The following is a 576,716-nucleotide window of genomic DNA, read 5'->3' on the forward strand; positions in this document are numbered from 1 at the left end:
TTTTCTCACACATAAATTTGCTCTCTTGGCTGGCTTTCGCAATTGCAGAATTGAAACTCCATTAAATATTTAGGAAGTGTTTTGCAAAAGTCTATCTGTGGCCAATAATGGAAAAATAAAAACGATGGCTAGAATAATCCGAAAGGGCTGCAGTACAATACCAGGAAATAGCACTCAGACCATAAGAATACATTCCATTATACTGTTTTCAACTCCATACTTTGCATCTGCTTGATTTTTCATAAAGATTTGACTACACTAGGAATAAACTTCGGTTGACTAGGAATTGTGTGGTTGCTGTTACACTTCTACTTTTGAAAAACATTTTCTTTACAGTACAATACTCAATCAACTGAAGCAGATGTTTAAAACAATTGTTATATTGAAAAATAGTTATAAAACACTTACAAGTCAACCTAATAAAACCGCACTACGTTTTTTTTTTAGCGCACGCAAACAACCGGCGTTTTTTGCCCTAACCGAAATAAGCATGCGTGCGTGCGTAACTGACTTGTCATATCTGTATAAAAATTAAACATCAGCTGGCAGTAAACGTCAAATCTAAATGTCACGCAGAACAAAAATTGGAAATCGAGTTAGGTTTTCACACAGCAAATACAATTTCGGTTGCTCTCATACAAGTTGTATGTGCATGAGACAATTTTGACAAAAATTAATTCCGTGCGTTTATATTAGGTTGAGCAATTAACCTTTCGACAGCTTAATTCAACTTTGATTAAAACGTCTAACCAAATCAAAAATAAAATTATGAACCAAACAAATTGTAAGTCGTGCTGATCGGCATACATACTCGATTGAAAAATTGAAGTGAAAGTTTGGCGCTCGAAACAAAACTTAGTGGCTGCTGCATGTAACGTCGAAATGTATTCATATTAGATAATAATGAGTTAAGGCTATATAGCGGATTAAAAAAAAAATAATAATAATTTACCCTGATATGAGATGTAAGTGCATACAAACAATTAATTATTTTAGTGATAAAACAAAAGGAAAAAAAAAAATAAATGCGTAACCCATAAAATATTGAGTTTAAAATAAACCAAAACTGCTATCAAGAAATCGAGGCCGTACCAGTAAATTTTTTGGAGTTCCAAGGTAAATAATTAAAAATGACGCCATTGCACATTTCAAACATTAAAACTACTTTTTCAACGGTTACATATTGTATGTATGAATTTTAAGCATATATGACACTACTTTATTTTTTACTTTTATTCCAAGCTAAAAAAACTGACGAAACTTTATCGGAACTTCAAAAGACAAAAACAATTTCTATCATGAAAAAGCGAGACCACTATTCCCCCAAAATTAGTGAGTCTGACATGCTTTTGTTTATGTTTTACATTTAATTTTTACATTAACACTTTTAACAATAAAATCAATGCAAATAACACGAAAATTATTTCGGTCTCTAATGGTTCACTTATTTCACAAGAAAGTTGATTTTAATTGTGTTTTTATGCACCAAATTTTCAAACTAAAAACAAAATTTTCATGTGTCAGAAAAAAATTAAGAAAAAACGGCCGAATGTCAAAAAAACATATCAAAATACAAACTGGCTCGTTTGTTTTTAATGAACTAGATTGTATTATCCTTGTATTTCGTTAGTTTTTTGAAATATAGTTTACACATTTACACCAGTACTGAAACCGTATTAGGAGGGAGTGCGACAAAAAATTGAAGATAAAATACAAGAAAAAATACACGAAAATAAAGTAGTGTCATATAGGTATTAGTTAGAGCAAAGTACGCATGTACGGTATGAATTCAGTTTTGTAGGTGGAAAGCTGTAAAATATCGAATAACTATCAAATAGGCAATAATTTAAAAAAAAAAATTTACCAAATAATTTCTAGTTAGTTGAGGAAACTGTTTTTTGAAAATTTATAATGGATACATACATTTTTCATTATCGTCGGCTATATATTGCTGTAAACCCGCAAAAATTCAACATATGTGACCCGGTCTATGAAAAGGTGGCCTATGACTCAAAAAAAAAAAAAAAAAAACAGCTGTTAATAGCTGTTTCTCGCAACAAAAAAACACGGGTCACCAAACAACTGGCAATATGCCAGTAAGTTTCTTTCTTTTCAGTTTCTCTTAGAAAACATGATACTTGAAAATTCAATTATTATAAGCCGGTGTTAAGCTCATAAATTCTTAAAAATAATTATAAACACAATTTTTGTTGATACGTTGCAAACATGTTTCTGTCAGCTGAGTGGTAAAAAATTTGTTCTCTAAACGGCAAATTGAGCCAACTGCCAAATGAAATAATTATCCTTAAGTTTTAAGAAAAAGGACTTCTCAAATTACTTTCCACGCTTCACGTTAATATTAAGATGGACATTTTTATTGATAAGCAACATTTTAAAATTTCAAAAAAGTGTCAGATAGCTGGATAAACTCGTTGAGCGAATGTAGTGTAAAAATTTCTGCTCAGTCAATTGACGTAAAATCTCAACCATTAAGTTCAGTTAAATTTAAAACTGCAACAGCTTGAATTATAAAACAGAGTAGTTACACAAAGTTTGATAAATTGGTTTAACTGAAGAACCGTTTAAAATTTAGGTTCAAACTTTTAACCCTGTATAATCTTTATCCCTGTACTGAATATGTACTAGGCACGGCGTGTAGCCAAATTTTTCTAAGTCCATTATTACATTTCCACTGCCCTCAAATGCGTACTTTCAAATGAGTCATTTGAAAGTGTTTACATTGTCCTCATTCGCGTTTCGCTTTACTTCCTCTACAAGACTCCACTGCACTGAAGTAATTGATACAACAATAGTACTTAAAAAAAAAATAAAGAAAAAAATCAAAAAATACAAAGCACTTTCTGGTGGTATTGTGAGATTGGCTTTAAAAAACGAGTGGACATTGCTTTTTATAGCTCTTGAACGTTTGCAGTTCATGTGGGGTTTCTTTAAGTAAATGTTTGTATAGCATTTGCAGGCCAAATGCATTACAATTCTGGACCCCATTTTTTGATTTGAAAGACTATACATTTTTCGTTTGACTATCCACTGACAACAGCAAAGGGCGCCCTTTCGAACTCAATGGCATCGGAGCAATATCACCCAAAATCTGCGTTTAGTTTACCACTTAGTTTACTTAAACTCCCCGCATTTTTATCAGAATACTTCCGATCTAAAGTACACACCTAGACGAGAATAATTCTTATTAGTAGACGAAAGTGTTCGAAACATACATAATTGTTATAGAATTTATTTGCTGAAATAGAATGTGGACGACTAAGAATGTATAATTTAAAAATTGAAAAAAAATTATTTTATCAATCGATCCTGCCAGGAGTCGAACCTGGAATCTTCTGATCCGTAGTCAGACGCGTTATCCATTGCGCCACAGGACCTGTTGATATTTATTCGACAAAAGACATTTATAGAAATATATATACATAAGTACATATCGAGCACATTGTATATATGGACGTGCTATCAACCACTTAATGGTGACAGCACACAATCGACCGTTTTAGATATGTAGTGCTGCGTAGCGGCGAAGAAATAAGAAAAGAATAAACAAAAAAGAAACAACCCAAAATATGTGTAGGTTCCTACTACATACATAAGAATCTTTATTGTTAGATTTCGCGAACACATATATACATACATATATATTTTGTTTGGCAGCCAACTTGCTTGAGAAAGATAACTCGAAGAGCAACGAAATAAATAATATTTTATAGAGATTTGCTAAAGTGAAATTTAAAAATAGTAGACAAAAGCCAATATCAATAAAAGGGGCCAATTAAACAATTGGTAGTGTATGTATCTAAATACATACATACAGTGGAGTCTGGGTATAGTGAATCCCCGGTATAATGAACACCTCGATGTAGTGAACGCCTAAAAATTTATATTGAGTACTCTAAATAGTGAACTATCAAAAACTCGAAATAGTGAACAAAGTTCTAAACGCAACAGCAAGCATAAACTGTTAAAAAAAAACAAAAATGAAACAGAAATAAAGTCGGGTATTCCCCAAAATTGCTCATTTTATGTTTTTTACTGGCAAAGCTGCTGCTATGTAGGTATTTGGTGCCAGTCTTTATTTGTCTCTTGTCGGGTGCAAAACGCTTCTGAGTGAATGTGCACTGTTTTATGTGTTTTTAAAAGTGTTTATGTGCTAATAAATTAAGTGTTATCATGCCTGTGAGGAAATTCCTTCCATTTAAGCAAAAACTTGAAATTGCTCAAAAAATCGAGAAATGTGCTAGTGTTTCATCCTTAGAAAAGATTTATGGTGTGACCAAATCAACAGTTTCGGGAATAAAAATAATGCTCGTAGTATTATATCCCACCAGGCAGTCGGAGCATCTAAGCGGAAGACTTATGGATACTGAAGAATCTGGTGATGACAGCCAAGGCGAAGGACAGACCGGATATTCAATAAAAGCTACTGAAGCCATTAAAAGCTTCGATATAGCTATCGCATGGGCTGAAGCTAACACCACTGACTATGTTGGCATGCTAGTACTGAAAAGTCTACGCGAAAAAGCGGTTCAAAAGTCAATTTCCGAACACAAAAAACAAACATCTATTCGTAAATTCTTTCAATAATATGTATGTATTTTTCAAAAAATGTTATTTTAAATAATCTGTTTTGTATAGATAAGCAAACATGAATTTAAAGCTAAGAAACCAAGTTAAAAAAAAAAATGTCAAACTTAATATAGTGAACCAGTATCCAGGTTACTGTGAACAGGCCTTGCAGAAATTAGTTCACTATATCCAGACTCCACTGTATATATGTATTCATATGCACATATGTATATATTTACACCTGTGTGTACAAATGGAGTATCAAGAATTATTAACAAATTGTATTGTTAAATTCTTAGGCCCGGTTATTCCGTAGTAGGTTAAGCTAAGCTTAAACTAAGTTTGCTTAAATTAAACTCTAGTCAAATTTAAACTCCACTTAATGTACACAGCAACTTTTCAGTCACGGTTAAATGGCCGCGTCACAATGAACTTTCGCATATACATATTTAGGTGCGTTCAACGCAATCATACATATGCATGACAGTAACATCGCCACAATCACGCGAGATGTTGCGTTTGTAAATAAAAACAGGACTGCAGACTTATCAGATTACACTTATTTCGACTGGTCCATTCCTATACAAAGTTTCCCGAAGCACTGTTATTCTCACTATACAACAAAAATACTTCCTAACATATTTTGTCTCTTAATCTTTTGTTCAAATGCAGTTTTAATAGTAAAAAACTTTGGAAAAGTACCCAAGAGTGGGAAAAATAATTTCAGTTGCAAACTGTGGAAGCACCCATAGCCAGCTTGCCACATGCACTAGTGTTGCTGGATCTGGCGTTCTCCACAACAATACGTGCAATCTACTCATCATGCATAAGCTTGCGTTAAACTCATCTATATTTAAAAGTTTATTGTGACGCGGCCATAAGGCCACTTTGGGGTAGACTTTTTTGTGCGGCAAAACGGGTCTTTCATTATCTAGATAAAGGGCCCGGAAAAGTTGACATAGTCATAACCACATTTTTACTTATCCATATCAATTGGCATCGGTTATTGGTGCTTTAACCTAAAATATGTGACAATTTCATAAGAAAGAAGAAAATGCAAAAAATTACGCAATTAATAAGTCACTTAGTCACGTTTCCAAAACAACAAAAAATGCCCAAAATGTTAATGAATTCACCAAATGAAATACATATTTACATATAAGTTATGAATATGGCGTAAAACCAAAAATAAATTGGTTGGTATGTGGCGGTTTATGGCTAGGGCGTTATGGTATATCACCATTGACCAATTAAATTGATTTCCATAATAAAATAATTGGTTTATCTCAGCAATAGTATGATCTCTTTCGTCAGAGTAAATATTAATTTCTTATGTAAATGCAAAAATAGTGTAACTTCTGAATGTGCTCAATTTAATATTTTGCAATAAAAATAAACAAGAATGCAAACAGCTGATATGCTTTAAGATTGGCAGCTTAAGCTCAGTTAAAACTTCAGCTAAAGTTGACTGAAAAACTGCATAATAAATTTAAGCGTAGTTTAACTCACAAACTGAGTTAAACTTGTACTGTAAGCCCGGGCTTTTATGCTGAAACGTTTTGGGCCCATTTAAATTGAGTTTTTATTGGTGCAGAGTTTAGTTTTGAACTAAACTATTTTTTTTTGAGGTTTAAGTTACTCTCGCGCCTTGGCTAGGGAGGTCGATTATTAATTTAATTAATATATCTAATAATTTGGCCCGATTAGGAATTTATAGCGCCATCACTAATTACGAGAATTTGCTCTTATTTTAATGCATATATGTATGTTTTCGGTTCAACAACAACATTGCTCCAAGAGCTCACACCTACAAATTTGTACGTATGCATATCTAAAATTAGTGAACGCCTTCGATGATTTATGCCTTTTATGTGACTTTCAATAATCCAATGCTCACACAAAGCATTCAAAAACAAATAATGCACAAAATGTAAAAATAAAATTTATAAAAAACAAAGCTCTGAAAAAAAAATGGTCACGACAAATGCAGATGAAAAAAAAAATATGTTTCGGAGCGATCAATTAGTGCCAGGGGCATACACCTTTTTTGAACCGATAAGCCGTTTTTTCTGTTCGATAACTGAACCATACACAAATATTCGATGCGAACTGAAAACCGACAAACTCTTAGAAGCTGGTACGCTAATTAAGGATCTGATTTTTAGTAGTTGCTTAACCTAGGCTCAGACTAAGTTTGCTTAAACTCCATTTAAAGGGCCTGGCAAAGTCATAACGCCATAGTCATAACCATATTTTTACTTATCCATATCAATTGCCATCAGTTATTGGTGCCTTAACCTAAAAATCCTTAAATTATCATAAAAATTAAAAAAAAACGCAACCAGTTACAAACATATTCCACAAATAAAAAGTCTCTTAGTCAAAACGTATCCAGAACAATAAATAAAATATACACAAAGTTAATAAATTCACCAACTTAAATATTTGTAGGTTGTGGATATGGCGAAAAACCAATTGGGTGGCTATGGTATGGTTATGGCTAGGGCGTAATGGAATGATACCTTTGACAAATTACATTGATTTCCATAATGTTGGTGGGATCAGCTGTTTTGTATGGATATGTCAACTTTGCCACGGCTGTTACGGCTGTCTTTAGGGTAGGCTTTTTTGTACGGCAACATTGTTTTTTTATTATCTAGATAATTTGTAGATACGGCAACAGCTAGATTTTGTTTACCCAACAAACATGGACAACATATTTCTCCAATATTAGGCCCACTTGCACAACGGCAAATTATATTTTTAACTCAGAGTTAACGTCATGGGGGTTAAACTCATACATTTTTCAAAAATTTTTTTAATTAACTCTGTGCGTTATATATATTAAATATTTTTATATATATTTTTCTAATTCTGGAGTTGATTTTCAACACCATTCTCCAATTATTCTTGACAGTTCCCAAGTTGAAATTCAACATCATTCTCCAGTCAATATACAACCTTTGGGAAATTTTGTAAAAATTACAGTTCTCGAGTTGATCTCCAACGTTATTCTCAAATTATTCTCCCAGCTTTATAAGATTTTTTTGAAATGTATGGTTCTCGAAAGAATGTGCGGGATATTCTTTCTTTTTTATTTCTTTAGATAATAGCGTACATTGGATTCGAATTTAGGTGGAGTAGAAATAAAATCACCAAATCCAAGAGCTGTTTATTGTATTTAAAGTAAGGAAGCGTTATAAATTAAAAATAAATTATACATACATGTATGAATTTATTTTCCTGAAAATACTGTAGAAATGGATTCATACATGGGAGTCCACAGACTACCATACTTAAGTACAAGTTGGGAAGTATATTTTTTTCAATTTAAGTAACAGCACTTTTTGCTTTAAAAACATTTATATTTTGCAGAGAGCGCTGTTTTTCTCAAGTTCAGCCACTGTTTCGTAAAAACTCTTCAGATGTTAGAAGTATGCTAGTTATTAACATGAGCTTTAATGGTACTCCAGCCCAAATGCTTGTTGGGTACATTCGCCGCCATTGCGAACAAACGCATATAATTGATAGGTTAACTAGAGTTTAACTCTGCCAGATCGGCCGCCTAAGCTTAGTTTAAGCTTCAGTAAAAGTAGACTTAAAAACTGCACATTAAGTTTAAGCAAAGTTGTGCTCAAATACTGAGTTGAACTTGTACTGAAAACCGTGCCTAACTAAGTTTTTGTATTAATCTTTTGTCTGGTTTTTTGTTTGTTTACCAATTGACACTGTTAACTTCAACGAGGAAAATGAGGCGATTTTAAAAGAAGTTCTCAAAAATGAGACCAAGTCCAAAAATAGAGCATTAATAGATAAAATCATATCCTTTGATAATACAAAGCCCTTCCCAAAAATTTTGATACATTAAACTTTTCGAATAACTATCCAGATAAAAAGTTAATTGCAGTGGCCAAGATATTTTTAGTTTTCCTGTCAATCAGTTTTCAGGTTTTTAAAAGTTTCTTTATGACTTGTTATTTGATAAGTTTTGACCGTTAAGTCCTAACACCTCCAGAAAAATGTGCAATTGGGGAAAAGGGGGTGTGTTACCTTCCCTACAAATGGGATTTTTAAGAACTATGGCTGCCGTACAAACTTAGGTTATTTTAATAGCTAAAGTTTGACTACAGAAATGAGTTTGGCTGTTATTCCTTTTGGACGTTTAGTAATCTGCCGGCGTTAAAATTTTTTTGTCAACTTCAGTCTATGTACATCTTCTATATCTATATAAAATTCAAAATTTCGAAAAGAACAAAGTTCTCATACGAAGGATTCCATTAATACTGACAGATATACCTTTTAATTTTAATCGCCTCGCCTCCAAGTTCCCATTAGGTTGGCTTTCGTAATGTCTATCAATAAAGCTCAAGGACAGCTGTAGTAGGAATCAATCTTACCAACTCATGTTTCACCCATGGCCAGTTATACGTAGCCAGCTCCAGAGTTGGCTCCTCGAAAGATCTTTTTATTTATACTCCAAATAATATTACAAAAAATATTGTATATCCTATGGGTTTCAGCAATACCTAAATTCGAAAATACACAACCTTAAAATTATTTTAAAACTTGTGTTAATTATTTTGAATATATTTATAGAAACGTGGGGTGAAGCCCATGGGCATAAGCTAGTTAACTATAAAACTCTTTTCAAAATTGGCTGTATATGTATGATAGTTTAGGAAGAAAAAATATAAAAATTTATTCTCATTTTAGTTTGTGACGGGTGGGACAATAACATTTGTAACAAATACTTAGTAAGCATAAGCATAGTTTTTTTATTAAAAAAAAAAAAAAAAAAACAAACCCGTGAACCCGGTGCGAAGAGCAAAACAACTGTTTGGATGAACCAATCCAAAAGTGCAAAAACGGTTCGAACCGCTGAACCGAAGCGATGACATTTTTCATCTGGAACACGTTCCTGATTAGTGAAATGCTATTTTTTTATGCTTTTCATTTTTTTTTACACAACTACATACATTGTAACCTTTTGATCAACGATTAGTATATCTTACTGACATTATGAAAGTCTTAATTTTCTAATTATTAATTTAAATTTCCCTTGGCTTCACCAGATCTAAGCAGTATCGACCTAATGTCTGGCTACTTCTTTCTATAAAAGAGGGTCAATTAAAAAGCGTACCATTTGTGTGTACTTAGTAAGCAAAATTTGCCTTCCTGAACTTGGATATCGACGGTATGTTGGCACATTGATGAATGCACGAATTGAAATAAATTGCACCCACTGATGTGAATAAAAAACTGAGCACTTTCTACCCTTGCACTTGAACTTGAATACATGAAATGTGTAATACTCAAATAATGAATTACCACGGTAACAATAGAAAATTACTTAGTAAGACACATGTGTGAAAAAATAGAATTTTAATTGCTTTACAGTCCATTAATCATCGCGTTTTAGCACTTTTTTCGTTTCTGCGTTTATCGTTAAACTATTAAATTGATAAATAAATTTAGGACTTGTGCAATATATTGCTTAGACTTCCGATAGCAGTAAGGAACTTAACTTTTTTATACTCAGTTGAGCAGAGCTCACAGAGTATATTAACTTTGATTGGATAACGGTTGGTTGTACAGGTATAAAGGAATCGAGATAGATATAGACTTCCATATATCAAAATCATCAGTATCGAAAAAAAATTCGATTGAGCCATGTCCGTCCGTCTGTCCGTTAACACGATCACTTGAGTAAATTCTGAGTTATCTTGATGAAATTTGGCATGTAGGTTCCTGGGCACTCATATCGGATCGCTATTTAAAATGAACGATATCGGACTATAACCACGCCCACTTTTTCGATATCGAAAAATCGAAAAAGTGCGATAATTCATTACCAAATACGGATTAAGCGATGAAACTTGGTAAGTGAGTTGAACTTATGACGTAGAATAGAAAACTAGGAAAATTTTGGACAATGGGCGTGGCACCGCCCACTTTTTAAAGAAGGTAATTTATAAGTTTTGCAAGCTGTAATTTGGTAGTCGTTGAAGATATCATGGTGAAATTTGGCAGGAACGTTACTCTTATGACTAAATGTCTGCTTAATAAAAATTAGCAAAATCGGAGAACGACCACGCACACTTTTTAAAAAATTTTTTTTTAAATTCAAATTTAAAAAAAAAAGTTAATATCTGTAAAGTATATAAGTAAATTATGTCAACATTCAACTCCAGTAATGATATGTTGCAACAAAATACAAAAATAAAAGAAAAATTCAAAATGGGCGTGGCTCCGCCCTTTTCCATTTAATTTATCTAGGATACTTTTAATGCCATAAGTCGAACAAAAATTTACCAATCCTTGTGAAATTTGGTAGAGGCTTAGATTCTAGGACGATAACTGTTTTCTGTCAAAAAGGGCTAAATCGGTTGAAGCCACGCCCAGTTTTTATACACAGTCGACCGTCCGTCCTTCCGCTCGGCCGTTAACACGATAACTTGAGCAAAAATCGATATATCTTTACTAAACTCAGTTCACGTACTTATCTGAACTCACTTTGTATTGGTGTTAAAAATGACCGAAATCCGACTATGACCTCGCCCACTTTTTCGATATCGAAAATTACGAAAAATTAAAAAAATGCCATAATTATATACCAAATACGAAAAAAGGGATGAAACATGGTTATTGTATTGGTCTATTGACGCAAAATATAACTTTAGAAAAAAACTTGGTAAAATGGGTGTGACACCTACCATATTAAGTAGAAGAAAATGAAAAAGTTTTGCAGGGCGAAATTAAAACCCTTAGAATCTTGGAAGGAATACTGTTCGTGGTATTACAAATATAAATAAATTAGCGGTACCCGACAGATGATGTTCTGGATCACCCTGGTCCACATTTTGGTCGATATCTCGAAAACGCCTTCACATATACAACTAAGGGCCACTCCCTTTTAAAACCCTCATTAATACCTTTAATTTGATACCCATATCGTACAAACACATTCTAGAGTCACCCCTGGTCCACCTTTATGGCGATATCTTGAAAAGGCGTCCACCTATAGAACTAAGGCACACGCCCTTTTAAAATACTCATTAGCACCTTTTATTTGATGCCCATATTGTACAAACGCATTCTAGAGTCACCCCTGGTCCACGTTTATGGCGATATCCCGAAAAGGCGTCCACCCATAGAACTAAGGCCCACTCCCTTTTAAAACACTTATTAACACCTTTCGTTTGATACCCATATTGTACAAACGCATTCTAGAGTTAACCCTGGTCCACTTTTATAACGATATTCCGAAAAGGCGTCCACCTATTGAACTAAGGCCAACTCCCTTTTAAAATACTCATTAACACCTGTCATTTGATACCCATATAGTACAAACAAATTCTAGAGTCACCCCTGGTCCACCTTTATGACGATATCTCGAAAAGGCGTCCACATATAGAACTAGGGCCCACGCCCTCTTAAAATACTCATTAACACCTTTCATTTGATACTCATATCGTACAAGCAAATTCTAGAGTCACCCCTGGTCCATCTTTATGGCTATATCTCGATAAGGCGTCCATCTATAGAACTTAGGCCCACGCCCTTTTAAAATACTCATTAATACCTTTCATTTGATACCCATATCGTACAAAATAAATTCTAGAGTCACCCCTGGTCCACCTTTATGGCGATATCTCGAAAAGGCGTCCACCTATAGAACTTAGGCCCACTCCCTTTTAAAATTATCATTAACACATTTCATTTGATACTCATATCGTACAAACAAATTCTAGAGTCACCCCTGGTCCACCTTTATGGCGATATCTTGAAAAGGCGTCCACATATAGAACTAAGGTCCACGCCCTCTTAAAATACTCATTAACACATTTCATTTGATACTCGTTCAAACAAATTCTAGAGTCACCCCTGGTCCATCTTTATGGCGATATCTCGAAAAGGCGTCCATCTATAGAACTAAGGCCCACGCCCTTTTAAAATACTCATTAATACCTTTCATTTGATACCCATATCGTACAAAATAAATTCTAGAGTCACCCCTGGTCCACCTTTATGGCGATATCTCGAAAAGGCGCCCACCTATATAACTAAGGCCCACTCCCTTTTAAAATACTCATTAACACCTTTCATTTGATACCCATATCGTACAACAAATTCTAGAGTCAGGCCTGGTCCACCTTTATGGCGATATCCCTAAATGGCGTCCATCTATAGAACTATGGCCCACTTCCTCTTAAAATAATCTTTAATACCTTCCATTTGATACATATGTCATACAAACACATTCCAGGGTTACCCTAGGTTCTTTTTACAACATGGTGATTTTCCCTTACTATGTCTCCACAGCTCTCAACTGAGTATGTAATGTTCGGTTACACCCGAACTTAGCCTTCCTTACTTGTTTTAGGTTATGTTAGGTTGAACTGGCCGGTGAATAAAGACCTCATGTAGACTGGGTATGTCCATAAGGTCACCAGGATTTGCTTGACGATCAAACGGAAGAACACCAATTAGGTACCAGAACTACACTTAGAGAAAAAATCGTTCTAAAACGAACGAAACAAGTTCAAAATTAAGAACATTCGTTGACAAAAGTCTGTTAAGTACGTTTTTTCTTAACTCGTGACCGATGGGCTTGTTTTAAGAACACTTTTTCCAAGCACACCTTTCTTATTTTATGACCAATTTGGTATTAATGTGTGACACTTCTGTGATCATTTCAAGCACTACTTGGGCTTGATTTAAGATTTTTCGTTCTCACACTTCGGCAACGATTTGGGGTCGATTTAACATTTTTCGGTCTCAATTCAAGAACGGTTCGTGCTTGATCTTTGGTGGGAGGAGAAAATATTAATAATAATTTTTTTGTCATAAATCAAAAATATTTATAACAAAAAAAATTTTATCAAAACTCAAAAGTTTAAGAAAAAATGCATAATATGCATTTTTTCATACATTTCTCTTATTGAGAAATTATTCTTATTTGAAGACGTAATCTGCATATATACTTAAAACATTTCATAACAAGTTTTAGAATTACCTGTGCATATGTGAATGGAACTGAACGAAAAATAGGAGTTAAAAAAATAGAACATAAAAAACTTGTTTTAAAAAAATCCAGAGTTTGACGGTGATCGAACTCGCGCCACACGATCGCAACCGCAACATAATAACCGATGGGCCACTACAACTGCTTGATAGCTCGTGCCAAATGTTGTATTTAACATTGTAGTGCACACGAATTGTACCGTTTCTTTTTTTTTTGAACTTAATTTAAGAGGGTGGAGCCGTGTGTAGAAGTCCACGAAAGTGGGGAAAGCTTCTACCGCCATTCACCTGGGAATGGCCAGAGCGATTCTTTTGCATGCGGTTCAAGCAGCTCACTACTGCCGGTCGCTTGCGGCCAAGTATCCTCTGTGTAGCCGCTAAACATCCGTGAGCTAATGTGAGAAGGCGACAACCTGGCTAGGCCACTCTGACATAATCGGTTTAGGGGCTAGCCGGGGGAGATCTCATCGGCAGCGTCTGTACACCTCTAGGTGCAGCTGCAAGCGGGCGTCTGTCTTGGAGCAAGCGGCTCGCTATATAAACGTGCAAGTAATATTTTCACCCCCGCTGAGCGGGTTGTGCGCTGGGCTTGGGACCCGCCACGTAAAACCATACTCCAATGAAATATAACAACAAGCCTCGGATAAATACACTCTCTATTGATGACGACCATGGCAAACGTTTTAAGGACAATGAATTGAGGGCATGCACCTGGAACGTCCGCTCCCTGAATGGGATTGGTGCAGATGCCCGGCTGGTTGATGTCCTCGTCAAAGCAAAATTTGGCATCACCGCCATCCAAGAAATGCGTTGGACGAAGCAAGGAAGAAAGAAGATCAAAAATTGTGACATCTATTGGAGTGGCCATGCGAATAAGCGCAGTTTCGGCGTCGGATTCGTGGTGGGAGAGAGACTTTGTCGCCAAGTGCTGGCGTTCACACCTGTGGACGAGCGTCTCGCCGCTATCCGAATAAAAGCAAACTTTTTTAATATATCATTCATCTGCGCCCATGCGCTGACAGAGGAGAAAGACGATGAGGTGAAAGACACTTTCATTATATAAAAGTCTTGCTTGGCGACTTTAACGCCAGGGTGGGCAAAGAAGGTGTTTTTGGCCCTACAGTCGGAAATTTCAGCCTACACAATGAAACTTCACCTAACGGACTGAGGCTGATTGACTTTGCCGGTGCTCGAAACATGGTCATATCCAGCACGAGGTTCATGCATAAAAAGATACATCAAGCTACATGGCTGTCTCCTGATCGAAATATTCGCAATCAGATCGATCACGTTGTGATAGACGGACAGCATGCCTCCAGTGTTTTAGATGTGCGCACGATCCGAGGACCTAACATCGACTCGGACCATTATCTCGTTGCAGCCAAAATACGCACCCGCCTCAGCGCGGCTAAAACCAAGGAACAAAAAAACACAAGGAAAGCTAGACGTCGAAAAGCTTCAATTACAACCGACTGCCAATGATTTCGCAACTCGACTGTCACACCTGCTCTCTGAGAGCACAACTCATCCTGAAGGAATACAGGAGCAGTGGGAGCATATCTCCAAAGCACTTCGTACTGCCGCCGAGGAAAAAATTGGTTACCGGCGGCCACGAAAAAACAACTGGTACGATGAAGAATGCCGCGTTGCAACCGTAAGAAAAGACGCTGCTTACAGGGCTACGTTAAAAGCGAGCGCGACAAGAGGAGTGTGGGAACACTATCATGAGTTGAAAAAGGAAGCGAGACGCCTTTTCAGGAAGACAAAAGCAGAAGCAGAAAGGCGTGAGTGCGAGGAGCTTGAGCTGCTAGCCACCAGGAATAACGCCCGAAAATTTTACCAAAAAATACGGCGACAGACGGAAGATTTTAAGACTCCTGTAGGAACGAAAACGGCGACCTTGATTATGGAGGGTACACTTCTCTGCTCTCCTAAATGGAGGCAGCAATTCACCGCGCAGAGATGAAGAACCCGATCCCGCAATCGATGATGATGGAATATATGTCCCCCCGCCCGATTATGCCGAATTTAGAATAACAATAACCAGATTGAAAAACAACAAGGCCATGGGCGCTGATGGATTTCCTGCGGAGCCATTCAAGTACGGCGGCGAGGAGTTGGTAAGGCGCATGCAGCAGCTTCTTAACAAAATATGGGCGGAAGAGTGCATGCACGACGGTTGGAATCTAAGTGTTCTTTGCCCAGTCCACAAGAAGGGGGATACAGCAAAATGCACCAATTATCGTGGAATCAGCCTTCTTAATATCACATATAAGGTTCTTTCAAGTGTATTGTGCGAAAGATTGAAGCCCACCGTGGACCGGCTGATTGGACCTTATCAGTGCGGCTTCAGACCTGGTAAATCTACCATCGACCAGATTTTCACAATGCGCCAAATCTTTTAAAAAACCCGTGAAAAGAGAAACGACACACATCACCTCTTCGCCGACTTTAAAGCCGCCTTCGACAGCACGAAAAGGAGCTGCCTATATGCCGCTATGTCTGAATTTAGTTTCCCCGCAAAACTTATACGGCTGTGCAAAATGACGTTGAGCAACACCATCAGCTCAGTCAGAATTGGGAAGGACCTCTCCGAGCCGTTCGAAACTAAACGAGGTTTCAGACAAAGTGACCCCCTATCGTGCGATTTCTTTAATTTGATGCTGGAGAAAATTATACTAGCTGCAGAACTTAACCGCACTGGAACAATATACTATAAAAGCGTGCAATTACTGGCATATGCTGATGACATTGATATCATCGGCCTAAACACCCGCGCTGTTAGTTCTGCTTACTCCAAACTGGAAAAAGAAGCGGTAAAGATGGGTTTGATGGTGAATGAAGACAAAACGAAGTACCTGCTGTCATCGAGCAAAGAGTCAGCGCATACGCGCCTTGGCAACCACGCTAGTGTTGGCAGCCATAATTTCGAAATTGTAAAAGACTTCGTTTATTTGGGAACCAGCATCAACACTAGCAACAACATCAGCACTGAAATCCAGCGAAGAATCAATTTTGCCAATAAATGCTACTTTGGACTAGGTAGGCAATTGAAAAGTAAAGTCCTCTCTCGGCGAACGAAAATCATACTCTACAAGTCACTTATCGTACCCGTCCTGCTATATGGGGCAGAAGCATGGACCATGACAACAGCAGATGAAGCGGCTTTGGGAGTATTCGAGAGAAAAGTTCTTCGAAAGATTTATGGACCTCTACGCGTTGGCGATGGCGAGTACCGAAGAAGATTTAATGATGAGCTGTACGAGCTATACGCAGACATCAACTTAGTCCAGCGAATTAAAACGCAGCGGCTGCGCTGACTATGCCATGTTATGCGAATGAAAGATGATGCTCCGGCCAAGAAAGTGTTTCTACCGGAACCCGCCTATGGAAGCAGAGGTAGAGGGCGGCCCCCACTCCGTTGGAAGGACCAGGTGGAAAACGATTTAAACTCCCTTGGTGTGACCAATTTGGCGCCGGTTGGCGGAGCGATGGAGCGACAGGCGCGCCTTATTGGACGGCCATAACCGTTTAGACGGTTAAGCGCCAATTAAGTAAGTAAGTAAGTAAGTTCTTAATTTAAGAACATTCGTTCTAATCAATAGAACATTTGTTCATAATTTAAGACCAGCTGTTCTCTTTTCAAGAAAATGGTGGCAGTTCAAGAACAAGGTTGTTGTTTTAAGAACAGGTCGTTCGTTTTTCAACAACAAAAATGTAAGAACATGAAGAGCTTGAATTGAGTCCGATGGTGCTGGGATTTAGAACGACATTTTTCTCTGAGTGTAGGATCTATCTTAATAACAGAACGTGCTCAACTGTTTCATCCTGCAGTTCCGCACTTCCCACATCTGCTGTTACTGATGAGGTTTAACTTATAAATATGCAACGCCACAAGGGAGTGACCAGTTAGTATGCCCACTATGAGCCTTGAGGGATATGTGCAACTTTGTACGTCCAATATAGTATGATGGGCACCTGACCTTAGAAATTTCGCAGCCCGGCGCTTCCCCCAGAATTTCTGTTGCTTTCTTCACGACTATAATTTTCGCCTGAAAGACACTACAGTCATCTGCCAGGCTGTAGGATCCACTTATTTCTGGATCGACAGAGTAAAGAGGAGACCAGATCCTTTACGTCAATTTGAAACCATCGTTATACTCGTGTACAGTATCCCCAGCGGATGAGGAGGCTTACCTACGGCATGTATACCTGCTATAAAAGGCGACTAAAAGACCCAAATGATACGAGGGGTTGTGTAGCGCAACCCTTTCAAGGGGCTGCCAGCGCAATTGATAGCTTCTGCAACCCAATTGTCTACTTTACCAGCCCGTGGCGAATCCCCTTTCTTTAACAGCCGGTGCTCTGGCGACCCCAAATTCCTTATGGATGTAGGGGGTGGGGGGCGAGATGGCCTGGAAGGTTCAATGTGGCCATAATTAATCGTTCTAGAGATGGTCGGGCTTGTACCTTGATGGTGCTTGTTACCAGAACGTACCGTATCTATATCGGGAAAAATACCATCGCCACAACAAGGTGTTTAGTATGTTCTGCCAATTCCGCACCCTTGTGCCAACCCTTCGACTCTACTGTGGCCTCTCGACCTCTTTCGAAGCTCAGGTATGGGACCATGTATTCCTTTCGTCCTATATTAGATGGCGCTATATAGCTATGGTCATACGGCTTTTACTCAAGCTGCCCCAGAGGCATTAAGCCTTGTTGCAGTTGTTAACTCTATATTCTTGGCCATTAGGTCTCGGAATGGCTAACCTCAACTGCTATTACATCGAACCGTTTTTTGATTGAGATCTGGGCCCGGGGCCATAGAAGTATCCCAGGCAATGGTCATGCAAATATTTTCCGCTGGCCATCGGTGGTCTGGTCCTGCACAGATAAGCGTCGAGGCAGCTTAGCAAACGCTGGACGTACACTAGTGCTTGCAGAGTAGCGAGATCCTTTAATGATGATTGTGCCCGTGAAAAGTCTTTTGATTGAGAAAAAGGGGTTGTCGATATCCGCCTCTAGATAAAGAATTAGCTTGAGTTGGGATTGCAGATTAATTACACTATTTGTTGTTATCTAGTCTAAAGGCTCATGTTCATGATTACCTTGATCAGTACATCGCATATTGAAGACTATAGTGATATCAGCTTTTCAATTCACGATGCCTCTACCGATGGACAGTGGAACTCTCCATGACAATCGCTTCAATGTGTCTAGGCAGTAAAATATACCACCATTGTATACTGCATAACAATTCAAGGATCGTTGAAAGGTCTTTTGGGAAGTCTTTTTGAATGGGTGCTCCCAAAATGAGTTGATAATCCTTTCCTTATAGTGGAATGTACATCGCTACATGAGTAGATTTAAAAGAACAGTAACACCAATGCCACCCAGCGGGTTAGGGGATCAGAATATATCCGCGGTAGGTATGCCTGTCGTAAGAGGCGACTAAAATACCAGATTCAAGGGGCTGGGTAGCGCAACCCTTCAGGTTGCCAGCGCAATTTATAGCATCTCCAAACCCAGTTGTCAACCTCACCTATCCCGGGCGAATCCTGTTTCACTAACAGACGAGGCTCTGGCGACCCCAAGCTCCTCATGGGTGGGGAGGGAGGGAACGGCCTGAAGGTTTAATGTGGCCACATAAATCGTTCCAGAGATGGTCGGGCTAGCACCTTAATGGTGCTGTGGTAACGGAGTGTGCCGGATCTGTATCCGGCAAAGGACCATCACATCGATAACACTCCACAAAGTCATCGGGGAGCAACCTTATCGCTACAACAACAACAACAACAGCAACACCAGCAACCAATGCCTTTGGAAATTCTTGAGATGAATATGTTGGAGAAAACTCGATACCCTAACTCTGTGTCACAAAAGGCTATAAGTAATTTCATCTGTCTGCAAGGGTAGCACCATGGTCGCCCGTCATCGGAAATGTCAGTCACAAGTACACGATCTTGAACACCAAAACTTAAAAGAAAAACCCACGGATGATTCATCCTTTCCCAAGAGTTTTTATTGGTAGTAGTTTACTACATATCTATATTAGTAATACAAAGGTAGTAGTAGCAATAAAAACTTCAAAGTCATGCTCCAAATAACAAAAACAACGGTAGCAAAATATTGTTTCATCTCTACAAAAGTGCTCCAAATCCCGTTGTATCGCATGCGGCTGGCTGATTCTTTAAAGAATTGGCATGCAACTGCTTGGCATTCGCAGTCATCACAATCATAAAAAAAGAACTATTAAATTCAACAAGTAAAAGAAGCTAAGTAAGTTAAGTAGTTAAACGGAGTGGGCGACTAAGATAAAGAATAAAGTGCTGACTAATCAAAGGAGGTGAGGCTGGGGAGAATTATTGCAGGCAACGTACTCGAAACTGCGCACAATAACATACATATTTGCCGATTTTGTGAATTTTTTATACTCGAAGAAATAAAAAAAAAAATATATCAAATGTAATCCGCAAAGCATGCGTAAGAAGGTGAATAATAAAGAAACGAGCCACTTCCTTCCTTATAAGAGGAGATCCAAATCCATCTCTGAGCAGTGAACTTCCTTTGGTCAGATGTGGTGCAGCTGAAGGCGGATACTGCAACAGGAAGGCAAATATAACACTATAGCAGTTTTATGAATATATATAATTACTAGGTTGTGCCAAAAAATTACGGACTTTACGTACCGTCCTGAACGTAATTTTTGTAAAGTAAGCGCTGCATATCTCTTAGAATAGATTGTGCCATCACGGTTTAGTTGTGTTGCTAGAATTGTCTTCTCCAGCATTAGATTGAAGAAAACCAGTAAAGCGAGTCGCCTTGTCTAAAGCCTCGTTTTCATTTCGTATGACCGGAAGAGATCCTCCTCAGTCCTTACCGAGCTGGTGGTGTTGCTCAACGTCGTTGCGCAAAGCATTATTAACTTTGTAGGGAACTTAAACGCGAACAAAGCAGCATACAAGCAACCCATTTTTGCGGTTTCAAAGGTTGCTTTTAAGTCGACAAAAAGATTATGAGTGTCGATTCTCTTATCGTCAGTCATTTCCAAAATCGGGCGCATCGTGAAGATCTAGTCTATAGTAGATTCACCAGTTCTGTAGCGGCACTGATAAGGTCCAATTAGTTCGTTGCCTTTGGGCTTCTGTCAGGCTAATGCCGCGGTTGTTAGCTTGGGGTCTTCTTTTTTTTGGGATTGGGCAGAGCACACTTAAATTTCTTTTTGGAAGCATGCGCTCGTCTGACCCTATTTGGCATGTGAGTTGATGCATGCCGCCGCCGTAGTGTGGTGGTAACATGCTCCGCCAACCACATCGAAGATCCTCGGTGGGTTAAAGTCCCGGACCAAGTAACATAAAAAATTTTGAATTTTATTAAATCAGAAAAATGTTTTTCTAAGCGGAGTCGCCCCTCGGCAGTTTGGAAAATACTCCGCGTGTATTTCTGCCATTAAAAGTTTTTCGGTGAAAATCCAACTGCCTTGTAGCTGTCGCTTGGAGTTGACATAAAACATATAGGTACCGTAGCAGATTTGTAGACATATTTTAAAAGGAGACGACGAAAATTGGAAGGAAAGCTCGGCCTCAGTCTTTTTGGAGATAAAGTTTTTATTGTTTGTTGCGTGTTCTGGACCAACTTCCGCCAGCTCGGCGGGTATTCCGTTGTTACTCGGCGTTTATTTGCTTCGAAAACTAACATGCTAGTCGTCCACGCGAACAAAGAATTGTGTTAGTCTTCCACACGAAAAACCAAAGTGTTAGTCCGTCATGGAACCGATGATATACATTACTTACTATGCTTCTCATTGACTTTTTCTGCCGTGAGAAATTAAGTAGGCATCTCATTGCGTAAGCTTCGATTTTGAGTTTTAAAGATATACACAAAGATTGCATACCGGATTTCCCGAAGACGTGACACAAATTCAAGATTTAAATGCCGGGTCCAAAACTATCTGAGTATTAGCTTCTCAAGGAAGGTTAATCTTAAATGTTTTTAGCTTGCCCTAATATACTTGCTTACCCTCAACAATGAAATAAAGACCAATGAACTGTGAATTAACAAGTTCGAGTGAATTGATTTCTCAACTTCGAATTTCTGTCTGCTTAATTATGCATTCATGTATAGACAAGGCCATTTCCGGGAAGCCTGATTAACGTTACCTTCCTATGGTAGAACTTTTCTTTTCTTGTCCGTAATTTAACAGATTGTTAATGGCGTTTAAAGTCGGGGGTAGTGCTCTATGCATGCGATACTACTTGCATTGGTTAGCTGGTTTCCCAGGCTTTAGTAGCGATACTTTTCTTGCCAAACTCCATTTTTATTGAATGACAAAGGTAGTCAGCGAAAAATTAAAAACCTGCGTTAGGAAGCTGATTCCCTCATCGCCAATGTGTTTTAATAATATCAGCATTATTCAATTGGAGATATAGACTCTCCACTGTACTTATGTACTTAATATCGAAAAATTAAGTAAATTTTGTTCGATATTATTAACTCTTAGGCCAGGTTTTTCAGTACAAGTTCAACTCAGTTTGTCAGTTAAACTACGCTTAAAGTTATTCTGCAGTTCTTCAGTCTACTTTAACTGAAGTTTCAGCTGAGCTTAAGCGGCCTATCTGACAGGGTTAAACTCTAGTTAACCTTTCAGTTATTTGCGTTCGTTCGCAATGGCACCGAATATACACAATAAGCATCTGGGTTTGAGTGCCGTTGGAGCTCATGTTGTTAACTAGGCATACTTCTAAAATCTCAAGAGTTGTTACTCGAGAATCATAGCGTACTCAGCAAAAGAACGATTTTTTATAAAGCAAAAAATGCTATTATTTAAATTGAAAAAATTTAAATCCCCAATTGTGGTTCTCTAAGTGGACTCGAATGTAAGTTTCCATACCACAGTATTTTCACGAAAATAAAATCAAAATATATATCATTTATTTTTGATTAATTACACTTCATTGCTGCTATCAACCAGGTGTTTATTTCTCACAATAAACATCTGTTGGTTTTGGTGTTACCTCCTTGGGATTTTGTTTTCAACTCCACCTCGACTCGATTTCCAATGTAGGATATCAACTGGATAAATGTGTTGAATATTCATTTGAGAACTGTACATTTCTCAAAATCTCGCAAAGGTCGGAAAATAATTTGAGAATGACGCCTTAAGGAGGGGTTCGACGTTGGAGATTCGAGAACTATACATTTTACAAAATTTCTCAAAGGTTGGATAGTGATTGGAGAATGAAATTGGATATCAACTAGAGAATTATCTGATTTAAGAATAATTAAATAATGATGTTGGATTTCACCGCCGGAACTAGATATATTTCGCTGGATACCTTTGTTTCCATGTTTTTTGGGTAAACAGAATCCAGCTGTTGCCGTATCTGCAAATTATCTAGATAATAAAAAACCAATGTTGCCGCACGAAAAAGCCTACCCCAAAGGCGGCCCTAAACTGTAATTGAAAAACTGCTCAGTAGTTGATTCGAGTTTAAGCAAACTTAGTTTAAGCTTAGCTTAACCAACTCCTGAAAAAATAAATGTAAGAAGCGATAACCTCCGAAGAGATCTAAGGCCGAGCTCATCTTTCCATTTGCGTCGTCCTCCTCTTGATTTTCCCTACAAATTACCCGGACGGGACCTACATGTTTTATGGCGACTCCGAAGGGCATCTGCAAGGCAGATCAGTTTTTACTGAGAGCTTTTCATGGCAGAAATACACTCGGAGTGCTTGCCAAACACTGCCGAGGGGCGAATCCGCTTAGAAAAATTTTCTTCGAATTGAAAAACCTTATTTCTAAAATTTTGATGTTGCTTTGCCCGGGGTGTGAACCCAGGGCATACGGTGTGGTAGGCGGAGCACGCTACCATCGTGGTGGCCGCCTGGAAAAACCGGCCTTAATATTTCAATGTAACATGGGTGTATTTTTAAAAGTGAAAAAATAACGATCATTTCATTAAAGCATCCGCTTCTTTGGAATCGGTTCACGTGCATCACATTTACATAGCTGCTTTCTTCACAATTTATATTTTTTTCTACTTTTTGTCGCATTAAATTTTTGTTTGTTCACTGAATAGTAACTTGTGACCAAATCAGATTTCAAAACATGCATATTTTTTACAAGTAAATACGTATTTACATACATACATGTCAGAGAACTGCAGCAGTATATTAAAATTGAACATTAAATCGATTAAGTATGTACGCAATTATTTTTGCTGCCCAATCTACAAGAGAGGTGATTGCCTAAGCTGTCTCAAATACTGCGTGATCAGCTTGGTTAATGTGACATATCGAACGCTGAGTAAAATAGCACCCTAAGTCGGCTGCCTTTTTAAACACTTCCTATTTCACACTTTGTTCTAAAATGACTTATCTCAGGAAAAATTCAATATATTGTGACGTAAAGTAGGGCATTTACGAAAAGAATTGTGATATAGGGCATTCTCCAAGGGAATTCTGAGTTGAGTGGGCTTTTGAAGCAAATTCTGAAATAGGGCGTTTTTCAAAAGACCACTGAAATAGGCCGCTTTCGAAACGGCAGACGAGATAGAGTAATATTCCTCTCAGCAGTCGACACAATCTAGTGCAAGTGATGGAGCTCACTATCGACAAACTGATTGAAGCTTATCAGTCCGGCTTCATATCTCGTAAGCCATTAAATGTGGCCAGAATTTAACGGTAAAATAATGGATTTACATCTTTTGTTTGTCGATTTTAAGATCGATTTCAGGGAGCAGAAAGGAGTAACCTGTGTATAGCTATGTATGTCTAGATTTGAGTTCGTTGTAAAGTTTATACCGCTGATGTTGCGCAACTTAATCAGATCCATCAGAAGTGAGAAGGACCTGTCTAAGCCCTTCAAAATCCAATAAGGCTTTCAAATTAGAAAAGCCACCTGCGCAGTTCTCTGATACGTACGTTTAGGCATGCATATATAGTGCTTCTGTACGATATGCCTTATTAACAAAAATTTATGTAAGTAAATGAAACCTCGTACATAAAGTTTTAAAATCTTAAATATATATATATTATGCACGTGTTTACCTTGGAAGCAGTAAAATAAATCGTATGATCTGAGTACTTTACAATGAGACAAAGAATCCTTTATCTCAATTAATAATTTTTTTTTATTTAATTCGTTCAAACGAACAACAAGCTCTTACTGACTGAGAAAAGGGTAAAATCATAATAAAGTAATGAACGTACAACTCCATTAGTATGGACAAGACAAACTTTTGAACACTATTTAACGCAAGGGGTCTCTTAAGTAGTGCATATTTAGTATGGTTAGATCTTACAGGACAAGGCTGAGAATCTAAGATTACGCATGGTTGCATTGAAGTATAGTCTTTCAAGAGTTTAGGACAATCGACAGAACCATTTACTTCTTAGCGGTTTTATATTAAGAAGTAGACAGCGGGATTAATGAGATGAAATCGGTTCAGTGAAGATCAAAGATCGTAACGCTGTCAAAGTTTGCGGTACTTTCTGAATCCTCTCTAGGCGATTAGTATTACCGGAGTGGTAAGGCCTCCAGATGGATCTAGAGAAACATAAAGCTCTTTCAAAGTGTTTGTATCGGCGAAGGAAGTGCCATGAATTCAGAAGTCAATGTAAGAATTGCTCTTGATATAGGAGTAAGGAGAAGCGGGCTAAGCCTTCTGGAATACATAAAGTGAAAACAATTTTCGATACAGATGGTTTCGGATACGGTATAATAAAATCCATTAAGGTCGGTTTGAAGGGAAGGTGACCAGCTCCTCAGTCTGGAATTACGTAGTATATCTTATGACCATCGGCATATAGCAGACACTTAAGAATTTTGAAAGCAGATCCCTCTATGCAAGGCTAGGTTATGTTAGGTGGTAGCTGCCCTGGTAGGGGAAGCTCACTTGGACAGCATAAAGGTCCTTTGTGATACCACATAAAATAACGGTGCCGTAGCTATAACTACTTAGAGAATCATTGAAACAGATCTCAACCAGGGATACATCCTTCGGAGATCTAAGTGAGTCGCGACCGGAATACTTTCACCTGATTCTGGCAAAAGCTGGGCAATGATGCTGAAATGGCAACAACGACATGATTCCACCTCATTATCCCCCATTAAGCTGCAGCAGAATGGGGTTTCCAGTATATTGAGACGTAGCGCATGGCCTTCTATGTTGAAAGAGATTTTAGACCGAGCTTCTCTTCCAATTTGCGTCGTACTTCTTTTAATTTTTTCTAAAAATTGGCGGGACGGGACCTACTTATTTTATGTCGACCCCGAACGGCATCTGCAGGCAAACGAGTTTTCACCGAGAGCTTTTCATGGCAGAAATACCCTCGAAGTGCTTGCCAAACACTGCCGAGAGGCGGCCCCGCTTAGAAACATTTTCTTATAATTGAAATAACTTGTTTCTAAAAATTTGATGTTACTTTGGCCAGGGCGTGCTCCCATCACACCACGGCGGCCAACTGTTTGAATTACGGAACATTAAAATGGGCTTGAGATATTTCTATTTGCTCTTTCGTCTTAGCTGGATGTTCGAACGAACACGGTCCACGATTTACCCCACGGAGTTTGGTGTCATCACCTTTTGTTAGCCGTTTGACTATTTAATAAAAATAAATAAATGTAAGGCGCGATAACCTCCGAAGAGATCTAAGGCCGAGCTTCTCTTCCAATTTGCGTCGTGCTCCTCTTGATTTTTGCCTACAAATTGGCCGGACGGGACCTACATGTTTTATGCCGACTCCGAACGGCATCTGCAATGCAGAAAGGCAGATGAGTTTTCACTGAGAGCTTTTCATGGCAGAAATACAATCGGAGCGCTTGCCAGCCACTGCCGAGGGGCGACCCCGCTTAGAAACATTTTCTTCTAATTGAAAAATCTTATTTCTAAAATTTTGATGTTGCTTTGCCCGGGAGTTGAACCCAGGGCATACGGTGTGATAGGCGGAGCACGCTACCATCACACCACGGTGGCCGCCATTGACTATTTAATGGTTGCACACTTTACGGGAAATCCAGAATGTAAACGTAATCGTATTATTTGGAAATGTATGCTATAGGGGGGAATGTAAGCATAAGTGTAGTCACTATACTGTAGCCTAATGTGGGAACAATGTACATGGTAGTGTTGATATGAACGAAATCAGACAGCAAATTTGGCAAGGCAAGATGTTGCTGTCGAATTGTTAACGCTTTGTTATCGATGAGTTATGGGCGTGCTATCGATTTCCTATCGACAAGTTATTGGTTGTTATAATTATGTTAGCGACGAGTAGTCGATTTGATATCGAAGTGCTATGAATTTAATATGCTGTAAGAGATTTAAGTCTTTTTAGCGATGAGTTATCGGTTTGTTATCTAAAAATTGTGGATTTATTTTTGAAATGTGATAAATTGTTTAACGAGAAGCTATAAATTGGTGCCAAAGTTATAGATTTTTTATCGAAAAGTTATCGATTTACTGTCGACAAGTTATCGATGTATCAAAGAAGAGATCGCTTCATTATCGAAAAGCTCCCGATTTGTTTTAAAAAACTTATCGATTTCATATTAGAACGTTGTCGACAAGTTATCGATTTGTTATAAAACAGTTATGGGTTTATTAGCGAAAATTTATCAATTTCAAATCAAAAAGTTATCGATTTGTTACAAAATAGCTATCGATTTGATACCCAAGCGCCTTTTCGGCTTATTTAAGGACGGGTTACAGATGCGGTACTTATAACTTTTCCATTATATGCCTCCAGAAGTCGTTAGAGGAGATGGACGGCACTGATATCTGAGGACGATTCTCTTTGTCGCCCTTCGGTAGTGGTTTGCCCAACACTACGAGCGTGTTTCTGTTATGAAAGGCTTCTCATTGCATATGCTTGCAGGAGTCGGCATAAAACGTGTGATTTCCGTCCTGCCAATTTGTAGGAAAAATTAAGGAGTAGCACGACTCAAAATTGGAAAGGAAGCTAGGAAGTAGTATATCGTATCTTGTAGTTTGAACGTGTGGGCCAGAATCGCGGTTACTTAACTGGTAACGACTTTCAGTTACTTAACTGGTAACGATTTTCAGTTACATAATAGTCCGGCTACAAATTTGTCGGTAAGGTTCAGACTAAGGCAAAGGGCGCACTGGTGCTGTCTACATACAACTGTAGAAGTGTCGCTCGTCTGTACATCTGCCGGTACTCGCAAACCATAACAACAACAAAAATTTTGAAAAAAAGGTAACGAGAGGCATGTGCATTATGTTTTAAATTTTTTTTTTTTGTTTTTCCAACTCATAGCCAATATTCCCTGCAGAAACGTTGGGAGACTGTCACGCTAAGCGACAGTTTCGTACTACAGGTTTAATGACTACTTCCGAACTGCTGCTAATCGGATGCACAGCAGAACAATTGGCAGCCACAATTGTATTAGCACTGCTTAAATCTGAGCTATATATTTTTTTTAAATAAGTCAGTTTAGGGTAGCGACTATCTCACACCCTACTACCAATGAACTCCCTAAGAACGCGTGCTAAAGCTCTGCATAGGGGGCTATTGGCATTTCGTAGAACATACCAATGTTAAAATCGTCAGTTGAAAAAACTGCCAGGGGACAGAATTAGAACAATATAATACCGTATCTTTACGCGACAGCGCTGCGCTAGTTCAAAACAAGCGCGATTTGCTGCAGGGCTAATAAAATGCCCTTTACACGTACGCTTGTAGTAATAATACTAATGTTGTTGTTGGTGAACTAGTGTTGAGGAGCGGAAGCCGGTTACACAATGCCAGTGACCAATAATTGATTGTGTAGCCGTGAAGTGGTAGCTTTTGAAAATATTACTATGTAAAATTTAGCTTGCTTTGTCAATATGTAGTTGTTGTACTTGCTAATGAAATTGTATATCAAGAAATTAAATCGCGTTTCATGCTGTTCTTATAATACTACAATATTTTACGCTTGAAAGATGTATTACATTTTGTTTATTTCTTATATCTTACATACCATGCCCCTCATTCTCGTGGTTTTTACTTCCGAGCACCGTTCTGAGGTAGTATTAAAGAATGTACTTGGGCTGAGCATCTCTTTCAATTTAAATACTTGATCTTTTTTGGACAGAAATACACTCACAGTGTTTTGCCAAACCATAATTGTGTTCTTCCTAGGATTTGACCCCAGCAGCTTACCCTGGATACCTTCATACCACGACGACCGTAAAGAATGTGAATTTCCAAAAAAGAATCCTTCTGCTCTCACATTTGGTCTTGTACGGAGGAGCAAAAGGACCCAACGCCCGTTTAGGCATCAGAAATAAGAAATAATACATTATTCCCTATGATGCTGTACCGTATTCATTAGAATTGGCGGACAACGTTATTTTTCAAATACCTCATTCTGTCACTCTATTCTCTGTCGCAGCGGTTTTTTCCAAGACTGACTGAAGAGTGATCTAAGGGCAATATGATCTTAAATAAAAAGTAGCGACAATTTGAATCTGTGATTTGTGCCATCAACTTACTGCTGCATCCAGCAATGTATAGCAGAAAAAATCACGGATTTGTAATTTCATACTGTTGCAGTAAACCTTAAGACTGAGGGCGTTAGCAATACCACTTATATAGCAGTTTGCTGCACCACAAATCACAGGCTTGCGATGAGACCTGTGATTTGCCATTATTGGTATAAGTAATTGCGTTCGAGACGTTTATGCCGTCACACTTAGTCACTTAAAGTGATTTCTTCAAAGCTGTTGCTGAATTCTGAGTGATTTTTAGTGAGTAAATGAATAAATATCATGTGTAAAGTCATTGGTATAACAATAAGATCCATAAATCTTTGGTAGAACTTTTTAAGATGGTGCTAGGGTTGTTTGAGCCAGTGATGCGACCAATGCTGACGTGAGGTATAATGTGGTGAGAAGCTCTTAGAAATAACTACAATCTCGCCAACGTACAGTAAGCTCATCTCACTGCCACCGGAGCCTGCGCCCCCGACCCACGGTAGCTTTAGACCCCATAATAAACCTGCTTCCGGTAGACATACACTCACTATGTACATACGTCGGCACATACCGCTCTGAGACTCAGGAATCTATGTACGTGCGAGAAGGATACTCAAAAACGGCAGTGTAGAGTCCTTAATTAACTTCCGGCAGGTACTTTCAATTCGGGGACAGATTATTATCCCCCCCAACTGCAGTTTAAAGGCAGCATGAATATTTCTTTTCCAAAGAGAAATGAATGGGAGAGGAATGCATTTCGGAACTAGGGGTGGGCCTGGAAGGTTTAATGTGTTCATATTAATAGTTCCCGAGATGGCCGGGCTAGTACCTAGCTGGTGCTTGTTACCGGAGCGCACCGGACCAAAATCCGGCAAGAGCCATCAACATTGATAGCACTCCCCAAATCTTCGTGGAGTGTCTTTATCGTTAATACAACAACAACGAGGGTATTCCACATAATGATCACTGCATAAGACTATTGAGCACGTCTAAGATCCTTCCGAAACAAAATTTTATTCAAAAGCGTTGAGGATTATTGGAAATATGTAGATACACGAAAACATTTTTTTTAATTCGGATAAGCCGTTTCTTTGTTATCAAGTGGAACTTTTATTTCGGCCTTAAAAAATAAAAGTCTTGATTTAACTTTTATTTCAGGACTTTTATTTTTAAAAGTCCGAATGTAACTATTTCTATCGGACTAAAAAAATAAAAATACAGATTTTACTTTTATATGTGAACTTTTATGGAAAAAGTTCGAAAAATAAAAAGGATGCATGTTTCGACATGATATTGCTATATGGACACCTGAGAACTCAAACATTTTCACCTAGGACAATTTTTTGACCAGGACTTTTCTCCGAAAAAAAAAAAAAAAATTATTATTTTCCGTCCCTGAATAAAACCTGTATCAATCTTTTAAATTCATATCTTGTTATAATCAGGACTGATTTTACATTTTCCTCAGATAATCCTTTGTATATGTAAATTAAAAAAGATATACAACAATTTAAATTTTCGTTATATTTTGTAAGATTTCTCTAACATCTCCAAGAATCAATTAACAGTTTATACACTGCTGAAAGCGCAAAATGCCCTATTTCCAACAACATATAATCTATACATATTGTAACGATTTTACTTGCAAATCCTCTTATTTGCAATCCTCTGCTAAGTTCGAATCACTAAACTGTTGAATAAATAACTCCAATATTGAATAATGGAAAAATGGCCTTTATTCAAGTACTTCACAATAACACTTGTACTTTGCAACGAATAGCTTACTTAATAACCAAACTGATTGACAGCTCAAATGAAACTCTACTGCTATAGCTCGCTAGATAGCGCTTAATCCGAATCTCAAATCAAACTTAATTACTTCTTACTCGCCTGCCCCGCTTTTATAGTTTACGCTGCATACTTCTAGGCTCTTCGATTTCCAGAAGTTACTAGTTAGTTTCGGCTACAAAATCGCCAGCCACAACTACGTGCACAAATTATTGCTCTCTCTTGTGACAACTCAGATAAGATATATGCATGTGTTTGTGCATTGCCGCTCCGCTGCTCGTATACGTACATGGTACATATATGTAGACGCAGTTATTGTTTCGTTTATGTAGATACATAATGATTGAATTATTGATGTGCATTCACGTCACTGGTTAGGATCGGCTTAGAGACGATAGCATCGCTCAGTGCTGCTAACATTCGTTACACTGCCCTCCACCTAAGTCTGATCGTCCCGATCAGACAAATCTCTCGACCTAAACGCTGCTAGCATCGCCAAATGTACCACTCTTCTATTTCGTGATTTCCCAATTGCTTGTGTGCGTCAGATGACATCACTGATCGTCTTCAGAACTCTGTACGGGCCTTCCCAACTGCACCGATATTTGGATGGAACACCTTTCCGCCGGTGAGGGTTGTATAGCAGTACCAAATCTCCCGCCAAGAAACCTTTCGAATTATTTTCCTTGTCGTACCTGTGTTTCATCTTACTACTCATTATCCTGGATCGTTCGCTCGCACTCTGTTTCTTCGCCAATGAAGAATTACTTCGCAGAGCTTGCGCTGGACGGATTTCCTTTGCATAATCAGTATCGTTCCGACGCTTCACAACAGTAGTGTGCCTTGGCTTGAAACCACTCTTGCATTCTTTCTTCGTTTCAGTACGTCCGTTAGGGCTTTTCAATGCCAGTGTTTCTCTCACAGGTACCTTCGGTTTTGATTTGTTTGGCCCATTTATTCCATCAACATTTACCTTTGAATTTTGTGGCCTTCGTCGAGTCTTCTCCACCAGTACCCGATTACTGCTGAACCCTTTTTCCAAACTAAAGTTAAGTGGCACATCTTGGTTCTCATAACTCATCACCCTTCTCTGCATATCGATCTTGATGTCATGGTCAACCAAGAAGTCCACTCCCAATATGACTTCATCAACGATCTCCGCCACAACGAATTTGTGTAGAACCATGACTTTTCCAATTAATACCTCACATACCACTTCGCCTTGGACTTGATTACATTCGCCTGTGACCGTACGCAACCTTGCTCCAGGTAATGACTTTACTCTCCTGTAGACCAAATCAGATCGAATCAAGGAATGAGATGCCCCCGTATCTACAGTCAGTACACGCTCTTTACCATCCACATTCCCTCTGACGGTAAGACTGCTTGATTTCCTTCCAATTTGCGACACAGATATCACAGGACATTCAACAGCCGGGGCAAGTTTTCGTTCTTTACATTCGACACGCTCTTGCTCATTTCCGCCAGCTTTGCGTTTACGGCCACCCACATTGTTGGAACTATTAGGACCAAGATCGCAATGACGTGCAATGTGACCTGGGTTGCCGCACTTGAAACATTTAATAACTCCGGCATTTTTCTGTTGTGATCCCTTCAGTGCTTCCAAAATTGTGTCTACCCAATCTGGTCTTTCTACCTCCACACGGCGTGCTTTGAAAACTGGCTTACACAGAAGCGACGCTGTTTCCTGAATCAGAGCTTGTGACACCGTTTCTGCGAATGTTGGCTTTGGGTTTGCGTATGTAGCACGCTTTGTTTCGACGTCCCGTATGCCATTTATAAAGCTCTGAATCTTTACCCTTTCAGTGTACTCTACGGATGCGTTCGCATTCGCTAAATGTGCTAGCTTTTCAATATCCGACGCAAACTCTTGCAATGTTTCACCAGGCCTCTGGAAGCGGTTCAGCAACTCCATTTGGTATATCTGTTTTCTATGCTTACTTCCATAACGTCGTTCTACAGCAGCCATCAATGCTTCATAATTGTTCCGCTCTCCTTCGGGAATCGTCTGTAGGATTTCCGCTGCTGGCCCCTTCAATGCCACGAACTGTGCAGCAACTTTATCTTCCGCATTCCAGTTGTTCACTGCTGCGGTCTTCTCAAACTGTAGCTTAAAGACCTGGAAAGGAACAGAGCCGTCAAAGGATGGTGTTTTTACCTCTGTATTACTCGCTGAAACTGCTGGACGATTTAATTGTAACTGCTGAATCCGATCTTTTAAAGCATCCATCTCAGCTTCCATTTTATCTTGTCGTTCACTAAAACCCTCCAACTGCGATGATATGCGATCCTCTTGCGCTTTCAACTGCTGAGCCAACTGAGATATCATATATGTCTTCTGTTCTTCCAGTTGCGATGCCATATATGTCTTCTGTTCTTCCAGTTGAGATGACATTTGCGACGACATTTCTGAAATACGCGTTTCTTGTGCTTCAATCTTTGATGTTATTTCTGACGACATTTCTGCAATATGTGTCTTCTGCTCTTCCAGTTGTGATGACATTTGTGACGACATTGATGCTACTGTCGATGTTTGTGCAGATATTGCAGCCAATATCATGTTCAAGTCTGTGCTCGTAACTGTCTGCGTAACTGTCTCTTCCATTTTTGTTGTTTCCTCGCCATCAAGATGAAAGTCATACTCTTCCACGTCAATTCCTTCTACTTCCATTGCCTCTCGTAGCCGTGCCTGAAGTTCAAGTTTAACGCCGCTTGTATTCAATCCACGGCTCTCCAACTCCCTCTTCAGTTGCTGGATCTTCAATTCACTGAACTTTGCCATGTCCTTGTTGTCCTCTGGAATTTATTCAACAATTCCTCTTCTGACACCAATTGTAACGAATTTTACTTGCAAATCCTCTTATTTGCAATCCTCTGCTAAGTTCGAATCACTAAACTGTTGAATAAATAACTCCAATATTGAATAATGGAAAAATGGCCTTTATTCAAGTACTTCACAATAACACTTGTACTTTGCAACGAATAGCTTACTTAATAACCAAACTGATTGACAGCTCAAATGAAACTCTACTATTCAAAATAATACTGCTATAGCTCGCTAGATAGCGCTTAATCCAAATCTCAAATCAAACTGAATTACTTCTTACTCGCCTGCCCCGCTTTTATAGTTTACGCTGCATACTTCTAGGCTCTTCGATTTCCAGAAGTTACTAGTTAGTTTCGGCTACAAAATCGCCAGCCACAACTACGTGCACAAATTATTGCTCTCTCTTGTGACAACTCAGATAAGATATATGCATGTGTTTGTGCATTGCCGCTCCGCTGCTCGTATACGTACATGGTACATATATGTAGACGCAGTTATTGTTTCGTTTATGTAGATACATAATGATTGAATTATTGATGTGCATTCACGGTTAGCATCGGCTTAGAGACGATAGCATCGCTCAGTGCTGCTAACATTCGTTACAATATTATAAAAAGTAAACACTTTTTTTCCTGTCGCCGCTTGACGCTCAAACGCGTGGACGGATTTTAACCAAACTTACACACAGGTCAGGCACATGGCCCCGCATGGTTCTTATGTACTTTTTTTTTTTGAAATCGGAAAAGGGGGCGTGGCACCTCCCATACAAATGGGATATTTCATACTCAATATCTTTGGAAGTATTAATGCTAGACTACTGAAAATTTGTAAGGCGTTATATAAGGTAAGTCCCTATCCATTTCCCTATTGAACAAACATATTTTTTGACTTTTCCGCACTTTTTTTTATACCGTATACTTAGTTTACAGTAAGAAATTTCCTACACATCACTTATGTATATATGTACATAAATTATTTCAAATTTCAAAATTGTTTCCAAACAATTTTGTTGTATGAGTATTTTCGGTTCTACTTGTTCAGCAGGTAGCCGCCTGCGATTTCAAATTAAGAAAACTCATTCAAAGCCATACATACATATGTACATAGAAATATTTAAAATTACAAATTTTTAATTGCGCTTTACTTTTTGCAATAGTAAATAAAATTTATTTCACGAAGTCACTCTTAAAGTTTTTGTGCTGCTACAAACGAGTTTCCTTTAGTGAAAAGTGCTGTGATAAAAAAGAGCATTTATTCGACCAATCTTTTTTTAAAGTTTTGGGCTGTTAGTTTTCGAGAAAAGTGGAGTGAATTACAAATGCCTTCCACCGCTTGGTCGATCATGTGCTCCTCTCGCCTTCGCTTAATCCCGCCCAGTCTAATTGCGACGTCTACGGAGCAAGCTTCAAGGTTCAAGGCTTCTCTAAGTGCTAAGTGGAGAAGTGGAGACATAAGAAAATAACATCTAACTTTACTCAGCGTAAGAAGTTTGTTACATATACATTACATAAAATATTTCAAATTAATAAAATTTATCAAATTAGGAAACCTTAAAAATATAGTTTTTTCATGAAATATTTTTCAATAATTCAAGGTTCGATTCGAGCTCAAGGCCAGAACAATAATTTTTTTCTAATGATAATTATTGTTATTTTTTAATTTTTCTAAAATTGAAAAATTGTATTTTGTTTTTGGAATAGTAAGTAGAAAATTTTTCAGACAACCTGCCATAGCTGCGCAGATAGATCCATTTTGAAGGGTGTTAAGCCTTCATCATCAGTACGCTTTAGGCACGCTGCGCTAACCATTTAGCTATACAGTGGTGGTTTGTTTGACTGACAAATTTGCTACTTCTATTCCATCTTACCAACCATATTAATTCAGTGTTGCGCCATCTGGTGCAAATCACTGATAATGCTGGATTTTTGTTTATTGTCAATTACTTTGTTTGACATTCCAAAGTGCTCATGGTTTATTAAGAATTGTTTTTGTTTTTATCGGCCTATTGATAAATGATTCAAGGTTCGATTCGAGCTCAAGGCCAGAACAATAATTTTTTTCTAATGATAATTATTGTTATTTTTTAATTTTTCTAAATTTGAAAAATTGTATTTTGTTTTTGGAATAGTAAGTAGAAAATTTTTCAGACAACCTGCCCTAATTCGAAACGGGATAGGTGCAGAATTTTGTGCTATTTATGGGCTCGGTAGTTCCAAAAACGATTCGTTTTTTTGACAACTTTTAATGTTTTTTTTTAAAACATCAAAAGTGGTGGGTCCAGCTGGACGTCCAGCTAGACCCCCCCCCCCCCCCCCCCCCCCCCCCCCCCCCCTCGTAAGCACTAGGCCAAACAATACAATTTAAATGTGGGAATTATGTGCTATTTACGTGCTCAATAGTGCCAAGAAGAATTCGGTTTTTTGACAACTTTTAACGACGTCCAGCTGGACCCCCCACTTTGGAAGTTAAAAAAAAATCATTAAAAGTTGTCAAAAAACCGAATTCTTTTTGGCACTATTGAGCACGTAAATAGCACATAATTCCCACATTTAAATTTTTTTGTTTGACCTAGTGCTTATGAGGGCGGAGGTCTAGCTGGACGTCCAGCTGGACCCCCCACTTTTGAAGTTTAAAAAAAATCATTAAAAGTTGTCAAAAACCCGAATTCTTTTTGGCACTATTGAGCACGTAAATAGCACGTTCAGCTGGACCCCCCACTTTTGAAGTTTTAAAAAAATCATTTAAAGTTGTCAAAAAAACGATACGTTTTTGGAACTATCGAGCCCATAAATAGCACAAAATTCTGCACCTATCCCGTTTCGATTTTTCCGTCTGGGGTTATATGCCCCCGCTCCCCCTTGTCACCCTCTGTTTTTCTGGACAGACCGTAGCTTATGTTGGAGCACATAATTCCCACATTTAAATTTTTTTGTTTGACCTAGTGCTTATGAGAGGAGGGGGGTCCAGCTGGACGTCCAGCTAGACCTCCCCCCTCATAAGCACTAGGTCAAACAAAAAAATTTAAATGTGGGAATTATGTGCTATTTACGTGCTCAATAGTGCCAAAAAGAATTCGGTTTATTGACAACTTTTAATGATTTTTTTTTAACTTCAAAAGTGGGGGGTCCAGCTGGACGTCATTAAAAGTTGTCAAAAAACCGAATTCTTTTTGGCACTATTGAGCACGTAAATAGCAATAATTCCCACATTTAAATTGTTTTGTTTGGCCTAGTGCTTACTAGGGGGGTCTAGCTGGACGTCCAGCTGGACCCACCACATTTGATGTTTAAAAAAAAGATTAAAAGTTGTCAAAAAAACGAATTCTTTTTGGCACTATTGAGCACGTAAATAGCAATAATTCCCACATTTAAATTGTTTTGTTTGGCCTAGTGCTTACTAGGGGGGGTCTAGCTGGACGTCCAGCTGGACCCACCACATTTGATGTTTAAAAAAAAAGATTAAAAGTTGTCAAAAAAACGAATTCTTTTTGGCACTATTGAGCACGTAAATAGCACATAATTCCCACATTTAAATTGTTTTGTTTGGCCTAGTGCTTACGAGGGGGGGGGGGGGGGGAGCCTAGCTGGACGTCCAGCTGGACCCCCCACTTTTGAAGTTTTAAAAAAATCATTAAAAGTTGTCAAAAACCCGAATTCTTTTTGACACTATTGAGCACGTAAATAGCAATAATTCCCACATTTAAATTGTTTTGTTTGGCCTAGTGCTTACTAGGGGGGGTCTAGCTGGACGTCCAGCTGGACCCACCACATTTGATATTTAAAAAAAAAGATTAAAAGTTGTCAAAAAAACGAATTCTTTTTGGCACTATTGAGCACGTAAATAGCACATAATTCCCACATTTAAATTGTTTTGTTTGGCCTAGTGCTTACGAGGGGGGGTCTAGCTGGACGTCCAGCTGGACCCCCCACTTTTGAAGTTTTAAAAAAATCATTAAAAGTTGTCAAAAAACCGAATTCTTTTTGGCACTATTGAGCACGTAAATAGCACATAATTCCCACATTTAAATTGTGTTGCTTGGCCTAGTGCTTACGAGGGGGTCTAGCTGGACCCACCACTTTTGATGTTTAAAAAAAAAAACATTAAAAGTTGTCAAAAAAACGAATCGTTTTTGGAACTACCGAGCCCATAAATAGCACAAAATTCTGCACCTATCCCGTTTCGAATTTTCCGTCTGGGGTTATATGCCCCCGCTCCCCCCTTGTCACCTATCTGTTTTTCTGGACAGACCGTAGCTTATGGTGGAGCACATAAACAGCACATAATTCCCACATTTAAATTTGTTTGTTTGACCTAGTGCTTATAAGGGGGGAGGGGGGAGGGGGTCTAGCTGGACGTCCAGCTGGATCCCCCATTTTGAGGTTAAAAAAAAAGTACTTAAATTTTGAGCACAAAATTTTTTATTTTGGGAACAAATTAGCACATAATACCTGGGCCTACCAGATTTCGAACCCATCGTGGGGGGGGTCCAGCTTGACGGACCTGCAAAGCACGCTGAGTATAACAATATTGACTTTGTGTAGCTTTAACTTAAGTTTAGATGTGTTTTTGTTATTCCTGAAATTTTAATTTTTTGTTTAAACGTCTCAAAACATATAAACTAATTAAGTGTACCGTTTGTTCTCTTCATTAAAAATACTCGTACATTCATTGTACACGTGCCAACTTAACACACTTTACAAATACATATGGGCAAGTCCTTGGTAACGGACACAACATTCACACGCCTTTCAACCTGCATAAAAGAGAACATGATCAGCGAGTTGAGCGGATCTTCCAATATTTGAAGCAACAAATGTAAGAACGTATATATGTATGTATGTATGACCATATATGATGAGGTTCGGACGCGACAAAAAAATAGAAGTATTCTTTTTAATGATTGTGAAAGTATGCAAAACTTAAAGAAACTATGGGATATTTTACATTCCTTAAATGAGAGACCGAAGGTGCAATAAAGACCCAATGACCGTATATTTTCGAAATCTGAACGATGTCTTTAAATGTTCAAGTAAGGTTACGGACGCGACAACTTTGTTTCAATGCATTACACTAACGGCCCGATTCTGAGCGTTGCCGGTAAAATAGTCCCCAGAACATTATGTAACCGAAAATCGTTTCCAGTTCTTTTATTCGCGATTCTGGCCAAAGTGGTAACGCTGTCATCATCGAAAGACTCACCAATGTCTGTGGTGAAATTTAAAAGTTGGGTTTCTTCGCTTATCCATGGCGGAACGATACAAAGTGGCAGCATGCGGCAGCTGAATATAAACTTTTTTATTTGATTTGATACATCAACTTCCGGCGCAGTTCGATTTTGACATTCGTCCATCGAATTTACAAAAACAAAGTACATGGAATTTTTATTTATGTTTGTAGGTATGTCACCATGCAGCCACCTTGTATGGTTCCGCCATGGCTTTACCGAAAATGTGTCACTCGTAGATACAAGGTTAACAAACGAAACGATGTGTATATATGTACATACATGCATAAGATTTTACATAGTTATATTGTAATTTATTCTGTGAAAGTACATAATGTAAACAAATATATAATATATAGCAAGAGGCAACTATTTTACTATTATCTTTACTTATTATCGCTTACAATTCTTAATTTTTCAGTTTTGCCTTTTTCTAAACAACAGCTGTTGTTTGGTTATTTCGATGTAACCACCTACTTTTGTGGGTAAAAAATTATCCGGCTACTTTCGCGGATAGAATACCAAAAGGGTGTAAAAGTTTTCACATGATTTCGTTACCGTGGTAAAGAATGTTGTTACCACACTAGATTCGGGGCGTAAATGACATTGAAAATATATTCTTTGCGAGACATCACGTTTTAAGTGTAGTAGAGTAAGTAAAATCTGCAGACCTGGAATTTCGAATGCGTCCCGGCTAAGCCCCAAAACCCCTTTTTCGTAAGCGAAGACGTATATAAATTTCCCTCTCTCTATTCTTCGATAAATTTTTAAGTCATTCAATAGAGTACGTTCTTGTGCTTCTAACGTTGTACCAATGTTAGTTTTATAGAAGAAATAGAACAAAAGTACAAAACTTTAAAGAGGCCATATATAATTTTGCGTTCAAATATAATAAATCCATTGAAATTTGGATAATATATTCCCATTTAACCATTTCTAGTCGAAAAATATATACACATATATATTTTTTTCAAGCAGATAAGTTTCTCAAGAAAAATGCAAGCTAGTTTGTACTGCTTTCTTTCGTGTCTTCATATGAGATTGATGAATAAACCAATAAAACCTATATCAATCTTTAAAATTCATATCTTGTTGAAATCAGGACTAAGTTTAGATTTTCCTCAGATAATCCTTTGTATATGGGGTATTCCATCCCATTTCGACCAATTTTGAACCCGACCCCTTTAGAATTGGCTGAAAGTTTTTCTTCTTTTTCTAGCTTACGAAAGACGTTTTTCAGAATTTTTTCAAATTTTTTCATCCAACTCAAAAAAAAGTTATGAATTTAAAAAAAAACACCGTTTCAAAATGCTATAACTTTTTCAAAAATTGACCGTTTGGGATCTTTTTTTTTTTTTAATTTGTTTTTAAATGTACTTTTCGGAAAAAATACATAAAAATTTTTAACGTTTTTTTTTAATTTTTCAGTTTTTCGACATTTTTCGAATTTCGCCATTTTTTTTTTCTCATAAAAAACTTCAATCAATTCTGCAATCATCCCCACTAATCCCGGAGTGGGCCGATTTTTTTTTATATTTTTTTTTATTTAATTGAAAAAAAAGTTTTCAAAAATAAAAATTTTTTTTTGATCAATTTTATTTATATAACAAAAAAATGTAAGAAAATGATTTTTAGGTATTATTTTCTTCTTATATAGAAATAACGCCTGACCACTTTTGATTTTCGGTTCGTGATGGACCTTATTTGGGATTCGCCCACATATAAATAAACAAACAGTTGCAAAGAAATGTTGTTTTGAAAATGCATAGCAAAATGCGTCATTTCATTTCGCTAGAATTAATTAATAAAATAAATAAACACATTTTATTTGTTTTTTTTCATAGAGCAAAATCTGTTTGTTCAGCTAATTAAAACAAACAAAAACAAGTAATGTGTCTAAGTTTAGGTGTAACCGAATATTATATACTCAGAGTGAGTTTGAATCGTACAGTTCATTTCAGATAAATTACTTTTTCGAATTTTGTTACGAGGGATTTTTTTTGGCTCTAGAATCTTGATCGGAATAGGGGCGTGGCACCTCCCATTTAAAAAAAATGTCTCCTAATTTCCTCTTACAATAAAATTTGATAAGTGAAATATCATTGATACAAAACTATTTTTTGCTAAGATATAGCTTATTATTCTAGTCTACGACTCTTTTAAACATCTTTTATATAAAAGTGGGGGTGGTTTTTAAACGATGCCGTCTATTTTTTTTAGAAATATTTCCTGCTTTAAGGAAAATATCTGTACCCAATCTTATTACGATCATTTAATTTTTCTTCGAGTTATGGCTCCCGAAACATAGAAGATTATTTTGTCATTAAACGGCGGTGCCACGCCCATTTTCAAAAATTAATATTTTTCTTTTTATAATTTCCTTTGGAAAATGAAATACCATTTATATAAAGCTCTTTTTTGTAAAGATACAGCTTATTTTATTCGTCCACGACTCTTTTAAAGATCTTTTATATAAAAGTAGGCGTGGCCCTCCACCGATTTCGTAAATTTGTCTTCGAAGCATTCTTTATAGTAAAGGCAATCTCTCTGTTGAATTTTGTTATGGTAGGTTGAACGGTTTTTGATTTATGATTAATAATATTTGTAAACTAGATTTTGTCACAAGTGGCTGGTGCCACGCCCATTAAAAACATGTATAGTTAATACCACTTCAATAATCAGGTTTTATGTGTTTTCCAAAATGATATATATGTAAAAAGTGGGCATGATTACCATCCGATTTCCCTAATTTTTAATAGCGATGGGAGATGAGCGCCAGGGAACCCATATATCAAATTTCAATATTTTATTCTAAAGTTATCGTGTGCACCGACAGATGGACGGACATGGCTAAATCAATTCCTTTTTTCATCCTCAGCATTTTGATATATAGAAGTCTATATTTATCTCTATTCGTTTCTGTCCGTTATGTTACCAAAGTTAAAACAATCTAAGTGCAAAGCACGCTGAGTATAACAAGATTGACTTTGTGTAGCTTTAACTTAAGTTTAGATGTGTTTTTGTTATTCCTGAAATCTTATTTTTTATTTAAACGTCTCAAAAGATATAAACTAATTAAGTGTACCATTTGTACTCTTCATTAAAAATACTCGTACATTCATTGTACACGTGCCAACGTAATAACACACTTTACAAATACATATGGGCAAGTCCTTGGTAACGGACACAACATTCACACGCCTTTCAACCTGCATAAAAGAGAACATGAGCAGCGGATTGAGCGGATCCTGCAATATTTGAAGCAACAAATGTAAGAACGTATATATGTATGTATGTATGACCATATATGATGAGGTTCGGACGCGACAAAAAATAGAAGTAATTTTTTAATGATTGTGTAAGTATGCAAAACTTAAAGAAACTAGGGGGAGATTTTACATTCCTTAAATGAGAGACCGAAGGTGCAATAAAGATCCAATGCCCGTATATTTTCTAAATCTGAACGATCTCTTTCAAAGCTTAAGTAAGGTTACGGACGCGACAACTTGGTTCAATGAATTACACTAAATCACATTGAAAATATATTCTTTGCGAGATATCACGTTTTAGGTGTAGTAGAGTAAGTAAAATCTGCAGACCTGGAATTTCGAATGCGTCCCGGCTAAGCCCCAAACCCCCTTTTTCATAAGCGAAGACGTATATAAATTTCCCTCTCTCTATTCTTCGATAAATTTTTAAGTCATTCAATAGAGTACGTTCTTGTGCTTCTAACGTTGTACCAAAGTTAGTTCTATAGAAGAAATAGAACAAAAGTACAAAACTTTAAAGAGGCCATATATAATTTTGCGTTCAAATATAATAAATACATTGAAATTTGGATAATATAGTCCCATTTAACCATTTCTAGGCGAAAAATACAGATACAACAATTTAAATTTTCGTCATATTTTGTAAAATTTCTCTAACATCTCCAAGAATCAACTAACAGTTTATACACTGCTGAAAGCGCCCTCTTTCTGACAACATATAATATATATGTGACCCGTCCTATGAAAAGGTGGCTTATGACTCAAAAAAGAAACAGCTGTTAAAGATAAGCAATGCATTTCTTCAGTTTCTTAGTAGTTTTTCCTTTGCATTATTTTTTTGAGTCATAAGCCACCTTTTCATAGACCGGATCACATATACATATATATGGATCAACTTGACACATTTTAGGCACCAATAAAAAATGTTACCCGTACTTTCCGGAAAAATTTTAGTAAACAGACCTATTTAACATCTGAAAGCTTTTTTAATTCAAGTCGACATTTGGTTACTAGGAAAATAATATGGATAAGGACAGGAACAATTTGTAAAACCTCCGTTTTCCAAAGTTTTTTTTAATTCTTAATAAAAGTCTGCACAAAATTTTATTAAAAGCAAAAATATAAATCTGGGTTTAACAGCGCCACAACATGAAGAAAGGACGTTATATTTTGTTAGTAGAACAATCAAATTTGCAAAACCGGTGAAGCCTTTCTTCGAAGTTATGTTTCTCTGTCTAGTATGAGGGGAAAGAATAAACTATTTGATTTCCTCATCTCATATTTGACCTTTAATCCCAACTGATAGAAAAAAATATCTGACCATTTTTCATTTTCGGTTCGTGATGGGCCTTTTTTGGGATTCGCCCACATATAAATAAACAAACAATTGCAAAGAAATATTGTTTTGAAAATGTGTAGCAAAATGCGTCATTTCATTTCGCTAGAATTAATTAATAAAATAAATAAACACATTTGATTTGTTTCTTTCATAGAAAAAAATCTGTTTGTTCAGCTAATTAAGCAAACAAAAACAAGTAAGGGTGTCGAATATTATATACTCAGCGTGAGTTTGAATTGAACAGTTCATTTCAGATAAATTCCTTTTTCGAATTTTGTAACGAGGGATTTATTTTTTATTTTTTGGCTCTAGAAATGTTTTGTAATGCTTGATAGAATAGGGGCGTGGCACCGCCCATTTAAAACAAAATGTCTTCTAATTTCCTCTTACAAATAAAAGTTGTTAAGTGAAATATTATTGATACAAAACTATTTTTCGCTAAGATATAGCTTATTATTCTAGTCTACGACTAGTGGGCGTGACATGGATAAATCAATTCCTTTTTTGATCCTTAACATTTTGATATATGGAAATCGATATTTACCTGGATTCGTTTATGCCCGTTATGTTACCAGAGCTAATACAATCTAAGTGCAAAGCATGTATTTTTGTTATTTCTGAAATCTTATTTTTTATTTACACAACTCAATTAGGTATAAATAGGGCCCACAAAATTAATCTCGGTGTACTTAAACTTAAAAAGTGTTAGAAGAAGTTTTAATCAAAGATGTATCTTCGAAATAATTTCGCGGTGCTGATTATCCTGCTTATCTGCCGTTTAATCTATACCAATGCACATTTTCGCATTGTAGAAGGTAAAGATATAGATATAACGAAAAGTCCACATTCAGTGGCAATATTTGAGAAAATACCGAATATAGTTGATGAAACCGATGAAAGCGATGAAATCATCATCTATGTATGTGTTGGTGCCATAGTCAACGAAAAATCGGTTCTTACAGTTGCTCGTTTGGTAATAGGTAAAAGTGATCAGCTCGTCGTTAGAGCTGGTGTAACCAATATAGACGAAGAAATTGGGCAAGAACACTATGTGGAGGATGTACATGTTCATCCTGATTCTTCTATAGATATTGCTGTGGTTAAAATGAAGGTAGAATTTGATTGAACTACTGCAGTACAACCAATAAAGCTTTGCAATGTTCGATTAGTGCGGGGGATACAGATGACAATTAGTGGATGGGGTTCGGTAAGAGCATACGAAAAAGAGTTTCATCCTGTTCTCAGTACTAAGGACGTGGCAATACGACCATGGGACACAATAAATCCAATCTTTAATACTAAATATAGTCAACAAAAATTTTGTTTTGGAGATGCTGGAGCAGCAGGCGTTATCTGTGAACGGCTTTGTGGGGTGGCGGTTTGTAAGGACTTTGATCCGAACGAATATATAGATGTATCAAATCCAATAGTTCAAGACTTTATAACAGACAAGATGAAATGAATTATTATAAATTATTATTATAAATTGACTGTTGATTGGAATATCACCCTAACTCGACTGAGCGCAGAATTTCGAAACATTATGAGATAGAGCGTTTTCGAAACAGCAGTTGAAATATGGTGATATTCTGCTCAGCAGTCGAAATGATGATATGTTTTTCTTGTATTATATAAAAATAAATTGTTATAATTGTAAGCAAATAAATATTTTTTATTGTATGCAATGACAGTGTGACGCATGTAAATGAATTAAGTTGTGAGACCAAATTTTGATCATAACTTTAAAGTTTCCTCGTGTATGAATATATCATGGCATGAAAACAAAATTGCGGAATGACTACTTTAAGGTCCTGGCAAACTCCGTGTAAAACAGCTAATCCAACGAATTCTATGGAAGTAAATCTAATCGGTTATTGAAGCCATTGAATAACGCCTTAGTCATAACTATACCATAGCCAACCAATAAGTTTTTGGTTTTCCGTAATATCCATAATTGTATTTTTCGTATTTTCTATTTTATGAAGTTGTGACAATTTTTAGGTTAAGGCACCAATAAGCGATGCCAATATACAATTATCTATGATTAAGTGAAAATATGGTTACGAATTTGGCGTTATGAATATGGCAAGTTTTTCAGGGCCTTTAAAGAGGCCATATTTTACCAAAATAGGATTTTACTTCGGCAATAGGTGTCGCACTGATTGAGCTTTTTGGAAAACCCCCGGAAACCGGTGCCTCTATATACAAAAAAGACTTTGCGCGTTTTACCTCCAAGGAAATTTAAGCCTAAACTTCGCTTCCAATTTGCGTTGTGCTTCTTTTTGGTTTCTCCTACAATTTGTACAATGCCGACAGAAATACACTCGCGGCGACAGAAATACCACTGCTTAGGGGCAATGCCGCTTAGAAGAACTTGTTTTCCAATTGAAACAACTTTTTCTAAGTTGTTGATGTTGCTTTACGAGGGACTTTAACCCAAGACCTTCAGTGTGTTTGGCGGAGCACGCTACTACCATCCCAGCATACACAGTATCTAACATTAGTGCTCTAGTGTACCTCTAATCGAAAACTAGATTAGAGAACTAGGTTAGAATTCAATTAGAGAACTATTTGGGAAACATTTGAAATGCGATGCTGTCCAGAGTTATCGATTATTTGTAGGACACATTCACTCTTCCTTAGTGTTATACAAAAGTATGAAAAATAGTCAAAAGTTTTGCCAAAATATTGGTAGTTTCAAAACGAGTTTTTCATTTGTATTAATTAAAAGTTGTAAGTGAAAATTTATTAAAAAAAGTTAAAGAGTGATAATGAGCAAAATGTTAGCATACTATTTGACTGGCATTAGGAGGAAAACGCTCTCATCTATATTTGAAATCAATGCAGAGCTAAATACTGAAGGAAGAAGTGATAGCGAAAATTTCGTTGAGGTTAGGTCATGATGCAATAAACCAGACAGGCGAAGTCAATATTACAATAAAAAGAATATAAAAAAAAATTTAAGCATTTCCTTTATATAAATCGTGGCCTTATATAAATATGTCGGAATATATAATTTTTCTCAGTGCAGTTTCCCTGCGCAGGCTTATACTAATTTGTGTGCCAACCTGTTGTTTCGATTTCTCTTCTATTTACTCCTGCTGATTTGCTATCCTTTGTGCGCAAATGGGATTATTCTATTTAATGGGTCTTGTGAGAGTGCATACACTATACAAATAAGTAATTGATAGCGAGAGACAACACTGAGCGGTGGCTGAACGTAGTCCCGATTGCTGTTCAGTGAGCAGGACAATAACAACTGTAACACTTGCGGCGAATCAATTTGCAAATAGTTGTCGGCAATGAATAGACACTAGGCGAAGAAAAGCAGTACCAAATCAACCGTGAAACCAACAGCATTCGGGAATTCGTTGTCTGGCTTTGCTCAGTGAGCAATTAATTAAAAATCATGGAAGATAACCCAAGTACACCGGAACATATTCTTTTAAACTCGTCAAATACATATTCTTGCTGAACTTTGATTTTAAAATTTTAACATAGAAATTGTAAAAATATTTATGAGAAATAAAAATATAAAAGTGGAGCTCGCATTATTTGGAATGGAAAGGTCGTAGAAAAGGAGTTAACAACTGTGCTATGAAATACAGAGCCCTGCTTTAAATCTAGAACACAACTGGATCCAGTCCTGATGATTCGCATTGTTAATGAGCGTGTCTGAATTTGATTTGATATTTGTTATTATACTGACTTCGGGGTCTCCCAAGCTCCTCTGCGTAGGAATGCCGCATGTTGAAGATCTCGAATCGAATCACGTTCTCTGATTTCGGATACTCCACATGTTTTTGATCTGTTCTTGTATTCTGAATTGTCGAATCTCTTAGCGTATTCCCGTATTTCATTCGTATTTTTTTCGATGATCGTCAGTGTTTACATCAAATAAAATAATAAAAAAAATTTTTAAGTTAAACGGTTTTATTGAAAACAATACTTACATGAAGTAAAAATAATACTAAAAGCTAGAAAATAATTAGGTAGGTCCTAGGTATTAGTCATCACACTCCTCATCAATCTATGGCGTTGATTAGACAATTAAATAAATGCGTTGGGCGCGAGAAATGTCTAAAAATGTGAGGCGTAGCATAACTTGATTAAGGTTCAGTTGGTCTTATATATGACGATCAATAGAAATTTAACGTTGTCTGATCAACGCCCTAGATTGATGAGGAGTGTGATGACTAGTACCTAGGACCTACCTAATTATTTTCTAGCTTTTAGTATTATTATTATTTCATGTAAGTATTGTTTTCAATAAAACCGTTTAACTTAAAATTTTTTTTTTAATTATTTTATTTTCAAGTTTTTAGTCTTTACTTAATTGCCAATTATTTCTCATTCTGTTTAGTTCATTTAGTGATTCATTATTACAAGGACTCTTTCCTGACAATTTGTTACAATCTAAGTCCTCAATACATAATCCTTCCAAAAACTTTACTCGACTCTGCGCCACGTATCCTCCAACTCTAAAATATTTTGATGTCACTTCTACCGGACTGTATGTAATATTTGTTCCATATATGGACCAAATCTGACCACAAATACGATTTTTTGAATATCTCGATCTTTGCGCCACCTAGCGGCGATTTTTTTCTTATTATTGCATTGTCATCGGGTTCTGAACTATATTCCAAGTTTCAAGCTTGTAGCTTATCGGGAAGTTACGGCCGTGCGGCCTGCCTGTCAAGTCAAGCTAAATAAAACCGTTTAAACTGACTTAGAAGTGAGCAGACGTGTTTTTATTCGCTGTGCTTGTATCATATTTTTAAATGATGAATAGCTGTCTTAAGTGTACAAGTTTGTGTGGTGGTGATGACCACTTCATGTGTGGCCTATGTGAAATAAAAACGCACATAAAATGCACAAAACTTAGTGCTAATATTATTAATATATTAAAAAACAATAATAATCTGTTCTACAGATGTGACAATTGTGTTGTTGGTTTGCCCTCCATTATGCGGACCAAAATTGCAGAGACTCAAAAAAGTCTCAAAGCTCTCAGTAGCTTTTCAAGTCGTTAAATAATAATGCTAATAATAAACAGAGAAACAAAAATAACTCTGCTGCTAAAGACAATGTTATTGTAACGCGGTCAAAAACAAAGGGCGTCGAACCGAACGTGAAACAACCACAAAAAGCAATAGAAAAAATGCAGTGTCAGGTGCAATCTCACTCTCTTCAACAGCTGAGTGCCACTGATTTTGATAATGCGAGCCGGAGTCTTGTTGGTGGTGAAGATGCTGCTGCAGCTGCTGCTGGCGTCGCTGAGATTGGGAGTGTGAATGCTGGTAGTTATTCTGCTGTAGCTGGCGCTGTTTCTGATACTGCAGAGTCTGTCGCTTCATTTCGTTCTGATTCTTCCAATACCGGACATCCCAATGAGCAATTGAAAAATAGTTCCCAAAGTGATGGAATGAATAACCAAAAGGCGCGTCCAATAGTTGTTGGTAGTAACTCTAATGCTAGTTTAGAAGTTAGTGTACGATTCAAATGGCTTCATCTGTCATCTTTTAAGCCATCTGTGAATGCTGAAACTATAGTTGACTATGTATCAGGAACTGCAAATATTTCGCCTTTATTAATGCGCTGCCAAAAACTTACGAAAAGGGACGTAGATGAAAAGTCCTTACGGAGTGTTAGTTTTAAGCTTGGGATCTCAGCATCTAATTACAATAAGTTGCTCGATTCGTCAATTTGGCCATCTGATGTAAAAGTTTCGTTTTTTTCAAAGGACTGTGGTGCAAAAGGACAACTCAAGTCTTCGCTCCGTCACCAGTAATGACTGCTACAATTCCTGTCTAATTGATGATGCCCGTTCTTTAAAGAACTCAATATCAATATATTTTCAAAACATATCAGGCATGAGAACTAAGGCCTCTGCTGTATTTGTTGCTACCTCTAGTGAAGAATACGATTTGATAGTTCTTGTTGAGACGTGGCTTACTGCGGACTTTTTTAGTAATGAGTTTTTTGATACAAATTTTTATAATATATATCGCAAAGATCGTGATAGTGTAAGTACAGGACTTTATCGAGTTGGAGGAGTGCTAATTGCTGTAAGAAAAAGCCTATAAACCTCGGAGGTTCCTCTTAATATCGCTGATACTTCTATTGATCAGCTTATAATCAGTATAAAAGGCAAAACAGAATGTCTATTTGTCAGTGTTTCTTATATACCACCAAATAGTGCAGATAGTGTTTATGAAAATCGCGTTAATAATATTACGCATGTTTCGAGCATTAACTTGAATTCTAAATTTTGTATTTTAGGGGATTTTAACTTAAATAAAATCGTATGGAATTATCTTCCAGGTGAGAAAACTCTCATACCTACTAATGTCAGTCAAGCTAGTGAAATGTACTTAGTTGATAATTTTTATAGTTTACAGTTAGTTCAAGTCAATGATTTTGAAAATACGCTAGGTAAAATCCTCGATCTTACATTTGTTAGTAATGATCTTAATTATAATTTAATTCGTTCTCTCTGCCCGTTATCTAATACTGATAAACATCACGTACCATTGATATTGGAGATTAAGTTTTATGAATTTGGAAATATTAAACTCAATAATGAAGTTGCTTTCAATTATAGCCGATGTGATTTTGCCTTGATCAATAATTTCATTTCAGATATTGACTGGCAGTCTCTTTTTAATAATCGCAATCTTTCAGAAATAATGAATATTAATATTCCTCGTTTCCCGGCAAGGGTTTACAAGTTTCCGTGGTATACCAAAAGCTTAGACTCTAAAAAATTTGCGTAATAAATATCATAAACTTTTAAAAAAATCAGGAAGTCTCGAACTCAAGCAACAATATCTGAATTACGCGAAGGACTTTAATTGTCTTGATAAGTTTCTGTACAATCGATATATTCTCAATTTCGAAAATAATATCAAATCGAATCCTAAATCGTTTTGGAATTTCATTCGCTCCAAACAATCGGTTTCAACAATACCGTTGTCTGTGTCTTACAAGGGAAAGAATTCATCATCGTCTAGTGATTCAGCTAATTTGTTTTCAGAATTTTTTAAAGAAAACTTTGCTATTGATGATCTGTGGAATAACGACGGGGATATGTTGAATGAGATAACGTCTTGTTTCGACTTCTCCTCATTAGTTCTAGATATTGATGATATTATCTTAAGTATTCAGACGATCAAGAGCTCCAAGCAATGTGATTATCAAGAATTTTCATCTTTTTTCCTGAAGCAATGTGTAGCTTCCGTTGCAGAGCCCTTGTTGCATATATTTAATTTATCATTAAAGTCTGGTATCTTTTTGGATGAATGGAAAACTACTTTTATTCAACCTATTCATAAAAGTGGTAGTAAAATTGACGTTACAAACTATCGGCCAATATCGAAGATCCCCGTGATTTCAAAACTTTTTGAGAAAACGGTGATGTTTAATTATCGTCCGCAGTTAAGCGTTATATTTGCCCATGTCAGCATGGTTTCGTTCCGGGGCGTTCAACAGTAACTAATCTGGTCGTTTTTTCGAATTACTGCATCTCGTCTTTTACTCATGGTTGTCAAGTTGACTGCATATATACGGACATATCCAAAGCTTTTGACAGAGTTTCGCACAAAGCTCTCTTGGCTAAATTGCGAAAAATGGGTTTCCACTCAACATTTTTACAATGGATTTATTCATACTTATCCAATAGGATAAATTTTGTTGTTATTGACAACGTAAAGTCATCGCCTTACGTAGCAACCTCAGGTGTGCCCCAAGGTAGTATCCTTGGCCCACTTTTCTTTATTCTCTTTATCAATGATGTAAGTGCTTGTTTCAAGCAATGCAATTATCTCCTTTACGCTGATGATTTGAACATTTCAAACGTTGATTGCTCGGCCAAAAGAACATGCAGAATTCTTTCAAGTATGCAGTTTTGTAGCCCGTTTAATTTTAGTATAATAAAGTGCTAAACTTAAGTTCGTAGGAAGTCTTGCTGATTTTTGGCAATTTTTTTTCTGGATCCAAGCGCACTTAGACCGTTTTGGCTCCAAAAATTGTTGCAATAAAATACATTTCATTCATTCATTAAATTACATTTCATTACATTAAATTACATGCAAGGCATAGTGGGGCACAGTGCACAAAATATTTATTTGCGCTATCATGAAAACGTTGTAAATTTTTTTGCATATATTATGGCATATTTAAGTTGTGGGCCCAACGTTGGGCAACTGTTATTTGAGGCGAACCATCTAGACTTTTCACATTATTTTTTATAAGCGAAACAGTTATCAAACGTTTGAAGATTTCTGACAAGTGAATGTGTGAAGCGATAAGTGCGTCATTTGAGTGATTGTGTTTAACACAATTATTGTCTTGTGAGACTTTAATTGTGGTTATAAATACTAAGTACTTTGGTGACTAATTTATACGACAGATGTTTTATTTATAACTTCTTATTTTTATTTTTTAATAAAATAAATTAATGTATACATGAATATGAATCACAATCACACATTTTTATAACCTATTTGTTAATAACATTATTGCCTCAATTAATGACTATATCACATGCGATAAATTTCGCTGTTAAATTGAGAGTAATTTGGCGCGTTCAGGCAAACATAAAAATTTGTTTATATTAAACTATCAGACCCGCAGATGCTGCTCTGCCGTAACCGTAACTTTGGTCTATCTATCTATCGACATAACTTAATACTTTTATTTACTCTGTCTATGCGTCTCTTTCCTCCTCTTCGTCTTTTTCATCCTTTTTTTCTCTCTAGGTTCCTCTCCTTCTACCTCCCCCGCTCCATCTATCCCTTCTCTCTATTTTCGTTTAACTCTTCCCCTTGGCTACCCCCAGTGGTATGCCTACTTCAATGTCCCAAAACCCAGATAATGTAACAAGCTGCCCGCATGCCGCTATTAGCTTTGATCTAGTGTATGGTGTAGCTAGCGCCTATTGTTGCTTAGATGTTAGAAAAGATAGATACTTTGCCAGTTATATTTCGACATCGAGTGATTTCCAGGCCTGCCAAATCTCGACGATTTCTGCCCCCACAACGCCCTCAAACATCGGTATTAATAGTTCCCGGCGGAAGTAAGCTAAGGATATTGCTATACTCTTTTTGAGTATCCTCACCGCACCCAAATTCCCTTAGTCTCAGCGTAGTTTGTGCAAATTTACATAACATGTCTATCGAAAACAAGTTTAAGATGGAGTCTAAAGCCGCCGTGGGGCAGGTGGGGCAGGCTCCAGATGGAATTCTTAGTAGGCTGGTGAGATTGTAAATCTTACTAAGAGCTTCACACCACACTATAGAGGTATACCTCAGTACTGGTCGCATCACTGCCTCATACAGACATAGCACTAGAAATAAGTTTACCAAGTTTTTTCACGATATGTTAAGTCTTCTTCCAGTTATCGCGCCCGATAATTAGTGGTGGTGCCACGCCTATTTCCGGAAATGTATTTTATTATTAATTTTCTTGTTATAATTATATTTTAAAAGTAAAAAAGTATTGATATAGAGTTACTTTTCGAAAAGATATAGCGTTTTAAATTCGTACATAGTCCTTTTAAACCACTTCTATCTAAAAGTGGGCGTGGTACCCGATTTTATCCATTTTTTTGCAAAGTTGTTGAGGGTTTTAAGTAAAATATGTGAAACGCATTGGTCTTCGAGAAACATAAGAAAAAGCTTAGTGGGCGGTGCCACACCCATTTTCATTTCTGTTTACATTCATTTCCTTGTTACAAATAAACTTAGGAAGTAAAATGACATTGACATAAAAATGTTTTTCGCAAAAATGTAGCCCACTATAATCGCCTGAGATCTCTTAAAAAATCTGTAATAAATAAGTAGTCATGGCCCTTGATTTGGTTTTTTTTCAGACTCATTCCTATGACAAGGTTAATCAGTTTACCAAGTTTTGTGAAGGCATCTTAAACCGGACTTCACATTTGAAAAACTGATTTTAGCAGAAGTGGGCACACACATGCCGGACATACATTGTGTATGTCGGGGTTTATTCTGGATAGGCAAGAGTTTATTAACCTATTACAATATCCAGATCGAAGTTATGGCAGAGTGACGCGCGTCTTCTTCGGGATATTGCTTTCCTCAACTATGACTTTCGGGTATTTGGCAGTTATCAGCATAAACCTGTGTGATGAATCGTCATGGGTAAGACAGAGGGCCTATTTATGCCCATCAGGATGAAACGGTTCAATTCTTATGCGCCGGATTACTTCATAGTCCGTACGGAGATTACTCCCTAAGCCCCTTTATGAAATTTATAAAAATTTAAATTTAGTTATTGTAGCTGCTTTGTTTTTGTATGTATATAAAATGTGGGCGTGGTAACCAGCGATTTCGCTCATTTCAAATGGCGATGAGAGATTAGTGCCAAGGAAACCACATACTAGTGTGAGCGTTGCTAAGTTCAGTATAAAACGTATATTTTGGTAGCTTGTGCCCCAGCTGTGTGCATTGCGGACATTTTCTCTAGAACATCAAAAAATAAAAATAAAATAAAAAATGCATAAATAAACTAACAACAATAAAAATGTGCTTTGAAGCGAATGTGTAAACAATATCAAACGTGCACAGATAAATACATATGTATGCCTGTACGCGTTTATTATCAACATTTCGAGGATCTCGACCGAAGGCAGGCCAGCTTCCCAGCAAACACAGTTTCTAACGTTAGAGAAATATTGTAATTTTACATTAGAATTCTAATGTAGTTCTCTAATGCAGTTCGATTCGAAAACTAGGTTAGAGAACTAGGTTAGAATTCGACTGTGAAGCGATTCGAATAACACTAGAAATGCGATTGTCACAGTTACCGATTATTTGCACGACATGATCACTCATCCTAGTGTTATACAAACAAAATAAAAGTAGTGAAAAGTTGTGTGGAAATATTATAAGTTGCGAAAAAAGGTTTTTTATTTATAATAATAAATACTAGTAAGGAAAATTAATAAAAAAAAATTAAAAAAGGAAAGCGAGCAGATTATTGAAGTGCTACTTGAATGGCATGAAGAAAACGCTTCCTCATCCGTACCTCAAACCAACCTGAGCTCAATCTTTAAGTACCGTTTTAATTTAGTATAATAGACAAAGTCTTTGAAATATGTTCATTCTTAATACATAAGCTTATAACCAAATAAAAGTATTTGATATAATGAAACAATGAAAATTCCCTTGATCACATCAAAATTATCATTAGAAACTCATTAGAAATTGACGTTAGAATTCGATTAGAATTCTAACTCTTTTCTCGATATCGAGGACGAAGTCCCCTTTTTGTCGAAAATGCTATAATTAGCGACAGTTTCGCAAATCGTCCTCTAACCTTCTACCTTAGAGAAATACATTAGAATTCGATTCGCCTTCTAATCGTTTTTCAACCTAAATGTTTGTTGGGTTGGTGCAGCCGTTTGCTGTTTGATTACGTTTTATATGCTTTCTTTGCAATTTCCTCAGCAATAAAAAACTCAGATGCTAAGAGTTTGCCGAAATTTGCAAAGGAAATGACTAAGCTGAACTAATTTAAAAATTTACTTTAATTAATTTTTGTGTTTGTTTCAGAAAAATGAAAATAACAAATAAACTGTGGGGTTTTCCATACAGAACTAGCAGAGTACACGACACTACGGGACACGGGACTACACATATGAGAATGAATAAATGCAATGATGAATATATTCTAATTAACCCAAAATTATATGGATTTTATTTTGGGGCCTAAAATTAAACTTGAGCTTTTACTCGATCATTTCTCCTTCCTTTTCCCCTTTTCTTTTAGCTCTCAGTCTCAGTTTTTATACTCAGCTGAGCAGAGCACACGGAGTATATTAATGTTGTTCGCATAACGGTACCCCGTAACGGCATAAACTAATCGAGTTAGATATAGACCTCTATATATCAAAATGTTGCGGGGGAAAAAAGAAATTCATTTAGCCATGGCCGTCCGTCCGTCCGTCCTTTCGTCCGTCCGTAAACACGATAACTTGAGTAAATTTTTGAGATATCTTAATGAAATTTGGTATGTAAGTTCCTGGGCATTCATCTCAGATCGCTATTTAACATGAACGAAATCGGACTATAACCACGCCCATTTTTTCGATATCGAAAATTTCTAAAAACCGAAAGAGTGTTATAATTAATTACCAAAGATGGATAAAGCGATGAAACTTGGTAGGTGGGTTGACCTTATGACGCAGAATAGAAAATTAGTAAAATTTTGGACAGTGGGCGTGGCACCGTCCACTTTTAAAAGAAGGTAATTTAAAAGTTTTGCAAGCTGTAAGTTGGCAGTCGTTGAGGATATCATGATGAAATTTGGCAGGAAAGTTACTCCTAATATATGTGTGCAAAATAAAAATTAGCAAAATCAGATGACGAACACGCCCACTTTTTAAAAAAAAATATTTTAAAATCAAATTTTAACAAAAAATTGAATATCTTTACAGTATATAAGCAAATTATGTCAACATTCAACTCCAGTAATGATATGGTGCAACAAAATAAAAAATAAAAGAAAATTTCAAAATGGGCGTGGCTCCGCCCTTTTTCATTTAAATTGTCTAGAATACTTTTATTGCCATAAGTCAAACAAAAAATTACCAATCCTTGTGAAATTTGGTAGTGGCATAGATTCTATGACGATAACTGCTTTCTGTGAAAATGGGCGAAATCGGTTGAAGCCACGACCACTTTTTATACACAGTCCACCGTTTGTCCTTCCGCTCGGCCGTTAACACGAATGAACTTAGTTCACGTACTTATCTGAACTCACTTCATCTTGGTATTAAAAATGGGCGAACTCCAACTATGACCACACCCACTCTTTCGATATCGAAAAATTCGAAAAATGAAAAAAATGCCATAATTCTGTACCAAATACGAAAAAAGGGATGAAATTGGATGATTGGATTGGTTTTTGGACACAAAATATAACTTTAGAAAAAACTTTGTACAATGGGTGTGACACCTACCACATTAAGTAGAAGAAAAATAAAAAGTTCTGCAGGGCGAAATCAAAAGCCCTTGGAATCATGGCAGGAATACTGTTCGCGGTATTAAGGTCTACATTTGAAAAAATTGTCACCTTTGTTTTATCAAATAACTCTTTTCCAAATAGATGTATTTAAATTATTTTTTTGCGGCATGCTTTGCTATAAATGTAAAAAATATTTTTTACACAAATATGTTCTCTAAACACTTTTATTCGATTAAAAATGGCAAGCGAATTGGAAGTACGTAAAAAAATTGTGCAAGTTTATCAAGACCATCCTCAGTCGACTTTCAAACAAATTGCGAGGGATGTAAAAGTGTGCCTAAAAACTGTGTCAAGAGTTTTAAAAAGCTTCAAGGAGGAGTTGGCTGTCACTCGAAAACCTGGTTCTGGCAGAAAAAAAGGAATCAGTGACCAAAATAAGAATAAAATTATAACCAGTTTACGGAGAAACCCCAGTATTTCGGGCAGAAAATTGGCGCAGAAACTAGAATGTTCCGAGTTTTTGGTCCGCAAAGCTAAAAAGGAGGCTGGTCTCAAGACATTTAAAGTTCAAAAAGTTCCAGACATAAACGCTCTGAAGAACATTGAAGCAAAACAACGTGCCAAAATATTAAAAACAAATTTTTTTCAAAAGTTCAGTTGCTGTGTTATGGACGACGAAACTTATGTTTTAGCCGATTTTTCGCAGCTTCCAGGCCAAGAATTTTATACTGCAGACTCACGATGTAATGTGGACGAAAATCTCAAAACAAAAAGACAGTCAAAATTTCCCCGAAAATTTCTGGTTTGGCAGGCAGTATGCAGCTGTGGCGAAAGAAGCAGATCGTTTGTCACAACGGGATCCATAAACACGCAAATTTATGTTAAAGAGTGCTTGGAGAAAAGGCTGAAACCTTTTCTAAGACAGCATAGGGTTTCAGCCTTCTTTTGGCCGGACCTAGCGTCATGCCATTACAGCACATTGTCTTTGGAATGGTACTCAAAAAATAATGTGATTTTAGTGCCTAGCGAAGCAAATCCGCCGAACTGCCCAGAACTGAGACCAATCGAAAGATACTGGGCTTTGGTAAAAAGGGAAATCAAAGCGACCAAGAAAGTGGCCCGGAACGCTGAAGATGTTCGGGAGAAATGGCGTTCTGCAATTCAAAAAGTAGGAAATAGTACAATAAAATCGTTAATGGAAGCGGTACCAGAAAAATTAAAAATTTTTACAAAATAAAAATAAATGAAAAAGTGTAAGCATATAATAAAAATTGTAACTAAATAAACATGTAACTATGACATTTACTTCTAAAATCGGTCTACTGGTTTAGAAAGTTTTTCGTATTTAGTGATGGAAAATTTTTTCAAACGCAGTCCTTACACACATATATATGTAAATAAATTAGCGGTACCCGACAGATGATGTTCTGGGTCACCCTGGTTCACATTTTGGTCGATATCTCGAAAACGCCATTACATATACAACTAAGGGCCACTCCGCTTTAAAACCCTCATTAATACCTTTAATTTGATACCCATGCCATACAAACACATTCTAGGGTTACCCTAGGTTCATTTTCCTACATAGTGATTTTCCCTTATTTTGTCTCCAAATCTCTCAGCTGAGTATGTAATGTTCGGTTACACCGGAACTTATCCTTCCTTACTTTTTTTCATTCTCTCTGCCCGTTCTATTACTACATCAACTCCGCTCTACATCTTTCTTCTTTCACATGCTTGTCTCACCTATTAGCTACACCTATTCACTTATCTCTCTTTGCCTCACGCCCTATCTATTTAAAGACAGTTCTATGTTCGAACCATTTTACACTTACTGTAGCTCTATTAATATTACCCTAGCTTCACGCTGCCCCAGTTTAAAGCTACTTCACTTATCTCTCCTAAATTCTTTTCTCCATACTCTTATGTTTCGCCTCACATTATCTCTCACATTCCCTTTTTTCTTCCTGCGTGCTTCTCTTCCCGATCATTCCTCTCCCATTGCTAATTCCCTTTACTCAAACTCTCCTCATGTCTCGGAGTATGTTTTGGTAAAATTTTATGCGATCCTATTAAATGACGAAGGCTGATACTTAAAGCGTGTTTATAGAGGAAAATGCATTTGACTTAAACGCTCGAAGATATGATTGTGAAAGAAAATGCAAGTCCTTACCTAATCGCTTTCATAGTCAATGACAGCGTATCCATGACCCATTGTAAGGCCGTTGTTCGTGACAACAACGCAGCCGCATAGTCTGGGAAAGTGAGAGTGATGAGTCCCTAAATAGTTTCTGATTGCCAAAATCTCTTTGCATTTATCACGTTGCATTGCCATCATTTGTTCGCTTTGTCATTTTACCAAAAAGTTAAAGCAAACAACACAAAACCAAATAAATTTTTTGCAACTTTCACTTTCACTTAGAAAAAATTGCAAAAAAAAAAGGTTCCAAAAATTTGTATTTAATCGCACTCATTTGTGAATATGCCGATTAGACTGGGTCGATTTATTGACGAATATCGCGCCATCGATTTTTCGATAGGATTTGGGCTCAGGAAAAAAAATTTCCACTACGCATACCCAAAAAAATAATTTTCGAGCCTGCGAAATTTCATTTTTTATACTCAGCTGAGCAGTGCTCACAGAGTATATTAACTTTGTTCGCATAACGGTAATCCGTAACGGCATAAACTAATCGAGATAGATATAGACTTCTATATATCAAAATGATCTGGGCGAAAAAAGAAATTCATTTAGCCATGTCCGTCCGTCCGTCCGTAAACAAGATAACTTGAGTAAATTTTGAGGTATCTTGAAAAAATTTGGCATGTAGGTTCCTGGGCACTCTTCTCAGATCGCTATTTAAAATAAACGAAATCGAACCATAACCACGCCCACTTTTTCGATATCGAAAATTTCGAAATACCGAAAAAGTGCGATAATTCATTACCAAATACGGCTTAAGCGATGAAACTTGGTAGGTGGGGTGACCTTATGACACAGAATAGAAAATTAGTAAAATTTTGGACAATGGGCGTGGCACCGCCCACTTTTAAAAGAAGGTAATTTCAAAGTTTTGCAAGCTGTAATTTGGCAGTCGTTGAAGATATCATGACAGCAGGCACGTTACTCCTATTACTATATGTGTGCTAAATAAAAATTAGCTAAATCGGATGACGAACACGCCCACTTTTAAACAAATTTTTTTTTTCAAAGTCAAATATTAACACATAATTTAATATCTTTACAGTATATAAGTAAATGATGTCAACATTCAACTCCAGTAATGATATGGTGCAACAAAATACAAAAATAAAAGAAAATTTCAAAATGGGCGTGGCTCCGCCCTTTTTCATTTAATTCGTCTAGAGTACTTTTAATGCCATAAGTCGAACAAAAATTTACCAATCCTTGTGAAATTTGGTAGGGGCATAGATTTTATGACGTTAACTGTTTTCTGTGAAAATTGGCTAAATCGGTTGAAGCCACGCCCAGTTTTTTTACACAGTCCTCCGTCTGTCCTTCCGCTCGGCCGTTAACACGATAACTTGAGCAAAAATCGATATATATTTACTACACTTAGTTCACGTACTTATCTGAGCTCACTTTATCTTGGTATAAAAAATGTCCGAAATCCGACTATGACCACGCCCACTTTTCGATATCGAAAATTACGAAAAATGAAAAAAATGCCACAATTCTATACCAAATATGAAAAATGAGGTGAAACATGGTAATTGGATTGGTTTATTGACGCAAAATATAGCTTTAGAAAAAACTTTGTAGAATGGGTGTGACACCTACCATATTAAGTAGAAGAAAATGAAAAGTTCTGCAGGGCGAAATCAAACGCCCTTGGAATCTTTGCAGGAATACTGTTCGGGGTATTACATATCTAAATAAATTAGCGGTACCCGACAGACGAGGTTCTGGGTCACCCTGGTCCACATTTTGGTCTATATCTCGAAAACGCCTTCAAATATGAAGCTAAGGGCCACTCCCTTTTAAAACCCTCATTAATACCTTTAATTTGATACCCATATCGTACAAACACATTCTATAGTCACCCCTGATCCAGCCTTATGGCGATGTCTCAAAAAGGCGACCACCTATAGAACTAAGGCCCGCTACGTTTTAAATAATCATTAACACCTTTCATTTGATACCCATATCGTACAAACACATTCTAGAGTTCACTGTTGTTCTGTTACACCCAAACTTAGCCTTCCTTACTTGTTTTGACTTTTTTTCGTCTTTGATTTTGAAGGTTTTTTTCATGACCTACTAAAAACATTTTCATTTGATTGTAAACTTTTCATGTATACCCTGTTCGACCCAAAAATGTTCGCTAAAAACGTTGGCGATAACGGTTTTTTGAAAAAAAAAGAAATTAAGTAAAAAATAAGGGTATACATATGAAAATTTTTTTTAGTAGGTCATAAAAATCAAAGTCGAAAAAATGGAAAAAAAATGAAATTTCGCAGGCTGGAAAATTATTTTTTTGGGTATGCGTAGTGGAACTTTTTTTCCTGAGCCCAAATCCTATCGAAAAATCGATGGCGCGATATCGGTTAACTTTCGTCCATATAAATCTACCCACCCTAATGCCGATGCAGCAAATTTATATTTTCTTATAGACACAGACGTAGAGTGAGCACATTTTTGTTATTTTTTGCATCGCCATAGGCGATTACATATACGGCGTGCAATTACCGTTAGGCGCCGTTAGTACATTATTTATACGGTAGGTGGCGTGTCGAATCATTTAACTTCGATGCATTTAATTATCATTTTGCAAGCAACGGCGGCGATGGCAGCGGCAACTTTCGGTTCGTCGGCAGCATTTGCAACGTTGGTTGCCATTGTAATGATCGCCATTTACGTTGTCAACTTAACAATAACAAATTACAATAATCAAAACAAGAAAGCAGAAAAAAAGCGAACAAAAATGCTACGCCGGCAACAATCATGTAACCGAGTGACACCTAATAAATTGTGTATGAGACAAAATTTTTGTTGCTTTTTTATTATTGCTTTTAGTTTTATTTGTGCTTGTAGTTCCAGTGTTGCTTTTTATAAATGTTGATAGCGATAATTTATATATTTTTATTTTCATTTCAGGTACAAGCCAATGAAGAGTGAAAAAATTAATTGGTGAATCAAGTGTAAAGTGAGTGAGTGTGGTGACGCAGTGGCGCTAAAATTTTAATCAATGTTAAGACGCGGCTATATTTAATTACGAACGTGAATATTGTATTGATGACAAAATAAATGATTGTAGTGCCTAGAGCTTGGTAAGTTTATAAAATAATAATACATAATACATATTTTATTATTATACATATGTAGTGAATATTTTTATGTGATAATAAATATTTGATAAAATAGCTATTTCAGTGATATAATATTTGATAAAAAGAAAACAAGTTATGAAGTCTAAGTTCGGGTGAAACCGAACATTACATACCAAGCTGTATACTTTAAATGCTGTTGTTTGTTTTGTGTGCTTACAAGGCTGTAGAGTTGGGTCGTTTCGTTCTGAACTTGTTCAATTGACCGCGTCTCTCAAATGAACAAGTGAACTAGATCTTCGATTTCGGTTCTATTTGTTCTTTTAGTTCGTTTTATCTAATGTTATTCTTTCTCTCTTCTCATTCGCGAACATTGTACACTCATACATATTGTAACGAATTTGCTTGCAAATTCTCTTATTTGCCCTTTTGCTAAGTTCGTATCACTAAACTGTTGAATAAATGACTCCAATATTAGCCGTGTTTTTTAACACGCGTATATCCGTTTACGCTTAAACTTTATATTGACTGCTAAGAGACAAACTATAAATACACCTCTGAAATTGCTGCGCATAAATTTTGTCCTACTAAATTTCAATACGCATTATACTCAGATGTAACTGAAATATGTGTCTTTGTTTCACCCTGTATACTAATTCTATGTATTATATGTGTGTCCACAATTCATCGCAACTGATTCAGCTATATGTTATACCCTATGGCCATCAGAGCGTTGCGTCTCCGCTTTTCGGTACACCCTGTTGCTGTAGCTAGTTGTTTTACCACAGCCGCTAGATGGGTCTCCTAAGCATTATCTAAGCGAAGATAGGCGTTTTTTAACACGCGCAAACGAAACGTATACGCGCGTGTTAAAAAACACGGCTATTGTATAATGGAAAAATGGCCTTTATTAAAGTCATTCACAATAACACTTATACTTTGCTACTAGCTGGCTTAATAACCAAACTGATTGATAGCGCAAATGAAACTCTACTATCCAAAATAATACTGCTCTTGCTCGCTAGATAGCGTCTTAATCGAAATCTCAAATCAAACTGAATTCCAGTGCCTCTACAATTGCCGCCTTTTATACTCTTTGATTTCAACCTTCGCATCTTCTAGGCGCTTCCAGAATCTACTAGTCCAGCAGCTCTCAAACTTCTCAGCTGTAACTACAATTGCACAATTTTATAGTTTTTCTCAGTGCATACTTATAGGAGTATCTCAGATATATGCATGTGTTTGTCTTGAGGTTTCACAACAGTAGTGCGCGCTGGCTTCAAACCACCCTTGCATTCTTTCTGGAAAATTCTTTCAGTCGTTTTAGTGCGTACATTAGGGTTTGTCAATGCCAGTGTTTTTCTCGCAGGTACCTTCGGTTTTGATTTGTTTGGCCCATTTGTTCCATCAACCTTTACCTTTGAATTTCGTGGTCTTTGTCGAGTCTTCTCCACCAGTACCCGATTACTGCTGAACCCTTTCTCAAAACTAAAGTTAAGTGGTATATCCTGGTTCTTATAACGCATAATTTTCCTCCGCATATCGATCCTGATGTCATGGTCAACTAAGAAGTCCATTCCCAATATGACTTCATCAACAATCTCCGCCACAATGAATTTGTGTAGAACCATGACCTTTCCAATTAATACTTCACATACCACTTCTCCCTGGACTTGGTTATACTCGCCAGTAATCGTACGCAATCTTGCTCCAAATTGGAACTACCAGGACCGGTGCTGCAATGACGTGCAATGTGACTTGGGTTACCGCACTTGAAGCACTTCATAACTCCGGCATTTTTCTGTTGTAACCCCTTCAGTGCTTCCAAAATTGCGTCTACCCAGTCTGGCTTTTCCACTTCCACGCGATGAGCTTTGTACGCTGGCTTACTCAAAAGTGAGGCTGTTTCCTGAGTCAGTGCATGCGATACCGTTTCAGCAAATGTTAGTTTTGGATTCACATATGTAGCCCGCTTCGTTTCCACATCTCGTATGCCATTTATGAAGCTCTGGATTTTTACCCTTTCAGTGTATTCCACGGATGCGTCCGCATTTGCAAGATGAGCCAATTTTTCAATATCCGAGGCAAACTCCTGCAATGTCTCATTTGCTTTTTGGTAGCGGTTTTGCAACTCAATTTGGAATATTTCTTTCCTATGCTTGCTTCCGTAACGTCTCTCTAAAGCGCTCATCGATGTTTCGTAGTTGTTCCGCTCGTACTCTGGGATGGTCTGTAAGATTTCCGCAGCTGGTCCTTTTAAAGCTACGAACAATGCAGCAACTTTATCTTCAGCATTCCAGTTGTTCACTGTTGCGGTCTTCTCAAATTGTAGCTTAAAGACCTGGAAAGGAACAGAACCGTCAAAGGATGGTGTTTTTACCTTTGGATTACTAGTTGAAACTGCTGGGCGATTTAGTTGCAACTGCTCGATACGTCCTCTCAAAGCATCCACCTCGGCCTCGATTTTTTCTTCAAACTGTAAAATTTTTGTATCTTGCGCCTCCAACTTCGAGGAAATACGTCCTTCTTGCTCTTCCAGTTGAGCAGAGATCTGCGATGATATCTGTGCTGAAATTTGCGCCGACATTTCGGATATCCGTGCCTCTTGTGCTTCAATCTTCGCTGTTATACGGTTCTCCTGCAATTCCAGCTGAGATGACATTTGCGACGACATTTCGGATATACGCGTTTCTTGTGCTTCAATCTTCGATGTTATTCGTGTCTCTTGGGATTCCATCTGTGATGACATATACGTTTTCTGTTCTTCTAGTTGGGATGACATTGTCGATGTTTGAGCAGATATTGCAGCCAAAATTATGTTCAAGTCTATGCTCGTAACTGATGTTTCGTTTTTCTCTTAAATTTTTGTTGTTGTCTCGTCCCCATCAGAATAAAATACATACTCGTCCACATCAATTCCTTCTGCTTCCATTGCCTCTCGTAGCCGTGCCTGAAGTTCGAGTTTAACGCCGCTTGTATTCAATCCACGGCTCTCCAACTCCTTCTTCAGTTGCTGGATCTTCAATTCACTGAACTTTGCCATGTCCTTGTTGTCCTCCGGTATTTATTCAACAATTCCTCTTCTGACACCAATTGTAACAAATTTACTGCAATTCCCCTTATTTGCAAACTTCTGCCAACGTTCGTATCGCTAAACTGTTGAATAAATGACTCCAATATTGTATAATGGAAAAATGGCCTTTATTAAAGTAATTCACAATAACACTTATACTTTGCTACTAGCTGGCTTAATAACCAAACTGATTGATAGCTCAAATGAAACTCTACTATCCAAAATAATACTGCTCTTGCTCGCTAGATACCGTCTTAATCGAAATCTCAAATCAAACTGAATTCCAGTGCCTCTACAATTGCCGCCTTTTATACTCTTTGATTTCAACATTCGCATCTTCTAGGCGCTTCCAGAATCTACTAGTCCAGCAGCTCTCAAACTTCTCAGCTGTAACTACAATTGCACAATTTTATAGTTTTTCTCATTGCATACTTATAGGAGTATCTCAGATATATGCATGTGTTTGTGCATTGACTCTCCGCTGCTCGTATACGTACATGGTACATATGTGTAGAAGCAATTATTGTTTCGTTTATGTAGATACATAATGATTGATCTATGGATGTGAATTCACGTCACTGCTTAGGATCGGCTTAGAGATGGCAGCACTCCTTAGTTTTGCTAATATTCGTAACAATATGTACATACGCAGAAATTCACAGAGAGCACGAATGTCGATGATGCCACTTACACTACAGATATGTGTGGTCATCTTTGTGTGTGGCACTGCTACAGCAATATATGTATGGACTATTTATGAAAAACATCTTTTGCAAGAAACTAATTATTACATTTATTAAACTTGAATATTTACAATTTGTGTCTGTACTCTTTCAATTTCCTGGATCTTCAGAAATTTGTAACTTTTTTTGAAGTTAATTATACATATGTATATATATTAACTTATTTATTCATAAGACATTTAAATATACCTACACAAAGCAAAGTGGGTGTGGTTATCATCCGATTTCGCTCATTTTCAATACCAATCTATTCTGGGTCCAGATAAGCTCGTGTACCAAATTTGGTGAAGATATCTCAATATTTCAATCAAATTTTTTTTCGGTACTGATGATTTTGATATATGGAAGTCTATATCTATCTCGATTCCCTTATACCTGTACAAACAACCGTTATCCAGTCAAAGTTATAATACCCTGTGTACAAGTACAGCTGGGTATAAAAATAGGCATATGACAGACCTGATATGCCAATGAACGCTACAGCAGTCGAATATGAAGCTATTCTAAAAATAGTTTATAGCTGAAAGTGAAAGTTAGAGTAAGTTAGGTTAGGTTGAACTGGCCTGTCAATAAAGAATGTGTTCATGGTGTTACCAGAATTCGTTTGACGACCAAATGAAAACACCCCAATTAGGTACCAGGACTTATCTTATAGAACAACTCCGTCCTCTTGAGAAATACTAGAAGTTTTCTAGGACCTACCTTAATTGCTGTCTCGGGACCTGGCAACTCTGCCGCCCTAGTACCTGGAGCCTTGACCTCTTGCCCGTTTCTTCCTGCAGCTCCCACTTCCTACATCTGCTGTTACGTCTTGTCTCTTTAGAGATATCAGCAACTTGGTGTGTATAATGTTGTGGGATAGGCACTTGATCTTAGAAGTTATGTAGCCCCATGCTTCTGTTCACGCCTTTCCTTCTTGAAGTATCATACGCTACTCCTCTTTCTTTTTGATTTCTCCCAAACGATGTGGGACGTCTACCCTCGATTAATCGTGTGCTGCACGTTACTTTGTCAACTCATAGACCCTTTCATTACCGTCTATCCTTTTATGAACAGGAACCGAACATAAATGTAATACCAATTACCAGTAAATCTTTACATAGAACTGTTGCAATGAACTTAGACTGGACCCCACCAGTGGGTTAGGGGACTAAGAATATACATACCTGCGGCAGGTATGCCTATCGTAAGAGGCGAGGAAAATACGAAATTGATTTAAGGGGTTGTGTAGCGCAACCCTTTCAAGGGGTTGCCGGCGCAATTTATAGCTTCTCGAACCCAATTGTCAACCGCACATGCACGTGGCGAAACCTGTTTATTTAGCAGCAGAGGCTGTGGCGACCCCAAGTTCTTCATGGATCTAGGAAGTGGGAGGGAGGGATGGCCTAGAAACTTTCATGTGGTCTCAAGAAGGTCGGGCTAGTACCTCAATGGCGCTTGTTACCGGAACGTACCGGATTTGCAACCGACAAAAGACCATCAACATCGATAACACTCCCCAAAACCTTCGAAGAACTTATATCGAATACTTCATGGCCAATCTGGTATATTTTTGTCAGCGTCTATGACTGACGCAGACAGGTATAATGAGAGGCATGATCTTTGTTCTTTTCCCGCTAAGTCTCCACTCGATGACTCTTAAAATAAAGTTGCCCGCGATGATAACTTTCCGCATACGCCTCGAGCCGTGTCCTCAATATTATCCAGTTTCTGTTGGTACTCCGGTATGATATAGCTGAGTGTCAAGTAGTAGCTTATTGTTGCGGCGTTCTGAAATTGCACCCAAACATGACCAGTTCCACTTTCTTTCCTTGTTATAGAAACCTTACTTCCAGTATTCCTAAAAAGTCTTCCACCCTGCATACGGATTTTTTTCGTGTCTATTGCTCGTTGATTATTGCAATGCCAATGCTAGTTCGGCGGTAGTCCCTAATTTCCCTCGCTTTATTGTTTCTGACCCAGGATAGGTTTCTGTGCTGCCCGGTCATTTTTTTTTGTGCAAACTTCCTTGACCGCAGCCACACCCATTATTGAAAGAGAGTCCTATTATTTTCATGAATTTCATGACCTTTCATGAAGTTTAATGAACCCACTTTCAAATTCAAACCATCGCAGTGAAGTTCATTGAGACTATTGGCCGTAGCGGTTGTGAAGCTCTAAATAGATCTTCCGCAGAAAAATTCGGTTCAAATACTTAGTCTGTAATTGCTCTACTAAATTATCTAAGATTGCCTATGTTTGTTTAAAAGTACTCGGATGACAGTGGGGGTGGTGGCAATTTTGGCGACCTTTTTCGTGAGTTACATTGAAATTTTGCGTAGCCATTAGATATCGTGTGGGTATGCTACATTTTGTGATTTCAGCCATACATAGGCAATATCCTCAGAATATGACATAAGTCGGTTGGTAATGGGAAGTTTCATCCATGACATTGTCACCTGTTGCTATTATTATTATTATTAGGCTTCAACGCACTGCAAATTTTATTTAGATCTATTGTGCTTGACCTTTCAGCCTTTTACTGTATGTGGAGCCGCCTAAATGGGAGAGTCTCTGCCTAGCCAGAGCGACGCATTGTTAGAAAATGTGAACCGGCGTTTCGTCCTCCAGCACACAAAAGCGACAGATTTGTATATCGGATAGATTTAACTTACTCGGTTGATATTGTAGACTACAGTGTCCCTTATAGAACTTAGTGAGAGCTAGTCGATTCTCTCTGCTTAGATTAATGAGTTTTTCTGATACTTCGTTGCTGGAAGTGTAAACAATTTGGCCTATCTTCGCCCTGGAAATTGTGTGTGCCTTTAAGAGTTCGCGAACTTCTATTGCATGGATTTATACCTGAATCGATTTCTTGTAGTTTGGCCCATAGATGCCAGCTCCCGTTTTTCCGTCATCAAATTCATGCGTGAACCAGATCTTTGAGACGGGTGTCACTATATGGATTCCCTGTTTCCCAAAGAGTTCTGTTCACAATGTACGCCTCAAAATTACGTGAGATTCTGTGCGTAGGGGCATTGCATCACGTAGTTGCGATACATGATTTCCCATGAATTTTCTTATTACCTTCAATTGCCCAGTCAAGTTTCCGATCGCTAGGTCAGAAATATTTTAGAGTCTAGGTACAGCAAGTGTTGCCTCTTTTCTAAGAGGATAAGGAAGGGAGGAATCCCCACTAAGAGTATCACTATTTGCTTGTGTAGCATTGCAAGCATCGATACTTCAAAATAAACGCAACCTTAGTTGTCTAGATGCTAAAGAGCTAATTGAAAGAAAATTTAGCTGTATGCTAAGAATACGTTAAATGAACACAAAAGATATTAAAACTATAAAGTCAGATTTGAATGTCTGCTGCCAGAAGACCCAAGTGCAAATGTTTTGAATATTTTGCCAGCAATTTGAGCTTTGGACTTATTTTGACTCAAGAGTATGTCATTAAATATTTCAATTTAATGCTAGAAAATTTCAATATTTTCTCTTTGCTTTACCACTTTTCTTTCGCTTCCTGTTTTTATGGCAGTATTTTTTCTTTGTTTGCAACAAAATGGGTACAATAACATCGTAGCTAAGGTTAAAGTTGCTGGGTCATTAACTTACCTGCTGTGTTGGGGTGTTAAATTTCCACTGAAAAAAAAAGCACAAAAACAAAATTATACGCACACGCATAAGATGACAATCGCACGAACGCTCATTTCAACTCATATGCATAAGTGCGAACATTTATAAGTGTGTGTGCTTTTAGCATCTTAGGGGAATTTGGTCAAGCTTCGCGTACAAGAAAAAAAGAAGAATTTGTTTCAAAGCATTAGTAGCGAAGTTTAAGAGCCGCACACCCATTTTCATTATTTCATCAGGGTTGTTAGCCTTACTCTATCTCTCGCTGCTGCTCACATTTTCCCCTTTCTTCTCCCCCTTTTGTAGCTCTTTATTTTCTGCTTGTGTTTTTACTCGCACAGTATCAGCGTTGCCATATATTTTTTTCCAAGTCGTCAGACGCCGCCCAAAAAATCGTCAAAAGTCGTCATATCTATGGCAACAACCAATCACAACCAAATATTATGACAGGAAAAGTTATTCAATTTTAAATAATCTTGGGCTAGCAATATTCCTTTTAATGTATCAGATTACAGACGATTTCGGATTTTTGTTTTGTTTGAATTTATTTTAGACAAAATTCGTTCTACATTCGCTGTAGTGTGTCAAGCATATTAGATCTGCAACGAATGCACATAAATTAGAAAAAGCGTATGTAGAGTCAGCTCTTTTGATAGTAGAAGTAGTTTTCCAAAAAACTTCCGGAGGAACCTTAGACATGTCTTCAAAAAGAGGAACTGCGGCATTTGTGGTATAGCGTTTAGTTTTTGGGTAATTTTTGCCTAACCAAAAGTCCAATTCTCCTCTTTTTCGTCACATTTTCTTTTGTGAAATATCATCTATAGCGTACTTTATCAAAAGTTGTATACCACCAACAGTTTACAATTTATAAGACGAAATTAGGGTGAGCCCGAAATGTCACTTCCCCACAAATTGGCGGGTAATGTGGTATGCAAACGTAGGCTAATTTAGTATAATATACCATTTAACCCGATTAATAACCAGATCAGTTTTACTAAAGAAAATGTTAAATAACTTCTTTTAAAATTTACCAATTTTGTTAATAAAAGATAAATAGCTTCTCAAAAGATAAAATAAAATGCCTCCTTGGCTCATTGTTATTAAAAATGAATAAGTTATTGAAAATATCAAAATTGCTTAAAAACTTCAATTTGTGCAAGTCTCGCAAATAAAAATTAGATTTTTTTGGGAATGCAGACGTTATGAGCTGAAACCGTATCGCACTGTAAACAAGCACTCCATTCTGATATATTTCTTTCGTCCTTTCACAACTTTTCGCAAAAGGAGCAAATTGCTCCGTCTGGAGGCATTTCAACAAAATCCCCTTGGCTCGATTCTGCTTAGACGAAGTTTACTTCGGAGTCACTGGTTAATGCTTCACATTCAGGTTTTCTATCTTTCGCTGCTGGTTTTTTGAAGGTTCCTTTTCTTTTTTAATTGTTGGCTTCACTTTTTCCCGGATCTTCCGAATGCTTTCTTCCAACTGATTCTTATTTGGTGATTTTGTTAATACTGTCGGTTTTGACTTTCTTCCTCTTCCGGTAGCAACTGGCTTTCTAATCTTTGGCAATGGTAAAATCTGCCATGGTGAAACGACTCCTTTACTGGTTGATGCCACAGGTTCTGGAGAAGTCACTCGATTTGTATTAGATGTCGGTGAAGTAAGAGTACGTCCATACATATCAATTGCAGCAATATAGTCTGCATCAGTAAAAATATTTCGATCGAATGCGTATATACCAGTACATCTGAAACCGTTAACTGCAACCTGGCCAGTCTGAACCTTATAATACGCTTTGGAAAAGAGACCAACTAAATCGAACTTAGTAACTTTTCTCTCATAAAACGGGCTCATGAATGCTCTGCCTAGCGGTTGCATTTTATGAGTGGAATGCGGGGGCAATGATATCATCACACTCCGTTTTCATGAGCTAAGTTGATAACTTCAATATTTATTACTGTAGTGTGCCTCTAAACTCAACATTATTGGATCTATTTCTTGGTGTTTGTATATTTAAAATAAATCTTACATAGAAGGCAGGCTTAAATCGTAATTTTTCATTACAAAATCGTCCAAGCGTCATTCTAGTTGAAAATCGTCAATATGACGACGGTGTCGTCAATCTGTCAACGCTGCACAGTATGCAAATGTATGCGCTGAAATTTATGAAATATATTGGTCAACAACTTAGTTATAAAAGTGTATTTGGTTCCTTCTCGTCCAGTGGTGCACTAAGCAGCTAAAGAAACCGCGGGATGTATCAGCTTATTCGTGTACTGGAATCAGCCAACATGTTATATTAGACTTTTCTAAAGCAAAATGAACTTATCTCTAATTAAATACGTAAACATAATTTTGTATAATAGTGGACAGCGTAGGCAATGCTAATAACGCACTGCTAAAAATCAAATACTAAATTCTGTTGAAGGCGCCTAAAAATACTCAACACAATTTGGATTAAAAACATATAGTAAAGACATAGAGACAATTTATAAAGCGCGCAGCGGGGTATTCATATGGCTGAGTGGATAGAGGAATATCTGCCTTTACACCAGTATGAAGTGTGAATGTTGAAGTTTTCGAGCTGAAAACTCAGCTCACGAAATGCTAGCTAATGAAGAAATGAAATTCAGAAGCATGTCCAACAAAGGTCTGTTTCTCTTGAGTAATTACTGGCCACAACCTCTTTGTGGGTCCAGATATACTTTTAGAATCAAAGCGGCTTCTTCGCAGCTTGGTCTCCTGAAGGTGATCGATGAGCCGTAGTTTCTGACTGTTCGTCGCCGGAGCCACCATGTACCGTACTTACCTTTCTCTTGCATTCGTCATTGGAATTCTGCACACGATGGCTTTTAAATTAAAGTTACCCGAAATAATAACCGTTTCACTTATTTCTCGGGCATTGATATGATCCAGCTTCTGTGTTGCAGTATGTTCATTTCCTCTTCCTGTTGTAAAGGTCTTACTTCCTGTCCTGTTTCAATTGCTAGTTGTCAGCTGCAACATTCTACGCTTTTTTCCCTCATCAAATGAATCGGGAGTGCATCTTCTGCTAATATATCCCTTTCCCTTGTGTACCGCAAACTTCCAACATCTTGAGCATTTTGCAGGATTGATGCCCTACTTAAGTGTCGGTCCATGATCTCCGTACCGAATAAACATACCTTGACCATTTGTGCCTTGTGATACAATCATCATCATGGTTTTCTGTTGCCCTTACGCAACGCAAAATTCCCCCAGCTTGACTTAGAGCTCTGTTTTGGTCATTTTGCTGCCCTACATATGCAGCATTTTGCAGGCTTGATGAAGGTCCAGGTCTTCCGCACTGGTTTCATATGCCTTGACCTTTTCTATCCGGAACTTTTAAGTTTCATGCGGTCTCATGATGCAATACACTCAACCGATTTTTTAGGTGAGGCTTGCTGAAGAGTGCGCTTTCCTTTTGATTAGTGTCAGAATCGGCTAGAATCTGTTCCTTTGCGTTTGGTGCTACGGCGTTGACTCTACTTCTTCTGGAAAGAAGTATTTATTTATTATTTATTATTACGGCTGTTTAGGCCTAAAACCTAAACTACTAAGTACAATTCATTATTATATCATTTATTTCTATTGAATATGCTGTTGGAATGCCATGTGATTCCGATCAGCATATTTACTGGCGTAACAAACGGACGAGTCTGGGAGCCAGTCATTTAAGGAAGGTTGGAAAGGACACGTTTCCAATCCTCCAGGGCTCCCAGCTTAAGGCAACAAAGTTTGGAACTTATATTTTTCAATTATATTTGTATTTTAAGCTGTCGGAATGTATTGGTCTCCGATCAACACAGCTAAACATGTCTTTGGATGTTGGAAATTGAAGTGTACCCAATCACCCCTCAACTTTGTTTAGTAAAGACGCTGTCGGAACGCATGAAGATTCCGATCAGCACAGCTCAAAATATATTGGGAGGTTGAAAAGGACGTGTTTCCAATCCCCCCTGCTCCAACTTTTGTTTGACCTTATTTTGGTTACACATCATATAATTTTATTGTTATATTAATGCTGTCGGAATGCGAGTGATCCCGATCAGCAACAGTAAATATAGGCTGAAAATACCGAATTCCAGCGAAATTTGTTGTTGGAACTGTCTGGAGTTACAGGTGGCGACTGATATTCTTTTCCTTAGGGCCGGGTGCATTGTATTTTGCTGCTACCAGTATTACCATTCCCTTTTCGCGCTCCAGTATCGGTATGTCATGTAAAAAATAAAAGAAAAAAAAAAAACTTTATCTTATTGGAAGGGTTTTACAATGCTCCAATAAACTTTTTTTAAAAGTATTGAAGTTATTACTACTTTTTATGTGATTAGGAAGTTCATTGAAATATTTCAGGCCCTTATAAAATATATTTTGCTTGTCCACTTCTGTTTTGAAAAGAGGTAATCTAAAATTATTGTTTTCTCTGATTACGTATGAATGTGCATCATTTACATATCTAAGCTTTTCGCTGAGGAATGTTGGTAATTTACCGTGCTTAATATTAAATACAAAGTATGGTAGCAGAAACTACAAAAATCGCTTAAGCTGTTAAGCGTCAGTTAATTATGATATGTGATGGAATAAATTGGGTTATATAACATCTCGTAGTCCGGTCCTTCCGGCACGTAGAAAATGAAGACGTGGGTAAGAGCTCATCCACCGTTGTGCATGACTGCTCCTTAATCAATTCACGTTGCATGTAACGTCTTTCTTTACCAGTATTGTGTTTGTGGTAGTTGAAATGTCGCATAATGTTACTGTGGCGATAAAATCACGTTGTAGCATGTGTCGTGTATGCAACCTATACTCGTGACACTTACTCTTACTACTTATATACATTGGGTCGGGTCGATTTGTATGGACGAAAGTTAACCGATATCACGCCATCGATTTTTCGATAGGTTTTGGGCTCAGGAAAAAAAGTTCCACTACGCAGACCCATAAAAATAATTTTCGAGCCTGCGAAAGGGTAAATTTTTCGACCAAAACACTCCCCAAATATATATTTTTTTTTTTTTTCAAAAAACTGTTGTAAAAACATTGGCATACAGTTTTTTGAAAAAAAAAAAAATATACATATATATATATATTTTTTTTTTGGGTTTTGCAGAGTGTTTTGGTCGAAAAATTTACTCTTTCGCCATTTTTTTTTTGCAGGCTTGAAAATTATTTTTTTGGGTATGCGTAGTGGCGCGATATCGGTTATTAAATCGACCCATTCTAATATACATTCTTATATAAAATGTGGTCAGTGTTCACTAGGGCGATTTTTTAGTAGCTCAAGCAGCGCAGGTCTCTTTGGTGTGTTTTCTTTCTTCGCACAGTTGTACACACCCCCTAAAAAAACGAATGTGGACATGTGATATCATTGTGCTTTAGCTGCATGTGGTAAAAAAACCAAACAAAAGCACACCTGATCTCTTTGTGGGAGAACGTGAAATTCCTAACAACAAAACATTATTTAGTTTGTTTTTGGATTTTTGTTACATTTTAGTATGTGGCCATAACACGTGCGTTCTTTATATATTGATATTTTGCATATGTCAGTTGCAGCAGGAGGTTCAAAAGTGCATTCATACTTACGTTTTTACCCTGTAGATATTTTACCTACTATGTAGCTTCAGACGATGGCGTAGTAGTACTACTTCAAAGCGGGCACCTAGGCAATTTTGGCCTTTGCTTACCAAGTCACGTCAGCTATAACTGTTTCGTGAACGTCTCGCCTAGAGATGCTGCAAACGGCGCTAACAAAGAATTAGTTCAAAATAGATCCTTTTCCGAAGGCTGTACTAGAAGAAATTTGTTTTGCTTTCTCACTAGCAGCTTGTGTATCGGAGAACTGTCGAGCTTATCAATGACCAATTTGATTCTATACAAGTTTCATTACTAACAAAACATACATATAAGTAAACTAGAGATGTTATATGAGAATTAAAAGCGTATTGTATTCGTCTCAGTAAGTATTTGTAACTTCTTAAAAGTGATACTCGAGACTGTTTCCAGAACTCGATCTGCTGAATCGACATACTGTAAAATGTCTGTTAAAATTGATATATATTCTGTAATTATTTAGTCTAGAATATTAATTGCTTTTCAATCTAGAACTAGTTCATCCATCACTTTAGTTTCTTATGCATAGTTTGGTTTTCATGTGCACATTATTTTTTAAGGGTGTCGTTTCTGTTGTTGTATACATGTGACAATTGCAAAGGGTTGGTTCTCTTCGCCGCTTTATTTTTCTACTGCCTCTCTTTATATATTTTCCGGTTCTACAACCTATGTAATCGTATTTTGGTCTTTAGTTACGTTTCATTAAGCGATATTTCTTTATTTAATAATTAAAATACTGTACTAATAGTACAGTTAGGTCACTATGTGATTACAGCAATCATGAAAGATCACTGATAAAACTAATGAAATGGGCTTGAATCCCTCGACAACGGAGATATGACTATGGCAAAAGTGTCAAACTTCCAGATAACTTCTAGATATCCCCCCTTTCCATATCTCCAGCCACATAACCGTAAGAACAGAAGCGTACCAGCTATTTTTAGCTTCGTTGAATCAGTGTTGAGAGATATGTTCCATAATGAAAGCTCACTACATTCTACAATGTTCTAATAGGTTTGATGCTATCGTTACTAATCGATGAGCTCCGGGATATCCACATTAAGTGCAGTGCTCACCGTCTCTAGTTAAGTTATAATTTAGCTGAAGTATTTTCGTTTTTACCAACATGAGGTGTTCAAACACCCAGTTAAATTGATAATTGTAAATATTTTGTGTAAAAAAAATTCTAGCAATCTATTGTGAATACATGAAAATCAATAAAAACAGCTGACTTGACCGTTAGCATGAAGACGGTGAAAACGGCCCTAAACAAAGTCGTTGAACCCGAAACAAGCATAGACACCGCAATCTTTATTATAAGGCATACATAGTATGTCGTTTGTCGGTTTGATCCAAACTCCTGTAACGTTAGACGGTATGAGCTCTTCTATTTTTAATGAACAGATCAACTGCGGACATGTGAAATGACGCGTTCGGAGCGTCCGTTTTGTGCTTTCAATCACACCAATGATCTATCTTATTAGAAGCAATTTAGACTTGCACAGACAGAATCCTTCTTGGCGAATAAGTTTACGATTTTTGTCTTAGCGGAGGTAAAGTGTCGTTCGATTGTCGATTGTGTTGTGAGGTGTTCGATTGTCGCAGAAGTGAAAGCGTATTTGCTGATCTACGGGGCCGTGCTACTCTATTATTATAAGCAAATTCTAGATTGATTTTTCTCTATAAATAACAAAATATTACAAAACTGTCTCTTTATTTCTACCCACACTTATTAAAGCAATCAAGTTGTCTACTTTCAGCAGCGGCTCCCATCTTACTTACCTACTAAAGTTGTTTTACATGAACCTATTAAGACCGTCCATACTAAAATATTATATCTATGATGAGAATATATACTTAAATAGCAGACCCGACAGGCGTTGCTCTACCCTAGATTTGGTCTATCTGCAAAACTTTTAAGCAGTTTTTACCTCTTAGTCTCCCTTCCCCTCTCTTTTCCTTATCTTTTTATTCACTCTTTCCTGTGCCTTTTCTTTTTCTGCATCTCTACTTCCCTCTCCGTCTTTTCCTTCACTTGTTTTCCATCTAGCCATATCTCTCTATCTTCGTCTAACTCTATCTCTTTCTCCTTCCATCTCTTCTCTTCTCTCTGGTTATTTTTGTTCTTCTACATCATTTTTCCGAGTCCAAGTCACACCCCAAGTCCAAGTCCCAGTCCCAGCCCTAATACCAGTACCGGTCCCAATCCCAGTCTAAGCCCCAGTCTCAGTGCCACTCCCAGTCCCAGTCGGAGTCCCAGTTCTGGTCCAAGTCCCAGTCCCAGTCCCAGTCGCAGTCCCAGTCCTGGTCCAAGTCCCAGTCGCAGTCGCAGTCACAGTCCTGGCCCAATCCCCAGTCCCAGTCGCAGTCCCAGTCCTGGTCCAGGTCCCAGTCCCAGTCGGTCCTTGCTCCATTTCCATAAAAAAGTGTCATAAATACTAATCTAGGCAAAGGGTTACCTATATGCCCAATTTCAGGTAAATCCAACCAAGAATAGAATTTGTTCGAAAATATCGGGCCATGCTCCTCTTCCCGGAATAAAAGTATCTAAAATACTAATCTACCTACCTACCTATATACCAAAATTCAGGCAAATAGAACCGTGAATAGAATTTGTTCGTATAGATCTGTGGTCCCTGGTCCACTTCACATGGTGTGCAAATTTGACGGAAATCGTTTAAGTAGCTTAGGAGTCCATCGTGGACAAACAACGTGGCACGAAATTTATATATATGAAGATTATCTCCTTATGTGTAATATGTGTCACATTTGGTATGAGGAAGTAAGTCTTTCTTTGAAATATAATCTTCTGCACAGCATTTTCACATGCGTTGTTAGCTTCAAAAGAGACTGTTTTGTATGCCAATTGGTCTAGTTTTACTTTATGCGAATACAAAGAGTGCAAAAAAAAAATTCTTTTATTTCCTATCATTTCAAGCGCCCATTGTCCACGATTATTTCACTGTGTCACCTATGTAGATATACTAGAGTTGTAGTGAGATGCTATTATTTTTTTCTTTTCACTTCTTGTCATGCACATCAGTCAGCGGTTGGTCCTATTGTGAGACGAGAGTTCCATCAACACTTTCATATCAATTATTATGCATGCAACAACTGAGTGACACTCTTTCGTAACAAAGTGAGAATACAAGACGGTATATAAATAAAGAGTTATTTATGTACAACACTTCTGTGAAAAGCAAAGTATGAATTATAGTAAAAAAATATAAATGAAATGAATTATATGCAGATAAAAAGGACGCAAAGTTTGCCTATTGGTTGGGACACAACCCTTCTCTATAACTTGTTTACTGCTTTAGAATTCTAATATTTTTAGTTGATTTCTATTCATTCATGGACGTCACACCTATTTACATATTAGCCGTGTTTTATTTTTTAAATGTATATACATCTACATTTGCGACTAAAAAAACGCTCATTGAAATTTGCACATAGTATTAGTGCATGGAGAAATGTTGGAGCCACAAACCTTTTCGGTCATAGTGTATAAAGCATACTAAAATTTAAAGTGGAGCCACACACTTTTTAGTTCTAATTTTATGCGCAACAGCTTCAGAGGTGTAGATAAAGTTATGCACTTAGCAGTTCATATAAAGTTTAAAATGCGGCTATTATTACTTATTAGCTGTGTTTTTTTACATATACATCTACATTTGCAACTAACAAAAATGATCATGAAAAATTCCACATAGTAATATTTTATGGAGAGATAGTGGAGACACAAATATTTTAGGTCATAGTGTATAACGCATACCAAAATTGAAACAAGTCAAGATAAAGTTATGCACTTATCAGTTCAAGTGCCCATGTGTATACATGTAAAAAAAAAGTACAGCTAATATGTTTGAATGCAAGTTTAATCCTGGTACAGTGATCTTCTACGTGCACCCGATACCACGGTAAAATTATGACTGCTACTCTTGCTACGAGTGTATAAACTGTTGTATAAGCTCATGTAATCCCTTAGATGTGCTTCGGTGAGCCTAAAAAAAGGACCACAGTACCGTAAACGGCTTATATAGCGCGCTGTGTGGCAATGCGTTCTGCCCGGGAAACCATCCACCCTAAACCTAGTTTTTAACTGCCAGATCGTTGTGAACATAGAAGTACTTGTGTAAGACTACAAGGTATGCAAGGCTGTCTCACAAAATGTAGTTCCGGATTGGGGACTACCCTATTCATTGAAATTGCAAGAGACATTTGTATCGTTTCCTTGAAGTTCGTTCAATAATTATCAACCACCACATTACCATCTTATTATGACCAGTCCGTGTATCAAACTTTTAAGTCAGAGTGAATACGTAAATTTCCTGTTTCCCTGAGTACCTGGTACACAATACACATCTCAAAGTTCAGGGAAATTCTGAGCTTGGGTGCAATTGCATAACATAGCTGCAGTATAGAATTTTCTATGACTTGTCCTATTATTTCAATATGTCCTATCATGAAATCCTAATGCGCCTAGTGTTGTCCTCTTTTTCTAACAGAATAGAGCGGGGAGGGACTAAGCACGTTCACAGGGAACGTTAACGCCGCATTTACTATTCCGACGCAAAGCTGTCGACGCGGTTTATCTAAATAAGTTATTGCTGTTCTGTCTAACCACCTGTCACCTGCCTAAGGGAGCATATTAAATGGTCAATGCGTGCTTGTGGGATATAGCCCCCAAGTTTTGCCGCCAAGTCAGGGGGAGGCAAAAAATGTCCTTGTTGCTTTTTTACAGGTAGCGTCTAGATAATGGCACAATTCTGTTATGGAAAACAGACCCTCGCTTTAGATAAACATTCCACGTTACGGTTGTGTTCCAGCCATGTATGGTTCTAAAAAGAATAGTTTTTCTCCAGATAAAAGGCGCCGTGCCAGTTTTTATTAATGTTGATAGACAATGCTTTGAAAACACTTCATATTTCTATGATGGAAAGGCTTGTTGAATGCGATATTACACCAAAGGTCCTGGATCTAAGTCTCGGGCAAAGCAAAAAAGTTGTTTCAGTGCAGTGGTTTGGAAAACATTCCGATTGTAATCCTGCTATTAAAAGTTTATCAATGAACATTTATCTGCCTGGAAGCTGCCGTTTGGAGTAAAAAAATGGGATCTACAGCCAATTTGTAGGAAAAATCAACAAGGAGACCGACACAATTTGGAAGATGACGACGGCCTAAATCTCCTCGGATGTATATCGCGCCTTTTGTTTCTTTATTCTTACTCTTTCGCGCCTTGCATTTCTTAATCCTTATCCTTTCGACAATTGATTTACAAAATAAAATTCGCTCTTTCTACTTAAACGTTTCTAATATTTATCTTATTAATTTCTTTAGAAATTTGTATAGCAACTGGTTTTTTTCTCTCTATTATCATTAATTGCATTTTCTAGTGAAAAAATTGTAATGCAGTTTCACTTTAGCATTTCGCCTATCTTTACTTAAATGTCTTACATTCTAAGCTATCGCATTGTGAAGCAAGCAAAAGCGTCTGTTGTTGCAACAGCGGACATTCACACTTAACTATGCCGCTGCTAACATAGTGTTTAGATAGGGCAACTCAATGTTGCTAACTGGCGATTCACTTTTGGTGCTGCTCATAATGTACACACAACTTCATGTAGTTTTGGCCCCTGGCCTAAAGAGTCAATAATTTGTAAGACGTACGAGAGTACACACCTCGATATTTGAGCACATACTTACGTCTCCGCAATCGCCTCATTTTTTCACCGCTCTTTCAGACGCACCCGGTGTACAAGTAGTAGCGTTTCCATACGAATTGCCCTGTCTATACACTGCTTAAGCAAATAAATAAAAATAAATACTTAAATATATTTATAGTTAATAGATAGTAAGGCTGCACAAGCAACCGCGCGGCGGGCTAAACAACCAACTGACATTGGACAAAGTGACACACATTAAGTCAACAATCAGCATTTCACTTTATAATTTATTTGTTGCAACTTTTTTCATGTCTTTTTGCAAATATCTATGTATGGCGGGTAAGATGTAGGCATAGTTTTTTCTTTTTAGTCTAGCAACAAAATACAAATGCATACGAGTCACATTCACTCTAACTATTTAGTAGCAACACTTGAGAGCTACACAAATATTGCAGCTAATGTGTTGCCCTTTTCACTGTCGCACAATTTATTTATAAATGTGTAGGTATAATATAAAAAGCAATTCGCTTACTCACGCGTGACCTCACTACCCAGCAGAGGAAAAGAATCGCATATTGTGGAGACCCTAAATTCCGCATATTTATTGACGAACCACTGTAGATATTTTAGCTTCGTACTTACGAGAGCGAGGTGCTTATAAAGGATGTGCTGATTCCACCGCATCTGCACCCAGTACATTTAAAAATTAAAGATTATTATGTTGTTTATTAGTTGTTGTAGTTGTAGTGATAAGGACACTCCCCGAAGTCCTTGGGTGGAGTGTTATCGATGTTGATGGTCCTTTGCCGGATGCAAATCCGGTACGTTCCAGTAAAAGGCCCCATGGTAGCACCAGGTACTAGGCCGACCATCTCCGGAGCGATTAAGTATGACCACATGAAATTTTCAAGGCCATGCCGCCCTCCCACCACCTAAATCCATGAGAAGCTTGAGGTCGCCACAGCCTCGGGTGTTAAAGACACAGGATTCGCCACGGGTAGGTGAGGTTGACAATTGGGTTGAATAGGCTAGGTATTGCGCTGGCAACCTCTCTGAAGCTGGCAGGACAACTTTTACATGGAAAAAATTTACCTATTAGGAAAATTGCCGTGAATTTGCCGTAATTTATCCGTGAAACAAAAAAATTTGCCGTGGCCATATTTTAGAAAATGCAGGGTGGCACGCCAACTTCACGTGAAGTTAGCGTGCCACCCTCAGAAAACCACCTTAGAGACCAGCAAGGAAAATAATTCTTGCACACGAATTTGCCGTAAATTTGCCGTAGATAAGTGGCATATTTTATAAATTGAAAAAAAAAAAAATTTCAAATTTTTTTATGGTGCACCGCCAACTTCACGTGAAGTTAGCGTGCCCCCCTCAGAAAACCACCTTAGAGGCCAGCTAGGAAAACAATTATTGCACACGAATTTGCCGTAAATTTGCGGTAGATAAGTGGCATATTTTATAAATTCGAAAATGAAAATTCAAATTTTTTTATGGTGCACCCCCAACTTCACGTGAAGTTAGCGTGCCACCCTCAGAAAACCACCTTAGAGACCAGCTAGGAAAATAATTCTTGCACACGAATTTGCCGTAAATTTGCCGTAGATAAGTGGCATATTATATAATTTCGAAAAAATAAAACTTAACTTTTTTTTATGGTGCACCGCCAACTTCACGTGAAGTGTTCTCACACAGACATGATATTTCATCATCAGGGTCGCTATGCTGTCGGCGTCCGATAATTTGAACGGTTTGGGGCTCTTGATAACTCCCTCAAGCTTTCTAGAGGTGCTGGAAAGATGTGCCTTATTGCTTTTCTGTATGCCAGCATGTTTGTTGGCATTAGGCTTGGTCCGCTATGCCGAGCGGTTGCCATTATGTTTGGTTTCGCTAGCTTAAAGTTTAACCATATCTGCATGTACCAGGAGAAACGATGCACGTATTTAGAGCGGCGGAAATCTATTCGGTCTTCACATTCATGCTATGGGAACGCAACGAATGAGACCCAACAGAGGAAGTAGTGAACATGTTATAGGCATGTTCTATACTGGAGTTTTCATTCATCATTTGCATTCGAAGCTTTGCTGGTGTTTTACACCTCTGATTTAGATGCTCATCTATCTTGTCCGTTCATGGTGAACGAGCCGTTTTTCACACTTTATCACGTTCTCTTGCTACATCTGCTGATGAGGATATTCAGAAAATATACCGGCCGATTTGAAGCGAGCCAAAATCGGAGCTATAGTTTTGTAAACATCATTCCTAAAAGTGATATCCCAATAAACTAAGAAGAATGAAACGTCAGAAGAAAGTCGAAACAAGAGATTTATATGGAAAGTTTCTTAAATTAATATGGTTTCCAAAGAAAACTCTTACATTCAGTATATATAGATATCCACTCCCAGTAAAATAAGAAGGTAAGAAGCCTAAAGCTTCAGCAGAAAAACGAAATTAGAGTTTCTTTTGGGGAAAGTGGCGTAGACTATGGGTTCTATTTACGCTGAAATTGATGGCGGAAAAGTTGCTTCCTCGTACCCATCGTTAGGTTAGGTTAGGTTGAACTGGCCGGTCCATGAGGACCTCACATAGACTGATTGAGTCCGTAATGTTACCAGAAGTTTGTTTTAACGACCAAACTGAAAACCCCTATCAAAAACAACGACCTATGTTATAAAATAACTCCGTCCTCTTGGCAAATGCTAGAAGCTTCCTAGGACTTAAGCCACTTGCTGCTTCTAGATCTGACAGCTGTATCACTCCTAATAGCTGGAGTCTTAGCCTGACAAGTGCAGGGCACGAGCACAGAACGTGCTCGATCGTTGCCTCCTCCAACCCGCATTTCCTACATATGCTATCACTGACCAAGCCTAATTTAAAGGCATGTGACGCGAGAAGGCAGTGTCCAGTCAGAATACCCGTCATGAGTCTACAGTCATATCTTTTTAATGATAGAAGCAACTTTGTTAGTCTAAGGTTGTAAGACCTGCACATAATCTTCGACACTTTACAGCCCCGCGCTTGAACCCACGCCTTTCCCGCTTGGTCGATCATGTCTACCTCTCGCCTTCGCTTAATCTCGCCCAGTCTAATTGGGACCTCTACGGAGCAAGCTTCAAGAGATGCCCCTTTTTAGCTAGTTCATCCGCTTTTTCATTCCCATCTATTCCCATATGCCCTGGGACGCAATATATATTTATGCTTCTCCCTGTCCCGATTCTCTCCAGAGACTGCTTACACTCTAACACGCATTTAGATGCTGTGCTACGCGAGATTATTGCCTTAATTGCTGCTTGACTGTCAATATAAAAGTCAACACGGTTGCAGCTTAAGCTATTCTCTTCCAGGGTTTCTACTGCTTTGGTTACGGCTAATATTTCCACTTGGAAAACGCTACAGTAATCCGGCAGCCTGTAGGATCTTCTTATTTCCGGATCAGCACAGTATACCGCAGACCCTACTCCTTCCACTACTTTGGAACCATCTGTGTACACATGCATCGCCTCGTCCGTCATTTGCGCACCCTTGCGCCAACCGTACCCATCGTAGTCCAAAGGAATACTGCTCCGAGTTTTGCTTGGTACTACAACGTAATTTTACAAAAGTTGCAAAGCGGAAGACACAAAGGTAAAGTTTCTTTTTAAAGAAATATCCGTTTATACGATTCGAATTGAATCTGTAATAATCTGTAAGTTCTCCTCCCGCATAACACTCCATTCCAAGTCATCGACATGACAGATTGGGACTACAAAGATGCGAACAACTGCGTTAGAGCCCACAAATCTTTCTACTGTGCGATACAATAAATCTGTTTGGAAATTATTTTTATATTTTGTGTTGTACATTTGATTCTGTGCGCTTATTCAATTAGAGATTGTGCGCTCACTAATATAGTCATACCTCAATTCGTAGTTTTTTTCACTACAACTATTTAAATATGCACCCCAAAAACAAACTCCAAACAAAATTCTGCCAAATTTGACCTCATTCAAGCATCGCTATCAAACAAATATGAACATTGAATTGAGGGGATAGAAAAAACTAAAAAAAAAAAAATACTTACGTACGTAATTCAAAAGCGAAAGAAGTTTTTATGCATTTACAAATGACCTCAAAATACTTTAACTTCCAACTTCAGCTTGACTCATTTGACCGCTAAAAATTCTTAAATATCACGTTTATGTTTCTTCTGGGAGGAGTACCGCTAGCTAAGATCGGTAGACTGATTGGCGGGTTTTATTTTGCGTTTTTGGTGGTGCTAGCTTGCTAGATTGCCCGCCTGCTGGCTAGCCTTTGCTATAAAGTTTCTCGTGTAGGTAGTTAAAGCACATCACCAGCAGGCCTGCGGGTAGATCGATAGATGCCAAACTAAAGCTCAAAGCATTCAAACAAGTCGTGCAAGGTAGCAAAGCCATATGTGCCTACCGGTCAAGATGAGCTCGTCTCACCGCAGTGACCCAGTTTACGGCTAGCCAACAACAAACACGCGTGATGTGTTGGGAAGAAATGCGTCGCGCTTGCGCATAACGTTTCAACTCTTTATATATGACTTTTGTAGCCAAACACGTTGAAATGAGACGCTGAATGTTTTGTTGGCTTTATTTTTAAATTTTTGGGTTTTCTTTTACCTATTTTTAAAACTTAGCGTGATTTGCACACAGAGTATATTAACTTCGATTGGATAACGGTTGGATGTACAGGTATAAAGGAATCGAGATAGACATAGACTTTCATATATCAAAATCATCAGTGTCGAAAAAAAAAATTGATTGAACCTTGTCCGTCCGTATCTCCGTTAACACGATAACTTGAGTAAATATTGAGATGTATTCACGAAATTTGGTACACAAGCTTATCTGGACCCAGATTAGATTGGTATTGAAAATGAGCGAAATCGGATGATAACCACGCCCACTTTTAATATATATAACATTTTGGAAAACACAAAAACCTGATTATTTAATAAATAATACACTTAGAATGCTGAAATTTTACATGTGGACTGGTATTGAGACTCTTGATAAAAATTTGAAAAAAAAATTTTAAAATGGGCGTGGCACCGCCCACTTGTGATAAAATCAATTTTACAAATATTATTAATCATAAATCAAAAATCGTTAAACCTATCGTAAAAAAATTCGGCAGAGAGGTTGCCTTTACCATATGCAATGCCTTCAAGACCATGCCCACGTTTATATAAATAATTTTTAAAAGGGTCGTGGACGAATAAAAGAAGCTATATCTTTGCAATAAAGAGCTTCATAACAATGGTATTTCATTTCCCAAGCGGATTTATAACAATAAATAGGAAAAACTTTCAATTTTAAAAAATGGGCGTGGCACCGCCCCTTTTATGACTAAGCAATTTTCTGTTTCGGGAGCCATAACTCGAAGAAAAATTCACGGATCGCAATAAAATTGGGTACACAGATTTTCCCTATAGCAGGAAATATTTCTAGAAAAAATGGACGAGAGCTGTTAAAGACCACGCCCACTTTTATATAAAAGATTCTTAAAAGGTTCGTAGACGAAAATAATAAGCTATATCTTAGCGAAAAAGACCTTTGTATCAATAGAATTTTACTTTTTAAATTGAATTATAACATTCAATTGGAAGACACTAAAATTTTTGACAATGGGTGTGGCACCGCCCCTCCTACGACTAAGCAATTTTCTATGTTTCGGAAGCTATAACTCGAAGAAAAATTTACATATCGTAACAAAATTGGGTACACATATTTTCCTTATAGCAGAAAATATTTCTCGTAAAAATGGACGGAATCGGTTAAAGACCACGGCAACTTAGTTTAAAAGGGTCGTAGACTATAATAATAAGCTTTAACTTAGCAAAAAATATTTTTGAATCAATGATATTTCACTTATCAAGTTTTATTGTAAGAGGAAATGGGGGAGAAATTTTTTTCTAAACTTGCGGTGCCACGTGTTATGTATAAAAAGTAATTTATCTGAAATGAAATGTGCAAGCCGATGTATTCATATCAGCTTAATCACAAAATGTGTGGGCTGGGAAATGGCTTTGTAGCATCAACTTGATGTATCTATTTTTGTTTTGAGTGTAATTGAACTTAGCGGAGCACTCAAAAAAAGACCGTGAAAAAGACTGACAAAATTTTTCTTTTCGCAACTAATTAGCGGCTAATACGCAACAAAATATCAGCTAAGTCGCATTTCGATCAGTGAAGTGTAAGTCACTTTTTACGCTAAGCAGACGTAAAGTAGCGAAACACCAAAAAAACAAAAACACTTAAAAAGAGTAACAAAATTTTATTTTTGCAAATAATTAGCGCTTAATACACAAAGAAATACCAGCTATGTCGCATGTGAGAGAGAATGAGAGCATAACAATCAGTGAAGTGTAGGTCAGTCTTTACGAGGGTTTTCCGCTAATTTCACGCAAAATAAGAGAATCACCCAAAAAAAAGCTCTTAGAAAAGCGCAACAAAGTTTTTTCGGAAATAATTAGCGAATAAATTGCGACAAAAGACCGTATAATTGTCATGGTACAGGTATGGTAGCCATATTCATCTACATCTACATAAAATACTATGGTGGGTTGTCTTCATATCCTTAACTTTATTAAATCTAGCACCCTTCTTTAAGTAGAATCAGTCGGATTTCGTTAAGATAGCTCGTTGCCTGGATATCCCATTAATTATATCACTTCGAGCTATCTTAACATTTCTAGTTATTAAGGCTTTTAAGTGGATGTTTAGTTATAGACTTCATATTTTTTAAGGGAGTGGTGGATTAAGGCTGAAAGTAGCTTGAGTATGTTGCAGGACTCACTGGTCTTATGAGTTCTTTGATTTGTAGCGGTCAATTCGTCCTAGCAACCTGAATAGTCTTAAAGTATCTAGTGTTTGTCCATCATAGCTTTTCGGAACCTTACATATTTTTCAGGTTAGGTTGAGCCAGACATAGATGCAGCGTTTAATAATATCCTGCCTGGTGTTTACGAAAGAATCCTGGTTGGCTAAGGAGACGGTAGGGCTCTGGTTGAATTCATTAACAAACTTCTGATCAACAGAACTGTCGCAGTGACGTGGTGTGGAACCACAATCGAGAGAAGGGTGTGCAGCGGCTCGCTATAAAAGGGTGGTCTGTTTCTTCTACTTTGGGTTGTGGTAGTAAACGAGCTCTCATTTGCCTCGAAGCTAGTGTCTGGCGTACGGTTGCCTATGCAGATGACGTGATAATCCTGAGCAAGGGTATTTGGATAAGTCGTCAACCTCACTAAACCGGAATTAGTTAATTTTATGCGTAGATTAACTGGCTTTTGGAAACAGGGTGAGAGTTACTCATAAGTAACATAGCGGACAAGGTGCATGCGGCTTGAGCATGAATTCGAGCACTTCAGCAATCTTACCAACTTTTTTACTTATCCGGGGCAGGACGGAGTATTGTGTGCCTACAACTGCCCTCTACTCAGGCTCTGTTAGCTTCATTCATCTGGAGGAAATCAATTTAGGCAGTGAACCAAATAATTGGAGCACGGATGCGTCAAAGTCGGAAGGGAAGGTCGGTGACGAATTTTTTTATAAGAATCATATTGTTTTCAAAATGTGTTAATATTCTTTGCAACTGGTCAGCGCCTTTCTTAGTCCGAAAAGGTACAAAAAAGGGCATTTGGGCTATAGCGGTGTCGGAGTTCAGCTGGCCGGTCTTCGCTTGCACCGTTCTGCCTCGAGTCAATAAAGCGAACGTTAAAGTTTTCCAACATAGAATCTCACCCACCCTGAGAGGTGAAGGCAAGTCTTGAAGATACCAAATTTCTTTTTAAGTTTTTAGTCACTGCGCACTTTTTAGCTTTATTCGAATCTACAAAAACATTCGAAGCACCTGAAGCAGCGCATTTTGGCTATTTTCTCTAGTTAAATATGCACAAATCGCATATGCTATAATTTGTAGTTATTTATTTTCGAAAAGCAAATGTTGCTGCCCAAGCTATGTACATAACAAAATATTTGCATACAGAGTTGTTAATAGCTACGAACATTAGCACATATGCAGTGGCGTACCTGAACGCTGCGACTTATGGAGGAGTGCTTGCTTTCATAGGGTGCTGAGTCCTGTTAATGGTGACGATATTCATCGGAGTTCTCTCTTCTTATGGCGAAGCAGCTGACTTCAGAAATTTATGAAGGAATGGGTTTGTTTCCCAATCCTCCATAAAACTGTCTTACAAGTGAAGTACAGAGATTTCTCTTTTCCGATAGCAAATCGATAACGTATCAATAAAAAATCGATAATATATCGATAAATTTTCGATAAAAGTCGAGTTTAGACCGCTAAAATATTGGTAACACTCGGATAACAAGTCGACAACTTTTCAGTAAAAAATCTATAGCTTTCTGATAAGAAACCGATAACTAGCCAGTAGAAAACCGATAATCTTTGTTATTGATGGCAAGTTTGTAACACTTCGATAATAAATAGATGGCGCGTCTATAACTCTTCGATTAATCGTAAAATTTTCGATAGCAAACCGATAACTAGTCGATAGAATATCGATAACCTTTGTTATTGATAGAAGTTTGTAACACTTCTACAAAAAAGCGTTAACTTGTATATCAAATCGAATTCACGCCTATAAAAAATTGTTAGCACTTGGATAACAAATCGACAACTTTTCGGCAAAAACTCGATAGCTTTTTGATAACAAACCGATAACTCGTCGATAGAAAATCGACAACCTTTGTTTATGATAGCAAGTTTACAGCACTTCGATAACAAATAGCTACCGCGTCTATAACTCTTCGATTAATCGTAAAATTTTCGATAACAAACCCATAACTTTTCGATAGAAAATCGATAACCTCTGTTATGGGAAAACTCGTTATAAGAAATGGATAACATAAATTGATAACACGTGATCCGGTTTGGTTTCGGCTTAGGTTTTCACTTTCAATCTTTCCTTTCCTTTTCTTTTTTTCCTTTCCCTTCCTTCTGTTCTTTTCCTTCCCGTTTCTTTCTCCTTTAACTCAACATCATAAGTCGAATCTCTGTTGAGGCTAAGGTGTGCAATGGGCCCCACTTGACCCAAAATCTGCGAGTACCTTAGTATACATGCATGCCATTTAGCCGGGTATGGCCGTTGGCGCAAGTGCACACTCAAGCGGGCAAATGATTTTTTGCTTTCGCCTTTTTTCACTATCCTTTTCACTTTTTACGATTTTATTCAAATTTTAATCGGGTGAAGAACATGTGCATGTGAGGTACATATTTTGCAAACTTATACAAATATCATGATGTACGTTTTATTTACCTACGCTTACACTGCAATGCCGCTTTTGTGCTCAAAAGTGCCACTTCTGGTAATTTTAATGCTGCAAATTGCGCTTAAGCTTGAAAAGGCCTTAACGGTTGTCGTTTTGTGCACCGCGAACAGTTTACGGCATTCATGTCTTTTAGGTTTCAGTTGGTTTTGCACTGATGCTGCACCGTTGTAGTGAAATTGACTAAAGCGCCTAAGCTTAATTGACTAAGAACATAAATATTTTATGTGGTTAGAAAATGTTCATGTTCTCGTGTTGTTGCTACAAACCACACTCATCAGTGTTTTGGGAAATGCAGAGTGTGCGACAATGCTTTGTTCGATATGAGCCCAATGTCGTTTTGATTTGACTATGCGAAACATTCTCACTTTTTTTATGGCAGCAATCACCAAAATGGAAACTTTGCTGTGTTGGTAAGAGTATAATCGTCGTTGTGGTAGTTGTTAAGTCGTTGATTAACGAGCACATGGCATGTTTGTTAACACTCAAAAAATAATTCATAAATATGTTATAAAATATTATTTTATTGCTTGAGTCTAACAAAAAATTAAAAATAACATATATTGCTAACATTAACTTATTAAAGCATTCTACGAAAATAAACACCGACTTCTTTTGATGGTTCTACATTGAGAGAGTATAATAATATGTGTGAATGAAGGACCTCTGGTTTATGCAGTAGTTGTTGTTAACACATTCGGCTTTACTGCGGGAATTCCCGTCATTCAAGTGCCCCTCAGTAAAGCAATTGCGGGAATTATCGCACATTTTGAATCGAATCTTTCAACCGCCAAAAGCGGTTTACTTTTTATCACTGTACATTGGTAGTGTTGGTAAAGTGTTAGACTACTGTCGACCACAATTCAACTAATTCTAACATGGGTAATCCCCGTTCAAAGTTTAAACGTACCAGTCGTTTATTTTTTGCTTAGAAGAGCCTTCAATAAAACAAACTGCGGGAATCCCCGCGCAAAGGGCGAAGTTCATGGCATTAGTCCAGCAAATTTAAAAAAAACTATTCAGTGGAAACAAGCGGGAATTACCACTCTTAATTTTTGTATGGAAAAATTAATTAATTCTCTCGCAACCTCCACTGAACTTAATTGAAGCCGAATGTGTTAATTTAACTGCAAAACCACTGTTAACCTCGTTGGTCTTATGGATATGGCCAATCCTTTGAAAAAAAAAAAAAAAAAACACTTTAATGCGCGATAACCTCCGAAGAGATTTTAGGCCGAGCTTCTCTTCCAATTTGCGTCGTGCAGAAGAGTTTTCACTGAGAAGCTTTTCATGGCAGAAATACACCAGGAGCGCTTGCCAAACACTGCCGATGGGCGACCCCGCTTAGAAAAATTTTCTTCTAATTGAAAAACCTTAAAATTTGTCTAAGCGAGGTCGCCCCTCGGCAGTGTTTGGCAAGCGCTCCGAGTGTATTTCTGCAATGAAAAGCTCTCAGTGAAAACTAATCTGCCTCGCAGATGCCGTTCGGAGTTGGCATGAAACATGTAGGTCCCGTCCGGCCAATTTGTAGGGAAAATCAAAAGGAGCACGACGCAAATTGGAAGAGAAGCTCGGCCTTAGATCTCTACGAAGGTTATCGCGCCTTACATTTTTTTTAACTGGGCTCCGGTGAACCACACGTGGATTTCTGGATTTCCTATGGTCACCGGTCTGGATTTCCTTATGGTCACCGACCAGTCGAAACGATTTTCTAAACAATTAAAGCTTACGGGACAACTATCAGCTAATCTAATTTAACCCTTGTGTTGTTTCTTTCCAAAATCCCCAAATTGTCAGTGGCGTACTTTCACCAGCACCAAAATTCCAACCGACTAAACCCTTTCCCCCAGGTACTACCGGCAGCTATTTCGTTGGGAGTTGGGCTAAGCACTAGATGTCGTTTTAGTAGCAATCATCGAGGTTATTCCATGGTAGTCCAAGTCTCAAGATGTTTGAATAGGGTTCGACAAAAAATTTGCTAGTGCTAGACGAGTTACAGGTGTCTCGTCTCGTCAGATTTCAGTTTACCCTATCATCGGTTACCGATAACTTCTTTCCCCAGGCGGGTGAATGTCCTTGAGAGCATACCGTCGTATCGATGTTGTGGCAGGTCTGTAATTTTAGTTCAGTGTGTTTGTTATATGTGCTGCGACGATATTGGTGGCGACTTTTGTCATAGCAGACCGAACGATAGCCTTGTAACTTGACAGGCACGTATTTTAACCACAGTTAAAGTGACTTGAAGATTTCGTTGCCCGGCAATATTATGTTTAGTCTCTGAAATGATGTGCTCATCCTGCACGATTTTTGAAAAGTTACAACTTAAAATTCGAAAAAAGACACTGCTGGAAGAGCATAACTTTGAGTAAATCTTTGCTCCTACTTTGAGAGTTAGTTTTAATACGGATCAAGTAGATTAAACGGTCCTGGCGTAAAATAGTAATCAAGCTACAGTGATAGCTTCTTCCACTCATTGTGTGAGAAAGTAAGTGTTAGCTGAAAGGCGTCATATCCGTAGTTCGGGCATCGATTTGCACGCCACTTCCCTATGAGGCACCCAACTTCCACTAAATACACAATAAATCAGTGTTTCGTCTGCTCAATATTTTATTGCCGCTGTTGACACTTTTGAGGCTTTCGTTGTTTTAAATTTAGTTTGTTTAGTTTTTAAAAAATACTTAAGCTGCATTTATTGACATAAGAAGGTCAAAAGCTTGTATTATTCATTAGCGCCAAATGTAAGTGCTTTTATATTTACATTTGTGCTTAAGTAAACGAAATGGAAGTTCAAGGTAGTCGCGCTACAACAAGCAAATATATACTGTAAATATTTAATTTTATTGCATGTGAAAAAAAGATTTTATAAATACGTTATTTCAAAACAATTATTTTTTTTTTTCAGATTTTTTATGCAGCATAATAAAAAAACTACTGAAACAGTAATAAAAATAAAAAAAATTTGGACGTACATCAGCGAATAGCAAAATAGCAGTGCCAATATTTAGCAAATTCCGTTAAGTTAATTCATCTTTTTTATTTTATTTGCGATATGTTAAGTAAAAACTTCTATGAATTTTCTAACTGAAACTATACAAATCAATCACAAAAACGTTTTAGAAAAAATTTGAAAATTCGAGAAAATTTTACGAAACTTTCGAACTTTTTATTTCGAGCTCTCTGAATTTTTTTGAGTCAATAAATTTTAGTAAAAAAAAATACAAGTTATAGGTCTCTCAAAAATTGCATTGATATTTGTTGTTCTTGTAGCGATAAAGATACTTCCCGAAAGTTTTGAGATGTGTTATCGATGTTGATGGACCTTTATCGAATATGGATTCGGTACGTTCCGGTAACAAGCACCATTAAGGTACTACCCCGACCATCTCGGGATCGATTAATATGACCTCATTAAACCTTCTCCCGCCCTCCCCACCCTCTAGTTCCATAAGGAACTTGCGGTCGCCAGAGCATCGTCTGCTAAAGAAACAGCGGAATCGTAACATACGATCACGGATCGAAAACTATTTTTACTCAAGCGATAAAAATTAGGCTAGCCAAATATATAAAAAAACAAGTAAGGAAGGCTAAGTTCGGGTGTAACCGAACATTACATACTCAGTTGAGAGCTATGGAGACAAAATAAGGGAAAATCACAATGTAGGAAAATGAACCTAGGGTAGCCCCGGAATGTGGTTGTATGACATGTGTATCAAATGGAAGGTACTAAAGAGTATTTTAAGAGAGAGTAGGCCATAGTTCTATGAATGGACGCCATTTAGGGATATCGCCATAAAGGTGGACCAGGGGTGACTCTAGAATGTGTATGTACGATATGGGTATCAAATGAAAGGTGGTAATGAGTATTTTAAAAGGAAGTGATCCTTAGTTCTATAGGTGGACGCCTCTTCGAGATATCCCCATAAAGGTGGGCCAGGGGTGACTCTAGAATGTGCTTGTACGATATCGGTATCAAATGAATGGCGTTAATGAATATTTTAAAAGGAAATGGGCCTTAGTTCTATAGGTGAACGCCTTTTCGAGATATCGCCATAAAGGTGGGGCAGGGGTGACTCTAGAATGTGTTTGTACGATATGGGTATCAAATGAAAGGTGTTAATGAGTATTTTAAAAGGGAGTGATCCTTAGTTCCATAGGTGGACGCCGTTTCGAGATATCGCCATAAAGGTGGGGCAGGGGTGACTCTAGAATGTGTTTGTACGATATGGGAATCAAATGAAAGGTGTTAATGAGTATTTTAAAAGCAAGTGGGCCTTCGGTATATAGGTAGACACCTTTTCGAGATATCGCCATAAAGGTGGACCAAGGGTGACTCTAGAATGTTTGTACGATAGGGGTATCAAACGAAAGGTGTTACTGAGCATTTTAAGAGGGAGTGGGCCTTAGGTATATAGGTGGACGCCTTTTCGAAATATCGCCATTAAGGTGGGCCAGGGGTGACTCTAGAATGTATTTGTACGATATGGGTATCAAATGAAAGGTGGTAATGAGTATTTTAATAGGGAGTGATCCTTAGTTCTATAGGTGGACGCCTTTTCGAGATATCGCCATAAAGGTGGGCCAGGGGTGACTCTAGAATGTGTTTGTACGATATGGGTATCAAATTAAAGGTATTAATGAGGGTTTTAAAAGAGAGTGGCCCTTAGATGTATATGTGAAGGTTTTTTCGCGATATCGACCAAAATGTGGACCAGGGTGATCCAGAAAATCATCTGTCGGGTACTGCTAATTTATTTATATATGCAATACCACGAACAGTATTCCTGCCAAGATTCCAAGGGCTGTTGATTTCGCCCTGTAGAACTTTTTCATTTTCTTCTACTTAATATGGTAGGTGTCACACCCATTTTACATAGTTTTTTCTAAAGTTATATTTTGCGTCAATAAACCAATCAAATTACCATGTTTCATCCCTTTTTTCGTATTTGGTATAGAATTATGACATTTTGTAAATTTTTCGTAATTTTCGATATCGGGGTTATAGTCGGATTTCGGTCATATTTTTTATACCAAGATAAAGTGAGTTCAGCTAAGTACGTGGACTAAGTTTAGTAAAGATATATCGGTTTTTGCTCAAGTTATCGTGTTAACGGCCGAGCGGAAGGACAGACGGTGGACTGTGTATAAAAACTGGGCGTGGCTTCAAACGATTTCGCCCATTTTCACAGAAAACAGTTACCGTCATAGAATCTATGCCCCTACCAAATTTAGGAAGGATTGGAAAATTTTTGTTCGGCTTATAACATTAAAAGTATTCTAGACAAACTAAATGAAACTGGGCGGAGCCACGCACATTTTGAAATTTTCTTTTATTTTTGTATTTTGTTGCATCATATCATTACTGGAGTTGAATGTTGACTTAATTTACTTATATACAGTAAAGATATTAAATTTTTTGTTAAAAGTGGGCGTGTTCTTCATCCTATTTTGCTAATTTTTATTTAGCACATATATAGTAATAGTAGTAACGTTCCTGCCAAATTTCATCATGACTGCCAAATTACAGCTTGCAAAACTTTAAATTACCTTCTTTTAAAAGCGGGCGGTGCCACGCCCATTGTCCAGAATCTTACTAATTTTCTATTCTGCGTCATAAGGTCAACCCACCTACCAAGTTTCATCGCTTTATCCGTCTTTGGCAATGAATTATCGCATTTTTTCGGTTTTTCGAAATTTTCGATATCGAAAAAATGGGCGTGGTTATAGTCCGATATCGTTCATTTTAAATAGCGATCTGAGAAGAGTGCCCAGGAACCTACATACCAAATTTCATCAAGATACATCAAAATTTACTCAAGTTATCGTGTTAACGGACAGACGGACGGACGGACGGACATGGCTCAATCAAATTTTTTTTTCGATACTGATGATTTTGATATATGTAAGTCTATATCTATCTCGATTTCTTTATACTTGTACAACCAACCGTTATCCAATCAAAGTTAATATACTCTGTGAGCTTTGCTCAACTGAGTATAATAATGATATATTATGAATCTAGTGAGTACGCGTATTTCATTAATCCGATACACCATTTCGGAGCTATTGTGATTTTGAAATCGGCATTCGATCAAGGATCGTATCTTACGATTCGGCCCCAGGATTCGCCACGGGTAGTTAAGGTTGACAACTGGGTTTGAAATGCTATAAATTAGCTGGCAACCGCTTGAATCATTTGGGTATTTAAGTCGCCTCTTGCGACAGGCCTACTGCTGCGGGTATATTCGAAGCTAAGGAAACTTGTAAATTTTTAATCGAATGGTGTTTTAGATTTTCCTTTAAAAAAAAGTGTGAACATTATTTTTTATGGAAGACACTCCCTTCGGAAAAATTTTGTCAAAAATCAATTCAAATTTTGAGGGACCTATAACTTATACTTGCCGGCCACCATGGTGAGATGGTAGCGTGCTCCGCCTACCACACCGAATTAGAAGAAAATTTTTCTAAACGGGGTCGCCCTCCGCAGTCAGTGTTTGGCAAGCACTCCGAGTGTATTTCTGCCATGAAGATGCCGTTCAGAGTCGGCATAAAACAAGTAGGTCCAGTGCCGCTAATTTGTAGGAAAAATTAAAAAGGAGCACGACGCAAATTGGAAGAGACAATTTTCTCGAATTTTAAAATTTTTTCGAAAGCGAGATTGTTTTCCATAGTTTCAGTTATACAATTCATAGAAGTTTTTTCTTAAAATATCGAAAATACAAACAGAATATGAGTAGTAAAATTTGATAAAAATTGCCGCTGCTATTTTTCTGTTCGTTGCTATAAATTAAAATTGTCCCAGCTATCGTCTTAACACTACGCACTCATTCAGCCTATGTGAGGTCTTCACGGTCCGGCCAGTTCAACCTACCTACCGTCTTAAAGTTATTTTATTTTAAATTGCATTCACTTTTCCTAGTCAAAAGTTGGGCAGATTTTTTATTTTTTCGTAGTAGGCAATGACAAATCAAAAAATTCTGGGATTCCTGTTGAATCTGCCTATCGCCAAAATTGAATTTGTGCTTTTACCATAAATTGTGTGGACGTTCTTGAAAAATCATCTTAGCTAATATGAAACATCCATGCGCCGGTATCCTTCATGCTTTCATCCTTTATGAATCGCATACCATAAAATTATTGCGCGTACAAAAAAAAAATAAAAATATTTATTTTTTGAGTATTCTGCGATTGATCGACTCGTTGCAAAGAGTTTTCTTCATACTACCAATTTAATGCCTTCACTTCACAAAAGTCCCTTTCCATCGTTCTCTGACTAACTTTGATGACAATGATTCACCTAGACCAAAGCTCAACTGTGTTTTTTTTTCTATTAGTCACCATCAAAATTGTGCCTTGTTGAAGGAGATTAATATTTGTCTTACATAAAATTCTCAGAAATTCTTGTAGCCATTTGCTGTGCACACGTCAGCACAGGCAACTGGCTTTGGCGCCTAAAAGTAGACTGTGGTATTACGTATTTAATATAAAAATGCAGGTCGGCGACGCGGTGAAAGCTGCTTACTCCCTTCAACAAAATTTTACAGTAGAAGGAAAATACTTAATTGAACTAAAACGTCACACACACCTTTTAATCTCAAAATGTATAAGAATTTATGGAGTTAGCAGCTTTTCGTAAAACTTTTGGAGTCATCAGTTTTTATTTTTACTATCTTTTAGAGATTCTGAACATTAAACACACATGCGTAAGTATGCCTGCATACGATATCTCCCCACATGACACCAACCATCTTTTCCATTGTATGGCGGAACCAACGCCTCTAACACCAATCTCCCTATGGTCCGCCCTATGTCAGTCTCGTTGGACTTCCGTTAGAGAACTTTGATGACAATTTGTGAGTTATCGCACCCATTGAATGGGGCGTAGCACTGGTAAAGCAACAACAAGCACACACTTCTCGTTTACCAGCATGTGCAGGAGACGATGATTGACCCATCAGTATCAAAGAATCCTTCTTAGTGAAAAGTAGAGTTAGCAGGGCCCGTATCGTGTTATACGATCACGTATCAAAAACCAATTTCACTCGAAACGATAAATATGAATCTGTCAAGCTATTGGTGAAAGTGATAATATATGGTAACAAATTTTGGAAATTCTGCTTATTTGCAACCTTCTGATAACGTTCGAATCGCTAAACTGTTGAATAAATAACTCCAATATTCAATAATGCCAGATGGTCTTTATTCGACTACTTTGGGAGTAGTACAATTATACTTCACAATTAATCTTCACTTCGCAACTGATAACGTGTTTAAATCAAACTGATTAGTCATGCCTCAGCTTGCGCTGCTTTTATACTCGCGGTTTCCTCGTTCACCCATTTCTCCTAAGGTCTAGTAATTTCGCGAACTTCATGCTTGGTTACCAGCCATATACATATATATTTGCAGTTTGTAGCCATATGCGTGTGTATATGTGAGTACTACTTCGGCTGATGATTACATGTGTTTGTGAGTATCTCTTCGTTGCCTTGTATGTATGTGTGTAAATGATGATTGATTTAGAGTTTAGAGTGGCAGCTTGCTTTATTGTTGTTGTGCCTTTATTTACTTAGTATCAGCTTGGTGATGCTAATATTCGTCACAATATTATAAATCTAATAAGTACATCTAGCCACTATTTCACGTATTACCCCAATCACTATTTCAGGGCAATTGCGATTTATAAAATTAAATTGGATCACGGATCGTATAACACGATATTGTAATCAGACCTGGCGACGACAACCAGAAAATAAGAGGGAATTTACTAAAAAGTTTTAGAAGAAATATTTCGAATCACACTACCCGTTTGTCCTACACGTGGAATTAATGGTAATTTCCTTCAACGACAGGTGAACCCAAGTGGGTTGCAAAGAAACGGCCACCCACTTTCTCTGCGATTGACCGCCGTAGGGAATATCAGGTACCGAGCTTTAGTCCGATCTAAAAGTGGTATCATAATGCTCTATAACAGGGGTACATAAATAAATAAATGTAAGGCACGATAACCTCCGAAGGCCCCCAGCGGGTTAGAGGGCTTAAAATATACCCGCGGTAGGTATGCATGTCGTAAGAGGCGATTCAGAAAAGGGGTTGTGTAGCGCAACCTTCTCAGCGCAATATATAGATTCTCCAATCCAATTGTTAACCTCACGTTTCCCGTGGCGAATCCTGTTTCATTAACAACCGAGGCTCTGGCGACCCCGAACTCCTAATGGATCTAAGGGGTGGGAGGGCGTTATGACCTAGAAGTTGCATGTGGTCATACCAAATCATTCCCGAGATGATCGGGCTAGTGCCTTGATGGTGCTTGTCACCGAAACGTACCGGATCTGTATCCGGAAAAGGACCATCAACATCGATAAAACTCCCCAAGGCCTTCAGGGAGTGTCCTTATCGCTACAACAACAACACAACTTCCGAAGAGATTTAAGGTCGAGCTTCTCTTCCAATTTGCGTCGTCCTCCTTTTAATTTTTCCTACTAACTGGCGGGACGTGACCTATGTACATGTTTCATGCCCACTCCGAACGGCATCTGCAAGGCAGATGAGTTTTCACTAAGAAGGTTTTCATGACAGAAATACACACGGAGTGCTGGCCAAATCACCGCCGAGGGGATACCCCGCTTAAAAAACTTTCTTCTAATTGAAAAAACTCGTTTCTAAAATTTTGATGTTGCTTTGGCCGGGCCCAGGATCTTCGGTGTGCTAGGCGAAACACGCAACCAACTAACCAATGAATACTACTGTCAGATCTTTAGGCCTATATCGGCCAAACATAATAGAGGAAAAGGGACAGATTCTTAGTAGGGGACCGTAAAAGAACCATAATTAAACGGTTATCTGTAGCAGGAAGTTTATTTTAATAATTTCTTTGTAATAGTCCAGGTCTTTGAAGGCAAACTTACTTCCCTTTAGACTTATATGAGATGGGAGTAGTTAGAAAAGAGTGCCTTCAGCCGTTCACCTACGTAAGTATGTCAAATCTGCCGTAGAATGTCATAGTTGGAGTATGATTACCAACTTTTGCAAAGGGCAAAGATTACATGCCGGGAAAGGCGTTAGCTGTCAACCTGTCAGTAGGGGCTCTTATTTACTTACTTGGTTGGCGCTTAGCGGTTCAACCGTTGAAACGGAATTCACCGCCAAATAAAGTGCTTTTGTTTTGAGTTTTCTCAGATCCTCCTTAACTTGGTTTTTCCAGTAGACTATATCTTGCACTGCAGCATCTTCATCCATTCATTTGGATATCCGTAAATACTCCGTGGGTCGTTTCATCATCGCCATCATTTGCTTTGTTGGGTGTTTATTTCTACAACCATCAGTATTTATTCATTCACTGTCATCATTCTTTTGCTTGTGCTGCCCATCATTTCCGTCATTTCATATGCCACACGAATACATTTTTGTATAGCATCAAATCTCCGCATCGTATTTAGCTTCCATTGATACACCTCTCCGCCCATTTCACTCACTTGTTCATCTCTATTTCGAAATGTAATATTTTCGTGAATAGCCAGCCTAGGCAGTATTTGTCTCTGTCGGTTTGCCTTTTTACGCAATCATTCAGCATACGACCATGGCCTGTAATAGCGAATCTACATATTTGCATTGACTGCAATAGAATTTTAAGTACCCGACAAAGTGCCATATTCACACCTTCTAATTCCGGAATACGAGTAACACCCACCCTCTCAACAAAAATAATATTCCTCTCTCAATGTGCCGTAGATAACAATTTGACTAATTATGTTGCTGTGTCGGTTTCGTGCTGTTGGTGTAAACAATTTGACCATTGTTGGTTACACCAATTGGTGTCACTGAAAGTCTCATTTAGATTTTTGTGTGATTTCAAGTGCGAATTTTTATTTTTTGAATTTGCAGCAGCTGAATAAGAGTTGAAGTAAAGTTTCAATTTTAAACGGAGATTGCATTTAACATTATTGTTTATTCCTTAAAATTTAAACCAGAAAAACCATACTACGTTTCGATCGTATACTTTTGGGGTCACACAGGGGCTATTTACACGTCCAATTTTAGATAGTATCTGGACTTTTCCGAGATCATTTTGGAATCATTACCAGACTTTTTGTAGTATAGTGCGATAATTCCGGGACTATTTTGAGATCACTTCGGAATTGTTTAAAGTACTATTTCGAGATCAATTTGGGAATGTATTAGGAAAGATTTTGGAACTATTTTGAGATTGTTATGGAATCATTTTGGTACTACTTTGGATTCATTTAGCAAGATTCAGAAAAAATCGTTTATGAATAGGAACAGTTATCGGGCTGCTATTATTATCGGATTGCTATGGACAAGTTATCGATTTGCTATCGATAAAATAAAGATATGTAATGTAGTAAAACAAAATCGATTTGTTATGAAAAAAAAGATTTATTGCCAAACAAATATTGATTTATTTAATAATTTCGGAATAATTTAAACAACGTGATATCAGGACAGACAAGGCGACAGCTGTTTACCGAGTTTACAGAGATTTACAAAGTATAATCGAAACAGCTGTCGCCTTGTCCGTCCTGATGTCACGTTGTTTAAATTTTTCCCAAATTATTAAATAAATTATAAATTTAAAAATTGCTCCAAATAAATGTTTTCATACGTTTAAAGCAATAAGGGTAATCGCCGCTTAAAACCCATACAAATATTTATTTGTTATTGGAAAAATATTTATTTTGGGAATGTGTTATCAATTTAGGAATGTGCTAGGAAAGATTTCATTATAATTTCCATGCTATTTTGAGATCGTTATGAAATCATCTCGGCATCATTGCGGAGACATTTCGAAATAATTACGGAACTATATTAGCGGCTATTTCGGTATCATTTTGGTAATACTTTGGATTCATTTTGCAGGGTTCAGAAAAATTTATTTATGAATATGAAAAGTTATCGTGGTGCCTTTATTGTTGGATTGCTAACGGCAAGTTATCGAATTGGTTTCAAAAAAGTTCTATCTTATGTTTTTTTTAATGTTATCGAAAGGTATATATATGTAGGTATGTATGTATATGTAACCGGAAATATATTAATTTTTATCGAAATTTTATCGATTTATTATCGAAAAATATCGATTTGTCATGCAAAAAAAAATCGATTTGCTATGTAGAAAAATATAATAAATAATTTATAGTCGAAAAAATGTCGATTTGTTATTGGCGAAAAGTTATCGTTTCGCTATCGAAAAGTTATCGAATACAAATTCTTGAAAAAGAACTTGAAATTGGGGATAACAGGTATTAAATTTCAGCTTTTATATTACAAAGAAGTATAGTTTCACTGGATTTATTGTTTATTTTCCAAATGTGAGTGAGAGGTAAATAGGACTCAATTAGTTCTGTTATACTGTTTTCACACAGAAACTTAAAGATCTCATTTCACCTGCTAATGAAATCGTAAATTTTTTGCTTTCACACAGAAGTAACTGCTCGATTAGTATGAAGGATGAGACAGACAATCATGGCGGAACGATACAAGTTGGAAGCATGGTGACATACCTACAAACAAAAAAAATTCCATGTACTTGTAAATTCGATGGACAAATGTCAAAATCGTACTGCGCCGGTAGTTGATGTATCAAATCAAATAAAAAAGGTTATAATCAGCTGTTCGATGCGGCCACCTTGTACCGTTCCGCCATGCAGACAATGACATTTGCTTTGACAAATGACATTTTTAAGCACTGACCACACCAAAAACTAAGAAGCGGAAACGGAAGCGGAACGCTACCAACAGAGTTGCATTGTGCTTTTGACTTCATTAGGCATTCGATTAGCTACTAATGAAATAATAATATATTCGAATTTTGTAGGGAAGATTGAGCTCAATAAGCGTCTTAATGTAGAAAATTGCCTTTATTATTCAATAAGCCGTCTGTGTGAAAATAGTATTAGTCAATTGCACTTTGCTGTTCCTCCCTTTTGTCGCAAGCTTTTCTAAAAGATAATTCCAAGAATTCAGTGAAAGAACAATAAAGATATTGTAAAAAATAAATATTAATGATATTTCGTAAAATAGACAACTCTTATGAACCCAACATACCCAAATTACTCATAAACAGTCTTAGGCCATTCCGACATCAGATCGTCCACAATGAAACTCCTTTATCGGGTACTCAATTCTATCGCTTATCTTAAAATAGTATGAAATTAAAAGTCCTAACACGTTCTATTGTAATTGCCTTTTGCGTTTTAAGTCTGGTATGTTCCCAACATCATTGAGGAATTATGGAGTTGATATAAAATATGACATAAATAATAAATGCAATAGAAATTTGAATTAAATTCTCAACTCAATGAATTCTACAAAATTTATGGTGTCACCGTAAAAGTGCTTAAAAAATAAATAAAACTGCAATATAAAATGTAAAACAAAAACAACACACACGCGATTAAAAAACACCAACAAAAATATAAAATTAAATATAAAAAAAAACATATTTTTTCCATATGCGAAGCAGGCTCCACTATGGAGCGTGTGTAAAATTGATTGATTCATTGCAAAAAGCTTTTTGTTTTTATGTCGATTTGTATGTAATCGCCATATAAATGAATGAATATATCAATTGCTAGAGCTTCTAGATGTTGTCTGTTGTAATTTAAGAATAGTAATTATTCATAAAGAAAATATCATATTACATTGACTCACAAAATGATGTTGTTGAGTCAAATTATAGGAATTAAACACCATTAAATTATGAAGCTGAGAATAAATGCAAATTTCTCTATAATTTTAGTGGTGCTGCTGATTGTTGCTTCACCGGTTGATCCGCAAGTGTACTACGAAATTCGTATACTTAACGATGATCATTACACCAAGCATTTCACAAAATATAAATTATGTCTAATTCTGGCTGAAAATATAATACTAGGGTGATCCTTATAAATAAAGTTTCCGATTTCTTACAGTCTCACCCCTTCAAAAGATAATATGTACATGTTGCTCCCGATTGGAAATTTAATTTAAATTTTTTGAGTCTTCATCATAGCGGAATCTTAAATTTGATCCTTATACGATACCCCTTAATAGTCTCGAATCGAGAGAAAAATTTATGTGTGGTATTTTTCCCCTTTAAAACTAGAAAAAACTTTAATTTAAGAGGACCACCCTAATCTAATAGCCCATTAAGTGAGTGTCCGCCGACTTTGGCCGTTTCGTAACAAGTTAAGCGAGATATCCCTATTTCGCGATAACTGAGGCCAATTAGGAGCACAAAGGGAGATCAATTCTTCCTTCGTCTACTTCTCCAAACTCAGGAGGTCGTCCTCTCCCTCTGCTTCCATATAAGCGTGTCGCTACAAATACTTTCTTGGCCGGTGCGTTTTCGTCCATACGAGCTTTTATTCGTTGAACTACCTTCATATCTATGTAAAGCTCATACAGCTCGTCGTTATACCTCCTTCCATACTCGCTGCCGGCATCACCGACAGCACCATAATTCTTCCGGACACATTTTATCTCACAAAGGCCATCTCATCTTCTCTCGACATCGTACCTGATTCCTAACCATACACCAGGACAAGTTATGATGAGCGACTTGAAGAGCGTGATTACTGTTCGCCAAGGGTACACTTTATTTTCCAATTGCCTACTAAGTTCAAAGTAGCACTTATTGGCAAGAGTTATATTCCGTTTGGTTTCTAACCTGGAAGGTTTTTAGCAGTTAATTCTGGTTCACAGACAGACGAAGTCTTTCACAGTTTCAAATTTGTATCCGTGAACAGTGCTAAGGCACGAAAGCGCGAGTACTTTGTCTGGTTTTCGATCACTGCAGAACCCACTTCTATCCCCCTATATACAGTCCAGAAACACTGAACTCACTGTTAATTTGTTAAGGTCAATGCTTTTGTAATAGATTGTTCCTGAGTGCTTTACTTTTGTTGTTGTTGCGTAATATATTCTCCAGCTTAAGGTTGGATGATGGGATCTAGTTTTTAGCACAGTACCAGTGACCATATTTTGCATAAGAGCTGATTTATGCTTTTTACCAACTATACGATTCGTTTGAACAGTTCGGCGGTTATACCGTCGTTTTCCGCTTTCTTATTTTCAAGCCGGTTTATTGTCATTCTCACTGTTTCTCATCTCCCTAGCTAATTAGCAAACATAAGAGGTATTTCCTACATAATTTGAGTACGCTCTGACAGTTGCATTGGGAATGAGTAGAAGTTGGGATGAGAGTGGGGTGGGATCGAGAAAAGAGCAGGGGGATAGACTGGTTTTGTTGAGAGCCGACCATTTAGGCTGCTTGATGATTGCAGGATATTCCGGGCAGACATAGCTGCTGTTAAGGATGAAGTTTAATATTTTCTCAAACATTCAATTAAAATGCTTGCACTGACCACTTATAGCCCACTTGGGGATGGGTAGGATTCGTGTTGGGTAAGAAATCGCTTGCCTAATGTCGACCTGTTTCCGACGAGTTGTTAATGCCAAAGTTAAACTGCAAAACTCAGGTTTATAAAGACTGATATGTCTATGAATATTGAAGCCCTAATAGGTCATTGTCCGATGGCAGCCCATGCGGTCTCGTGGAAGAGCTTAGCTTTGTTTGTTGTACGAAATATAACGAGATGTAGTTATCAAGTCACTTTATAGTCAACTGCCCAGCTGTCTCAGTCTGGATGTACACGATGTTCAAGTTACATTATACAGCGATTGTCTATATAGTAATGGGAAGCCAGTGTCACCGTTCACATCACCACGGACCGTTAAAATTTCTGAGGGCCGTTTTCATCATCTCCGATTAACACAGGCCACCACCCAGGAAGGATTTGTTTGTAGTGAATATGATTCGAATGTGCTATACCGATTTTTATACAAAACTTTTCGCATATTCGTTAGATCTGCGAATGGGTTATAAGCTATATTTTATGCGGCTGGGTGCTTAGGGTCTTGAGACCAAAACAATGATCCTGATAACCCTAGAATCTATTCGTACAATATGGCTATCGAATTAAAGCTGCTGATGAGGGTTTTAATATAGAATAACCTTTGTTACGATATCTTAATCCCTTTATGGTATAAAGACTTAAATGGGGTCAAGGGATGAGGTGCTTAGTGGTATGGGTATCAAACGAAAGATATTTACAGCGGTATTAAAACAGGACGGTTTTTATGTCAATATCTTAATTCTTTCTTGACACATTGGGCAAAGTTTTGCTAGGGATACACCTGGATTGGTAGATGACCAGGGTATCGAGATATAGATCAAACCGTAGGCCTGGGTAGCTCCAGGATGGGTTTGTACAGTATGGCTATCAAATCGAAGCTGTTGGTGAGTGCTTTAGTACAGAGTATTTTGGATTTCGTTTATGTCAACCCCTTTCCCGGATATACATATGCCTAACTATGGACCAGGGACAGCCCTACATTATGTTTTTACGATATGAACGTTAAAGGTATATATGTATCTTGAGGGATGGAAATGGGGAGTTGGTTGAGTGAGGAAGAAAGAGATGGAGAAAAAAAGACTGAGAGATTTTAAGATGGATAGCAAGAGGGAGAGAAATAGGGGGAGCGAGAGGGAAAAGGAAATACTGAAAGTGAAACTAAGAAATTGTTTTCATTTAACAAGGTAAGCCAAAATTTCATGCAGGATAACGTCTGCTGGTTCTGCTAGCCTGTCAAATAAAATACCGGTCGGCGTAAATTGAAGGTGTCGAAAACGACTCTAAGTGTGCTTGTAATTATTTGTAGCAAGTGGTTCCCAATCTAAGTTAGATATGTTTATTTTTTAAGAGCTGCCGTAAAGGCGAATCATATCATACAAATATCTAAACGCTTCAATAATCCAAAATAATCACTATATTATTACGTAATTGATGGAGGACAGCACTTTGTTTTCTATTGTGCTGTATATTATCTTCAAACTGACCATGTTAAAATGGTATTGTGCGCATGCGCAAAACCACAAACTGCCTCATTGTTATACTAAATTAAGTAGCTATAAGATAACGAGATACTCAAGACAAAATGCGCTAAACGTTAACACCAAAGGCAACAAATATTGCAATCAACATAAAAATTATACTCAAGTATAATAAAATTGTATTGGAAAAATAGCATCTAATAAAATCAAGTTGTCAGCAGACGGGAAACAGTAAATGTTCCACTTAAAACTAAAAATCTAATAAAACCACTGAAAACTGAATAGATGGCTTTAAAACCAACATATTTTGCAGAAATTAGAGTACAGAAAAAAAAAAAACAATAACAATATAAGCTACCAGCCAATAATCCAGTTGCCAATTGACAATACAACAATACATTTAAGCATGGAAAAATGGAAAAAGTGGCGGCAGTCAAACTGATGGCATTATATTAACCCAATTTCTTAGCAAAATACTTGCTGTAGCTGCTTGACTTTAATGCCAAGACATTGTACATGCAATATTTTATTTTTATTTTTTTGTATACATATATACAACATGTACATATGGTGTACAGAATAAAATTTAATTGTAATGTGGCGCAATCTGTCCGAAACTTGTTTGGCAACAGAGCTAAGAATTGAACCGCCACAAACTCAATAAGTCAACTATATCGCCAATTTGACAGCGTTGCATGTGCTGATTGTGCCATTTGCTGACAACTGCAAGTATTACAACTCTGCGTTGCGTTCATGACAATCGTTGACCCATTTTTCGTATTGCTGATTTGTGTCATCTCATTGGAAGTGATACACTTGTTGCTTCAAAAACCAGGCCGAATGACACGATTTTGTAAGTCTGCTTGAGAGGGGTAAGAGCGGCAAAGAGAACAACAAGTACGCCGAGACAACAAGTATCTGATCAGGTATTCGATTTTCTTTTCGAGTTATTTGGTAACGTGTTTTGTGGTTTCGATTAAAACTTGTAGCACCATAGGTGTTACAGCAGCTGTCTTACACATATAGGCAAAGTTGATAGGTTAGAACTGAATTCATCGATTTATGATCGAAGACGAGCATAGCACCAGGGCCGTAAGTGCAGCAAAGTGCAAACAGTGACATAAAGACAGAAATCATATGATTTTTCTACTCCGCTCTCAAATTTGCCCGGTGAAAGCTGTGAGAGCACAATTCTCCTTCACTACAGCTGCTATGATGAAAAGCTCCGCGCTGCCTCTGGGAAGGCCAAAACGGGAACAGCAATGCGTTGTATGCTTGCGTTCACATCACACAGAGCGTGAAGTGAAAATCCTAGTAAAAAAAAAGAAATATAAGGCCGAAAATTTCACCAGGAAGGATAAAGGAAACTTTAAGACTGGCTTACTCTCACTGAGGTCCCTCTCTTAGTTCCACAACCCACTCCCGTTTTCAACTCCCACTTCCCCTTCCATTCCCATTCCCACTCCCAAGGTGAGCAATAGCAACTTCTTGAAATCTTTCACAATCTATTTTTAAAATTTTTTTGGTTGACCTATGCTGAGTGGCTGCTGACTGCTGGATAGTTTGATCCGATTCTAAAAAGGTGTCAGGTATTTGCGGTAATTCGAAAAAACTTAAAGTACTTTCCATAATTTTCCAAGACATTCTGCTCAACATTATTGTTGTTGTATTTTGTTGCGATGACTCGAACAATTTGCTACTTTATTTATAAAAAGCTATCTGATGCTGCAATTGCGTTTAATATGTATATATAAGTATATGCATATGTATTTATCTCAGCATTTCTCAGTAAAGCTCACCCACAATCAGTCATCGCTATCAAATTAAGTCAATTGACAACTGCAGAGACGAAAATATATATCATGAATCAATATTGCATCTATATGTACATTACACTGACAGAAAAATAAACATTTGTTTTCCCCAACTAACTCAACATCTTTATTTCTCCCTATCCGTACCCCATCCACTATCCCCAATCTCCATCCACAATCCCTATCCATATACATTTCTCCATCCCTATCCCTATTTCTAACCTTATCCCTATAAGATCTGTATACAAAATGTCTCAAACAAAGCAGGTGAAGAAAATTTGTTCAATGTACGGATCCGCTAGTTGTATTAATAATAAATTGAATTGAAATTAAAATTATGTCGGTCTACTGACACATATACAGAGAGACCTCTCCTAACGGACCTCTTCCTCGACCGGACAGGTTTTCATGCACCAATTTTTGATAAATTTTTAAAACAAATTGTCCTGCGTTAAGCGGACACTCTCCTCACCGAACGCTGACAGTTATTTGCTTTAAAATAGGATGAAAAATCTTTACTTAGCGGACACGAACCGCTTATCAGCGGATATTGAGATCTGTTTTCACAACAATACAAGCAAAATTCTCTCTTGATGGAGGCGAACTACTTGCGAACGGAATGTTAATCAATTTATCGATTGAAAATGTCCTACTGGGTGCGTTCATATGTAGTTTAAGAAGTGTCATAATGTGATGCACGTAGAACGAAATTTTCAGGTATACAAAGCTCACTACTTAATATCAGTTCTATGTAAATAAAGAGTAAGGCTTCCGGATTGCCTGAAGTTAGGTTAGGTTTAATTGGCCGGTCCTTCAGGACCTTACATAAACTGAGTGTGTTCATGGTGTTACCAGAAGTTTATTCGACGACCAAATTGAAAACCCACTCAAGAACCATGACCTATGTTATGAAGTAACTACGTCTTGTAGAAAAATACCGCATAGAAGTTTTCTAGGGCCCACCTTACTATAAGCTTATAGACCTGAAAATTTGATTTGACATGATTTGTGACACTTTGCAGCCCTACGTTTAGTTTCAAACCTTTCCTGCTTGGTTGATCATGTGCAGCTATTGTTTCCTTTCCCAGATCATCCGCATTCCCGCCAAAGATGGTCTATGACCATATGACTGAGAGCCTACAACGATTGTAACCGCTGTTCCAATTCTTACAAGTGTTCATTTGCATTCTAATACACTTCTAGCTGTTCTGCTATGCGAGATTATCAACTCAATGACTGCCTGGTTGTCAATACAAAAGTTTACGCGACTGCAGCTTGCATGGTTTTCATCCAGTATCTTTCCACTTCCGCTGAAACAAAAATTGAAAATTGCTACCCACTCCGTTGTCCGCTACCTCTCTTGGGCGAGCAAAAGTTGGCTGACGGTGAGTGTCCACCCAAGGTAGATTTCACTGTACTTACATATATTACATCCTATTGAAGTTTTTCTCAATAACTTATGGCTGCTTTCAATTAAAATAATTTAGAAAATCCATACAAAGATACCCCATTACGATTATCGCAATAATAACTCCAGCCATTAACAATAACAACAACAAATCAAACAATTATTTATGGCAATAAAACAATTAAATTAATAATAGAAATTTGTTGTGGCAAATTTGTTAATTAAATGTGGCTCAGTAAACGCCATTCTACGCAAAGCAAATTTCAAAATAACTTTTCCTTAATTATTTATCTTTTATATTACATATTTCCTACAAAGTCATTAAAGTTGTCTGCAATTTCTTTTAATTTATTTACATTTAACTAATACGAACGAGAAATGTTTTTTTTGCAATCTTAAACTTTTTTTAACTTAAGTGGCTTTTGTTGTTTAGGCTTTACTTAGTTTAGTTGATACTCTGTTGGTCTGTCCACAACTTTCATTACATTAGTATTTCACTTTTACCACTGGTTTCTGATTTTAATTGAGATTTGTTGAAATAGTAACATTCTTATCTTCTTAATTTATCTAAAATGTTATTACGAGCTATAAAAACAGAAAAACTTTTCTTTCTGTTGAAATAAATAGTAAAAGAAATCGATTAAATTAGTTGGTTATACAAGTACATAGTTAGTAAATAGTGGATATGTTTTTTTACATGTAAATACATATGCACTTAAACGTTATGAAATTGTTGGGCAAAAAATTAGTATTGCTAAATTTCAGTATGGATTTTACTCAGTTGCAACTGAAATGTGTCTCCATTTTGTCTTCACACTGATCTCCACTTCTATGATCAAAAAGGGTGTATGTCCACGATTCATCGCAACCGATTGAGCTAAAGGTTATACACTGTGACAAACAGAGGTGCGTGTCTCCGCTACTAAGCACAACTCCTTTTGTAGCGAGTTATTTACCACTACCGCGAATCTTCAATAATTGCCGCTGAATTGGTCTCCTAAACATTATCTAAGTGATGATAAGCGTTTTTTACACGCAAATGTAGATGTATATAAATGTAAAAAACACGGCTGTTATTACAGTCGTTAGCATAGATTGGAAACGAGCCGGACCGGTGCGCATATTACGCAACCAATATAAAATTCTTTTATCAAATAGCAACAGAAATAAGCTGTCCTATCAATCAATTAAAACTTACAGCTTGCGTTGCCATCTGGCGTACAATAGCAACTGCCGGTAATGCAGTGCAAATATTCACAATAGTGCCATAGTACAAATAGATTTCTTTGTATGCTCACAATCGTTTATTTTTAACAAATTATTTTAATAATATATAGCTAAACAAAAGCACTACGACCAAAATTGCCCAAAGCTGGCTAATAACCCGAATCTGCATCTTTACAACCAAAACTTTATTTATAGATTTGGATTCCAAATAAGAGCGAAAAAGGGACCTGTACATAAAATAGCAATTAGAAATAATATATATGATGATGTTTGAGCTGAAAATGGCGTGTTTTTACCGCATTAGGACAAAGTAACTCACTGAAAAAAATCCCACATTATGTACATATTTTAAGGAATTTTGGGGAATTCCGCTTATTCCCAACCTTCTGCCAACGTTCGAATTGCTAAACTGTTGAACAAACAACTCCAATATTCAGTAATGCGAAATTGTCTTTATTAGACTACTTTGAAAGTACTTCAGAATTATACTTCACTTCACAACTGATATCGTGTTTAAATCAAACTGATTAGATAGTACTCAGCTTTCGCTGCTTTTATACTCTCTGTTGCCTCGTCCACCCATTGCTCCTAAGGTCTAGTAACTTCGCGAACTTCATGCTTGGTTACCAGCTATATATGTACATGTATATTTGTAGTTTATAGTCTCTCGCATAGCCACATGCGTGTGTATATGTGAGCGCTACTTCGGCTGATGGTTGCGTGTGTTTGCGCGTATCTCTTCGTTGCCTTGTATGTACATATGTGTGTAAATGATGATTGATTTGTTTACGTACCAAGAGTGGCAGCTTGCTTTATTGTTGTTGTGCTTTTATTTAATAAGCGCTTAGTGATGTTAGTATCACTTAGTGATACTAATATTCGTCACAATATAGTATGGCCAACAACAGCATTACTTTGGCTCTATTTAAAATTAAATGGCGCTGTCTTCGCCTTGCCGCAAGGTCAACACAAACGGTAAACAATCGATGCTAGTGGGCCGTTTGCTGTCAGCGCGTAGATAATGCGTTACATTTACACTTTTGCTAAAGTTCTCGTGGTGACATCTGCTAGCGCTTCTGATGCGAATTCTAGCGCCGACCTTCCCCCGCTCATAGGATTAATAACACTACTTTAGCTGGCCTCTGGTCGCAATAAGTCTTACTGGGATATTGGGGGCTATGTCCCAGTTGACGTATTCTCCCTAATACTCGTGGGTACATTCATGGCTATGAATTCAAATTGAAATACCAAAACTGGAGCTGAACAACTCTCTAAAAACAAAGTTAATTCTGATCTCTCAGTGCAAGCCAAATCAGCTGCATGCATGCCGGGATAGTCTCCCGCATGATGTGGAAATGGCTGATGAGAGCCTTCGCAGAATGAACAGGGGCTTCTCGGCTTTCCAGTGAGGCCTTATCAGCCTAGCCAAGCTATAGTGGTCTGTTTTGGTTGCTTCCGACAAATGTCTAATCGGACAGCAAAATATACTCGCTCACCAAATTTCATCAAGATATCGCAAAAATTGAGGGACTAGTTTACGTTCAAACAGATAGACGGACGGACAGAAATGGCTAAATTAACTCAGATCGCATTTCGGTTCTCTATTTCCTTTCCTTTAAGGAGTTACAATCTTGAGATTCGGACCAAACTTAATATACTATTCCATTTTCATTAAAAACTATCGTTGATTTGGCTGAAGAATCAAATCACAAATACATTTGATTTCTAATTTAAAGGTAGATTTTCAATCAAAAAGGGTTTAGAATCACCTAACACTGCTGTGGTAACACCTTGTGTCTAAAATATTCGTGAGAAGAAAGATATCGATGTATATATACATATTTGGTGGGGTTACTGAATTTTTGTCTGTGTCCATCTTCACTTTCTTGATTGTCGTCTAGACTTTGCCGGCACAAATAGCAAGTTCTACGTCATTATTTTTATTCTCCTGGAAAACTCTGTTAAATAAACCCTACATGGCGCTGTAGACTATATATGTAGAAGGCGTACTTACTTCTTACATAAACGGTCATGACAAGACGCGCCAGTCGCTTTTTCGCTCTGCCAACTGGCGCCAATTGGTCACACCAAGGGAGTTTAAATCGTGTTCCACCTAGTCCTTCCAGCGGGGTGGGGCGGCCCTCTTCCTCTACTTCCCTAGGCGGGTTCCGATAAAAATATTTTGTTAGTCGGAGCGTCATCTTTCATTCGCATAACTCGGCCTAGTCAGCGTAGTCGCTGCGTTTTAATTTGCTGGAGTGGCTATATCAAGGCAAATACTCGATGAGTATTAGCAAGTTATGTATCGCAATCTCTAAAAGTCCATTCGGTCCGCATGAGTTCAAGCTGTGTTCAATATTTCTATTGATTTCCCCCTACATGAGATAAACTGACGAAACTGTGGGATTGTTGTACCGTAATACTTTAAAAACGTACTTTGATAATTATAAATTTTATGGAAAGCTTAGGGTATTCTGCTCGGAAGTTTTTTACTGTTGGTCCCACCTAAAGTTTTGTAATGATTCTGTATTCTCAAGTATCATCTTAAAGGTGTCCCATCTTCTGGTGAACTTTCGTTCTGATGTCATCATGATCATTAACGATTTTGGCCGTTTCCTGCCTCTCCCAACTCAGTGGAGGTATTTCCATTCTCTGCTTCCAAACTGCGGTGTCGACTGAAATACTTTCTTGGCCGAAGCGACTTCGTCTGTTCGCATAACATGACCTAGCTAGTGAAGCCTTTGGGTTTTTATTAGCTGCACTATCGTCATATCTGCATGAAGCTTATACAGCTTATCAGTATACCTCCTTCGATACTCGCCGTCGGCATCACGGACAGGGCCATAAATTTTCCGGAGAACTTTTCTCTCGAACACTCCAAAAGTCTTCTCATCTTTCGACACCGTCATTGATTCCGAGCCATACATCAGGACAGGTGTGATGATCGACTTGTAGAGCGAGATTTTTGGTCGTCGAGAGAGGACTTTACTTTTCAATAGCCTACTCAGTCCAAAGCAACACTTGTTGGCAAGAGTTATTCTACGTTGATTTCTAAGCTGAAATTGTTTTGGCTGTTAATGATGGTTCCCAAATAGACCAAATCCTTCACAGTCTCGAATTTATGTTCATCAACAATGACGTGACTGCCAAGGTGACGTGACTGCGAAGGAGCGTCCGTTGTTAATACCCTCAGAGAGTAACTGCGTGCTACCTTCTTCTTTTCCATATAGCTTTTAGGAGTGAAATTCAGCCTGTTTCCTCCCATCTACGGCTCTCTGTTTCTCATTTTTAAGCAGTAAAGCGGCAATTACCCACCGACGTGTGCCGTACGTACGGACGTTTGTCGTACGAAACACGTTTGACCGAACCCTCAAGCCCGTAGGAATCAATGTGTGCGTCTGTGTACATGTACATAACATATTTGTGCGTGTATTATTTACAGGAAAGCACTGTTGCCATTGACCAGTTTGCATGCATGCTTATGGAAACATCAACTTTTTCTATTTTAATTTTTGATGTTGTAAAAGGCTGCAATGCTGCTGGCGGCCACCGTGGTGTGATGGTAGCGTGCTCCGCCTATCACACCGTATGCCCTGGGTTCAACTCCCGGGCAGAGCAACATCAAAATTTTAGAAATAAGATTTTTCAATTAGAAGAAAATTTTTCTAAACGGGGTCGCCCCTCGGCAGTGTTTGGCAAGCACGCCGGGTGTATTTCTGCCATGAAAAGCTCTCAGTGAAAACTCATCTGCTTTGCAGATGCCGTTCGGAGTCGGCATAAAACATGTAGGTCCCGTCCGGCCAATTTGTAGGGAAAATCAAGAGGAGCACGACGCAAATTGGAAGAGAAGCTCGGCCTTAGATCTCTTCGGAGGTTATCGCGCCTTACATTTATTTTTTTTTTTTTTTAAAGGGTGCAATTAATATTAAATAAATATAAATAGATTACATATTTATAATCTGCACTTTTACATAATTATTTCGAATTATTTTCAAAATTTTTCAAACTTTAATTAGGTGTTTTTGCATAAAGCTGCAAACGGTCAAAAATTAGCGCACAAAAGTTTACTAGGCAACTCTGTCTGGTGAGAGAGCGATCAGCTGACACGTTCTTACGGAAAAAATCAAAATTGTTTTGATTTCTACGTTCCGGGCTACGTACGTACGGGCGTTGCACGTCGGTGAGTTTTCGTTTACATTGCACACTCATAAGATATGTAGGTCGTGTCAGCTGACACGTTTTTTCTACGTACGTTCGTGGGTAACTGCCGCTTAAGTGTTCTTAAATGGTACTATAGCCACGGTTGCCACACCATCTTTTCATTTGGGATCAAAACTCATCGAAAAAAGGACCAAATTTTTGTTTTATTTGATTGTGATACAAGCAATTCACAAAAGTGTCGTAGTCGTCGTTAAATATAAAATTTCAGGATGTTTCCATGGTTTCCTATACAAAATGTTAATAAACTTAGCGAATAGAAGACTTAATTCAAACTGCACAAACAAAAACACTACTTTTAGGTGTTATATTTTCAAATTTCTAGGATAAGTCTATGGCTTCACTAACTAAACGTGTTGAACGCAATTTTGCTGACAAAGCTCTTAGTTCCAGGATTATGTTGTTAATTGGAAAGAAATAAAATGTATAGCGCAATTAGGTTTTAGGTAGAAAAGGCTCAAAAATTTGGGGTTTGGTGTAGCCGGACTATGAGCAAACTCAGAAAATCATAAATGATGCTTACTTTTTCCTCTGAACGTTGAAATTTCATACCAAAGCCTAGATTTAGTAAGTGTGATTTTTGAAATCTCACATATATTGAATCTAGCCCCAGGCTGCAGATTAAAAATCAAATGTCGTAAAAGTTTCAACTGTGCAATAACCGAAACTGATTACATTTAAATAGGTACTAGAAATTATTTAACAGCGTTGTTATTGAAGTTTATGGGGTTTTGTATCTACGAGAATAAAACACAAAACACTTCTTTCGAAATCAAATCTTTTTTACATTTGCTTCAAAATCTGAATATAAAAGTAAGTTTGTTCAATCGCGATTCGTTATTCATTTATAAAGTTACCGCTTTCAAGAAGTATTCCTGCCTTACTGTTAAAATATTTCGTATGCCAAGCTACTTAGTTTTCAAGTATTCGGCGTGCCTTAGCACCATAATACTCCTGAAACACCACAATACTCCTGCTCAACTAGTGAAAAAAATCTATCATAAAAAGTGTTTGATAACCGATCGAAATATCTGGATATCAGAACAAGAATTTTTTCTGATAAGTCCGTGTAATGTATTTGCCCTTAGATCCATCACTTTTCTTATTAATGCCTCGCCTGAAATATCTTCTATAAAATGTCATTGGTCTGCTACATCTTATTGACTGACCAATTTTTGTGGTAAGATGTCCATATACATAAGTAAATTGAAAATTATATGTGGGCTAATGAAGTTGTGCCAAATATTGTGGGGAGAGTTGTGAATTTTAACCTCAGTGAAAAAGGAATAAAAGTACCAAAATCCGGGCTACTGCCTAAAAAGGACCAAAATTGAAAAAAAGGACCAGCGGACCAAATGGGGTTGGATGGGACCATTTTTGGTCCAAATGGACCACAAGTGGCAACCGTGACTATAGCTAGCACACAGTCCATTCTGAATCTGTCCGAAAGTATTGTTCCGTTTCTCATCTAAACCTCATTTATTCTATGCAAGACTCAATCTTGTGCTACTAAACGTAAAGTTCTTTAAAGTATTTAAGGTTGAATTTAAATATATAAATATTAACAAAAAAATATGTGTACTTGCATTTTATCAGCAAGCATCCAGTTGAGGTAAAGTTAAAAGCTTATTTTATCATTCATGAATTCAAAGATGTTTCGCCATGAACAGAAGCTTAAGTACGAGTATGGTGCATATATTAAGAAGAAGCTCGTAAATTCACTCTTTATGTACATAAACAAGTCACGAATTCGCCTTAAAAGGCTAACCACTTTTTCTAGAGGAACATCAAATAAAAACGAAAAACTAAAAACAACAAGAAAATCCTGTATTACTTTTTCTTATATAGACTATCGGTGTAAACTTAGTATCTTGTTGCAGCAGAAGCCAATGTCTTTACTATGAGGCCATAGAAGGCGCACCACCTGTCATACGCTAGGCATAAGTAGTTGCATACTATGAATACTTATTTGCTGGTCTTTTTTTAATTACAGGTTGGCCCATATAGTGGTTTTTATTGAAAACAAACCAAAATCATCTTTTGCTAACGAAATATTATTACTGTTAAATGTCGAAGAACCGCCACCTTTACCTAGATATATTGTGCTTGACCTCTAACCTATTCTCGTATGTTTACGCCTATAATGTATTTAAGTACCTTTTTAGGCTTTTTACTCAATATAACGAAGGTATTAAAAGTCACGCCACCTAGATGGGAGAGTCCGCCTTTCTAGAGCGACGCATTCGCAGAAAATGTGAACCGGCGTTCATTCTTCAGCTCACAAAAGCGATATATTTCTATATCGCATAGATTAAACTTACTTACGTGATATCGTGGACTACAGTGTTTCGTATAGTACCCAGTGAGAGTTTGTAGGTCATCTCTGCTGGGAGTATGAACAATTTGGCCTGCCTGTACCCTGGGTAGTTAATCCAGTGTTGTCTGAACTGCTTTGTTGTCGCGTTACTTATGATTATGATGCGTGCTTTTGTGAGTCCACAAAAAACTCTGGAACATAGAAAACTGTCATGTCACCCTGTCATCCTAACAAAGCCTTCTCTTTGGCTTCCAGATCATTTAGGGTTCCAACACTTTTATCCACTACCTTAAAAGTAGTTGTGTAAGACTGCAAGGCACGCAAGGCTGCCTAACTGTCTGACATAATGAGGATACTCCGCGAGGACAAGCGATAAATGTTGCCTCTTTCTCTATTAGAATATTCCCACTAAGGCACTAAGTGCATCAACGTTCCCTTCTTATTGAAGCCGTTAGCCAATACAGACTATTGATGCAGTTTGCTTAATTTTGTAATTGCAGTTCGGCCTCCGAACTTAGGCAGTATATGTGACTAATGGTCTCACAACAGTATTAACTGTCCAGTATACCATTTTGGGAAATACTGGGATGTATTGCCAAAGAATTGATCGCAGGCGAAGAAAGCTCTTGTGGCTATGTTTAGGGTATCATCTAGATAAGCATTCCACGTGAAGGTTCTGTCCAATGTAACCACTAGGCATTTTGCTTCCACGCTTAAAGAAGCAGTCGAAACTTTTTGAGCTCACTCGATATTTTAAGTTCCAAAGCAGCTACCTATCTCAATTTATTTGCTTTGAAAGCCCAGTTAAAGATAATGCATATCTTGTGGGCTTAGTTGGATACATTTTTTTACTTATAGGCAAATGATGAAAACAATTAACTAACGATTTAAGAAGGTTGGTTTGGCAGAGCTGAGCGGACTTTAATTATAACACAAGAGCTCCAATTGTGATGCCTTATACGAGTATGTTATCTGATCGCTCCCTTTGCCGAGTTCGTTGAGTTTATAAGTTTTGTGTTTGTTTATTCCTATTTTGTACATATATATCGGTAATGAAAGGTTGAACGAGAAGAGCCATCTTCTTCCCGGTACGTTATTAAACAGTGTTTAGGAAAAAGCCTTGCCAAGAAGGATATGAAGTGGTCAAAAAGTTGTATGTACTTTTTTTTTATCAAAAGAAGCCCAAAAGAGCCTTGGGGACTCGCATGGGAAGTGACCGCACTAGTCCACATAACGCACCCTATTTGTAGTCTTAGTGCACATGCAAAGTTTGAAAGTATACCTAGTCGATCTCTGGATAGATGTGTGCAGTCTTACTTCACCTTTATAACTGACCGAAGTGCTAGACATCTATTTAGGGATCTGGAACTTCCAGTGATTAATTTTTTTGTTGAAACCAGAGCTATCCGAGGAAACATCTACCCGTCTTGGATTGCATTCATTTCGGCGTGAAACACGCTGTAACGGTTGGGAAGGCGGTAAGAGATCTCTATTCCAAGATCCGTTGAAAACATATACATTCCCATCACCCTCAGCGCCATCGGAGAACAAATGGTGGTAATGTTTACTGTTTCCATTCTAGTGGAGAAAAGTGCGCCGAACATTTGAATTTTTTTGCAATGGTTTCAGTCCTCTAAGTGTAGGCCATCACAGCAGTAAAATAGGTTGTAGAATAACTTTATAAATCAAATGTACTATTTAGAAAGAGCGCTCCGAAAAAACCAACAGCTTTTCCCAGAGGAACTCTGCGGTTCTTTGCTTTATTCGCTTACTCCCTTGAAAATATACGGCTTCCTATCAACCTTAGCTCCATCGGTGAACAAATGATGGTAATATTGAGTATTTACATCCGAGTGCGGTTTGCAGCTATTTGATAGGTATTCTAAGGGTAGGCCTTTACAACAGTAAAATAGGTCGTTGAATGCCTTTGTGATCAAATGTACTACTTTGAGAGAAAGCATCAAAACCACCTGCAGCTTTCTTCGAGGAAAACAGCGCGATTGTTTGCTTTCTTTGCTCGCTCCTGCTAGGGTGCTCACGCAATGGCTCTTTCGGCTCCCAACAACATCACCGTGGCTCCGGCTGGCTCCCAACAACAACGAAATTGATTTCGGTAAAATAAATATAAAATGATCACAATATGCTTTGGAATTCAAAGAAATTTTAAATTTCGAACGGCACGAAAATCGATCACCATTCATTTCCTGCTAGCCGGCCTGCACCTGCTGCTGTTTAATTGTTTTTCGTTGTTTGTTGTTGTTGCTTTCGCGGTGTAGTCTTTAATTTAACCGCTTTGCTTTGTTCTCTCATATTTCAGTACGAAACCAATTTTGTTCTTATTATATGTCATACCGCGACGCAAGTTGTACCTTTAGTTTAGGTTGTTGTCGCTTGGCTCTGTTAGTCAAATCTCTTGATCTAGAGTAGCTTTCTGCCTCTCCCAAATACTATACTGTGTCGAGTTTAGTGGTGGGTAGATGTGTTTTCCCTATGTTGGGTCTTGTTGGATTCTTTAATTTGTACTTTTTTGTAGAGCTTACGATTTCTCGAACTTGTTCGAGACGAGATTCGAATCTCGAAATACTCGTAAGGCTCGCGAGGCTCTCGACATTCAGCTTATTTGCTGAATTGACAATATTATATATTATAATTTTTTCATGAACACACGAATCGAGAATTTCGGGACTCGAGAGCTCGAATCTCGCGAGAAACGAGACCCGAGAACTCAAGTCCTCGTTTCAATCTCGGCTATCGTTATTCTCGCAAGCATTCCCAAGGCAAGTAATAAGCAGAATTCATTCATTTATCAATTAAAAAATAGAATGCAACACATAACATTTGATAAATATGCATACATTTTTGTATAAAGTTTTTTGTATAGAAAACAGTAATATGGGTTATTAATTTTAGATTAATTATATGTATGTAATTTGTATTAAATTTTAGTCAATATATTTTTTGTAGCTGGGCACCGCCACTTCCATACATTTTTCAAATCCTGTGCTCGACCCAAATGAATTAGGCAGTTGGTTACGTACTATAAGCTTAAGCTGGAGACATTGGTGCTTTATCGGTAACCGTATCGGTAACCTTATAACAGCTGATTCGACCAACCTTATGAGAATCAATGCAATCGATTATTGGTGCCGCTAAGGTCGTAACCGTATCGTAGCCAACCAATTGGTTTTTGGTTTACCGTCGTAACGATAAACAGCTGATTACGTTGGGGATACGACTACAGCGATACGACAAACGGCACCAATGACTACAGCTTTAGCCTCTGCACCGTTTATATGCTCCATTTCTTCACTAGGAATGTGTTCTTTTGCTGTTTTTTGTAAGGGTATTCGATTTGTGGCGGCCACCGTGGTGTGATGGTAGCGTGCTCCGCCTATCACACCGTATGCCCTGGGTTCAACTCCCGGGCAAATCAACATCAGAATTTTAGAAATAAGATTTTTCAATTAGAAGAAAATTTTTCTAAGCGGGGTCGCCCCTCGGCAGTGTCTGGCAAGCGCTCCGATTGTATTTCTGCCATGAAAAGCTCTCAGTGAAAACTCATCTGCCTTGCAGATGCCGTTCGGAGTCGGCATAAAACATGTAGGTCCCGTCCGGCCAATTTGTAGGGAAAATCAAGAGGAGCACGACGCAAATTGGAAGAGAAGCTCGGCCTTAGATCTCTTCGGAGGTTATCGCGCCTTACATTTATTTATTTTTTATTCGATTTGTGGCTAGTGGTACCTAATAAAAATATGTATGTATGTATATATTATAATCAAGAGTTCCAACAACACCCTTTCTAGAAAACTTACCCATTTCGACTAAAATCGCTTGAAATTTTGTGAATACTTTGAATATGCCTTTATAATTCCTGTTGTGCTACTTCCTTCACAGGCAATGGATGCATTGCACAGACAGCAATTGGCCCCAGTATTCGTTTTTGTTGCATACTGCCATACCCAGCTGCTTTCTGGAGGCATTGTAAATATTATTAAATATTAATATTAAATATTGTACGCGTAGTTTTAAAAAATCGATATGTATGAATTATGCCTCTGAGTTGGAAAATAAAAATGTTATAAAAAAATTTTACACGTACGAGTTGATTGAAACGTCATAGCCAACGCAATAAAGTGAAAAAAAAATCCCAAGTAAAAAAAAAAACAGAGTACATATAATACTACTACAGCGGCTAAATTCTATGTCGAGAAGCTCTCGAGCTTAACGAGTATTTCGAGATTCGCGAGCTTTACGAGAATTTCGAGATTCGAGAATCTCGCGAGAAGCCGAGATCTCGATTTCACGAGTCTCGAAATTCTCGCTTGTGTTCGAGAAGAAATGGTAAGCTCTACTTTTTTGTGAGAAGACTAACTCGTTAAAGTCGTAATCTAAATAGCCTGTTTTTTTTATTGGTTTTGAGAGAATTTTTCCTGCACAATACACAATTGCTATCCGCATACGCATTTGCTTAATGGTACTCCACCTCCATGAGTTATAAGCGTTGGTTAATTGTTACCAGCTTTTAGCGTTAAATAGATGACTCTATTTACAGTTATCTAGCATTGTTTAGTTAAGAGAATGCCATTTAAGGCAGTCAAGAATGAACTGTTCTCGAATAAAGCAATAATTTGCCGAAGTGATATTTTCAATTTGCTATATTTGGAACAAACCTTTTTATGAGTCACCCTTTATTTACGAGGTTGCCGCCGGTAGTTGGTTTAGTATATGCAGAACAAAATTCTAAATATAATAAATTATTTGAAAGTGTAAATAAATGTTTTATAAGTAAAAAATGCAATGAATTTTCGATTTGAAAAAGAACCTTCAAAATGCATAATAAAAGGCATAGAATAATATGTGAATAAGTAAATTGACTTAAAAACAAGTAAAGGTGACTAAGTTCGGGTGTAACCGAACATTATATACTCAGCGTGAGCTTCAATTGCACATTTCATTCCAGATAAATTACTTTTCTACATAACGTACTTTTCTACACAACCGCCCGTTTAAAAAAAAAATGTCTCCCCATTTCCTCTTATAATAAAACTTGTTATTAACATAACGAAAACTTGATAAGTGAAATATCATTGATTCAAAACTATTTTTTGCTAAGTTATAGCTTATTATTCTAGTCTACGACCCTTTTAAAAATCTTTTATATAAAAGTGGGCGTGGTCTTTAACCGATCTCGTCCATTTTTTCTAGAAATATTTCCTGCCATAGGGAAAATCTGCGTACCCAATTTTATTACGACGTTTTCCTCGAGTTATGGCTCCCGAAACATAGAAAATTGCTTAGTCATAAAAGGGGCGCTGCCACGCCCATTTTTTTAAATTTGAAGTTTTTCCTATTTATTGTTATAAATCCACTTGGGAAATGAAATACCATTGATATTAAGCTCTTTTTTTGCAAAGATATAGCTTATTTTATTTGTCCACGACCCTTTTAAAAATCTATTATATAAAAGTGGGCGTGTTCCTTAACCGATTTCGTAAATGTTTCTTCAAAGCATTCCTTATACTAAACGCAACTTCTCTGCTGAATTTTGTTACCATAGGTTTAACGATTTTCGATTTATGATTAATAATATTGGTAAAATTGATTTTATCACAAGTGTGCGGTGCCACGCCCACTTTAAACATTTTTTTCCAATTTTTATCAAGAGTCTCAATATCAGTCCACACATCGAATTTCAACATTCTAGGTGTATTATTTACTAAATAATCAGGTTTTTGTGGTTTCCATGTTATATATATAAAAAGTGGTCATCCGATTTCGCAAATTTTCAATACCAATCTATTCTGGGTCCAGATAAGCTCGTGTACCAAATTTGGTGAAGATATTTCAATATTTACTCAAGTTATCGTGTTAACGGGCAGACGTACGGACGGACGGACATGGCTTAATCAAATTTTTTTCGATACTGATGATTTTGATATATGGGGGTCTATGTCTATCTCTGTGTGCAAAGCACGCTGAGTATAAAAAAATTGCTTGAAAAAAGCTAAAGGATTGGGGAAAAGCTGTGTGTTTGAAAAAATTTCATTGCATATGCCGCATGTTAGTACGACGACACAACACAGCACATAAGCCATAAACTCAGCACCAACACTCGCATCAGTTGGACTCACCACAGTCCTTATTATTCTGTTGTGCAGCGAATATGCTATGACTAGGAAGTAATGCAACCGAAGAGCAACAGTGGTACAACAATACCAACAACAACGATGATGAATGACTTGTAATTTATGTTATTTTGTGTTGTGCTGTGGTAATGTCTATTGGATTTTTTTTAATATGTTTGTACTCTTTTGTTTTGTTGTAAGCAATCAAAGGAAAAAAATATACAACCAATGTTAAACTCAGAACAATTTTCCATAACACCTCATGAGGAATCACGATTTTTATTTTATATGCATTACACACAGTTGTTTATGTTGATGTTGCTGTGTTCTCTTCCTTGCTGACGTCCTCTTTATGCATATTTTTGCGTAGCGAAAGGCATATGTAATGGATGACTTTGTTGTTGGTCAAAAAGGATTTATGAATAATCATAGAAAAGCTATTGACATCTACTTACGATGTATGGTATTAGGGTACAATATCACTGGTTGAGGCTTTTTTTGTTCTAGTTTCATCACTAAATTTGTTCATGTTCGCAAGAACTCTCAAAATCAGTTGTTAAGCTATTTTTACAAGCATTGTCAACAACGAGTAAATCGCTTGAGACTTAAATCAGAAAATAGTTTTTATTTTTCCATCCATTTGGCGTGCATGTGATATACATACATATATGTACTACATATTGTACTACTCTTGGATTGTTAACTAAGGTTTAAGTCTAATTTCCATTTCGCACTTTCAATTTTACTGGTAAATTGCTAGATAAACTATCCTGATCGTAGTCAATGATTCCAAACATTTATTGTGAAAAATGTTGTTTTCTGACATAGCTATTCTTAACTACCAAATTATCGGTTAGAAGCCGCAAACCATGATGCAAGCGCGTCATACGTTAGACGCTGCTATTTGCCTGTTTTTTTATCCTAGCATGCAATTTTTTGTTGGCTGAGAAGTTCCGTGGTATATGCCGGGTTAAAAATCAAGTAAATTAAATAAATACTTGGCGTGATTTATCTCGAAGAGATTTAGGCCGGGTTTGATTCAAGGGGTTGTGTAGCGCAAGGTAGTCCTAGCGCAACCCAATTATCAACCTCACCTACCCGTGGCGAATCCTGTTACCTTAACAGCCAAGTTTCTCACGGATCTAGGGGGTGGGAGCGCGGTATGGCCTTGAAGGTTTCATGTGGTCATACTAAATCGTTCCCGAGATGGTCGGGCTGGTGTCTTGATGGTGCTTGTTACCGGAACGTACCGGATCTGCATCCGGCAAAGGACCATCAACATCGATAACACTCCACAAGGCCTCGGGGAGTGTTCTTATAACTAAACAACAAGAACAACATCCCCGTTTAGAATTTTTTTGTTTTCTAATTGAAACACCTTTTGCTAAACTTTTAATGTTGCTTTGCCCGAGACTTCCGTTTCGTAAGCAGCGATTGCCATAAATGGACTAAAAAGTAATGTGGAGTATAGGGTTTTTACCCGTAGAATTCGAATCTTGCCCTGAAAAAGACAGCTGCTTGAGCTTGAATGGCTCTCTCTCCTAAGTGATCGTGACCGTTTCGTAATAAGTCATGCCAGCTATCCCTATTTCACGATAACTGACGCCAATTAGCAGCACCAAGGGAGGTCAAGTCTTCCTCCACCTGGCTCTCTTAACTCAGTGGAGGTCTCCACTTCCTCTGCTTCCAAACTGCGATGGGGGCTGAAAAACTTTCTTGGCCGGAGCGTCTTCGTTCATTCGCATAACATGACCTGGCCAGCAAAGCCTTTGGTTTCTTATTTTTTGTCAAGAATTGTTGTTGGTTGGTTGCTGTGCTGCCAGAATACTAGAGACCAGACCTGCTGATTTCTATTGCGGTGCATTTAGCTACTTCCTGAAGTTCCGACAGCTCGTAACTGCAATAGTTTGAAACCTAGTGTACTGCAGCTGGTGCAGTGCGTGAGTGTTCCTTTCTTTTCTCTTAAGAGGAATCCCCATTCTCTCAGTATACAGGTCAAGTGGTCAGTGCCACGTAATTGTGGCACCGATTCTTAAGATTTATTTTTTTGACCTATTTAGTTGTTCCTCTGTTCTCCTACTATCGGTTCTCCTAAGTCGGTTAGTCTCCTAAAATCCGCTATGTGTGTTACGTTTGATTGATGTGAGTGGCTGATGCATCTCGATCGCCTCGAGGCATCCAGCACTGTCCTTGACCTTGCCTTCCCGTTGCCTGTGACCAAGAACTTATATAAGAGTCAGGTTTGCGAAGTTAGCTGGTTCAAAGCTATCTTTTGTAGCTGCTGATGGCATTAGATGAAGTGATGGAAGCGTTTAGCGCCATCAGAGCTGCTTGATATCTGAGTAAATGTATACCTCGTGCCCTCTCACCAAGTCCTCCGAGAGGATCGTCCAGGCCCTCTATATCCAGAACGTTTTCTTGGAAAATATTAGCCGTGTTGGAAAGACGGACTGACAGCGACACCTTAAGTTGCTCAGAAATGACACCAGCTCCCACACCGCAGTCCATTTTGGATTCGTCGCACAGTGTCGCGTTTAGCCCCTGCGTTCTACTTCGTTGGACTATGATGATGTCGGTGTAAGGCTCTTAATACTAATGTGACGTTCTTTTCGATAATAATCGCAAAGCTTGTGAGGGAAAAATGTATTTCGCTGTATATATGGATTATCTGTCTCTAAAAATGTTAGAGAATATAACCACTGCTGCAGAACAATATCGCTTAGCGATTAAGATACTCGCCGAAGGAGTAATTGCGTTACTATTAAATACATACATCTGTTTTCAGGGATCTCGTTTCACTTCTTCGCTGGTAATATCTAACTGTAGATGTAAAAAAACATCCTCTTTTTATGTCACATTTAAATTTTTCTCAATTAACTTTTCTTCATCACTTGTCGCCTCTGAAAAAGTTCAGTGAACTCATTAAAGACTCGTACAAATTGAAAAACTATTTGCTACACCCACACAGATTCCATTGCATATGCGACTGTGCAAAATTTTTAAATGCGACACAAATATGTATATTTGGCAACAAAGTGTTGGCTGACATTTGCGCATTCCAACAAATTTGGCACACACGTAACACTCGAAAAACGTTGCACCACACCCCACACCCGCACACAAATCACTTTGTTCAATCTAAATTTTACTACAGACAAAGGTGAAGCCAACCATAAATTGAAGAAGATTTTGTATTCGTAGACGATGCCAGAAAAATTTCCAAACCTTCAATATCACACCTGTAAGCAGAGGCGTGAAAATACGCAAGCGCAATTTTAAAACGTTTAAATTTTTTATACGTTCTACACTTCTGTTTTTCCAGAAATTTGGCTTATTTTCGAACGCAAAATTATCGTCGACTAATCGGTCTGTTATCGGCTTGCTGTTGTCGAGTCATTGGCTTCTTATTGGTTTCTTATCATCTTAAAATCGACGGGTTGAAGATAACAAAAGAATAACACACCGATAACAAATTGGTGGCACTACTAAAACAAATCGATAAAAAATCGATACCTTTTTGATTAAGATCACAAATCGCTAACTTTTCAATATTGAATTGATAACTTTTCGCTAATAAATTTTCGATAACGAATCGATATTTTCTTTGGAAAACGTCGAAAATCTTTCGATAAGTAATCGATAACTTTTCTAAAACTAATTAATAACAAATCGATAACTTTTGCACAACAATTCGAAACCACGCCGGTAGCAAATTGGTTACACTTCCATAACAAATCGATTACTTTTTATGAAGAAATCGATAACACAAACTATAACTTTTCGCTAGACACGTAAAACTCTCCTAAACCCGTTGAGATTATTTTTGTGATTACAACAATTACAAGGACAGCAAAGATATGGTCACTCTTCTGTGCAGCGAAAGTTTGCTGTTGGGAGACTCCTCACTTGTCGATTCCACTCGGTTGTTTCCTCCTAGGAGCCATTTTCCCCCACATACCAGTAGATACCAATAGAGCTCCAGCGTGCCCGAAAAGTAACTGGTACAATGGAAAGTTTCACGCAGCTACTTGTGGTTGCAGAGCGGACAGTTGTGAGAAAAAAATGAAGTCGAACGGCGTGAATGCGTGGAGCTTCAGATACAGGTTGAGGGGAATAAAGCCCACAAATTCTATCAAGGATAAGTTAGTGAATGAATAAAAATGGCGATCTTAAATTATGGAAACGTAAGTCAGGGCGCCAGCGGTGGTGTGGTGGTAGCATGCTCCGCCTTCTACACCGAAGGTTCCGGGTTCAAATTCCGACAAATCAGCATCATATATTTAAAAAAAGTTTTTTAAATTAGAAAACAGTTTTTTAAATTAAAAAAAAATCTTTTTTAAAGGGTGGTGGTTTGGCAAACACTCCGAGTGTATTTCTGCCATGAAAAGCATTTCAGTGAAGGTCAAGCCAATTTGTAGAAAAAAAGTTAAAAGCAGCACGTCTGAAATTGGAAGAGAAGCACTGCCTAAATGTCCTCGGAGGTAAAACCCGCCAAGATTACAATTTTTTTACGTTATGGAAGGAACACTTCTTTTTAACACGCTTATATTAGTTTCATTTGCATGTATGCTTCTTTGGCCTAACGATTAGTAATGTTTCGAGGTCCTATTACAGCGGACGTGTCCCTTGAGGCAAGTGTAAGATACCAATGACAGTTTTCATACTTAGGTCGTCCTCTGCCATAAATCAATTAAAGGCTGCACTTTAGAGGCAAGCAGGGTCGACAAAGCCGCAAAGCATCACAGAGGAGTAGCGGCAAGCAGGGTCAACACAGCCACAAACTCTCACATAGGAGTACAATAAATCTTCACTAAAAAATTATATAAAACAACTTTTTTCCACATATTCCGTGATCTTATTGTATTTCCATTGTCTCGCTGGACTCGTTTGCGAGTAATTGCCTGACGTTGCTCTTGTTGTTTTTGTTATTATCGCAATTTCACTATCCTTTTTATTTTAGCTTTTCGATTTTTTTAATAGATTTTTAATTTTTGCCATTGGCAGTAGCACTTTTAGCTAAAAGCAGCAAATACATTTATGCAACTTGAACTTCGTAGGCAGGCAAGTTGTTTTTTTTTTTTATATATGCATGTATGTGTGTGTACGTATGATGGGTTTATAAAAAGCAAAATTTATCTTTGATCAGCGCTTGCGCATCGCTGCATTGACTGAATGACTGAGTGAGTGATGATTACATGGCCAAACAATGCAGTCAAAAAGCATGTGCACAGAAAATATATACTAAATGTGGAATTATTTGTCCTTTTTTATTCCAGAAGCCTGACTAGGGTATACGGCAGTCGTGGATGCCTATGCTGCGCCTTTTTCTTCCTCTTAATATTCTTTATATGCATCCTCCGTTTCGTCTTAAGGTTTGTTTTACTTTACCTATTCGCTGTGCTCTTTACAAATAGCAAGTGCTACATCATTATTTTCATCCTATTGGCAAACTGGACGGTCCCAGAATAATAGTGACCTAAGTACCTCTGGATTCGCCTTCGCCGGACTATTAAGCTCCGACTGTATTTTTCAATATGAAGCACGAGGTTATTATCCCAGATAGGGATTATTGGTTGAAGGAGCCGCCGGACCTGAGCGATAGGCTGCAGATATATACTGACGGCTCCAAACTGGATAATAAGGTGGGTAGCGGTGTCTTTGCACCTCAACTAGGGTGGAATCTATCATTTACCCAACCCGATCATTGCAGCGTCTTTCAGGCGGAGGTGGCTGCTATAAAGGAGGCCCCTGATCATCTGGGGAAGGCTGCTCACGGCTATATCCAAAATTGTATTTACTCTGAGAGACAGGCTGCACTGAAAGCACTTGCATCGGTCACATGTAAGTCCAGGACAGTAGAGAAGTGCCGCAAATCTCTTAACGAGATCGCTGAACAAACTTCCCTTAGTCCGGTGTGGACACTGGGATATACCGGGCAATGAGATGGCTGACGAAGGGCACATCCGTTCCGCTTTCGTCGTCCTGGAAGGGACTGAGCATGCCGCTCGCTACCTGTAAACTCATTTTGAAAGGGATTTTCTTTAGGGAAGCGGGTGTGAGATGGAGCAATCTTGAATCCTGCTACCACTCTAAGCTCGTGTGGCCTGAATGGGATGCGAGACGCACAAAAAGTCTCCTTCTTCTTGGTAGGAGGGCATATCTCTGGTTGTTGCACTTATAACCGGCCACATAGCAATCGGGAGGCACGCACAACGGCTGGGGGCTCCCTATAATGATTACTGCAGGAGCTGCAAAGACGAAGAGGAAATAGCAACAGACAAAAATTTTCTGTGCGATTGTCCCGCGCTTTGGCACAAGAGTAAGAAATCTCTGGGACCTCCCTTCTTTGACGATCTTTGTTATCTGGCTAAGTTGGAACTTAATAAACTCCTGACGTTTGCTGTATCGACCTGTTGGATTGAGTAGGGGAGAGAAGCACGTGGTATCACAATGGGACCTTTTTGGGCCTAAGTGCACTGGTGCTCGCACCGGTGGCCACCTAACCTAACCTAACCTAAGTACCTCATTACCTAGGCATGGAGATATCAATTTATGCCTTCGCATCCTAAATATGACTTTTTATTTCAATGGTCCAGTCCCCGAAAAAAAAATTGGCAGGAACACTCTATCGGTGTCTTGGCTGAGTGTAGTGGGAGGTTATATATTTAGTACTGTTTTTACCAATCATTTAAACATTTTAACAGAAGAGAATGTTTCAAAAGATGTACACAAGAAGGAAGGCATGATTTCGCTAGCTGGCCTCTTTCACCACCTGATTTAATTAAACGTTCTCTCACTGAACGTATGTTTGACCGCATGGTTGACAGCGAACACACACATAAACTGATTTTTTCTTTGTAATTTTTTAGATGCTATTTTGTTTAAACAGTTTTGATTATATTAGAAAGGAAACAACTATTTTTTCTAAAGCACAACGAAACTAAATATTTCAAAGTTAAGGGGCTTATTATGTTAAACGCAACGAGTCGTATTTTCTCGTGGGAACCAGAATTCGTATGATAAAAGAGCATTAATTTACCTCAGTGAGTGAAAGTTAACCTGACTGCCTTTGCGTAATTTTTAGTATTATACATAATCGGGCCCTTAGTTTCAATTTTAAAATATATTGATCGAGTGATTCGTTGTTGATTTATAGCTTTGCAAACTATAATTTTATGGTTTTTTTTACCACATTTTACGCTCTTGTCTTCAAACCATATTGAAAGGAACCATCTCACACAGCTAAGCTTTGAAATGCCGGAAACCGTTTTAAAATCGGAGCTTCCTGTGCGGAGTTATAAAATTAAAAATACATTTCATTTTATAAGATATATAGAATTTTCCATTGATTCTATTATTTTAAAAAGTACTGTACGCATATCAAGAGCTGTTCGCTTCCTCCCAGCTATTTGGTTGTACGCGCTTGGCTGGTTTGCCGATCGCGACTATACCATCCGTCATCTCAATGAGGCAGATAGTAGACGCGATACAAACATATTATCAAACTATGTTGGACATTTTCTCATTCTCGCATTTCCCTTTGCCGGCGCGCATCCAACTACCAGATTTCTGTTGTTTGTTTACTTTATTGCTACATTTTTATCTTTTTATACTCAGCGTGCTTTGGACACAGAGTATATTGACTTTGATTGGATAACGGTTGGTTGTAGAGGTATCAAGGAATCGAGATAGATATAGACTTCCATATATCAAAACCATCAGTATCGAAAAAAAAATTTGATTGAGCCGTCCGTGTGTCCGTCCGTGTGTCATTCTGTCCGTTAACACGATCACTTGAGTAAATTTTGAGGTATCTTGATGAAGATTGGTGTGTGGGCTCCTGGGCACTCATCTCAGATCACTATTTAAAATGAACGATATCGGACTATAACCACGCCCACTTTTTCGATATCGAAAATTTCGAAAAACCGAAAAGACAAACTTGGTAGGTGGGTTGACCTTGTGACGCAGAATAGAAAATTAGTAAAATTTTGGACAAGGGGCGTGGCACCGCTCACTTTTAAAAGAAGGTAATTTAAAAGTTTTGCAAACTGTAATTTGGCAGTCGTTGAAGATATCACGATGAAATTTGGCAGGAACGTTACTACTATTACTGTATATGTGCTAAATAAAAATTAGCAAAATCGGATGAAGAACACGCCCACTTAAAAAAAAAAATTTAACAAAAAATTGAATATCTTTACAGTATATAAAGTAAATTATGTCAACATTCAACTACAGTAATGATATGGTGCAACAAAATACAAAAACAAAAGAAAATTACAAAATGGGCGTGGCTCCACACTTTTTCTTTTAATTTGTGTAGAGTACTTTTAATGCCATAAGTCGAACAAAAATTTACCAATCCTTTTGAAATTTGGTAGGGCATAGATTCTATGACGATAACTGTTTTCTGTGAAAATGGGCGAAATCGGTTGAAGCCAAGCCCAGTTTTTATACACAGTCGACCGTCTGTCCTTCCGCTCGGCCGTTAACACGATAACTTGAGCAAAAAATCAATATATCTTTACTACACTTAGTTCACGTACTTATCTGAACTCACTTTTACTTGGTATAAAAAATGGCCGAAATTCGACTATGACCACGCCCACTTTTTCGATATCGAAAATTACGAAAAATAAAAAAATGCCATAATTCTATACGAAATATGAAATAAAATAATAAAAAAAAATTTTAAGTTAAACGGTTTTATTGAAAACAATACTTACATGAAATAATAATAATACTAAAAGCTAGAAAATAATTAGTTAGGTCCTAGGTACTATGTAGTATTATGCATGGTGCCACCTTGTGTCAATACGTTTGTAGTACTATGTAGCATGCTCTACTACGCCAATGCACTTTCTATGCAGACCACACATATTGCATTCACATTACAATATCGACCTAAAGACATTTCGTTTACCCCATCGCAGGGGGAGTTCAACATCACTTACTAATGCCGACAGCAAGACCTGGGGGCCTACTCTGTATTGCGATGCGAAAGGTAATTGGAACTCTGTAGCGCTATCGCATCGCTAACAATGTCGCTTTTTTATTTTTCGCAAATTTTTTGCTTGAGTATGCATCATTGACCAAACGTCAAAGAAAGAGAACAAAAGAAACAAGGCGATTACAATTTCGGCAAACGATTAATTTTTATTGAACAAGTTAAAAAATGGATTCTGTAGCATTATGGGACGATTTAAATGAAGAAAGGATTTATTTAAATGAAGAAATCCTCCCAGTTCAGAAATTGAACCGGAAGAAGTGAACGTGATAAATACAGAAAACGTGGAAAATCATATCGCTAGTTGTATCAGAGACCAAATAAATAATGACATGATTTCCAATAGAAATGCTTTATAAAAAAGTGGTTTCAATTTAATTGTTATTTATTTATGTATTTTAAGTCCACTAGGATTTCAAATTGTTGCTTTTGTGTTTGTTTTGTTTCTTGGGTTGTCCTATATATTTTTAAAAGAATGTGCATTGAATATAAAGATATCAATTTATAAAATCATCAATTAATACTTACATATTTGAACAATGCGAATGCCTAGAATGCATATTACTTGTAGCAAGAAAAATGCGAAAATGAATGCTGTTCGACATTCGCTTTCGCTTTACAGAGTGCCGGCAATGCGAAAAGGGAGAAAAATTGCGAATGGGCAAAATGTGAATGCGAAAGTCAAAATATACATGCGAATGTCAAGATACAGAGTACCGATTTTGCGATTTCGCGAATTTTTTCTTTCGCATCGCAATACAGAGTTGGCCCCCTGTATCCGGATAGAGTTCTACTGGCGCATTGACCAATTCGTTAATAGCGCAACCGCGTGTCAATGACAATTCGTCAATGCGCCTGCCAAAATATTTCTACAGTTATAATTTGTTAAACTAGGTCGAACTAATATGCTGACTCAGTATGTAAATGTTAAGAATGTAGTGTATTAGTGATAGTGTAAATACGTACATATGTGTAGAATAGATAATTTTGTATAAATGAAAAGACAATTCTAAAATAAAGACAACCGCATTTCAACGCTACACATCGGCGTTTCAACTAATCCTTTGTTTTTACATATTACAACTAGTCATCACACTCCTCATCAATCTAGGGCGTTGATCAGACAATCAAATAAAAGCGTTGGGCGCGTGAAATTAAAAAAATTTTTTTTATTATTTTATTTTCAAGTTTTTAGTCTTTATTTAATTGCCTATTATTTCTCATTCTATTTAGTTCATTTAGTGACTCATTATTACAAGGACTCTTTCCTGACAATTTGTTACAATCTAAGTCCTCAATACATAATCCTTCCAAAGACTTTACTCGACTCTGCGCCACGTATGATTGTCCCTCCTCCAACTCCAAAATATTTTGATGTCACTTCTACCGGACTGTATGTAATATTTGTTCCAAATATGAGCCAAATGGGACATCATAGGTCGCTTTCTATTCATCCATGTATTATGTGTTCCAAATATGGACCAAATCGGACCACAAATACGATTTTTTTTGAATATCGATCGATTTTTTTTAATAGGTCGCTTTCTATTCTTGTGTGTATTATGTGTTCCAAAAAATCGATCCTTGCGCCATCTAGCGACGATTTTTTTCTTATTATTGCATTGTCATCGGGTTCTGAACTATATTCCAAGTTTCAAGCTTGTAGCTTATCTGGAAGTTACTTAAATTTTAATTACAAAATTCGTTCACAACGGCCGTGCAGCCGTGCAGCCGTGTAACCTGTCAAGTCAACCTAAATAAAACCGTTTAAAAAGGGATGAAGCATGGTAATTGGATTGGTTTATTGACGCAAATATAACTTTAGAAAAAACTTTGTAAAAAGGGGTGAGACCTACCATATTAAGTAGAAGAAAATGAAAAAGTTCTGCAGGGCGAAATCAAAAGCCCTTGGAATCTTGGCAGGAATACTGTTCGTGGTATTACATATATAAATAAATTAGCGGTACCCGACAGATGATGTTCTGGGTCACCCTGGTCCACATTTTGGTCGATATCTCGAAAACGCCTTCACATATACAACTAAGGGCCACTCCCTTTTAAAACCCTCATTAATACCTTTAATTTGATACCCATATCGTACAAACACGATCTAGAGTCACCCCTGGTACACCTTTATGGCGATATCCCGAAACGGCGTCCATCTATAGAACTATGGTCCACTTCCTTTTAAAACTCTTTAATACCTTCCATTTGATACCCATGTCATACAAACACTTTTCAGGGTTACCCTAGGTTTATTTTCCTACATGGTGATTTTCCCTTATTTTGTGTCCAAAGCTCTCAGCTGAGTATGTAATGTTCGGTTACACCCGAACTTAGCCTTCCTTACTTGTTGTCAATAGTTTTTGTTATTTTCGACTTATAGTTTCTGTTGTTTGTTGCTTGGTCTATAAATTTCGCATTCATTTTGCTTGTCTACTGCTTTGGATTCAGTTCAGCTGCGTCTTGTTTCCAATGTATGCAAGTAAAAGAGGTACCCCATGAGTGGAGCGCGCAGTCAAGCGGTACATACATCCACATCCACGTATGGCAACTAAAGACACACTTTGCTACACATCTCATGTGTGCTTTTCTCTTTCCTTTACTGTTGAGTTCGTTGCTATCTTGCGCCCATCGCTTCGAAACATTACTAAGTTCTCATATAGTAACATGTTGGGTTAGGCGGACTTCTTTCGCTCCTCTGCACCTTCTCCTCTACAGTTCTACTTTCATCCCACTTTATATTCCTACACAGTAGTTTTGCAGCTCTATCCATCTGTTGCAATCATTTTCATTCGTAGCACCGGCAAACGCCATTTGCTTGGTCTATCGCGGTTCTATAAATAAAATCGTGTCTTTGTCATGCATTTCCAATGTCTTCGATGTCTTTGCTCCTTTATTACCTGCTCAAGCTCATACCTCGTCGTTCCCCACCACCTTCATTGCCACATCGTCTTTTATTTGTTAGTAGGGTTCATATGTACGTGCATAGATTTCACATATTTTCTTGCCTTGCCTAGTTGTTGTCTTCTTCGTAGCTGTAGTTGTTGTTTTTGTTATGTTTGTTGTTGCAACTATTTAAATGACTTTTTCATATATGCTTGGTTTTAATTTATACTTCCTTTATATCAAGTATCAAGTTTGCCTGAAAATTTCAGAACAAAATTAGAAAATCTTGCGTTAGATTTTTGAGTAACTTCCACGGGAAGTTGGACACTTGAAGCTCTGAAAAAAGCTTTTGAGTAATAGAAACTCACACTCACGAGTGAAGAGAGAAAAAGATAACAGGCAGACGGCGTGGATGGACGCAATAAAACACCGAGAGCATCGAAACGCCCTCACCTCAGTTCACCGTAGTGTTGCTGCGAATAGCACGGTCTCGGCACAAGCTGTCCTGGTCGTTGCGGGAACCATACCGATACATCTTCTCGCTGAGAAAAAAAAAAGAAATACGACAGCAGATCGGAAGCGAGTAGAGCTGCTATTGCCATATAGGCGCGTGGTGAAGAATCAATACGACGCTGGCAACAACAGTGGAGCAACAGCTCCCCAGAAAAATGTGTCAGGCAACTTATTCCTGAATTGAACTCATGGTTGAACCGACTCCACGCAAAATTCGACTTTTACCTGACGGCGGAGCACGCCTGCCACACGACGATCCTGGGTTCACGCCCCATAAGAAGCAACATCAACATTTTAGAAATAAGGTTTTTCAATTAGAAGAAAGTTTTTCTAAGCGGGGTCGCCCTCGGCAATGATTTGGCAAGCACTCTGAGTGTATTTTTGCCATGAAAAGCCGTTCGGAGTGCAAAAAACATGTAGGTCCCGTCCCGCCAATTTGTAGGAAAAATGAAAAAAGGAGCGCGACGCAAATTGGAAGAGAAGTTCGGCCTAAAAGCTCTTCGGAGGTTATCGTGCTTTGCATTTTTTTTATAATATCTAACCGGATGCCGCTACTTCCGCAAATATCTTCACAGCATGAGTAGGGTTCAAACCCAAAATTGTCTGTACTGCGAAAATTAAGACGATGTACCCACACCTTCTACGAATGCGAGTACTTCGCCCAACAGCGAAGGAGGGTAGGAGAGATATTTGGCGACCTTTCCTCGAGCTGTTTCATCAATAATATGTTCTGCACTACCGAAGAGACAGATGGGATACGGTCAGCAGATATATGAGGCGTAGACTGCTCAGCAAAAGATAAGTTCAATAGAGCGATCTTGGGGTTGGTTTAGAAGTAACTTTCCTGTGAAAAAGATGCTTGAAATTTAGTGGTTGGCTCAGTGGTTAATGATCGTTAAACGCATATGCAACAAGTTTGACTAGGCGCCCCACGAATTCAGATAATTAGAAAAATGTTTTGTATGGAATGGAGTTTGAAACCCCACACATAGCTGCCTCACACTATGCTATAAAAAGACACTACAAAATTCCGGTAGGTGGCACTAATCGAAATAATTAAAAAATTTATATGAGATGTGGCATCTTTTGAACGAATTTTATATAAAGTAAGTGTTTCAATTTTGATTATCTTTTCTTTAATTTTATTTTTTCATTTTGTTATAGTTTTTCAGCTTTTAATTCATTTGCAATGTTCATCGATTTTATTTTGTTTAAGTTTTTTCTCAATTCGTTGTCGACGAGCCCTTCCCTTATGCATCCACCATCCGCAGTAGTTTCGTCAGTGTCCATTGAGTGTGCCTGCTTTACCTTACTCATTGTGACATTGTGTTATTGTAATTGTTGTTTGCAAATAAATGTACAATTTATTCGCAATTCAATTAAATGATAGTCAAGTACTTTTGTTTTGGTTTTGTTGCTCCACGTAGTTGCAATCTTCGCTCAATGACACTAAATGTGTTCTGATTACTTTTTAATAATTCTTTATTTGAGTTTTTTAATTTACCATGTTTTGTATTTGATTGAATGCTAAATGTTTGAACACTCGAATAACGTTGTTTAGTTTAATTATCATAAACTCAAGAGTAGGCACACAGCTCACCCCATATTAAGGGACTTAGACCGACCTCTTGTGGGACCCGTGAAGCAATTTCTAACGAGAAGGACAAGGCAGTCATGTCTGGGGGACTCATACATATATGACGCGGTCAGTATTAAAGTCACGATGAACTTCCTCTTGTCTACTTGTTGTGCCCACTGGACTATATTCGCCATTGATACGACACTCTAGCAGATTACCAATACAGTACAAAGTCGCTCCGAAACACTTTTATGCCGTTCGTTGTAGTTGTTGTGTTAACAGTGCTTCACCCCGTTAAATGGGCACGACCACTCACAAATTATCATCAAATTCCTCTAACCGGGGTCTAAGGAAACTGGTAGTTTCAACAGGGGCGGACCATAGGGAGATTGGTGTTAGAGGTTCAGGTTCCACATTAGAATTGAAAAGATGATTGGTATCATGTGGGAACATATCGCTTGCAGGACATACATTACGTGTGTCGGGGTTAATTCTGGACAAGTAAGAGTTTTACCTGTTACAGAATCCAGAACGAAGTTGGGCCATGGTGACTCGCGTCTCCTTTGGTAGTGTGCTTTCTCGTCTGCAAGGGTAGGATATTGTATATTAATAACAGGTTTCACCGGGCTCGTCCTGACAAAAGCGTTTACCGATTCTGTAAGGAGTTGGGTTAGGACCTGCTTATGCTTGTCTGGATCAAACGGTTGTGTTGGAAGGTTCCGAATCTCGTCATAGTGCTTAGGGAGATGTTCCCTTAACGCCCGTGGGGCTAAATCGTTAGATCGTTACGTTCGTCATTCAGCGATGCGCAGTTAAGTACGCTGTGAATGCAATTCTTTGCGGTGCTCTTACGGCCAGTATATTTCACATTTATATGGATTAATCCTATAAGCTCTATAATGCTGAAGTGAGGATGGTTTAAGAGGGCTTTACCTCGCACTCGATCGTTTCGAAATATTTAAGAGTAAAGTTAATTAATCTAATGAGCTCAATTCTGGTGCGATCTATCGCCTCGCACTATTTTAGAGGAATCTGGATCCTCTGGCAACTTTGCTCGAATGGGTACTTCTTCAGACGTGCTCCGAATCAGTGGAGCAAACGCGGTAGAGACAGTATTTCCCCGGGTAACGTGATCCTTCTGGCCATAGGTTTATGTCAAGTAGTCAGCCGAATTTTCTGGGCTTACTTGTAAAGGGAGAAGGTAAATGGAGTAGATGCAATTCTTTGCGGTGCTCTTACGGCCAGTATATTTCACATTTATATGGATTAATCCTATAAGCTCTATAATGCTGAAGTGAGGATGGTTTAAGAGGGCTTTACCTCGCACTCGATCGTTTCGAAATATTTAAGAGTAAAGTTAATTAATCTAATGAGCTCAATTCTGGTGCGATCTATCGCCTCGCACTATTTTAGAGGAATCTGGATCCTCTGGCAACTTTGCCCGAATGGGTACTTCTTCAGACGTGCTCCGAATCAGTGGAGCAAACGCGGTAGAGACAGTATTTCCCCGGGTAACGTGATCCTTCTGGCCATAGGTTTATGTCAAGTAGTCAGCCGAATTTTCTGGGCTTACTTGTAAAGGGAGAAGGTAAATGGAGTAGATAAATGGAGTAGGAGGCAGTTGAATCATGAAGTAATTACTCGCCTTTAAGCAACATCTTCAGAACTGTTATCCAAGTTCAAAGCCTGTCTTTTATGGAATAATAAAAACATAAAATAAATATAAGACGCAATATCCCTTTTAGAGATTTAGGCCGAAAATCTCTTTCAATTTGCGTCGTAGTACTTTTTTTTACCTAACTAGGCAATGTCTTTATCAGTAAGTCAAATGCTTTGACTTTATGTTTTGATCAAATGTTTTAACATTTATTTGATCTTATGTCATATTTTTTTATATTATATAGCATTATATTTCTAATTCTCTTTCTTCTTTTTCAGGTCTCTTTGGCAATGGTAAGTGGATAATTAGAGAAACTGTCATACTATACATTCACTATCTACAATTTTGAAACATTTTTTAAAAATTCTTCCATACGAGGACTAAAATTAACGAAAGGGAAGGAAATATTTCTTATAGTTGATTTATCGAAGAAATATAGAGGTTTTATCGATTTTTTATCGAAATGTTATAAATTTGCTATCGATAACAAAAGTGATGCTGATGGGCTTTGGTTCTTTTTGCGATGAGTTATCGAACACTTATTTATTTACTATGGAAAGTTAGCGACTATTTGTCGAACATTTTTCGGTGTGATATCAAAGAGTTATCGATTTGTTATATGAGTGTGAACATTTTGTTATATGCCTGTCGTAGATTTTTTTATCGAACGCTGTTCATTTTTTAAACAAGTTTATCGATTTGCTATCGAATAGTTATCGATTTATTATTGGAGCCTTCTAACAGCTTGTTAATGACGACTAATCGGTTTGCTATCAAACAGATATTTATAAAATTTTAAAATCGACGACACATTTGGTACCTCTCGAAATAAAAAAAAACCGATTACTCGGCTATTACAAACCGATAACCCACGATAACAATAATAATAAAAAAAAAAAAAAAAAAAAAAAAAACAATAATAAGCCTGTAATAAAACAATAACTTGTCGGTATCGGTTGTTATCGATAAGAAACCGACGAAGATCTTTTCAAAAAGCACGAAATTATTTGTTTCTGCTAAAATCGCCTCTGTTGTGGTTTAACTTCAACCCGCGCTCTAGATAATTTGAAAACGTTACGCTTCTAGACGTATATCTGTATAAACAGAGCTGCTCAACCCCTATTAGAGTAAGAGCCCGTGACGGCCAAAGGTCTGGCAAATCCTTCTAAACTTCAAAGAACATCGAAGCAATTTTATACTGAAATTCGAATACAAAATCTTTATAAAAAAACTTTTGAAATTGTGTTTGCCGTAAAAAACTTTCAGCTTATGAAAAAGTGTTTAAATAAAAATAAAAAATAAAAATGAAAAAGTGTTTAGCTTTATGAAAAAGTACAGTTTTGCAATATAAAAAGTATCTGGCTGGACAAAGCGACTATGGAAAGTGTCTGGCAATGAGGCTTCTTATATCGTGACGAAGACCATATATGAAAATCAGTCTTTATAAAATGACGAAAGAAAGGTCGATTTTTCTGCAAAATTTTTGCACGATATCTGTTAAAGCTACCATGATTCAAGTTTTATAATAGACCAACGATCCTGCTTCAGTTGGAAGTATGAACTGACGAAATTGCAACTTTTATAAAATGACAAAGGTCTGGCAGTCATGGGCTCTGACACTATATACACTTATAGCACTTTTGTTTTTGTTCTGCCCTGAAGAGTAGACATAGATACTAATTCACACTTTGAATACAAACAAAATTTTCATAGCACTGCCATACGCCCGCACATATAAATTCGATTCATATGAAAGTGCCTGAATTTCATATGATAGTGAAAATAAAAAGCACTTCCATATGAAACCAAGGCACTTCGATATGATATTCAAATTTATACTAACAAATTGACAACGAAACATTTTTCAAAAATATTGTAGTACTGAGAAAATTTTTAATCCAAAATTTATTTACAATCAAAATTCTTTATATATTTCAAATATTTTTTTTTGTTTCAATTCAAAAAAGTTTTAGTGTACATATTATTGCAAATGTATTGTGTTTTGCACTTCAATATAAAATTTTTTAACAGCCCTGTGTATACACATCGAATTTCGCAAGCACTTGGTACTCACGCCTTTTGTTATTTCTCTCTGTGATATTTTCATAGAAATATATGACTACATAGATTCGTAACATAAAAGTAATTCAAATTTCTACAATTTCATTGCTTTAATTGAGCTATTAATTATTTAGTGCTGAGATGGTTAGTCGAAACTCTTTAATTTCCATAACATGACGTACAACATGGCATTAATGAGGTTACTAATTGAATGATTGCGTATTTCGAATGATTCCATATTTATACTCCTTTTATCTGTCACCTTGAACAACGCTAAAAACTTTCAGAGGCCATTAATCTTGCAGAGTGAGTCTATTCTAAAATGAATAGAACAAATTACAAAAATAATCAATTCGTTCCACGATCGTATTTCTTTCTTATGCCTTTGATTTGCTAAAAATGAAAAATATTTGCTTGCACTCAAAATACCCATCGATTATTTTTCCACTTAACAGTTTGACATGTTTTCAAATTGGTTTGGCACATACTGCTTTGCCTCTAAATCTAGCGCATTAGCAAGTGTAAGTGAGTATAACACACATGACGCGCAATGCAAGTGGCAATTGCTAGAAGTGGCATAGATCGGAACTATTTTTAGTGACAATGCACTGGAATTAACGAATTTTTCGAGCGCATTCTATTTAAGTATCAAGCAAAAACAAATACATCGAAAAGATAGATAGATCGTTGGCTATAATTATGCTGTGATTTTGCAGTGCTGTGTACCCAATTCAGGTTGGAAAGTGAAAGATGTATCAAGTGTCCAATAGAGTATGTACAGAATAGATTTGAACTATAGTTTTTGCTTGAATAAAATACAGTTGGTTGGTTGGTTGCTGTGCTGCCCGGCCGGCGAGACCGAGCCCAAGTAGCACTCTCCAGGCGCCAATGTGCTGCACATTCTCCTGTAACCAATCAATTATCATTAATGTACAATGAGCTTGCTTTCACTCGAAGTATTTTGTTGGTTCAATAAACCTCTTGTTGTCATTTATGAAGCATTTTGATACCTCTCTAAGATCGGACAGCGCAAGAATTCGGTTCCTGGGCTGGACATTTGAAGAGGAAATGGGTGACCGTTTTCTTACAACCTTCGTGGTTGCACCTCCTGCATTTGTCGTTGAAGGGGATTCCCATTCTTGCTGTGTGTGGACCAAATGGCCAGTGTGGAATCGTGCATGTGATTCTAATTACTTCTTTTCCAAATAATTTTAGTAAATCCTCTTTATATTTTTGGTTGTAGTCCGACCATATCCTTTCAGTAATTTCACATGACTCCGCAGAGTACCAATTTTGAACAGCGTTTTCCTTGAAATAGGTAAGAATGTCACTTATCATTGATGTGAGCTATTGACACACCGGGCTTTGTCAGTTCTTCCGCCCTTTCATTGCCGTCTATATTCCTGTGACCCGATAGCCATGTGATAGTAATGGTCGCTGAGCTTGCTGCAGTGTGCAGCACCTTCTTACAGTTATCGATGGCCTTAGAGGACGCAAGTGGTTTGTTCAACGCCTTGAGCGTTGCTTGGCTGTCTGATTTTACAGAGTTCTCCAACATAAAGCAACGGGCCTTCTCTATTCCTCGTAGCTCTGCTTGAAATATATTAGCTGAGTTAGGAAGGTGGATTGAGAGTGCGACTTCTCTAACTGCTCGGAGAAGACCCCTGCACCAACACCGCAGTTAATTTTGGACTCGTCAGTGACTAGTGAGGTTACACTCTTCTTACATACCATGGCGGCCGACCAATCCGTTCTTAAAGTTTTTGTTATACATAGTTCAATGTAAGCGAAAGATAATATGTTGTCGAATCTTCATCGGGTAACCTTCTTAGGATACCCATGTGGCCATACTGTTTCTCGCTCCAGGGGTTATGTAAAAGGAGCGGACCAGGCAAATTTTAATCTTCTATTTTTTATTATTTTCAATACAGAAACAGGTGGGCGTGGCTATTGTTAGATCTCAGTCATTCTCTAAATCAACCTCTTCTAGGTCCAGATAAGCCAGTATACCAAATTTCGTAAAGATATCCCAATTTTGCTCAAGTTATCGTGTTAAAGCATATTAGGAAGTCTACATCTATAAAACGCACAATCGTTATGCAATCCAGGTTATAATACCCTTGTGTAAAAGTAAACTCTAGGTATAAAAATGGCATAGCAAATGTACGATGAAAAATTAGGGGGACTCGCTTTGTCTTGCAAGGTGCACGGATTGCATGGATTTTTTATATGCTACCACAAAATATGCAAAGCTACGAGAACGCCCCATAACGAAGTTATAGTACGAATGAAACGCAAAAAAAAATTGGCACATAAAATTACAAGGCACGACGAAAATATATAAAAACAATTGCTCATTCTTTTCGTGAGCGAAATTGGATTGGGAGGAATACCGTTGAAGCAGGGTTGATTTTAATATCCTACCATTGCACGAAAATACACATACATAGGTTTGAGCAAACTATAAATTCCGCGGATTACATGTAATTATTTGCGTGTATTTTGTTGGTGTGACTTTACAATCCGTGCAATCCATGCATTTTGTGCAATCCGTGCACCGTTTGCAAGACAAATCGAATTATCCGATGGTTTTGTTGCAGAAAAACTCACAAATTTGCAAGAATACAACAACAACAGCAGATAACGCCAGCATACATCTTCAAAATATGTATATCTACATAAAGTTCTTGGACACTGTATGACTTCTGTACTGGCGTCCAAGCCATTCTAATTGAACCGACTATAAAACGTCCAATTTCTTACTTTATTCTTGTAATGAACGCCTCACCTCAGCACTCAATTCTAAAAATCATTTATTAAAGCTTGTTAAATTTTTCTAAATATGGTACTTTAATTGCCAATGAATGATGCGTTCCATGCCGTCGAAGCTCTCCACTTGTGGCGTGTCTTTCTTCTTTGAATTCCTCTTTTGTACCCCTCGGTTTCAATTTTTGTGCTGTAAATTTTTGGTTTTGTTGATTGCCCTTTGCCTTCGTTGGAAATTACGTGTTTTGGTGTGGAAAACATACTTTAAAAGTTATAAATATATCCATATGTACATACATGTGAGGTCGCTTGCTCTCGCTCATATTCGCCCCAATAAGGAAATTGAATTTTCATTCAAAAATAAATATATTGAAAGCATTTATCTTCAATTAATTGAATAACCACTTGATGGTGAGGAATGTTTCTACACATATGTACGCGTCTACTACAAGAGTCTTGCTTTCAAACGGATCGTCATCTTCCCACATATCTATTCTTGTCTCTTCAACGTGTTTCGTGGGAATATATTTATGTTATATTGAAAGCTCCAATATATCAAGTTATTCCCGCAAGACTTCATGTTTGAAAGAGATCTATGTAAACAAACTGTATCCAGCGAAGCGCACCATATTGCAGGGAAAATGAATTATTGATCTTTTAAAACTTAGCGATGTAGGCTTATCGTTAACGGTGATATAATTCTTACTCACCATGCGGAACATAATGTCAGAGGTCGACAACCACTGTGTGTCTGGTATTTATGATTATCACTGGGCCATCTTGAAGGGATATAATACCTAGACATCTAATGTGGGGTTGACCGCCAACGCGCAGAATACGGATCTTGTCTTGTTTACAAGGAGGTATAAGGGCTTCGGGGTGTACGCAGGGCCTAGCGCACTCCCACTCCCATAGGGTATTTACAGTGAAGTACTTATTGTGCATCCTCTTCTATAACGGGAGCCCTGAAAACAACTTAGATGGCTGCATTCTATACCGAACAATATAGCGTTAACTCCCCTGCGGGTTAGGGGCTTAGAATATACACGCGGCAGGTATGTCTGTCGTAAGAGTCGACTAAATTACCAAACTGATTCAAGGGGTTGCCAGCGCAATTTATAGCTTCTCCAACCCAATTGTCAACCTCACCTACCCTTGGCGAATTCTGTTTCTGTAGCAGCCAAGGCTCTAGCGACCCTAAAGTTCGTCATGGATCTAGGGGGTCCAAGGTTGGTATGGCCTAGAATAGGCTTCATGTGGTCATACTAAATCGTTCCCGAGATGATCGGGCTTGTACCTTAAAGGTGCTAGTTACCGGAACCTATTGGATCCATATCAGGCAAAGAACCATCAACATCGATAACACTCTCCAACCCCCAGCGGGTTAGGGGGGTCAGAATATACCCGCGGTAGGTATGCCTGTCGTAAGAGGCGAATAAAATACCAGATTCAAGGGGCTGTGTAGCGCAACCCTGCAGGTTGCCAGCGCAACATATAGCTTCTCCAAACCCAATTGTCAACCTCACCTATCCGCGGCGAATCCTGTTTCACTAACAGACGAGGCTCTGGCGACCCTAAGCTCCTTATGGAACTTGGGGTTGGGGAGGGAGGGGATGGCCTGAAGGTTTAATGTGGCCACATAAATCGTTCCCGAGATGGTCGGGCCAGCACCTTAATGGTGCTGTGGTACCGGAGCGTACCGGATCTGTATCCGGCAAAGGACCATCACATCGATAACACTCCCCAAAGCCTTCGGGGAGCAACCTTATCGCTACAACAACAACAACAACATAACACTCTCCAAAACCTTCGGGGAGTATCCTTTGTGCTACAACAACAATATAGCGTTAACAAATACAACTAGGCACAATGCTTCGGGGCTGTAGTACTATACCTTCATCAAATACTAGACGAATATATCACCGTACCTGCGCTTTGATGGGGTTCTTTGCGTCACAATAGAGCAATATCGCAAAAATGACAGAGGAGACGATACGCCTGGATAACGATAGTTCCAAACTAATGGCCCTTCCATAGGCTCGACGGTGTACTGGTCTAATCCGGAAATAAACAGATCCTAAAACCTGCCAGATCACTGTAGACTTCAGGTGGAAGTAGTAGCCGTTACCAAAACAGTAGAAACATTGTTGGAACACAGTGTAAACCGCAGCCATGTTAGCTTCAATGTTAACAGCCAAGTGTCAATAAATTAAATGATCGCGCATAGCTCAACCTCTTAAAGTGTGTTGGTGTATAAGCAATCCATAAGGAATAGAAACGAAAAGGTGGATCTTGTTAAGTAGGGCGAAACCCTCTACTGTACCGTAGACGTCCCAATCAGATTGAGCGAGATAAAGAGGAGGCAAGATACACACATGACCAACAAAGCAGGAACAGCGTAGAGCCAAGCTGGTGTCTAATATTAGGTGCAGGTCTTACGACAATAGACAAAGAAAGTTACTCTTACCACTAAATAGAGATGTATGCAGCCACATGATGAGTATTCTTACCGGACAGAGCCTTTTGGCGTCACATGCTCTTAAACTAGGCCTCAGTAAATGACATTCAGATCTAGAAAGTACGGGCTGCAGGAGAGGTCCTATTAAGGTGGCAGACACACTATAGCAAACAACAATATTATATATTAAATAATTTATACCTCATTTATTGGCAATTTAATACCGCAAAAAAAAATTTAAAGCTGCGTCCGGTTCCGAGAAACGGGAGTGTCTGCTAGCTTAAGACTCAAGCCAGCAGACACTTCGTGAAAACACGACCTACGACTTCCGAACGACTTGGATAATTGATATTACATTTATTGGCAATTTAGTACCGCAAAAAAAAATTTAAAGCTGCGTCCGGTTCCGAGAAACGGGAGTGTCTGCTAGCTTAAGACTCAAGCCAGCAGACACTTCGTGGAAACACGACCTACGACTTCCGAACGACTTGGATAATTGATATTACATTTATTGGCAATTTAGTACCGCAAAAAAAAATTTAAAGCTGCGTCCGGTTCCGAGAAACGGGAGTGTCTGCTAGCTTAAGACTCAAGCCAGCAGACACTTCGTGAAAACACGACCTGCGACTTCCGAACGACTTGGATAATTGATATTACATTTATTGGCAATTTAGTACCGCAAAAAAAAATTTAAAGCTGCGTCCGGTTCCGAGAAACGGGAGTGTCTGCTAGCTTAAGACTCAAGCCAGCAGACACTTCGTGAAAACACGACCTACGACTTCCGAACGACTTGGATAATTGATATTACATTTATTGGCAATTTAGTACCGCAAAAAAAAATTTAAAGCTGCGTCCGGTTCCGAGAAACGAGAGTGTCTGCTAGCTTAAGACTCAAGCCAGCAGACACTTCGTGAAAACACGACCTACGACTTCCGAACGACTTGGATAATTGATATTACATTTATTGGCAATTTAGTACCGCAAAAAAAATTTAAAGCTGCGTCCGGTTCCGAGAAACGGGAGTGTCTGCTAGCTTAAGACTCAAGCCAGCAGACACTTCGTGAAAACACGACCTACGACTTCCGAACGACTTGGATAATTGATATTACATTTATTGGCAATTTAGTACCGCAAAAAAAAATTTAAAGCTGCGTCCGGTTCCGAGAAACGGGAGTGTCTGCTAGCTTAAGACTCAAGCCAGCAGACACTTCGTGAAAACACGACCTACGACTTCCGAACGACTTGGATAATTGATATTACATTTATTGGCAACTTAGTACCGCAAAAAAAAATTTAAAGCTGCGTCCGGTTCCGAGAAACGGGAGTGTCTGCTAGCTTAAGACTCAAGCCAGCAGACACTTCGTGAAAACACGACCTACGACTTCCGAACGACTTGGATAATTGATATTACATTTATTGGCAATTTAGTACCGCAAAAAAAAATTTAAAGCTGCGTCCGGTTCCGAGAAACGGGAGTGTCTGCTAGCTTAAGACTCAAGCCAGCAGACACTTTGTGAAAACACGACCTACGACTTCCAAACGACTTGGATAATTGATATTACATTTATTGGCAATTTAGTACCGCAAACAAAAATTTAAAGCTGGGTCCGGTTCCGAGAAACGGGAGTGTCTGCTAGCTTAAGACTCAAGCCAGCAGACACTTCGTGAAAACACGACCTACGACTTCCGAACGACTTGGATAATTGATATTACATTTATTGGCAATTTAGTACCGCAAAAAAAAATTTAAAGCTGCGTCCGGTTCCGAGAAACGGGAGTGTCTGCTAGCTTAAGACTCAAGCCAGCAGACACTTCGTGAAAACACGACCTACGACTTCCGAACGACTTGGATAATTGATATTACATTTATTGGCAATTTAGTACCGCAAAAAAAAATTTAAAGCTGCGTCCGGTTCCGAGAAACGGGAGTGTCTGCTAGCTTAAGACTCAAGCCAGCAGACACTTCGTGAAAACACGACCTACGACTTCCGAACGACTTGGATAATTGATATTACATTTATTGGCAATTTAGTACCGCAAAAAAAAATTTAAAGCTGCGTCCGGTTCCGAGAAACGGGAGTGTCTGCTAGCTTAAGACTCAAGCCAGCAGACACTTCGTGAAAACACGACCTACGACTTCCGAACGACTTGGATAATTGATATTACATTTATTGGCAATTTAGTACTGCAAAAAAAAATTTAAAGCTGCGTCCGGTTCCGAGAAACGGGAGTGTCTGCTAGCTTAAGACTCAAGCCAGCAGACACTTCGTGAAAACACGACCTACGACTTCCGAACGACTTGGATAATTGATATTACATTTATTGGCAATTTAGTACCGCAAAAAAAAATTTAAAGCTGCGTCCGGTTCCGAGAAACGGGAGTGTCTGCTAGCTTAAGACTCAAGCCAGCAGACACTTCGTGAAAACACGACCTACGACTTCCGAACGACTTGGATAATTGATATTACATTTATTGGCAATTTAGTACCGCAAAAAAAAATTTAAAGCTGCGTCCGGTTCCGAGAAACGGGAGTGTCTGCTAGCTTAAGACTCAAGCCAGCAGACACTTCGTGAAAACACGACCTACGACTTCCGAACGACTTGGATAATTGATATTACATTTATTGGCAATTTAGTACTGCAAAAAAAAATTTAAAGCTGCGTCCGGTTCCGAGAAACGGGAGTGTCTGCTAGCTTAAGACTCAAGCCAGCAGACACTTCGTGAAAACACGACCTACGACTTCCGAACGACTTGGATAATTAATATTACATTTATTGGCAATTTAGTACCGTAAAAAAAATTTAAAGCTGCGTCCGGTTCCGAGAAACGGGAGTGTCTGCTAGCTTAAGACTCAAGCCAGCAGACACTTCGTGAAAACACGACCTACGACTTCCGAACGACTTGGATAATTGATATTACATTTATTGGCAATTTAGTACCGCAAAAAAAAATTTAAAGCTGCGTCCGGTTCCGAGAAACGGGAGTGTCTGCTAGCTTAAGACTCAAGCCAGCAGACACTTCTTGACAACACGACGTACAGCTCCCTAACGACTACAATAATTTATACCTTATTGATTGCCTAAATGTTTCGTTGTCCTGAAAAATATTTTCACTATACCAAAAGGAAAAATTTAATTTTATATTTTGCCGACCCTAATAAATATAAATTATAACTTTCGAAAATCAGTGAGTTGCATGTTACTGATTACTGAAAACTTAGCAACACTTAACTTGACTTAGAAGTCTGTTGAATTTTGATTTTCTATGTAAGTTCTAAGTGACGTTTACATTTTGAGATGCCATTTATTTGTTTCCATTTCATTTTGACATACAGATTGACACTTATTGATTATGATGCCAGAGTGTATGCGCTAAGTGGAGTATAATCGGTGCTAAATTGCCAAGTTTACGCCAAGTCAAGTCTATGCTAAGTATCAGTAATGTGCCCTTAAGTCTGAAGCCAGCAGACGCTTCGCGAAAACACGTATGAACATACATGCATACATACATATGTACACATGTACAATGTTCATGTTACCGCGCATACAATGAATTAAGTAATGCGTAAATTTAGTTGCATCAATATGTTGATTGTTTTTGTGTTGATGATGGTCGCAACTATAACGGTTTATGAAATACATGTCGGTCTTCTTTCTTTCGAAAATCAGAGAAAAGTTTGTGCATATTTCGTATTTGTATTTTCCCGCTGCGCGCAGGATTTCTGATAACGGGTACATATGTGCTTTAGGGTGTGCCGAGAAAAATAACTTTTCAATTTCCATCCTCTCAAATATTTCTATTTTATTAAAAAAAAAAACCCTCACCAAAGATGGGTCCTATAACTCCACTCTACAGGGTACGATATTTTTATTTTATTTTCCCATTTCGTTAACATGGGAACAACTATTTTTTGCCCAAACTTGAATTTACTCAACTTTTTTCGAAAATCTTTTATGTGCCGTTTTGCCTAGTTTTGAGGTCTTGTACAGGTTAAAAAAAAATAAATGTAAGGCGCGATAACCTCCGAAGAGATCTAAGGCCGAGCTTCTCTTCCAATTTGCGTCGTGCTCCTCTTGATTTTTCCCTAAAAATTGGCCGGACGGGACCTACATGTTTTATGCCGACTCCGAACGGCATCTGCAAGGCAGATGAGTTTTCACTGAGAGCTTTTCATGGCAGAAATACAATCGAAGCGCTTGCCAGACACTGCCGAGGGGCGACCCCGCTTAGAAAAATTTTCTTCTAATTGAAAAATCTTATTTCTAAAATTTTGATGTTGCTTTGTCCGGGAGTTGAACCCAGGGCATACGGTGTGATAGGCGGAGCACGCTACCATCACCGCCGCCAAAAAGTTTTTATGATTTTTTTCTAATCATATCATTTGAAAAAACCCTTAATGTATTTCAACCTTAATTACGAGTTTATGTTATTATTATATTGTTTTAGTTATGGCTATGTGAATTTATGCTTTATCATTTCAATACACTTTTTAAGTGTGAAATAACTGTTTACACAATTTCGTCAAAGAACACAACTTCAAATGGCCACGACTTTTGGACAAAAATCGTAATTAAGATCTCAATATATTAAAGAGTGTTTATAAATGATATGATTAGAGAAAAAAATCATACAAATTGTTTGAAGCCTGTACAAGACCTTAAAACCCGGCGGGAAATCCGTTTTTCGGGTACCACTTAGGGTGGAGTAATAGGACCAAACTTTGGTGAGGGTTTTATTTTTACATCAAATTGAAACATTTCAGAGGATAGAATTTGGACAAAATTTTTTTTCGAACCACCCTAATATGAACTTTTTCATATGTACCCATTAGCGCAGAAATCCTGCGCGCATGCCATTTGAAACATATCGAAATACAAACTTTTCTCTGATTTTCGAAAAATAGTAGAGCGAGATGTATTTTAGAAACCGTTATAGTAGCAAACATATCAGTTTGTGCTAACACATACACAATCAACATATTCATGCAACTAAATTTACTCATTACTCAAATCATTTGTAGTAAGTATGCTCGCTACCTTGAATGTATGTTCCAGCGTTGCCACTCGCGCAATTTTTTTTGTTCCTAAAGTGTATCATTCCTGAAAAAATGTATCAATTCGTTTTAATAGATTGATACATACTTTTTGAGTCATTTCGTCTGAATTTTATATAATGTGTGAAACAAAATTCTGAAATTAATAATATTTAAAACAAAACATCACCGCACTATTTTGGCTAAACGGATCACACAACTGAATTTTATAAAATTTTACCAACGCTCAGTTTTAAATAAATGTCGCTGTTATAAAGGTTTTTCTATTTAACATATCGAAACGCGTTTATTTAAACGGAATTATTGTTTATACGTTTTTTAACAAACACTACTTATTTTAAACAAAACTAATACCAACAAAATAATTATGTAGAAGAAATACGGTTTATCTATATATATAATATAGATATAAATGAAAAAATAAATATCATTCTAAAATTTGATTTACTCTAAAACTGCATATTCAAACATTTTTTAGAAATCTTACTGATAATTTGTAGTTCCCATGACAGGGACAGAGCTTCAATCTTCCAAAATAAAATGTATACATTTTAGATTTTTTGTATATTTGTATCCACTCATTAAAAATTTATTCAAATGTATACAATTGTATCCAAATGGCAACCCTGGCATGCACATTGTACATATCTGTTTTCATATGTACGCACTAGGGTCGATCTCCTGCGATCTCATGCTATTAGAAAATATTGTTTAGGACAACGAAAAATTTAGCCTGTCAAAATTGCAGGTTTTAATTTTAATGTTAAGAGGTGCATCATGCGAATCTAGTTTTCTCTTAAAAATTACATGGGGAATTTTTATTCGATGTGTACCTACGCTTTAATGACGTTTACTTAATGATCCGGTCTTATAGCGTTTTCTTTTCTGGAAAAAGTGTTATGATTTTTGTACGCGGCGCAAGAGTTGTAAATATATTTTGTTCTATTCTAAAAAGCAGGTAACGCCTTTACGGGGTATTTCGTTCTTTTGTGTAATTGTTGCAGGCTCGCAACGCAAAAGCGTTACACTTTTACCCTGCAAAAAATGGCGGTGTGGCAGAACAACCCTGCTAAACCACCTGATCGTGGCAATTTATTTTCATAACTTCACAAATTTTTAGCGACGAAAATTTAAATGAAGGAAATAATTCTGTGTGCGTTTTTGAAAATCAGCTAATACACGGGGTAGCCATTTATGTTCTTTGCATGCACTATAAATGTTGCAAATTTTCTGGGGTAGGAGTAACTCTATTAAGGCTTTACCATTTACTTAGGAAAACTTTTATTTCAGAAAAGAAAACTCTATTATTCTCCTGGAATATATGGCAAAAGTGCGTAAGTTAGTCTTAACATTTTTTTTTTAAATCAACACGGCTTCTCAGCTGCTTGAAACTCAAACTTTTTTATACGAATGGGTATTGCTCATCATTAAAGACCCAGCGCAGGTACACTTCAAATAAAAAATCAAAACCTTCCCATATAATTTTGTATGGAGAAACTAAAATCGCGATGAGGCACTTCTTAACATAAAAATTAAAAGCTGCAATTTTTAAGGACCATCTTTTTCGTTGTTCTCAACAACATTTTTACTATACCAAAAGAAAAAATTTTACTTTTTATATCTGGCCCATCCTAAAGAACATAAATTATGAAATACATCTTGCTCTTCTTTACTCTTCATACACATCTACATTTGTGGTTAAAAAAACGCTTAGATAATGTTTAGGAGGTCCATCTAGCGGCAATTATTGAAGACTCGCAGCAGTGGTAAATAACTTGCTACAAAACGGGTTGTTCTGAATAGCGGAGGCACGCACCTCTGTTGGTCATAGTGTATAACCTATAGCTGAATCGGTTACAATTAATAGTGGACACACACCCTTTTTCGGTCATAGAAGTGGAGAATGACGCAGAGATAAAACGGAGAGACACATTTCAGCTGCAACTGAGTATAATGCATACCGCAATTTGGAGTACTAATTTTAGGCGCAAAAATTTCATAATAGATAAAATTACACCTTAAGCAGTCCATATAATGCTTGAGTGCATATGTATGTATAAAAACACAGCTATAATGTGAAAATCATACCATTTAGAATTTCACTGCTATTTTCGTGTTCACAACTGAACATACATACATGTTAGCGCGCATACTTGCTAGACTACTGTTGCCAATTTGGTCCGTTGGTTCCTTTTTTAAATTTTGGTCCTTTTTAGAAAGTAGCCACGATTTTGGTACTTTCCTTTCCTTTTCACTGAGGGAAAAATTCAAAATACTGCTCACAAAATTTGCCACACACTCGTTAACTCACATATAATTTTCAATTTACTTCAATGTAATTCTTAATATAAAAATTGCTCAGTCAACAAAATGTAACAGAACAATGACATTTCACCAACGAGATAATTTAGGCTAGGCATTAAAAAGAGATGTGTTGGATCCTTGGGCAAGCACATTATGGGGACTCATGTAACCGTATAAATGCCTTATAAAGTGTGTAAACGTATAAATTTATCTAGTTTACGCACGAGCTGTCAAATTTTGTATGAAAAATCATTTACGCAATTTGTATAAATTTACGCGCACATTTCATTGTGTAAACGCGGTAAACTCATAGGAATGCAACCTTGGAGACATTACAGACGGCATTTTCATCAAAAATCTCCAACATCAGCAAGTAAAGGCGTTTTAGTTTTGTTTTTTCACTTAATCTTGGTATTTTTTAATTTGTATAACAATCAAAAAAATTTTTTTGGAAATAATACAGCTGAAAAACAATCAAGTTTGTATAACAATCAAAAAAATTTTTTTGGAAATAATACAGCTGAAAAACAAAGTATTACTAGGTGCGTTCATATAACCGCGTGTGTAAATGGATATAATTTTACACCTTATAAGTTTATATGCTGTCATGAGTCCCCCTATTGTCATTAAATTTGGTGAAAGACATAGGCTTATCCTAGAAATGTGGAAATGTTATACCTAAATAATTAACGTAGTATTTGTATACTTTTAATATTTCTTTTCTATTTAATAATTTAAACTCAGCTGATGGTATCTATTTTTTGTAGGAAACCAAGGAAAAATCTTAAATTTTTTATATTTCACAACGAAACGACACTCTAGTAAATTGACGAATTGTTTGTATAACAATAAACTAAAAGAAAAATTTGACCCTTTTTTGAGATTTGGTCCTTTTTGGATGAATTTTGGTCCCAAATGAAAACATGATGTGCTTACTACAAATGATTTAAGTAATGCGTAAATTTAGTTGCATAAATATGTTGATTGTATATACCTATGTTAACAAAAAAGGAAACGTTTGCTACTATAACGGTTTATAAAATGCATCTCGCTCTTCTTTCTTTCGAAAATCAGAGAAAAGTTTGTATTTCGATAAGCTTCAAATGGCATGCGCGCAGGACTCCTGCGCTAACGGGTACGCGTGGGGTATGCATATTTTTGTATGTAATTATCATTTAGTACAATTTTTTGATGGTTTCAACTTCTTTGTTGCCGAATTCGATGTATTATTGTTTCGCGATTTGTTAACTAAAGAGGTTGCTCTGAGGAATTTCTTCAGTTGCAAATAAGAAATAGATTCAAAAAGTTGTGCGTTCTAAATAAATGTGATAAAATATTATTTATTAATAGAGTGAATTTTGTGTTATTTTTATACGAATTTAGTCGACATTTCTTTAAATCGCGAGCGTGAAAAAGTGTATCAAGAAGTAAGTATTTTTTTAATTCATATCGCAACATTTAATTAGAGCACAATGCACTAAACTTTTGTTTTCATCAACATTTTAAGTTGGGTGGTAGTGGTAATAATTTCCAATTTTACAAAAATTGATTGAAAACTATGAAAAAGATTATTATCTTCCTTCCACTTACACACATGTTCTGCTTGATGTATAACTAGGAATTTTTCACACGCTGCATGTTGTCGTAGGCAGGAGCAATGCAAATGCATTTACTTTAAATTCAATCATTACCTTACCATTTAATAATGTACATAACTGTCGCATTGACATTTCAATATTAGAGCATGAACTCATAATACAAACAGACATGTGTGTACCCACATAATTAATAGCTGTGTTTTTTTTAGTTCTATATATGTATGTACGTTTACGCGAAATTGCTGCGCATAAAATTTGTCCTATTAAATTTCAATACACATTATACTCAGATGTAACTGAAATATGTGTTTTTGTTTCACCCTCTAGACTAATTCTATGTAACCCTCTAGACTAATTCTAACAAACGCATGTATGTATACCTACATATGCAGCTACACTGAAACAATAGCCGTGTTTTTTTATACTCGCGTATACGTTTCGTTTGCGCGTGAAAAAACGCCTATCTTTTCTTAGATAATGCTTAGGAGACCCATCTAGCGGCAGTGGTTAAATAACTAACATAACATCACATGGTGTACCGAAAAGCGGAGACACAACCCTCTGATGGCCATAGGGTATATATAGCTGAATCGGTTGCGATGAATTGTGGACACACATAGAATACATAGAATTAGTGTAGAGGGTGAAACAAAGACACATATTTCAGTTACATTTGAGTATAATGCGTATTGAAATTTAGGACAAATTTTATGCGCATCAATTTCAGAGGTGTATTTAAAGTTTGTCGCTTAGCAGTCCATATAAAGTTTAAGCGTAAACGTATATAGAAGTAAAAAAAACACAGCTATTGTTATATAACTAGAACTAAACTACATTTCTCTTTATATTGAATAAACTAGTCTACAGTGAACCACCAAGAGGCGTAGTTTTATCGTGCTATTTTTCTTTTAATTTAGAGCACAGCTCAGTCCCTGTTTCGAATTTTTTCCGCGGTAAGAAAAAAGCTTCTTCACCCTACAGTAACAGTTAGAACATACCATAATAGCATGTTCCAAACAAATCTTCAACCTGGCTGTCATTTTCATCCTTATATTCAGAACTCGAAATTTCTTCCTCCAAAAGTAGTTTGATTTGCTCTTGATTCATTTTGATAATTACAGGTACCTTCAAAATAATAAAAAAAGGACGTGTGGCACTCGGGGACTGCCACGGTAAAGCTATTGCATATTATCACTTATGCAATTATAATATTTATGCAACATTTTGTTTTCATTGATATTAATTCAAGTTTTGTCTTTGATATTAATTCAAGTTACACTTTTTAAGCGTGGTGACCGATAAGAAAACAAATTTTTTACTTTTATTGATTAAATCTAGCGTGCAGGTCATCTGGCATCTGGCGGTTACCAGTGCCATCTACGGCGCAGTAGTGAAGATAGATGTACACCAAAGACAACAACCAATATTCGCATAAATAGATCAAATTTTATGTGATCAGCCTGTTGCTAACACCGAAACTTTTGCTGTTATTAACAGATGTTATTCGATGATTTTATGTACATATATCAGTTACGATTTTTTTTGATTCAGTCGCCACGCTCAAAGCCCGCGATAAAATTTATGCAATAACTTAAAATCAAAGGGAACAACTATGTACGTAATTACTGTACTAAGTTCAACAGCAACAAAGGCAATTCTGTACAGCGTCTGTGTGTGTGTGTTGGTGTGCATCATCTAGCGTGCAGGTCATCTGGCATCTGGCGGTTACCAGTGCCATCTACAGCGCAGTAGTGAAGATAAATGTACACCAAAGACAACAACCAATATTCGCATAAATAGATCCAATTTTATGTAATCATCTTGTTGCTAACACCGAAACTTTTTCGAAACTTTTCGAACCTTTTTTGACAAATATCCGTTACGGTTTTTTTTGATTTAGTCGCCAAGCCCACGATAAAATCTATGCAATAGCTTAAAATGCACAGCAATGAAGAAAAAACACAAAAAAATTTTACCTGCACAAAAAGTTACACATATACCCGTGCCGGTCTCACAGACCAATTATTATCAAATACACCAGTATGCCCGTCTCGCACAAACACTAAAACAAAGCCTGTAAAAAAAGCGGCAGCTAACAGAAAATTCAAATTTCTAGGGTTGCTGGAAAAAAGAGTATTTACGTAAAAGCGTTTTGTTGGTCTCACAGACCAACGCGCGGGTATAGGAAGGTTAAAAGATACCAGATTTCCTGGAATCTTTTCACAATTTAAGTCAATACCTAAATACATATGTATATCAAGACTTCCTTCAAAAAAAGTTTATTTCAAAGATCTGGATGTGTTCAGATTCCATGGTTAAGCAAACTTGCCCACATTCAAAATTCTATATATTTGGTTCCACTCGTCGTTTTTGTTTTATTTTGAAGGTAACGACATTTACTTTATAACTGCGTTAAAGAAAGATTTTATTTTATAAAATCGAAATAGTAAATAAATAATAAAATTATTATTTTATAAAATCGAAATAGTAAATAAAAGTTATACTTTTTAAACAAATATTACATACTTTATTCCCCTTTTTATTTTATTTTGTTAGTTCAAAAAATATTAACTAATTTCTCACGTTACTACGACCAGCTTGCCTACATTTACTTACAGCAAGCAATAGGTGGCATTAATTGTATACAGCTAACGCGTGCCTACATATGTATGTATATACATATGTACGTATGTATGCATGGTCAACTTAACAACAACAACATACACACACACATATATATATATATATATATATATATATATGCAATCATTGTTGTAGTACAAAGGACAATAGGATACAAATAAAAAAATAATTTCTACTCCTTTAGTTATTTTATAAATTTTATTTTCATTCACAAGCACATTTCAAAACCTTCGTAAGAAAATATATGTGTACACTAGGGTGGGTCGATTTGTATGGACGAAAGTTAACCGATATCGGGCCATCGATTTTTCGATAGTATTTGGGCTCAGGAAAAAAAGTTCCACTACGCATACCCAAAGAAATAATTTTCGAGCCCGCGAAATGTAATTTTTTTGACTTTTTTCGACTTTGATTTTTAAGGTTTTTTTTCATGACCTACTAAAAAAATTTTCATATGTATACCCTGTCCTACCCAAAAATATCCGCTAAACGTTGTCGATAACAGTTTTTGAAAAAAAAAGAATATTTTTTTTAGCGGACATTTTTTGGTCGGAAATGAAAATTTTACATCAAATAAAGATTTTTTAGTAGGTCATGAAAAAAAACTTAAAAATCAAAGTCGAAAAAAGTAAAAAAAAAATTATAATTTTCACAGGCTCGAAAATTATTATTTTTGGGCATGTGTAGTGGAACTTTGTTTTCCTGAGCCCAAATCCTATCGAAAAACGATGTCGCGCTATCGGTTAATAAATCGACCCAGTATAGTGTACACGTTTAGATACCTCATGTAATAATATAAAAAATTTCCTTTTCGAAAATAGAATTTAATAATTTCTAATAATAAATTATAATTATATGTATTTAATTAGCGAGCTTTGCTCATATTGCTTTATACAATGGTTTTTGTAATTGATATTAGAGAAAAATTGTAAGTTTACAAACGGCGATGGTTACTAGGACATGTTTCTGAATTTCACTTCTTCATCAGCTAGCTTTTCGGGAGCTGAGCGTTGAACTCGAGTCTCCAACATTCATATCAGTGCAAGCCTTTTTTAGCTGCTACGCCATATGAATGTTCCGTTGTTCGCTGTACAATTGGTCTCTAAGAGTTGCCTTTTTTGTTTATATTCCTTTTGATCACCATGTAGGCACATACACTCTGTATGTAGTTTATTCCTAATGGTGTGGATATGATTTTTAGGCGTGCTTTTGAAAGCTTAGTAACATTTGTTCGGATTTTTACAGTATTTGTTTTTAATACTTCCGCTGTTACTATTATATCAATATGATCATATGTATTTAATTAGCGAGCTTTGCTCATATTGCTTTATACAATGGTTTTTGTAATTGATATTAGAGAAAAATTGTAAGTTTACAAACGGCGATGGTTACTAGGACATGTTTCTGAATTTCACTTCTTCATCAGCTAGCTTTTCGGGAGCTGAGCGTTGAACTCGAGTCTCCAACATTCATATCAGTGCAAGCCTTTTTTAGCTGCTACGCCATATGAATGTTCCGTTGTTCGCTGTACAATTGGTCTCTAAGAGTTGCCTTTTTTGTTTATATTCCTTTTGATCACCATGTAGGCACATACACTCTGTATGTAGTTTATTCCTAATGGTGTGGATATGATTTTTAGGCGTGCTTTTGAAAGCTTAGTAACATTTGTTCGGATTTTTACAGTATTTGTTTTTAATACTTCCGCTGTTACTATTATATCAATATGATCATATGTATTTAATTAGCGAGCTTTGCTCATATTGCTTGATGGTCCTAGTAACCATCGCCGTTTGTAAACTTACAATTTTTCTCTAATATCAATTACAAAAACCATTGTATAAAGCAATATGAGCAAAGCTCGCTAATTAAATACATATGATCATATTGATATAATAGTAACAGCGGAAGTATTAAAAACAAATACTGTAAAAATCCGAACAAATGTTACTAAGCTTTCAAAAGCACGCCTAAAAATCATATCCACACCATTAGGAATAAACTACATACAGAGTGTATGTGCCTACATGGTGATCAAAAGGAATATAAACAAAAAAGGCAACTCTTAGAGACCAATTGTACAGCGAACAACGGAACATTCATATGGCGTAGCAGCTAAAAAAGGCTTGCACTGATATGAATGTTGGAGACTCGAGTTCAACGCTCAGCTCCCGAAAAGCTAGCTGATGAAGAAGTGAAATTCAGAAACATGTCCTAGTAACCATCGCCGTTTGTAAACTTACAATTTTTCTCTAATATCAATTACAAAAACCATTGTATAAAGCAATATGAGCAAAGCTCGCTAATTAAATACATATGATCATATTGATATAATAGTAACAGCGGAAGTATTAAAAACAAATACTGTAAAAATCCGAACAAATGTTACTAAGCTTTCAAAAGCACGCCTAAAAATCATATCCACACCATTAGGAATAAACTACATACAGAGTGTATGTGCCTACATGGTGATCAAAAGGAATATAAACAAAAAAGGCAACTCTTAGAGACCAATTGTACAGCGAACAACGGAACATTCATATGGCGTAGCAGCTAAAAAAGGCTTGCACTGATATGAATGTTGGAGACTCGAGTTCAACGCTCAGCTCCCGAAAAGCTAGCTGATGAAGAAGTGAAATTCAGAAACATGTCCTAGTAACCATCGCCGTTTGTAAACTTACAATTTTTCTCTAATATCAATTACAAAAACCATTGTATAAAGCAATATGAGCAAAGCTCGCTAATTAAATACATATGATCATATTGATATAATAGTAACAGCGGAAGTATTAAAAACAAATACTGTAAAAATCCGAACAAATGTTACTAAGCTTTCAAAAGCACGCCTAAAAATCATATCCACACCATTAGGAATAAACTACATACAGAGTGTATGTGCCTACATGGTGATCAAAAGGAATATAAACAAAAAAGGCAACTCTTAGAGACCAATTGTACAGCGAACAACGGAACATTCATATGGCGTAGCAGCTAAAAAAGGCTTGCACTGATATGAATGTTGGAGACTCGAGTTCAACGCTCAGCTCCCGAAAAGCTAGCTGATGAAGAAGTGAAATTCAGAAACATGTCCTAGTAACCATCGCCGTTTGTAAACTTACAATTTTTCTCTAATATCAATTACAAAAACCATTGTATAAAGCAATATGAGCAAAGCTCGCTAATTAAATACATATGATCATATTGATATAATAGTAACAGCGGAAGTATTAAAAACAAATACTGTAAAAATCCGAACAAATGTTACTAAGCTTTCAAAAGCACGCCTAAAAATCATATCCACACCATTAGGAATAAACTACATACAGAGTGTATGTGCCTACATGGTGATCAAAAGGAATATAAACAAAAAAGGCAACTCTTAGAGACCAATTGTACAGCGAACAACGGAACATTCATATGGCGTAGCAGCTAAAAAAGGCTTGCACTGATATGAATGTTGGAGACTCGAGTTCAACGCTCAGCTCCCGAAAAGCTAGCTGATGAAGAAGTGAAATTCAGAAACATGTCCTAGTAACCATCGCCGTTTGTAAACTTACAATTTTTCTCTAATATCAATTACAAAAACCATTGTATAAAGCAATATGAGCAAAGCTCGCTAATTAAATACATATGATCATATTGATATAATAGTAACAGCGGAAGTATTAAAAACAAATACTGTAAAAATCCGAACAAATGTTACTAAGCTTTCAAAAGCACGCCTAAAAATCATATCCACACCATTAGGAATAAACTACATACAGAGTGTATGTGCCTACATGGTGATCAAAAGGAATATAAACAAAAAAGGCAACTCTTAGAGACCAATTGTACAGCGAACAACGGAACATTCATATGGCGTAGCAGCTAAAAAAGGCTTGCACTGATATGAATGTTGGAGACTCGAGTTCAACGCTCAGCTCCCGAAAAGCTAGCTGATGAAGAAGTGAAATTCAGAAACATGTCCTAGTAACCATCGCCGTTTGTAAACTTACAATTTTTCTCTAATATCAATTACAAAAACCATTGTATAAAGCAATATGAGCAAAGCTCGCTAATTAAATACATATGATCATATTGATATAATAGTAACAGCGGAAGTATTAAAAACAAATACTGTAAAAATCCGAACAAATGTTACTAAGCTTTCAAAAGCACGCCTAAAAATCATATCCACACCATTAGGAATAAACTACATACAGAGTGTATGTGCCTACATGGTGATCAAAAGGAATATAAACAAAAAAGGCAACTCTTAGAGACCAATTGTACAGCGAACAACGGAACATTCATATGGCGTAGCAGCTAAAAAAGGCTTGCACTGATATGAATGTTGGAGACTCGAGTTCAACGCTCAGCTCCCGAAAAGCTAGCTGATGAAGAAGTGAAATTCAGAAACATGTCCTAGTAACCATCGCCGTTTGTAAACTTACAATTTTTCTCTAATATCAATTACAAAAACCATTGTATAAAGCAATATGAGCAAAGCTCGCTAATTAAATACATATGATCATATTGATATAATAGTAACAGCGGAAGTATTAAAAACAAATACTGTAAAAATCCGAACAAATGTTACTAAGCTTTCAAAAGCACGCCTAAAAATCATATCCACACCATTAGGAATAAACTACATACAGAGTGTATGTGCCTACATGGTGATCAAAAGGAATATAAACAAAAAAGGCAACTCTTAGAGACCAATTGTACAGCGAACAACGGAACATTCATATGGCGTAGCAGCTAAAAAAGGCTTGCACTGATATGAATGTTGGAGACTCGAGTTCAACGCTCAGCTCCCGAAAAGCTAGCTGATGAAGAAGTGAAATTCAGAAACATGTCCTAGTAACCATCGCCGTTTGTAAACTTACAATTTTTCTCTAATATCAATTACAAAAACCATTGTATAAAGCAATATGAGCAAAGCTCGCTAATTAAATACATATGATCATATTGATATAATAGTAACAGCGGAAGTATTAAAAACAAATACTGTAAAAATCCGAACAAATGTTACTAAGCTTTCAAAAGCACGCCTAAAAATCATATCCACACCATTAGGAATAAACTACATACAGAGTGTATGTGCCTACATGGTGATCAAAAGGAATATAAACAAAAAAGGCAACTCTTAGAGACCAATTGTACAGCGAACAACGGAACATTCATATGGCGTAGCAGCCAAAAAAGGCTTGCACTGATATGAATGTTGGAGACTCGAGTTCAACGCTCAGCTCCCGAAAAGCTAGCTGATGAAGAAGTGAAATTCAGAAACATGTCCTAGTAACCATCGCCGTTTGTAAACTTACAATTTTTCTCTAATATCAATTACAAAAACCATTGTATAAAGCAATATGAGCAAAGCTCGCTAATTAAATACATATGATCATATTGATATAATAGTAACAGCGGAAGTATTAAAAACAAATACTGTAAAAATCCGAACAAATGTTACTAAGCTTTCAAAAGCACGCCTAAAAATCATATCCACACCATTAGGAATAAACTACATACAGAGTGTATGTGCCTACATGGTGATCAAAAGGAATATAAACAAAAAAGGCAACTCTTAGAGACCAATTGTACAGCGAACAACGGAACATTCATATGGCGTAGCAGCTAAAAAAGGCTTGCACTGATATGAATGTTGGAGACTCGAGTTCAACGCTCAGCTCCCGAAAAGCTAGCTGATGAAGAAGTGAAATTCAGAAACATGTCCTAGTAACCATCGCCGTTTGTAAACTTACAATTTTTCTCTAATATCAATTACAAAAACCATTGTATAAAGCAATATGAGCAAAGCTCGCTAATTAAATACATATGATCATATTGATATAATAGTAACAGCGGAAGTATTAAAAACAAATACTGTAAAAATCCGAACAAATGTTACTAAGCTTTCAAAAGCACGCCTAAAAATCATATCCACACCATTAGGAATAAACTACATACAGAGTGTATGTGCCTACATGGTGATCAAAAGGAATATAAACAAAAAAGGCAACTCTTAGAGACCAATTGTACAGCGAACAACGGAACATTCATATGGCGTAGCAGCTAAAAAAGGCTTGCACTGATATGAATGTTGGAGACTCGAGTTCAACGCTCAGCTCCCGAAAAGCTAGCTGATGAAGAAGTGAAATTCAGAAACATGTCCTAGTAACCATCGCCGTTTGTAAACTTACAATTTTTCTCTAATATCAATTATAAATTATAATTTATATTAATTATTTTTGTAAAATTAATATTTTACAAGTTATTATTAAATTTTGTTATTTTATTGTGTTTTTGGTATGGTTGTATATTTGATACTTTGTTCCGCCCTTTGAACTCATTGAGCTGGGTTAGAAATATTTAAATATCGATGTTCCAAACAAGAACTATTGCTTTCAAAATTTTTGCATAGAATTTTTTTGTCAAAAATTTTTAAGGTGTTACTTTTGTTTGGCACGTTGTCCTTTTCAAACTCTCAATATCTCTCGGTATGCTTGGCCATGAATTAGGTAAGTGGCAATAATATAAAATAACCTAGTTTCCCCATGCAATTTTAACAGGCTAAATTTTTCGTTGTCCTAAACAATATTTTCTAATAGCATGAGATCGCAGGCACATTGTACATATCTGTTTTCATATGTACGCACTAGGGTAGATACATATGAAAACAGATATGTACAATGTGCCTGCCAGGGTTGACATTTGGATACAATTGTATACATTTGAATACATTTTTAATGAGTGGATACAAATATACAAAAAATCTAAAATGTATACATTTTATTTTGGAAGATTGAAGCTCTGTCCCTGTCATGGGAACTACAAATTATCAGTAAGATTTCTAAAAAATGTTTGAATATGCAGTTTTAGAGTAAATCAAATTTTAGAATGATATTTATTTTTTCCTTTATATCTATATTATATATATAGATAAACCGTATTTCTTCTACATAATTATTTTGTTGGTATTAGTTTTGTTTAAAATAAGTAGTGTTTGTTAAAAAACGTATAAACAATAATTCCGTTTAAATAAACGCGTTTCGATATGTTAAATAGAAAAACCTTTATAACAGCGACATTTATTTAAAACTGAGCGTTGGTAAAATTTTATAAAATTCAGTTGTGTGATCCGTTTAGCCAAAATAGTGCGGTGATGTTTTGTTTTAAATATTATTAATTTCAAAATTTTGTTTCACACATTATATAAAACTCAGACGAAATGACTCAAAAAGTATGTATCAATCTATTAAAACGAATTGATACATTTTTTCAGGAATGATACACTTTAGGAACAAAAAAAATTGCGCGAGTGGCAACGCTGGAACATACATTCAAGGTAGCGAGCATACTTACTACAAATGATTTGAGTAATGAGTAAATTTAGTTGCATGAATATGTTGATTGTGTATGTGTTAGCACAAACTGATATGTTTGCTACTATAACGGTTTCTAAAATACATCTCGCTCTACTATTTTTCGAAAATCAGAGAAAAGTTTGTATTTCGATATGTTTCAAATGGCATGCGCGCAGGATTTCTGCGCTAATGGGTACATATGAAAAAGTTCATATTAGGGTGGTTCGAAAAAAAATTTTGTCCAAATTCTATCCTCTGAAATGTTTCAATTTGATGTAAAAATAAAACCCTCACCAAAGTTTGGTCCTATTACTCCACCCTAAGTGGTACCCGAAAAACGGATTTCCCGCCGGGTTTTAAGGTCTTGTACAGGCTTCAAACAATTTGTATGATTTTTTTCTCTAATCATATCATTTATAAACACTCTTTAATATATTGAGATCTTAATTACGATTTTTGTCCAAAAGTCGTGGCCATTTGAAGTTGTGTTCTTTGACGAAATTGTGTAAACAGTTATTTCACACTTAAAAAGTGTATTGAAATGATAAAGCATAAATTCACATAGCCATAACTAAAACAATATAATAATAACATAAACTCGTAATTAAGGTTGAAATACATTAAGGGTTTTTTCAAATGATATGATTAGAAAAAAATCATAAAAACTTTTTGGCGGCCACCGTGGTGTGATGGTAGCGTGCTCCGCCTATCACACCGTATGCCCTGGGTTCAACTCCCGGACAAAGCAACATCAAAATTTTAGAAATAAGATTTTTCAATTAGAAGAAAATTTTTCTAAACGGGGTCGCCCCTCGGCAGTGTCTGGCAAGCGCTCCGATTGTATTTCTGCCATGAAAAGCTCTCAGTGAAAACTCATCTGCCTTGCAGATGCCGTTCGGAGTCGGCATAAAACATGTAGGTCCCGTCCGGCCAATTTTTAGGGAAAAATCAAGAGGAGCACGACGCAAATTGGAAGAGAAGCTCGGCCTTAGATCTCTTCGGAGGTTATCGCGCCTTACATTTATTTTTTTTTAACCTGTACAAGACCTCAAAACTAGGCAAAACGGCACATAAAAGATTTTCGAAAAAAGTTGAGTAAATTCAAGTTTGGACAAAAAATAGTTGTTCCCATGTTAACGAAATGGGAAAATAAAATAAAAATATCGTACCCTGTAGAGTGGAGTTATAGGACCCATCTTTGGTGAGGGTTTTTTTTTTTTAATAAAATAGAAATATTTGAGAGGATGGAAATTGAAAAGTTATTTTTCTCGGCACACCCTAAAGCACATATGTACCCGTTATCAGAAATCCTGCGCGCAGCGGGAAAATACAAATACGAAATATGCACAAACTTTTCTCTGATTTTCGAAAGAAAGAAGACCGACATGTATTTCATAAACCGTTATAGTTGCGACCATCATCAACACAAAAACAATCAACATATAGATGCAACTAAATTTACGCATTACTTAATTCATTGTATGCGCGGTAACATGAACATTGTACATGTGTACATATGTATGTATGCATGTATGTTCATACGTGTTTTCGCGAAGCGTCTGCTGGCTTCAGACTTAAGGGCACATTACTGATACTTAGCATAGACTTGACTTGGCGTAAACTTGGCAATTTAGCACCGATTATACTCCACTTAGCGCATACACTCTGGCATCATAATCAATAAGTGTCAATCTGTATGTCAAAATGAAATGGAAACAAATAAATGGCATCTCAAAATGTAAACGTCACTTAGAACTTACATAGAAAATCAAAATTCAACAGACTTCTAAGTCAATTAAGTGTTGCTAAGTTTTCAGTAATCAGTAACATGCAACTCACTGATTTTCGAAAGTTATAATTTATATTTATTAGGGTCGGCAAAATATAAAATTAAATTTTTCCTTTTGGTATAGTGAAAATATTTTTCAGGACAACGAAACATTTAGGCAATCAATAAGGTATAAATTATTGTAGTCGTTAGGGAGCTGTACGTCGTGTTGCCAAGAAGTGTCTGCTGGCTTGAGTCTTAAGCTAGCAGACACTCCCGTTTCTCGGAACCGGACGCAGCTTTAAATTTTTTTTGCGGTATTAAATTGCCAATAAATGTAATATAAATTATGCAAGTCGTTCGGAAGTCGTAGGTCGTGTTTTCACGAAGTGTCTGCTGGCTTGAGTCTTAAGCTAGCAGACACTCCCGTTTCTCGGAACCGGACGCAGCTTTAAATTTTTTTTTGCAGTACTAAATTGCCAATAAATGTAATATCAATTATCCAAGTCGCTCGGAAGTCGTAGGTCGTGTTTTCACGAAGTGTCTGCTGGCTTGAGTCTTAAGCTAGCAGACACTCCCGTTTCTCGGAACCGGACGCAGCTTTAAATTTTTTTTTGCGGTACTAAATTGCCAATAAATGTAATATCAATTATCCAAGTCGTTCGGAAGTCGTAGGTCGTGTTTTCACGAAGTGTCTGCTGGCTTGAGTCTTAAGCTAGCAGACACTCCCGTTTCTCGGAACCGGACGCAGCTTTAAATTTTTTTTACGGTACTAAATTGGCAATAAATGTAATATTAATTATCCAAGTCGTTCGGAAGTCGTAGGTCGTGTTTTCACGAAGTGTCTGCTGGCTTGAGTCTTAAGCTAGCAGACACTCCCGTTTCTCGGAACCGGACGCAGCTTTAAATTTTTTTTTGCGGTACTAAATTGCCAATAAATGTAATATCAATTATCCAAGTCGTTCGGAAGTCGTAGGTCGTGTTTTCACGAAGTGTCTGCTGGCTTGAGTCTTAAGCTAGCAGACACTCCCGTTTCTCGGAACCGGACGCAGCTTTAAATTTTTTTTTTGCGGTACTAAATTGCCAATAAATGTAATATCAATTATCCAAGTCGTTCGGAAGTCGTAGGTCGTGTTTTCACGAAAGGTCTGCTGGCTTGAGTCTTAAGCTAGCAGACACTCCCGTTTCTCCGAACCGGACGCAGCTTTAAATTTTTTTTTGCGGTACTAAATTGCCAATAAATGTAATATCAATTATCCAAGTCGTTCGGAAGTCGTAGGTCGTGTTTTCACGAAGTGTCTGCTGGCTTGAGTCTTAAGCTAGCAGACACTCCCGTTTCTCGGAACCGGACGCAGCTTTAAATTTTTTTTTGCGGTACTAAATTGCCAATAAATGTAATATCAATTATCCAAGTCGTTCGGAAGTCGTAGGTCGTGTTTTCACGAAGTGTCTGCTGGCTTGAGTCTTAAGCTAGCAGACACTCCCGTTTCTCGGAACCGGACGCAGCTTTAAATTTTTTTTTGCAGTACTAAATTGCCAATAAATGTAATATCAATTATCCAAGTCGTTCGGAAGTCGTAGGTCGTGTTTTCACGAAGTGTCTGCTGGCTTGAGTCTTAAGCTAGCAGACACTCCCGTTTCTCGGAACCGGACGCAGCTTTAAATTTTTTTTTGCGGTACTAAATTGCCAATAAATGTAATATCAATTATCCAAGTCGTTCGGAAGTCGTAGGTCGTGTTTTCACGAAGTGTCTGCTGGCTTGAGTCTTAAGCTAGCAGACACTCCCGTTTCTCGGAACCGGACGCAGCTTTAAATTTTTTTTGCGGTACTAAATTGCCAATAAATGTAATATCAATTATCCAAGTCGTTCGGAAGTCGTAGGTCGTGTTTTCACGAAGTGTCTGCTGGCTTGAGTCTTAAGCTAGCAGACACTCCCGTTTCTCGGAACCGGACGCAGCTTTAAATTTTTTTTTGCGGTATTAAATTGCCAATAAATGAGGTATAAATTATTTAATATATAATATTGTTGTTTGCTATAGTGTGTCTGCCACCTTAATAGGACCTGCAGGAGAAAACAATCTCACGCGTTCTGTTTTCGTACACTGCGCTCGGAATATAAAGACTCCAAATATTTGGAGTGGCACAGCTATCATATCTAGAGGCCGCAAGTAGTATAGATCCTCGAAAGCTTCTAGTATTTAATAAGAAAACTAGGATTTTTTAAACGGTTTTATTTAGGTTGAATTGACAGACTGCACGGCCGGCCGTTGTGAACGAGGTTTGTAATTAAAATTTAAGTAACTTCCCGATAAGCTACAAGCCTGAAACTTGGGATATAGTTCAGAACCCAATGACAATGCAATAATACGAAAAAAATCGTCGCTAGGTGTGGCGCAAGGATCGAGATATTCACAAAAATCGTATTTGTGGGCCGATTTGGCTAATAATTGGAACAAATATTACATACAGTCCGGTAGAAGTGACATCAAAATATTTTGGAGTTGGACGAGGGACAAGCATACGTGGCGCAGAGTCGAGTAAAGTCTTTGGAAGGATTATGTATTGAGGAGTTAGATTGTAAAAAATTGTCAGAAAAGAGCCCTTGTAATAATGGTTCACTAAATGATAATTAAATAAAGACTAAAAAATTGAAAATAAAAACCACGTCAAGTGATACACACGTGTAAAAAAATTTTCACCCTGAAGACGATTACCGTGTGTAATCGAAATATATTGGTAATATATAAAAAACCCTTGTGTTTTTATTTCAATTCAGACCTCAAGCCAGCTAGCAAAAACTGATTAGTTAACAAAAAGGTCGCCAAAATCAAAATTAAAAAAAATGTTTAAGTTAAACGGTTTTATTGAAAACAATACTTACATGAAGTAATAATAATACTAAAAGCTAGAAAATAATTAGGTAGGTCCTAGGTACTAGTCATCACACTTCTCATCAATCTAGGGCGTTGATCAGACAATTAAATAAAAGCGTTGGACGCTTAAAATTTCTATTGATAGTCATATATAAGACCAACTGAACTTTAATCAGGTTATGCTACGCCTCACATTTTTAGAAATTTCACGCGCCACGCTTTTATTTAAATGTGTGATCAAGTCCCTAGATTCATTAGGAGTGTGATGACTAGTACCTAGGACCTACCTAATTATTTTCCAGCTTTTAGTATTATTCTTATTTCATTTAAGTATTATTTTCAATAAAACCGTTTAACTTAAACATTTTTTTTAATTATTTTATTTAGCATAGGTTTTAGTTTTTGATTAGGCTTTTCAGCTTGGTCTTTGAGCAAACTTCTGGTACCACTGTCAACACATTCAGGCTATGTGAGGTCCTTTTGGGCCAATCAGTTCAAATTATTCCCCATTACTAACGCTGCATGCGATCCCCATATCAGCAAATTTAAACAGCTTAGAACTCGCTAGTATTTATCGATATATACTCGTATAGCTACTCAATGCGTTGCATTCAATATCACTTGGATCGTTAACATTTAATCCAAACAAGAAAACAAAAAATTCATAAGTAGATATTTAAATAACTAAAAGCTTTAACACCTACTTTGTTAGATGCTAGTGGTGGATAATAGCGCAATTATTTTTGCGCTGATATCATAAAGGCAACACCATTACCGATATAAGCGTAATTTCTCAATAAGTAATTTACAAAGAAGATCACCTGACACCCATTTAAACTAATAAAATGCATGATATTCCTGGATATTCCAAACTTGAGGAGTGGCTTCCATTTTTTTTTTAATTTTTGCATCCTGATATTGTATACAAATGCTTTGTATGACATTTGCACTCCTGAAGTCACTACAATTATTGAGAGAACAGATCACATTGCGCTGCAGTGTGCGTTGCTGCTTTACCCAGCACACTTGACTATAGACGAGCCATGTCGCTGACCGACTTATGCACTCAATGTGCAGGTTTTTTTTCGCTTTTGCATTTGGTAAATTTATTTGCTTAATTGATTCCACCTTGAGTTTTTAAATAATTTATTTTGTTGTTTTTTCCAAGTTTGCATTAATTACTTTTTATTTTGTCGCTGTGGATATTTAGATATGAATGCACAAAGCTATTAAATATTATAATTTGCTAGAAATATTTGCTTACAATATGTAGGAATGTTGTTGAAAATATTCCTTCAGTAGCCGCAGTTAGTTTCCTGTCATTCAATATGTAATGATTTAGAATAATGTTTATGAGCATGAATTGTTTATTTTTGTTTGAGTAGTTTAAAAGTTTGTAAATATTTTTCAATAAGTAAAAAGTATAGGAAAGTCATATGAATTCAACGCCCACTGGAATATCATCCTATCTTGGCTAGCAGTTTGAAAATATTTGACTCGGATTTTTCTTTACAAACTTCTTATCTCTACGGGTAATACTGTGGACTCATTTAGTCTATGTGAGGTCCTCATGGACCGGCCAGTTCAACCTAACCCTATCTCTACTTTGTGTCCTGTCCGACGCTCATCAGGCGGAGACTCCAGTTATCAAGAGTGACACAGCTATCAGATCTAGAAGCAGTAAGTAGGATCAGTTCTAGAAAGCTTCTAGTATTTGCCAAAAGAACAGTGTTATTTCATCACATAGGTCCTGGTTTGTGATCTAGTTTTTCAGTTTGGTCGTTGAGCACACTTCTATGGACGAATTCAGTCTATATGAGGTCCTTACGGACCGGCCAGTTTAAATTAACCTAGTAGAAGAAGGCTTAGGCAGTTTTAGTGTCTCGAAAATGGAAAAACGAACTAGAGCTGAAATGTACTCAAAGCTTCTGCCGTTAAATCAATCGTACCGAAATCCTGATCGATGCATTATCTTCCAGGTAGAAGTCTATGCCATAGAGAGAGCAGCCAGACTGCTCCAGGATAGTATGATCCCAGACAGCAATGTAATGATCTTTGTCGACAGCCATACCGCCTTAAAGGCATTATAATCAGACGTCGGATATCGTGCGAAGGTGTCAAGCCTCGCTAACGTTTATAAGGCATCTCAAAGTTTCCCTTTGCTGGGTCCCCAGGCACAGCGATATTGAAGGGAATGAATTTGTAGATCAGACGACCAGAACAGGTTCCGTAATGGATATAAACGAGGCGAACAGCTCCATACGACCACCGCTAGGTTTCCTGTGGAAAATCGAGAAGTGTGAGATAATGGCAACGGAATTGCTATGGAACAATCGTCATCACAGGTCATTGCGCTACTGCACCAATGCTCCGACGGTGGCGCATACTAACAAGCGCACTCTGCAAAAGCTCTCAGTATGAGGAGGAGACGATTTATCACTATCCTTGCCGATGCCCAGGACTGCAAACAAGCCGAATCAAATTTCTTGGGTTCCCGACAGTCTGGCCTAGGTTGGGACGCAATTTTGATGCACGCATTTCTCCTGGAACCAATTGCTGCTGTTTGAGTATGGCTAGTTGGTACTCCCTTCGAACCATTTGCTGCATTTAGCTACTTTTGGAAACATTTAGCTACCTCCTTAAGTTCCGACAGTATGAGTGCCCATTGTTGGAACCCACACAGATAGTGCGCGGCTGTTTCTTTACGGCTTTCCGCGCCGCAGCTTCTGCAAATGTTGGATACACATTCTCTTGGCATGCAGGTGAAGCGGGCAGTGTCCCGTGATTGTGGCAGTGATACTAAAGATTTCTTTCCTAAACCAATTTAGTAGGTCCTCTGTTCACATACTATAAAAATTGGGTTAGATTTGCTTGGATATCTTCCAGCTGTCCGACGAGTACCAGTTGAATACTGCTAAGTCTTTGAATCTGCTATGTATATTTCTTTTGATTGATGTAAGTGGATGATGCATCTTGACCGCCTCGGCTGCCTCCAGCAGTGCCACAGCCTTTGCAATTTCGTCTACCTTCTTGTTACCCTCCATGTTCCTGTGACCAGGTACCCAGGATCGAGATTTTCAGAACAATCATAATAAATAAATTGAGATATCGTGCTATCGATTTTCAAGTAGTTGCCGTCTTATCCAATTTTCTCATCTTTTGTTTCTTGTTTGGTTCGTCACATAATTCTATAATTCTCAACTGACTTATGAAAATAAACTTAGGTGCATTAATTTCGAATCTTTAAAGAGTTTTGTATATAAATGAAAAAAATAAAATAGATGCTAAGCTATTTAAATAATACTTTAATGACTTTTTAAAATATAATTTTTTTTTTTCAATATACCTACATTTTTCATAAAAATTATCGTAATGATGATACGACTTGACTTCACTCAATGCTGACGACCGATCATTTGTCTCGCTTTTAGCCTCGAGAGTTTGGCTATTAGCCAAATATGTATTTACAAAATATTTTCACTGCTCTTATTTGCATTTTAAATAATTTTTTTTTACTACTCGCAGTTGTATTCAAATTTTAAGACAATTTGTTGCGGCAAAACTCGTACAATATAAAAAAAAAAAAAGTTGTGAAAAATTTCACTTACATATATACACAATTTGTAGTTTTTGCATTTGGTGTGCGCGTTAAAATTTATATTTATATTTTGATGACCAATTGTTATGAGCAATAAACGTTTTCGTTATTGTTACATATTTTGGGTGCGAATTTTTAGTGCTTTTTATGTTTTTCATTTTGTATATTTTTTTCGGAAGACGTAAAACATTTGCCAAAATATTAATAAAACTGGGTCAATTTGTGGGGAATCTCAGCAAAGGCGTTAATCTTCAGCATGCAAGGAGAGCGAGTTATTCAAGGATATGCAGTGGAATTTTGGCAAATGACATAATAAGATAATAAACCGAAATTAAATTTACATATGATAAATTGTTTTTTTTTTTCAATTTTTGATCGATGTGAAATTTAGCTGAAGGAACTTTTATAAACTCAACTCTAAAAAAAATGGTAGCTTTAATGGTAACACGCATCACAAGTTCTTCAATGGCATATCTGTTGTTCTTTAAAAGCGTCCTGTTCCTTTTGCAGATTTCAGGCAAATTCCATACTTATTTCTTCCACTACTTCATATTGGTACTCAACAGCTTCAAGTTTATATCATCCTTTTTTGTTTGTAAAGCGGCTCATCTCCTCAGCTTTAAACATGATCTTACATAACAAATCCTGTCTAGGGCATCCTTGAATGGCAGCCTTCTTCTCAGTATTTCCTGAGGCCATATAGAAGTACTTAGTACGAAACATTATGCTTTAACTATGTTCTTGACGTCTATGGAATAGTGCGATCAGGTTTCTCATCTGGAAAAGAAAGGGGAAAGAGCATACATATTTTGATCAGGAGCAAATATAACGAAGAGCAAATATAAATCTTTCATATCTTATATATCCATCGCTATTAAAATAAAATATAAATGCAAGGCGCAATAACCTGCGAAGAGATTTTAGGTCGCGCTTCTTTTCCAATTTGCGTCGCGCTCCTTTTAATTTTTCCTACAAATTGGCAGGACGGGACCTACATGTTCTTTCGCCTACTCCGAACGGCATCTGCGAGGCAGATGAGTTTTCACTGAGAAGCTTTTCATGGCAGAAATACACTCGGAGTGTTTGCCAAACACTTCCGAGGCGCGAACCCCGATTAGAAAAACCTTTTGCAAATTGAAAAAACTTCTATTTCTAAATTTTTCATGTTACTTTGCCCGGAAGTTGAACGCAGGGCCCTCGGTGTGGTAGGCGGAACACGCTGCCACCACACTAAAGTGAATAGACTACTTTGAAAATGCCTCCAAAAATCTACACCGACTTTGTGCAGTCAACATTAAAAAACTACTGAGCCGCTTGATGCGATAGAAAGAATTGTAAGGGGATTCACCGATTTTTTGAACGCATCTAACAAATTCAAGGCGAATTCAGAACAAGGTGGTGTTGTCCCAACAGCTGATTGCTTCTTCTTGATTATTTTCCACACAGCGCTTTTTACAACAATATGTCAGTTAATCGTAATCAATGAGTATTCTTTTGACTTGACACTCTTTTGCACGGCGAATTGGGTTGAATTCGCTTTGCCATCACCCTGTATTTCTTCGCATTGGCTTTAACTAATGTCACAGATAATATTAGTGTTATATGAACTCGATTTTTTTCTTGAAGTTCCCATTTAATTTTTTAAAATTTGAATTCTAGTTCTTAAACAAACCCTCTGTTACCTACGCTAATTTTCTGAACTAAGTTGAAGGGGTTTCTTTTTAATTTCAACACGAAACTTTTTCACGTGAACTTAAATTTGCGGAATTCAAAGCGAATTCAATATAAGGAGTTATCCCATCAGCTGATTGCAAAATTTGGTACAGTTAGATGTCAACGATATGAAGTCATGAACGGCGAATTTGGTCAAATTCGCTTTGCTATCAACTTAAATAGTTTCACAAAATTTTTAGTTTGAAAATAAATTAAAATACAAAATTATTATTATTCAAATCAAGACGAATCTATACAAGCTGACGGTGAGGCGAATTCAACCCAATTCGTCGTGGAGACGAATGCCAAGTCCAAAAAAAAAATATAGTATTGATTTCGATTAACTGACAACTTGCTGAACCAAGGCGTGGCTTGGAAATTATCAAGAAGAAGCAATCAGCTGAGGGGACAACATCGCCGTGTACTGAATTCGCCTTAATTTCAATTGAAGCATGTGTCGAATTTTTTTGCATTGTGGATACAGTCTAACTAGAAAAGACCGTGCTTGAGCCAGCTCAGGAAACAGCGAAATGTTTGCTTATTTTCTTATTCAGTGTTTATTTTCTTAAAATTTTTATTTGCAAACAACACAACAGCTATAAATTGAGACAGATAACAACAGTAAAAGAAACACGTGTGTGTCAATAAAAAAGAAGCATGCAAAGCGAACAGCCAGCCAAACTAGCATATGATAGTTAAATTTTGTCATAAAAAAGCGATTATATAAAAAATAAAACCAACTGTGGTGAAAAAAAAAAAAAAATAAAAAAAATTAGGTCAATAAAGAGCGAAAGTTGTTTCGCTTGTTGACTTCGATATAAAAAAAAAACGATACAAAATAAAAAATGTATAATTTATAAATGCTCCTAGCTTGGGTATAATATTTAGTTATAGCAAAACAAAATTAGTAACAATCGATAAAAAAAAGATACATAACTGTAGATATTCGCTCAATAGATATGACAAATTAGCTAAGCAAATTGACAGTCGACTAAATTATTGCAAAACTTGAAAAAGGTAGGAAAAGGAAATTTTTGACGATTAGCCATGGTTGATGCTACATGCATACAGTTGTTGTTGTAGCGACTAAATTTCGTGGCTGTGCTGTAATTTATTAAATCGAGTTGACATTTATGGCGGAATTTCGTGTGGGTTTTGATGTGATTGTCGGTATGTAAATATGTACATATAAATAAATTTCTGTAGTGGCATGTCAGCGACGAAAATGTGTCTAATTACTTATACATGAAAATATTTTAGTTGGTAAATAAAAATTGTATAATAATTTGTTAGTTAATTGTTAAAAATCCGCTAAAGACAGTCTCTGTGGAGACTAAACGATATGAACCAACACGATTGGTTCAGCACTCTTTGCTAAGTTTTTTTTTTGCTGGAAGTAGTAGAAGGGTTGCCTTCTATATTTTGCGCCTAATAATGAAAACGCAGTCAAATATTAAGGAAAATAGCTTTATTGTTTTTCAAAATATTCTCCATCCAAGTCAATACACTTCTGCATTCGCTTGAACCATTTTTCAAAGCACTTTTGCCACTCAGAAGAGGCCACCTCTAAAACGAGCTGTTTGAAGGCTGTAAAACTCCTTCATGCGTTGAACAACGTTGATATCGCTTTTTTTTGATGTTCGGGAATAAAAATAAATCATTAGGTGTCAAATCAGGGCTGTAAGGCGGATGACCCATCAATTCGACCTTTTGAGTCCTCAAAAACTCTGTTGTGTGAATCTATACGTGAGACCTCGCATTGTCTTGGTGAAGAATGATTTTTCTTCGGTGGTTGGTTTTCCTTAATTCTACCAAAACTTTTGGCAAACAAATGGTTGTATACCACTCAGAATTGACCGTTTTAAGTTTATCTAGTGGAACAGTTGCGACATGACCAGATTTTCCGAAAAAACAGGCGACCATTTGCTTTGAGGTGCTTCAGTCGATTGCTGCTTTGTTTCCGGCTCATATACATAGATCCAAGATTCGTCACCTGTTACGATGTCATAGACGTGCTTTGATCCACCATGGCTAAATTTCTTCAACATTTCTTTACACCAATCGACACGCGTCTTTTTTTGGGCAATTGCCAAATTATGCGGTATCCAACGAGAACAAATCTTTACGAACAAATATTCATGCAATATTGATTGTATGCTGGTCCCACTAAAAGGATGCCTCTATCTCGCGATATGTCACATGACGATCTTGTAATCAATTGATGCATAGCATCGGCTGTTTCTGGCAGAACCACCATGTTTGGACGACCTTCACGAAATTCGTTCTGCAAAGATTGGCGGCCACGTACGAACTCGTTGTATCATCGTTTCACAGTGGCTAAGTGTGGTGATTCAACACCAAAAGTAGAGGTAAGTTTGTTGATGCACTCCTGTCTCGATAATCCACGTCGAAAATCGTAGTAAATCATCGCACGCAAAATGTTCATGGGTTAATTCCATTTTTAGGCAATATGAATTTTTATACTCGCCATAAATAAACACAAATAAAACTCGTAAGTGAAAACGTTATATGCAAGTTTATGCCAAAAAATACCAAACTTTATGTTAAAAGTATCTAATTACTGCTAATCATATGTAGTGTTGTCAAGGAGTAAAATATAAAATACAACCCTCGTACTTGAAACTCAAAAGGAGAATTTCTAATTCGCTGTCAAAGACGAATATATTAAACAATACTTGCTGTTAGGCGGATGCTAAGATTTGTAAGTGCTCCTGCTGACCGACGTCGCTGCTATGGACAGCTTGTGTAGTTGTAGTAACCGCAAATATACTACCCAATGTTTTACGGGTGTGTTGTAGATGAAGGCAGCCGACTGCCTCGAGAGCGATATTGTTTGTCCCTTAAAGTTTCTGGTTTTTGGCTTTTGGTCACATCTTATGACACGCATCTCCGCGCAGCAAGCCTCTTTTTAACTGCTGAGGCTTCTAAACGGTCAGCTGTTGTCAGCGGTGGTGATAGCAGGTCGACGGCAGCGTGATCGGTAAGGCGGCTTTGTCGAAGAGCTTTCATTTCTTTACTGGTACACACACACATGTCGTAGCGTAACGACTAGTCGTACAAGCCGAATACGGAATGAGCCATGTCCCACACGACGACGACCGCGTATCGATAATGAGGCTCACGAAACCATTCCAATGCCACGATAACTGACGGGCATCGAAAAAGTGAGGCTGGCTGATGCTTCCGGAGCTACTAGCTGAAAAAGAACATCTATTGTTGTTGAACAACCGGGACCTGATGAGCGGTGTCGGAGCTGTGGACGGAAATCACATACGAGGTGCCGTAGCTATTGATCGAAATCGAGTACCAGCAGCACTATACAGCAATGGAGCTAGACTTTAATTTCTTCAGAGGTGTCAAGAACCCTTAACGCCTAGGTGATTTTGACCTTTGCGTAACAAATCACGTCGGTTATCCCTGATTGGCTATAGCTATAGCTAAAGCTATTTGGGAGCACGTAGGCAGTTCAAGTTTTCTTCCAACTTTCTCTTACAACTCAGTAAAGGTGTACTGCCGATCCAGATTAATCTAACGTTCAGTTGAGGGCAGTGGTCGTGTTTTCATAGCATAATTGTGCAAATTCGATTCACACAGATTACTTCACTATTGCGTTTATTTTATGTGATAGTCTTCGCTGAACAAGTGGAGTAGAAACATCGGAGGAGAATACTAAATTTTTTTAACGTTTCCAATGTATTTTATCTTAATTATTTGGTACTCAAATGTAATGAGTAAAATTCTAATGTCGTAACATTTTAACGAAGTTTTTATTGAATGTTGTTAAACGTTCGTCTTATTTCGTTGCTCGTTAATCGAAGACTACCACATAGTCTTACCAACACATTCTCAGTTTCAGTTTTGAAGGCTCTGTTATATAGCAGAAATTGTCTAGGAAAAATGACTGTTACAGCAGATGACAAAAGAGTGGCACGCCAAAGTGAAGGAAACATTCGCTGCATTGGAAACGTAAACTTCTAATTGTCGTCAGTTAGCACAAAGGAGAAAATACTTACTGTTTGTACATATGTAGGTACCAATTAAGCTGTCTCATAACCCTTTCTACAAAATTGCTCTGAAACAAAACAAGATGACTAATTTAGCTTGCACTCCAAACTCACAAATATCTGCATCATCTGTATCACATATAATTATTTATCAGTGGAATCAGTATCCAAAAGCAAACAGAGCGCTACAAAATTATCACAACAATCATCAACATTACAGTTAAAACGCAACCCGGACGAGACGAGCAAAAACAAACAGCGAAAATTCAACAATTTACTTAAGCACCAAAAACAATAATGTCGTTACTCTTACGCTAGTACAGAGATGTTGTAATAAATAATATAAAGTGCTAAAGTCGAACAATTCGCTCTCTTTTTTTATTTTCTCTTATTCTGCGCACCAAGTGCGAGAGAAAGCAGCAGCTGTTTCGATGAGTGAATCAGAATATATTATGTGCTCTGCAAGTTAAAATACATAACAATTAAATATTAAGCGGTGTTGTGGGGGTGGTGGTGATGGCGGCAAAGTGTCGATGGAGTTTTTAATATTTTAACATGAAAGTATACGCGTGTTGATATGCTGATGGCAATTTTGACGCGTTGCCTTTTTTTGTGGCAGCAGCAGCTGAGCGGATGATTTTGATGTGAAATCGAAAACCGGCACGAAATAAAAAAAAATAATTCACATATTGTTTATGGTGAGTTTGTGCGACTCCGGCGCACGTATGTGCAATTAAAAGTTGTTATACTAAGAGTTGCTACGCAGCGAAGACATCAAAATACGAAATTGTAAAAATTTATTGAAATGCGAAATTCAAGTCGACGACAGCAATAGAGTAAAAAATAAAAATATGTATTAAGTAGAAAAAATGTATGCAGTGGAGTTACAGATAAACAAAAATAAAAAGAAAATATATATTTCAAAGAAATAGTAAGGAAACAGTCAGTGTTTATATAAAAGTAGTTGTGTGAAGCGACCGAACAAAGGCACTTACTCTGCAAAAATCGCGAGTACTCCATGCATGCATGTATGGAGTACTCGCTATAGACCAACCGAGTACTCCAAAATTAACCGCAATTCATACAAAAAATATGGTCCAATTAACATTGCGATGTCCTAGGACTGGACCATATACTCCAGCTCCGCATTACATCAGAGTAATCCATGGAGTACCCACAGTCTAATAAACAATCGTTAAAAACGAGCCATGATCGGCTTACAATGTGTTCGTGTAGAAATATGAGTTGGTCTATTGCTGCATTACAGTGGAGTATAATGGTAAGTACTCCAGTGGACCACATGATCCAACGATTTTTGCAGGGTAGTTGTCTCTAGGTTTAACGGTAAAAGCAGCGTGCGTAACTAGTCATAACATACAGTCTACGCTAATAAAAAGCATACAGTAGTCTCAATACAATTTCTGGATGGTACATAGCGAAACATGGATATAAACGATGCCTAACGTCACCGAACAGACGGCTTTGTCGACAAAGGCACTTACTTGTCGCCAAGGCGAATCCATACCAGGTGGCGGCAAAGCGAATTCAATCAATTCGCCGTGCAGAAGAATGTCAAGTCAAAAGAAAATTTTCATTGATTCAGCTTAACTAACATGTTGTAGTACAAGGCGTTGTATGGAAAATAATCAAGAAGGAGCAATCCGCTATTGGGATAACAACACCTGATAGTGAATTCGCCTTTGCTTGTCGCTGAAGAGAAGCCAATTAAAGAAAAGCCGATCGATCATTGAATAGAGAGGCATCAGTCAGCCAGCACTCAATTATCACAACATAAAATAGATGAATTCGAAGATAAAGAATTAAGATCAACATAATTTATCGCCGTTGGCCATCAGTTTGACCAAGATTAACCCAACCAGAAATCTACATAAACCGAACAGAATGAACTGAGGCGACATCTGAAACAGAATCAACAGGGCTACCGTGCAGCAAATGTATGTCAACTTCCGCCACCAAAGCTTTATTGGCCGTGGCGTCATATGCCGAACTAATTAAGAATAAACTAAAGAACAATTAGTCCCGTCAGTTCTCTGGCTGTATCTCAAACCCATCAAATGCAATATCGGCAACCGAAGCAAATATAACGCAAACCCTAAATCAAGCACTACAACAATAACTGAGGAAAACATCTGAGATCTTATTAATTGAATCATTGTAACACAAACGGCGTTAAACGCTTCTGCTTCACCTGATTACATATGGGGTATTCCATCCCATTTCGACTAAATTTGAACCCGACCCCTTTAGAATTGGCTGAAAGTTTTTCTTCTTTTTCTAGCTTACGAAAGACGTTTTTCAGAATTTTTTAAAATTTTTTCATCCAACTCAAAAAAAGTTATGAATTTCAAAAAAAAAACACCGTTTTTGTTTTCAAAATGCTATAACTTTTTCAAAAATTGACCGTTTGGGATCTTTTTTTTTTAATTTGTTTTTAAATGTACTTTTCATGATTGCAGAATTGATTGAAGTTTTTTATGAGAAAAAAATGGCAAAATTCGAAAAATCTCGAAAAATTAAAAAAAAAACTTTAAAAATTTGTTTGTATTTTTTCCGGAAAGTACATCTAAAAACAAATTTAAAAAAAAGATCCCAAACGGTCAATTTTTGAAAAAGTTATATCATTTTGAAAACAAAAACGGTGTTTTTTTTTAAATTCATAACTTTTTTTGAATTGGATGAAAAAATTCTGAAAAACGTCTTTCGTAAGCTAGAAGAAGAAAAACTTTCAGCCAATTCTAAAGGGGTCGGGTTGAAAATTGGTCGAAATGGGATGGAATACCCCATATATATCATCCACACCATCATCTGCTGATATATAAATAACTGTAACAAAACCAACTTCGCCACAACAAACAAAGACTGTCTGTAAACGCTATCGAACCAAAGGGCTATATATCCTTTTGAGAGGGTAGGGCAAGCAGATTGAGGAGTAGCCCCATCAAAACGAAGCTCATGATGTTCACTTAGTAAACATAACTATCTTCAACTTGCCTTAAATGAACGGAACAACCATTAGTCTCTCCCCTGAAGACAAGTAACTTTGCATAATTTTCGACGCCAAATAAAACGGGAAAAGCAATGTTGAGTATACATCAAGGAGTCATATAAAATCTACAAAAGAACTTTTGGGAAGACTTCGAAGCTGTCATCAGTTATTATATTTATATGTTCAACATATTCATCCGACCGGCAAAAAGGGCAATGGCCTGAAAATTGAAGTTAAGCTGGAATGCTCTTACACTGAGCGAGTCCAGCATGTGGAAATCAGTCAACTATAAACACGCAATGTTATGAAATAACGGACGACAATAAAGCATGAAACCTAAGCACATCCCAGTTAATCAACTCAGTTTTTTACTTCCAGAATAGGGAGTATCCATCGAGGAAGAAATGAGGCGAGAGCTCAGACAAAGGCAGATAGGTTGAGATCTACACCAAATGGAAAGGGAACTGAGGCCGGGTTATACTTAAAGTTCTGTAGCAAAAAGGCAGTAAAGTGTAAAAAAATAAGTAAGGAAGGCTAAGTTCGGGTGTAACCGAACATTACATACTCAGTTGAGAGCTGTGGAGACAAAGTAAGGGAAAATCAACATGTTGTAAAAAGAACCTAGGGTAACCCTGGAATGTGTTTGTATGACATGTGTATCAAATGGAAGGTATTAAAGAGTATTTTAAGAGGAAGTGGGCCATAGTTCTATAGATGGACGCCATTTAGGGATATCGCCATAAAGGTGGACCAGGCCTGACTCTAGAATTTGTTTGTACGATATGGGTATCAAATGACAGGTGTTAATGAGTATTTTAAAAAGGCGTAGGCCTTAGTTCTATAGGTGGACGCCTTTTCGAAATATCGCCATAAAGGTGGACCAGGGGTGACTCTAGAATTTGTTTGTACTCTATGGGTATCAAATGAAAGGTGCTAATGAGTATCTTAAAAGGACGTGGGCCTTAGTTCTATAGGTGGACGCCTTTTCGAAATATCGCCATAAAGGTGGACCAGGGGCGACTCTAGAATTTGTTTGTACGATATGGGTATCAAATGAAAGGTGTTAATGAGTATTTTAAAAAGGAGTGTGCCTTAGTTCTATGTGTGGACGCCTTTTCGAGATATCGCCATAAACGTGGACCAGGGGAGACTCTAGAATTTGTTTGTACTATATGGGTATCAAATGAAAGGTGTTAATGACTATTTTAAAACGGAGTGGGCCTTAGTTCTATAGGTGGATGCCTTTTCGAGATATCGCCATAAACGTGGACCAGGGGTGACTCTAGAATTTGTTTGTACGATATGGGTATCAAATGAAAGGTGTTAATGAGTATTTTAAAAAGGAGTGGGCCTTAGTTCTATAGGTGGACGCCTTTTCGAGATATCGCCATAAACGTGGACCAGGGGTGACTCTAGAATTTGTTTGTACGATATGGGTATCAAATGAAAGGTGTTAATGAGTATTTTAAAAAGGAGTGGGCCTTAGTTCTATAGGTGGACGCCCTTTCGAAATATCGCCATAAAGGTGGGCCAGGGGTGACTCTAGAATTTTTTTGTACGATATGGGTATCAAATTAAAAGTGTTAATGAGTATTTTAAAAAGAGAGGGGGCCTTAGTTCTATATGTGGGCGCCTTTTCGAGATATCGCCATAAACTTGGACCAGGGGTGACTCTAGAATTTGTTTGCACTATATGGGTATCAAATGAAAGGTGTTAATGAGTATTTTGAAACGGCGTGGGCCTTAGTTCTATAGGTGGACGCCTTTTCGAAATATCGCCATAAAGGTGGGCCAGGGGTGACTCTAGAATGTGTTTGTACGATATGGGTATCAAATTAAAGGTGTTAATGAGGGTTTTAAAAGGGAGTGGCCCTTAGTTGTATATGTGAAGGGTTTTCGCGATATCGACCAAAATGTGGACCAGGGTGATCCAGAACATCATCTGTCGGGTACCGCTAATTTATTTATATATGTAATACCACGAACAGTATTCCTTCCAAGATTCCAAGGGCTTTTGATTTCGCCCTGCAAAACTTTTTCATTTTCTTCTACTTAATATGGTAGGTGTCACACCCATTTTACCAAGTTTTTTTCTAAAGTTATATTTTGCGTCAATAGACCAATACAATTACCATGTTTCATCCCTTTTTTCGTATTTGGTATATAATTATGGCATTTTTTTCATTTTTCGTAATTTTCGATATCGAAAAAGTGGGCGTGGTCAGAGTCGGATTTCGGCCGTTTTTTACACCAATACAAAGTGAGTTCAGATAAGTACGTGAACTGAGTTTAGTAAGAGGAGCACGACGCAAATTGGAAGAGAAGCTCGGCCTTAGATCTCTTCGGAGGTTATCGCGCCTTACATTTATTTTTTATTTTATATCGATTTTTGCTCAAGTTATCGTGTTAACGGCCGAGCGGAAGGACAGACGGTCGACTGTGTATAAAAACTGGGCGTGGCTTCAACCGATTTCGCCCTTTTTCACAGAAAATAGTTATCGTCCTAGAATCGAAGCCTCTACCAAATTTCACAAGGATTGGTAAATTTTTGTTCGACTTATGGCATTAAAAGTATCCTAGACAAATTAAATGAAAAAGGGCGGAGCCACGCCCATTTTGAAATTTTCTTTTATTTTTGTATTTTGTTGCACCATATCATTACTGGAGTTGAATGTTGACATAATTTACTTATATAATGTAAAGATATTAACTTTTCTTTTAAAATTAGAATTAAAAAAATTTTTTTTTTTAAAAAGTGGGCGTGGTCCTTCTCCGATTTTGCTAATTTTTATTAAGCAGACATATAGTAATAAGAGTAACGTTCCTGCCAAATTTCATCATGATATCTTCAACGAATGCCAAATTACAGCTTGCAAAACTTCTAATTACCTTCTTTTAAAAGTGGGCGGTGCCACGCCCATTGTCCAAAATTTTACTATTTTTCTATTCTGCGTCATGAGTTCAACTCACCTACCAAGTTTCCTCGCTTAATCCATATTTGGTAATGAATTATCGCACTTTTTCGATTTTTCGAAATTTTCGATATCGAAAAAGTGGGCGTGGTTATTGTCCGATATCGTTCATTTTAAATAGCGATCTGAGATGAGTGCCCTGGAACCTACATACCAAATTTCATCAAGATACCTCAAAATTTAGTCAAGTTATCGTGTTAACGGACAGACGGACGGACGGACGGACATGGCTCAATCGAATTTTTTTTCGATACTGATGATTTTGATATATGGAAGTCTATATCTCGATTCCTTTATACCTGTACAACCAACCGTTATCCAATCAAAGTTAATATACTCTGTGAGCTCTGCTCAACTGAGTATAAAAATTAGAGAAAATAAAATTTTTTGTTGGTGAAATTTAAGATATTTCAAATAAACTACAAATTTAAGACCCTGTTTTATGTTTGAATTTTAATTTTTGAAGTAAACCTCAAATTTAAGACCCTGTTTTATCTTTGAATTTGAATTTTAAATAAGGGGTTTTTAAAATAATGAGTAAATTAGCATAGCAGAAATTTATTGGCATCAAAATTCCTAAAAGGCAGTAAGTGAACTTTATTGCTTTTTCGCTACGGACGTATAGGTTAAGATGTAATATCAACTTCCGGTCGCATTTAGTGTCTGCAAAGCGCAGTTGATTGATCTTTGTCAACAAAAAAACTAATTTAAGTCCTCCTTGACATCCCTATAGCATCACAACCCTCTCCATGGATCAGTATTATCGAAGGAAATGAAATCGTAGCTGAAATAATCCGAAACTGATAAAGCAAGACGACCAACTTTGGCTTATCTCTTGATATTGTACATCGTTAGACAACGCACTTGCTATAGACCAACCTGAATGTTTGAGAAGTGTCCCGTAATTTATTTGCATGCGGCATCAATAGGCACTGTAATATCGCCACTTATTTCCGCTAATATTATTTTTCTTTGCAAAAACTAACAGTTTCAGGAGGAAAAGGAGTCGCTGCCTAACGTATTTTGTCGATGCTAGGAATGCAGACCAATGCTTATTAGATTCTTGATGTTAATTTGTGAAACTTAGTGGTCCGATGCAGGTCAACCTAAATGATATACAACCCAATTCTAAATATTCTTTTCTCCTAGGGAGAAAAATAATTGGGGAACAGGATTTTCGAAGTCCGCTGTTTTGTCAGTTGCAATTTCATTCAGCATTTCTTATTTTGTTTAAAAAATTGAAAAGTTTAATTATTATTGCGAATTTGTTTGAAATTAAGAAATAAAATGTAAACAATGCACAGTATATATCATGTGGTATTCAATAAATAATGAATTGGTGCCAAGTCGAGTTGAATTCGTCTTTCGTCATATGCCAAAATCTATTTAAGCCTTCTTAAAAAATCTTTGCGCAATTGGCTGCACCAAATATACCAAGAGCTCTTCCGTTGCTTATTATATACTTTTCGACTTAAAATAAAGAATATTGTGGTAGAATGTAAATATTTTAGCACAAATTTATACAAGTAAGTGTTCTTTCTTAAAAGAACCAATTTCCTTTAACCATTTCTTTGCATTCCCTTTAATTTAACAAGTGAAAAAACTCCTAAGGAATGGTAGAGAAATCTCCCTCTCACTCACATTCATAATACCTACTTTTCTCCCATAATCGGTTTCCGCTTTTTCGAACATTGTTCAGAATAGGAGGAATGAGCGAAGGGAAAAAACTCGCTTGGAATTTTTGTTCAGAATTGTGCTGATAAACTAGATTAGGAAGAAAGAGAGTGTCAGTACGATTTTGAGCTATGGTCACTGTAAGTATCTATATTAAGAATACCGCTAAAGTGGTTGAAAAGGAACATTTGCGTAATGTTAGTGTTTAGCAGCATGATACCAATTGAAGAAATATGAAAAAGGTGTGCACCTAAGAGCGGTTATAAAATTTATTTGTGTAAGTATAAATACTTCTTCTTCACACGGTTGCCACAAGGATGAACAAACAAATAACCAACGAGCCCAATAAAAATAACCAAAAAGAAACCAATGATCCAAAAAGCAGTTTTTATTGATTTAACAAAAAAAAAAAAATCATGTGTTACATATGTAGGTATAAGTATTCAACTCACTCAAAAAACAAACAAAACACCAGTTCATTTGCTATATAAATAAAGTTATACATATGTACATTAAAAATAAATGACTTAGTGCGGTTTTTAAAAAGTTATACTTTTTTAAGTCTTAGATTGATGTTACGGTGGCTTTACGTCAGACTTCAACTTTGACAAAAACTTCAAGCATACATTTTTTGAAGGTTAGTAGAATGAATCTTTCGACTTCAAAGCGAAACAAAATGTTAAGTAACCCTTAACTTTTTAATACTTTAACATTAGTTGTCAAATTTGAAATCTGATGCCTTCCTTACTCCCCACATGACACCAACCATCTCTATAATTGTAATGTGGAACCAACGCCTCTAACACCCCTTTCCCTATGGTCCACCCCTGTTGAAACAGCAAGTTTCCTTGGACTCCCGTTAGAGGATATTGATGACAGTTTGTGATCGGTCGCGTCTATTATGTGGGGCGAAGCACTGCTACAACAACAACAACAACATGCCTTCCTTACGGTGTCCATATTTCCCTATCCCCAATATCATGGCACAATTCCTGATCCCAAAAAGCAACTAAATCCAGGTCACCTTTTAAATGATTTTTGGATAGTCTTAATAGGTTCCATTCCGTTATAACCGATTCTGCATCTGAGCACAAAACACAGGAGAAATTATTTACAAGTTGCATAATTGATGTATTCGTTTGATATAGCGCATTTTTTGGAATAATAATTGACAAATCTTTAATATCTTGTCTACTAAAATCAAAGCGCATTTTTAACTGTACGCACGTATGGCATTCTTTATTTTAAATATTTCCATCTCTGAAAACTTCTTACACTGTAGGTAACTTTCCGCCTTAACTCCAATAAATATAGCTTTTACAGGTAAAAATGTACTTTGATCACAGAAGTCAAGGTTTGTTAGGTTTTGCACATTGTCTACATATTGGTTATCCATATACATAAATACATGAAATTAGTTTAAATTTGATTTCGATTTGCAAATACAAGAAGGGTAATCGAACGTTTTCTGACTGAAATTCTTTATTTAAATCATTGCTTATTTTAAGAATGTAGGACAAAAAATAAAAAAACACCTTCTTGATCGCCCATTAAATTTGCTAGATCTCTTGCTTTTATACCATTAACTTCTAGTACAGATGGCAAAAAGTAAAATTGTATGGCTTCCCATTGCTCCAATATTCTATTAATAACATTTTCGACTGCTAGCCATCTAGTCAAAGCCCTAAGGTTTTGTGTGGCGGTACATTACAATAATCTTGAAACTCTTAGTTCACAAATTCTTTAAGGCTGTATGAGAAAAATTTATATATATTTCGACATAAAGTTTCGATTTCCATAGGGATTTTCTTGCACGCATAACTTGAACACAAATGCAAAGAATGGCTACTACATTGTAAATAAAAAAAATTGTGTGTCTTTTCCAAACTTGGCCTTTAAGCCATTTAATTCTCCAGCCATTGTACTTGCACCATCTGTTGCTAGTCCAATAAGATTTTCTAATAAGATATTGTCGTCATCAAGAAACGATTTTATGCTTTGATAAATAAATCCAGCATCTGCTTGTACCAATTCGATCAACGTTAAAAATCTATCATTAATTGTTCGAGATATCCTATCAAAATACAGTACTACTAAAACCAAACACTTTCTAGTTGAAATATCCGTTGTCTCATCAACGATTAGAGAAAACTTTGAACATTGTCTACAAAGATTTACTTGCTCACCACCTTTATATGAATCTATTTTTAACTGGTTATTTTTTTTTTTGTTACTCCAGTTGAATATGTGACTGCTTTTTACTATGTTTTTTCAAATAGCTAAAATGGTTCATCAAAAATTTTTCACATATTTGCAATATGACTTTTACTGTTTTTCCTCGAGCCAAGAAAACTTTTCAGCCCACTCTACACGAAATTTACGCCGCAGTGTAGTTTTCTAACTAAAAATTTGAAAAAAAAAACTTGAAAGTCTTTATTGAATTATGATTTCTTGTTGAACTTGTTTGAAATTACAATTAATAGAATACAATAGCTGGTTAAGCGATTTAAACACTACTGTGATACTGCAATACAAACCATTGATTTGGGACCGGCTCTTCTTTTTCGACACAATCATTATTCCCGCAGCTACTACTTTCTGCTTTTTCCTGTGGAACAACGAATCTAATAAAATTTTAATATAAGGAACTAATTATGATAATTTGCAAAATATAACTTACTTATCCATTTGCACAGCCAAATTTTTTAATTGTTCTCGCACAAATTCAATTTGAAAAAATGCTTGTTGCTAGTGATGAGAGTGCTTATTTATATTTGTGTTATCGAAACAACACAGTCGTTTATATTTGAGGCTAAGATGTATTCATCTTAAAGCCTGTTTCCGTATAGTCAGAAAGTCAGAATGGGCCAGCAAAACTGCCAAAAGCTGGCGGGTTTCATACAAGAAATAGGTTAGTGCTGACAGTTTCTGACTGTTTCTTGGAGTAAGTGAATATACCGTTTATTTCTGCATATTCACATGAACCGGTAATTGATTAGCCAGTGTTGAAAAATGTTTTATATTAGTATTGTAGGACAATTATTTCTATATTTCCTTGTGCAGTAAAAATCTCGAAAAAAGTAACCAAACGCGTCTGAAAGTAACCAACGGCGAAAAAAATAACCAAGTTTGGTGACTAATAACCAAGTTCGGCAACCGTGCTTCTTCATAATCTGACTGTCAACTTATGCTACATAATACGAGTTCTCATATTTGTGCATTTTTTTTTAAACTAACTTCTTTCTAATGATTCGACCATTCAGTGTCTCACCATCTCCCCATTATATTTTTTAACTCATTTCAATTTAATACTCTCTTAAAAAACGCAAATGCTTTTCATGTTTTTTTTTCTTTTTGAACAAAGAGTGCGCATATCACGCGCAAACTTCTTCTCTCTGGCACTCTTTTACATAGCTCAAGTTTCCGGCGCTTTTTCTACTCATTTGGGGGCAGTTTGTTGGGTGTTCATTGCTGACGCTCGTATTAGTTGCGCTTTTATTACGCCTCATTGTTGTGCTTCAGCTTGTTTGGTCGCGCTTGAATACGATTTTTGACGCAGACACCACGAACTACCGTGTTCTTATTGCTCTGCAGCTCTGTGCTGTTTGATTGAGTGTGGTGTAGATAATTTATTTACATACATACATACATATTTTTCTGGCGACTTGTGTATGTTTATGAAAAGAAAAAAAATAAACAACAAAACGCCTTTTTGAATGAAATTTTATACCGATTTGTGAGATTTAAAAAATGAAAATTTAATAATCTTCGCATTAAAAAATTATAAATTTTTTTGTATCTAACTAAGAAATGCGATAGTTTTGAATGCTGTAAGCTGGAAAAAAAGTTAAGCAGTTAGTGTTTATGCCAAAATTGAAATAAAAATAAATCAAACAAACAAAAAAAATGATATAATTTTATAAAAGTGCGCCACATATGCTGGTCATATGTTGAAATAATTCTGGTGTCTGCAGCTTTTATGATTATAAATTTTTGTCGCCAAAGCGCAGCAGCGTTTGTATGCTTTTGATACGCTGCCCCATCTTCTACATGAACGAGTACACACTTCGTGGCATTCATACGATGAATAAATATTTTCGAGCTGCAAGAAATTGAAGAATTAGTAAAAAAGGTTAGTGTTTATAATAAGAAAAAAAAGAGAAGTGATATAAAAGAACACTAGGAAGAGCTTAAAATAACAATGTAACAATAAGAACTCGTCAGACAGAACAAGTGCAGTAGATACCTGAATTAGGAATAATTCAGTATTGTCAAACAATGAGCAAAAGACAAAATTAAGGTATAAATACAGCCAGAGAGGCGTGGGTCAAAGCGCGGTCCTGTAAAGTGTCGATGATTATGTGTAGGTCTTACAACCTTAGACTAACAAAGTTGCTTCTATTAAAAAGAGAGAACTACATATATACTAATTACGGATATTCTGAAGGGACGCGGCCTTCTGTCGTCACATGCCTTTAAATTAGGCTTGGTCAGTTATAGCAGATGTAGGTAGTGCGGGTTGGAGGAGGAAACGATCAGTCACGTGCCTTGCGCTTGCCAGACTAAAACTGCAGCTATTAGGAGTGACACATCTGTCAGATCTAGAAGCAGCAAGTGACATAGGTCCTAGAAAGCTTATAGTATTTGCCAAGAGGATGAAGTTACTTTATAACATAGGTCCTGATTTTTTATAGGGTTTCTCAGTTTGGTCGTTAAACATACTTCTGGTAACACTACGGACTCATTCAGTCTATGTGAGGTCCTCATGGACCGACCAGTTCAACCTAACTCAACCTATAAGATGTTATGTTCAAATAAGGTTTCAAATGGTGCATAAATCTGCAATAAATATTATTTTTGGGCTAGCAACAATGACCTCTCAAATTTAAAAAAAAAAAAAATAAAGCCTTGGGAAAAGAGTACACCAAAAACTTCTGTTATAGACCTCTATGAATTGGTATTGAAGCAAATGCGTAAATGTTCTAAAAAAAATTCCATGTTATCAGGTTCATTGTGATAAATTGAAATCTGCTCAATAAAATATTTTTTTTCTCTTTGCGCTAAAATTCACGACGGAATCTTGCTCCCTACTCTAGTTGTCTGAAATGTATTAACCCACCCAAATTAACCCAAAGTATGGTAGACAGTCTAGTTTTTCTTAGCGAGATTGTTTTCAACATCCTTTACTTAATACAAATAAGGTCATGAAAAAAACCTTAAAAATCAAAGTAGAAAAAAAGGCAAAAAAATAAAATTTCGCAGCCTCGAAAATTATTTTTTTGGGTATGCGTAGTGGAACTTTTTTTCCTGAGCCCAAATCCTATCGAAAAATCGATGGCGCGATATCGGTTAATAAATCGACCCAGTCTACTGTAGGCCCCTGACGGGTATTTTCAACAGGCACTGCCTTGTGGCGTCACAAGATTTTAAATAATTCCCAGTTAATAAAAGCAAATAGATAGTTGGTAGTGTGGGTTGGAGTAGGAAACGATCGTACACGTTGTTTGCCCTGCCCTGCGCTCGCCAGACTTAGACTTCAGCCATAACAGTATAGCAAGTGGCAAAGGTCCCAGAAAACTTTTAGTATTAGCCTAGAGGGCGGCGATATTTTATAACATGGGCTATATGGGTTTTCAATTTGGTCGTTAAACAAACTTCTGGTAACACCATTACCTGATTCAGTCTATGTGAGGTCCACACGAACCCGCCAGTTCGATTCAACCTAAATAAATAAGTCGATAATGTACATTCTACATAGTATGTATTACATACCATAAATATTTATTGATGAATATTTTAAAAAACTAAACAAATATAGTTTCCACTTGAACACTTCTGATAACCTCTCTTGCCCTCAATTCATGCTAAGCAACAAATTCAAATTTCATAATTGCGGCTATTTTTTAAATTGTACCGTTAGATTACTTAGATTGAACAAAGTTGCTGCTTGTCAGCAGACCGAAAATAAATTAGTGTTTAAAAACTGGGCACATGGTTATGTATGAATTGGGAGTATGCACCTGTGCCAAGCTCGTTAAAAATTAATTTACTCAATTATGCGTATGTTTACAGTATTTTTCCGCTATAAAGATTATTAAAATCCGCAAAAAAATGGAAGTTGGAAAACCGTAAAACACTTTCTAACGGTTTTGAGAGAAATCGAAAAAAGTTTGGTTCAGCTTCGGGGAAAAATCCGAAAATTTCTTAAACGCCATAGGTAATTCGATTTTTGCTAATCTTTCGCGCAAGATTGTGTTCACAAAACAATAATTTTAAATGTGGTAGGCCTATACGTGACTAGTAAAATGCTGTGCTAGTTATTCGTTAGAACCTTCGATGTACATATACCTATATGTATATCTTAATTCTAGTTGGTTCTTTGCATCCGAAGACTACTGTTAGATATGCCTGCATCATTTGCATCAACTTGCATCTGTTCGTCTGTCTGCGGTGATTTATGAACTTGCCACAGATTGAGTTGGTTTGTTGTTGGAGTTCATTGAGTTCAGATTTCCTGCCAATGGCTATTCGAATGTATATTTTAATGATATTTTTCCGTTTTCAACTATTTCCATAGCTTAAAACGCTTTGTTATTATAATCCGTGGTTTTTGTTGTATTCGTTTATTGCAGGTGCTAAAAAAATCTGTTTTAACTTTTTTTGTTCTTTTGAAATACTTTTATTTAACTCGTGTTGTGATTTTATGCAGTTCTGATCATTTTTAGAACGGTTATGGATACCTTATGAAAGGCTCTAATTTTGTTCACAAGTGTTACCAATAAAGACTGCGATAAGATTTCAGCTAATCAAGCTAAAACCCCAATATAGCGACGCAAAGAGAGAGCTCTCCCTAGCATTCTGCTAGGTGACAGGGAAGATATATTCCAACTAAAGGGAGATAATCTTAAGCAATCTCAAGGCGCCATTTTGGACCAATTTTTACACCTCTCTGAAGTTGGCAAGACAACTTTTACGTGGAAAAAAATTACCTATTGGGAAAATTGCCATGAATTTGCCGTAATTTAGCCGTGAAACAAAAAAATTTGCCGTGGCCATATTTTAGAAAATACAGGGTGGCACGCTAACTTCACGTGAAGTTAGCGTGCCACCCTCAGAAAACCACCTTAGAGGCCAGCTAGGAAGATAATTCTTGCACACGAATTTGCCGTAAATTTGCCGCATATTATATAATTTCGAAAAAAAAAAAATTTACTTTTTTTTATGGTGCACCGCCAACTTCACGTGAAGTTAGCGTGCCACTTTTCGAAAACCACCTTAGACACCAGTTAGGAAAATAATTCTTGCACGTGAATTTGCCGTAAATTTGCCGTGAATTATCCGTGAAACAAAAAAATTTGCCGCGGCCATGTTTTAGAAAATACAGGGTGGCACGCCAACTTCACGTAAAGTTAGCGTGCCACCCTCAGAAAACCACCTTAGAGGCCAGCTAGGAAAATAATTCTTGCACACGAATTTGCCGTAGATAAGTGGCATATTTTATAAATTCGAAAAAAGAAATTTCAAATTTTTTTTATAGTGCACCGCCAACTTCACGTGAATTTAGCGTGCCACCCTCAGAAAACCATCTTAGTCGCCAGCTAGGAAAATAATGCTTGCACACAAATTTGCCGTAAATTTGCCGTAGATAAGTTGCATATTTTATAAATTCGAAAAAAAAATTTCAAATTTTTTTTATGGTGCACCGCCAACTTCACGTGAAGTTAGCGTGCCACCCTCAGAAAACCGCCTTAGAGGCCAGCTAGGAAAATAATTCTTGCACACGAATTTGCCGTAAATTTGCCGTAGATAAGTGGCATATTTTATAAATTCGAAAAAAGAAATTTCAATTTTTTTTTATAGTGCACCGCCAACTTCACGTGAAGTTAGCGTGCCACCCTCAGAAAACCACCTTAGAGGCCTGCTAAGAAAATAATTCTTGCACACGAATTTGCCGTAAATTTGCCGTAGATAAGCGGCATATTTTATAAATTCGAAAAAAGAAATTTCAAATTTTTTATGGTGTACCGCCAACTTCACGTGAAGTTAACGTGCCACCCTCAGAAAACCGCCTTAGAGGTCAGCTAGGAAAATAATTCTTGCACACGAATTTGCCGTAAATTTGCCGTAGATAAGTGGCATATTTTATAAATTCGAAAAAAGAAATTTCAAATTTTTTTTATAGTGCACCGCCAACTTCACGTGAAGTTAGCGTGCCACCCTCAGAAAACCATCTTAGTGGCCAGCTAGGAAAATAATTCTTGCACACGAATTTGCCGTAAATTTGCCGTAGATAAGTTGCATATTTTATAAATTCGAAAAAAAAAATTTCAAATTTTTTTTATGGTGCACCGCTAACTTCACGTGAAGTTGGCGTGCCACCCTGTATTTTCTAAAACATGGCCGCGGCAAATTTTTTTTGTTTCATGGATAATTCACGGAAAATTTGCGGCAAATTCACGTGCAAGAATTATTTTCCTAACTGGTGTCTAAGGTGGTTTTCGAAAAGTGGCACGCTAACTTCACGTGAAGTTGGCGGTGCACCATAAAAAAAAGTAAAATTTTTTTTTTCGAAATTATATAATATGCCACTTATCTACGGCAAATTTACGGCAAATTCGTGTGCAAGAATTATTTTCTTAGCTGGCCTCTAAGGTGGTTTTCTGAGGGTGGCACGCTAACTTCACGTGAAATTGGCGGTGCACCATAAAAAAAATTTGAAATTTTTTTTTTCGAATTTATCAAATATGCCATTTATCTACGGCAAATTTACGGCAAATTCGTGTGCAAGAATTATTTTCCTAGCTGGCCACTAAGATGGTTTTCTGAGGGTGGCACGCTAACTTCACCTGAAGTTGGCGGTGCACTATAAAAAAAATTTGAAATTTCTTTTTTCGAATTTATAAAATATGCCACTTATCTACGGCAAATTCGTGTGCAAGAATTATTTTCCTAGCTGGCCTCTAAGGCGGTTTTCTGAGGGTGGCACGTTAACTTCACGTGAAGTTGGCGGTGCACCATAAAAAATTTGAAATTTCTTTTTTCGAATTTATAAAATATGCCGCTTATCTACGGCAAATTTACGGCAAATTCGTGTGCAAGAATTATTTTCTTAGCTGGCCTCTAAGGTGGTTTTCTGAGGGTGGCACGCTAACTTCACGTGAAGTTGGCGGTGCACCATAAAAAAATTTGAAATTTTTTTTTTCGAATTTATGAAATATGCCATTTATCTACGGCAAATTTACGGCAAATTTACGGCAAATTCGTGTGCAAGAATTATTTTCCTAGCTGGCCACTAAGATGTTTTCTGAGGGTGGCACCCTACCTTCACGTGAAGTTGGCGGTGCACTATAAAAAAAATTTGAAATTTCTTTTTTCGAATTTATAAAATATGCCACTTATCTACGGCAAATTCGTGTGCAAGAATTATTTTCCTAGCTGGCCTCTAAGGCGGTTTTCTGAGGGTGGCACGTTAACTTCACGTGAAGTTGGCGGTACACCATAAAAATATTTGAAATTTCTTTTTTCGAATTTATAAAATATGCCGCTTATCTACGGCAAATTTACGGCAAATTCGTGTGCAAGAATTATTTTCCTAGCTGGCCTCTAAGGTGGTTTTCTGAGGGTGACACGCTAACTTCACGTGAAGTTGGCGGTGCACCATAAAAAAAGTTTGAAATTTTTTTTTTCGAATTTATGAAATATGCCATTTATCTACGGCAAATTTACGGCAAATTAGTGTGCAAGAATTATTTTCCTAGCTGGCCACTAAGATGGTTTTCTGAGGGTGGCACGCTAACTTCACGTGAAGTTGGCGGTGCACTATAAAAAAAATTTGCAATTTCTTTTTTCGAATTTATAAAATATGCCACTTATCTCCAGCAAATTTACGGCAAATTCGTGTGCAAGAATTATTTTCCTAGCTGGCCTCTAAGGCGGTTTTCTGAGGGTGGCACGCTAACTTCACGTGAAGTTGGCCGTGCACCATAAAAAAAATTTGAAATTTTTTTTTTCGAATTTATAAAATATGCTACTTATCTACGGCAAATTTACGGCAAATTCGTGTGCAAGAATTATTTTCCTAGCTGGCCTCTAAAACATGGCCGCGACAAATTTTTTTGTTTCACGGATAATTCACGGCAAATTTACGGCAAATTCACGTGCAAGAATTATTTTCCTAACTGGTGTCTAAGGTGGTTTTCGAAAATTGGCACGCTAACTTCACGTGAAGTTGGCGGTGCACCATAAAAAAAGTTAAATTTTTTTTTCGAAATTATATAATATGCCACTTATCTACGGCAAATTTACGGCAAATTCGTGTGCAAGAATTATCTTCCTAGCTGGCCTCTAAGGTGGTTTTCTGAGGGTGGCACGCTAACTTCACGTGAAGTTGGCGTGCCACCCTGTATTTTCTAAAATATGACCACGGCAAATTTTTTTGTTTCACGGCTAAATTACGGCAATTTTCCCAATAGGTAATTTTTTTCCACGTAAAAGTTGTCTTGCCAACTTCAGAGAGGTAATTTTTACGTGTACTTACAGCTAAAACTTTGGAAACCATTAACTACACATATTATAAGAAATATATTTTCATAGCGATAAGAAGCTAACTGGCAACATTTTTGTGGGACCTTAAGGGCTCAACTGAAACTGACCTTAAGAGTTGGGATGTTAGATATCTTTGTTGACAAATCAGACACTTCAAAACATAGTCCCCTAAAAATAGGACGTCTGGTAGCGCTATATAAGGTCTCTTTAATACTTATCTCGCTGATGAATAAGATGCCCAAGATAAGTCAAAACGCTGGCTGTCCAAAAATGTACGAAGCGAGCGCAAAAGGCTTCAACAGCTCTATGTTTCAGCTAAACGGATGATTGGCTGTGTTTGGCGTCTTTTCATCAGCCTTGTTATATTGGACACTGGCGCGCATTCTATTTGACCGAGTCCTAGTTGATGGCCCATTGTAATACCGATCGTTTACCTTCATATAAAATCTGTATGGGACATTGATCCGCGACGCCTACTATGTCACTGCACTGGGAATAATCTCATGATTATTGAAATTTCCATGAGCTGTTTGAAAATTACGAATGAATAATTAGAGCACAAAGTGGTTTGACGCATGAGCAGTCGTCAGTTAAACTCGAGAAACTTGTAATTTCAAATGTGAAAACCCTCTCGGGATTAGTGTCTTAACATAGCTTAATCTGGGGAGCATGTTCAGTTAAATGCTGAATTCAGATTTCACAAATATTTGACACACTTTAGAGTTTTTTAATGCCTCGATTTCTTCTCATTCCACATCTGACAGCTATCACACACAAGCAGGCATTTCTTCATTGCATGACAAATTTACTCACTAACTACAACAATAATTTAAAATATTTGTATTTAAACATTCAATGCGTAACTTTGACAAGTTCGTTGGCTCACATTTTCTTTATTTAATGAATATTCCACCAACGCAACGCCAACATTCATTCATACATAAATATTTTCGTAACATAACGGCAACAGCAGCAGCAGTCAAGCATGCAGCCGACAAAGAAAAGTTGATTGTCAAAATAAATGACAGTTTCGCGTTTTATTTGGGGTCTAATAAAAGTTCGGAGGTTTGATGAAAGCTTTTGAAATATACATTATCACTATCAGAAGAAGACAAGAAAACTTAAATTATGTTGGCGGGTCTTAAGAAGCGGCCCCAACCAGGAAGGTCTTGAGACAACAATAATGGATAAAAATGTAGACGAGAAAACTTAAATTTATGATGGAGGATCTTAAGTGGCTATACCAACCAACAATGACGGTCTTGAGATAGTAATAATTGTTAAGAATGGAGACGAGAAAACTTAAAAGTACGATGCAGGATTTTATTAGCAACACCAAACCAGCAAATACGGTATTGAGATAATAATAATTGTTAAGTATAGATGAGGAAAGTTAAAATTATGATGAAGGATCGATAGGAGCTCTAGCACCAATCATCAACGACTGTCTTGAGATAGAATTTATAATTAGGAATGTACGCTTGTTCAAGAGGTCGTGCTATAAGGTATTTCGTACCGTGGGGGAGACATACTTTGAATGTGTCTGATTGGATTTTGAATGAGTAAACGTGTGTCGCCGTTCATTAGGCGCACTACGTTTCTTTCATAGTATTTTGGTATGGTGGGTGGTCAATCAATCACTGACCACTACTTCGTTTTTTTTTGTTACGGTATCTGCCGTACTCCCTTTTCTTTTCCGAACTAATTTATGTTCTTCAAATGATTTAAATTTGCAACTCGCGCTGACTGAGCTGGTACAAAGCTAAGGTCGGGTTAGATTGAACAGCTGCTTCATAAAAACTTTACATAGACTGAATATGTCCATAGTGTTACCAGATATTTGTTTCCATCTCTTTGGTATATAAGCTTTCTAGGACCTATCCTAATAGTTGCTTCGAGAACCGAAAGCTGTGTCGCTCATAACAGCTGCAATCTTAATCTGGCTTTGTAGGATATTAACTCCAACCGATAAAGTAAGCGAAGCAAACATTGATCTGGAAACCGTCTAATAACTAGACGGTATGACCTTACCACTAGCAATATATGTACGCTAGGATTACCGAATAATGAAAAATTGGAAACGAGTGCTTCCCAACCATCATTTTGGTTTCGTCTTGAAAAGTGTCTCCTCTGACAGAAATTTGCGATATTGATCGTAATGATTCGAATAGACCAACAACAGTATTACAATATATATAGAAGCTAGAGTGCGGGGGACTGGAAACTCGTCTTTTTCAACCTACCAAAAAGTGGGGTCATTCTTTTGAATTTTTGCAGTTCTGTGTTAATCGGAATTTCTTACGTTCTGAACAAAATGTTCACAGTAGGTTTTCGGGGTCACTCGGTATTTTTATGCATTTATACAAATTTTTGTAAAAATAATAATCTCTTTATAGAATTTTGGCAAGGTGTGCCGTTCCTCTGCCCCATACGGAAAATTTTTCGCTTTATCACCGCAGTCATTTGAAGCATGTCTCCAATATTTGGCATGGAGATTCCATGTATAAAGAAATTGAGGTGGGAGAGGTAGATGGAGTGGGAGAGAGTTCGGGATTAAGATTGAGAGGGGCAATGGGAATATGAGTGGGATCGGATTTGGGAGTTTTAGTAGAGTGAAAAGAAGAATGAAAAGTTTAGACGAAGAATGTTTTATTTTAGGGGTTATGTCTAAAAGATCGTAGAATTAGTCAGTTTTAACTTCCGAACTTATGCCAGGCCCTCCGCAAGTAATATTCTCTACTTTGCAAAGCTAATTGCTGCATTGCTTTTTTTGTTGTTGTCGTCATTGCTGGCATTTCGCGTTTTGTAGCTGTTGTATTCGTTCTAATTTTACTGCTAATTGCCATTTAAAAAACCACACATACCAAAGATCAACTAAAATGAAAAGTGCCGAAGCATGGAAGAATGTGCATTTGATAGTTCGGTGGCACGAGACGAGACAATCAGCGTGGCCTATGCAAACAGCTATGCAAGAACTCTCTTTCGTTGATCGCTTAAATGCAAGTCTTAAATATTTTGTATAAAAAATGGATTTTAGCCGGTGGCGGCGCACCTCGTATTACATCGTGCAACTTTCACCTGTCAATTAATACTTGAATAAACTCAATATGTGTGTGGAATATTAAACTCAAGAAGAAGAAAGAAAAATCCAAAGAAAAAATGTAGTGACAAATGTAGCGCACCGATGACAAGCCAAAATAACGAAAAGTAAATGGAAATAAAAAGAAAAATTCAAAACAAAACGCGGTGGAAAATTAAAAGAAAACAAAAACAAATAATATCACCGCAGAATAAATGGAACAGATTTAATACGTTGTGGGTGGTTTATAATTAATTAGAAGAGCAGACTAACTTTACAACTTTTATTAAGCCTTTACAGAGTAACCATTTGAACTTTCACATACGGGTTAGGTGCCTTGCGCTGTTACTGAGCAGAAAACCATAAACCGAAGATAGAGGCAGAAATTCCAGAGTTGTGTTCGACTGTATGCTGGTAGACATTAAATACCCTTTTATAATCACTAAAGAAACGCTATGAAAGTCTAGCAAACTCTTGCTTCAAACTGAACATAATTGTAAAGCTTTTATTTAACACAGATCGAACTACCGGCCATACTATGATTGAGTTTTAGGCTAATCTCTGCCGAAGAACTTTCCAGTGGTATCTGGTAGCTTAGGTTAGGTGGAGTGGTCACTGTCCACTTAGGGGGCAGCTCACTTGAACACCTTTTTAGCGGCCGCCGTAGTATGGTAGTAGCGTGTTTCGCCTACTATACCGAAGTTCCGAGGTTCGTGCCCCGGGCAAATCAGCATCAAAATTTTAGAAACAAGTATTTTAAATTATAAGGAAGTTATTCTTAGTGGGGTCGCCCCTCGGCAGTGATCTGGCAAGCACTTCGAGTGTACATGAAAAGCTTTTCAGTGAAAACTCATCTGCCTTGCAGATGCCGTTCGGATTCGGCACAAAACATATAGGTCCCGTCCCGCCAATTTGTATAGGAGAATTTAAAAGGAGCGCAACAAAAATATAGTCTGTACGATAATTCCACATTGTCGTTTTCCATACGCCTAACATATCAGTGGCTGGATTAATGAACTTTAATAAACCCTAATAGTTTCACCTACCTCTTCAATCTACCTGTGCCATTTTTCAATGATAATGCTCTACCCTGGCATCCAGATCATTTTTGTCAAAAAGAAGTTCGATGCCACAGCGAATAGTGCCAAGCAAACTTAGCGTTTTCAAAGCCGCCTGAATATCCGAGTTTGTTTTCTAACAAGTGGCGGACAGCACTACATCCTTAATCGCAGCGACCTCCGCCTGGGAGACACTGCCATGATTATCCTTCATACCTTCGATAAAGCTAGGACACAGTTCTTCCTGTCAGCCCCATTCTCCACATTTAGTTTCCATGACAGCTTGTTGTTAAAAAATGTTCCCAAAGATATATAGCCTTGTTAAACAGTACCGGCTGTACTCAAGCATCTTGTACATCGTAAACAGGAACAGCACTGCCACCCAGATACACCCTGTAAAACGTTCCTTAACCACCCATCATTATTTTAGCTCATATGTCCGAATGTTGGAATCCAGTGTTCCACTTTAAGCCTCTAAGTGTCTACGAAGGGTTCAGTTCCGATGGGTAGCTGTTACTTTTCTCTACCAGGCTTGTTTACATCAATTCAAGCAACTTCAATCAAATATTTCATAAACTGGCTGCGAATTTCAAACGCATCCAAATGCATATGAAAGAAACGTAAACAAAATCATAGCTTAAGTCATTCAAACAATTAGCTACACATTCTGCAGGTGTCGATTTCGAATAAAACTGTGACGGTATTACTTCGATTAAAAACAAATTGGAAACGCACTTTTCTCGTGATCATGTTTTAATGGAAACCCTTACAGAAGGAAACTTCAATAGGCTCCACTCAGAATAATCGTAATACAGATTACAAATTGTATCATAGGCTTAATTTTGAGCTCGTCCAGAGTTAAATTCCCTCTTATAAAATGAGTTATATGTGACCCGGTCTATGAAAAGGTGGCTTATGACTCAAAAAAAAAAAAAAAAAGAAGAGCACAAACGTCCTGAAGAAATGCATTGTTTATCTTTAACAGCTGTTTCTCGCAATTTCTGTTTTGAATCATAAGCCACCTTTTCATAGGCCGGGTCACATATTATTATAATTTATATCTCTCGTGTCACCGTTAGTTTTTGGGCGTTACTCCACACCCAATTTCGCCTCCATACTGTATGTTCATATGACACGCGTAATAAATTTACGTTGACCTCCTATTAACCGGGTGTCACATTGTAATGCTTATACATATTTAAAATATTTTTTTCGAAATTTATTGTTTTCTTTGTGATCATAAAATGTTGACTTCATTTCATTGCAAAAATCATGTAGATTTAATATGATTTTTGAAGTGAGTTCATGCTACTGTACTTATTTACTTAATTCTGAATATTTATGAAATTGTATACAGTGGTGTGCTTGGAATTAGAACAATTTTCATTGATTAATATTTTCTTTTTTAATATGTTCAAAAAACTAAAAAAAATTTAAAGTATTAGCTTGGTTTCATCGGGCCACTTGAGGGCTGCCACAACGTCCCAGGAAAAAAAAAAAAACAAATAATAACTTTGTAAATGTTTTTGAGGCCGCAAAATTGTTGTTTAAAGTTTTTATCTATTTTTTATCGTCAAAATACTATGGGAATACGGTAACTTGTTAAAATTTTCCTGGTTCCGCGGCATTACCTCAACTGAAACTTTGTCGCTTCCATTTCCCCCCATCACCACGTTCCGTTCATTATTTTTATGATATCACGAATACACTATATATTAAAAAACGCGATACCACTCATTTAACTATTCAAAGCGCCTGGCATAAAATTTGGAAGAAAAATTGGATTTGTTAGTTTTTTTTCTGATTTTTCGACAAATTGATAAACAAATCTCAAAACATGAGGTCTGACATAAGAGCTGGTATTACCATCGGGACATTATGAAAATTGCAGAATATAATTCCGCGGTAAAATGTCTAGAAAATCTGAAAAATGGTCACATATTCGGCATTGATATTATGCCCATCTTTCTTTTCCGAAATGGTGCCATAAAGCCAGTTATTTTGTCCCAAGTAGCCATAAGGTCAATTATGCTCGCCTGCAAAAAGCGACTTTTTCTAATTAATTAATTAATTTAAAGCCGGATAACCTCCGAAGAGATTTTAGGCCGAGTTTCTCTTCCGACTTGCGTCATCCTCCTTTTAAATTTTTTCTTACAAATTGGCGGGACGAGCAGATTCTGCAGAACTTTTTTGCTTTTCTTAAATTGCGGCATATAAATTGCTTTGGCCTTTTTCCCGAAATGACCCTAAAGTCAAACGGAAATTTCCTAAATGGCCATAAAGTAAAATAAGTAAAGGTCATAAAGGCAATTCATCTTATGACCATTTGAAGTGGTCATAACGTCAACTAACCTTTAATCTTTTGTCATCCACACTTAAAAGCTGACAAACAGTAATCACGAAATAATACCAATATTTTTTTAACAATATTGTTCCGATAAAAATTTTCGCGTTCTTCATTCACAACTGATCTCCAACTGTTTAGCGGCGACTTTAGAAATATTTTTTTGAGTAAATCAGATCACAACAATAGGCTGGATTTTACATCAGATTATTTATCATTCATGTTTAAACATTCACCCAAAGTGTTCATTCGACAGCTGAGCGTGTTGTCTATATGTGTTTGGTTAGGTTAGGTTGAACTGGCCGGTCCATGAGGACCTCACATAGACTGATTGAGTCCGTGGTGTTACCAGAATTTTCTTTTAACGACCAAACTGAAAACCCCTATCAAAAAGCAGGACCTATGTTATAAAATAACTCCGTCCTCTTGGCAAATACTAGACGCTTCCTAGGACTTAAACCACTTGCTGATTCTAGATCTGACAGCTGTATCACTCCTAATAGCTGGAGTCTTAGCCTGGCACGAGCACAGAACGTGCTTGATCGTTTCCTCCTCCAACCCGCACTTCCTACATCTACTATCACTGACCAAGCCTAATTTAAAGGCATGTGACGCCAGAAGGCAGTGTCAAGTTAGAATACCCGTCATGAGTCTACAGTCCTCTCTTTTTAATGCTTGAAGCAACTTTGTTAGTCTAAGGTTGTAAGACATACACATAATCTTCGACACTTTACAGCCCCGCGCTTGAACCCACGCCTTTCCCGCTTGGTCGATCATGTGCACCTCTCGCCTTCGCTTAATCTCGAACAGTCTAATTGGGACGTCTACGGAGCAAGCTTCAAGGGATGCGCCCTTTTTTGCTAGTTCATCCGCTTTTTCATTCCAATCTATTCCTATATGACCTGGGACCCAATATAGATGTATGTTTCTTCTCGTCCCGATTCTCTACAGAGACTGCTTACACTCTAGCACGCATTTAGATGCTGTGCTATGCGAGATTTTTGCCTTAATTGCTGCTTGACTGTCAATATAAAAGTTAACACGGTTGCAGCTTAAGCTATTCACTTCCAGGGTTTCTACTGCTTTAGTTATGGCTAATATTTCCGCTTGGAAAACGCTACAGTAATCCGGTTGCCTGTAGGATCTGCTTATTTCCCGATCAGCACAGTATACCGCAGACCCTACTCCTTCCACTACTTTGGAGCCATCTGTGTACACATGTATCGTCTCGTCCGCCATTTGCGCACCCTTGCGCCAACGGCCACCTCTATTGTAGCCTTAAGATCTCCCTGGAACAGCAGATAGGTAGTCTGTTCGTCTTGTGATTGATGACGCTATACTCCTATGGCCATATGGTCGGCCCTCAAGCTTGCCCGAGGCACCGAGTCTGGTTGCAGTTGTTAATGCTATGTTCTTTGCTACCAGGTCTACAGATGGAATGTGCAGAATGGCATACAGTGCAGCCGTCGGGGTTGTTTTTATGGCTCCCGTAATGTTAAGCATCGATAGTCTGCATACCCCCTCTAAGTTTTTGAGGTATGTTGCTTTTTGTGTGGCTTTCCACCAAACAAGAACTCCATAGTATAGAATATTACTTACAATCGCTGTAAAATCCCAATGAGAAAGATAGGGCGATAAGCCCCACGTACACCCCAGCATTCTTTTACATGCATAAAGTGCCGTTGATGCCTTCTTCACCTTCTCCTCCATGTTGAGCTTCCATGACAGCTTACTGTCTAGGATGATTCCTAGATATTTTGTGCAAGGTTTCTCCTGTAAGGTCACCCCTCCTAACTTAGGCCTGGTCCAATTTGGGACCTTGTACCTCTTTGTAAACAAGACCATATCCGTCTTATCCGCATTGACTTTCAACCCTACATTAGATGCCCAGGTATGAATATACCGAAGCGCTCGATCGATCAAAGAACTAATCGTTGGAAGGCACTTTCAACTTATGACAATTGCAACGTCATCTGCGTAAGCCGTAAGTTTTACGGGTCCCTCATCGAATCGCCTGAGCAGTTGGTTGATGACCAGCGTCCACAGCAGAAGTGATAGCAACCCTCCCTACGGCGTGCCCCTGTCCACTGATTTCGTGGCCTCGTACAATCCCCATTGTGATGTAATCTTCCTGCAATTTAACATGCAGCCGATCCATTTGGTTAAGGCTGGATGTACTTTAATGTAATTAAGACCATCCATAATCGCCCATTTAGAAACATTATTGAAAGCCCCGGCAATGTGCAAGAAGACTCCTAGAGCATATTCCTTATATTCCAGGGATTTCTCTATGCTTATTACCACCCTATGCAACGCGGTGTCTACCGACTTCCATGCTGTGTTTTGGAGAGCAGCTTTTCATCCACGTTGGACTTTATGTACACATCTATCAGCCTCTCAAAGATTTTGAGCAGAAATTATGTTAAGCTGATGGGTCTATAGTCTCTGGGATACACGTGACCGATCTTCCCTGCCTTTGGTAGGAAAGCTACACGAGCAGTTCTCCAAGAGTGCGGTACATGATTCAGCCTTATGCACCCATGGAATAATATTTTAAGGCATTCCACGACCGCCATACTTGAAACTTGTAGCATGGCCGGGAATATACCACCTGGGCCCGGCGATTTAAACTTAGACAACGTCTTCGCTGCCCATTCGATCCTGGTATCGTTCACCAAGCCCGGCACTACCCGCTCCGTGATCGAAGTGTGAGTGATGTCTGCTGGCTCTTCTGAACCGTCTCCCGGTGGGAAATATATGTCAAAAAGCACCTCAAGGGATTCCTCGGTATTACATGACCATTCCCCGTTATCTTTCTTTATTAGTCGCTGGACTATGTTTCCCCTTGCTAGGACTTTTTTCAACCGTGCTGTTTCGCTGGAGCACTCTATTTCCGTACAGAAACTTTGGTTGTATTTGGTTATTAATGTAAAAGTGATGTAATCAACAACGGTATTGATGTGAAATACTTGCTTACATTAGGAAAATTAAATAAAATGGTTAAATTTTGGAGCGAAATAGGGGCGAAATAGTGCAGGGGTAAAACTGGGGAAAATGAAAAAAAAAACTTTTTTTGAGCTGGGGTGGTTACACCATTTTTGCATTGACAGTCTCACATATGTATCAATGTGGCCACTTGTTCGATTTACATACTTCACATTTTAAATATAGCTTCATAGAAACCAGCAAAGTGAAGTTTTTTTCTTAAGAGGTGATGGAGAGGAGAGTTTGAGTGGAAATATAAGGTGAGCAATAAAAAATTCTTGATAGGTTCCAAAAATAATTTAGCTAAACCATACTATCTGCAGGATTTGTTAGTTCGTATACAATACATAGAATATCCATCTCATTCGACAGTTGACTCAAAACATCATATTTAAAGTACAAATTCTATCCCTTAAAAATGGAACATGTGGTCCAGTTGCATAACGGATACATTGATTCGGATTTTTTTAACGCATGGTTTCTAATTATTAGCTCGCCACTGTAGTGTTGTGCGCTCTCTGCATATACGGAATTATTATATCAGCATGTGTCATTTAATTTATGTATTTAGTTTATAAAAACAAAACAAAAAAAGCATAACAACTTTAAGTTCGTATAATAGACGGTTTCATAAAAATTTTGTGCCGTCAGGCTTGAACTTTATTTTCTATGTAAAATAAATAGGCTGCATAATTGCTTATTATTATAAGGGCAAGTTGTATCACTTCATTGGATTTTTCATAAAACATTCATATATATAGGAAAAATCATTAAAAGTATTTGAAATTTAAGGCGTACGAAGCAAAGTTACAAAAAATCATGAAAACTGAATGGCCTAATATCTTTTTCTAAACCCGATACGTCGCCCTTTGACGTAAATTGTTGAAGTTCATCCGTATGAAACAAATTTTTAAAAGAAGCTCGAAAAAGTAAATGTTAAACATTTTAAACTATGTCTATGGCCTAGATGAGGAGGCTATAACTATAAACTATATCGCATTTTCACGAAATGCTATTGAAAGCTGATACTCGGCCAAGGAGGTATTCTTCGGCAGCCTCTACTCCGCTGTAAGGACCAGATGGAAAAGCATTGAAATTCCCTTTGTGTTACCAATTGGCGCCAGTTAACCCAACAAAGGAGCGACTGGCGCGACTTGTTTGCCGACCAAACCCGTTTAAACAGTTAAGCGCCCAATTAGCTAAGTAATATTCAGGTCCAATATAATTCCTATCAAATTTGCTTATATTTCGTACGTTTTTTTATACCCAAAGTAGATAAATATTTGTGATATTAATATAAACTGGTCTAATGTATATCTCTTGGTATCTCATTATATATAATCAGCTGTCAGCAGATTAAAAATAATAATTACCACAAATTATGAAAAAAAAGTTTTAATGAACATGTTAACAGTGTTCTGCTTATACTCGAGTAGGTGGGTGACTCTTGACAAATATGCCTTTTATGTAGAGGAGAGTTCCATAAACAAATCCAAACAAAAGTTGTATTTCATTTTTCGTTGAAATCGAAAAAAATTCAGTTAGGTGGCGCACGGATCGAAATAAGAATTTGGAAATTTGGTGTTTTGAGATCGATTTTCAAGTAATTTCTTATTGAGCTACAAACATGAAACCTCAGAGACAGGTCAATACACCGTAACAAAGGAACAAAAGGAGAAAAAAATTCCGTTAGGTGGCGCACGGATTGAAAAAATTAGTAACTTCTCGATGAGCTAGAGGCTAAAAATTTAGAGCTTGATTCAGAGGTCGATGACACAATAAAAAAAGTTTCCCTAGGGGGCGCACGGACTGAGATATTTAGAAAAATCAAACGGAATGGAGGGAATTTTGGGATTGATTTTTATGTAAGTTCTCGTTGAGCTACAAGCGTAAAACTTAACAGATAGGTCAAGACACCGAGAAAATGTAAGAAAAGGAGAAAATAAAAATAAAATTAAAAATTTTTAAGCACTTCCTTTATATAAATGGACAAAAATCAGCGAAAAATATCTTCTTATATAAAGACGTATTCTTGCTAAACTTTGATTTTTAAATTTTGACATAGAAATTGCAAAAATATAAAGGTGGAGCGCGACTGATTGACTAATAATATCTCCTTTCCTACCAACTTTCCAATCCAAGTAATGTGCGCTCCACTTTTATATTTTTACTTCTCATAAATATTTTAGCAATTTCTATGACAAAATTTAAAAATCAAAGTTTAGCAAGAATATGTCTTTATATAAGGAAACATTTTTCGCTGATTTTTGTCCATTTATATAAAGGAAGTGCTTACAATTTTTTTATTTTTATATTTTTTTTTACAAAACAATAACAAAAGGTTTGGTTATACATTTGGTACTCATTGCAAATACACAGCATAAAATTCTGTAATGATAATTTAAAATTATAGTGTGCAAATGGTCGAGCATCATTACATTTCCAAACTGGTGTAGTATATTTACACAATAGACTAACAAAATATAAAATGTATCTATTTGCTACGTCATTGCAAATACACAACATCAAAAACTATATATGTATATTTTTTCAACATATCATATTAATTCAGCAACTGTCAATACAAAGCAACATGTGCAAAGAAAAAATTTAGAATGAAAAAGTTGTTCACTATCAGTAGCTTATCTTTACTATAGCATTGTTTCCAATATCAAATGCACCAATTTGTGATCTGCCCTAATTTGAAAATGGCCTAGCATCAGTGCATTGCAAACTTGTGTAAAATATTCCTACAATACACTAACAAATCCAGCGAATTCAGTGTTTTGTGTATTTATATAGCAATTTATGCCATATCAAATATAAGCTACGAGTCTTGAAAAAGTTTCCGATTTTATATGTTTTCTTTCTTTTGCATGGGAAGTTTCAGAGCTGATTATCCGGTCGATTTCTTGGATTTCAAAAGTCTACCAGAAAATCATTCGTTGTTGCTGTTCTGTTGTAACGCTAATGCCACTCCCCGAAGGTTTTGGGAGTGTTATCAATGTTGATGATCCTATGCCGGATGCAGATCCGGTACGTTCCGTTAACAAGCACCACTGAGTTACTAGCCCGACCATCTCGGAAACGATTTAGTATGACCACATGAAACCTTCAAGGCCATCCTGCCCTCCCACCTCCTAAGTCCATTAGGAAGTTGGGGTCGCAAAAGCGTCAGCTGCTAAAGAAACAGGATTCGCCACGGGTATGTGGGGTTGACGATTGGGTCGGAGAAGCTATAAATTGCGCTGGTAATCCCATGAAAGTGTTACGCTATGCAACCCTTTGAATTACAGCTTACAATTTCTTCTCGCACACAAGCGAGATTTTCGAGACCCGAGAAATCGAGAACTCCACTTCTCGCGAGATTCTCGTGTCTCGAAGTACTCGTAAATCTCGCGAGCTTCTCGACATAAACTTAACTGCTGTATGGACAGTATTTATACACTTTCTTTTTTTTACTTGTGAATTTTTTTTATTATATTGCTTTTCAATAACATTTATTATATTTATTATACATACATATAATTTTGTTCAGAATATTTTATTTTTTTAACGAGACATCGAGAACACGGATTCTCGTGAGGTTCTGGAAACTCGTAATACTCACGACCTTCTCGACTTTCAATTGAGTCGCTGCATTGGCAGTATTCTATACATTTCGGTGTTTTTTAGTTGTGGTATTGTGGAGATTTTCGCTTGTGCTCCAGAAGAAATCGTAAGTTCTATATAAAACAGTCAATGAATCGATTCAATTTGGTATTTAATCGCCTCTTACGACGGTCATACCTGCCGCGGATCCTATGTCCCTAATTAATTCAGTCAAATTATAATACACTTAAATTCATGAACGGAAATATCCGAAGGCACCGGGCTCTTATTTATTTCACTTCTGTTGTTTTTTCATCGTCTAACCCAATTACCACTTTCGTTTTATGCACCTTCCGGTATGTGTCGCAGACATTTCCTTCAATTCCAATTTCGATTGAATAAAAAAAAATTTTAAAATAAAAATGATCACACAATTTTCCGTTAATTACATCGGATATCAAATTGGCTTTTTCCTGCAGTGCTTTCGAAAGAAAAAACTCACGAATTGATTTGCAATGGACAATGTGAGATTCAAACTTGTTGTTGGGACAAATTTCCTGAGACAGCGCTATTCATATCCGTTTGCATACGACATTTGGTTTAATGAAAGAAAATTTAAATCAAAACAAAAAAATCTATGAATAATTTTAATCAAAACGAAAACAACTGCAAGTTTTATCAAATGGTTATGCACACGAAAAATGCAAAAAAAATATAAATCAGGAAAAAAATTTTAAAAAAGTAAAAAGAACATTAATTATGTTATTTGTAATAAAACAAGTAAATACTAAAACAAAAACAGCTCTAATAGTTTTATGGGTGGTGTAAAAGTACCATTTGTAGTAAATATGTAATGTGACAACGACACATATGTACATAAAACATTCAAAAGCGGGAAATGCAACAATCAGTGAAATGAATTCATGAAAAAAAATAGAGAAAACAACACAAACAAGAGCACAGCATACAAACATATATGGAAATTAAGGTTGGTCGGTTGATTTGGTGGGTTGTGCATATATGTATAAAGCTTTTGGAATATGAAACCAAGCAAGTAGCAACAACACAACAAAGAGACACATAAAAACGCCTAAAAACCGGTTCGTTACAAGCAACTTTAATAAAAATGAATTAAAACAACAACAACAAATGCATTTGCTTGTGGTAGAGTGTCGAGCATTAGATCAACACAATCCAGCGAAGAGCAACCAGCTTAACAATTGACTGCACGGACGGCCATCAGACCAAGATCTGATAGATAAATAGTTAGGCTGCCTGCATGGCTGGCCAACAACAAATCGAAAGTTATTGACCGGAACTAATAACGTTGGTCTACGACGGCTAGCCGAGTTGATATCGTTGCATATATGCTATGCTTTTACTGTATCGTATATGCCTACAGTGGGACTGCAATATAACGAATCGAAATTGATATATAGCTTCTCTCTCTAGCAGTCTTGGGCCAAGTTTTCACCTAAAAATTGTAGAGGCTATTTTAAATTTTATCTACAAGTTGGCGGAATTTCTAGTTTTGAAAAATTCGAATACCATCTATTTATTTTTTATTTTTGCTGGATAATTTTTTAAGCTTCCAATGGTTTGAGATAATTATCTCAAAATTTGGTTCAAAATGCCCTTCTCAGGAGTCGAAGTGTTGATAGAGATAGATCGTTTATAAAGCTTACTAGTTAAAGTACCATTGCCCACGCTTTCAACCCTTTGAGTCCGTGAAAGCTTTCACAAATATTATACCCAATCGATTACAGCTATGGGGCCGTGGCATGTATGGCATACACCCTCTACTGCTCCATTTCCACAATGGTTACATCAATTATTCTATTTGTGTTCGAAGCTGTTTAGATATTTCTTAAAACACCCATTAACGATTAAGAACTAGCTAAAGTAGATGTCCTGATCGTCGTGCGTTCGTGGCAGCCAGCGTTTGAAGTCGGGTTTAATTCATCTCAGTTTTCATGCTGATTTCTCGTGCTCCAGAGCTCCTTCGTGCCCCTTCTATGCTGAGAGTCTGATTCAAGTAACCCTGTTGTAACCCCGTTTTGATGCCAAACAGGCATACGATTATAGTCGTTAGGTTTTCCATTTCTGCTTAACCTCTTTGAGAGCTCTTTGGCTTTCTCATCGCCCTCGATTCCATTATGGTGGCGAACCTCGAAAACGGACATATGTATGTATTTAAATTAGTTTTCCGCTTTCGACGCGCAAGCGCACTTAGCACGTTGAACTTTCTGTAAGATTGTGAGACAGTCGTTTTTCGTAACTACACGTAGATGGCTACTATCTTCGCCTTTGGACCATTTCTGCTGTTTGAACGATTCGCATGTATAGAGAGCAATGTAGGCTGTCAGGGAAGCGATGTTTGAAAAGGAGTAGGGTCTTAAGACGAAGATACTAACATCTACATGTAGTATAAAGAACTACCGTCTCACGATCTTAATAAAAAAGGTGATCCGCACTACTTCGTCACGTTCAGTCGATACACCATGTTATAAACAGGATTTTATTTTTGCAATGCGTTTCCCTTTTATATTCTGTTAGTACAGTCCTATGTACATGAAAGTCTGTTCATGACAATCAGTATTTAGCGACTCTCCTGAAATTTGGGAGTGCGAGTGTACTTTAGCCAAATTCCGAACTGCTGCATTTTTCTTAAATATAAACCACAGTTGCCAACCTAAAAAAATATTTATACTCAAATGCGGGGTAAAATAAATTCAGTTTGATACATATAATGGCATATCGCATTTCATTTCCTGTCAATTTGAAATAAGTGGCAACCTTGTAACAACACTCTGAGTAGCAACATGTGAAAAAGCTTGCAATATAGCGCGTTGGCTTCAAAAGAACTTTCATGCAAGCAGGTAAAGCCGTTTTCGATGTACGTTGTATCGGATTTGAAAAGAAAAAAATAGGACCAGGTAGCAACCACATTCGGAAATATAGTTGTCGAAATAAGAAAAACTCACTTAGACGACTGTTTTTACCTGAGTGGCAACACCTAGGAAAAAAGACGTAGAAGTACTGCACCGCATTGTATCCAAACCAGTTAAGCCATTACCAATCCATATGATATACAAAAATAAGTATTGCACGTTTAAAGTGACAGTTTCAATATTTGCTATATCGTGGTATTACTGTGCCACGTGATTTAAAAAACTTGTATGCAATCAGTTTGTTTCGCTTGCTCTTTTATTGTCCCATGGTTTCTTTTTGATTTTTATTACTTGTTTAGCTCTGTGCTCTGCGGCCACCGTGGTGTGATGGTAGCGTGCTCCGCCTATCACACCGTATGCCCTGGGTTCAACTCCCGGGCAAAGCAACATCAAAATTTTAGAAATAAGATTTTTCAATTAGAAGAAAATTTTTCTAAGCGGGGTCGCCCCTCGGCAGTGTTTGGCAAGCACTCCGGGTGTATTACTGCCATGAAAAGCTCTCAGTGAAAACTCATCTGCTTTGCAGATGCCGTTCGGAGTCGGCATAAAACATGTAGGTCCCGTCCGGCCAATTTGTAGGGAAAATCAAGAGGAGCACGACGCAAATTGGAAGAGAAGCTCGGCCTTAGATCTCTTCGGAGGTTATCGCGCCTTACATTTATTTTTTTTTTTTAGCTCTGTTTTTGTTATCCGCTTTATAACTTTTAAATATTATTATTATTATAATTTTTTTTTTTGTACGTTGAACGCAATCTTTGCCGTTGGTTAATTTGGTCAGTGAATTAAAGCAGACATCGAGTTTTTGGTTTTTTAATTCATTGCATTCGTGCTGATTGACAGCTGTTATACAGAGAAAACAGGGAATATATGCAAGAAAAAAGATTAAATATTTACTGGCCCTGATTATGTCATTACAAATAATTTATAGCAATTTTAAACTTGATTGAAATTGTCGAGGTTTTTTTTTGCCTAAAAGCGGCTTTGATTTATGTTTTACGTTGTCTTTAATTTTGGAGTAATTTTCGATTTTTTTTTCTATGCAGCTTTTAAATCCAGTTATGCATAAGTTTTTACTTTAAATATTTTTCATGTATTGGTTTTAATTTATTTATCTAATTTCTTCAGTAAGTTTTTGTTTTATTTATATTTACTAGCAGGCCCGGCAGACAATATTCTGCCCTAACTTTGGTCTATCTATCTATCTGCATAACTTGTTTAAGAAGTTTTGACCACTTACTTTCCCTACTCCTTTTCCTTATCCTTGTATTCATATTATAAAGCCTTACATAGTATACGCGTTGAAAAACTCAGTTTTGTTTCTAAAATGGCCTTGCACTGCGCGACGATGGGAGGCTCTTACAGAGATTTTGTTTGCTTGCGGCGAGTTTTTTGGGGTTTCGAATATTAGTAGCATAGGGTTTCGTTTTGGAACTGAGGGAGAGTTTTTTTTTCAGTCTGTGGATCGATGAGTTCGGGTTTGTGACTGTTAGTCCAAAAACCAGTAGCCGCCTTCTTTGTTTGATTGTCACTGTTATTACGAAATCGATTGAATTTGAATCAAAGTCCCTGGAGATGATTACCGTTTCGCCTATTTCTCGCTCCATGCCCTCGATTTTCTACCAGAAACCTTAAAAACGGAAACCCCGGACAGCAGGCCTCCGGAGCCATAAAACAGCCGCCTGAAACATTATCCACTAAACACAAGCGACGTTTTCTCTCAAAATTCACTTTTTATAAGGTACATTAGCTCATTTGTTTTCTAATAATTACGTAAGACTCTTCAATTCTTATACCTACATATAATTATTTTTGCTGATTAGGAAATTCATAAGATAATGCAGTACATACTTACTTACATTTCATAAACAATTTGTTAATGATAGTCTAGCACGTTTTGTGTATTTTATTTACGAAAGATCGAAATATAACCATCGTGAGCTGAGCTGGCTTAAAGCACGTACTCTATGAGTAGTTAGTTAGTAACTAAATCGGGTAGCTGGTATTCTTGTGTTCTACATTGAATCTCTCTTCCTAGTTTGGGACACACTTTTGGCTTTTCACCGTCATATAATGGCGTAAACCTACTAGCGCATTCAGGCAGTTGAATAGCAAACTAGGCCAATGTCGCAATAGTCTTCCTCCACGTGTTCCTCTCAACTCGGTGGACGTCTTTCCTTTCTCTGCTGCCGAATACGAGTGTTGATAGTGATACTTTCTAAGCCCGAGAGTCCTCATCCATAACATGACCCAGTTATGGAAGCTTGCTAAATTTTCTTCCACCGGTGACATTACTGAAATAGCCCCGAATGCTCTGGAGAAATGTCCTCTAAACACTCCAAGAGCCATCCCATATTCTCTCGGCAACGTATATGTTTCCTAGCCGTACACTTCAAAATATATGATGGGTGCGAGAGGGCATGCGCCAGCTTTCATATCAGATGCGATCAAATTGATGATTTTTCATTTTATTGTTATCGGTTCGTTACACTGATTTGTTAAAAAAAAGTCACTCGTACCCAATTTACAATACGTTAAACTAATCACCCGTATGAACGTCGCTGTTTCATAGTTGGCATAGTACAAATAGATTTATTAATGTGCTCACAATCGTTTATTTTTAACAAATTATTTTAATAAAATATAGCGAAACAAAAGCACTACTACCAAAATTGCCAAAGCTCGCTAATAGCCAGAATCTCCATCTTTACAACCAAAACTTTATTTATAGATTTGGACTCCAAATAAGAGCGAAAAAAGGACCCGTACATAAAAACAGCAATGAGAAATAACATACATATATGATTATTATCTGCCATTAAACAAAAGCCAAGCAAATGCTATTTATTAAAGGCTTTTAAAAACTCTTTTCAATCACCATAAAATTACAGATTACCCTTAACTTCCTACATATTGAGCAAGTAATCTGAGCTTAGCATTGACCTTAATTGTGAAACATTGTGAATGCCATGTAGCTTTAAATCTTTTTAATTAGCATTCAGCTGCTAAAAATTTGTCGGTTTGCTACTTATTTCAAATTTCGTAAACACTAATTTCAATACCGCAGTACTTATACCTACATATAATTATTTTTGCTGATTAGGAAATTCATAAGATAATGCAATACATACTTACTTACATTTCATAAACAATTTGTTAATGATAGTCTAGCACGTTTTGTGTATTTTATTTACGAAAGATCGAAATATAACCATCGTGAGCTGAGCTGGCTTAAAGCACGTACTCTATGAGTAGTTAGTTAGTAACTAAATCGGGTAGCTGGTATTCTTGTGTTCTACATTGAATCTCTCTTCCTAGTTTGGGACACACTTTTGGCTTTTCACCGTCATATAATGGCGTAAACCTACTAGCGCATTCAGGAAGTTGAATAGCAAACTAGGCCAATGTCACAATAGTCTTCCTCCACGTATTCCTCTCAACTCGGTGGACGTCTTTCCTTTCTCTGCTGCCGAATACGAGTGTTGATAGTGATACTTTCTAGGCCCGAGAGTCCTCATCCATAACATGACCCAGTTATGGAAGCTTGCTAAATTTTCTTCCACCGGTGACATTACTGAAATAGCCCCGAATGCTCTGGAGAAATGTCCTCTAAACACTCCAAGAGCCATCCCATATTCTCTCGGCAACGTATATGTTTCCTAGCCGTACACTTCAAAATATATGATGGGTGCGAGAGGGCATGCGCCAGCTTTCATATCAGATGCGATCAAATTGATGATTTTTCATTTTATTGTTATCGGTTCGTTACACTGATTTGTTAAAAAAAAGTCACTCGTACCCAATTTACAATACGTTAAACTAATCACCCGTATGAACGTCGCTGTTTCATAGTTTGCTGTGCAGCAGTCTACAAACCTAGTAGTCTCTAGATATCTTTGAATTTTTCGTCTATCACATTGTAAACAGATAAAAATAAAGCTAAAGTTTTATTGTTTTTGAATGAACAGACATTCCGTAAAATTTATTTGCTTTATTGTTTATACAACCGTTTTTATGATAAGAGAACAAATTTGCTTAGTCATTTCAACAGAGGAGAAACTGTTGGTCTCAAGTTAATAATATTCTGCAAAAATTACAGATCCTCAATCAGTCTAACTGGGTTTTCTGTTAAAAGAACTTAATTAGTAATTTCGACAGCGAATAATTGTCAATATTATGCAAAGCTTTCACGGTTATTCTCATGTTGATGGAAATTTTTGTATTTTAACAATTGTTAAGATAACAGAGAATTCATTCAGAATCAAAAATTTGTGCGAACTTGATTAAAGAGTTATTTTCGATGAATACACATTTACATACATTTTGATTGAATTCCGTAGATTTTACAAGCTTTTCTCTTTCAGTGTAGAAGCCTTGAGTTATTTATTAACATTACCTTTTTACTTCATATTCGTTCTTATTGCTGTTATTTCGCGTGTGTCATTTTGTGAAACCTTTTTATGTGTCGAATAGCTCGGAGTGGTCCTTCCCAATCTTTACGGAGCGCGTCATGCTAATTAACTTCATTTGACAAAGTGGTATAATCTCTAAGGTCCAACGCGCTAGACCGTATATGTATTTTTAAGCAGGCGGCAAATGGCACGGTTTACGGGGTCGCCTTCTATGTGGATTGGACAGATCATATGTAAATTTCAATCGCAGACACGTGCTCTTCCGTGGAAGTGGAATACTTTATCGAGATTATAGAATGTAAGCGTAAGTGTTGTCACTAATCTGTAGCTTAATGTTGGAACAATGTACGTGATATGAGCGAAATTCGTGAGCAAATTAAGGCAAGCCGAGGCATGTTATCAATATTTTATCAAATTGTTATACCCGAGTTATCGGTGTTTGTTATAGGTGTGCTATCGATGAGGCATATACGAGTTATCGCTTTGTTATCGAAGTTTTATAAATTTGCTATCTATATCAAGATTGTAAATGAGTTACCGCCGCTATCTTAGTGATGAGTTATTGGTGTCTTATAGAAAATATATCGATTTTTTTATTGAAATTTATCGTTTTTTATTGCAAAGTTATAAATTTTTTATTAAAATTTATCAAAATATGTTTAACTTAGTATAAAAGAGTTATTGATTTCTTGTCGGAGTGCTACCATTTTGTTATCGATCTGTTAACTTAGAAACATTAGTTTTCTAGTCGTACACCTGTGTGATTACACATCAAACTTCAATAGTACGTAGTACTCACGCCTTCTTTTATCCGGAGTATTACAATGCTCCTTTGAACATGTTTCGATTCAACAGAATCGTGAGATCACTAAAGAACTCATCAAGAAACAAGTAAGGAAGGCTAAGTTCGGGTGTAACCGAACATAACATACTCAGTTGAGAGCTATGGAGACAAAATAAGGAAAATCAATCTGGGGTAACCCTGGAATGTGGTTGTATAACATGTGTATCAAATGAAAGGTATTAAAGAGTATTTTAAGAGAGAATAGGCCATAGTTCTATGGATGAACGCCATTTAGGGATATCGCCATAAAGGTAGACCAGGGCTGACTCTAGAATTTGTTTGTACGATATGGGTATCAAATGAAAGGTGTTACTGAGCATTTTAAGAGGGAGTGGGCCTTAGGTCTATCGGTGGACGCCTTTTCGAGATGTCCCCATTAAGGTGGACCAGGGGTGTCTCTAGAATGTGTTTGTACGATATGGGAATCAAATGAAAGGTGTTACTGAGCATTTTAAGAGGGAGTGGGCATTAGGTCTATAGGTGGACGCCTTTTCGAAATATCGCCATTAGGGTGGGCCAGGGGTGACTCTAGAATGTTTGTACGGTATGGGTATCAAACGAAAGGTGTTACTGAGCATTTTAAGAGGGAGTGGGCATGAGGTCTATAGGTGGACGCCTTTTCGAGATATCGTCATTAGGGTGGGCCAGGGGTGACTCTAGAATGTGTTTGTACGATATGTGCATCAAACGAAAGGTGTTACTGAGCATTTTAAGAGGGAGTGGGCATTAGGTCTATAGGTGGACGCCCTTTCGAGATATCGCCATTAGGGTGGGCCAGGGGTGACTCTAGAATGTTTGTACGATATGGGTATCAAACGAAAGGCGTTACTGAGCATTTTAAGAGGGAGTGGGCATTAGGTCTATAGGTGGACGCCTTTTCGAGATATCGCCATTAGGGTGGGCCAGGGGTGACTCTAGAATGTGTTTGTACGATATGGGTATCAAATGAAAGGTAGTAAGGAGTATTTTAAAAGGGAGTAATCCTTAGTTCTATAGGTGGACGCCTTTTCGAGATATCGCCATAAAGGTGGACCAAGGGTGACTCTAGAATGTTTGTACGATATGGGTATCAAACGAAAGGTGTTACTGAGCATTTTAAGAGGGAGTGGGCATTAGGTCTATAGGTGGACGCCTTTTCGAGATATCGCCATTAGGGTGGGCCAGGGTGTCTAGAATGTGTTTGTACGATATGGGTATCAAATGAAAGGTGGTAATGAGTATTTTAAAAGGGAGTAATCCTTAGTTCTATAGGTGGACGCCTTTTCGAGATATCGCCATAAAGCTGGACCAAGGGTGACTCTAGAATGTTTGTACGGTATGGGTATCAAACGAAAGGTGTTACTGAGCATTTTAAGAGGGAGTGGGCATTAGGTCTATAGGTGGACGCCTTTTCGAGATATCGCCATTAGGGTGGGCCAGGGTGACTCTAGAATGTGTTTGTACGATATGGGTATCAAATGAAAGGTGGTAATGAGTATTTTAAAAGGGAGTAATCCTTAGTTCTATAGGTGGACGCCTTTTCGAGATATCGCCATTAGGGTGGGCCAGGTGTGACTCTAGAATGTTTGTACGATATGGGTATCAAACGAAAGGTGTTACTGAGCATTTTAAGAGGGAGTGGGCATTAGGTCTATAGGTGGACGCCTTTTCGAGATATCGCCATTAGGGTGGGACAGGGGTGACTCTAGAATGTTTGTATGATATGGGTATCAAACGAAAGGTGTTACTGAGCATTTTAAGAGGGAGTGTACATTAGGTCTATAGGTGGACGCCTTTTCGAGATATCGCCATTAGGGTGGGCCAGGGGTGACTCTAGAATGTTTGTACGATATGGGTATCAAACGAAAGGTGTTACTGAGCATTTTAAGAGGGAGTGGACATTAGGTCTATAGGTGGACGCCTTTTCGAGATATCGCCATTAGGGTGGGCCAGGGTGACTCTAGAATGTGTTTGTACGATATGGGTATCAAATGAAAGGTGGTAATGAGTATTTTAAAAGGGAGTAATCCATAGTTCTATAGGTGGACGCCTTTTCGAAATATCGCCATTAGGGTGGGCCAGGTGTGACTCTAGAATGTTTGTACGATATGGGTATCAAACGAAAGCTGTTACTGAGCATTTTAAGAGGGAGTGGGCATTAGGTCTATAGGTGGACGCCTTTTCGAGATATTGCCATTAGGGTGGGCCAGGGGTGACTCTAGAATGTTTGTACGATATGGGCATCAAACGAAAGGTGTTACTGAGCATTTTAAGAGGGAGTGGGCATTAGGTCTATAGGTGGACGCCTTTTCGAGATATTGCCATTAGGGTGGGCCAGGGGTGACTCTAGAATGTTTGTACGATATGGGTATCAAACGAAAGCTGTTACTGAGCATTTTAAGAGGGAGTGGACACTAGGTCTATAGGTGGACGCCTTTTCGAGATATCGCCATTAGGGTGGGCCAGGGGTTACTCTAGAATGTTTGTACGATATGGGTATCAAACGAAAGGTGTTACTGAGCATTTTAAGAGAGAGGGGGCATTAGTTCTAAAGGTGGACGCCTTTTCGAGATATCGCCATTAGGGTGGGACAGGGGTGACTCTGGTATGTTTTTGTACGATATGGATATCAAATTAAAGGTATTAATGAGGGTTTTAAAAGCGAGTGGCCCTTAGATGTATATGTGAAGGCGTTCTCGTGATATCCACCAAAATGTGGACCAGGTGATCCAGAAAATCATCTGTCGGGTACTGCTAATTTATTTATATATGCAATACCACTAACAGTATTCCTGCCAAGATTCCAAGGGCTGTTGATTTCGCCTTGTAGAACTTTTTCATTTTCTTCTACTTAATATGGTAGGTGTCACACCCATTTTACAAAGATTTTTCCAAAGTTATATTTTGCGTCAACAAACCAATCCAGTTACCATGTTTCATCCCTTTTTTCGTATTTGGTATAGAATTATGGCATTTTTTTCATTTTTCGTAATTTTCGATATCGATAAAGTGGGCGTGGTTATGGTCAGATTTCGCCCATTTTTTATACCAAGAAAAAGTGAGCTCAGGTAAGTACGTGGGCTAAGTTTAGTAAAGATATATCGGATTTTGCTCAAGTTATTGTGTTAATGGCCGAGCGGAAGGACAGACGGTGGACTGTGTATAAAAACTGGGCGTGGCTTCCACCGATTTCGCCCATTTTCACAGAGAACAGTTACCGTCATAGAATCTATGCTCCTACCAAATTTGAGAAGGATTAGTAAATTTTTGTTCGACTTATGGCAATAAAAGTATTCTAGACAAACTAAATGAAAATGGGCGGAGCCACGCCCATTTTGAAATTTTCTTTTATTTTTGTATTTTGTTGCATCATATCATTACTGGAGTTGAATTTTGACTTAATTTACTTATATACAGTAAAGATATTAAATTTTTTGTTAAAATTTGAATTTAAAAAAATTTTTTTTTAAAAAGTGGGCGTGTTCTTAATCCAATTTTGCTAATTTTTATTTAGCACATATAGAGTAATAGTAGTAACGTTCCTGCCAAATTTCATCATGATATCTTCAACGACTGCCAAATTACAGCTTGCAAAACTTTTAAATTACCTTCTTGTAAAAGTGGGCGGGGCCACGCCCATTGTCCAAAATCTTACTAATTTTCTATTCTGCGTCATAACGTCAACCCATCTACCAAGTTTCGTCGCTTTATCTGTCTTTTGTAATGAGTTATCGCACTTTTTCGGTTTTTCGAAATTTTCGATATCGAAAAAGTGGGCGTGGTTATAGTCCGATATCGTTCATTTTAAATAGCGATCTGAGATGAGTGCTCAGGAACCTACATACCAAATTTCATCAAGATATCTCAAAATTTACTCAAGTTATCGTGTTAACGGACGGACGGACGGACGGACGGACGGACGGACATGGCTCAATCAAATTTTTTTTCGATCCTGATTATTTTGATATATGGAAGTCTATATCTATCTCGATTCCTTTATATATGTACAACCAACCGTTATCCAATCAAACTTAATATACTCTGTGAGCTCTGCTCAACTGAGTATAAAAAATGGATTAAAATAATTTGTGTTTCATTATTTCGAACTAATCTATCAAAGCCTATAATAATGTAGTTTAAAATGTGACTATTCACATAGTCTTAGGCCCAAACACATTCGACTTTTGCGTTGTTTTGGCGTTTACGTTGCCTCAACAGCTGACATTAAACACACACGTCTTTATTGATATGTTCCCAATTCTAAGGTAACGCAACGGGAACGCCAAAGCAGTAGCAAAAGAGTTCAAAAACTTGCGTTTTTCCATGCGCTGTCAATATCTTATTCCATTCTCCCATGGCTCAACTATATGGTTGGCTAATCTCTACAGCAACAACATACCTTTGTTCAGATTGTCAAAATCTGCGTGTTGGTGGTGTTAGGCGAATGGAGTGGGATGAAAACATAAAACTTAGCAGGTTTTGTGTGTTGTAAGAAAATGTTGTCAATATGTTAGTTTCATTTTGAGTTTGCCATCTCCTTTTGACAATCCCTACTCCAGTGAAATGAAAAAAAAAAAATCAGTTGATGAGATGAGCCAACCATATAGTTGAGCCATGCATTCTCCTAAATTGTATACGAAATCCATTGATTCTTATTTTTATTTCTTTTATTTTGAAAAATATTTCCACATTCATATTAAAAAATTTGTTATTTTTTAAATTTATTCAATGAAAACAAATCCGAATTCGAGATTCATTGTGGCAGGCAAACTTCCATCGTGCGTCATTTTAAAGTGACACCATCGCCAGTCGAATGTGTTCGAATCCTTAGTGTACTATCTAACGGTTTCCGCATTCATTCGTTTTCTAGGAAAAAAAGCTTTCATAATTAACAGTTAATTAAAATCTTAAGTTAATAGCTCATACAAATAAATTTTAAAATGTTTTCTTTGTAGGTTTTGGCATATTGAGAATACTTTTTAATAGCAACAGGTGTTCCTTAATGAATTCTTAAATTTTACTAATTTATTTGTCTTCCCATGAACAGCAACATGATATATTTCTTTATCTTTATTGTCTGAATAACATAATAAATCACTTTGGCGAAAATGTTTCTGTGCTAAAAAAAATCTTTAATTACGTGCCTTTCTCATTTTTACCTTCCCTTCCAATTTCTACTTCATTTGTTTTTATCTTCATTAAGCGAGCCAAAACTTTGAATTGTAGTTTTGCTCGAAACAAAAATTTTTTCATCAACAGTTTTATATTGTTAGCTGTTTTTACTTATTTTTTTATTTTATTTATTCTTCTTCAAATTCAAAGTCTCTCAGATCTCTTATTACTTTTAGCTGTCTTAATTTTTCTTCTTTTTTCAAGTTCGCTTTGCTTACCTAGATTTATAGCATTCTTTACACATTCTTCTGTCGTCTTATGCACACCGAAATGAGGATTTTTTTCAATAACCATATAGTAAAAAATGAAACGCGTGGCTCTCTTAACTGTCCACTTAATTTTGCATATTTATCCTAGCATCAGTTTTCAATTTATTTCTTCTTAAGAAATGTAGTTTTAAGTTTTCTTTCCATCTGTGTTCGCACCCATCTAAATAAGCAATAAATTGATTTTAAATACGCTTAAATGCTATGGTAAATTTATTGCTTTGGCTTGGCAAATAAGTGTTATAAATCGGGATTTTCGATTTAATTGATTGTTGATATAAACCAATGCGGCTATATTGACTTGATTTTTATTGCATACTGCATATATTAATGCAGTAGTGTCAATAAACTTTAAAAGCAAAATATATTTACAGTTTGGTTCTGCCCGAACTTTGGCTTCATATATTTGAAGAGTTTTCTCAGTCCCTCTTTTTCAATATTCCCATACTTAGTTCGTACGCTCCCTGTGTTCTACTAATATTGGATATCTACAAGACGGATGTCTATACAAATTGTTGGAGATATAGGAAATTTTCATTTTTCGATAAGGAGGTGGGACATTCCATATAGTACATATTATTCTTAATCTGAAATAAACTAGGATCTGAGATAACTAGAAACTATATCTTTCCTAAAGGTCATAGAACCGTCCACTTTGCCTAAACTGCATATAGCCTAGCTTAACAGTCACGCATGAAGCGTCCCCAAGAATTTCATCAACAGCCATTAAAGACACACACCACCTACACAATGAGGCGAGAGTACTCCCCATTAAGGAGAGAAATGAAAACAAAAAGTTTCTGTTGAATACCCACAAACCGGGGCATCCCAACAGACATCTCATTGAAGAGGACACACCTCGCAGAGGCTTTAGAAGTAATCTCCGCAAAACATTATGAGGAAATACGTCACCTGAGAACACAGCCGTATGAAGAAAAGAATACAGACTCGTCCGCAGTGATATTCATAAAAAAAGGCGCCGGACCTCTATGCCAAGACTTGCCCGGCGAACCCATTAAAGAAAAATAGCCAGAGCTCACAGTAGAGGAACGCACTCTTCCTAGGGAAACTCGCGCGTCACTCTAGCTCTACTTCGATCTGGATACTGTAACAGGTTAAATCAAAATATAGATCTACACTATTTATTAGAAATACCAAATCATAAAAAGATTAAAACTAAAAACTGTTGAAACCTAAAAAAAAAGTTTAAAAATATACTCAACCATTCTTAAGTTCCATTCGGTTCCGCTATACTCGTTAAAAGTTAAAAACATTACAGCATTGTATAATAAAGAGGGGTCAATAACTTCGCTGATCTAATGGCAATTTGTAGAATATTTATAATCATAAATTGTATAAATAACAATCGAGAAATGTTAAATATGCATGTGAATATGTAATAACAGTAGACGAGACGTTTATGGCATAAAACGAAGCTAATAAAAAATACTGTTTAACATTAAATGACAAGTTGACGAGCCCACAGCAAAAACATTAACGAGGAAGAAACAGAGAAAAAAGTTATAGTTATTTTTATTAGTAAGCATTTACTGATTGTCTGAACAAATGAAAGGCTACATATACATACATACATAGCTACAAAAGGGGAAAAGAAATAATAAACAGTCATAAATAAAAGGCAAATAATTGATAAGGGAATTCATAGTGGGGCGCATAGTTGATTTCTATTGTTTTTTGTATCTTAAAGCCATTTCGCGTTGTTTATTTAACGCACATGCGCAACCATATATGTATAGGTATAGCCCTTACAAGGGACCACAGAGGCTACCGAAAGCTAGATGAAAGGTAAATAAGTTAAAATAAAACGGATAAGTAGCTTAGCTTTCATTCGAAATGAATATTATATACTCTTCTGGGTTTTTAAAATAAAAAAATGCTTACCTTAGATTAACTTATTTTTTTTTATTGACGTTTTGCTGAGAGATTCCTTTCAAATAAAAAGGCATAACCCTGTGGCCCTACATCTAAGTGACGTAAAAACCAAAAATTATCGGATACCAGATATCTCTCCGAGAAGAAGTGGAGGCACTGCCCACTTTCCAAAATTTGTTGAAGCCCCATTGTATTGGTCGATATACATATGAAGGTTACTTATCCCAGGGGCCGTGTCACCTATCCATTTTTTTTTTTCAAAACAATATAGCCAGTTGATCCTTCTGAACTATTGGCTATCAGTGCGCAAATTTATCTTAATCCATTCAGCCGTTATAGTGCGATAGAGTCGCCAAGATAAATGTCTGGACATCCTGACATTCAAACTTTCACTTTTACAATACTAGTAAGATGACTATGTGAGAATTTTTCGCCATGAAAGAGTTGTCTAGCCAACGTCAGTGAGGTACCAGTCCTCTGTCTTTCTGTGCTCATAGGCGACCTCTCAGTATGCAGTAAATGCTTGCATGATAAATAAAATAAAATCGAAACCTTATTTTTTGCTGTGCTTTGATGGAAGAACGGCATATTTTAGACTGGGTCGATTTATTAACCGATATCGCGCCATCGATTTTTCGATAGGATTTGGGCTCAGGAAAAAAAGTTCCACTCTGCATACCCAAAAAAATAATTTTCGAGGCTGCGAAATTTCTTTTTTTTTAGTTTTTTTAGACTTTGATTTTTACGGTTTTTTTCATGACCTACTAAAAAAATTTTCATTTGATTTTAAAATTTTCATGTATACCCTGTCCGACCCAAAATGTCCGCTGAAAACGCTGGCGATAACAGTTTACAAAAAAAAAAAAATTTTTTTTTGGGTCGGACAGGGTATACATATCGCACACTAACTACAAAAGAGTCATAACTTAAAATTTTTCAAAATCCAATTCAAAGTATACATCTCTAATTGCCCCTTAAATTTTGTTGTCATTATTTTCTTCTTTAACTGGAATATTACCGGTATGCCAGTTTTGGTCTTGATTGCATCGCTTGCGTTGTATCAACTAATGAGTACTATTTTTAGTTGTGTCAATGTGATTAAGATAGGTGGCGCATGGATCGAAATATTTAAAAAAATCGTATTTGTGGTCCGATTTTTTTCACATTTGGAACACATAATACATACATACATGAATAGAAAGCGACCTATGAAAAAATCGCCGCTAGGTGGCGCAAGGATAGAGATATTGAAGAAAATCGTATTTTTGGAACACATAATTCATACATGAATAGAAAGCGACCTATGAAATTTAAGTCACTTCCCGATAAGCTACAAGCTTGAAGCTTGGGATATAGTTCAGAACCCGATGACAATGCAATAATAAGAAAACAAAATCTACGATAGGTGGCGCATGGATCGAAATATTTCAAAAAATCGTATTTGTGGTCCGATTTTTTTTCATATTTGGAACACATAATACATACATGAATAGAAAACGGCCTGTGAAAAAATCGCCGATAGGTGGCGCAAGGATCGAGATATTCAAAGAAATCGTATTATTAGAACACATAATTCATACATGAATAGAAAGCGACATATGATGTCCGATTTGGCATACGTGGCGCAGAGTCGAGTAAAGTCTTTGGAAGGATTATATATTGAGGCCTTAGATTGTAACAAATTGGCCAGAAAGAGTCCTTGTAATAATGAGTCCCTAAATGAACTAAATAGAATGAGAAATAATAGGCAATTAAATAAAAACTAAAAACTTGAAAATAAAATAATAAAAACAATTTTTTTAAGTTAAACGGTTTTATTGAAAACAATACTTACATGAAATAATAATACTAAAAGCTAGAAAATAATTAGGTAGGTCCTAGGTACTAGTCATCACACTCCTCATCAATCTAGGGCGTTGATCAGACAATTAAATAACAGCGTTGGACGCGTCAAATTTCTATTGATAGTCATATATAAGACAAACTGAACCTTAACAAGGTTATGATGCTACGCCTCACATTTTTAGAAATTTCACGCGCCCAACACTTTTATTTAATTGTCTGATCAATGCCCTAGATTGATGAGGAGTGTGATGGCTAGTACCTGGGACCTACCTAATTATTTTCTAGCTTTTAGTATTATTATTACTTCATGTAATTATTGTTTTCAATAAAACCGTTTAACTTAAAATTTTTTTTTTATTATTTTATTATTTGTTATACTCAAGCAATAAAATAACATTTGGGCAGCATATTCACGATATATTGATTGGCTTTTTACAAAAGTTCATGCATAAGGCTTGCGTCGTTCCTCGTTAATCAACGACTTAGCCATTACAACTACGATGATTTTAGACTTAAAAACAATTTTAAGCTCTTTACAATACCCAGTATCTTAATACAGCTAAATATAAATTGAAATATGTATGCCCAATGTTTGCCCCAACTAGAAGTAGAAATGTAATCATTTTCGACTGACAATAAATACCAGCAAAGAAATTTACATGAGAATAACTGAGATCGTAAAAGTTATGCTCACATGATAAGAATTTTCATTTGACAACAAAATGTTGAACGAATTGCTGACGGATATCTAAAACTTGAAAACTTGAAATACTTGAAAAATATCTAAAACATGAGCTATAGAAGAGCATCATATATCTACCTAGATATCTATGTATGTATGGACACTCTGCGCTTACTGACTCACGTTCTGTCATTTGATAGGCTTTTTATATCATATACATACATTTACGAGAGTTTCATTTTATTAATTTTGACATGTGCTGCTACACATTTGACAGATGAAACATAAAAGTGTGACGTGATATGATATGGCTTGACATATGTATGTATGTAATCGTTGAAAGCAATAGTTGTTTTATAAAAAAAAAATAAGACAAAATTGCTAAATGAGTGTTATATGCCGAGTAACGGAAGAATACAATTTATTTTTGTTAATTTATAATTGTTTACAAGATATGTACATTAACCTGGGTCGATTTGTATGGACGAAAGTTAACCTATATGGCGCCATCGATTTTTCGATAGGATTTGGGCTCAGGAAAAAAATGTTCCACTACGCATATCCAAACAAATAATTTTTGAGCCTGCAAAACAAAATCGATTTTTCGACCAAAATTCTTCTAAATCTCCATAAAAGAAATTTTTTTTTTTTTCAAAAAACTGCATTTACCAATTTTGCATTTGCCAATTGACACGAAAAAAAATACATAAAAAAGGATTTGGATCCTTGAAAATGAAAAAATGCATAAAAAATCGAAAAAATCGTTGAAATTTTGCAGGCTCAAAAATAATTTTTTTGGGTATTCGTGTAGTGGAACTTTTTTTCTGAGCCCAAATCCTATTGAAAAATAGATGCAGCGATATAGGTTAATAAATCGACCCAGTCTAGTGTACATCCATACATACATATACGTAGACGAGTTTGGAGTGAACGTGCCACTGATATCAGAATATAAATATTTTTGTTTTTGGTGATTCAGCAGCGTAACCAAATACATTTGACTTGATAGCTTTTGTGTTAAAAATTATTATTGGATTTTATCATGGTTTAGAAAAAAGTTAAACATCCTCAATTTCGGTATATCGAATAAAGGTTTTCGACCAAAAAGAGGCACATATTTATGTATCGATTGCAAATACCATTGAACCAATGAAAATGATCTAGTGATTTTTTTGTGCAAGACTTATGTATGTACATTACGGTGGGTCGATTTGTATGGACGAAAGTTTACCGACATCGCGCCATTGATTTTTCGATAGGATTTGGGCGCAGGACAAAAAGTTCCACTACGCATACCCAAAAAATAATTTTCGAGCCTGCGAAACTTCATTTTTTTGAGTTTTTTTCGACTTTGATTTTTAAGGTTTTTTTTATGACCTACTACAAAAATATTTTTTTTTTTTTTTTCAAAAACTGTTATCGCCAACGTTTTTAGCGGACATTTTTGGGTCAGACAGGGTATACATGAAAATTGTTTAGTAGGTCATGAAAAAATCAAAATCGAAAAAAAGTCAAAAGTCGCAGGATCGAAAATTATTTTTTTTTGGGTATGCGTAGTGGAACTTTTTTTCCTGAGCCCAAATCCTATCGAAAAATCGATGGCGCGATATCGGTTAATAAATCGACCCAGTCTATTGTACACATGTAGATGTTTAAATTGTAGGTATTAGAATATAAAAAATACTATAATTATAGAGCGAGAACAACAGATAAGATAAAACTGATTTCGTTTAGGAAAATAATACGTAAAGAAAAGCTCTGATTACATTTATGCTGCTACCGTGGTTATGTTGGTAATTAGTCATGATCTGATTATCGGCACCGTAATTACCGAAGCGGTTGCCACACCATGTTTTCATTTGGCACCAAAATTCATCGAATAAAAGGACCAAATCTCAAAGAAATGCACAACATTTTTGTAGTTTTAATTGGCTTACAAACAATTCGGCAATTCACGAATGTGTCGAATTCTTTGTAAAATCTTTGATTTAAGGTTGTCGTAAAACACAAAGTCACACACACTTTCATTCTAACAAAAGCCTTATATAAATAATTGTTTTAACGAAAAACCTTATACTATGTACAAACACCCACCAAATTGGCAATTTATACCATTTGGGCAATTTATTACGCAATTTATCATATAACAAATTGTAATAATAAATTGCCAATTTAAAAAAGATTGCGTAATAAATTGTTTCAAACTCCAAATGCAACCTTGTAAAGTGTGTTTATTGAGTAGATTTAAATATCAGTTACGTTGGCTCATCTCATCAGCTGATTTTATTTTTTTTCATTTCACTGGAGTAGGGATTGTCAAAAGAAGATGGTAAACTCAAACACATTAAACACATTTTCTTACAACACAAATATTTCAAAGTTTTATGTTTTCATTCCGTTCCATTCGACTAATACCAACACGCACATTTTGACAGTCTGAACAAAGGTATGTTATTGCTGTAGAGATGAGCAGCTATTAAATTACTATTGTGTAAGCTAAATTGAGTTGTATGAACACCACTCAATTTAAATCGAAATTGACTCAATTTATTTTTCTGTTTGAACATAGTATTAGAACAAACCCGTGACGCAAGCCAAACTAGTTCTGTTTTATTTACATACAAATTGTATTTTTAAACTAAATTTCTCCAGGGCTTGGTTGTACCAACTTTATTATAAAATCAGACAAAAACTTAAAAAAAAAAAATTGTTTCCAATAGCTGGGTGCTCCACTTTTTTAAAAATTTAATTCTTTACTCTTCCGTTTACCAGTGCACCCTCACGCTTAAATTTTCCCATCTATGACCTAGATTCAGTAAGTGCGGCTTTTGAAATGTACATTATTTCCATGTAGTTTGTGTTAGAGAAAAATGTATATTTCAAAACTCAAATTAATTGAATCTAGCCACAGTCCTCAGATTTACTATTGAAAAGTCTTAAAAGTTTGAACTGTGTAGTAATGGTCTTATTTCCATTTGACGAGGTACGAGAAATTAGTTATTATTAACAATGTTATTATTAACGTTTCAAGGGTTCTGCTCTCCAACGGGAAAAATCTGGCACAAAACGTTTATATATATCACATCTACGTTGAGCATTTGTTAAGTTATCGCTTTCCAGAAATATTCCTGCTTTACTTCCAATAAAAATATTTTTTGGGTTAAGATACTTAGTATTCTAAATTATGTACAATAATTAACTTCCAGACTCAAAAATAGAAAATATAGCCGCATCGCAGTGTGAAGAACATAATAGCCTTGGAATTCCTAAAACTCATCAATTTGTTTTGTGCTGTGTGAGAAAAATTTAAAAACTGTCATTACTTGAACATAAAACAGTAGTAAGTGCACTTAATATAAAACAAATTAGTATCATTAATCTATTTAGTTTTCAATACAAGAATATCTTCATCAGTGGACAACTCCGTTAAATTACTTTGAGATGTACGTGCATTTGCAACAACTTTTTTTAAGCTCAAACAGTGACAAAAGTCTATCATGATAAACGATCGAAATATCTAGCCACCAAAATAAGATTTTCTGAATGATCGCTTGTTTCACCAACAATTAACGAAAATTGGGTTGCTTCAAGATCCAACACTTTTCTAAACTATCTGCTAGGTGAAGTGCCATTTTTCTGCTACATTTTGGTGATATCAATTTGATTTTGTAAGAAATCCATTGAGGTAAATTATAAATGTTAATGAAGGTGTGGAAAATTTTGTGGGCAGTGTTGAACATTTTTTCCTTCAAATGTACCAAAAGTGGCAACCGTGCTTATCGAGTGGAAATACTTGGTCCCATGGAAGACTAGCACGTTTCAAATTGCCATGGAAGATGAACACGGTTAATGTTCGCGTGAAAAACTAGCACATCTCGTTATTTACGTGGAAAACTAACGCTCTTTAGTTGTTTGTGAAACGTGCTGGTATTCCACGCGAACAACGAACAAGTTTTAATCTCCCTTGAGTTATCGTCCAAAAATAACTTTTAGAAGTATTTGGGGAGTGCTGATAAAGTGACTTAATATTTGTTTTGTGTTGAAAGTTGTGAACAAGTTTTATAGGGATTTAAGTTTTGGACACATTTAGTAATAATATTCAAATTTATTTATTTTGCTTACAGCATTTTAACTAACTTTCTTTATCTCTCTCCTTTCAATTCCAGATGATTTACAGAACACACACTCATTAACCAATACGACGACGGACAGGACTTGTGCACGAACGCTGACAGGGACTACTTTGCTGAAAAAAACGACTACTTTTTCACCACCAATCTAACACTTTGATGGACACTTGCAGCTTATATCCCAAGGCGTTTTCCAACAAATTCTACATTAATCTTACGTGACAGAAAACATTGCTATAAACTTCAAAAACAAATAAATAAATAAACGAGCTTCTCTAATGTTGCCTTAAATTCGAGTGAAAAAGTGGTATGAAGTAACGGCAAGTGGATGATCGTTTACACGCGCTAACACGTCTGCTGACACGCCCACAACAAGTGCTGAAGAAAGGGGCTACCGTCATATACTAACTTGAAGCACGTTGCAAAATTTAAAACGCCGTTTCGTGTGCTGTAACTCGTGTGGCCAGTCGTGTGATGTCGGAAAAATTGCGCACGTCAAATTTAACTAGCGGAAATGTACATGGAAAAGCGAAAACAGTAACAGAAACAACAGCAGCAACAACAACAACAATCACAAAGAGATCAAGCAAAACATTAACCAATATGGCAAGCAGTCAAGGCAACAACAACAGCGGTCACAGCAATACTGTACCACATATTGGCGCACCCACTTTAATATCAACAACACTACAACAATTACCACCAGTGACACCCACAACACCCACACCACAATCGATGAGTGGCAGTGGTAGCGCTGCTTACGGAGGCAGTGATGCGGATACAGTTAATCCTCCGCATTCACCTAACAACGCTGCTATGAATAGCGGCGGTACGGGTAGTGATTCTGATTCCATGTCGGGTGTAGCTATAGGCACTGGTATACAATTAAACTTTCATCTGTTGTCGAGTGATGTTGGAAGCGCCGCAGGCACTGTTGGCGATTGTAATTCAATAATGAACTCATCACAAATATCTGGGAACTCTAATGAGTCCATGCAGTTGTCGAGTAGTCCAGCTGGTGGTGGCAGCAATGCTAGTGGAGCAGTAGCAGTTGGCGTGGGCGGCAAAGCAGGCGGTGGCAAACATTTGACCGCACACAGCGTGGCAGGGGTAAGTGCAATCATGAATTTGTGATATGGCTTTATCGGTAATTTTTTTTTTGCTAACTTTGTTTATCGATATGCCGTTATTGGCTATTAAATGTGCAATTAAATGCTGTGTGTGCTTTTATAGGTACCAGGTAATTGAGTCGGGAGATGTGTGCTCATGCATGTATGGCTCTCACCAGCTGTGTGTGATGTATTTGTATGTGTTTATATTTATGAAGATGTAGCAAATTAATAACATGTGATTTTAGACGTTGAACCATGTTGTTGGTATGCGAAGAAATTAAATCACACTGTTGCAGGAAAGTCATTTATATTAGAATCCCTGTGAGATCAAAATATTGTTATTAAAATTTATTAATGTGTATACTGCATAAATAAATGCAAGGCAGGCGCGATATATCTCCAAAGAGATCTAGGCCGAACTTCTCTTCCAATTTGTGTCTTGCTCCATTTAATTTTTGCTACAAATTGGCGGCACGGGGCCTACATGTTTTATGGCGACTCCGAACGCCATCTGCAAGTCAGATGAGTTTTCGCTTTGAAGCTTTTATAGCAGAAATACACTCGGAGTGTTTGCCAAGTCACTGCCGAGGGGCGACCTCCTTTTTTTCTAATTGAAAAAAAAAAAAGAACTTGTTTCTAAATTTTTGATGTTGTTTTGCCCGAGACTCGAGCCCAGGATCTTCCATGTGGTAGGCAGAGCACGTTACCACTACTCCACGGCGACCGCGCCGATTCTTACAATGGAAAATAGGCTTCAAAATAAACATCATTCGCCTTTCAATCGGCTAAATCTGATTTTCGTAAAATGCATAGCTGAATACTCCCCGAATAATCTTATAATAAGAAAAAAATTGGTCACTACATATTGTTTTTATAGTTACCAATAAAATGACGATCCATCGAAGTACTTCATCCGGCTTTCTTGACACATCCAGATTTGAAATTCTCTTTCAGATCCAAGGGAATATCCAAGAAACTCGTGTTGTTTTACAAGGACGCTATACACGAGGCATAATTCGCAAGTTACACTCAAGCTCTTGAGGATAGAACTTAATTTTATCAAGGGTATACAAGAGAGTAGAAAAAAAGAAAGAAGTATGAGTAGTTAGTTCTCGCAAAGTTTGTGTTGGAAACATGCTAAGCTAAAATTTTGGGTTAGGGTTCTGGTAAATAAACAGGTACAATCAAAAAGCAATGCCGTAATGATCCCTTAAAAAATTTAAAAATAGTCATAAAACTAGTTTTAGGCACGAAATCGTCTTAAAACCATCCCAAAATCAATCACAAAAAGGCCCAGAAAAAAATCAATAAATGAGTTCGAACTTCTACAAAAACAGTACCTAAATATCTGGAAATGGTTCTGCAATTATACCTAGAACTTATCGAAATGATCCTAAAATGGTCCCGAAGTGATAACTTAAATCGGCCCAAAGACTGTTAGAAGAATTACCAAAATGATGCCACAAAAAATCCCCAAATTTTTGAAACAGACTTAAAACTATTCCGAAAATTATACATAAACGGTAGGAAAAAGGTCACGAAAACTATCTTGAATTGATTCCGAAACAATCACCACAAAAACCGAAACTGTTCCGAAAAAGTCCCGAAGACACGACACATTCTCAAAGACAATTCCGAATTGGTCCTGAAATGACAGCTCATCATTTTACATATTTCAATACTCGCAGTTGGCATTACGGACAACATCATTAATCTTGCGGAGAACTTTTCTCTCGAATACTCCAAGGGCCATTCCATCTTCTCTCCACGCCGTCCATGATTGAGAGCCTTACATAAGGACAGCTATTGTGAGACACAATGGAGCGTACTTTTTAGTCGTCAAGAGAGGATTTCAGTTTTAAATTGTCTACTCATTAGTAATTAGTGTCTAAAATGATTATCTGTTTGATTTACAGGCTTAAATTATTTTCGCTGTTAACACTGGTTCCCAGATAAAGGAAATCTTTCAAAGCTTCGAACTTAAATTCGTCAACAGTGTCATGACTGCCAAGGCGCGAATGCGCTGATTCTTGCTTTGATTGCAGCAAGGACGGCAGGGCAAGGTACTGCCCTCGTTCACCGCATGGCCCACTTTTTCCTGTATTTTTATCATCATCGCATCTTGTTTTCCTCTTCTTCTCTTTCATCTTGTGTACATGTTTGCTCCTTTCTTTCCCCTTTGCTCTGTTGTTGTGTTAACAGTTCTTCGCCCCATTCAATGGGTGCGACCACTCACAAATTTGATATCGAATCCTCTTTGCTCTATACTTATTCTTCGATTTTTTTCTGTTATCTTTTATTTCATGTCTGTTTACGTTCACAACAACTCAACCAGATATATAGTTTATACAATCCTTACGTGTAAATTTCTCGATCCCCCATGCCAGATCTGCTCCTCCCTGATATTGCATGTGATTATCATTCCAGACTTAAATAATTATATTGCCTGTTTTAGATTACGATTATTTTTCGCATACCATTAAGTCCTCCATTCTTGTACTTTACATTCATGCTGCTTAATATCATTTCCATCATAATAATTGTAATAACAAATATTTGACTATTATCGTTTTATGTGGCTTGAGCTTTTAATGCGCATTACGCACACTTGATATGCAATAAACGCCTCAAACTATGCAACACTTTGTTCTTACACACTCAAACATAATAAAATTTCGGTTTAGTGCTATTCTCGTCGCCGCCACTTCAACAATCGATAAATATGCAAAGAAAAAAGTTGATGCTCCCCTCTCTATACAAACAAAACATAAATCCATATAATCTTGTAAGATTTCTTATACTCGCATTCCCCCTCATTTTTAGATATATGTACATTAGAGTGGGTCAAATTGTATGAATGGATTCTTTTCATCAGGAGTATAGCAAAAACGTAATCTAAAGATGACTCTAAGAAAAATTGCTGAAGACACCACAGCTGGAAGTCCGATTTCGAGGTCCCGATTTTTGCAAAATATATATTTTGCCATATGAATGTAGGGTTTGGCCGACAAATCTTCATAGCTTCTGATAGAATTATAGGAAAAATATCATATTGGGCTTACTTTAAAGGTATTTTACGTACATTTCAGAATCTGTATTAATATCTATAGTGTTTTTGAATTTTAGTAGAGATATCAGGCTTAAATTATGAGAAATTAGCCTAAAATGAAATTTTAACTACTATATTATCATTTTTAATAATTTTCTTATGGAAAATTTTTTTTCTTTACTGCTCTACAGCAGTTTTTCTTTTTTCGAGTTCGTTTTAGTAGAAAAAATTTTCATTTATGTTTTCAAGTAATAAGCAGAAAGAACACAATTTTTATAATTTTAATGTAATTTATTTAAAAAATTATTTTTTTACGTAGAATTGACCATTTTAACGTATTTTTTAAAATAAAAGTAATGTTATTTTATTATTTTTTAAAATTTTTTTTGGTCTCCATTCGTGGTTGTTTTTCACGAATTTCTGCTGTAACAGCCATAACACCTTCACGTTTTTTTTCTATAACCCGTTTGGAAACATGTTAACAAATGTACATATCTTTCTGTTCCTTCTTTCCTTTCTGAATGCCGGTTCAGATAGTATATTATCATCCTTCAGATCAATCATATCAGTATAATCTGAAGCATTAAAATTGATATTATATTTTTTTGTAAACTCTTAGTTTAGTTGAGTTTAGAGTATTTTTTCTCGATAGTATAAAAGTTTTTTGATAGCTCTATCACGTATGACTTTTCTATCATCAAATAACATTGTTAAAAAAATGTTTTCTGGATGAGTGTAATATGAATTATTTTGGATTACACCATCTACAATATTAAGTAAATTACGTGATAGGTATCGTGTCCAACGAATAAACTTTGATAAAAGTACACTGGCGTATACAACAGAATTATAGTATTTAACATTGAAATACATTGGCACATAAATTCTAATAATATAAACTGCTAGAATTTTCAAATTTTCCGATAGTGTATTTAGTTGTTGTGTATAGACTAATACCCTGCTTGCTTTGGTTAGCCATCGAGAATGTACAACTGGTCCTGGTTTTATGTTAGCTAAATCAACTGAAACAGAAAAACGTGAAGGCGTTATGGCTGTTACAGCAGAAAATCGTGAAAAACAACCACGAATGGAGAGCAAAAAACATTTTAAAAAATAATAACATAACATTACTTTTATTTTGAAAGATACGTTAAATGGTAAATTCTAAGTAAAAAAAAAAATTTTTTTTAAATAAATTACATTAAAATTATAAAAATTGTGTTTTTAGCTTATTACTTGAAAATATAGGTTTTTTTGAAAATTTTTTCTACTAAAACGAATTTGAAAACAGAAAAACTGTGTGAATGAAAGTTGTTGGAAATGTTCTGAACTTATTTTAGCTGTAAAGAAAAAAATGTTCCATAAGAAATTTGTTAAAAATTATAATATAGTAGTTAAAAGTTCATTTTAGGCTAATTTCTAATTTAAGCCTGATATCTCTACCAAAATTCACAAACACTATAGATAATAATAAAGATTCTGAAATGTACGTAAAATACCTTTAAAGTAAGCCCAATATGATATTTTTCCTGTAATTCTATCAGAAGCTATGACGATTTTTTGGCCAAATCCTACATTCATATGCAAAATATTTATTTTGCAAAAGTGGGGGACTCGAAATCGGACTTAGAGCTATGGTGTCTTCAGCAATTTTTCTTAGAATCATCTGAAGATTACGCTTTTGCTATACTCCTGACGGAAAAAAAATTTGACCCGCTTTAATGTACATAAAAAAATTCTAAATACATATTTTCGTAGTCTTTTACAAACTTTTAATATTCTGTTATTTTCATTTATTTTGCCAGCTTTTGTTTGTTCTATCTTTTGTTGTTTGTGTGTAAGATTATTACGCTGTTCTGGAATTTCAATATGACTTCGGACATAAAACAAATACATGCATACAGATATTTTGAGATTATTCGTTGTATATGTTCTCTTCAGAGAGAAATACTGGTTTGTTTATCCAATGAAAACACACATGTATATATATATATATAGCTGTACTTTGCTGACTCACTCGTAACTCACTCATTCATATGCGTAAGCATGTTATAAAATCCATAAGCTTGTTTATGCGCCCAAAACTATGCATCAGCTTAACGCCATTACTTTTAACTGTGAAGCCTTGAAGCTGGGAATTAGAGCGGATAGAATTATTTTGAAGAGTTCATTGAATTTTAGCAAAGCAAAATTAAGTGCGCGTCATCTTCGAGTAATTCGAATAAAGGTTCTCGTAAAGGGTGTTGCACATTACTAAATATGCAGCAAAATGTATTACAGGGCGACCAATATTGCGAATAGCATAAACAATTAGAATTTGTTTATTCACTTTTCATAGCGGCTTACCGCAAAAATTAATTGAAATCTATTAACATGTTTTAGTTAATTCAAAGGCCACTGTAGCCTTGCGGGGATATAAGTCAACTTTTCCGTGACAAGTGTTTCGTCAAGGCTAAATATACTATTCCCTGGTTTCCATGAAATCACTTGTAAGGTTTTCCCTGCTCAGAATCAGTTTTGAGTACATGCAGTTGACCTGCTCAAAAATTAACACATGATGTGATTGGTTTGATCATGTATTTTATGCGCCTAAAAGTATATGTTGTTGATTTCAAAACATCCGCTGTATAAGGGAAGAAATAAATTCCTATACAGCCCAGCATATTGACCGATTTTGCGTGATGCTTCTGGGCTGGAACAATTGTTTTAAGTATAAACCCTGGCCATTAACATTTCGTTCCAGTTGCTACGTATGTAGAAATCAATCAACACCTGAAGCGGAGAAAGAAATCGAACCGCATAGGGATAACATCAAAACCCTGTCTTGACTGCGATCTTAGTATTGTGGCAGGTTAAACTCAGGCATGCATGATAAAGTATAACAACTTGTTTTGTAACGCAAAAATCTTCCGAGTCAGCGCTAGATCCATTTTTTCACATTTTCCCCCATACTTTAAAATGCTTAACGTCTGCTGCGACTTCAAACTCCATAATATCAATATCAGAAACGTTCTAAAACAAATTTTCCATTCAGTCCCACTCGATTCATAACTTTCTACCAATTGGTACAAATCGATTCTTGTCTGAGTTTGCAAATTGCATTTGCTTTTTCATTTAGCAATCAGACAGGAATTGACAAAAAAGTTACTTGTTTTTTCGTTCAACTACACACATGCATGCTAGAGATAATTACCTGCTTGCAAGTCTCAGTAGATTTGGCAGCATGTGTAGAAAATTCCCAAGTGATACGTTCTAGTATGCCATATAAGAATTGCATTAAAATACAACTACTTCAAACGGTATTTAAGAAGTTTGAGTAGTTCATGTTATCCGCAAGGACTTGTCATTTGAACAATAAAACCACAAAAACGCCCTTTCCATATCATTACAGGGTGTATATAATGACTTATTTGTCGTGTTTGTCTCTGCCACTTCCTTTACTTTTGCATTGCTACAGTTTTTTTTAATTCCCCTACTCCTTGGCTTTTTTTGTTGACGTCAAATGAAGCGATGAAGTGGTTATCACGTACATGCCAACATATATTATACTTGTATGTTGTTGTATCCTGATTTTTTTTTCAATATCCTGTCTGTCTGCGTTGTATCAAAGTCGACAGCGTTATTTCATGTTTATTGCTTTTCGGCTGCCCTCACCATTAAAATATTTTTTGTATAGTCCTGTTTATTGCCACCCTATTCTTCTCAGTGATATATGCAAATGTAGCATACTAGTAGGCGTTGGGTAGGGAAAATTTACATTTTAATAGAAAATAGCGAAATGCATTCGAAATTTTAAATAGGCATCGCATATGCGGAAAGTGTTGAAAAAACTCTGAACATATTTTACACTTCTCAAGTTAGGAGCGACTAACAAATGTTTGATCTATTTTTGGTACCGTATGTGAGAGCTAGAAAATCTTACAACTTTTTGCAAAAAACATTGCCGTTGGCAACCTTCAATTCACCAGACTCTGGTGCGTCCCTGCCATACATACGGCGCAAATAAATCGGGTTTTACTTTCATCTATACAACAGGTGATCAATTAGGATACCAGCCCGATGTCCACATGATCGGCGTTTACTAATACTTCAATGGATTCCCTGTTTACCCATTTCATCGGTCGTTTTTAGCACCACCCATGCTTTGGCCAATACACCGTTCAACGATTTCACTGGTAGTTTTGGCGCCGTACACTTCACCATTACATATTCATTTTCCATTGCACCGACTACTTAGAGCTGTCCGGCGCGGTATGTGCCTCGACTAAAGAAGTATCAACAAATTAAAGTTTGTTCATTAGGAAGGACCTCTAAGAAGCGCGGCGAAAACTACCCTATAATTTGAGTGATTTTTTTCTTTATTGAGTTACCTTGAGAATTTAAAACGTGCATACAAAATGCCAGACAATGTTAGTCCCTTAGTCTATGAATTGCAATATGCTCATCCGAACTATATTATTATCTATAAACTTCAGCCGCCATTTCCATAGCAAGCACCTTCGCAGATTTGTATATATCATCGCCTGTCATTTTTCCTTTTTTAGGTATACGTCGAATAATGTTGTTGTTGTAGCGATAATGACACTCCCCGAAGGCCTTGGGGAGTGTTATCGATGTTGATGGTCCTTTGCCGGATGCAGATCCTGTACATTCCGGTACCAAGCCCGACCACCTCGGGAACGATTCGTTATGACCACATGCGACCTTCTAGGTCATGCCGCCCTTCCACCCCCTAGATCCATGCGAACTTCCGGGTCGTCAAAGCATCGGCTGAATGAATTCGCCACGGATAGGTGAGGCTGACAATTGGGTTTGGAGAAGCTATATATTGCGCTTGCGACCGGAAAGAGTTGCGCTACACAACCCCTGAAATCTATTTGGTATTTTAGTCGCCTCTTACGACAGGCATACCTACCGCGGGTATATTCTAACCCTCTAGCCCGCTGGGTGGTCGAATAATCAAGAAAACTGTCACTGAGTTCTTGGAAAATTAGGTTCCATTGACACATTCTGTACAAATGTCCATTTCGACTGAGATTCACTTATGAAAGCTATTCTCAGCGGCAGGATTTTGCCGTTTTGTAAAAAAAAAGCTTAAAATGTCCACCAAAATTACCGAGCATTTTTTTAGCCCCGACTAATTTGATTTTGGGCGTGAGACATACTCTTTTGTTCCACATTTGTAGCATACTTTTAGGGGTTGCATTTCATACAACTTTTTGGCATTTTATTTAAAGGAATGAGAAGTGACAGCTATCATTAGTGAGTTTGGGCTGGGTAACACACGCCCCCAAAAAAAGAACAAAATGTAAATGTTTAGAATTCCACGGTGCACATACTAAGTAAAATTTTTAATGCGCCTGAAGTTAGGCTACCTTAAATTTATACTAAAACATGGTTACGTGCATATGTGAAAAACTGTTGTGCAAAGCATTCAATGTATTAAGGGTGTACGTAAATATACGTACAAAGCGAGTGAGTTTCTAAATAAATGAGAAAGAGTACGAAGAAGTTGCTGTTTTGAAAAGAAAGCAAGTCTATGAACAATCGAAAGTCTACCGAGCCACTTCTTCTCAACAAGGACAAACATAGACCTTTTAGAACTTCTGCAAGTGTAAAGTCACTCATCTAAAGTTAAAAGTGGTTGACAGTGCTTGCCAACTCGTTAGCTGGAAAGTCAGTGATTATGAAGTAAAAACAAAACATTCACCCGTAAACACCAAAAAAAAATATATAAAATAAAATTAAAAGTACGGCACATATGAAGCTCTTTTGTTGAAAAGGCACCAGAAAATGCCGGTTCCAATGACAAACAGCAAATTGTTCTTTTGAACTTGTACGCAATTTTCTGGTTTCATTCATAAACTGGCAAGAATTTCAATGTAATCTAGTAAGGACTCTAGAGAAGTGAACCAAATATCCTTTCAGTATTTCATGCGGTGCCCTCAGGGCGAAAAGGCAAACCGCATACTACTCGCCTTTCCATATACATCGATTTATTTGATACAAAATGTATATTTGTTTTTTAATATGAGCGGAAATGATTTCCCATTTGCCGGGTTTCATGTTTTAGAGTCCATCTATGACATTACTGCTTAAACTTTCAAGGGCTGCTTACCAACGCTCAACGCCGTTTACTCCAAGCAATAGTAAACGTGTTGAATAACAAAATGTTTTCCTTACAATTTTTGTTGCATACTTTTAGGGTGTTGTAGTAAATTGTATATGACACACTCACTGTTTTAAGAATTAATTGTTGTCGTCTATGGCTACTACATCTCAAACTTCGAATGTTTCTTTCATTTGGCTTAATCTATCCAATAATCACGTAAAATAGAAAATTGTATGCTTACGTGCTGGGGAGAGGGGGTAGTATACGCAGAAGGCTAGCAATTTAGTTAGATGTCAGAATATTATGGGGTATTGGGAATGCTGTTGATAGACAAGTATATTACGTTAAGCTGTATTTCGTCTCAAAAGTTTCTTAATTTGTTGAAGTTTAATTACGAAGACAGTTTTAGGGAATACTAAAGGTCTCGATGCTGTTGTTGTTGCGATATCTGCTAAACCAATACACAAAGGCTTTTGAAGTGCAGCGGGAGTTGCATTTCCTTGCCTAGAGAAATGGGTGGGGGAGGTTCAGAGTCTCTTCAGCGGGCTATGTGTTTGCAAGCATAAAGTAATGTTTGTAAGTGGACGCGCCTTGCACGGAAGGTTCGAAAAAGATAAAAAAGCTAGGTTTTTCGCTTAATTCACAGCCCCTTAAACCCAAACTAGACGTAATTACGTTGTATGGTTATTAAGAATAGATTCCAATTTACGTGCAGACTAACACCATCTCTCTAGCAAACACTTCACGACATGTGTCAAGACAGCGGCGGTAACGGCTAAATATGAACCCGCACAAACGAAACTTTGTAAACCTGGTGAGGGCTGAAATGGAACTGTGGTCTCTGCTGTTGTATTAAAAGTACTTAAACTCTCCTTTATAGGCACATTCACTCGCAGAAATCTTATCAATGTCTTCTAGATAAAGCCCTATTTATCTAGCAGTTTCACCGGAGAACAGTTAGTATGTGCCCTGCAAAAATCGTTGGATCCTGTGGTCCACTGGAGTACTTACCATTATACTCCACTGTAATGCAGCAATGGACCAACTCATGTTTCTACACGAACATATTGTAAGCCGATCATTGCTCGTTTTTAACGATTGTAATCACTACACGATGTTTATTGGACTGTGGGTACTCCATGGATTACTCTGATGTAATGCGGAGCTGGAGTATATGGTCCAGACCTAGGGCATCGCAATGTTAATTGGACCAAATTTTTTGTATGAATTGTGGTTAATTTTGGAGCACTCGGTTGGTCCATAGCGAGTACTCTATACATGCATGCATGGATTACTCGCAATTTTTGCAGGGTGGCTTGCGGAGACACTTTATATGATGAAGGACATACATTCTGTATGTCGGGGTTTACTCTCTTAGTCAGAGCTGCTAGTTCACTTATTATTATTAATAGGCCTAAGTGCACTGCGACTTTTAATTAGATCTATTGTGCTTGATTCATCTGCTTATTACTGTATGTGGAGGCTTTTCATTTGTCTAAGTTCCTATTCAGGCTTTTTACTCCATAACACCATACTAAGTCATCTGCATACTCTTAAGTGTCGAAACTATTGGTTTTCAGTAACAGATATACCCTGCAAAAATCGTTGGATCATGTGGTCCACTGGAGTACTTACATTTATACTCCACAGTAATGCAGCAATGGACCAACTCATGTTTCTACACGAACATATTGTAAGCCGATCATTGCTCGTTTTTAACGATTGTAATCACTACACGATGTTTATTGGACTGTGGGTACTCCATGGATTACTCTGATGTAATGCAGAGCTGGAGTATATGGTCCAGTCCTAGGACATCGCAATGTTAAATGGACCATATTTTTTGTATGAATTGTGGTTAATTTTGGAGCACTCGTTTGGTCCATAGCGAGTACTCCATACATGCATGCATGGAGTACTCGCGATTTTTGCAGGGTATTTGATCTATGACCCCTTTTAGGGTATCCCTTAGTGACCACAATTGACACAGTTATCACTCCTAGCTCCAGCCTCATTTTTTTTCTCTTTAGCATGAATACCACCTAGCAATAATCAATAGCTTGATGTGTGGTGTTATCGAAAGCCCCTGAGATGTCAATAAAAGCGCAGAGGGCTATATTTTTAGACTTCAAAACATTGAATATCCGTCTGCGCCGGTTTGCTGACGATAGGCAAATCGATTCCTACTCAGAGGTAGTTTGTTTAGGTGTGCACCTCCCTAGTGTGTTGATCCAAAGTTTCTGCATAGAAATGAAATTGACTAATTAGTCGATACGAGGCAGTTGCTCTGGATTCTCCTGCTTTGGGATGAATATTGCCTTAACCTCTATCCTGTTATGAATATAGTCCAGCAGTAGAGATGCTTTATATAAATTAGAAAAGGCTGGGCTATATAGTCTATTCCCTGCTGTAACAGACAAGGATAGACCCCGTCCGGTCCCGATGACTTGAATAAAGATTGACAGTGGTAGGCTCATTTTCATTTCAGCACTTCACAAGACAAAAACGCTGAACGCTGAATTTGAATACAAATCATTAACTTTCCAGCCTTGTCAATGCCAATTAGTATTTCGCTTACTATGCAATGAATAGTTGCTGGACTATCACACATTTTTGCAGCATGGTAAGGAAATCTATATATCTGCACTGTTTTGACATTGTGTTGCGAACTTGTCAAATTTGACAGCCAATTGTCTTCTTAAGTGGTAATACAAACTACACCATTACAAGATTTTGTAAACAGTTGTTTTATTTAAAACTGTTCAGTTAGCTTGACGCCCTTTTATATGTTTATATGTGTGTGTGTACGTGTTTAACGTAAGTAAAGTAAGTTCAAATAAAAAAGATGAAAACAAAAACGCAACGACAATAAATCACTCGAGACACCTTAATGACTGACAAATACAAAACACTCTTGCACAATACTCACACTCGATTCATTTGTTCACTGGTGAATATTCATATGTGCATGCAGTGTACAGATGGACTAACAAAAGTTCGATACAAAAGCATAAAAAGCTCCTTAAATGATTTCAGAAATATTCATTCTGTTTTTATGACTACTCTCACAAGCAACATGCAAAAATTCTCTTCGGACACCGACTCTGTGGGTTTGGGGAGTTTTATCGATGTTGGTGATCCTTTGTCGGATAATGATCCGGTACGTTCCGGAAAGTAGCACTATTAACCACGTCGAAACTTCTGGGTCATCCAATCCCCTCCTTCGGTGAGGAACTTGACGTTGGCAGAGCCTCGGCTACTAAATGATCAGAGTTGGTCGCGGGTAGTTGAGATTGAATATTGGGTAGCGGCCACCGTGGTGTGATGGTAGAGTGCTCCGCCTACCACACCGAATGCCCTGGGTTCACACCCCGGGCAAAGCATCACCAAACTTTTATAAATAAGGTTTTTCAATTAGAAGAAAATTTGTCTAAGCGGGGTCGCCCCTCGGCAGTGTTCGAGCCGGTCATTTTATTGGTTCCGCCTGCAGCAAAAGCTAGCATATTTTTAGTATAAGGTATACAATGTTCAATAAAGCTTGTATCTCAATTTTAAATATATGTAATTTCTTGTTGTTTGAATATTTAAAATAAATCTTACATAAAAGGCAGGCTTAAATCGTAATTTTTCATTACAAAAAATCATCCAAGCGTCATTCTAGTTGAAAATCGTCAATTTGTCAACGCAGGCCATTAGTGCTCTTTCTCTATGTCTCTATTCCTAGGACCTCTGATGGATGGAGAGGGCGCTACCTGTCTTGACACCACCCTCAGCAAAACATATTTGCCTTGGAAGATACCCCTCGAGGTGGAAAAAATAGGTCCCGCTAAATTGAAAATAAAAATTTAAAAAAAATGCAAAGCCTTAATCTTCTTGGGGGTATTTCTCGCTAAATTATTTCTAGTCGTATTTTTTTACAAGTATACGTTTACGTTTGCGCGTAAAAAAACGCTTATCCTCGCTTAGATAATGCTTAGGAGACCCATCTAGCGGCAGTGGTTAAATAACTAATTACAGAACAGGGTGTACCTAAAATCGGAGACACAAACCTCTGTTGGCTATAATGTATAACACATAACTGAGTCAGTTCCGATGAATAGTGGACACGCATAGAATACATAGAATTAGAGTAGAGGGTGAAACATAGACACATATTTCAGTTACATCTGAGTATAATGCGTATTGAAACTTAGTAGTACAAATTTTATGCGCAGCAATTTCAGAGGTGTATTTAAAGTTCGACGCTTAGCAGTCCATATAAAGTTTAAGCGTAAACGTCTATAGATGTAAAAAAAACACGGCGATTATTATTAAAATACATTTTAACCTTATAGAAATTCAGTTAGACCCCACATATGAATTAGATGTGTTATAACTAATGAAAGAAAGTGAAAAAAGAGAGTGACATTGAGTATTGTGATACACAAATAAGGGTGTGTGCTGGAAGGTGACAGGTCTCAACCATAAAATGAGTTTATAGTAACCGGAAAGGGTGGCAAAGTATTGGCTTTAAATAGGTTTGGGTTGATGAGAACAAGACTTCGGTTGAAAACAAAAAATCAGATAAAAAGGGGTTGCACTTGCTGCGCCAAAGTGAATTGCTACCTCACTCAGTATGCATGTATTTGTGAATACCGTTTACAGCAACAGCTTAACGCCGCCTAAAAGGGTATAAAACAGATATTTATTATGCGACGAGCTGGAAGCCCATGACCATGCAGACAGATTGATACAGCAGTGTTCATAAATAGGCAAACTAAACGATGGATAGACGAGTCATAGACATTTGTATGACTTAATACCTCCAAAGGTTAGTTAGCATTAACATTAATCATGTTTTTAATCGGCTTTAAGCGTTAGGTGGCTGCCTTGACTTTGACTTTAAAAGGCGAAGCAAACAAATATGCTAACTACAATTAGGTGTTATCTTTGAAAGAGTTGTTGGTTGGGTTTTTATTTTAAAGTCGTAAAGAAATTTTGCTTTTTTACTTTCGGCTAAATGAGTTAAGTGGCCTGCATTTCTTATGTGCTTGGATAGTTTATGTAGCGAATCTTTAAGATTTCACTCCCGAAGGATACGCCTCTTCATTCGCCACAAAGATGAGTACACTTTAATCCTTATCTGCCAGAGTGTTCCGTCAGGTGTCCGACTTTGTTGTTTGGGCCATCAGTTTCCGCTCAATCGCAGTGATACAAGGATGTTGGCCGAATTTTTCAGCCACGAGACCAAATAAACTTGCTTTTCAGCCTCTAGCGTTGTTTTGCTGCATGGCTCGGAATATGGATGGGGACGAGAGACAATAGGATGGCCTTTGGAGTCTTTGATAGAAGACTTATGGACCTCTCTGTGATACCGAAAGCTAGTATAGAATTAAGATAGTGATGAGCTACATGAGCTCTATGCGATATGGTGCAACCAATAAAAACAAAAGCTACGCTGGCTATAGCAGACATCCAAGGAAATTGGAGAGCCAGGTGAAAAAAGACATGATCTCCCTTCCAATTTGCGCCGTGCTTCGTTTTAATTTTTTTCCTACGATTGGGGCGACGGGAACTAGGAGTTTTTTGCTGACTGCGAACAGCATCTGTAAGCAGATAACAGATAAATTTTCTTTTAAAAAGCTTCTCATGACAGAAATACACTCAGAATGTTTTCCAAACCATTGCCGAGGACCCACCCCGCTACGAAAATTTTTTTGTAACTGAAAAAGCTTTTTTCTAAAGATTTTGCTTTCTCCGGACCTTGAAACCAGCATCTTCGCGACATCTGACCGCATAAGTCTTCTGTCCGAACACTATAACTCCATACAGTCGAGTCGGCCACCTCAGCAATTAAAGTCGCGACGACCCTTTCAGGTCAATCGCAGTTCTTTTTCTGACTTAAAAAGAAGTTTAAAGCTCGGTTTACCTCTGATTATATGTAGGTTACTACTGGCTGATCCATTCCTTTCTCAGACCATAGGTTTCAAACGCACGTGGTATGTCGTTGTAAGAAGGTCTAGAAATTGACGCTGTCTAACGAAAATAGTAAACATTTTTGATAAGTTCTTTTGAGGTCTCTATTGTGTGGGAGTTCTCCTCAGACAGTAATTATTCAAATATCTTCTAGTGAAGTGGTTATTGTGAGATGCATGTTTATACTTCCCCAAAAGTTCTACTCTGTGTTTTAAGAGCCGATTTAATCCTGAATTGCTTTGACTTCAACAGCAGTCTACTTTGTAAAATAAATTAAATTTGTGCGTCTTTTGATACCAGAACAAAAGACAAAGCAAAAGCTGAGCAAATATATAAACACATGAGTGATGCACAGAAGCGATAATCCACTCGGAGAACCGGATTTTTCTTAGAGAGCCAACTGCCTTACAAAACCTGTGAAATATTTTTTAAGAAACTGAAGATCAGGGCCCCTATCATATAATAAGATTCGTATCGAAATCAAGTTTTCACTCAAACATTAAATCAAAATAGCTCTGAAATCGTGAGTCCGAGAGAGAAAAAAGCGAAAAGCGACATTATGATGAAGAGAAGACGGATAGAAAGCTGGATGATATTAAATAACAATCACGGGAGAAGACGAAGCTCATACGCAACAAACACTGAAGTTAGTTAAGAGAAATCTTTGATAACTCAAATCGCTAATATTGGAGGAGGACTCGAGAAACACTGGAGAAAATAGTATTCTCAAACAAAATGGGACCTAATTATCAATCGAATTCCAATAGGTGTCTAATGGGAATTGAATTTGCATTAGTTCTCCAATCATTCTCGACTCAATTAAAAGGGAAGTCTTCTAACCATTTTCTCGAGTAGAGATTAGGCTATTTATCAAACATTCCCACCAAAAAATTATCTATCGATAGACATTTTTTTTTTGCTGGGAAGTGCAAAATTTACGTACCTTTATAATTGCAGTCACAATTACAGCTAGAGTAGTGGGTATGATTTACATTAACTGTTACGTACAACTAAGGCTACGGTTATTGTAAGGCATCTTATGATTGGGATTATGGTTATGGACCGGTGACGGCTACGATGACTGTCTCGCTAACAGTTACGGTTATTGTTGGGTATCTGGCATGATCGGGGTGGTCGTGGCAAGGCTACGGTTACGAAGACTACTCCGCTAACTGTTACGTTTATGGTTTATAGTAAAATTTGCAGTTATTTCTACTCTTACAGTTGTGGTTACGGTGTTATTTTTTGTTTTACGTTTCATATATATGTCTGTTACTACATAGCGCTCGTGTTTGAATCATATTACATATTAAGCCACACGAGTACTTGGTACGCATGCCATTTTGCAATTAGAAGTGAGCGATCAGGAACCGGGCCTTTAGGAAAATTTATTAAAGTTTAGCTTCGGCTCCATTCCAGAGCTAGAGAGAGCTATGACGTTCAAATTTAGTCACTGCTGAGTGGAATATTAACCTATCTGAACTTAATCCAAATTCTGAGAAAGGCCGTTGTTGAGTAAAATTTTGAGATGACGCACTCGTTACTCAAGTACTCCGATAGAGCGTTTCAAGGAACAGTTTTCTTCAAACGAATTCTATGAACAGAGTATTTCGATCTGGCAGCTTAGATAGGGCGATGCTCCAATCAAGTGTGGAAATGTGGTCATAACTTTAGGTCTTTTAAAAGTAGGCAAAGTCTACCACCAACTCCTGAAATGAGCTCTTCCGTTCTTCGATTACTTGGAAACAGTTTGAGGCTTATAATAGAACGGATGACAGATAAGAAGTATTTGGTACTGTTCAAGCCCCAAAATATATACAAAAGCCTGGGTTCACTGAAAAGGGGACTCGGTGGAACCATTCCTAAAATACGCGCAATCACATCACTAATTCATGTACAGCATATGCGACATGACAACATAATATGGCTTGACATTTAAATTACTATTGTTTTTGTCGGCCACCCGTAGCTGGGACTGGGCCTGCGTCTGACAAGATAGCGTTGATAATGTGTAATGAATGAATTGCGTCTGGCAGCGGTCTTTTGTTGATAAAAAGCCACCAGAGATTCTAAAAATTATTTGCTTGCTTATTTACATACGTATATATGTACATACATATATACTTTCGATTGCGAGTATATAGGAAAGTCAACTGAAGTAAGCATAGTGAAGAAGAATAAAAAGTTAATGAAAATAAAAACATTTTTGGTGAACGAGTGTAAAGAAATCAGAAAATGTTTAAAGCGGAAATACTTATTCAAGCTACCAAAATAAAAGAAATGATAGTCCATTTGTTACTTGCTTCTTGGATGATTTTCAGCGCAGAAGAGGGGGCTCAGAATATACCCGCGGCAAGAATGCCTGTCGTAAGAGGCGACTAAAATACCAAATTGATTGAAGGGTTGCCAGCGCTATATATAGCTTCTCCAAAACAACTGTCAACCTCACCTACTCGTTGTGAATCCTGTCTCTTTGACAGCCGAGGTTCTGGCAAGTTCCTCGTGGATCTAGGGAGTGGGAGGGCGGGATGGCCTTGAAGGTTTCATGTGGTCATACTAAAACCTTACCGGATCTGCCTCAGGCAAAGAACCATCAACATCGATAACACTCCCCTAGGGGAAGTGTCCTTATCGCTACAACAACAACAAGTCATAAATCTTTCCACCTCTATTGTCAAAGCGGTGAACATTTTGTCAAATAATTGAAATTATTTATAAAATAAACAACACTTTTGAATTAAAATTTTTTTCTTGCACGCTTATTTAAAAAAAAATAATAATAAACAAACTAAAGTAACCCTTCACAGTTTCCAACAAAGCGGTGCTGTTGAAAACGGTGACCATACCGGCCGCTCGTTGCCGGTCGTAACATAGCGGCACAGCTTTTTGAGGAAACCAAGCCTCAAGTGCTTCACTTTAAGAGTTCCACATAGAATTTTAGCACAAGTTTTATTTTTTGGATGAAAATGTTGGCATAAGCAATTAGAACAGGAATTCGAAAACTCGAGAAAATTTTACAAAAATGTTGAACTTTTTTTGGAGCTCTCGGAATTTGCTTGAGTATACAGTTTTGTAGCCTCATCAATTTTAGGCCAAAAAATTATAAGGTATAGGACTCTCAAAATTTGCATTGATTTAAAAAAAAAACGGTGTTTCATATTTTCCTCCATATACAAAGACAATGTTCACCTCTCTGAAGTTCGCATGACAACTTTTACGTGGAAAAACAATTACCTATTGGGAAAATTGCCGTGAATTTGCCGTAATTTATCCGTGAAACAAAAAAATTTGCAGCGACTATATTTTAGAAAATGTCGAGTCCGCCAACTTCACGTGAAGTTAGCGTGCCACCCTCAGAAAACCACCTTAGAGACCAGTTAGGAAAATAATTCTTGCACGTGAATTTAAATTACGGCAAATTCACGGCAATTTTCCCAATAGGTAATTTTTTTCCACGTAAAAGTGCGAACTTCAGAGAGGTACAATGTTTACACTTTGTATGGAGTAAAATCGACAACATCCTTCGGAAAAAAAACTGTCAAAAATCAATGCGAATTATAAGAGACATATGACTTGAACTTTGTTGGACTAAAAGTAATTGAGCTACTAAAAAAAATTTGAAAATTCTAAAAAAAGGTAATAAATTGTAAAATTTTATTTGCGAAATTTTATTGACGAAATTCGATAAAAACTTAAACTCCTAGTTTGCTATTCGCTGCTTTATGTATTTACAATAACTTTTCTTGCCATATTAACGTAAGCATTGCCCCATCAACAACAAGCAGCAGCAACAACAACAAATCTGCGTCCAACTATGACTTTGGCTTAGTTTTACATACTTAATCAGTGGCTAACCAGCATACATACATACACACATATATATGTATGTAAATATATATTTCCCAAAACCTCATAAAACTCTATTGAAAAGTGGTATTGGCCACCATACGTAATGGTCAACAAAACAGCAGCAACACCTGAATAAAATGACCAAACAAATTTTCCGTAGCATAAATACGATGCGATTTTGGAAATTTTTATTTGTAGTTTTTCATTGACCACTTTTGTTGTATGTGCCAAATGCACAGCGCTTGGAATTACAAATATTTACGTTTCTATATATGCACGTGAAACCTTCATCGTTGGGTGATCGACGACTGTTGGCTTGCTGTTGTTGCTGTTCGATTGCTGATGGGCGGTCATAACTCATTAATATTTCGTTATTCTAAATTCACGGAAAACATCCAATCTTCTATCCGTGCCATAGAACAATGATCTGAGTATAAGGAAAATTTAGGAATATTTGGTTTTTGAGCAACTAACAGAACTTTTGTCACGACCCCCATGACATGTCTGAAATGCGTATAAATTTTGGTGAATGTATTTTTTAGTGTGGCTGTCTGCCTATCAAGACCCCATAGTATAGTTACCGTAGATATCAAATGTGAGAGTTTGGCCTATAGGTTCCAGAGGCATCCTAACATCCGTTTGCAGACATATAGTGCCACGGAGGCTTTCTTCGCTCTCTCTTTCACATGTAGTTTTCACTACAATTTATGGACAACTTCCATGCGCCGAACTTGCATTGCCATGCTGCCACTTAAAGTTCTAAATCGTGAGAGTTAGCTATCTTTTGAAAGTATTCAACCTGTCCCTTTGCACCCTTGCCATTTCCCACTTGTGGAAATCGAAAAAATGGCTCTCTACTGAAGTCAGGGAACGAGCTAATAGGGAAGCCGCATATCGTTTTATATCCCTCATTCAGCCTTAAGTACTAGAGAACATGCCGCCAACTTGGGGGCAGCTATTTATGGATTTCGTAAAATGGATAGGACCATACCGCATTACTTAAATGCCATAAACACCTAGATAAATAACACACTCACCCAAAACCTCCTAACGATCCCTGGACCCTAAACGATTATAATCACAATCCTTCTTTGGGCGTTCCAAAAACGCAGGGCATGTATAGCCATTAAATGGCTCGATGTAATTCCATTTTTCCGGGCTTTAAGTTAGGTTGAACTGGTCGGTCCATAAGGACCTCACATAGATTGAATGAGTCCGTAGTGTTACCAGAAGTTTATTTAACGACCAAACTGAAAAACTCTATCAAAAACCAGAACCAGTTATAAAATAACGCCGTCCCCTTGGCAAATACTAGAAGCTTTCTTGGACCTATGCCACCTGCTGTTTCTAGATCTCACAGCTGTATCACTTCTTATAGCTGGAGTCTCACCCTGACAAGCGCAGGGCACGAGCATAAAACGTGTTCGATCGTTTCCTCCTCCAACCCGCGCTTCCTACATCTGCTATGACTGACCAAGCCTAATTTAAAGGCATGTCACGCCAGAAGGCAGTGTCCAGTCAGAATACCCGTCATGAGTCTACAGTCCTCTCTTTTTAATGATAGAACCAACTTTGTTAGCCTAAGGTTGTAAGATTTACCGCGCCTCGACCCACGCCTTCCCCGCTTGGTCGATCATGTGCACCTCTCGCCTTCTCTTAATCTCGCCCAATCTAATTGGGACGTCTACGGAGCAAGCTTCAAGGGATGACCCCTTTTTAGCTAGTTCATCCGCTTTTTCGTTCGCATCTATTCCCGTATTCCCTGGAACCCAATACAGATGTATGCTTTTCCCTGCCCCGATTCTTTCCAGGCATTGCTTGCACTCTTAACACACTTTTAGATGCTGTGCTATACTATGTCAATATAAAAGTTAACACGGCTGCAGTTTAAGCTATTCTTTTCCAGTGTTTCTACTGCTCTGGTTACGGCTAATACCTCCGCTTGGAAAACGCTGCAGTGTTCTTGTAGCTTGTAGGACCTGTTTATTTCAGAATCAGTACAGTATGCCGTAAAACCAATCCTTCCACTGCTTTGGAACCATCTGTGTACACTTGTATCAACTCGTCCGCCATTTGAACACCTTTGCCCCAACCATCCACCTCTATTGTGGCTTTAAGAGTCCCCTCGAAGCGCGGATACGGAATCAGTTAATCTGTTTGTCCTATACTTGATGACGCTATACTACTATGGCCGTATAGTCTGTGCTCAGGATGCCCCGAGGCACTGAGCCTCGTTGTAGTTGTTAACGCTATCTTCCGGGTCTTAGATCGAAGTATTGCTGGAACACGTTGACACACGCATGTAATTTATACTACAGCTAATCTGAGGAATGTATTGATGAAGTAGAAGTCATGTGGAGTTAAAATTTTTCTTCCAATATTTTAGGCTACCCATTTGCCTTTCGATTAAGTTGATATTTTATAACACAATAAGCTAACCAAGGTGAAGTGTAGGCGTTCAGCAAGCTTTAAACGGGTTTCCATAAACTGTGGCTTCTGGGAAGTTGATAAATAAGTACTACACCTTAAGCTTAACCTGAATTCACTGAGTTGACTTTATGTACATATGTTATCCTGACCATTTAAGCTAGGAAATCGTGTACGGTAAGACTCATCCGATAACCCTATTTTCCTTTGAACTTTGGTAGGGGGGTGGTGCTTAGGAGTGCAGTTCAGTTTTATTGAATTGAGCCCAGCTAGGCCTGTGATGCCAAGTGTGTAAGTGTACAAGTTTGCTTCATCATTTAGAAAAAAAATAGCTCTTCAATATATCCTTGCTTCCTGCGTGAAATTAATTAGTTTTATAAGAAGTTGATGTATTTTATTGGTCTTCTCCTTTCGCATGCCAACATCTAAGAGCATACAGTGATGTTCAAACTGTTACAATCGATTCATAAAATATTCACTTTGTGTACTCTGTGTTAAGTGTGTAATTAGTAAAATCATAACTCATTACTGTTTCGCTATTCGATATTCACGGAAAACACCCAATCTTGTATCCGTGCAGTACCTTGCCATAGAACAATGATCTGAGCATAAGGAAAATTTAGGAATATTTGGTTTTTGTGCAACTAACAGAACTTTTGTCACGACCCCCATGACATCTGTCAAATGCGTATAAACATTGTTTGTATTTGTATTGACAACATGTTTCCACTTGCATTCAAATTTGATCTTTACATTTGTTGTAATTCATATATGTAGTTGCCCAAATGACGGCAAAAGATTGCTGGGTAGAGCTCGTGAGAGTTGGCTCAGGTTTAATTTTTTTTAAAAAACATCGCAATTTCATGCTTGGAAACTAAAATCTTGTACTTTTTGTTCATTTTCCAATGTAAATATATTCCATATTTTGTCTTGCAGTTTGTTGGGGGTTATTGATTTTACTGATTGTACACTTAACACAGAGTGCACAAAGTGAATATTTTAGGAATCGATTGTAACAGTTTTAACATCACTGTATGCTCTTAGATGTTGGCATGCGAAAGGAGAGGGCCAATAAAATACATCAACTTCTTATAAAACTAATTAATTTCACGCAGGAAGCAGGGATATATTGAAGAGCTATTTTTTTTCTAAATGATGAAGCAAACTTGTACACTTACACACTTGGCATCATAGGCCTATCTGGGCTCAATTCAATAAAACTGAACTGTACTCCTAAGCACCACCCCCTTCCAGAGTTCAAAGGAAAATATGGATATCGAATGAGTCTTACCGTACACGATTTCCTAGCTTAAATGGTTAGGATAACATATGTACATAAAGTCATCTCAGTGAATTCAGGTTAAGCTTAAAGTGTAGTACTTATTTATCAACTTCCCAGAAGCCATAGTTTATGCAAACCCGCTTAAGGCTCCTGAACGCCCTACACCTTGGTTAGCTTATTGTGTTATAAAATATCAACTTAATCGAAAGGCAAATGGGTAGCCTAAAATATTCGAAAAAAATTTGAACTCCAGATGACTTCTACTTCATCAATATATTCCCCAGATTATCTGTAGTATAAATTACATGCGTGTGTCGACGTGTTCCAGCAATACTAAGACCCGGAACATAGCGTTAACAATTACAACGAGGCCCAGTGCCTCGGGGCAGCTTGAGTGCAGACTATACGGCCATAGTAGTACAGCGTCATCAAGTATAGGACAAACAGACTATCTGATTCCGTATCTGCGCTTCGAGAGGACTCTTAAAGCCACAATAGAGGTGGATGGTTGGGGCAAAGGTGTTCAAATGGCGGACGAGTCGATACAAGTGTACACAGATGGTTCCAAAGCAGTGGAAGGATTGGTTTTACGGCATACTGTACTGATTCTGAAATAAACAGGTCCTACAAGCTACCAGAACACTGCAGCTTTTTCCAAGCGGAGGTATTAGCCGTAACCAGAGCAGTAGAAACACTGGAAAATAATAGCTTAAACTGCAGCCGTGTTAACTTTTATATTGACAGCCAAGCAGCAATTAAGGCAATAATTTCGCATATCATCTAAAAGTTTGTTAAGAGTGCAAGCAATACCTGGAAGGAATCGAGGCAGGGAAAAGCATACATCTATATTGAGTCCCAGGGCCTACGGGAATAGATGGGGACGAAAAAGCGGACGAACTATCTAAAAAGAGGCATCCCTTGAAGCTTGCTCCGTAGACGTCCCAATTAGATTGGATGAGATTAAGAGAAGGCGAGAGGTGCACATGATCCACCAAGCGGGAAAGGCGTGGGTTCATGCGCGGGACTGTAAAGTGTCGAAGATTATGTGTAGTTCTTACAACCTTAGGCTAACAAAGTTGCTTCTATCATTAAAAGGAGAGGTCTGTAGACTCATGAACGGTATGCTGACTGGACACTGCCTTCTGGCGTGACATGCCTTTAAATTAGGCTTGGTCAGTCATAGCAGATGTAGGAAGTGCGGGTTGGAGGAGGAAACGATCGAGCACGTTTTGTGCTATAAGAATTGATACAGCTGTGAGATCTAGAAACAGAATGTGGCATAGGTCCAAGAAAGCTTCTAGTATTTGCCAAGAGGACGGAGTTATTTTATAACAGGTTTTGATTTTTGATAGGGTTTTTCAGTTTGGTCGTTAAATAAACTTCTGGTAACACTGCGGACTCATTCAATCTATGTGAGGTCCTCATGGACCGACCAGTTAAACCTAACTTAAGGCCCGGAAAAATGGGATTACATAGAGCCATTTAATGGCTATACAGCTATACACGCCCTGCGTATTCGGAACGCCCAAAGAAGGATTGTGATTCTAATCCAGGAATAGTTAGGGGGTTTTGGGTTAGTGTATTATTTATCTAAGTGCTATCCATTTTACGAAATCCATAAATAGCCGGCCGCAAGTTCGCGGCATGTTCTCTAGTACCTTCCCTAAAGGTTGAAGGAGGGATATAAAATGTTATGTGGCTTCCCTATTAGCTTGTTACCCTGACATCAGTAGGGAGCCATTTTTTCGATTTCCACAATTGGAGAATGGCAAAGGTGCAAAGGAACAGCTTGAATACTTTCAAAATATATCTAACTCTCACGATTTAGATCTTTAAATGGCAGCATGGCAATGCCAGTTCGGCGCATGGAAGTTTTTCATAAGTTGTCGTGAAAACTACATGTGAAAGAGAGAGCGAAGAGAGCCTCCGTGGCACTATATGACTTTACTATGGGGTTCTGATAGGCAGACAGCCACACTAAAAAGTACATTTACCAAAAGATTTAAGGGTTTATGTAGATTATCAATGACTAGCATAAGGGGAGCCCTGAAAACTACCCCGACAGCAGGACTGTATGTCATTCTGGACATCCCACCTGGATATCTTGGAGCCACAATAGAGCAGGAGGGTTTGGCGCTATGGTGTGGAAATGGCAGAGCATACTATACACGTGTAAACTGATTGTTTCAAATTACTGTGTCTATCCAGAAATAAGTTGATCACTACAGTGTCTTTAAGGGGGAAATTGTTGCAGTAGAAAAAGCAGCAAAAAAGTCTGGAGGAAGTGTGCTTAATCTGCAGTCGCGTCAATACATATATTGATAGTCATGCGAATCAGAAGCAAAGAAGTTGGAGATACTTCGCTCAGGTCGGACCATACATACAAACGACGATGAGTTGGTAAAGGAGGGTGCGGGGCGATGAATGGACCGTAGACGACAGGAGGTTGTATATTATGCATCAAGCAGGAAATGTGTGGGCAGAAGTGCGGGGCTGCAAAATGTCTAAGATCATGTGCGAATCCTACGACGTAAGACTCGCAAAGTCACTCATATGTCTAAAGAGATACGAATGAAGGCTCACGAAGGACAAACTACTGGGACTGCCTTCTGGCGTCACATGCTTATAAAGTAGGCATGTTAGCTGCTACTGACAGGAAATGGAGGAGGAAATGGTTCTGTTCGTGTCCTACGCTCGTGAGATTAACTAGTGGCGGTACAGTTGCCAGATCTCTCGTCTAGTATTTGCTAAGGTTTGGTCGTGAAACAAATTCTGGTAACACTGTGGATTCATTCAGTCCATGTGAGCTCTTTATCGTCGGTCAGTTCAACCTAATGACCCTTACATATAAAAGCAGTTGTACACAAAACCGAATCACTGCATGCTGCATTAATCCTTCTCACGAAGTAACCTTTGACCTCACCATAACGAGGCAAATAGCTTCATTAAGAGCTCTTGGTGAAAACTTGGCAAAAAGTACAACACTGCTTTTCAATAATAAATCCCCTCAAAAAATTATTAATATCCTCAAATCGGTGTCACGGCAGCATTCTTGATTTTCTCAAATAATTTGAGAGCCCTCTTGACATTTAATTATTGTTTTGCGATTTGGTGATAAAAATATGCCATGAAGCAAAACTGATTATGCACATGCACATATATGTACATAAATATGAATTAAAAAAAAAATATTTATATGTATTTATAAATGTGGCATGCAACATGTTATCTAGTAATTGAATATTATTGCATGCGAATAGGTGCACACAAGTACTCGCATTTATAAGTGGAGTAGAAAAATATGAAGCAAACGCTCAAAAGTGCAATAACCCACAGCTGAGACCACCATTCATGACTTATAAGTTATATAAAAGTATTGTAGTTATAGCAAATTGGCGAAATGCCAACAATGAAACAATTTCATGTCACACTATGAGTATTAAACTTATAATTCTATTGTGTATGGAATACTACGTAATACAAAAGTGTGGTGCCACCGAAAGAAGTAAAATGTGTAACTATAAAATTAGTTACAAGTGTGCTGGGAGTGAATGGCTTAGGGTTTGTAGATCACTTGGACATCAACACTTGGTGTCGTGGGTGTTCGAGTGTATTACTTTTATGCATGTGCTTATAATTATAAATATGTAGTATGTTAAGATATATAATTATACTCAGTTGAGCAGAGCTCACAGAGTATATTAACTTTGATTGGATAACGGTTGGTTGTACAGGTGTAAAGGAATCGAGATAGATATAGACTTCCAAATATCAAAATCATCAGTATCGAAAAAAAATTCGATTGAGCCATGTCCGTCCGTCCGTCCGTCTGTCCGTTAACACGATAACTTGAGTAAATTTTGAGATATCTTGATGAAATTTGGTATGTAGGTTCCTGGGCACTCATCTCAGATCGCTATTTAAAATGAACAATATCGGACTATAACCACGTCCACTTTTTCGATATCGAAAATTTCGAAAAATCGAAAAAGTGCGATAATTCATTACCAAATACGTATTAAGCGATGAAATTATGACGCAGAATAGAAAACTAGTAAAATTTTGGACAATGGGCGTGGCACCGCCCACTTTTAAAAGAAGGTAATTTAGAAGTTTTGCAAGCTGTAATTTGGCGGTCGTTGAAGATATCATGATGAAATTTGGCAGGAACGTTACTCCTATTACTATATGTCTGCTTAATAAAAATTAGCAAAATCGGAGAACGACCACGCCCACTTTTTAAAAAAATTTTTTTTAAATTCAAATTTTAAAAGAAAAGTTTATATCTTTACAGTATATAAGTAAATTATGTCAACATTCAACTCCAGTAATGATATGTTGCAACAAAATACAAAAATAAAAGAAAATTTCAAAATGGGCGTGGCTCCGCCCTTTTTCATTTAATTTGTCTAGGATACTTTTAATGCCATAAGTCGAACAAAAATTTACCAATCCTTGTGAAATTTGCTAGAGGTTAGATTCTAGGACGATAACTGTTTTCTGTGAAAAAGGGCGAAATCGGTTGAAGCCACGCCCAGTTTTTATACACAGTCGATCGTCTGTCCTTCCGCTCGGCCGTTAACACGATAGCTTGAGCAAAAATCGATATATCTTTACTAAACTCAGTCCACGTACTTATCTGAACTCACTTTGTATTGGTGTAAAAAATGGCCGAAATCCGACTATGACCACGCCCACTTTTTCGATATCGAAAATTACGAAAAATGAAAAAAATGCCATAATTATATACCAAATACGAAAAAAGGGATGAAACATGGTAATTGTATTGGTCTATTGACGCAAAATATAACTTTAGAAAAAACTTGGTAAAATGGGTGTGACACCTACCATATTAAGTAGAAGAAAATGAAAAAGTTTTGCAGGGCGAAATCAAAAGCCCTTGGAATCTTGGAAGGAATACTGTTCGTGGTATTACATATATAAATAAATTAGCGGTACCCGACAGATGATGTTCTGGATCCCCCTGGTCCACATTTTGGTCGATATCTCGAAAAGGCGTCCACATATAGAACTAAGGCCCACTCCTTTTTAAAATACTCATTAACACTTTTCATGTGATACCCATATCGTACAAAAAAATTCTAGAGTCACCCCTGGCCCACATTTATGGCGATATCTCGAAAAGGCATCCACCTATAGAACTAAGGCCCACACCCTTTTAAAATACTCATAACACCTTTCATTTGATACCCACATCGTACAAACAAATTCTAGAGTCACCCCTGGTCCAACTTTATGGCGATATCTCGAAAAGGCGTCCACCTATAGAACTAAGGCCCACGCCCTTTTAAAATACTCATTAATCATTTCATAACCATATTGTACAAACGCATTCTAAAGTCACCCCTGGTCCACGTTTATGGCGATATCCCGAAAGGGCGTCCACCCATAGAACTAAGGCCCACTCCCTTTTAAAACACTTATTAACACCTTTCGTTTGATACCCATATTGTACAAACGCATTCTAGAATCAACCCTGGTCCACTTTTATAACGATATTCCGAAAAGGCGTCCACCTATAGAACTAAGGCTCACTCCCTTTTAAAATACTCATTAACACCTTTCATTTGATACCCATATAGTACAAACAAATTCTAGAGTCACCCCTGGTCCACCTATATGGCGATATCCCGAAAAGGCGTCCACATATAGAACTAAGGCCCACGCCCTCTTAAAATACTCATTAACACCTTTCGTTTGATACCCATATTGTACAAACGCATTCTAGAGTCAACCCTGGTCTACTTTTATAACGATATTCCGAAAAGGCGTCCACCTATAGAACTAAGGCCCACTCCCTTTTAAAATACTCATTAACACCTTTCATTTGATACCCATATAGTACAAACAAATTCTAGAGTCACCCCTGGTCCACCTATATGGCGATATCTCGAAAAGGCGTCCACATATAGAACTAAGGCCCACGCCCTCTTAAAATACTCATTAACACCTTTCGTTTGATACCCATATTGTACAAACGCATTCTAGAATCAACCCTGGTCCACTTTTATAACGATATTCCGAAAAGGCGTCCACCTATAGAACTAAGGCTCACTCCCTTTTAGAATACTCATTAACACCTTTCATTTGATACCCATATAGTACAAACAAATTCTAGAGTCACCCCTGGTCCACCTATATGGCGATATCTCGAAAAGGCGTCCACATATAGAACTAAGGCCCACGCCCTCTTAAAATACTCATTAACACCTTTCGTTTGATACCCATATTGTACAAACGCATTCTAGAGTCAACCCTGGTCTACTTTTATAACGATATTCCGAAAAGGCGTCCACCTATAGAACTAAGGCCCACTCCCTTTTAAAATACTCATTAACACCTTTCGTTTGATACCCATATTGTACAAACGCATTCTAGAGTCAACCCTGGTCTACTTTTATAACGATATTCCGAAAAGGCGTCCACCTATAGAACTAAGGCCCACTCCTTTTTAAAATACTCATTAATACCTTTCATTTGATACCCATATCGTACAAACAAATTCTAGAGTCAGGCCTGGTCCACCTTTATGGCGATATCCGTAAATGGCGTTCATCTATAGATGGCCCACTTCCTCTTAAAATACTCTTTAATACCTTCCATTTGATACACATGTCATACAAACACATTCCAGGGTTACCCTAGGTTCTTTTCACAACATGGTGATTTTCCCTTACTTTGCCTCCACAGCTCTCAACTGAGTATGTAATGTTCGGTAACACCCGAACTTAGCCTTCCTTACTTGTTTTATTGTTGTAGTCAGTTGTAAAATTTGTTGGCTAGTCGCAATTATCTTGCCACTTCCAAACGCAAATGATGACCAAAGAAACTCGTACACAAAACTTGACGAATACCAATAGAAAAGGTGATGTAGTATGTAACTCTCTTTATTGGAAAAAGAGGCAGAAATAATTGAGTCCACTGACAATGAAAAGGCAAAGAACTCTTGCCAGCAAGTGCTACATTGGACAGAGTAAACAATGGAAAAATAAAGTCCTCTCGAAGAATAAAAATCATAAGTCTCTCATCACATCACAACTCAGAATCAAGGTGGGGAGAGAAATTGAGATGACTCTTGAAATATTGGAGAGAAAAGTTTTATGAGAAATTTTTGGTATGACGATAAAAAAAAAAACTTGGCGCGACGGTACCTACATGTTTTATGTCGACACCGAACGGCATCTGCAAGGCAGATAAGTTTTCACTGAGAAGCTTTTCATGGCAGAAATGTACTCGGAGTGTTTGCCAAATCATTGTCGAGGGGAGACCCTGCTTAGAAAAACTTTATTATAATTGAAAGAACATTTTTTCTAAATTTTTGATGTTCCTTTGCACGGGAGTTGTACCCAAGACCTTCGGTGTGGTAGGCGGAGCACGCTACCATCACACCGCGCCCGCCGGTATGGCGATATCAGATATAGAATGTGTGGGTGCATGAGCAAACAATTGAACCATTCTATGTTCCTGTTTCTGCGCTCGCCAGATTAATACTCCAATTATTAGGAGTGACGCAGCCATGAGAACTAGAAACAGCTAGAAAGATAGGTCACAGAAAGCTCTTAGTGTTTTCCAGGAGGACTGGAATCAGATGAACCCCCCCTGGACTGGATTAATCAGATGAACCCCAAAAGGGGTTGGAAGATACAAAATATACCCACAACTGCAAGAAAGCTCGATCTCACTGGGCTTCAGTTCTAAGAATGGGGGACTCGTGTAATTTCAATGTTCCTTGGTCATTTTCCCATAGCGTATAGATACATTGGGACCGTTTCCGTCATCCCTTGTCATTTTATGTGTGGAGACAAACTGGTTTCATTGTTTGAATATAAAACTGGCTCTGACGATGGCACAACGCCGAGCACGATTTGTTTCAAAAAATCGATTAACATTTCGCCATTTACATTTTCGATCTTTTGCAAGGTAATTTTTTATTCCACCTCTGACTTTTCTCTAAAAACTAGTTTCTAGCCAACTTTAAATCATTTTTGATAAACAGTCCAAGTTAGGAGTTTTACTTACATAACCATACACGGAAAAGTTTTGAAATCTCAGCTGTTCTCATTAGTATTATCGCAAGCAATTTATTAGTGTTCATGGTTACTACAGAAATACCTCCATATTTAGTTGCAATTACTTCATGGATTTTTTTTGTTCTTTGAACTATGTTCCTCTTTTTTTACCACCAGTTTGCATTTCTGCTGGTTTATATAAATTAGTTTTCTATTTTATTTGTACCATTCTTTCATTCATTTTCCTCATTGTTGCATTTTAGGCAGCCAAGCGTAAAATCGCATTTGTGCCAACATTTGAACAATTCAGCCCAAAACTAGCACTACATACTTGCTGTAACGCTTGGCTGCATGTTTCATTCTCACATTGTTCCCATGCAATTACTGCATGTTACTGAGTTTACTTGGTACTTTGATATATACGCGGACATATCAAGTATGAATGTACAAGTTTACATGCTTTAGTTTAATACAACTGTGAGTCATGCTCCGCTGAAATTTCAAACCACTGATTTTATGAAGCAAGAATTGAACCCCTCTATTCGAGACAGTTCTATTTTTAGGCTGTGCAATGCACTGTGAGAAAAATATTGAAGTAAATCATTTGAAACATTGCATGACTGTGAAAAAATTATTGAGAAGCCAAGATCACTGGTACTCAGTTAGCAGGTGCTCGGGTACTTGTAGCTTGCTGAAGAACAGTGCTGCTAGAAAGTAATGAGGCGCTAGGGACCAAATTACGGAACGCCCTAGGCGGGAACAGCAAGGTGCCACAAAATTTTGATAGAAATAACGGGGTCAACGAATGCTGGAATCAAGCCCACAGCAACACCTTCGATGCAACCATTCTTTGCACGTCACACGAACAGCAGTGTGCTTTTGCTAAATAAATTATTTTCCGGCATACGCAGCAAAACCACTTTCCTGGACTGAGCTGCTTAGATTTGCTCCGAGGATGAAATTTGAAATGGGGCCACATTGAAATGATAATACTTGGTCGGGAAAAATCCTGAGTGGCTTATGTACATAGAACCCAACCCGCTGTAGTGGGAAGCGTAACTTGTTCTGTTTTAAGTGGTTCTGAGATACTCTCAGTTCTATGATTAATTCAACTACAGTATAAATTAATAGCTAAGACTTTAGAGCTGTTGGTCGAAGTGTGTGTGTCCACTGTCCCTGGCAATCGACACTAGTTGAGGTAATCATCAAACCTGTGGTGCGAATCTGTCACTTTGTGTGTCCCTCTCCAATATTTTTCTGCAGGGTACTTATTGATAAGTTTATCTCTTCTACTTTTACTCACAAAGATACACCCGCAGACCAAGTTATTATACCATTAAGTGTTTATAAAGATTATAAAATACTAGCTATTACCCAGCGCGTTGAAGCAGCGGAAACCGCGTTTTTATAAACTTTTATTTCTTTGAAAAGCTTCATTGTTTTAGTTTTTAGCTTTGGTGAACACATACTGACACTTTCCACTTCGACTCTTCAGTTCAACCCTTCCTTCTCCCACATACTTGTTTTGTTGATTTTCCGAGAAGGTGGGAAATGAGGCATGTTGCAACGATTTTTCGTTATCCTTTGTCTCAAATCCAAATTTAACAAGGGATGACGAAAAATCGTTCCAATATTTATCAATTTCTTTCTTCCTCTAAATCTAGCCTTAAACTTCTCTCTTCTCCTTTAAATCTATATTTTCCTCTCGCTCACCTCCCTCCTCCTACTCACTCGCTTCCTTCCTCTTCCTCGCCCCCTCCCTCTCCCTCTTCCTTTGCCCCTATTTGGTTCTACATCTACTTTTCCTGTTCGGGTCCCTATCTCCTTTCGAACTCGTTTCCCCTCACCCTCTACCTACCCCCGTTATTATTAATTCGAGTTACATATTTCCAATTAGAAATCAGGGTAGCTATCTTTTTTCTCTGTGTATGTAAATAGATACATCAATACAACGTATGTATATTAGTACATATTTACATTTCCCTGTGATTATTTAACTTTCTTTTGCTGAAATTGAGACGAAGCTAACAAAAATGTCACAAATATTAGTGTAACAAGAATAATACGCAATTGGGCTTTGGTTTGTTGGCTCAATAATTGTTGGTGGTAAAAAGGTAGGCATGCAATTGCTAATATGCAATATGGTGTCTGATACTCATACTAAGGCAAATGAATGTTGGTAGTAGTTTGTATTTGCTGTTGTTTGGTTTAGCTTTTCGTTTTTGTTTTTTTCTTGCAATCGCATGTTTCTATGTATATTTGTATTTCATTCCACCAATTCACTCAGCTATCGAATCCTCTTTTGCAAAATTTCAGTTCTTTTCACGCCTTACAACCGAAAACATTAAATAATTTTTTAATACTATAAAGTAGAAATTTTAAAATTTACGTTTATACCGCGCGTCATAGACGCAGGTGTGTGTTGAAAAAATTACAATAAAAATAAAAAAAAGTGAGTCGCATGAAAATGAATTCAGATCATGCAATAGAGTTTGGGAATGCTACAACGTGCAGCAAATTCTTGAACAGTTCAGTTACGTACATATATGTGTCAGCCAGTAGCTTAATATGATGGGCAAGATGGTGATGAACAAGCGGTTGCTCATTTGTTTATTAGGAACGAACCGTAAAAGTACCGTAAAATGTGGGAGGAGCTCTCATCTTGTATGAGTGCGATTCGAAAGCGACTTTAAGGGCCAGATTATGTATTATGCCGTGGCGCTTTGCATCTCAGTCACTAACATTCGCATGAACCACTATATAATACCAAAAATTTCACAAAGGCGTTCAGGTCAACTGGCACTCACACACGAGAATATACGACTCGTTGCGTTATACATAATATGCTCCAAAGTTTCACAGTTGTGTGACTCGATGAAAGGGAGTTTTTGTTTATTTTAAACGATTTGACGACCCATAGTTTACAGACAGCCGCCGTGGTGTGGTGGTACCGTGTTCCGCCTACCACACCGAGGATCCCGTGCTCGCGCCTCGGGAAAGCAACATCAAAATTTTAGAAACTACTTTTATCAATTAGCAGAAAGTTTTTCTAAGCGGGATCGCCCCTCGGCAGTGATTTGGCAAGCACTCGGGGTGTATTTATGCCATGAAAGCTTCTCAGTGAAAACTCATTTACCTTGCAGATGCATTATAGGTCTGTGACCTAAACATATTGTTTTAGTATAACCGATAATGGAAATGCATCAATCATTTGGAGAATGGTGAAGTTTTGGTTGTTAAGGATTGCAGTCAACCAGAAATACAATGCATATATTCCCATCCATGGAATAACACTTTTGGATTGTAGACTTTACTCCATTTTTTGGAATAATGAATATAAAATTTTTTCATACCCCATGTGAAATAATAAAACACAAAGTTGAGTGTTTTAGCGATTTTCCATCGAAAAGTTATTAATTTTTTATCAAAAAATTTCGGTTTACTATCGGAATATTATCGATAACATATCGAAAGGTTATCGATCTGCTATAAATATTTTTACGAAAAGTATTTTTATTTCTTAATCGGGTTTGTTAACGATATATCGTTATCGATTGTTTGTCCATTTACTATCGATAATAATCCGATAAGAAACCAAAAAGAAGTTGTTAACTTGGCGATAATTATCCGCTATCGATATTAGCCGATAATAAAACAATACCACTCAAAAAGCCCGAAATTATTTGTTTCTGGTAAAAGACCTCGGCTGTCCGCTGGACGAGCTCTAGTAATTCTAGAATATTAATTTTCTAAAATACTTGCCACTTACGTATTTGTTTGCAAAAAGCGTTTGTGATTCTTTGACCTATTATATGCAGGTATAATCATACAAAGGAATAAAGAGGATTGCGGAGTTCGTTCCGATCTGGTGAATACAATCCAGTGAATAAAAAGTTGTATTCCTTTTTTGGAATAATGACTAGACATTTTATATTGTTTCCAACTCTGGTGAATGGCCAATTTTTACATGGCGGGGTAATTATATACCAAGCATAGTGTAGAGAATAAAAGAATGTCTACTAACTGGACTGGACTGGACTAGACTAGGCTAGTAAGAAAGGGTGCCAAAAACTTGTCTCTGTTGCTGTTGTATCACAATTGAAAGCGTTCGCCCCATATGATTTCGGCGTGTTCGGGTAATAAAAAGTGCAACTACTGGCCCCATTTTACTGCGAACAATTTGATTTGACTACTTCAAACCTTCATGGTTCTCTAACCTGCTCCAGCCGAGTATCAGTAGTGATCGCATCACTTTTTAAAGCATCAAAGATTTCTAACAGGTTGGATCTACAGCGGCGAACAGAAAAATAGCAGTGCCAATTTTCTTAAATTTCGTTAAGTAAACTCTTTTAAGGGTTTCTTACATTTCCTCAATACAAATTGTGAAATTTTTTTTTGTATGGAAAGTTAGGTTAGCTTGCGAATGAGTCCATAGTGGTACCGGAAGTTTGTTAACGACGAAACCGCAAATCCCTATCCCTAGAGGCTTTCCAAGTCATATGCTACTTGCTGTCTCTAAATCTGACAGACGTTTCACTCCTAATAACTGGAGTCTTGGCTTTGCGAGCGCAGGTCATGGGCACAAAACATGCTCGATATTTCCTCCAAACCGCACTTCCTACATCTGCTATCACGATGTACACAAGGCCATACCTAAAACCATGTGAAGCCAGAAGGCAATGTGCAGTCAGAATACCTATTATGATAAGAGTAACTTTGGAAGAAAATCTTCGGAAAAAATGTCAAAACCAATGTGAATTTTGAGAGACCTATAACATATACTTTGTGAGATTTAAATTGATTGAGCTACAAGTCTACATACCTACTCAAAAAAAAAAGAACTCCAAATAAAAAAAGTCGAAACTGTCTTTGAACTTTCCCGAATTTTGAAGTCTTTGAGATTGGTTTGCATAGATTCAGTTAGAAAATTCGTATAAATTTTTAATTAAGATATCGAAAAAAGAAATTTAACATCGAATGTGACCAAAATCGCCACTGCAATTTTTCTGTTCACTGCTGTATATTTGAAAGTTCCTCTTAGCGAAACATCACTCATACGCCGTGGTGATCATAACACTGTTAGCACACGCAAATCCTGGGACACTATTACGTCTTACGATCAATAACTGAAAACCATTTTGACTCAAACTATAACAATGCAATTGTGAAACAATTTCCAAAAATTATAAGTTATTGATCTATCCTGAATTTGTCGCTTGTAAACATATGTATGTATGTCATTAATCAGATGCACCATTTCAGAGCTATTGTGATTTAAAAAATGAGTTTCGATCACGGATCGTAAAACGTAATATGGTCCTGTAACTTAAATACATTTGTTTTTTCTATATCTGAGTAAGTTCTTTTTACAAGAGATTTTAAAATAGGCACTAGAAGCGATATAAGTGGTCTTTATTCTACAGCGTTTGTGCTTCCGCGATGCGGTAATCCAGCAGATTACCAGTAACTCGTTAAGGTTACTGTTATGTTTAGAGTTACACTAATCCTCCTTCTATGAGGTTTTGTGCTGCTTGGGATTGTGAACATATCTCAGGTATAGTTCATATTTAAAGAATATTTCATGCGTCGGTAGTGAATTTTGGGATTGTGCAAAGACGAATTCAATAAACTAGAAGTTCTCCGATATCAATCATAAAAAGAAAATATGTATAAAGCAATACAAGCCTGTCGCGCTAATCAAATACAAACAAATAATATTGATATAGTGGTAAACAACGGAAGAATTACTAATAACGCACTGCTTAAAATCCAATTTCACCAAAGATTATCGAAAAGTAAAGATGTTGCAGGCGCAAACTTCGGTGGAAAGCAACGGAGCGGTACAAAATTCTAGTAAGTCACTTTCACCACACCAAGAACTTTACACAATTTTTAACATAATTTAAACACATTACCTGAATAAAAAGTGTACAAATAATTATTAAATAACAAATACAGACAATGATAGTTAACAAATTCTGCTGTGGTAAGTGGTGAATGTGACCTACTAGAAGTTTTGTGAAGCTTGCAACATCTTTACTTTTCGATAATCTTTGATTTCACTGATCAAGTTCTGTTGAACGCGCCGAAAAATATTGTGACGAATATTAGCATCACTAATTGATTCACATCACTAATCTGATACTAAGTAAATAAAGGCACAACAACATTAAAGCAAGCTACATAAACACATTAATCATCATTTATCCACATATATGTATACAAGGTAACGAAGACATAACTCACACACAGACGTAGTCATCACTCGAAGTAGTACTCACATATACACACGCATATGGCTATGCGAGAGGCTATTAAGTAGAAAATTCTAGAATAAGAAACTTCTAGACATTTGGGGCAGATAGTATAAAAGCAGCACAAGCTGAGTAGTCAGTAAGCAGTTTGATTTAAGCACGCTATTGGTTGTGAAGTATAAGTGTTACTGTGAAGTACCCTCAAAGTAGTCTAATAAAGCCCATTTTGCATTATTGAATATTGGAGTTATTTATTCAACAATTTAGCGATACGAACGTTAATAGAAGGTGTAAAATAAGCGGAGTTTCACTAAATTCGTTACAATATTCTACACAAATTATGTACCAAAGAGCATATTAAAGGAATGGCAACAAAAAAGAGTTAAAGACAAATTAAAAAGCGTCTAGCGGGGCTTTAAAATGACTGAAAGGATAGAGGCATCAGCCTTAACAACAGCATGAACGCAGGTGTACTCGAGTTCAAAGCTCAGCACCCGAAAAGCTAGCTGACGAAGTAGTTAAACTCAGAAATATTTCCTAGTAAAAACCACTATGTGCAAATTTTGTGGAATAAGACATGTGTGCACTTCCAGCTAAGCTTAATTTCACATCTTTACAGAAAAGTTGCTCAGGATTCCTTTAGAGACAAATATTTGCACACAATATTTACACAATACCTAAAATAAGGTTACTTCTTTTGAAAAACTTACTCGCATAAACATTCTTGTAATTACAAAGTCTACAGAACTTAATATCAAATACCACATACTAAACAGACTTAAACTTATACTAGGTTCAAACAAACACCAAATTGGCAATTTATACTATTTGGGCAATTTATTACGCAATTTGTCATATAATAAATTGTAATAACAAATTGCCAATTTAAAAAAAATTGCGTAATAAATTGTTTCAAACTACAAATGCAACATTGTAAAGTGTGTTTATTGAGTATATTTAAACGTCACTTACGCATGGCTGAACTATATGGTTGGCTCATCTCATCAGCTGATTTTATGTCTTTCATTTCACTGGAGTAGGGATTGTCAAAAGAAGATGGCAAACTCAAAATGAAACCAAAACATTGAACACATTTTCTTACAACACACAAAAATTTCAAAGTTTTATGTTTTCATTCCATTTCATTCGCCTAATACCAACACGCACATTTTGATAGTCTAAACAAAGGTATGCTCTTGCTGTAGAGATGAGCCAACCAGCTATCAAATTACTATTGTGTAAGCTAAATAGAGTTGTATGAACAGCACTCAATTCAAATCGAAATTTCCTCAATTTATTTTTCTGTTTGAACATAGTATTACTGCCAAGAAAATATGACACACGCAAAATTAATATCTGTAACGCACCAACAATTCCATACGAAATCCTTTCTTTTTATAGGGATAATGGCAACAACCACAAATAACTTTGTGACTTTATTGTGTAATTACATTTTTTATAAATATAAATACTTTATACGTCACTCTGCCAATTATAAAACCTCAAAAGAGCCAGAAGAGCGGCAACTAAATGATAGCACACGTCTGTTTATGTGTCAATGTATGCGTGTAGCCACAATAAAAAGGACAGTAGGTTAGTTAGCTGGCAGAGCCAACGCCCAGATAGTTAAAAAATTTTTGCTCTAGATGTTTTTTAATATTACTTTCATATATAAGATGACTCGTGCCCTAATACAGGCATATCAACTAGTGATGTGTTTTTTGATAGTTTTAATAAACTCTTTCGTCGTGTATGGTTCCAAGGTGAACCGATTGCTGTTGTACGTAGTTTTAAAAATAAATAACATACTGTCCTTCCAAGTGATTTTGTCTTCTTTCCCCTTACTATGGGCCGAATTCGGGTGTTGATGGGAATAATTTCTTGGTAGGTACTTTTTGTCTAAGTTTTTTTTTTTCAAGTTTTTAGTTCAAGCGTATTCCCATCTGCTTTCCACACCGTCCCTCATTCCGTGCCATACAACAGGATATTCATGACGGAATGCTTATAGACAATTTTGTTCTGTGAGAAGAACATTACTTCTCAATACCCCACGTGGCTGTCAAGGCGCGAGCGGTAGGTTTGTCTTCGAATGTGGGCTCGGGCTAAGCACCTTCCCTGCCTTCATTTAATATCAGCTGTGTGATCTCCATAATCTAAACTTATAATAATGGACATCAGTTACCAAGTCGCTTTCGGTCTTTCCCGAATTTTTTTTTTTTTCAATTTAGTGCCAGAACCGCTTTCTTTGTGGTTTTGGGGCCAGACCTAGAAATCTGCAATTTTAACACTGCTTTGGCTTTTAAGTCAGTCAAGAGTCAACCCGTTAGTACCTCGCATTATCGCACATATAAAACCATTTGTCTATCGAAACATGGTTGATCTGGTGGCAAGTTTTGATGCTATGCAAACAATGTTTCGAGCACCGTCGAAGTCAACAAGCCTCAATCCATTGGGCGAGATTTTTTCGTGGGCGCTTGAACTTCAGACACAGCGCCGAATCCACATTTTTTGCCAAGATCTAATTTTATATCCGGTGACCGCTGCGCTCATATGTGTATTCCAGGCGCTCGTAAAATGCGCAAATCTCCCTATCCTCCTTGTTCTACACGGATTATTGTGCAATTAAAGAATTTCGCCCTTATGCGGATAGTGGCGGGACTTTCGTCCAAAGGGGTGAACGACAGTAATTGCTAGCTGCTCCCCCACCGGGATTCAGACTCCGAAACTGCGCTTTTCAAAATGACTACCCCAGTATTCTCCACCGGATGAAGAGGCTTAAAATACACCGGTTGTAAGGCATGACTGACGTAAACGGTGTCTAAAATAATTGGGCCAGTACCAGCAGCTACTGGTATGGACAAAACATTGACCTTATCTGTAACAATCCTCTTAACAAAAAACCCCTCCAGCAAATATCAGCCGTTTTACTGGCCTTATTACCGTGTCCTTGCCATCACATTACTTAGATGGCGAAGATATCAGCTTTTGCCTTCACGGACAGAAAATTCCAAGAGTAAATCGATGGTGTTTACAATGCTCGTCATCGAAAAGTATTGTTTTATTATCCGAAGCTCTATTGGAATTTTTATTGAAATGCGATGTAATGTAGTGGGTGCCCAGTCCACAGTACCAGTTCCTCTTCGGGGGAAGATATTATGTTAGACGTTGGTGTCACAAGCCGCTTTACCCAATCCATAGCTTCCCTTAAACCCTAAAATGCCGTAGTGATCCTGACAGGTACTCGCCAAAGAATTATTGAACGTGAGCATCGGGAACTTGTGTGTTTCTTGAACCGCATGCAAATGAATTGCTCTGGCCATTCACAGGTGAATTGCGATCAGAAGCTTACTACATGTCATCCTGATTTCTCTTTAGATTGGCTTTCAATCTCTTGAACAAACCAATTTATCAATTTTCATTAGAGTATGTATGTTTTTTAGTCTCTTAATCCATCTTTGCTCCTTCAGAAAAGCAATTCGGTTGCGGTTCTTTAGTTTTTTTTTTTTTGTTTCGCGCCCGGAATGACCAGTTCAGAACCTGGGAGTCCTGATCTCGGCTTTCAGTTAAATTGATTCGGGACTTCTTATGCGGCCCAAAACGACCGGTTCATTAAAAAACTTGGTATTTCATCCACAGTTCCTTCTTCACCTACATCACTACTGATGCACACACCCACAAATTGTCCTACTTTTTTAACTGAACAATAATGCCTTTTCATCATTTGTTATTTTTTCCTCTTGTGTTTTTGTTTATCCTTACTGCTATGTCGGTTTACACAAAATAAAATTACTCTCTTTAACAATCTTCTCTGTTTGAGTATGACACGTCATTGGCGACAGGAAAGCAACTATTGCGATGATGTGCCGTAACATTGGAGCCAGCATTACAAAGGAAGGTTAGTAAAGCAATGCTCGAAGGCTGTTTTTGTCAGAGCTTTCGAAATATTTTTACTTGTATTTGTTGCGCTTTTATTCTGCCCTCAGCTGCACAAATATGTGATTGTTCTGTTGATGGTAAGCTGCGGCGCGTGTGCTACCTCTGCCAGCATAAAATTGTTGCGAAAACGTGAAAATCCCTGTAGCAAACATTTTGCGGTGATGATGAGAAAAAAAATCAATGCTTTCAACAATAAAACTAAATATTAAAGAGATAACAACTGCCAAAGCTTTGGGCCGGCCCTTACGCAACTCACTCTAAATTAGGTCAGTGAAGGCAAAATCTTTGCTGAAAGTAGTTAACTGACAGCCATTAATGGATGAATGCAAAAAAAGTAGTCGTATTTGCACGGACTTGTGATGCACAAAATCCACATGTGATAAATACAAAAACGCGAAGAGAGAAGAGACAGTAAAAATAATTGCAAAAGCTGCATTATTAAAAACCAAAAAAAGGCGTGAGTACCAATTGTGCGTCTACATAAAAAACTAATGAGATTACCTTAAGCGCCAAATACACGATACGAACATTTCCGCGAACATTCCGCAATCTTGTTCGCAGCTTTGGCCATACACCATACGAACTTTTGGCCGAACATTAGTTCTCTTTCAGACAGCGGTGAATACGGACAACAATTGTGCTGCAGCAATATTGCTCGCTGTGGCAATTAAGCGTAAAAAAAATTTATACATTTCAATAAATTCACTCAGAAATTTTTTATTGTCCATTTTACTTTTCCGCGCACGTCTGTTCCGTTCAGAAATTACTACTATTATGAGCTATTTCGCCATACACGCACGAACAGTTCGCGCAAATGTTCGCCAAAAATTAAAATATTTTGATTTTTGGCGAACATTTGCGCGAACTGGCAAACACCACCATACACGACAGAAAAGGTCGCAGAAACATTACATAACGAGAATGTTCGCGGAAATGTTCGTGTCGTGTATTTGGCGCTTTAACAGAAAGAAATAATTTAGTGCTCTTTGTGAAGAGCTTCGTCGGCGATAACAAATTGGGAACAGTCCGATAAAAAATCGATAACTTTTTGATTACAAATCGACAACTTTTCCAAAAGAGATCGATAACTTTGTGATAACACATCGAAAACGTTTTGATCAATAATCGACAAATTTTCGATAGCAAATCGATATTAGAAAACATCGATAAATGTTCGATAACACGCCGAAAACAAGTTGGCAACTTTTTGATAAAAAATTAATAACTTAACTATAAGCTTTGTTATCGAACGAAGTTTTATAACACTTCTATAACTCGTCAATAACAAACATCATCGATAAGAAATGGACAACATACCTTTATGCCGTCGATAACAAACCTCGACACGAAATCCGCAGTTGGGATACGATTAGTAAAATTTAATGAGGAACAATTTTACAAGTGGAAACTAACTTCTAGCTAACTAATAAACCAGAATGCACTATTAATTGTTTGCAAGTGGCTCTTCGTTCAGAAAGATAATGAAGTGAACCATCAAAATAAAAAAAATAAAAAATTCGGATAATTTTATACTAAATTTTCTAGAAATATAGGAACAGCCCATGATTCAATCACAAGAGGTTTGCTCGGTTTACGAAATTTTTGACAATTGCAGCTATCTCGCTCCCAAATCAAATTGACATCCATTAACTATGTTGTTTCTTTGCAAAATTTTTGAAAAATATTAGTATTAGAAATAGGAGTTAAACAATTTTCAATTGCCAGATAAGTAATAAATGCAGGGCGCGATAACCTCCGCAGAGATTTTTAGTCAAGCTAAAAATTGGCGGGACGAGACCCACTAATTTTACGCTGAGTCCGAACGGCATCTGCGAAGCAGATGAATTATCACTGAGAAGCTCCTTTTATTCTCTCTTTGCACTTTCTGCCTTTCTGCGTCTCTTTCTTCCTCTCCGTCTTTTCCCTCACTTCTTTTCCACTCGATCTATCCATATATCTCTATCTTCGTCTAACTCTATCTCTTTATGCTTCCATCTTTTCTCTTCTCTCTATTACTTCTTGGTCTTCTCCATCCCTTTTTCCCAGTCCCAGTCTCAACCGAAATCAAAGTCCCAATCCCAGCCCCAGTCTAAATCCCAGTCTCATTGCCGCTCCCAGTCCCAGTCGCAGTCCTAGACCAAGTCCCAGTCCTAGACCAAGTCCCAGTCCCAGTCGGTCCCTGCACCATTTTCCGAAGAAAGTGTCATAAATACTATAAACTTCAGGTAAATCGAACCAAGAACAGAATTTGTTCGAAAAAATCGGTCCCTGGTCCTCTTCCCGAAAAAAAAGTATCGTAAATACCAATCTAGGTAAAGGGCACTAATTTCAGTGAATAGAATTTGTTCGAATAGATCGGTCCCTGGTCCACTTTCCGGAGAGACACTTCACAGGAATGCTATCCTATCTGTCACATGTGTGCAATTTTGGTTAAAATCGGTAAAGTAGCTTAGAAGTCCATCGCGGACAAACAACGTGACACGAAATTTATATATATTAAGATATTTGGAATATTTACAATATTCCAACTGCATAAAGTAGTATCTAACGAAAATGTTTCGAATATTCCAAATTAACTGTTAATCCGGAACGATTCCATGAATACTTAAACGGAAAAGAGCTTTCCGAAGTTTCAGAATAAATAGGTAAATGCACTGCCTGTGTGTAGATAAACCGCACATAAGCTGAAACCTTCTGTCAAAGTGAAAGCCTGAATTTAACGTTGTAAGAAATTCAGCCATTTTAATCTCTTGTTTTGTGAGATGATGTATTTTTCAAATATTTACCATATCAGGATTTGTTTAAAAAGCGCCCTATCTCAGAATTAGGTTGAAGAATGTCCTATCACAGGATTTTTCATAAACACCCTATCTCATGTCAAAGTAAATTGAATTTATGCTAAGATAGAGCGGTTTTGAAACAAATTGGGAGATAAGAGTGTTTTTGGATAACATTTCATTATTCGTTTTACTGTGTAAAAAATGAATAATTTTCCGAAGACCTGTTGGCATTTACTACTAAGGGTAATTTTCGCTGAAGGGGATTGAAATATTTCCCGCTTTCCTTCCTTCTTAAAAGCAACCCGTTCTATTTTTTAAATTTGGGAGTTTCAAACAAAGCTTTGCCGTTATTAGAGATATATTTGTTATTTTATTTTTCATAAAATGACATTTTAGAGGGTTCTAGAATATTGTTTCCCGAAAAATCCCACTAGGGGTGATCTCATAGAAAACTGTTGCACAAAAAACGCGGAAGACTACACAACAAAAAGGAATTTTCAGCCTTGCATTTGAATTGTTTGCAAAAACAAACCTTTTTGGTATGCTAGTCCAATGCAAGAGTACCCACGCAGTTGCTGTTTTGGCTCCTCATGGCTCCTAACAACATCACTTTGGCTCCGACTGGCTCCCAGCAACAACTTAAATGTTTTCGGTAGATCACCACTCAAAATAATCACAGCATGCCTTCCCTGCAAAAATTGTTGGATTACGTGTTCCATTTTCTTCATGTTGGAGTACTCTAACAATACTCCTTTGCAATGCGTTTGCGGACCACCATCAGCCGATCATTGCTCGTTTTTAACGACCGTGATCACGACACGATGACGATCGAACAGAGTTGCCAAAAGTAAAATATTGCATACAAATAACTGATAATAAAATTTTACTATGGCAACTCTGATAAAATGCGCACTGATTTTATGTATACATACTACTATTATGTATACATAATAGAGAAATATTAGTTTCTTTATTCACGTAAATGCTAAATAACATAAGAATATTCGTAGTAAAAAATATAAAAGTTGTATTGCCCCTCTTCGTTTACTTTCATTTTAAATTAAATTCACTCCGATAATTCTTTCCGAGACAATTCCTCTTTAGTACTTTGGCATATGATCCTCTGTGGGTGCTCCATGGAGTACAACAGTGAAAGTACTTTGGAAAGTACTCTCACGTATGTACACTATGGAATACTCACAAACAAAGCGAGAGTGGGATCACCTACTCCTCTCCTAGGACATCGCAATGTTAATTGGAGCACATTTTTTGTATGAATACAGATTAGTTTTGGAACACTCCTATACTCCCAAAGGAGTATTCCTTACATTATTTATGGAGTACTCGCGTTTTTTGAAGGGTTGAAACTCAAAAGAATTTCTAATTTTGAATTGCGTTCGTACCGGCAGACCACACAATCAAACAACTGCTGGCCGTCCTACACCTGCTGCTGTTCAATTGTATTTCTTTGTATTGTATTATTATGTATATTTATGATGAGTTGCGCTACAAGGTATACCTGCCACGGGAAACACTTCAAAAGAGTATGTCGCATATTTGAAATGTAAATCCCGTCGTTTCACTTTTTTTTGTACAATTTTTGTCCAATATTTGTTTAAGTCTTTATAAGCCGATAACGATCACGGGATGGAGTCTAAGAGACCCTTTAATGTCAGGGCTAAAGAGTTAAAATGTTCCACAAAAATTTTCGTCATGAAATTTAACTTTAGCAAAATATAGCAAGTGTAAAATGACTATAGCAATGAAATTTGACCAAAGAATGCAAAACGATTTAGGTCTCTCATTTAGAGTACCATTTACTTCGCCCTCAGACAGTTACCCCCACACTGTTGCACAGTGTTATTTTAGACTTGATGGACGCAGTTTCGTCCTTATCTTCATTACATTTAAATGTCTCTTCAAATTATACAAAATTTTTTATCTTCAAAGCATTTTGTATGACCTTGCAGTACCAGTGGGAGTTGATATGCACGCCTTTGTCTTGTCCTTCACTTTCCTTTAACAAATACTTCAAAGAAATATTTTGAATTTATGTGGATATTAAATATACTTATATTAATTCATGTGTAACGGTATGTGACACTTAAAATATTAAAATATGTGTGCTTTCATAAATTCTTTTTGTTACAATGTGTGCACTGAAGGTCGCTTTGGCTTAATGTGAAATTTCTTTTGACATTTGGCAAATAACTCAACTTATATTTAATACGTTTTCTGAAAATTTGTGGAATGGTATCTATGAAAGATTGTTCAGAAAAAACGAAACACAGTATGTGTGTAAGCTAGGGGCTCGGCGTAGTGACGGCATATCTTTTTTTGAAAGAACTAGTTACCTACAAAGTCCCTAGATGAGTTTTTGCTGTTAAGCTTTTTATCGCAGAGATAGATGTTCATTCGTACCAAATATTTAAGCGTACTTGCTGTCTTACTCATCGGTGCTTCCGAGATCGATAGACGTGTGAGCGTGTGTGAATTTTACAAATTCTATATGCTTCTTTTATATCAAACTTTTCTTTCTCCCACTTTTGTTACTTAATTTATACTCATTTAATTAGTATTATTTTCTTTCCAGAAATCCTGTCGTTTTCCGAAACTTGAAGAATGTGCACACTTTCACTATGAGCGCGTGCAGCTGGGTGCATTCTCCGTGCGGCTCGTAGACGATAAATCCGAATTGCTCAATAGCAGCATAGCATCACAATCGATTGGAGGCGATATTGCGGGCAGTCAGTTGGGACAAGGGCTTAGCAGTAGTACCACTGGTCCACCATCCTTTCGTTCCTTTTCACCAGCAAACTGTTGGTTCATCATAAAAGTTTTTCCACAAAACTGTGATCCGTTTCTTGTGAAACGTTCCTTTGACAATATGCAAATGTTGGACGAAATGCTGCATCGTTGTGTGTATGATCGCAAAATAAGCGGTTTAAAGAATTTAGAAGAAATGGAATTCAAATGTGAAGAAGATGTTGAATATGCAGTAGCGAAATATCTAGAACGCTTCTCAAAGATCGCATCCGATTCGCTTACTTGCGGCACTATACTGACTTGGTTGCAATTGGATAATAAGGGACGACGCCTACCGTTGGCCGATGGTGATACAATGCGTACAATCAATACGCCAGCTGTTGGTGCGGCGTATGGCGTACGACGCTATCAAGCGCAAGCTTCCGATGAGATATCGATCGAGGTTGGTGATATGATATCGGTCATTGATATGCCCAGTCCAGCTGAATCGATTTGGTGGCGTGGTAAGAAGTCACATTTACAGAAATCACAATATGAAGTCGGTTTCTTTCCGCAATCTTGTGTGGCGACAATTGGTGATAAAGTGCCAAGACATTTTCCATTGCCCGCGCCACTGGTGGGACAATTAGATGTCTCACCAACAAAGCCTGTCTTGCGTAAACATGGTAAACTCATAGCTTTCTTTCGTTCATTCATACTGTCACGTCCTTCGCGTCGTCGCCTCAAGCAGAGCGGTATTTATCGAGAGCGTGTTTTTTCATGTGACCTTTCGGAACATTTACTCAACAGTGGACAAGAGATACCAATGGTGCTTAAATGTTGCGCCGAGTTTATAGAAGAATATGGCATTGTCGATGGCATTTATCGCTTGTCGGGCATAACCTCAAATATACAAAAACTCCGACGCGCTTTCGATGAAGAACGTATTCCCGATTTAGGTAATCCCGAAATGAAACAGGATATACATGCTGTAAGCTCGTTGCTTAAAATGTACTTCCGCGAGTTGCCGAATCCTTTGTGCACATACCAATTGTACGATAACTTCGTTGAGGCCATACAAGAGAAGAGCGAATCAAATGAAAGACTGCGTTTGATGAAAGAGACTGTGTTAAAGCTGCCCCCACCACATTATCGGTAAGTTTGAAAGTTTCGGTTTTTTTCATTTACCAATAAACTCATCTGAGTTAACTTTTTTCACAGCACTCTCAAATATTTAGCCGAGCATCTGAATCGAATCTCACAGCACTCGGCTCGCACCAGTATGACTGATAAAAATCTCGCTATTGTTTGGGCTCCCAATCTATTACGCTCACCTGCACTCGAATCTGGTGGTGTGGCCGCTCTGCGTGGTGTTGGTGTACAGGCTGTGGTTACTGAGTACCTGATACGCAATTGTCACAATATTTTCGACGCTTTTGAAGACATGAATGTGCGCCTGAGCTACATCGCTACAGTAGGCGCCACACCCGCTGCCACAGAAACACGTCTAGATTCACTAACTGATTGTGAAAGTTTGCTGGTTGAACAACGTGAGCATGATCAATCGCTCACGTATACGGAACGTCCGAAAAGTCTGAGTACTGGCGGTCCGAAACTGATTAGTTTGGAGGAAGCACAAGAGCGCCACTCACGCATCGATTCCATCGATTTAAAGACATCAATGCCAATCAATATGGTGGCTAATAATGCGGCAAATATTGGCTCGTACATCGAGGTGGGCGGTGGACCATCCAGCCTGCCTGATAAATATCATACTGTGCTGTCGGTGCCACGTAGCTGGCAAAAGCGAAAAACGCACTCATGGAAGTCACTCTTTACACGCAATCAGCCACGACCAATAAGTAATGGCGGTGCGCACGAGCTAAAGACAGGTGCAGTAGGCGGTAGTGACGCACCAAAAACACGTCACAAGCAGAGCGGCAGTCATCCTCAGGTTACTTTCGCTGAAGCCGATTTGATTATTACTTCCACTAGCAAGGTTGGTAAGGCACTGCACAAACAGGACAAAACGAAATCAATTGAACTATTCGAAACAAGTAGTCGACGTGAAGAGGGCGGCGGTAAACCAATGGAAGTTTGTGTACGCTCGAACTCTATTGACAGTTTGCGCACTGCTGGGCACTCACGTTCAGTCTCGCATGATTCATACTTTGATTTGCTGCAATCACCGCAACGTGGTCACGTAACCACTTGCCCTTCACGTGAACTCTCCGAGCTAGGTTTGAATTTTGATCGTGAAGAACCAGAGATGCGCATCTTCTCTGAAAGCGAATCTCTGGTAAGTTCACCACGCGTCGGTAAAGAGAATATACCGCCATCATCGTGTGCCGCGTCACGTCGCATAATGCGCGCACGTCCTGAAGAGTTTTCCAGTCAAACGAACAGTGTGAATCCGAGTCCTAAAAAGCAACCACGTCTTAATTTGCATCTTTCACCCAGCGCTACTACTGCGCCCGCACACAATTGGCCACATCAGGGCAGTGGATCGGTCACAGCTCCGCCGGCGGGTGGCATACTTATGGACGCTGCTGGACATGAGTTGGTCTGCCATGAGCACCATGCCCACCTTTCTAGCGATGAGAGTTGTTGTAAACGTTATAAACTTGAAGATCAGCTTTCGGATATACAGTACATCGATTGCAGCACACCAGAACACACTATTGCCAATCCACAAACGCTTTACGCTAGCGTGCAAGTGCATGCGCCACCAAAGTCTGCGCTCTCTAGAAATTCACTTTATAGCTCAACAGAGAGTGCAAATAAGTTGCAGGAGGATGTGGGGTCAAGAGCAGCTCAGTTTGAAAAGAAATATGGTATCGGCGGTATTAAGAGTAGTGATAAAAAGTCATCCGCTGGTGCTGCAGCTGCAGCCGCAGCCGGTGGTAGCATTATTAGCACGCGCTACAGTTATCCCACAGTACAGCTGGGTGCCAAACGTAAGGATCAGGATACTTTTAAAGAACGTTTTAGTTATCCCGGATCAGGATTGCACAACGAACGTCGCTACACAGCAAAAGATGCGGCTTCGGCACGCATGCAGTTTGAGGATGAGTTGTTTGCCAAACGTGAACTGGAACTTATTACACAAGTACCTTATGGCAGGTGAGTGGAATACTCAAAACGAATAAGTAAATGTTATGTTGAAAACAAAAATTACTCTTCTCTCAACAGGAACTTACACAATCATCCAAATGCGCCCAAGAATTTATCCGACTTGATGCGTCCGAAAAATCGTAACAGCTATTGTAATTCTAATAATAATGCGGCACTGAACTCGTTGTTACTCCGCAGTTCGAGCAACTGCAATGAAATAACCAAAGATGCCAAATTCGAAATGGAACGTTCAAAAATATCGGTAACACCTTCGTCACCTATGCTGAGTCCACGTTATTCGTTATTGGTTGGTGGTGATACCAGTTCAGAGAATAGTTCGGCTGTGAATACGCCACAATATGATTTGGAACCGCTGATGGCTACCTCTGCGATGTCTGGTATATCGACGTCAAGCGCATCTTTGCACATACAGCAGCAACCTTTGTTGTTGGGTGTAGACTCTGGTAGCTTTTTAGGCACTTCACATGAGAGTCTCGGCAGCAACGTAAGTGATGCATCAACTTAAATTTCTTTCTATGCGCTGATTAGGTTCTTCAGGACAGAAGAAACATTTCTGGAAAGTTATCAGATTTTGATTTAGTGCGATACATTTATTGACCTCCAATCCGTTGGCATTAATAGGATCGTTTGCAATATTACTTGATTGATAGTTTCTTTTGATAATTTTACTTTAGGTATTAGATTTGGTGCCATGTGCACATCTCCAATCAATTTGGATCGTGGATCGGGACACTGTCCTCCCTGGATATATGTGGAGCAATGGATTATGAAGGCCCGTTTGTTTCATGGTCAACTTCAAAGTGCTTCCATCTCCGCATGTAAAAGAGACTCCTATGTACATTTCGTAAAGGAAATTTTGTTTAGCCATAGTTCTTATAGAAATTTGTCCCGCCTCCTCTGGGTGTTAAAAGAAATAATTTTTAATTTCTGTGGTCTATTTGAACTGCAGTCTCCTTAGAGCTTCCAAGTAAGGTAAGAATTTCTCTACTTGGCTGGCTCGATAAGACTACGTATGCCGATGGCTGCATAAAGCGGATGATTATAAATTTTTCTCTTGAACACTCTAAGAGTCCTTTCATCTGATGTTGTCAGCATCCATGCTTCTGCGTCAGCTATTAAGTCCAAACTAGTGTTTGTTACCAAAAGTGTTTCTTCTCTAGAAGCAACGGCTGTTATTGTTGTTTATGTTGATGCTGGTTCCCAGATAAACGAAGTATATTACTGTTTCGAAATTATCGCTGCCAGCAGTGATGGGGGTTCTACGAGGCAAACGCGCTTGCTCTTTACTTGGTGACAGCAGATACATACTTCGTCTTACCCTCGTTCACCGTGAAACCAAATGGGTTCAACTTCTTTTCCAGTTTAAAAATTTGTTCCAAAGCGGCTTGTTCGGTAACCCTTTTCTGATATTTGTTTTGCTATAAAAAGCTTCTCGGTAAATTCATCTGCCTTAGCAGATTCCGTTCGGAGTCGCACTAAACATGTTGGTTCACTAATTTGTAGGAAGACTGAAATATCAGTGCACCACCCATTGAAAGAGAAGCTCGGTCTTTACCTCCTTGCAAGTATATTGTGCTAAGTTAGTATTAATATTTCCAGTTACAAAAAATTTCTGATTGCGTCAGTCTTCGTTATTTTTAAAGTATGGTAATAGCCGTGTTTTTTTATACACGCGTATAAGTTTACGTTTGCGCGTGAAAAAAAAAACGCCTATCCTCGCTTAGATAATGCTTAGGAGACCCATCTAGCGGCAGTGGTTAAACAACTAGCTACAGCAACAGGGTGTACCGAAAAGCGGACACACCCCTCTGTTGTATGCCTGTGTATAACATATAGCTAAATCAGTTGCGATGAATTGTGGACACACATAGATAGAATACATAGAATTAGTGTAGAGGGTGAAACAAAAACACATATTTCAGTTAAAAAAAAAAAAAAAATAAATGTAAGGCGCGATAACCTCCGAAGAGATCTAAGGCCGAGCTTCTCTTCCAATTTGCGTCGTGCTCCTCTTGATTTTTCCCTACAAATTGGCCGGACGGGACCTACATGTTTTATGCCGACTCCGAACGGCATCTGCAAGGCAGATGAGTTTTCACTGAGAGCTTTTCATGGCAGAAATACAATCGGAGCGCTTGCCAGACACTGCCGAGGGGCGACCCCGCTTACAAAAATTTTCTTCTATTGAAAAATCTTAATTTTGATGTTGCTTTGCCCGGGAGTTGAACCCAGGGCATACGGTGTGATAGGCGGAGCACGCTACCATCACACCACGGTGGCCGCCATATTTCAGTTACATCTGAGTATAATGCGTATTGAAATTTAGTAGTACACATTTTATGCGCAGCAACTTCAGAGGTGTATTTAAAGTTTTACGCTTAGCAGTCCATATAAAGTATAAGCGTATAGACGTTTACGTCTAAAAAAAAACACGGCTATTGTTAACTAATCATAACTACACTTTAGAATTTGGTTTTCGTTCCAGCTTATAACTCAGACCAAATATTAGAATAATATAAAATCATATTCACCTTGTTTTCTCTCTTCTCAACAGTTCACTACACACTCGAACATCACAAACACCTCGCATCCGGAACGACGTGATATACACGCACTCAAACGTGAACTTTCACTTGATCTTCAACCTTTGAGCCCGAAAATGGCTATTGATGGGGTAGATGGCAGAGGAAATGGTGTCAATAGGGGAGGTGGGCATGCAACCACTCTACCCTACAACAATCGACAGCGAGAAATCGCGCAGCAACTAGTACCATCACCGAATAACTCAAATTTCACAGATAATACTAGTCAATCGGTAACACCTAGCGAATTTGGCTATCAAAACCTGCAACGACAGTCCAGCATGCACTCGCTTATTGAAACCGAAACCGAGTCGCCAGGATATGAAGAATACGAGAATACACCCAGCAATATGGCTTCACCATTATTGGGCGCACAAAAACCACCGCCTATAGGTGGCCCTACGAGTCCTATACGCGCAACAATTAGCATCACTTATAATATGCGTAGTCCACGCGAAGAAATGTCAACGAAGACATTTGCTGTAATGCGCGATAAGACGAAAGCGAAGGGACCATTGCTGGAGACAAGTTTTGATGAGAATATTTTATATGAACAGGTGAAATTCTTTCGCAATTCAGTGACTGAAGTAAATCAACTGTTAAATGATGAGCGCAAGAGTGCTGCGGGTCTAGAATGTCTTAAAGAGAGTAACAATGAGAATGAGATGCATGATTACGAGAATATGGTGCTGGTAGGCAATAAGAAGGCTAGCGCGGTAAAAGCATCGAACAATTTTGAATCTGATGTACTTATGAGTGGTCAGACAAATGTTTTGGATAGTTTGGAGGAACCTTCCGAAAGTGAAGATGACCGTTTACTTTACGAAAATGTGGAAATGCGTAAGCCAAAAAGTGTTCATGCAAATATTTTGGGTGAACAGTTAAAGCTGGCAGAACTGGAAGAAGAAAAGACAAGACAGGATACTTCTGACAAGGTGGAATTAGATAGTTTGGATAGCTTGAAGACGGATAGCGATGCGGTTCTTACAGCAAAATCAGCGCAACGTGACGACGTATCAAATGTAACTACAAACGAGATTGAGCAACGCGACCCGCCACATAGCGCAGGCATTATTGAAAATGCTGCGCGCAAGTCACCCTCGAATTTTAGCGTAAAAGAACTAGCTACCAAATTTGAAAGTTCGCCTGTTGAGCAATTACCCGCATTCGATTTCAGTTTTCGCAGTTCGGTTAAGAAACACACAAACCCTGTGACCGCAGAGCTGAAAGCCTCACAAACGAGTCTAACTTCACAGGCCGAACAACTGACAGCCAAAGATGCCACAAATCCCAAACAAAAGCTCACAAAATCACAACAAATAACGCGTTCCCTAGATGAGAACGCATTCGTACGTGAATTCGGTTCTAAACATTTACAAGAACTGAGCACGCGTAGCTCACAACAGTTGCCCGAAATGAATGAGGTATCAAATCGACGTAAGAGTTTTGATTTTACGCGCCCAAAAACACTAAATCCTCCTAAACGCTTGCCAGGTATGCCCATCACCGAGGAGACGTGCTTGCCAAAGAATGAAAAGACAACGCAGCCAACTACGGCGCACAAGTTAGAGAAAACTTATAGAGAGTCAGCGCCGACAGATGCAGAATTAGATAACGATTACGAAACATCTGAGCTGAAGATTACGCCAACTACTGAAAACCGTATTTCACTTATACAAAATAATGTGAATTTTTCGCCATCCGCACAGCAAGCTGGAGGCTCTACGACTTCCTCCGCCTCCAACGCTCCTGCTCCTGCCATTAATACCAGCGCCAGCGATTTGAGTAATTCTAATTTGAATCTCTCAACCACCAGTCTTAAAGTATTATCTGGTGTTAAGCTTGACCGTGAACGCATAGACAAAATCAAAGAGGAACGACGTCAGCAGTTGACACAAAAATATCGCGGTGATTCGTCTAATTTTAAGTCGCGCTCCAAAACAGATTTACATACATCCTCCCACAAGGATGACGATAAATTCAATGCACCAGAATCTTTGCGTGTCAAATCAAAATCACGCGGTGATATGCGCGCACTACAACAAGAGAATGAAAATGTGAAGGAGTTGCTTGGTCGTGCGCGTCTGTTGGCTGGTTCAGAAAGTACTTTGCATACGCCGCGCGTGCGTAGTATTTCCGATGAAAAGAATCAAAATAATTGCGATGCAAATACTAAAACTAACAACTCAAAAGCAGCGGCAACTGTGGTCAGCAATATTTTTAATTCCAACGCAAATGCTCAACTTAATGTTGGTTCTGCGTCAAACATTTCCGCTCACAATTTTTCAAAAAAAGCTCCGCCTCAGGAAGAATTCTCTGCTCGTGCTACAGTACAAAAATTTGAAAGAAAGAGCTTTGAACTTTCAAATGGTACTGTGGGGTCAGTAGCAGCGTCTACAGCAGCGCGTGAGCGTAATAGCAGAAGTGATAGCAATAATGGCAGTGGTGGTATTGGCAGCGTTGCAGCATTGTCGACCAGTCGACAAAGCTTGACCTCCACGTAAGTAGTTTCATTTTAGTTACTGAAGTAATTATATACTGCAGAGCTTCAATTATTCTGCAAACACAAAAATAAATGAGGGAATACCCTTAAGTGCAATCCTTCATCTAATAGAACGCCCTTGAAACAATTTGCTTGAGCTTAGCAAGGCAAGAATAAAAGTACGATTAAACAGTTACCAAGACATTTAAAAAAAAATATGAAAAAATTCTGATAGGATTCGGACGGATCTAGGTGTTGAGGAAAATGTTATTAATCGGATGAAATCTTGCGATAAATTTTTTAGATACTTCACATTGAAAATGCAATAAATTAGAGCGAAAATCGCGCCAATTTTTAGAAACTTCAGAAACAGGGGATTCTTGCGATCCATTTTCATGAGACTTGCCATTGATTTAAAATCTTGAAACATCACATCAAGATAATTACAAAGTTCATTCGGGACTTTAAATTTGCGATCGATTTCAAGTAGCTTTCAAGTAAGCTAGAGAACTAAAATTCCGAGAATTTGTCAATAAAAAAGAAGAAAATTGAGTTTTAGAAAGAATATTATTATCGAACTTCGCAGTAGTCTCCCTCTTACTCGACACAGGGTCCCAGTGGTAGTCCGTTTAGCTCAACGGTTACAGCTTCTTAGACCTCCTGTACGCCCCCATGAAGAGCTTCCTTGAGATGCGACTCCGTCTTGGGAAATAGAAGTTGCAGGGAGCAATATCGGGGCTATAGGGTGGGTGATGCAACGTTGGGATGCCTTATTTTGCCAACAACTTTTGCAAGACGAACGCGGAATGAGTCGGTGCATTGTTGCAATGCAAGTTCCAGCCATTTTTGGCGAGTTCGGGTTAAACACGTACCCGAAGCCTCTAAAACGCCAAATTAGAATTTTCCAGTCACTGTCTGGCCACCGGGAACGTTTTCGCGATAAATGATGTCATGGATATAAAAAAAAAACAATCAAAATTGCTTTCAGATTTGACTTTGAGTCATACTCAAATATGCAACTCTCATATCTAGTGACTAGCCGTTTGGTTTTTTCCAGATTTCACTAAAAGTTGAATCACAAAAAAAGTTACGTGCGCCACTAAAAGAAGTTACTTGCAAAAAATACGCATAAAAAACAAACTAAACGTCCGGTGGCCCACGGGTCGAAATAATTAGAAAATTTCTTTCTTCCCGGTAAGCTAGAGTACTGAAATTTCAAACAGAGACAAAATTGAAAGAGCACCTATCACAAAAAGTTCCGCTTGGAGGCGCACGGATCGATGTATTATGAGAAATCGTATAAAAAGCAGCAAATCATGGCGAACAAGTATTTTATTTCACCTAGATTGATAGCTTCGCAGTAAAGAAGATATTAAGGTTCAGATTATGTATGACGCAATGTCAATTTGCGTTACAAGCACTCACATTCACAACTATATTACTTATACAGAAAATTCTATAACGGACCCCGTCTTACTGTTAGTCACTGGAATGAGTGAATGGTCTCATAACATACGAATATTGTTTCGCACGACAAGAAATCACTTTTAGCGTTATACATAATTTGCCCCTAAACGTCTATAAATATCGCTTTACGCTTGTAGTTTTATTTTTTGTATTATATTTTTACAATAGCTTTTGTTAAAATTCAACTTCATATTATGTCGCTCTCTAAGTACAAATTTTCCGATTGGCTTTGATCAATTAATAGAAAGGAAGTAATTGAAAATTCTCTTCCTTATTTTTATTGCTGTCTGTTACCCCACATAAATCAATTTTAACTAATATACACGTTTTTTATTTGCAGTCGTGAAAAAATCTCACCACAATTCTCCATACGCGATATGACGGCGATGTTCGAGTCACGTTCACAAAATTCTTAATAAATAAATAACTAAATAAAAACGTTTTTACTAAACGTTAAGCATGTATTAGTTTATAAGATAACTTCACACACACATGCATGCATACATACAAAAAATCTCTTACAACAAATACAATATAACAATCATATATACTTACTTCATTTAAGTAACTAAAACTGTATTTAACAATAAAACTTTAAATTTAATAAATGTTTCTATAAGTTTGTGTATGTATGCGTGCTTTGTGTATTTTGCAGTAAACAGTAATTGTAACAACAAGAAAAACATATTTGTATTATAATTTTGTTTTTTTTTTCATAATAACTAAAGGACAAGAATTACGCAACAAATATGTTGCAAGCGACTAAATTTGTTTAAAACCATTTATGATAATAATATTACTAGCCAAATTTATGATGAAGAAATTAAAAAAAAAACATTAAACATTTGCGGCAATATCAAATTGATACACCTTAAAGTCGTTTAAACAATATATTTATTGTTTTTGTCTTTATTAAATTAAAAATACAAGAGCAAAACAATTGTTTCGACACATACGATCAACCGTTGATCGTAGCAACTGATGAAGACACTACGTATGTGTCGAAACAATTGTTTTGCTCTTGTATTTTTAATTTAATAAAGACAAAAACTATAAATATATTGTTTAAACGACTTTAAGGTGTATCAATTTTATATTGTCGTGTGTGTGAGTCGTTTACCGCTCTAAACTAACTATTTAATTAAACATTTGGTAAAGCTATAAAGATTAAAAACAAATTCTGCTCTACAATACTATAAAACTTCTTAACTTTGATATAAATATTTAACTAAAATTGTATTATATATGCATTACTAATTAATTATTGTATGCGACTTCTTTTGTCTAAAATTTTGTGTTAAAAATTTTTATGCTTGATGAAAAAAAGAATGAAATGCTATTTTATGTTGAAAGAAAAACAAATAAATTTAATTTGAAATGTTATATATAACTATTTGTATGCATGATTGCTAATGAATTGCTGTTTTGTGGCTAATGATAAAATTGCGTTGAGAAACAATTTTTTTATAATTTTAATAATACATAACTATAAATATTAATAATTATCCAAAGAAGAAAATAAGACATTTGTATGAATGAAGAAAATTTATGCATTTTTAAAAGGAAAAAGTTGAAAGCGTGACCAATTATTATTGGTATATATGGCAATGTAAAATAATGTGCGAGTTTAATTTAATATACATATTTTTAGAAACTAATGAGAAAAACAAGGCATTTCTATTTTATTTTATTATTAATATTAGTTGAGTTTGCATATTATTACTTTTTTACAATTATTAGTTAAGTGTTAAATTAGCGTTGACAAGAAGTAAGTATTCTGAATAGAATATATTTAAATTTAAAAAAGAGAGCATATAATGAGAAAAAACCTTTACCCTCTATCTGCACGACAACTTTTGCAGATGGGACTTGTGGCTTACGACATGGTCGAAAAAGGGTCTGCGCGATTATGTAGCGATGAAAACACTACCCGAAGGTTTTGAGTATTGTTACCAGTATGGATAGACCTTAGATCTGGTACAAGTACTATTAATCGAGCTTGCCCAATCATCTTGGGAACGTTTTAATATGACCACATTGAACTTTCTAGGCCATTACGCCACCAAACATCCCTGCTTCACGAGAAACTTGGCATTGCCAGAGCCCCGCCTGCTAAATATGTGTATCATACATTCATATTTGAACCACCACTTCTCTTAGGTGGGCGAAGTTGAAAATTAGGTTGCGGAAGCTGTGAAGCTATACAGCTGTATATTGCGCTTATCAACCCCTTCAAAACCCTTGTTTAGTTTGCGAAGCAACGTCGTTATTTTCCAAACAAAATAAAAATTAAAAATAACACATAACCATATGCACCTTAAGATTAGTATTGGTTGCAGTTGGCCCATAGCAAGATTGTTACCTTAACATTGTTTTCTTCAATTTTGCGCAGGTTGTTGTTGTTGGTTTAGCGACAACGACACAATCCGAAAGTTTTGGGGAGTGTTGTCGATATTGATGGTTCTTTGCCGGATATAGATCCGGTACGCTTCGGTAACACATCATCATTAAGGTGCAAGCCCGACCATCTCGGGACCGATTGAGTATGACCTCATGAAATATTCTAGGCCATACCGCCCTCCCACCCCCTAGATCGATGAGGAACTTTCGGCCGCCAGAGCCTCGGCTGTAAAAAAAAACCTGCACGTGTAGGTGGGGTTTACAATTGGTTTGGAGAAGCTACTAATTGCGCACCAGGCCATAACGTCAATTCAACCTATGCCTGTGACCAGCAAATCCATTAAAATTATGACCATATTATATTGTCTAACTTCAAATTGTTGCAATGTCAATGATGTTGACATTATGGCCATTCTGCTTTTATGAAATGTTAGTTCAGTCGAATGAAAAGAGCATTTCTGCAAACCGGTAAAAATTGTTTTGAAAGATTGAAATGTCAAACTTAGAGTCTGGCAAGGATTTCTTTCGAATGAATAGAAATTTATTTATTTTATTTAGTTGAAAGTTGAGGAAAAAGGCCTGATTACAATGAAGACGGGGGCTAGAATATACCCGCGGTAGGTATGCCTGTCGTAAGAGGCGACTAAAATACCAAATAGTTAGAAGGGGTTGTGTAGCGCAACCCTTTCAGGTTGCTAGCGTAATATATAGCTTCTCCAAACCCAATTGTCAACCTCACCTATCCGTGGCGAATCCTGTTACATTAACAACCGAGGCTCTGGCGACCTCAAACTCCTCATGGATCTAGGGGGTGGGAGGGCGGTATGGCTTAGAAGGTCGCATGTGGTCATAAAAAATCGTTCCCGAGATGGTCGGGCTTGGTACCGGAACGTACCCATCCGGCGAAGGACCATCAACATCGGTAACACTCCCAAAGACCTTCGGGGAGTGTCCTTGGCGCTACAACAACAACAACAACAATGGAGGCTACGCTACATAGCAACGTCTGTCAAAATATTTACTCATTTAATGAGGGCCGTTATTTTTGGTGCGACAGAGCAACACGACAGTCAATCACGAATGCCGTCATCGGCAGATTAAACCTAATTAACCCCCCTATTGCAGTGTCGATTGGAGCAGAATCGACTATTTGTCGATTCCATCTTTTTCATTTAATTTTGTTATTATGCAAGTTAATCGTCAAATCTTTGAACTATTAAAACAGTTATCTTGTACGAAACAGATTTGGATATTTTTTTAATATTTCGATTCATATAAGATACTTTTTATCCATTATAAAGATAATCGATTAACGCTCAACGATCGACTGCCGACTGCGATCGACACTCGCAATAGGGGGTAAATGTATGGCAAGCGACCGCTAGTGGCGTCGTTTTTATTAATAACAGACAATATAAGTTTAAAGCCATTCATTTGAACGTTTTCTTTTTTCAATAATAAATTTTTCGCCACTGCTGGCAATATAGTTTACATATATATGTGGCTGTCGCGTACAACGTAAACAAGTAGTCAATCCCGGATACGGTTATAGTCAAGCTTTGATTTATTGTCGTTGTGGTCTGTAGCCGCTGTGTTGAATGTGGCGCTACTTTTCAAATCGATCTTATGACCATTTAAAGCGAACACCCCATTAACACTTCATCGCACACGTGGTTCTTTCACAAGATATTTTTTTATCAAATTAATTTCAATTATGTTTTTAAATTTTTTTTTAATATTATTGTTGTATGCATTTTGTTTGCATTTTCAAGTATCGTATTTATTATAAAAGTATTGAATTTATACTTAATACATAATTCTAACAAAAATATGTATGATACAAAATTTTAAACAATAAGTGAAAATATTTAACTATTTCTATTGATTATTTTTATTTAATTTAGTTTAGTTTTAAAATGACAATATCACAAAATAAATTTATAGTTTTACACAAATAGAATTTGGTTTTATTTCTCCCTGAAGAAGGCACAGTAACGTGACGAAACGCGTCGGAGAAAAACTTAATCATTTAAATTTTTTGTTACTTGTTTAAAATTTTTAGTGAAAATTTTAACACTTCGATGTCTTAATATTTTTCTTGGCAAATTTTGTTCTTCTTTTTTGTTTTTTAAAACTACAAAAAAACAAATTTTCAGAGCCAGAGCCTCGTCTGTTAGTGAAACAGGATTCGCCGCGGATAGGTGAGGTCGACAATTGGGTTTGGAGAAGCTATATATTACGCTGGTAACCTGAAGGGTTGCGCTACACAGCCCCTTGAATCTGGTATTTTAGTCGCCTCTTACGACAGGTATACCCACCGCGGGTATATTTTGCCTTAACCCGCTGGGGTGCGTCCAACAAGTCGCGCAAGTCGCTTCTTTGCTTCAATAGGCCGGCTCCGATAAAAATACCTCTGTGGTCGGAGCATCATTTTCATTATATTATTGAACTCGATCGCGGTTGCTAGTTCAAAATGCCCTGTCTAAGAATTCCCTAAATGAAAAACGTCATATCTAAGTATTCGGTTCCGGAAGGCTCTATTTAAGAATTTGTTTCAAAAGCGCCCTATCTCAGCTCAAAATATATTGAGTTTACGCTGGGATAGGTAGTCTTTAAAAAAAATTATGTTCCAGAGCGTTCTTTTAAGATAAAAAAAAACGTATGAAAGAATGCCAGGATTCTGACAAGAGATTAGGCTAAGTATAACTGGCCGGCCAACCTCACATAGACTGAATATCTCCATGGTGTTACCAGAATTTGTTTGACGACCAAACGGATAAGCCCCAGTTAGGTACCAGGACTTATGGTATGAAATAACTCCGCCCTCTTGGCAAATACTAGAAGTTTTCTACGAACTAGCTTAATAGCTGCCTTGAGTCCTGGCAACGCTGTCCCTTCTAATAGCTGAAGCTTTGACTTGCACAACCGTTACTTCCTGCAGCTCGCACTTTCAACATCTTCTGTTACTGGCGAGTCCAAACTTATAAGCATGTGTCGCCAGAAGGCAGTATGCTCATCATGATCCTAAGATATTCTCTCTTTAGAGATATGAGCAACCTCGTAGGTGTAATATCCTAGGATTTCCACATGATCTTGGAAATTTTGCAGCCTTGCGCTTCTGTCTGCTTGATGGATCATATGCAAATCCTGTCTCCTTCTAATTTTTTCCAAACGGATTGGGACGTCTATCGTCGATTCACTGAGTGCTGCACCCTCCTTTGCCAACTCTTTGGCCTTTTCGTTACCTTATATCCCTCTATCACCGGGAAATCAGTAAAGGTGCAGAGTCCGGCCCGAGCGAAGTTCCTCGAATGCTTCCTTGCAATTCAGAACACTTCTTGATTGATTACTGTACGAGTTTATTGCCTTACTCGCTGCCTGACTATCAATACACATATGGACGCGACTGCAGCTTAGGCACGCTTCTGCTGGTTTCCTTACGGCTACAATCTAAGCCTGAAAGACGCTGCAGTGATCTTGCAGCCTGTAGGATCTATTTATTTCGGATACACACAGTAAACAGCAGAGCCGACCCTCCAATTTGATTTAAACACGCTATTAGTGAAGTATAATTGTAATTGTGAAGTACTACTTCCAAAGTAGTCTAAATAAAGCCCATTTTGCAATACTGAATATTGGAGTTATTTATTCGACAGTGTAGCGATTCGAATAGCAGAAGGTGTATAATTATCAGGAATTTCCCAAAATTCGTTACAGTATGTTCTGCCATTTCCCCACACTTGTGCCAATCCTCCGCCTCCATTGTGGCCTCACCAAGCTCCCTTTCGAAGCTCAGGCACGGAACCATGCAGGCGGGATGATTCGGCACATCCCGGCATGCAAGGAGGAAAGAAATCAGTTTTGATATAGCGAATTATTCAATTCGAAATAGCCGCCGACTAAGTGTGATATTGCACTTAAACCTCGATATGTTTATGGTTGAAGAAAAGTAGCTTTAAGAAACAAACATTCCTTTAAAAAAACCGTATAATACCAATTAAAATAGCGTTTTTACAAAAAGCTTTAAAAAAATTATTGGCGCGCGCATCTATTTTAAAATAAACTAGATTTTAAAAATTAAAAAGATGAAAAGGAATTTATGTACTTAGCAAGGTGAAGTTGCACAACTTAAAATCTAATTTTTTTTTAAATTTTTGCTCATGCGTCCATATTGTAAAATGTATCAATCGAAACAAAAAACAAAATTTGAACACCAATCCAAAAAACATATACCATAACAAAACAAAAAAAAAAAACATTTAAAGTTCTCACTTTTTATACGTTTTGATAAAATCAAAATATTTAGCGAAATTTCTTAGCTAAAAGAATACATGAAAATAAAAGTTAACAGCATGAACATTTACTAAAACAAGTCATGGAAAGATAATAAATATTCAAAAAGATAAAAGTATAAGTCAGTTTAGCGTAAGGAAAAATTCTTTTCATCTTCAAAAGATCAAACTATAATTCAATAAAGCTTGAACTACAATCCCAATAATCAAAATTAGATAAATGAATTAATAAAACTTAACTAAAATAATTTCACATATTTAAATGTGTGAGCAACAAAACGAGGTTTTTTCAGCAAATCGTATCGTCTTTTCGAAGCTATAGATAGTTCTAACTTCCAGTAGTTATGGTTAACGTCGACCTCACCATTATTTCATCTAAAAACTTTAGTTTAATAGTAATAATAATTGAAAAGATATAATGACAAGCACTTAGGTTTTCAATACGATCTGACACCAATACTTTAACATATCTTCGTTTATCAGAACCCCAGCGTTGTATCTGCAGTTAGTATATTGTAGAAAGAAAACCTTGTGCACCGATTTCACAAACTTTTGCAAAATAATTCGAGAAGTTTTTAAGAAAATATCCAAATATATGCAATTCACAAGGTCTGTTTTTGTTGTTCTTGTTGTAGCGATAAGAGGCCTTGGGGGAGTTTTATCGATGTTGATGGTCCTTTGCCGGATGCAGATCCGGTAAGTTCCGGTACTAAGCCCGACCGTCTCGGGAACGATTTGTTATGACCACATGTGACCGTCTTGGCCATACCACCCTCCCACCCCCTAGATCCATGAGGAGTTCGGGATCGCCAGAGCCTCGGCTGTTAATGAAACAGAATTCGCCACGGATAGGTGAAGTTGACAATTGGGTTTGGAGAAGCTATATATTGCGCTGGTAACCTGAAAGGGTTGCGCTACACAACCCCTTGAATCTGGTATTTTAGTCACCTCTTACGACAGGTATACCTACGGCGGGTATATTCTGACCCCCTAACCCGCTGGGGGCACAAGGTCTGCTATTCGCCGTACGTCTTATGTTTTTTTTTTAAATTTTATACTATGAACTTTAAACAATAAAACAACAAATACGACACTCTTGTGAATCATTTAGTTTGTTGATTTTCGCACAGCTTTTTCCAAAAGCAAAGTCTCGAAATAAATCCGAAAATAATCTAGATGTCTGAAATTGGTAAAAAATATCACCGAAATAGTTTCGAAATGATCCTGAATTCATCGTCAAATGTTCAAAAAAAAACAGTCCCAAATGGTCCGGGAGTATACGATATAATTTAATCGCCTTCAAAAATTTAACACAGTGCGTCAATCCGTTACGCATGAACAAAGGGGGTAACTAGCGCCATGATTTGGTATGCTCTTTTCTTATAGCAAAAACGTTAGTATCTGTTTTTTGTATGTTTGGATGTGTCCCTACATAAATGAAAAAAAAAAAAAAAACGATAAGTTCCGCTTTTACTGCCCTTTTTAGCTTTTGTTTACTCTCAATACAAATACCGTTTTTACCGCCGCCCGTTCAATTGAACCTTTGAATAAATTTTTGGTACCTTTTTTAACTGTTAACATGGAGTACCGATTTAACTATTTGAATGAGGTTGTGGAAGAATTGTAAAATTGTGCAGTTAAATTTGATTGTAATCACAGGCGCACAATATTACCATTTTATTAGATTTCAATCATATGTGTTTGTATCTTTAATGATTGTAAAAATTACAATCTACAATCACTTCTAAGAACTTGATTGCAATCATGTTACGCTTATAGTCGTTGTATGATTGTGATTGCAATAACTTTTCTGTTCAAACATTGACTAGAGGCAAGTCTCGGCTACATTCATTGATAGCACACAAATCGTTATTGCAATTAATATCAAAAAATAATAATTTTGATTTTTTCATTGCGATATTTGCTTGTGGTTTAAAAATAGATTGTAAATTATATAATCACAAAAAAAGAAATCAAATTTGGTTACAATAAAATCAGTCGCGCGCGATCGTTGATTGTGATTAAAATTGAAAGTAAATTTTCATAGCTCTATTGAATACAAACTGCATAATGAAAAATTTTCCCAAAAGTGTGAACAAAAATTTGGAGTTTTTTTGAATGCTTGGCCTTTTTTGAAGGTTTTCGAAATATGTTTACCGTTCCTTATACAATTTATTATTATTTTTACTCACAGGTGTGTGGGGGTTCACAAGCCCGGAAGCTCAACTAAATTTCAAAGAGTAAACATAATTTGTTAGGCCTATTTTTAATCTTATCTCCAGGTGTCCCGAGAAATCATCTAACCAAAGTCCAAGAAAAGTGGGAGCTTCAACATTGTAGGACCATAAGGAAATCGCTGTAAAAGGAGTCGATTTCTCGTTGCAACTAAAAGGATGGTTTTTACTACATGACGGCTATTTGCACGCAGGAAAAACATTGTGTATGTCGGGTTTGAGTCTGAACAAGTAGGAGTTAAACATCCGAATATATTAAGATCAATCAAAATCACGTGCGTCACCCTGGGAAGTAAGTTGCAGGTTTGTAGAAATTCCTTAGAATCAATCGTCTGAATTATATCATGTTGTTTTTGTTGTTGTTGTAGTCTGTAGAAATGTCTCAGAATCAAGCGTCTGGATTACATCATGTTGTTGTTGTTATGGTGATAGAAACACTCCCCGAAGGTTTTGGGCAGTGTTATCGATGTTGATGTGGCTTTGCCGGATATAGATCCGTTACATTCCGGTAACAAGCACGACTAGGGTGTAAGCTTGACAATCTCGGGAAGGATTTAATATGACCGTATTGAACCCTCTAGGCCATCGCTTGAAAGGGTTGCGCTACACAGCCGCTTGAATCATTTCGGTATTTTAGTCGCCTCTTACGACAGACATATGTACCTACCGCAGGTATATTCTAAACTCCCTTATCCGCTGGGGTATTATATCATGTCTTGTCTTATATCGGTTCTTGTAATAGTTATTTCGGAAAATTCCCTCCTTATATGCCTAGGAAAGGTTGCAGTTGCCTCGTGGATGTTGAAGGATATAACTATCCAGCAGGAACTGCATTTAATTTTGCTCTTTAATATTAATCCTATCTGTCTCGATATGAAAATCGTGCATACGCTGTCAAGTGCGACAAAAGAAATAAATCTATCGTTGCAAAATGCCGTCGCGTAAATTTTGCTCTTCACTTTCACTGTGTTAACCTTCATGTAGTTACTGGGATTCTATTTTTGACTAGGCGAAGTTCATCGCGGTGGCAGAGCGTAGTGTTCACGGTTGCCATACCATGTTTTGATTTGGGACCAAAATTCATCGGAAAAAAGGACCAAATCTCAAAAAAAAGGACCAAATTTGTGTTTTACTTTATTAGTATACAAACAACCCGGACATTTGCTAGAGTGACGTATTTGTTGTTAAATGTAAAAATTTTAAGATGTTTCCTTGGTTTCCTATGTAAAATTCTAATAAACATTGCGAATATGAGATACTTGGCTTTAACTCTAACTGCAAAAACAAAAATAATGTGTACCTTTAGCTATTACATTTTCACATTTCTAAGATAAGTCTATGAGTTCCACCAACAAAACGTTGTGACCCCAGTATTGCTTGATAGCAATGAAATAAAATGAATAGCGCAGTTGGGTTTGAGTAAGGAACGGTTCAAAAATTTGCGTTGTGGCTAACCCAGTAAATCGTAAAAGAAACTAAGCTATTGTGCTAATGCTATTTTTCATATTTCATACTAGAGCCTAGAGTCATTGATTAAAAATGAGCGAAATTTGACGATAAACACGCTCACTTTTTCGATATCGAAAATTTAGAAAAATGCAAAAATTACACAATTCAAAAACGAATACCGCTAAGCTAATGAAATTTGGTAGGTGGATTGGTAAACATAAATTCCGAACAATTTTGGAATATGGGCGTGGTACCCCATTATTGAGAAGAAGAAAATTTGGAAGTTTAACAAGCCGTTAAAGATCTTACACTGACATTTGGCGGATACCTATCCTTGCCAAATTATATAGACTGAGTGAAGATAATACAAATCGGTTAAATACCACGCCCACTTTTCCTAAAGGTCATAAAACGCAGCCTTATAACACTATTAACCATACAAAGCAAACAACAACAGCCTTTCAAGTGCACCGCTGAGTAAGTAATGTTCGGTTTCACCCGAACTTAGGCTTTCTTACTTTCTTCTCGTGTATGTTTAACTCAAGTATTATATTATAGAAACTTGGCGATCTTGACAAACTGTAGTATCTTGTTATTAGATCATAATATATCTACAAATAGTAAGTATTTCAATTATCTCCGTTTCTTAATTCAATTGAGAACTTTACCAATCTATGTAAAATAAAAAAAAATTTAAGATAAAGAAGAACAGCAGGTACGTAATACAAAATTATAAAAACAATAAAAACATATAATAATGTATTATAAATTTGTGTAAGGAAAAAATTGAGATTAGATATTGCAAATAATAAATTTGTATTTAAACAAATAAGAATATTTCAATAAATGCATGAAGTTAGTATTTATTATACGACTATGAAAAGAAAGTCTGTTGTTTTTTTTTCAAAAACTTCATAAAGGAGCTTGTTCTTATCTTCCACGTAGTTTTACATTTTACCATTTCTGTCCTCTAATTTACACTCTTACGCTGCCTCTGCCCTTCCTTCTAGCCCAACTTTACAGTATCTTAGTCTAGCTCCCTTTGTTGTTCGCATAACGGTACCCCGTAACGGCATAAACTAATCGAGATAGATATAGACTTCTATATATCAAAATGATCTGAGCGAAAAAAGAAATTAATTTAGCCATGTCCGTCCGTCCGTCTGTCCGTAAACACGATAACTTGAGTAAATTTTGAGGTATCTTAATGAAATTTGGTATGTAAGTTCCTGGGCACTCATCTCAGATCGCTATTTAAAATGAAAGAAATCGGACTATAATCACGCCCACTTTTTCGATATCGAAAATTTCGAAAAACCGCAAAAATGCGATAATTCATTACCAAAGACAGATAAAGCGATGAAACTTGGTAGGTGGTTTGACCTTATGACGCAGAATAGAAAATTAGTGGCACTGCCCACTTTTAAGAAGAAGGTAATTTAAAAGTTTTGCAAGCTGAATTTGGCAGGAACGTTACTCCTATTACTATATGTGTGCTAAATAAAAATTAGCAAAATCGGGTTACGAACACGCCCACTTAAAAAAAAAAATTTTAATTAAAATTTTAACAAAAAATTTAATATCTTTACAGTATATACATAAGTAAATTACGTCAACAATCAACTCCAGTAATGATATGGTGCAACAAAATACAAAAATAAATGAAAATTTCAAAATCGGCGTGGCTCCGCCGTTTTTCATTTAATTTGTCTAGAATACTTTTAATGCAATAAGTCGAACAAAAATTTACCAATCCTTGTAAAATTTGGCAAGGGCATAGCTTCTATGACGATAAAAGTTTTCTGTTAAAATGGGCGAAATCGGTCAAAGCCACGCCAAGTTTTTATGCACAGTCGACCGTCTGTGCTTCCGCTCGGCCGTTAACACGATAACTTGAGCAAAAATCGATATATCTTTACTAAACTTAGTTCACGTACTTATCTGAACTCACTTTATTTTGGTATTAAAAATGGGCGAAATCTGACTATGACCACGCCCTCTTTTTCGATATCGAAAAATTCGAAAAATGAAAAAATTACCGAAATTCTATACCAAATACGAAAAAAGGGATGAAACATGGTGTTTGGATTGGTTTTTTGACGCAAAATATAACTTTAGAAAAAACTTTGTAAAATGGGTGTGACACCTACCATATTAAGTAGAAGAAAATGAAAAAGTTTTTGAATTTTGGGTTCCTTTGAAGAATAAAAATAAAAACAAGTAAGGAAGACTAAGTTCGGGTGTAACCGGACATTACATACTCAGCTGAGAGCTTTGGAGACAAAATAAGGGAAATCACCATGTAGGAAAATGAAACTATGGTAATCCTGGAATGTGTTTGTATGACATGGGTATCAAATGGAAGGTATCAAAGAGTATTTTAAAAGGGAGTCGGCCATAGCATAGTAATGTGTTTGTACGATGTGGGTATGAAATGAATGGTTTTAATGAGTATTTTAAAAGGGAGTGGGCCTTAGTTCTATATGTGGACGCTTTTTCCAGATATCGCCATATAGGTGGACCAGGGGTGACTCTATAATGTGTTTGTACGATATGGTTATCAAATTGATGGTTTTAAAAGGAATTGCCCTTAGTTGTATATGTGAAGGCGTTTTCGAGATATCGACCAAAATGTGGACCAGGGTGACCCAGAACATCATCTGTCGGGTACCGCTAATTTATTTATATATGTAATACCTGCCAAGATTCCAAGGGCTTTTGATTGCGCTCTGCAGAACTTTTTCATTTTTTTCTACTTAATATGGTAGGTGTCACACCCATTTTACAAAGTTTTTTCTAAAGTTATCTTTTGCGTCAATAAACCAATCAAATAAAACTTGTTTCATATTTGGTATAGAATTATGGCATTTTTTTCGTTTTTCGTAATTTTCGATTTCGAAAAAGTGGGCGCGGTTATAGTCGGATTTCGGCCATTTTTTGTACCAAGATAAAGTGAGTTCAGATAAGTACGCGAACTGAGTTTAGTAAAGATATATCGGTTTTTGCTCAAGTTATCGTGTTAACGACCGAGCGGAAGGACAGACGGTCGACTGTGCATAAAAACTGGGCGTGGCTTCAACCGATTTCGCCCATTTTCACAGAAAACCGTCATAGAGTCTATGCCTCTACCAAATTTCAGAAGGATTGGTAAATTTTTGTTAGACTTATGGCATTAAAAGTATTCTAGACAAACTAAATGAAAAAGGCCGGAACCACGCCCATTTTGAAATTTTCTTTTATTTTTGTATTTTGTTGCACCATATCATTACTGGAGTTAAATGTTGACATAATTTACTTATATACAGTAAAGATATTAAATGTTTTGTTAAAATTTGACTATTAAAAAAATTTTTTTTTAAAAGTGGGCGTGTTCTTCGTCCGATTTTTCTAATTTTTATTTAGCGCATATATAGTAATAGTAGTAACGTTCCTGCCAATGACTGCCAAATTACAGCTTGCAAAACTTTTAAATTACCTTCTTTTAAAAGAGGGCGGTGCCACGCCCATTGTCCAAAATTTTACTAATTTTCTATTCTGCGTCATAAGGTCAACCCACTTATCAAGTTTCATCGCTTTATCCGTCTTTGGCAATGAATTATCGCATTTTTTCGGTTTTTCGAAATTTTCGATATCGAAAAAGTGGGCGTGGTTATAGTCCGATATCGTTCATTTTAAATAGCGATCTGAGATGAGTGCCCAGGAACCTACATACCAAATTTCATCAAGATACCTCAAAATTTACTCAAGTTATCGTGTTAACGGGCAGACGGACGGACGGACGGACTTGGCTCAATCAAATTTTTTTTCGATACTGATGATTTTGATATATGGAAGTCTATATCTATCTCGATTCCTTTATACCTGTACAACCAACCGTTATCCAATCAAATTTAATATACTCTGTGAACTCTGCTCAACTGAGTATAAAAAAAAATCCAAAGGAGCTGGAGCGTCTTACAATGTTGAAAATCGAAGAGCTGTCAGATCGGTTGAGTATTCTGACATTTCATACTTTATTGTCATATCACTTTCATTTCGGCAAAATAACAGATGAATTTGTTCTTTTTCTCGCATGTGTAAACATTTTTTTTTTTTTTTTTTGATTATTTGGTTAATATAGCTACCTACACGAAAAGATCCAGCCAGGCAGTGATCCTAATATCCTTTCCATCACCGATGGTAATAATACAGTGGAAGAGTCTGTTTCAGTTATTCCTAAAGGTATCCAACTACTTCCTACTTTTTTCTGCAACCTCTGTAAATCTTATATACATAAGCTCTTTCTGGCTTTCAAATTTTATGGGTAGTGATAATATTGTAACGAATGTTAGCAGCACTGAGCGATGCTATCGTCTCTAAGCCGATGCTAACCAGTGACGTGAATGCACATCAATAATTCAATCATTATGTATCTACATAAACGAAACAATAACTGCGTCTACATATATGTACCATGTACGTATACGAGCAGCGGAGCGGCAATGCACAAACACATGCATATATCTTATCTGAGTTGTCACAAGAGAGAGCAATAATTTGTGCACGTAGTTGTTGCTGGCGATTTTGTAGCCGAAACAACTAGTAAGTTCTGGAAATCGAAGAGCCTAGAAGTATGCAGCATAAACTATAAAAGCGGGGCAAGCGAGTAAGAAAAATTCAGTTTGATTTGAGATTTGGATTAAGCGCTATCTAGCGAGCTATAGCAGTATTATTTTGAATAGTAGAGTTTCATTTGAGCTGTCAATCAGTTTGGTTATTAAGTAAGCTATTCGTTGCAAAGTACAAGTGTTATTGTGAAGTACTTGAATAAAGGCCATTTTCCATTATTCAATATTGGAGTTATTTATTCAACAGTTTAGTGATTCGAACTTAGCAGAGGATTGCAAATAAGTGGATTTGCAGCAAATTCGTTACAATTGGTGTCAGAAGAGGAATTGTTGAATAAATTCCAAAGGACAACAAGGACATGGCAAAGTTCAGTGAATTGAAGATCCAGCAACTAAAGAAGGAGTTGGAGACCCGTGGATTGAATACAAGCGGCGTTAAACTTGAACTTCAGGCACGGCTACGAGATGCAATGGAAGCAGAAGGAATTGATGTGGAAGAGCATGTCTTTCATCTTGATAGCGAGGAGACAACAAAAATTGAAGAGAAAAACGAAACATGGCAGACGGTTACCAGTACAGACTTGAACATGATTTTAGCTGCAATATCTGCTCAAACATCGACAGTGTCATCTCAACTGGCAGAACAGCAAACATATATGGAATCGCAGGAGAACCGTATAACATCCAAGATGGAAGAGCAGGAGAACCGAATAACATCGAAGATTGCAGCACAGGAAACACAAATTTCTTCACAACTTGAAGAACAGAAGACATATATGGCATCCCAACTGGAATCGCAGGAGACACGCATAACATCAAAGATGGAAGAACAAGAAGAGCGCTTATCATTACAGGTGGCACACATGTCTTCACAGTTAGAAGCACAGGAAGCAAGGGTAACATCAAAGCTGGAAGCGCAGGATGCAAAAATCGCTCAATTTCAGGCAGAAGTCGATGATTTGAAGGGTCGTATGGAGCAGTTACAATTAAATCGTCCAGCAGTTTCAGCGAGTAATCCAAAGGTAAAAACACCATCCTTTGACGGTTCTGTTCCTTTCCAGGTCTTTAAACTACAGTTTGAGAAGACCGCAGCAGTGAACAACTGGAATGTGGAAGATAAAGTTGCCGCGCTCTTCGTAGCATTGAAAGGACCAGCTGCCGAAATCTTACAGACTATTCCAGAGTACGAACGGAACAGTTATGACGCATTGATGGCTGCTGTAGAACGGCGATACGGAAGCGAACACAGGAAACAGATATTTCAAAAAGAATTGCAAAACCGCTACCAAAAAGCTAACGAGACTTTGCAGGAGTTTGCTTCTGACATTGAAAGATTGGCTCATCTTGCAAATGCGGATGCACCCGTGGAATACACGGAAAGAGTGAAGATTCAGAACTTTATAAATGGCATACGGGACGTCGGAACGAAGCGGGCTACATATGCGAATCCAAAACTAACATTTGCTGAAACGGTATCGCATGCTTTGATTCAGGAAACAGCGTCGCTTCTGTGTAAGCCAGTTTACAAAGCACGCCGTGTGGAAGTAGAAAGGCCAGAGTGGGTAGACACAATTTTGGAAGCACTGAAAGGATCTCAACAGAAGAAGGCCGGAGTTATTAAATGTTTCAAGTGCGGCAACCCAGGTCACATTGCACGTCATTGCGATCTTGGTCCTAATAGTTCCAACAATGTGGGTGGCCGTAAACACAAAGCTGGCGGAAATGAGCAAGAGCGAGTAAGAGGTAGAGAGCTAGATCCAGCTATTGAATGCCCTGTGATATCTGTGTCGCAAATTGGCAGAAAATCGAGCAGTCTTACCGTCGGAGGGAATGTGGATGGCGAAGAACGAGTACTGACTGTAGATACGGGCGCATCTCATTCCTTGATCCGATCTGACTTGGTCAACAGGAGAGTAAAACCGTTACCTGGAGCAAAGTTGCGTACGGTCACTGGCAGGTATAACAAAGTTCAGGGAGAAGTGATATGTGAAGTATTGATTGGGAAGGTCATGGTTCTACACAAATTTGTTGTGGCGGAGATTGTTGATGAAGTCATATTGGGAGTGGACTTCTTGGTTGACCATGACATCAAGATCGATATGCAGAGAAGGGTGATGCATTATAAGAACCAGGATGTGCCATTTAACTTCAGTTTGGAAAAAGGGTTCAGCAGTAATCGGGTACTGGTGGAGAAGACTCGACGAAGGCCACGAAATTCAAAGGTAAAGGTTGATGGAACAAATGGGCCAAACAAATCAAAACCGAAGGTACCTGTGAGAGAAACGCTGGCATTGAAAAGCCCTAACGGACGTACTAAAACGAAGAAAGAATGCAAGGGTGGTTTCAAGCCAAGGCACACTGCTGTTGTGAAGCGTCGGAACTATACTGATTATGCAAAGCAAATCCGTCCAGCGCAAGCTCTGCGAAGTAGTTCTTCATTGGCCGAGCAACAGAGTGCGAGGGAACGATCCAGGATAATGAGTAGTAAGATGAAACACAGGTACGACAAGGAAAATAATTCGGAAGGTTTCCGGGAGGGAGATTTGGTACTGCTATACAACCCTCACCGGCGGAAAGGTGTTCCATCCAAATATCGGTGCAGTTGGGAAGCCCGTACAGAGTTGTGAAGACGATCGGTGATGTCATCTGCCGCATACAAGCAATTGGGAAATCACGAAATAGAAGAGTGGTACATTTGGCGATGCTAGCAGCGTTTAGATCGAGAGATTTGTCTGATCGGGACGATCAGACTTAGGTGGAGGGCAGTGTAACGAATGTTAGCAGCACTGAGCGATGCTATCGTCTCTAAGCCGATGCTAACCAGTGACGTGAATGCACATCAATATTTCAATCATTATGTATCTACATAAACGAAACAATAACTGCGTCTACATATATGTACCATGTACGTATACGAGCAGCGGAGCGGCAATGCACAAACACATGCATATATCTTATCTGAGTTGTCACAAGAGAGAGCAATAATTTGTGCACGTAGTTGTGGCTGGCGATTTTGTAGCCGAAACAACTAGTAAGTTCTGGAAATCGAAGAGCCTAGAAGTATGCAGCGTAAACTATAAAAGCGGGGCAAGCGAGTAAGAAAAATTCAGTTTGATTTGAGATTTGGATTAAGCGCTATCTAGCGAGCTATAGCAGTATTATTTTGAATAGTAGAGTTTCATTTGAGCTGTCAATCAGTTTGGTTATTAAGTAAGCTATTCGTTGCAAAGTACAAGTGTTATTGTGAAGTACTTGAATAAAGGCCATTTTCCATTATTCAATATTGGAGTTATTTATTCAACAGTTTAGTTATTCGAACTTAGCAGAGGATTGCAAATAAGAGGATTTGCAGCAAATTCGTTACAATATTAAATACATTTTTTTCTAGCTTGCAGTAACAATGAACCTTCCGTTAACCAATGTTTTGCTTTAATGTCTTCTTCATCTGTATCTACAAGAGCTCCGACACCCAAACAGGACGCTTTGAAATATGAAATTTCAGTACTTACAGCCGAATTGAATGCCGCTGTAAAAAAGCAAGATATAGGACACGGTGAAGACGGGATTGAGAAGAAAATAAAAAATTTAAGGGATGATACTGATGTAAAGACAAAAGAGTTAAAAAAAATTGTCCGTGCAGATGGCATGCGAAAATTTCGGGCAAAACAAAAAAGCTGAAATTTTCGGTTTAAAATCCGTTCATATCCCAATGTGCAAACCTTATCTGTAAGGACTGTGCCAGGGCGCCCTTCACTTGAAGAAAGTCAGTCAGGCCTTCTTCAAGTAATTTGCGATATAGCTACACACATGGAAGCTCGGCTGCTGATCGACGCCGGTCAGAAGTATTGAGAACTTGTAAAACACTTAATGAATTGCATGCACGGCTTGTTGAAGATGGATATTCTATCTCACGAACCTCTACACATCGTAGGCTAGTTCCTAAGTATTCTGGGACCTTAGAAGGTAAACGCCATGTCACAACTGTGCCTGTAAAACTGTGTCGAGCACAAACAGATATACACCGAGATCACGCCGATCAACATTTACAAGGCTACAGTCAACAGCCTCGAGGAAATTGCATCTATACTTGGGCCTGAACAAGTAGTTTTTATCTCTCAAGATGATAAGGCAAAAGTACCAATTGGAAAAACAGCTGCCAAAGCACAGGCTCCTGTTTTAATGCATCTGAGTTATAAAGTGCGCCTCGATGATCATGATTTTGCTGTTGGATAACGCCATCAACTGACTCCTTCGGTATATGCTGGTATCATAATCAAAGAAAACTGCATGGGTAGAAAAGAAGCTGTTACATATTCTGGCCCAACGTATATCGCAATTCGTAGTGGAAAACATAGCAGTTCAATAGCAACAACTCACGCCAACGACCTTATTAAATTGTTGACGCTAGAGGATTTTAAAAATCTGGCCGTAGGAAATGATGGAAAAGTGAAGCCTGTAATGATTTTATCGGTAGATGGAGGACCGGATGAAAATCGACGCTACAAAAAAGTAATATCTCATTGTATATCGCACTTTAAAGAGTACGATTTGGATGGCTTGTTCGTATTTACAAATGCACCCGGCCGATCGGCTTATAACCGAGTCGAACGAAGAATGGCACCCTTAGAGTCGTGAGTTAGCCACGGTAGTCCATCCTTACGAACACTACAGGTCCCATCTTAATTCTCAAGGAAAAACGATCGATAAAGAGTTAGAATTAACAAACCTTCAGCATGCAGGTATATTTCAATGAAATAATGTATAGTTTTCTCTGTCGCTAAAATATAAAAACTTGGAACTTATGTTTCATTTTAAATTATTTTTAGGCGAAACATTAGCTGAAATTTGGTCCCAGATGATAATTGACAGTCGCAACGTGACAGCAGAATATGTGCCTCCTGGAGGAGTTCTTCCGGAAACGGGGCAAGTTTCTGACATCTGGTATGGAAATCACGTTCGTGAAAGTCAATACTTACTTCAAATAACAAAGTGCGCCGATGACTGCTGCTGCACTCCTCGCCGCAGTTCACTTAAAAATATATTATACCAAAGGTTTTTGCCCGCACCTTTTCCGATGTCACAAAGCCGTTTCCGTATACCAAATCCAGATAAAGTCGTTTCGGAAAATTTCCCATCATTGCTTGTGCGACAATGTATAAATCTACGCCCGGATCATTCACAGGGTAATGAAATACCCTACGATACATACTGTCCATCTATTAAAGATGACATTGTTGGAAGGACGTGTCCAATATGTGGAATTTATTTCGCGTCAAAAATTTCCATGAAAAATCATCAGAAAAACATGCACGGTAATGTAGTGGACGAGGTATCTCGCGTGCGACCTCTGTAGGTCCTCTCCATGAGACCAAAAGAGATCTTATGTATCGTGGAGCAAAGAGCGGAGTGGATAGACATCGAGGCCGTCGACGAGGAAAAAATAATCACGTCTGAGGAAACCCCTGATGCTACTGCTCCCATAATCTACGATGTATCCCAGTAGCTTGATGCTGGAAGCGTATTTGTTAAAGTTGAATTAGATGAAAAGAAAAAGACTTTCTAAATTAAGTTGTTGTTCGAATATGCTTCGCGTAACGCGGCGGGTGCCGAATTAATAAAAACAAATATAAATCAAATACAATTTTTTTTAAGTAGGAACGAAAACGGCGACTTAGATTATGGAGGGAATACTTGCTCTCCTAAATGGAGGCAGCAGTTCACCGCGCAGAGATGAAGAACCCGATCCCGCAATCGATGATGATGGAATATATGTCCTCCCGCCCGATTATGACGAAGTTAGAATAGCAATAACCATATTGAAAAACAACAAGGCCGTGGGCGCTGATGGATTGCCTGCGGAGCTATTCAAGTACGGCGGCGAGGAGTTGGTAAGGCGCATGCAGCAACTTCTTAGCAAAATATGGGCGGACACGTGCATGCCCGACGGTTGGAATCTAAGTGTTCTTTGCCCAGTGCACAAGAAGGGGGATACTGCAAAATGCACCAACTATCGTGAAATCACCCTTCTTAATATCGCATATAAGGTCCTTTCAAGGGTATTGTGCGAAAGATTGAAGTCCACCGTGAACCGGCTGATTGGACCTTATCAGTGCGGCTTCAGACCTGGTAAATCTACCATCGACCAGATTTTCACAATGCGCCAAATCTTGGAAAAAAAACCCGTGAAAAGAGAATCGACACACATCACCTCTTCGTCGACTTTAAAGCCGCCTTCGACAGCACGAAAAGGAGCTGCCTATATGCCGCTATGTCTGAATTTGGTTTCCCCGCAAAACTTATACGGCTGTGCAAAATGACGTTGAGCAACACCATCAGCTCAGTCAGAATTGGGAAGAACCTCTCCGAGCCGTTCGAAACTAAACGAGGTTTCAGACAGGGTGACCCCCTATCGTGCGATTTCTTTAATTTGATGCTGGAGAAAATTATACTAACTGCAGAACTTAACAATACTGGAACAATATACTATAAAAGCGTGCAATTACTGGCATATGCTGATGACATTGATATCATCGGCCTAAACACCCGCGCTGTTAGTTCGGCTTACTCCAAACTGGAAAAAGAAGCGGTAAAGAAGGGTTTGATGGTGAATGAGGACAAAACGAAGTACCTGCTGTCGTCGAGCGAAGAGTCAGCGCATACGCGCCTTGGCAACCACGCTACTGTTGGCAGCCATAATTTCGAAATAGTAAAAGACTTCGTTTATTTGGGAACCAGCATCAACACTAGCAACAACATCAGCACTGAAATACAGCGAAGGATCAATATTGCCAATAAATGCTACTTCGGACTAGGTAGGCAACTGAAAAGTAAAGTCCTCTCTAGGCGAACGAAAATCATACTCTACAAGTCACTTATCGTACCCGTCCTGCTATATGGGGCAGAAGCATGGACCATGATAACAGCAGATGAAGCGGCTTTGGGAGTGTTCGAGAGAAAAGTTCTTCGAAAGATTTATGGACCTCTACGCGTTGGCGATGGCGAGTACCGAAGAAGATTTAATGATGAGCTGTACGAGCTATACGCAGACATCAACATAGTCCAGCGAATTAAAACCCAGCGGCTGCGCTGGCTAGGCCATGTTATGCGAATGAATGATGATGCTCCGGCCAAGAGTGTTTCTATCGGAACCCGCCTATGGAAGCAGAGGTAGAGGGCGGCCCCCACTCCGTTGGAAGGACCAGGTGGACAACGATTTAAACTCCCTTGGTGTGACCAATTGGCGCCGGTTGGCGGAGCGAAGGAGCGACTGGCGCGCCTTGTTGGACGGTCATAACCGTTTAGACGGTTAAGCGCCAATTAAGTAAGTAAAAAATAATTTAAAATCATACTTATGAACTACTACGTGAAAACTAAAGGGGGAGGGGGGTCTTAAAATATGTGGTCACCGAGGGCGGCGAGGGGGATAAAAAGTTGTAGAAAATGGGTCACGTAGTTTGGGTACGGTCCCTCTACGCAACTGGCGAGTATCCTCCAATGGTGCGTAGGCCTGGTGTTAAAGAATACATTTGTATGCATACAACATTGAAAGCACACGCTAAAACTTATAGCTTATATAGAGAAAAATATTACAATACTCAGCGTGGTAAAATTGGCTTAGTAAGCCAAAGTCGATTTTTCTATAAAAAGTATAAAAACACTCCGGATGAGGCATTTGAAAGAGCAATTCAGTATGAGGTAGATATGAAGAATGATGTAACTACGTTCGTGAGGTGTTACTGGTAAGTTGAGGACCTCGGTTATTCAGTGAGATACGATACAACTAACAGTTGTAGACATATATGTATCTTCAATAACTCTTCAAAATATTTTTTAGCGGATCATAACAACTCATAACTTTCAAATAATTTTTTTTTCCCAAAACAAGAAGTAGTATTGTAACGTACTCCATTATTCAGAATTGTGGCATCGGGCCTATCTGGCAGATTCCTCTTATTTTTTTTGGCGGCTGAAATACTATGGGTAGTGCTATCCTCGTGACTGTCTATGAGTGGAGGAGTGTCGAGGTTTTAAACAGTAACACATTTAGCAGTCTCTAGCCTATCTGCGAAGAAAACGGACAGTCAAGCCTTCAAAGCTCTCTCATCTTACCTTATCTGTTTTCAAGGCGCTCGTTATCAATGATTGACTGTGGGAAATGAAAGGCGTCAACTTCACATCACAAAACTTTGTGCCATCAATACTAACTTTTCCAGTTTAAGTCCAGAAAGTTAAATTCAAGTTCAGCATTTTCAATTTTACTTCAGAAATTCCAATTTAAATTGAGAAAACTGCAGCTCAAGTTCAGAAATTCCTATTTAAATTCAAAAAATTCAATTCTGGTGAAAAAGTCCAGTAGATCATGGTCATGTATATAACCCTTTCTTCTGGCGTCATATTATTATAAATTAGGCTTCATCAGAATTCACACCACTAAGTCGAAACTATTAAGCGCATCTACTCCTTATGACCTAATCTTTTGATGAAACCAATATATACATAACTATTATTTGATGTGCTTAGTATGTCATTCTTCACAGCTTGGTTATATGAACGAACCCATTTACGGTAAAACTGGAAATTATCCATCTACCACGATAGAAGATGTTAGTAAAAATAGCCTTGATGAAGGCCTGCCGGAATCGCGCTTACCCGTCATTGGTGATGAATGGTCTAAAATCATTAAACGATCTTAACTATTATACGTCTTCACTTGTTGAAATGGCGACGTTGTTCGAGTGTCCCATGCCATATTTCGAGTATGATCAAAAAATAACACTTTCCCAAGATCCATATTGGATGTCGCCAAAATCTGATTGGCTTAAAAGTGTTCCACAAGAATTTGAAGACATTTTGAAGTAAGTATGTTGAATGTATGAAATTAAGACATCATATAAGTAGTACAATTATCGAGTTATGTACCTATATATGTGTGTTATAGATGGATACGTGACAATTATAATAACAACGTTGAAGTAATGGTGACAGAAAATGGTTGGTCGGATGAAGGTAACTTGGATGACGGAGGGCGTGTTGAGTATCTTTAGGTAATGTGAGAAAAGTTTGCTAGCAACCAAATAATACTTAGAAACACAACCAGCCCAATTCAAAACAAAAATTCCTTGCGAGTTTTTTCACTTCTCCCTTTCCTCTTATTCTCAACAATGTTCGAAAAAGCGGAAACCGGTTATGGGAGAAAAGTAGGTATTATGAATGAGAGAAGGGAATGCACCAAAATAGTTATAAAGTTAATTGGTTCTTTTAAGAAAGAACGCAAATTTGTGTAAATCTTTCAAGTATGTAATCGGCATGCGCCGGAAACTTCTCCTACTCTAACGACGATTGTTGACCAAAGGAATGCCAAACTTCTGACTACAGAAAAGTCAAAAAGTATGGTCTATCAAACCCTTTAAACATTATTAAAATTTTGGTGTAATTGTACATTATCACACTATTCGGAGTGATATCCAAACTAATTTTGTGATCAACGCTGTTGCCCGTTGTGTTGAGTAATGGCAGATGTGAGCAGTAAGCCCCAGTGGTGTGGTGGTAGCGTGATCCGTCTTTCACACCGAACGTTTTTAGGAATAATAGTTGAACAAAAAAGGCAATGAGTGCCAGTTATTAGATCCCGAGTAACATTCCTGTGTGAATTTGTCCTGGTCTTGAAACTTTCTGTGATCAAACAGATTTTCTGGTAAAGCTCCTCGCATTCCCGCTTCTCTTTGTCTCCAATTATCGCGATGTCCTGTGACGATCGCACCCAATTAAAGACGTATATGTGCATATGTAAGTACGTTCGCAATATAATGTATAATCTTTTCAGGCCCATTTGAAAGCTCTCGAGAGAGCAATTAAAGCTGGATGTAATGTTACACATTTTTCTTTTTGGAGTTTAGTCGATAATTTTGAGTGGAGTAGTGGCTATACGTAAGTATGCGCGTTCTGCACAATCAAACATTTTATGAATTTCTTTAATATACATTTATTTTTTAAATTTAACTTGTTGCAGGGAAAAGTTCGGGCTCTACTATGTAAACAGGACGAGTGTCAATAAGGATCGTGTCAGAAAAAAATCAGCCAAATATTACACGCAAGTGATTGAAAGTCGTATTTTAAAGAATGGGGTACAATCTCAAGCATCATATTTTGCAGCTATTTTGCTCAGTATTTTTATATCAATTAGTTTACTATTATACAATTTAAATTGTTTATGAAATGATAATTTAAATCTTGGCCTGCTGAGACTTAGAAATACTTTTGGGATTCATGCTTTGAATGATACCATATTTGCTTAGTTCATTCTGGGTTGGTGCATAGCCGCTCTTCACGAGGTTCAGCATTCTGCTGTATTTATAACAGTTGGGAAATTCCGGATCTAAGTTGTAATATCTCTCAATGGATTTAGGTTGATCGACTTCGTCGCGGCTCGAAATATGGCAATGTGCATTACTAGGTTCCAGCATGAATAGACACATCAAGTTATTTCGCTGATCAAAGAAGACGAAACCAAACTGATCAAGCTGCTATCAACGGCAGGCCTAGAATTGGTATTTTGGATGTGCACGCTCTGCGAGGTCCAAACTAGCGGCTCCGACTTTTACCTCGCGGTAGGCAGCATCTGTAAGCGTCCCTGAGTAGCGAAGACAGTACGCGCAATGACGAACGTAACTCCATTCCTGAAGAAGAGGTAGATACCCCCCCCCCCCCCCCTTTTAGGTCAGATATTAGAATTACTGCAGGGCCTCCATCAGAAGTCTGAAAAGCTTAACCTACCGCGAAAGACAATAAATTTAGAGTTTGACTGGGGACAGCTGCTTTTGCTGAACACGATTCACTGATATTTGATATCTTGAAAATCCTACTCAGTCTGGTCTTTACGTATTCCGACCAGAAATTACAAAAACAATTTGAGAAAAAACATATCGCGATTTGGTAATATAAGATACAAACAGTGCTAATCTGAAATGGCAATTCAACAGTTATTGGTTTTACTTGCCCCACGCAGGGTAACCTGGAATTCCATTCTGGGCACATTTTTAATTTAAAAGACTATGCTTTCTATCAAATTGGAAAAAATAGAGCAATATAATTTTTATAAATTCGGCCAGTCGTGGATTCATTGAACGAAGCTTAGGCTTATTTTCATTAGAAAGACGGGTTTGTATTTCATATGCTCAAGTATGCTCCGGTTTTACTCAATGGCCGCAAGTTGAAGCTGACAAGGAGAATGTTGTCAGAGCTGACAAGCCAGATTTAGCTAAGAGCCTCTTCCAACATGGTCTTATAGTTATCGCGCAGTGAACCTGCTCAACAAGCGGTCACACAAAATGAAATCGAAAAGTACAAACAATGGCGCTGAACATGGGCGGACAAAAAACTTCGATGTAAGTTTCCAAACTACGCTGGATTCACTTACAAATTTTTTATAAGTTCATGGTTTATAAGTTCATAAAAACTGGCTTTATCTAAATTTTAAAACAAATCCGGTTTGCTCTTATGATCAGCCTAGGCTCAGACTTTCAACTGTGTACCAATCACTTACTGGAGACATTCACAGTGAACATAAATAGCGAAAATATTGCACATGATGGGATCTAGGATTTTAAAAGTCAAAGCATCTGTAGCTAGCCTACCATTTTTTGCCTTAAATGACTTACTAGGCAACTTTGTAAACATACATGCTCTCAAAACTTGTCAGCACTACCTTGTGAGTACATAGATCTTTTTTATCACACGCGTAATATGGTAAGTGATCTTAATTGAAAAAGGTCGATCAGAATCTTAATATATTTTACATTCATTTTGGCAATACTATACCTTGAAAGTATAATTACAAGCTATCTAGAAACAAAAAAAAAAATTGCCCTGAAAATGGCACAACGCCAAAACCGGTTCACGTCAAAACCAACTTGAACAATGGATGGAGAAAAAATTATACCGCTTTTCTACACTGTTGAAAAATCAACAATACTAAACGAGCCTGTGGAACTTGTCATTTACTTAAGCATCAGACGTTTTATCATAGCTCGAACTAGGAGGACATTAGAAGCATGGAAGGCGGCCAAGTCCTTTATCTAGTCAACAGCTTACAGAAAACGTCTACAGGAACGTACAGAAACTACGCATTCTGGTATTAGAATGAATATCAAATTCAAATATATTCTTTGCAGTTACAAAGACTTAACCAAACTTTCTAAAAGTTCGGGGTTTACTGCCGTAACCAAAAAGTCTTAATTGGAGACGATCTAGTTCGCAAATATGAGTATTTTTATATATGGAAATCACAGTGCCATCTACGGCATTCAGAGACTTGATATCAAGTTTCAACAATTTTACAGGTTTTACAAAGAAGTAGCAATAATAAAGATTATCAGTAAACTATTTTTTTGGTCTAAATATTTCTTTTTTTAAGCCCATAATGCCATAAATCAATTCTCCAAGGTACAATGACATTTCCAGCTAATAAACTGGCAAATTAAATAATAACAGCCATGGTAACAACTCAACAGCGTTACAACAACAACTGTAGCCCGTCCAAAGTATGTACAGATTTATTAATAAAACGGAATTTAAAAAGTCACAACATAGCAGAACAATAACAACAAGTAAGGAAGGCTAAGTTCGGGTGTAACCGAACATTACATACTCAGCTGAGAGCTTTGGAGACAAAATAAGGGAAAATCACCAAGTAGGAAAATGAACCGAGGGTAACCCTGGAATGTCTTTGTTTTGCCATGGGTATCAAATGGAAGGTATTAAAGAGTATTTTAAAAAGGGAGTCGGCCATAGTTCTAAAGGTGGACCAGGGGTGACTCTAGAATGTGTTTGTACGATATGGGTATCAAATTAAAGGTATTAATAAGGGTTTTAAAAGGAAGTGGCCCTTAATTGTATATGTGAAGACGTTTTCGAGATATCGACCAAAATGTGGACCAGGGTGACCCAGAACATCATCTGTCGGGTACCGCTAATTTATTTATATATGTAATACCTGCCAAGATTTCAAGGGCTTTTGATTGCGCTCTGCAGAACTTTTTCATTTTTTTGTACTTAATATGGTAGGTGTCACACCCATTTTACAAAGTTTTTTCTAAAGTTATTTTTTGCGTCAATAAACCAATCAAATTACCATGCTTCATCCCTTTTTTCATATTTGGTATAGAATTATGGCATTTTTTTCATTTTTCGTAATTTTCGATTTCGAAAAAGTGGGCGCGGTTATAGTCGGATTTCGGCCATTTTTTGTACCAAAATAAAATGAGTTCAGATAAGTACGCGAACTGAGTTTAGTAAAGATATATCGATTTTTGCTCAAGTTATCGTGTTAACGGCCGAGCGGAAGGACAGACGGTCGACTGTGTATAAAAACTGGGCGTGGCTTCAACCGATTTCGCCCATTTTCACAGAAAACAGTTACCGTCATAGAGTCAATGCCTCTACCAAATTTCAGAAGGATTGGTAAATTTTTGTTCGACTTAAGGCATTAAAAGTATTCTAGACAAACTAAATGAAAAGGGACGGAACCACGCCCATTTTGAAATTTTGTTTTATTTTTGAATTTTGTTGCACCATATCATTACTGGAGTTGAATGTTGACGTAATTTACTTATATACAGTAAAGATATTAAATTTTTTGTTAAAATTTGACTTTAAAAAAAATTTTTTTTAAAAGTGGGCGTGTTCTTCATCCGATTTTTCTAATTTTTATTTAGCACATATATAGTAATAGTAGTAACGTTCCTGCCAAATTCCATCATGATATCTTCAATGACTGCCAAATTACAGCTTGCAAAACTTTTAAATTACCTTCTTTTAAAAGTGGGCGGTGCCACGCCCATTGTCCAAAATTTTACCAATTTTCTATTCTGCGTCATAAGGGCAACCCACATACCAAGTTTCATCGCTTTATCCGTCTTTGGCAATGAATTATCGCATTTTTTCGGTTTTTCGAAATTTTCGATATCGAAAAAGTGGGCGTGGTTATAGTCCGATATCGTTCATTTAAAATAGCGATCTGAGATGAGTGCCCAGGAACCTACATACCAAATTTCATCAAGATACCTCAAAATTTACTCAAGTTATCGTGTTAACGGACAGACGGACGGACGGACGGACGGACGGACGGACGGACGGACATGGCTCAATCAAATTTTTTTTCGATACTGATGATTTTGATATATGGAAGTCTATATCTATCTCGATTCCTTTATACCTGTACAACCAACCGTTATCCAATCAAAGTTAATATACTCTGTGAGCTCTGCTCAACTGAGTATAAAAAATTTCAAAGAAGCAAAAAAACCTATTGCTACCATCATTTGTCTGTATTAACAATCAACTAAGCTATGAATAAGTGACATCAAAGTCACGTGAGAATATTAATTTGATTAAATTGACACACAAAAACACAGCGTGAGACAAGAGTGTCAACAACAACAGTAATAATGATAATAATATATGTATAACAACAATAATAAAAACAAAAACGCCGACAGTGGCAAAACAATTTTCGCTTTTTAACCCTGCGAAGCATTTAGTTTTGTTATTGTAGGTCGCAACAAATAAAGGGCAGAGAATCATATCTCAATCAGTTGTTAACACACCCAGCTACTTAATATGATTTATAACATGTCGGGACAGTGATGTGCAATCAAATAGAGACAGTACTAGCAAAGGTATTTGAGGCAGTAATTCGCCTATGACTGAAAATGCAAGATTCTTTAGTACTCTGTTCACACTAGAAAACGATTTAAACTCCCTTGATGTGACCAATTGGCGCTAATTGGCAGAGCGAAGAAGCTACTGGCGCGTCTTGTTGGACGGCCAGAACCGTTTAAACGAGTAAGTGCCAATTATGTATGTAAATAGTAATAGTTATCGATTTGTTATTGAGGTGTTATGCATTTGCTCTCGATAAAAAAGTTACAATGAGTGCCTGATTTTTTTCCACGGGATATAGGTTTTTTAACGAAAAGCTATCGATTCACTATCAAAAGCTTATCGATTTTTCGTCACAAAATTATCGATATGTTACAGAAACAAATCTGAAGTTATCGATTTATTATCGAAAATTAAGCGATTATTTATATAAAATTCAGCAAAGGTATATAAAAAAAATATTAGCGATTTTTTTCGAAGTGTTGCCCATTCGCTATCGGCTTGTTATCGATTTGTTATACCAAAGTTTTCGATTTGATATCGAAAAGTTATCGATTTTTTATCAAAGTGCTACCAATTTGTTATAGACATATCTCCCAGTTTCTCTGCAGGGAAGTCACGCTTGTTATCCCTGTTTCGCGTTAGTTGATGCCAATTGTGAACACTTTGAGAGATAAAATCTGTATTTGCCAAATCAGCGGATATCTGTTCCTTTCTCTGCTTCCAAATACGTGGGTGTCGACGGAAAGTCTTTTTATGCGGAGTGTTATTATCCATTCGAATGTCATGATCTTACTTATCGAACGAAGTCTTAGGCTCATAACTTAACCGGAGTGTTGCCAATTTGTTAATGGCATGTTGTCGATTTTTTAATCGGTTTGATTTAAAACAGATCTTCCTTCTTTGCAACAGGAAAGTCACGCTTGTTATCCCTGTTTGTTGTTGTTGTATTCAGTGTAACCCCATTTAATTTGTTATCCCTGTTTCGCATTAGTAAATGCCAATTGGGAGTACCTCTGCTTCCAAATATGTGGGTGTCGACGGAAAGTATTTTTTGCGGCTAATAACTTATCGATATAGTTCATTCGATACACACCTTCGGCATCACGGATAGGACCACAAATATTTTGGAAACATTTTCTCTTGAATACTACCAGGCCCCTCCATCTTATCCGGACAACGTTCATGATTCCATGATGATTTGCTGAGAAAGGACTTTACATTTCAATTTCTTACTACGTCCAAAGTATGAGTTTTAAGCTTCTAGGCTGACATAGTTTTTTTATTTATATTGTTTTCTAGATCGGCGAAGTCCTTCACGGTTTCGTCTGTCAACAGTGATGTGGCTGCAAAGGCGACTGCAAGAACTTCGCCTTCCCCAGGAAGACATTGTGTGTCAATTCTTTTATGGTGAGGATTCTCCGGGATTTAGCGTATCGTAAAAATCTGGTCGATAGTAAATTTACAACGTCATAATTTCATTAAAACTGTATTCAAACGCCAGATAAAATCGTTTATGCGTTATTAAGAGGGCTCACTCCGTGGTAATAGGAACATTTTGTGGAATCTTGTGAATTGTGGAAAGCTCTGTTGTTGTTGTTGTAGCGATTAGGTTACTCCCCGAAGGCTTTGGGGAGTGTTATCGATGTGATGGTCCTTTGTCGGATACAGATCCGATACGCTCGGGTAACACAGCACCATTAAGGTGCTGGCCCGACCATCTAGGGAACGATTTATATGGCCACATTAAACCTTCAGGCCATCCCTCCCTCCCCACCCGCAAGTTCCATGAGGAGCTTGGGGTCGCCAGAGCCTCGTCTGTTAGTGAAACGGGATTCGCCGCTCGAAGGTGAGGTTGACAATTGGGTTGGAGAAGCTATATATTGCGCTACACAACCCCTTGAATCCCTGTGGAAACCTCTCGTCAACTGCAGTATGCTGTCATGCGCTCGTCCATTCAATGCGTTAGTGACAGTCCTTAATCCGAAATCAAACAAATCTGAATTGACCGCTTGATTTGTCCGATCTTTTTATAATTGAAACAAAATGAGCTAATAAAAAAAGATCGGGTTTATTTTAGCGCAAACCACTGCACTGAGTGTTTTCATAAAAAATAAACTCGCCTTGTCTCACCATATTTATGAAACCCCCTACCGTTCTGCGGGCCACTTCAACCTGATGTCATAACGCCAATCGTCACAGCACTCAAACCATTTTTTTCATTATCCTTTCGATGTTGATGCTGCTGCTGCTGCTTTGTTTACTCGCATCCCCATTTCTGTGGAAGTGAGTTGTGTAGTTTGAGAGTGGCGTGAAAGCGTGAATTCACATAATGACGACATGACATATTGTTGTACTTGGGAGTTGTAGTTGTTGTTACTGATGTAAGCATTGTGATTGCTGTCGCTATTTTTGTGTTTTTTTTTTGCACATGCAATATAAAGTTAGCTCGACTGCAATCGTGATTTCTCACCGTCTCCAGCTGATAGAGCACGTGTCTGCAATTAATTTGACATAAACATTTTGCAATCGGCTTCTCCTAAACTTCATTATCGCTGTTTCAAAGTTGTCTAAATATTTATTCGGCTTATTTTATCGAAGTAGCCAAGTAAATTTTCCGTCCATGGAAAAACATAATGTTTGTAGACAAAATACATTTTTATAATTTTGTTAATTAGCGATAACAAACAACGAGATGATCATAAGCCGACAAATTTCCTTTTTTTCCTTTCTGATATCTAAGCATCTCTGCTCACGGTATAGTGGAACACACCGATTTAATATCGAAAAGCTATCGAATATGTATCGAAACGTTATCGATTTGCTATCAAAGTTTACCGCTTTGTTATCAAAAAGTGATCGATATTTTATCGAAAAGTTACCGAATATTTATCGAAAAAGTGTCCTAAGGTTATCAAAAAGCTATAGATTTGTCATCGAAAGTTAGAAATTTGCCAACGGAGTGTTAACAATTCGCTTTCGGCGGGTTATCGAAAAGATATCAATATATGTATATAAAAGAAAGTGGTGTTAGTTACACTACGCATAACTCAAGAACGGATGAACCGATTTGGCTCAAAATTGGTGGAGAGGTAGATTAGAACCAGTGAACGGACATAGGATACTTTTTAGCCCGTTCTGGCTGGGGTCTTGAGATCAAAACGTGGACCTGGGTAATCCTGAGATGTGTTTGTACAATATGGGTATCAAATGGAACCTGTTTATGAGTACTTTGATACTGGGTATTTTTTGTACCCCTGGGTGACTAGGGTCTCAAGATATAGCCCAAAACTTGGACCCGGGCACCCCTAGAATGTGTTTATACAATATGGATATCAAATGAAATCTGTTGATGAGTGCTTTAGTACAGGGTAGTTTTCATACCTATTGGAGACTAGGGTCTCGAGATATAGTCCAAAACGTGGACCCGGGCACGCCTAGAATGTGTTTATTCAATATTGATATCGAATGGAAGCTGTTGATGAGTGCTTTAGTACAGGGTAGTTTTCATACCTATTGGTGACTAGGGTCTCGAGATATAAGCCAAAACGTGGACCCGGGCACCCCTAGAATGTGTTTATACAATATGGATATCAAATGAAAGCTGCTGATGAGTGCTTTAGTACAGGGTAGTTTTCATACCTATTGGTGACTAGGGTCTCGAGATATAGGCCAAAACGTGAACCCGGGCACCCCTAGAATGTGTTTATACAATATGGATATCAAATGAAAGCTGTTGATGAGTGCTTTAGTACAGGGTAGTTTTAATACCTATTGGTGACTAGGGTCTCGAGATATAGGCCAACACGTGGACCGGGCATCCCTAGATTGTGTTTATACAATATGGATATCAAATGAAAGCTGTTGGTGAGTGCTTTAGTAGAGGGTAATTTTCATACCCCTGGGTGACTAGGGTCTCGAGATATAGGCCAAAACGTGAACCCGGGCACCCCTAGAATGTGTTTATACAATATGGATATCAAATGAAAGCTGTTGATGAGTGCTTTAGTACGGGGTATTTTTTGTACCCCTGGGTGACTAGGGTCTCAAGATATAGCCCAAAACGTGGACCCGGGCACCCCTAGAATGTGTTTATACAATATGGATATCAAATGAAATCTGTTGATGAGTGCTTTAGTACAGGGTAGTTTTCATACCTATTGGTGACTAGGGTCTCGAGATATAGTCCAAAACGTGGACCCGGGCACCCCTAGAATGTGTTTATACAATATGGATATCAAATGAAAGCTGTTGATGAGTGCTTTAGTACGGGGTATTTTTTGTACCCCTGGGTGACTAGGGTCTCAAGATATAGCCCAAAACGTGGACCCGGGCACCCCTAGAATGTGTTTATACAATATGGATATCAAATGAAATCTGTTGATGAGTGCTTTAGTACAGGGTAGTTTTCATACCTATTGGTGACTAGGGTCTCGAGATATAGTCCAAAACGTGGACCCGGGCACGCCTAGAATGTGTTTATTCAATATTGATATCAAATGGAAGCTGTTGATGAGTGCTTTAGTACAGGGTAGTTTTCATACCTATTGGTGACTAGCGTCTCGAGATATAGGCCAAAACGTGGACGCGGGCACCCCTAGAATGTGTTTATACAATATGGATATCAAACGAAAGCTGTTGATGAGTGCTTTAGTACAGTGTAGTTTTCATACCTATTGGTGACTAGGGTCTCGAGATATAGGCCAAAACGTGAACCCTGGCACCCCTAGAATGTGTTTATACAATATGGATATCAAATGAAAGCTGTTGATGAGTGCTTTAGTACGGGGTAATTTTCATACCTATTGGTGACTAGCGTCTCGAGATATAGGCCAAAACGTGGACCCGGGCACCCCTAGAATGTGTTTATACAATATGGATATCAAATGAAAGCTGTTGATGAGTGCTTTAGTACGGGGTAGTTTTCATACCTATTGGTGACTAGCGTCTCGAGATATAGGCCAAAACGTGGACCCGGGCACCCCTAGAATGTGTTTATACAATATGGATATCAAACGAAAGCTGTTGATGAGTGCTTTAGTACAGGGTAGTTTTAATACCTATTGGTGACTAGGGTCTCGAGATATAGGCCAACACGTGGACCGGGCATCCCTAGATTGTGTTTATACAATATAGATATCAAATCAAAGCTGTTGGTGAGTGCTTTAGTAGAGGGTAATTTTCATACCCCTGGGTGGCTAGGGTCTCGAGATATAGGCCAAAACGTGGACCCGGATACACCTAGAATGTGTTTTTACTTTATGGGTATCAAATTAAAGCTGTTGATGTGTGCTTTACTACAGAGTAAGTTTTACATCGCTGGGTGACTAGGTGTTGCTGAGAGCTTTAAAGTAATTTTCATCGTGATATTCGATTTAGTCACATCAACCTGGCAAAAATGATGAATATGCATGCGAAGCCGAAATAAAGAGATGAATTAATAATACCCACATACCTATTTACATACGTCCTATTCGATTTGCCTGAAATTTGGTATATAAATTTGCCTATATTATTATTTGCGATGCTTTTTTTCCGGGAAGTAGACCAGAGACGGACTGGGACTGGGATTGTAGGACTGGGACTGAGACTGAGACTCGGAATGGGACTGGAACAAAATACATACCACCCTCTGGGACTGGCAATAAGATATGAAGAAGAATGAGAAAAACTTGAGAGAAGAGAAAAGAGAGAAGGACACTGAGAAAGAGATAGAATAAGACGAAGATGGAGATAGCTGAAGCGAAAAATACGGAGGGAGGAGTGAATACAAAGATTAGGAAAAAGTGTAGAGAGGCGAGGGCAGAGTTAGACGGAAAAAGCTTATTAAAATATATGCAGATAGACCAAATTTAGGGCGGAACAACATCTGCCGGGTCTGCTAGTTTATTATAAAAAATGTATCGATTTGTTTTCGAAAAGTTATTGATTTATATCGGTTTGTTACTAATTTGTCATCGGCGTGTTATCGTTATGAAACATATACTGGTTAAAATTCAATATAAAATCCATTAGACATCCCGTCGATAACAAGCCCACAGATCAGAGAGACCTCGACACGGCCAGCGAAATTCCACAGAGTCCACTGAGAGACACACTCAATTCGCCTGTGACAACCAGGGTCAAGAAATCAGCCTGACAGTTACCTGGGATATCCGTATGTTGACACCCAGATAATTTGTATCAAAAAGTATATAATTTATATCAAAAAGTAGTTAGATGCCACTGCAAGTGAGGTCAAGCGATTACTCATGGTGGCAGAGCTTGGCGCTATGAAAGCCGCCTGACTATCTGAGTAGATGTTAGAAAGCATCCCATCTACCGCATCCTTTATAACGGCGACCTCTGCCTGGAAGATGCTGCAGTGATCGGGCAACCTAAATTTGGGCCACTTTACAAGAATTGCTACATCGGCATAAGTCACGATTTGCACAGTCCCCACCCCCAATTTCCTGAAACGGATTGTTACGATGATTCAAAACGGGAGAAAGAACAGTCCATGTGGCGCGCCCCCTCTCACCTTTCTATAAGCCTTCGTTTCTCCTATTCCACCGCTACAGTTCTGGCAGTCATCAACCTGCTGATCAATTCTACCATAGTCGATTCGACTCCCTTTCAATTGCCACTGGTAGGACATTGTTGATCGCACCTTCTGTGTCAAGAAAGACACCCAGCACAAATTCCTTGCTCTTACTTAATTGGCGCTTAACCGTTTAAACGGTTATGGCCGTCCAACAAGGCAGTCGCTTCTGCACTCTGCCAACTAGCGCCAATTGGTCACAAATAGGGAGTATAAATTGTTTTCCACCTGTTCGTTCCAGCGGAGTGGGACCCGCCCTCTTCCTCTGCTTCCATAGACGGGTTCCGATAAAAACACTTTTTTAGCTGGATCATCATCTTTCATTCACATAACATGGCCTAGGCAGCGTAGCCGCTGCGTCTTTACTCGCTGGACTATGTTGATGTCTGTGTAAAGCTCGTACAACTAATTATTAAATCGTTTTCGGTACTCGCCATCGCCAACCCGTATATGTCGATAAATCTTTGGAAGAACTCTTCTCTCGAACACTCCCAGAGCCGCGTCATTGTCCATGCTTCTGTACTATATAGTAGGACGGGTAAGTTAAGTGACTTATAGAGCATGACTTTCGTTTGCTGAGAGTGGACTTTACTTTTCAATTGCCTACCTAGCCCAAAGTAGCATGTATTGACAAGAGTGATTCTTCGCTGGATTTCAGAGCTGATGTTGTTATTAGTGTTAATGCTGGTTTCCAAACAAACGAAGTCTTTAACTGTTTCGATATTATGGCTGCAAGCAGTAGCGTGGTTGTCAAGGCGCATATGCGCTGACTCTTTGCTCGATGACAGCAGGTACTTCGTTTTGTCCTCATTCTCCATCAAACCCATCTTTAGCGCCTCTTTTTCCAGTTTGGAGTAAGCAGAACTTACGGCGCGGGGGTTGAGGCCGATAATATCAATGACATCAGCATATGCCAGTAATTGCATGCTTTCATAGAATATTGTGCCAGAGCGGTTGAGTTCTGCAGTTAGTATCATTTTCTCCAGCATCAAATTAAAGAAATCGCATGATAGAGGGTCACCCTGTCTGAAACCTCGTTTAGTTTCGAACGGCTCGTAGAGGTCCTTCCCAATTCTGACTGAGCTGATGGTGTTGCTCAACGACCAACCAGACGTTCCAACGTTTTTAAAAGAAACGATGATAGGCCGATTGGGCTTTCGGAGAGAAATGAGCGCTAGCCGTTAGGTCTGATTAAATCAGTTGAGACCATGCTCATGTGATGCTGCCGTGATCCTTCCCAACGAGTATAACGCGTACATAAAGGAAAACATTTACATATTATATTGGCCTGTAATTAACTGAAGATTTTGATTGCAATCTAGAAGTCCTTAGTTTTGAAAATATTGAATTAGGAATTCCACTTTAGGAAACAAACAATTGTACATAAATATTAAACTAAAGTATTTAAAGAAGGTGGGACCACACTTTCAACGATAAGGTCATTCATCAGATCTATATTGAGCCACAATTAGTTCAGTGCTGTATGACACGCGTCACATATTAAATTACAAAACAGGACACGCACATTGAATTGCACCAAAGAAACCAAATAAATTACGGATAAAAAAAAAAAAAAACAACCCTCAACCCTGTTAAAGAAATTCCTTTGTGTATGTGGGCGCTTTGATTCTATGCACCTTTTTTGTTTTCGCGTCAGAAAATTAATCAGAACAGAAAAATTAATGCCGCCCAAATTACCAGGACTGGATTTTCTAATCAGATTTCTGGTGCAAGCCGGCGACATGGCATTCGCCTAAACGTAACGCCCCTCCAGTTCTGCGCACTCTCCCTCACTTAAATGTTTGGTAATGCAATTTAAGTTTGTTACTTTCATTCCATATACCCGAACCTGTTGTTTTTGTTACACTAATTCATTCATTACGTACGACAACAACTTGTAATTATTGCATTATAAACAATTGATTGAGAGTTTTATAGCACTTTGTAGTTCAATTTAAGGCGAATAACCTTTTGGGAAAATCATACGAATTTGTATGTATTATCCTTTCATTTAGTTTGAAATTACTGTTATTAATTGTTATATGTATGCACTTAATTGACAATCAGAACAATTTTTACTCATAAAAATACCCAAGTGGATAAGGGCATAATGTATCTAAGTATATACATAAAAAGGTTGTAATATGAAAAGTATTTCTCACTCTGATTTGCACAGAAAATAAGAATGATTATTATTATATTTTCCTGCTATATGATCTTCCAGGCACTTGTATTGCACTAAGACCAATCTTTCACTTTTGCTCTAGACCAGCGGTCACCATAAATGAAACAGTGGCTGTTTTGGAAAAAGTAAAACTAGTGTATTGGTAATGGTTTAGTCGTTGATTAACGTACAACTAGGTAAGATGAATGCACGCATGTTTGTTAACACTCAAACACACAACAGAAAATAGTTTGTTGGCAAAACATAAATAGGAATTTATTAGATAACTAAACCATCGCTGGGAAAAATCTCTAATGTTTTGGGGTGCAGCAATCTCTGAAAGGGATCAATCCACATAGATATATAAATAGATTGTTGTGAGGCTATGCACTGCGACCTATAGGTCTATTGTGCCCTCATTTTCTTCATAGCACGTCATCCCAAACGAGTTCTTTGAAAAAATTCAGAATGGTGCTCGACTTTAGAGAATGAGTGTGCCTACTTCTTAGTCTTTCCCTCGCGACTGCGTCGCATCGAGAAGGATGTGTTCTGCAGTTTCATCCTCGCTGTCGCAGAACCGAACCAGATACTTAGTGCTTTTCTCTTACGCATAGCTCTTCTTGCCTGAGTTCTTTTCTTATAGGGTGTGACCATATCGCTATGATGGGCTCAGGCGCTGTTGGTTTTTCGGCCGCTGCTTCTGTGGTGCTATTAGCCTCTAAACGACTTCACTTCTCCGGACAATCAAGGACTGTTGATGATATAATCTGAGATATTGGCTTGAGCGACGCTTGACTGCGGCTGAGTATAACAATTCTCTCGTTTGTGTATCATCGTTGCAGATCTCTGCACACCGGCTTATTGCGAAAATCTCCGCTTGGAAAATGTACGGATACATTTTGAGTGGTAAGCACATTTTGGTTCGGTGTCCCATATGATAGTGTGATCCTGATGAAGCGCTTCTATTCTGTCCCACATAGCTCTATTCCGAAACGCTTCCCAAACCTGGTCAACTTCCTGATGCCATCCCTGGGAAGCTGTATGAGTGGAATCTGCTCGCTGTAATCAAGCAACATAGACATTCCGTTAGTTAAAGGTAGTAATATCTAGAAGTCTTTTGCCATTGACATTTAAATTTACAATATTTTATCTGAGTGATCCTCCGCAGTTAACTTGACATGGTGCGGGGGCTTACGCCGTTGTCACGAGGCACTGCACATTTAAAGGAACAGGCTGCGGCCTCCTCCATCTGTATGCTCTGTGCTTCGTGCTTGCGGTAACCAAGACCTTGCCTCAACGAATACAAGTATTCTCTGTTAGGGACAGCACATCTTGTTCGCCAGATGTGTCTGTTCCCCATATTAGGCACGGAAATTGACACATACGACCTTAACGCAAGTGTATGTCTGTTTCCCATGTTAGAGGCAGCACACAACGACTTCTGTTTTTTCCATGTTAGGGGTGGTCGAGTCCGAGTCTTTTTAAAGGAGTGGTGACTGAAAAGACTTTCTGATTGAAAAAGAAGGGGATACATTTACAGTGCAGGAGGTCGCATACACAGTACCGGTGAATGGTGAGCGAGAAGACCAACTGCTGTTGAGGTCAGCGTCTTCTCAGGCTATGCAGCGGAGCTTCTGGCTACACAGTTTACGAATGGTACTGGAAGGAAAGACACTTTGTGATTGTCCGTGCGCGCTTAAAGGAGCACGGCAGAAGGATTTTCGGAATCTGGTATGAAGGGCAATATTAGATATGGGTTAAGGAGTAACCATCGCCAGCGCTACCAAAGATGAGCTTTCATCACTGGTTAGCGACGACGATAAAATAGATTCCGAGGCTGGCATCGTATTTCTCAACGAACAAGCACAGATTTCGAATTCTGCAAAGGACACGGACACGGAATATGAGTGGATAAAAAGGAGCGAGAGAGCAAAAAAAAGGCTACAAAAACTCTTCCTACTATCTTTGAAGGATGCCACTCCAACTGCGAGAGAAAGACATCTAAAATACCGGATGACAGAAGCAAGGTATAAGGCAATCAAAGCGACTAAAACTGACGACCATAAATGCGGGGGGGGGGGGGGGGGGGGACGATCAGGGCAAAGGCGCGCATGAAGCATCAACGTCCGGAACGGCGAGCGCACAGGGACGAAAGAAGATTAGGTCGGATGAAGCGGCTGAGAAGGAGTCGAAAAAGCACAAACTTATAAAAACGACTTCCCCAGACGGAGAGATTACGCTGTAAAATTGCTACTGGTAGGGGGCAAATTGACGGAGTTGATGCTCCCTTTAGTATAGGTATAAGATGCCTATTCAACCTTTTGCGCCTCTAAATAATCACCGAAACAGTTTATTAATATTTTATCATGTTTTGAAAAGGTCTTAGAGATAGCATGACTTCGTATACTTGAGCACCACTTTCAAACTGTGATGCTCCCCCGTACAGTTAGTAAAACGGATTGACAGTGTGCACGCCCGGAGCTTTAAAGACAGTTTCTGTAGATCCTGTGGACAGTTTTCGGTGCTGATAACCGCTCCCGGTAAGATATATGACACTCTCTGGTAGTAGCAGTTTAAGAAACTAGCCGTCCTACACCGGAAAGGTTTTGATACGACCATGTCCAGCCTTCTACACCCTCTCATGTTAAATATTTAACTGGACTCGCCTCAAGAAGCAGTTTTTTTTTTTTTTTTTTTTTTTTTTTTGGAAACTTAGTTGCTCTAAGCCCCTCAAGTCCCGATTTCGTGGCTCACACATTTCTAGTGGAGGTCGCTCAACTATTCCTCGAATTGAAATGGAAACGAAGTACTTCTAGCTCGTGCGATTTTTATTCTTAATTTATGTTACTATCTTGCATAGATTTTCAAGTACCAGCTCAATGCGGAAGTTTACTTGAACCACATAATTGAACTTTAAACTCTTAACAAAAATGGGGGAGGGCATAAAATGTCAAAAGTGTAACAGTAAATATAAAGAAAACCGTTTTCAAGTGAACAATAAAATCAAATTCCCATGAAACACTCCACTAAACGAGGCATCGCATAAAGAAGGAGCAAAAAAGCGTAACACCAGCACTTAACATAATACATGAACAGAGCAGAAAAAACAACAACAACAATGCTACTAGCACAATAACAATAATATGTCAAAAATTAAATACCAGTATGATGTATGAAATCAAAGCTGGAGGAAGTGCACACATCCACAGGCACAACAAACAGGACACTTAGCCGAAACACCAGCTGAATTAACTTGAAATGAGATAACAAAAAGTTAATTTTCAGAGAATCAAACTAAATGAGCTGACACACGCTCCACAACCGACTGCTGCACCACAAATGCTCAATAATTTGTATTACAATAATAAAAACAAGCAATACAACAAACAAAAAAAACAAAAACAATAAGGATATAAGGAAGGGATAAAGGTGTAACCTGAGTGCCGACACGCTTTTTATGATACAACAACAACGACAAAAAGATGTTACACAAATAGTTTCATGCGAAAATTTCTGCCACTTACATCAGATTTCCCAGAAATATTGACGTACCGTCGCTTTTGACATGGTTGAAGAGCTTAGATGGGGGTTATACTTTTCTTAAAAAACGTTTTAAGCTGACACAAAGTGCTCTAATTGGACAAAAAGGTATGTACGATACGTGCAACGTTTGGTGGTTAAAGAAATCATGAAAGTTGAGACGAGACGAAAGCGCAGCTCGGATGGTTGGAAAGTGAACCGGAAACCACAATGAGCAACAATTGTTTCTAATAAACGTACATAATAGGCTTAAATGATTTATTGTTTTTGTCTCTGAGGCAGTTAATGCTATGGATCGTTGTGCAGTTTGATAGACACATTGGTAATGAGTATCGTGTTCAAATTAGAAATTTGAATACTTTGTTCTAACAAGTCAGCGATTACTTTTCGCTCCGGAGCGGTAAACCTTTCGTGCTAGTTTCTGTTAAGAAACGCTTCTGCGTAGGTTAATTGGCTTAACAATTGGTTAGGTTAGGTAAGGTTAAAAGGGCGTACATGGGAACCTCCCAAACTTCCACTCCGAGACATTTGTATTCATTGTGAAAGAACTCAAAGAGTGCCAAGTGGCGGCGCATTCGTCCAACCAGACTAATAGCCCTCAACGAACCACTTGCTTTCTCTGACGAACTTAAGTAGAAGCAAAGGATCCACCTTCCCAACCTCTGCCAGACTGTCGAAAAACCGTGTGCCCATCAATGTGCATCTTGTTTGCACTCCTGGACTTCGGCAGAGAAAGTGTTAAATCGACTCCGATTCCAACTCATCCTGACAGCTTTTGCAGATGGAGCTTGTTGGTATGCGCCACAGTCGGAGCACTGTTGCAATATCTCAATGACTTGTGATGACACTCGTAAGCACGTTCACTGCAGACTTGTCTAGCTTGAAAAGGAAGCTAGTTCCTTTCCTAATCTAACTGGGCCATAAGGAGTTTAAGACACCGCGGTAAGTCCGAAGCAAGTGCAATGCTATAATCTCATATTTCTCGATTTTGCTTACATGATAACCCAGCGGTGGTCGTACGGATCTATCCGCCTTGCTTATGCACATTTCGGAACCTTTCCTGGCCATCTCATCTGCAAATTCATTCCCTTTAATATCGCTGTGCCCAGGGACTCAACAAAGGAAGAAATTGAGATGCCTTGTGGACGCCAGCGAGGCTTTACACCTGCCCACGAAATACGACTTTATCACGCTGTATTGTAATATCTTTAATGCAGCATGGCTATTGACAAAGATCCTTACATTGGTCACGTGGAAGTCAACAACCGCAGTGATATGGTCGGTGTCGAATGTTAGGTTAGTTATGATCCTGTTTAAACGTCCCCTTTGCATGCCATCCAATATCGTCGGGTGCCCGCATTTGGTAGATTTCCATATTGTGGTTTAGTCGTGCACCTTTTTCGCGGTCGAACACTTATATAGGCATCAAATGAAAAATTACGGGTAACCCTTCCTGAGGTGAGCTAACCACTGCAACAGAGATTCCCAGGCATCCTAGCCCTAGACCTTCCCAACCCTATGTTGATTGCTCCTTTTTCTTCAACCAGACAGAACTCAAGAGCTTCATATGTCATATCGGTCGAATGACTGTGTTTTACGTGCCTTGATGGATATTCGGTGACAGTCCCCACTTCCTTCGAAAACCCTTTTGCAGGTGTAGTATATTGCCAGAGCTTTCTTTGATCTCACATCAAGGTTCGTTTTTTCAGCTTAATTTGGTTAAGCAGTTACACAAATGTTGGTTTACTTCAACAAAGCGCGACAATTATGTATATTTGAAGCTCGGCCTAAAATTCGCCGCAGTAAAAAAGCAGGCATTTTAGCAAAAATGTAAACCTGGCAGAAAGTAAAAAAAAAAAAATATTGGCACGTGTCGTGTATTAGCATAAGAAAATTAAAATCCTTACAAAAATTAACTGTTCACTTCATAGGAGATTTTGAAATCGTGCACGGAAGCTCTCTTCATTTTTTGTCTCAGAACTACGTTAACTAAATACGTACCACCGCTGCAGACACTAAAGTGATCCAGCACACTGTTACGATGACGAATGTCACTTTGTAGAGAAGGACAATAACTATCGGACCACGTTAAATACGAGGCAGGGCGCGATGCAAGTGAGATTTTATATGATAGAGCAAAAGAAATGTCTTGTTAGAAAAGAGAAAATTAACATAGAAAGGCTTGAGGGTAACAAGGATTTACATATGCACGAAAATCCATTGTAAGGTTTCAAAGCCGGGCAAATCCCTGCAGGAGCAATAATGGAGAATTGGTTCCTTCCGTTGAAAACGCACTCAATTTATGCGAGGAACACACTTACTCAATGTAAAATAGCGAGGGAAAGGATTAACACAATAGCCCCATTCTTGATTTTCCTACCACTGCGGCTTACACGCTGAGGTTTGCAGCCTTGGTTCCACAAGAGATGCAGCTGCAAGCGTCTGGTTTGAGAAAACAGCTCGCAATATAAATGTGCAAGTAATACATAAACTCTTACCCGAGTTGAGCGCTACAATTGGCACTCGCGACCTAAAACCCCCTTCCTATGGGAAAAAATAATAAACATTGGATGAGAAGTCGTTTTTCGAATATCGATAACGCCAAACTTCTCAAGGGCTACGATTTGAGGTCATACATCTAAGATGTTTTAATTTTAAAGAAAGGTACGAGTGTCCCCCTGGTTGGTTTTCTCGAGACAGCAAAGGCAGACAACACCGCCTTTCAGGAAACGCGATAGATTGGGTAAGCCAGGAGGACAATTAGGCTTTGCGACGCTCACCGCAGTATCCATAAGAAAAAAAGCTCAAAGCATAGCCACGGGGTAGGTGAGCGAGCATATAACTGCGATCATTATCACAGCGACTGTTTCTGAGAACTTTGAGACGGCATAAGTTGACTGCTACTACCCGTCGAGCTGTTTAAACACGGAGTCGAAGAGTTGATTAAGAGCTTCCTTCAAATTCTTTGCAAAACCCAATCCACAAGAAATTTTTGGAGAAGATGCAGGATTATAAAATCAACAAGCACAATCTTTTTCTCGACTTCAAAGCAGCTTTAGCTGACGCGGAAAAGAGTTGCATGTATTTCGCTACGGCATACAAATGTCGATGAGCAACACCAAAAGCTCCATCAGGAAGTACCTTTTCGAGCCATTCGAAACCGAACGAGGCTGCAGACAAGGCGCCTAATTCAACAGCAGACCTAACCCCGCATTAGTACTATCTATCTGTTATAAGAGCTTTTAATTGACGTATGCTGGGGTTATTGATATCATCAAAAGCTTAACTGCTTTATCTGACTTGGGTAAAAAGCCGAAAAAATTTGTTTTTGCGGTGAACAATGCTAGCAAAGTCCATGTTGTCATCACAGAGAGAATAGGCGCATTCGAGCCTTTGCAGTCACATCAATGTTGAAGGATATAAATGCTAGACTGTCAAGGATTTCACCTTTTTGGAAACCAGCACTAACAGCGGAAACAAGGTCTGCCTATAAATCAAAAGGATATTCACTATTACCAACAAGAGCTACTTCATACTGAATACGCAATTGAAAATTAAGTCAGAAAGTATTTATATCGGTAAATTTCTTTGGAAGCAGAGGAAATGGGAACTGGGAAGAGGAGATGGAGGACCGTTCGATCTCTTCGTGCTTCCAATTGGCATCAGAAATAGCTGGCGTGACTTGTACTGCAATTATCGAAATTATCAACGCTGGCAAGTTCCAATTAATAATGTACAAAGGAGACAGTGATGGTATCCTATCCGCCCTCTTGACGTGAAAGTGATATGCTCAACGTCATATTAATAAGTATTCGCACTTGATTTCCCGTCCTTGTCGAATTTCAATGCATTCATAAGCATTATTAAGGGACTAAAACAAACATCTTTCTTCAAATTTATCTCCAACAACATTCTCCAGCATTTTCATTAATTCAATAATTATAAAATTTATAGCTCTTTCGCACGTTCCATGTCATAAACCAACAATGAGTACAACAACAGAATGGAGAAGTTAAATAAAATGAAAAAGTGGTGCTCAAACGTTTGGTCAAGCACTTGAGGGGACAAGAGAACAATGCACAACCATCCTCAATGACAACAACTATCAATGGACTAAAGTTAATGTACTGCAATTAAGCTACAGTCTACAGGTAAAGGATGAAGATGTAGAAATATGAGAGTGACAGTCAGTAGAAAAAGCAGGGAATAAGATGTAGATAAACTCAAGCTTTTGAACTTTTCAATTAACTTATCAAAAGTTCATGGCGAGCTAGATGACATGAGTTTAATGCAAAAGAAAAAAACGTCAAAGTGGGTTTTAGATCGAAAGGGGACCCCGATATAAGCACTTTTCTAAAAACTTTATCTCGTCATATTTCTGAAGCTTAAATGGCAAAAGCGGACTTACATTTTCAAGATATTGTGTAATCAGCTTCTTTCTTCTGGTCCAATTGTGACATATATGTATATACGAAAAATATGAGTTTTGAAAAATAAGGACCTGAGGCAAAATTTGCATTAAGAGGCTACTCACACCTTATATTTGGCCTCCGAAGACAATTTAGGCCTATCTTCTGCTACAATTTTCATCGTTCTCCTTTTTGATGTTTTCTACAAATTGGCGGAACAGGACCTACATGTTTTACGCCGACACCGAACGGCATCTGCAAGGCGGATGAGTTTTCACTGAACAGCTTTTCATGGCAGAAATACATTCCGAGTGCTTGCCAAATAACTGCCGAGGAGCGATCCCGTTTAGGAAAACTTTTTTCTAATTGAAAAAAATGATTTTTGATGTTTCTTTGCCAGGGACTTGAAACCCGTGTGGTAAGCGGAGCACGCTACCATCACACCACGGCGGTCGTCGTGTTACAGGAGAGCCGGCCCTTCACGAAATTGTTCTGAGTCATTCCGAAGCATATCTAGACCTGACCATCGTGAAAACTTGATGCATGCACATATTGGCAGCTTAGGCCTCTGAGTTAAGTTGTTCTTGTTGTAACCGCAAAAACTCTTCTCGAAGGGATATGAGAAATTTACGGACATAGGTAGGCATTTACCAGAAATGCATCAGGTATGATTCGTAACCAGCTCCTTTGGGCTCTAGCCCGAATGCCGCGTGAACGATTTTTGATGTGAAAACATTTTTGCTCACGGTATAAGGAGTCACGAATTTAAGGTTTAGTGTAGTCGTTACACTGTAGCATAATGTGGGAACAATGTAAGTGGTAGAGTTGAAATGAGCGAAATCAGAAAAGAAAGGAAGTCAAAACCGCAGCCAAAAACAAAAATTGGACTACGTTTTATGAATTTGTTATCTGAATGTTTCCGGTCTGTTATCGACGAATTGTCGGTTTGTTATCGAAGAGCTATCGCTTTAATGCTGAAAAGTTGTACATTATTTATCGAAAATTCATCGAAAAATTATTGAAAAAATATCGATTTGTTATCGGAATGTTACCAATTTGTAATCGGCGTGTTATCGAAAAGTTATAGTATTGTTTTCAAAAAATTATTGATTAAATGTCGCACAATTATCGACTGATTATCGGAAAGTTAACTATTATGCATCGATCGAAGTGCGCTCCATAAACTGCGTGATTTTGCTGCTGCGTACAATTATAGGTCTTAGGTGGTTATTGCTTGTGATCACAGATATAATGTACTTATGTACAATAAATATATTCGGTATCATCTCACATCGCTACGCAGTATGCCGCTAATAAGCAGGTGATGTTGATCCCGTGATCTTGAGTAGTTCAAAATACTGTTGGGTTGCGGCTTTACAGAATGAACTTTTTGAAAGAATTTCGATGACTTTTCGATTACTTGTCGATTAAAAATCGATCTCATCGATGGCCTTAATTATCGATAACAAATATATAATGCTTCGATAGAAAATCGATAACTTGTCTATGCCTCGTCGATTATACACGTATTTTTTACCTGAGAAGTAAAGTTCTGAGTAAATCTTTAGCAACATGGTGCAACAACACCCAGCAACTTGTTTATCCTTCGTGAAAAATGAGAAAAAGTGGTGGCTGGAGATATCATGGAAGTTGGAAAGAAAGCTTGAGCCCAGGGTTCTACACACATGGCCGAAGGACATCTTGTGACCAGTTTAACATTTAAATGCAAATTAAAAGAGAACAAGACGACCACCTGGGCTATATGTTTGTTCAGCAGATATATTTGCTACTAAATACTCAATTTATATATAAACTGAAAGTAACCACATAAAATGCTAAAACGACAAAATATCAAGCACAAGTTTGCTACTGCAGCGGCGACGGAAAGGGAGAGTCACTAATAAAGCCTAACGTAGCCGCTTTGGATGTTAACTTAATAACTGTGCAATTATAATTTCACATATATATTAAAATTTTCCCAAAGTATGAGTGAAATAGTTCACTACATCGAGATGCATGAGTTGCTAGGACGGATAAAAATAAGAGATTAATCTATGTAGTATGTACAAGTGTAAAATGTAACTACATATGTATCAGGGGCGTCCTTATAATGTCTGCTGCCGGTTATGTGAATAAGCGTATCATAAAGATCTGATCGATAGCAGACTTAACAAGTGCAATGACTTTGTCAACTTTGGGCTTCAGTCTTTCACACAATACACAATAACCTTGTTAGTTGTTGTTGTTGTAGCGATAAGGACACTCCCCGAAGGTTTTGGCGATTGTTATCCATTATGATGGTCCTTTGCCGCATATATATCTCGTACGTTCTTGTAGCAAGCACTATTAAGTTACCATCCCAAAAATCTCGGAAACGATTTAACGTGACCGCATTCAACCTGATGGGATGAACTGCCCCCATCCCCTAGTTCCATGAGGAACTTGGTGTCGCCAGAGCCTAGCCTGCTAAATATGTACCAGTAGGTGGGGTTACACTGAAAGAAAAAGTGGTAAAATCAACCGAAATTTCTGTAAATTTTTATCCATCGCAACAATATGTTGAATCAACTGCGCACAAATCGTTGATTCGTAATTGACCGTTTTAGTAGTCTAAATAAAAAAAATAAATGTAAGGCGCGATAACGTCCGAAGAGATTTTAGGCCGAGCTTCCCTTCCAATTTGCGTCGTGCCCCTAATAATTTTTTTAAATTAAGAGCGACAATTTCTCTTCTGTTGAAATGACTAAACTAATTTGTTCGCTTGACAAAGAACTCGGTCGAATTAACCATAGTTCGATCAATTTCACCGAATCTCCGTTAAGTCAGGGACAACAGAACCGATTTGTAGATTTTACTAGCACCATTTCTTTCAGTGTAACAATTGGGTTATAGAAGCTGCGAAGCTATAAAGCTTTGTATTGCGCTTAGCAAAGCCTGGTGCCCTCAGGCATACGCCTCAAGGATACGACGTCACTGATATGTGTATATAACCACAGCGGTTAGTAAGCCCTCTCTCCCTAACCTAACTAAGTATGCTACATATTTGCTTACATAAAAATATCTGTAATTTGCAACTCATCCAAAAACGACAAAATTCCCAACTCAGTTTACAAAAAAACTCATACCTACACACTTTCATCCCTCTAAATTTTTCTGTTAGTTCTGTAATTCGCTCAATTTGTTAAAAGAGTGCAACCAGTTATACAATTTTCTACCTCAACCATTCAAGGGGCAACTACGCTTTGATTGGTTATGTTTTCACAGCTAAATTTCCTCTTATACCTTCACCCTCAGACCACTTCTATTGCCAATGCTAATGAAGCTGAATGTCCTCACACCGATGTTGTCTTAGCGCAGAAGAAAATTGAAACGGATGGTTGCCTGTTGAAGTGGTCGGTTGCTGTTGGTGGTATGATGTAAATTTCCTATTCTCATATTTTCCCCCCACAATAAAATCCGTGTCGTTAGGTTCATTTGTCGAGGCATTTATGTCACACAGACACACTTATAAGCTTATGGTACATCCACTTGTATGCCCACAAGTCGACAAAAGCATTTGTTAAACTTCTGGGTCGATTGGCTGTCGAGTAGCTCGTAGATGGTACAAATGAATGCTTTATAAGCTTGGTTGAACTACTAAAAGTACGTGTTTTAGAAATTTTCGAAACATCAGACAACTTTACTGCGTTCCAAATTGACCTAAATGCTCTCCCGCGTATTCAACTTTTGCCAACTTTGCTTGGCAGTTTTTGCTGAGCTTTGAGAGGCTTTAAATTGTAGGTCTCTTGAAGTACGGTGGAACGTGTGATGAAAAATAAGAGCGCTTAAGGAAGCTAGAAGAGAAGCTGCAATCGCAACAGCCTATCAATGACTTCGCATTGGAAACAAGCCAAAGACATGGATTGGAGCCTTTTCAAAACCACCACAGGGGCGAAATACAACTGGTATATGCTATTGATATATAGCCCCAGCTTATCGTGTGCCGTGTAACTTTTAAAGAATTGCAACCTGGGTATCACACGGAAGAATGGTACTTAAACGGTAGAAGGTTTAGTGCGGTTAAAGTCCCACACTGACTTTGAGGCTTTCGATGCCTCTTTCTCTGGAAAATGACTTCGTAACTCAGCTCCCACTACTACTCCCTACAAATTCGTAAGTAGGAGAATATCTTGAGAGCACTTTGAACTCCCACTGAGACAGAGATATGCTCCTCAGTTAGTCAAATATCGTAAACAACTCATGTCTTCCGTTTATTTCTTCCGAACGGATTAGAGCGTCTACCGTATATGCAGCGGTATTTTCATTGGGTTCTATGCGTAATGGCCGAGAACTCAGCAAAGATGCTGCCTCCTCCCTACAAAATTTATTTTGCGTGCTTTGAAAGAAGACTCAGCTCATTACCCCAACACGGCGTTTTCCCCTGAATCCTTTAAGAAGGTGGGTTCTGTTTCCGTCTTTGATAAAATATTATTAGATTTATTCTAGCGTGGCAACTTCTTTCGGTTGTGCAAGTTTTACTTCCACAAATTTCTGGAATTCGGTTCAGTTCACTGTCCTAGTGATTCAAAAGTATTTTACCTTATCTATCCTCTACCCTCAGGCTTCTCAAGCACCCTTTAGTCATACCTTCATATATAGCATATCTGGGAACCCAATCATTCGTAGACTACTTTTCCCTTCATAGATGAGGTAGGTTTCTGACATCTTTTGCGCTCGATTAGGCAGCGTACTTGAGTGTAGACATTCCCTAACCATCACTACAGCGTTCAGCAGTGGTTGCTCGTATAATAAATGCGTCAGCTGACCTAGCGCCTTGCTCCTATATAAGCGTCACATCGAACGAGTACTCATCAAGAGTGGGAAGAGTTCGCATGATGTCAATTTAATGTGCTGGAGGTCAGTCCGTTAGTTTCACAGCATCATTGAGCCGTTTGTAACCATGTAATACTGCCGATTTCAGGATCCCGAGGCCTTTTTTTACCTGAACTGTTTCTAGCGTATTATGCTTGTGTTCCTTAGGACATCTTTTTTTGAAGCGTACTTTCTTGTGTAGTTGGAAGTCGCATTGCTACCTTCCTTATCAATCATTCCGTCCGCCCCCTCTATTCTTGTATTATATTTCTTGTTTCTCTTTATGCTTTGCAGCCTTTAAGGTTAATCTCTATTGTCCTTAGAGGTTTATGTCTTGCTATCTTAGCCAGCTTGTATCCCGGTCCTATGACTGGGTTGTTTCCCATTGACTTCCCCATCATACCCGCCTTCAGCCGATCGCTTGCTCGACAGTCTCAGACATATGTCTTTCAGTTCGAGGTCTTATAATATATATTAAAAAAAAACAACCGCCACAGTAGCGGTTTTTTCTGTGTTAGGCCATTGTTTTTTCCCACTATCAGCAACGCTCCTTGCAGCCGAACTTATCCATGACTGCAAATCAGTTAGTAAGCGCAGATTAGGGCTCTTAACCTAAGATAGATGAGTTAATTCCCAAATTAATACCAAAAGAGGTCAGGAACACGCATAAAGAGAATTTCACTTCTCTCAGGCTTACTTCCTTAATCTGCGTTTACCTACTAATTGTCAGCCATGAATATATTCTGCTACATTTGAACGGAGCCTTCCCGATAGAGAGGCAATCTTGGGAAGTAACAGTGGTCTTACCAACGCAAGAGGCTCTGCTGAGGAGGACGATTTTTTTTTCGCTATATTTTTATGTTGGACCGGTGGACGCCTTGTCGAGCAGGAGAGAGGAGGCATGGCGCTGCAAGGCAGGTAGAGCCATCGAATGGGATCTCTTGATATAGATAGTTGAGTCATACTTCCTTACAATTTTAAATTTTTTATAAAAAAGATCGGCACCCTCAATTTTTACCCCAAAAATTGTATTAAAAGTTAAAATCATGAAACGCTCCACTGCACTTATACTCATTTCGTATATGTATATAGCAAAGAGTATGTACGTATGTACGAATGAAAATGGTGGAAAATGGTTGAAAGCAGCAACACCCTGAGTCATAAGCGGCATGCGCGGACAAGAGGTGTAGATGGATGAATGACTTACTGGATGGTTGGTATGGGTAGCTGGAATTTTCTTTATTGGAGCAGTGAAGGATTTTTCAAATGCGTTGTGAGCTGATGTACAAATTGAATTACCGCCAGTATTTGCCAAATTACGTACATTATTTGACAATAACAACAACAACCACAACAGCATGTATTCATATTACAACAACAACAACAAAATTGGTATAACGGAAAAATCTCATGAAATTGCTTTTTATGGCATCCATTTTAGCCGTTGCTGCTGCCACTAACTCCGTGCCTTTCAATCAGGCAAAAATATCTTAACTTGAGGCTCATTTAGGGGTTTTCAAACGTGATTTGATATCATATTTTCTATGCTTGTAAATTGCTGCATGGCTATCAAGGATATTATGAGTTTGATTAGATTTTGTGCATTGGATATGAAATTTTATAGAAATTTTTTTTAAGCTTCACAATAAAGGAAGGAAGAGAATATTGCCAGAAATAAGTTATAATATAAATATTTTAGGCACATGCTTTTGCCACAACTTCAACGAAATTACCGTGACTGACTAACTGGAGCGCCATCTGCGTCCGGTTCGCAATCTCGCCTAGGAACAATTAACTGCGGCAATATGAACTAATGAGCATGTGATTGGCATGCAGCACTAATTGTGCCGCTATGAAAGCGCTGTGATTGTGATTCATGGAAACCGTGATTGTGAGCGATTTATATGATATTGCTATTCTATCACTGTTCAGTTGTTGTTGTTGTAGCAATAAGAACACTCACCGAAGACCTTGGGGAGTGTTATCGATGTTGATGGCCCTTTGCCGGATGAAGATCCGGTACGTTCTCTAACAAGCACTATTAAGGCACCAGCCCGACCCTCTCGGGAAAATTCAGTTGCAGTCACGAGTTGGTAATCGCTGTGACCCAATGTTAGGTTCGGAGCCATGGATACTATAAATAGCCTTCCTAGTTACTTTTGGAGCATATTCTGGTAATTCGGCATATTAACAAGTGAGTGCAGAAGAAAAATGAAATGATGAGTTTCAGAAGCTTTATACATATATAAATAAAATACAGGGAGAGAAAGTGGAAGACCCTAGCTCAGTTCGGAAGAAAATAATGGAGGATGATACCACTTTCCTTGTTGTTTCAAAATGGCTTCACTACGGCGGTTAGGCACGAATGAATCCATGATTGTGATATAAAATATAGTATTGCGCCCATATTTTACTTAATCTCTTCACGTATTCAAAGAGAGAATTCTTTGCTCATTCTCAAATCGTGGCATAACAAGCAGGATATTTTGAGCTGTTAAGATGTCTGCGGAAGCGTAATAAGCCCATAAGATAAGTTCCATCCCGAGGGTAGTCACCTGGCTCCTTTTAGATGTGTTGTTATTTTTTTAAGATTTCACATACAAATATCTACTCCACTTTGGATTTATCAAGTCTGAGGCTAAAGTGATGAAAATTAAAGCACATTTCTATGGCATATGCTCACACGGAGCACCAGAACGACCAAAATTTATCATACGGAGGAATAGTATTCCACCAGCATATATATATCTAACATATTTTTCCCAAAGAGTTACATAATACTCGTTTCACCTTGGATAAGCTCTAACGTCGTTTTCTGATATCCGACAATACACAACGCTGTTGTTCGATCAGACGCTGTCCCGAGTACCATCAACGATGTCTCCTGGCCGGAGAACCCGACAGACAGACTTCATTCGCGACCTAATTTAAGGAAAGTCAATCAAGCTCAACCTCGCCTGTATGTTGTGAATGATTAAACTTTTACAAAGCCCATATAAAATCAGAGAAGAACAAAAACTTTTGAGGGGTCTATCCTTTGTTTATATAATTGCTCAAATTTCAATCAGTTTCTTCAACCCTTCTGGTTAGGGGGTTAAAATATACCCGCGGTAGGTATGCCCGTCGTAATAGGCGACTAAAATACCAGATTCAAGGGGTTGTGTAGCGCAACCTTTTCAGGTTGCCAGCGCAATATATAGCTTCTCCAAACCCAACTGTCAACCTCACCTTCGAGCGGCGAATCCCGTTTCACTAACATACGAGGCTTTGGCGACCCCAAGCTCCTCATGGAACTTGAGGGTGGGGGGAGAGGGATGGCCTGAAGGTTTACCGTGGCCATATAAATCGTTCCCGAGATGGTCGGGCTAGCACCTTAATGGAGCTGTGTTATCAGAGCGTACCGGATCGGTATCCGGCAAAGGACCATTACATCAATAACACTCCCCAAATCCTTCGGGGAGCAACCTTATCGCTACAACAACAACAACAACAGGGGTCTATCCTTACACCTAGTTTCAAATGGTGGTCTGCAAACTATTTGATTGGTCGGAAGCATTAGCTCAGTTTAGGAACGCAACATCCAAACCAAGAACAACTGAACATGGAGTGGTGTCCCATCCCCACTTATGTTAAATTTCTATATCTTGAACCTTTACTCCCACTCAAAAAAAGTCACCTTTGTTTCCTACGCATATAACTTGGACCCAAAGTTCAGAGCCGCAACAGAATCCGAAGTCTCTCACTGGAAGCACTTTGTGGCAAAGATAAAGAGATGCTGATACTTACTTATAAAGCACTTGACTAGCCGCGCGATCCGATATGGTTGCCAAGAATGAAAGCAACAAGCTGGACGAAGTGCAGGCCTGTCAAAAGCCTTTTAATTACACCAGAACATCATCTGTAGAACGAGGCGGGAATACTCGAAATGCTAACGTTATGCAAAACAAAAATTTTCTATTAAATTCCCAAAAACCTTGCCATCCAAACAGACAAGTGATTGATGCGGCCCATCGTACCAGGATTATATGGGAACGAAGAAATCCGGCACACAAAAATCAAGCCGTCTGAGCCAAAATAGCACGAAAAGGCCGTCATGCACGAAGAGTCGGCAAAGTATAATGCCTATAACCGCCCGGCGATGTCCGTTCTCAGATTCCAATACCCGAAACTAACAACAGAGGGAAGCATTACGATTTCTCATATACAAAGACATCTTTATATATGTTCTAGTACGAAATACCTTCAATTAATTTCTCACCGGCCACCGTGGTGTGATGGTAGCGTGCTCTGTGGTATTTAATATATAAATCAATATTTAATAATAAGCACTATCTATTTTTATAAAATATTTTTATTTAACCGCTCCTAAAAGTATGTTACAAAACGTTTTTAAATATTTCAACCGAATGAAAATTTTTGAAAGACAATATTTTACAATTGAAAAATAAAAATTAATAAGAACAAAAAAATTCAATTTATTTAAAGTAGGTACATTTAAAGTTGAATATAAATATAACCCTACAATACTCCCCCTTCTGGAGATTTAATGTTAGATAAATTAAAAGTAACTTTCTTTTTTGTTTTTGTGTTAGGTATCCGTATTTTATCAATCATTGCTGGTTTTAAACGATCAATAGGAATAGATTTAATTTCATTGTTTATTTCAATTTTAAAGTTTTTAATATCTTTTTCAATAACTCTATAAGGACCTTCATACGGATGTTGCAAGGAATGTTTGTTTATTACACGTACAAAAACAAAATGACAATCTTTTAAATCCTTTGGAACAAAAATACCAATAGAATTTTGATGATGTTCCAAATTTGATTTACAATTTTTAAAATGTTCACGTAAACTACTTAAAACATCCGTTGAAGTTATATTCTCTGTAGTTGAAACAAATAATTCACCAGGTAATCTTAAATTTTGTCCATAAACCATTTCAGCCGGTGTTGCTGAAATATCTTCTTTAAAAATCGATCGCAAACCCATAAGTACTATTGGTAACTCTTCATACCAATCTCTGGATCCATTCCTAGCCATTATTGAAGATTTAAGCTGTCTATGAAAACGTTCTATCATTCCATTAGCTTGGGGATGATAAGGAGAAGTTGTTATTTGATGACTTCCAAGAAGTTTCGTTAATTCTGAAAACAAGTTTGAAGTAAATTGAGATCCCTGATCTGTTGTTATTTCTAATGGAACTCCAAAACGTGAAATATATTCTTTAAAAAATTTATTTACAACCGTAACTGCAGAAATATCTCTTAGTGCGAATGCCTCTGGCCAACGTGTAAATCTATCAATTATAGTTAATATGTAACGATATCCTTTTGAAACAGGTAAGGGTCCAACAATATCTAAGTGAATGTGTTCAAATCTAGATTTTGGAATTGGAATTTTCATAACTGGAGATTTTGTATGACGATGTACTTTCGATTTTTGACAACTTATACATTCTTTAGACCAAGTATTAATATCTTTATTCATTTTAGGCCAAACATATTTCTTAACTATCAAACGACGTGTAGCTCTACTACCAGGATGTGAAATCCCATGTAACATATCAAATATTATTTTTCTTAAATTGTTTGGAATGAAAGGCCTAGGATTTTCTCCTGACACTTCGCACCATATATTAAAGTTAAGAACAGGAATTTTTATTAGTTTCAAATTTAAAAATGTTTGCTCTGAGGTAAGTTTGCTTAATTCACTGTCTTGTTGTTGTTCACTTTGTAAAATTTTTAAATTAATGTCCGAATTATTAATCGCTTCTACTTCAAACGCACGAGATAATGTATCAGCTACAACATTTTCTTGTCCTTTAATATACCTAATGTCATTTGTAAACTGAGCAATGAATTCCATATGTCTAGTCTGTCTGGACTGCGTTCTGTTTTTGAATTTAAAGCAAATACAAGAGGCTTGTGATCTGTGAAAACTGTAAATTCACGTCCTTCTAGAAGGTAACGAAAATGTTTAATGTTCAAATAAATAGCTAATAGTTCCCTATCAAATGCACTATATTTAATTTCGGATGGAGACAATTTCTTTGAAAAGAATGCAAGTGGTTCTGACTTATTATTAAACGTTTGATGTATGACACCACCTATTACCGTATTGGATGCATTTACATTTAAAGAAAGTTTTGCATCATTGTTAAAATGATTTAACAATATCGCAGATGCAAACTTTTCTTTAATGCATTCGAAAGCTTTATTAGATGTATCGTCCCAAATTAAAATCTTGTCTCGCTTCTTATTTGTTCTATTAATTAAATCATAGATAACTGTCGTAAACTCTGCTAATTTTGGTATATATCGATGGTAATAATTAACCATACCAATACATTTTTGTGCCTGCTTAATAGATTTTGGACGATCAAAATTTCGAATGGCTAAAACTTTTTCTTCTGAGGGTCAAATTCCCGTTTCAGAAATATTATGTCCTAAAAAATCAACATTTGTTACGCCAAAAGTACATTTACTTGGTTTTATATTTAAACCGTACTCCGTTAGACGCTGAAATAGTACGCGAAGATCTTTGAAATGTTGTTCCTCATTTTCGCTTGCCACTAAGAGATCATCAATATATGTAAAAACAAAGTCTAAATCATTAACTACTTCATTAATAAATCGTTGAAAAGTTTGCGCGGAGTTCCTAAGCCCGAAAGGCATTCGTACAAATTCAAACATGCCAAAAGGCGTAGTGATTGCAGTTTTATAGATATCCTCTTCTGCCATTGGAATTTGGTGATAAGCTCTTACCAAATCTAATTTTGAAAATATTTTCTTATTTCTTAGATTCATGTTGAAGTCATGAACATGGGGCAAAGGATAACGATCAGGAACTGTTACGACATTTAATCTTCTAAAATCTCCACAAGGACGCCAGCCATTTAACTCCTTCTTGAGTACAAGATGTAAAGGAGATGCTACTGCTGAATTAGAAGGTCTACATATCCCTGTCTTTACTAAAAAATCGAATTCAGTTTTAGCTACTTTGAATTTAATGGGGTCTAAACGTCTTGGTTTAGAAAATGGCAAATTTCCTTCAGTGACTAATCTGTGAACTGTTGTATGTCTAACTGGTTGTGAATAATCTGGTTCAGAAAATAAAGAAGGAAATTCTTTTAGTAACTTTGTAAATTTGTTATCAACAGCGAAAATTTTTGGTAGCGAAACATTACAAACACATGAAATTGTGTTAACTGAAAGACTTGTTATCGGATCTACTAAGCATTTGCGTTTAACATCAACTAAGGGACCATATTTACACAAAAAATCAGCACCGATAATTGGTTTGTCTATATCCGCTATTAAAAACGTGAACGGAAATTCGCGACGCAGTCCTAAATTAATATTTAAAAGTTTTTTACCGTATGTCGAAATCGTTGAACCGTTAGCTGCAGTTAAAATAATATCTGATGACTTTTTCGAACTTGAAGATTTTGAAACCGGCACTGAAATTTCTGCTCCACTATCTATTAAAAAATTAAGTTTGTTTGTTTTATCAAAAGTAAAAAAAGCGACGTATAAAGGTGTCTAAATGTCCGTTGTTTGTCGCCGTAACAACGGATAACTTTAGTTTGACGAACTATTATTTTTAAAAGCGCATGGTTGTTCGCACTTCAAAGCCTGATTACCAAACGTATAATGATACCTACAGAGCCAATTTGGGTTGTCACGAGACTTTGATCGATATCTAGAAGGACTTCTAAAACGATTCCTACTAAAAGATCGGTACCTTGAATAATTTTGACTCATCTGATTTTTAATTTCACTGATCTCTAATGACAATTTTTCAAAATTTTTGCACATCATGTTAGTTGTTTGAACCAAATTTGAAATAATTGCATTTTCGCTTTTAGAATTTGGAAAATTACTAACTGAGGCTATTTTATTTTTATGATAAACTTCCCAAATATTATCGGCTAATTTAACTAATTCACTTATTTCATTCAAATTCGAACTAGTAAGAATAATACTTAAATTTTTGGGCAACTTCCTTATCCAAAGCTTTTTAAGAATTTCTTTGCTAAAATTGTTTCCAGAGAGTAGCACTAGAGATCGATAAAACTCAGAAGGTTTACGATCTCCCATTTCTGAATCGGATAACACTCGATCTAATTTGGCATTCTCACTTAATGAGTGCCGTTCAATTAAAAGTTTCTTTAATGCAGAAAATTTGTCATTTTCAGGAGGATTTTGAATAAAATCAAGAATTGTCATAATTACATCCTGTGGAAGTACAGTTATGACATATTCATATTTTGTCCCTTCCTGAGTAATGTTCTTTCGACTAAATTGCATTTCAGCATGGATGAACCATGCTTCAGGGCAATTATTCCAAAATTGGGATGTAGCAAAAATTTCATTATTTTGATTCACATATGGATTTGGTAAATCATTTTGATAATTTTCATTATCCAAATCAATAAGTGAATCGTTTACTTGATTTCGTGGTGTAGATGTACGTGTATTATTTGATGGTGAATGAAACATTGTTAATACAAATAACTACAAAAATTATATTATAGGAAGAAATAAAAATATCCGGAAAGGAGCGTTTACAAAACCCAAATTATTAATCTATTTTGATACATATACAGATACATATAAATAATATTAATACTAGATACAGCTCACCAAATATTTGTCGCAATGGTTTTAAAATTGATTGATGAATTTAGACAATGTATTGTGCAATGGCTTTAAAATTGATTGATGAAATTGGACAATGTATTGTGCAATGGCTTTAAAATTGATTGATGAAATTAGACAATGTATTGTGCAATGGCTTTAATTGTTTTGTATTTGTAGCTTTTGTTGTTGTTGCTCTTGCAATGTTTGATTGAAAGGCTGATGTTAATGATGCAGCGGTAACGTCTGAAATAATGACAATCCAAAAATACGACGAAGACGACGTCGTGCAGTTGAAAATAAACTAATTTTATAGAAGTGAATCTAGTTTTTGGACCACCACGTCTACATCAAATACGCGTTAGAGAGGGCTCTTGTGATGTTCACGATAATATATACCAAATATAAATACCAAATATATATTTTCAACTTGTTTTTCAGATAATTCTTCGAGTAGTGAGGACACTTCACACTAGTTTAAAGGTACGAATTACAAAACTTTTAGCGAGTTAGAGCTGGACGTTGCAAGATGTTACGCACTTCATTTGAAAGTGAATTTAAATAAATCTCTTCGCTGGTCTTTTGTAAATCAATTAAAGTTTGTTCAAGTGCACCACCTTTAACAATTTGTTTAAGAATTTGCTGATAAAACCGTAATAAGTTGGATATAGTAAACAGAACTATGGTATCGTTTTCGGAAGTCAAGATGGTTTCCACTCCCATAATATATAAAGCATACAAGAATTAAAATTTGATTCGTTGTTTTTGAAGGACGGTTTTATGTTTGGCTGGCTAGATCGCCAATGTGGTATTTAATATATAAATCACTATTTAATAATAAGCACTATCTATTTTTATAAAATATTTTTATTTAACCGCTCCTAAAAGTATGTTACAAAACGTTTTTAAATATTTCAACCGAATGAAAATTTTTGAAAGACAATATTTTACAATTGAAAAATAAAAATTAACAAGAACAAAAAAATTCAATTTATTTAAAGTAGGTACATTTAAAGTTGAATATAAATATAACCCTACATGCTCCGCCTACCACACCGTATGCCCTGCGTTCGCACCCCGGAAAAAGCAACATCAAAATTTTAGAAATAAAGTTAAATTAGAAGACATTTTTTCTAAGCGGGGTCGCCCCTCGGCAGTGTTTGGCAAGCGCTCCGGGTGTATTTCTGCCATGAAAAGCTCTCAGTGAAAACTCATCTGCATTGCAGATGCCGTTCGGAGTCGGCATAAAACATGTAGGTCCCGTCCGGCCAATTTGTAGGGAAAATCAAGAGGAGCACGACGCAAATTGCAAGAGAAGCTCGGCCTTAGATCTCTTCGGAGGTTATCGCGCCTTACATTTTTTTTTTTAATTTCTCACTCTGAATATCCAGCCGCTCGACTACAGCCATCGAGATCATTTCTCTATAAGGACCTCTTGTTAGACACTTCCGTTCCCGGAAAAATATATTTAGAATTATGTAGACACATTCACACTTTTCCCTGGCACTTCAGAAATCGTCGAAAGATTACACTGCCGCTAGGACATATTTCGCGTTATGATCTAGACTCGGCTGGAGCTTTAATTGAATTTGCATTCTATTAGTTCGTATTTGCCCTTGTGATTATTCCTGGTTATGTGTAAGTGTGCAAACATGTTTTTCAAAGTATCTGGTAATATAAAGAAAAACTATAATTTTTCAAAGGAATGTGCTCTCCCTTAATGTTTACTACTAGTTACTCATGTACGTACAAACATAACTGTTGTTGTCTTCTACCGTCATCATTTATTCAACAATTATAAATTAATTACAATAATTGTGGCATTTAATGAATTTAATGTACGCATTGACAACGCAGCAGAAACGTTAATTATGGTAAAATTGATACAAAATGGCTGCCACCTACTCGTTATTTTGTTGTTGTTGTTGTTGTTATTGACTATTTACGAGTATACTCAGCTTTGCTACGCTGCTGCCCAGCATGATGCCACGGTTAGGGCTGTAATGCAACACCACAACAAGCAGTTATGCATTAAATCGGGACATCGGAACTTGATAACCGGATCCTTCGACGACCCGACAGTTACGGGTGTTGCAATAAAAAAACCATGTCACTAAAGAATTTCTCTTTAGTTTTAGAAAGTTTGTTTAAAAACCTATACAAATGCATAAGGAAAAAATCACGCTCCCTAAGCGGAAAAGGTAGAAAAGGATCTGGATCCTTTAATGAAAAAGAGCCGGGTACGACAATTACAAGTTCAAGGGTCTAATAAAATTGTATACAGTTTAAAAAAATCTACACGGAGGAGATAGATATATGTATCTAGACCAAGGGTGCGCACGCAATGGCTCCTTTTGGCTCCCAACAACATCACTTTGTCTCCGTATAGCTCCCAACAACCAAAACGATTTCAGTAGAATAACACATAAAATAATCACAGCATGCTTTTAAATTCAAATAAAATTTCAAATTTTAAATTGTGCTTGTGTCGACGTGCCAAAGAATCAAACGAACGCCATGAAAATCTATCAACATTCATTTGTTATCATTCCGGGAAGTAAGTGGTTGTACTTCTTATTGTCCTTTAGTCCCGTTAGTAAAATCCTGTGAGCACACTTGATCTAGACTTAAGAGGCTACCGGTATTATATTCGCAGTCATATCTCCAGCGTATGTATACACATTTAATTAGTGTTTGTTGTTGTAGCTATAAAGACTCTTCCCGAAGACTTTTGGGATTTAGATCCGATACGTTCCAGTAACAAGCACCATTAAGATATAAGCCGACCGTTCCATGGGAAGCTTGGGGTCCCCAGGGCCTCGCCTGCTTAAAAAACTGCATTCGCCACGGGTAGGTGGTAATTTTCTATGTTTACTGAGCAAAAAGTGGGAATTTAAAGAAATTACAAGTTCCGTCTGTTGAACACAAAAGTGTTTCGAATATATTTGCATCAAAGGATTTAGGTAATGGCCAATGCCAGTATGTTTGAGTTAAGGCTGTGTAACTCTGAGTGGAGTTGAGTTATTGAGTTAATACGGAGGATGAAGTTACTGGCGCAGTAAGAACAGACTAACGTAAACTCACCTCAGCTCAATAACGAGCGACATTTGATTTGAGATATGTATATTTGGTTATCGATAGCTCTGCTTAATAGCAATAGATATAAGGAAGTTAATTTATCTGGTTCATAACCTTTATTACCAGAGTTTGCGCCATCAGTAACATCTAAATAAAAAAGTGCTGCGTAATGGTCAAAATAACAGGCAATAACAACCAAGGCGATTATTGTTTTATCTGATTTACAAGTTGAATTATCAGTGCTACTGTCGCCTTATTGACACTTCAACTCAATATCACCAGTAGCGCTAACTCGTTCAGTTGATATTGCATTGGCTTCCCCTATCAACGCCAGGGAAATAGCGCCAATACCCAGCAATTCCCTGTGCTGTGGAGCAGAGAATTTCGAAATTAAAATAAAACCATAGAAGTAACTAAAGCGATAAGCCGAAAAGTATCGAGGAAGATAGTATTTTTGTATCGAGAAAATAACTAATTCGATGGGATATGTTCGAGAGAAAAGTTATTCGAAAGGTTTATGGACCCCTACGCGTTGGCGATGGCGAGTAACGAAGAAAATTTAACGATGAGCTGTACGAGCTTTGCGCAGACATCAACAGAGTCCAGCGAAATAAAACGCAGCGGCTACGCTGGCTAGGCCATTTTATGCGAATGATAGATTGATAGATGACGCTCCGGCTAAGAATGTGCTTTTATCGGAATCCGCCTATGGAAGCAGAGGAAGAGGGCGGCCCCCAATCCGCTAGAAGGACCAGGTCAAAAACGATTTAAACTCCCTTGGTGTGACCAATTGGTGATTTAATATGATTTGGTCACCTTTTTAATTTTTACAAAAAAGTCTTTGTTTGGGCCATGAACCATAACATCTTCAGCATTTTACTGTATAACGCACTATTGCAAAGTTCGATTGAAGGACGCGCTATCTTCGGAATTTATTTGTTTAAAAAGCGGCGAATCTTAGCATAAGCTCAATATATTTTGATTTAAGATACCTTATGAAAAAAATTGTGGGATAGGTCGTGATAGATAGGTGAGGGTGCTAGCATACGTGTTTCTCACGATCATCATGACATAATACCTACCTACACCATGAAATCTATGAAAAGTTTTCTGTTAGAACTCCACGACGCTCTGTTCACAACTTGAGGCACATGAACGCATTGTTGGAATCGATTATTTCAATACTCGCAACTACACATCACTAACGCTAATTAACGTATGTACTATAAGTGTGTATGTGTGTGTGTTTGATTGTTAAAAAAATGTGTTGAAAAATTTTTAATTTTTTTGCAAAGAATTTTATTTTAATTACGTCTCTCATTATGCGTATGAATTACAATGGAAAATTTTTTTTGTGGCATAATTATTGCTGATTGCTCGTTGTTTGCAAATAATCTGCCGCCGTGGTGTGATGGTAGCGTGCTCCGTTTACCACACCGAAGATCTAGGGGTCCGCCCAGGGCAAATCAACATCAAAATTTTAGAAACAAGTTTTTTCAATTAGAAGAAAGTTTTTCTAAGCGGGGTCGCCTCTCGGCAGAGTTAGGCAAGCACTCCGAGTGTACTTCTGCCATGAAAAGCTCTCAGTGAAAACTCGTCCATCTTGCAGATGCCGTTCGGAGTTTGTATAAAACAGGTGGGTCCCGTCCCGCCAATTTCCAAGAAAAATTAAAAAGAGCAAGACGCAAATCGGAAGAGAAGGTTAGGTTAGGTTGAACTGGCCGGCCCATGAGGCCCTCACATAGACTGATAACGTCCGTAGTGTTACCAGAAGTTTGTTCTAACGACCAAACTGAAAACCCCTTTCAAAAACCAGGACCTACGTTATAAAATAACTCCGTCCTCTTGGCAAATAATAGAAGCTTCCTAGGACTTAAGCCACTTGCTGCTTCTAGATCTGACTTCTGTATCACTCCTAATAGCTGGAGACTTAGCCTGGCAAGTGCAGGGCACGAGCACAGAACGTGCTCGATCGTTTCCTCCTCCAACCCGCACTTCCTATATCTGCTATCATTGACCAAGCCTAATTTAAAGGCATGTGACGCCAGAAGGCAGTGTCCAGTCAGAATACCCGTCATGAGTCTACAGTCCTCTCTTTTTAATGATAGAAGCAACTTTGTTAGTCCAAGGTTGTAAGACCTACACATAATCTTCGACACTTTACAGCCCCGCGCTTGAACCCACGCCTTTCCCGCTTGGTCGATCATGTGCGCCTCTCGCCTTTGCTTAATCTCGCTCAGTCTAATTGGGACGTCTACGGAGCAAGCTTCAAGAGATGCGCCCTTTTTAGCTAGTTCGTCCGCTTTTTCATTCCGATCTATTCCCATATGCCCTGGGACCCAACATAGATGTATGCTTCTGCCTGTCCCGATTCTCTCCAGAGACTGCTTACACTCTAACACGCATTTAGATGCTGTGCTATGCGATATTATTGCCTTAATTGCTGCTTGACTGTCAATATAAAAGTTAACACGGTTGCAGCTTCTCTTCCAGGGTTTCTACTGCTTTGGTTACGGCTAATATTTCCGCTTGGAAAACGCTACAATAATCCGGCAGCCTGTAGGATCTGCTTATATCCGGATCAGCACAGTATACCGCAGACCTTACTCCTTCCACTACTTTGGAACCATTTGTGTACACATGTATCGCCTCGTCCGCCATTTGCGCACCCTTGCGCCAACCTTCCACCTCTATTGTGGCCTTAAGATCTCCCTCGAAGCGCAGATAGGGAATCAGGTAGTCTGTTCGTCTTGTGATTGATGACGCTATGCTACTATGGCCATATGGTCGGCGCTCAAGCTGCCCCGAAGCACCGAGCCTGGTTGCGGTTCTTTGCTACCAGGTCTACAGGTGGAATGTGCAGAATGGCATACTGTGCAGCCGTCGGGGTTGTTTTCAGGGCTCCCGTAATGCTAAGCATCGATAGTCTGCATACCCCCTCTAATTTTTTGAGGTATGTTGTTTTTTTTTGTGGCTTTCCACCAAACAAGAACTCCATAGGATAGAATAGGGCTGACAATCGCTGTAAAAACCCAATGAGAAAGAGAGGGCGATAAGCCCCACGTACACCCCATTGGAAGAGAAGCTCGGCCCAAAATCTCTTTGGAGGTTATCGCGCCTTACATTTTTATATATTTTTTTTTATAATTTGTTTGATACATTGCCATGCACCTTTTCAGCACAAATTTGTAACAATATTAAATGGTTAAATATTTACTGTTATTTAAATAATAAAAAACTTGTTCTTTTTTAAGTCGTCAAAAGATTGTGTATGGATTTAAGTGCACAATTATATAGTGCAAAACTGTAATAGACTGACTATTCAGAAGTGTAATGGGTTAAAAGCAACTTTAGCTCTTAATCGCTATAAGCAAACTCTGTAGCGCCATTGATCTCGGCTAATTCACCGGAAGTTCAATTGGCGCAATGCGACTTATTGTGTGACCTGATTCAGGTAGTATTGCCAGAGGTTCAATTGTAGGCCTCCCGATGCGGACTTTACGTCGATTTCGATAAAGTAAAGCTTTTCCTATACACTAAACTGTACTACCAGCGTTACTGGCGGGTTAGGTGGTTAGAATATATCCGGGGTAGGTATGCTTGTCATAATAGGCTGCTAAAATACCAAATAGATTTAAGGCGTTGTGCAGCGCAACCCTTTCAAGGGGTTGCCAGCGCAATATATAGCTTCTGCAACCCAATTGTCAACCTCACCTATCCGTGGCGAATCCTGTTTCAATAACAGGCGAGGCTCTGGCGACCCCAAACTCCTCATGGATCTAGGAGGTGCGAGGGCGGGATGGCCTAGAAGGTCGCATGTGGTCATAACAAATCATTCCCGAGATGGTCGGGCTTGGTACCGGAACGTACCGCCGTTACTTATCGCTACAACAACAACAACAACAGCGTATTCGGAACTAAATGGTGTTCTCTTTAACATGACCAACAAGGCCAAATTCCTATTCGTATTTCAGGACAGATTTAGTATGATCAGCATAGGTGGTGCTCTAAGAAAAACGATGACGGCGACGGCCAAGCGGAAATCAATCTATACGCTCATATTAATTTAATTCTGAACTAACACCAAACTGTTTCCCGATCTCTTCAAGCGACAGTCCAACAGAGTCGCGTGCGTCCAGAACGTGCTTGATAGTGCACGACCAAGCAGATTCTTCCCTACTAAGAAATACCATCAAGCCAAGGACTGATGGCTTTAAACCTCAGGGTTTGAGACATCTATGCAAGCCTAGCCAAAACGAGATCATAAGATATTCGCTCACGTTAACACCCTAAGTAGGGATAAAATGTTCACACTTGAAGGAGTACTAACTGAACACTGCCTTATTGGTAGGCATACAGAAAGGCTAGAAATGCCTTAATGTCGATACTGTAGGAGTTGTAGAGACGACGAAGAGCAGAAAACAATGTATCACCTCATCTGCAGCTCCCCGGCGTTAATTGGCGCCAAACAGCGTTGTCTTTCCTCTCAGGATAATCTACGCCAGGTTGTGGAGTGTAACATTAAGGACTTGGTGGCCTTTATCAGGTACTCAAATAATTCGAAAAGAAGTGCTATGACGTCTTTTGGTTGTATCACAGCGAGCCTGCTGATACTGGCGTATTTGAGTCTTCGCGGTAGCCACTTCCACATAACCTTACCTATAGCCTAGACAAAAGAGACCCCAAGTGAGTATACAGTGAAAACTTTGCTAAGCTCCAATGTGGGTGCGAAAAATGGCATATACAAAGATGTACTTAAAATCAAAGTATATGTCCTATATATATATATGTCCTATATATATATATATATATAGTCACCTGATAATAAAGACACACACACACAATTACATTCATGAACCTAATAATAGCTCAGTTAAGGCTAGATTTGCTTGTTAATTTGTGAAAATTACTTGTAAATTTGAATGGGGAAATGCAGTATAACAATGTGACTAAACGAGGAAATCGACTGTGGTGCAGAATGTGGCATGACTGGGTATGAATGAGTGAAAGGGACAAATATATATGTAGATGCAACTTATATGCGACAGCAGCAGCGGCGACGGGTGGGTGTGTTTAAATAAAAGCGTACAGAGGAAGTGGGGTGGGACAACAAGTGCTAGCGCTGGGGTCATAGTAGGGTAGATGCTAGCAATGGTGACTAAGCGAGATACGTTCTTCGCAGGACGATTTTTGCAAAAGGATGATATGTGATGTTTTGAGGCTACAATTTGCATTGTAATTTGCTCATACAAGCACATAAGCACAGCAAAACAATAACAACAGAAACAGGAAGACATATTAAAATGATGAATATGCCTGGCAAGTACGGGGTTGTTTGTTATCAGAGTCCGTTTTATGGCAAGGATGCTTGTTGGCTGCTGCCGCTGCTACTACTGCAACGGCACTCTATGCAATCAGCTCAGCAATTTGTAGTGATTTACGGTTATAATGCGGTGATTGAGCTAACAAATCGTCTTCAACTGTCAACGGGTACGGAACGCGGTTATTTTGTGCTGCGAAAGGATTTTTTGGTCATGCAGTGCATATAAAATATGTATATAAAAAATTCTTTATATATAGTTTTAAAAATTAAAACAAAAATATTTAAAATTTTAAACTAAAATTTCTGCTAAAAAGTAAAATTATGAAAATTTGAATAAATATTTTTTTCAAAATTTCTGAAAATCATTAAAAAAAAACGCTCTACAAATGTCCATACAAGTAAGTGAGTGTTTACCAACTTCGCCACATTCTCATGTCGCTGTCGCAGGGGGAAATCTTCCTGCCGTCGGCCATAGCAGCAGTGGCAGTAGCGACGGTGCAGATGCCAACAAACAACAATCAGCAACAATTGTCGGCGCAAAAACGCCATTTTCGATTGAACATATTTTATGTCAAAATCTGAACAATAACAACAGTAATAATATTAGTATTAAAGTAAAAAGTGCTATTAGAAAATATGCAAAAACCAATTGTGATAGTGAAAAATTGAAATGTACATCACAGCAACAACAAAAACACTCACCGCTAAGTCCCTTGGATGACGCCGAGGATTATGCGCGACTTGTAGCTCAACAACGGTAATGATAGCAAATACGACAACAATCCACAAAGATTTTTTTTATACACAGTTGAGCAAAGCTTACAGAGTATATTAGATTTGTCCGGTTACCGATAGCTTGTAACGGCATCAACTAATCCAGATATATAGATACATATAGACTTCCATATATACACTCAGAAAAAAACGTCTCCCGATTGAAGAAAAATGGGAATGAAATGGCACTTAAGAAATTCTTCCTCATTCGCATGGCCAAAATTTCTTCAAAATGAGGAAAAATTCATTTTGAAGAAATTTTTGCCGTGTGAATGAGGAAGAATTTCTTAAGTGCCATTGCATTCCCATTTTTCTTCAAACGAGAAAGTTTTTTCTGAGTGTAAAAATGATCAGGGTGAAAAAAACCTGATTGTTCAGTAATCAATGCAACTACAATAACCAAATTTCATATGTCGGTTGAAATAGCAACCCTAATTTACAATTGTTTAAATTTTAAAATAGGGGCGTGGCGCCACCCACTTATGATAAAATCAATTTTTACCTAATATATAATTGGCAAAAAATCGAAAATTATTTAAGTTGTCACCACAAACTCGGCACACTGATTAATTTTGTTATAAGGAATAAGCCCGAGAAAAGTGGACGAAATCGGTTGAGGACACGCCCACTTGTATACAAAACTGTGGGCGAATTTGAGAGACAGCATCTTTGTGAGAAATGCTTTTATAGCACGTTTTTATTGTTACTGAAGTAAGTTCATAACAGGAATATGAATATCTCAAAAACTTAGGAAATGTGCGTGGCTCCGTCCCTTTTGATCAAGCATTTTCTCACGGTTCGGGAGCCATTATTCGAAGACCAAACGGCGTATTAAGAAAAAAATCGTTTCTTCTTCTTATAGCACCAAATATTTCAGATATAATGGATGAAATCTATTCAGGTCACGCCCACTTTATATAAAAACGATTTTTAAAAAGATTGTAGCGAATATAATAGGCAATATTTTGCGAAAAATAACTATTTTACTTCCAAATACAATTATATAACAAGAAATTGGAAAAATTTTAAAAAAAGTTTAAATAGGCGTGGTACCGCCTTTTTCATTCTTCTACGATTGGGAACCATAAGTGAAAGAGAAATTCAGGTATCATGAAAAAACTCGGTTTACATATTTCCTTTATCAGGAAAAACATTTCCAAGGAAAACTGGGAATAAAACGGCCGCTTTAGATAATACTTGATTTCAAATCTGAAAGTAAAGAACTCGCTCTCAAATGAGTATAATATGTTCGGTTGCATCCGAGCTTAAAAACCGTACTCGTTTTATTTAACCCGTATCCTGCACTCCCCAAAAATAGCGTACATAACGTTCATGGGTCAATTTTGCCCAATATAAAAAAAGGCCTATTGATTATTATTCCAGTTTGAAATGACTTCTTTTATTTAATAAACATAAAATTAATTTGTGAAATAATATAATAAATAGTTTCAGTACTTTTGAACAATTATTGCATTTGATCGACATTTCCGAGTGATCCTTACAAATAAATTTTTCATAACTGAAACATTTATTGATGTACTTTGTGTTGGTTGATCGATTTGGGCACATGTAGCAACTACCTCGTGTAAAATTTATGGATCGTAGATTTATTTTGTAGTTTCAGCGCGTTTTGGAAATTGCGTACAACAGCTTTGGCTGGACTGCTGCGAGCAGAGCTAGTCCTGCGCGATATTTCCTGAGAAATAAGTCCACTTCCTAAGTCTTCTAGTAATAAACGACGTCTAGATTTCTTATTTATATTCCATTCAGGCTCTATTTCTCTGAAAATGACATACCCATTGTAGGCGCTTATATCCAGCATGTTGTAAAATAGAGCCTTTGGCCACCGGTTTGTTCTACGCTTGCAAAAGTATGTCCTGATTACTTGATCTATTGTATCATCCCCAGACTTGGTTTTGTTGTAAAAATCTATGATTTCAGGCTTTTTAGTGTCGTCATTGATTTCAAAATTATGTGTACTGAGCAAATATAGGTACTTCCCGATTTTTTAGGCACATATCCAACGATTGAGGTTTTTTGTTGACGTCAAAGAAGAAATATGCATAATTTCTGGCTTCTTCTCCATTTTTGTGATTTCTACAGGCAAGAATGCTTTATTGTCGAACTGTTCCAACTAAGGTTAGCTTACGCCTCAACAGTTCAATACCCAACCCGTGAGACGTAAAAAAGTTGTCGCACGTAACACTGCGGCCTTGTATATTTTTACTATAACATTTTCTTTAGAATATCTGCAAGATCCGCTTAGAACTGAATTATTAGACCACATATATTTACCATTCTTTGATGGGAAAAAGTCCTACTCTTGCTGGCTGTCAGAAATGTCACCTTTTAGGGTCATAAAAGGATCCCACGTCCGATATTTCACCTTCATCATCCTCACTGGCGTTATCATTTGATATTTCGTTATCCAAATCAGAGTTTTCAAGAAACCGCACTATAAAAAATCGTTTGAGACACTCGCAAATATCTACTTGTATCATAAACCTAAGTTACAGAAAACTTTTTCTATTTATTATCTTTTATGTTAATACAAAAGCCACAACCGCACAGCTCAAAATAATTTTAAGAGTTAGTGAAAGATTGGCAGTTCCAGATAATTACGTATAAAAAATGTTACGGTATCATACCGCAAAAAAAACAATTTCTATCCAGAAAAGCGAACACTTGCGCATTATCGTATTGCGAAGTTTTGACCCACAATTACAGTATATGTAACATGTTTTGTCTAGCGTATCCCATGAACTAATAAATAACAAAATCAATGTTTTTAAACTTGAGTTTTATTAATGATTAAAGTAAAAAAGTTTCATTAGATAAAACGAAAGCTATGCAAAAATATTTAATGTTAAATGCTGTTTGGGCAATTTTAACCCATGAATACAGGATAAGTGTTAAACGTTGTATATACATACATACAACAGCAAACTTATTTTGGTTCGACGTCTGATAGTCAGGTCTCGAAACAAGTCAAATAAACTAGTGCACATTATTATTTGACCTCCTCCTAACCCTTCAAGGGGGTTCGTTTGAAGTGGCGCTGATCCAGGAGCCATGACTCTTATCGGGAGGAGAGGATTCTGGGCTTAACACAAGCGGATTTGGCGATTTCTACGCGCAAACGAAAGGAAGGGTGAGAGCTTGTAGTCATGGTAAGGAAACAGCTGCTTTCATATATTCAGTGGTAGCCATCTAACAGAAGAATAAGCAGGCATTTATTCTGGCATCGTGCTATATAACACATACTGCGGAGGCGCACAGGGCGGTTGGTCATAGGCGCAAATGCAAATGCGTACCATAATGCGTGGGGTTGAGGAGATACGAATGAGAGATGAATCTCTATTTTGTTACACGCTGCAAACCAATTTACAGATGGCTAACAGGGGATGTGTCCCTACACATGTTGGTCCAATTTCCAGAAATGTTCTTGATATTACATTGGGCTCTGAACGTAATATATCAAGGTATGATTGGATGGTTCTTGCTAGAAGAGGGTAGAGAAGGCAGGAACCTTTATAAACCCTAACGAAATTCCAGAAACTTCTATATGTATCACAAACTACCCAATGTGGAGGAACTGGAGGAGTCCAACGACTTCCTAACAAAGACGCTTGTGACTGCATATAACAGAGCTTGCCCTCTAAGAGCGCTCAGAAGAGAAGCAAAACCTCCATGGTGGAGCAATGAACTGAGTCTTCCTAGAAGACAGGTAAAATAAATGTTTAAGCTGGCAAGGGGTGCGGAAAGGGAAGGCTCCGGGACGTTTATAGGGATCTGTTGAGTCTCTTGGAACAATTTATGTGTGGACATTGAGGGCTTGAGCGAAGCAGCGCGGTTGAGTAAAGTCCTAGCAAGGGGAAACATAGAAAAAAAACGGGTAATGGTCACGTAATAGTGAGGAGTCCTTTTGAGGTGCAAATTTCAAGCAGAGCCGTCGTGGAATGGCTTAAAATAATATTCGATGGGTGCATAAGGCTGAATCATGTACCGCTCACTTGGAGAACTGCTCATGTAGCTTTTCTACCAGAGGCGGGGAAGATCGGCCATATGTATCCCAAAGACTACAGGCCCATTAGCTTAACATAATTATTGCTTAAAACCTGTGAGAGGCTGATAGATGTGTATATAAAATCCAACGTGGATGAAAAACAGTTCTCCAAAACACAACATGAGTACACCAAAGGCAAGTCGGCGAAAACTGCACCGCATAGTGTTTTAATAAACAGAGAAAAAATACCTGTAATGTAAAGAGTGGCCAGGCTTTCTAAACGGGTGATCATGGTCTTAATTAACATTGAAGTACATCCTGTCATACACAGATGGATCATCGGCTGCATGTAAAATACCGGGAAGATTACTTCACAATGAGGATTGTATAAGACCACGAAATCAGGGGACAGCAGCACGCCGCAGCGCGGGGTGTTATCACCTTTGCTGTGGAAACTTGCCATCAACTGCTCAGGCGGTTCGACGAGGGACCCGTCAAACTTACGGCTTATGCAGATGACGTTGCAATTGTCACAAGTGGAAAGTGCCTTCCAACGATTAGCTCATTGATGGACCGGGCGCTTCGGGATATACATACCTTGGCATATAATGCCGGGTTGACAGCTAATGCAGAGAAGACGGATATGGTCTGGTTTACTAAGAGGTACAAGGTCTCAAATTGAACCAGGCCTAGCCTAGGAAGGAAGGAGAAACATTGCACAAAATAACTAGGAATTATTGTAGACAGTAAGTTGCCGTGGAAGCTCAACGTGGAATAGAGAATGCAGAGTGCCTCTACGGCCCTTTATGAATATAAAAGAACGCGCTCTCTCTCTAATTGGGTTTTTACAGCACAACAACACAAAAAGGAGCCTACCTCAAAAAATTAGAGGGGTTATGCAGGCTATAAATGCTTAGCATTACGGGAGCCATTATTCACATTCCACCTGTAGACCTGGTGGCAAAGAATATAGCGTTAAAAACTGCAGCGAGGCTCAGTACCTCGGGGCAGCTTGAGCGCAGATAATACGGCCATAGTAGTATACCGTCATCAATCACAGGGCGAACAGACTACCTGATTCCGTATCTGCACTTCGAAGGAACTCTTAGGTACACCGATGGTTCCAAGGTAGTGGAAGAAGTGGGGTCTGCTGTACATGTAGAAAACACTGGAAGAAAATATCTTAAACTGCAGCCGCTTCAACTTTTCTATTGACAACCAAGCAACAATTAAGGCAATAATCTCTCATAGCACAGCATCTAAAAGTGTGTTAGAGTTACACTCTGGAACGAACCGCGACAGGGGGAAGCATATATCTATATTGGGGGCCAGGGTATATGGGAATAGATGGGAATGCAAAAGCGGATGAACTTGCTAAAAAGGACGCATACCTCGGAGCTTCCTCCGCATATGTCCCAATTAGATTGGGCGAGATTAAGAGACGGCGAGAGGTGCACATGATTGGCCAAGCGGGAAAGGCGTGGACTCAGGAGCGGAGCTGCTATCATTAAAAAGAGAGGACTGTAGGCTCATGCCGGTATTCTAAACTAAAGAAGTTTTCATCATATTTTCTTTATTCAGGCACATTGACACACTAATAGATACTGATTAAGGCATCGAACCCCGGGAGTCCCGGTCCTCATCCCCAAATACCGGGATTACATTTTAGAAAATACGGGGACTTCGGGATTTGTTCGGCATCTCAAATTCAAACAATAGGAAATCGTCTTTTCTTGATAAAAATGTAGCCTTTTTGAGACGTTTACAATTTCAATGATCCGATTTCAAAGGAAACAGACATTCTTTTAATAAATCTTTTTTTTTAACTACCAATATTCGTATACGTAACAAAATTATTTTTGAACCAAAATTCGAAGTTAACAGTCTCTGGATGAACCCGAAAAATTCCGGAATTGCAAAAGGTCTTCAGGATTCGATGCCTTCATCCTGATATATTTAATACTTTTATCATAAAATCAGAAAAATAATAGTGAAATATGCAGTTCAGTGCTTATTTGGCAATTGTAAATTGTAAAATCATGTTTTTACGTGGCGAGTTATACGATCACGGATGTTACGATTTGGCCCCTGGATATAAATTTGAGAACTAAAAATTTCGAAAAATTTCCGTACGGTATTGTGTTTTCGAAAAAGGATCAGCTAGGACTTCCATTGAAACAAATTTATATTCAGGAAGTGAACACAAACGAAGGGCGTTGTCCGTTTTCGATGGCATTTTTTTAACAATCTAACATTCGTTCAGAATCACAGTGGGCAATGTCTATAACTTGAATGCCAAGAAACCCCTGCAAAATATACGACTAGTCTAGGATTAGTGCGGGATGAGTCGCAACGGAGTATGAGACTACAGCCAGTTCTGTCTCTTTAAATGGTTTGGAGTGGTCCCTTTTATTTGAGCATGACCTATGGAGAGACTAATTGTACCTGTTTATGCATGAACGGGTAGTGTCGGGTTGGTCCTCTTTGTACCCCTTTGGGTACTGTTCGACACGCCCTCTTTTTACTTACTTACTTACTTAATTGGCGCTTAACCGTCTAAACGGTTATGGCCATCCAACAAGGCGCGCCAGTCGCTCCTTCGCTCCAATTGGTCACACCAAGGGAGTTTAAATCGTTTTCCACCTGGTCCTTCCAACGGAGTGGGGGCCGCCCTCTACCTCTGCTTCCATAGGCGGGTTCCGATAGAAACACTTTCTTGGCCGGAGCATCATCTTTCATTCGCATAACATGGCCTAGCCAGCGCAGCCGCTGCGTTTTAATTCGCTGGACTATGTGGATGTCTGCGTATAGCTCGTACAGCTCATCATTAAATCTTCTTCGGTACTCGCCATCGCCAACGCGTAGAGGTCCATAAATCTTTCGAAGAACTTTTCTCTCGAACACTCCCAAAGCCGCTTCATCTGCTGTTGTCATGGTCCATGCTTCGGCCACATATAGCAGGACGGGTACGATAAGTGACTTGTAGAGTATGATTTTCGTTCGCCGAGAGAGGACTTTACTTTTCAATTGCCTACCTAGTCCAAAGTAGCATTTATTGGCAAGATTGATTCTTCGCTGGATTTCAGTGCTGATGTTGTTGCTAGTGGTTCCCAAATAAACGAAGTCTTTTACTATTTCGAAAATATGGCTGCCAACAGTAGCGTGGTTGCCAAGGCGCGTATACGCTGACTCTTTGCTGGATGACAGCAGGTACTTCGTTTTGTCCTCATTCACCATCAAACCCATCTTTACCGCTTCTTTTTCCAGTTTGGAGTAAGCAGAACTAACAGCGCGGGTGTTTAGGCCGATGATATCAATGCCATCAGCATATGCCAGTAATTGCACGCTTTTATAGTATATTGTTCCAGTGCGGTTAAGTTCTGCAGCTAGTATCATTTTCTCCAGCATCAAATTAAAGAAATCGCACGATAGGGGGTCACCCTGTCTGAAACCTCGTTTAGTTTCGAACGGCTCGGATAGGTTCTTCCCAATTCTGACTGAGCTGATGGTGTTGCTCAACGTCATTTTGCACAGCCGTATAAGTTTTGCGGGGAAACCAAATTCAGACATAGCGGCATATAGGCAGCTCCTTTTCGTGCTGTCGAAGGCGGCTTTAAAGTCGACGAAGAGGTGATGTGTGTCGATTCTCTTTTCACGGGTTTTTTCCAAGATTTGGCGCATTGTGAAAATCTGGTCGATGGTAGATTTACCAGGTCTGAAGCCGCACTGATAAGGTCCAATCAGCCGGTTCACGGTGGGCTTCAATATTTCGAACAATACACTTGACAGGACCTTATATGCGATATTAAGAAGGCTGATTCCACGATAGTTGGTGCATTTTGCAGTATCCCCCTTCTTGTGGACTGGGCAAAGAACACTTAGATTCCAACCGTCGGGCATGCACTCTTCCGCCCATATTTTGCTAAGAAGCTGCTGCATGCGCCTTACCAACTCCTCGCCGCCGTACTTGAATAGCTCCGCAGGCAATCCATCAGCGCCCACGGCCTTGTTGTTTTTCGATCTGGTTATTGCTATTCTAACTTCGTCATAATCGAGCGGGGGGACATATATTCCATCATCATCGATTGCGGGATCGGGTTCTTCATCTCTGCGCGGTGAATTGCTGCCTCCATTTAGGAGAGCAGAGAAGTATTCCCTCCATAATCTAAGCACTCTCTGGACATCAGTTACAAGGTCGCCGTTTTCATTCCTACAGGAGTTTGCCCCGGTCTTAAAACCTTCCGTCTGTCGCCGTATTTTTTGGTAGAATTTTCAGGCGTTATTCCTGGTGGCTAGCAGCTCAAGCTCCTCGCACTCACGCCTTTCTGCTTCTGCTTTTTTCTTCCTGAAAAGGCGTCTCGCTTCCCTTTTCAACTCACGATAGCGTTCACACACTCCTCTTGTCGCGCTCGCTTTAAACGTAGCCCTGTAGGCAGCGTCTTTTCTTTCGGTTGCAACGCGGCATTCTTCATCGTACCAGTTGTTTTTTCGTGGCCGCCGGTAACCAATTTTTTCCTCGGCGGCAGTACGAAGTGCTTTGGAGATATGCTCCCACTGCTCCTGTATTCCTTCAGGATGAGTTGTGCTCTCAGAGAGCAGGTGTGAGAGTCGAGTTGCGAAATCATTGGCAGTCTGATGTGATTGAAGCTTTTCGACGTCTAGCTTTCCTTGTGTTTTTTTGTTCCTTGGTTTTAGCTGCGTTGAGGCGGGTGCGTATTTTGGCTGCAACGCGATAATGGTCTGAGTCGATGTTAGGTCCTCGGATCGTGCGCACATCTAAAACACTGGAGGCATGCCGTCCATCTATCACAACGTGATCAATCTGATTGCGAGTATTTCGATCAGGAGACAGCCATGTAGCTTGATGTATCTTTTTATGCATGAACCTCGTGCTGGATATGACCATGTTTCGAGCACCGGCAAAGTCAATCAGCCTCAGTCCGTTAAGAGAAGTTTCATTGTGTAGGCTGAACTTTTCGACTGTAGGGCCAAAAACACCTTCTTTGCCCACCCTGGCGTTAAAGTCGCCAAGCACGACTTTTATATCATGACGGGGGCAGCGCTCGTATGTGCGTTCTAATTGTTCATAAAAAGTGTCTTTCACCTCATCGTCTTTCTCCTCTGTCGGCGCATGGGCGCAGATGAATGATATATTAAAAAATTTTGCTTTTATTCGGATAGCGGCGAGACGCTCGTCCACAGGCGTGGACGCCAGCACTTGGCGACAAAGTATCTCTCCCACTACGAATCCGACGCCGAAACTGCGCTTATTCATATGGCCACTCCAATAGATGTCACAATTTTTGATCTTCTTTCATCCTTGTTTCGTCCAACGCATTTCTTGGATGGAGGTGATGTCAGATTTTGCTTTGACGAGGACATCAACCATCCGGGCATCTGTACCAATCCCATTCAGGGAGCGGACGTTCCAGGTGTATGCCCTCAATTCATTGTCCTTCAAACGTTTGCCATGGTCGTCATCAATAGAGAGTGTATTTATCCGAGGCTTGTTGTTATATTTCATTGGAGTATGGTTTTACGTGACGGGTCCCAAGCCCAGCGCACAACCCGCTCAGCGGGGGTGAAAATATTACTTGCACGTTTATATAGCGAGCCGCTTGCTCCAAGACAGACGCCCGCTTGCAGCCGCATCTAGAGGTGTACAGACTCTGCCGATGAGATCTCCCCCGGCTAACCCTTAAACCGATTATGTCAGAGTGGCCTAGCCACGTTGTCGCCTTCTCACATTAGCTCACCGCTAAACGGATGTTTAGCGGCTAACCAGAGGATACTTGGCCGCAAGCGACCGGCAGTAGTAAGCTGCTTGAACCGCATGCAAAAGAATCGCTCTGGCCAATCCCAGGTGAATGGCGGTCAGAAGCTTTCGCGGACTTCTACACACGGCTCCACCCTCCACGGCTCTTTTTACCCCTGTGGGAAGTGTCCGACAGGACCTTTTTGTATCCATACGCGTAGTATCGGGCATATTCTCTTCGTGCCTCTACAGCCAGAGTCGCACAAGTTTCTCTTGTTCGCCTATGGGTACTGTCGGACAAGTCCTCTTTCTACCCGTACGGAATTTCTTACGGATTTTATAATTGTTTAAACTCTAATACAATATTCTTAATTGTTTTTTTCGTATTGATATTGTAGAATAATAAAAACAAAACAAATATTACGATAACGGAACATATGGTCCTAGTATTTTGGGTTCGGTATAGAGCTCCGCATTTTTCTTAAATAATGCTGTTCAATCACATTTAATCTTTTTATTTGATTCATTTCGTTGCTGTTTGTTTTTTTTTTTTAATTGGCTACATAAATTTAAACTGACTGATGCCAAATATACCCAAAAGGGACTATAGGGGATCAATTTACCCCAATGTGGACAAAAGAGATCAATCGCAGACCGCTATCTTTAGGAATATATCGCACGATTTTTTGCAGGGATATAATGCAACGCGAGCGGGGTCCCGGGCTTAGACTGCTGTTTACATTTGAGTGAAGTAAAATGAACTGTGTACATAAAGATTATTCTATGTTTTGTATGAATTAAACGCAAATATTTGTTGCGCTTAAAACAATATTGATGTAAATATTTGCTAAACAAAAACATTGTATGAATAGTATTTACGTTCAACCTTTTAATAGAACTTTGTCAAGATGTGATGGATCTGATAAAATTTGGTGCTAAAAATTTGGCTGAGGCTAAAACGCTTTTTTGTTTTCAATGAGCTAAAGTACTTAGTACATATCGCACACCCAGATCTACATACCAATTAACTCAATAAACACATTATGCAGATCCCGATAAAAATTTGGCATGTAAATGCAACAACAAAATGATCGATATGGATCAATTTGTTGTTGCATTTGCATGTTAAATTCTTATCGGTGTCTGTTTCACTGTCCATTGGAGCTCGGGGGATGATTCAATCACAAGAAGTTTACTCAATTGATTCGAAAATGTTTGACAATTTCAGCCATCTTTGCCCCTAGTCGAATTTACATTGACTAACTGTGTTGTTTCTCTGCAAACTTGTGAAAAAATTAGTAGTGCAAATAGGAGGACCAGTCCGACACTACTCGTTCAGGCATAAACAGGTACAATTTGTCTCTCCATAGGTCATGCTCAAAAAAAAGGGGCCACTCCAGCCCATATAAAGAGCTCAGAACTGGCTGTAGTCTCATACTCCGTTGCCACTCATCCCGCACTCATCCTAGACTAGTCGTATCCTTTGCAGGCATTTCTTGGCATTCAAGTTATAGACATTGCCCACTGTGATTCTGAACGAATGTTAGATTGTTAAAAAAATTTCATGATTTCAAAATTACGATGGAAGTAGTACGTTCACGTATGTCATAATCCGAAAGAGATGTTTTTACGTGACGAGTTATACGATCACGGATGTTACGATTTGGCCCCTGGTTTACTCAAAGACGTTGCCGTTTCCTGTGTCAAGTGTTATAGTGTTTCAGTGAATGCAGGTTTTCGTTTTGCGTACGTAGCTTGCTTTGTTTCGACATCTCTTATGCCATCATATATATTATTTCTAACTGTTGTTTTTATGTACGGGTGCCTTTATCCCTCTTATTTGGAATCCAAATCTATAAATAAAGTTTTGGTTGTAAAGATGGAGATTCGAGCTATTAGCGAACTTTGGGCAATTTTGGTCGTAGTGCTTTTGTATAGTTATATTTTAGTAAAATAATTTGTTAAAAATAAACAATTGGGAGCACACAAAGAAATCTATTTGTACTATGGCACTATTGTGAATATCTGCACTGAATTACCGACAGTTGCTATTATAAGCTAGATGGCAGCGCAAGCTGTAAGTTTTAATTGATTGATAGAACAGCTGATTTCTGTTGATATTTGATAAGAGACTTTTATTGTGGTTGCGCAAGATGTGCACGGGTCCGGCTCGTATATGTAAATGTAAATGTCTGTACGCATTTGCAAGGTGAGCCAATGTTTGGAAGCCAAATGATGTTTTTGGAGCCTTCTCGAAGCGGTTGTGCAAATTTATTCGGTATTCGGTCTCCTGCACATAAAGCGATCGATCCTTTGCAAAAAAAAAAAGCCTGTGGCTCTAGCTTTGATGATACCCTTATCTCCTGAGCCTCCAGCTGCGAGCCTCTTGTGCTTTCAACTCGGTTAAGTAAGATGCTATATATGTCTTTCTGATATACATATGTACGTCTCTCCTGTGTTTCCATTTTTGTCAAGATCTTAGTCAAAAAACCAATCGAAATACCGCTTGCGACCCGGTTTCTCGTTCTTCTCGTTAATTTTCGTTGATGTCTCGTTGCCATCATGATGTTCTTCCACGATGATCCCCTCCGACTCCATAACCTCTCGTAATCATGATAGTAGTACAGTAGTAGTAGTATTCAATTCACCGGTTTCCAACAAATTTTTCAGTTGCTAGTTCCTCAATTTACTCAACTTGGTCACATCCTTGTTGTCCTCTTAAGTTTTGGAATTAATTCAACAACTACTTTTCTGACACTACTGACGTTATTCGATGAATTCCTGATGTATCTATTATCGGTTCGCTCTCTGAACTGTCACTACAATACTTGTCATAGAACTTTATAGTTTAATGTATTCGCGTACTTCGCTTACGAGTTAAAATCAATTTGATTGCCCTGCGCCCTTTTATACCAATCAGTTGCCTCGTCTACCGCCGCTTCATCAAGTAAAGCACCCTCCTTTGTCAACTTATCGACCTTTGCGCTTCGTTTGATCCCTTTATAACCGGGAACCCAACACTCTTATGCTCTCTGACGCGACTGCAGCTTAGGCGCGCTTCCTCCAGAAATTCTGTTGCTTTCCTCACGGCTACAATTTACGACTGGAAGACACTACAGTAAACTGGAAGCCTGCTTGATCTACTTATTTCTGGAGCAACACAGTGAACAGCAGACCAAAGAAGTAATAAAATGTCAAAGAAAAACATGTCCTTACTGTTTACCATTAAAAAGGTTTTGGGTGTTCTACAAATCGTAGCAGCCCCATCTACTTTTTACCATCCTTAATCATTCTACACTTGCTCCGTTCAATGGAGTACAACCCCTGCTGCCATAGGTAAGGTCCGATAAAACTACAACATGTTCATTCATTCGCATGCAGCCTTTACTTGTCAGCCCACTTGTTGGCGAGACTCGCACTCGACCGAAAATTCCGTGTGCCAAATACGAAGGTTAGGGACACCGACTGGTACAGAATTACTCAAACCAAAAACACTAGCTCTAAGGTACACAAAACATCAGAAGCAAAAGACATACGTTTTTGGTTAAAGCATCTGTCGCATATTGGCTACAACAACAAAAACACATTTTCATAGTTTTATTGTTTATGGAGCATTCCATAGAAGATCGTAAATTCTGGCGGATTTTCTAATTGAACTCCTTATTACTTTTCAATGGCTCACGAATTCAACCGCATGGAAGAGATAATCAAAATAATTTAAAAGAAATTCGCTATAAATTTTTATTTGGTAAGAAAATATTTATATTTTTATTTTCGGTATTTATAAAAATGTTTCTGTTTTCCGATATTCACAAGCAGGCAACATAAAGATGTCCGTGAGAAAAGCAAGGAGAACTTAGGTTTACTTATGTCACTTTAAAAAAATTTGCCCTTGACTCGATATGGCTCCGAAATCATTATGAAATGGGCCCAAAAAGTTAGCAAAAATGAAACCTTCGTATGATTCTAAAGTGGGCCAGGTATTAGTCTCAACACGTACACAAAACTGCAATATCTGGGTACGAAATAAAACTTTAAGTTATCCCAAAGGACCCTCAGTTGGCGTGGAAGAAACTTTATTTGTTTCAGCAATGATTCCAAACTAAGCCTTCTTCCCAACTACTGCAAATTTTTTAACAGTCCTATGCCATATTTCTGTAATACCTTTTTTAAATAGACCATGATTTAGAGCTATTTGGTCACGTTGTTGTACCATTATCTCAAAAATCCTATAAGATAATGAAATTTCATGTAGCCGGTGACCTTTTCAAAGCCCCTTGAATTAAACGTACCAAATTTCGCCCAAATCGGTTGAGCCGTTTCCTAGACAGAGAGGGATATATAGAAATATATACAACAAGGTTAGATGGCAGCCCTTCTTAAAATGTTCCTTTTGATATACCGAGCGCCTAGATCATGAATTCGATCCAAATCGGTTAAGCCGAGGTAGTAGTGGATATGCAACGGGATATATAACTATAATAAGTTTATACTATGTGCAATTTATACCATTTGAGCAATTTATTACACAATTTATCATATAATAAATTGTAATAATAAATTGCCAATTAAAAAAAATTGCGTAATAAATTGTTTCAAACTGCAAATGCAACCTTGTAAAGTGTGTTTATTGAGTAGATTTAAACGTCAGTTACGCATGGCTCAACTATATGGTTGGCTCATCTCATCAGCTGCTTTTATTTCTTCATTTCACTGAAGTAGGGATTGTCAAAAGATGGCAAACTCAAAATGAAACCAAAATTTCAAAGTTTTATGTTTTCATTCCATTACATTCGCCTAATACCAACACGAACATTTTGACAGCTATCAAATTACTATTGTGTAAGCTAAATTGAGTTGTATGAACACCACTCAATTTAAATCGAAATTGCCTAAATTTATTTTTCTGTTTGAACATAGTATTAGGTGGCAACCCCAGGTGATAGCCCTACTTAAAAATATTTCTATTGCTTTCGTTTTAAACACAGTTGGCAAGTATCGTATAGACCTTAAACATTTTAAATATGTGTCAACGTCGTTAAGACATCCTTTTTGTCCTTAGTAGCATTGCACATGTACCACACAATATTAATGCACCAAATACTTTTCTTGATAAAGTAAAGGTTTTCCATTAGTAAAGGACAAAAACTGTAAAAATGGTTGCGATTTGTTTCGTACCAACCGTCAAATGCTCCTTTTTATAATTTTACTACCAATATTATGCAAAACCACACAAATAACAGTTTCCACAAAATTTGGCCATATTTCAACAGCTTCAAACACACCGAACGTGCTAATTCGTCTGCCGCTTTGACCGCATCCTCATCGATATCATCATCTTCGTCCACCTCACTGCCATCGCCTACGCTCTTACATGCAACGACCACACTTGCAAGTGCCAATAGCAGCAAAAATGGAACGGCAACAACGACTCATGCACAACAAATTAATTCACTAGCAAACAACTATTTTACACAAGCAACACAGCAAACGGCAGTAGCGCCACCACCTGCACCTCCACCAACTCTACCTCCACCTGCGCCACAACATCATCATCCACACCCAGCTTCGGTTTTATATCCAAGTGCAGCATATAGTGACCATGGGTTCTTACAAATGACCCTCGGTTATTTGTCACCCTCATCCGGTGCCTACAAATCAGTGGATCCATATTTCCTCTCACAGGGTAAATTTGTATTTACATATGTATGAGTAAAATATAAAGTAATTAACACCACACATAAACATTATGGAAACATTAAAAACACCAAACTTTTTCGGGTTCATTTAACAAGTGCATGCAACTCAATTAAGGCAACTAAACCGAACGAAATATGTATCATTACTTATTAGTAGATATGTGAAGTTATCTAATTTATATGTTTTGTTCTTGCTCCTTTTTTATTGTCTACTTTACAGCAAGTCTCTTTGGAGGCGGTCACCTTTTTGGCGGTGCTGCTTGTGTGCCCGAATTGGCTTTGGGTTTGGGTATGGGCGTGAATGCATTGCGGCATTGTCGACGACGTAAGGCGCGCACCGTCTTTAGTGATCCACAGTTATCTGGACTAGAGAAACGATTTGAAGCTCAAAGGTATCTCTCTACACCGGAGCGTGTAGAATTAGCCACCGCACTGGGTTTAAGTGAGACGCAAGTGAAAACATGGTTTCAAAATCGACGTATGAAGCATAAGAAGCAGATGCGTCGGCGTGACAATACAAATGGTGAGATGTAATTTATTTAGAATATACTTAAAAAACATGTAGGAATTTATAACATTTAAAAAAATTTACTCCCCTTACCCGTTATTTCATTTTCACGGATTTTTCAAAACATTTTTATTACTTCCTTTATATTACTTAGGTCGGTTGAATGTTTGTCCGCTTTTCATACAAATCTTGCAAGTAACTTCTCATTGAGCTACAAACGTGAAACTTTACACATTGGTTAGAACACCGTGACAATGCAACAAAGGGGAAAAAAATCCGTTAGGCAGCGCACGGATCGAAATAATTAGATAAGACTTTGAAAATTTTCAAACCAGCTTTTAAGTAACTTCTCGATGAGCTAGAGACTTGAAATTTCAAACTTAATTCAGAGGTCGATGGCAGCCAATGACACGATACAAAAAGATTCGCTAGGGGGAGCACGGGATGAGATATTTAGAAAAATCGTACGAAACGGAGGGAATTTTGGGATTGATTTTTATGTAAGTTCTCATTGAGCTACAACTGTAAAACTTCACAGATAGGATAAGACGCCGAGAAAATTTAGGAAAAGGAGAAAAAATTGCGTTAGGTGGGGCACGGATCGAGATATTTAGATAAGAATTTGGAAAATTGGTGTTTTGAGATCGATTTTAAAGTAACTTCTCATTAAGCTACAAACATGAAAGCTCAGAGACAGGTTAAGACACCGTGACTAAGGAACAAAAGGAGAAAAAATTCCGTTAGGTGGCGCACGGATCGAAAAAATTAGATAATAATTTGGATATTTGAAACCGGGTTTTAAGTAACTTCTCGATGAGCTAGAGGCTAAACATTTAGAGCTTAATTCAGCGGTCGATGACAGCCGATGACACAATACAAAAAGTTTCGCTAGGGGCGCACGGACTGAGATATTTAGAAAAATCAAAAGGAACGGAGGGAATTTTGGGATTGATTTTTATGTAAGTTCTCATTGAGCTACAGGCGTAAAACTTAACAGATAAGTTAAGACACGGAGAAAATGTAAGAAAAGGAGAAAATAAAAATAAAATAAAAATTTTTAAGCACTTCCTTTATATAAATGGACAACAATCAGCAAGAAATGCCTCCTTATATAAAAACATATTCTTGCTAAAATTTGATTTTTAAATCTTAACATAGAAATTGCAAAAATATTTATGAGAAGTAAAAATATAAAGGTGGAGCGCAATTGATTGACTAATAATATCTCCTTTCCTGCCAACTTTCCAATCCAAGTAATGTGCGCTCCGCTTTTATATTTTTACTTCTAATAAATATTTTTGCAATTTCTATGTCAAAATTTAAAAATCAAAGTTTAGCAAGAATCTGCTTGCGATAACAGACAGCATTTCAGATAAAAAATGGAGATGAAATTTTCTTCCACCAAACCGGTGGAGTTTTTTCTTTCTTCCATTCGCTGGGGGTGTCCTATCCAACGAAGCCTGAAGACATTTACTGGTTGCTCTATGTTCAGATCTGTGTAAAGTTCATGTAGCTTTTCATAAAGGGTTCAACCCAATAGCTATAAAGCTGATAGTGTTGCTCAACGTCGTTTGGCAAAGTCATATGAGCTTTGCATAAGAATCAAATACAGTCATAGCAACATTGAGGAAACTCTTTTTCGCGCTGTCAGATGTTGCATTGGAGTCAACAAGGAGATGATGCGTGCCGATTCACGGCCTCCTTCAGAGCACACCCCAAGATAGGCTGTTATTCCGTCGTTTCCCAGCGCTTTGTTATTTTTAAGCCGAGATATGGCGTGTGGTCGGGTGGCGTTTATATATGTACATTCCATCACGAGTAACTGGGATATGAATAAAAATGAATGAAATGAAAATATCGAGTTTATATCGGACTTGAGTAAGTTCGAAGCTTTTTCAATGAATCTCTCTTCGACGTCTCTGAGGGGCGGGAAGTGTTTGGCTTGGTTACTTATTTACCACTTAAGTTTTGACACTTTACCGAGTAGTAAGGCTAGCGATTGAGTAAGCACGAATACATACTTATTTAATCTCAAATTGTGTGGTCGGCTATTTTTAAGAAATATTACTTTATTGTCATACTAACCTCTTAGCTTTTGTCCACTTCAAATAATTTAACTCAATCAGGAATATTTTAAGAGGCTAAACAATATGCTAGATAGCTTTTGGACGGCAAATCAATGTACATATTTATATAGCCAAATCTCGATAAAGCGAACCTTGACAATACGGAACGAAATGGCAAGTTTCCTTGGACTCCCGTTAGAGAACATTGACGACAATTTGTGATCGGTCGCACCTATTGGATGGGGCGGAGCACTGCTACAACAACAACAATACGGAAATCTTAATATAATACCATTTCTTCTGAAATAATCCTCCTTGTGAAAAAAAGCTCGCACTTGCAAAATATTCCATAAAAAAAGATTTGATTGCCCAGTAAGGATGACTGTTATCCTCGTGGTAAAATCCAGCCTGTTTGTAATATGTGTAACTAGTGATAGCTTTGGTGATTTTCTTAAGTTGGCTTCCTCTTATTTACGCCAAACTCTTGAAGTAAAACATTCCTGCTTTTGAGCAGCCCTAAGTTCTGCAAGGAACGACGGTACTGTGTGATGGATGTGCGGATGGGATGCAATCCAGTGCGCCAACAGTTCAATATCTATTCAAACAGAAATCTCATCGAGGTTGGGCGGCAAATGCTCAACTACAATTTTGAACCCATAAAAATGATCCTGGTCCCAGGATAAAACGTCAACTCACGTAACTTCCAGTTGGACCTGGTAGGTACATGAAAGCCGAACGCTTCTAAAAGAAGTAATTTTGGAACTCCATTGGCTGCGTCCAGTCTGCACTGGTTCTTGTTGTTGTATGCGTGGTAGAGACACTCTCTGTAGGTTTTAGGGAGTGTTGTCGGTGTTAGTTGTCCTTTACGGAAAAAGATTCGGTACATTCCGGAGACTTATGGTAATAGTAACTTGGTATGATATACCTTTGAGGAAATTTAGGTTACGCTTTTCTTCCAATTTGTGATGTGTTGCTTTTTCCTACAAATCGGCGGATTTAATTATATTAAGCTTAATTTTTATGATTTCTTGTAGTTTGTTGTAGTACACAACTCCAGTTGCTTTAGAGCAAAACTCTTGAGTATGTTCACATAAGGTTTCCGTGTCATATTGCAATATGTATCGCATGTCTGTCTTTGTCACAGAGTGCACTAAGAATCAGCGCTCAGCGACGACTGTACTCATCTATTACTTAATTGGGAGCCCACAGGATATCAAACTCTCCTCCACATACATTTCTCAACAAAGTGGAAGTATTTTCCTTCCCTTGTTTCCAAACGAATGTGCCGATTGGAATACTTACTCGGCCAGAACGTCTTCGTCCATTCGCATAACTTACCTAACCAGCGAAGTCTTTGGGCTTTTATTCGTTGCACTATCTCCATATGTGCGTAATGCTCATACAAATCATCATTATACCTTCTTCGATACTAACCGTCGGTATCTTCTTGAAATTAAAAAAATACCCAACTGTTTTTGTGTGCACAAACTCCCACCACAACCGATAGATTTTGACGTTATATAACACCATTTTCTCCACTCCTTCGAATTCGTTATAGCGAGTTTTCACTGTAGCACCAATTGAATTTTTGTTTACTACAAAGTTTTGAAGAAAACTTTCTTCATCCATTAGTATTGCACTCTTGAAGTCATTTAAGTTATGAAGTTGTTCATTATTAAATTTTAAAAACTTTCTACTCAACTTTCATTACAATTCTTGCATTATTTCATTTACAGAACCCGTTGACTTTTCACGTGCCGACGGCAGTGGCAGCGCTAATGGCAACAGCAGCGGTAGTCACAGTGTAAAGAGTTGTAATAATAATTCTATAACGTCTATTGGCTCTAGCAAGAGTAGCAGTGGCGGCGGCGGCGGCAACGATAGCAGCACAATCGCCACCACCCATGCCAATAGCAACAACCACCACAGCAATAATAGTCATACAAATACGAGTAACAATAGAAATGAAAATACAAATGGCGTTCAAAAAGCATTCGGTGCGCAGGCTTATGCAGTACGCGACCACCAACAGTTACACACTGGTCACAGCGCACATTTGCAGCTACGTAACAGCAATAATAATGATGGTAACATTGGTGATAGTTTGAGTGCTCAACATTCTGCTTCGTTGATGCATAACGGCAGCTTCGGCGGTGTACCAACGCGTCAGCAACATTTACAAATGTTGCGCAACATTTCATGTGGAAATTTAGATAATGCAGTCGGTTTTTTGCAACATGATTACTCCACAGATGATTATTCGGCTATTGATGATGAGGAGGAGGTCGATGATGAGGGTAGTGATGTGGATATTGTTGGCGATACAAAACTTTATCATTTAACATAGGTGTATATGTGTGTATGTGTTTAGTGATTGATATGTGGTAAGAATATTTTTTTCAGAAAAGACTTTAACAAAAGCATGACTTACACCTGGCTCGTTAGTTGGTTAGTAGGTAGATGGTAGCTTTTTACCTTTCTTTACAAATTGAAGTTCTATAACTTAAAGAAAAAAATCAGAATTAATAAGTAAGGAAGGCTAAGTTCGCGTGTAACCGAACATTGCATACTCAGCTGAGAGCTTTGGAGACAAAATAAGGGAAAATCACCATGTAGGAAAATGAACCTAGGGTAACCCTGGAATGTGTTTGTATAACAATGGAAGATATTAAAGAGTATTTTAAAAGGGGGTGGGCCATAGTTCTAAAGGTGGACGCCTTTTAGAGATATCGCCATAAAGGTCGACCAGGGGTGACTCTAGAATGTGTTTGTACGATATGGGTACAAAATGAAAGGTATTAATGAGGATTTTAAAAGGGAGTGGCCCTTAGTTGTATATATGAAGACGTTTTCGAGATATCGACCAAAATGTGGACCAGGGTGACCCAAAACATCATCTGTCGGGTACCGCTAATTTATTTATATATGTAATACCACGAACAGTATTCCTGCCATGATTCCAAGGGGTTTTGATTTCGCCCTGCAGAACTTTTTCATTTTCTTCTACTTAATATGGTAGGTGTCACACCCATTTTACAAAGTTTTTTCTAAAGTTATATTTTGCGTCAAAAAACCAATCCAGTCACCACACTGAAAGAAAAAGACTGGTAAAATCAACCGAAATACTGGTCAATTGAACCGAAATTTCTGTCAATTTTTATCCATCGCAACAAGATGTTGAATCAACTGCGCACAAATCGTTGATTCTTAATTGACCGTTTTAGTAGTCAAATGAACAAAAAAAAGTTGTTGCGACAGCTTTGTATGAAAGTACCTATGTTGCCATATAAATAAATAAATGTAAGGCGCGATAACCTCCGAAGAGATTTTAGGCCGAACTTCTCTTCCAATTTGCGTAGTGCTCCTTTTTAATTTTTCTTACAAATTGGCGGGACGGGACCTACTTGTTTTATGCGGACTCCGAACGGCATCTGCAAGGCATACGAGTTTTCACTGAGAGCATTTCATGGCAGAAATACACTCGGATTGCTTGCCGAACACTGCCGAGGGGCGACACCGCTTAGAAAATTTTTCTTCTAATTGAAAAAGCTTGTTTCTAAAATTTGATGTTGCATTGCCCGGGGTGTCAACCCAGGGTCTTCGGTGTGGTAGGCGGAGCACGCTACCGTAACACCACGGCGGCCGCCATAGAAATACGTAAATATGTGAATACATAAATACGCATGCTTGCTACATATGAATATAGAAATGAAAATAGTAGTCACCAGTGCACGGACTTTTAAAAAAAGAATGTTGGTAGACGAAAAATTAAAATAGTGGTAGAAGTTGGTAGATTTTTTTTCCAAGAAAAAAATAGCTATAGTTTATATTTGTACAAAACAATTCATATTTTATTGTAAAACAAATAAAGCACATGTCACGGAAATCACACTTTTTAAAAAACATGTAAACAAAACAAAAAAATACATGTAAATTTGTATATACTATATATATACCTATATGATACTTGATTGCTGTATTTCGAGCTTGAAATACTGACGAAAATTTACCGAAACGTCTAATTACAACAACATTTTTCCAATGTACCAAGAATACTGCCCAAAATAACAGACTTTGGTATTTACTTAAACCTTTTTTTATTTTCGTTTAAAATTATTCAAAAAAAGTGATGAAAATAGCGCAGGAAAATATTTGCGTGCTCATTTACCACATTTATTTCATAAACAAATTTATTTCTTGTTTGAATTCGTACACAAACTTTTCAAAATAAAAACCGAAATAAATTTAATCTTCGTTTGAAATAGCAATGACAAAATTATTATATACCTAATGATCGCAGTATTTGGTTTCAATGCGAATATGTATATTGAAATGTTGGTAGATTTTTGGGCTTTGCTGGTAGAAGTGGTAGAAAATGAAAATGGGATAAAAAGTTGGTAGATCTACCAATAAAGTGTAAAGTCCGTGCACTGGTATTCACAAAACTGATTCCCAATTATTTCAGTTGCAGCTCAGCTCATTCTCAATTTCTTCTCTCGCATGTAGTTGCCACACTTTATTGTCTCGAACAAAACTTGTAGTATAAATGTTTGACGTAACATTGTAAAAAAAGAACTTGTAAGTTATAGAAAAGTAAAGAATCAAATCGTAGGAAGGTAATTCACCACGGGAGTAACTTTACATGTAATTCGGCAAGTCTAATTTTCGTAACACTTTATTTTGAAACGATTCCAAAACAACTAAAACTTTTATGTTGTCGGAAACATCACCATTAAAAAAGCATGTTTTTTTTATTATCTTATTAGATTCGTTCGTGTGAGTGAAAATTCATAAAAACTTGAACAAATTGTTACTAACTTTGGAAAAATCCTGTTTGCAACAAGAGGGCGCAATTTCGCATTTCGCTTGGACGAGAAGTTGCAAAATTGTACCCGATAGATAGCTTCCCCGGTATCTCATAATTTTTTGCACAGTAAATTCAAAAAAGGGTTTTTTGGTTTTGTATTGATAACTGAAAAACTAGTTTTTTGTTGTTTTCCCTTTTTGTGTATTTTTTCGATTTGATGGTTCTCTTATATTGGTGTTTTTTTTAACAAGGGGCACCATCCTCATAAGTGCAAAGTAGAGAGCGCAGTGAGCGTAAAATTCTCTTTGAAATTTGCTCATGTATTGACAGTTGATCGCCGTTGAAATGACCTGTAAGATCAGTTGTGTTAACAGAAAAATCAGTTAGATTGATTAGGAATCTGTCAATTTTACAAAATTTTGTTAACTTAAGAGCGCCAATTTCTCTTCTGTTGAAATGACTAAACTAATTTGTTCGCTTGACAAAGAACTCGGTCGAATTAACCATAATGCAATCAATTTCACCGAATCTTCGTTAAGTCAAGAACGACAGAACCGATTTGTTGATTTTACTAGCACCATTTCTTTCAGTGCATGTTTCATCCCCTTTTCGTATTTGAATATAGAATTATGACTTTTTTCATTTTTCGAAATTTTCGATATCGAAAAAGCGGGCGTGGTCATAGCCGGATTTCGCCCATTTTTAATACCAAGATAAAGTGAGTTCAGATAAGTACGTGAACTAAATTTAGTAAAGATATATCGATTTTTACGCAAGTTATCGTGTTAGCGGCCGAACGGAAGGACAGACGGTGGACTGTGTATAAAAACTGGGCGGGGCTTCTACCGATTACGCCCACTTGCACACAAAACAGTTATCGTCATAGAAGCTATGCCCTTGCCAAATATCCGAAGGATTGGTGAATTTTTGTTCGACTTATGGCATTAAAAGTATTCTAGACAAATTAAATGAAAAAGGGCGGAGCCACACCCATTTTGAAATTTTGTTTTATTTTTGTATTTTGTTGCACCATATCATTACTGGAGTTGAATGCTAACATAATTTACTTATATACTGTAAATATATTAAATTTTTTGTTAAAATTTGACTTTTAATTTCTTTTTTTTGTGAAATGGGCGTGTTCGTCATCCGATTTTGCAAATTTTTATTTAGCACACATATAGTAATAGGAGTAGCGTTCCTGCCAAATTCATCATGATATCTTCAACGACTGCCAAATTACAGCTTGCAAAACTTTTAAATTACCTTCTTTTAAAAGTGGGCGGTGCCACGCCCATTGTCCAAAATTTTACTAATTTTCTATTCAAGTTTCATCGCTTTATCCGTCTTTGGTAATGAATTATCGCACTTTTTCGGTTTTTCGAATTTTTCGATATCGAAAAAGTGAACGTGGTTATAGTCCGATTTCGTTCATTTTAAATAGCGATCTGAGATGAGTGCCCAGGAACTCACATACAAAATTTCATTAAGATACCTCAACATTTACTCAAGTTATCGTGTTTACGGACAGACGGACTGACGGACGGACGGACATGGCTAAATGAGTTTCTTTTTCCGCCCAGATCATTTTGATATATAGAAGTCTATATCTATCTCGGTTAGTTTATGCCGTTACGGATTACCGTTATGCGAACAACATTAATATACTCTTTGAGCTCTGCTCAGCTGAGTATAAAAAAACTACCAGCTACCATCTAATGAAATAGTGAGACAGGAATTACGCCGAGTTTTATAGAACTGTGTAAATATTTCAATGTAATGGTTTTAGAATAAAATGAATTAGATACAAAGGCTAATTAAACGTTTATCCAGATAAACAAGCTCTTAGTACACGGAGGCGGCGAGCTTAACTATTCAAGTTTTCATATTAAATTTGGCTTAAATCTGCTTACAAATATCCATCATTTGGCCTTACTTTTTAATTTCTTTTACGTGGGTTTTAATCGGCTATGAGACCGTGTTGATTTTTAGTATTTTTTACGTATAAAATCACCCCATTTTTACTGCCATTTCGAAAACGCCCTGTATCAGAAAACTTTTGAATAACACTCCTTTTTCGAATATGTTTCAAAAACCTGGTGTTTTTTAAATATATTGCCAGATAGGGCGTTTTCGAACTGGCAGCCGAGGTATGGTGATAATCGACTCAGTCATTAATTTATACTTAAAACTTGGAATTCCGACTGCCTCTCAGTAATGAAATCATAAGATTTGTCTATTTCTAATTAAGGCCCAATTGCAGGCCTTCCTTTGGAAGCAACGTGGTAAGCTATTGCTGAGCTTAGAGCCTACCAAGTTAGGGCATATGTATGCAAAACATTGAGATATCCCACTTACTGACTCTTGCCTGAGTTCGGCCTTACTTGGTAAACATAATAAAAAAAACTTTTCAGAGAGCTCTAGCCACGGCTCTAACAACATATTTTCCTTTCCTCCTTGAAATTACTCGGCTATTTTGTTTTTATTCACACAATAATGTATTTAACTGGAGGGTAATTCTTTACTTTAGCTCACAACTGCTAAAATTCGTCCAAAAATATCGGAAGAGTGTCCAAAGACGCGCTTTGGACCCAGGATCACGAATCCGAAAGCGGAAATTTAAAATTTTATTTCCTTCCAGAGATATTTGCAAACTAAATTGAAAATGTTCATGTGGTTGTTGTAATTGAGGTGATTTTGGTGCACCCAAAAAAAAAAAAACTGTGGGTAAAAGTTGGACCCAGCCAGGGTAATTTTTTATAATAGTACCCGAAGGCCGCCAATGCAGAAAGGTGTTCTGCGCAAAAATAATATCGATCCCACCCCCGGTTTCGGAGCGCTCCGTTGCCATTTTTTTGAACTATCTTTTTACAGAACTAAAATTTTTAATTTCCGCTTTCAGACTCGTCGTCCTGGATCCAAAACGCGCCTTTTGATACCCCTCCCAACAGTTTTAGCTGTTGTGAGTAAAGTAAAGGATTACCACAGTGACGGTCGATGCTTCAGTTAGCATGGAGAAAACGGAAATTTCGATAAAGTTTAGACACATCAAAGCAAAAATTGAAATTCAATTTAAAAAAAACGCTCAAGTAGTATCCAACTCACAAGAAAACGCTTACGTTTTTGCTTGCGACATAACGCTAGTTACCCTTGACGCTTTCTGCGAACACAACTGTTGATCAGTCGCTAAGTGATACTTCTCTGAACGCACCGTTGAGTATTTTCGATCCACTCAAGTGTACGGATTTGACGTCAATATTCTGAGAATTTTTTTCCTACATTCACTTAACGTGTTTATTCGATATGCATTTCTGACAGCGTATTAGCAGTCGATCCCTCAACTAGACTTTTACCCAACATTACAACAACCACATAAAAATCGCCATCTTCAACTACAAATATCTCCAGACAGATATAAAATTTTTCTTTTCCGACTTCGGATTATTGCTGTCGAGGTCAAAAATCGTCTTTTGACACCTTTCTCGTTATTTTTGGTAGCGTATTGGGAGTCGACCAATCAACTAGACTTTTACCCTTATTAAATATGATAAGAACTTATAATTTATTAATTGGAATTATAATTGCAATTTATAAGCTTCAGGATTGTAATCATTTTGAAATCCGCTAACCATTTTGGCGATATTTCAACTTTGAAAAGCGATAGCTACATTTCCAACAGGGAACTTATGTTCTTAGTTGTGCATGTGTTTGTACATAAATTTACCTTTTGAAATTTTATTACTTACCCCTTAAATTATAATATTAGGACTTCAAAGCCGAGCTAACCCCAAACATGATACATCAAATATATCACTTTTACACTTTTTATTAAACTTTTATCACACTTTTTCAGCACTATTCAATGATTGACTATTTTCGCAAACAAGTAAATGCGTGCACTGATTTCAAACTGATTTGCACAAAGTTGCCATATCCATATACATATTAAACAGCTGATCCATCCTACATTGGGGCATATTTGGTTTTTCGCTTTAATCATCACGTGTTAACATTCGAGTTGATGAGGCTATTAAGTTTTTGGATATTTGTGTTTCATACGTTTTTACTACTTGAGTAATTATTTGTGCAATTTGTTAGTATTTTTTGCATTATCACATTTTTTAGGTTATGGCACCAATTACCGATTCCAATAGATATGGTTAAGTAAAAATATAGTTTTGACTTAGGCGTTATGACTGTGGGAACTTTGCTAGAGCCTTTATGTATGAAGAAAGCTACCCGGAAATAGTATTCAGAATTAAGATATATATGGCTGTGAAAGTGCCTACTTAGTAGAGCAAATAGATTACAACGTGTGCTCGAGCATTTACTCGTACTGAAACAATTCTAAGTAAATGTTCTAGAAAAAAATATATGAAGATGAGGAAAAGTTTTCCCGGAAAAATTATCTAGAATTGGGCTGAAAGACTAAAGCTCTACAAATATCGGGTACCAGATTTTATCGAAGCCGAAAGAGCTGAATCGCAAAATATCGATACCAGTATTAGAAGTAGATTTAGTTTAGTTTGTTTCGGTCAATGATCAGTGATCTTACAGACTAGGTAAAAATATATATTAAGACTAAATACTTAGAACAAGTAGGTTAGGTTAGCTTAGGTTGAACTGGCCGGTCCATGAGGACCTCACATAGACTGAATAAGTCCGTAGTGTTACCAGAAGTTTATTTTAAAGACCAAACTGAAAAACCCTATCAAAAACCAGGACCTGTGTTATAAAATACCTCCGTCCTCTTGGCAAATAATAGAAGCTTCCTAGGATTTAAGCCACTTTCTGCTTTTAGATCTGACAGCTGTATCAATCCTAATAGCTGGAGTCTTAGCCTGGCAAGCGCAGGGAAAGAGCACAGAACCTGCTCGATCGTTTCCTCCTCCAGCCCGCACTTCCTACATCTGCTATCAGTGACCAAGCCTAATTTAAAGGCATGTGACGCGAGAATGCAGTGTCCAGTCAGAATACCCGTCATGAGTCTACAATCCTCTCTTTTTAATGATAGAAGCAACTTTGTTAGTCTAAGGTTGTAAGACCTGCACATAATCTTCGACACTTTACAGCCCCGCGCTAGAACCCACGCTTTTCCAGCTTGGTCGATCATGTACACCTTTCGCCTTCGCTTCCTTTTTAGCTAGTTCATCCGCTTTTACATTTCCATCTATTCCCATATGCCCTGGGACCCAATATAGATGTATGCTTCTCCCTGTCCCGATTATCTCCAGGGACTGCTTACACTCTAACATGCGTTTAGATGCTGTGCTACGCGAGATTATTGCCTTAATTGCTGCTTGACTGTCAATATAAAAGTTAACACGATTGCAGCTTGGGCTATTTTCTTTCAAGGTTTCTACTGCTTTGGTTACGGCTACTATTTCCGCTTGGAAAACGCTACAGTAATCCGGCAGCCTGTAGGATCTGTTTATTTCCGGATCAGCACAGTATATCGCAGACCCTACTCCTTCCACTACTTTGGAACCATCTGTGTACACATGTATCATCTCGTCCGCCATTTGAGCACCTTTGCGCCAACCGTCCACCTCTCTTGTGCCCTTAAGATCGCCATCGAAGCACGATAGGTTGCTTTTTGTGTGGCTTTCCACCAAAGAAGAACTCCATAGTATAGGATAGGGCTTACAATCGCTGTAAAAACCCAATGAGAAAGAGAGGGCGATAAGCTTCACGTACACCCCTGCATTCTTTTACATACATAAAGTGCCGTTGAAGCCTTCTTCACCCTCTCCTCCACGTTGAGCTTCCATGACAGCTTAGAACAAGTAGAAAGTAAAATAAATTAAAAATAAAATATAAAAAATTTCTCAAAGTATTTATTTGATTTAAAAGATATCCTTTGTATACTTATTACAAGCTAGAACAATCTGCAGATACATTACATTAGGACCTAGTGTCAGAGATAATGGCGCATAGTCATAGTCAAAATTAAATAGGTTTTAAATCTAGTTGCACTTTTTTTGACAGACATTTCAAAGAATATTAAGTCAAAAAGCTGCAACTATATTTAAAACCTATTTTATTTTGACTAGGACTATGCGCCACAGTTTTCAGATTTGTGCTTACCTGCAACTGCGGTCTATTAAATTGGGACTACAGGTGATTGCAGTACAAACAGCACATTTTCATTTACCCACTGTCACCTTCATCTATTCTCCATAGTGAACCGTAAAAGAAGCAAGCAAAAGTTTCCAAATTTAGATAAATGGAGATCTTGAAATTATCTTTTCAGTGAAAAACTATTTTGTTTTCAAATTAATAAAAGTGGTTTTTAGGATCCATAGGGACAATACGTTTTTTGTTAGATAGTAATATGAAAAAGATCTACTGATTTCCCTTCTAGAAATGTTTGGATGAACGTATCGGTTTGACGTTTTACACCGCCAAATATGAACAATAGCTCAGCTATTTCCTTCTCTTCAATTTCCACCACTTTACATGGCAAGGCATAGATGCGGTCATACATTGAATTATTACCGCAGGTATATCTTCTTACAAAAGGTTATGATATGTAAGGCGAGTCAAAATGCTAAGATATTCTTAACTTATGAGGTTGACAAATGGGTTTGAGAAGCTACGAAATGCGCTGGCAACCCCTTGAAAGGCTTGCACTACACAACCGCTTGAATTCCTCACAAAGTCGCCTTTTCATCGTATGTGCTATGCTTTAATAAAACTCTGTATTGGAAACCATGAAAACAACTTAAAACTTTACAATAAATATGAAACTTGTAAAGTTCTCAATTGTTATCGGAATAAAAGAGCGAAACTGTATCAGAGTCTGCTCGAAATGGATATATATTTCCTATTTTTTTTTTAAATATAATTTAAATGGACATGCTGTAGCTGCGAGGAACAAGAATTCATCATACGATGACATATTTGTTCTAACAAATAAAAACTGCTCCAGGCTTGCCATCTCCATATATAGAGGCCTTGGCAAAGTCAGAACGCCGGTCAAAACCACATCTCTACTCAGCTTCAACAAAAAGTGTACCCGTAAATTGGCCCTATCCGTGACGATGAAACACGTAAAATCTTTAGTAACATTTTTTAAGAGTATCGGGAGCTTTTTTGACAATTCCATTCCGTATCGTACTTATTTATGTTATTGCCCATATTGCTTCTTTTTTGTTGGTCGACACTTTCAGTCAATGGATTTTTGCAAGGACCATATCTATTGGCATCGTTTATCGGTACCTTAAGGGCCAATTAATGGTGACTTATAACCATAAAACCATAACCAGATACAACAGCTGATGGGACCTACCTTATGGAAATCAATGTAATCGATTAATGGTGCCATACCATAACTCTAACGCCATAACCATACCATAGCCAACCAATTGGTTTTTGGTTTCTCGCCATATCCATAACCTAAATATATTTGAGTTGGAGAATTTAATAACTTTTTGCAGATTTTATTCATTGTTTTGGATACGTTATGACTAAGTGACTTATTTTTTGTGGAATATGTTTGTAATTTTTTGCGTTTTCTTCAATTTTATGAAATTTTCACGATTTTTTAGTTAAAGCACCAATAATTGATAACAATGTATCGTATAGGGTTACGTTAGGGATACGACTACAGCGATACGACAAACGGCACCAATGACTCCGCTTTTAACCCTAACGCCATAGTCGTAACCATACCCAATTGTTAATAAAATCTGGTTCACGCGTCATTGGAACGACACTAATACGTATATGGATATGGCAACTTTGTACAAAGCTGTTTGAACGTTCGCAGTGTCTGTTGCAGTGTAACCGTTTGTTGGTTGTGTAAAAAGTTAATCATTGAAAATTTGTGAAAAAGTGTTAAAAAGTTTGATAAAAAGAGTAAAAGTGATTTATTTAAAATGTAAGATTTGGTTTTAGCCTGTTTTTAAAATTCTGATACTGAAATTTAAGTGGTAAGTACCCCAAAGCAATTGCCAAATTTATGTAAAACACACACAAACATTTAGCAGCATATGTACCTTGTTGGAAATGCTGCTAATTTGCTGTATGTTTCAGCGGAAATCCGGATATCAGCTGATTGGAACTTTTTTTTAAATCTGATTTGATATTTCAAATTCTGGCGTAGTACGATTTTGGGAAATTCTTTACCTTAGCTCATAACTGTTGAAACTCGTTCAAAATTATCGAGGGAAGTGTCAAAAGACGGTTTTTGAGCCCAGCACAACGAATCCAAAAGCGGAAATTACAAATTTTATTATTATTTTTATAGAAATACCATTTCGATTTTGTACCTGGCACTATGGTCATAGAACCATGCCATTAATCCCAAATCCCAAAAAAAAACAACTTTTGCTAATGTATGTATGTATATGGGGATGCTCAAAGTTCTGAGTTGCACTTTTTAACATCAGAATCGCTTCACCGACATCAAATCAGCTAATCTGATACTTATTAACCCTTTGCGGAACATTTTTTTGCTTTAAAATAAATCAGAATCGCTAAACCTCTACAAAGGTATGCAATTTTTAGCATCTTAACCCTTTAACGACCATTTATAACCCATTAACGTTCATGGATTAATCATAATTTTAATTATTTGAATCAGAATACCCATATGTATGCAAAAATAGTGAACGTGAAGCGTCCCAACCCATTAACAGCTATATATTTGGTAATTATATTTTATATCATATCGTTCAAATCGCTGAACTGTCGAACAAATAACTCAAATATTCAGTATAACAATATATCCTTTATTTACAACTCTACTGTAGTAGTAGTACTTTACAATACTCGCGTACTTCACTAAAACGTGTTAAAACAAACTGATCGATTAAGGCCGCGGCACAATGACACTTATCATATACATAGATGCGTTTAACACAAGCTTATGCATTTCAATAACATCGCCACAATCAACCAAGATGTTGCGTTCATAAATATGAAGCAAACTCAGACTGGGCAATTGAATTTTATTCCGCCTTGCCCATTCACATACAAAATTTGGCGAATCACTGTTGTAAAAATTCTCCCTATCCAACCAAAATAATTGCTAACATATTTTGTGTCGTATTTAATTGTTATATTGCAGTTTTTAATTGTGAAAAATGTTAGAACAGTTACCAACCAGTGGGAAAAATAATTTCACTTGAAACAAAATTTAGGAGTTGGCTACTTTTCCATATCAGATGGCGCCAGTGTCGCTCAATCTACCGCTCCCCATAAAAATACGTGCAATCTACTCATAATGCATAAGCTTGTGTTAAACTCGTCTGTATGAAAAACTGCTTATGTGTCGGGGCTTTTATTCCTCAGCTTGCGCTGCTTTTATACTCTCTGTCTAAGCTTTGGGCAATTGAGGGCGAGCAGTTTAATAAGAGTTATAAATGAGTAATTTTATGTGCTTGTAAGCGTATGAGTCGTGGCACAGTGGCTGACGTACCCGACCAAACGCCCGGGGTTGCGGGTTCAACTCCCACCAAGCATTCCATTTTTTTTAATTTATAAATTATTATTATTAATGGACTGTATTGAGTTTATGGGGTTTTTGATTGAATGTATTCCATTTATTGAGTTGGGTAGTTTTAGTGTTATTGGTGTATTTAAGTCATGGGAGGATGCATAGCATCAGTACACCTTTATTTATTTATTTGTGTTTATTTTAAGGGATTCAGTTTATTAAGTTGGGTAGTTTTAGTGTTATTGGTGTGTTTAAGTCATGGGAGGATGCATAGCATCAGTACACCTTTTATTTATTTATTTGGGGGCGAGCACTGGGGGCTCTGAGGCTTCGCTCTACTGAGCCACCTCATCCTCTATTTGAAGAACCCTTTAAAATGTGATATGGAGGCGAGCACGGGACGGCTCTGAGGTATTGGCACCCCATTTTCTACAAGAAAAACCTCTATTTATTTAATTTGGGGCGAGCGTTGGGCACTCTGAGGTTTCGCTCTAATGAGCCACCTCATCTTCTATTTGAAGAACCCCTTCAAAGTGTGATATGGAGGCGAGCACTGGGCTCTGATGTATTAGCACACCATCCGAAGAACCTCGCTTTTAATTAAAAAACTCAAACTATGTCTTTAGAATATTTCACTAACCAGTTGAGAATTACAAGCACACTCAATGGCTACTTAAACAAACGAACGAAAAATGTTCATAGTTTAAGTCGCTTAAACACTCTCTGTTGCCTCGTTCGCATATATCTCCTAAGGTCGCGAACAGCTGCTTATTTATTTCTCCTGTATGTTATGTGCGTGTTTATGTGTGAGTAATAAATTCTACACCCAGCTGCTGCCTGCATGTATGTATATGAAATATTCTCTTTGCTGTTTACATGTATGATTGGCTGCTTGATGATAGAACTGCTAATATTCGGCACAATATAATGTTTCGTAAACAATGTGTACGTAGATATCAGGTATCTTTATTAATTTAATAGATAAAACTTTTATTGAAAGCTTATGAGCCTCAATTTAAACCATTCATCGGTTTAAGCACTTTTTTGATAAATTTTTTAACTACTTTGGAAACCTCTCAATTTACTACTTTGTTTTTTATTTTTAATCGATTTCAATTTTATACCACTTTCATACAGAGGTCTAATGAAACATTAAAGCCCTTATTGAACTCAATCCTCCATACAAAACACAAATTCTGTATTACCTAATTTTGGCTTTATTGAATGCCTAATGGAGTAAAAAATCTAGTACGTTTTGTTTGATGGGTCGGATTTTATTGTCAACGTAATAAATGACAATCAAAAATTAATTTTTTTCAATAATTTATATATGTATGTAGTACAAAAAAGTTTCAGATTTAGGCTCGAACTTTTAATCGCGCATGCATTTCGAAATCAAATTAAAAAAGGTGCAAATGTTTAAAGTTTTGTCTTCCTTCCACTAATTACATATGATTTAAATTTTACGTTACAGGTTTAAAAAGGAATCATTAGCTGTGTTTTTTTTTTTATTCTTCTATATACGTTTACGCTTAAACTTTATATGGACTGCTAAGCGACAAACTTTAAATACACCTCTGAGATTTCTGCGCATAAAATTTGTCCTAAATTTCAATACGCATTATAAGCCGTGTTTTTTTCACTCTTATACGTTTACGTTTGCGCGTGAAAAAAACGCCTATCTTCGCTTAGATAATGCTTAGGAGACCCATCTAGTGGCAGTGGTTAAATAACTACAGCTACAGCACAGGGTGTACCGAAAAGCGGATACACAACCCTCTGATGGCCATAGGGTATAACATATAGCTGAGTCAGTTGCGATGAATTGTGGATTTTCAACTAACTTCCTGGATATCTAGAGACTTGAAACATGAAATATAGTTTAAAACTCGGTGACAGTGCAATGTTTGATCAAAAAATTTGAGCTACGTAACGCACAAGTCGAACTATTTAGAAGATTAGGCCATACCTTCATGCATATGTGTAATATTGCTAATAGAAAATGCTCGCAATGTGTTTTGAATTCGAAATAAAAACAAGACAGCCTATAAAATTTTTGTGATTGTAGCAGCATAAGTGTGACAAGAAAAAATTTAAATTTAGGTACATTCGATTATTGAATACAAAAACAAAAACGTTCAAACGGCACTCTGATGTTTGGGAATGTACCTAGCCTTATGTAGCAATATAGGAGTATTACATATATGCCTTTATGGCTAGCCTCCTGAGTGTTGCAGGCGTTGTAGAATTCCACCTCGTTGAAGGCCCAACTCAATGCACGTCTTTGCATACTTTTAGGCGTACGCGACTTTCACCACGATTGTTTTAGACTTTCAGGCGTATGCGAATTTCACCACGATTTTCAGCTGTGCAAATTAAGTAGCTGACGAACGAGGTGGAATTCTCTTGTTATGATGTGAGGTGGAATTCTATTGCTTTCGCCAGTGTTGTCAGCGAAAATTCCCTTATAGTTTTAAGTCCCAAAATTCTTTTGCAAGAGCTATTGTTAAATTTTTTAAGTCAAAATTCAACAAGACTATGTCTGTATTAAAGGAAAAATTGCCTTCTATTTTTAGGTCCATTTCTATAAAGGTAGTCCTTAAATTTTGTTTATCATCTTTTTTTTATATATATTATCCTGAATACATAGTTGTAAAACCGTGAAACGGTGGCGCGAAGAGTTAAAAAAGACGAAGCAAAGCTAAAAGAGTGCCAGCAAAAAGAGGCTGAAAGGCAACGGGCCTATCGGAAAAGAAAGGCAGATGCAACAAAAGAAGATGCAAAATTACTCCAAGAAAAAAGGCAAAAATATCGATTTCGGCAGCGAAAATTGAGAGAAAAAAATGAATATGTCAGAAGCGTGGGTGCTGGTTCGTCATATAGTTGCAAACAAACTTTGGGAAAACAGTACGAAAGGAAATAGAAACACCCATATATGGCCTCAAATATATTTAGCTGTCAACCCCTGTTATTATATACATATTATAAAAAAATAAATTATTGTAAAAAAAATCATTAAAGTGTTTACAAAATTTATTTGCCAAACACAATTTTTCTAGTTTATTGAATCAATTTACTTTGCCAAGGGAATCGTTTTTAATAACATGTCGACGGATAAACCAATTTAGGTTCTGGAATTTTAATTCTGGAATGAATACGCTCCTTGGTTACTCCACTAAAACATAGTCAAATAATGGTGCATCTCATAAACTGCGTAATTACCTTAGATTTTCTTCTCATATTCTAAACTTGAGCCCCTGTTCATGTTCTATAAATATATAAAATAATTTAAAAAAAATTTTTAAGTTAAACGGTTTTATTGAAAACAATATTTACATGAAATAATAATAATGCTAAAAGCTAGAAAATAATTAGGTAGGTCCTAGGTACAAGTCATCACACTCCTCATCAATCTAGGGCGTTGATCAGACAATTAAATAAAAGCGTTGGGCGCGTGAAATTTCTAAAAATGTGAGGCGTAGCATAACCTGATTAAGGTTCAGTTGGTCTTATATATGACGATCAATAGAAATTTGACGCGTCCAACGCTTTTATTTAATTGTCTGATCAACGCCCTAGATTGATGTAGAGTGTGGTGACTAGTACCTAGGACCTACCTAATTATTTTCTAGCTTTTAGTATTATTATTATTTCATGTAAGTATTGTTTTCAATAAAACCGTTTAACTTAAAATTTTTTTTTGTTATTTTTTTCAAGTTTTTAGTCTCTATTTAATTGACTATTATTTCTCATTCCATTTAGTTCATTTAGTGACTCATTATTACAAAGACTCTTTCCTGACAATTTGTTACAATATAAGTCCTCAATACATAATCCTTCCAAAGACTTTACTCGACTCTGCGCCAGGTATGCTTGTCCCTCCTCCAACTCCAAAATATTTTGATGTCACATCTATCGGACTGTATGTAATATTTGTTCCAAATATGAGTCAAATCGGACATCATAGGTCGCTTTCTATTCATGTATGTATTATGTGTTCCAAATATGGACCGCAAATACGATTTTTTTTGAATATCTCGATCTTTGCGCCACCTAGCGGCGATTTTTTCATAGGTCGCTTTATATTCTTGTTTGTATTATGTGTTCCAAATATGAGCCAAATCGGTCCACAAATACGATTTTTGTGAATATCTCGCCCCATGCGCCACCTAGCGGCGATTTTTTTCATATGTCGCTTTCTATTCTTGTATGTATTATGAGTTCCAAATGTGAGCCAAATCGGACCACAAATACGATATTTGTGATTATCTCGATCCTTGCGCCACCTAGCGACGATTTTTCTTATTATTGCATTGTCATCGGGTTCTGAACTATATTCCAAGTTTCAAGGTTGTAGCTTATCGGGAAGTTACATAAATTTTAATTACAAAATTCGTTCACAACGGCCGTGCAGCCGTGCAGCCTGTCAAGTCAACCTAAATAAAACCGTTTAAAAATTCAAATGTTGTTGTTGTTGTTGTAGCGATTAGGTTACTCCCCGAAGGCTTTGGGGAGTGTTATCGATGTGATGGTCCTTTGTCGGATACAGATCCGATACGCTCCGGTAACACAACACCATTAAGGTGCTGGCCCGACCATCTCGGGAACGATTTATATGGCCACATTAAACCTTCAGGCCATCCCTCCCTCCCCACCCCCAAGTTCCATGAGGAGCTTGGGGTCGCCAGAGCCTCGTCTGTTAGTGAAACGGGATTCGCCGCTCGAAGGTGAGGTTGACAATTGGGTTGGAGAAGCTATATATTGCGCTACACAACCCCTTGAATCCCTAAAAAAAAAAAAAAAAAAAAAACAAATTATGTGCGTATGTATGTATGTAAGTATATATCGGGTTGCAACCAAAACGGATCAACCGACCACAACCAAATTTGAAACACCCACTAGAAACTAGAATGGTCATAGGCTAAAAATAGTTTCGATACATAAAAGGGGCGTGCCACCTCCTATACAAATGGAATCTTTGATACTGCATAACTCTGAAAGTATTCACGCTAGAACATTCAAACGCAGTAAAGACTTATTTGAGGTCAATCCCTAACACCACCAAGGGGTGCGGAAGAACGGGGCGTGGCACCTCCCTTACAAATAGAATATTTCATACGGCATAACTCTTAAGTAATGGAAATCGGTAAGGAGCTATATGATGTTAAGTCCTAATAGCACCAGTAAAATATGGAATTAGGGAAAAGGAGGCGTGGCACATATGGCTGCTGTGCAAACTTAGATAACTTTAACACCTAAAGTTTGACTGCAGAGTTGGGTTAGGCTGTTATTCCTTGTGTTTAGTAATCCTTTGGCGTTTTTAATATTTGGGGCTGGTATTTTTGAATGCGCCTGGAGGAACTGGAAAAATATGTCGGCTAAATTTGATATTATCTGATGTAAGAGTAAAAACAGAAATCGCTGTGGCATTTGCGGATACCCTTATGTGTGGAGGACGTACAGTTCACTACGCATTTAAATAACCACTGTCTCTGCAAACATCTAACACAACAGAACATTAGCAGGCCAAGTTGGAGCTCTAAAGATTTGTACGCTTATCGTGTGGGATGCGTGCACAACGGCTCATAAACAGTCGTTGGAAGCTTTAGACTGAACCCTTAAAGACTTGAGGCTTTGTGTAGCATACCGCGGGTGGTGCTTTCTTCTTATTTGCTGAAGATTTCCGACAAATTCTGCAAGTTATTCCGAAAGGAACACCCGCAGATGAAGTAAATGTGTGCTTAAAATCGTCATATCTATGGCATTACGTACAAAAATGACCACTCTTTACAAATATGAGAGCGCATTTGCGAGTCTTCGCACTTCAGCAGAAGCTTTTGCCAAATAATAGCTACTATATTTCCAAATATTAAATCAAATTATACAAACTATACTAGCAGACCCGGCAAACGTTGTTCTGCCCTAAATTTGGCCTATCTGCATAAATTTTAATAAGCTTTTTCCGTCTAACTCTGCCCTACCCCTCTACGCTTTTTCCTAATCTTTTTATTCACTCCTCCCTCCGTCTTTTTCGCTTTATCTCCATCTTCGTCTCTTTCTATCTCTTTCTCGGTCTCCTTCTCTCTTTTCTCTTCTCTCAAGTTTTTCTCCTTCTTCTTCACCTCTTATTGCCAGTGCCAGACATACATACCACCCGTATTTTGTTCCAGTCCCACTCCGAGTCTCAGTCTCAGTCGCAGTCCTAGTCCAAATCCCAGTCCCAGTCCGTCTCTGGTATACTTCCCGGAAAAAAGCTTCGTAAATACTAATATAGGCAAATTTATATACGAAATTTCAGGCAAATCGAATTGGACGTATGTAAATAGGTATGTGGGTATTATTAATTCTTGTCTTTATTTCGGCTTCGCATGCATATTTATCAGTTTTGAGAGGTTGATGCGCCTAAATCGAATATGACAATGAACTTTAGAGCTCCATTAACAGCTTTAACTTGATATCCATAATACACACACATTCTAGGCCTATATCTCGAGACCCTAGTCACTCAGCGGTGTAAAACTTACTCTGTATTAGAGCACACATCAACAGCTTCAATCTGATACCCATAATATAAAAACACATTCTAGGTGTATTCGGGTCCATGTTTTGCCCTATATCTCGAGACCGTAGTCACCCAGCGGTGTAAAACTTACTCTGTACTAAAGCACTCATCAACAGCTTCAATTTGATACCCACAATGTAAAAACATTGTCTAGGGGTATCCGGGTCCACGTTTTGGCCTATATCTCGAGACCCTAGTCACCCAGGGGTATGAAAATCATCCTGTACTATAGCACCTATCAACAGTTTTAATTTGATATCCATATTGTATAAACACATTCAAGGGGTACCCGGGTCCACGTTTTGGGCTATATCTCGAGACCCTAGCCTCCCAGTTGTATGAAAATTATCCTGTACTATAGCAATCATCAACAGTTTTCATTTGATATCCATATTGTATAAACACATTCTAGGGGTACCCGGGTCCACGTTTTGATCTCAAGACCCTAGACACGTAGCGAAAAAAAAGGTAGACGTTGGCCGATTCTCAGACCTACCCAATACGCTCACAAAATTTCATGAGAATCGGTTCAGCCGTTTCGGAGGAGTTCAGCCTCTAAAACCGTGACAGAAGAATTTTATATATTAGATATGGCTTAGAGAAGGAACAATTTTGGCACCCTAAAATGAGGATATTAATATGATTAATGCAAAAAATTATAGAAAAAATATCGTATATTCTATGGTTTTTCGCAATTCCTAAATTTTCAAATACACAACCTTAAAAAAAGTTTAAAATTTGTTTGACTTATTTTAAAACGAGCGGTAAACTAGGGCTGCCAGACGTCCCGGTTTTAGGCCATTTGTCCCAGTGTCCCGGTCCAATCCTAAAATGTCCCGGTTTTCGTTTAGGTGTCCCGATTTTTAAATTTAATGGATTGTGAAGACCCATGAAATCTACCAACTATTTGGTTTGCTTATAATGTGCGCTCCAGCTAGTCTGAATACAAATACCAACTACCGACTTTAATTGTAAAATTCTAGCATCGCTAGATAGTTGCACATTGCATAGTACACATATATCGATTATCGATGTAAAGTATAATGTTCTTCCTAATTAGCTTTTTAGTTAGTTTTTGTTTTCCTCTAAGTATTTGGTTCTTCAAGTTGAGTATTTCTGATTTCATTGTAAGTTTTCTCACAAAATTTATAAAATAGATGTGCTTATAATACTTTCAATAACTTTCAGAAAATACCAAAAAGGAAATGTTAATTCCTTCTCTCATACACAGAGAAATGGTCTTTTATGAAAATTGGAAGAAGTGAACATTAATCGTTGTGCACAGTTTGCGATTTTGCGATTGTTTTATTGCCATTGGGCCACGGTGGACGCTCAGATATTCTTGATTATATCGACAGTTCCTAGGCCAAATCAAGGTTATGCGAGGCGTCTACTTCAAAAGAAATTTCTTTTTTTTTGGTAAAGCCAAATACAACAAAAAGGCAACTGATCTCCGCCGGTGAGCTGTTTAATTTAATCCTTTTATACTTATTAAAAAACGTTCCATTCACGAAACCTAGTATTTAAACATGCATACATATGTACCTACTTATTTATATGAACCACTTTAAAAGTATTATTTTGAATTGTAGTTATAATTAGCTGTTTTAGAGTACCTGGAAGGTATATCATTTGTTTATGGTTTTAATTTAGTGTTGTGCAAATAAAAAATAATACTTATGTACGTAAATAAAAAAAATTTTAAAATTTTTTGGGGGTGGGGTGTATATTTCTTGAATTTTCAAAGTATCCCGGCAGCCCCAAGCCAAACCCCATGGGCATAAGCTAATAAAAACCGTATGGAAATGTTATTTTAAAAAGCTTTATAAACCTTTTTTTATTTTTTATGAATTGGCAAATGGACGGGCTACTGCTGTTTTGTACCTTGGTGTACGGGTACTTAAATTTGCTGAATGTTGCAAGTTTTAGAATAAAATTTGGCGGGAGTCGTCAGAGCTGCAAAAATACAGGAAGCGTTACTTCACATGGGTAATCGATACGTCGATACTTGCGCCCAAGTCCTCGATACGCCAATGAAGTACTTGTACGAGATAATCGACTACGAAAAGTAATCGAATAAGTACACGTAGTTACTTGTTTCGCAGCAACACTACATAGTACTGGTCAGAAATAAATGTAAGCCTAAAGGCCGAAATACGTGAGCAGCGCTTTTGCCTCAAGCGCTGCTAGTTTTACCGCTGTTTGATTATTTTGTAGACACATCTGCATAAAGCGGCTTAAAGTAAAATCTTTTTGGCATTTTGTTATGTGCTTGTTCGTGATTGCTTGGTTTTTTTGTTACCCAACTCTGATTCTATACAGCAATCCTATATCCTTGTCACATAAGCAGTTTTTCATATATATAGATGTGTTTAGCGCAATCTTATGCAAAATGAGAAGATGCACGTATTTTTATGGAGAACGGCAGATCGAGCGACACTGGCGCCATCTGATTTGAAAAAGTAGCCAACTTCGAAATTTGCTGCAAGCAAAGCATAAGAACAAGAATTCAACAATTGCTTCCACACTTTGCAAGTGAAATTGGTTTTCCCATTCGTTGATAATTTTCTAAAATTTTTCACACTTAAAAACTGCAATGAATACGACAAAAAATATGTAAACAAGTATTTTTCTTGTTTAGTGAGAATGTTTACAACAGTGCTTCACTAAATTTTGTATGTGAATGGGCTAAGCGAAATAAACTTCAATTGCCAAGTCTGAAGTTCCTTTATGTTTACATACGCAGCATCTTGCGTGATGGTGGCGATGTTACTGCGTTGAACGCATGTATATGAAAAACTTCATTGTGACTCGGACATTATTTGAAGAGGTCATGCAGCCACACGTGTGGTTTGCGCAGTCTTTAAATCGTTCTGCGCAGCAATTCTGCACTTATGTTTTGGGCATAAATATAAGATTTTTAAATAAAACGAAATCTTTTATTTGCATTAAAATATCGAAACAGCAAGGTATACACAATAGGGTGTTTGATTTGTAAGGACGAAAGTTAACCGGTATCGCCCCATCGATTTTTCGATAGAATTTGGGCTCAGGAAAAAAGTTCCACTACGCATACCCAAAAAAATAATTTTTGAGCCTGCGAAATTTCATTTTTTTACTTTTTTCCGCGCGATATCGGTTAATCGACCCAGTCTAATACACATAGCAAATCACAGAACTCTTAATATAACAAGGTGTGCATACTCGAATACAACTTCGAGTAAACTTGTTGCGGATTATTCTGCTTCATTTGATGTTGCTACAATCGGAAGTAAATGACGTTTCGAATGATGCAGCATCAGATGATTCGTTACGCCTATGCTTCGTTAAATGAAAATTCCGTTGTTTCGGATTCGGTTAATATATATCGCTTAAAGTAATTATTGGTTCGTCAGTAAATGATGCCTCGGATGTTGAAAAAACAGTTAATTTTGCAAACGTAATTGCTTTTTTTAAATGAGCTCTGATTCGTTTCTCAATATTTTGTTTAACTAAGTTAGCAATTTGATTTGGAATCATTTGAACTTGGACTGCATGCATTAATAATGCAAGTTTGATTTAAGGGATTTAAGTTTGCAGAGAATTCGGTTGCAGATGACGTAAATTTTTGGGTTTATTTAATATCTGGTTCATCCGGATTTGATAATGCTGTGCTTGATCCCGGATCAGCTACAAAAATCCCTTTGTTGTGTTGCAGTGCAGATGTTTATTCCTTGATAGGTAATTCCTCGCATTCTTCTAGAACTTTATTGGGTTTGTTTTGGTTGAGTTGATGTTGCTTTCATAAATATTTTTGCGATTTGTAAAGTATTGGCAGCTATTGCTTTCATTGAGGAAGTTAGCTTTGCTTGAAGTGCATAGTTTGTGATGTTTCACAAATCAGGAAGGTTATGTTTCCACTTCACCAATGCTTAGATCAATGTAGATCTGGTTGATTTGTATGTAAAAGAAATAGTTATATGTATAACCAACTGATTTATTACACATTTAAAAGTTATAAATATTTACCTCAGTTGTAAGTGAGCTGGCGGTGTTTTAGAATTGGTTGTCCATCCTACATACGTAATGCTAATGTTATATTTGTGGTTTTTACAACATTTTTACCATTTGTTACCATATTTGCACATTTTTTAGTTATCTTTGAACTTTAATTTGCTGACTGTCAGTCTTTGGTTTTCATGAGGATGCTTTTTTGCTGTCGTTATTATCTATAGTTTGTCTTTGTTTTCTTCTCTCATGTGCTCTTGTTGTTGACTGTATAGTAGGGCTGTGTAATAACACGACTTTTTGGCTACATTTTGAAAAGTGAGTTGACACATTTTTGTTAAAGCTGATTGTCAAAATACAGTAAAAAAGGAGCTGAAATGGCATCAACTTTGCATGCCTGACATGCTTTAGTCAAATCTGTGCTTTGTGTGGACTATGTTCCGTATCATGGCTTTTTTGTTGTTGTCTTTGTTTGCTGGGTTGTTGTTGTCTTTGTTGTGATATTCGGGAGCTGGGTATTTGGCTGCTGAGGTATCGTTGTATTTAGCTGTTGAGGAGTTTTTGGTTGGTGGGTTGTTATCCTTTTTTACGTTCTGTATTTTAGTTGTATACCTCTTCTTCTTTTTGCCATTTTGGTTTTCTTATTGTAGTCTTGGTCTCTTCTGTTGTTGTGGTTGTTGTGAGCTCGGTTGATGCCTATGGCTGCGGAGTTGCGGTAGACTTTGGGTTTTGAGATGTATTCGGTTGTTTTCCTTTTCTTACACTTTGGTTTTTTAGGTTTATTTTTCTTACATTTCGGTTTTATTGTTGCTTTTGTGCTCTGGGTTGTTGTTGCTTTTGTCAGAACAGTCGTGGCTACGGTTGGCTTTTCAGTTGTTGTTGTTGTCTTTGACTTTTCAGTTGTTTTTGGTTGAACCGTTGTAGTTATCTTTGTCTTTTTAGTTGGTGTTGTCTCTGGACAATCCGTTGTTGTTGTGGTCGGATGTTCCGATGTGGTTGTCTTTGGTTTTTGAGTTGTTGTTGTCATTGGATGCTGCGTTGTTTTTGGTTTTGGTTGTTGTGTTGTTGTCACTGGACGCTGCGTTGTTGTTGCCTTTGGTTGTTCAGTTGTTGTCTCTGGACAATCTGTTGTTGTTGTCCTTGGGTGTTGCGATGCAGTTGTCTTTGGTTTCTCAGTGGAAGTTGTTTTTGGTTGTACAGTTGTTGTTGTCTCTGGACAATGTGTTGTTATTGTCGTTTGGTGTTGCGATGCAGTTGTTCTTGGATTCTCAGTAGTAATAGTCTCGGGCGATTCCGTTGCTGCCGATGTTTGTACACTGATTGATGCTTCAGTAGTAGATGCTTGAGTTGATTCTATTTCAGGCGAAGTTGCCACCGTGGTTGATGCCTCAGTCGACTCTGTTTCAGGTGAAGCTTCTACAGTGGTTGACGCTTCAGTAGTAGATGTCTCGGTGGATTCCGTTGCTGCCGATGTTTCTACACTGATTGATGCTTCAGTAGTATATGCTTGAGTTGATTCTGTTTCAGGCGAAGTTGCCACCGTGGTTGATGCCTCAGTCGACTCTGTTTCAGGTGAAGTTTGTAGAGTGGTTGACGCTTCAGTAGAAGATGTCTCGGTGGATTCCGTTGCTGCGGATGTTTCTACACTGAATGATGCTTCAGTAGTAGAGGATTCAGTTGATTCTGTTTCAGGTGAAGTTTCTTCAGTGGTTGTTGCTTCAGTAGTTGATGCTTCTGTAGTAGAAACGACAGTACTACATGCTTCAGTTGATTCTGTTTCAGGCGAAGTTTCCAAAGTGGTTGATGCCTCAGTGGATGCTGTTTCAGGCGAAGTTTCTACAGCGGTTGACGCTTCAGTAGTAGATGCTCCAGTCGATTCTGTTTCAGGCGAAGTTTCTAAAGTGATTAATGTTTCAGTTGTAGATGTTTCAGTTGATCCTGATTCAGGTGAAGCTTCTTCAGCGGTTGTTGCTTCAGTAGTTGATGCCTCAGTTGATTCGGTTGCAGAAGACGTTTCTACAGTGGTTGATGCTTCAGAAGTAGATGCTTCGGTTGATTCTGTTTCAGGCGAAGTTTCTTCAGTGGTTGACGCTTCAGTTGATGCTGTTTCAGCCGAAGTTTCTAAGGTGGTTGATGCTTCAGAAGTAGATGCTTCGGTTGATTCTGTTTCACGCGAAGTTTCTTCAGTGGTTGATGCTTCAGTTGATGCTGTTTCAGCCGAAGTTTCTAAGGTGGTTGATGCTTTAGTAGTAGATGCTTCAGTTGATTCTCTTTCAGGCGAAGTTTCTTCAGTGGTAGATGCCTCAGTTGTAGATGTTTTAGTTGATTCTGTTTCAGGTGAAGTTTCTTCAGCGGTTGTTGCTTCAGTAGTTGATACCTCAGTTGATTCTGTTTCAGGTGAAGTTTCTTCAGTGGTTGTTGCTTCAGTAGTTGATGCCTCATTTGATTCTACAGTGGTTGTTGCTACAGTAGTTGATGTTTTAGTAGCAGGAGCTTCAGTACTACATGCTTCAGTTGATTCTATTGCATCCGAAGTTTCTAAGGTGGTTGATGCTTCAGAAGTAGATGCTTCAGTTGATTCTGTTTCAGGCGAAGTTTCTACAGTGCTTGATGCTTCAGTTGATGCTGTTTCAGGCGAAGTTTCTACAGTGGTTGATGCTGTTTCAGGCGAAGTTTCTGCAGTAGTTGATGCTTCAGTAGTAGATGCTTCAGTCGATTCTGTTTCAGGCGAAGTTTCTACAGTAGTTGATGCTTCAGTTAATGTTGTTTCAGGCGAAGTTTCTATAGTAGTTGATGCTTCAGTAGTAGATGCTTCAGTCGATTCTGTTTCAGGCGAAGTTTCTACAGTAGTAGATGTTTCAGTTGATTCTGTTTCAGGCGAAGTTTCTACAGTGGTTGATGCTTCAGTAGATGCTGTTTCAGGCGAAGTTTCTACAGTAGTTGATGCTTCAGTAATAGATCCTTCAGTTGATTCTGTTTCAGGCGAAGTTTCTACAGTGGTTGATGCTTCAGTTGATGCTGTTTCGGGCGAAGTTTCTACAGTAGTTGAAGCTTCAGTTGATGCTGTTTCAGGCGAAGTTTGTACAGTAGTTGATGCTTTAGTAATAGATCCTTCAGTTGATTCTGTTTCAGGCGAAGTTTCTACGGTGGTTGATGCTTCAGTCGATTCTGTTTCAAGAGAAGTTTCTACAGTGGTTGATGCTTCAAGCGATTCTGTTTCAGGTGAAGTTTCTACAGTAGTTGATGCTTCAGTTGATGCTATTTCAGGTGAAGTTTTCACAGTAGTTGATGCTTCAGTAATAGATGCTTCAGTCGATTCTGTTTCAGGGGAAGTTTCTACAGTTGTTGATGCTTCAGTTGATTCTGTTTCAGGCGAAGTTTCTATAGTAGTTGATGCTTCAGTAATAGATGCTTCAGTTGATTCTGTTTCAGGCGAAGTTTGTATAGTGGATGATGCTTCAGTTGATGCTGTTTCAGGTGAAGTTTGTACAGTAGTTGATGCTTCAGTAATAGATGCTTCAGTTGATTCTGTTTCAGGCGAAGTTTCTACAGTAGTTGATGCTTCAGTAGTAGATGCTTCAGTCGATTCTGTTGCAGGCGAAGTTTCTACAGTAGTTGGTGATTCAGTAGTAGATGCTTCAGTCGATTCTGTTTCAAGCGAAGTTTCTACAGTAGTTGATGCTTCAGTTGATGCTGTAGCAGGCGAAGTTTCTACAGTAGTTGATGCTTCAGTAGTAGATGCTTCAGTCGATTCTGTTTCAGGCGAAGTTTCTACAGTGGTTGATGCTTCAGTTGATGCTGTTTCAGGCGAAGTTTCTACAGTAGTTGATGCTTCAGTCAATTCTGTTTCAGGCGAAGTTTCTACAGTAGTTGATGCTTCAGTGGTAGATACTTCAGTCAAATCTGTTTCAGGCGAAGTTTCTACAGTGGTTGATGCTTCAGTTGATTCTGTTTCAGGCGAAGTTTCTACAGTAGTAGATGCTTCAGTCAATTCTGTTTCAGGCGAAGTTTCTACAGTAGTTGATGCTTCAGTAGTAGATGCTTCAGTCAAATCTGTTTCAGGCGAAGTTTCTACAGTAGTTGATGCTTCAGTTAATGCTGTAGCAGGCGAAGTTTCTACAGTAGTTGATGCTTCAGTAGTAGATGCTTCAGTCGATTCTGTTTCAGGCGAAGTTTCTACAGTAGTTGATGCTTCAGTGGTAGATGCTTCAGTCAATTCTATTTCAGGCGAAGTTTCTACAGTAGTTGATGCTTCAGTCAATTCTGTTTCAGGCGAAGTTTCTACAGTAGTTGATGCTTCAGTAGTAGATGCATCAGTCAATTCTGTTTCAGGCGAAGTTTCTACAGTAGTTGATGCTTCTGTAGTAGATGCTTCAGTCGATTCTGTTTCAGGCGAAGTTTCTACAGGGGTTGATGCTTCAGTTGATGCTGTTTCAGGCGAAGTTTCTACAGTAGTTGATGCTTCAGTAGTAGATGCTTTAGTCGATTCTGTTGCAGGCGAAGTTTCTACAATAGTTGATGCTTCAGTCGATTCTGTTTCGGGCGAAGTTTCTACAGTAGTTGGTGCTTCAGTAGTAGATGCTTCAGTCGATTCTGTTTCAGGCGAAGTTTCTACAGTGGTTGATGCTGTTGCAGGCAAAGTTTCTACAGTAGTTGATGCTTCAGTAGTAGATGCTTCAGTCGATTCTGTTTCAGGCGAAGTTTCTACAGTAGTTGATGCTTCAGTTGATGCTGTTTCAGGCGAAGTTTCTACAGTAGTTGATGCTTCAGTAATAGATGCTTCAGTCAATTCTGTTTCAGGCGAAGTTTCTACAGTAGTTGATGCTTCAGTATTAGATGCTTCAGTCGATTCTGTTTCAGGCGAAGTTTCTACAGTGGTTGATGCTTCAGTTGATGCTGTTTCAGGTGAAGTTTCTACAGTAGTTGATGCTTCAGTAGTAGATGCTTCAGTCAATTCTGTATCAGGCGAAGTTTCTACAGTAGTTGATGCTTCAGTAGTAGATGCTTCAGACAATTCTGTTTCAGGCGAATTTTCTACAGTAGTTGATGCTTCAGTAGTAGATGCTTCAGTCGATTCTGTTTCAGGCGAAGTTTCTATAGTGGTTGATGCTTCAGTTGATGCTGTTGCAGGCGAAGTTTCTACAGTAGTTGATGCTTCAGTAGTAGATGCTTCAGTCGATTCTGTTTCAGGCGAAGTTTCTACAATAGTTGATGCTTCAGTTGATGCTGTTTCAGGCGAAGTTTCTACAGTAGTTGATGCTTCAGTAGTAGATGCTTCAGTCGATTCCGTTTCAGGCGAAGTTTTTACAGTAGTTGATGCTTCAGTAGTCGATGCTTCAGTCGATTCTGTTTCAGGCGAAGTTTCTACAGTGGTTGACACTTCAGTAGTAGATGTTTCGGTGGACTCTGTTGCTGCCGATGTTTTTACACTGATTGATGCTTCAGTAGTAGATGCTTGAGTTGATTCTGTTTTAGGCGAAGTTTCTCCAGTAGTAGAAGCCTCAGATGTAGATGTATCAGTTGATTCTGTTTCAGGCGAAGTTTTTTCAGTAGTAGATGCCTCAATTGTAGATGTTTCAGTTGTAGATGTTTCAGTTGATTCTGTTTCAGGTGAAGTTTCTACAGTAGTTGATGCTTCAGTAGTAGATGCTTCAGTTGAATCTGTTTCAGGCGAAGTTTCGACAGTAGTTGATGCTTCAGTTGATGCTGTTTCAGGCGAAGTTTCTACAGTAGTTGATGCTTCAGTAGTAGGTGATTCAGTCGATTCTGCTTCAGGCGAAGTTTCTACAGTAGTTGATGCTTCAGTTGATGCTGTTTCAGGCGAAGTTTCTAGAGCAGTTGATGCTTCAGTAATAGATGCTTCAGTCGATTCTGTTTCAGGCGAAGTTTCTACAGCAGTTGATGCTTCAGTAGTAGGTGCTTCAGTCGATTCTGTTTCAGGCGAAGTTTCTACAGTAGTTGATGCTTCAGTTGATACTGTTTCAGGTGAAATTTCTACAGAAGTTGATGCTTCAGTAGTAGATGTTTCGGTGGACTCTGTTGCTGCCGATGTTTTTACACTGATTGATGCTTCAGTAGTAGATGCTTGAGTTGATTCTATTTCGGGCGAAGTTTCTACAGTAGTTGATGCTTCAGTAGTAGGTGATTCAGTCGATTCTGCTTCAGGCGAAGTTTCTCCAGTAGTTGATGCTTCAGTAGTATGTGCTTCAGTCGATTCTATTTTAGGCGAAGTTTCTACGATGGTTGATGCTTCAGTTGATGCTGTTTCAGGCGAAGTTTCGACAGTAGTTGATGCTTCAGTAGTAGATGTTTCGGTGGACTCTGTTGCTGCCGATGTTTTTACACTGATTGATGCTTCAGTAGTAGATGCTTGAGTTGATTCTATTTCGGGCGAAGTTTCTACAGTAGTTGATGCTTCAGTAGTAGATGCTTCAGTTGAATCTGTTTCAGGTGAAGTTTCGACAGTAGTTGATGCTCCAGTAATAGATGCTTCAGTCGATTCTGTTTCAGGCGAAGTTTCTACAGTAGTTGATGCTTCAGTAGTATGTGCTTCAGTCGATTCTGCTTCATGTGAAGTTTCTACAGCAGTTGATACTTCAGTAATACATGCTTCAGTCGATTCTGTTTCAAGCGAAGTTTCTACAGCAGTTGATGCTTCAGTTGATGCTGTTTCAGGCGAAGTTTCTACAGTAGTTGATGCTTCAGTAATAGATGCTTCAGTCGATTCTGTATCAGGCGAAGTTTCTACAGCAGTTGATGCTTCAGTAGTAGGTGCTTCAGTCGATTCTGTTTCAGGCGAAGTTTCTACAGTAGTTGATGCATCAGTTGATGCTGTTTCAGGCGAAGTTTCTACAGTAGTTGATGCTTCAGTAATAGATGCTTCAGTCGATTCTGTTTCAGGCGAAGTTTCTACAGTGGTTGATGCTTCAGTTGATGCTGTTTCAGGCGAAGTTTCGACAGTAGTTGATGCTTCAGTAATAGATGCTTCAGTCGATTCTGTTTCAGGCGAAGTTTCTACAGTGGTTGATGCTTCAGTTGATGCTATTCCAGGTGAAATTTCTACAGTAGTTGATGCTTCAGTAGTAGATGCCTTAGTCGATTCTGTTTCAGGCGAAGTTTCTACAGTGGTTGACACTTCAGTAGTAGATGTTTCAGTGGACTCTGTTGCTACCGATGTTTTCACACTGATTGATGCTTCAGTAGTAGATGCTTGAGTTGATTCTGTTTTAGGCCAAGTTTCTCCAGTAGTAGATGCCTCAGATGTAGATGTATCAGTTGATTCTGTTTCAGGCGAAGTTTTTCCAGTAGTAGATGCCTCAGTTGTAGATGCCTCAGTCGGTTCTGTTTCAGGCGAAGTTTCTACAATGGTTGACGCTTCAGTAGTAGATGTTTTGGTGGACTCTGTTGCTGCCGATGTTTTTACACTGATTGGTGCTTCAGTAGTAGATGCTTGAGTTGATTCTGTTTTAGGCGAAGTTTCTCCAGTAGTAGAAGCCTCAGATGTAGATGTAACAGTTGATTCTGTTTCAGGCGAAGTTTTTTCAGTAGTAGATGCCTCAGTTGTAGATGTTTCAGTTGTAGATGTTTCAGTTGATTCTGTTTCAGGTGAAGTTTCTACAGTAGTTGATGCTTCAGTAGTAGATGCTTCAGTTGAATCTGTTTCAGGCGAAGTTTCGACAGTAGTTGATGCTTCAGTAGTAGATGCTTCAGTCGATTCCGTTTCAGGCGAAGTTTTTACAGTAGTTGATGCTTCAGTAGTAGATGCCTCAGTCGATTCTGTTTCAGGCGAAGTTTCTACAGTGGTTGACACTTCAGTAGTAGATGTTTCGGTGGACTCTGTTGCTGCCGATGTTTTTACACTGATTGATGCTTCAGTAGTAGATGCTTGAGGTGATTCTGTTTTAGGCGAAGTTTCTCCAGTAGTTGATGCTTCAGTTGATACTGTTTCAGGCGAAGTTTCTACAGTAGTTGATGCTTCAGTAATAGATGCTTCAGTCGATTCTGTTTTAGGAGAAGTTTCTACAGTGGTTGATGCTTCAGTTGATGCTGTTTCAGGTGAAATTTCTACAGAAGTTGATGCTTCAGTAGTAGATGTTTCGGTGGACTCTGTTGCTGCCGATGTTTTTAGACTGATTGATGCTTCAGTAGTAGATGCTTGAGTTGATTCTGTTTTAGGCGAAGTTTCTCTAGTAGTTGATGCTTCAGTTGATACTGTTTCAGGCGAAGTTTCTACAGTAGTTGATGCTTCAGTAATAGATGCTTCAGTCGATTCCGTTTCAGGCGAAGTTTTTACAGTAGTTGATGCTTCAGTAGTAGATGCCTCAGTCGATTCTGTGTCAGGCGAAGTTTCTACAGTGGTTGACACTTCAGTAGTAGATGTTTCGGTGGACTCTGTTGCTGCCGATGTTTTTACACTGATTGATGCTTCAGTAGTAGATGCTTGAGTTGATTCTGTTTTAGGCGAAGTTTCTCCAGTAGTAGAAGCCTCAGATGTAGATGTATCAGTTGATTCTGTTTCAGGCGAAGTTTTTTCAGTAGTAGATGCCTCAGTTGTAGATGTTTCAGTTGTAGATGTTTCAGTTGATTCTGTTTCAGGTGAAGTTTCTACAGTAGTTGATGCTTCAGTAGTAGATGCTTCAGTTGAATCTGTTTCAGGCGAAGTTTCGACAGTAGTTGATGCTTCAGTTGATGCTGTTTCAGGTGAAGTTTCTACAGTAGTTGATGCTTCAATAGTAGGTGATTCAGTCGATTCTGCTTCAGGCGAAGTTTCTACAGTAGTTGATGCTTCAGTTGATGCTGTTTCAGGCGAAGTTTCTAGAGCAGTTGATGCTTCAGTAATAGATGCTTCAGTCGATTCTGTTACAGGCGAAGTTTCTACAGTAGTTGATGCTTCAGTTGATGCTGTTTCAGGCGAAGTTTCTAGAGCAGTTGATGCTTCAGTAATAGATGCTTCAGTCGATTCTGTTTCAGGCGAAGTTTCTACAGTAGTTGATGCTTCAGTTGATACTGTTTCAGGCGAAGTTTCTACAGTAGTTGATGCTTCAGTAATAGATGCTTCAGTCGATTCTGTTTTAGGCGAAGTTTCTACAGCAGTTGATGCTTCAGTTGATGCTGTTTCAGGCGAAGTTTCGACAGTAGTTGATGCTTCAGTTGATGCTGTTTCAGGCGAAGTTTCTACAGTAGTTGATGCTTCAATAGTAGGTGATTCAGTCGATTCTGCTTCAGGCGAAGTTTCTCCAGTAGTAGATGCCTCAGATGTAGATGTATCAGTTGATTCTGTTTCATGCGAAGTTTTTCCAGTAGTTGATGCTTCAGTAGTAGATGCTTCAGTTGAATCTGTTTCAGGTGAAATTTCTACAGAAGTTGATGCTTCAGTAGTAGATGTTTCGGTGGACTCTGTTGCTGCCGATGTTTTTACACTGATTGATGCTTCAGTAGTAGATGCTTGAGTTGATTCTATTTCGGTCGAAGTTTCTACAGTAGTTGATGCTTCAGTTGATGCTGTTTCAGGCGAAGTTTCTACAGTAGTTGATGCTTCAGTAATAGATGCTTCAGTCGATTCTGTTTTAGGCGAAGTTTCTACAGCAGTTGATGCTTCAGTTGATGCTGTTTCAGGCGAAGTTTCGACAGTAGTTGATGCTTCAGTTGATGCTGTTTCAGGCGAAGTTTCTACAGTAGTTGATGCTTCAATAGTAGGTGATTCAGTCGATTCTGCTTCAAGCGAAGTTTCTCCAGTAGTAGATGCCTCAGATGTAGATGTATCAGTTGATTCTGTTTCATGCGAAGTTTTTCCAGTAGTTGATGCTTCAGTAGTAGATGCTTCAGTTGAATCTGTTTCAGGTGAAGTTTCGACAGTAGTCGATGCTCCAGTAATAGATGCTTCAGTCGATTCTGTTTCAGGCGAAGTTTCTACAGTAGTTGATGCTTCAGTAGTATGTGATTCAGTCGATTCTGCTTCAGGTGAAGTTTCTACAGCAGTTGATGTTTCAGTAATAGATGCTTCAGTCGATTCTGTTTCAGGCGAAGTTTCTACAGTGGTTGATGCTTCAGTTGATGCTGTTTCAGGCGAAATTTCGACAGTAGTTGATGCTTCAGTAATACATGCTTCAGTCGATTCTGTTTCAAGCGAAGTTTCTACAGCAGTTGATGCTGTTTCAGGCGAAGTTTCTACAGTAGTTGATGCTTCAGTAATAGATGCTTCAGTCGATTCTGTATCAGGCGAAGTTTCTACAGCAGTTGATGCTTCAGTAGTAGGTGCTTCAGTCGATTCTGTTTCAGGCGAAGTTTCTACAGTAGTTGATGCATCAGTTGATGCTGTTTCAGGCGAAGTTTCTACAGTAGTTGATGCTTCAGTAATAGATGCTTCAGTCGATTCTGTTTCAGGCGAAGTTTCTACAGTGGTTGATGCTTCAGTTGATGCTGTTTCAGGCGAAATTTCGACAGTAGTTGATGCTTCAGTAATAGATGCTTCAGTCGATTCTGTTTCAGGCGAAGTTTCTACAGTGGTTGATGCTTCAGTTGATGCTGTTCCAGGTGAAATTTCTACAGTAGTTGATGCTTCAGTAGTAGATGCCTCAGTCGATTCTGTGTCAGGCGAAGTTTCTACAGTGGTTGACACTTCAGTAGTACATGTTTCGGTGGACTCTGTTGCTGCCGATGTTTTCATACTGATTGATGCTTCAGTAGTAGAAGCTTGAGTTGATTCTGTTTTAGGCGAAGTTTCTCCAGTAGTAGATGCCACAGATGTAGATGTATCAGTTGATTCTGTTTCAGGCGAAGTTTTTCCAGTAGTAGATGCCTCAGTTGTAGATGCCTCAGTCGATTCTGTTTCAGGCGAAGTTTCTACAGTGGTTGACGCTTCAGTAGTAGATGTTTTGGTGGACTCTGTTGCTGCCGATGTTTTTACAGTGATTGATGCTTCAGTAGTAGATGCTTGAGTTGATTCTGTTTTAGGCGAAGTTTCTCCAGTAGTAGATGTCTCAGATGTAGATGTATCAGTTGATTCTGTTTCAGGCGAAGTTTTTCCAGTAGTAGATGCCTCAGTTGTAGATGTTTCAGTTGATTCTGTTTCAGGTGAAGTTTCTACAGTAGTTGATGCTTCAGTAGTAGATGCTTCAGTTGAATCTGTTTCAGGCGAAGTTTCGACAGTAGTTGATGCTTCAGTTGATGCTGTTTCAGGCGAAGTTTCTACAGTAGTTGATGCTTCAGTAGTAGGTGCTTCAGTCGATTCTGCTTCAGGTGAAGTTTCTACAGTAGTTGATGCTTCAGTAATAGATGCTTCGGTCGATTCTGTTTCAGGCGAAGTTTCTACAGTGGTTGATGCTTCAGTTGATGCTGTTCCAGGTGAAATTTCTACAGTAGTTGATGCTTCAGTAGTAGATGCCTCAGTCGATTCTGTTTCAGGCGAAGTTTCTACAGTGGTTGACGCTTCAGTAGTAGATGTTTCGGTGGACTCTGTTGCTGCCGATGTTTTTACACTGATTGATGCTTCAGTAGTAGATGCTTGAGTTGATTCTGTTTTAGGCGAAGTTTCTCCAGTAGTAGATGCCTCAGATGTAGATGTATCAGTTGATTCTGTTTCAGGTGAAGTTTCTACAGTAGTTGATGCTTCAGTACTAGATGCTTCAGTTGAATCTGTTTCAGGCGAAGTTTCGACAGTAGTTGATGCTGTTTCAGGCGAAGTTTCTACAGCTGTTGATGCTTCAGTGGTAGGTGCTTCAGTCGATTCTGCTTCAGGCGAAGTTTCTACAGTAGTTGGTGCTTCAGTTAATGCTGTTTCAGGTGAAGTTTCTACAGTAGTTGATGCTCCAGTAATAGATGCCTCAGTCGATTCTGTTTCAGGCGGAGTTTCTACAGTGGTTGACACTTCAGTAGTAGATGTCTCGGTGGACTCTGTTGCTGCCGATGTTTCTACACTTATTGATGCTTCAGTAGTAGATGCTTGAGTTGATTCTGTTTTAGGCGAAGTTTCTCCAGTAATAGATGCCTCAGATGTAGATGTTTCAGTAGATTCTGTTTCAGGCGAAGTTTTTCCAGTAGTAGATGCCTTAGTTGTAGATGTTTCAGTTGAATCGGTTTCAGGCGAAGTTTCGACAGTAGTTGATGCTGTTTCAGGCGAAGTTTCTACAGCTGTTGATGCTTCAGTGGTAGGTGCTTCAGTCGATTCTGCTTCAGGCGAAGTTTCTACACTAGTTGATGCTTCAGTTAATGCTGTTTCAGGTGAAGTTTCTACAGTAGTTGATGCTGCAGTAATAGATGCCTCAGTTGATTCTGTTTCAGGCGAAGTTTCTACAGTGGTTGACACTTCAGTAGTAGATGTCTCGGTGGACTCTGTTGCTGCCGATGTTTCTACACTTATTGATGCTTCAGTAGTAGATGCTTGAGTTGATTCTGTTTTAGGCGAAGTTTCTCCAGTAATAGATGCCTCAGATGTAGATGTTTCAGTTGATTCTGTTTCAGGCGAAGTTTTTCCAGTAGTAGATGCCTCAGATGTAGATGTTTCAGTTGATTCTGTTTCAGGCGAAGTTTTTCCAGTAGTAGATGCCTCAGATATAGATGTTTCGGTTGATTCTGTTTCAGGCGAAGTCTTTCCAGTAGTTGATGCTGTTTCAGGCGAAGTTTCTACAGCTGTTGATGCTTCAGTGGTAGGTGCTTCAGTCGATTCTGCTTCAGGCGAAGTTTCTACACTAGTTGATGCTTCAGTTAATGCTGTTTCAGGTGAAGTTTCTACAGTAGTTGATGCTGCAGTAATAGATGCCTCAGTTGATTCTGTTTCAGGCGAAGTTTCTACAGTGGTTGACACTTCAGTAGTAGATGTCTCGGTGGACTCTGTTGCTGCCGATGTTTCTACACTTATTGATGCTTCAGTAGTAGATGCTTGAGTTGATTCTGTTTTAGGCGAAGTTTCTCCAGTAATAGATGCCTCAGATGTAGATGTTTCAGTTGATTCTGTTTCAGGCGAAGTTTTTCCAGTAAAAGATGCCTTAGTTGTAGATGTTTCAGTTGATTCTGTTTCAGGTGAAGTTTCTACTGTAGTTGATGCTTCAGTAGTAGATGCTTCAGTTGAATCTGTTTCAGGCGAAGTTTCTACAGTAGTTGATGCTTCAGTTGATGCTGTTTCAGGCGAAGTTTTTCCAGTAGTAGATGCCTCAGCTGTAGATGCTTCAGTCGATTCTGTTTCAGGTGAAGTTTCTACAGTAGTTGATGCTTCAGTTGATGCTGTTGCAGGCGAAGTTTCTACAGTAGTTGATGCTCCAGTAATAGATCCCTCAGTAGATTCTGTTTCAGGCGAAGTTTCTACAGTGGTTGACACTTCAGTAGTAGATGTCTCGGTGGACTCTGTTGCTGCCGATGTTTCTACACTTATTGATGCTTCAGTAGTAGATGCTTGAGTTGATTCTGTTTCAGGCGAGGTTTTTCCAGTAGTAGATGCCTCAGATATAGATGTTTCGGTTGATTCTGTTTCAGGCGAAGTTTTTCCAGTAGTTGATGCTGTTTCAGGCGAAGTTTCTACAGTAGTTGATGCTCCAGTAGTTTCTACAGTGGTTGATGCTTCAGTTGCTGCTATTTCAGGCGAAGTTTCTACAGTAGTTGATGCTGTTTCAGGCGAAGTTTCTACAGTATTTGATGCTCCAGTAGTTTCTACAGTGGTTGATGCTTCAGTTGCTGCTGTTTCAGGCGAAGTTTCTACAGTAGTTGATGCTGTTTCAGGCGAAGTTTCTACAGTAGTTGATGCTCCAGTAGTTTCTACAGTGGTTGATGCTTCAGTTGCTGCTGTTTCAGGCGAAGTTTCTACAGTAGTTGATGCTGTTTCAGGCGAAGTTTCTACAGTAGTTGATGCTCCAGTAGTTTCTACAGTGGTTGATGCTTCAGCTGCTGCTGTTTCAGGCGAAGTTTCGACAGTAGTTGATGCTGTTTCAGGCGAAGTTTCTACAGTAGTTGATGCTTCAGTCATAGGTGCCTCAGTCGATTCTGTTTCAGGCGAAGTTTCTACAGTGGTTGACACTTCAGTAGTAGATGTCTCGGTGGACTCTGTTGCTGCCGATGTTTCTACACTGATTGATGCTTCAGTAGTAGATGCTTGAGTTGATTCTGTTGTAGGCGGAGTTTCTCCAGTAGTGGATGCCTTAGGTGTAGATGTTTCAGTCGATTCTGTTTCAGGCGAAATTTTTCCAGTAGTAGTAGATGCCGTAGTAGTAGATGCTTCAGTCGATTCTGTTTCAGGCGAAGTTTCTACAGTCGTTGACACTTCAGTAGTAGATGTCTCGGTGGACTCTGTTGCTGCCGATGTTTCTACACTGATTGATGCTTCGGTAGTAGATGCTTGAGTTGATTCTGTTGCAGGCGGAGTTTCTCCAGTACTGGATGCCTTAGGTGTAGATGTTTCAGTCGATTCTGTTTCAGGCGAAATTTTTCCAGTAGTAGATGCCTCAGTAGTAGATGCTTCAGTCGATTCTGTTTCAGGCGAAGTTTTTACAGTAGTTGATGCTTCAGTAGTAGATGCTTCAGTCGACTCTGTTTCAGGCGAAGTTTTTACAGTCGTTGACACTTCAGTAGTAGATGTCTCGGTGGACTCTGTTGCTGCCGATGTTTCTGCACTGGTTGATGCTTCAGTAGTAGATGCTTGAGTTGATTCTGTTGTAGGCGAAGTTTCTCCAGTAGTAGATGCCTCAGGTGTAGATGTTTCAGTTGATTCTGTTTCAGGCGAAATTTTTCCAGTAGTAGATGCCTCAGATGTAGATGTTTCAGTTGATTCTGTTTCAGGCGAAGTTTTTCCAGTAGTTGATGCTTCAGTAGTAGATGCTTGAGTTGATTCTGTTGTAGGCGAAGTTTCTCCAGTAGTAGATGCCTCAGGTGTAGATGTTTCAGTTGATTCTGTTTCAGGCGAAATTTTTCCAGTAGTAGATGCCTCAGATGTAGATGTTTCAGTTTTTTCGGTTTCAGGCGAAGTTTCTACAGTAGTTGATGCTTCAGTAGTAGATGCTTGAGTTGATTCTGTTTTAGGAGAAATTTCTCTAGTAGTAGATGCCTCAGATGTAGATGTTTCAGTTGATTCTGTTTCAGGCGAAGTTTTTCCAGTAGTAGATGCCTTAGTTGTAGATGTTTCAGTTGATTCTGTTTCAGGTGAAGTTGCTTCAGTAGTTGATTCCTCCGTTGATTCTGTTTCAGGCGACGTTTCTGCAGTGGTTGTTGCTGCAGTAGTAGATGTCTCGGTGGATTTTGTTTCGGGCGAAGTTTCTACAGTGGTTGACGCTTCAGTAGTTGATGTTTCAGGAGTAGAAGCTTCAGAACTACAGGCTTCAGATGATTCTGTTTCAGGCGAAGTTTCTACAGTGTTTGGTGCTTCAGTAGCAGATGCTTCAGTTGATTTTGTTTCAGGTGAGCTTTCTATGGTGGTTGACGCTTCAGTTGTAGATGCTTCAGTCGACTCTGTTTCAGGCGAAGTTTCTACAGTGGTTGAGGCTTCAGTAGTAGATGTCTCGGTGGATTCTGTTTCGAGCGATGTTTCTACAGTGGTTGATGCTTCAGTCGACTCTGTTTCAGGCGAAGTTTCTACAGCGGTTGACGCTTCAGTAGTAGATGTCTCGGTGGATTCTGTTTCGTGCGACGTTTCTACAGTGGTTGATGCTTCAGTAGTAGATCCTTCAGTTGATTCTTTTTCTGGTGAAGTTTCTACAGTGGTTGATGCTTCAGTCGGTTCGGTTTCAGGCGAAGTTTCTACAGTGATTAATGCTTCAGTAGTACATGCTTCAGTCGACTCTGTTTCAGGCGAAGTTTCTGCAATGGTTGTGACTTCAGTAGTTGACGTTTCAGTACTACATGCTTCAGTTGATTCTGTTTCAGGCGAAGTTTCTACAGTGGTTGGTGCTTCAGTAGTAGATGTTTCAGTTGATTCTGTCTCAGGCGAAGTTTCTACAGTGGTTGGTGCTTCAGTAGTAGATGCTTCAGTTGATTCGGGCGAAGTTTTTACAGTTGTTGATGCTTCATTTGATTGAGTAGACGACGAAGCAGTAGACGTGGTATCTGTTGATTCAGATACAGTGGAGGAAGTATTTGTTGACTGCGATTCAGTTGATGATGTTGCTCCGGTAGTTAATGCTTCGGTAGATGAAGATTCGGTCGACTCTGTTTGGGTCGGTGTTTCTGTGGATGACGCTTCGGTTGTTCCGGAATCATTTGTTGCAATTTCGGCTGTGGCAGTTTCTGCCGTTGACGGAATTTCAGTAGATGAAGTCTCAGGTGATTCTGTCGTTCTAGTAGGATGTGGATGTTTAATAGTTGTTGTTGTAGGTATTGGTTTCTTCGTTGTTGTTTCATGGGGATGTCTAGTGGTTGTTTTTGTAGATGTTGTCGCAGTTGTTGTTTTTGTCGTTCTTGGTGTTGTTCTGATTGTTGTAGGTATTGGTTTTTTCGTTGTTGTTTTATGGGGATGTATTGTGGTTGTGGTCTTTGGTATGCTCGTTGTTGTTTTTCTTTTACATTTTGGTTTTTTCGTAGTTGTGGCCTTTATCAAATCTGGTTGTTTAGTCGTTGTCGTCTTTCGTCTTCTACATTTTGGTGTCTTTGTTGTTGTCTTTCGTCTTCTACATTTTGGTGTCTTTGTTGTTGTCTTTCGTCTTCTACATTTTGGTGTCTTTGTTGTTGTCTTTCGTCTCCTACATGGTGGTGATTTTGTTGTAGTTTTTTTTTGCTTATGATCACATTTATGTTCACTTTTATTTTCGTTAACTTCACTTTGATCAGTTTCATAACTTTCACTATTTATTCCATAACCCAGCTTATATCGGCCCTCACCATCTAAAAAGATGAGTAAAGGCTGAGAATTACTATTTTTACTCGATGTATCGCCCCCGGTTGATATTAATACGGGCTCGTTATGTCTTTTGCCTCTTGATTTGGGTCCAGATGAAACTATTAAGGGTTCTGTATGTCCACTATCTTTTGATCTATGACGATGGTGATTTTCAGGTATTGATTGGGCTCTCCAATGAACCAGGCTGCTAATAACGCTCTCTACGCGATCTGCTACATTCCAAAAGCTCCAGGATTCGCTGTGGCCTAGAAAATTTATAAAAAGTGCGTTTTAAACGTTTTTTAATATTTATACAGTTTTTTTTTTATATATATTCTTAAATCTTAATCACAAGTCATAATCGCCTAAGTCAAGATAGGATGATTCGCAAAATTAATTTTTGATAGTATTTTATAACGAACTATATGTGAACTATTGATTTTGAGCAATATTTGTGCATATTTGACTTTTATATTTGCGATTTGAAGCGAGTTGAAGGTTGTAGAACCTTCGAACGCGTGACTTAGGTTGTTATGACACGTGACCACAAAACTATGTTAACATGATGTACCCTCAGTAAGGACCACTGCAAAAGCAATTGAAAAAAGTAGGAGAAATACTCTCATATTTTCGATTCGATGAACTATTTCGAATTACTTCGAAAGTTTAATCAGCCGATACTTTTATACCTTCGGTTTGGTGAATTTTTTTTATATTTTGCAGACAGCACTGCTCATAATACCAAAAAAAAAAACTTTTTTTTGTGCCAACTGTGAGTACATAGATGTCTGCATACATGTATAGATAAATATTAAAATAAAACGACTAATATTATTTTATAATACCGTTTTGTCGCTACTAGGTTGAACGTCAATAACCGCTATACATTTTGATTGTAAAAAAATGTATGTGAATATATACTCTATAAATATAACTATGAATAAATAAATTTTAACATTTTGCAGAGGATTTATGTATATTCGACAACCAGCTCCGTAGGATATAACCAAGTTAATTTCAATTCGTATTTGGTAATACACCCTCAAACTTTTGAGATAGTTGCAAATAAGTGATAGGTGCTGGTTTAAGTAAGCATTTCTTATGTATTCAGGTGTTCCGAATACGTATTCGGAGTCTGCATTTGAATTAGAAATCTGATGGTATAAGCTTGAAATGATAACCGACTTTTATTGACGTTACACCACTGTCAAGCGAGTGCTTGTTTTCTTTCTGCCGATACAAGTCATCTGGACCAGATGGGGTCTATCCCTGTCTGTCACAGCAGAGAATAAACCATATAGCCCCAGCCCTATCCCGATTATACAAAGCAAACATGCGCACATAGGTTAAGGTAGTATTTATACCCAAGCCCGGGAAATCCGTGCAACTGCCCTGGTCGTATCGATCAGTTAGTTTCTACTAAAGAGTGTGGAGAAATTTTTGGTCAACCTAAACGAAGGCCCTCTGTATGTCCTGCACAATTTGCCTGTCAGTCGAAAAATCCACAGATACGGCTATTCATAGCCTCACGAAAAAAATTTGAAGGGTTTTGGAGTTTAAAAATAAAGCCCTCTGCGTTTTTCTTGATATCTCAGAGGGTTTCGATAACACGGCACATCAAGTTATCGAACAAGCTTTGATTGGAAAGGATATAAGCCCAATGATCATTCGCTCTGTGCTATCCACGCTAAAGAGAAGGAAAGGGTGTAAACTCTACTCTATTGTGAACCCGAGACGATCTCTTTCAGTTACTGAAATCTAATGTGTTTGACATTCAAGATTATGCGTATGACTGAGTAATCTGCATCACAGGAATGCACGAGAAAACATCTAGGCGTTACCCTGAACAAAACCCTCACGTGAAATGCTCATTTATATACTACCTTAAACAAAGCAACTCGACTCTATGGCATATGGATATGTCCCAAACTGGTATACAGAACATTTGATAATTGTGTGAAGCCAATAGTCACATATGCTTTTATAGTTGACCGATCGAAGAACACGCAAAAACAACAATCACAAAATTAAGCTAACTGCAGCGACTAGTTTGTATTGGCGTAACGGGTGCAATGAGAACATCTCCTGCTCATGTACGAACTTCAAGAATCGATACATACCAATGGGGTGCCACCCACACCACTATTCGTTAAGCAGAAATAAATGCAATAGAAGTTTGCGGTAGACAATGTCTACGGAAAGGCTTATCCTCGAAGATTATCATCATTATTGCAGACAACCAGGTAGCCTTACGTGCTTTGCAGCTTTAAAGAGTTACTTTTAAGCTAGTATTGAAGTCCTAAATGATCTGGGAGCCAAAAATATGGTTTTGTTAAGAGAGGTTCTCGAGCAACGCGGACATGAAGGTAATCAGCAGCAGACTAACTAGCGAAGGAGGATGTTTAAGCAGCATCCTGTGGTCCAGGGCTCTTCTGTGCACTCACAAATGCACACAGTAGGGAAACCATAAGTAATAAGCAGTTCAGACAACACTGGATTGAATGCCCATGGCACCGATTGGCCAAATTGTTTATACTCCCAGCAACGAGAGTATCAGCCAATCTCATTCATCTAAGCAGAGACGACCTACGAACTCCCACTGGATACTGTGCGGCACAATTTAGTCTACAATATTACCTAAGTAAGTTAAATCTGGTCGATACACAAATCTGAGAGTTCGAGGATGTAACACCGGTTCACATTCTCTGCGAATGCGTCGCTTTGGCAAAGCAGAGTGTCTCCCATCTAGGTGGCTCGACTCTTAAAACCCTTCATGATATGAAGTGAAAAGCCTGAAGAGGTACTTAAATACATAAAAAAGATCTAAGGTTCGCAATGCATCGCGGTCTATTATTAATAATAATAATGCTGCTAGACTTGGCTACTCCTTTCGTTGATTTATCTCGGTACCCTGAACTTTGTGTGAGGTTTCACGTTTCTAGCTTAATGAGAAGTTCCTTAAAAATCGATCGCATGAGTCCTCCTTCCTTTAATAGATTTTATAAAGATTTCTAAATATCTCGGTCCTTCTCTGCCCCACCTCGAAGAATTTTGTATTCTAAATACAGCACTTTGATAGAACTTTAAGAGTTGTTTTCACCATTTCTACTCAAAGCTAACTGGCACTTTATTTGAGAAATTTTCGAACGATTTCTGTCAAATTAAGTGTCAGTTAACGTTAAACGTAGATAGTGAAAAGGGCTCTAAGCTTATTGGATTAGACCACACTTTTCCACTAAGCGCAGGATCAGTATTGGTAGCGCTTACAACCTTTTGCGATTAGATCCTATTACAAATATGTATCACAAGCCACCATTCAGTGGAATAATGTTGGTAAATGAACGTGACTCACAACGTTGTTCCACTAAATAGTTCGGAGCGTAAGTTTACACCCGAAAAGTAATGGAAATTTGATAATTCCATAATCACATGATACGCGAGTAAAAACAATTTAGTTTTGAGAAAATCGGCGCTTACAACGTTTTTCGCGTCAACCATTCATGTTCATACTGAGAAATGTCTCCTTAATACCAGTTGCTTTGCATATCGATATTTCAAGTAGTTCCACAGATATTAGCCAAATTTTGAATCCAGGAACCCTTAAATTATATCCCTGATTGTCCCTACATAAAACCCGTTAGCCGACTTTGGATCTATATAGAATAGATGACTGATGGCGCCAAGGGTAGTAACTAGCAACCGTAAAGCTGGCTCAGTTAGCTTCAAAAATCCAATTGGAATTCAGATAAGTAATGTAAGACGACCTAAGTAGGTTAATGTGAACGTGGGCAACTTAAGTTATTGGGACTACAGTGGAACTTTTACTTATTATTTACTGTTACATTGATAACTATTCCCAAAAACCTTCATGCTTCATGCCTTGTGCTCTTTAACCGACTGAGATGATGAGTTTATAAATCATTCAATAATTTATTTCTTGATACATATACCGATGTGGCCAATTAAATAGCGCCAGCAAGCCTACTTATAAATTTCCCAGGCCTAAATAGCTATTTCAGTTTCAGTTTTAGTTTTCGTTTTTATACTCAGTTGAGCAGAGCTCACAGAGTATATTAAGTTTGATTGGATAACGGTTGGTTGTACATATATAAAGGAATCGAGATAGATATAGACTTCCATATATCAAAATAATCAGGATCCAAAAAAAATTTGATTGAGCCATGTCCGTCCGTCCGTCCGTCCGTTAACACGATAACTTGAGTAAATTTTGAGGTATCTTGATGAAATTTGGTACGTAGGTTCCTGAGCACTCATCTCAGATCGCTATTTAAAATGAACGATATCGGACTATAACCACGCCCACTTTTTCGATATCGAAAATTTCGAAAAACCGAAAAAATGCGATAATTCATTGCCAAAGGCGGTTAAAGCGATGAAACTTGGTAGATGGGTTGACGTTATGACGCAGAATAGAAAATTAGTAAGATTTTGGACAATGGGCGTGGCACCGCCCACTTTTACAAGAAGGTAATTTAAAAGTTTTGCAAGCTGTAATTTGGCAGTGGTTGAAGATATCATGATGAAATTTGGCAGGAACGTTACTACTATTACTATATATGTGCTAAATAAAAATTAGCAAAATTGGATGAAGAACACGCCCACTTTTTAAAAAAAATTTTTTTTAAATTCAAATTTTAACAAAAAATTTAATATCTTTACTGTATATAAGTAAATTAAGTCAAAATTCAACTCCAGTAATGATATGATGCAACAAAATACAAAAATAAAAGAAAATTTCAAAATGGGCGTGGCTCCGCCCATTTTCATTTAGTGTGTCTAGAATACTTTTAATGCCATAAGTCGAACAAAAATTTACCAATCCTTTTGAAATTTGGTAGGAGCATAGATTCTATGATGCTAACTGTTCTCTGTGAAAATGGGCGAAATCGGTGGAAGCCACGCCCAGTTTTTATACACAGTCCACCGTCTGTCCTTCCGCTCGGCCGTTAACACAATAACTTGAGCAAAAACCGATATATCTTTACTAAACTTAGTCCACGTACTTATCTGAACTCACTTTATCTTGGTATATAAAATGGCCGAAATCAGACGATAACCACGCCCACTTTATCGATATCGAAAATTACGAAAAATTAAAAAAACGCCATAATTCTATACCAAATACGAAAAAAGGGATGAAACATGGTAACTGGATTGGTTTATTGACGCAAAATATAACTTTGGAAAAAACTTTGTAAAATGGGTGTGACACCTACCATATTAAGTAGAAGAAAATGAAAAAGTTCTACAAGGCGAAATCAACAGCCCTTGGAATCTTGGCAGGAATACTGTTAGTATTATTGAATATATAAATAAATTAGCAGTACCCGACAGATGATTTTCTGGATCACCTGACCCACATTTGGTCGATATCGCGAGAACGTCTTCACATATACATCTAAGGGCCACTCGCTTTTAAAACCCTCATTAATACCTTTAATTTGATATCCATATCGTACAAACACATTCTAGAGTCAACCCTGGCCCACCCTAATGGCGATATCTCGAAAAGGCGTGCACCTATAGACCTAATGCCCACTCCCTCTTAAAATGCTCAGTAACACCTTTCGTTTGATACCCATATCGTAAAAACATTCTAGAGTCACCCCTGGCCCACCCTAATGGCGATATCTCGAAAAGGCGTCCACCTATAGACCTAATGTCCACTCCCTCTTAAAATGCTCAGTAACACCTTTCCTTTGATACCCATATCGTACAAACATTCTAGAGTCACCCCTGGCCCACCCTAATGGCGATATCTCGAAAAGGCGTCCACCTATAGACCTAATGCCCACTCCCTCTTAAAATGCTCAGTAACACCTTTCGTTTGATACCCATATCGTACAAACATTCTAGAGTCACCCCTGGCCCACCCTAATGGCGATATCTCGAAAAGGCGTCCACCTATAGACCTAGTGCCCACTCCCTCTTAAAATGCACAGTAACACCTTTCATTTGATTCCCATATCGTACAACTAGAGACACCCCTGGTCCACCTTTATGGCGATATCTCGAAACGGCGTCCACCTAGGGAACTAAGGATCACTCCTTTTCAAAATACTCATTAACAGCTTTCGTTTGATACCCATATCGTACAAACATATTCTAGAGTCACCCCTGGTCCACCTTTATGGGGATTTCTCGAAAAGGCGTTCACCTATAGAACTAAAGCCCATTCCCTTTTAAAATACTCATTATCACCTTTCATTTGATACCCATATCGTACGAACACATTCTAGAGTCAGCCCTGGTCCACCTTTATGGCGATATCCCTAAATGGCGTCCATCCATAGAACTATGGCCTACTCTCTCTTAAAATACTCTTTAATACCTTCCATTTGATACACATGTCATACAACCACATTCCAGGGTTACCCTAGGTTCATTTTCCTACATGGTGATTTTCCTTATTTTGTCTCCATAGCTCTCAACTGAGTATGTAATGTTCGGTTACACCCGAACTTAGCCTTCCTTACTTGTTTATTTTGCAAGAGTAAGCTAACACAAATTAAAATACTAGTTCAACAATATCTAATATTAATAGGAATTTAAACTTAAATGCTCACTTCAGTGAAGCTGTTCCAGTGGACTCTTAAATAAAACCAATACAAATACATTTTTCCAAAGTAGAATTCTTAAAGTTTCTTTTAATATTTCGTTGGAAATCCACGTTGTTTCAAAACTTCACAGCATCTACGCTGCAGGAAATTAATTAAAGAGCGGCATCTTTCCACAGGTATAGCATACCAATGCTCCTTCACCTTTTCAAAAAGTTCGTCTAAATTCTTGCATTTCTCTTGGCTTACTGCCCTCTTCAATTGCGCCCACAAATGCTCAATGGGATTTAAATCAGCACTATTTGATGTCCACTCAAGCACGTTAATGCTATTGTCCTCAAAAAACTGCTTGGTTATCCTGGCCGTGTGCTTCGGATCTGAATCTTGTTGGATTTTCCAAATAACTGGCATGTTTTCTTCGGTCCAAAGCAGAATAACATCTCTAAGTATTTCTACGTAAAGAGGGGCAGTCAAAGTTTCGCGGATTCTGAGGATCAGCCCTACGCAATTCCAAGAAAAATATCCCCAAATTTTTATGTTTCCCCCACCGTGCTTTACAACGGTTGATGTGTACTTGGGGTTAAATTGGGAGCGTGGGGGCCGCCGAACATATAGTTTTGCACTGGGAGATATCCTATCTATTTTATATTCGTCGCTCCATAGCACAAACTTCCACTGATTTGCTGTCCAGTTGGCATGTGAGCGCGAAAACTCTACTCGTCTTCTTCGTTGAGCTGGAGTAGTTAAAGGGCGCTTACGTGCCACTCCTCCAAAAAGACCTGCTTCATCCAAACGACACTGGATCGTTCGACTAGATATTGGACCTGCGAGTTCTTTAGATATTTCTCGGTTAATATCAGAGGAAGTCAGGCGGGGGTCAGATTTTGACAGTCGCACTATCTTGCGATCAGTACATGCCGATGTTTTACGTGGTCGCTTTTTCCTTGGAACGGCGTCAGTTGTCTTATTTTTCTTAAAATATTTTAGGGCGTTCGCTACCATATTTTTGGAGCAACCTAAACGTGAAGCAATTCGCCTTTGAGAGTTTCCACCTTTGCTAAGCTCAATAATTACTGCTCGCTGGCTTGGAGTACAATATTTTGACCTCCCCATCGTACCAAAACGTTAGACTATGAAATTCAACGGCTATAATATTTTATTTCTTGTTGCTCTTCTCTACTTGAATGAAGAATTTTAACTGTTTTTGTGCACTTAGAATTTTATAATTTTCGAAAAGGCTCTATTTAGTTTTCTAAGCAACAATGCACTAACCAACGTTTTTTTATTTAAGTTCAAGTAAAGCCATCGAAATATTTTCAATCAAACGGTATCTCACTCAACAACTCACAAACTCTACAAAAGGGGAAAAATTTTTTCGTTATCCAAGAGAAAAGAATGAAACGTTAAGAGAGACGAATAAAGTGTAAGTTGGATCTATTTAGTTGACCACAACTGTAAAACCCGTAAGTAACGTTGATTTGGTTAGTCCAGTTTCTTGATCACACCTATTCCAAAAAAGGTACACTCACTGTCAGTTTTCCCACAATTTATTAAAAAGATTAAAAGCAAAAAACATTCAGGTTTTAGTTCCTCCAAACTAAATAAATGCCAGTTTCATCGCTTAACTTTTATCTAACAGCTGTTTACGGTTTCTTATTTGCTCTATTCTAGACTAAGTTTTTTTTTCCGGCCTATTACAAAATGCCTGTATAAAAAAAATCGATTGTTTTTGATCAGAAAAAAAGATACCAAACTTTCTTTCTTGTTCTTCATAAGCTAGGTTTTCGGGTACCCGGAATGGTAAGCCAAATAATTGTAGACAGATTGTGGTTTGAGATAGGCGTTTCTATGCTAACTTGATCATTAATCTTAATAATCGTATTAAGCCTTGGTTATGGCGCATTTTTTGTGGTGTTGACACCAACCCCAAGCCCGATAGTAACTCAGTGAGTTAGCGCAATGACTCCAAGCGATTTTTTTACGCTGCTGTACGTACTGAGTTGATAGCGTTACTTGCGAGTTTGGTGTAATTGGCGCCGCTGGCGACACTGTGTTGATGACGTTAGGGCTGTCAATACAGCTCGTGAGCCAAAAAAAGCTGTTAACACAGTCGCTCGCTTCCTAAACCTTTTAGCAGTCGGAAATGAAATTAGTGTAATGTTGTCTGTTCAAAAATGGTACTTTGTTGCTATTGGCGCCACGATATCAAGAAATATTGTGTCAGCGCCAATAACTCCACCCCCGATGTCAACTCAATAACTCAACACACAGCACAGAGTTACACAGCCTCAAAGATTATGTGCCCAAACAAACTGCATTTTCCTATTGTTCTAGATCAGTTTACTTGCTGTATGCACATGACAATTAGAAGGATACGTTAAAACCTAGTCTGTCCTTTCTGCCTTGAGGAGAATAGGAATGTTTAGCATTTTGTGTGCCGCAAATTCATTTTGATAATGTATGAGGTTTTTCATACCCGCAAGTATTATCATATATATTATTTCTAATTGCTGTTTTTATGTACGGGTCCCTTTTTCTATAAAGTTTTGGTTGTAAAGATGGAGATTCGGGCTATTAGCGAGCCTTGGGCAATTTTGGTCGTAGTGCTTTTGTTTAGCTATATTTTATTAAAATAAATTGTTAAAAATAAACGATTATGAGCACACAAAGAAATCTATTTGTACTATGGCACTATTGTGAATATTTGCACTGCATTACCGGCAGTTGCTACCATACGCCAGATTGATAGAACAGCCGATTTCTGTTGATATTTGATAAGATACTTTTATATTGGTTGCGCAAGATGCGCACGGGTCCGGCTCGTTTTATTTATTCCTTAATTGGATACAATGAACATAAAAACAGTACAAAAGTGGTGGTGGATAGGACTGTCAATGTGTTAGCTTTATTAGTTGTAGCTATTGTATTGTATTGGGATAAGTATTATGACCGCTCAGAATAGATTTTCTAATTTCACATGCAAAGTCTGTAAACACTCATAACCGAAACAAATGTCAAAATCTTCTTTTTATGCTTTACTTATAGCAAAAGTTTAAAATAGTTCCAAATCGCACTCTTACTCCCTCCTCAATTCCCTCATAAGTGGAGTCTCTATAACAAATGTAAGGGGTTTCTCAGCGACAAGCATATTATTTGAGACCCTTTCTTTCTGGCAAGTGGATGACAGGACAAACTATTTCTCCTTTATAGCTTAAAATGTGAGAAACATTTCTTTCCGAAAAGTAGACCAGAATCCGACCTAATGTAATAAATCTTATATACGAGTATGGTGCGATTTTGAATATTACAGCTGCGTTGATTTAGCATAATTTCGTAGTTGGTTTGTAAGTGGGGTTTATTTCCGTATGTGATCCCATTCCAGAGATATCGACTAAAATGAACACCAAGAATGCACCATATATTTGTTTGTACGATGTGGGTATCAAATAAAAGCTACATATGAGAGTTTTAAAAGGGAGTAAACTTTAGTTCTATATGTGAATACGTTTTCGAGATATCGGCTATAATGTGAATTACGAGTGACTCTAGAATATGTTAGTACCTCGCACTAACTACGATATAAGCAGGTATCAAATGGAAAGTATTGATAAGAGTTCAAACAGCCTGTTTAGTTCAATATTTAAATCCATTTCTAAGATATAGACCAAAATGTTGTCTAAGTTGACGCTGGTACATGTTTTCATAATATGGGTGTCAAATAGAATGTGTGAATGAGGGTTTTAACAAAAGGCGGTGGTTACGTAGAAGGGCGAGAAATAGGGAGAGTTATACGACGAAAGTAGGGAAATAAAAACAAGAGATAGGAGTGGAAATTAAAGAGGGCCAGCAATAGAAGATGGATATGGATAAAAATAGAGAGGGGATGAAGGAGAAGAAGAAAAGTGTAAGTAGGTAATGGAAAGTGAGAGGGCTAAGATAAGAATTTGAAGAAACAATAGGAGGGAATGAAATGGAAAAAATTGAGAGGTTGAAGGATAGGAAAGAAAGAGAAGAACCGAGAAAGTGCGAAGGAGAGAAGGGGATCATGCATGGAGTGGGGGAGAGAAGAGTTAGGGAGACGAAGGAACATACAAACATTATTTTTTTATGCAGAAGCTACAATATGACAAATGTAGTGGTAGTTATAGCTCCTTCACATAAACAGTTTTTCATACAGACGAGTATAACACAAGCTTATGCATTATAAGTAGATTGCACGTATTTTTATGGAGAACGGTAGATTGAGCGACACTGGCGCCATCTGATATGAATTTGACATTTGCTTTGGTTAGGGGTGTTGGCACACTTTGCAAGTGAAACTATTTTTCCCACTGGTTGGTAAATTTTCTAACATTTTTCGCCATTAAAAACTGCAATATAACAATCGAATACGACACAAAATATGTTGGCAAGTATTTTTGTTGTATAGGGAAAATGTTTATAACAGTGCTTCGCGAAATTTTGTGTGTGACTGGGCAAGGCGTAATAAACTTCAATTGCCAAGACTGAAGTTCCCTCATATTTACGAACGCAACATCTTATCATTGTGCCGCTGCCTTTAGTGCACCATCTGACGTGTGGGTAGCTGTTATGAATGTAGCTGCAGTTGTGGAAGCGGCGCTTTTTTAATTGATGCAAAGCGAAAGTTGCTAGGGTCGTTAACCCATCAAAGTGTGCTTAGTAACCATTTTACGAAAATAAATTCAAATAAACTTTTCATCCAACGGAAAAAATGTTAAAGGGACTTGAGGTTTACGCCGATCAATTTATCGGCGGCGGCGGCGGCGTAAGCACTATTATATACCAGCAGCGGCGGCGTGGGCGGCGCGCCGTCGTACGCCGGTGTTTTTATTTTAAAAAGCTTGATTTTTCTTTTTAAAAAATAATATTTAGGAAAGGTTTTGTTTCTATGTATTTAAGGAAATCAACTTGTTGAACATTTCGGGAAGATCCGTGGTTTTTGCCACAAGATCTCGCATACCGTTCAAAAATTTTCAGGAGTAGCTCCTTGCGGATGGATTGTACCTCGTTCGCTTACCCAGAGAGGCTTCGAACCTAACCCCGGTCTTTGGAATTGGTACTGCTGCGTCTGCTGAAAAGAAATAGAGATCCATAAAATAGTCGCACTTTTGACTGTATATTTTCATTTCATTTATATCTATATATATATCTCGTGCAAAGCGTAGTTTTACCTAGGGATAACTCCTAATAATCGTCGCGAACACAATTTCTTTAAATCATTTGTGGCTTCCTGGTGTTCACGCACAAAGGCGACTTACGGTTGCTATTAATGGTCTATTAATACTCATGACTCTCGTGGCACAGGGTGGATGACCGCGTAGCTTCAATTTTCAGACTAGTTCGACTGTCCACTTCGTTATGGTAGTAGCACACACGGTCATTAGTTCGGCTGTCTTGGGAAAGCTTTTGCTTCACCACTTTAAGTGTTATTGCGAACGACAAATCCTCACCTGGTAAATATATGTGCCTACGTATTCACATTTGTAACAAGAGCCGTATCGTGTAGGTGATATTTATACACAATTGATAGGCTATATCTAATGTGATTCACTCCAAGGGTCTAGTATGGGATAGGGCCGCCAACTTTAGGAAATGTCAAACCGGGAGACCTGGGTGTTGAAGGATGAAATGTGAAAATCAAAATTAATATTTCAGACGCTATTGTATAGTTTCGCAAATCAACAACATATGTTTGAATGTAAGCCCAAGTGATTTTTCAAACCCTTCTCATACGTACATACTAGGCCTGGTCGATTTGTGGGGAGGCAAAAATTGCCCACTGTTCTGTGAAAATCATATTCTAGGGTCAAAATAAGAAACTTTGCCGAAGGAACCATACCTCTAAAACGAATTCTGATGTCCCCCCCTTTGGGTCGTAGGGGCAAATTTTGAAAAATCCCGCTTTGAAATGCCTATGTTTTTTCTTTTTGAAGTTTATTTTTCTCTTTAGAATTTATTTAGTCAGAACATATGTAAATGAAAAAATGAATTTAACTTAGTATTAGAAAAGAAATTAAAAAAAATTATTAGAAATTAGCGTTTTTACAACCCCCTTTTAAAACCAAGGCATCACTGTGATGCATTTGAATGTCGTAACCATAGTTGTGTGGGTTTTTTATTCAACCGTTTTAAAAAATGAAGGTATCACTGTGACACAATTGCAGATCGTAAAATTGATTGGGTTGTTGTTTTTAAGCCACCACAAGGCACAGCAGGTAGAATTGAAATTGCCCCTACCCAAAATTTCGACCCAAAGGGGGACATCAAAATTCGTTTTAGAGGTATGGTTCCTTCGGCAAAATTTCTTATTTTGATCCCTAGAATACGATTTTCACAGAGTAATGAGCGATTTTTAAATCCACCCGCCCTAGTACATACATATATTCTCAACTTAAGTATGAGGTAAGAATCATTTCAAAGGAGTGTTTATGCCTCTAGAACCTACTAAATTGCATCACTGATTTCGCTTATTCTTTGAGCCAATCGCAATATACAATTTTTTTAATAAATCGGCACCTTTTTTGGGTAATTTACTTTTTTTTACAACTTTAGGACAATTTGAAAACATATTCGCCTTGGGTCATTTTATTTGAATTCATTGTTCATTATTAATTTTTTGAAAAAAATATGCAAAGTGAGCATAAAAATTTATTATCAAACTTTTCTTTTAGTGTTTTGTTTTAATAACTTGGTGAATTGGGTGATCCAAAATCCGTGTTAAGCTGACATCGAAAACGCCTGTTTTTTTAAATAACTTTTGAACAGTTAGAAAGAGTTAAATTTCGCAATTAGAGATCCGTTGATACCACTTTCGACCATATCCGATCAATTTTCGATATGAACAATAAATGGCCTAAACAGTCTTAAACGAGTAGAAAATATAGTAACGCGCCGCACGCCGCCGCCGCGCCGATATTTTTGCTTTTCGGCGGCGGCGTGCGAAACACGACCAAAATCGGCGGCGGCATATATCTCTATATCTATCTGAATTTGTGTTTTCTGTATTAGTTGTAAAATCCTTTTATACCACAATTTTATTCAGCCAAATAGTGAAAGTTAATAAAATACTTAAAAAAAAAGGTTCCAAATTTATAAAAAAAACGTAAATTTCAATTCTGAAGCAGTTGTGCAAATAAATGCATAGAGACAAGGGCATGCAATCAAATCAAGTTAGAATTATTTGTATAATACTGCCAATTTTTATATTTTTTGTGAATTTTTTAATTTTTTTATTTGCATGTGCAAATAAGCAACGAAACGAATGCTCGTGCGCTTTGATCAAATATTTCTTCATCTTTGTTAAGATCAACTGAATAAATTGTGTAGTCATTAGACCTGATTACATTCACGACGGCGGCTTCAAAGCGACATATCTCAAATTATTTTTACATATGGAGTAAAGTATATCAACCGTTCCACTTAAAAAGTTTCATCGCTTCGATTTGAATCAAATTTGGTGAATTTGCTGTGCTATATAGTAGTGTTAATTTCACTTAAGTTCGCTCCTAAGATATAAGCGTCTGAATTCTCAATTTTTTTTGTGGAAGCCTTTTTTCTATAAATCATAAGTCGTGTAATTGGCTTTCTAAGAAGAAATGAATAAAACGGATTCTAAAGTATTTTTTCCATTCTTTTCGAATATAAATATAAAAAATTTTTTTCGAAAAATTTTAGTAAAAATTTTATTAAAAATTTTTTTTTTAAATTTTTTTCAAAGAGGGGCATTTTTCATATTTTTATTTTTAAATAAAAGCTTGATATTTTTCCTTTAAAATGATAACTATTTTATTTTGGCACGCAAAAATTTCTTTAATACATTTTTATTTTAAACATATAGAGTTCCAGCTAAAATTCACCCATAAATTTTATAATTTTTATTTTTTTTTTTCAAGTTTGAACATTTTATGTATCTTGTTATGCTGCCCGAAAATTTCTTTGATACATTTTTTTTTAGCATAGAGGTCAGCATAATCACTTGAACACCTGTGTATTATTCTGTGTATAAAACCATTTTATTTATTTAATTCTACAGGTTATACTTACAGACTATTGCTAGTTTAGTGAATAAAAAATTAGTGAATAATAAAATTAAAATCTATTCAGTTCAAAGTCAATATAGTAGAGTTGTACATACTAATGCTTTTTTTTTGTTTTTGGGAAATTCTTGGCTGCTAGTATGAAGGGAAAATATTTTTACTTCAAGCTGTGTTGTAGAAGCAGGAATAAATGAATGAAATTTTTGTGTTCCAGGTATTGTTTCAGCTGAATGAAAACGATCTTTTAATTCGTTGCCTGTTTTTGCATGACTTTCCTTAGAACTGAACAAAATCTCTGTTTGAAGTAAGTTTCCTTTGGTCCACTGATAAAAAGAATCGCAATTAAGAATTTGACTATCCGGTGAAGCTTGTAAACTGGCACGCCTTGCAAGTCTTTTCAAGTTTCCACCAACTCCATCACATGCGCCTTTGCCATGTGCACTAGCATGGAAATGCCATTCTGCTGGAATACCGAAATCTTCCTCGTGATGTACAAGATTTTGAAAGTTACACTTGTTTTTAAAATGTTGTGCTGCCCCGTCAGTAAAGTATATAATTCTGGTAACTTTGAAGTTGTTAGTTAAATACTTCATCAGTAGTTGTCGGAAAGCTTATACAGCTACTGTTTCATGTTTCAGACTATCTGATAAAATTGCCACACTTTTATGTGAAACAGTATTTCCTTCCTTATAATAAAAAACGACAGTGAATATCGTCATCTGGTCATTAATCCAGTGAAAAGATTGTACAGCATTTTGAGCAATGAAAGAGTAATTTTCAGCAAAGTCACATATTACGAGAAATTCGCCTTCTTTTAGGTTTTCTCTTCTATCTTTGAAAAACCTCGACTGTTGTTTGGCAATATATGAATTAGGCTTTAACTCGTAAATGCGATCGCATAGTTCTTCCACAAAATCTTCCAAATCAGAACCTATAGTGCGCAATGTACATCTGTCGGTTTGTTGCCAGCTCACATACTCTACTTTTTCTATATATAATTGAAACATTTATCTGTACCTCTATGTTAAAAAAAAATGTATCAAAGAAATTTTCGGGCAGCATAACAAGATAGGTATCATTTTAAAGGAAAAATATCAAGCTTTTATTTAAAAATAGAAATAAATATACATAAAATGTTCAAACTTGAAAAAAAAAAATAAATAAAAAATAAAAATTATAAAATTTATGGGTATTTTAGCTGGAACTCTATATGTTTAAAATAAAAATGTATTAGAGAAATTTTCGCGTGCCAAAATAAAATAGGTATAATTTTAAAGGAAAAATATCAAGCTTTTATTTAAAAATAAAAATATCAAAAATTCCACTCTTTGAAAAAAGTAAAAAAAAAATTTTTTTAATAAAATTTTTACTAAAATTCTTCTAAAAAAATTTTTTATATTTATATTCGAAAAGAATGGAAACATACTTTAGAAACCGTTTTATTCATTTCTTCTTAGAAAGTCAATTACACGACTTATGATTTATAGAAAAAAGGCTTTCAAAAAAAAATTGAGAATTCAGACGCTTATATCTCCGTAACCATCCAAAATTTAGGAGCGAACTTAAGTGAAATTAACATTACTATATAGCACAACAATTTCACCAAATTTCATTTAAATCGAAGCGATGAAGGTTTTTTAGTGGAACGGTTGATATATTTTACCCCATATGTTCTTATGAGGGCCGTTATTATCGGCACGACCGAGCAGCACTACGATCAATCACGAATGCCGTTGTAGTCAGATTTGACCTAATTCTATTTTTGGGTAGCGACAGTGAGTGGCGTCCTTGTTTTTTTGTCAATAAAAACTAAATAATCGTAAATAACAGATAATAAAATAATAAAAATCATTCTTTTTGGCGTTTTTTAAACATAATATAGCTTTCTAAATTTTTTGCTCCTGTTTGCTATAATTTATATTTGTGGCTGCCGCGTTCAAAGTAATCAAGTAATCAATGCTTTGCTACGGTTGTCGTCAAGCTTTGCTTTATTGTGGTTGTGGTCTAGGGACGCCGTGTTGAATGTAATCAGCCCCATTCACTTCTACGCAATTGAAAGCTCGAATGGAACGGGGCAAGGCGTATCCATAGCAGGTGGAGGCAAAGCGAATTCAACCAATTCGCCATGCAGAAGAATGTCAAGTCGAAAGAAAAATTTTCATAGATTTCGATTAACGGACATGTTGTAGTACAAGCAGTTGTATGGAAAATAATCAAGAAGAAGCAACAACACCTGGTACTGAATTCCCTTGGAAAGGGGTTACAAAACGATATAAAAAATTCAAATAATACCATGGTTCAACTATATACAGGTTGGTTCATCTGTAAAGCAACAAAATATGTCTGTTCAAATTGTCAAAATCTGTGTATTGGTGTTGGACGGAATGGTATGGAATGGAAACATAAAACTTAGCAGTTTTTGTATGTGTAAGTAAAATGTTGCCAATGTGTTGGTTTCATTTTGAGTTTGCCATCTCCTTTTGACAATCCCTTCGACCATGCAATGACATAAATAAAATCAGCTGATGAGATGAGCCAACCTGTACATAATTGAACCATGAATAATACACAATACATCAGTAAAAAGTGAGCACGAATGAGACTTACTGTGAGAGCTTCTCTTCCACGTACACAGAGTTTTGTTCACACGGCACCCAACAAAGCGATGTAATCACAAATTTAGATGAGAAAAATGCTTATGCGGAAGATGTTTGCATTCCTTTTGGTGTGAAGGTGTTATTGGTGGTATTATTGCTTTTTTTTACTTCCTTTAACTATATTAGTTTCGTTTGATGTCTCCGCCAATTTCCATACAAAATTGGGGATACTTGCAATTAATTTTTGAGTAACTTAGAACACACATCGAAACCCGATTACGATCTTACATGGGAAAAAACTGCTTAGATAGTCTAGGGATCGTGAAAATTCTAAAAAAAAAACGCCAAACTTGGAAATTTTGCATTCGAGTTTTAAGGAACTTGGCTTTATTATGTTGTAGTATTTAGTATAAAAAAGGGACAGGTATCGAGATATTTAAAGAAGCCCAGAGAGTCCATTTACCAAATGTGGAATCTTGCGACCGCTTTTGAGTAGCTTCCCGTAGAGCTATATTCTTGAAACTAAGACCATACTTCAGAACCCCATGACAATGCAACATGAGAGAAAAGGTCCAGGGGTAGTGGAAATTTAAAAAATCGTCCGAACTTGGAAATGTTGCTTTCGAGTTTTAAAGAACTTCACACAAACCCAGAGATATGAAGCTTTGCAGGAAACTTTGGGCTCTATTATGTTGTAACATTTAGGATGAAAGAGTTTTCTATATTGGACAGGGATTGAAATATTTAGATGTATTGAAAAGTCCATTAAGAATTCTGGAATCTTGCGTTTGATTTTGAAGTAACTACTCATTGAGCTAGAAACATAAAATCTTACATATAGCTCAAGTCACCTTGACAATGCAGCAAAAGGAGTGAATAAAAAGAAGATAAATAATTTTAAAAACTTTTTTTATATACATAAATGGACCAGAAGAAACGAAAAATGTCTCTTAAAACCAATACATAATTTTGTTGAACGTAGATATTCAAATTTTAACATAACCATTGTAAAAATTTGTATGCTATTTCATGATAAAATCGGGATAATTTGGCATAAGCTTAAAAAAATTTCGGCATCGCCTTAGTGATAATTACGTTACTATTTTTGTACCATATCGGGATTGTTTTGGAATGAATTTAGTATATTTTTGGAACACTTTAGTACAGTTTTCGGAAACATTTCGCCGCCATTTTTGAATTATATCATGATTGATTTCGTTATCATATCGAGACTAATTCTGTATCATTTTGTTACTACCCATAAATTATATAGGGCAAGTTTCCGGGAACAATTCAATGACAATTTTGAGACCGGTTTATCCATCATATTTGGGTTATTTGCGTATAATTTTGGACTTCTTTTCAGGATAAATTCGTGATTGTTTTCGGGTGATCTTAGCACCACCCACGAGTTATTTCCAGATAATTTCGACACTATCTTTGGATAGTGACGAAAATATCTTTGGAACATTTCGGAATACATATCCGATAATTTCAGGACAGTCTTCGGATTATTTTGGTGTGTTTACGGTGCTATTTGCGTATATAAAAAAATATATGTAAGGCGGGATAACCTCCGTTATATATTGGGATCATTTCGGCGCAGTCTTCGGTTAATGTCAAAACTATTTCGGCATGATTTTCAATAGAGATTTACGCCTAAGTGTGTTTGAAAAGGTATGCAGTATTCCAGATAATTAAAAGTTCGTTAGGCACTATTTTCATATTTTATGTAATTTACGGATTTTCATTTCAGGACTGTTACGCTATCGTTTCCAGACTTTGTGAGTATCTTAATTTTTTTGGGCTAATTTCCGAATTGTTTTGGTACTATGCTGGGGACTATTTTGGGATAATTTTTTTGAGAAAAATTCAACCTGAACTTCAAAATATACTTTAAATGTGAAGTTCCGTATCGAAATGTGAAGTTTCGTATAGAAATGTGTAGTACGTTCGAAATGACGTCGCTGCCTAAGATCAATGCTTTGTTATTTTCTTCGAAGTCATTGAATACCCGTGTTGGTTTAAGGAAATATAAGCAAATAAATAGAAAGAAAAGAGTTTTGGTTCTAATGGATCAATGAAACGTTCTGAGGTAATTTTTTATTCGCAGTACAGAGAAGCGGCTAAATAACGTTTAGAACTTTGACGCAAATTATTCTGTTTATCGACAAATTTTGAAATTTACTAGGCCGCTACATTTTTCTAATGATTTATAAAAAAGTTAGTGTTGGGCTAATCTGCAACTTTTTTCTCTCGACATTGCCAATGCGCAAACTGAATATGACGTCGCATCATAAAAATAAAATAAAAACATGCAAGGACGGCAAGTTCCTCATGGAACTTGGGGGTTGGCCTAAAAGGTTCAATGTGGTCATATTAAACCGTCCCGAGATTGTCGGGCTACTACCTTGGTGGTGCTTTTTACCGGATCTCTATGCAGCAAAGGACCATCAACATCGATAACACTCCCCAAAACCTTCGGCGAATGTCCGTATTGCTACAACAAAAACAACAACATGCCCCTTTAACGGCAACCGCTATATCGACATGTATTAGGTGTGGATTTGTTTGGTGTAATATGATTTACTAAAGCTAGACATCATGTCAACCTTTGTCCCGATGTTCACCTTACTGCTTTAAATGATATCGTTCACTGAAAACGTTCCCAGAACAGCAGAACAGTCAATTTTGGCTTAGCGTTATTATCAGGAGCGTGCGCAAGAATTGTCTATGGGTATGTGGGGGGGGGGGGGGGGGGGGGGGAAGGGGGAGGGGGGCCTTTTGAACATATGGAAGCTCATAGTATGCATCCGTTATTGTCAAGGCTAGTTTTGCGATACAAATTAATAGAAACGGGAGTAAAGAGAACATTTACCATATTTATTTGCTATCAGTCAACAAATGCACTGTTCCATGTACCACTTTTTGTGAAAAAAATTCAGTCGTTGTAAGCCCATGGGGAGGGTTGAACCCCCGAGCTTTGGACAATTTTGGTCGTAGTGCTTTTGTTTAGCTATATTTTATTAAAATAATTTGTTAAAAATAAACAATTGTGAGCACACAAAGAAATCTATTTGTACTATGGCATTATTGTGAATATTTGCACTGCATTACCGGCATTTGCTATTGTACGCTGGATGGCTGCGCAAGCTGTAACTTTTAATTGATTGATAGAACAGCTGATTTCTCTTGATATTTGATAAGAGACTTTTAGATTGGTTGCGCAAGATGCGCATGGGTACGGCTCGTTTTTCTCTTAATTAGACTACAAAAATCAGTAGCTTGGGATAGACCCGCTGACCTTCAGCCTTCGGCGCTGTTAACTTTATACCTTTGAGGTGTTGTTGTGGGAATTATTATTCCCTCCAACAACGAGGGGTGCTCTGGTTTACAATTTATCTGTTTTTGTTTTTACTTGCCAAATTTAACCAAAGAGTGTACAAAAGCTATAAGCAGTTAAAACAAAGGGAACTCTTGTGTGGTGTTTACGCAGCTCTTTACGTCAAAATAAATAATCACGTGTTTTGTTTTTTTAAACGTTTTATTTTTGATCATTAATAGAAAGAAAGTAATTATTTGCTCATGCTGAATATTTTTCTTGAAATTTTGCAAACAAAACAACTGAACCGTTTTCTTCCGACTCGATCGATTGCTCCATGTTGTTGTTGTTGTTTTAGCGATAGGGACACTCCCCGAAGGCCCTGGGAAGTGTTATCGATGTTGATGGTCCCTTGCCGGATGCATATTCGGTACGTTCCGGTAACAAGCACCATTAAGGTACTAGCCCGACCATCTCGGGAATTATTTGGTATGACCACATGAAACTTTCTAGGCCATACCGCCCACCCACCCCCTAGATGCATAAGGAACTTGGGGTAGCCAGAGCCTCGACTCGTAAAGAAAAGTTAGGTGAGGTTGACAATTAGGTTGGAGAAGCTTTATATTGCGCTAGCAACCCCTTGAAAGGGTTGTGCTACATAACTCCTAGAATAAATTTGTTATTTTAGTCGCCGCTTACGACAGGCATACTTGCCGCAGGTATTTTCTAAGCTCCGTAACCCGCTGCTTCATCAAAGAGTAATGTATGCATAAAAAGTGAGCATATGCTCAGACACGGCTTTTGAAGTTAAGACGGCTTGTTTGTTTTTGCTACAGAAACAAAGGGTCGGGTCCCATACATAATAAGCGTGCATTTGTTCGTACTTAATTTTGGAATGAAGCACTGTCGAGTCCGAGCAAATGCTCCTTCTTTATGCGTGATGCGCATAATACCCGCCTTGAATGATTACATGAAATAAATCAAATTTGCCACTCATCTGCACTCGCTGTTAGCGATTGTGTGCCATGAGAGATGCACATAGTTCGTTGCCCAGTTAAGCAAATGTCATTCACACACTCAAGGTTTGTAATAATTTACAACTTATTTCGCCAAATGCTTGTGAGGATAGCACTTTCTCAATTAATTCAGAATGAATTATCAAAGAACGAGAATGTTCGCTCTCACACTTTTGTATCGAATTTTACGTGATTCGAGACCGTTCGACTAATAGCAGAGTGCACTCCAAATGAAAGTTTCCGATTGGACCTCTTATAAAAGCCAATCAAAAAGATTATTCAAGCGTGTAGCTAAGTGTAGCTTAAATCTTAATTGAAAAAGTTGGAGCTTTAAACCTTTTAAATAAACTATTTTTTTGGCTAGAAAATCTTAGGCGCTCCAAATCCGATTTTTAGTTTATTCAATTATTAAAAAGTCCAACAAATCATTCATCACCTAATAATAAATATTATAGTTAGAAAAAAATGGTTTGTAGTTCATCATTTTTGCTTTTCATTGAAAGTCTATTACAAAAAGCATATTATAAAACAAGTTAGGGTGTAAAATTCCGGTTTGAAGCGAACATTGTATACCCAGCGGTACATTTCAATAACAACTATTTTCTAATTTTCTTATTTTTTCCGTGAAATATGCTTATATGAAAGTGGGCATGGTTGTTGGCCGATTTGCTGTTATCTTAACGATTGTGTGTTTCATAGCCGTAGTAGTTTGTTTACTGATTACTATTACTATATCTTCGTTAAAGTACGAGTAATTGTTTTCGAAAAAAACAGATTTGTTTCACTTAATAGTGGGCAGTGTCACGTCTACCTTAAAAAATATGTAATTAGTTGCGTTTTGCTTTTAGAGTACGGCCATCGCGCGATTCTTCATATTCAACAGTAAATTGACACATTTCGCATGCATACAAACACAATACATATATTACGAGCCTGACCCGTGCGGATCTTGCGCAACCAATATAAAAGTCTCTTATCAACTATCAACAGAAATCAGCTGTTCTATTAAGTTTGTGCTGCCATCTAGCGTATAATAGCAACTGCCGTCAATCAATTAAAACTTACATTGCGCTGACATCTAGCGTACAATAGCAACTGCCGGTAATGCAGTGCAAATATTCACAATAGTGCCATAATGCAAATATATTTTGTACAACTATTTTGGTAAAATATAGCTAAACAAAAGCACTACGACAAAAATTGCTCAAAGCTCGCTAATAGCCCGAATCTCCATCTGTATTTATAGATTTGGTTTCCAGATAAGAGCGAAAAAGGGACCCGTGCATAAAATCAGCAATTAGAAATAATATATATGACAAATAGCAATCATAAGCTGCTGCATACAGTTCTGGCCATCTTTGTACAACCAGTGGTGCGGTAGTACGTAATTGTTGTGCGTATTTAGTTTGTTTAATGTTTTATTCAATATATTTATAAACGAAGCAAAATAATGAAAAAATTACAATGTAAACAAAATTTGTATGTAAATAAAAAAACACATCGTTGTTTAGGTTAGGTTGAACTGGCGGGCCAATAAGGACCTCACGTGACGGAATGTATCCATAGTGTTTGTTTGCCGACTAAACGGAAGAACCTCAATCAAGTTCCAGTATTTGCGTTATAAAATAATTCCGCTTTCCTAGCGACCTAGCCTTGACCTAGCGACCGCAGGATACGCACTTAAAACATGCTCAACTGTTTCTTTCTGCAACTCGCACTTCATACATCTGCTGTTATTGACGTTAGTATACCCATGCTGAGTCTTAATTCTTCGCTCTTCAGAGAAACGAACTCATTTGTGAGTCTAATGTCGTAGAATTTGCACATGATCTATGAATTTTTGAATTTGCTTCTTCACGCCTTTCTTGCTTGCAGGATCATATGCAACTCCTGTCTCCTTTTGATTTCTCCCAAACGGATTGAGACCCTCGATTCAGCGAGGGCTGCACCCTCCTTAGGCAGCTCATTATGTCCGGAAACCCAATATAGGTGTATAGTGCGGCCTCAGTGAAATCTATCAGACAAACATTTCTTGATTAAGTACTGTTTGAGATTATTGCCTTGATCGCCGCCTCACTATCAATATATATAAATTTACGCTTATTTACGCAGCTTAAGTACGTTTCCTCCAGAATTACTGCTGCTGCCAGCGTCCGAATCGCTGAACTATCGGATGAATAACTCAAATATTCAGTATAGCAAAATGTTCTTTATTAACAACTCTATTGTGGCAGACCTTCACAATTACTGGCGGACTGCACTTAAAATAAACCTGATTGAATATTTCCCAGTCTGCGGTACTTGTATACTCTTTGTCGCCTCGTTCGCATATTTTTCCAAGTGTCTAGACTTTTCACAAACAGCCTTCTCCAACAACTGCTTGCTTATTTCTTAATTCCTGCATCTGATATTCACGTTTATCTTCTAATTAAATGCATGGATAGGTGTGAGTAATAACTTCGGCTCTTAGGTGATGATTACATAATTGTTTATTATTATTATTCGCTCTTAGCTACTGACTACATGTGTGTATGTGAGATAATCTCTTCACGCATGCATGTGTGACTGCTTGCTTTGATGTTTTGCATTTATTTACTAGCAGCATACTGATGCAGCGAAATGCTAATATTCGCCAAAATATAATACGAACTTTGGAAAATGCGCATTTGCAAAATGTATCGAATCCTCTGCACAAAAATGCTAAATGACAACTGCTAAAATTAGCAAGAACACTATAGTAACGTTATAAAATTAGTATACTTCACACAGCTAAGTATACCTTATAAAAAAATAAATAAAAATGATGTATGAAATATTTATTTGTTCAGAAGTGAACTTGGCTTTGAATATTCATCAGCTGTTTCAATACTTATTGTCAGAAAATACAAACTATATGTGCATTTGTGTAAATATGTGAAATTTTTATAGGGGGATTGTTTTTTCCTTTTTAAAATAACAAATTAGCGCTTATTGCAGCCGAATTCTGAATATGTAAAATTTAAATTAACGAAACCCATATTCCCATATAACATTTATATTTTTATACTCAGCGTCCTTTGCACACAGAGTATTTTAGCTTTGATTGGATAACGGTTGGTTGTACAGGTATAAAGGAATCGAGATAGATATAGACTTCCATATATCAAAATTATCAGTATCGAAAAAAATTTGATTGAGCCTTGTCCGTCCGTCCGTCCGTTAGCACGATAACTTGAGTAACTATTGAGTTATCTTCACCAAATTTGGTACACTAGCTTATCTGGACCCAGAATAGATTGGTATTGAAAATGAGCGAAATCAGATGGTAACCACGCCCACTTTTTATATATATACACAAAAAACCTAATAATTTAGTAAATAATACACCTAGAATGTTGAAATTTGACATGTGGACTGACATTGAGACTCTTGATAAAAATATGAAAACATTTTTTAAAATGGGCGTGCCAGCGCCCACTTGTGATAAAATCAATTTTACAAATATTATTAATCATAATTCAAAAACCGTTAAACCTATTGTAACAAAATTCGGCAAAGAGATTGCCTTTACTATAAGGAATGCTTTGAAGAAAAATTAACGAAATCGGTTAAGGATCACGCCCACTTTTATATAAAAAGATTTTTAAAAGGGTCGTGGACGAATCAAATAAGCTACATCTTTGCAAAAAAAAGGTTTATATCAATGGTATTTCATTTCCCAATTTAATTTATAACAATAAATAAGAAAAACTTCAAATTTAAAAAAATGGGCGTGGCACCGCCCCTTTTACGACTAAGCAATTTTCTGTGTTTCGGGAGCCATAAATCGAAGAAAAATTAACGGATCGTAATAAAATTGGGTACACAAATTTTCCCTATAGCAGAAAATATTTCTAGTAAAAATGGACGGGATCAGTTAAAAACCACGGCAACTTAGATATAAAACAAGTTTAAAAGGGTTGTAGGCTAGAATAATAAGCTATAACTTAGCAAAAAATAGTTTTGAATCAATGATATTTCACTTATCAAGTTTTATTGTAAGAGGAAATGTGGAGACATTTTTTTAAACGGGCGGTGCCTCGTGTTATGTAGAAAAGTAATTTATCTGAAATGAAATCTACAATTGAAGCTCACGCTGAGTATATAAAGTTCGATTACACCCGAACTTAGACACCTTAACTTGTTTTTATTTATTTACGTTAATTTATTTATTAAGTCTAAAACTGAGAAAATCTTACATACTAGAGATACACTAAGATATTAGCTTTTTAATACGATAGATATAGATGGCACTCTGCACAGTACAAGTCTTCCATAGTTAAGTAATTGATCTAACAGATATATTACGTTGTTAATATCGGAATGATCGCGTTTCCGAGCATCACAGTACAAGTTCATTGAGAGGTTGGAAAAGACGCGTTTCGCATTCGTAGTTACAGAAGCCCAAGTGTAGAAGCGTGATGTTCTACTTAAGCTCTTTTGAATTAAACTTCCTTTCGAAATGGTCTTTTGAATAGAACAAAAACAACCAAGAAACCACTCGAAACATTTTATAAAATATCCCAATCACAATCCCTAAACGGCCTCGAAATAACCTTAAAAAATCTTGAAATTAGCCAGAATGATTATCCCGAAACAGTCCCTAAATAGTTCTGAAATAATCTTAAAATAATCACGAAACTATTCCAAACGGAATACTGAAATAGTCCTGAAGTAAACTAGAAGTAGTTACTAAATGATTCCCAGCTCAGTCCTGAACCGGCCCAAATAGTCACGAAGAGTCCAGATACGTACCCAAAGAAAAGTGACCGCAAATGGTACCGCAATGATTCAGAAATAGGCCCAAAACCATACCGAAACAGTCAAGAGAAAGTCGTAAAATTATTAGAAAATAGTTTCAAAATAATCTGGAGATGGTTTCGGAATGATTCCGAAATCATTCTGCACGTAGCCTGAAAACGAGTTTTTCAAAATTTTTTAGACGAAAATCTATATGAAAATAATCTGGAAATGGTTTCGGAATGATTCCAAAATCATTCTGCACGTATCCTGAAAACGATTTTTTCAAAATTATTTAGACCAAAATCTGTATGAACATAAAGTTGAGATGTTTGGATGTCGGTAAGACTAAATCACGTCTTTGTGTCTCAATCACATTAGGACGGCTGAACTAGTTTCGATGAAGCTTAGCTCAGAGATAGCTATTGCCCTATATGGATCTACTGGAAATGTTTTTTTGATGGCCGTCATAAAATTATCCCGAAATCAATATCGAAATGATCTGAGATAGTTCCGATCGAAGTTATATTTAAAGAGTGCAGTCGGCCCAGCTCCTATGTCTGGCGTTTAGTTAAATTAAGGTTTTGAAATTTGAGAGTGCCAACTTCACTTAGTATACTAAATGTCGAAAAGAGGCAAATAAAAGACTGTTCTGAGTAGACTTTAAAGAGTTCTAGAGCTCCTGAAAACGATAAAAAGGTTATGCAAAATTATTCCAAATATTAAGATTTTTCAAAAGTCGAAAAATTTCAAAAAAAAAAATATGTAAATAAGTAGTCTAAAAGAGTTTCTAACATTTTTCCCAGAAATTCAAGTATTTAAAAATCAAAGTTTAGCAAGAATAAGTCTTTGTGTAAGGAGACATTTTTCGCGTCCATTTATATAAAGGAAGTGCATAAAATTTTTTTACTTTATTTTAATTTTTAATTTTATAAGTTTACTAGTCGTCCCGGCACACTTTATCCTCCCCTAAGCACGAGTAATCATTCTGGTCAAGAAATGCTACTTTGGACTGTGTAGACAATTGAAAAGTAAAGTATTCTCTCCGCAAACGAAAAACATGCTCAACAAGTCACTTATCAAGCTGTACGATTGTGAGCCTAAAAAGATAATGACAGTTCCCATGACTAAAATATCTCGGAGTTCACCTGAACAAACAAAATTTGCTTGGCTTTGTTTGTTTGTCAATATTCGTTTAACTATGTCACGTGTACTTACTAAGAAATAAAATATTTATGCCATAGCATATTTGGTCTGTGTAAATAAATCTTAACGTTTACCAGTCGTCTACTGAAACAGATTCAACTGAAGCGTCAACCACTGTAGACAATTCCCCTGTAACAGAATTAATCGCAACATCAGCTATTGTAACATCAGCCAAAGTAGAAAAGGAATGCAAGTCGACCTTTCATGTAAATAATTCTTATTCGTTCAATATCTGTATTATTTGAAAATTCTAAAATGCATTCTAAATCCAGTCATTGATAATAATACGGTATTTTTTAGCATTGAAATCTATATTTTTTCGAGTTTAGACGGTGTTCTAAGTCGTGGGTCTAAGAGCTATCTGATATAATTTTTTAAATCTATCCGCTTATTTCCCTATATATTTGCTAATAAACAAACTTAATGGTCTCAAAAAAAAAAAACAAAAGTTCATTAGAAATTTATTTCTTGGTTTTATGGTTAAATAACTCGCTACAAAACGGATTGTGTTTAGTAGCGGAGACACGCACCTCTGTTGTTCATAGTGTACAACCTATAGCTGAATCGGTTGCGATGAATCATGGACACACACACTTTTCGGTCATAGAAGTGGAGAATGGTGTAGAGTTAAAATTGAGGGACACATTTCAGTTACAGATCCGTGCGACACCTAGCGAAACTTTCTATTTTAAGCTGTCATGCCCTCTGATCCACATTTTAACTTGAATAAGAAATAAAAAAGTTGTTTGCAATAAATTGTAACGGAATGTGAAATAGTTGCATGGATAGAGTTGCCGCGTGAAAGTAGAATGCGTAACACCAAATAATTTGCCGATAATGAGAATTTGCCAATAATGAGCAACAAAAATTTGTGTTTGTAAACGCGGTCTAATAAAATATGCTTAAACAGTCAAACTGTGCAGACAACTCAAAATATAATAAACGTTAATATACTTTATTACTGTTTATTCTGTAGTTCTGTTTATTTTCTTGTAGTTTTCTTTAGAATCAGATGTGTCAGTGAAACCACTGTTCACAACGTCCGCAATTGTCAAAGTCTGAATACAGTGTCATTAAAACTGTGAAACGTTGCGTACACCATTCAACAAAGCACACAATTATTTATTTATTCTGAACTAGTTTAACGAATATGGACGTTTAGTTTTGTGGTTTGCTAGATCGGTGTAATAAACGGTGCAAAAGAACTGGTTTTTCAGCATGGGTGCTGTCCGGGTAAATCCACCGCATCAAACTTGATGGAGCTCATAAAGAAAATCTCTAAAAACTTAAGAAATAACCTTCTTACCAAAGATTAGCTGTTTGAGGTATTCGAAGATTATTTTTAAAATACCTTATCCGAATGCATTAATCTTACATCTGTCGTAGTGGAAAAAGGTCATCTTCGTATTGAAAAGCTACTCAAAACAAAATTTTTTCTTCAATTTATTCGATTTTTTAAATACTTGAAATAACGACTAGTAAACTCATAAAATTATTAGTAAAACCAAATTTAAAAATAAAAATAAAATAAAAAAATTTTAAGCACTTCCTTTATATAAATGGACAAACATCAGCGAAAAATGTCTGCCTATATAAATACTTATTCTTGCTAAACTTTGATTTTTAAAAATCATAGAAATTGCAAAAATATTTATGAGAAGTAAAAATATAAAAGTGGAGCGCACATTACTTGAATTGGAAAGTTGGTAGGAAAGGAGATATTATTAGTCAATCAAAGAAACGTTTTTCGCTGATTTTTGTCCATTTTTATAAAGGAAGTGCTTGCAATTTTTTATTTTCTCCTTTTCTTACATTTTCTCCGTGTCTTAAACTATCTGTTAAGTTTAACGCTTGTAGCTCAATGAGAACTTACATAAAAATCAATCCCAAATTCCCTCCGTTCCGTTTGATTTTTCTAAATATGTCAGTCCGTGCGCCCCCCAGCGAAACTTTTTGTACTGTGTCATCGGCTGTCATCGACCTCTGAATTTAGCTCCAACTTTTTAGCCTCTAGCTCATCGAGAAGTTACTTAAAACCCGGTTTCAAATTTCCAAATTATTATCTAAATTTTTCGGTCCGTGCGCCACCTAATGGACTTTTTTCTCCTTTTGTTCCTTTGTCACGGTGTCTTAATCTGTCTCTGAGGTTTCATGATTTTAGAGAAGTTATTTTAAAATCGATCTCAAACACCAGATTTCCAAATTCTTATCTAAATATTTCGATCCCTGCGCCACCTAACGGAATTTTTTCTCGTTTTCTTAAATTTTCTCGGCGTCTTATCCTATCTGTGAAGTTTCACATTTGTAGCTCAATGACAACTTACATAAAAATCAATCCCAAAATTCCCTCCGTTTCGTACGATTTTTCTAAATATCTCATACCGTGCGCCCCCTAGCGAATCTTTTTGTATAGTGTCATCGGCTGTCATCGACCTTTGAATTAAGTTTTAAATTTCAAGCCTCTAGCTCATCGAGAAGCTACTAAAAAGCTGGTTTGGAAATTTTTAAATTCTTATCTAATTATTTCGATCCTTGCGCCACCTAACGGATTTTTTTCCTTTTGTTGCATTGTCACGGTGTAAACTAGGGTTACCAGATGCCCGAGATATGAATCGGGGACACTTCCAACAAAAAAGGTAATAAAATTTTTATAGTAAAAAGTTTGACCAAGTTTAACCTTCTAAACGCAGTCGAAGACGGGCAATTGCACCCGGACAACTGCAAAAAAATTTATAAAGGGTAGGGGAATATTGTAAATAATTTAACAATTCGCACAAACATGTTGTTTATTACAGATAATTATTTATACATTATTTTTTCTTACTTCTAATTTCAAGAATCTGGTGCTCTTTTTCTGTCAGCACTTCCCGACATATTTCTGGGAATTTCTGATTTTTTCAAAAGTTCAGCATTCTCAGGAAGGGTTAAAATTTTTTGAAACTCGAGACATATAAAATCTGAAAAATTGATCAACAGTCAAAGGATTTCTTTCTTTTGTCCATAGCGAGCTCATTAAGGAGAAAATTCTTTCGCAGTTCGCATTGTGACATGGTATTGAATAGAAAAATTGAGCAATTTGGAGCACTTCCGAATATCCTTCGAGATCTTTATTAGCTGAACAAAACGCAGCCATTTTTGCGCTTGCAGATTTTTGTGCAAAAAAATCGTGATCATCGGCCTTGGATTCCAAAAATTTTTCTCAAATTTACGATTTGATCATGTAACAAAGAATCATTGTGTTGAAGACATGAGCGATAACCTTATAGAGTTTGAGGATTAAAATAAATTTATATATATAATACATACATATTATCTGAAAAGAAAAATTATAATTATACTGAAATGAATTAATTTCTAATACTTACATTATAAATATTTACCTTTTACTTACCTTTGAAATATTTACCTATATGAAATATTTGCTTAAAATTACTTACCTTTATTCTATACTCACCCTTTTTGGAATACCATGTATATTTACCTGTTTGAAGAACCCTGTAAATAAGAAACATAATTACTGTTTAGCGTACACATATCTATGTATACCCACATACATATGTATGCTCTCAGCAAAAGAAGTAAACGGTCCAGTGGAATGTGCTGGGCCGTTGTAAAGTTAGTTATTCGCCATCAACCTAACTAATCACGCCGCTAAACTAAAGAATTATAATCGACTCAAAGTTAAAAGTGTCAATTGAAAAAATAAATAATTTATAATAAAGTTTGTAATTTATATTTAAACCTAAAGTGTTTGCGCGTTTATTTATTGAAGTGAAGGGCTTCTCTAGTGCACCCTACCCCATATAGTGCCAAATTATACATGGTCCTTTGGTACCATACAGTGAACTAGCGACCTAGGAAATAGTGAAAATAATAATTAAATATTAATTACATTGAAAACAATATATTAAAACACTAAAAACCGGTAGACGCGACGCGCTAACATATTAATCTAATACAAAGTGCTGAAAATATAAAAAGAAACAAAATTTTTAAAATACTTAAAAAATACATTACAAGTGCTGAAAACATAGAAAGACAAACAAAAGTTTCAAAATACCTACGATATATACATTATATTAAAAATTATTAGAAATAAAATAAAAATACAAATTAAGTGAGAAATATTAAAGAATACAAATATACAAGTACAGAAAAAGTAAAAGCAACAAAAGTGCATCCAATTTTACTGAGAAAGTGAGTGAGGTGAAGTGAAGAACGCAAACGGTGAAGCTACAGTGGCCAAGTTCTGAAAAAAAGACGGTGAAAATAAAAAAGGAATAAAAACCTAGAAATTATTAAAAAGAAAACGAAGAGATATTATATAGAAAAAGTTGTCGAAAAACAGGAAGAAAAACAAAAGTTTGAAAATATTAAAAAAGGAAAGAACGTAGGAAAATAAAAGAATTTTTATAATAAAAAAAAAAAAACGTGGAGCGCTTGTTGAAAAAAATAAAAATAAAACCAAATTAGACATAATTTACAAAAAAAAAACGATTTTCAAAGTGGTTTGGAAACGCATCCACAAAGTTTTTAATTTTTAAACCACGAGCAGTAGACCTGCAAAAGTGGTACCCGGCAGCAAAACCGACGCAACAACAACGAAGCAGTACTGCCGCTAGCGCAACAGCATCAGCGACACCGAGCGACAACAACAACAACAATCCAGCAACAGAAAAATCAGGTGGTAAAAGCAAATATGCCAAAGTAAGTACACCTTGCCCAAAACATATGCATATATAAGTGCAGCGGAATTCCCCTAAGCAAATAATCGCACTCATCTACGGTAAAGTTGACAGGATCTTGGAAAGAATCCGTACAAAACACCGCTTTGCGCAAATCTCTCTCATTTAATAAAATTCCGCTAAGCTCTTCTTATATATACATAGGTATATTGGTAATACTATCAAATTTGTGATTCTTACATATATCCATATATACTCATACCCATATCACATATTTACTTATATACCAATCCGCTGTAAGATTTGTCGGGTCTTATACTAGAATTTCCCCTTAAAATTTTACCGTATACCGTTTCTCACAGCCACCACAACAAATTTGCTCTCCTAGAATAAATTACTTTAGATATTGGTTGCGACTTACAAAAGTACAAAAGTTACATATATACACATATGTATTCGTCCCAAATCAAAAGGCAAACTCCGCCTTAAAACTGCAAAATATTTAATGCTGTTTCGGTCCCTGAAACATTCAAAGTTAATCAGCGCATTATTGACTCTCTCAATTCCTTTTAGGTGTACTTATTATAACACCATTTAATTTAGGTAATTTGCAAATTAACTCCGCCCAACACTATTTATTTCTGTTCGCTGAATATATATATTTGTATGCACATAAACATACTTGGACTTAGATGCGCTAAGACAAGTATTTCCCACCCTCACTTGTTTATGCAAATCCGGCTAGTCAAAAGTACAGTGGCCCTCAACTTATAAAAAACAACTCAAAATACAGTGGGTCAAAAGAACTCAAATCACCCTGAAACTTTTGATACAATTTTAGAACCCCTAAATCAACTTCTTCCTATTGAATTAAATTCACAATGGGCGGCACAGGTGAAGAAAAACCACAATCCCTTCTACCCCAAGCACCAAAGAAAACAAGAGCGAAATCTCAGAGTGACGAAGAGGAAGCAGCAATCTTTAATAAAAAATTCATGTTTGAAGCCACAAGATTAGAGAAATTTTGCGACAAGTGGTGGAACATTGCGGAAACTGACCACTCGGAAGCTGGCCTCAAGACCTATCTGGAGCAACTAAACAAACACATGGCTTTGGTGGACATGGCGAATGAAAACCTTCAGATGAGCAACATTGAAGAGACAATAAGGAAATCGAGTGAGGAAAGATACGACCACATCAACGATTCAGGATTAAATACGAGACTACGGATAAATGAGATCCTCAGTAGTATTAGGCCAGCCCCAGAAGAAGCTAGCAGAACCGATCCGACTCCGCTAGCAACGCTCCCCCCTTCTAATCAACCCAATTATTTAAAGGTACCTGCATGTGACACAGAGGTCTTCTACGGAGGATATGAAGACTGGCCATCCTTTAGGGACATGTTCACTGCAGTGTACATTAGTCACCCCAAACTCTCTCCTGCTCAAAAACTTTACCATTTGAGGCAAAAAACCCGAGGTAAAGCAGCCCTCCTTATTAAAAATTACCCGCTTAATGACCAAAGTTTTGAGCTTGCGTGGAATGCATTAAAGCATCGATATGAAAACCGCAGAATTCTCGTCGACAACCAGCTCAAAACCCTCTTTAATATCCAACCCGTAACCAGCGAAAATGGTGAACGCATACAATATGTGCAAACCACAATCAATAATTGCCTCTCAACCCTTCAGGCAAACGGAGTATCCACAGCTAATTGGGACCCGATGCTAGTATATCTCTGCTCCTCCAAATTGCCAGACGAAACCCTAGCTTTATGGGAGCAATCCCTCAACTCTCGTAAGGAGTTACCTCTTTGGTCCGAATTGGACCAGTTTCTGACTACTCGGTATGAGGTGGTTGAACGCCTAACCACATATAGGCCTAACAAACCAAAGCCTAATCAATCGAATTTCACCCCGCGGTCTTCTACTCCTACTAATAACTCGTTCCACTCAAGGAACAAGACACACTCATTGCACACTGACCCAAAAAGGCAGGCTTCGTGCAAATTGTGCAACAGTAATCACTCGCTGATGAATTGTGTCAAATTTAAAGAGCTCTCAGTTCAAGATAGAAACAAATTCGTAAGGGAAAACAGGTATTGCCAGAACTGTTTGGCTTACTCCCACTCAGAAAGACAATGCGGAAGCAGTTTCACTTGCGTTTACTGCCAAAAGCGACACCACTCCCTCCTACACTACTCAGCCAACAACCAAACGCAAAACAGCTCAAAACCGAAGAAAAATCTCGTCACATCTCACGTGACCATCGATGAAGAAAAGCCTTGTACCTCTCAACAAGCGGCATCGATGAACTCTGAGCTAGCTCCTCAAAACAGCACGAAGAACGTACTCTCACACTTCTCTAGTAGTAGAGAGCGAACCTTGCTCCCTACAGCAAACATTCCCGTGTTACACAAAGGAGAAACCTTTAATATTCGTGCTCTTCTGGACCAAGGATCCCAAAAAACTTTTGTAACCTCTAGAATACAAAAGCTACTTGGTCTACCCGTTCAAAAGACCAATTACGAAATATTGGGAATGGGCGGACGAACAGTCCAGAAAGCAGATAAGGTGTGCTCAATCACCATATGTTCTCCAGATCTCAATATTAAAATCGCAACTAATGCGATCATACTCCCTCAACTGACGCAATTCTTGCCAACGTTTAAAGTCTCTTATATAGACCTCAAAGAGTACTCAACACTCTCTCTAGCAGACCCCAACTGTTTCGCGCCTGCCAAGATAGATATGGTACTAGGTAGCGACATACTCCCTCAAATACTGATTCCGGGCCTCAAAACCAATGTAGCTAGAAGTTTAATAGCCCAGAACACAATCTTCGGGTGGATATTAAGCGGGCCACTTAAGGAACAGATCTCAACATTCTCAACTCAAGTAGTTGAAACGCAAAAGGAGTTCCTCGAAGACCTACTCAAAAGGTTTTGGGAACAAGAAGAAGTGCCATCGGCTTCCTCTCTCAAAGACGATGATCTAATATGCGAAGAGCTCTACAAAAGTACCACAATCCGAAGAAATGATGGCCGCTACGTAGTAAAACTCCCATTTAAAGACTCGTTTCCCAACTCAATAGCTTTAGGGCACTCTAGACCCGCTGCTCAGCAACAATACCTCAGCGTAGAACGAAGCATTGAGAAAAAACCAGAGCTTCGAACGACCTACTCCAACGTCTTAGCGGAATACTTAACCCTAGATCATATGGAGCCCACAACCCCTCGGGAAATTATACGTGATGGAAAGTATTTCTCGTTTTACTTACCACATCATGCCGTACTCAAACCCGATAGTAAAACTACTAAAGTCCGAGTAGTTTTCAATGCATCCAAACGATCTCACTCCGGCATCTCACTCAACGACGTGCTTCATACAGGTCCCGTTTTACAAAATGATTTAATGGTCGTTATACTCAACTGGCGACTCTACAAATATGTATTTAACGGCGACATTGAGAAGATGTATCGGCAAATATATGTCCACAAGGAAGATCAAGACTTCCAACGAATACTCTTTCGTCAATTTCCTCAAGGCCAAGTAGAAGATTTTAAATTAAAAACAGTAACCTTCGGTGTTAACTGTGCTCCCTACTTGGCGATTCGCACCCTGCAGCAGCTCGCAGAAGACTGCAAAGCCGAACTCCCCCTCGCTACCAACGTTCTCCTGCGAGAGACCTACGTGGATGATATTCTCTCAGGCGGACATAACATACAGTCCATTCGCGAAACCATGACTCAGTTGATCGAAGCACTAAAGTCAGCAGGCTTCCCACTCAAAAAAATGACAGCGAACCACCCAGAAATATTGGAATCAATCCCCGAATCTGATCTTCTCGATGCGGACTTTCTAAAATTCCACGACTCAAGCTCCACAAAAACTCTTGGAGTACGCTGGAACGCACTCGAAGACTCCTTCTCTTATTCTTACAACCCCATATCAGACGCACACTCGGCAACCAAGCGATATATTCTCTCGTCCGTCGCGAAACTTTTCGACCCGGCAGGATGGCTATCGCCTATAATGATAGTAGCAAAAACTCTCCTGCAACAGCTCTGGATGGAAGGAACGGATTGGGATGAGCACATCAAACCCGGTTCACTTCTCAAATGGAAATCCTTTACGGAAGACCTCTCAGCAATTGGAGATATAAAAATTCCACGTTGGGTTCAATTCACCCCCAACGTGCCCACTCAGATACATGGTTTCTCCGACGCCTCTGAAAAGGCATATTGTGCCTGCGTCTACTTAAGAGTTCAACACAGCGATAACTCTATATCCTCTCACTTACTCGTAGCAAAAAGTAAAGTTGCACCCCTACAAACAGTGAGCCTTCCCCGATTAGAGCTCTGCGGAGCGTTACTACTCTCAAAATTAGTAAAGCATATTCGAACTTCGCTTAAACTCACAGGGAGCAACTTGACTCTGTGGACAGACTCCTCCATAGTGCTGGCTTGGCTCGAAAAGCCACCACATACATGGAAAACCTATGTAGCAAACCGCGTATCCCAGATACTCGACAATGTCAGTAACGCAACGTGGCGACATGTACCCAGTGGAGAAAATCCAGCCGATATGGGCACTCGGGGATGTCGACCCCAGGACTTGGTCGACTGTTCACTCTGGTGGAACGGCCCAAGGTGGCTCGTACACTCCCTTCCTGACTGGCCGAAAGATAGCCATCATAATGACTCACCCCCAGAACAACGACGGATAGAAGCCCTGCACTCACTGGAAAATCATGACTTTCTGGACCGGTTTTCGTCATTTGCTCGAGCATTGAGAGTCCTCGCTTACATTCGCCGATTTGTCTCGAAGTCCAGGAAACAGCTGATACCCTCCACAATTCATCTCACCCAAGAAGAGATTCGTCATGCAAAGGTGCAGCTCATTGCGAACGCTCAGAAAAACCAGTATGGAAAAGTGATTGCAGACCTCAAAGCCGCAAAGTCTCTCGGAAAAGGAAGTGCGTTGCTCCCGCTCAACCCGGTCTTGGACGAAATGGGACTATTACGCGTAAATGGACGCCTCGCCTATGCAGACATTAGTCACAACGAAAAGCACCCTATAATCATACCCGACAACTCCCGGTACTGCGCTCTCCTTTTGGACTTCCTCCATGCAACCTTACTCCATGCCGATGCACAACTTATGATCCGCATGGTCCAACAAGAATATTATATTCCCCGCCTGAAACAAAGGGTGAAAAAATGCATATTTCAGTGCAAGAAATGCACTATCTATAAGCAAAAAATGAAATCTCAAGTGATGGCCGCTCTACCACCAGAGCGCGTAACTTACTCACTGCCCTTTCATACCACTGGAGTAGATTTTGCAGGGCCTTTCCTCGTCAAAACGTCAACTCTCCGACGTGCATCATACGCCAAAGCATACGTCTGCGTTTTCGTATGCTTTTCCACCAAAGCCATACATCTCGAAGTCTGCTCAGACCTCACCACTGAAGCTTTCAAAGCAGCATTCGCCCGTTTTGTGGGCCGTCGAGGCATCCCCTCAAAGATTATGTCCGATAATGGTAAAACATTTGTAGGAGCCCAACGCAGCCTGCAACGCGAGTTTACCACATTTCTCCAGGAAGCTGCCGAAGACATCGTAAGCAAATATGCTCTCCACGGACTCTCATGGCAGTTTATCCCTCCGTACGCCCCCCACATGGGAGGATTGTGGGAAGCAGCAGTGAGAAGCTTTAAAATTCACTTAACCAAGGTTGCCGGAAACCAGAAGTTTACCTTTGAGGAGTTCAACACTCTCCTCATTCGCATAGAAGCGGTCCTCAACTCCAGACCGCTTTCACCAATGTCACAAGACCCCGACGATCTAAAAGCTTTAACTCCAGGTCATTTTATACGCGGTGCTCCCCTTCTGTCTATTCCTGAGCCTAACTGTGAGAACCTCTCTTTAGTGAACAAATGGCAAAAGCTAAAGGTACTGCATCACCAATTCAGCAAACGCTGGAAAACCGAATACCTCCAGGAACTCCACAAGCGATACAAATGGCAACGCCAAGAAGCCAACGTTAAGGAAGGTGACCTCGTCGTCATTAAAGACGATCTCTTACCACCCAACGAATGGCGGTTAGGCCGAATCACAAAACTTTATACTGCTCGTGATCAAAGTGTTCGCGTAGTAGATATCCGAACCGAGGGCGGAACTGTCACTCGCAACATAACGAAACTCTGTCTGTTACCCCCCGCCTAATCGTATTCCTCAGTTTTTATAGGACCCCTCATGATACCCGAATGTAATCTCTCCTCATCACACATACCCCCTTCTAATAAGGTTTCGACGTTTCTTTCCAGATCCAAGGATTATCGGAAGTGCCGCCTCTGCTGCCGCATTCACTCACTTCGATTTTGCCGCGCTTTTCTGGCTATGACTCCAGACGAGCGCTATGAATCCGCAAAGGCGCACCGTTACTGCATAAATTGTTTAGCCACCTCACATGTAACGGGCGCCTGTGACTCTCCAACAAGTTGTCGTCGCTGCGGGCTAGCACACCATACTCTGCTTCACAGGCCCCCCCGCGCTCTATCAAAACGCTCGCCAAATCATGACCGCGAAACAAATCGACCTCCGAGGAATCAGAAACAGCGAACTAGCACGGCAACCAGGCCGAAGTCCACTACTCAGTCCCAGCGCAGACGTGTAGAGAAGCCGCGCCAACCACGTCGTCCTATCCTCCAAAGGCGCCTTCGCGGCTTATTCAATCAAGCCAAGGAAACGCTGGAGGAGCTGCAGGATCTCATGCAGATCACCTCGCCCCAGGCCCGCCGGCATGTTGAAGACATGAGCGATAACCTTATAGAGTTTGAGGATTAAAATAAATTTATATATATAATACATACATATTATCTGAAAAGAAAAATTATAATTATACTGAAATGAATTAATTTCTAATACTTACATTATAAATATTTACCTTTTACTTACCTTTGAAATATTTACCTATATGAAATATTTGCTTAAAATTACTTACCTTTATTCTATACTCACCCTTTTTGGAATACCATGTATATTTACCTGTTTGAAGAACCCTGTAAATAAGAAACATAATTACTGTTTAGCGTACACATATCTATGTATACCCACATACATATGTATGCTCTCAGCAAAAGAAGTAAACGGTCCAGTGGAATGTGCTGGGCCGTTGTAAAGTTAGTTATTCGCCATCAACCTAACTAATCACGCCGCTAAACTAAAGAATTATAATCGACTCAAAGTTAAAAGTGTCAATTGAAAAAATAAATAATTTATAATAAAGTTTGTAATTTATATTTAAACCTAAAGTGTTTGCGCGTTTATTTATTGAAGTGAAGGGCTTCTCTAGTGCACCCTACCCCATATAGTGCCAAATTATACACATTGATGGTCACTTTTTTTCAAGCAAATAAAAGAGGCATGGTTCTACTTTACTATATTGCAAGTTTTGATCTGTTTTGAAATCCAACCATTTGAAAACTCTGAATTAAGAGAATCCTGACGTCCAAAGTTTCAGATATTCTAATGTTTCACAATAAACAATATCGATTTTTGCCAAAAATTCGTCGCAAGCATGGTCCTTTCCATCTTTTCTTAATTGTGCCAAATTCGTCCTTACACCTAATGGAATAAAATTCGATTTTTGTAGTTCATCCACTTTTGATAGATCATCGTAAACTAAAATTATATCTAAAATGCTATCGTAAAAGCGGGGACATTTAGAGTATAAGCGGGGACGCTGGGACAAATCGTCGAAATCGGGGACAAGTCCCCGAAAGTGGGGACGTCTGGCAACCATATGTTAACCTATGTGTAAAGTTCCACGTTTGCAGCTCAATGAAAAGTTGTTTAAAAATCGATTGCAAAATTTGTATGAAAAGCGGACAAATATTCAACCGACCTAATATAAAGGAAGTAATAATCAAATCCTTTGTATTGTACGTCCGTCTGCCGATCTCCCTTTCGGCAGCTGCCGCTACATGTTCTTTTTTCTTTACCCCTGCTTTTAGCTATGATGCTCCTCCTCCTTTTTTTCGTCTCCCTCCTCATTCGACCCTACCCCTGATTCGTTCTACGTTCTCGAATATAAGGTGTAACAAAAAACAATTAATTACAACCCCAGCCTTAAGGGTTTTTCGTTATAGGCATAGCCAGAAATATCTTCATAGGGAGTCCAGCGAGACAGCAAAAAGTTGAACATACAAACGCCTCTATCTTTACTACCAACTTAAGGTTGGGTATACTTTGGACCAAAGCCGGCCAAAAGTTGCACATTATGCAGTTTGAGTTCGTATTTTCACACCGACACTAAAGATGTGTGATCACGATCGTTTGCTTTCGCTTGTCACTCACTAAAACCAACAATGAATGCAAAAGGAAAATTCCATGCTACTTTTTGGGCATATAATAAAAACAATATGCTGCAATGTGAAAGTGACTTTTAATACGTTTTAGTTAGTATTATTAAGTTCCTTTGAACATACATATTAATATTGACAATTTAAATATGAATTATTAATAATTAGTAATAATTAATTAATTATTAATAAATATTGACAATTTAATATAAATATATTTTTATACGTTCTACTTAGTTTTATTAATTTTCATAAATTTTTTTTATTGAATAACTTTATGTTTTGAAAATATATATTTCTATCTTTACATTTACTTTGTTTTATAGTTCTTTCCTAATGAAAAATTGAATTTTTTTTTTGCATTGAATAAACACCATACCGTCGCTGCGCCAACAAAAAGAGCTATACGTTTTTCAGCAACTTTTCAGGAGAGCAAAAAAACCGTTTCCTGGTGATCCTAGAGAATATTTTTTCTAGTTTGCATTGTTAACTAATGATACTACACATATATAATAGACTTGTGCAATTTTTTTTTTAACTTTTTTTGACCAACCACTTCGAATGAAGCATTTGCGCCGTTTTACAGCACATAGCTCTTTTCACAAATTATTTCAATTTGCTAGTGGGGGTAAGAAATCGTGAAAGATGTGTATACAATTCTTCCCTAATTCTTGTAAATGTAATTAAAAATATTAAGGTTATAATTAAAAAAAAAGTATACTCTAAATAATTAACAATATAAGGTTGTGAAGGCCTTATCTGCCTCATACGACTTACATAGTCCATTGGTGAATAAATGGGTTGCTTAAACATGCTGTCTAATGTAGAGTGGACGCTGTCAACCTCCATCATAGTATGCCCTTTTTCTAAAATTATTTGCTCTATTTCCAAGCCACCTCCTGATGATAGGTTTGCTAAGGCACTGCTAAGTATTCTATTTTTGTTCTGGCACATGCATCCATCTGATATCATGATCACTTTTTTATATGAAGTGCAATATTCCTTTAAAAAGTGTACAGTACAACTCGTTATATTGTTAGCTGTTACACCGGCGTCGCATTCATGCCATACGTATAAATATACATCTTTGGTATTTTATTTTGGTCTTGGCTTCTTTGGCAAGGATACTGTATTATTTGTTCCCTCCCAATGAGTAAATACATTTTTGTCTAAATCAAATGTGGCTAGAAAAAACTCTTTACATACACGAAGCTTGTTTCCATTAGATGCTGTCAAAAAGCAATCAAATCCAAATATTTTTCTTTGTTTTTTATGGGAAGGGTTTCGCTTGATTATTTTGCGAGTTCGTACTAATCCATTAAGATATGCCCTCTTTGCAGCCCATGAAGGTAAACTCTAAAAATAATTAAAATACTTAACTCGTGCACCTTCGTCCATTGCCGAACAAACAAAACTTCGTTCGGTTTTTTTCTGCCAGGTGCTTACATGTTTGTTTCCTGATTTCCCTTCCCTTTTTTGGAATAAATGCAACATCGTTTAAATTCTTTTCATTTTTTACCCAATCCTTCATATTTTTTCCCTAAAAGTCACAATCCGATTTTTTTGTATTCGTTTCCCCTTCCCTATTTTACCTTCTGACTCAATTTCTTCGCTATCTTTCGGGTTATCCTCTGGTATATAAAATAATCCAGTCTCTTCGTTAATGAAGCATCCCGTTGCTTCCATATTTTGACCGCTATCACTGTTGAGGTCCTCGAATAAGCCGGTTTCTTCATTGAGATTGAATCCCATTTTTTCCATATTTCAACTGTCCAAAAATGGACAATTATGGTAATTTAAAGCGTTATTTTAAGTCTATGACTTTTTACCTGTTTTAAAGCTTGGATTTCAATAATAGGATGGTTAAGTCTTCGGGACACCTGAACTATATGTACATAGCTTTTTTTAAATAATTTTTTTACACAAAAATAAAAGCAGGTTCGCCTGCAATCAAAAACAATTATACGCAAGTATATGCATAACTGATTTTACAGAGCATTTCTACTACTGAGAGCATATAGCTGTTTTGATAACTTCTAACCAAAGAAAGATATCAGAAAATGGCAAATGCAGAAATGTGGCTAGCAGATAGTGCTAAATAAATATGTAATAAAAAAATCGAAAAAAACATATAACTCAATTTGTTGACGCAGCGACGATACCTTCTTTTATAAAAAAGTTTTATCTGACTAGCTCGACCTCCGCGTTCTTAGTTATACGAATATAAGTAAATATAGTCAGGATTACCTTGAAATCAAATAACCAAAGTCCTTTTTAATTTCAAACTTCACAGTCCACATTTTCTTTTAGCACACTGTGGGGAGTTTTCACTCAATTTTTACACACACTTATGCAATTGTTTTAGTATTTGTGTGACCGGCTCTGCTTTGGACTCTTTAGAAATTTGTGTGGACTGCCACAACTTTAAGTGTCCGATGAGATGTTTACCACATCTTCTCTCTCACCTAGACTTCAAACTTTTCTCAAAGTACACGACCGAGGATGTAAGTTTAAAAATATGAAAAAAGGGCGTAAAAGCCAAGTACTTGTGAAGTTTGATGTGTAAACATTCAGTTGTACGCCTGGAAAACGAATGTTTTAAGGTTAACTTGATATTGATGTTTTAACCGTATCTGTTTCAGAACAAACTGGCGATTCGTTCATAGTAAATAGATAACATGCGGATAATAAACTGGTACACTCCGATAACGAATCGATAAATTTTCTGTAAAAACCTTTTTGATAACGTTTTGAGTACTTTTCGATAAATAACCGATAGCTTGGTAGTTGATAACTTCGGTAAAATACCGAAAACTTGTTGATGACAAATCTATAACTAATCGATAGAAAATCGATAACCTTTCGATAAAATATCGATAAATTTTCCCTTATTATTCGATAACATGGCGGCCACCGTGGTGTGATGGTAGCGTGCTCCGCCTACCACACTGTATGCCCTGGGTTCACACCCCGGGCAAAGCAACATCAAAATTTTAGAAATAAGGTTTTTCAATTAGAAGAAAATTTTTCTAAGCGGGGTCGCCCCTCGGCAGGGTTTGGCAAGCGCTCCGGGTGTATTTCTGCCATAAAAAGCTCTCAGTGAAAACTCATCTGTGTTGCAGGTGCCGTTCGGAGTCGGCATAAAACATGTAGGTCCCGTCCGGCCGATTTGTAGGGAAAATCAAGAGGAGCGCGACGCAAATTTGAAGACAAGCTCGGCCTTCGATCTCTTCGGAGGTTATCACGCCTTAAATTTATTTTTATTTTTTATTCGATAACATTTCTGTTTAAAATTGGTAACACTCCGTTAGCAAATCGACAACTTTTCGATAAGTAATTGGTTTTTTTTGGACGGGCTTAATGGTGCTTTGTAGCCGGAACGTGCCGGATCTATGTATATCCGGCAAAGGAGTGGGTTTATCGTTAATGCAACAACAAAAACAACGCGTTGATAACATACCGATAACTCATCGATAGCAATCTGTTAACATTTCGATAGCAAATTGATGACACGCCGTCCAGTTCGGTTCTGGCTTCGGTTTTGGCTTCCCTTTTGACGTCTAATTTTTCATTTTTTTCGCTGCCTTTCCCTTTTTTCCTCTCCTTTCCATATACTGCGTTTTTTCCCTTTTTTTTCTGCTGCCTCATCGTGTTTACATTTACTTCTTCGTTTCCTTAGTCGTATCACTTTCTCATTTATATAACATCTATTTGTTTTTCTACCTTCGTTAATTTCCCCAACTTATTTGCTGTGTGGTCGATAACATCAAATTTACCACGCTATACCCACTTTACGCCACAGCCTAGTGACTACACTTTCGCTCCAATACATTGTTCTACTATTAAGACTACGCTTACGCTTACACTTAGTTTGCGCCTACATTCTGGATTCTCTATACCGCGAGCAAAGATGTTGTAAACATCAAAAACTGTGATCTGTTCCATAATGACGCTTATAACGTTTGTCGCGTTAACAATTCATAACATACCCACATATACATACATATGTATGTATGTACCAGCCACTTATGCATATCATTCGGGTTACTCATACGCCCTGCTGAACGGCTGAAAGATTATTTTGATTTATGCGTTCGATGAAGTGGGAGGAATCTAAAACGACCTTATTAAGCCGTTTCCATAAAAAACGTTTGCTAATTACTTCAAACAATGTAACAAAGGTGGAAAATAAGAAGAAGATTGATTCACCGCTTGTCTTGCTCTCCAAAGAGGTGCGTGGAGGTGCTGGAGGAACAATGCCAGCATAGATGCGGAATAGAACTGTGAGTCAAACTGTGACACAAGCGAATAATGATGCAGAGCGCTCATATGCTCTACGCTTTTGTCGAGCACCCAGCTTTAACATAAACACAATAGGGAATTTCCCTGTTTGATTTTCAAAGTTCCACTCACAGCTGGCATCGAAGCTTCGGTTCATTTGTTAGTTTGAATAATTTTTTTTGATTTGGAGTTCAAAAGGAATTCCTGTCCCATTCTTGCGTGTGCTTATAATGAATAGTTTCATTTTTGTGAAGTTCATACATAAAGAATGTTCATATAAGCTGCATTTTTTATTTTTGTTTATAATATTTTTAAATACACTACATTATTTACTCAACGTACAAAAGCCATACTTAAGCACATATATTTTTACCTGACACACTTCATATTAGAGCACCATTCTACCTTCAACTTATTTTCAACAACACAGGTAATTTTTTGACAATCAGGCAATTTAAGTGCTCGCTCGGACCAAATTACACTATGGACTTATTCAGTCTATGTGAGGTCTTGACGGACCAGCCAGTTCAACCTCGGATCAAATAGCTAGTTATGTGTAGCGAACATAAGCACAAGGCTTCGCGAGCTAAGTCATGTTGAATGACGCATGCATGAAGACGCTTTAACCGAGAGAGTATTCCTGCTTACATCCGTGTTTCGCGGCTGAGCAAGATGATGACCTTCACTAAATGGGGGGAAACAGGTGAAAGATTTGACTGGTGAAACGTACATTTCATTGACACTGATTAGAATTTAAAGCTCACCATCTTATTCATCATTTAGCAATGAAAAGAAATGTACCCTCCATAACTAAAATTATCTTTCACTATATGACCTTTCTTTCCAACACTGACGTTGGTATCCAACAATTTTAGCAATAGTGGTATGGAATTAGGGAGAAATATAATCCCACTGTTGATGACTCGATATTGCGACATTTAAGGGCGTATTACTGATACTTAGCATAGACTTGACTTGAATTGGCGTAAACTTGGCAACTCAGCCACGACTATACTCCACTTAGCGTATACAACCTGGTATCATAATCAATAAATGTCAATTTGCATGACAAAATGTCAAAATGAAAGGAAAACAAACAAATGGCATCTCAAAATGCAAACGTCACTTAGAACTTACATAGAAAATCAAAATTCAATAGACTTCTAAGTCAAGTTAAGTGTTGCGAAGTTTTGAGTAATAAGTAACATGCAATATTCATTTAACAGAGCTGTAAGTGACAGTTCTCAAGTCAAGTCAAGTCTATGCTAAGTATCAGTAATGGGCCCTTTAAAGGTGTGCACAACCGGGTCGCCGGCACTATGTTTACCTGATTTTATGGCACGGAAAATAGTTACAATATAATAAGTACATGAAATAATAATGTTAAAGATGCGATTCTTGACCCTCAGCGGGTTAGGGTGCTTAGAATATACCCGCGGCATGTATGCCGGTCGTAAGAGGCGATTCGAGGGGTTCAACTACACGTGGCGATTTCTGTTTCTTTTGCAGCCTAGATTCTGGCGGCCCAGTTTCTCATGGAACTAAGGGTTGGCTACGGGATGGCCTAGAAGGTTGAATGTGGTCAGATTAAATCGTTCCCGATATGGTCGGGCTTAATGGCGCTTGTAACGGAACGTACCGTATCTATATCCGGCAAAGAATCATCAACATCGATAAGGTTATTTATAACTGTCTTTAAGAGAATTAATGTCAATTGAAGTTAATTCCATTCACATTATGGCACTAAATCTTTTTTAACTTTGTATACGCATATGACTTTGTCGCACTGGTTTGGTTTTCCATTATAAATTTGTTATTCACCACTGAAGTTGTTTGCTAACATCATAAGATCATACCCCTCAGTTATATGTTGCCTCGGTGATATCACCCATTCAACTGGGAGCTGAATATGAATGAAGCAGTTGTCGTTGAGAACTTCAGGCTTGTGACACCTACTTTGTGTCTTTTGGGAAGCATGCGGTAATGCAGAGGCTAGTGATGCACAGATTGATGATCGAATAGCGTATCGACCGCTTTTCACATTAGGGGGACTCATGTAACCGTATAAATGCCTTATAAAGCGTGTAAACGTATAAATTTATCTAGTGCGTAAACGAGCTGTCACATTTTGTATGAAAAATCATTTACACACTTTGTATAAATTTACGCGCACATTTCATTGTGTAAACGCGATAAACTCAAAGGAATGCAACCTTGCAGACATTACAGCAGGCATTTTCATCAGAAATCTCCAACATCAGCAAGGCATTTACAAGAATATCTTAGTAAAGACGTTTTAGTTTTGATTTTTAACTTAATCTTGGCATTTTTTAATTTGTATAAGAATCAAAAAATTTTTGTTTGGCAATAATACAGCTGATAAACAATCAAGTTTATCAAGAGTATTTCTAGGTGCGTTCATATAACAGCGTGTGTAAATGGATATAATTTTACACCTTATAAGTTTATATGCTTTCATGAGTCCCCCTATTGTACTATACATCTCCTGTTTTCACTGCACGTTGCGTAGTGACAGTCGTCGTGCGTGTTTAAATCAAATCGTTTACATGACAGTTGGAGTTGACGTGATGGTACCCGAGTGTTCCAGATTCACGTCCGATAGAAAAAATTGTCGCTTTGTCTCAACAGGTAATTACTGTTTTTTGGAATTCATATTGTGACGAATTTGATAGTTCCTCGATATATTTTTATTGGTTCGTTTCACTGATATGTCAAATAAACGGTTGCGAAAAATTACTCGGTACTTAAAAAGTACCCGTTACTATTAAAAAGTACCCGTTACTATAAAAGTTTCTCGTACTAAAAAGTACCCGATACTATAAAATTATCCGGTTCTTAATAAGTACCTGGATCTGAAAATTAACCCATATACAAAGAAACTTCTGGTTCTGAAGAAGTACCCGGCTCCAAAAAAAAAAAAACCGTTCTGAAAAGTGCCATGTTCTTAATATGTACCCAGATCCAAAAAAAATGCCCGTTTCTGAAAAAAGGACTCAGATACGAAGAAATATCCGATGCTGAGGTAGCATCCGGATCCGACGAAAAGCCCTGTTCTAAATAAAGGATCTAGTTCCGTAAAAGCACCCAGTTCTGAAAAGATACCCGGTTCTGAGAAATTACCCGGTTCTTTAAAATTACCCGGTTATTAGAAAAGCAAAAGGCTCTTTTTATAAGTTTGTCTCTCATTTATTTCAATTGTATCATTTTCGAGTTTATAAAGAAATAAGTAGAGTTTAAAATTAGAAAAAAGGCACGCTTTTAATTGAAATAAAAAGTTAAAAATACTTTAAGAAACAAACTTAAAATAATAATAAACGATAAATACTACATTGTTTGAAAAAAACTAGCTTGGCCGCTTTGTGCCACTTTTATTTCGTAAATCGAGTGACTGACGCTTTGTTTACTAGAGTTTTTCGTTCATTAACTGTCTTATTTGCCATTGATGCTATTATGCTCAAAACGATCGTCGTTCGTCTGCTTGAAGTAAAATTAGCAATACGATAGATAGCCTAAACGATAATCAAAACGATAACAGCTGACTCTTGCATTATCACGGCATTCTCTATCACGAACAGCTGCTGTGAAAACGAAAACAAAGCTTCAAAAGCAAAAATGAAAACAAATTTCACAATTGCTTTCGTGTAATTTGCCTACGTAAGTATCGTTCGTTAAGCATCTTGTTCGCCAAATAGAATGACTTTTTTATGCGATGCATTTTAAAAGCTTGTTTTTTATTTTATTTTTTTATATAACGTTACAAATAGTATTTTATGCCTTTAGAAAATTAAAGAGAAAATTCCAAAGAAAAAATATTGCTTAAATATTATTCAGTAATAGTAAGTGAATAAAAAATAAACCGTAACGGCAATTGCTTCACTAACGGTTTATACAAAGTGCTTAATCTTTTTCATGGCTGTCACTTTTATCCTTATTTTCATTTTCGTCATCCTCTTCGCATTCCCATTCATCGCTATCATCACCGCTATCACTATCATCTTCACAATCTTCCTCACTGCTGTCATCATCACTACCATGCTCTTTCGAATCATCGTGCTTATCTTCGTTGGAACCTTTGCCGTTACCATGCTTTTTATCAGTTACTTTATCTAATATGCCATTTATATCGCTGGCAATATTGTGTACTACATTCGCTATATCACCTGCTACTTTCACTAAATCATCTGCTACTTTTACTTCATCATCTGCTACTTTGACTTCATCACCTGCTATTTTTACTTTAGCATCTGCTACTTTTACTGTATCATCGAATATATTAGCAACGCCATGAGCTGATTTGATTGCTTTCTTAAAAATATTATTAGATTGCGCTAAAAATAAAAATTTGGAAGAATAGTATACATTAAACATTAAAAAAAAAGTCTTCGTTTTTTTTTTGTATTATCATCGCGAATGATAAATTTAATGCTAGTAAAACTTCTTAATTTTATATATTTAATGTAATTTTTTTAAATTTTATTTTAAGTTTTAGTAGTAGCTTTTCTTCTACTTGCTCTTTTTTAAGTGTGTTGATAATTATAATAAATTGAACCCTTGCTTTGTTTTATTATATTTTAGCATTAATTTTTTGCTTTAATTCGTAGTTTTATTTAAATTTCTGTTTTATATAAAATATTTTGATTATTTAGTTTTTATACCCAGCTGTACTTGTATTCAGGGTATTATAACTTTGATTTCGTTGTACAGGTAAAAAGAAATCGCGATAGATATAGACTACCATATATCAAAATCATCAGTATCGGAAAAAAATTTGACTAAGCCATGTCCTTCCGTCCGTTAATACGAAAACTTGAGCAAATATTGAGATATCTTCACCAAATTCGGTATACGGGCTTATCTGGACCCAGAACAGATTGGTATTGAAAATGAAAATGAACGAAATCTGACGATAACCGCGGCCACTTTGTCGATAAGCTAATGAAAATCAATCCACCTAGTTTTATGACGCAACACATAAATTTCAAAAAATTTCGGAATATGGCCGCGGCACCACCCACATTTAGAAGTAGAAAATTTGGAAGTTTAACAAGCCGTTAAAGTTATTACATTGAAAAGACACTAACCTTGCCAAACTAAATAGACTGAGTAAAGATAATCAAAATCGGTTAAAGACCACGCCCTCTTTTCCTAAAGATCTAACCTTAACAAAATTTTCAATAACTCTATCATAGAGTCTCTATGGTATTTAACTACAATTGCCTGATATTCTACCTCAGTAGTGGTATGGTTGAGCTAAGAACAAAACTTGAACAAATTTTTGAAAATGAGCGTAACCCGCCCCTTTTTTTGTTACTCTTTCCAAAATACTTTTAATGCCATAAGTCGAACAAAAACCGCAGCATTATAACACTGTTAACCGCACAAAGCAAACAAAAAACAGCGTTGTAAGTGCACAGCTGGGTATGTAATTTTCGGTTTCACCCGAACTTAGACTTTTTTATTTGTTGTATTTTATTTTTTTGTATATAAAATTTTTAATCACCTTCGCGTATCGCTAATCCTATTAAGCAAATTGCAAGAACAGCTTTCATTTTAGATTTGCAAAAAAAAATTTCAAATAAAGTGAATCGTTTGGTAAATTTCAGAAAACTGCTGCAACTATTTCGCTTGCACAATCTTTTATATCACAAAAATTTCATGATATTTGTTTGTTTTGAGAATATGTAAATATGTTTGTATATTAGGGTGGTTCTAACTTCTTCGAACGGTAATAGCAAGCTCAAAAATATACAATACACAATTTGGTGCCGGATGAAGATATTTAAGGAGTGTTGCTGAAACTCAAATTATATATATTTTTTTTCTAATATCCAAAACCATAGCTGAATAGATAATATCAAATATAAATTTTGTTACAGAACGAGACGGTTAAGAAGTCTTCATTGGCATCAACCGTTTCTAATACAAAAAATGTATACGTGATATCGCCTAAAAAAATAAGAGCTAGATACGACAGACCTGCGAGAAGGAGTGGGCCGAGCTTTTCTTTTAAGTTAAGCTAATATTAAACTACATGATAGTGTAACGAATTTCGGTAAATTCCTGATAATTACACAGGCCGACAGCATCTCAGACCCAGAAACCGGACTATATATTTTCGAAGGATTTTGATGCGATGAATCGAAATCTGGTCTCAAAATTGCTCTATCAGCTATGGTTTTCGTGATATCCTAACCTAAAAGTGCAAAAAACACCGTTTTTGCCCATATTTGAGGTTATGTAGCCTTGTAGATGTTTTCTGCCACCAAAATTAAAGGATGGTATCTTTAAAATGTTGTCTCACACCAAAAGTGTGCTAACTTACCACACCTCTACACTATCTAAGCCTCGGGTACTGAGTCACACACAGCCAGCCCCATTGAAACCACCTATCATACCGTAAGCAGGCTAACCCACCTAACCTTGGGGACAGTGTTTACTCGCATATTTTTCTTAAAATAAGTCTTATTTATCTAGATATCTCACACCACAAGTTTGCTAACCAACCTAACTGTTAACCCATCAACTCCCCTATCCTGTAACCCTTAGAAACCACCCCTACCGCACCACAAGCAGGCAACCCCACTTAACCTTGGAAACAGTCAGTCTAGTCGCATAATTTTCTTGAAATAAGTCTTATTTTTCTTGATGTCTCATAACATCAGAGTTGATAGAAAAATTCTGAGGGCAGATTTGTATTCAGCGCATTATAAACCTTCGGAAATACATAGTCTGGTTTCTGGGTCTGAATGTTGGTTAAATTTTGTCGGCCTGTGTAATGCGCCTTCTGCTAACGTTGGAATCGCTGAACTGTCGAATAAATAACTCAAATATTCAGTATAGCCAAATGTGCTTTATTCAGCCTACTTTGGGAATAGTATTGCACAAATTAATTACTCGCTTGCTTCACTAAAAGCGTGTTAAAATCAAACTGACTGATTATTCCTCAGCATGCGCTGCTTTTATACTTTCTGTTGCCTCGTTCGCATATTTCTCCCAAGGTCAAAGCTTTTCACGAACATGCCGTCTGGAACAGTTGTATCTCGTACTTGGTTATTCAGCCATATGTGTGTGTATGTATGAGTAACAACTTCTGCCCTTAGCTGATGACTACATACATATGCCTCTGTGTGGCTGCTTGCTTTGATGTGTTCATGTACATAAGTGTGGCTTCTTGCTTTATTGTTGTTGTGGCTTTATTTAGTAGCAGCAGAGTGATATGTATAGAACTGGTAATATTCGGCACAATAGTAATCATTCAGCTGCATTTAAAAATTTTAGTTTTCACCACCTACGGTGGCCAACTCCCAGTTAAATTGATAATTGCGAATAAAATTGTCTAGAACATATATGAAAAATCTATTGTGAATAGACGAAAATCAACAACACAGCTGTCTTTTGTTTACTATTTGCCTTGCACTTAACTGACAGTCGATGTTTTCAGTTGGCATGAACAAAACGAGAATTTCGATAGCTTATAAATAAGTAGCTAACTAAATATGGCGAAAACAGTCCGTAGTGTTTGCTAAACTACTGACCTGGGGCAATACCGCTTAGTAAAACTTTTTCAAACGTATTATGTTGAACTTTGACAATTTATTAGAGAACTTCCCTGACTTAGTTCTACTGAAAGTTAAAGCAAAAGAGTATCTCAACTGTTTGTTTTGTATCGAAAATACATTAATTACATAGAGAGCCCGATGATCATTATAATAAATCTAATATTCATAATTTATTGTAATCCCCCTTAATAGTTTCACGGTTATCGCTATATATGTACATGAGGAAGGCATGACGACAAATCTGAAGAGTTGGTTATATGAGATATACTCTATACTGGCAGGCACCTGTTATCACTCGCAATGGGCACTTCTTATCTTTCCTTCCCTTTTTCACCCTATCCTTTTGCCTTTTCGTTTTTGTCTCATCTTTTTTCTCCCACCTTTCACTGCCTTGTAAAAGCTTGCCTTTCCGCCGATTCCGGTTTATTAATAGTTTTTTTTACCATTCTCACACTCACGTATTGAAGCTTAACCGTTTAAACGGTTATGACCGTTCAAGAAGGCGCGCCAGTCGCTTCTTCGTTTTGCTAACTAGCTTCAATTGGTCACACAAAGGAAATTTAAATCGTTTTCCACCGGGCCCTCCCAGCGGAGTAGAGGCCGCCGTCTTCTTCTGCTTCCATAGGCAGTTTCTGATAATAAAACTCTTTTGGCCGGACTTTCATCATTTTTTTCGCATAACATGACATAGCCAGCTTAGCCACTGCAAACTCTCAAATTTTGTGCAAGCAAAGCATAAGAAGAAGAACTTGACACTTTGCAAGTGAAATTATTTATCCCGCTATTTGGTAACTTTTTCGCAATTAAAAAATGCAATATAACAAATGAATACGACACAAAATATATTAGCAATTATTTTTGTTGTATAGGGAGAATGTTTAAAACAGTGCTTCGAGAAATTTTGTATGTTAATGGGCAAGGCGAAATAAACTTCAATTGCCAAGTCTGAGGTTGATTGTGGTGATGTTACTGGAATGCATAAGCTTATGTTAAACGCATCTATATGAAAATTTTCATTGTGCCGCGGCCTTTAAGAAGAATGCTTTGCGATTTATAGATATGTGGCTAGGTTGCTTTCCTCATTTTCACTGAAGCCGAATTTTACGAGTTTGTATGATAAGGGTATTTGGTGCTTTCTTAAGGTTCAAAAGAGTTCATCTCTACGCCGTTAGGTACAATTAAGTAGAAATTCGTAGAACGCTTTCTAACATTTCTGTGATAAGGGAGAGAGAAGTCTTCTATTTAGGTATTCGAAGCTTGAAAGTCGTATCAAAGAATCCCCCTAATATAAGTTAATATATACTTTGATATTTTAGCAACGATATATTATTTGCTCTTGTCTTGAATGAACTCAAACACCTATGTACCCATACAACGTTTGTTGGAAACACGTTTAGAATATGAATTGAGGAGCTTTGAAACCACATGCGCTGGTACTTTCCTGTAGATTTTTGTTTACTCAGTTGTCTAAATTTTCAGACAAAAGTAACCTTTAATTTTTTACTCTTTATACTTTAGTATTTTGTTTATATTGTAACGAATTAAGGGAAATTCCTCTTATTCCAAACCTTCTGCTAACGTTCGAATCGCTAAACTGCTGAATAAATAACTCCAATATTCAATAATGCAAAACGGTCTTTATTAGACTACTTTGAAAGTACTTCACAACAACACTTATACTTCACAACCAATAGCGTGTTTAAATCAAAACTGATCACTGATTCCTCAGCTTGCGCTGCTTTTATACTCTCAGTTTTCTCGTTCATCCATTTCTCCTAAGGTCTAGTCATTTCGCGAAACTGTATTCCAGAACAATTGTATCCCTTGCTTGGTTATTAACTATATACATGTATATTTGTAGTTAATGTTTCTTTTATAGCCATATGCGGGTGTATGCGTGAGTACTACTTCGGCTGATGATTACATGTGTTTGCGAGTATCTCTTCGTTGCCTTCTATTTACATATGTATCAGCTGTGGCTGTTTAGTATCAGCTTAGTGATACTGGTATCAGGTTAGTGATGCTAATATTCGTCAGAATATATTTGTGTACATAAATATCGAAAGCTTCGAATAAAAGCAAAAAGTTGGATGAGTCATCATAATATGTTAAACTAACGCTGGGATCATGCTTATTCAGCGTAGCCGCTGGATTTATTGTTCTGTTGAATTCATCATCGCTGTCGCTATTTAGCAATGATAGAGATTACGCTACGATCGTCGACTACCATATCGCCATAAGTATTGAAACCTTTCGTCATCCTCTCTATTTTTATACACAGTAATCTGATCTGCTCTCGATGTGGAAGAGACAACGAAGAAAGCCTTTATGGCACTGTATGCATGCAAGAGAATGCAAGGTTGCACGTCGGGGTTACGGCAATTGGCAAGCCCGCGGCGGACAGCCACACAAAAAAGTACGTTTACCAAAATACTTGAGGAGATATGTAGAGTATCACTGATTAGCATAAAGGAAACAGTCAAAACTTCCCCACAGCAGCATTTCATCATGCAATAGCGCCATTAAATACTGGGTGAACGGACTGCATGGTCGCTCGCCTGGTCTTCGAAAGACATCTTGGGGTCACAATGGAGCCCGCGGGTTGGCGCAAGGATACGAAAATTACGGAACATGCTATAGACGTGTATATCCGTGGTTCCAAATTCAAGTAATGGGTCGGGTCTGCTGTTTACTATGTCGATCCAAAATTAAGTAGCTCCTACAGGCTGCTAGATCACTGCAGTGTATTTTAGGCGGAAATTGGAGAAGCGTGCTTATGCCGTAGTTGCGTCAATATACATATATATTAATAGTCAGGCGGCGTTCAAGACAATAATCTTACATAGTACTTTATCTAAAAGTGTGATGAACTGCAAGGAAGCATCGGAGATACTTCGCTCAGGCCGGAACATAGATCCATACTAGGCTCCCGGTCATAAACGGATAAACAGGAATTCAAAGGCCGATGAGTTGGTAAAGGAGGGTGCAACACTAGATAAATCGACGGTAAACCAATCCGATTGGCAGAAATCAAAAGGAGACAGAAGTTTCATATGAACCATCAAGCAGGAAAGGCGTGGACAGAAGCGCAGGGCTGCAAAATGTTTATGATCATGTGCGAATCCCAAATAGCTCATATCTCTAAAGAGACATACTAACTGGATACTCGGATCTCGAGGTTAATTGCTAAGTTCTAGAAAATTTATAGTATTTGCCAATAAGACGCAGTTATCCTATAAGACGAGTGCTGGTGCTTAATTGGGTTTTTAAGTTTGATCGTCAAACAAACTCGGGAACACTATGGACCTATTCAGTCCATGTAAGGTCTTCATTGACCAGTGAGTTCAATGTTTTCTTCTGGTATCTAAAGCTAGTCGAAATCACGCCTTCGCATCGGTTTTTTTTTTTGTCTAACCTAGTCTCTATCATGCCTCTAAGGGAGGCGTCCTTTTCTTCCGAGGCGTCGTGTCGTTTCCAATCGTACCAGTTTGATAGCTTTATGGGTATTTTTTTTAAATTACAGCATTTCAAGACTCGGTGAATTCAATCAGCATCGGTAACATATGACACTGTCGTAGGCTCCTCCACAGACGTTTTGGTGTCACAACGTCCTTTTTCGAGCAGCGCTACGATTTATTTCATGACTTTTCGCGGTCATCGCATCTTCTGTATAAAATTTTATGCACCACTGCGCCTGAAAATAGAAAGCATTACACAAATGATTATATTAACACCCGAACACAGGTTTTATATTTGTGTTTAAATTATTTGAAGTGGTTGTTGTTGTACCAGCGATACAACTACCGAAAGCTTTTATACTCAGCTGAGCAGAGTATATTAATTTTGTTCGCATAACAGTATTCCGTAACGGCATAAACTAATCAAGATAAGTATAGGCTTCTATATATCTTGGCGAAAAAACAAATTCATTTAACCATGTTCGTCCGTCCGTCTGTACGTAAGCACGATAACTTGAGTAAATTTTGAGGTATCTTAATGAAATTACGCATGTAAGTTCCTGGACACTCATCTAAGATCGCTATTTATAATGTACGAAATCGGACTATAACCACGCCCACTTTTCGATATCGAAAATTTCGAAAAACCGAAAAAGTGCGATAATTCATTACCAAAGACGGATAAAGCGATGAAACTTGGTAGATGGGTTGACCTTATGACACAGAATAGAAAATTGGTAAAATTTTGGATAATGGGCGTGGCACCGCCCACTTTTAAAAGAATTTAATTTAAAAGTTTTGCAAGCTGTAATTTGGCAGTCGTTGGAGATATCATGATGAAATTTGGCAGGAACGTTACTCTTACTATTTGTGTTCTAAATAAAAATAAGCAAAATCGGATGGCAAACACACCCACTTTTTAAAAAAAGATTTTTTAAGTAAAATTTTAACAAAAAATTTAATATATTTTCAGTATATACATAAGTAAATTATCTCAACATTCAACTCCAGTAATGATATGGTGCAACAAAATACAAAAATAAAAGAAAATTTCAAAATTGGCGTGGCTCCCCCCTTTTTCATTTAATTTATCTAGAATACTTTCAATGCCATAAGTCGAACAAAAAATTACCATAACTGTTTCCTGTGAAAATGGGCGAAATCGGTTAAGGCCACGCCCAGTTTTTATACACAGTCGACCGTCTGTCCTTCCGCTCGGCCATTAGCACGATAACTTGGGCAAAAATCGAAATATCTGTACTAAACTTAGTTCACGTACTTATCTGAACTCACTTTATCTTGGTATTAAAATAGGGCGAAATCCGACTATGATCACGCACACTTTTTCGATATCGCAAATTTCGAAAAATGAAAAAAGTGACATAATTCTATACCAAATACGAAATAAAAAGATGATAAAAACATTTTAAGGAATACCTTTATATACATAAATGGAACAAAAAATAGAAGGCAATTTTTCCTTTAATACAGACAAAATCTTGTTGAATTTTGACTAAAGAACTTTAACAATAGCTTTTGTAAAAGAATTTTGTGATTTAAAACTATAAAGGTGGAGCGCAATCTTTCAATTTAAGGCAAACCATGTACTTGGGATTAACTAATTGATTATTTAAAATTTAAGCACGCGCTCTACCTTTATAATTTTATATCCCAAAATTCTTTTACAAGAAGAGCTATTGTTAAAGTTTTTTAGTCAAAATTCAACAAGATTTTGTCTGTATTAAAGGAAAAATTGTTTTCTATTTTTTGGTCCATTTAGATAAAGTAGTCCTTAAAATTGTTTTTTCATCTTTTTATTTTCACTTTTTTAGTGCTGCCTACAAAAAGGCATTTGGAATTTTGGGTTCTGACTCACGGCCCAAGTTTCAAGTCTCTAGCTCACCGGGAAGTTACTTAAAAATCGATTGCAAGATTCCTCGTTTTTCAAGGATTTGCAGTTATCTTTACTAGCGCGCCACCTAGCGGAAATTTGTTTTCTATAAGTTGTAGTGTCACTAGGCCTCTAACTAAGTGCCAAGTTTCAAGTCTCTAGGTAACCGGGAAGTTAGTTAAAAATGGATTGAAAGATTCCCAAATTAAAATTTGTTTTCTTACCATCTCGATCCGCGTGCGCACCTAGCGAATTTTTTTTTTATCAAATGTTACATTGTCACCCGATTCTGACCCATGGCCCAAGTTCCAAGTCTCTAGCTCACCGGCAAGTTACTCAAAAATCGATCACAAGATTCCCCTCGTTTTTCAGGGATTTGTAGTTATCTCAATTAGCACGCCACCTAGCGGAACTTTGTTTTCTATAAATTGTATTGTCACCAAGCCTCGAACTGTGTGCCAAGTTTCAAGTCTCTAGGTCACCGGGAAGTTAGTTATAAATGGATTGAAAGATTCCCAAAACAAAATTAATTTTCTTAATATCTCGATCCATGTGCCACCTAGCGAAATTTTTTTGATCAAATATTGCATTGTCACCGGGTTCTGACTTACGGCCCAAGTTTCAGATCTCTAGCTCACCGGGAAGTTACTTAAAAATCGATCGCAAGATTCCCTGCGTTTTTTCAGGGATTTTCTTTTATCTTGATTCGTCTGGCATTTTGTTTTCCACGAATTGTAGTGCCATCGACTCGCAAACTGTGTGCTAAGTTACAAATTTCTAGGTAACCGCGAAGTTAGTTAAAAATGGATTGAAAGATTCCCAAATCAAAATTAATGTTCTTAATATCTCGATCCATGCGCCACCTAGCGATTTTTTTTTGATAAAATATTGCATTGTCACCGGGTTCTGACTCACGGCTGAAGTTTCATATCTCCAGCTCACCGGGAAGTTACTAAAAAATCGATTGCAAGATTCCCCTCGTTTTTCAAGGATTTGTAGTTATCTCACTTAGCGCGCCACCTAGTAGAATTTTGTTTTCTGTAGATTGTATTTTCACCAAGCCTCGAACTGTGTGCCAAGTTTCAAGTCTCTAGGTCACCGGGAAGTTAGTTAGAAATGGATTGAAAGATTCCCAAATCAAAACTAATTTTCTTAATATCTCGATCCATGCGCCACCTAGTGAAATTTTTTTGATCAAATATTGCATTGTCACCGGGTTCTGACTCACGGCCCAAGTTTCAGGTCTCTAGCTCACCGGGAAGTTACTTAAAAATCGATCGCAAGTATCCCTGCGTTTTTTCAGGGATTTTCGTTTATCGCGATTCGTCTGTCACCTAGCGGCATTTTGTTTTCAACGAATTGTAGTGCCATCGACTTGCAAATTATGTGCTAAGTTTCAAGTCTCTGGATCACCGAGAAGTTAGTTAAAAGTCGATCGCAAAACTTCCATTTTAAAATTAATTTTCTGTATATCTCGATCCGTGCGCCACCTAGCGAATTTTTTTTTCACCTGCATTGTAATGTCTCCCAGATCTGAACTATGCTCTAAATATCAAGTGTCTAGCTCAACGGGAAGTTACCGAAAAAAACTTCCGTGGGTCAAAAATTCGTATGGAAATGAGGGGACAAACATGAAAGCGACTTAATATAAAAGTATAAAATATAAAAACGGGTTGAAACATGGTGATTGAATTGGTTTTTGACCCAAAATATAACTTTAGAAAAAGCTTTGTAAAATGGGTGTGACACCTACTATATTAAGTAGAATAAAATGAAAAAGTTCTGCAGGTCGAAATCAAAAGCCCTTGGAATCATGGCAGGAATACTGTTCGTGGTATTACATATATAAATAAATTAGCGGTACCCAACAGATGATGTTCTGGGTCACCCTGGTCCACATTTTGGTCGATATCTCGAAAACACCTTCACATATACAACTAAGGGCCACTCCCTTTTAAAACCCTCATTAATACCTTTAATTTGATACCCATATCGTACAAACACATTCTACAGTCACCCCTGGTCCACCTTTATGTCGATATCTCGAAAAGGCGTGTACCTATGGAACTAAGGGCCACTCCCTTTTAAAATACTCATTAACACCTTTCATTTGATATCCATATCGTACCGACACATTCCAGGGTTACCCTAGGTTAATTTTCATACATCGTGATTTTCCCTTATTTGGCAAAGGATGAAGGAAAATCGTTCCAAAAAACGTTACCCTTGGTCTACAATTTGGTCGATATTTCCCAAACGTATGTGATGTCGAATTAAAAACTACTTATAAACCACCTGCGAAACTCGAACTTAGCCGTACTTTCTTGTTGGTATTCAAAAAGCTCACTGCAAAGCTGAGTGTCTTTGTGAAAGTGCCTTTTGGTATTATATGGAGGTGAATATTAATGTGAGTGACTGCGACAACGGGTTAAAGGGTCAGAATATACCCGCGGTAGGTATGCCCGTCGTAAGAGGCGACTAAAATACCAGATTCAAGGGGCTGTGTAGCGCAACCCTTCAGGTTGCCAGCGCAATATATAGCTTCTCCAAAGCCAAATGTCAACCACACCTATCGGCGGCGAATCCTGTTTCACTAACAGATGAGGCTCTGGCGACCACAAGCTCCTCATGGAACTTGGGGGTGGGGAGGGAGGGATGGCCTGAAGGTTTAATGCGGCCATATAAATCGTTCCCGAGATGGTCGGGCTAGCACCTTAATGGTGCTGTGTTACCGGAACGTACCGGATCTGTATCCGGCAAAGGACCATCACATCGATAACACTCCCCAAAGCCTTCTGGGTACAACCTTATCGCTACAACAACAAGAACAACTGCGACACAAAGATACCCAGCGTCATACAAAATCGGGCCCAAAGTATGTTTATTTGCTAACAAGAGGCTTTTTATGAAAACATTTCAAAAAAAAGTATGCTTCACTTCAAAAGTCGAAATGGGGTTTAGACCCAAGTGTTATCAGCAAGTACTATTTTTTGGCGTCAAATCGAGGTATGAATGAGATGAAAGCTATGATTAGGTTTATTGCGATTCTTTGTAAATGTGATTTTTAACTGCGATCTTCCGCTTTGACTAAGGAGCCAAAGTCACAAATCACAGCATTCCTCATAAATTGCAAGAGGGACAATCTTTAATAAATAGTGGGACATATTTTCTATTTCTTCAAAAAAATACATATAGGATACTGCAAAGCAGGAGTCTGCATTCCGTAGCACAATTGTGCTCCTGCAATCACTACCAATTTTTGGAGACCCATACTGTATAGCATTTAAAAAGCAACAACTTTCTATGTTCTGAGCGTAAGAGCCGATGATAGCTATTACGACATTTTATATGAACGAGGCAGGACATTTCGAAAAGAAGTGCTCAATACTCTCTAGGGGGAGGGAGTCAAACCAATGAAACTAAGTAGAGTTTATTAGTTCGGAACCAAGCTCTGTTCTCACTTGTGCGGAGATTAGTTTGTCTGGGCACTTCAATATAGATTCCAGTGTCCCTCTGAAATAAGATTTTTTGATGAACAGATATTTGCGCTCAGCTAGAAGATAAATTTCGCTACGCTGATCTACCACGATCTGTCCAGTAGCCATTCTTGCTACTTCGTCGGGAGCATAGATTCAAAGTACACCACTGTGGCCTGGGACCATATATGTAATACTCTTATATGTCTGCTACAGATTAGAGATTCTTAGATAGCAGTAATCGAGCGATCTTCTTTACGGCTGTTAATTCCTCGTTAAAGAAGATGCAATGGCTCTGCAGGCCTTAGCAGAGTGAAAATCTTCTGAGTGAATATCATTTCCTACATAGCCATTAGGTTTGGAGTGATATTGCCTTATTTGTGCCTCTCTGGGTCGGTGTAGCGTAATCTAGCTTACGAAGGTTTTTCGGAATTTTAGCAAGAGTGCTGATATGTTCAAATCCGTATGTCGCTCCAGGATGGGACGGACCCCTGATATAAGTACTGCGACTTGCACTTGCTCATATTTCAGACTATGCTGTTTCTTTCGAATGCTGACCTACATTATGACACCAGATTTTATAAACTACTGCCTAATAAACATAAAGTGGAGTAATAGCCGTCCTGATTCTGTCCTCGGCATGTTTGTTTCAGTTCAGTTTACTATCTAAGATATCGCCAATGTATTTACCCTACGGTGGATCTACGGAATAGTACTTCTTTAACCTCGTTGGAAGCAGTTCCACAACTCCCCATTCCAATTGCAGTTTCCCCTCAGTCTTCTCTCCTCAACCTGTCTCTTCAACAGATAATCGCTTTTGTCATCAATCGCCTCCTAGGATTGCGACTCCATATTTACCGATCAGGTAAACGCTTCAACTATCAAAGAACTAAACAAAATTATAACTTTTTATCAGGCCAACTTTCTGTTTAGATAAAAACTAGACTCCCTGATGAAGATGCTAAACCACCGAAATGCGTAGTTGAAAAGAAATTTTAATTTTGCCTTATAATTACCAACAGAAAAGCTCCAAGTCAGTATGCAACAATCGATTATTATTCCGTTATCGATAGCCTTATTGGTATCAGCAACAAAATGCCAAACAAGAGTACAGCAATACACTTTGTTCTTTTTTATTTACTTCACAAAAATAAATTTTGTTAGAAAAACAAATTTGATTAAAACAAACATCTTTTGTTATTTCCGTATAAAAACTTATATTCTATGAAAAAATTATCAAAAGCAAGTAGATCTTGAAGCGAATAGGTTTAAGAACTCGTGAAACTTGTCACATACACACACATCAAATATATTTTTTTCAAAAGAAAAATGCGAATAAACTTAGCAGCTGTGGCTTTGTTCTTTCTCATTGCCATCTCCAGCCAAGGTGAGCACATTCTTTATGAACTATTCAATTCACAAGAAAAATCATTAATTGCAAACTTTTTCAGGCAGTACTTCATGTTTTTTTCTTAACAAACTTAAATCAGACAGTACAAGTTACAACGATGATTATATATTCGATTTTGATCCAATATGCCGGAAGGTCGTTAATAAACTATATACTTTGTTCTCAAAAATTTTCCCAAATGCTAATGGAGTTAGTGGTATTTTAGGCGGTATCACTAAAAGGCCGGATAGCTCCGTGGGTGCTGGAACAGCAAGTGCTTCTCGCCCTCCCAACGCTGGTAATGGAACAGGTGCATTATCAACTGGTGTTAGTTTGCGTCCTCCAGGTGCTGTTGGTGGAGTTATTACTCGTCCTCCAGTTCCTAACGGTGATAGTGGTGCTGGCTCTGATTCAAAAATAGAAACAATAGAACCTACTGGTGCTAGCGGGGCTGCTGATGACAGTGAAAAACCTCCGCCATCCAATGCTGAGCCCGCAATACCCATTGAACCTATAATACCTACCGCTGGCCTGGATGTCGTTACGGAGGATGACGATGATATTGTATCTATCGATAATGATGATCCGCCGTTGGATTATGATGCTTCTGTTGAGAATCATAGATTTAGATAGTTTGGTTTGTTATTTATTATGTGTTTGTTATAAATATATGTGTATGTTGTTATTAAAAACATTCTTGTAAAAACAGAAATGATCTGTATGGCCATTGAAACTCTATAGTGCCCTAAAAATTTGTGTGACTCACCTTACTAAGTAGACGGAATCGATTCCTGGCTGGCTTAAACACCAAGGAAACTATTCGATTTTGCTAACCGTTAGTAAGATTTATCTCAAAATAATTTTGGCTGTATTTAGAAGAAATACGACATAATTTTTAGAACTCTGAATAGGTTTCAAAACGCTGTTGGAGTTTTTCTCACACAAAATTCTTTCTATATTTCATATAAAACTTTTTCCATGCTAAACAAAAGCATTGCCTTCCTTACAGCTGCCTTAGAAGCATTTGAAGTAGTAATATCGGTCAAAGGTATGTCATCAGTATATATAACTAGAGAGTTTATTGTTTCTTAAAAAATTTAAGTCTTTGTAAAAGATTGTAACGGTGCAGCTGGAAAAGCCTCTCGTAGTTGTGCTGTCATAGTGAATCCCATGTATACGCCCTCGTCCGTGTTTTCTGGGCTACGTGGGAAATCTAGTTGCGGCGACTAATCAGTGTTACATCCACGATGTCGTCAGAAAACGAGTAAGTGTTGACCAGCAGATGCTGCTTCAAGCTATCGAATTGTAGAATGAACCACCGCGTAGAGGTTGATCGTCTGCACTGCTGGTCGACATATTATTGTTAGTACTACCAGATTATGTGATGAGGGAATGCTGGGTCGAAAAAAGTGACATGCAAGTAATTCAAAACGGGTTAGCAAACAAACCAAAAATTAAACTGCTATGCAGATGCTTTTCGCAAGTTATGTCCTGTGAATATGAAAAAATAATCTTCTTAATGAAAAATTCAAGTAAGTTAGACCAGTTTGCTATATTTCCACTCACTGCTTAACTATTAACGCATTATTGCACTACCCCCAACACTGGGTGCATAGACTGAGTTGAAAGAAATACAAGTTGGTCGAATTTCGACCACAGGCGATATAGTTATTATTATTATGACTGCAGCGCAATTATGACTGCAGCGCGTTACATGGCTTAGCATATTCCGCGGCATGACCGTAGTAAAATGCGGCAAAAATCCTTAGGCCTAGCAGGTTCGAAGTGGTATTATCAAATCCTTCCCGAGATGGTCAGGGTAGCACGAAAATTGTACTAATTTCCGAAACTTACCGTATCAATATCCTAATTGTCTTAATAGCTTAAAGAAGAAGATGAAGCATAATACATCATCCAAGCTTGAATCGAGCTCAAGGCCTAACAATAATTATTTTATCATTATTATTGTTATAATATATTTTTTCTTAATTGAAAAAATTGTAAATTAGAATAGAAGAAAGAAAAAATTTAGACAACTGCCAAAGCTCGTTGTATAGATCCATTTCGGGAACTGCTAAATTCCTTCATCGGCAACGTTTAGGCGTCGCTGCTATAACCATTCAGCCACCACAGCGGTTTTTTGTTTGTCTACATTATTCCTACTTCAATTCTGTTTCTTGCCAATTGATATTCACAGCACTGCGACATCTGTTACAGAATAGTTGTGAAAATTGGACTTTGTTTATGGCGATGATGCCATAGTGTCATATTTTATTGACACTTTTTCCCCGTGCTCTGGGATGTATTAACAAACTCGCGATCTTACGAATCTGTAGGCCGATATAACAACAAAAATTGTTACATCATCCAAGCTCTATCTTCGATTAAAGATCGGCAGCAAGCATGCCACCCCTCTTTCAAATGTTAGCACTGTAAGAGGCTTTAAATATGGACTTGAATCGTCATCATGTGGTATCTGGGCACGCCTTTATGCAGCCTCTCACGAAGTAGACTGCTGACAATAACTTCAATCAGCCACTCGCATCTGCTCTTTGAGAGCAATCATCGATCTCAAAATGTAGTTGAATATCGGGAGCACTAATTTCAATATATCCCATCTTAAAATTAAACAAAAGCTATTGAACGACAGAATACCAGCTGCGATGTCCCAGCAGGGTCGCTTAGAAATGGTAAAAAGAGACATATGCCCATATATTTATAAATACAACAGCAGATCGGGCAGACGTTGTCCTGCCCGAATTTGATGCATCTGCATGATTTTTAAATTATTTCAAGATGATGTTATAGCACTCTTCCTCCTTGGCTTCTTCCACTTCCTTCCACGTAACCTTTTCCACTCTCTTATTTCTTCCTTTCCCTCCCATTCTAACTCTTGCCTCTTTCGCATACTACTCCCATCACCCCCTCCCTTCTCTCTACCTCTAGCAAATCGCAACTGTTCAACCGTTCTGTTCCCGATAAATAAACATCATGAGAAGCTACCTGGCACCCAATTTGAAGCAAGTGGAATGATAAGTTTCGAAGTCCCTTGATGATTATAGCATGACACAAGAATTATACATATTTTAAAGAGAAAACAAGTACCGAGGGCAAAAGAAAATCTTCATTCAGAACCAAGCGCATTCTACCTCGCTACTCTTAGAACTCAGTCAAAATCTCATTCAACAATTTTTTTTATTAAAATACCAGGTTTTACGTTGCACCATGGACCCATCACATAAAATGTTCTCGAAATCTGGAATTTCTGTGGAGCAGTTATCTGGCCGCTTCTGTTGATTGACATATTTCCGGTATAGTGGCAGTTCGCCTAAAAGTATACCCTGCCTATTGACCTACGCAAGAAAAGTAGTGGCGTTTTATAAATAATCCGTTTTCCCGCTATATATGTTCCGTTAACAAATTTTACGTGGATAAAATTGCAATAACTCACTCACAACAACGTATGAGTAAAGAATTCTATAATTTGAACTTCACCCAATTCTGTGATAGAATATCTCATAAACGTACACCCTCTTAACAGTGGCGTAGTGAGGTTTTCTTGCGCCCTTGTCTCTTCACATCACAGGACTTGACACTGATTTAATGTACATACGGCCATATTGTTCACGACGTGGACCTTGCACGTAACACAGCAACTGGACAGCCACTTAGAAGGCACAACGTTACTACTGTGGAACCCCAACCACTTTTGGTTGTGACGTTCGAACACAGTCTCTGCTTCAATACAAATGCATCCGAAATTGCCTACAATTCACAAAGGTGCACAAAAATCCTCAAATCGCTGCAACGGAGAAAGTTGCAGGGCTGCCTAATTTCCCAGTTAAAACTGCCCCGGAATATCTTCTTAAGACGTCTGAGCACCGAGACATCCCAAAAGACAATTGATTGATGTAGTTGCACCTCCAAGGTAGATAAGAAGACATCTGCATAAGCCCTATGCCGAGATCTGGTGTAGTAGGATCCAGAGCAACACGAACGCAGAGTCTGTGATTTCCTTCAAACTCAGGCTCCCGCCTTTGCAGACATCGCCGAAGGAGAAGGCACACTTCCGAAGGATATGCGCGTTACTCTGGCCCAACTTAGATCTCTAGTTATGGCCCCACCCTGGTGTATAGCACAAATCATATATTCGTCTGTAATGTGGAACAAAAATCTGTAATAGCAACTTTTTTTGCTAACACCATATTGGAACTGCTCGATTCCTTGGACCTCTGTTAGAGGAATTTATTTAAAGTTTCTTGAGTGTTCTAGCCTATTAACCCAGGTGAGGGATTTGTACAACAAAAATAAGAACCATACATGGACGGAGGGGAAATAGACTACGCTGCCTAGTTCTGTCGATAATAAACAGGAAAATGGATATGTGCGCTGCTCTCTGCATGTCATCAAAACAAAATCGGTATGTCCCACTTAACGCCAAAGTGGAGGAAAAAGGTGTCGGAAAAATTCAACTTCGACAAATTAATATTCCCCAGTTGGACTAGGTGAATCGTCCAGCTGCGAAGACATGCAACATCTCCAATGATGAAAGTAAGCTGAATGCTGGTATGAGCAACTTATGACCATGCATGGTGTTTAAGTGACTTACGTCACTTAAAGTTTTCGCGTGACTTGCGTTCATGCAGGCATGCATCCCTGCAAAAATTCATTTACAAGCATCCCTGCTGTAATTGGAAATTCAAATGCGACATTGGAATTGCTTCCAGTGTTGCATAGTATATAGTCTATTGTCACTTAATTTTCGATCTCTTTCATCAACTACCATCGTCGAGGACACATCAAAGTCAACGAAGTGTTATTTTGAGCAAATCATCGCCGTCACATCAAGACAACAAAGGTCAGCGGATATATCTTCAGCGTCAACACATCTAAGCCAACGCGATAAGTATCTCATTCAAATCTATATATTTTGTACATTTTTCCCAAAATCCCAAAACTCCCGGTTCCATCCCTGTGACTCCGATATATATACATATATATGTGCATAGGTGCGCTCATGCACATATATATCACTATATAGCAACATAAATCATCGTTTATATCTTTTCATTTTCCCAAATTGTTACCTATTCATGAATTCAAACATTTTCTTAAGTCGATAGTTACCTAGTTTAACTTTCATCATTGAAATTGATTTACTTTAAATTTAATTCATTATATCTTCCTTTGTTAGTTCATAAGTTGTTATTGTTAATAAAATGCCTGAATTAACTGAAAGGAAGTTGTACCCATCAATTCGGAATACATACCCTGCGTGAGTATAATTCCCAATTTGCATTCAGGCACACCCCTAGTGTTCAACACATGGTTAAATCGCACAAATTAAAAAAAAAAAAAAACTATAAAACCGAACTAAAAAAAATGCATACCAAATTTGCGATCTATTTTATTTTTATTTTTTATCGGGCATTTGTAAAGTCAAATATACTAAAATGTTTGCTTGCATCCTTTGGTTTGGCATTTCCACAAAGTTTTTGAGAGAGATTTAAAATTTTTTTTTAAAAATCAAAAAATCATTACGGCCGCCGAGAAGAGAGAATGGTTTTACCTTGCTATATTTTTATCATGGGCTGAAGATATCATCTATAAGTAGACTCAAATACATATTTAATAATAATATGATTATAATACATTAGTAATACTGAGATAGTCAAGTTTGGAAAAATATCTTCTCCATACGAGATTATAAAAGTAAGTAATTCTAACGGAGTTTTAGGTTCAATTTCTTTTCTACTGCGAAGTATTATTTTGCAGACACATATTTCGATAAAAAGTTCTGTTCCATCGAAATCTGTGTTATAAAATTCACCCAAGTCTTTACAATTTCGTCGTTATTATCCCTGTTTAACAAATTTCCAACTTCTAAGAGAAATGAAAATATAAAATAAAGTTAATTTAGTCGTGTAGGACTTGTGCGTATTTTTATACTCAGTTGAGCAGACCTCACAGAGTATATTAACTTTGATTGGATAACGGTTGGTTGTACAGGTATAAAGGAATCGAGATAGATATACAGCCCAATTCTAAACGAAAATTCCGTGCGAGTTTTCTCCCTTCTCCCATTCCTCGTATTCTAAATAAAAATTCCTTGTGAGTTTTTTCACTTCTCCCTTTCCTCCTATTCTGAACAATGTTCGAAAAAGCGGAAACCGGTTATGGGAGAAAAGTAGGTATTATGAATGTGAGGGAGAGGGAGATTTCTCTGCCATTTCATAGGAGTTTTTTCTCTTGTTAAATTAAAGGGAATGCATCAAAATAGTTAAAGGAAATTGGTTATTTTAAGAAAGAACACTTATTTGTACAAATTTGTGCTAAAAGATGTATTTATATTCTACCACAATATTCTCACTGTTAATACAACAACTACAACCACAATATTCTTTATTTTAAGTCGAAAAGTATATCATAAGCAACGGTAGAGCTCTTGGTATACAAATTTGATGCATCCATCCAGAAATTGCGCAAGGATTTTTTAATAAGGCTTAAATAGATTTTGGCATATGATGAAGGACGAGTTCAACTCAACTTGGCCGCCAGAAAATTGCTTTGCTGAATGAAAGCAGGCAACTCCGGCAGATTTGTGTTATGCGGCCGTCTTCTTCTTATGTTCCGCTGTTGATGTTGCTGTGGCACCAATTCATTACTCATTTCAGTGAATACCACATGAAATGCAATAAATACTGTGCAATGTTTATATTTTATTTCTTAATTTCCAACAAATTTGCAACAATAATTAAACTTTTCAATTTTTTAAACAAAATCAGAAATGTGAAACGAAATTTCAATTAACAAAACAGCTGACTTCGAAAATTCGAAATTCCTATTCCCCAATTTTTGTTCTCCCTAGGAGAACAGAATTGGAGGAATTTTTCCGCGGGAATAAAAAAATCCGCGAGAACAAAATTCCGCGAGAATATTTAGAATTGGTCTGATAGACTTCCATATATCAAAATCATCAGGATCGAAAAAAAATTTGATTGAGCCATGTCCGTCCGTCCGTCCGTCTGTCCGTTAACACGATAACTTGAGTAAATTTTGAGGTATCTTGATGAAATTTGGTATGTAGGTTCCTGAGCACTCATCTCAGATCGCTATTTAAAATGAACAATATCGGACTATAACCACGCCCAATTTTTCGATATCGAAAATTTCGAAAAACCGAAAAAGTGCGATAATTCATTACCAAAGACGGATAAAGCGATGAGACTTGGTAGGTAAGTTGAAGTTATGACGCAGAATAGAAAATTAGTAAAATTTTGGACAATGGGCATGGCACCGCCCACTTTTAAAAGAAGGTAATTTAAAACTTTTGCAAGCTGTAATTTGGCAGTCGTTGAAGATATCATGATGAAATTTGGCAGGAACGTTACTCCTATTACTATATGTATGCTTAATAAAAATTTGCAAAATCGGAGAACGATCACGCACACTTTTAAAAAAAAAAATTTTTTATAGTCAAATTTTAACAAAAAATTTAATATCTTTACAGTATATAAGTAAATTATGTCAACATTCAACTCCAGTAATGATATGGTGCAACAAAATGCAAAAATAAAAGAAAATTTCAAAATGGGCGTGGCTCCGCCCTTTTTCATTTAATTTGTCTCGGATACTTTTAATGCCATAAGTCGAACAAAAATTTACCAATCCTTGTGAAATTTGGTAGGGGCTTAGATTCTGGGACGATAACTTATTTCTGTGAAAAAGGGCGAAATCGGTTGAAGCCACGCCCAGTTTTTATACACAGTCGACCGTCTGTCCTTCCGCTCGGCCGTTAACACGATAACTTGAGCAACAATGGATATATCTTTACTAAAGTTCACTTAAAAGTTCACGTACTTATCTGAACTCACTTTGTATTGGTATAAAAAATGGCCGAAATCCGACTATGACCACGCCCACTTTTTCGATATCGAAAGTTACGAAAAATTAAAAAATGCCATAATTCTATACCAAATACGAAAAAAGAGATGAAACATGGTATTTGGACTGGTTTATTGACGCAAAATATAACTTTAGAAAAAACTTTGTAAAATGGGTGTGACACCTACCATATTAAGTAGAAGAAAATGAAAAAGTTCTGCAGGGCGAAATCAAAAGCCCTTGGAATTTCGGAAGGAATACTGTTCGTGGTATTACATATAAAAATAAATTAGCGGTACCCGACAGATGATGGTCTGGGTCACCCTGGTCCACATTTTGGTCGATATCTCGAAAACGACTTCACATATACAACTTCCACCACTCCCTTTTAAAACCCTCATTAATACCTTTAATTTGATACCCATATCGTACAAACTCATTATAGAGTCACCCTGGTCCACCTTTATGGCGATATCTCGAAAAGGCGTCCACCTATAGAACTAAGTCCCACTCCCTTTTAAAATACTCATTATCACCTTTCGTTTGATACCCATATTGTACAAACGCATTCTAGAGTCAACCCTGGTCCACCTTTATAACGATATCGCGAAAAGGCGTCCACCTATAGAACTAAGGCCCACTCCCTTTTAAAATACTCATTAACACCTTTCATTTGGTCCACCTTTATGGCGATATCTCGAATAGGCGTCCACCTATAGAACTAAGTCCTACTCCCTTTTAAAATACTCATTATCACCTTTCGTTTGATACCCATATTGTACAAACGCATTCTAGAGTCAACCCTGGTCCACCTTTATAACGATATCCCGAAAAGGCGTCCACCTATAGAACTAAGGCCCACTCCCTTTTAAAATACTCATTAACACCTTTCATTTGATAACCCATATCGTACAAACAAATTCTAGAGCCAGCCCTGGTCCACCTTTATGGCGATATCCCGAAAAGGCGTCCACCTATAGAACTAAGGCCCACTCCCTTTTAAAATACTCACTAACACCTTTCATTTGATACCCATATCGTACAAACAAATTCTAGAGTCACCCCTGGTCCACCTTTATGGCGATATCTCGAAAAAGCGTCCACCTATAAGTCCCACTCCCTTTTAAAATACTCATTATCACCTTTCGTTTGATACCCATATTGTACAAACGCATTCTAGAGTCAACCCTGTTCCACCTTTATAATGATATCCCGAAAAGGCGGCCACCTATAGAACTAAGGCCCACTCCCATTTAAAATACTCATTAACACCTTTCATTTGATACCCATATCGTACAAACAAATTCTAGAGTCAGCCCTGGTCCACCTTTATGGCGATATCCCTAAATGGCGTTCACCTATAGAACTATGGCCCACTCCCTCTTGAAATACTCTTCAATACTTTCCATTTGATACACATGTCATACAAACACATTCCAGGGTTACCCTAGGCGCTTCCCAAGGCAGTCGGTTCTATGTACCGGAGCGACTCGGGATTTTTCCCGACCAAGGACTGTCATTTCAGTGTGACCCCATTTAATTTGTTTCGTCCCTCCCGAAAATTGTCATCCTCCCAGCAGCTCCTTGCAGCAGGACTGCTACATATTCTCTTATTCCGGGAAGGTATCGAACCCAATCCGGGTCCGTCTCCTGACCCCGGTCCTGAGAAATGGTTTTGCTGCATTTGCCAGAAAAGAATCTTTTTAGGACGGTCATACTCTGTTCAGTGTGTCTCGTGCAAGGGATGGTTGCATCGGACAGGTTGTTCTGGGCTTGATCCCAAAACCCGACGTCCACGTAACTTTTATAAATCTTTTGTGGCTCCTTGCTGCTCACGCCCAAGGGCGTCCCGTAGTCTACGCCTAAGCGTATCCCCACTACCTTCCAGCAGCTTCGCTGCTCAGCAAGCCACAACAAGTACCCGCTGCTGCTCGCGCCCCACGGCGCCAACAACTCAAACAGCTGATACCACTCATAACTACTACCTTCGTAGTAGAGCTGGTAGCAATGCTGAGCATCAGCCCCTGCCCCCCGTCTTCTCCCCCCCCCCCCCCCCCCCCTCTTTTCAGGCAGCAATCGTGCAGGTCAGGGAAACAGACTTTTAGTCCCTGCCTCCGTTTGCACCGTTTGCCAGCACAGAATATATAGGTTTGCGACATCCGCTCAATGCAGCTCCTGCCTTGGGTGGTGCCACTTTCCTAGATGTTCTGGTCTCCGCGACGGCAACCCCTCGACGGGTTTCATCGCGCCATGTTGCCAGGTCGCAAACCCAAATCATCCGGGTACCCCAATGCTTGCCCAAGGGTGCCCAGTCCCAAGGCCACAACAGCAATTGCGTCCTGGCCTTCCACAACCTAGGCGTAGTCACCCGTCACTTACCCCTAGAGTGGCGGCGTCACCCCTCATGCACTTCAGAATTCTGCAGTTAAACTGTAATGGACTAACTGGGAAGATTACGGAGATAGTCGATTTCATGAAGCGGCACAACATCCGCATTGCTGCGATTCAAGAGACTAAACTCACAGCAAGATCTGCATTGCAGACCTGCTCTGGTTGTAATGTCCACAGGAAAGACCGCGAGAGCGGAAATGGAGGCGGCCTCGCGTATATTATACACCACTCTGTGCAATATTGTATATTTGATCCTGGCATCGACCGCAGGGACAATTTCTTAGAACGTCAAGGCCTATCTGTCCGGTCAGGCGATGCAAATCTAGAAATCATCAACATCTACACCCCTCCTGTCACCTGTTGCCCCAGTGGATACCGCCCTAATATCGAGGCCTTACTCACTGGCAACAATCACATTATCTTAGGCGATTTCAATGCCCATCACGACCTATGACATTCAAACTTGCGGGCGGACAGTAGGGGTGAGATGTTGGCGGATCAAATAGACGAAACGACGTTCTGCACAATAAACGGAGACGCCCCCACACGTATGGTAGGAAGCTGTCATAGCTCGCCAGATATCTCAATCGTGAGCGCAGAACTCGTAAACTGCGTCAACTGGCAGCCGATGGTAACATTGGCATCCGACCACCTGCCCATACTTATTTCGTTCGAGCGTACCGCCGACTTCATCGTCACCGAAAAACGCACTTTCATAAACTTCAAAAAAGGAAAGTGGGAAGAATATAAATATGCAACAGACAGCAGCTTTGCTGCCCTCCCTGTCCCGACTGATGCCCGCCAAGGGGAGCGTGCCTTCCGTAAGGTCATTGAATCCGCCTCGGCACATTTCATTCCCGCCGGGAGAATTCCCGGAATCCGGCCCCACTTCCCGGCGGAGGCCGCGAGCTTAGCGAGGGAACGCGACCTTATAAGACAGCTTGATCCAGGCGACCCCCAAATAAGGGATATAAACCAACGCATCAGATTGCTTGTGGACGAACACAACCGGGCGAAATGGGAAGAGCACCTAAGAGGTTGTAACCTATCTACCGGTGTAGGTAAACTTTGGCCCACCGTAAAGTCCCTATCGAATCCGACTAAGCACAAAGACAAAGTTTCCATCGCCTTTGGCGATAAGGTGCTGTCGTATGCGAAAAAATGCGCGAGCGCTTTCTGCCGACAATATATAATGCATCCTACGGTCGACAAAGATAGACGGAGAGCCAATAGACACGCACATAAACACAAATTCAGCGCGTCACCAATTACCATCACCGCTAGAGAGGTTGAGGACGCCATTGGTCGCGCTAAACCATCCAAAGCAGTGGGCCCAGACGGCATAGCCATGCCGATGCTTAAAAACCTAGGGAAAGAGGGTTTCAAATATTTAGCGCATGTCTTCAACCTGTCTCTTTCCACCTTTGTCATACCCGAGAAATGGAAAATGGTCAAGGTGGTCCCGCTACTAAAGCCTGGGAAACCAGCTAACGTAGGTGAGTCATATCGTCCGATATCTCTCCTATCGCCAGTGGCAAAGACGCTTGAAGCCATTTTGCTCCCTTATTTCCATTTGCAGCTAGCCCCTCATCAGCATGGCTTCAGAAAACTCCATAGCACTACCTCCGCGCTAAATGTCATTAGCACCCAGATAAATTGCGGTTTGAATCAATACCCCCACCATAGAACAGTACTCGTAGCGCTAGACCTATCAAAAGCTTTTGATACGGTCAACCATGGCTCGTTACTGCAAGACCTGGAAGGTTCTACCCTTCCCCCATGTCTTAAAAGGTGGACCGCAAATTATCTGGGCGGTCGGCAGGCATCGGTGTAATTCAGAAACGAAACATCAAAACAAAGGAGAATTAAACAAGGGGTGCCACAGGGTGGTGTCCTATCCCCGCTTTTGTTTAATTTCTACATATCTAAGCTACCTTCACCACCGGAAGGAGTCACAATCGTTTCCTACGCCGATGACTGCACAATAATGGCCACAGGCCCAGGCCCAGAGATCGATGAGCTATGCAATAAAATAAACGGCTATCTCCCTGATCTCTCCAGTTTTTTCGCCTCACGAAACCTGGCATTGTCACCGACTAAATCTTCCGCGACCTTATTTACAACATGGACGCCCCAAATGTCGACCATATTGAACATCCACGTCGACGGCACTACGCTACCGACTGTCCTACAAAATCTTGGGTGTGACGTTTGATCAGGATCTACATTTTGGTGCGCACGCAACCGCAATTGTTCCAAGAATTCAGAGCCGTAATAAAATCCTCAAATCCCTTGCTGGCAGTACCTGGGGAAAAGATAAAGAAACGCTCTTGACCACATACAAAGCAATTAGCCAGCCGATTACGTGCTACGCGTCACCCATATGGTCGCCAAGCCTAAAAACCACCCAATGGAAGAAACTACAGGCCTGCCAAAATACTTCTCTCAGAATCGCCACGGGCTGTCTTCTTATGTCCCCAGAACACCATCTGCATAATGAGGCGAGAATACTCCCCATCAGGGAGAGAAATGAGATGCTGACCAAACAGTTTCTGTTGAATACTCAGAAAGCTGGGCATCCCAACAGACATCTGATTGACGAACCAGCACCGCCTAGGGGCCTAAGGAGTCATCTCCGTAAGCATTTTGAGGAAATACGGCACCTGAGAACCCAGCCGTATGAAGCGAAAAAACACAAGCAGGTCCTTGGTGAACTCCATAGACAGGCGTCGGACCTTTATGTCGGGAATTGCCCGGTGAATCCAGTACTTGAAGAAAAATATCCAGAACTCGCAGAAGAGGAACGCATACTCCCCAGGGAAATGCGTGTCACTCTTGCTCAACTTCGTTCTGGATACTGTAACAGGTTAAACTCTTACCTATCCAGAATCAACCCCGACATACAAAATGTATGCCCCGCTTGCAATGTCTCCCCACATGACACCAACCATCTCTTTAATTGTAATGTGGAACCAACGCCTCTAACACCCCTTTCCTTATGGTCCACCCCTGTTGAAACGGCAAGTTTCCTTGGACTCCCGTTAGAGGATATTGATGACAATTTGTGATCGGTCGCGGCTATTAGGTGGGGCGAGCATTGCTACAACAACAACAACAACAGGGTTACCCTAGGTTCCTTTTCGTACATGGTTATTTTCCCTTATTTTGTCTCCATAGCTCTCAACTGAGTATGTAATATTCGGTTACACCCGAACTTAGCCTCCCTTACTTGTTAAATTTGACTTAAAAAAATTTTTTTTTTTTAAGTGGCCGTGGTTGTTCTCTGATTTTGCTAATTTTTATTAAGCATACATACAGTAATAGGAGTAACGTTCCTGCCAAATTTCATCATGATATCTTCAACGACTGCCAAATTACAGCTTGCAGAACTTCTAAATTACCTTCTTTTCAAAGTGGGCGGTGCCACGCCCATTGTCCAAAATTTTACTAATTTTCTATTCTGCGTCATAAGTTCAACTCACCTACCAAGTTTCATCGCTTTATCCGTCTTTGGTAATGAATTATCGCACTTTTTTCGATTTTTCGAAATTTTCGATATCGAAAAAGTGGGCTTATAGTCCGATATCGTTCATTTTAAACAGCGATCTGAGATGAGTGCCCAGGAACCTACATACCAAATTTCATCAAGATACCTCAAAATTTACTCAAGTTATCGTGTTAACAGACAGACGGACGGACATGGCTCAATCAAATTTTTTTTTGATACTGATGATTTTGATATATGGAAGTCTATATCTATCTCGATTCCTTTATACCTGTACAACCAACCGTTATCCAATCAAAGTTAATATATTCTGTGAGCTCTGCTCAACTGAGTATAAAAATACGATTTACGTAGGTTAATTTTACAGACGAAATAGTAAGCGAAGAAAGCAACAATTTTTGAATTGGTTAATTCTAGTATATTTATTGGTAAGAAAAAAACAACAAAATATAAAGAAAAATTTAACTTTTTCTAATAGTTAATATAACAAGATAAAATTGTTTAAATTACAACAACAAATTATACAGAGTAGGCACTAACCGAAAGAGAATTGTTAATGTGACCAACGTTTGCAGTTAGCTGAGCATTTTTGCAACAACAATTTCCATTGTAGTAAAATTAACCACGGAAATTGTTAGATTTAACGAATGTTATTTTTCTGGGTGTACATAGATCTGTGAGGAAACTGTTTCAATAAGTAACAATGTTTATAAAATTATACATGCTCTTAACATTCTGCCCCACCCATAAAATTTCCCCGCACACAATCCGCACTACAAAAATAATCAAGTTAACCAAGTTGGAAGGGTAGTAGATACATACTTCACCCTTCATCATGTCTGAAATACATTCATGAGTAACTTACCGTTACAGTACGGTAAACTTAATAAATTATATCTAATTATTTTATTACAATTGTAAATTAGTGACTAAAAGAGCTCATAATAATTATGGGTTGCACTTTTCTAATTATTCGCCACTTTAAAAATGGGACAATAAATTGAGTAAACGTCCCTTGTGCCTGTGTTCTGAATAAGTGAAGTGAGTGGGTATTTTACTTATTTTTTGACCTTTGCTGTTATTTATTTTTCCACTTAATTGATTATAAATAACCATCAATCAGTCTTAGTACATTGAAGGTCTCCCTCACTAGGGTAGGCAACTTGTCTATTGTGTACGGGCTTAGCCGAACTCCAAGCGTCCTTCTATGTGGCTGAGCAGTATAGGGGTTTTCATCTACGCCGTTCTACCACAAAGGAAGGCGGCGGGATATCAGTGACCAAGAACTGTCAACCCCTCTAATCCAGGGTGTTATGCGAACCATGCCTATTGTATGATTTGCAGCCAGGGGATATATTTGGCTGTATTCCAATGGAGGCTTTCCGAATCTGGGCCACCTCAGGAAGTATTGATGGCCTTACCACAATAGGGGGGCGCTGCTGTGGCGGTCGGCTCTCTTCCCCTTTTTAATATTGAGCCGCTGAGCCCCACTTGTCAGGGCAGGTGTCGTACGACCAAGATGAACTACTCAAGATCCTATTTTAATAAGGAGGATAAGAGAGTGAGAGCGGAGTCAAAAGCCAAGGAAACCAAAAGCGCTACAAGCGATGCGTCAATACGAAAAGGAAGAAGCTTCGAGCGGCAGAATGAAGAGGTAGCGTTCGGCTGAAGGCGACAAGCCTGTTTTAAAGAAGCAGAAAGGACCCTGTCCCAGCCGCATAGACAAGACAAGTGGGTCTAAAGCTGTGGGACAGATGGGCCCCAATAGCGACGTAGTAAGTACCTTGAAAGCTGCAAGTCAGAGATAGGACGTTAAGAGTGGCGATGTGCCAACCACGGATGTGGAAGTAGAAGATAAGTCAAAGGTAGATAACGCTAAGACTCCGGATTTCCCGGAGGTGCGAAAATCAGAATGAGTGATGCAGCAGTCACTGACTGTGGCGCTGTTGATTGTAGCAATCCTTTCGAGCAGATGACCACTAAAAGATGGAGAGCTTTTGAAAGAGAGCCTATTAGCTTGATGCTCAAGAGCTCTCTCTAACCTTTCATTCGGCGTGGTGAAAATGATAGCGTGCGACAACTTCACGAGCTTGCGTTGTCTGGTGGAAGTGGTTCCAAACCTCCAAAACGGCTCGACCGATTCCCATGAAATTTTGTCAGTACATTGATCTATTTTTTCAATCCCAGGGTTTTGCATCCCTTAATTAAAAAAATTTTTTTTTATGAAACAGCGTTCAAAAATACTTACAACCCTTTGAGGCTGGGACTGGGACTGGAAATATTGGAATGGAGAAGAATAAAATAACTAGAAAGAAGAAAAACGAGGGAAGGAGAAAGAGATAGAATTAGAGTTAGACGACGATAGAGTGATAGGGATAGATGGAGCGAGAGAGGGAGAAGGAGAGAGAGCTTGAGAGAAAATAAGTGACGGGTAGAAAGATAGAAACACAGAGAGAGGAATGAACAAAAGCATAGAGAAAAGGGGGTGAGAGGAAGAGGTAAAAGCTTCGCTAAAGTTATGCATATAGACCAAAGTTAAGGGTCTGCTAGTATTCTATAAAAGCCTGAATTACGTAGTATGCTGACGATATTTTGGGTGCACCATAAGTTCTGCCTACTCCAAACTGGAAAGAGAAACGGAAAAGATGGATTTGATGGTGAATGAGAACAAAAAGAAGTACATACTGTCATTGCGCCTTGGTAACGACATCCAGAAGTTAGCATTAACACAAACAACAACGCTAGTCTAGAAATGCAGCGAAGACTCAATCTTACCAGCAAATGCTACTTTGGCCTTGGTTTTGGTAAATTTTGTCTGAATTGTGTGTTATCTGCATTCGGAGTTGTTGGGATTTGGCTCAGTCGAGATATTATGTTTATTGTCTTGCCGGAATTTCGTTATGTCTGGATTGTGTCTTGTCGATATTTCTGAAAATGTTCGTGATTCTGAAATTCGGTGAATACAAGGTGCAACGAAATATATCTACTCAATATTTTCACTTATCTCGAGATCTATATGGCAATTATTTGGTAATCAGCAGCTGAAACTAGCTGCTGTTGTAGGCTGGGTTGGAGAGCAGGACATTCATCTGTCAGGCAGATAATTAGCTAAACAGCGCTGTGATCTCAAACACAAACTAAAAATTGTTTCACAACTGTTAACGCCTAAATATATGCAACTTCAACCGGTTATTATTTAACGGTATTGGCAAGAAGCCTAAAATAACAGTTACCAACCCCAGACTCGTAAAAAATATGTTGCGTATATTTTGGCACTCAAGAATCTTTAGTAAATAAAAAAACCAATTGTTTTCATGTTGTTTGTTGTTTTAAAGTAATAACATTTTTAAAATGACATAATCGAATGCGCATGAAAAATATCGATTGTTCTTGCAGCTCTTATTAAAATAACGGTATAAAGCGCTTTCAACTTACCCTAGAGTCAGTACTTCTCAAAAGTTCAGCAGTTTAACTAAATGTAATTCCTTACTTTGCTAAGTATTCGTGATTGTATATGATTGTACTCATCGCAGATGGTAAGTTTCTCTTGCAGGTTTTCAAATCTCTAAAAAATATATTTTAATATTCTTTTATATTTGCAGCCGAACGCTTTGGTGGTAGACGTAATATAAGATAATATCGTAGAGGTCGCAGTAGCTCTTGCGGTGGTACCTCTGGCTCTCGTTCTTCTGCTCCACGTACATCACTATTTGATACTGTGCCAGCTCCTGGAGCTGCTTCTTCTGCCTCTCCTGTACCCGCTACCGCACCTGCTATTGCATCTGCTGCTGCACCTGCCGCTTGCTCTGATTTTGTGGAAGCTGTTGCCTGAAAAAAATTAATTTAAAATTGTTGTGAAAAGTCCCAAAAAATATATGTAAATGTAAGGCGCGATAACCTCCGAACAGATTTTAGGCCAAGCTGCTCTTACAATTTATGTCGTGCTCCTTTTAAATTTTTCTTACAAACTGGCATGACTGGACCTACATGTTTTATGCCGACTCCGAACGGCATCCGCAAGGCAGATGAGTTTTCACTGAGAAGCTTTTCATGGAAGAAATACACTCGGAGTGCTTGCCCCAAAGAAAATACAAATAATCTATATCCTAATTTGCAATAGTATATGTACTTTGACAAATCGTTGTAATGGGTTTCGATTTCAATATTTTATAGGGCTACCAATTACTGACAATACTCCACCAAGGTTCTTGTTTTATTTTGAACATTCCGTAAACTAGCACCACTAAGGTACGATTCCGATTCTAGGCCAAATTAGAAGCTTTGTTAGACCTATCTTACTCTTTGCTTCCAGATCTGATATTTGTGTCGTTTCTCTTAACCTGCAAGCTCAAGCTAACCGTTTTTCCTTGCAACCCGCACCTCCTACAACTTTCGGCACCTAAAGTATAAGATTATGATGACAGAAGGTAGTGCACTCTGAAAGACACTAGTTGCATTTGTTTTTAACCATCAGTATTCACGTGCGTAGTATCTGCCGTCAATTCCGCACCTTTACACCATCCACCGCTATTACGGCTCAAGCATCTCAATCCAAGGCACGGGATCAGGTTGTCTGCCCGATCATAGCTGAGGCTCTCCAAAATATTACCGCCCATCTAATCAAAATTAAGATATGAGTCTAAGTGAACTCTAGTAGCTCCGATGAGCTCTTGGTATTTACAAGTCGGCGCATGGTGATTTCAGCCCAGCGGTGCCTTGGGTTACCCAAGTCCTATAAGTTCTAAATTAGACTTCAAGTGTACAACATAAATCGTAAGTTCCAGCAGATGCCAATAAATCCGCGTAATAGTTTCCAGGTATTTCGTTAATTCCTAGCACCCAGGTACTTGCCGACCACACTCGATTGTATGATGTTAAATATCAGTACTGTAGTAGCAGCCTGATTGTTCGAATAATTTTTCAACTTCTTAGCACATAATACGCTGGACAACATCACGTCCACCTCCGTCTGGAGTAATCTCTTCCCATCCCTAAAAAAGTTTATCCAAATCATGCTTCCGATTAGTGCCCCACTCCATTCCTCCCACGTGAATATTCCAGGGGTAAAACTAACAAACAGGGTAGAAACCGGTGAACAGTAATCTATTTTGATAGGGAACGGCAACGACCCAACATTATAAGCCGGATACATTTTTAACATTGCTTTCAATGCCAGAGTTGCTGTTGTACGATGGGAATCGGCCTGCCCGCCATAACATGCAGCCAGTGCACCAATATTTATTAAGCCTGTCAAATAGGCAGAGCGGTACTTCGCCAATAAAAGTCGCTGAATATAGGGATTTTGTATCTCTTAGATTGTCAATGGGGTAAAGATCATGGGAAACGGTTTTGTATACTTACAAATACTTAACCTGCTGCCTAGCTATACGAATCGCAGCCTTGATATATTGAAATCTATAATGACGATATTAATGCAGTACTGCCCTCCCAAATTCAAAGTTAATAGGGCTGCTATAGTCATAGTGCTGTTGACCCATATAACAAAGTCTGATTAACGCCTACGCTGCAGGCGACGTTTCCGCAGTATCAACAGGATGTATATTCGCCATTATATTTAAATACGACCATGATGGGTGTTGTAGTCAGAGTCGCTGTGTTTCACGAACACCGACATTTTGGTAATACTCGCCATGTCCAGACAACCATCCCGTAATCCAGTGTATGATTCTTGGTGAGAGGCCACATATCTGTCACTCTAAAATAATACTATTGATAGATATAATTGACCTGAACACGCGCGTCGTAAATTCTGCTCACAAAAAGCTGGAAAAGAAGCGGAAAAGATGGGTTTCATGGTGAATGAGTAAGAGGTCTCAGCTCATGCCGATAGCTGCTGTTGGTATTTGTATCAAGCATGCCATGTAAAGTAGAGTCCTCCACGTCAAGGGAGTGTTTGAGAGAAAAGTTCTTCGAAAGATTTACGGACAAAATATCTACGGGTTGGGGACGGCGAGTATCGAAGAAGATTTAATGATGAGCTGCAACAGCTTTATTCAGACATCAACATAGTCTTGTGAAATAGAACACAGTGGCTATGCTGGCTAGGCCATGTTATGTGAATGAAAGAAGCTGCTCCGGTAAAAAAGTATTCTTATCGGAACCTTTAAGTCCGCTAGAAGGACCAGCTGGAAAACGATTTAAATTCCCTTGGGTGGTACCAATTGGCGCCAGTTAGACCTATGAAGATGCGATTGGCGCGAGTTGTTGCACGGCCTAAACTGTTTAAAGGTAAGAAATTGCAGCAGGTCTGAAAGTCGGAAGCATCTCATTTCGGTAGACTAACAAACTTCCAAAGTGAAGAAACTAGCACACCTCTTGTGGTGTACCCCTGCACACTATTCTCCCTTGATGTGGTCCCAGTTCACTCCGCTGCCACAATTACGTTGCACAGAAGTTTTTTAATCTACTAAAATATGGCACAACATTTTTAACACCCCTTTGTTGTTTTTTTTTTTGCTTGGACGTTGTGGCAAGCGCACTGCCCTCAAGTGGCCCATTAAACCAGGCTTATCTTATTTTTATTTTAATACATAATTTTTAATTTTTATTCTAATTTTATTTATGTTTATAATTTATAATTTTTATTGTTGCCGAGTCATTGAGAGAAAACAAAAAGAAAATTGTTCTAAGCGGGGTCTCCCTCGACAGTGTTGGCAAGCACTACGAGTGTATTTCTGCCATGAAAAGCTCTTAGTGAAAACTCATCTGCCTTGCAGATGCCGTTCGGAGTCGACATAAAACAAGTAGGTCCAAAAAAAAAAAATAAAAAAAAAAATAGGAGCACGGCGCAAATTGGAAGAGAAGCTCGGCCTGAAATCTCTTCGGAGGTAATCACGCCTTACATTTATTTTTTTGAGTCATTGAGAGGCAGGGGTATATATGATTTTTTAATTATGAAGAGAAGATGGAACCGTTTTTTTCATGGCAAAGAGCGAGTCCAAACATCAATTACTCTCGAGTGAAAGCTTTAATCTTCACACAAACACAGAAAAGGTTCCTGCAGTTGGAAATTGGTTCTGCATTGTTTAAGAATTACAGGTTTTAATGCTTAGAAACTCGGCATGGAACATTCAAGTTTACTTCGTTCAAAATAAATGGGCGTGAAATCGATCCATTTAATAGTTTAGCCATAAATATTACTCCTAGCAAATGATCCGATTAGTGTAAGGAGGAAGACTATACGAAGAGTCCCATTTAAGATTTTTCAAGGTGAAAAGTGAAAACTGTTTTTGAATTAATTCTAGCCTATCCACGTGAAATTGATAACGCGGATTCCAAATTATCGATCCATATTCTAACATCGACTTCACCAACGCTGTAAAAAGAGTTTTTTTTTATCGTAAGGATCGTTAAACTCTTTTGATCATATTTTCACAAATGCTAAAACTAAATAAAAATAAAAAAAAACTAAACAAATGCTAAAACTCCTCTCGCTTTATTGACTGTGGCATTAATATGAGGGTTTAAAATAAGTTTGCAATTCATTGTAACTCCCAAGTCGACAAAAATATCAACGCTTTCCAGAGGTTTGCTATTAATTGTGTAGGAAGCTGGCTGTACGTTCCCACGTGAAAAACACATAAATTTACATTTTTCTATGTTGAGCGGCATATAATTCGCATTACACCAAGAAACTAAACAATTTACATAAATCTGACTGCAGTACAGAACGTTCTGACGTATGACTTAAACAGTTTTACGTCGTCGGCATACATTAATTTTAGAATATTTTATAGTTGTGTTTGTAAAAATTACTCTTTGAGTTCTGCCGCAAAGATAGGAGGATATCCAGCGAGTAGAACCAGGTTGAAAGCCAAGCAATTCTAGTTTATAGCTAAGTAATGAGTGGCATACTTTGTCGAATGCTTTGCTGAAATCGGTGTATATAACGTCGGTGTGATGATTGTTTCTAAATCCATTAAAGACGTGAGATGTAAATTCAAGCAAAATGGTTGTGGTTGATTTGCCTCTACAAAAGCCATGCTGAGAACTATCTATCAATATAGAAATCGAAAATGGATGGTGATTAGTAACGATTGCTTCAAATAGCTTAGGGATAGCGGAGAGCTTTGCTATTCTACGATAGTTTTCAATCGACGACTTGCTTCCTTTTTCATGGAGTGGGATAAGAAAAGATTCCTTCCAAGCAGTCGGGAAAATGCAATTTTTAAAGAGAGGTTAAATAGATCAGTAAGGGGCAAGTAAATGATTTCCGCACCTTAAAAAATGTGCGGATGTGGAATCAAATCAGGACCGTATTTGAAGGACTCTTTTAGGGTATTTAGATGTAATAGAACATCATCAGGAGACAAATATGGGGCATATATTGAGTTAGTAGAATGGAGCTCATATGGATAATTTTTAGGTGATAAATCAGCCACAGCAGAGTAATTAGAGTTAAAGAGTTGAACGAAGAAGTTTTTGATTGTCGCAGGAATTGCTATTTGTAAATTTCATGGCACAAGGAAACGGTGAATTTTGTGTTTAAAATTTACGAAATCATAAAAAGGCTTCGGGTTGCAAATCATCATATATATTATTTCTAATTGCTGTTTATATGTACGGGTCGATTTTTCGCTCTTATTTGGAATCCAAATCTAGCTGTCAGTTTTGATTGATTGATAGAACAGCTGATTTTTGTTGATATTTGATAAGAGACTTTTATATTGGTTGCGCAAGATGCGCACGGGTCCAGCTCGTAATGTTTCTTTCGATTTTACATATGTAACCCTCACTAGGGTAGGCACCTTGTCGTTGGTGTGAGGGCTTAGCCGAACTCCATAGCGCCCGACTATGAGGCGGAGCTGTTTAGGACTGTCATCTACGCCGTTTCGCCTCATACGAAGGTGGCGGGATGTCGGTGACCAAGAGCTGCCAACCCCCTAATCCAGGGTGTTATGCGGACCGTGCCTATTGGACAATTTGCAGCCAAGGGATAAATTCGGCTGTATTCGAACGGAGCCTTCCCGATACCGGGCCACCTCGGGAAGTATTAATGGCCTTACCACAGTAAGGGGCGCTGCTGTGGCGTACGGTTCTTTCCCCGTATATAATACCGGACCGCTGAGCCCGCCTTGTCGGGTAGGTGGTCGTACGACCAAGATGAACGACTCATTACCTGACTGTAATAAGGACGATGTAAAGAGGAGGACTGAGTCACAATCCAAGGACGACAAATACGAATTAAGCGATGCGTCGGACTCGGTGAGCGAGAGTAGTGCTGATTCAATGAACTCCGTGTTGGAGAAGCACACAAATGAAAACGGAGTAGAAGAGTCGAGAAGGGTACGGAGCAGAGGAAGTAAAAGAGCTCTCTCGCAGTACCGTGCAGCACTAAGAATTGTACAACGCTTGGGAGCATTGGCGACCCAACAGAAGTGGAGATCGAGCGCTTGGAATGGGCCCATGAAGCGGTAGAAGTAGGTCGAAGGCAGTTCAAAAGGTTTGCTGCGAGAAACCCTCGGTTTTGCAACCGGTACGAGGAGGAAGAAGCGTCGAATGGCAGAATGAAGAGGCAACGTTCAGCGGAAGGCGACAAGCCTGCTTTCAAGAGGCAGAAATGACCCAGTCCTAGAGCCGCGAGGCAGAGCAGTCGCATAGACAAGACAAGTAGGCCCAAAGCTGTAAGACAGATGGGCTCCAATAGCGAGGTAGCAACTACCTCGAAAGCTGCGAGTCAGAGGGAAGTTCCAATTAAGGAAGTAGGAGATAAACCAAAGGGAGATAACGCTAAGACTCCGGCTTTCTCGGAGGCGCTAAAGGGAGTTAACGCTAAGACTCCGGCTTTCTCGGAGGTGCCAAAGGGAGATAGCACTAAGACTCCTGCTTTTCCCGAGAAGATGAGTGATGTGGCAAAGGAGTCACTGACTGTGGCGCTGGTTGATCGTAGCAGTCCTTTCGGACAAATGACTACTGAAAGGTGGAAATCTGTGGAAAGGGAGCTTATTAGCTTAATGCTTAAGATGATGCGGGAACAACCTTCCAACTTTTGATTCGGGGGGATGGTATAATGGTGTGAAGATGATAGCGTGCAACAACATCGCGAGCTTGCGGTGGCTGGAGGAAGTGGTTCCAAACCTCCAAAGGCAAGGCACGAACGCGCGGTTTGAGGTGGTGGATAAAGCGCAAATCCCCACGGTACCAAAAGTTAAGGTATGGATACCATGCGTGATGAAGTCGGAGGATACACTGTGACTTCTGCAGAATCAGAATCCGAACATACCGACACAGGATTGGAAGGTACTTACTGTATCTCGGCCTACCGAGGATGGTCAGTTCTACATCTTCCAAATAAACAAGCAGGCGGAGGATATTTTGTACACGCAGCTTGGTAAAATGTCCTTTGCACTGGCAAAATTTACATGCGACTCAGGAAAAGAAGTCCCGAGGATAAAAACCCTATCACGCTAGAGGTGGGAGAAGTCGAAAAGGACCTCAAAAGCCTAAGGGAAAAAGACAGGTGGAGGTCCCCGACGTCACCACGAACGTGCTAGAAGAGGACCAACCGCTAAATGGTGCTGTGACTCGCAGAGAGGAACACCCTGCACAACAGTCACGAGGCTGAAGGGGGCCTCGAATACTCTAAACCAAAAGGGCAAGGGGAGGACGACGACGTCAAGACGAAGGTGCTGGAGGGGGACAAACAGCCCAATGGTGCTGGGAGTCCTACAGATAAACCTCCAACACAGTAACGTGGCGTCGAGCGAACTCCTCCTAACCCTTGAGGAGGGTTCGTTTGCCGTGGCGCTGATTCAGGAGCCGTGGCTCTCATCGGGAGAAAAGGTTTCCGGACTTAGCGCGCGCGGGTTTGGCGTTTACTACGCGCAAACAGAAGGACGGGTGCGATCTGTAGTAATGGTAAGGAAACAGCTGCATTCATATATGCTGCCTAATTACACCACTGAGGATCTCGTAGCGGTGGCCGTTGAGCAAAAGAATAAGCAGGCATTTATCCTGTCGTCCTGCTACATGGCCCATGCTGCGGAGGTCCCACCGATGGAGTGCAAAAGGCTAGTACAGGAGGAAGGGCGAAAAGGGCGGTTGGTCATAGGCGCAGATGCAAATGCGCACCACAATGCGTGGGGAAGAGCAGATACGAACGAGAGAGGCGAATCTCTGTTTTGTTACATCCTGCAAACCAATTTGCAGATAGCCAACAGGGGAAATGTCCCTGCATACATTGGTCCAACATCCAGCAATGTTCTGGATATTACATTGAGCTCCGAGCGTGATATATCAAGGTATGATTGGATGGTTCTTGATAGACCATCCTTCTCCGACCATGCGTATATCAGCTTCAACATCCCCCTAAAGAGGGTAGAGAAGGGAGGAACCTTTAGAAACCCTAGGTCAACGAACTGGACTAAATTCCAGAAACATGTAGAAACAAAACTGGGACAACCCAAAGAGGTTGCTAATGTAGAGGAACTGGAGGAGTCGAATGAATTCCTAACAAGGACGCTTATGACTGCGTATAACAAAGCTTGCCCTCTAAGAAGATTCAGAGAAAAAGCCAAGGCGCCATGGTGGAGCAATGAGCTGAGTCTTCTAAGAAGACAGGTAAAAGAAATGTTTAAGCTCGCAAAGACCGCGGAAAGCGAAGCGTGTCGGGACGAGTACAGGGATCTACTGAGGATCTACAAGCGCGAAATTACCAGGGCGAAGAGAAACTCATGGAAAAGTTTCTGTACGGACATAGAGTGCTCCAGCGAAACAGCGCGGTTGAAAAAAGTCCTAGCAAAGGGAAACATACTCCAGGGACTAATAAAGAAAGAGAACGGGGAATGGTCACGTAATAGTTGAGGTGCTTCTCGATACACATTTCCCATCGGGAGACGGTTTAGAGGAGCCAGCAGACATCACTCACACTTCGATCACGGAGCTAGTAGTGCCGGGCTTGGTGACCGATACCAAGATCGAGTGGGCAGTGAAGACGTTTTCTAAGTTTAAATCGCCGGGCCCAGATGGTATATTCCCGGCCATGCTACAAGTCTCAAGTAGGGCGGTCGTGGAATGGCTTAAAATAATATTCGATGGCTGCATACGACTGAAACATGTACCGCACTCTTGGAGAACTGCTCGTGTAGCTTTTCTACCAAAGGCGGGGAAGATCGGTCACACGTATTCCAAAGACTATAGACCCATTAGCTTAACAGCATTTCTGCTCAAAACCTTTGAGAGGCTGATAGATGTGTACATAAAGTCCAACGTGGATGAAAAGCTGCTCTCCACAACACAGCATGCGGACACCAAAGGCAAGTCGGTAGACACCGCATTGCATAGGGTGGTAATAAGCATAGAGAGATCCCTGGAATATAAGGAGTATGCTCTGGGAGTCTTCTTGGACATTGCCGGGGCTTTCAATAATGTTGCAAAATGGGCGATTATGGATGGTCTTAATTACATTAAAGTACATCCTGCCTTAATCAGATGGATCGGCTGCATGTTAAATTGCAGAAAGATTACATCACAATGGGGATTTTACGAGGCCACGAAATCAGTGGACAGGGGCACGCCGCAGGGAGGGGTGCTATCACCTCTGCTGTGGACGCTGGTCATCAACCAACTGCTCAGGCAATTCGATGAGGGACCCGTAAAACTTACGGCTTACGCAGATGACGTTGCAATTGTCATAAGTGGAAAGTGCCTTCCAACGATTAGTTCTTTGGTGGATGGACGAACAGACTATATGATTCCCTATCTGCGCTTCGAGGGAGATCTTAAGGCCACAATAGAGGTGGACGGTTGGCGCAAGGGTGCGCAAATGGCGGACGAGGCGATACATGTGTACACCGATGGTTCCAAAATAGTGGAAGGAGTAGGGTCTGCGGTATACTGCGCTGATCCGGAAATAAGCAGATCCTACAGGCTACCGGATTACTGTAGCGTTTTCCAAGCGGAAATATTAGCCGTAACCAAAGCAGTAGAAACCCTGGAAGAGAATAGCTTAAGCTGCAACCGTGTTAACTTTTATATTGACAGTCAAGCAGCAATTAAGGCAATAATCTCACATAGCACAGCATCTAAATGCGTGTTAGAGTGTAAGCAGTCTCTGGAGAGAATCGGGACAGGGAGAAGCATACATCTATATTGGGTCCCAGGGCATATGGGAATAGATGGGAATGAAAAAGCGGACGAACTAGCTAAAAAGGGCGCATCCCTTGAAGCTTGCTCCGTAGATGTCCCAATTAGATTGGGCGAGATTAAGCGAAGGCGAGAGGTGCACATGATCGACCAAGCGGGAAAGGCGTGGGTTCAAGCGTGGGGCTGTAAAGTGTCGAAGATTATGTGTAGGTCTTACAACCTTAGACTAACACAGTTGCTCCTATCATTAAAAAGAGAAGACTGTACACTCATGACGGGTATTCTGACTGGACACTGCCTTCTGGCGTCACATGCCTTTAAACTAGGCTTGGTCAGTGATAGCAGATGTAGGAAGTGCGGGTTGGAGGAGGAAACGATCGAGCACGTTCTGTGCTCGTGCCCTGCACTTGCTATCCAGCTATTAGGAGTGATACAGCTGTCATATCTAGAAGCAGCAAGTGGCTTAAATCCTAGGAAGCTTCTAGTATTTGCCAAGAGGACGGAGTTATTTTATAACATAGGTCCTGGTTTTTGATAGGATTTTTCAGTTTGGTCGTTAAAACAAACTTCTGGTAACACTACGGACTCAATCAGTCTATGTGAGGTCCTCATGGACCGGCCAGTTCAACCTACCTACTACTTTATAACACTTTTTATTAAGTTCAAAATACTTATGACAGAAAATAACGTACTATGCATAATCACAGTGTAAACCGGGTTTTCAATATAATTCGAATAAAAAACAAGTAAGGAAGGCTAAGTTCGGGTGTAACCGAACATAACATACTCAGTTGAGAGCTATGGATACAAAATAAGGAAAATCAATCTGGGGTAACCCTGGAATGTGGTTGTATAACATGTGTATCAAATGAAAGGTATTAAAGAGTATTTTAAGAGAGAGTAGGCCATAGTTCTATGGATGAACGCCATTTAGGGATATCGCCATAAAGGTAGACCAGGGCTGACTCTAGAATTTGTTTGTACGATATGGGTATCAAATGAAAGGTGTTACTGAGCATTTTAAGAGGGAGTGGGCCTTAGGTCTATCGGTGGACGCCTTTTCGAGATGTCCCCATTAAGGTGGACCAGGGGTGATTCTATAATGTGTTTGTACGATATGGGTATCAAATGAAAGCTGTTAATGAGTATTTTGAAAAGGAGTGATCCTTAGTTCCATAGGTGGACGCCGTTTCGAGATATCGCCATAAAGGTGGACCAGGGGTGTCTGTAGAATGTGTTTGTACGATATGGGAATCAAATGAAAGGTGTTACTGAGCATTTTAAGAGGGAGTGGGCATTAGGTCTATAGGTGGACGCCTTTTCGAGATATCGCCATTATGGTGGGCCAGGGGTGACTCTAGAATGTTTGTACGGTATGGGTATCAAACGAAAGGTGTTACTGAGCATTTTAAGAGGGAGTGGGCATGAGGTCTATAGGTGGACGCCTTTTCGAGATATCGTCATTAGGGTGGGCCAGGGGTGACTCTAGAATGTGTTTGTACGATATGTGCATCAAACGAAAGGTGTTACTGAGCATTTTAAGAGGGAGTGGGCATTAGGTCTATAGGTGGACGCCCTTTCGAGATATCGCCATTAGGGTGGGCCAGGGGTGACTCTAGAATGTTTGTACGATATGGGTATCAAACGAAAGGTGTTACTGAGCATTTTAAGAGGGAGTGGGCATTAGGTCTATAGGTGGACGCCTTGTCGAGATATCGCCATTAGGGTGGGCCAGGGGTGACTCTAGAATGTGTTTGTACGATATGGGTATCAAATGAAAGGTGGTAAGGAGTATTTTAAAAGGGAGTAATCCTTAGTTCTATAGGTGGACGCCTTTTCGAGATATCGCCATAAAGGTGGACCAAGGGTGACTCTAGAATGTTTGTACGATATGGGTATCAAACGAAAGGTGTTACTGAGCATTTTAAGAGGGAGTGGGCATTAGGTCTATAGGTGGACGCCTTTTCGAGATATCGCCATTAGGGTGGGCCAGGGTGACTCTAGAATGTGTTTGTACGATATGGGTATCAAATGAAAGGTGGTAATGAGTATTTTAAAAGGGAGTAATCCTTAGTTCTATAGGTGGACGCCTTTTCGAGATATCGCCATAAAGCTGGACCAAGGGTGACTCTAGAATGTTTGTACGGTATGGGTATCAAACGAAAGGTGTTACTGAGCATTGTAAGAGGGAGTGGGCATTAGGTCTATAGGTGGACGCCTTTTCGAGATATCGCCATTAGGGTGGGCCAGGGTGACTCTAGAATGTGTTTGTACGATATGGGTATCAAATGAAAGGTGGTAATGAGTATTTTAAAAGGGAGTAATCCTTAGTTCTATAGGTGGACGCCTTTTCGAGATATCGCCATTAGGGTGGGCCAGGTGTGACTCTAGAATGTTTGTACGATATGGGTATCAAACGAAAGGTGTTACTGAGCATTTTAAGAGGGAGTGGGCATTAGGTCTATAGGTGGACGCCTTTTCGAGATATCGCCATTAGGGTGAGACAGGGGTGACTCTAGAATGTTTGTACGATATGGGTATCAAACGAAAGGTGTTACTGAGCATTTTAAGAGGGAGTGGACATTAGGTCTATAGGTGGACGCCTTTTCGAGATATCGCCATTAGGGTGGGCCAGGGGTGACTCTAGAATGCTTGTACGATATGGGTATCAAACGAAAGGTGTTACTGAGCATTTTAAGAGGGAGTGGACATTAGGTCTATAGGTGGACGCCTTTTCGAGATATCGCCATTAGGGTGGGCCAGGGTGACTCTAGAATGTGTTTGTACGATATGGGTATCAAATGAAAGGTGGTAATGAGTATTTTAAAAGGGAGTAATCCTTAGTTCTATAGGTGGACGCCTTTTCGAAATATCGCCATTAGGGTGGGCCAGGTGTGACTCTAGAATGTTTGTACGATATGGGTATCAAACGAAAGCTGTTACTGAGCATTTTAAGAGGGAGTGGGCATTAGGTCTATAGGTGGACGCCTTTTCGAGATATCGCCATTAGGGTGGGCCAGGGGTGACTCTAGAATGTTTGTACGATATGGGTATCAAACGAAAGGTGTTACTGAGCATTTTAAGAGGGAGTGGACACTAGGTCTATAGGTGGACGCCTTTTCGAGGTATCGCCATTAGGGTGGGCCAGGGGTGACTCTAGAATGTTTGTACGATATGGGTATCAAACGAAAGGTGTTACTGAGCATTTTAAGTGGGAGGGGGCATTAGGTCTATAGGTGGACGCCTTTTCGAGATATCGCCATTAGGGTGGGACAGGGGTGACTCTGGTATGTTTTTGTACGATATGGATATCAAATTAAAGGTATTAATGAGGGTTTTAAAAGCGAGTGGCCCTTAGATGTATATGTGAAGGCGTTCTCGCGATATCGACCAAAATGTGGACCAGGTGATCCAGAAAATCATCTGTCGGGTACTGCTAATTTATTTATATATGCAATACCACTAACAGTATTCCTGCCAAGATTCCAAGGGCTGTTGATTTCGCCTTGTAGAACTTTTTCATTTTCTTCTACTTAATATGGTAGGTGTCACACCCATTTTACAAAGGTTTTTCCAAAGTTATATTTTGCGTCAATAAACCAATCCAGTTACCATGTTTCATCCCTTTTTTCGTGTTTGGTATAGAATTATGGCATTTTTTTCATTTTTCGTAATTTTCGATATCGATAAAGTGGGCGTGGTTATGGTCAGATTTCGCCCATTTTTTATACCAAGAAAAAGTGAGCTCAGGTAAGTACGTGGGCTAAGTTTAGTAAAGATATATCGGATTTTGCTCAAGTTATTGTGTTAATGGCCGAGCGGAAGGACAGACGGTGGACTGTGTATAAAAACTGGGCGTGGCTTCCACCGATTTCGCCCATTTTCACAGAGAACAGTTACCGTCATAGAATCTATGCTCCTGCCAAATTTGAGAAGGATTGGTAAATTTTTGTTCGACTTATGGCAATAAAAGTATTCTAGACAAACTAAATGAAAATGGGCGGAGCCACGCCCATTTTGAAATTTTCTTTTATTTTTGTATTTTGTTGCATCATATCATTACTGGAGTTGAATTTTGACTTAATTTACTTATATACAGTAAAGATATTAAATTTTTTGTTAAAATTTGAATTTAAAAAAATTTTTTTTTAAAAAGTGGGCGTGTTCTTCATCCAATTTTGCTAATTTTTACTTAGCACATATAGAGTAATAGTAGTAACGTTCCTGCCAAATTTCATCATGATATCTTCAACGACTGCCAAATTACAGCTTGCAAAACTTTTAAATTACCTTCTTGTAAAAGTGGGCGGTGCCACGCCCATTGTCCAAAATCTTACTAATTTTCTATTCTGCGTCATAAGTTCAACCCATCTACCAAGTTTCGTCGCTTTATCTGTCTTTTGTAATGAGTTATCGCACTTTTTCGGTTTTTCGAAATTTTCGATATCGAAAAAGTGGGCGTGGTTATAGTCCGATATCGTTCATTTTAAATAGCGATCTGAGATGAGTGCTCAGGAACCTACATACCAAATTTCATCAAGATACCTCAAAATTTACTCAAGTTATCGTGTTAACGGACGGACGGACGGACGGACGGACGGACATGGCTCAATCAAATTTTTTTTCGATCCTGATTATTTTGATATATGGAAGTCTATATCTATCTCGATTCCTTTATATATGTACAACCAACCGTTATCCAATCAAACTTAATATACTCTGTGAGCTCTGCTCAACTGAGTATAAAAATGTCCATACTTATTCGTAAAGAAGTTAATCTGACGATTTGATGAGGGACCCGTAAAACTTACGGCTTACGCGGATGACGTTGCAATTGTTATAAGTGGAAAGTGCCTTCCAACGATTAGCTCTTTGATGGACCTGGCGCTTCGGGATATTCATACCTGGGCATCAAATGTCGGGTTGAAAGTCAACGCGGATAAGACGGATAAGGTCTTGTTTACAAAGAGGTACAAGGTCCCAAATTGGATCAGGCCTAAGTTAGGAGGGGTGACCCTACAGGAGAAACCATGCACAAAGTATTTAGGAATCATCCTAGACAGTAATCTATCATGGAAGCTCAACGTGGGGGAGAGGGTGAAGAAGGATTCAACGGCACTTTATGCATTATGAATGCTGGGGTGTACGTGGGGCTTATCGTCCTCTCTTTCTCATTGGGTTTTTACAGCGATTGTAAGCCCTATCCTATACTATGGTGTTCTTGTTTGGTGGAAAGCCACACAAAAAGCAACCTACCTCAAAAAATTAGAGAGGGTATGCAGACCATCAATGCTTAGCATTACGGGAGTCCTGAAAACAACCCCGACAGCTGCACTGTATGTCATTCTGCACATTCCACCTGTAGACCTGGTAGCAAAGAACATAGCGTTAACAACTGCAACCACGCTCGGTGCCTCGGGGTAGCTTGAGCGCCGACCATACGGCCATATTAGTATAGCGTTATCAATCACAAGACGAACAGACAACCTGATTCCCTATCTGCGCGTCGAGGGCGATCTTACGGCCACAATAGAGGTGGACGGTTGGCGCAAGGTGGCGGACGAGGCGATACATGTGTACACAGATGGTTCCAAAGTAGTGGAAGGAGTAGGGTCTGCGGTATACTGTGCTGATACGTAAATAAACAGATCCTATAGGCTGCCGGATTACTGTAGCGTTTTCCAAGCGGAAATAGTAGCCGTAACCAAAGCAGTAGAAACCCTGGAAGAAAATAGCACAAGCTGCAATCGTGTTAACTTTTATATTGACAGTCAAGCAGCAATTAAGGCAATAATTTCGCATACCACAGCATCTAAATGCGTATTACGGTGTAAGCAGTCCCTGGGGAGAATCGGGACAGGGAGAAGCATACATCTATATTGGATCCCAGGGCATATGGGAATAGATGGCAATGAAAAAGCGGATGAACTAGCTAAAAAGGGCGCATCCCTTGAAGCTTGCTACGTAGACGTCCCAATTAGACTGGGTGAAATTAGGCAAAGGCGAGAGGTACACATGATCAACCAAGCAGGAAAGGCGTGGGTTCAAGCGCGGGGCTGTAAAGTGGCGAAGATTATGTGCAGGTCTTACAACCTTAGACTAACAAAGTTGCTTCTATCATTAAAAAGAGAGGACGGTAGACTCATGACGGGTATTCTGACTGGACACTGCCTTCTGGCGTCACATGCCTTTGAATTAGGCTTGGTCAGTGATAGCAGATGTAGGAAGTGCGGGCTGGAGGAGGAAACGATCGAGCACGTTCTGTGCTCTTGCCTTGCGCTTGCCAGGCTAAGACTCCAGCTATTAGAAGTGATACATGTCAAATCTAGAAGCAGCAAGTGGCTTAAATCCTAGAAAGCTTCTAGTATTTGCCAAGAGGACGGAGTTATTTTATAACATAGGTCCTGGTTTTTGATAGGGTTTTTCAGTTTGGTCGTTTGAACAAACTTCTGATAACACTACGGACTTTTTCAGTCTATGTGACGTCCTCATGGACCGGCCAGTTCAACCTAACCTAACCTAACCTATAGATCTGGTACTCACTACAAAAAATTAGGTTTGAGCCATGTTTCGGTAAAAGCAATAATATTGTTACGAATATTCGCAAAACTAAGGGGTGCTGCTATCTCTAAGCCGATGCTAAACAGTGATATCATGCACATCCATAGATCAATAATTATGTATCTACATAAACGAAACAATAATTGGGTCTACACATATGTACCATGTACGTATACGAGCAGCGGAGAATAAATGCACCAACACATGCATATATCTGAGATACTCCTGAAAGTATGCAATGAGAGAAGCTATAAAATCGTGCAATTGTAGTTACAGCTGAGAATTTTGAGAGCTGATGACAACTAGTAGATTCTGGAAGTGCCTAGAAGATGCGAACGTTGAAATCAGAGAGTATAAAAGGCAGCAAATGGAGAGGCGCTGGAATTCAGTTTGATTTGAGCTATCAAGCAGTTATTGATTAAGCACGCAATCTGGCGGGCAATAGTAGAGTTTCATTTAAACTATCGATCAATTTGGTTGTTAAGCAAGCTAGTTGCAAAGTATAAGTGTTATTGTGAAGTACTTTAATAAAGGCCATTTTTCCATTATTCAATATTGGAGTTATTTATTCAACAGTTTAGTGATACGAACTTAGCAAAAGGGCAAATAAGAGGATTTGCAAGTAAATTCGTTACAATTGGTGTCAGAAGAGGAATTGTTGAATAAATTCCAGAGGACAACAAGGACATGGCAAAGTTAAGTGAATTGAAGATCCAGCAACTGAAGGAGTTGGAGAGCCGTGGATTGAATACAAGCGGCGTTAAACTTGAACTTCAGGCACGGCTACGAGAGGCAATGGAAGCAGAAGGAATTGATGTGGACGAGTATGTCTTTCATCTTGATGGCGATGAGACAACAAAATTGGAGGAGAAAAATGAAACACCGAAGACAATGGCAAACACAGACTTGAACACAATATTAGCTGCAATATCTGCACAAACGTCGACAGTAACATCCAAGATGGAAAAACAACTAGAATCGCAGGAAACCCGTATAACATCGCAATTGGAAGAACAGAAGACATATATGGCATCCCAACTGGAATCGCAGGAAGCCCGTATAACATCGCAATTGGAAGAACAGAAGACATATTTGGGATCTCAACTGGAAGCGCAAGAGGCACGTATATCTGAAATGTCGGCACAAATTTCGGAACAGTTATCATCGCAGCTCTTTGTGAAACTGGAAGAGCAGGATGCACAAATTTTACAACTTGACAAAATTGATACCGAAATAGAAGCGTTAAAAGGTCGTATGGAGCAGTTACAACTAAACCGCCCAGCTGTTTCAGCAAGCAATCCAAAGGTAAAAATACCATCATTTGACGGTTCTGTTCCTTTCCAGGTCTTCAAGCTACAGTTTGAGAAGACCGCAGCAGTGAACAACTGGAATGTGGAAGATAAAGTTGCTACACTGTTCGTGGCATTGAAAGGGCCTGCAGCGGAAATCTTACAGACGATTCCAGAGTACGAACGGAACAGTTATGAAGCATTGACGGCTGCTGTAGAACGACGTTATGGAAGCGAGCATAGAAAACAGATATTCCAAATTGAGTTGCAAAACCGCTACCAAAAAGCAAATGAGACATTGCAGGAGTTTGCTTCAGATAGTGAAAGATTGGCTCATCTTGCAAATGCGGACGCACCCGTGGAATACACTGAAAAGGTAAAAATCCAGAGCTTCATAAATGGCATATGAGATGTGGAAACGAAGCGGGCTACATATGTGAATCCAAAACTAACATTTGCTGAAACGGTATCCCACGTACTGACTCAGGAAACAGCGTCACTTTTGAGTAAGCCCGCATACAAAGCTCATCGCGTGGAAGTGGAAAGGCCAGACTGGGTAGACACAATTTTGGAAGCATTAAAAGGAATGCAGCAGAAAAACGATGGTGCCGCCAAATGCTTTAAATGTGGAAAGCCAGGGCACATTGCATGTTATTGCAGTATCAATCCTAACAGTTCCAACAATGTGAGTGGTCGTAAACGCAGAGCAGAAGGAGATGAGCAAATCTCCAATACCACTCAATCGTTAAACTAAAGCGAGTCAGCCGCAAGGGGCGACAGCTGGCTCCCTCAATTGAATGCCCCATAATCTCTATCTCGCAAATTGGAAGAAGGTCAAGCAATCTTACTGTCGGAGGACATGTGGATGGAAAGGAACGGTTACTGACTGTAGATACGGGTGCATCCCATTCCATCATTCGATCAGATTTAGTCAACAAAACGATAAGACCATTGCTTGGAGCAAGATTACGTACAGCCACGGGAGAGGACACCCAGGTAATTGGAGAAGTAGAAGGTGAAGTAGCAATTGGGAACGTCACGGTATTACACAATTTTATAGTGGCAGGTATTGTTGATGAAATCATAATTGGAGTGGACTTCTTAATCAACCAAGGCATCAAAATCGATATGCAAAGCAAGACGATGCGATATAAGAACATGGATGTGGCACTTAATTTCGGCTACGAGAGAGGCTACAGCAGTAAACGAGTGCTGGTGGAAGAGAGTCAGCAAATACCACCAAAATCAGAAGCAGTCATCTGGGCAAAGGTTGATGGAGATTGTGGGACAAACAAATTGTGGGTTGTCGAAGCAGCAAATAAATCAGCACTGAACATACTTGTAGGAAAAACCCTGGCTATGACAAAACAAGATGGACGTATTCCGGTATGAGTACTCAATGAGTTCAAGTCACCATTCAATTTGACCAAAGGAGCTATTTTGGGAAGATGCCAAGAGGTCGAGGTAGTTATTAACTGTGAACAGCTCCAGGAACATGTTTCATCTAGTAATACTGATCTTGCAAATGACATCACGGCATGGACGCAGGGGCTAGAGGAAACCTATCAGAGTAAGGCAAAACAACTGGTCCTAAAGTACGCGAACATCTTTGACCAGGATGGTTCCAAACCAGGCCGCACCAATGTTGTGAAACATCAAATTGACACTGGAGATACGAGGCCGATCCGTCAAGCACCACGTAGTGTTCCACTGGCGAAGCGGGAAGTTGTGAATCAAATCATACAAGAAATGAGCGACAGCGGCGTCATCGAACCATCAGCTAGTCCATGGAGCTCACCGGTAGTACTTGTAAAGAAGAAGGATGGAAAAATGAGGTTTTGCGTGGACTACCGGAAGTTGAATGACGTTACGAAAAAGGATAGCTACCCATTGCCAAGAATTGACGACACTCTGGAGTCGCTCTCTGGTACGAAATGGTTTTCCACACTGGACTTGAAAAGCGGCTACTGGCAAGTGGAGGTGAGGGAGGAAGACAAAGAGAAAACAGCCTTCAGCGTCGGAGATGGTCTTTGGCAATTTACGGTAATGCCCTTTGGACTATGTAATGCACCAGCTACTTTCGAGAAAGGACTAAATTGGAAAACATGCTTGGTGTACCTGGACGACATCATCGTATTGGGCAAGAACTTTGATGAACATCTTAAAAACTTAGATGAAGTTTTCCAGAGAATAGTTGGCGCTGGTTTGAAGATAAGTCCCAAAAAGTGTGCGCTGTTTAAAAAGGAAGTAAATTCATCTGAGTCACAAGGTAACGACACAAGGTATCCGTACAGCGAATGAAAAGATAGAGGCAGTAAAGGATTGGCCAAGACCACATAATCTGCATGAATTGAGAAGTTTCCTTGGGCTGTGCACATATTACCGCCGATTTGTACCAAATTTTGCTTGCGTAGCCCATAGTCTCCACGAGCTAACAAGAAAAAATAAAGCTTTTGAATGGAAAAAGGAGCAAGAAGTAGCTTTCCAAACATTGAAAGAGCGTTTGTGCACTGCCCCAATGTTGGCATATCCGATTCCAGGAGCAACGTTTATTCTAGATACAGATGCGAGCGGATATGCTATAGGAGGTGTTTTATCACAACTGGTCGATGGGCAGGAGAAGGTAGTTGCATATTACAGCCGTTCGATTGGAAAACCAGAGAGGAACTATTGCGTTACACGGAGAGAGCTGTTGGCATTGGTAGAGTGCATTAAACATTTCCACAAATACCTCTACGGCCAGCGATTCCGCGTCAGGACTGATCACGCAGCGTTGAAATGGCTTCTGCAGTTCCGTAATCCGGAAGGACAATTGGCACGGTGGATCGAGCGACTACAAAGCTATGACTTTTCCATTGAGCATCGAAAAGGTAGTACCCATGTAAATGCCGATGCAATGTCACGAAGACCATGTAGTTTGGAATGCAAGCACTGTTCAAGGGCCGAGGCTAAAGAAGACATTATAGATGTCCGGCTAATGACTATAACATGTACAGATGAATGGGACAAGGAACAGCTAAGAAAGTGTCAGCTAGAGGATACAGATCTGTTACGTGTTATGCTAGAGGATACAGATCTGTTACGTGTTATGCAAGGGCTCGAACGAAACGAAAGCCCAAACAGAGAAGAGATGTCAGCAGAGAGTCCCATTGCGAAGTCATATTGGGCACAGTGGAACAGTTTAGAATTGATATCCGGTTGCCTTCATCGAGTATGGGAGAGTGAGGATGGTAAATGCAAGAAGAAACTGATAGTTGTTCCCAGAAAGAGGATTCCTGACGTGCTCAGCGAGCTGCATAATGGTCCAAGCGGAGGTCATCTTGGAATCACGAAGACGCTCGAGAAGATTAAACAGAGATTCTATTGGTTTGGTTGCCGTCAGTCGGTCACTGAGTGGATTGCGAACTGCGAGGTTTGCAGCAGAGCGAAAGGGTCCAGAACCCGAACGCATGGCCAGATGAAGCAATATAACTCAGGTGCGCCATTTGAAAGGATCGCTATGGATGTCGCCGGTCAATTTCCTACTAGCAACGGCGGAAACAAATATGTACTGGTAGTTATGGATTATTTCAGCAAATGGAGGTATACCCAATCCCAAATCAAGAAGCGGAAACGGTAGCAGAAGTGTTTATAAACAATTGGGTATTGTATGGTGTACCAATGGAGTTACATTCTGACCAAGGCAGGAATTTCGAATCAGCTGTGTTCCAGGAAATGTGTAAATCATTGGTCATTCGAAAAACACGGACAACTGCATTGCATCCTCAATCCGATGGTATGGTAGAACAATTCAATACAACATTGGAGGAGCACTTAATGAAAGTAGTAGACAAGTATCATAAAGAGTGGGATACCCGCATACCATTATTCTTGATGGCTTACCGATCAGCAGTGCATGACACAACGGGCCAAACCCCTGCAAAAGTAATTTTTGGCAATGACCTTAGACTGCCAGCTGATTTGAAGTTTGGGATAGATGCCAATGCGGAGAGAAATGTCAAGAAATCCACAAGTGATTTGGAAGAAGAGCTAAGAGAAATACATGATCTGATAAGGCAACGAACAAAGATTATGAGTGACAAGATGAAAGCCAGATACGATAAAGCAATTAATTCCAAAGGTTTTCAGGAAGGAGATTTGGTGCTGTTATACAACCCACAACGTAAAAAAGGTTTGTCCCCGAAATTGCAGTGTAATTGGGAAGGCCCATACAAAGTTGTAAAACGGATCAACGATGTAGTGTACCGCATACAAACCGTCGGTAAACCACGAACCAAAATGAAAGTGGTCCATTTGGAAAGGCTGGCAACGTTTAGATTGGCATATTTGTCTAATCGGGACGTTCAGACTTAGGTGGAGGGCAGTGTTACGAATATTAGCAAAACTAAGGGGTGCTGCTATCTCTAAGCCGATGCTAAACAGTGATATCATGCACATCCATAGATCAATCATTATGTATCTACATAAACGAAATAATAATTGCGTCTACACATATGTACCATGTACGTATACGAGCAGCGGAGAATAAATGCACAAACACATGCATATATCTGAGATACTCCTGAAAGTATGCAATGAGAGAAGCTATAAAATTGTGCAATTGTAGTTACAGCTGAGAAGTTTGAGAGCTGATGACAACTAGTAGATTCTGGAAGCGCCTAGAAGATGCGTACGTTGAAATCAGAGAGTATAAAAGGCAGCAAATGTAGAGGCGCTGGAATTCAGTTTGATTTGAGCTATCAAGCACTTATTAATTAAGCACGCAATCTGGCGGGCAATAGTAGAGTTTCATTTGAACTATCAATCAGTTTGGTTGTTAAGCAAGCTAGTTGCAAAGTATAAGTGTTATTGTGAAGTACTTTAATAAAGGCAATTTTTCCATTATTCAATATTGGAGTTATTTATTCAACAGTTTAGTGATATGAACTTAGCAAAAGGGCAAATAAGAGGATTTGCAAGTGAATTCGTTACAATATTATAGTTACAGTGAATGGTTTTCAAATATTAGTCAGTTAATTCAACAAAAACTGGTAAGGTATGTTCAAGGAGCTGTCTTCATTTCAGGTATGAAAAGTATTTTATCCAATGGGGCTGCAGATACCTGAATCTTCAAAGGTTTATCAGCCTTTTATCGCTTCTTCGTTTACATTCATTGGCGTAGTTCCTATTGCTGGCTCCAAAACACATGTTGGCGATGTGTGGGTGGTGTCGTTGGAGTTAACTTGACTATTCATCTTTTTCACGCTAAAAATAAGTTTACGCACATGATCCAACAATACGATAATTAGTATTTTATTCTTATTTACGTACTCTATTTGGTTAACGACAAATAAATCAACCGAAAATGTTTACATAAGAAATGTTTAAAAAATATCACATGGCAAAGTGCTTGTGTTTCTCTCTCGAGAGAGGATGACTGTTCTGAACCTGGAATCTGTGAGTATCACTGTTGTTATGCTCAAATTATCTTCTAAAGATGCATCGGAACTTTATATCGCTTTTCGTTGTATTACCTTAGCAATGCTTTTGCGCGTCGCAGGCTGCGATTTAAATCCAATACGGTTTTCTAAGAAATGCCTGTTATTTCCTGAGCTTTTTCTTAAACTTTTGAGTCCCTATTGCTATAATGGTTTCAGTTTGTCTGTTTTCTCCACCCCTTTGTGACCCGAAACCAAGACTAGCCGGATGGTGTTGCTAGCTGCTTGGCGATTCAGTTTCTCCACAGTCGTAGACTCTTTAAGGATTTTTATCTCGGTCGAGGATGTTGCTTTGAGTGCGGTCGGTCTATTGCTAAGTATAAAGAATCAAAAGCCAACCAAATTCAAACAATTGTTGAATTACTTTCAATTGTTAGAAAATTGTTCTCAAAGCTAAAAAGGGCATTTCAATACCGTCGAAAGCTGGCATGGTAATAGGCGACCATATAAAATAGCAAATGTCGCTAAAATATGCAAGCATTTTTCCTAACTTCCATACCCGCCGATTCTTATTACCAACACATTCAAACATTTCGTCCGGCCTCGTACATATAGGCCAAAACTAACACAACCTTAGATTTTGGCGAGGAAATCTTACATTCCCGCCTACGTCTCATCAACAAAATCACAAACATAAGAGGAAGAACAAAAAATCGAAGTCAGACAAAATTTTTATTTCTACTTGGTTCCGCTTATTAACACATTCAAAGTTTCTATCTGGCCTCGTACATATAGGCCAAAACTAATACAACCTAAGAGAACAACTTCCATTCCCGCCTACTACACCTTGTCCAAAAGCAAACTTATAGAATTTATTTTTTCAAAGACATTGTGAAAAAATCCAAATCTTGAAAGAAGAATCATTGAGCAAGAAACATTTTTATATTACCAGGCACTCCTAAAAATTGGCGCGTGTGTGAAATGTATGAAAATAGTTTTTTGGCTTTCGTACGCACATATACCATTCCTTTTACGCATGAGGCTATACCATACAAAACGTCATATTTCCATTTCTGTTCTGATATTTCGAAGTTTCGAATGAGGAGAAAACTGAACAAGTGAACTAGATCTTCGATTTCAGTTCTATTTGTTCTTTTAGTTCGTTTTATCTAATGTTATTCTTTCTCTCTTCTCGTTCACGAAGATTGTAAATTCATACATACATATACGTAGAAATTCACAGTGAGCACGAATGTCGATGATGCCACTTATGCGATATGTGTGTATATATTTATGAAAAACATCTTTTGTAAGAAACTAATTATTACATTCATTAAACTTGAAAAGTTCATATGTACAATTTGTGCCTGTACTCTTTCAACTTCCTGGATCTTCCGAAATTTGTACCGTTTTTTGAAGTTAATTATACATATGTATATATATTAACTTATTTATTCATTACACATTTACATATACCTACACAAAGCATTGCTGCATACACACCCCCTCTATACTTGTTGACTTTTTTCGTGGGTCTGATGGGCAGTGAACAAATTTGCTTGAAAAAAAAGGAACAGATGAACAAAAAGAACCAAAGAACCGAATCTCTGAAATGACCGAAAAAGCGCACCTCTAGCAATGTATTTAATATTATACATGGTCAGTTGATAAGGTCAGAATAAGGTAATCAAAGATTTGAAACGCAAATAGTCAAAAAGGGAAAAAATTTCCAAAAATCGGCGGAATTTTCTATGAACTTGACATGTGCACTTTTTTAGGGTAGAATTAAAAGGGCTATAAAACTGTATACTTGAAATATTATTTCAAATTACAGAAAAAAATCCACACTTAATAAATATAATTAACAAATATAATAAGCAAAATGACATCGACTTTTCGGCTTTTGCTAATCCAAAATTCATATTTCGATATTTTAATGGGATTTTCCATAAAAAAAAAAAAAAACAAAAGAAAAGCTTTATTTTATTGAGGTTCAAACCTCAAGCACTTGTAGCCTCAGACAATTGCCAAACAGGTGCGCCAAACGAACTATATTTTTCCTGTTGTCTTATCTGCTACTTAGGCCGCGTATACGTATTTGCAACGCCGCAAGGCCATTTTCAACCCTCCATTTCCCATTGAAATTAAGCTTTTTTTACCTTTTTTAAAATTTATTAAATTAATTTAATTAAATTCAAATTCATATTACAACATAAAACATGCAAATATATTGCTACAAATAATAAAATTTAAATATAATTAATCCTACTAAATACCTATATTCGCACAAAGAAATCATCTTAAGAGAAAATCAAATAATATTAACAGCAGCTGAAACTGTTGACAGAGAATTTCCTGCTGTTAGCAGGTTAACATTGAAATTGGATTGTGTGTGGTGAAGTGCAAGACGTGTTCACTTGCAAAAAAGTTGGAATCTAGCAAAAACTCCTTCTCGCAACATTGAGGAATAACAACCTAACTTCTACGTTCGTTGTATCAGAGAATTTAAACACAATGACAGAGAATTTAAACACAATGAGAAGGCGTTTTTTTGGCATCCACTGCTTACGATCCATTTGCATGTGACACGTCTTGCACTTCACCACTATTCCCCAAATTCATGTTAACTTAACAGCAGGCATGCTTAACCAACGAAACGATATCATTTCGTTACGATAATCAACGTTAATAAACGAAACGAAGTCATTTCGTTTCGTTTATTAACGTTAAGATCGTCAAATTAACGAAATGATTTCGTTTCGTTTTCTGCCATATCAAAACGAAATCAAATCGTTTATGTTGATTATTAATTTCAAACTATGCTGGCAAAGCTGATTGATGGCGGAGTCATTAAAGGTGAAAGCATTAGCCAAGCTGATTGCAACTTTTCTCATGAATTTTGACAGTACGAACATTTCTCAAAGTATTTTTGACATTACCACCAACGAATTACACAAACAAATTACATAGAGTATGTGTGTGTATGTGCGCTCGTTGTTGCCACCTTACGGCTTCACCATTGCTATAGCATTGCCAGCACAATTCAAACATAAAGTATCACGTTTTTGTTAACGTTTTTAACGTTAACGAAAGCTTTTCGTTTCAGTTAAAAACGAGATACAATTTATTTTGATAATTTCTTTATCGATAATATTTCGAAGTGTTTCAACGGAAACGGTGGAAATTTTTTGATAAACGATTAGCTTAACGTTAAGGTGCATCCCTGCTTAACAGGGTGCAAGACGTAACAGAAATTCTCTTAACGATTTTCTCTGTTCGTCTGTTACCAAAAAATTCTCTGATAGGAGCAAGTATATTGCAAATTTAATTCTCTGATTTTTTGTAAATAAATTATGATGGTTGGAAGGTTGAAGTCTTCAGCACAGCCGAAGACAGTCCTGTCCTTACTTGTTTTTTTTTATATTCAAAGTGTGAATTTGAATCTGTGCCTATGATTCAGTGCAAAACAAAAACAAAAGTGCTACAAGTGTATAGGGGTTGAGCAGCTCCGATGTAAAGAAATATTTTGACAAGTATAAAATACATTATTCAGTCAACAAATATAGTCAAAAAAGATTCAGAAAGCTGAATTAAAAATTATTATAAATTTATGATCTCCTAAAGTAAACACATTTGATTCAAATATGATTCCAAAATGTGGTTGAAAAAATATATTCAGTGTTTGATCATCTAAAGTACCTATTCATATTTGATTATTTCTTTTGTTCAATTGTATGGTAACTCATTATTTTGTCAGAAAGAGTAATCAAATTATATTGATATGTAGGGAAATTGAAAATTTAATCACCTAAATGGTGAGTGGGTATAAACAAACCTAGATTGGTATATATGTACACACATATATTCCTAAACTAAAGATCAGCCTACACCCCCATTTCCCACCCACTTCATTGATACCAATATACCCATGCATAAGCTAACAAATGTTTGTACATTCACATGTTCAAATAAAAGACAAACTGTTTCAATCAACCATTTCCAACAAAAATTATTCTTACGCACAAGCATATGTACAAATCTATGTTCATATGTAAGCTAAGAAATATTTTTATATTCGCATGTTGACAAAGAAAACAAAATTCACTTCAACCATCCAACCATACGCACAAGCACACATACATATTTACATATGTATGCTCATGTTTTGTATGTAAATCACAAAATTCTGAAAACTAGCTTCCTCTTGATTTTTCATTCATAAATTCTTCTTCTTAAGTTGTCCAAATTGATGATAGAATTTTGCAATTCGGCAACATGGCATTTGATAAAATCGTCAAAAGACAAATTTTTGCGATTTTATAAATTCCAACTTCGATGCATATTGGGGGTATTCATTATGACGAGCATAACTACTTTCATAACCCCGCACTTTTCCTTTGAAATAATACCAAACTATTTATAAGCCTGTATGAAAGTACTAATATGGTAGTAAAAAATGCAAATAAACATGCATAGATATTGCCTAGTAAATGTCCACTAACATATTAGCAATATAATCTAAAAATTTCCATCCATTGTTCATATAAATTATTGCAAATAATTTTCTCATATCCTGAATTGCCGAGTTGTCACAGCTTATGGACATTTTTATTTGCTATTTGAAACCCCCTATCATATTCTGCCGTAAAATTGTTCGCGCAGTCACGTAGCCAAATTTGCAGCAACTGTGTTGCAGTTGCTACATAAGAGTGGTGTTTACCCGTTTCTGGCCCGAATTCGCACTGTGACGTCATACTGTATATGCTGACTTGTTTATCACATGTCAGTACAAAGTAAGAATTTTACATTATTTTCATAGATAAAAATTAATATATGGGAGCGGCGAAATAAATTAAAGTAATTTTGCGAAGAAATATAACATTATTTCGCAAAAGAGCAATAAATTCGTTTATTTTAATTTTATAATAAATTCCCTTTTAGCTGTGAGTTATTAAAGGTATAAACAGCAACACTTTTAACCACTGACGACACATAATTTGGCTCGTGCCTATTGTATTTCGTCGGCTAATTGCTACGAGCATTGATATTTACATATCCATGGCCGTATACGCGGATTGCCATAATTGATTTGGTCGCTTCATAACGCGGAAAGCGACAAGTTGTTTTATTAATAACTTAAGACACTGCCACAGCATCAAAGCGACCAAGCTTTTTATACATGTCTGCCTTTAATTGGAGTATTGATGAATATATATATATGTATGTACATTTGTACTTTTTTGCTTTGGTTTGTATTTTCATACATATATATTCAATGATACAATGCTCAACATCTGATCAACAGGCACATGTCTTTTGTGTATTGTTGGTCTTATTTACATATTTAAGGGTTGATTTGAGGCAGGTCAAATGTATTTAGGTTTGACTTGGCTTATCAAACCTGCCTTTGAAAATATTCAAGTACATAGGTACTTACATCATTGTACTGAATAACACATATAAAATGCTTTAGGAAATTTCTTTATAGGTACCTCCCCTCCCACCCATAGTCCAAATAATAACGAAATATTTTTTTATTTATTCAATTGTTATCAAATATTTTATTTATTTCAATTTATTAATAATTCATACTTCATGGTTAATATGCACACATTTTATGCAAATTAACGTTTTATAAATATGAAATGGATTTCGTGTGCACAGAAATTCCAAGTGTGCAAATGCCGTCGGCAAAACACTATTTGCATGCATATTTCAATTTGCATACATTTTCCTAACATTTTAATTTATTAACAAAAAGGGATGGGATAATTCATAAAAGTATGATTAATTTGCATACATTTCATAAGCTTCAAACTTCACCATATAATTACGTATATTGCACATATTGTTGCCAGAAAAAAATGATGAGATCGGTCGTATATATAGTATACATCCCCCACAACCGATTGTTCAGATAAGAAACTTTTCGTAATTACTGCCCTATTTTAAGAGCTAGAGGCTTCCAACTTCAACGAATGCTTACGTATATAGCATATATTGTTGTCTGAAAAAAATCATAGAGATCGGTTGTATATATAGTATATATCTCATACAACCGATTGTTCACATAAGAAACTTTTCGCAATTTCTACCCCATTTTAACAGCTATAAGCTCCAAATTTCACCGATTGCTTACGTATATAGTATATATTGTTGTGTCAAAAATCATAGAGATCGGTGATATATATAATATATGTATATATGATGGTATATATAGTATATATGTATATATAGTATATATATGTTTTTTTTGCGATTTCGGCCCCGTTTTAACAGCTAGAAGCTTCAAATTTCACCGATTGCTTACGTATTTGGCATATATTGTTTTCTTATATTATATACCCCATATAAACTGTAATTTTTGCCCATTTTTTACGGCTAGATGCTTCAAAATTCATCAAATTTCATCAAATTGTTACGTTTACGTCATATATTGTTGAAATACGTGATTCGTAGTCATAGTTTTTACACGCAGACCACAAAAAACCTGAAACTTTGCATCCTCACACAAAGTACCTACCTATTTTTTATTTTTTATTTATCTTAAAAATCGTTTAGGTATGTAGATCTGTTCACTATATATTTCTTATCTTATACATCCAATTATTCGGAGATTACGAACTGGATAAGATTATTGTTCAGCCCCATTCATGAAAGGTATGAAGTCTTCGGCACAGCCGAAGACAGTCCCGTTCTTACTTGTTTCTTTTTTTTAATTTTTACATTTTTAATTCGTTCATGAATAGTTTCAGGGATCCACATATTTATACATATGTTTAAAAATGTCCCTTTCAAATATTTGCCATTCTTGGCCGCCATTGTAGGGCTCCGGCCCACGTTCGCCATATAAGGACTCCATAAAAGGAATGTCCCCCTTCGTGCATTTATGCACCAATACACACACGTTATGTTTTAATTGAATAACATACATACATACACGTATTTCTCGTAAATGTTTATATTAATATCTCATTTAACAAAATAAAATATGCTTTAAAATTTGTTCGTTAATTTGCACATAAAAGATGAACACACTTATTTCCGTTCGATCACATACAATTCTTCCAACTCCAAAAAAATTATTTTTTCACCTCGCCTACCATGCATTTGAAAAAATCCAAATATTTATACCTTTCATGAAAATGAAATGGTATATTAATTTCGTCACGAAACCCAAAATTGTAAGTCCTTAAAGGAAAATAGATAGACCCACCATTAAGTATACCGAAATAATCAGGATGAAGAGCTGAGTTGATTTAGCCATGTCCGTCTGTCCGTCTGTTCGTGTGTCTGTTTGTATGCAAACTAGTCCCTCAATTTTTGAGATATCTTGATAAAATTTGGTGAGCGGGTGTATTTGGCTGTCCGATTAGACATTTGTCGGAACCGGCCGGATCGGACCACTATAGCATATATCCTCCATACAACCGATTTTTCAGAAAAAGAGGATTTTTGTCATATCTTACTCAATTTAACAGATTGAAGCTTCAAACTTCACCATATAATTACGTATATTGCACATATTGTTGCCTGAAAAAAATGATGAGATCTGTCGTATATATAGTATATATCCCCCACAACCGATTGTTCAGATAAGAAACTTTTCGTAATTACTGCCCTATTTTAAGAGCTAGAGGCTTCAAATTTCAATGAATGCTTACGTATATAGCATATATTGTTGTCTGAAAAAATCATAGAGATCGGTGGTACATATATTATATACCCCATATAAACTGCTCCTTTTTTACGGCTAGAAGCTTCAAAATTCATAAAATTTCATCAAATAGTTACGTTTACGTCATATATTGTTGAAATACGTGATTTGTAGTCATAGTTTTTACACGCAGACCACAAAAAACCTGAAACTTTGCACCCTCACACAAAGTACCTACCTATTTTTTATTTTATATTTATCTTAAAAATCGTTTAGGTATGTAGATTTGTTCACTATATATTTCTTATCTTATACATCCGATTATTCGGAGATTACGAATGGGATAAGATTATTGTTCAGCCCCATTCATGAAAGGTATGAAGTCTTCGGCACAGCCGAAGACAGTCCCGTCCTTACTTGTTTATATTGAAGTTATGTTTAGCCTATGACCATCTTTGGAAGGTTTCTAGTGGGTGAATCAAACTTATTTGTAATCGGCCGATCCGTTTACGGCGCAACCCCATTTATACCTACATACAAACATTCATAATTTAACTTTTTATATATATAGATAGAAGATGTGGATAGACTGAAGTTAACAAAAAATTTTAACGGCGGAAGATTACTAAACACCCAAAAGGATAACAGCCAAACAACTCTGTAGTCAAACTTTAGATGTTATAATAACCTAAGTGTGTACGGCAGCCATAATTCTGAAAAATCCCATTTTAAGAAGGTGCCACGCCCCCTTTTCCCCAATTCTAGATTTTACTGGAGGTGTTGGGCCTTAACCTCATATAGCTCCTTACCAATTTTCATTATCCTACCATTACTACATCCAGAGATATGTAGTATGATAAATTCCATTTATATGGGAGGTGCCACGCCCCCTTCTCCCCCATCCCACATTTTCTAGGGGTGTTAGGGATTGACCTCATATAACTCCTTACTGAATTTCAATGTTCTAGCATGAATACCTTCAGAGTTATGTAGTACCAAATATTAATTTTGCATGGGAGGTTTCACGCCCCTTTTATATTATTAGGGTTTAAAAGACTGTCATACAAAGCAGTAGTGACTCCGAGCTTGAAATTTATGCTCTCCAGGCTATCGAGTGGAACACCATTTTTCACTAGCTTACGGCACGAAAGATGTTTGCGGTCAATTCCAGCATACTTTGAGACAAAATCAATGATATTTTTTTCGGAGACCGTCGGCCTGAAGGAGGAAATGTGAACCCATTTCTTTTTAACAACAGCCTCGAGCTCGGTGCTCCCATTGCGGCCATGAATTATGGTCCTCCTAAGGTTATTCCTTTCACCGGTAGTTTGACGGCCAACAGTAGCACTATCCACATTATTAAGAGTGTTTGCAGCAGGGCCAGAAGCATCAACAGAATCCGTAGCACTGCTCATATCAGCAGAATTTGCAACAGCGGCAGTAGCATTAGCAGGGCGTAATCTAGTATTAGCAAACATTTTGGAATATAAAGATATTGCATGCGCGAACTTCGGTGGAAAGCAGCGGAGCGTAACAAAATTCTAGTAGGTCACTTTCACCACGCCAAAAACTTTAACACAATTTTTAAAATAATTTAAGCACAGAAATACACTGATTGGAGTTTTAGAGAGTAAAAGTTAAAATTCTGAACACATTAGCCGAATAAAAAGTGTACAAATAATTGTTAAATAACAAATACAGACAGTGGTAGTTTAACAAATTCTGCTGTGGTAAGTGGTGAATGTGACCTACTAGAATTTTGTGAAGCTTGCCTCACACTATTTTTCGTCTATGCAATGTCTCTCTATCAGCTGCAGGGTTCGACTTAGCATTGGTATTGGCTTTAGCAGATTTGCTTTTGGAAGGAAATGTTAGGTGGGTGTTAGCAGAATTGTTAGCCATAACAGCAGCATTAACAGCGTTAGCGTTAGCAGCATTAACAGCGTTAGCGTTAGCAGCATTGGCACTAGCATTGATAGCAATAACAGAAGCGCCCGAGTTAGCAGCATTTGTGTTAGCAACATTGGCATTAACAGAGGTGGTGTCAGCTTTAGCAGGTGTAGATTTATTACCAGCAACAAAAGGCGCTGCCAGCTGTTGGGCATAGGACAAGTTAGGCATTGAGGTGTTTGCCGAGGAGGGGAGGTTTGCAATTACAGTGTTAGCAGTAGAGGGCAATGTATATGAGCTTGCGAAACCAGGTGATCGAGCAACTAAATGGCATTGCATGCATTGTTGAATTGGCTGAACGCTGAACGAACGAGAGGAGATATAGACACGGCAAGTGGAGTGAGTGCGCAACTGTTTATATCACTGCTCAACGTTTTATTAGTAGCATTGACGGAGCACTCGTTCGATTTGTTATAGTCGGATTTATTATTGTTGGATTTAACATGAGTGTTAAAATCTTTTCTTATTTCAGCTATCTGGTCAAACAAAAGCTTGAATTTCACGTCTATAGCGAGCAATGCGGATTCCAAGCCAACTTTATGTGATGCTAGGACAGTGTCATAGGCCTTTCAAAGCTTTTCGTAGGAATTCAAGTATCCCGTACATTTTTTATGAGCAAGTCCACATCATATTCAGACAAACTGCCCTCACAGCAAGAACGATGGTAGAACTTCTTGCAAAATCCACCGCACGGCACAATATGGGACTCATTTCGACCAAAGCACTTGTCACATTTTCTACAGTACTTGTCCATTGCGCCAATATTGGCAGAAAAACAAATAAACAGAAAAAAAATAAAAAAAAATAAAAATTTCAAAGAGCGAACTAAAACACGTCCGAACGGCACGACGATACGTAATTCTTAGAGGTATGGTTCCTTCGGCAAAGTTTCTTATTTTGATCCCTAGAATATGATTTTCACAGAGCAATGGGCGATTTTTTTGCCTCCCCACAAATCGACCCGGCCTAATATATATAGTATATATATATTTTTTTTGCAATTTTAGCCCCATTTTAACAGCTAGAAGCTTCAAATTTCACCGAATGCTTACGTATGTAGCATATATTGTTGTCTGAAAAAATCATAGAGATCGGTGGTATATATAGTATATATCTCATACAACCGATTGTTCAGATAAGAAACTTTGCGCAATTTCTGCCCCGTTTTAACAGCTAGAAGCTTCAAATTTCACCAAATGCTTACGTATTTGGCATATATTGTTGTCTGAAAAAATCATAGAGATCATTGGTATATATATTATATACCCCATATAAACTGTAATTTTTGCCCCTTTTTTACGGCTAGAAGCTTCAAAATTCATCAAATAGTTACGTTTACGTCATATATTGTTGAAATACGTGATTCGTAGTAATAGTTTTTACACGCAGACCACAAAAAACCTGAAACTTTGCATCATCACACAAAGTACCTACCTGTTTTTTATTTTATATTTATCTTAAAAATCGTTTATTTCTTATCTTATACATCCGATTATTCGGAGATTACGAGCGGGATAAGATTATTGTTCAGCCCCATCCATGAAAGGTATGAAGTCTTCGGCACAGCCGAAGACAGTCCCGTTCTTACTTGTTTCAATTGCATACTAACCTCAGTACACACAAGTGCGCAAGGTGAAAGTGCTTTGTACATTGTCTATAACAAAATAGTCTGGGGAGCAAAAAACTCTTGACTCTGATATATACTTTTCATAGAATTTTAATAGCAGCATACACAGCGTCAAAAGAATCGGTTCATGGGTTAAAATTTTACAATGGACTCTTTTTTGCTGACGAACTTACATTAAGAAAGATTTAAATTATTCTGCTGCGGAAACACCGACAAGCTCATATTCCCCGAATAAGTGGGGTAAATCAACAAAATATTCAAGGACTTGTTTAGCGCAACCATTTCTAGGGGTGTTTAGCACAATTTATAACTTTTCCAATCTAACTGCTAACCTCACCTTTCCATGAAAAATCTTGTGTATTTAGCCGACGAAACTTTGGCAACGCCTAATTCCTCGCAGAAGGACGACCTTGGTCTAGGTCATCCAATGTGGTCACAGCAAATCGTTCCCGAGATGATCGGGCCTTGATGGTGTTATATTCCTCAAATTACCCAAAACCATCCGAGAGCAAAAAAACCATCGCTATGAGAAGAAGAATAAGTAAACGAAATTGTTGAGACATACTAGACAAAGGGCAGGTAGTTTTTCAGTTAGAACAACAACAACATCAGTAATAAAAAAATTTATTTAAGTTGTTGACAGTATCTATAACGTTACTCTACTATACTAAATACTGTTTGAGAACGTATGACCAGTTTCTTTTTTAGTTACATATCTTTTTTATCACTCTCAAAAGTGTACGAATCTAATTAGACGAATATAAGCTAACTCATAGTTGCTTAATAGGGATATACGCCGTCTATAAACGGGATTTTGTATGTCCTCATGATGAAAGTTTTCTATGCTTTCCTGGGTTCACAGATAGTCCACGGGTATCCCGGTAAAAGTAAATGTACCTTAGTTGTCTGGAAGGCGGTTATATCTCAGGCATATGTTTGCCTTCATCATGAGCGGACATACCGCGGCTGGTCAAACTTGTTACCCAAGCTTTCGAAGTATCTGACAGTCCAATAATGATATAATGGACTTTGATGTCCAGTTGTTGGTCATCTGCAGTCCTTAGGCTTAGATAATCTCGAGATGGTCAACAGTGAATTCAAAGTTAGTAATGGTGCTATAATCAAAGAGCTGTTAACCAATATAACGACCTTGATCAACGCCTACGATGCAGGCGCCGCAGTATCACAGGATGTCTATTCGCCATTATATTTACGACCATGATGGATGTTGTAGTCAGAGCCGCTGTGTTTTTCGAACACCGACATTTTGGTATTACTCGCCGTGTCCAGACAACCATTCCGTAATCCAGTGTATGCTTCTTGGTGAGAGGCCACATATCTTGCCAATGCTCTCTCCATACTGGGTGTCCAGAATAGCTGTCACTCTAAAATAATCCGCAGGCATTTATACCAAGCAGAAACTATTGATATAATTGGCCTGAACACGCGCGGCGTAAATTCAGCTCACTCAAAGCTGGAAAAGAAGCGGAAAAGAGGGGTTTCATGGTGAATGAGCAAGAGGCGCCAGCTCTTTCCGATAGCTGCTGTAGGTAATTGCATAAAGCATTGATAACATCGGCATGAACGCCCGTGCCATGAAAAGTAGAGTCCTCTCACGGCAAGGGAGTGTTTGAGAGAAAAGTTTTTCGAGAGATTTACGGACAAAACATCTACGCGTTGTCGACGGGTAGTACCGAAGATGATTTAATGATGAGCTGCAAGAGCTTTCTGCAGACATCAACATAGTCTAGCGAATTAAAACACAGCTGCTAAGCTGTCTAGGCCATGTTATGCGAATGAAAGATGGTGCTCCGGCCAAAAAAGTATTCTTATCGGAACCTCCAACTCCGCTAGAAGGACCAGCTGGAAAACGATTTAAATTCCCTTGGTAGTACCAATTGGCGCCAGTTAGCCCTACGAAGATGCGATCGGGGCGACTTGTTGCACAGCCTAAAGCGTTTAAAGGTCTGAAAGTAGGAAGCATCTCACTTCGGAAGACTAACAAAACAGAAAGTGAAGAAGCCATCACATCCCTTGTGGCGTGCCCCTGCACACTATTCGCTCTGGATGTGGTTCCAGTTCACTCCGCTGCCACAATTATGTTGCACAGAAGTTTTTTAATGTACTAAGATATGGCAGAACACTTTTAACGTCCTTCGATATCAAGATCAAGTCGTTGTGTTCTAAGTACGCCTATATTTACATATATTGTGACAAATGTTACCAATTTCGATGCGGCTAGCAAATAAATAGTACACAACAACAGTAAGCCATATACACACATACATAGAAGGCATACATCCTTCACGCACACATAACCAGCAGCTGGGAGCAAGGAGAATAATTCACACACATGTAGACTGCAATGAAGTGCGCATATGGCCTTACATAAACTACCGATATATGTACATGTATGTAGCCAAAGCCAATAAGAGGTACATAAACGAGAAATAAATAACCATTTATTCGAGATGGTTGTTCGCGAAAAGTCTAGACCCTGGGAGAAATGAGTGAACGAGGCGAACTAAGAGTATAGAAGCAGCACAGTCCAAGCGATGGTTATTCAGTAAGATTTTAAACGCGAATCGGTAAACGCTTTTACCAGGACGGGCCCGTGAACACTGTTATTAATATACAACATCCTACCCTTGCAGCAGAAGAAAGCTGACTACCAAGGGAGCCACCCTGGCCCAACCTCGTTCTGGATACTGTAACAGATTAAAGTCTTACTTGTCCAGAATCATCCCCGACATACATAATGTATGTCCTGCATGCAATGTGTTGCCACATGACACCAACCATCCTTTCAATTGTAATGTGGAACCTACGCCTCTAACACATATCTCCCTATTTTCCGTCCCTGTTGAAACTGCCAGTTTCCTTGGACTCCCGTTAAAGGACTTTGATGACAGTTTGTAACTGGTCGTGTCCATTGACTGGGGCAAAGCACTGTTAACACAACAACAACAATGCGAGTATTGTAATTGTGAAGTACTACAGTAGAATTGTAAATAAAGAACATTTTGCTTTACCGTTGCAATATTAAAATCGAATGAAAAGCCATTCCGTTCCACGACTTCAAAATGTAGTCCTATTTAAGGCATCTGGTGTAAACAACAGCCAGCCACCGACATGAAATCCTCTTAAGGACTTCGAGATGCGCAGGAACAGTGCCAAAGTGTAGCTTGATTTCCCGGTCAACTTTCTCGTCAGACATGTTTGTGAAAAATTCGCAAAGTTTGTTCGAGGAGCTTTCTTTATTTCAGGTAGGAAAAGTATTTTATCTAATGGGGCTACAGACCCCTGAATCTGAAAAGGTTTATCAGCCTTTTATCGTTTCTTCGTTTACATTCATTGGCATATTTCCTATTGCTGCCTCTAAAACACATGTTAGTGATGTGTGGGTGGTGTCGTTGGAGTGAACTTGACTATTCATCTTGTTTACGCTAAACATAAGTTTACCCGCATGATCAAACAATACGATAATTAGTATATTATTATTATTTGTTCACTCTGATTGCTCAACGACAAATAAACCAATCGAAAATATTTACAAAAGAATTGTTCTAAAAACGTCATATGACAAAGTGCTTGTGTTTATCTCTCGAGAGAGGATGACTGTTATGAATCTGGTATATATGAGTATCCCTCTACCAGCGGCATCCCTATGGTCCAGTCCTGTTGAAACTCAAGTGGGCCAACAAAACCAAGCTAATCCTGTTCACGTAAACTTTATTTGCCGATTCGTCGATGGATTGAAAGAATAAAGAATATTGTGAACACAACAACAGCATGCTCTCATTTAGGTAGTAAGTTTATCTCTGCGCACAGACATATGGTGAATAGAACCATTTAAAAGATGTTCGGGAAACTTTCAAATGACATGGTACCCGGTCTCTGAGAAAACCCTTAACTCCGGAGATTTACCTTGTCTTCTTTTCAAATCTGATGACCGTGCGTCGTCTAGGTAACTAATTTACTTTGCGTCTCCGTGCGCCTGGCTGTGTGTTCCACCACAATAAGTAGTATAGAGTTGCTCGATATGCCAAACAAGTTCTGAATACATTCTGAAGGGTAACGAGACTTTGGCTATGCATCCCCATGACTGGCCTGCGATGCGCCTACACACCGTAATTTCTTGGATATTGCAACGTCAATATGTTTTCTTCAAAGTAACTTGGAATCGAAGGTGACGCCGAGATACTTAACTGAGGCCATACGCTTCAAAGAACATAATTAATTTGAATAACAAAAAAAAAACCGTACTTATTGATGTTCCAAAAAAATATGAGTGCGACTCATAATCCCAAAAATTCATAATCCCGATAAAACATAATCCAGACAACAAAATCTCGATAGCGAAATCCCGACAAGAAACACTGGATCGCATTGTCGGTGTTGTATTGGTTATTTTTTTGAAGCGCGACCGAAGGCAGAGATGTCTTAAATGGTCCAACAATACCGAAAATCTATATTTTTTATGACATCATGTGCGATTTCCCAAATTACGTATTGTAGGAATGAAAGGTCGGGATTATAAATTCTCGGGATGTGATTGTGTCGGGATTGTGATATATACCCAAAAAATATGTTTACATAGTATAATATGGTAACAATTGTTTTAAAACAATAATAGTTGCTTAACAGTTTAGAAATGGTATAAAAGGGAACATAAATTTGTGTATTTTCAGCAGTTTGCTAAGTTTCGACCTCTTCACAAAATGAAATTCTTCACTATACTTTTCCTATTAGCTTTGGCAGCACTCGTGGCTGATGGTAAGTTTTTATTAAATTTTATGAGGATTTTTATAATTTTGTATTTCAATTGTTTCCAGCCTACCCTGGGAATTGTTGCGGTGGTAATGGCCAGCCGGGTGGTCGTGGAGCTGGACGTGGTAGTCAGCCTGGTGGTGGCCAGCCTGGTGGTGGCCAGCCTGGTGGTGGCCAGCCTGGTGGTGGCCAGCCTGGTGGTGGCCAGCCTGGTGGTGGAGAGCCGGATGGTGTCGGAGCTGGACGTGGTGGGCAGCCTGGTGGTGGCCAGCCTGGTGGTGGTCAGCGGGGTGTTGGCGGAGCTGGACGTGGTGGGCAGCCTGGTGGTGGCCAGCCGGATGGTGTCGGAGCTGGACGTGATGGCCAGTCGAGTGGTGGACGTGGTGGCGGATCTGGACCTGGTGCCCAGTCGGGTGGTCGCGGATCTGGACGTGTTGGCCAGTCAGATGTTGGCGGATCTGGTAGTGGTGACAAATCTGGCGTTGGTAGCCAGTTAAGTCGTGGAAACTCGTGTTTTGGCAATTCTGATGGTAACGATTCGGATGGTGACATGTATTGGTATTGATATACCTTTTGTATTTTTCGTATAATTGCCACTTTTAAATATGATTTATTAACGCGGAACCATACCTAAATTAAAAGTTTCCTACAGTTGATCTGTAACTACAATTTCATTGGTTCTGCTTTTTTTAATAAAAAATCTGTGTTAAGTTATAACTTGTTGTTTTTGCTTGAAGAATGTGCTTTTGAGTAGGCTCCATTTGAGTGGAAATTTATATCGCACACCAAGACCAACTAAGTAAAAAATCGAAAACTTTTAAGTGACGCCTACCACCGGGTGCCCCAATTCAATACCTAGTGACCTGTATACTGCATTAAACATTAGTTTCACTACTCACAGAGAGAGGGATTGCAAGAAACCTTGAGGCATATGAGAAAGCCAATCAGTTGTTTGCCTTTGCTGAACTTTGTTATTATTTATTTGGTTGCTGTTTAAATTTAGGTTTACAATAGAGGGGTTTGAAATTTTCAATCCATAGCTTCACAGTAACTCTAACACAATTATTAACGTGCGGTGAGTCCTATTCAAAATAAATGTAAGGCGCAATAACCTCCGACGAGATTTTAGGCCGAGCTTCACTTCATATATTCGTCGTTCTTACTTACTTACTTAATTGGCTCTTAACCGTTTAAACGGCTATGGCCAACAAAAAGGCGCGCCAGTCGCTCCTTCCTCTGTCAAACGGCGCCAATTGGTCACACCAAGGGAGTTTAAATCGTTTTCCACCTGGTTCTTCCAGTGTAGTGGGGGCCGCCCTCTACCAATGCTTCCATAGGCGGTTTCCGATAGAAACACTTTCTTGGCCGGAGTGTCATTTTTCATTCGCATAACGCGGCCTAGCCAGCACAACCGCTGCGTTTTAATTCGCTGGACTATGTTGATGTCTGCGTAGAGATCGTACAGCTCATCGTTAAATCTTCTTCGGTACTCGCCATCGCCAACGCGTAGATGTCCATAAATCGTTCGAAGGTCTTTTCTCTCGGACACTCCCAGAGTCGCTTCATCTGCTGTTGTCATGGTCCATGCGTCTGCCCCATATAGCAGGACGGGTACGATAAGTGACTTATAGAGTTTGATTTTCGATGTATATTGGACAAAACAAGATAAGTCAGTATGATTTTCGTTTGCCGAGAGATGACTTTACTTTTCAATTGCCTGCTTTGGACTAGAATAGCATTTATTGGCAAGATTGTTTCGTCGCTGGATTTCGGAGCTGATGTTGTTGCTAGTGTGGATGCTGGTTCCCAAATAAACGAAGTCGTTTACTATTTCGAAATTATAGCTGCCAACAGTAGCGTGGTTGCCAAGGCGCATATGCGCCGACGCCTTGCTCGATGACAACAGGCACTTCGTTTTGTCCTCATTCCCCATCAAACCCATCTTTACCGCTTCTTTTTCCAGTGTGGAGTAAGCAAGTCAGCATATGCCAGTAATTGCATGCTTTTATAGAATATTTTTCCAGAGCGGTTAAGTTCTGCAGCTAGTATAATTTTCTCCAGCATCAAATTAAAGAAATCGCACGATAGGGTGTCATGCTGTCTGAAACCGCGTTTAGTTTCGAACGGCTCGGAGAGGTCCTTCCCAATTCTGACTGAGCTGATGGTGTTTCTCAACGTCATTTTGCACAGCCGTATAAGTTTTTCGGGGAGACCAAATTTAGACATAGCGGCATATAGGCAGCTCCTTTTCGTGCTGTCGAACGCGGCTTTCAAATCGACGGGTTTTTTCCAATATTTTACGCATTGTGAAAATCTGGTCGATGGTAGTCTGAAGTCGCACTCATAAGGTCCAATCAGTTGATTCACGGTGGGCTTCAATCTTTCGTACAATACGCTTGACAGGACCTTATATGCGATATTATAAAAGCTGATTCCGCGATAGTTGGTGCAGTTTGCTGTATCCCCTTTTTTGTGGCCTGGGCAAAGAACATTTAGATTCGAATCGTCGGCATGTACTCGTCCGCCCATATTTTGTGAAGAAGCTGATGCGTGCGCCTTGCCAACTCCTCGCCGCCGTATGTAGCCGTAACGTAGCGCAATTTTTAACGAATTTTATGATATCGCGAGTCATGTTCTTTCAATAGTATTTTGTACGTATTTTTGCGTAAAGCTTTTTATTTCCGCAGTGTCCACCTGGTATCGGGTCTTTGTTGTAAATTTCCATTAGTTTAAGTTTTTTGTCGTTGTCCGTAACTGTCTCTACAGGCTCTATTAATAGTATTTGCAAATTTTTTAAAATTGCATTCCCTGTACTTTTAAAATTTGAAATAGAAAAATATTTTAATAACTCATGTTTAGCAGCTTCTTTTTCAAGCTTCAAAAGTAGTTCATCTAATTGCATTATTTTGTTAGTACACACAATATTAAGTAACTCGAGTTTTTTGTTTTTGTTTTTTTTTTATGTTAGTTTTTTAATACAAAATCCATAAAGCGGTCAGCAAATAAATATTATTTTTTATGTTTTAAATGCGCATATATTTTTAAATTGATTTTATTATTATTGTAATATGTAAAAACAAGGATTAGTTGAAACGCCGATGTGTAGCGTTAAAATGCGATTGTCTTTATTTTAGAATTGTCTTTCCTTTTATACAAAATTATCTATTCTACACATACGTATTTACACTAACACTAATACACTACATTCTTAACATTTACATACTGAGTCGGCATATTAGTTCCACCTAGTTTAACAAATTATAACTGTAGAAATATTTTGGCAGGCGCATTGACGAATTGTCATTGACACTCGGTCACGCTATTAACGAATTGGTCAATGCGTTAGTAGAAATGTAACCGGATACAGGTTTTGCTGTCGGCATTAGTAAGTGATGTTAAACTCCCGCTGCGATGGGGTAAACGAAATGTATTTAGGTCGATATTGTAATGTGAATGCAATACGTGTGGTCTGCATAGAAAGTGCATTGGCGTAGTAGAGCATGCTGCATAGTACTACAAACGTATTGACATAAGGCGGCGCCATGCATAATACTACATTATCGTTGTCATTACATATTTGGCTTTTTATCCTAGGGATTTTCTTAGAAAAATTATATGAAAATTTGTCGAATACCTGTAATTTAATATTTTCTTCGTTTATGTCCTCAGTCGGTTGTTGTAGTTGTTCGTGACGTTTCGTCATAGACCTCGTCTCTACTGTGGTAGTTTTTTCAAACTTGTAATATAAATGTCCTCGGACGCAACGGGATTAAAAAAATGTAGGTCATATTTATACACGGACGCACCGTTTTAAAGAAAAATTGTAATCATGTTATTTTTTTTAACGCGTACGCACCGCTTAAGAAAAAAATTTAATCATTGTTTTTGACGCGGACGCACCGCTTAGGAAAAAGTAAAAAAAAAAATTATTATTTTTTGTATTTGTTTTATGGAGCCCACTGTAGGGCAGAGTGGGACTAAAACGAAAACTTTTATAGAAAAATTTATTGATTACGAAAAAGAAAAATGAAGGTTTAATGAAATTTTGTTTTTGTTCGACCCTGTCCCACAGTGCCTACCTTTACACATATATCAGGTTTTGCTGTATGTATAATTCAAGAAATTGTATGTATGTATTAAATTTTTTTTTTTGATATAATGGAATAAGTATGGTAATAAGTATGGTAATTTTTGAAAATTGGAAAATGAATATAATATAAAATGTATTTTATGTAGATGTCAAAAATTAAAAAAAAGTTAATATGATATGAAAAAATTTGTTTTTGTTTAATTTTTAATATAATAGAAAATATGGTGTGAATATTGAATAGAAATTAAAACAAGTAAAGGTGTCTAAGTTCGGGTGTAACCGAACATTTATATACTCAGCGTGAGCTTCAATTGTACATTTCATTTCAGATAAATTACTTTTCTACATAACACGTGGCACCGCCGTCTCCACATTTCGTCTTACAATAAAACTTGATAAGTGAAATATCATTTATTCAAAACTATTTTTTGCTAAGTTATAGGTTATTATTCTAGTCTACGACCTTTTTAAACTTGTTTTATATAAAAGTGGGCGTGGTCTTTAACTGATCCCGTCCATTTTTACTAGAAATATTTTCTGCTATAGGGAAAATATGTGTACACAATTTCAGTACGATATGTTAATTTTTCTTCAAGTTATGGCTCCCGAAACATAGAAAATTGCTTAGTCGTAAAAGGGGCGGTGCCACACCCATTTTCAAAAATTTTAGTGTTTTCCAATTTAATGTTATAATTCAATTTAGAAAGTAAAATTCTATTCATACAAAGCCCTTTTTCGCTAAGATATAGCTTATTATTTTCGTCTACGACCCTTTTAAAAATCTTTTATATAAAAGTGGGCGTAGTCCTTAACCGATTTCGTTAATTTTTCTTCAAGTTTTAACGGTTGATTTATGATTAATAATATTTGTAAAATTGATTTTATCACAATTGGGCGGTGCCACGCCCATTTTAAAAAATTTTTCAACATTGTAGGTGTATTATTTACTAAATTATCAGGTTTTTTGTGTTTTCCAAAATTTTTTATATATAACAAGTGTGCGTGGTTAACATCCGATTTCGCTCATTTTCAATACCAATCTATTCTGGATCCAGATAAGCTAGTGTACCAAATTTGGTGAAGATATCTCAATATTTACTCAAGTTATCGTGCTAACGGACGGACGGACATGGCTCAATCAAATTTTTTTTGGATACTGATTATTTTGATATATGGAAGTCTATATCTATCTCGATTCCTATATACGCTGAGTATAAAAAAATGTAAGTTTAATTGATTTTAAAATAATGTATGTAATGAAAAAAAAAAATTTGTTTCTCCTACCAACTGCTGCTGCTCTTCGTAACCGCTTGATCGCTTGCTGTTGCTGCTGGTCTGCTGCTTCGGTTGCTGTTCTGCTGCTGCTGCTGCTTTATGGTGTCACTTTTTTCCCGCTATCTTAGGTCAGAGAAGATCTGTCTGATCTATCTTCTCTGCTGAGGTCGTACGGTGGTTTGCCGTTATTTATGTGGCGTGGATAGTGCCGTTTTTTTTCTAGATGATTTTGTACAGTTTATCCCAAAACGTATATTTGAGGTTTTCTCTCTTTTTTTTTTAATTATATTATTTCTGCTTCCGTTTAGTTTTTGTTTTATTAATAATTCCGAAATTTTTCTTCTTATTTCCGTTTTTACTAAGTTTTTGTGTTATACGTATCTATATTTTCTTCCAGATGTCTTTATTTCAACAACATTTTTCTGTCACTAACCACTGCCATGCACCACTACCATTAGTATAGTCGAAGATGTTGCAATTTTTGAAGTATTCGAAATTTGAAAATTTTGTGATTATTTAATGAATTCAATGACTTTTTCGTAAATTTTTCCAAATTTTAAATTTTTTGTAGGTTTTTGTTAGTTTTAATATTTTTTTGTAGATTTTTAAATGTTCTTAAAAATTTTTTTTTAATATTATGTATTTTTTTATTTTTATATCACTCACACTTCGATCACGGAGCTAGTGGTGCCGGGCTTGGTGACCGATACCAAGATCGAGTGGGCAGTGAAGACGTTTTCTAAGTTTAAATCGCCGGGCCCAGATGGTATATTCCCGGCCATGCTACAAGTCTCAAGTACGGCGGTCGTGGAATGGCTTAAAATAATATTCGATGGGTGCATAAGACTGAATCATGTACGGCACTCTTGGAGAACTGCTCGTGTAGCTTTTCTACCAAAGGCGGGGAAGATCGGTCACGTGTATCCCAAAGACTATAGACCCATTAGCTTAACATCATTTCTTCTCAAAACCTTTGAGAGGCTGATAGATGTGTACATAAAGTCCAACGTGGATGAAAAGCTGCTCTCCACAACACAGCATGCGTACACCAAAGGCAAGTCGGTAGACACCGCATTGCATAGAGAAATCCCTGGAATATAAGGAGTATGCTCTAGGAGTCTTCTTGGACATTGCCGGGGCTTTCAATAATGTTGCAAAATGGGCGATTATGGATGGTCTTAATTACATTAAAGTACATCCTGCCTTAATCAGATGGATCGGCTGCATGTTAAATTGCAGAAAGATTACATCACAATGGGGATTGTACGATGCCACGAAATCAGTGGACAGGGGCACGCCGCAGGGAGGGGTGCTATCACCTCTGCTGTGGACACTGGTCATCAACCAACTGCTCAGGCAATTCGATGAGGGACCCGTAAAACTTACGGCTTACGCAGATGACGTTGCAATTGTCATAAATGGAAAATGCCTTCCAACGATTAGTTCTTTGATGGATCGGGCGCTTCGGGATATTCATACCTGGGCATCTAATGTCGGGCTGAAAGTCAATGCGGAGAAGACGGATATGGTCTTGTTTACAAAGAGGTACAAGGTCCCAAATTGGACCAGGCCTAAGTTAGGAGCGGTGACCTTACAGGAGCAACCTTGCACAAAATATCTAGGAATCATCCTAGACAGTAAGCTGTCATGGTAGCTCAACGTGGAGGAGAGGGTCAAGAAGGCCTCAACGGCACTCTATGCATGTAAAAGAATGCTGGGGTGTACGTGGGGCCTATCGCCCTCTCTTTCTCATTGGGTTTTTACAGCGATTGTAAGCCCTATTCTATACTATGGAGTTCTTGTTTGGTGGAAAGCCACACAAAAAACAGCATACCTCAAAAAATTAGAGGGGGTATGCAGACTATCGATGCTTTGCATTACGGGAGCCCTGAAATCAACCCCGACGGCTGCACTGTATGCCATTCTGCACATTCCACCTGTAGACCTGGTAGCAAAGAACAAAGCGTTAACGACCGCAACCAGGCTCGATGCTTCGGGGCAGCTTGAGCGCCGACCATATGGCCATAGTAGTATAGCGTCATCAGTCACAATACGAACAGACTACATGATTCCCTACCTGCACTTTGAGGGAGATCTTAAGGCCACAATAGAGGTGGACGGTTGGCGCAAGGGTGCGCAAATGGCGGACGAGGCGATACATGTGTACACCGATGGTTCCAAAATAGTGGAAGGAGTAGGGTCTGCGGTATACTGCGCTGATCCGGAAATAAGCAGATCCTACAGGCTACCGGATTACTGTAGCGTTTTCCAAGCGGAAATATTAGCCGTAACCAAAGCAGTAGAAACCCTGGAAGAGAATAGCTTAAGCTGCAACCGTGTTAACTTTTATATTGACAGTCAAGCAGCAATTAAGGCAATAATCTCACATAGCACAGCATCTAAATGCGTGTTAGAGTGTAAGCAGTCTCTGGAGAGAATCGGGACAGGGAGAAGCATACATCTATATTGGGTCCCAGGGCATATGGGAATAGATGGGAATGAAAAAGCGGACGAATTAGCTAAAAAGGGCGCATCCCTTGAAGCTTGCTCCGTAGACGTCCCAATTAGATTGGGCGAGATTAAGCGAAGGTGAGAGGTGCACATGATCGACCAAGCAGGAAAGGCGTGGGTTCAAGCGCGGGGCTGTAAAGTGTCGAAGATTATGTGTAGGTCTTACAACCTTAGACTAACGCAGTTGCTTCTATCATTATAAAGAGAGGACTGTAGACTCATGACGGGTATTCTGACTGGACACTGCCTTCTGGCGTCACATGCCTTTAAATTAGGCTTGGTCAGTGATAGCAGGTGTACGAAGGGCGGGTTGGAGGAGGAAACGATCGAGCACGTTCTGTGCTCGTGCCCTGCACTTGCCAGGCTAAGACTCCAGCTATTAGGTGTGATGCAGCTGTCAGATCTAGAAGCAGCAAGTGGCTTAAGTCCTAGGAAGCTTCTAGTATTTGCCAAGAGGACGGAGTTATTATATAACATAGGTCCTGGTTTTTGATAGGGTTTTTCAGTTTGGTCGTTAAAACAAACTTCTGCTAACACTACGGACTCAATCAGTCTATGTGAGGTCCTCATGGACCGGCCAGTTCAACCAACCTACCTATGTATTTTTGTAATGGTTTTTAAATTTTATAAGTTTTTGTAGATGGCTTTTAAATTTTTGTAATTTTTTGTAGGGTTTTTCTAAATTTTGTATTTTTTTTTGTAATTTTTAATTTTAAACTTTTTTATTGTAACTTGTTTTTTTATAACAATTTTTAATACATGTATTTTTGTTAATATATCATTTCATTTTTTTAAATTTTATGTGGGTTTTTTCCCCACTTAATCGGTGGTAAACCCACGCCTGTTTGGAGGCTTGAATAATGGCCACTCGCCGCCAGCTTACCACCAAAGCAGAATAGCCGTGGAATCAATCACTCGGCTACAAGGTGCCAAAGATCATATCTTATGATATTGGACTTGCAAAGCTAGTAGTATCACTAAAAATAAGGTTCCGTATTAGGACTCCAGTTACTAGGAGTGGCGTAGTTTTCCCATATAAAAACAGCAAGGCGACCGGCGTGGTCTAGAGGTGGTGTCTTAACTTAAATAGCCAAAGGCTCCCGACTGAAGTGATGGGACAACCGCCAATTTGTAGGACTAATGAAAAAGCAACACATAATAAATTGGAAAATAAGCTCAATCGAAGCTGATTATGCTTCTCGATAGGTTACTCCAATTTTGTCGAACAAACTTCTGATAACAGTATGTCGATGGCCTCAGTGGATTATATGGCATTTCTTAGACGCTTCAAATCTACCTTTGCCAATTGGTCAAGTTCCTAGAGAGTAGACGTGAGCGTGGAAGTATACGCGCGGACGAGCCCCTTACTCGACTATGTGATTACTTTTTCACTCCACGCCAAACTACACCAAATCCCAAAGTGTTGTATGTATGTATATGTGAATAAACTTAAAGTAAATATAGCTTTTGATCGTCTCATTATAAAAATTTCATTAAATGGGTGAGCGTCACAACTCCAGAAGATTATGGGCAGATATTGAGCTCAAAGTACATATAAACACATATACTTATGGATTTCATATTTAAGAACATAATTAATAATCTAATTGACGTGGATGTACGAACTTATTGACCTTTAAGAGATAAGCAAGTGATTAATAAAGAAATTTAAGAGATAACTCGGGTAGCAAATGAACTTTGAATTGTGAAGTATAAGTTCTACATTTATACTGCTTTAAAATCCAGTCCTGAGAAAATGGAATTCATAACGCCCCTGTATTTTTATACGGATCTATAACCAGCAAAGGACTACCATCATTTATAACTCCGCCAGAAATCTTTAGGGAGTGTCCCTAACGTTACAGCAAACAAACATAACAAACATCTATTTTTTTTTTTAAGTGGGCGTGTTCGTTATCCGATTTTGCTAATTTTTATTTAGCACACATATAGTAATAGGAGTAACCTTCCTGCCAAATTCCATCATGATATCTTTAACGGCTGCCAAATTACAGCTTGCAAAACTTTTAAATTACCTTCTTTTAAAAGTAGGCGGTGCCACGCCCATTATCCAAGATCTTGCTAATTTTCTATTCTGCGTCATAAAGTCAACCCACCTACCTAGCTTCATCGCTTTATCCGTTCTTGGTAATGAATTACCACAGTTTTTCGGTTTTTCGAAATTTTCGATATCGAAAAGGTGCGCGTGGTTATAGTCAGATTTCGTTCATTTTAAATAGCGATCTGAGATGAGTGCCCAGGAACGTGCATACCAAATTTCATCAAGATACCTCAAAATTTACTCAAGTTATTGTGTTTACGGACGGACGGACGGACGGACGAACATGGCTAAATGATTTTTTTTTCGCCCAAATCATTTTGATATATAGAAGTCTATATCTATCTCGATTAGTTTATGCCGTTACAGGGTACCGTTATTCGAACAAAATTAATATACTCAGTGAGCTCTGCTCAGCTGAGTATAAAAATCATATTTTAGGCGCCTATAATATGCTATTAAAATCTGAGTATACGCTTAATAAAATAATTTAAAAAAGTTACACGGTTTTATTGAAAACAATACTTACATAAAGTAATAATAATACTAAATGCTAGAAAATAATTAGGTAGGTCCTTGGTATTAGTCATCACACTCCTCATCAATCTAAGGCGTTGATCAGACAAATAAAAAGCGCTGGGCGCGTGAATTGAACTGGCCAGGAATGCAAAATTTTATTGAATACAATTTATTTGTTGTCGCACCGTAGCAGATAGCAATTGTTGGGCAACTTTAATGCACTGAGACTCCTCATAATTTAAAGCACTAACAACTCGTTTGATTTTCCTCGTTGAGTTTTCCGCATAGTACTGAATAGCTTGCAGCCAAGTTCCCAACGTGTAACAATAGGATGCGGAGGTAATGGCAAATCTGGCTCGATTTCTTTGAAGTTGTGAGTGTTAAGCGTGAAGGCGCTTTTAGAAATATATTTTTCACATTTGAAATTAACTTGTCAACCTCAGGGTACTGATCCTTGATTTTCTCACAAACACGATGTAGTGTTAAGTGCGTAAGCTTTGGGTAGAATACTGAGATAACCTTGCCTGCTTTAGTTATGTACGGTGCTGCATCAGTTATACAGAGCAAAATTTTGTTTTTGCTGGTGTATTCATCCAAGAGCTTAACGGAATCATCGAACAGACATGCATTCGCGACATGATCTGCTTTTTCAAACATTATAAGTGTTTTTTGTGTTCTCCATATATTTTTCACAAATAATTCTTAGACTATTACTTCTCATTTTGTGCAAGGGAATGTAAGCATACAAAAAAGTTTCACACATATCTTTCGCTAACTGTTCACTCTGTAAGACAGTTGTATTTTGTGTAAGCATTTGCTGAATTTCGTTCGTTTTCTTGGCCTGAAAATTGTTATGTAGCTTCCCTTCCAAATGCTGTTTAACAGAATATAATTTATCTGACGCAAAAGCTTTGTTGCACACCTTACACAAGAGAGCTCGTCCATCAGTCTGAATATCTGGCAAACGCTGTACATATAAGGCAAGCTTCGTTGCATGTTTAACTTTGGGTCTTGCCATGTTCTAAAATATAAAAACTTTGATGAAAAATAAACTTTCACAACAAAAATTATGTACAGTCTCTGATGCTGCATTAATAACTTCCAAAATGAAATCACAATGGTGTGATACTGATATATACATATGTATTTAGCTTTATAAATACCCTGTGATGGCTCATCGATATACAAATCTATGTCGAAATCAAAAATGTTACAAAATAATGTAGACAAATTGAAATCAAATGCCGAGCAAAGCTGAAAGCATTAATTGACGAAAAACGAAATTACTTCAAATTTAATCGTATCGCTGGTCTGGTCGCTGAATTCGCCTTTGCAAAATATGCTCATAAATTAGCTTTTTTTTTTTTCAAAATATGCAAAAATATGAATTTACTGCAAAAATATGCTCTTTGAAATATAGCTCAACTTCATGTTTCGTGGAGAAATGTATACATATTTCATTGGTTTGTTGCTTACTTGCCTGATAAAAAATATGCGTTTGCATACTTTGGGTTGCCCTGATTATCAGCCTTCTATCGTTTTTCCCTTTATATTCATTGGCATAGTTCCTATTGCTGGCCCTAATACACATGTTAGCGATGTGTGGGTGGTGACGTTGAAGTTAACTTGACATCATCTATTTTAAGCTAAAAATAAGTTTACCCACATAATGGATAATTAGTATTTTATTATTATTTCCCCACTCTATTTACTCAACGACAAATATTTACAAAAGACATGTTCAAAAAACGTCACATGACAAAGTGCTTTTGTTTTGGCTTCGGTAATCAAAATAAGTTTCAAATTTGAACGGGATCCGGTTACGACTTTGCCACGAGCGGCACTGGACTGCATCTCATCCACCGCATCCATAATTGCTGTAACTTTCGATCAGGAAACTTAAACTTGGCGCTTACAACCAGCTCCTAACAGAAAACCCCTGCTCCAACTTTCCCGTCCAACTTCGACCCATCCGTGAACCAGTTAGCGACTCCACTACCCCATATTTATTCCGTTCACCACTCGAAAGGATGACTGTTCTGAACCTGGAATCTGTAAGTCCCTGTTTTATGCTGAAATAAACTTCAAAAGATTCATCGATTTTTTTGTATTGCCTTAGTATAGCTTTTGCGGGTCGCAAAAAATAGTCCGGAAATGATCCCGACGGGATCACGGACAAATCCCGAAAACCATCCAGAAATGATACCTGATGGGTCCCAAAATGATCCCGAAAACTATACAGAAATGATGCCTGAAGGGTACCCAAATGATCCCGCAGTAGTCCCGAAATGACACTGATGGAATCCAGGACGGATCCCGAAAACATTCCGAAATGATGCCGGAAGGGTCGCCAAATGGTCCCGAAAACCATACAGAAATGATCTCGAAAACCACACAGTAAAGATCCCGAAAATGTCCCGAAATTACCCTGACGGGGTCCCGAAAGCCATACAGTAATAATCCCGGAAGGGGCCCGAAAGGACCTTCACGGGATCCCCGACGTGATCCCGAAAACCATCCAGAAGTTATCCCGGAAGGATTCCCAAATACTCCCGAAAAAGTCCCGAAATAACCCTTAAGGGTTCCCGGACGGATCCCGAAAACTATCCAGAAATGATGCCGGGAGGGTCCCCAAATTATCACAGAATAGTCCCGAAATTACCCTGTTGCGATCCCGGACGGATCACGAAACTGATCCAGAATTGATGCCGGAAGGGTCCCAACATCATCCCGAAAAATTCCCGGCATTACCCTAACGGGATCTTGAAAACCATCCCAAAATGATCCCGGAAGGATCCCCAAATTATCCCGGAATAGTCCCGAAATAACTCCGACGGGATCCCGTCTCAATTATCTCTCATTATTGCTTTATCTGCGCCACCGTGGTGTGATGGTAGCGTGCTCCGCCTACCACACCGTATGCCCTGGGTTCACACCCCGGGCAAAGCAACACCAAATTTTAGAAATAAGGTTTTTCAATTAGAAGAAAATTTTTCTAAGCGGGGTCGCCCCTCGGCAATGTTTGGCAAGCGCTCCGATTGTATTTCTGCCATGAAAAGCTCTCAGTGAAAACTCATCTGTGGGCTTTATTTATACACTAGCCTTTACCCGCGGCCCCGTCCGCAAGGATAAATTTAAATATATGGGCTATTCACATATCAAGTTATATGTTTAAAATTTTGTTTTCTCTCTAATGCATTTTATTTTTGTAATTGAGTAAAAAAAGAACTAAATGAGCTGATAACCTGATAAGATCCCAAATGATCCCGAAATTATCCAGAAAAAGCTACGAAATGACCCCCACGCTATCGCGGACGGATCCCGAAAACTATCCAGAAATGCCCCGGAAGGGTCTCCAAAATTTCCCAGTAATGATCCCTGAAGGTGTTCCAAAATGATCCCGAAATAGTCCCGAAAAATTTCCGAAATGACTCTGACGGACTCCCGGACGGATCTCGAAAACCATCCAGAAATGATTCCGGAAGGGTCCCAAAATGAGCCCGAAACAGTCCGTAAATGACCCCGATGGGATCCCGCACGGATCTAGAAATGATCCTGGAAGGGTCCCATAACTAACCCGAAAAAGTAACAAAAAAATTTCGAAATGACTCCTACGGCATCCCGGAATGATCCAGAAATGGCCTCGGAAGGGTCCCCAAATGATCCCGAAATAATACAGAAAAAGTCATGAAATGACCCTTAAAGGGTCCCGAAATGATCCCGAAATTACCCTGATGGGTTCCCGTACAGATCTCGAAATACACCCAGAAGTGATGCCGGAAGGATCCCCAAATGATCCCGTATTAACGGATCCCTAAATGACCCTGACGGGATCCCGGACAGATACCGAAATCCATCCAGGAATGATCTTTGAAGGGTGCCAAAATGATGCCGAAATTTTATCGGAAAAGTCCAGAAATTACCCTCTGACGGGATCCCGACCGAATCCTGAAAACCATCCTTAAATGATCCCGAAAAAGTCCCGAAATTACTCTAACGGGATCCCGTGCGGATCCCGGAAACCATCCAGAAAAGATGCCGAAAGGCTCCCCAAATGATCCCGTATTACTCGCGAAAAAGTCCCAAAATGACCCCGAAGGGATCCCGGACTACTCCCCAAAACCATCCAGAAATGATGCCGGAAGGTACCCTGAATGATCCCAAAAAAGCCCTGGAATAACCCCGACGGGATCCCAGACGGATCCCGAAAGCCATCCAGAAATGATGCCGGATGGGACCCCGAATGATCCCGAAAAGTCCCGAAATGACCCCGACGAGATCCTGGATGGATACCGAAAACCATCCAGATATGATGCCGGAGAGGCCCTCAAATGATCCCCTAATAGTCCCAAAATCACCCTAACGGGGTCCCGGACGGATCCCGAAAACCATCCAGAAAGATGCTAAAATGGCCCAAATGATCCCGTATTAGTTGAGAAAAAGTCCAGAATTGACCCCGACGGGATACCGGACGGATCCCGAAAACCATCCAGAAATGATGCCAGTGGGCACCCCAAAATGATCCCGATATAGTCCCGAAATTACCCCGTCGGGATCCAGGACGAATCCCGAAAACTACCCAGAAATGATGCCGGATGGGACACCAAATAATCCCGAAAAAGTCCCGAAAGTACCCCGACGGGATCCCCGACAGATCCCGGAAACCATCCAGAAATGATGCCAAAAGGGTCCCAAATGATATCGTATTAGTTGAGAAAAAGTCCAGAATTGACCCCGACGGGATACCGGACGGATCCCGAAAACTATACAGAAATGATGCCGGATGAGACACCAAATAATCCCGAAATTACCCCGGCGGGATCCCTGACGGATCCCGAAAACCATCCAGAAATGATGCCAAAATTGTCCCAAATGATCCCGTATTAGTTGAGAAAAAGTCCAGAATTGACCCCGACGGGATACCGGACGGATCCCGAAAACCATCCAGAAATGATGCCGGTGGGTACCCCAAAATGATCCCGATATAGTCCCGAAATGACCCCGTCGGGATCCAGGACGAATCCCGAAAACCATCCAGAAATGATTTTGTAAGGGACCCCAAATGATCCCGAAAAGATCCTGAAATGACCCCGACGGGATCCACGACGGATCCCGGAAACTATCCAGAAATAATGCCGGAAAGATTCCAAAATGATCCCCACATAGTCCCGAAATGAACTTGACGGGATCCCGGGATCCCGAAAACCATCCAGAAATGATGCCGAAAGGGTCCCCAAATGATCCCGTATTAGTCGAGAAGAATTCCCGAAATTACCCCGACAGGATCCCGGACGGATCTCGAAAACCATCCAGAAATGATGCTGGAAGATACCCCAAATGATCCCAAAATAGCCCCGAAATGGCCCCGACGGGATCCCGGACGGATCCCAAAACCCATCCAGAAATGATGCCGGAAGGGCCCCAAAATGACCCCGAAAAAGTCCCATAATGATCCCGGAAACCATCAAGAATTTATCTCTCAAAGGTACGCAAATGATCCCGAAAATACCACGACGGGATGCCGGACGTCTAACGAAACCCATCTAGAAATGATGCCGGCAGGGTCCCCAATTGATCGCGAAATAGTCCCGAAATGATCCCGGAATAGTCCCGAAAATGTTCCAAAATTTCCCCGACGGGATCCCGGACGGATATAGAAAACCATCCCGAAATGATGCCGGTAGGTACCCCAAATGATCCCGAAATAGTCCCGAAAATACCACGTCCGGATCCCGGACGAATCCCGAAAACTATCCAGAAATGACGCCGGTAGGTACCCCAGATGATCCCGAAATAGTCCCGAAATGACCCCGACGGAATCCCACACGACTCCCGAAAACCATCCATAAATGGTGCCGGAAGGGACCCCAAATGATCCCGAAAAAGTCCCGAAATTACCCCGACGGGATCCCGGACGGATCCCGAAAACTGTCCAGAAATGATGCCGGAGAGGTCCTTAAATGATCCCCTAATAGTCCCGAAATGACCCTGACGGGATCCAGGACGTATCCCGAAAACCATCCAGATATGATGCCGGAAGGGTCCCCAAATGATAGCGAAATTGTCCAGAAATGATCGCGGAATAGTCCCGAAAATGTCCCAAAACAACCCCGACGGGATCCCGAACGGATCCCTAAAACTATACAGAAATGATCCGGTAATGGTCCTAAAATGATCCCGAAATAGTCCCGAAAAAGCCCCGAAATTACCCCGGCGGGATGCCGGACGGATCCCGAAAACCATCCAGAAATGATCCCGGAAGGGTCTCGATATGACCCTAACGGGATTACAAATAAGGTGAAGCTAATTATAAAACCATGTTAATAAGGCAGCAGGCGCGTTGGAGCGAATGAAAAGTTACAAAGAAACATACAGGTAAAGCTAATAAAAGCGTGCTAATAAAAACAATTGATGGAGGGCGGATGGCGGGAGGAGATGGAGAACGTCACCGATCGTTTTTCCAAAATTGTTTAGATCTCGATCTCTATGAGCCAGATACCAAAAATTATTGATTTAGGAGAACATTTCTATTGAGTTATAACAATTTATAGATTTTACACCAGAGGGTGAGGGAAAGGGGGAGGGGACGTAGGGTGTCACTGCTCATTTTGTAAGCCCTCGACTTATTTGACCCATTGAGTTTGTAATATTGGTGAACGTCAATATAGGTAAAGTTATAATGTGTAAAAATTACTAAAAAGTATTTGTTCGAAGGGGTCGTGGGTCCCCTACCCCCCTTTCCATGTCCGAAAAAAATTTCGCTAGTAGACTATTGTCTGTGTCCCAAATTTCATTAAAATCCGTGTAGCCGTTCTGGCGTGATTCAGTCACAAAGACGAAAAAATACAATAATTAAATTATAACTGTTCCTAGGGGGCGGGGACCTCCCCCCTTTTCAAAAAAATATAGCTAGTAGATCCTTCTAGACTATTGGCTATATGCGTGCAAAATTTCATCCAAATCGGTCCAGCCGTTCTTGCGTGATTGAGTCACAAAGACAAAGGTCTGGACAAACATACAAACATACAAACATCCAAACTTTGCCATTTATAATATACTAGCCTTTACCCGCGGCCCCGTCCGCAAGGAGAAAATGAAATATGTGGGCTATTCACGTTAGCCTGCTTATAAAGTTATCTGTTTAAAATTTTTTGTCTGTCTAATGCATTTTATTTTTGTAATTGAGTGAAAAAAAGAACTTTATGAGCTGATAACCTGATAGGATCCCAAAATGATAACGAAATTATCCAGAAAAAGCCACGAAATTACCACGACGCTATCGCGGACGGATCCCGAAAACCATCCACAAACACCCCGCACAGATCCAGAAATGATCCCGGAAGGGTGCAAAAACTATCCCGGAAAAGTAACAAAAAATCCCGAAATGGCTCCTACGGCATCCCGGACGGATCCAGAAATGATCTCGGAAGGGTCCCCAAATGATCCCAAAATGGTCCCGAAATGACCCTGATGGATCCGGCAAACCATCAAGAAATTATGCCGAAAGGGTCCCAAAATGATCCCGAAATAATACAGAAAAAGTCACGAAACGACCCCTAGAGGATCCCCAAATGATCCCGTATTAGCCCCGAAAAGGTCCCGAAATAACCCCGACGGGATCCCGGACAAATCCCGAAAACCATCCAGAAATGATGCCGGAAGGAATCCCAAATGATTCCGTAAAAGTCCCGCATTGATTCCGACGGGATCCCGAACGGATACCGAAAATCATCCAGAAGTGATGCCGGAAAGGTCCTCAAATGATCACCTAATAGTCCCGAAATGACCCTTAAGGGGTCATGGACGGATCCCATAAACCATCCAGAAATGATCCCGATATATTCCCGAAGAAGTCACGAAATGACCCTGACGGGATCTCGAACGCACCCCTAAATGACCCTGACGGGAACCCGGACAGATCCCGAAATCCATCCAGAAATGATCTTGGGAGGGACCCCAAATGATCCCGAAAAAGTCCCGCAATGATTCCGAGGGGATCCTGATCGGATACCGATAACCATCCAGAAGTGATGCCGGAAAGGTCCTCAAATGATCACCTAATACCAAAATGACCCTGACGGCATCCCGGACTGATCCCAAAATCCATCCAGAAATGATCTTGGGAAGGTCCCACAATTATCCCGAAATAGTCTAGGAAAAGTTCAGAAATTACCCTGACGGGTTCCCGGACGAATCCTGAAAGCCATCTCTAAATGATCCCGAAAAAGTCCCGAAATGACCCTGACTGGACCCCGAAAGGATCCCGAAAACTATCCAGAAATGATGCCGGAAATGTCCTCAAATGATCACCTAATAGTTCCGAAAAGACCCTGACGGGATCCCGAACGGATCCCGACAACTATCTAGAAATGATGCCGAAAGGGCCCGCAAATGATCCCGTATTAGTCGAGAAAAAGTCCCGAAATGAACCCGACGGGATGCCGGACGAATCCCAAAAACCAGCCAGAAATGATGCCGGAAGGGACACCAAATGATCCCGAAAAAGTCCCGCAATAATTCCTACGGGATCCTGAGCGGATACCGAAAACCATCCAGAAGTGATGCCGAAAAGGTCCTCAAATGATCACCTAATAGTCCCAAAATGACCCTGACGGCATCCCGGACAGATCCCGAAATCCATCCAGAAATGATCTTGGGAGGGTCCCAAAATTATCCCGAAATAGTCTGGGAAAAGTCCAGAAATTACCCTGACGGATACCGGACGAATCCTGAAAACCAATCTTAAATGATGCGGAAAAAGTCCCGAAATGACCCTGATGGGACCCGGAAAGGATCCCGAAAACTAACCTGAAATGATGCCGGAAAGGTCCTCAAATGATCTCCCAATAGTTCCGAAAAGACCCAGACGGGATCCCGAACGGATCCCGACAACTATCCAGAAATGATACCGAAAGGGCCCACAAACGATCCCGTATTATTCGAGAAAAAGTCCCGAAATGACCCCGACGGGATGCCGGACGAATCCCAAAAACCATCCAGAAATGATTTTGGAAGGGACCCCAATGATCCCGAAAAAGTCCCGCAATTATTCCGACGGGAATCTGAACGGATACCGAAAACCATCCAGAAGTGATGCCGGAACGGTCCTCAAATGCTCACCTAATAGTCCCAAACTGACCCTGAGGGCATCCCGGACAAATCCCGAAATCCATCCAGAAATGATCTTGGGAAGGTCCCAAAATGATCCCGAAATAGTCTCGTAAAAGTCCAGAAATTACCCTGACGGGTTCCCGGACGAATCCTGAAAGCCATCCTTAAATGATCCCGAAAAAGCCCCGAAATGACCCTGACGGGAACCCGAAAGGATTCCAAAAACTATCCAGAAATGATGCCGGAAAGGTCCTCAAATGATCCCCTAATAGTTCCGAAATGACCGTGACGGGATCCCGAACGGATCCCGACAACTATCCAGAAATTATGCCGAAAGGGTCCGCAAATGATCCCGTATTAGTCGAGAAAAAGTCCCGAAATGACCCCGACGGGATCCCGGACGAATCCCAAAACCCATCCAGAAATAATGCCGGTAGGTATCCCAAATGATCCCGAAATAATCCCGAAATGACCTCGTCGGCATCCCGGACGGATACCGAAAATTATCCAGAAATGATGCCGGAAAGGTCCACAAATGATCCCCTAATAGTCCCAAAATGTTCCAAAATAACCCCGACGGGATCCCGGACGGATTCCGTAAACTATACAGAAATGATCCAGGAAGGGTCCCAAAATGATCCCGAAATAGTCCCGAAAAAGTCCCGAAATTACCCCGGCGTAATCCCGGACCGATCCCGAAAACCATCCAGAAATGATCCCGGAAGGGTCTCGACTGACCCTTACGGGATTACAAATAAGGTGAAGCTAATTATAAAACCATGTTAATAAGGCAGCAGGCGCATTGGAGCGAATAAAAAGTTAGATAGAAACATACAGGTAAAGCTAATAAAAGCGTGCTAATAAAAACAATTGATGGAGGGCGGATGGCGGGAGTAAAGGAGAGGACCACTGATCGTTCCTCCAAAATTGTCTAGATCTCGTTCTGTATGTACCAGATACCAAAAACTATTGATTTAGGAGAAAATTTAGATTGAGTTATAACAATTTATGGATTTTACACCAGAGGGGGAGATAAAGGGGGGCGGGCGGAGGGTGTCACTGCTTACTTTGTAAGCCCTCGACTTATTTGACCCCTTGAGTCTGTGATATTGGTGAAGGCCAGTATACGTAAAGTTATAATGTGTAAAAATTATGAAAAATAATTTCTCGAAGGGTCGTGGGACCCCCACCCCTCTTTCCATGTTCGAAAAAAATTTCGCTAGTAGACTACTGTCTGTGTCCCAAATTTCATCAAAATCCGTGTAGCCATTCTGGCGTGATTCAGTCGCAAAGACGAAAAAATATAATAATTAAATTACAACTGTTCCTAGGGGGCGGGGACCACGCCCCTTTTGAAAAATATATAGCTAGTAGATCCTTCTAGACTATTGGCTATATGTGCGCAAAATTTCATCCAAATCGGTCCAGCCGTTCTTGAGTTATTGAGTCACAAAGACAAACGTCTGGAAAAACATCCAAACATCTTAACATCCAAACTTTCCCATTTATAATATATATATTAGATAGCCTTTACCCGCGTCCCCGTCCGCAAGGAGAAAATGAAATATGTGGGCTATTCACGTTAGCCTGCTTATGAAGTTATCTGTTTAAAATTTTTTGTCTGTCTAATGCATTTTATTTTTGTAATTGAGTAAAAAAAAGAATTTTATGAGCTGATAACCTAATAGGATCCCAAAATGATAACGAAATTATCCAGAAAAAGCCACGAAATGACCACGACGCTATCGCTTACGGATCCCGAAAACCATCCAGAAACACCCCGGAAGTGTTTCCAAAAGTTCCCGAAGTAGTCCCAAAAAAACCCGAAATGACAACGACACGATTCTAGACTTATCCAGATAACCACACAGAAATGATGCCTGAAGGGTACCAAATTGATCCCGAAATAGTCCCGAAAAAGTTCCGAAATTACCCTGACGGGCTCCCGAACGGATCTCAGGAACCATCCAGAAAATATCCAGGAAGGGTCCCTAAATTATCCCGACTAACTCCAGAAAAAGTTCCGAAATGGCTCCGAGGGGATCCACGATGGATCGCGAAAACCATACAGAAATGATTCCGGAAGGATTCCAAAATGATCCCGAAAAAGTCCGGAATTGACCCAGATGGGATCCCGCACAGATCCAGAAATGATCCCGGAAGGGTGCAAAAACTATCCCGGAAAAGTAACAAAAAATCCCGAAATGGCTCCTACGGCATCCCGGACGGATCCAGAAATGATCTCGGAAGGGTCCCCAAATGATCCCAAAATGGTCCCGAAATGACCCTGATGGATCCGGCAAACCATCAAGAAATTATGCCGAAAGGGTCCCAAAATGATCCCGAAATAATACAGAAAAAGTCACGAAACGACCCCTAGAGGATCCCCAAATGATCCCGTATTAGCCCCGAAAAGGTCCCGAAATAACCCCGACGGGATCCCGGACAAATCCCGAAAACCATCCAGAAATGATGCCGGAAGGAATCCCAAATGATTCCGTAAAAGTCCCGCATTGATTCCGACGGGATCCCGAACGGATACCGAAAATCATCCAGAAGTGATGCCGGAGAGGTCCTCAAATGATCACCTAATAGTCCCGAAATGACCCTTAAGGGGTCATGGACGGATCCCATAAACCATCCAGAAATGATCCCGATATATTCCCGAAGAAGTCACGAAATGACCCTGACGGGATCTCGAACGCACCCCTAAATGACCCTGACGGGATCCCGGACAGATCCCGAAATCCATCCAGAAATGATCTTGGGAGGGACCCCAAATGATCCCGAAAAAGTCCCGCAATGATTCCGAGGGGATCCTGATCGGATACCGATAACCATCCAGAAGTGATGCCTGAAAGGTCCTCAAATGATCACCTAATACCAAAATGACCCTGACGGCATCCCGGACTGATCCCAAAATCCATCCAGAAATGATCTTGGGAAGGTCCCACAATTATCCCGAAATAGTCTAGGAAAAGTTCAGAAATTACCCTGACGGGTTCGAGGACGAATCCTGAAAGCCATCTCTAAATGATCCCGAAAAAGTCCCGAAATGACCCTGACTGGACCCCGAAAGGATCCCGAAAACTATCCAGAAATGATGCCGGAAATGTCCTCAAATGATCACCTAATAGTTCCGAAAAGACCCTGACGGGATCCCGAACGGATCCCGACAACTATCTAGAAATGATGCCGAAAGGGCCCGCAAATGATCCCGTATTAGTCGAGAAAAAGTCCCGAAATGAACCCGACGGGATGCCGGACGAATCCCAAAAACCAGCCAGAAATGATGCCGGAAGGGACACCAAATGATCCCGAAAAAGTCCCGCAATAATTCCTACGGGATCCTGAGCGGATACCGAAAACCATCCAGAAGTGATGCCGAAAAGGTCCTCAAATGATCACCTAATAGTCCCAAAATGACCCTGACGGCATCCCGGACAGATCCCGAAATCCATCCAGAAATGATCTTGGGAGGGTCCCAAAATTATCCCGAAATAGTCTGGGAAAAGTCCAGAAATTACCCTGACGGATACCGGACGAATCCTGAAAACCAATCTTAAATGATGCCGAAAAAGTCCCGAAATGACCCTGATGGGACCCGGAAAGGATCCCGAAAACTAACCTGAAATGATGCCGGAAAGGTCCTCAAATGATCTCCCAATAGTTCCGAAAAGACCCTGACGGGATCCCGAACGGATCCCGACAACTATCCAGAAATGATACCGAAAGGGCCCGCAAACGATCCCGTATTATTCGAGAAAAAGTCCCGAAATGACCCCGACGGGATGCTGGACGAATCCCAAAAACCATCCAGAAATGATTTTGGAAGGGACCCCAATGATCCCGAAAAAGTCCCGCAATTATTCCGACGGGAATCTGAACGGATACCGAAAACCATCCAGAAGTGATGCCGGAACGGTCCTCAAATGCTCACCTAATAGTCCCAAAATGACCCTGAGGGCATCCCGGACAAATCCCGAAATCCATCCAGAAATGATCTTGGGAAGGTCCCAAAATGATCCCGAAATAGTCTCGGAAAAGTCCAGAAATTACCCTGACGGGTTCCCGGACGAATCCTGAAAGCCATCCTTAAATGATCCCGAAAAAGCCCCGAAATGACCCTGACGGGAACCCGAAAGGATTCCAAAAACTATCCAGAAATGATGCCGGAAAGGTCCTCAAATGATCCCCTAATAGTTCCGAAATGACCGTGACGGGATCCCGAACGGATCCCGACAACTATCCAGAAATTATGCCGAAAGGGTCCGCAAATGATCCCGTATTAGTCGAGAAAAAGTCCCGAAATGACCCCGACGGGATTCCGGACGAATCCCAAAAACCATCCAGAAATGATGCCGGTAGGTATCCCAAATGATCCCGAAATAATCCCGAAATAATCCCGAAATGACCTTGTCGGCATCCCGGACGGATACCGAAAATTATCCAGAAATGATGCCGGAAAGGTCCACAAATGATCCCCTAATAGTCCCGAAAATGTTCCAAAATAACCCCGACGGGATCCCGGACGGATTCCGTAAACTATACAGAAATGATCCCGGAAGGGTCCCAAAATGATCCCGAAATAGTCCCGAAAAAGTCCCGAAATTACCCCGGCGTAATCCCGGACCGATCCCGAAAACCATCCAGAAATGATCCCGGAAGGGTCTCGACTGACCCTTACGGGATTACAAATAAGGTGAAGCTAATTATAAAACCATGTTAATAAGGCAGCAGGCGCATTGGAGCGAATAAAAAGTTAGATAGAAACATACAGGTAAAGCTAATAAAAGCGTGCTAATAAAAACAATTGATGGAGGGCGGATGGCGGGAGTAGAGGAGAGGACCACTGATCGTTCCTCCAAAATTGTCTAGATCTCGTTCTGTATGTACCAGATACCAAAAACTATTGATTTAGGAGAAAATTTAGATTGAGTTATAACAATTTATGGATTTTACACCAGAGGGGGAGATAAAGGGGGGCGGGCGGAGGGTGTCACTGCTTACTTTGTAAGCCCTCGACTTATTTGACCCCTTGAGTCTGTGATATTGGTGAAGGCCAGTATACGTAAAGTTATAATGTGTAAAAATTATGAAAAATAATTTCTCGAAGGGTCGTGGGACCCCCACCCCTCTTTCCATGTTCGAAAAAAATTTCGCTAGTAGACTACTGTCTGTGTCCCAAATTTCATCAAAATCCGTGTAGCCATTCTGGCGTGATTCAGTCGCAAAGACGAAAAAATATAATAATTAAATTATAACTGTTCCTAGGGGGCGGGGACCACGCCCCTTTTGAAAAATATATAGCTAGTAGATCCTTCTAGACTATTGGCTATATGTGTGCAAAATTTCATCCAAATCGGTCCAGCCGTTCTTGCGTTATTGAGTCACAAAGACAAACGTCTGGACAAACATCCAAACATCCAAACATCCAAACATCCAAACATCCAAACATCTAAACATCCAAACATCCAAACATCCAAACATCTTAACATCCAAACTTTCCCATTTATAATATATATTAGACTAGCCTTTGCCCGCGGCCCCGTCGGCAAGGAAAATTTTAAATATATGGGCTATTCGCGTTAGCCTGCTTATTATCTGTTTAAAATTTTGTTTTCTGTCTAATGCATTTTATTTTTGTAATTGAGTAAAAAAAAGAACTAAATGAGCTGATAACCTGATAGGATCCCAAATGATCCCGAAATTATCCATAAAAAGCTACGAAATGACCCCAACGCTATCGCGGACGGATCCCGAAAACCATCCAGAAATGCCCCGAAAAGGTCTCCGAAAGTTCCCCGAATAGTTCCAGAAAAACCCGAAATGAGAGCGACACGATTCTAGACGTATCCAGAGAACCACACAGAAATGATCCCTGAAGGTGTTCCAAAATGATCCCGAAAAGGTTCCGAAATGACCCTGACGGGCTCCCGGGCGGATCTCAAAAACCATCCAGAAAATATCCAGGAAGGGTCCCAAAATTATCCCGACTAACTCGAGAAAAAGTTCCGAAATGGCTCCGAGGGGATCCACGATGGATCGCGAAAACCATACAGAAATGATTCCGGAAGGATTCCAAAATGATCCCGAAATAGTCCGGAATTGACCCAGATGGGATCCCGCACAGATCCAGAAATGATCCCGGAAGGGTGCAAAAACTATCCCGGAAAAGTAACAAAAAATCCCGAAATGGCTCCTACGGCATCCCAAACGGATCCAGATATGATCTCGGAAGGGTCCCCAAATGATCCCAAAATGGTCCCGAAATTACCCTGATGGATCCGGCAAAACATCAAGAAATTATGCCGAAAGGGTCCCAAAATGATCCCGAAATAATACAGAAAAAGTCGCGAAACGACCCCTAGAGGATCCCCAAATGATCCCGTATTAGCCCCGAAAAGGTCCCGAAATAACCCCGACAGGATCCCGGACAAATCCCGAAAACCATCCAGAAATGATGCCGGAAGGAATCCCAAATGATTCCGTAAAAGTCCCGCATTGATTCCGACGGGATCCCGAACGGATACCGAAAATCATCCAGAAGTGATGCCGGAGAGGTCCTCAAATGATCACCTAATAGTCCCGAAATGACCCTTAAGGGGTCATGGACGGATCCCATAAACCATCCAGAAATGATCCCGATATAGTCCCGAAATGACCCTGACGGGATCTCGAACGCACCCCTAAATGACCCTGACGGGATCCCGGACAGATCCCGAAATCCATCCAGAAATGATCTTGGGAAGGTCCCAAAATGATCCCGAAATAGTCTCGGAAAAGTCCAGAAATTACCCTGACGGGTTCCCGGACGAATCCTGAAAGCCATCCTTAAATGATCCCGAAAAAGCCCCGAAATGACCCTGAAGGGATTCCGAAAGGATTCCAAAAACTATCCAGAAATGATGCCGGAAAGGTCCTCAAATGATCCCCTAATAGTTCCGAAATGACCGTGACGGGATCCCGAACGGATCCCGACAACTATCTAGAAATTATGCCGAAAGGGTCCGCAAATGATCCCGTATTAGTCGAGAAAAAGTCCCGAAATGACCCCGACGGGATCCCGGACGAATCCCAAAAACCATCCAGAAATGATGCCGGTAGGTATCCCAAATGATCCCGAAATAATCCCGAAATGACTTCGTCGGCATCCCGGACGGATACCGAAAATTATCCAGAAATGATGCCGGAAAGGTCCACAAATGATCCCCTAATAGTCCCGAAATTACCCTGATGGGATCCTGGACGGATCCCGAAAACCATCCAGAAATGATGCCGGAAGAGCCCCCAAATGATCCCGAAAAAGGCCCCAAATGACCCCGACGATATCCCGGACGGATCCCGAAAACCATCCAGAAATGATGCCGGAAGAGCCCCCAAATGATCCCGAAAAAGTCCCCAAATGACCCCGACGAGATCCCGCACGGATCCCGAAAACCATCCAGAAATGATGCCGGAAGAGCCCCAAATGATCCCGAAAAAGTCCCCAAATGACCCCGACATACTCCAGAAAAGGTTCCGAAATGGCTACGAGGGAATCAACGACGGATCGCGAAAACCATACAGAAATGATTCCGGAAGGATCCCAAAATGATCCCGAAATAGTCCGGAAATGACCCAGATGGGATCCCGCACAGATACAGAAATGATCCCGGAAGGGTCCAAAAACTATCCCAGAAAAGTAACAAAAAATCGCGAAATGGCTCCTACGGCATCCCGGACGGATCCAGAAATGATCTCGGAAGGGTCCCCAAATGATCCCAAAATGGTCCCGAAATGACCCTGATGGATCCGGCAAACCATCAAGAGATTATGCCGGAAGGGTCCCCAAATGATCCCGAAATAAAACAGAAAAAGTCACGAAACGACCCCTAGAGGATCCCCAAATGATCCCGTATTAGCCCCGAAAAAGTCCCAAAATGACCCTGACGGGATCCCGAAAGGATTCCGAAAACAATACAGAAATGATGCCGGAAAGGTCCTCAAATGATCCCTTAATAGTCCCGAAATGACCGTGACGGGATCCCGACAACTATCCAGAAATGATGCCGAAAGGGTCCGCAAATGATCCCGTATTAGTCGAAAAAAAGTCCCGAAAGGACCACGACGGGATCCCGGACGAATCCCAAAAACCATCCAGAAATGATGCCGGTAGGTATCCCAAATTATCCCGAAATAGTCCCGAAATGACCCAGACGAGATCCCGGACGGATCCCGAAAACCATCCAGAAATGATGCCGGAAGAGCCCCCAAATGATCCCGAAAAAGTCCCCAAATGACCCCGAAGATATCCCGGACGGATCCCGAAAACCATTCAGAAATGATGCCGGAAGAGCCCCCAAATGATCCCGAAAAAGTCCCCATATTACCCCGACGACATCCCGCACGGATCCCTAAAACCATCCAGAAATGATGCCGGAAGGGTCGCAAAATGGTCCCGAAATGATTCCGGAATAGTCCCGAAAATGTTCCAAAATAACCCCGACGGGATCCCGGACGGATCCCGTAAACTATACAGAAATGATCCCGGAAGGGTCCCAAAATGATCCCAAAATAGTCCCGAAAAAGTCTCGAAATTACCCCGGCGTAATCCCGGACCGATCCCGAAAACCATCCAGAAATGATCCCGGAAGGGTCTCGATATGACCCTTACGGGATTACAAATAAGGTGAAGCTAATTATAAAACCATGTTAATAACGCAGCAGGCGCATTGGAGCGAATAAAAAGTTAGATAGAAACATACAGGTAAAGCTAATAAAAGCGTGCTAATAAAAACAATTGATGGAGGGCGGATGGCGGGAGTAGAGGAGAGGACCACTGATCGTTCCTCCAAAATTGTCTAGATTTCGTTCTGTATGTACCAGATACCAAAAACTATTGATTTAGGAGAAAATTTAGATTGAGTTATAACAATTTATGGATTTTACACCAGAGGGGGAGATAAAGGGGGGCGGGCGGAGGGTGTCACTGCTTACTTTGTAAGCCCTCGACTTATTTGACCCCTTGAGTCTGTGATATTGGTGAAGGCCAGTATACGTAAAGTTATAATGTGTAAAAATTATGAAAAATAATTTCTCGAAGGGGTCGTGGGACCCCCACCCCTCTTTCCATGTTCGAAAAAAATTTCGCTAGTAGACTACTGTCTGTGTCCCAAATTTCATCAAAATCCGTGTAGCCATTCTGGCGTGATTCAGTCGCAAAAACGAAAAAATATAATAATTAAATTATAACTGTTCCTAGGGGGCGGGGACTACGCCCCTTTTGAAAAATATATAGCTAGTAGATCCTTCTAGACTATTGGCTATATGTGTGCAAAATTTCATCCAAATCGGTCCAGCCGTTCTTGCGTTATTGAGTCACAAAGACAAACGTCTGGACAAACATCCAAACATCCAAACATCCAAACATCTTAACATCCAAACTTTCCCATTTATAATATACTAGCCTTTACCCGCGGCCCCGTCCGCAAGGAAAATTTTAAATATATGGGCTATTCGCGTTAGCCTGCTTATTATCTGTTTAAAATTTTGTTTTCTGTCTAATGCATTTTATTTTTGTAATTGAGTAAAAAAAAGAACTAAATGAGCTGATAACCTGATAGGATCCCAAATGATCCCGAAATTATCCATAAAAAGCTACGAAATGACCCCAACGCTATCGCGGACGGATCCCGAAAACCATCCAGAAATGCCCCGAAAAGGTCTCCAAAAGTTCCCCGAATAGTTCCAGAAAAACCCGAAATGAGAGCGACACGATTCTAAACGTATCCAGAGAACCACACAGAAATGATCCCTGAAGGTGTTCCAAAATGATCCCGAAAAGGTTCCGAAATGACCCTGACGGGCTCCCGGGCGGATCTCAAAAACCATCCAGAAAATATCCAGGAAGGGTCCCAAAATTATCCCGACTAACTCCAGAAAAAGTTCCGAAATGGCTCCGAGGGGATCCACGATGGATCGCGAAAACCATACAGAAATGATTCCGGAAGGATTCCAAAATGATCCCGAAATAGTCCGGAATTGACCCAGATGGGATCCCGCACAGATCCAGAAATGATCCCGGAAGGGTGCAAAAACTATCCCGGAAAAGTAACAAAAAATCCCGAAATGGCTCCTACGGCATCCCAAACGGATCCAGATATGATCTCGGAAGGGTCCCCAAATGATCCCAAAATGGTCCCGAAATTACCCTGATGGATCCGGCAAAACATCAAGAAATTATGCCGAAAGGGTCCCAAAATGATCCCGAAATAATACAGAAAAAGTCACGAAACGACCCCTAGAGGATCCCCAAATGATCCCGTATTAGCCCCGAAAAGGTCCCGAAATAACCCCGACAGGATCCCGGACAAATCCCGAAAACCATCCAGAAATGATGCCGGAAGGAATCCCAAATGATTCCGTAAAAGTCCCGCATTGATTCCGACGGGATCCCGAACGGATACCGAAAATCATCCAGAAGTGATGCCGGAAAGGTCCTCAATTGATCACCTAATAGTCCCGAAATGACCCTTAAGGGGTCATGGACGGATCCCATAAACCATCCAGAAATGATCCCGATATAGTCCCGAAATGACCCTGACGGGATCTCGAACGCACCCCTAAATGACCCTGACGGGATCCCGGACAGATCCCGAAATCCATCCAGAAATGATCTTGGGAGGGACCCCAAATGATCCCGAAAAAGTCCCGCAATGATTCTGAGGGGATCCTGATCGGATACCGAAAACCATCCAGAAGCGATGCCGGAAAGGACTCTCAAATGATCACCTAATACCAAAATGACCCTGACGGCATCCCGGACTGATCCCAAAATCCATCCAGAAATGATCTTGGGAGGGTCCCAAAATTATCCCGAAATAGTCTGGGAAAAGTCCAGAAATTACCCTGACGGATCCCGGACGAATCCTGAAAACCAATCTTAAATGATGCCGAAAAAGTCCCGAAATGACCCTGATGGGACCCGGAAAGGATCCCGAAAACTAACCAAAAATGATGCCGGAAAGGTCCTCAAATGATCTCGCAATAGTTCCGAAAAGACCCTGACGGGATCCCGAACGGATCCCGACAACTATCCAGAAATGATACCGAAAGGGCCCGCAAATGATCCCGTATTAGTCGAGAAAAAGTCCCGAAATTACCCCGACGGGATGCCGGACGAATCCCAAAAACCATCCAGAAATGATGTCGGAAGGGACCCCAATGATCCCGAAAAAGTCCCGCAATTATTCCGACGGGAATCTGAACGGATACCGAAAACCATCCAGAAGTGATGCCGGAACGGTCCTCAAATGCTCACCTAATAGTCCCAAAATGACCCTGAGGGCATCCCGGACAAATCTCGAAATCCATCCATAAATGATCTTGGGAAGGTCCCAAAATGATCCCGAAATAGTCTCGGAAAAGTCCAGAAATTACCCTGACGGGTTCCCGGACGAATCCTGAAAGCCATCCTTAAATGATCCCGAAAAAGCCCCGAAATGACCCTGAAGGGATTCCGAAAGGATTCCAAAAACTATCCAGAAATGATGCCGGAAAGGTCCTCAAATGATCCCCTAATAGTTCCGAAATGACCGTGACGGCATCCCGAACGGATCCCGACAACTATCCAGAAATTATGCCGAAAGGGTCCGCAAATGATCCCGTATTAGTCGAGAAAAAGTCCCGAAATGACCCCGACGGGATCCCGGACGAATCCCAAAAACCATCCAGAAATGATGCCGGTAGGTATCCCAAATGATCCCGAAATAATCCCGAAATGACTTCGTCGGCATCCCGGACGGATACCGAAAATTATCCAGAAATGATGCCGGAAAGGTCCACAAATGATCCCCTAATAGTCCCGAAATTACCCTGATGGGATCCTGGACGGATCCCGAAAACCATCCAGATATGATGCCGGAAGAGCCCCCAAATGATCCCGAAAAAGGCCCCAAATGACCCCGACGATATCCCGGACGGATCCCGAAAACCATCCAGAAATGATGCCGGAAGAGCCCCCAAATGATCCCGAAAAAGTCCCCAAATGACCCCGACGAGATCCCGCACGGATCCCGAAAACCATCCAGAAATGATGCCGGAAGAGCCCCAAATGATCCCGAAAAAGTCCCCAAATGACCCCGACATACTCCAGAAAAGGTTCCGAAATGGCTACGAGGGAATCAACGACGGATCGCGAAAACCATACAGAAATGATTCCGGAAGGATCCCAAAATGATCCCGAAATAGTCCGGAAATGACCCAGATGGGATCCCGCACAGATACAGAAATGATCCCGGAAGGGTCCAAAAACTATCCCAGAAAAGTAACAAAAAATCCCGAAATGGCTCCTACGGCATCCCGGACGGATCCAGAAATGATCTCGGAAGGGTCCCCAAATGATCCCAAAATGGTCCCGAAATGACCCTGATGGATCCGGCAAACCATCAAGAGATTATGCCGGAAGGGTCCCCAAATGATCCCGAAATAAAACAGAAAAAGTCACGAAACGACCCCTAGAGGATCCCCAAATGATCCCGTATTAGCCCCGAAAAAGTCCCAAAATGACCCTGACGGGATCCCGAAAGGATTCCGAAAACAATACAGAAATGATGCCGGAAAGGTCCTCAAATGATCCCTTAATAGTCCCGAAATGACCGTGACGGGATCCCGACAACTATCCAGAAATGATGCCGAAAGGGTCCGCAAATGATCCCGTATTAGTCGAAAAAAAGTCCCGAAAGGACCACGACGGGATCCCGGACGAATCCCAAAAACCATCCAGAAATGATGCCGGTAGGTATCCCAAATTATCCCGAAATAGTCCCGAAATGACCCCGACGAGATCCCGGACGGATCCCGAAAACCATCCAGAAATGATGCCGGAAGAGCCCCCAAATGATCCCGAAAAAGTCCCCAAATGACCCCGAAGATATCCCGGACGGATCCCGAAAACCATCCAGAAATGATGCCGGAAGAGCCCCCAAATGATCCCGAAAAAGTCCCCATATTACCCCGACGACATCCCGCACGGATCCCGAAAACCATTCAGAAATGATGCCGGAAGGGTCGCAAAATAGTCCCGAAATGATTCCGGAATAGTCCCGAAAATGTTCCAAAATAACCCCGACGGGATCCCGGACGGATCCCGTAAACTATACAGAAATGATCCCGGAAGGGTCCCAAAATGATCCCAAAATAGTCCCGAAAAAGTCTCGAAATTACCCCGGCGTAATCCCGGACCGATCCCGAAAACCATCCAGAAATGATCCCGGAAGGGTCTCGATATGACCCTTACGGGATTACAAATAAGGTGAAGCTAATTATAAAATCATGTTAATAACGCAGCAGGCGCATTGGAGCGAATAAAAAGTTAGATAGAAACATACAGGTAAAGCTAATAAAAGCGTGCTAATAAAAACAATTGATGGAGGGCGGATGGCGGGAGTAGAGGAGAGGACCACTGATCGTTCCTCCAAAATTGTCTAGATTTCGTTCTGTATGTACCAGATACCAAAAACTATTGATTTAGGAGAAAATTTAGATTGAGTTATAACAATTTATGGATTTTACACCAGAGGGGGAGATAAAGGGGGGCGGGCGGAGGGTGTCACTGCTTACTTTGTAAGCCCTTGACTTATTTGACCCCTTGAGTCTGTGATATTGGTGAAGGCCAGTATACGTAAAGTTATAATGTGTAAAAATTATGAAAAATAATTTCTCGAAGGGGTCGTGGGACCCCCACCCCTCTTTCCATGTTCGAAAAAAATTTCGCTAGTAGACTACTGTCTGTGTATCAAATTTCATCAAAATCCGTGTAGCCATTCTGGCGTGATTCAGTCGCAAAAACGAAAAAATATAATAATTAAATTATAACTGTTCCTAGGGGGCGGGGACTACGCCCCTTTTGAAAAATATATAGCTAGTAGATCCTTCTAGACTATCGGCTATATGTGTGCAAAATTTCATCCAAATCGGTCCAGCCGTTCTTGCGTTATTGAGTCACAAAGACAAACGTCTGGACAAACGTCCAAACATCCAAACATCCAAACATCCAAACATCTTAACATCCAAACTTTCCCATTTATAATATATATTAGATTAGATATTAGATTAGATTAGATATTAGATTAGTGGATTGTGTGAATAAAAATAAAGTAGAAACTTCTAGATTTCAGGAAATGAGCACAAAGAAAATGTTTGGCTGTTTTCAAAAGAAATTTTCCAAGTGATTTGTTTATATATTTGCACAGTTTAATTGTGATATTGAATTGAGACAGGCTATGTGATATCATGTTTGTATTAATAATGAATAAACACAGAAAAGAACAAAATTAGTTAATTAGTTTTATCTTTTTCCAAACTGCTAATTTGTCTATTTTATACCGCCACAAAACCAGAGTTGGGAGCAGTGCACCAAGTTTTGAGCAGCACAATTGCTCGAAGTTAAGTGGACTGACAAGATCCTGTGTTAATGAGACGTTAATTGGTTGTGGACTTAAACGTCTGTTCATCCTTCCCATATTCGTAAAATGTAGTAATTTCTATAGCAGTCATTCGGAAATTATCCCAGAAGGGTCCCAAAGTGATCCCGAAAAAGTCCCGACGTGACGACGGACGTATCCCGGAAACTACTCAGAAATGATCCAGAAAAGATTCCAAAATGATACCGAAATAGTCCCGAAAATTTCCCGATATGACCCCGACGGGATTCCGAAAACCATACAGAAGCGATCCCGAAATAGTTCCGAAATGACCCCGACGGGATCTCTAAAACCATCCAGAAGTGATCCCGGAAGGATCCCCAAATGATCCCGGAAAAAATCCCGAAATAACCCTCACGGGATCCCGGACGGATCCCGGAAACTATCCAGAAATGATGCCGGAAGGATCACCAAATGATCCGGAAATGGTCCCGAAATTCCCTGTCGTGATCCAGAAATGATCCCGGAAGGATACCGAAAATGTCAGGAAATAACCCCGACGGGATCCCAGATGAAACCCAAAAACTATCCAAAACTGGTCGCGAAAAATTCCCGAAATGACCCTGACGGGATAGCGGATAGATCGCGAAAATCATCCAGAAATGATGCCGGAAGGGTCCGAAAATCATCCCGGAAAAGTCCCGAAATTACCCATCCAAAATGATACCGAAATAGTGCCGAAAAAGTCCCGAAATGACCCTGACGGGATCCCGAAAGCCATCCAGACATTATACCGGAAGTATCCCCAAATAATCCCGGAATAGTCCCGACATGATCCCGACTGGATACCGGACGGATCCCGAAAACCATCCAGAAATGATCCCGCAAGGGTCCCAAAATGATACCGAAATAGTCCCTAAAAAGTTCCGATATGACTCCGACGGGATGCCAGACGGATGGTTCCCCCCATAAATTCAGAAAACAAAAATTCTGAATTTGATTTTTTCAGAAAACATTAGTCAGAACCCTTTTTTCAGAAAGCCAAAATACAGAAGTCAAAACTCACAAACAAAAATTCAGAAATCAAATTTCAGAAGTCAAAATTCAGAAAGTAATCAGGCATCAAAAAAACATTCAATTTTGCGCAAAAATTTGGCTTTCTGAAAAAAGGGTTCTGATTAATGTTTTCTGAAAAATTGTGTTTCTGAATTTTTGTTTTCTGAATTTATGGGGGGCAACCGTCTGGTTTTTCAGTAAACATTAGTCAGAACCCTGTTTTCAGAAAGGCAAAATTCAGAGATCAAAACTCAGAAGTCAAATCTCAGAAGTCTAATTTCAGAAGTCAAATTTCAGAAGTCAAATTGCAGAAGTCAAATTTCAGAAGTGAAAATTCAGAAGTCAAAATTCAGAAAGTAATCAGACGACAGAAAAATCATAAAATTTTTCTCAAAATTCAAAAACGTTTATTTATTTGGACGGAATTATGTATAAACAGAGCTGCTCAACCCCTATACACTTGTAGCACTTTTATTTTTGTTTTGCCTTGAATCATAGGCACAGATTCAAATTCACACTTTGAATATAGAAAAAAAAAATTCATAGCACTCGCCCTCACATATAATTTCGAATCATATGAAAATGCTTGAATTTCTTATGAAAGTGCCAGGAAAAAGCACTCCCGTATGAAGCTCAGGCACTTGTGTATGATAAAAAAATTTACACTAACAGTTTGACTACTAAAATTTATTCGAAAACATTATAGCACTGAAAAAAATTTATAATCAAAATTGATTCATAAATAAAATTAAAATAGATAATTAACCGCGGAGCTGAAATATATCGGGCATATGACAAAAGAATGTAAGCAAAATTGTATCAAAACCAGAGGAACCTATTCTAACTTGATATGATATTAGTTAATTACCCTCAAGGGAAGTCAATAACTAGTGATACAAAATTCTGGTTCAGAACTAGACGTACAGTGTCAAATAAGTATTAGTTCGTTAATAGCTAGATTTTCAGTTATAAAATTGACAAAAAACTGAAAAACTCTGTTGCTAATATATTGTTACGAATATTGACAAAACAAAGGGGTGCTGCTATCTCTAAGCAATGTTAAGCAGTGACGTGAATTCACATCAATAATTCAATCATTATGTATCTACATAAACGAATAAATAATTGCGTCTACACACATGTACGTATACGAGCAGCGGAGCGGCAATGCACAAACACATGCATATATCTTATCTCAGTTGTCACAAGAGAGGGCAATAATTTTTGCACGTAGTTGTGGCTGGCGATTTTGTAGCCGAAATAACTAGTAAGTTCTGGAAATCGAAGAGCCTAGAAGTATGCAGCATAAACTATAAAAGCGGGGCAGGCGAGTAAGAAGGAATTCAGTTTGAGTTGAGCAATCCATCAATTATTGATTAAGCACGCGATCTGGCGGCCAATAGTAGAGTTCAATTTGAATTATCAATCAGTTTGGTTATTAAGCCAGCGAGTAGCAAAGTATAAGTGTCATTGTGAAGTACTTTAATAAAGGCCATTTTTCCACTATTGGAGTTATTTATTCAACAGTTTAGTGATTCGAACTTAGCAGAGGATTGCAAATAAGAGGATTTGCAAGTAAATTCGTTACAATTGGTGTCAGAAGAGGAATTGTTGAATAAATTCCAAAGGACAACAAGGACATTACAAAGTTCAGTGAATTGAAGATCCAGCAACTAAAGAAGGAGTTGGAGACCCGTGGATTGAATACAAGCGGCGTTAAACTTGAACTTCAGCCACGGCTACGAGAGGCAATGGAAGCAGAAGGAATTGATGTGGAAGAGTATGTCTTTCATCTTGATGGCGAGGAGACAACAAAAATTGAAGAGAAAAACGAAACATCGCAAACGGTTACCAGCACAGACTTGAACGTGATATTGGCTGCAATATCTGCACAAACGTCGACAGTAACATCGAAAATTGAAGCACAAGAAACACGTATTTCAGAAATGTCGACACAAATTTCTTCACAACTGGAATCGCAGGAAACCCGTATAACATCCAAGATGGAAACTCAACTGGAAGAACAGAAAACGTATATTTCATCACAAATGGAAGCACAAGAAACGCGTATTTCAGAAATGTCGTCGCAAATGTCATCTCAACTGGAAGAACAGAAGACATATATGGCATCGCAACTGGAAGAACAGAAGACATATATGATATCTCAGTTGGCTCAGCAGTTGAAAGCGCAAGAGGATCGCATATCATCGCAGTGGAGTGTTTTAGTGAACGACAAGATAAAATGGAAGCTGAGATGGATGCTTTGAAAGATCGGATTCAGCAGTTACAATTAAATCGTCCAGCAGTTTTAGCGAGTAATCCAAAGGTAAAAACACTATCCTTTGACGGTTCTGTTCCTTTCCAGGTCTTTAAGCTACAGTTTGAGAAGACCGCAGCAGTGAACAACTGAAATGTGGAAGATAAAGTTGCCGCACTCTTCGTAGCATTGAAAGGACCAGCTGCCGAAATCTTACAGACTATTCCAGAGTACGAACGGAACAGTTATGACGCATTGATGGCTGCTGTAGAACGGCGATACGGAAGCGAACACAGGAAACAGATATTTCAAATAGAATTGCAAAACCGCTACCAAAAAGCTAACGAGACTTTGCAGGAGTTTGCTTCGGACATTGAAAGATTGGCTCATCTTGCAAATGCGAGAGTAGTTTCAAGCCGGAGCGCACTACTGTTGTGAAATGTGGGAACGATACCGATTATGCAAAGCAAATCCGTCCAGCGCAATCTCTGCGAAGTGGTTCATCGACCAAACAACAGAGTGTGAAGGAACGGCCCAGGGTAATGAGTAGTAAGATGAAACACTGGCATGACAAGAACTTTAATTCGGAAGGTTTCTTGGCGGGAGATTTGGTACTGTTAAACAACCCTCACCGGCGGAAAGGTGTTCCAGCTAAATTTCGGTGCAGTTGGGAAGGCCCGTACAAAGTTGTGAAGAAGATCAGTGATACCATCTACTGCATGCAAACCACTGGGAAACCACGGATTAGAAGAGTGGTACATTTAGAGATGCTAGCGGCAGTTAGATCGGGAGATTTGTCTGATCGGGACGATCAGACTTAGGTGGAGGGCAGTGTTACGAATATTGACAAAACAAAGGGGTGCTGCTATCTCTAAGCGATGTTAAGCAGTGACGTGAATTCACATCAATAATTCAATCATTATGTATCTACATAAACGAATAAATAATTGCGTCTACACATATGTACGTATACGAGCAGTGGAGCGGCAATGCACAAACACATGCATATATCTTATCTCAGTTGTCACAAGAGAGGACAATAATTTTTGCACGTAGTTGTGGCTGGCGATTTTGTAGCCGAAATAACTAGTAAGTTCTGGAAATCGAAGAGCCTAGAAGTATGCAGCATAAACTATAAAAGCGAAAGAAGGAATTCAGTTTGAGTTGAGCAATCCATCAGTTATTGATTAAGCACGCGATCTGGTGGCCAATAGTAGAGTTCAATTTTAATTATCAATCAGTTTGGTTATTAAGCCAGCGAGTAGCAAAGTATAAGTGTCATTGTGAAGTACTTTAATAAAGGCCATTTTTCCATTATTCAATATTGGAGTTATTTATTCAACAGTTTAGTGATTCGAACTTAGCAGAGGATTGCAAATAAGAGGATTTGCAAGTAAATTCGTTACAATATGTATGTAAATTTGAACACAAATTTAAAACAAACCACGCGGAGCCCTCTAATTAAGCATTTCAAAAGCTTTCAAATTCAATTTCCAATGCAATATTCGCGGATATCTCTACATTCACTTTTAGTATGATTATTGAAACCCAAATTCCGACGATATATTTATATAGAATATTTTCCCACAAAACTTGAGGCTAGAGGTCAATGTAATGTTTCGCTACTTTCAGAATTAAATTTACTGGCTCT

General features: G+C 38.2%; 7 protein-coding genes, 1 non-coding gene and 1 pseudogene across 9 annotated transcripts; 6 read left to right on the forward strand and 3 right to left on the reverse strand.

Moving 5' to 3' along the window:
• Window positions 1–696: 696 nt before the first annotated feature.
• On the forward strand, window positions 697–294,691 carry CdGAPr (GTPase-activating protein CdGAPr). Its single transcript, XM_067764372.1, has 9 exons — window positions 697–1,116; window positions 61,672–61,844; window positions 139,790–139,804; window positions 233,182–234,255; window positions 280,525–281,831; window positions 281,898–283,799; window positions 283,869–284,295; window positions 286,366–288,893; window positions 290,683–294,691. Exons 4-9 carry the CDS (start codon window positions 233,620–233,622, stop codon window positions 290,756–290,758), a joined length of 6,876 nt encoding a protein of 2,291 aa, XP_067620473.1. The 5' UTR covers window positions 697–1,116; window positions 61,672–61,844; window positions 139,790–139,804; window positions 233,182–233,619; the 3' UTR covers window positions 290,759–294,691.
• Window positions 3,323–3,395, reverse strand: TRNAR-ACG (transfer RNA arginine (anticodon ACG)). Its single transcript has one exon. It is a non-coding gene; the product is annotated as a tRNA-Arg (tRNA).
• Window positions 294,692–312,764: 18,073 nt separating the features above from the next.
• LOC137239050 (myrosinase 1-like) lies at window positions 312,765–315,538 on the forward strand (annotated as a pseudogene).
• Window positions 315,539–358,750: 43,212 nt separating this feature from the next.
• bsh (brain-specific homeobox) lies at window positions 358,751–380,583 on the forward strand. Its single transcript, XM_067764373.1, has 4 exons — window positions 358,751–359,326; window positions 374,378–374,790; window positions 375,024–375,326; window positions 379,114–380,583. Exons 1-4 carry the CDS (start codon window positions 358,956–358,958, stop codon window positions 379,722–379,724), a joined length of 1,698 nt encoding a protein of 565 aa, XP_067620474.1. The 5' UTR covers window positions 358,751–358,955; the 3' UTR covers window positions 379,725–380,583.
• Window positions 380,584–407,826: 27,243 nt separating this feature from the next.
• Window positions 407,827–408,617, reverse strand: LOC137239051 (uncharacterized; the record flags this gene model as incomplete). Its single annotated transcript, XM_067763972.1, has 2 exons — window positions 407,827–407,836; window positions 407,893–408,617. Coding segments are annotated over 2 exons (735 nt in total), but the record flags the coding sequence as incomplete, so codon positions are not given.
• Window positions 408,618–450,821: 42,204 nt separating this feature from the next.
• Window positions 450,822–458,565, forward strand: LOC137239275 (uncharacterized). Of its 2 annotated transcripts, none has more exons than XR_010949316.1 (2): window positions 450,822–451,208; window positions 457,515–458,565. XR_010949316.1 is itself a non-coding variant. In XM_067764375.1 (2 exons), exon 2 carries the CDS (start codon window positions 452,068–452,070, stop codon window positions 457,411–457,413), a length of 5,346 nt encoding a protein of 1,781 aa, XP_067620476.1. In that variant the 5' UTR covers window positions 450,822–451,208; window positions 451,549–452,067; the 3' UTR covers window positions 457,414–458,565. The 2 variants fall into 2 exon arrangements, 1 of the variants encoding a protein (XP_067620476.1); XM_067764375.1 differs by having other exon boundaries at window positions 451,549–458,565.
• An 8,496-nt stretch (window positions 458,566–467,061) lies between these two features.
• LOC137241969 (uncharacterized) lies at window positions 467,062–469,458 on the reverse strand. The gene is made up of 2 exons (XM_067769343.1): window positions 469,354–469,458; window positions 467,062–468,181 (listed from the first exon to the last, which is right to left on the reverse strand). Exons 1-2 carry the CDS (start codon window positions 469,400–469,402, stop codon window positions 467,751–467,753), a joined length of 480 nt encoding a protein of 159 aa, XP_067625444.1. The 5' UTR covers window positions 469,403–469,458; the 3' UTR covers window positions 467,062–467,750.
• Window positions 469,459–481,484: 12,026 nt separating this feature from the next.
• Window positions 481,485–482,328, forward strand: LOC137241970 (uncharacterized). The gene is made up of 2 exons (XM_067769344.1): window positions 481,485–481,624; window positions 481,689–482,328. Exons 1-2 carry the CDS (start codon window positions 481,567–481,569, stop codon window positions 482,258–482,260), a joined length of 630 nt encoding a protein of 209 aa, XP_067625445.1. The 5' UTR covers window positions 481,485–481,566; the 3' UTR covers window positions 482,261–482,328.
• Window positions 482,329–521,389: 39,061 nt separating this feature from the next.
• Window positions 521,390–538,482, forward strand: LOC137239280 (uncharacterized). Its single transcript, XM_067764383.1, has 3 exons — window positions 521,390–521,396; window positions 537,707–537,788; window positions 537,848–538,482. Exons 2-3 carry the CDS (start codon window positions 537,734–537,736, stop codon window positions 538,345–538,347), a joined length of 555 nt encoding a protein of 184 aa, XP_067620484.1. The 5' UTR covers window positions 521,390–521,396; window positions 537,707–537,733; the 3' UTR covers window positions 538,348–538,482.
• The last annotated feature ends 38,234 nt before the right edge of the window (window positions 538,483–576,716 follow it).

The sequence above is a fragment of the Eurosta solidaginis genome, chromosome 2 (assembly GCF_040869045.1).
Source record: "Eurosta solidaginis isolate ZX-2024a chromosome 2, ASM4086904v1, whole genome shotgun sequence".
Taxonomy (NCBI): Eukaryota; Metazoa; Arthropoda; class Insecta; order Diptera; family Tephritidae; genus Eurosta; species Eurosta solidaginis.

Coding starts and splice junctions, on each gene's coding strand:
- CdGAPr (XM_067764372.1), top strand. CDS start 233,620: ATGTCGGAAAAATTGCGCACGTCAAATTTAACTAGCGGAAATGTACAT. Junction 281,832..281,897: donor CTGCCCCCACCACATTATCG/GTAAGTTTGAAA, acceptor CTTTTTTCACAG/CACTCTCAAATATTTAGCCG. Junction 288,894..290,682: donor CGACAAAGCTTGACCTCCAC/GTAAGTAGTTTC, acceptor TTTTATTTGCAG/TCGTGAAAAAATCTCACCAC.
- bsh (XM_067764373.1), top strand. CDS start 358,956: ATGTCCATACAAGTAAGTGAGTGTTTACCAACTTCGCCACATTCTCAT. Junction 359,327..374,377: donor CGACTTGTAGCTCAACAACG/GTAATGATAGCA, acceptor ATATTTCAACAG/CTTCAAACACACCGAACGTG. Junction 375,327..379,113: donor TCGGCGTGACAATACAAATG/GTGAGATGTAAT, acceptor TTTCATTTACAG/AACCCGTTGACTTTTCACGT.
- LOC137239275 (XM_067764375.1), top strand. CDS start 452,068: ATGGGCGGCACAGGTGAAGAAAAACCACAATCCCTTCTACCCCAAGCA.
- LOC137241969 (XM_067769343.1), bottom strand. CDS start 469,402: ATGAAAGCTGTTCTTGCAATTTGCTTAATAGGATTAGCGATACGCGAA. Junction 468,182..469,353: donor AGGATTAGCGATACGCGAAG/GTGATTAAAAAT, acceptor TTTTATTTTTAG/CGCAATCTAATAATATTTTT.
- LOC137241970 (XM_067769344.1), top strand. CDS start 481,567: ATGCGAATAAACTTAGCAGCTGTGGCTTTGTTCTTTCTCATTGCCATC. Junction 481,625..481,688: donor CATTGCCATCTCCAGCCAAG/GTGAGCACATTC, acceptor AAACTTTTTCAG/GCAGTACTTCATGTTTTTTT.
- LOC137239280 (XM_067764383.1), top strand. CDS start 537,734: ATGAAATTCTTCACTATACTTTTCCTATTAGCTTTGGCAGCACTCGTG. Junction 537,789..537,847: donor GGCAGCACTCGTGGCTGATG/GTAAGTTTTTAT, acceptor AATTGTTTCCAG/CCTACCCTGGGAATTGTTGC.